At 40.0% G+C, this 405,302-nt stretch overlaps 2 protein-coding genes and 1 long non-coding RNA gene across 22 annotated transcripts; 1 reads left to right on the top strand and 2 right to left on the bottom strand.

Moving 5' to 3' along the window:
• Positions 1-60,748: 60,748 nt before the first annotated feature.
• Positions 60,749-172,876, bottom strand: LOC102395220. 5 transcript variants are annotated; one of them, XR_006546666.2, is made up of 6 exons: positions 170,706-171,316; positions 169,356-169,485; positions 136,542-136,638; positions 135,535-135,614; positions 63,826-63,942; positions 60,749-63,715 (listed from the first exon to the last, which is right to left on the bottom strand). It is a non-coding gene; the product is annotated as an uncharacterized LOC102395220 (long non-coding RNA). The 5 variants fall into 5 exon arrangements; XR_006546667.2 differs by lacking the exons at positions 136,542-136,638; positions 170,706-171,316 and adding an exon at positions 172,660-172,876; XR_006546668.2 differs by lacking the exons at positions 60,749-63,715; positions 63,826-63,942; positions 136,542-136,638; positions 170,706-171,316 and adding exons at positions 134,254-135,234; positions 172,660-172,876.
• Positions 171,378-266,636, top strand: OSMR (oncostatin M receptor). Of its 14 annotated transcripts, none has more exons than XM_044932602.2 (19): positions 171,378-171,396; positions 190,235-190,320; positions 198,551-198,723; positions 206,168-206,339; positions 214,382-214,651; positions 215,935-216,058; positions 216,581-216,732; positions 219,062-219,204; positions 221,547-221,700; positions 224,986-225,062; positions 226,841-227,063; positions 229,702-229,881; positions 230,053-230,064; positions 231,002-231,106; positions 232,778-232,954; positions 233,591-233,758; positions 235,291-235,372; positions 236,396-236,468; positions 236,816-237,631. In XM_044932602.2, the coding sequence occupies exons 2-19, from the start codon at positions 190,248-190,250 to the stop codon at positions 237,389-237,391; spliced, it is 2,934 nt and encodes a 977-aa protein (XP_044788537.2). In that variant the 5' UTR covers positions 171,378-171,396; positions 190,235-190,247; the 3' UTR covers positions 237,392-237,631. The 14 variants fall into 14 exon arrangements, with proteins under 14 accessions (XP_044788537.2, XP_044788538.1, XP_044788542.2 ...); XM_044932607.2 differs by lacking the exons at positions 171,378-171,396; positions 236,816-237,631 and adding exons at positions 171,888-172,221; positions 266,571-266,636 and having other exon boundaries at positions 198,542-198,723; XM_044932598.2 differs by lacking the exon at positions 171,378-171,396 and adding an exon at positions 171,890-172,221 and having other exon boundaries at positions 198,542-198,723.
• Positions 243,785-381,256, bottom strand: RICTOR (RPTOR independent companion of MTOR complex 2). 3 transcript variants are annotated; one of them, XM_006063515.4, is made up of 40 exons: positions 381,080-381,256; positions 380,443-380,916; positions 380,224-380,271; positions 343,211-343,308; positions 319,941-320,005; positions 319,020-319,151; positions 313,253-313,316; positions 306,711-306,837; positions 304,369-304,538; positions 299,768-299,835; positions 293,054-293,121; positions 287,085-287,167; positions 285,669-285,756; positions 284,931-285,021; positions 284,752-284,818; positions 284,545-284,625; positions 282,873-282,973; positions 280,947-281,112; positions 280,223-280,324; positions 280,054-280,100; positions 278,471-278,606; positions 277,893-278,092; positions 276,607-276,733; positions 276,042-276,206; positions 275,795-275,871; positions 275,277-275,355; positions 270,997-271,106; positions 270,470-270,557; positions 269,142-269,234; positions 268,468-268,574; positions 267,778-268,007; positions 265,027-266,035; positions 264,683-264,754; positions 261,192-261,369; positions 260,342-260,420; positions 259,410-259,643; positions 250,566-250,721; positions 250,110-250,233; positions 248,392-248,530; positions 243,785-248,266 (listed from the first exon to the last, which is right to left on the bottom strand). In XM_006063515.4, the coding sequence occupies exons 2-40, from the start codon at positions 380,489-380,491 to the stop codon at positions 248,192-248,194; spliced, it is 5,193 nt and encodes a 1,730-aa protein (XP_006063577.2). In that variant the 5' UTR covers positions 380,492-380,916; positions 381,080-381,256; the 3' UTR covers positions 243,785-248,191. The 3 variants fall into 3 exon arrangements, with proteins under 3 accessions (XP_006063577.2, XP_025126357.1, XP_025126360.1); XM_025270572.3 differs by lacking the exon at positions 264,683-264,754 and having other exon boundaries at positions 381,080-381,254; XM_025270575.3 differs by lacking the exons at positions 299,768-299,835; positions 306,711-306,837; positions 313,253-313,316; ... (4 more) ...; positions 380,443-380,916; positions 381,080-381,256 and having other exon boundaries at positions 304,369-304,492.
• Between the last annotated feature and the right edge of the window lie 24,046 nt (positions 381,257-405,302).

Raw genomic sequence — 405,302 nt, 5'->3', positions numbered from 1 at the left:
GTTTGTCTGCCTCCTAAATTCTGCCCCTCCTATTCATTCTCCACAGTGCTGCCAGAATAATCTTTCTAAAATGAGTTACAGTACTTCACACTGAAATTCCAAACTCCTTGATATGGCAATCTTCATTTGAACTTTGGCCACAGTCTCTGTAGCCCACACTATGTACATTCCAAGGATCATATGCAGTAACGCATGTCAGTTTTCTAATACATTGCCTGGCCCAATATACAGCACCTGTTTTCCATTTTTGGCCCAAATATTTGCTCTTCCTCTTCTGTTGTATATCATTCCATGCCTCTGTGTGATTGTACATGCTTTCCCATCCTCCCAACCCTCTCCTAGCCCTGTCTTCCCTTTTAACACCTGGGTGGTGCTTACTTACCTTTTAAACCTCAGTTCAAATCTATTTACTTCAGGAAGGCTTTTTTGAAATGTTAGTTAGTTAGTGTTAGTTGCTCAGTCATGCCCGACTCTTTGCGACCCCATGGATGCAGCCCACCAGGCTCCATCTGTCCATGAGATTTTCTAGGCCAGGATACTGGAGTGGGTTGCCATTTCCTTCTCCAGGGGATCTTCCCAACCCAGGGATTGATCCCGAGTCTCCTGCACTGCAGGCAGATACCCCTTCTCTGTGTTCCTAAAGTTCCCTCCATTACTTCTGTCATAGCCATACACAGTTCAATATCAATTTATTTGCCTCATGGACTGTAAGCAATGTGCAGGTCTTGAGGTTTAATATTTGTGTCCCCAATAATAGACTAAGTGCCTGGCCCATTGTGGGTGTTCAGTCAAGGCAAAAATGAATAAAGCACAGAGAAAGACAAATATATCATATGGTATCACTTATATGTGGAATTTTAAAAGGTGATGCAGATGAACTTTTTACAAAACAAAAACAGACTCATAGAGACAGAAAACAAACAAGACTACCAAAGGGGGAACGTGAACGTGAAGTCGCTCAGTCGTGTCCGACTCTTTGCGACCCCATGGACTGTAGCCTACCAGGCTCCTCTATCCATGGGATTTTTCCAGGCAATAGTACTGGAGTGGATTGCCATTTCCTTCTCCAAGGGATCTTCCCAACCCAGGGATCAAACCCGGGTCTCCTGCATTGTAGACAGATGCTTTACCATCTGAGCCACCAAAGGGGGAAGGTGGGATAAATCAGGTATTTGGGATTAACAGATACACACCACTATGTATAAAATAGATAAACAACAAGGTCCTACTGTGTAGCACAGGAAAAGTTACAAATCTCATCACTCTTCCACTTAAGGTTCAAGCTCCTATTTTAATGACTGCATTTTATCTTTACTCCGCCCTGCATCATGTAATGGAGGAAGGTGTTGATAACACTGTCCCTCACTAGGGTATAAAACCCTTAATGGAAATAGAAGGTGTTTATCATACTCGTTTTGTAGCATCATCCTTGACCACTCCCTCCTGTAACTCTGAGCCCTCTAGCCCAGCATGGTTCTTGACTATCAATATTTGCAGATCTGATTTGCATTTTTCTTAGTAAAAGTGGCTCTTCTCCTACAGCCCAGTTACTAGAACTCACCAATCCCTTCATCTATAGACACTAATTTCAAAGTCTTTTGAAATTTTCTATTCTTTTCTTTTCTTCCCACTGTAGACCTTTGGCCTTATCTCACCTTGGATCCCCAAATTCCTCACATTTCCTTCTGCCAGGACTTGACTTTGCTTTGCTAGAGGAAAAAAAAAAAAAAATGCTACCCTAATACTTTTTGGAAATATTCTCATTTTAGCATGTTCAAGATTTCTTTCCTCTCCTTCTTCCACAGGCATACTTTAGGCCCCACATTTGTTTCCTTCAAGAGACAATCACTCCCTGCATCTCTTGCTTTCATATTTTGAGCCATTATGCCTCTCCATTTCTGCTTCTCACTCTGGACAGAATGCCTTCAGCATCTCCATGTAAAATCTTGACTCTTTAAAAACTCTTATCGTCCATCCATTCTTTTTTTTTCTTTTTTTTTAATGTATAATAGACTTTTATTTTCTGGTGATGATATTTTATTTTATTTATTTAATTTTTATTTTATTTTTTAACTTTACAATATTGTATTGGTTTTGCCATATATCAAAATGAATCCACCACAGGTATACATGTGTTCCCCATCCCGAAACCTCCTCCCTCCTCCCTCCCCATACCATCCCTCTGGGTCGTCCCAGTGCACCAGCCCCAAGCATCCAGTATCATGCATCAAACCTGGACTGGCGACTCGTTTCATATATGATATTATACATGTTTCAATGCCATCCCTGTATACGAAACAGCAAAAGAGACACTGATGTATAGAACAATCTTTTGGACTCTGTGGGAGAGGGAGAGGGTGGGATGATTTGGGAGAATGGCATTTGGGAGAATGGCATTGGAACATCCATTCTTTTGTTCTTCTCACAACACAAGAATGAGAAACGGATTTCTTTTCCCTGATTAAAAAATACCTTGCTCAGATAAAGCCCAGCATCCCAGTTTCGTCCACCAGAACTCAAGTGTCACCATTGCCTTTAATCATATGTGTTTTATTGCATCCATAAAGCAATAAAACATTTCAGTTCACATACTATGCAAATAGTCGGCTGCAGCCAGCTCTAACTTAGGAAGAGAAACACTCGTGCCCAGGTTATTTCGTGAGGTAGGTTTGGGTTGCCGAGGACACTCCTCCTGCACTTTTCTTTTCCTCCCACCTTCTTCCTAAGGGTCCCTCTGTTGTCTCCACTTTTTCCAGTTCACTTTGACATCATGCTTCCTCTCCATCTGGATTCTAACTGGGCCTTCCTTTCCCTTTCATTCGCTTTGTATAGCTTCTGCCATTCACACTTCAGTCTGCACTGATGTGAATTATCTCTTTCTTCTCTGGAAATTCACTGCAGATCTTGTGCAGTCTGTTTACTGCCCTGTGACTGCAGAGGGAATATGGCATAGAGCTCAACGTCCTGGCCAGATCTGGGGGCTCTGCTCAGTTCCTTTCTAGTGTAATCACGGGCAAGTTGTTTAACACCTCTGAGCCTCTTCTATAAAGTGGGGATAATGGAGTACTTGGCTCATGATAAAGATTAACATTAGCACTTGTTAGCATTGGCTCTTTGATTCCAATTAGATTATGCATCTTGCCCCCAGCATTTGCCCAACCACATAGGCCCTCATTCACCTCCCTCGCCACCATTTTTAAAACAAATGTGTGTGTGTGTTTGGTAGAGGATATCTCTGGCAAAGAAAAAAATAATAGTAGGTTATACATCATCCCTGTCTTTAACAATTTGGCCCAAGGAGTTGGGCGTCTGTGAAAGGTTGTTGTTGAATCACGCAAATACACCGGGATTCTTGGCCCCCGGAGGAGAAGAATTCAATCCGGGGCCAGAGACGAGGCTTGATCGCGCAGAGCTTTTGTGTAATAAAGTTTTATTAAAGTATAAAGGAGATAGAGAAAGCTTCTGATATAGGCATCAGAAGGGGGCAGAAAGAGTACTCCCCTGCTAGTCTTTAGCTGGATGTTATATAGTCACTAGCAGTCTGTTAATGAAAGAAAGGAATGTCTTAAAATTTAGAATAGCACCAGGCCCCTCACCCATAAGATGCATTTTGGGATAATCTTGGCACCAAATGGTTTATCCTGGGCCATAAAATGATTAACTTGAATCTTAAAGAAGGGCAGACCACCATACAAATAGTTTCATTTACATAGATTAGGGGAACAATATCTGAGTATAACAAACTGGTTTGTCAAGTAGGTTCTGGGCCGAGAGGCGGAACCGACTTGGAGACAGAGTTTGGGGTAAAGGGGTAGTACATTAGCATAGCTTAAGACAAACGTTTCCATAAGAAAAAGGCATTGGTTATCTCTAGGCTCAAGAATAGCTAACTTCAGGCGAAACCAGGTGTCATTATGGCAACACAGTATTTTAAGAGAAACCTCTCTTTAAATCTGTATAGAGAAGGAAAAAAATATTGCTAGTTTGTTTCCTCCTGCAGCTTAAGAGAGATAAAAATGTCTGACACTTGCAGGCTATTTCCTCCATTTGGAGACCCCTCTCTCCTTGGGGACCCCTAAATTTCCTATCAACCTGCCTAGGAAATAACTCTCTCATCTGTAAGGTTTACCCATAAGTTTTGGTTTTTTTTTGCATTATCCCTTTATTCAATGAATTTTTGAGTACCTACTATGTAACATACATTTTTCAAGGCACTGAGATTACAACAGAGATGAACAAAACAAAGTTTTTTACCAGTCTAGTGATGATGAGAGATATTAGGCAAGCAATCATGATAAAGTATGATGCTTATGACTACATGGGAAATAGAAGTTGATCTTTGAGAAGTTCATTTATTGACCCTTATTCATTTATTTAATTTATTTAGCAAATATTTTTATTATTTAATATGTACTAGGCATTGTTCTAGGAACTGTTGGTCAGCAAGAAAAAATCAAAATACCTGTTCCCATGGAGGTCAAATCCACAATGCTGGTCTTTATCGGCACCACACACCAAACCAGTACTTTCTAAAGGGTAGAATTCATAGCACATGTGAAATCTAAAATTATGTGGGTGGTACACATTCTAATACATTAGTAGTTTTACATTTATATTTGTTATTATATTTTATTCATGATATAGGCTGTTTGTGACAGTTTACACAATGACTTCTTCTTCCTAATTGAATTTAATTTTAAAAAGCTGAGTTCAGTCAAAGGAAAGAAAAGTATTTAGTAAACAAGTATAGATTGTATGCAGACTTGGAAAAAATGTTATGGTGATACATATATTACCAAAAAACAATGCAAAACCCCCACAAAAAAGTGAAACAGACCTTTCACCTGAAATAAAATAAAATGTCCAGATGTCAACAGTATCATTCCATTGCTCAAACTCTCAGGATAAACTTTTCATTATTTTAAAGTTTTATAGCTATATGACATAAACTCAGTGGAGTGGGGATGAGAGACGTAGGGATGGAGAAAACAGATTTACATTTTTTCTTCCACTCTTCTGTAAACTGTTTGAAAGCGGAAAGAAAGAAAGTGAAAGTGAAGTCACTCAGTTGGGTCCGACTCTTTGCTACCCCATGGACTATAGCCTACCAGGCTCCTCTGTCCATGGGATTTTCCAGGCAATAGTACTGGAGTGGATTGCCATTTCCTTCTCCAAGGGATCTTCCCAACCCAGGGATTGAACCTGGGTCTCCCACATTGTAGACAGATGCTTAACCGTCTGAGCCACCAGGGAAGTAGGGAAATTCTTATTCATAATTTTCAACATAGTATACAGCAATTAATAGATGCTAAATAAATGCTAGGTGAAACAATGAAAGAATCAATTAATGAAATGGGAAATGCCCTACTGTACCATCCAAACTACAGTGAATGCTCTGGCCTGCCTGAATGTAATTAGCCACGGGGCACGAGAAGGAACAGTCTCTCTGAACCAGTCTACAAGAACAATTTTGGACTCTGCCCCAAAGATTCAAGAGCTGCTTTTCTACTAGAAGGAACCTAAAAGAGATTAACCGTTCTGCTGTGGAACTACAGACCAAGTGGTACAGTTCAGTTCAGTTCAGTTCAGTCGCTCAGTCGTGTCCGACTCTTCGCGACCCCATGAATCGCAGCACGCCAGGCCTCCCTGTCCATCACCAAGTGGTATAGCTTGCTTTATATCACTGCCATAGAGGAACAGAGATAATGAAAAACCCTCACCAAGTTAGTTATATGCATTTTTTCAAAGGACCGATTAAATTACCAATAAGACCCTATTAAGTCACCTTTTGTCATCATCAGGATCTCTGTGTTATGCTAACCATCAAAGAGAAATCATAGAAACTGCAAATTATAGACAGTTTTCTTTGAACCTATAAAAACTAAAAAAGGGGCAAGGGGTAAGTAACCTTTGAAAAGTAGCAAAAAAAAATAATACTAAAATATGGTTATTTTCCATATTTTCTGCAGCTTAAGAATAAAATTTTTTTATATCCCTTATTTCAAAATGTTAATTCCTGCTATCCTTAACTGCTGAGGAAACCATATTTTCTATGTTGAGAGTTTCAAGAATTAAAAGGTCATTAAATTTTTTTTGCTAATAGAAAATCCTAATAGCTAAATTTCAAAGAACTAAGGATTCAAGTATGATGAATAACCCATGTTCTTATTTTTTACTGTGACAATTTAAATAATGATTCTGTAAGAGGCGATCTTTCTCAGTCATATCAGTTCAACCAGGAATTATCTTCTTTCGTTTTCAAACTCTGATTGTCTCAAAGTTATGAACACACAAATGAAGTTAATATCCTAATCCTGTTGATGTCATGCTTGGGTTTTCTTATCAACTGTCGTGAGAAATGCTGTCATTAGGCAGGTTGGGTAGATGCCCACTGCAAAGTCCTCTTACCTCATTAGACCAATTTCATAAGGCTTTCTGAATCTATTTGGTAGAAATGGGATCCAGACATCCACATCTGAATTAAATTCTCCCAGCAGTTACCTCTCAAAGAGTGGTCCATCTCTCTGTTCTCTTTTCATTGGCTGTAGTAGGAGTTGAGTAGCATAGGATGAAGATGGACTGCTTGGCTTTTAAACTTGCCATTCTCCAAGGAACATGAATATAGTCTCCTCAATTTGAACAACTGCTGGGAGCAGGATTCAGTCCCTGATCTTGCCTAAGTTCACTGTAAATAGCTTGACAAGGGGAAACTAGCTTTCTTCTTCTTGCTACTACATTGATATACACTGCCTAGATACACTTACAAGTAGTTGCTAGCCAGTCCTTTGACTGCCCTTGCAAATCAGACAAAGGATCTACCACTTTTCTGTAACAAAACAAATGATTTCTTAGTGCTAACCGACAATTCCACGATAGAAGAGCCTTTACAAGCCTGCATTTTGTAAATCAAAACTATGGTAAATACAACATAGAGAGTATACTGTCTTTTCAGGGACTAAATATTTACACCCACATTTTTGTTTGAGGACATGTCAAGTAAGTCTTTTCCTTTCACTTGGCATTTAGAGAATTAGCCACACAAGCTGCTCCGTCCCTTCCTGCATGATACCATTCCTCCTATTCTCCTTATCTGTACCTGAGAGGAAGCACAGCTTCCTCTTTTTTCTTTCTTGTGGTTTTTTGAGATTTCTTGATGTTTGTGACAGGCCATGATAGGGGAAACTTTTATCACCTTGGGGTTTGGAGGCCTCAGTAAATTGAAAATTGCAAATGAAATCCACTGGGGTTGAATTCATCAGCTATTATGTCAGATGACCTTTGGCAGTGTATTGCACAGGAAGCTGTATTCAATATCTTGCAATAACCTATAAAGTGATGGCATCATCAACTCGATGGACATGAGTTTGAGCGAGCTCCAGGAGTTGGTGATGGACAGGGAAGCCTGCCGTGATGCAGTCCATCAGGTCTAAAAGAGTCGGGCATGACTGAGTGACTGAACTGACTGACTAAAAACCATATTTCTCCCCAGCCCTTTTTTCTTCTCCAAGCCTCATCTTCAAGCTCATTTTCCCTTCTGCTCAGGAACTCGGTCTGCACAGCTTGTCCCTCAGCGGAGGATCTCCGCCTTCCCTCTCACAGCCAGAGACCGAGCCCTACCCATAAGCTTTAAAGCCACCCAGGGTGCCTTTGAAATTTGTGCCTGGTTCGCTAAGATCTCCTGGGAGTCTACTGGGTCATTGTATGCAGTACCTATGAGCAGCAGGACCGGGGATGGGGAGATCCAGAACTCTTCTCGCTCTGGGATATGTCACCAGTCCTCTGGGAACAAACAGAGCTCTAACTTCCAGGGGAACCCCATCATCCATTACAGCCCTCAGAGCTGGGTCCAGAATAAGCACAAAGCCAGAACAACACGTACTCTCAGCCAATTTCCCAAAGACCAGGACACTAGGCTTTCAATTTGAACAGGAAAATAGAACAATTCAAAACTTTGGGTGACCCAGGCAAATTGACTGTGTGATTCCAAGTGAAATGACTGCCCTCTGGACCTTGGTTTCCTGATCTCTGGAGGAGAGGGCTGCATCTATGAGGAGTCAGGATTAGTTGACTGTTAAGATTTCTTCCCTCATGAGCTTTCAAGATTCTACAAGGCAGCTCTTCCTCAGCCAGGTCAGTCACGTGCTCAGGTATGTAGGTATCAACAACCATCCTGGATTATCTAGTACAGCCAAAACTTCAAATATTTTCTCTAATTCTTAAAGTATGTGCACAATTTTCACTTCAGAAAATACTGTTAATTCGAGAGTGTCTCCTGATCATTTATGATGTTAGCTGATTTGTTTGCATGTATGTATTCAGTTGCAGCCCTCTGGGCCAGTGCTTGATAGAATGTGTGACCTTGCTCATATCCTCAGTGCCAGCTGGTGGGAGCAAAGCTTTTTTTATTTAGCCAGCACTTATCTGGCGTTTACAGTATACCAAGTACTGCTCTGCCAACACGTGCTAAGCCACTTCTGTTGTGTTCAGCTCTTTGTGACCCTATAGACTGTAGCCCACCAGGCTTCTCTGTCCCTGGGATTCTTCAGGCAAGAATACTGGAGTCGGCTGCCATGCCCTCCTGCAGAGGATCTTCCCGACCCAGGAATCGAACCTGCGTTTCTTAAATCTCCTGCATTGGCAGGTAGATTTTTTTTTTTTTTAACCACTATCGCCACCTGGGAAGTCCCAAGCACTGCTCTACGACTGTGCAAATATCAATTCATTGAATGTTCACAGCCATATGAATTGAGAATTTTTATTATTACCATTTTACATACGGGAAATGGAGGCACAGAGAGGTTAGTAAGTGGCCCTAGTCACACAGTCAGTGAGTAGCCAAGCCAGCTCTTTACCCTACTCTAAGCTGCTGCTCTCAGCTCCAGGCACTAAGAGGGAGCAGTTGGCTTTGCTGGACCCTCCACTCTGGCTCATGGTCAATGTTTCATTCTGACTTTACTATCTCCAATTTCCTCTCCAGTTTCCAAGGGTCCATCACAGTGAATCTCTTAGCAGATCTTCAGGCTTCAACCTCTGTGCAACTGTGATGTAGTGGAGGATGCTCTGTCCTCCCAGGGAAAACCTGTGGGTCATATCCCCACTCTACCTCTTACTGGTCCTGGGACTTCAGACATCCATCACCTGCCTCTACCAGCTCATTTGAAAATGAGGCTATTAATACCTGCTCAGCAACAGAGGGGACATCCACTGAGACCACACCTGGGGAAGTACCTTGAAAATTATAAAGTGACATAGACACCAAGGGATAATGTCAGCACCTGGCACCTTGCAGGTGATAGTCATTTATTACACATTTGTTGAATTGATCACAGATGAGAAGCAACACAAAACTTAGGCGAGCCTACGACATAGGAACACGTCCAGCAGAGAGGGTAGCCCTTGCTAGGTTCACAGTAGAGGAAACTCAAATCACGTTTCTCTAAGGCAATGTACCTTTAAAATGATCTGCTCTAGGTAGGCACATTGTCTTCAAAGAAACCCAGAAGCCAGAGTCTCTGGGACCCATGTGTGTGCAGAGCCAGGTAAGGAGATGGGCCAAACCACAGGCCTGGGTTCAGAGTAGAGGATCAGGTGGGGCTGGGTGGTGGAGGAAGCTGCCTGGGATACTTAGGAGGGAGGCCTGTGTCTCCTGAGGGCACCCATCCCCTCAAGGTGTCCTGTGAGCTTGGTTTAGTTCAGTTCAGTCACTAAGTTGTGTCCGACTCTTTGTGGACCCCATGGAGTGCAGTATGCCAGGCTTCCCTATCCATCACCAACTCCTGGATAGTGCAGATTTGCTCAAACTCATGTCCATGGAGTTGATGATGCCATCCAACCATCTCATCCTCTGTCTTCCCCTTCTCCTGCCTTCAATCTTTCCCAGCATCAAGGTCTTTTCCAATGAGTCGACTCTTCACATCACGTGACCAAAGTATAGGAGTTTCAGCTTCAACATCAGTCCTTCCAATGAATATTCAGGATTGATTTCCTTTAGGATTGACTGGTTTGATCTCCTTGCTGTCCAAGGGACTTTCAAGCCTGGTGACAAGGACCAAAACCAGTGCCAGTCAGAGCCAAGTTTTCACTAAATCTAAATAAGAGACTTAAGTTACCTACCTTCTCAATCCCTGAAAATAGAAACTTGAAATTGACAGCCCCTAGTTCCACCCTGAGTCCAGCTGGCCCCCACTGATGCCAGCGGCAAGCCCTCCCCCTGCCACAGGCTCTGGCGAGGCGCCTTGGGCTTCAGGCAGCTCTCCGTTCACGCTCTGCTCAACTCTGCCGACTTGGAGCAATCAAGGAGCCTCTAATGTTAGCAGTGTCCCTTTTTCAATGAAAAAAAGAATTTTAAAAAAAAAAATAATAAAATAAACAAGTCCTGCTGGCTTAGAGGGATCTCTGTGAGCTTCCAGGAAGTAACATTCCCAGCTCCAGCTCATTTTTAGGGGAAGGGAAACATGGCCTGTGGGCAGAGGGGCGACTCCTTAGACACCACCTGCTCTGTGTACAGTCAAAGAAGTGGGACCACTGGGGCAGCCAGGACCACTGAGAGACTGTTGTGCCCCAAGGAGGGAAATAAACATCACTGCACGCATATCCAAGGGAGACAAACTGTGGGCTTGAGGTGAGAAAGGCAGAGTCCATACCATTGCATCTCCAAATATTTTTACAGGAGGTTGAAAGCAAAAAAAAAAAAAAAATTTACCAAAAACTCCCCACAAGCCCAAACAAAGCCTCAGTGTGTTCCCATTTACAGCCAGTCTGATAATCACACCCTGAGCCTTCTGCAGCTGGACTGCAACTCAGCGAGGGGAAGGCGCTTCCTATAAACAAAGGCCAGCAGAGATGCCTCGCCCTCCTCCCACTCCTCCGACCGGCCTCTGCAGAGCCAGCAGGTCAAACAACTGCTTAACCTCTTGTGTTAATTAAAATTTTGGCTCCCTCTTGCCAAGTAAGAGCCAGAGATAAAGGAGAAATAAATTGGTCACTGGAACTTGTGAAGGAAGCTTGCATGCAGGCTGCGGGCTGCTCAGTGTCCTTCCCACCCCCGAAACTGGCTCTATGCACACTGAGGCAGGCTGACATTCCCCCCAGCCGCCCCCTACCTCAACAAAGCTGCAAGAGTCTGCTCTCCGGGGAACACAGCATCACTCTGCCCACCCAAGGTCCAAGCAAGGGCTGCAGTGGCTGGAAGATGGTTTTCAGTAAGATGGTAGAAACTCAGAGACCTAATCCACAGCCAAACTGTGGAATCAGTGCAAGCTGGTTCCAGACTCTTGCTTCTCTCCCTGGAAGGGAGACTTCTCCCTCCAGTCTCCTTCCTGTTTTTTTTTTTTGTTTTTTCAAATGTGCCTTCCTCCTAAACTCCCCAAGTTTAACTCGGCTTCTCTAGCCTTCACCCGCTGTCTCACCATCCGTGTGAACTCCCGTGTTCTCACTCACATCTGAACTTTGACCTCTGGGTGACACAGCTCTGGTTTGAACTGTAGAATCACTTCTTGGCTTCTCTGCTGTTTTCTCTGTTATTTACATTTCCCGTGCTCATCACACTTTGCTTTTCTTCCCCCCAATGAGTGTGTAAGGTCCATGAAGGTAGCTATACAACAGAAGGTCTGATTCATATTTCTGCCACAGTCTGTAAGATACCAATATCTTTTAGAGGTTGAGTACCTCTTCAACCAGATGTTAGCTATCTAGTCTCTTCCTCTCTCAAGGTCAAGCTTGGGTTCTGTTGCATCCATGTGCTTTCCTGCCATGGAACCAGCACTCATCTCTCACTTTGCTGTCTGCCTTACTCTTTAAATTTTTGATGCTTCTTGTCTCATAGGTTCTAGCAGGTGTTAGGGCCTACAGTGTCTTCTCTCCACCTTTCCAGCAACCTGTGGACTTCACAAAACCTGGCCACTCAGCTGCTGCTGACTATGTGTGTGTGTGTGCGCGCTCAGTCCCTCCTGTCATGTCCAAATCTTTGCGACCCTATGAATTGTGGCCTGCCAAGTTCCTCTGTCCCTGGGACTCTCCAGGCAATAATACTGGAGTGGGTTGCCATTTCCTCCTCCAGGGGATCTTCCCGACCCAGGGATCGATCCTGGGTCTCCTGTATTGCAGGCAGATTCTTTACCGCTGAGTCACCAGGGAAGCCCAGCTTTACCGTTTTACAGCTCCGTAAAGCATGGGATTTTATTGTGATAACTGCTTCCTGTTTTCTGTGTGTGTATACAAATTTTGATTCCTTCAGAAGACCATATGGCAGCGGCTTCTGGTCTACAGCATATGTAAGTAGCACCTGGACACTAATTAACACAGAGTCCAGCTGCCAGCCGGAGATTTTAAGAGGTCGTGGGTCTACAGTTGGGACTAGGAACCTAGGCTGGATTTTGAGACGGTGATTCTCAAGCTCCTCTCTGTAGATTAGGACTTAAATTGTTTCTGCATCACCCATAGTGTGGACAAAGCTGAGGCTAGTGGAGATGGCTGCCCCACAAGGTCACCAGGCGGTTGATTTAAATGAGTCCCATCTAAACTGGTCTTCTGAGCCACTCTACCTTCCACTGTGGGGTTAAAAATGTTCACCTTCACCCCCCCACCCACATACACATCCCCCTACCCATACCCACACCCACCCACCCACACACACACCCCAGATTAAATGACCTCCACAACATACATCAGGAAAATCCCTCAAATTCCAAGCTAATTGACAGAGATTCCGTGGATAGTTAGCAAACACTTCTCCCCTTTCTACTGAAATCAGCAAGAACAATAGCTGGCCCTCAGCCCACCCAGCAAATATTCCATCAGGGTTCTCTGCAACTTTCAGTCTCTTACTACAATATCCATGAAACTCGGAATTCTCTAAAATAAGAGTCCAACCCTAAAAGAGAAGTTTTTATGATACCTGGAAGCAGACCATTCAGATGTTTTGAGTTAATTTGGCATGACTGAAAGAATTTTCACATTTGCAAAAATATCAGAGTTCATTTTTGGCCTCCAAAGAGCTGAAATATAGCTGTTTTCAAACGCTAATGAATTTGGCATGAACACTGCTTCTCAAAATCAGTGTGATTTTTGGAAGACAAAAAAAAGTGAAGTGTGAACTCATGTAATAACAGATTTCAGAATCACAGAATGTTGAGACTAAAACAATACTAGACATTACCTTGTCCAGACCCAACTTTTAGGTTGAGGAAACTAAGGCTTTGTCTTAAATAACAAAACAACAATAAAAACTACAGTTCCCCAAGGCTACTTTATCCCATGTGGAGGGTTTCAGTAAAATATAAAGGAAGATAACTGAAAGTGCTTTTCGTGGGACAGGATGGTCTGTGAACGCAAGGTGTTCACCAGGGCTGAGACAGCGCAGAAAGAGCAGCAGACCAGGAGGCAGAAGACATGTGCCAAGACAGGGTTCCGTGTCCTGTCTTGGCCACGTAGAAACCTCAAAACCCTGAACAAGTCCTGACTGAGTTTTAGTCTTTTCATCTGTAAAATCAGGGTAGTAACGGGGCTGTTTCATTGATGAACTAAAGCCAAGTGTGTGAAGTACATTACAAACTCTCAAATTTCTATGATCCCAGCCATACAGCTACACACGTGGGGTTGTACCCAGTGGTCTGCTTAGAGTTAAGTCTCCATGCCCCCTTACTTCAATTCCTTTTGCCTAACCACCAAAGTGTAGAATCCAGTTTTTGATTCTGGTTCTTTATGACATTTTTGCCTTCTCTGATCTCAGCCTACCCAAAGAAGAGTACCCCAGGGATGCCCATTTCCAGGCTGGATCCAGCAGAGCAGAAGTACAAGCCAATGTCTCCCATTTCTGTCTCCCAGGACTGCATAGTTCTCTGACCCACAACCGTTCCTTGACAGTTATCAACTTGTACTAAAGGAAACAGAATAGAATGGAAAAGAAAGGAGTTGAATTTTGTACAAATGAATTCAAGTCCATCCCTTCCCAAACTCTGGTATCCCTTACAGAAAAGAACTAACTAAGAAGGTCTTATCTGATGAGATACAGATTTTTTTTATTTATTTTTAATTGAAGGATAATGGCTTTACAGTGTTGTGTTGGTTTCTACCAAACATCAACATGAATCAGTCATAGGTTTACCCATGTCCTCTCCCACTTGAATAGCCCTCCCACCTCTCTCCTCATCCCTCCCCTCTGGGGTTGGTACTGAGACTCAGTTTGAGTTCCCTGAGTCATACAGCAAAATCCCTTTGGCTATCTATTTTACATATGGTAGTGTATGTTTCCTGTTACTCTCTCCATACATCCCCCCACTCCTCCCTACCCCCTCCAGCTGTGTCCATAAGTCTGTTCTCAGTGTCTGTGCCTCCATTGCTGCTGATGAGATACAGACTTTTTTAAGAGGTGAGTTCCCTGGTGGCTCAGCGATTAAAGCATCTGCCTGGAATGCGGGAGACCCGGGTTTGATCCCTGGGTCGGGAAGATCCCCTGGAGAAGGAAACCGCAACCCACTCCAGTATTCTTGCCTGGAGAATCCCATGGAGGGAGGAACCTGGTGGGCTACAGTTCATGCGGTCTCCAAAGAGTTGGACACGACTGAGCGAGTTCACTTTTACTTTCTACCTATTGCCAGAGAGTGAGGCAAATTTTTTTCTTTTTTCTTTTTTTTTAAAGTGCACTTTCCCCAGGTCTACGATCTACTTTTCCTGGTAGAAAATGATCCTTTTCTTCCAGGAGGAAGTGTATAGATTTTCTATGTGGGAGAATGGTGCTGATTCACCACAAGCTTTTATTTGCAAACTCTCATTATGGGCAAAATTATTATTATTTCTCTTTGGTGGCTCTGAGGTTTTTCTAAGAACCATAATGAGGATACTCCTAGAAAAGGAAGACAGTAACTCAAGCAATCATTTTTCTGGTTTGCTTTTATGGTCCGGTCTAGAAACTGTGGCTCTCGCCATATTTCTATGTGAGCCCAGCTGACTTTCCCCAGAAGGAGGTCCTCATTTAAACAGCACCTTGATACAATCCTAGCTCAGCAAAACCTCCAACAGGAGAGACTGGGACACTAATTATGTCTGAGTCAAAGACGTCACAAAATGTTTAAATGACACAAAGTTCTGTCAGCTATTAGTGTTAGACTGTGTTGATCACAGCAAGGGCCAGCTACAAGGGGGTGGTCTCTCTTGGAACATCTCAAGTCTTGACCTATGGGGTGAATTCCTCCACCTTTTGGAATACATGGGATGTTCTGGAATGTCATGGGATGCCCTCCATGCTGGCAGTTCTTGTAGATTCCTTGGGATGAAGTCTTCAACACTTTCACCTCACCTCTCACCTTCTCCACCTGCTAGAGGACATGACCCCACAAGGACAGGAAGACCAAAGCATGATCTGAAAACACACTGGCGAACATCTTAATTTTACCCAAGAGACAATCAGGAACCACTAGAAGAAAGGAGGATGACACCTGAAGAAGATAGTTCTGCTACTCTGTAACAATGGAGCCATCGTATGTTTTAATGGGATTGGATTTTTGTATAGCACACTAGAGTTTACAGAGTCTTTGCACAGGCATGGTCTCATTTGACGGTGGCACCTTGAGACATCAGGGGATTGCTGCCCTCATGTTGGAGATGAGGAAACCAGTGCTCAGAGGGTCTTCAGACCCAGGCTCCTCACCCCACCCCAGCCTCCAGCCCTTCAACAATCCCTTTAGAGAAGGCAGCTGATAAATGCAGATCCAGCAGGTCAGCGGACTGGCCATCTCTCAGCAACACTGTGAAGGCAGGAAATGAACCCTGAGTGTCAGGCAGGAGCTAGCTCTTTTCTCCACATTTTCTCACTGGCTTCCCCCAACTCAAACGTCCTGGATTCAAATCCCAGCTGCCACCCTTGTTAGAAGTGTGCCTTTTTAGGTAAATTGTATGCTCAGTCTGTGTCTCAGTCTCCTTAGGTGTAAAATGGAGATGATGCTATGCTCTCCTTTCAGAGTTAATGTGATGGTACGGTGAAGCAACCCGCTTAGACACAGAGTGCTGTGCTAAGGACTCATCGCATGTTACCTATATTATACTAACACCACTCTTATTTCCTTTCTTTTCATACATGAAGAAAGAACAATTAAGTGGGAATGTTGCTGAGACTGGGATCTAGTTTGACTCCCAAGATCTTCCTTTCTTACTGCCTTCTGCTACCCCTCTCTGCTCTTTTTCCTCCTCCTGGCCTTTTCCTCCTTGGCAAGCAGCCTGTTGCCCTTCCAGGTGTTTCTGTTTCCAGGCTGCCTGTATCAGAATGATCTGAGATCCTCCCCACACGAACAGAACCGGAATTGCTGGAGCTGAGCCCCAGGAATCTGCATTTCCCACAAGCAGCCCCACGGACTCTTCTGCACTTTGACAGGGGTCAACAGCCACTGACCCAGAGGGACCACTGCAGCACCTGTCACTGCCCAGCCTGCCCCACCGCCCCCTTCATCCAGGAAGGGTTCTAAAGCCCTATTGCTGTGGGCTCTCCTTTCCCCTGCACATCCCCTGGCTGCTCTTTCATGATGGGCAGTGACTAGTCATGTAAGACTGATGTAGCTCACTCTGTGATGACTGGTCATTCCCATCCACTTTGAGTAATGTGTCAGTGAAGAAATGCCTTATTTTGCCTCAAAGTTAGGCAGGCGTAGTAAGGACTCAGTCGTGTCCAACTCTTTGTGACCCCATGGACTGTAGCCTGCCAGGTTCCTCTGTCCATGGAATTCTCCAGGCAAGAATACTGGAGTGGGTTGCCATTCCCTTCTTCAGGGGATCTTCCCGACCCAGGGACTGAACCTAGGTCTCCTGCACTGCAGGTGGATTCTTTACCCTTCTTTACCCTCTAAGCCTCTAGGGAAGTAAGGGGTAGGGAGCACTGCGGAGAAGCAGGGGTCAAGCTACATGCATTCCATGCACAAGACCCACCATGCACAAAGATTCAACAACTACCCACTTAGAGAATCTCAAACTGGACTGGAGTCAAGCCTACAAAAATGAGATAAAACAGCAGAGCAGGCAAGAGCAAAGTAGGGGGAGGGGAACCAAATCAGTATTTGTATTAGAGTTTTATCTTATCTCAAAAGTCCAGCAGATCCTTTCCAGAGAGGAGGCTGGGTGTCATTTATTCCAGCTTTGCAGATAACAGTCAGCCGCCCCCACGCCCGAGGCAGGAGTCCACCGAGAAGCTTTCACCAGATGCTCCTCTGAGGCTGCGAGACTGAACCTCAGAATGTAACCTTGAGGCAAACAACATCTCTGCTTTCATATCATGATGATTTTTTTTTCTTTGCCCAAATTTCTTCTTAAATTGGGCATAATCTCTGCTAAAGGAAACCACTGAAGATATCCTAATTCCTGGGAGGATATCAGAGATTGGTACTTGAGTGGGGGAAAGAGATGAGTGAGTTTGGAAGAATGAAAGGAAAACAACTATTAGCTATTAAACATTCACAAGAGTTAAGAAATCACATATCATTTGGCATTTCTTCCCTCCAACTGCTCTGGCCCCATTAAAGGCAAGGAAAGGCCAGCCTCTCACCATGGAGAGTTTGCCCGACTGTGTCTTCTCTCTCCAAAAGTGGGAAGGGTTTCCAGGGTCAGGTTTCCACATGTCCTATGGGCAGCCACCTTTGTTCTGAATGGAAAGGAAGTTGCTCTATTTGCCTGGGTTTGATGCAGTCTCTTATTTTACAAACTGAACTTGGATCCACTTTACAAAAGGCAGTATGCAACTATATGTGAATAGCATGTGGATCCGGGGTGTGTTTTTATAACAGGACAGAAACACTGTTCTCGGCTTTATTTTGCTTGCCGGAGCTTGGGGGCAAGGAGGCAAGCAGTTGAGGGTCTGGGTGTGGAAGGAGAGGGGCAAGGATAGAAATAAAGAAGTTCTTCGTGTGCCTCACTGTCCCTATAAAGGTAGGCCTGGCTTTAACAGAATATCATCCATATACTTTCATTTCTGGAGCAGGTTTAATGTTACTATTATAACTTTCTGTCACCCAGTAGTTCAGATAATGGGTGTTTGGATTTGGGACTTGAAAATCCTGTCATCCTCCCTGCCCTCAGATCCCAGGTGGGGACACTCCAGGTGAGTCATGCCCCAGAGCCCCTCTTAGGCCCTGCGGAGTTACCCAATATCAGCGGCCAAATCATCTTCAGGTACCACCTAGTCCAACTCCCTCATTTTACAGATGGGCAAATTGAGGCCCAGTGGCCAGTATCACTGTGATACACTGAGCTGGTGGCTAAACACAGGTAAGGATTTGGGTCCCCCGCATATTTTTTGGTCCAGAAACTGCCTTGTTGCTCTTTAAGAGTTTACCAAGAATAGACAAGATATGAATATACCTTCTGAAGTCATCATTTTAAAAAGAAGAAAGACAAATGGACAAAAGTACAGAAGGAAGTAAAAGTAAAGAAGGGGCTTCCCAGGTGGCTCAGACAGTAAAAGCGTCTGCCTACAATACGGGAGACCCAGGTTCAATCCTTGGGTCAGGAAGATTCCCTGGAGAAGGAAATGGCAACCCATTCCAGTACTAGTGCCTGGAAAATTCCATGGAAGAAGAAGCCTGGTGGCTACAGTCTATGGGGTCGCAAAGAGTCAGACATGATTGAGCAACTTCACTTTTCAAAGAAGGAAGTTATATCCAATAGTGGGGCAGAGGGCAGAGTGGTCTGAGCTCCATCTCTGAGATGAGACAGAACATGGTCTGGCCACTTAGTTGATGTGTGAACTTGAAATTGACCTAAGCTTGCTGGGTTTTCTAATCCCAAAGAAAAGCAATGCGAAAGAATGCTCAAACTACCACACAATTATACTCATCTCACACACTAGCAAAGTAATGCTCAAAATTCTCCAAGCCAGGCTTCAACAGTACGTGAACCATGAACTTCCAGATGTTCAAGCTGGTTTTAGAAAAGGCAGAGGTGTCAGAGATCAAATTGCCATCTGCTGGATCATTGAAAAAGCAAAAGAGTTCCAGAAAAATATCCACTTCTGCTTTATTGACTATGCCAAAGTCATATTTGACTTTATTGACTGTGTGGATCACAAAAAACTGTGGGGAAATTCTTAAAAAGATGGGAATACCAGACCACCTGACCTGCCTCCTGATAAATCTGTATGCAGGTCAAGAAGAAACAGTTAGAACTGGACATGGAACAACAGACTGGTTCTAAATTGGGAAAGGAGAATGTCAAGTCTGTATATTGTCACCCTGCTTATTTAACTTATATACGGACTACATCATGAGAAATGCTGGGCTGAATGAAGTACAAGCTAGAATCAAGATTTCCAGGAGAAATATCAATAACCTCAGATATGCAGATAACACCACTCTTATGGCAGAAGGCAAAGAGGACCTAAAGAGTGAGCCTCTTGATGAAAGTGAAAGAGGAGAGTGAAAAAGTTGGCTTAAAACTCAACATTCAGAAAATCATGGCATCTGGTCCCATCACTTCATGGCAAGTAGATGGGAAAACAGTGGAAACAGAGACAGACTTTATTTTTTGGGGCTCCAAAATCACTGCAGATGTTGACTTCAGCCATGAAATTAAAAGACCTTTGCTCCTGGGAAGAAAAGTTCTGACCAACCTAGACAGCATATTTAAAAGCAGAGACATTACTTTGCCAACAAAGGTCCATCTAGTCAAGGCTATGGTTTTTCCAGTGGTCATGTATGGATGTGAGAGTTGGACTGTGAAGAAAGCTGAGCACTGAAGAATTAATGCTTTTGAACTGTGGTGTTGGAGAAGACTCTTGAGAGTCCCTTGGACTGCAAGGAGATCCAACCAGTCCATCCTAAAGGAAATCAGCCCTGAATATTCAATGGAAGGACTGATGCTGAAGCTGAAACTTCAATAGTTTGGTCAACTGATGCGAAGAACTGACTCATTTGAAAAGACCCTGATGCTGGGAAAGATTGAAGGAGGGAGGAGAAAGAGACAACAGAGGATGAGATGGTTGGATGGCATCACCAACACGATGGACCTGAGTTTGAGTAAACTCTGGGAATTGGTGATGGACAGGGAGGCCTGGTGTGCTGCAGTCCTTGGGGTTGCAAAGAGTTGGACATGACTGAGCGACTGAACTGAACTGAACTGCTGGGCCTCAGCGCTTATCTTTAAAAGACAGATAATAATGCCTATGTCCCAGGGTTGTGATTCGCCTGAAATGCAGGAGAACTCGGTTCAATTCCTGGGTTGGGAAGATCCCCTGAAGAAGGGATAGGCTACCCACTCCAGTATTCTTGGCCTTCCCTGGTGGCTCAGACAGTAAAGAATCTGCCTGCAATGTGGGAAACCTGGGTTTAATCCCTAGGTTGGGATGATCCCCTGGAGGAGGGCATGGCAACCCACTCCAGTATCCTTGCCTGGAGAATCCCCATGAACAGAGGAGCCTACCAAGCTACAGACTGTGGGTTGCAAAGAGTTGGACATGACTAAGCACAGCACAGCCCGGGGTTGTAGAAGGATGAAAGGAGCTAATGCACAGATCCTGGCATGTGTGAAATGCTTAATATTCAATAAATGCTGGCTCTTCTTATAACCCCAGTGCAGCCATGCAAGGGCTTGAATAGACTGCCAAGGCATCAGTCCTGCGGAGCCTGTCCTGGAGCCAAACTTCCTCCCTGCCAGCTCCTGTCTTCTGGCCCAGGACCCTAGCTTCCCAAATCTGCCCCTCCACCCCTTCAACAGAAGACGATCAAGACAATTTTAGCACTGGTGGCTCTTTGCAGAGGGGTGGCAGGGACTAGAAATGAAGTGGCAAGAAAGACATGGGTTAAAGGGTACTGGTAGCAAATAAGAACGGGAACAAAAGGAGAGCTATTAAGGGGGCTCGTTTCGCCCATCATCCCAGCACTGGATGCTGTAAGAAAGCCTTCACAAGTATGGGGAATGTCAGATCCAGTCGCCAGCAAGCCAGTCCTCCATGGAAGCTTATTGTCATTGTTTAGTCACTAAAGTTGTGTCCAACTCTTTGCAATGCCATGGACTGTAGCTCACCAGTCTCCTCTGTCCATAGGACTTTCCAGGCAAGATTATTGGAGTGGGTTGCCATTACCGTCTCCAGGGGATCTTCCTGACCCAGAGATTGAACCTGTGGCTCCTACTTGGCAGGCAAATTCTTTACCATGGTAGCAAAATGAATGCCTATCATTTTTCTCTTACTTTGCATAAGTTACTAAACATCCTGAGTTAGTTCAAAACCTTTTTTCCCTCCCCTGCCAAAGACCATTAAAACCATGTCTTGTGAAAACTGGTTTAAGTAACATTCTAATCATGGGCTGCTCAGTCATTATACAATAATTATTAATATTTATAAAGATCTTGATTCAACAAAGATTAAATCATATTCAGTATAGTTTCCATGAGAAATATATTTGCTCATATTCTGAGTCTCTGAAAACTGGCCTTTCATCTTTTGTGCGTATTAACTAGAACACACTATTTTCCGGCTATATCAGAAAGTACAGTCCACTTTTTTTCTTAACTCAAGATCCGCAGTTTTCCTTTCGCGTTCCATTTATCTTCTTGCGAAACATGTGCCCCAAAGAACAACAGGATAACATTTTCTCAAGACAATATTTGTTTTGCAGAGTGTATCCCTCATACTGGACACCACCCAGCTGTTGGAGACCCTGGAGGCCGAGAGTCTGAGGTTCCGACATTGCAATTCAAACCCCAAAGCACAGAAGATCTTCATTTTGGTTTCAGAGAAGTCATTATCTTCATTTTTTTGGGGGGGGACACTGAGATGACCCCCAAGAGATAAGAACAAACAGAATGTGTTCCATCGTCCTCAAGTCTGCTGCATCAGCATATATTTTTCACTTAAAGCTTTTAAGTATTTGACTTATACATTGACGAACACCCCCTCAGTGGACTGTTAGGGTTTGGTTTAATCTTCAAGAAAACTGGCATTAAAATAGAACTTTTCCCAGCAATAATCATCTCATTTATGATAAATTATTCTATTCTCAGTACCTCTGAGACACATGAGAGCTTTTATGCAATAAAGAAGCCATTTATTTCCGAATATTTTAATGCATGTTTCCATATTTTTCTCATTTTTAATGCAAGGGCCATTGACAGATTGTAAGAGAATGTCTTTTAAAAGCAAATTTATGGCAAACATTCTAGTGAAATGGATAGCAGTATGCATCAGTGCAGAGCTGTACTGCTGAAAGGAGCAGGGCAGAGATGTTCTAATTCTCATTTATGTGCATAAAAGAGTAACCTCGACAGAGAAAGACAATGTTATTGGGCAAATTGATAAGATGTGGGAGACCTCCATTCAATGTGGGCGCCATCCTTTGATTTGCTGTATGTACTTAGATGTTTCTATGTCTCAGCTGCCACCCCTGAAATGCAGGGGGAAAGAGACAGATGTCGGAGAGGGCACGTGACTCCTTATGAAAGGAGTTGAGTCTGAACTTTTACGTGTCAACTAGAGAGAGGCTGTTTTGAGAAGACAGAGAATCTAGGAGCAGATAATACGGTCTTTGTTAGAAATTTGATAATTTTGATTTTCGAAGCTTCTGTTTTAGAGCTGTTCATTTGGGGACCATCTACCCGAAAAGCCTTAATTGGGTTCTTAATTGGGTCAGTGGTAACAGGGTCTGGAAGGAGAATCTCAGGATCAAAATATACACATCTTTTGCTTCTGTGTTTTTTATTTATTCCAGGCTTTGGGGGCAGAAAAATATCTTTTGAGAAATCTCCTCAGATATATAATTCTGATATACTGCCTAACTAAGAAACACTACATTTAGTATGAGATTTAACTGCAATCATATGTACTGTCAAGAAAATGCATTCTTGACAAGAGCAATGAAGCACTTCTGGGAAACCAGCTCCCCTGGATAGCTTGTGACGTTCTTTTGGTAAAATGCTCAGTGCGTTTTCTGGACATTAATATTGTCCATCCGTAAAAAAAAAAAAAAAAAAAAAAAGGTTATTGTCTATGTATCAAGCTAATTCAAAGTCACATTCTGGACAAAAGAGTTAAAGACTTCTGTGTGAAGAATCTATTGAGCAGGGGATCTAATTTTAGTTCTGGACAGATGAGCTATTTTGGCCTTGGGGATGTTGCCTAACTTGGAACATTGCATCTAGCTCTCAATTCCCTTCCAAGCACCTGGCAAAAGGAGAACAAAAATAATAAGAGGGAAATGATAAGTTAGTGTGAGGATGATTTAATAGAAGCAAAAGCTAGAAGGAAAGAGTCAGGCACGCACTGCCTTACTTCTGTGTGCCAGGCGCTGTGTTGTGTGTTCCCACTGTTAGAATGGGGAAAAGTAGCAGGAAATGTCTAAGGATGCTGGATCCTGGGCATCAATGGCTCAGATCTGCTCTAACATGGAAGCCAGTAACCATGTGCTGGAACTACTGAACACTTGAAGTGTGGCCAGTGCAAATTAAGATGTGCAGGAAGTGCAAACTACATACCAGATTTTAAAAATTTGGTTCAAATAAAAAGAATGTAAATTATCTCACTGATATTAAATAATGTTGATCTGATGATATTTTCATTGGAAGGACTGATGCTGAAGCTGAAACTCCAATACTTTGGCCACCTCATGTGAAGAACTGACTCATTGGAAAAGACCTTGATGCTGAGAAAAATTGAAGGCAGGAGGAGAAGGGGATGACAGAGGATGAGATGGTTGGATGGCATCACAGACTTGATGGACATGAGTTTGAGCAGGCTCTGGGAGTTGGTGATGGACAGGGAAGCCTGGCATGCTGTAGTCCACGGGGTCACAAAGAGTCAGACATGACTGAGCGACTGAACTGATCTGAACTGAACTACTATTTTAGATATTGGGTTAAATAAAATGCATTATTAAAATTAATTCACCTCTTTCACCTTATTTAAATGCATGACATCTAGGGCATGGGTCTCAGTCAAATTCCTTTGAGTCAGTTTCAAAACAGTTCTGGGAGCTGGGACCACAAAGAAAGTACATGTATATAGGTAGCTGGGAGTTGAGAATCTGCATTTGAGTGACTGGGCAAGAAACTTGGGACTATGTAGCTACTACAGGCTTGGGATCTGGGAGCCAGTTGTCTGGGTTTGAATCCCAGCTTGGTTAATTCCTGTGTCCAACAGCACAGTTTCCCCAGCTATAAAGTAGATTAATTCCAGTAGTTGCTTCAAAGAGTTATAGAATAAAATGCGATGCATGGAAAATGCTTGGTAGGTACACATAGTGAGGAGGACTAGATATGGGCTGTTGTGATAGTAGAGGAGTTGTAGGATAAAGCTCTGAAGACTGTCACACAATCAGCACATTTAGAGTCAATGAAATGCAGAAATACTCATGAGCCAGCCAGCTTGGCCCTGAAGCAGAGAAAAGAGATGCAAAAGAAAAACACTGTAACCTTAGATTTTATTCCCCAGGAGATGAGACAGTGATGAGATCCTTGAGGACAACTCTCGGATGCACATCAGTACCAGAAGTTATGGTTAGTTTGACCTCCCTTTGCCCATAGTAAAGAAAGAGTCCCTTATCTTGAGTGCTGAAGCATCTTTCTATGCACGAGGACCCCCTTGAGGACCGTAAGACAGCACACTGTGGGTCCAGTGTCAATGGACTGGCACAGCAGCCTGGCCAGAAATAAACCCAGAAACTGCCTACATCAGACATGAACCAGGTGGGGTGGGCCAGCACAAAGGGTTGAGAAAGGATTGGAGAATTTGTGCTCAGAGTGGTCAAGAAGTGGCATGTCACCGCAGGTCAAAGAGGAGGAGGAATACAACAAGGAGCTTCTGGAGGCTTCTTGAGTAGTAACTTCTATTTACAACTCATCCAACTCCACTTCAATGTCTTTGGGAAGGATGCTTAGAAGCTAAAGATAATTAAGTGTCATTTTCCTAGATTTGGTGTGTCTCCTAGGAGGTGTTCTTCTGCAGCTCAGGCCAAGAGGACCACAGGGAAGGAAATTTTACTGTGGCCAGTGGAAGTCAAGGGAACATTTCAGAACCATTGGCTGTTTCACTGCATTACAGAGGAGTTTGGTGGAGGGTGATCTTGGATTGGAACTAAGGGAAAAGAGTTTGGGGACAGATCTTGAAGAGCGGGCTCGCCTTCCTTCCTATTTCTCTATCAAAAACTACATGTTACAGGAAACCTAGTCTCTGAGCAGAGAAAAGCCAGTCCCTGGATATTACTGGCAAGAATTAAAACATCTCGCTGAGGAAGACATTCTCTATCACAACAGGGAGTCTCAAATTAGTCAAAGACTTGGAATGGTTTCTTGATAAATGAAATGTAATCAATTTTGGTGACTTCTTTGGGGGATATTACATGTCTTGTTCCATTCTCTTTGTTTACTTTGGATTGACACTGAGGTCAAGTGCACAGTTGTTGGTCTCATCCCAATAGCCCAGGACATATGAGCACATCTGCAGCCCAGGACACAGCACTCAAACGACCAGATGTAAAATGTGGTGCAAATGAACCAAACAGTTGAGGGGATACACTCTGTAGCCATTAGAAAGCCATATATATAGTAGTGACATTTAAAAGAGACTTGACTTATCAAGTCAACACAAAATGTTCAACCAAGTTTAACTCTCATATAATGCTAGGGGGCGTCCCTGGTGGCTCAGTGGTAAAGAATCTGCCTGCAGTGCAGGAGACCTGGGTTCAAACCCTGGGGTAGGGATATCCCCTGGGGAAGGGAATGGCAACCCACTCCAGTATTCTTGCCTGGAGAATTCCAGAGGCAGAGGAACCTGGCAGGCTACATGTAGTCCATGGGTTGCAAGGAGTTGGACATGACTGAATGACTAACACACACAATGCTGGTGGGAATGTAAATAAAATAAATGCCTCAGAAACATTATGCTCCTCAGAAACAATTCCACTCCTATGAACGTACATAACAGAAATGCACATGTGTGTGCTCCAAGACACATGTACAAGAATGCACATGGCCACCATCCCCCAAAAGTCCTTATTAGGGCACCTCTTTTGCATGACATCAAAATCTCCTCAGCCTCACATTTGCTCTTACAACTAATTTCAGGCTGGTTTTGGCTTCTGCTGGTACAATCGCATAATAGTGCCTTGCCTAAGGCCTGCACCGTGTACACCTGGCTGCCTGCGATGCAGCCTCTCTGACTTGGGATTCTTTTGGAAAACTCATGCATGAATGACCTGGGAGAACAGGAGAATTTGTGCTGGTGGGATAACTTTTGGTCAATGGGAGACAGGAGCCAATAGACAATAAGTAAATATTTCCACTTTGGTTCTCCCTGGCAAACAGTTCTGAAACGCATTTCAGAAAGCCCCTTAGGAGATACTGATGGAATTGAACAGCAGCTAACTTTAGGAGTAGTTAAATATCCATACGTTGGCCTCCCCTCTTTTTCGACTTCACTGTTCCAGGCTTGCATACTTGCTCCCAGGGAAAACATTCCCAAATGAAGTGTCCACAGGCAAACCAGTCTTGAGGTCTCCTTTTGGGGGAGCCCAGACTAAGACAGCTCAATTTGGAAACCACCCAGTAGTAGAGTAAATAAACAAATTGTGGAATAGTCATAGGAAAAACAGTTACATTCCATTTCAGAAAAATGAATGGAACTCACAAATATCACTTCTCCAAGGGATCTTCCTGACCCAGGGATCAAACCCAGGTCTCCTGCACTGCAGGCAAATTCTTCACTGGCTGAGCTACCAGGGAAGCACCCCTTCACAGAAAAAAAAATGGTTAAATTCCATTTCAGAAAAATGAATGGAACTCACAAATATCATGCCAAATCAAGAAGCTAGCTAGAAAAGAATATATGTTCTAGATTCTATTCATATGAAGTTCAAAAGCAGACAAAAGGAAATCATGGTATTAGAAGTCGGGAGAGTGCTTACCTTTGGCAAGGAGGAAGGGAGAGGTTAGGAGGGGGCTTCTGGGAATACTGTCAACATTTCTTTCTTGAACTGGATATTGTTATGTGGTACTCTATGATAACTCCTTCAGCTGAGCTTTTAGGTTTTGTACACTTCTGTTATATGTGAATAAACACTGTTTTAAGAGTGCTTAATGACTAACCCTTTACTCAACAAGTTGGTTTTAGGAAGATCACCATTTATGTCTACAGTCTACTGTTCTTTAGTCACTAAATTGTGTTGGACTCTTTTGAAACCCTGCAAACAGTAGTTCACCAGGCTCTTCTGTCCATGGCATTTCCCAAACAAGAATACTGGGGTGGGCTGCTGTTTCCTTCTCTAGGGGATCTTTCCAACCCAGGGGTCAAACTGTGTCTCCTGCATTGGTAGGCAGATTCTTTACCACTGAACCACCTGTGAAGCCTACAGTCTACCATAGGAGATGCCAATTTCAGTTCCTTCCCTAGCCAAGAGGGTAACATGAACAAGTGAAAATGACCCAGCTGGACTGTGATTTTTTGAACAGGGTGGGTTCTCTTTAGTTCCAGCTGGTGTTGTGGTAGTAAACCAAAAAACACCCAAGTGATCAAAAGAGAGAGAGAGGGAAGGAGGACAGGGGAAGGAAGGGAGGGAGGGAAGGAGGGAGAAAGGAAGGAAAGAAATAAAGAGGAAGAAGGAAAGGAGAGAAAGGCAGGGCAGAGATGGAGAAATAAAAATGCCAAAGAATGCTCAAACTACTGCACAATTGCACTCATCTCACATGCTAGTAAAGTAATGCTCAAAATTCTCCAAGCCAGGCTTCAGCAATACATGAACTGTGAAATTCCAGATGTTCAAGCTGGTTTTAGAAAAGGCAGCAGAACCAGAGATCAAATTGCCAGCATCCGCTGGATCATCGAAAAAGCAAGAGAGTTCCAGAAAAACATCTACTTCTGCTTTATTGACTAAGCCAAAGCCTTTGACTGTGTGGATCACAATAAACTGTGGAAAATTCTGAAAGAGATGGGAATACCAGACCACTTGACCTGCCTCTTGAGAAACATGTATGCAGGTCAGGAAGCAGAACTGGACATGGACAGAACTGGACATGGAACAACAGACTGGTTCCAAATAGGAAAAGGACTATGTCAAGGCTGTGTATTGTCACCCTGCTTATTTAACTTATATGCAGAGTACATCATGAGAAACGCTGGGCTGGAAGAAGCACAAGCTGGAATCAAGATTGCCGGGAGAAATATCGATAACCTCAGATATGCAGATGACACCACCCTTATGGCAGAAAGTGAAGAGGAACTCAAAAGCCTCTTGATGAAAATGAAAGAGGAGAGTGAAAAAGTTGGCTTAAAGCTCAACATTCAGAAAACTAAGATCATGGCATCTGGTCCCATCACTTCATGGGAAATAGATGGCGAAACAGTAGAAACAGTGTCAAACTTTATTTTGGGGGGCTCCAAAATCACTGCAGATGGTGATTGCAGCCATGAAATTAAAAGACGCTTACTCTTTGGAAGGAAAGTTATGACCAACCTAGATAGCATATTCAAAAGCAGAGACATTACTTTGCCAACAAAGGTCCGGCTAGTCAAGGCTATGGTTTTTTCCAGTGGTCATGTTCGGATATGAGTTGGACTGTGAAGAAGGCTGAACGCAGAAGAATTGATGCTTTTGAACTGTGGTGTTGGAGAAGACTCTTGAGAGTCCCTTGGACTGCAAGGAAATCCAACCAGTCCTTTCTATAGGAGATCAGTCATGGGTGTTCTTTGGAAGGACTGATGCTGAAGTTGAAACTCCAATACTTTGGCCACTTCATGCGAAGAGTTGACTCATTTGGAAAAGACTCTGATGCTGGGAGGGATTGGGGGCAGGAGGAGAAGGGGACGACAGAGGATGAGATGGCTGGATGGCGTCACCGACTCAATGGATGTTAGTTTGAGTGAACTCCGGGAGTTGGTGATGGACAGGGAGGCCTGGCGTGCTGCAATTCATGGGGTCACAAAGAGCTGGACACGACTGAGAGACTGAACTGAACTGAACTGAACTGAACTGAATTTGTAGTTTGGCTAATGTCCAAGGTGTAAATCCCACTATGACTGATTTTTGGCTATCAGCTGTTTTACAGCTTGCTCACAACACCTTATCATTCTGAGCATCCTATCATTGGCTCTTAGGAGCTAGTCTGAGCTGGCCACAGCACACCATCAGCTCTAGACATTAGTTGGCATGTATGAAAATGATTCCAGTGTATGCTGATCTTGAAAAATTTCCAAGGAAGCTAGAAATTTGGATTTGTATGTGAAAACTCTTGATTTTTAAATGATATCAACTAGTTCACATTTTTCAAAAACACTTAACAAACCAAGAAAGAAAAACCACAACTGCAAGTTAGATTTGGCCATTAAACACCAGTTTTTGACCTCTGGTCTCTCTGATGAAGCATAACCTTTTGGATACAAAGAATGGAGGACTGACTCTGAGTGGCCGAACAGTGCGGTGAATGGAGCGCTACCTGGGGCTTGCTTCCAGTTTTACTACTGAAATGGCTTTGCTTGCTAGGGCCTCAGTTTCCCCATCTGTATTAGGATGCCTTCTGAAGACATTCTTCTCATATGGGAACTTCGAGGTTTATGTAGCGAGTATCCAAACACACGAAGCTATCCTTTGTGTTACGCTGTGTGTGCTAAGTCACTTCAGTCATGTCCAACTCTTAATGACCCTATGGACTGTAGCCCACCAGCATCCTTTGGCCATGGGATTCTCCAGGAGAGAATAGTAGTGTGGGTTGCCATGCCTTCCTATAGGGGATCTTCCTGACCCAGGGATTGAACCTGCGTGTCTTAGGTCTCCTGCATTGGCATCCTTTGGGACTGGACAAACTCCACAACATGGCAGGGAAGGTCCTGCTTTCTCTCCTTCCACCTCTGTCATCCATCAATGAGAAGGTGAGGTTTTCTGAGGCCAGCCGCCTAACAGTGTCCAGTGGCCCTGCCGGGGAAGTCCAGTCTTGATCCTCCACAGTTCTTGAGCTCCTTAATTTCTGGGGGAAAATAGATTCACTTTCTTGAAAGAAAACAAAGCAGAGCAGGGAGACTTCATCTCGGCTGGTGCTGTGGCTCTGCCACCTGATAACTACGGATATCAACTTCACTTTCCTCCCCTGAGTTCCTGCCTCACAACGACTGTAACAAAAAGCATCAGATGCTTCAAATGTCTATAGCAGAGTCTCTGCAATAGGGTGTCAAATACATGTTAATCACCATGATTACTGTTATGATTTATCAAGGCATCTCTTTAGAGGTGGTGAGCAGCCAACAGCTCAGATCCTCGTTAAAATTTAATCTTATGTCTCTTTGTGTTTCATTTGGTCTCCTTTACTCTGTTATTTTAGAGATTCAGCCAGAGCTAATATTTCTGTAAGACTCAGACAGGTCTGGACATGGATATTCTCATCTAATCCAGATTTACAGGCTCAGGAATGCTCACAGAGAGAAGATGCTATGTATTCTGTTGGAGAAAATTCACATGCCAGGAGGAAAAAGAGTCAAACGAAATATTTGAGAAGGCAATTGGGTAGTTTAACCTGTGCTCCTAATTTTGTTTTAGATAATATGTATATGATCATATGTATATCATATGTATATGATCATATGTATATGATCCCAAAGACAGGATTTGTAACTATATCATAGCTTGAGATAAAGGGGAAAATGGGTCATACTGATTCTGTTTCTGAAATATTGATATTTAGTTCATCAATGACTTTTAAAATTAATTTTCATTTTTAAAATATTGCACCAAAACATCTATCTTGATCACTAAATTTTTGGCACCCCTCTAAATTTTGCACTTGAGGCAAAATGCCCCATTTGCCTCACTCTAGTCCTAGCTGTACAGTCCTGTGAGTGCCCTAAGCCAACAGCCTTAGGGTACTGAGTGGAATAATTTTTTTTTTTTTTGGATTATTTCTACTTTAATTCAATCAAGAAAATGACTCAATATCTTCACATAATGAAGCAGGTTTTCATGGAGAAATCATTGAACTAGGAGTCAGAAAGCTCAGTTCCAGTTTTAATCTGGGTGTATTAAATTGCTGAGTACAATACTAGGCTTCTCTGAAATTCTGTATCTTTAAAATAAATTCCCTGGTATCTCAGGTGGTAAAGAATCTGTCTGCAATGCAGGAGACCTACGTTCAAGTCTTGGGTCAGGAAGATTCCCTGGAGAAGAGAATGGCAACGCACTCCAATATTTTTGCCTAGAGAATCTCCATGGGCAGAGGAGCCTGGTGGGCTACAGTCCATGGGGTCACAAAAAATCAGACACAACTGAGTCTAACACATACACACATAAGCAATACATATCTTTTTGGTGTAGGCTCAAATACAGGAATGCTTTAAAATGTCATATTAACCTTTGGATTACTGACGTTGTTTTTCGTTTTTTTTTGCATCCCCTATATGTGCAAGGAGTATTAGTAAGAGTTCTTGGTTGCAAACAACAGAATTCACTGTGCTACCTCAATTGTCATCACTGGACTATATTGGCATTTCACCAATACCAATATCATCATTGAGGGCTAGATAATTAGGTTTGGAGTCTACTCAGCTAGACCAACGCTCTAATTACTACTCCAGGACAGACATTGCTGTTTCAGTACTGCAGGGGAACTGCTACTGGGACCATCTCAACCTCTGCCTCTGCATACCAAATGTCTCCTTTCACCCTCATCAGAATTCTTCCACTCAGCAAACTTCCTGACTCTGCAAGCTCTCCTCCGAATCGAAGTTTTGCCTCAATGCATCTGAGGAGGATGGGCCCAGGTCTCTATCAGCTGCAAAGGGACTTGGGAAAATGAGGTTCTGGCTCCTTCTTGGCGAAGTGGGACCATAAATCTGGAAATTTTTAAACCAAGAAAGAGTACCAGGAAAGTGCTGGGCAGCCAGATGGCATGATGGATGTCCACAGCAAGCAAGTGGTTTTTGCAGGCTGGGTCAGCATTCATGGGTGTATGTACAAAAGCACAAGGCAAGGGACTAAATGTTCACATGGGAAATCGCCTCCCTCTTCTCTGAACTCACACTCACATTTGAAGCCATTCCATTTCCCTGTCTCTCCTGGAAGCAAAAGTGTTTATGAGAACTCGAGCTGAGACACTCACTCCTGGTGTCTCTATCACTCACTTAAACACTTAGATTCCCCCACTTCCTTTCCATAATCTGCTAGTAAGTGACTGGCCTGCCCCGCAGGATGCTCTCTGGACTCATTAAATCTGAAAATGCTTGGGAAATGCATCTGCTAAGGCCTGCAGCCAACTGTCATCATGGTCAGCTTACAGACACTCTCTCGGGCAGCAAAATATTTTCAAGTTCTACAATCCTGGCTCTGGCCCATCCTTTTATTTTCATCTTACCTAGCCTGTCTAGATTCTCTATACAGGACACAAACATTCAAAATGAAAGTTCTGTCTGTCTCCCCTTTTATAGATTTCCAGAGGCCCAGGGTACCAACACGAGGAGGTGTGCTGTGAAATGAAACAGTGAGTTTCCTGGGCGTACGTCCTCTTCTGAACTGATCTAACTTAAGCTCTCTGAAGCGTTTGTCTCCCCTCAACTGCTGAGAATGGTGTGTTGGACTGAGATGCAAGGATTTTTCATCCACATAGTCATCTGTCTTAATTAGGGATTAAGGGATTAATTAATTTAATTCCTTGAAATGAGATTTCATTTTTTTAGAGATTTTTTTTAATGTGGACCATTTTTAAAGTATTTATTGAATTTGTTACAATATTGTTTCTGTTTTATGTTTTGGTTTTTTTTCTGAGAGGCATGTGGGGTCTTAGCTCCCTGACCAGGGATTGAACCCTCATCCTCTGCATTAGAAGGCAAAGTCTTAACCACTGGCGCACCAAGGAAGTCCCTAGTGGGGACTTCTTGTGTCCTGTTCTAGTTTGAAATCTGTGGCTGCCTCAGCGTGTATGTGTGTGTGGTTGCTTTGCTTCTTCTTTTAGATTGTGAATTGATTGACAATGGAGACTAGGGCTCATCTCTGCTTCTCACCAAAAGTGCCCCAAGAAAAAAAATCTTCAAGGAAAAACAAGTGCAGTTAATAAAAAATTTTAAAAAAACAACTTCTATTTTTTTATGCAATAACTTTCTTGGCTCCTTTCTCCCTTCCATCATAAGTTAGTTAGTTTTGCCACTGAAACAATGTAGGAAGTGGAGATTGCTAAGGGTAACATCATAGATGCCTATTTAACCAATCATAGTGCTAGAAATTTTTATTGCAAAGAAAAGAAATAACAAAACCTCTTTTTTCTATACTACTACTTAAAGAAAACATAAAGACAATAATTCCAAGGAAGAAATTATTTTGAAAAGATTCTATAACTTTAAGTGAAGTGAGAGTCACTCAGTTGTGTCTGACTCTTTGCGACCCCAAGGACTATACAGTCCATGGAATTCTCCAGGCCAGAATACTGCAGTGGGTAGCCTTTCCCTTCTCCAGGGGCTCTTCCCAATCCAGAGATTGAACCAGGTCTCCCGCATTGCAGGCGGATTCTTTACCAGCTGAGCCATCAGGGAAGCCTAAGAATACTGGAGTGGGTAGACTATCCCTTCTCCAGTAGATCTTCCCATCCCAGGAATCACACTGGTCTCCTGCACTGCAGGGGCATTCTTTACCAACTGAGCTACTAGGGAAGCCCCTTTGAAGGAGTAACTTTGGAACTCAAAGACTGGTGGGTTATTTTGGGGAGAAGGAGGCAGTGGAAACACCTATGGGAAGGCATAAAGGACTCTGAAGACATGAAGTCCTGGCAAACCAGAAGATGCCAACAATGAGTCTTAATCCAATCTAATTTCATTCCAAACACCAGGGTAGTGAAATCTCTATAACTATTCTTTGGTTTATTAGACAATATAGCTTGTCTTTTGGCTCACCGAGGAGACCAGTAAAGAAGAAGAAAGGATGCATTTCAGGGCAATAGGCAAGAGTTGAAAGAAAGTGGGAAGAGGATTAAAGTACATGTCTCACCAGGTGTGAGCAAGAAATTCCCTGGCATGGAATTAATGGAAGGAGAGTGTATTACTCTTTTCTGTGTGTATGCTCCTCATAAATGTTGCTTCTCATGTAAGGCCTTATAGAACATGGGAAATGGGAAGAGCACAGGTGTGACATGCTATGATTTATATTCCTTAAGGGATCCCACTTGCTGCTGTGCTTGTTGGGGGAACATGAGGAATGGACTGGGCAGTAGCAGGGGATAGGGTGAGAAGCGGTCATATTCTGGGTATATTTTGAATCATCAAGTTTAGTGGATGGTGCTGATACATTCAGTCCAGTGGATTGGTTAAAAGAACACAAGGTAAAGTCAGGAGAAAGCTCTTTGTCTGGGGTGTGCAGAAAATGTAGATGTTCAAGGGATTCTTGTCCTACATTGACTCTTATCGGCAGAGCTGCAGCAGGCGGAATGGAGAGAGCATTTGGGCTCTGGATTGGGCTCATCCACTGGCACATTGGAAGAGAACGCTCATTGCTCTAGACTTACATTCAACAAATACATATTGCAAGCCTACTGTGTGCCAGGCAGCATGCTGAATCCTGGGAATAGTGACAAACTAGTGAACAGGGTCACCTCACAACACTTATAATCTAACTACTACGTTGCTTTATGGACATGAGTACAAAACTTCCCACTTTCTCATGCATGCATGCTCAATCGTGCAACTCCATGGACTGCAGCCTGCCAGGCTCCTCTGTCCATGGGATGCTCCAGGCAAGAATACTGGAGTGGTTGCCCTGCCCTCCTCCAGGGTGTTTTCCCAACCCAAGGATAGAACCTCATCTCCATATTGCCTGTATTGCAGGCAGATTTTTTACCCACTAGGTAGTCTATTTTCTCACTTCTACTCAATTTTTCTCATGTTTTTTCCTCTCATCAAAATGCTTTCTTTTCTGAGGTCTATTTTCACCTATCATATCCTTCTCTGGTTCAGCTCCCAGGTTGTCTTCTTCGTGAAGCCTCCCTGACTTTTTATCTTTAATTTGCAAAGCCCTTTTTAATACCTTTCTTATAATACTCATTACACTGGAATATGCTTTTTATATACATGACTCTCATCTCTTATTAAACTGAAAGTTCCTTGAGCCTGAGTCTTGCCACTCATCTTTACATTGGCCAGAGCACTTGGCACATACTTGATCCCCAGGAAGTGACAAAAGAATGAATATATATTCCCAAGGGAGAGAGCACCAAGATAGAAGCACAAAGGACCAAGGGCATATGCAGTGATAGGAGCAGCAGGAAAGAGAATTCAGAGGAAAAGAGAGAGAAGGAACAGTTGTGGAAAGAGCAAATGCAGAATGAAACAGGGTCTAGGAAGGGAAAAAAAATTAGTTGCTCAGTCATGTCTGACTCTTTGCAACCCTATGGACTGTAGCCTGCCAGCCTCCTCTGTCTATGGGATTCTCCAGGCAAGAATACTGGAGTGGGTAGCCATGAGAGGCGACAAATGAACGGGGCTGCCACTACAGTGAATCTCTGCAAGGATGGGGTCACTGGAGATCAACTAGAGCGCGTGGCGTGGTGGAACAGAGGCCAATTCGTAGGTGGCTAACAAAGGGATGATGCAGTGAATGTGCCACACTTAAGTCAGCTGTCACTTTTTCTGGATTACTCTTTATCTGTACAAATCATTTATTGGTTATTCAAGGTATCTCTCTTTCTCAGGGTTCAGAGCAGGACACAGAAAGCAATCTAGGCATTTCCTATTGAAAGCACTGCAGGAGAAGAAGTCAGGAGGCTGCCAGTGGACTTTGGTTTTCAAGTTGAAATCACTGGTAGCGTCCAGAGAACAGGCTACTGCTGCTGCCGCTATCTCAATGACCACCGCTGTGGCTCCAACTGCCTCAGCCCATGAAGCTGGACCCTGGAGGCTGGTTGCAACACTCAGATCTCTTGGAGTTGACTGGTAGACACCGTCACAGCACACAGCCTCTGCTCATGTCTGCCTTCCAATCTACATGAGAGGGCTTCTAGCTCTACTTGGAAGGGTCATTTTCAGCCTTCCAACATCTCCAAAAAGAAAGGGGGTGAAATGGGGGTTGAAAGCACTCACCCAGATACACCCCACAGCACCCCAAGTGGTCCGCTGAGGGGTGAGAGTCACGGCCATGTTACTGTCAATTGGCATGGAGATTTGGTGTGCCGGGGGCTGCCAACTTGTGTGTTCTCCAGGAACACTATCCTACCATCCGCCTTCAACTTCAGAATTTATGTCTCCCTCCTGTGAAATTCCACAGTTCATTATTTTTTTCTTCTAATATTGGTTACATTTTCCTGTTTTTTATAGTTAATTGGGTATATGTGGTTCTTCCTCACCAGATTACACATCTCCCCCAAAATATAAAAGCTTGTGTCTTGGTCTAATCAGGCTGCTATAACAAAAGTACCATGAAAAAAAAGAAGTACCATAAACTGGGTGGTTTATAAACAACAGAAATTAATTTCTTATGGTTCTGGAGGCTGGAGAGCCCATAATCAGAGCACTGGCAGATTTGGTGTCTAGTGAGAGTTAGCCCCCTACTGATGGCTGTTTCCTTTCTGTGTCCCCACATACAGGGAGGGATGAGGGAGCACCCTGAGGTCTCTTTTTCAAGGGCACTAATTCCAATCATGAGAGCTCTGACCTCATGAACTAATCATCTCCCAAGAGCCCCCTTGCCTCCTAATACCGTCACCTGGAGAGTTAAGTTACAACATATGAATTTGGAAGAGACACAGGCACTCAGACCAGAGCAGCTTTAGTGACAGAAACTGTTCTATTATCATTGTTATTGCAGTCTTGGTTTATCTCGTTCCTAAATCCTAGCAGTTCTGTGGGTGCTCAGTCTTGGCTTCTTAATTTTGTTGTTGTTGTTCAGTCACTCAGTCATGTCCAACTCTTTGCAACCCCATGGACTGCAGCATGCCAGGCTTTTCTAACTCACTGTCTCCTGGCTTGCTCAAACTCATGTCCACTGAGTCGATGATGCCATCCAACCATCTCATCCTCTATCACTTTCTTTTCCTCCTGCCCTCAAGCTTTCCCAGGATCAGGGTCTTTCCCAATGAGTCGGTTCTTCACATCATGTGGCCAAAGTATTGAAGCTTCAGCTTCAGCATTAGCCCTTCCAATGAATATTCAGAGTTGATTTCCTTTAGGATTGACTGGTTTGATCTCCTTGCAGTCCAAGGGACTCTCAAGAATTAATAAATGATGCTTAATGCTCTGTCTTTATAAATCATAACTCTTCCTCCCAACACTTCCCGCTTCCCAATCCTCTCCCTCTCTCTAAGACTTCCCTCATATCATTCACCCTACCCTTAGGTCCCAGATACATGTGGGAAAAGAGAGCGCTACTTAAATAAAAAAAAAAAAAAAAAAAAAAAAGTGAGTTCATCTATTTTAATGGAATAAGATGCTCAGTTTTCCCTGGGTAACCAAACATTATCAGGCCACCCTGACTCCAGGGAGTGAATGACTCTAAGTCACCGGGGAGCTAATGTGCTGAGCACAGCTTGCAACTGCACAACTGTTGCCTTACTCCGTCTTTGAGGGGAATACTGCTGAAGATGAATGATGAGTTTATTGAGATCAACATCATTTCCCTTGTCCCATGCAAAACCTTGATGTGGCTGCCAATATTTTCAAATTAGTTTATGACTGTGGCTATAAAGTGTGTGCGTGTTAAGTCACTTCAATCATGTCTGACTCTGCGACCCTATGGACTGTAGCCCACCTGGCTCCTTTGTCCATGGGATTCTCCAGTCAAGAATACTGGAGTGAGTTGCTATACCCTCCCTCAGGGGATCTTCCTGACCTAGGAATTGAACCTGTATCTGCTACATCTCCTGGATTGGCAGGCAGGCTTTTTTTTTTTTTACCACTAGTACCACCTGGGAAGCCGTGGCCATAATATATTAATATTATTCTATGGTGACTTGCTATAAATACTGTATCAGTTCAGTCACTCAGCTGTGTCCAGCTCTTTGCGATCCCATGGACTGTAGCACACCAGGCTTCCTTGTCTATTACCAACTCCCGGAGTTTACTCAAACTCATGTCCAATTGAGTCGGTGATGTCATCCAACCATCTCATCCTCTGTTGTCTCCTTCTCCTCCCTCCTTCAGTCTTTCCCAGCATCAGGGTCTTTACAAATGAGTCAGTTCTTCAAAACAGGTGGCCAAAGTATTGGAGTTTCAGCTTCAGCATCAGTCCTTCCAATGAATATCCAGGACTGATTTCCTTTAGGATGGACTGGTTGGATCTCCTTGCAGGCCAAGGAACTCTCAAGAGTCTTCTCCAACACCACAGTTCAAAAGCACCAATTCTTCGGCACTCAACTTTCTTTATAGTCCATCTCTCACATCCATACATGATTGTATATTGAAAACCATATAAAATCTTTACACTCTGAACAAAGTATGATTATACTGGACAGACAGCCTTTTCTCTAACTTCACGGGTGGCTGCCTTAGACAGTCTTCCCCACAGGGAGGAGAGTGGAGAGAGGCCTTCAGAAAGCAGGAGCCAGACCTTCTGCTGAGTACTGGGGTTGGGTGTCCAGACCTTTGTACAGCCGCTCTTACAAGAGAAGCAGCGTGGGGTTTTGTGCATTTAATGTGCTGCAAAGATATTCTCTGAGTGTTGGAAGATGCAACAATACAACACTGACAGCTGAATCTGGAGGCCAGATGGTTTGATTATGATTTCTCAGACCGAGGTGTCTGATTTGCCAGTGTATAAATTTACTTCCAGCATGAGGTGGTGGGCATCTGAGGAGTTTGGGGACAGACAGCTCATTCCTTTGAATGAGAAGCAGCAAGTCTAGATCAAAGGTGAGTCCATGGGGAGGGGCTGCTTACAAAGCGGTTTCAACCTGAGGAAAGAACCTGTCTGCAGTGGGTGGAGAAGGAAGCCCATGGCCATGGGCAGGCAGGAGTAGGGCCCTGCAGATTCATGGGGTTCCCTCCCTTGCCCCTTCCCCTGGCAGCACTGCTTTTTCTCTCAGTACAAAGTGGAGGTCTTAGAGGGAGTGGGCTGGCCTCTACACAACTGCTTGTCTCCGCTGGGTTTGGAAGCTCCCTAGTCCTCAGAGGATGGTTCCAGGGGAGCCGTGCCAAGTGAGGTCCAGGGACACCCAGGAGCGTACAAGACCAAGCGGGTCCCTTTCTGTGAGAGCTCAGCTCCATGGCAACGCACCAGGATGTCCCTGCTCCGAGCCCACTTCCCTACTGCTGCCTTGAATTATTCATCAGCTTTTGCAGAAGAACAAAAGACAGAGTCATTCCATTTCTCTAGAACTGACAGTCCTCGGGGAAACTTAAAATTCATCATGAACATCCTGAAGTCGCCCCTGCACTTGAGGAAGGGACAGCAAATTGTGCCATCAAACCCTCCCCCTCACCCGCTGCTTCCAGCCTGGCTGAGTCCTGCGGAGCTGGTGTCTCTGGCCACTTGGCCCTTCACGCTGGGCTTTGCTCCTCTGATCACTGATCTTTAGGACAGGTGTGTATCCCAGGCCTCCCACTGGATGACTTTGATATCTCAGTAGGCACTGGAGGTGGGGACAGATGCCCTGGCTCGGCCCTAGGGCCACGCTCGGTAGGCTTCCCTTCAGAGAAGCTCCACTCCTGGGGCTGGGACTTCCTGCTTCTCATGAGAACACTAACAGGAGACACAAAAGAGGCTTTGTCTCCCCCACTAGGGACCCCACCCCCTTTCTTTTAACCCAAGACCTTGACTCTTAGGTCGCCAAGGAAATACAATGCCTCAGGCGGAACCTGCTCACTTCCTCTGCCTCTAAACTTACTCAGAGAGGCACCCATTGTCTTCACACCACTGGCTCTTCTCTTCCCGACTCCAAGGAATATTTTTTCTCAAACACTACTGTCTCTAGCTACGCTCTTTGTTTAAACACCCGGACCCTCTACTAAAACCCCACTAGCTTATGTTCAGTCTCCTCTCACAGAGCAGCTGTGTGGCCTGTGGATTCGGGAGTTGGAGGCCTGGGCTAAGCACCCGTGCTGCCCTCCACCAGCCTTGTGACATAGGGCAGCTGCAGGCTGCCCCCACCATTGGGGTAGTTTTTAGCAAACGTCAGGGTTTCTGGCAGATAATAGCACCCTCTGAAGATCAATATTAGAGCAGGGCCCAGCAACGTCACTAACAGCTCCTGTCACCGTGGTGACCAATCCGAGATCAAACTCTGAAACAAGTGCCAACGTTTATCAGCAAGCATGCACAAAACTGTCACCCACGATCTGATTTTATAAGCTTGATTTGGCCCGGCTCCGTCCTCAAACACGCCAATAAGGACCCTTCGGAAAGGAGTTACTTTACGGGGTAGAGAAAAGAGAACCCTCATACACTGTCGGTGGGAATGTAAGCTAGTGCAGCCACTATGGAAAATAGCATGGAGGTTCCTCAGATCACTAAAAATAGAGTTGCCATACGATCCAGCAATCTTACTCCTGGGCATATATCCAGACAAACCTCTAAGATACATACATGTACTCCAGCGTTCATTGCAACACTATTTATAACAGCCAAGACATGTAAGCAACTTAAGTGTCCACTGACAGATAAATAGATAAAGAAGATGTGGTATATATACACAGAGGAATACTTATTTAGCCATAAAAAAAAGGATGAAATAATGCCATTTGCAGCAACATGGGTGGACTAGACATTATCATACTAAGTGAAGTTAAGTCAGACACAGAAAGACAAATGCCACATGATATCACTTACATGTGAAATCTAAAATATGATGCAAATTAACATATTAACAGAAACAGACTCAAGACAGAATAAAAACTATGGTTATCAAAGGGGAAAGAAGATGGGGAGGAATAAATTAGGCGTTTGGGATTAGCAGATACACACTGTTACATATAAATAGATACACAATAAGAAGCTACTGGATAGCACAGAGAACTACACTCAGCACCCTACTGTTGTTGTTGTTCAGGCATTCAGTCATGTCCAGCTCTCTGTGACCCCATGGACTGCAGCACACCAGGCTTCCCTGTCCTTCATCATCTCCACATGAGTTTGCTCAAACACATGTCCATTGAGTTGGTGATGCCATCCAAACATCTCGTCCTCTGTCCTCCCCTTCTCCTCCTGCCTTCAATCTTTCCCAGAACCAGGGTCTTTTCCAATGAGTCAGTTATTCACATCAGGTGGCTAAAGTATTGAGCTTCAGCTTCAGCTGAAGTACTTACAAAGAATATTTAGGGTTGATTTCCTTTAGGAATGACTGGCTTGATCTCCCTGAAATCCAAGGGACTCTCAAGAGTCTTCTCCAATACCACAGTTTGAAGCATCAACTATACCAAAGCACTCAGCCTTTTTTATGGTCCAACTTTCACATCCATATATGACTACTGGAAAAACCATAGCTCTGATGAGACAGACCTTTGTTGGCAAAGTAATGTCTCTGCTTTTTAATATGCTGTCTAGGTTTGTCATAGCTTTTCTTCCAAGGAGCAAGTCTTTTAATTTCATGGCTGCAGTCACCATCTGCAGTATTTTTGGAGCATAAGAAAATAAAGTCTCTCATTGTTTCCATTGTTTCCCCATCTATTTGCCATGATGTGATGGGGCTGGATGCCATGATCTTAGTTTTCTGAATGTTGAGTTTTAAGCCAGCTTTTTCACTCTCCTCTTTCACTTTCATCAAGAGACTGTTTAGTTCCACTTAACTTTCTGCCATAAGGGCGGTGTCATCTGTGTATCGGAGGATATTGATATTTCTCCCAGCAATCTTGATTCCAGTTTGTGCTTCATCTAGCCTGGCATTTCCCATGATGTACTCTGCATATAAGTTAAATAAGCAGGGTGACAATATACATCCTTGACATACTCCTTTTCCAATATTCCCCACCCCTTCCTGACATGCATACAGGTTTCTTAGGAGTAAGGTAAGGTGGTCCGGTTTCCCATCTCTTTAAGAATTTTCCAGAGTTTGTTGTGATCCACACTGTCAAAGGCTTTAGTGCAGTCAGTGAAGCATAAATAGATGTTTTTCTGGGATTCTCTTGCTTTTTCTATGATCCAACGGATGTTGGCAATTTGACCTCTGGTTCCTCTGCCTTTTATAAACCCAGCTTAAACATTTGGAAGTTCACATTTTACATACTGTTGAAGCCTACCTTGGAGGATTTTGAGCATTGCCTTGCTAGCATGTGAAATGAGTTCAATTATTCGGTAGTTTGAATATTCTTTGGCATTGCTCCTCTTTGAGACTGGAATGAAAACTGACCTTTTCCAGTCCTGTGGCCACTGCTGAAGTTTTCCAAATTTGTTGGCAAATTGAGTACAGCACTTTAATAGCATCATTTTTTAGGATTTGAAGTAGCTCAGCTAGAATTCCATCACCTCCACTAGCTTTGATCATAATGATACTTTCTAAGGTCCATTTGACTTCACACTGCAGGATGTCTCACTCTAGGAGTGATCATACCATCATGGCTATTCAGGTCATTATGGTCTCTTTTGTATAGTTCTGTGTATTCTTGCAACCTCTTCTGCTTCTGTTAGGTCTATACCGTTTCTGTCCCTTATTTTGCTATCTTTGCATGAAATGTTCCCTTGGTATCTCTAATTTTCTTGAAGAGATCTCTAGTCCTCCCATTCTATGGTTTTCCTCTATTTCTTTGCATTGTTCACTTAGGAAGGCTTTCTTATCTCTCCTTGCTATTCTTTGGAACTCTGTATTCAGATGGCTATATCTTTCCTTTTCTCCTTTCCCTTTCATGTCTCTTCTTTTCATAGCTATTTGTAAGTCTTCCTCAGAGAACCATTTTGCCTTTTTGCATTTCTTTTTCTTGGGGATGGTGTTGATCACTGCCTCCTGTACAATGTTACGAATCTCCGTCCATAGTTCTTCAGGCACTCTATCAGATCTAATCGCTTGAATCTATTTGTGACTTACACTGTATAATCATAAGAGATTTGGTTTAGGTCATACCTGCATAGCCTACTGGTTTTCTCTACGTTCTTCAATTTAAGTCTGAATTTTGCAATAAGGAGTTCATGATCTGAGCCATAGTCAACTCTGGTCTTGCTTTTGCTCACTGTATAGAGCTTCTCCATCTTTGGCTGCAAAGACTATAATCAATCTGATTTCGGTATTAACCATCTGGTGATGTCCATATGTCTAGTTGTTTCTTGTATTCTTGGGAGAGGGTGTTTGCTATGAACAGTGTGTTCTTTTGGCAAAACTCCGTTAGCCTTTGCCCTGCTTCATTTTGTACTCCAAGGCCAAATTTGCCTGTTATTTGAGATATCTCTTGACTTCCTACTTTTGCATTCCAGTCCCCTATGATGAAAATGATATCTTTTTTGGGTGTTAGTTCTAGAAGATCTTGTAGGTCTTCACAGAATCATTCAACTTCAGCATTACTGGTTGGGGCATAGACTTGGATTACTGTGATATTGAATGGTTTACCTTGGAAATGAACCAAAATCATTCTGTCATTTTTGAGATTGCACCCAAGTACTGAATTTCAGACTCTTTTGTTGACTATGAGGGTTACTCAATTTTTTCTAAGGAATTCTTGCCAACAATAGTAGATATAATGGTCATTTGAATTAAATTTGCCTACTCCTGTCCATTAGTTCACTTATCCCTAAAATGCCAATGTTCACTCTTGTAATCTCCTGTTTGACCACTTCTAATTTACCTTGATCCATGGACCATAATAGAAAAGAATATATATATATATACACACATATATAGTAGTTGTTCATCAAAAACTAATACAACATTGTAATTCAACTATACTCCAATTTTTGAGTCACCTCAAGTTAGATGGAACAATACTTGGACTGTATGTTTTATGTGCTCAGTTGTTCAGTTGTGTCGGACCCTTTGTGACCCCATCAACTGTAGCCCGCCAGGTTCCTCAGTCCATGGAATTATCCAGGTGATAATACTGGAGCAGATTGTCATTTTTCACTCTGGGGGATAGCCTAACCACCCGGCAAAGACTGGGGAGAGGGGTTTTGGGAACATGACCACCTCTGGGACATGAATTACTGATTAGCAGACTTCAACTGCTAATCAGTAATTAGCAGACTTCAACTCTTTGTGACTCCAAAGACTGTAGCCTGCCAGGCTCCTCTGTCCATGGACTGAGGTTCTCCAGGCAAGAATACTGGAGTGGGTAGCCATTCCCTTCTCCAGGGGATCTTCCCGATCCAAGGATCAAACCCAGGTCTTTTGCACTGCAGGCAGATTCTTTACTGTCTGAGCCATTAGGGAAGCCCAAATTGCACATACAAACAACATGCTGACGGTTGCGCTGAAATATCTTAAGGTAAATGATCACACATGCAGTATCAGAGTAAATGACTTCAGCTCTCTGCCTCTGTTTCCTCATTCTGGAAAATGACAACAATTATGATATGTACCTCACAGCAATACTGGGAGGATCAAATGAATTATTTAATACACAGAAAACATTTAAGATAGAGCCTGGAACATAGTAAATACTCCATAAATATGTTTGCTATTACTACACTTCTTGAAACTCACTTATTCCCATCAACCACAGTACTCTTCTTTCCATTTCACCTTCCCATTTATGTATATCCTTTGCTGCTAAACTTTTTCAAAAGCTAACCTTATTCTATGTCTCCACTCAATCAATTTTATATCTACATCAATTTTCCACCTAACTCTACCTTTCCATCACATTTCTTATTTAATTCCTCAAACATTTGTTAATCTCATAACAATCGCATCTTGTGTTGGGTGCTAGGAAGGGTTTCAAGAGGTTTATTTGACAAAATCTAACCCCCTTAAGGTGGAGAAGGCAATGGCAACCCACTCCAGTACTCTTGCCTGGAGAATCCCATGGATGCAGGAGCCTGGTGGGCTGCAGTCCATGGGGTCACTGAGGGTCAGACACGACTGAGCTACTTCACTTTCACTTTTCACTTTCATGATTGGAGAAGGAAATGGCAACCCACTCCAGTGTTCTTGCCTGGAGAATCCCAGGGACGGGGGAGCCTGGTGGGCTGCCATCTATGGGGTTGCACAGAGTCGGACACAACTGAAGCGACTTAGCAGCAGCAGCAGCAGCAACCCCTTAAGAAGCTCATGATAGAGTTAAGAGAAAAAAAGCACAGCTCTAAATGCCTTCAAGGCCAGGATCTCCTCCCAAAATGTGATTTTAAAGTAGAAGTAGTACTGTTCATATGTCACTCATTGAAATGACTCACGGTCCCCAGGAAAATACACATCAGTCTTCACAGTCCTAAGAATTGTGAGGTTCCAAAAATAGAAGAGATCAAATAGTGCAATATTCTCTCAATTCCAGGGTGTTTTATATTTGACACAAAATTACTTTCTACAGTAGTTTAAGATCCCTGCCCCCCAAAACAAAACCCAATCAAATGACAGGTTTAAGTTAAAATTTTCTTTGAGTAGCAGCAGAATTAGTTACTGTCTAGCTTGAATGTAACAGACATGCCTGGGGACATGAGGACAACAGAGAAGTGCCTAGTCAGTATCTGGGCCAAAATTGCTGATGACTGTGTAACTTCCAGAAGCTGAGACAGGCACCCCCAAAATTCCATAAGAAGATAATTCCTAGAACATGGCAGGATGGTCTAAATTATTCCCTATTTTAATTCAGAAAGAGTTAAAATTGGTGTAAGAATACTAAAACTATCAAACAACAGTACTAACAGTTTATGTTAGGGTATGAAATTTTATTTGGTATTCTAGATATGTTAACATTTGGGGTAATTTGGCCTATCTGAGTTATAAATAAGCCAGTGCTGAAATCTCAGTTTGAAATGTTAACATTGTAACTCATTCACATTTTTTATTTTAGGTAGCTTTTGTACTGTTTTATATAGTATTGAAATATCCAAGAAACCTTAAGCTTCATCACACTTATAAGACTGTGACTTATTAATTCTTTAAGAGGTTATAGTATACTTGGGATGTTTTGGTAAATCAGGCAATTGAATTACTTAAAAAGGAAACCAAATGTATTCGATTTGTATATGAGGTTGAACACATTTAAAGTAGTTTAGCCGAATTTGTAAATGATACAACATTTAAACTAAGACCTTCAAAAGTGATTTTTCAAATTTTTGAGACATATAAATCCTAATCTATTTATCGGAGAAGGCAACAGCAACCCACTCCAGTACTCTTGCCTGGAAAATCTCATGTTATAAGCAGAATTTGAGAGATGTTCTTGGGTTTCAAGTGTGTAGCTTGATAAGTTAAACTTTAGTGAAATTGAAAGTGTTAGTTGCTCAGTCATGTCCGACTCTTTGCGACCCCATGGACTGTAGCCCGCCAGGCTCCTCTGTCCATGGAACTCTCCAGGCAAGAATACTGGAGTAGGTAGCCATTCCCTTCTTTAGGGGATCTTCCTGACCCAGGGATTGAACCCAGGTCTCCTGCACTGCAGGCAGATTCTTACTGTCTGAGCCACCAGGGAAGCCAACATTAAACCTTAAAGAAATAAACACAAAAAGCTAACCCCCTAAATAATATCTTTCCCACAGGAACTGCTATCAAGTCACTAAAGCAATTAAACAATTATCTTATATTCATCCTGCCTTTGCCTTCTAAATCCTTATAAACTACTTGGGTGTATGTCTCAGCTCCCTAATAAGCTCATTTGTGGCGTAGACTGGATCACCTATTGCTGCTGTATTCCCCAGGGGACCAGAAACATGATAGAGTTCTCAGCAAATGATTTCCTCTCTTTGGGACCTGGTTTTCCAACTCTACATAATAAGTGCTGAAATACAAGATCTAAGATGGCAATTCTTTTAGTCTCAGGGCCTTTTAGTGCTCTAAAAAATTAGTAGAAATGTCAAAGCTTTTGTAACAACTTTTGGATTATATCTATTACTATTTAATAGAAATTAAAACTGGGAAACCTTTAAAACATAAGAACACAAAAGCACACATTCTACTTTTCATCGAGCAAAGATGTCATGAGGCGTCATGGAGCCTCTGGATAATTCCTTGGTGCACTTGAAGAAAACCAGAGAGTGTCATTCTAAAACATGCCTCTTTGACATAATATTTATCTTGAGCTGAAGGCAATTAAGAAGGAGTAAACATAGAAAAAGCTTCCCCCCACTGCCATCAGCCTAAAGGCAGGAAACAGTCTTCTTTTACTGGAGATAGACTCTTATCAGTCCAGTAATGGCACCAGAGGAATCTACAAATAAACCTTATTAAACTAACCCTTATCTTTCTAGTCATTTCTTTCCTATTCTTACATTTAGCCTAAACTTCTCGGTCTTGTCAATTCTTCACAGATGTACTGTTTCTTTGTCTGAAAGGTATAAAAGCTTTCTGCTCTGGCACTTCAGGTCTTTAGTCCCTTGTGAAGGCTCCCATGTACATGTAAAAATTCAAGGGATTGTGTATGCTTTCCCCTTTTAATCTGTCTTCGTCAGTTTACTTCTCAGATCCAACCAGGGACCCTAAGAGGGTTGAGGAAAACATTTTCCTCCGTTACACATCCATAAGAGAATGAAGATTTTAAGCATATCATTATGGGAATAGTTTTGACCTCATGGACCTCACACCCCACCCTGAAGTCCACTGACCTAAAAGCCCTAGTACAGTGAGACCCTCTCATCATAAAGGTGACTTTGCATTTCATTAAGCAAAGGGCAGGTTGGGAAGGTTACTATTTTAACTTCAACCTGGAGATGCCTCTTCACACTCCCCTGCTTTCTCTGTGGCCTTCAGAGCTGTGGGGATCCCATGGCTCGGGCTGCCTGAAGACCCTCCAGGAAACCCCAGCTGGCCTCAGACCATCCCTCCAACCACCCTGTTCCTGCCAGACCACGATCAGGGTCCACACTCCCAGACACTGCCAGTCCTTAGGACAACGGGGTGCCCCAGAGAAAAACTTCTGGAGCCACTGGGAAACAGACTTCTATGGGTCAGGCTTTTCCTTAGACCCAGAGAATCCTTCTGCCCAAACAGCCTTTGTGGCAAACATCCTACACAAGTGGCAAGATTCCAGGGAGGTACAGGAGAATAGGAGGAAACATACCGAGCAGGCTGCGCCGACAGAGGGCAGATGAGACCAGGAGAGGGGTAAGCCATCGCCACCGACAGCAATGCTGAGGCGGCCATCTGTGCCTGGGAGCCCAAGCTTGGAGAAGCCCAAGTTTGCAGAGTCAAGGCCCAAGGCCCCGACGGCTAACAGAATAACCCATGTTCTCCCAACCATTCCATCACTCACATCTTTTCAGCTAAATGGCAGCTTCACCGAGATGGCAGCATCCCAGTGAGTCTATTACTCCCCACTCCCATACCCACTCCCACACCCACTCCCATTCTTCCATAGGATTGTGAGCAGTACAGGGTGACTGGGTTTGGGGGGCACACTCACAGTCAGACTCCACAAGCAGAGTCCATTGTCACGCCCACTCACATCTGAGCAAGCACTCTGGAGAATGAACTGTTCCAGCTTAGGTCCATCAGTTTCTTATCCTCTCAGAAAGCAGACAAGACATCCTGAGAGCAAAGCAGAGACAGCTCAGAAGCGTCATGGGCCGCAACCCCATCTCCTGGCAAAATGGCAGCATGGACTGGCACCTCTCCGCCACCCCCTTTCCTTTCCTCATTTTTCTCCCACCTCTCAGGCCAGAGATCTATGAAATACTTTGTTCTGGGAACTCTTAACATTCTTGGAAAAATTATATATCCTCACACGTTTTTAAGTTAACAATATAACATTTTTATGGCAAGTTTATATAATTGAGAAATATATAACTTCTGGCACACTGACCTTTAAAATTGTTAAATCACTCAATTAAATGCATGAAATATCTACCTTCATCTATTTGAAAAACACATGAACAAGCTCTTTTTTAACAGTCAGAAATTTTCCATCATTTATGTTCCTTGCACTCATATTTCCATCTATGTTACCCACAGAATCTTGCTTTAGTACAATATACTTTTAAGCTTAGAAATATTTTATTGATTACCATATTATAATTCTTGGCAATAAATATGCACATAAGTTAAAGTTTTACATATTAAATTTTCTAGATTCAATCCTTATGCTATTATTACTTCAATACTGAAAAAGTTAAAATTCCCTGCACCCATAAGACTCTACATGTTAATATATATTCTAGATTGATTTGTCATTATAATTTATACTGGTATATAGTTGAGTGAAATAAATGATTCTAAGATAAAATTTTAAAATAATAATTAAACATAAAAAAGGAAACTATCCTTTTTAAAAGATCAGTTTATGTATTATAGATGAATTTTGCTCATTGCCAGAATAAGGCCATAGTTTGTGGAAATTACTGGCAAAAAGAAGAGAAGCCATTGGGTCAAAAAGGTGTGGAAAAGTTGTAGCAAACAGAAAAATTGTACCCAAATTTAGAAAATGAATATAAATTTATAATACATAATAATATTTTGGCAAAAACTAAAGGAAATTGTTCCCCTATGTGTTTGAATAAATAATTAAGAGAATAACCCATATAACTTTATAAAAAGCAGCCATGAAATTAAAAGATGCTTGCTCCTTGGAAGAAAAGCTATGACCAACCTAGACAGCGTATTTAAAAGCAGAGACATTACTTTGCCGACTAAGGCCCATCTAGTCAAAGCTATGGTTTTTCCAGTAGTCATGTATGAATGTGAGAGTGGGACTATAAATAAAGCTGAGTGCTGAAGAACTGATGCTTTTGAACTGTGGTGTTGGAGAAGACTCTTGAGAGTCCGTTGAACTGCAAGGAGATCAAACCAGTCAATCCTAAAGGAAATCTGTCCTGAATAGTCATTGATGCTGAAGCTGAAATTCCAATACTTTGGTCACCTGATGCGAAGAACTGACTCCTTGGAAAAGACCTTGATGCTGGGAAAGATTGAAGGCAGGAGGAGAAAGGGATGACAGAAGATGAGATGGTTGGATGGCATCACTGACTCAATGGACATGAGTTTGAGCAAGCTCCAGGAGTTGGTGATGGACAGGGAGGCCTGGCGTGCTGCAGTCCATGGTGTTGCAGAGTAGGACACAACTGAGCAAATGAAGTGAACTGAACTTACTTTAATTTGAAACTGTAATCTTAATCTTTCACCTCCTCTTATTTGAAATCAAGGCAAAATATGTCATTGTAGACCCAAACACCATATTGATCCTTTATTTGGAGGATTTTTCTCTGCACTGCAATGCACCTTAGTAAGACACTACCTGTGTGATAGGTTTGTGCCTATGTTCTGTTGCTCAGTCATATCCAACTCTTTGTGACACCCAGCAAGCTCCTCTGTCCATGGAATTTACCCAGGCAAGAATACTGGAGTGGGTTTCCATTTCCTACTACAGGGAATCTTCCAACCCCAGGGATCAAACTCATGTCTCTTGCATCTCCTGCACTGGCAAGTGGATTCTTTACCTTTAACGCCACCTGGGAAGCAACAGGTAGAACTTCCTTTTGAAAAGTACCCCAGGGCCACAGTCAAAGGTGACCGCAGATATGAAATTAAAAGACACTTGATCCTTGGAAGAAAACCTATGAGAAACCTAGACAGCGTATTAAAAGCAGGGACATCACTTTGCCAACAAATGTCCATCTAGTCAAAGCTATGGTTTTTCCAGTAGTCATGTATGGATGTGAGAGTTGGACCATAAAGAAGACTGAGTGCTGAAGAATTGATGCTTTCAAACTGTGGTGCTAGAAAAGACTCTTGAGAGTCCTTTGGACAGCAAGGAGATCAAACCAGTCAATCCTAAAGTAAACCAACCCTAAATATTCATTGGAAGGACTGATGCAAAAGTTGAAGCTCCAGTACTTTGGCCACCTGATTCAAAGAGGTGACTCATTGGAAAAAACCCTACTGTTGGGAAAGATTGGGGGCAGAAGAGAAGGGGGTGACAGAAGATGAGATGGTTGGATGGCATCACAGATTCAATAGACTTGAGTTTGAGCAAACTCTGGGAGATAGTGAAGGACAGGGAAACCTGGTGTGCTGCAGTCCATGGGGTTGCAAAGAATTGGATACGACTTAGTGACTGAACAACAATAGACACACTCAGTGGGTAAAGAATCCTCCTGCATTGCAGGAGACACAGGTGACTCAACTTGGATCCCTGGGTTGGGAAGATCCCTGGAGAAAGAAATGGCAACTCATTGCAGTATTCTTGACAGAAAAAAATAGAATGGACAGAGGAGTCTGGTGGGCTACAGTCCAATGGGTTGCAAAGAGTTGGACATGACTGAGCAACTAAGCATGCAGACAGACAGACAGACAGACAGACACACACACACACACAATGTATTCAAGAACCAGCTCACATCTTTTTTTCAACTGAAGTATAGTTGTTGTACTATACTATAGTGAAGGACAGGGAAGCCTGGTGAGCTGCAGTCCATGCGGGTTGCAAAGAGTCGGGCACGACTTAGCGACTGAACAACAACAAAGGTCAAAGGTGAGGTGGGAAATGGGAACTAGCAGGACACCCAGGATCTGACCTCAGAGGCATCAGTTTTGAGAAATAACACAGAGGCAAACTGAGATCTGGAAGTTCTCTTGAAATTACCTATGTCTGTGTAGTCCATGGGACTTTGTGTGCTCCTAATAGTGGGTTGTTCGGGGCACCCTCTGTGCATCATCTGTCCCTTCTGTACACACATCCCAAGGTCCATTTCCTTCAAGCCAAAGATCTCAAGCCCCCATTTCAACAGGGCATCCAGAGTCATCTTCCAAGTTCCAGTTGCTCATTTCTTCTTCTCCTTCCTCCTCTTTCCCCATCCTCAATCATCCAGGTTCAATCCTCATTCTCAAGGACCTTGGATCTTGCTTTCTGATTGTCGCACAGTAAGATGTGCAGGTTGGTGAACTGCGACGGTCCAGATACTCCGTTAACAACCAAAAGGGAAACCACTCCTAAAGGCTTTGCTCTGGTTGGTGAAGTAGGTGAGGACAATCCTGTCTTCTTACCTCCTATGATCTTTCTTCATTCTTTCCCATCTCCTGGGGTCTCCTGGGGCCTCAGAGTTTCAAGACACTACAAGCTGCAGATCCCAGAGGTATCCCAGAGGTATCTGGGATCTGCAGCTTCCTGCAGAAAAAATGCTTCCTGAATATCACCTATTAATCACCTATAATCTACCCCTGGATCCCTCAAGAGGCTCTCCGGAGCCCAGCTTCTGGAAGGGGTGGCTTAGGAAAGGGATGCCACTCAGTAAAACATGTTTCCTTGGCATCCTCTTATTTTCTCTCGCAAACTCCTCCCATCTCACCTCCCACACTGCGTCCTCCCTTCCCCTCCCCAAATCTCTCCCAGGCAGGTATTTTTAGGTTCAGGGGCCTCCCTTGCTGGCAAGCAGAGAAAAGCAACACCCAAGCACCTGGATTCCCTGGGGTGTCCTTGACTCAGAAACCCAGGGGCTCCTTCTTCTTCAAGTCCCAGCCTGACAGCTCAAGAAGTGTTGAGAAGTCCCTGGGAGTGGAGCTGTTAGATCTGGATGGTTGATCCACTGGATAATTTTGTAGCTATAAAAGAATTGATTCACTTATAATCTTATCAATTGTAGTTTATAGACTGCTTAGCAAGGCCATTAACCATATTACTGCACGTTATGCTGAACAAAATATATAACGACTTCCCGGGGCAACAAAGACATTCTTATGTATTGAGTCGTATGTCAGCATCATTATCCTCACTTTACTCATGAGAAATAAGATGTTGACCTAATTCACACAGCAAATATCTGATAAAGAGGAAATATGGGCTTGGGTGTTTCTTTTACCTGATTCCAAAGCCACGCTTGTCTATGGTTCCCCACTGCCTCTCAGCTTCCTAGCCTGGCTTTCAGGGCCCTTAACAATCTGGCCCTCTCCTGCCTTTCACATCTTCTTTCCCTTACATAGTTTCACACTTAGTGGCTTGTGGTGGTACTCAGTCGCTCAGTCGTGTCTGGCTCTTTGTGACCCTATGGACTGTAGCCCGCCAGGCTCCTCTGTCCATGGGATTTCCCAGTCAACAGTACTGGAGTGTTGCCATTTCCTCCTCCAGGGGATCTTCCCAACTCAAGGATCAAACCCGAGTCTCCTGCATTGGCAGAGAGATTCTTTATCACTACATCACTTGGAAAGCCTTACATCCCTTCCTATACCCAGGGTATACCCAAGGTAAGAGGCAAAATACATAATAATCAACAAGGCAGACACCATCTAACAATAGATAGCTGGAAAGTCTCAAATTTCAGCCCTGCGTGCGTATAAACTTCCATCCCTATTCTGAGGGTACCTGCCATCCCACTTAGATTCATACTGTCCTCTTGACCTTGACATTCATGCCAAACCCACCCTCCATGCATTTTAGTTCTTCTTGAGAAAGTTACATTCACTGGATTTTTTAAACCTTGGATTCCCCCGAATAGGGTATTTATGAGTAATAAGACATTCCTAAATTGAGATTCCTAAAAGAGAATATGGAGAGGTGACATCCACCAAACAATGTAAATTACTATGCCTGCTTTTCATAAATCTGCAATCTCTTTGGGCCAGCTACACATAGAGTAATGATAACAAGACCTATCTTGGTATCTAGTTTCGAGTAAGTAGTAAATGCTTGGGCTGCAAAGGGAAGTCTGCAGGAGTTGAGATCTGAGCTGGGCCTTGAAAATGTTGAGAATCTGGGGAGGAGGTGGAAGGTCTATTAGTGAGGGCTAAGACTTTGTTTTTCTGGGCTCCAAAATCACTACAGATGGTGACTGCAGCCATGAAATTAAAAGACGCTTACTCCTTGGAAGGAAAGTTATGACCAACGTAGATAGCATATTCAAAAGCAGAGACATTACTTTGCCAACAAAGGTTTGTCTAGTCAAGGCTATGGTTTTTCCTGTGGTCATGTATGGATGTGAGAGTTGCACTGTGAAGAAGGCTGAGCGCCGAAGAATTGATGCTTTTGAAGTGTGGTGTTGGAGAAGACTCTTGAGAGTCCCTTGGACTGCAAGGAGATCCAACCAGTCCATTCTGAAGCAGATCAGCCCTGGGATTTCTTTGGAGGGAATGATGCTAAAGCTGAAACTCCAGTACTTTGGCCACCTCATGTGAAGAGTTGACTCATTGGAAAAGACTCTGATGCTGGGAGGGATTGGGGGCAGGACGAAAAGGGGATGACAGAGGATGAGATGACTGGATGGCATCACTGACTCAATGGACGTGAGGCTGAGCGAACTCCGGGAGTTGGTGATGGACAGGGAGGCCTGGCGTGCTGCAATTCATGGGGTCGCAAAGAGTCGGACACGACTGAGCGACTGATCTGATGTGATCTGATCTGAAGGGTGAAGCACCAGATAGAGTGCAGGATCAGAGACAGCCTGATTCCCATGGGCAAGACTGTTTTCCCCTCCCCAGCACACCCATCTCTGTGCTGGACTGAGTCATACCGCCCTTCTCTCCTTTAACTGCACCACCATTTCCTGCCACTGCGGCTCCTTTCTCAGCTCTGATGGGAGATGGAGGTTGGCTGTGTACAGCAGAGACTGCTAGTCAACATGCTATCCGCCCTCCCTTTTTTTCTGGAAATAAAACTTAGTGCTGGCCAAGAGGATATAAACAGAAGTGGTGTGCACCTTCTGGAAAATGTCCTTAAAGGGAAGTGGCTTATCCCCCTCGCCCACCCCCTTGTCTCCTTCCTGCCAACTGGAACACAGACGCTGTTGCCGAGGGTTATAGAGCCCGGGTCCCTGACAACTTGAGTGCTTGGCAGCCCTGGACTGTCCCCAGATGTCTTTTATGTGAGAAAGAAAAAAGCCACTGTTAAATTTTTTGTCCTTTGGACTTTCTTGTTTTTGTCATTTGAAGCTAAATCTAACATTAATTTTACACTCTACAATTGGCGCAGATGCCACACAAGAAAAATGACTGGGTAATTTAACAAAAGGAAGAATTATTACTCTACTTAGAAATTAGAAATGGAAATTAAAACCAGAAGAGGCCATTTTGTCTGCTAAATTCTAAAAAAAGAAAAATGATCAAATTCAATGATGATAAGGCTTCAGGGAAATAGGTAGCCTGGTGACAGTGTTATAAATTGCTACAATCCTTCTGGAAAACACTAGACTTATCTCATTTGCCTCAAGTAGGTTTCAGTACTATTAACCAGTGATCTGATTTTTTAAATATTGGGAAATATTGGAAAATCAATGAATTTGAGAGTAAAAATTTATAAAGATGATAATAGCAGAAAACCAAAACTGCCTACATAAGGTACTACAGGGGACTGGTAAATGATAACATATTAATCTGATGGAGAAAGATTTAAAACAAATATAACAAATATCATAAAAAACTTGCAAGGGTACATTTAAAATAATGTTACATTTTAAAAATACTTCAGAAAACTGAATAGACCTTGGGACGGCAGCCGTCAAATTATGGCTGTGTGCCCAGTCTTGCGCTTTCAATCAAGTTCAACCCATCCACACAACACCCAGCAAGAACTGAGTGTCCCAGATCTGCTCCGTGCAAACTCCTGGTCTCGCTCTGTCCTGCTACCCTTCCTGTTCTTGCAGAAATGATTCCTTCCTGTTCATTTTTTTGAAGCTGCCTTGTTCTTGAATTGGGGCTTTCATAAGGTGGTTTACAGTCAAATATCTTAGGTGGCATATCTTCTAAGAATCTTAAGGCAGCCAAACACGTTCAAAATAGAGAGATGCCAGTCTTAAAAAGAATCATGGATGTGGTTTGAAGCAGACATGAGTGACAATAATAGAACACCTATGACATTTTAAAGAGAGTTGTACTAAAAAACAAAAACTATAGTAACATTCGGGCAATGGCACCCCACTCCAGTACTCTTGCCTGGCAAATCCCATGGACAGAGGAGCCTGGTAGGCTGCAGTCCATGGGGTCGTGAAGAGTCTGACACGACTGAGCGACTTCACTTTCACTTTTCACTTTCATGCATTGGAGCAGGAAATGGCAACCCACTCCAGTGTTCTTGCCTGGAGAACCCCAGGGACGGGGGAGCCTGGTGGGCTGCCATCTATGGGGTCACACAGAGTCGGACACGACTGAAGCGACTTAGCAATAATAACATTCTGGACAAGACAGAACTATGGTGGTTGCCAGCATTTGTCGGGGATGAACAGGCAGAGCACAGAGGACTTTCAGAGCACTGAAAATACTCTGCATGATGCCATGATGAAGGAAGTGTATTGATATCATTTTGTTGTTGTCATTCAGTCACTAAGTTGTGTCCGACTCTTTGCAACCCCACAGGCTGCAGCAAACCAGGTTTCCCTTTCCTTCACCATCTCCAGAATCCTTCACCATCTTCCAAATCCTTCACTATCTTCCTGAACCCTCTTCAGATTCACATCCATATGTTGGTGATGCTATCTAACCATCTTAATACATTTGTTCAAAACCATAGAACATACAACCCCATGAGTGAACCCTATGTAACTATGGACTCTGGGTGATGAAGATGTGTCAGTGCAGGTTCAGTGGTTGTGACAAATGTACCACCTGGAGGTGGATCAGAAAACAAAGATCGTGGCATCCAGTCCCATCACTTCATGGCAAGTAAATGGAGAAACAGTGGAAACAGTGGCAGACTTTATTTTGGGGGCTCCAAAATCACTGCAGATGGTAACTGCAGCCATGAAATAAAAAGACACTTACTCCTTGGAAGAAAAGTTCTGACCAACCTAGACAGCATATTAAAAAGCAGAGATATTACTTTGCCAACAAAGGTCCATCTAGTCAAGGCTATGGTTTTTCCAGTGGTCATGTATGGATGTGAGAGTTGGACTATAAAGAAACCTGAGGTCTGAAGAATTGATGCTTTTGAACTGTGGTGTTGGAGAAGACTCTTGAGAGTCCCTTGGACTGCAAGGAGATCCAACCAGTCCATACTAAAGGAAATCAGTCCTGGGTGTTCATTGGAAGGACTGATGCTAAAGCTGAAACTCCAATACTTTGGCCACCTGATGCAAAGAGCTGACTCATTTGAAAAGACCCTGATGCTGGGAAAGAGTGAAGGCGAGAGGAGAAGGGGACGACAGAGGATGAGATGGTTGGATGGCATCATCAATGGACGTGAGTTTGAGTGAACTCCGAGAGTTGGTGATGGACAGGGAGGCCTGGCGTGCTGCAGTCAATGGGGTCGCAAAGAGTCAGACACGACTGAGCGACTGAACTGAACTGAACTGAACTGATGTATGGGGGGCTATCCACAATTCTTTTAAAGACTGTCATCTCTCTATTTTGAGCATGATTGGCTGCCATGGAACAATACCCTTAAGATTCTTGGAAGATATGCCACCTGATAAAGGGGGATTATGCTGATAATGGGAGACTATACCAGGACTACGCGTGTGTGGGGGTGGGGATATATGGGAAATCTCTGCTCTGCTCCCTTAATTTTGCTATGAGCTGAAAACTGCTTTGGTGAAATAGAATCTTAATAAAAAACAAATAAAACCATAACCAGCTTGGAGTAAAAGGGTCTGAAATTTCATAAGCTGCAATACAGCCCTTGGGCACCCAACTTTTTGTATGAGTAAGAATTAGGCTCAAAAAGCTACTCGGGGGCCAACACAGGCTAATTCTTATGGAAAAGGAATGCTGTCTCAGAAGACAGAGCCAAGAGCTGGACAGAGGCGCCAGGGGCAGTGGAGAACAATGGGTTAGGAAATTACTTCCAGGGAGATCAGAGCAGGGCAACCTGGCGACATACGCCTGGCAGGACCCCAGAATTCTTAGGCGTGGGTGTCACTGTGTGCTTGCCCTTTAATTCTCTTTTTGAATGGATGTACTTACTGCAATTGTCCTGCCCTGGATTTCACTGTTTGTTGCGTGTGTGCACAGTATATAACTTCTCTTTTTCATTTACAGGTTTCTAGATCCAAAAGAGTCACAGCCAAGAACTGCCTCATCCCTGTTTGAACTAGAAATCCCAAGATTCTAGACTCTGAGCCTAACACTATAGTTAAATGAGACTTTGGGGGGCCTTCAGAGGGAGAAAGTATATTTTGCACATGTTTTTGTTTTGTTTGTTCAGTTGCTAAGTTGTGTCCGACTCTTTGCGACCTCATGGACTCTAGCACGCCAGGCTTCCCTGACCTTCACCATCTCCTGGAGTTTGCTCAAATTCATGTCCATTTGAGTCAGTGACGCTATCTAAGCATCTTATCTTCTGCTGCCATCTTCTTTTGCCTTTAATTTTTCACAGCATCAGGGTCATTTCCAATGAGTCAGCTCTTCACATCAGGAGGCCAAAATATTGGAGCTTCAGTTTCAGCATCAGTTCTTCCAATTCATATTGAGGGTTGTTTTTTTTTTAGGATTGACTGGTTTGATTTCCTTGCAGTCCAAGGGACTCTTAAGAGTCTTCTCCAGCACCACAAAGGGGCATAAATAATTGGAATTAGGGGGAAAACTCTTGTCTGCTTTCGTAGTAATGGGCACCAAGGATTCATGCCTCTGGGTAATCACTTCCCACCTTGACTTCAGTCTTGGCCAGTGACTTGCTTTGGCCAATGAGACATCAGCAAACACAGTGCAAGCAGAGACTTGAAGAAACACTTCTTATTGGGGCTTGCCCTCTCTTGCTGCTCCTATAGGGTCCTTCTACCACCATTTGAAGAAGCCCAGGCTAACCTACAGAGGATGAGAGATCACATGGAAAGAGGCCCCAAGCTGTCCCAGCCATCTCAACTGAGGTCTCAAAGATGTGAGTGAGCCCCACTCCAGCCCAGCTGATCCAGAGTAGAATAAATATCGAGTTATCCCATAAAATCATATTTGTTGTGTTAAGCCATAAAGTTTTAAGATGGCTTTTTAATCAACTAACCCAAGAAGATTCAAGCTGGGGTAAATGAAAGCATATGAAAGATGGGGAAGGTAAATTTGAAGAGGAGAAATCTCTGGGAAAAATAGACGTAATGTGTGGGCAGTCTCCCAAGACAAACAAAAGCAGGTTCGCTGAGGGAGATCATACTATGGTGCATGGGGAGCCAAGAAGAAAATGCCAGAAGGAAAGTCCAATGGGAAAGTTGAAGATCGAAAAGTGATGATTTGGAAATTTGTGAGATTAAGAGGCAAAGTGGTGGGAGGAATGAATGGGTCAGGATGAGTGATTCAGAAATAGAGCCTTGAACAAGGGTGAACTGCAGATCTTCTTTCTAGGAAGTAGCTAACTGGTGATTAGCATAGGGTGCAGAAGAAATACAGAATCAGAATCTATGATGGTGGGACTTCCCTGGCAGTCCAATGGTTAAGACTCCACACTTCCAGTGCTTCCACTGCAGGGGGCACAGGTTTGATCCCTGGTCTGGGAACTAAGATCCCACATGCTGCATGGTATGGCCAAAAAAATAAAAGAATTTATGAGGGTGTGACCCAGGAATCACTATGCTTTACAAGCTCCCCAGGGATTTTTAATGTATAATTTCTTCTCAGTGACCCACCCTATATGTTAAGGAGTATTGGGAAGGGGTAAACTTTGTCAAGTTCCTGTTATACCTTGCCCCAGGACAATGGATGCTCTGTAACCAAGAAAGATCAATGATTCTCCAATCTAGGTGCATATTAGAATCATCTGGGAAAACTAAAAATACATATTTCTACTATATATATTTTATTATTCATATATATGGGGCTTCCCCAGTGGCTCAGCTGGTATAGAATCTGCCCACGGTGCAGGAGACACATGAGATGTAGGTTCCATCTGTGGGTGAGGAAGATCCCCTGGAGAAGAAAATGGCAACCCACTCCAGTATTCTTGCCTGGAGAATCCCATGGACAGAGGAGCCTGGTGGGCTACAGCCCATGGGGGTTACAAAGAGTCGGACATGACCGAGGGACTAAGCACATATGCATGTATACATGAATGTCTAGGCCCTACTGCATAGGAATTCAATCTCAATCTTCAAGACAAGCATCTGGGCATCAATATTTAAATTAAAAGCTTTCCAGGTGATTATGGGGTAGAGGAAGACTCTGGAAGAGATGATGTAATCCCTAAACCAAGAACCCTTCAGGTTTCTGAGAAATGAATAATAAAAGTAGAATCTCGCTGAATCTCCTCATTTTCATATATTTTGTGATTGATCTAAACCTCTATTAAACTCAAAGAGCAGTGTTAGGAATTTGGTGACTAATGGCTATTTCTGAGTCAAAAATGAAATAGCACTTATTTTCATGGTGTAATAAAAGTCAAGTGAACAGTTTACTCAGACCATGAATCAGTGAATGCAATTATCTGAACAGAGTCTAAAGTTATCTATGAAAACATATTTTGATATATTGTTATACAGGATTTCAAGATTTTGGTAGAAATGTTTAAACTACTAAAAAACCACTGGTTTTATAAATGAGTAGAGCTAGCCTGATGTTTGAGATAATAAAGAGTAGTTGGGAGCCATGACAAATCAAATTTGTGGAAACGGGCAAACTTTTGTGACAGCCAAACATAAAAAGAGATTAAAGGTCCCTTTAGCCTACAGGCCAGAGAAGGTACCCCACTCCAGTACTCTTGCCTGGAAAATCCCATGGATGGAGGAGCCTGGTAGGCTGCAGTCCATGGGGTCGCTAAGAGTCAGACACGACTAAGCGACTTCACTTTCACTTTTCACTTTCATGCATTGGAGAAGGAAATGGCAACCCACTCCAGTGTTCTTGCCTGGAGCATCCCAGGAACGGAGAAGCCTGGTGGGCTGCCGTCTATGGGGTTGCACAGAGTTGGACACGACTGAAGCGACTGAGCAGTAGCAGCAGCAGTAGCCTACAGGCTGCCAGTCTATGGACCTTTGAGTCATAATAGAAACTGTTATAATATGGAAATAAATTTAAGTATGGAATTACAATAACTAAGGGGTCTGCAAAGGTTTTAAAGAAGAGGTGACCATGGAAACAATTGAAAGGCTGAGGATTTTTTTTCATATTTTAATTTAAAAAATGTTAAACTTTTCATCTTGAATTTTGCTTGCCAAGCATGTTACAAACACAGGACAGACTTCCTGTGTACTCTTCATGCAGATTCTCCAAAAGTTAATATCTAACATAACATCTGCACAAAGATTAAAATCAGAAAATTTTCTCTAATAGATACAGCTATCTTATTCCAATAGCTTTCCTTTGTCTTTCATTATCTTGACATTTTGAAGTGCGTTGGTCAGTTATTTTGTAGAATGGCCCTCAATTTGTGTTTGCATAATGTTTGCTCATAATTTAAATTAAGGTTATACATTTTGGGGACAAATACTGCAGAGTGATACTATATTCATCTGAGTGCATCACAAGCAAAGACACAGGATGATGACTTGGACCATTATAGTGATGAAAATTTTAATCTCTGAATTTTATGTGGTGCCTACCATCTTTCTTTATAATAATGTTACTGTTTTCTCCTTTGTAATTAGTTAGAAGCTTTGGGGAATATACTTTGAAATTACCTAAAAACCCTATTTCTCATCATTTTTTTTTTTTGCCAATGTCTTAACATTTATTGATGAATCTTGCCTGAAACAATTCTCACTGTGGTGTTTGACAAATGTTTGACCTTAATCTTTCTACATTTATTAGTTGGAATTCTACTATGCTTTTTCTTCTCTGCCATTTAAAGGCTACCCACTCCAGTGTTCTGGCCTGCAGAATTCCAAGGACTGTATAGTCCATGGGGTCACAAAGAGTCAGACACGACTGAAGGACTTTCATTTTCACTTTACATCAGTACAGTTTGTGTATTATTTTATTCTATGGGTTATAATCCATTACTACTATTATTTATTTTGCTGTTTATGTTGTCCCAGATTTGATAATGAGAGCTTTTTAAAGTAGACTCCTGTGCCTTTTTGACAGATTCTCATCATTCGTTTTTAATATTTCCTTATATCCGGCATCATGAGACATTTCCTTCCCATCTTATTCTTTCTCTGCCTAGAATCAGCTACTTCTCCAAGGAACCATAGTAACTCTCATTGGATAATAGTGTTCAGAAACCAAAATCTGAGCAATTGGTGTGTTCATTACTGGTATTGTGTCTAGGGCTCTCTGAAAATGGAGCTATAAAATAAATATGTGAGCATACAGGCTTGTATTTATGTATATTTCTATATGCATCTAACTATCAAAAGCCATGAGTCCCATGTGGGGTAACCTCCAATATTAATCCAATGCTATTTTCACTCTAGTTTTTCTCCTTTCCTTAATTATAACTCCTTTCCCAGGCCATGAGAAATTTGGCTCTCCTTTTCCATAATTTATTCACTTATTTGCTCAGTCTTAGGATAAACATTAAGTGGTTTTAGACAGCCCACATCTTTGAGTATGCAATACCTACATACACCCATCTTCCCATACATGCATATTTTTAAATGTTCATTCATACCTACATAAAGTACACTCATTCTGTCCCCCAAAATAGACAACTAAAGTATCATCCAATTACTACATCTAGTTCCAAGTCAGGACTTCTGAGTGATACAAAAACTTTTTTCAGTCAGTGTAGCTCTTCACACTTAGTTAAGACTAATTTATCAATCACCAAGACATTCAGTATATAACAGTAGACAAAGAATATAGATAACTTCAATGAAAGAAGTCTCAATTATAAAAAGAGGAGAATTGGGAAAACACACACTCTCATGAACATAGACATCCACTGGCAAATTATACATAAAAGACATAATTCCCCTGGGGTGGGTACAAGACTTGGGGGTGAGAACATAGCTTAGTCTAATCGGGGGAAATCTGAGGACGCTGGCTTGGAAATGGGAGTACTAAGAATTTTCTCCCTTCTTTTCAGCATCATGATCTGATAGTGCTCCGTCAGTAGAGGAGTAGCTTAGTCAACCAACCTGGCAGCCTCTGGTTTTCTTCTCTTGGAGGCTCTTCATTCATTGACATATCTAGAGAAGTTTTCCTTTCCAAGGGCTACATAATTTTAGCATCCCTGATTCTGTGCATGTGACCTCAAAGAACCCTAACCCTAACCCTAACCCTAATGCCACAGCATTTCAGCTGTCAAGACTCTGATCATGCAGGATTGGGATGTCTTTGGTGACACAGTTCCTTTATAGGCTTAGGTATCATCAAGACATTTGACTAGTCACTTCCGCAGGCTGGGAACAATAGACAGAGAGGCTGTCTCCAGTTGTATTGGAGTCTAGGAAGTTCTATTGTCTAACAGCAGACCTCTGTTGTATTAATAATATTATCATCCCCTTAGACCTTAATGTCATGGATGCTACTTTCATCTTGGCTTCTGCTACTGGACAGTTTCTGATAATAACCTGGAGTGGAATGATTTGTTCCCTGGCCTTGGTTCCATCACAGCTGCACTTGTTTGCTTTGTCAGGTGGGAACGATTTCACAGGAAGTATTTAGGAGTGATCTAAGGAGATAGGCTTGTCTTTTGCCCCAGCTGTACCTCCTGTCTTTACTTGTATGAACCTTAACTTGGAGTCAAGTATTTGGTCTTTGTAGCATTGCCGGATTCCAGGCATTTTTCTTGCCATGCATATCCAGAGAGAGCCTTCTAAGTAAAACCATACTTTCTTCTGTTGTCAGATGGAACACTTCATCTGAAGATTGTTGCTCCATTGCAGGACCTTACTAGAATCCCAAATCTTGAATTTTTCCTGCCATTTTTCCTGATGCACTTTGTAGGCACAAGCCTGAGTCCCAGCAGGCCATTGCTCTTCACCTCATCACCTCTGCTCAGACAAGTCCACGTTTTAGGTTTGTATTTTACTGCATCCCACTCCTGGAATCAAATTCTGTATCCATTATGAATTCTCTGGTGGAATAAACAGAAAAGCTGGTTCAAATTTGCTTAAGCAATAAAGGAATTTATTTGCTTTTGTAACTCGAGGTTCAGAGATAAGGCCAACCTCAGAGTTAGCTTACCTCCCGGTGGGATTCACCCACTGTGCTCTTTCTCCTTGTCTGCATCCTCAAGTTCTTTCCATTTTAGGGGCAAGACGCCTCCAACAATCCCTGTCTTTATATCTTTATCCTCTGATTCTGAGAGGAAAAGCAGAGAAAGCAACTTTGATACCAAGATTGCTTGCCAGAATCCCAACTGGACTATTTAGGTTATGTAGCTCCCTTAAACCACTGGGGAGTTGAATATGTTTAGCTTAAGTTAATCAGTACCCATCCCATGGGTGGTATGTGGCAAGAACAGACATCAAATTGAAAACAACAGACTATTAGAAAGGGGAAAGAGGATTCTGGGTAGACAACTAATAATATTCCATCACCAGCCCTCTTAAACTTTCTACTAAGCCTTTTAAAAATAACTTCATGTTATCTTTTTTTTCCAAAGATAGCATTAATCTGTATTTAAAATTATCTTATTTATTACATGTCTCTCTTTGAAGAATCTCAGTCTCCATGAGAACAGTGACCTTATCCATCTTGTTCATTTCACTTATAATTCAATGGCTGGCATTCAGTGAATATTTGCTTAATGAATGAATGAAGGCATTGCATTTATCCTGCATCTCTGAGACCTTACAGCATAATGTCCCAAACCTCTAGGGTAGGCATACTTTACTTGAGATGTTTGGGATTAAAGCTTCACAGCTAAGTGAATAGCCAAAACCTGAACTCCGGCTTGCTGATCCCACATATCGTGCATTTCTGACTATCCCAAGCTGTTCTTGTGTGCTAAAATAAGCCCTCAGAGTCTTAGCACAGCTGCGTTCAGAATACATACAGGAAATACATAAAATATCATGACAGCCAATGTCCAAATAGTCATTTGAAAGATTAAGAGGAGTCTAAAACTGGCATGAATTGATATTTATTTTTCTGCTATTAACTACCAACATGCTCTGAGTGAAAATCATATCTGGCCTAATGGCATATGAAAGAATGGGATTGATCTCATTTTCCTATGGCAATTTCCTATAAGGCACATTATAATTTTGTTTACTGCGTGTTGCCTCTGTTGAAGACAAATCCTTTTTATCTGATAGAGTAGTCTGATCAACAGAGCGAAGAATCAATAGTAACTGACTGTTTACTATGAACGAGGTACTTCATTCATTCACCATCCCTTCACTCATTCATTCACATCTTTCCATTCTTATACTTTTATTGAATATTTATATAGTATCTTCCATGTGGCAGGTGTCATGCTAAGGGAGAGAGAGACAACAGTTAGCACAGTCTAGGGAAACACTGTAGTCCATCGATTAAGGTAACAAACTCTGGAGTCAGAAACGTCTGAGTTTGACACTTGGTTCTGCTGTGACCTGTGAGATCTTGAACATATCTTGATTGCCTTATCTGTCTCTTTAATATGCTTCATTGCATGAAATTATTCTTTGATTCAGAGTTGTGCAGCTTGAGTGAGATAATATAAATGCTATATTTGCTGTGTCTGACACATAGTAGTTTCTCAATTAAATGTTATTTTAAATTACCAGATGATCCCTATCTTCAAGTTGCTCATGATGAGTGAAAAAAACAGACATATATGTCTTTACACTTAATTTCACCCGAATGATCTGACATTAGTGTTATTTTTCCCATTTTATAAGCAAGAAAATTGAGAATTTCAATAATTTGTTCAGTTCAGTCACTCAGTCATGTCCGACTCTTTGCGATCTCATGAATTGCAGCATGCCAGGCCTCCCTGTCCATCACCAACTCCCGGAGTTCACCCAGACTCACGTCCATCGAGTCAGTGATGCCATTCAGCCATCTCATCCTCTGTCGTCCCCTTCTCCTCTTGCCCCCAATCCCTCCCAGCATCAGAGTCTTTTCCAATGAGTCAACTCTTCACATGAGGTGGCCAAAGTACTGGAGTTTCAGCTTTAGCATCATTCCTTCCAAAGAGATCCCAGGGCTGATCTCCTTCAGAATGGACTGGTTGGATCTCCTTGCAGTCCAAGGGACTCTCAGGAGTCTTCTCCAACACCACAGTTCAAAAGCATCAATTCTTCGGTGCTCAGCCTTCTTCACAGTCCAACTCTCACATCCATAATTTGTTCAAGGCCTCAATTAATAAGTAAATGAGGTAGATGTCAAAATTCAAAGATGCCTGCACCAAAGCCGTTTTCTCTCTAATTGTCTGCATGAGATATTGAGAGACAGTAGTTCTAGTCCTGATTTCAGTCCAGTGGTTCTCAACCTTGAAGAGCTTTTGTAAAGCACCAAATGCCAGGACTCTGGGCTTCCCATGTGGCCCTAGGGGTAAAGAATTCATCTGCCAATGCAGGAGACATAAGAGATGTGCATTCAATCCCTGGGTCAGGAAGAGTCCCTGGAGGAGGGCATGGTAATCCACTCCAGTAATCTTTCCTGGAAAATCCCACAGACAGTGGAGCATGGAGGGTTACAGTCCATTGGGTCACAAAGAGTCAGACACGACTGAAGCAACTTAGCACACACACATGCCAGGACTCTGTTGCAATTCAGTTAAATCAGAATATTAGGATAAAGGCTGATCAGGCATCAAATATTTTCAAAATCTCCCAAGCAGATTCTAATGGCTAACCAGAATTGAGCTCTACTCTTGATTATATTCTTTGCAGCCAAAGATGCAGAAGCTCTATACAGTCAGCAAAAACAAGACCGGGAGCTGGCTGTGGCTTAGACCATGAACTCCTCATTGCCAAATTCAGACTTAAATTGAAGAAACTGGGGAAAACCTCTAGACCATTCAGGTATGACCTAAATCAAATCCTTTATGATTATACAGTGGAAGTGAGAAATAGATTTAAGGGCCTAGATTTGATAGACAGAGTGCCTGATGAACTATGGACGGAGGTTCATGACATTGTACAGGAGACAAGGATCAAGACCATCCCCATGGAAAAGAAATGCAAAAAAGCAAAATGGCTGTCTGAGGAGGCCTTACAAATAGCTGTGAAAAGAAGAGAAGTGAGAAGCAAAAGAGAAAAGGAAAGATATAAGCATCTGAATACAGAGTTCCAAAGAATAGCAAGGAGAGATAAGAAAGCCTTCCTCAGCGATCAATGCAAAAAATAGAGGAAAACAACAGAATGGGAAAGACTAGAGATCTCTTCAAGAAAATTAGAGATACCAAGGGAACATTTCATGCAAAGATGGGCTCGATAAAGGGCAGAAATGGTATGAATCTAAGAGAAGCAGAAGATATTAAGAAAAGGTGGCAAGAATACATAGAAGAACTGTACAAAAAAGAGCTTCATGACCAAGATAATCATGATGGTGTGATCACTCACCTAGAGCAGGACATCCTGGAATGTGAAGTCAAGTGAGCCTTAGAAAGCATCACTACGAACAAAGCTAGTGGAGGTGATGGAATTCCAGTTGAGCTATTTCAAATCCTGAAAGTTGATGCTGTGAAAGTGCTGCACTCAATATGCCAGCAAATTGGGAAAACTCAGCAGTGGCCACAGGACTGGAAAAGGTCAGTCTTCATTCCAATCCCAAAGAAAGGCAATGCCAAAGAATGCTCAAACTACCACACAATTGCACTCATCTCACACGTTAGTAAAGTAATGCTCAAAATTCCTCAAGTCAAGCTTCAGCAATACGTGAACTTCCAGATGTTCAAGCTGGTTTTAGAAAAGGCAGAGGAACCAGAGGTCAAATTGCCAACATCCACTGGATCATCAAAAAAACAAGAGAGTTCCAGAAAAAAACATCTATTTCTGCTTTATTGACTATGCCAAAGCCTTTGACTGTGTGGATCACAATAAACTGTGGAAAATTCTGAAAGAGATGGGAATACCAGACCACCTGACCTGCCTCTTGAGAAACCTATATGTAGGTCAGGAAGCAACAGCTAGAACTGGACATGGAACAACAGACTGGTTCCAAATAGGAAAAGGAGTACGTCAAGGGTGTATACTGTCACTCTGCTTATTTAACTTATATGCAGAGTACATCATGAGAAACGCTGGGCTGGAAGAAGCACAAGCTGGAATCAAGATTGCTGGGAGAAATATCAATAACCTCAGATATGCAGATGACACCACCCTTATGGCAGAAAGTGAAGAGGAACTAAAAATCCTCTTGATAAAAGTGAAAGTGGAGAGTGAAAAAGTGGGCCTAAAGCTCAGCATTCAGCAAACTAAGATCATGGCATCTGGTCCCATCACTTCATGGGAAATAGATGGGGAGACAGTGGAAACAGCGTCAGACTTTATTTTTTGGGCTCCAAAATCACTGCAGATGGTGATTGCAGCCATGAAATTAAAAGACGCTTACTCCTTGGAAGGAAAGTTATGACCAACCTAGATAGCCTATTAAAAAGCAGAGACATTACATTGCCAACAAAGGTCTGTCTAGTCAAGGCTATGGTTTTTCCAGTGGTCATGTATGGATGTGAGAGTTGGACTGTGAAGAAAGCTGAGCACCGAAGAATTGATGCTTTTGAACTGTGGTGTTGGAGAAGACTCTTGAGAGTCCCTTGGACTGCAAGGAAATCCAACCAGTCCCTTCTATAGGAGATCAGTCCTGGGTGTTCATTGGAAGGACTGATGCTGAAGCTGAAATTGCAATACTTTGGCCACCTCATGCAACGAGTTGACTCATTTGAAAAGACCCTGATGCTGGCAGGGATTGGGGGCAGGAGGAGAAGGGGACGACAGAGGATGAGATGGCTGGATGGCATCACTGACTCGATGGACATGAGTTTGAGTGAACTCCGGGAGTTGGTGATGGACAGGGAAGCCTGGCGTGCTGTGATTCATGGGGTCGCAAAGAGTCAGACACGACTGAGTGACTGAACTGAACTGAAGAGAACAACTCAGTAGTCTTCCAGCCTTGACAGTCTTATCCTTCTCTGTGAAAGAATATGAAAATGTTAGTCTCTGGGTCATGTCTAACTCTTTGTGACCCCATTGACTGTAGCCCATCATGCTCCTGTGTTCATGTAATTCTCCAGGCAAGAATACTGGAGTGGGTTGCCATTTCCTTCTCCAGGGGATCTTCCCTACCCAGGGATCAAGCCCGGGTCTCCAGCGTTGCAGGCGGAACCTTTACTGTCTAAGGCACCAGGGAAGTCCTATATAAGGCAGCAATTGTTAGGATGAGATCAGCCTGATGAAGCTGGGACATTTCAGGACTTTCTATGGGACTGGGGTTCCATAGTCACAACAGTGTACTTTAAGGGGAACGCCAGTGTGGGCAGAAATCCCTTTGTCTCAGGCCATAGGCATGGTGTTATAAGACGTAGCACAGTACCCACTTGGCATACCCAGTGACCGTGTAAGTGCTGGTGAAGGACGGTGGTGAGAGCTCAGTCTCCTTCAATGGTGCATTGACAGATCAACAGCATCCTTCACACATGCTGGAGGGAGCAGCCTGGGAAATGTCCCAAATAAATGCAGCTGCTCTTTGTTTCTGGAGAGGATGCCAATAACATTTTGTTCCTTGGGGTTCTCAAGAGTGAAACTGTGTGCATAGCTATAAAAACAAACAAACCCCTAGGGATAATTATCATACTAACCAATATGTCTTATAGACATTTATTTAAGCTAATTAATCACAACTTGTATTTTGAGCTATATTCTCCCAGACTTTATATTGAGATATTCAATGAAGGGAAAAAGAAGAATTTATTAGGGGATACCCTCTGGGACATTCTAGTCAAAGTCAAAGCTTCTGCAGCTCCCTAAATAGGGGTCATTTCAGGAACTCATCCCAGAATCTGGTAAATCTAACTTGCCCACTCTCTGATGTGTTCCCCTTAGCAGTTCTGTAGGATACATGGTCAGGTATCACTGTGCTTATTTCACTGAGTTGGAAACTGACATGTCAAAAGGTTAAGCAACTCACTCAATGACTAGAAAATGCATAGCCTCCATTCAAGCATACATCTCTGGATTCTAAATTCTCAGGTTATTCAGTTGAGTCAAGAGGAAATTATACTACTCAGGCACACCATAGATGAGAAACCAACCAACCAAATGAAAGCAGAGACATTCTAGTAAAAACACTGGCATTGGATTCTCGTTACTGACAAGCTAAGGTTTTACTACTGCACCCTCTCTCTGGAAACCAAGAAGAACATGTACCAGGTTAGTAGGTGGGAGCCAGCCTCTGGTTGGGTCAGATCTTTCTCTTTTCTCTTTACCCCACTCCTGTCTCAACTAGCAAGTGATGCTGAGACTCTGTGTATCTATCCAGTTTCTGGCATAGGACAACTAACCCAAAAATGTTCCTTAAAGGTTGAATAAGAAAATTTCCATCCATGAAAAGATAGTTGAGAAAGAGACATCATAGCTAAGCATGGGTGTGAGAATTCTCAAAGCCAGAATATATGACTCAGGCTCCGACAGAGTCTGCAACAATGATGAGTGTCCTGAAGTGCTTACCATGGTACCAGACCCTGTTCTAAGCATTTTACATATATTAATCAACTTATTCTTTAAAACTCTACAAGACAGGTATCTATTACTACCTCCATTTTTAAAAGGAAAATAAATGAAGAATAGAGAGTTTATGTAGTTTGCTCAAGGTCACACAACTAGGAAGAGAAAGAATCAGCCTCTGAGTTTGGTGTCTTAATCAATGTGCTTCTAGTTAAAAGTGTTAGTCGCTCTGTCATGTCTGACTTTTTGCGACCCCACGGACTGCAGCCCGCGAGGCTCCTCTGTCCATGGGATTCTCCAGGCAAAAATACTGGAGTGGGTTGCCATGCCCTCCTCCAGGGGATCTTCCCGATTCAGGAATCAAACCCACATCTCTTATGTCTCCTGCATTGGAGGCAGGTTCTTTACCACTAGCACCACATGGGAAACTCAGTCAGTTGTGTTCCAACTGTTGCTATCCCATGGACCGTAGCCCACAGGCTCCTCTGTCCCTGGGATTCTCCAGGCAAGGATACTGGAGTGGGTAGCCATTCCCTTCTCCAGGGTTTCTTACTGACCCAGTGATTGAACAAAGTTCTACTGCATTGCAGACAAGATTCTTTACCATCGGAGCCTCTAGGGAAACCCATACTGAATGCTAGGATTCTATTAAAAACGAAACTTTTCTTCAGAGAAAGACTTCCAGTCATGCTTTAAAAATACTATATCTTCTATTTCAACAGAAAATTTGCCTTTTGAGATTTCAATTTTTTATTCTGGACTATCTACACAGCTTTTAACATGAAAATCTCAGCAGAGGAATCAGAATAGAGGAGCTCTTCAAATCCAGAACTAGACTAGATCTGTTGATCAGGGATATAGGTCTGCCAAGGCGGGTGGTGAAGAGAGTAAAGCAATCTTTTTATAAGTCAAATATAGAGACTGTGTCTAAAAAGTGCTCACAAATCACGGTATGCAAAGACACGTCTGTGGAATCCATACTCAGATAACTGAAATACTGAGGAGCTGGACCCTCATGGAATGCATTCACTTTTCTCCCACCCACTGACTTCTAACCTTCTCTGCTGGGGTCTTTCTTCCTCACATCTCGATGGGAACTCAAGCTGACCCCTTCCTTTTCCAGTCAGTCAGGTTTCAAGGGCGTTTCAGGTCATTTTCAGGTAAACAGTCCAGCTGGTCTAACCCAGCACTTCAATCTCTCATGCATTTCGAATTGCCCCTCCTGCCTGCCCCGGGACTCAAATACCTGCATTAAGGAAGGGAGGAGAGTATGGACCATTTCTTATTCACCCTCTCAAACTCTCTCCCCTGCTGATACTGCTGCTCTTAATTCCTCAGAGGGCTTCTGTAGCTCAGATGGTAAAGAATCCACCTGCAGTGTGGGAGATGTGGGTTCGGTCCCTGGATTGGGAAGATCCCTTGGAGAAAGGAACAACAACTCAATCCAGTATTCTGGCCTGGAAAATTCCATGGACAGAGGAGTCTGGCAGGCTACAGTCCATGGAGTCGCAAAGAGTCAGACACGACTGAGCTACTTTCACTTCACGTAACTCCACAGAACCAGGTAAGGGCAGGGGGCAGAGCCTTACTGCCCAGCACTGTAGCACTGTGGCTGCGAGCCCTCTACACGGCAAAACTTGGCCTTTTCTTTCACTCATCCTTTCCTCTAGTTCTTGGAGACCTCCTTGCTGGAGACAGCTCCCAGAGGAGACCATTATCTCCCAGCTGGCCACTCATGACCTCTTCAGCTCCTGTGTGACAGCTGACCCTTCAGTCTTCTTCTGCTGGGTTGTCTAGTCCCCAAGGGCAGCCACCTTGGGTGGGTCCTTTCAAGGCAAACAGAGCCTGGTTTCCACCTGAGGTGGCCCCCTGAGCCATAGACGACAGGATGACGTCCACCCTCTCCCACCACAGAATTCAGTGTTATTTACTGTCCCACCAGCCCTCCTTCTTCCCCCAAACCATTGGGTACAATTCCATCAATTTTTCCCCTTTGGACTTTCATAGGCCCTGTGACCTGCGGACTCCGGAGAACTCTTGTCAAACTCTGCCCCAAATTCTTTTAAATCCATGGCAGTTTTGAGTTTCTATAGTAATGCAAGCAGCTAGTTTGGGGGTGAATGTGCAAGATTAATTCTCCCCTCCTGGCCAAAACCCTGGTATCTTCTACGCTGTCTCCTACATTTAATTTGAGTAGGGGGAGGGGAAGAAATATTTTGGGCTCAGAGAAATCCTCTTACTAACCTTTCAGCACTGTTGTTGCCTTTTTATGTGTAGGTGAAGGTGGTGATACATTGTGGATTGCAAAACTGGTTCCAACCTCGTAGCAAGTCCTGCTGATGACTTCACATCTACTGCCCTCAGCTTTGAAGCCTGACAGTCAGGTCCATCCTACTTCACATCCTGCTGCAGAAGTAAGACAGCTGGCCACTTCTGTAAGGTGCTTAGAGGCATTTTGGTCACCCTAAGAGTAAGCAAATTAGTACCTCAAGATGACTTCCAACATTCAATTTTAATATTTATAAACTGAAAATGTGCTTGCTGATTTTTCTAACCATAGAATGACTCCTAAAATTTCTTGAAAAGTAGGGGAAATTTTTTTCTTTCTTTTGGGCATATGGAAAAGTAAGGTAGGTATAATATAGAAAAGGCAATGAAGGACCCTTAGTTCTACAAATATACCAATATCACGTAAAAATAAAGAGGTCTTAGCAAAAGTGTGAGCAGAATGCGAGCTTCTAAAAGCAGTCTCCACCCCCTGCACCAATGCTGAGCCACAGAAGAACTTGAATAAATAAATTCCATCTTTACTTCTGGAGAGGAAGAGAAGTATCATGAGAATGTACTATTAAATGCCTAGTGAAACTTCAAATTCAAAGAAACAGAAAAATATAAATCTCTCTCACATTACACGGAGATTGATAGCTAGATGATCTCCTCTATTTTGACAGGTTGATCTGTAAGCTGTTCTTTCCATGTCATTCTTTTTTCCTTCTTACAGAGTCCGTGTGTGAATCATCACACTCTGGGTGAATCATAAAACTATACGAGTGAACACGGATAATTACATGACTTTTAACTGGGAGGGAACAATGGCTTTAGTTCCCTGATGGAGCCATCTTACCCAGCCATAGATTTTCTCTCAATGTGCAGCCAAGAGTCATGCTTCCTTGGTCAGAGGGTCTGATTGTCTGATTTCTTGGAAGGTTCAGGCTCAGTGACCAATGAGACTCCAAAGGGCAGCAGATGCAGATTTCCCTGAATCCTGGTCCCAACCAAAAGGAGCAGCCCTTTCCCAGGGCTGGCAGTGCCCCAGGCCCCCACATTGCCCCTGGCTCTCCACCCTCCACGGCCAGATCCCTGGGCCTGAGCCTGGATGGTGGCAGGAGGCCAAGGCATATAGGAACAAACTTTCCCCCTTTCCACTCTCACAGGACATCAAGTTGGCACAAAAAGTGCCAAAGTACAGGAGACTGGCTTAATAACTGGGATTTAGTCTCTTCCTTCAAAATAAAAATAACATGCCTTCAAATTACAACATGTTCCCTTAACAATACCTCACAGATTATTTCTAGAACAGTGGTTCCAGCTGTGGCACCTTCCTTCCAAGTGTCTCACATGCATTAGCTCATTGGGACCTGACACCCAGGGGGTTGTTGTTTAGTCACTAAGCTGTGTCCAACTCTTTGTGACCCCATGGACTCTAGCCCACCAGGCTCCTCTGTCCATGGGATTTCCCAGGCAAGAATACTGGAGTGGGCTGCCATTTTCTTCTCCAGGGGATCTTCCTGACCCAGGGACCGAACCCCCAGCTCCTGCATTGGCAGGTGGATTCTTTACCGCTGACCCAGCAGAGAAGTTCCCCTCTCCCAGGAGTTGCTGCTGCTGCTAAGTCGCTTCAGTTGTGTCTGACTCTGTGTGACCCCATAGACAGCAGCCCACCAGGCTCCCCCGTCCCTGGGATTCTCCAGGCAAGAATACTGGAGTGGGTTGCCATTTCCTTCTCCAATGCACGAAAGTGAAAAGCGAAAGGGAAGTCGCTCAGTTGTGTCCGACTCTTAGCGACCCCATGGACTGTAGCCCACCAGGCTCCTCCGTCCATGGGATTTTCCAGGCAAGAGTACTGGAGTGGGGTGCCATTGCCTTCTCCGCTCTCCCAGGAGTAGATGGCACTAATAATCTGAGCCCTCTTTTAAGCCATGAGTCACTCCACTGGTTGTGACTTTCTTCCAGTCACACAGCTAATTACTCTCAGTGTCACGACTTAAAGTCAGTTTCGTCACCCTTAGAATTCTACCACCTTAATTGAGAGGAACGCTACATAGCACTTTTGAAAGAATGGTTTATTTTTTTCTGATTACATAAGTAATTTATATTCATCAAAAGAAAACTACAAAAAGTAAGGAAAAAAAAAAAAAAGGAAAATTGGAAAAACACTAGGAAGCACCAGGAAACAAAGAAAAATCACCCATATTGCCTGTCAGACACAACAGCTGCTTTTAACATTTGGTTGTTTGTATAATCTCATATGTCCATTTTCCTTTAAAAATGGTTTCATATTGTGCATACTGGTTTTTTAGGAAGTTTCTTTCATTTTCTTCCCAATTATAAAGGTAATACATGCTGATTATAGAAAAACCAAAAATCACAATCATAAAGAACATCAAAACCATCCTGTAATCCCACCCACCAAGAAATAACGATTAAAAAGCAACTTCATTGAATTTGACATTTAGAAAGCCCATAACCTTGCAACATGCCCCTAAGGCAAGAGTAAGATGTTTTCGGGAAAATGAAGGAACTAATACTTTGCCATTATCCTGATTTAGAAATGAGGCTGATTTGTCTAGAATGAATGCCTCTGCATTTCAGTCTCTTTGTTTGTATATATAAGTAAGAGTTTCCAATTAACTTCACAAGAATATCTTCAGGATCAATATTAAAACATTGGTTGAGAATTTTGAGTGTTCTGAAAGAAATCTACACTCTCCAGGCCACGAGCCACACTCATTCAGTTGGAGGTCCTCCTGCCGGGCCAGGCCACACAGAATTGGGGCCGCATGAAAACAGAATAAGGTGGTTTGGCTGGAGATCACCCTCTGGCTTTATCTGGGCCAGAGAATGGAAGGAGCTGACAAAGCAGAGCAGGGTGTGCGAGATTCCTGTTCCTCGTGCAGTCAAAACCGTCCAAGTCACGTCCATGTACAGGTGCTAAAGACTCTGGGAGGGAGACAGCTCTCTTTTCCAGGGCATTTATATTGACTTCTTTCTGAAATTTTCTGTTTTGTTGCTATCTCTCTAAATCGCCTTGAAAATAGTCATCAGTATGGGGAACAGGGCAGCGTCTGACTTACATTTTTCTTAGGGATATGGCTGTGACGACAAGAATTGAGTCAACACAGTGGCTTAACCAGTCAACTGGCAGCACTGAGATTGGAAGAGGAAAGTGTTTCGATGCTACAGAACAGGAAGTCTCAATGGGAACTTACAAGACAGGTGGATTTTTTATTATGGTTGCACAGAAGCCCCTAGAAGCAAGCACTCAGGTATGTGCTAGCTTGCTAAAATAAAACAGAACCAATCAAACTGATAAAAACCTTCATCATACTCCCGACGTGTACCAACCCACTGTTGTCTCGTGGTATTCCCAGGCCATGTGCTCCTCAAGGCCTGCTCCTTCTCCTCACATCCTTGTGGATACAGCAAATGGCACCACTGTTTACTCAACTGTTCTCAGTCCAAATTCCTCAGCATCATTCTTGAACACTCCCCTATCCTCACTCCTCAAATCTAATTACCAAGTCTTGCTGATTCCACTTTCTAAATATATCTCAATCCTCCACTTTTTTTCCATCCCCAGTTTGTCCAAGCTACAGTCATCTGTTACCTGGCCCACTGCTATCGACCCCTCAATGGGGTCCCATTTCCATTCTTGTCATCCCCCAGCCACAGCAATCTGTTGAAAACACAAATCTGACAGTGTTCTTCTTCTACCAAGAACCCGCTAATGTTTCCCCACAGTTCTTTTAATCAAAGAGAAATTTCCATGCAGTAAAATCACTCCATGGAGTATATGATTATGGAGAATTTCACAAACACAGAGTGGTATAACCACCACAGCATGCAAAATATAGAATAGTTCTTTTGAGTAATTACGAATAAAACTGTTACAAAAACTCACATAGACTCTTCTGTGTGAAAATAAGTTTTCATTTCACTTGGATGTGGTGCTTCTGGATTGTATGGTAAATGTATATTTATCTTCATGAGTAACTGTGAAGCTATTTTTCAAAGTGGCTGCACCACTTGCATCCCTATGCTGGTGGGATAAAGCCCAGACTCCATGTTAGGTCCTCAGAGTCCTCTACCCCTAGCTCCTGCCTGCCTCTCCATCCACAGCTCTCTCTATTACAGCCCCCCTTTCCATGCTTTATCACCCAATCTCACTCAAACTTCTTTCATTATTGTGATAAACTCTTACTAATATCCAGGACTTCCTATATGCTCAGTCTTTTGCCCAAGATAACCATGCATCCATCTTTACCTGAAGAACTTTTTAATCTGACCAACTGGCTGGTTTAAACATTATCTCTGCCAAGAAGCTTTCCCTGAATCTCCATTAGGATCCCCCATGTATGGATATTTCCCTCATTCACTCAACAAAGGTTTGATGAATAATAACCAGGATCTAAGTTCTGTTCCAGGCACAGGGGAGAAATCAGTGAATAAAATAAATTTAAGTCCAGACTCCCATGGAGCTGGGAGATTAGAACATCGGGTGACAGCCAGTACTATAAAAACCTAGAGCAGAACACATGGGGTTGCTATTTTAAGCAGGACAATCGGAGGACACCTCTGAGCAGAGGACATCTCTGGGAGAAGAAGTGTGAGTGAAATAAAGAAGGAGCTCTGAAAATAGCTGGGGAAAGATCATTCCAAGCAGAGTAAACAGCAAGGACCAAGATGTTAAGATAGGGACTTCCCTGGTGGTCCAGTGGTTAAGACTCCATGCTCCCAATGCAGGGGGCATGGGTTCCATTCCTGGTCTGGGAACTAAGATCCCGAGAGCTCCAAGACATAGCAAGGAAAAGAAAAAAATAATTTTTTTAAGTTAAGCAGAGACATTACTTTGTCAACAAACGTCCGTCTAGTCAAGGCTATGGTTTTTCCAGTAGTAATGTATGGATGTGAGAGTTGGACTATAAAGAAAGCTGAGCACCAAAGAATTGATGCTTTTGAACTGTGGTTTTGGAGAAGACTCTTGGGAGTCCCTTGGACTGCAAGGAGATCCAACCAGTCCATCCTAAAGGAGATCAGTCCTGGGTATTCATTGGAAGGACTGATGCTAAAGCTGAAACTCCAATACTTTGGCCACTTGATGCAAAGAGCTGATTCATTTGAGAAGACCCTGATGCTGGGAAAGATTGAGTGCAGGAGAAGGGGACAACAGAGGATGAGATGGTTGGATGGCATCACTGACTCGATGGACACGGGTTTGGGTAGACTCCGGCAGTTGGTGATGGACAGGGAGGCCTGGAATGCTGTGGTTCATGGGGTCGTGAAGAGTTGGACACGACTGAGTGGCTGAACTGAACTGAAGACAGAAAACAGGTTGGCATGGGAGGCTGACATGTTCGGGAAGCAGCCTGGAGACCCTTGATGGGAACCTAGAAAGGTAGGGAAGAGGCACGGAAGATGAGGCTGCATCTTGGGGTGTTTGCATAACGCCCTCCACCCCATCAAAGCATCTGCCACGCTGCATTGTTACTCCCTCTGAAGTTGCCTTCTCCTGTCAACTGTGTGCTTTTTGAGGCCAGGAATGGTGTTTGCTCTGTTTATTAGTTCTTGCAAGCTCATACGCTGTGACTCCTGCATGGTAGGTTCTTTTTTTTTTGAAATATAGTTAGTTGGTTTACAATGTTGTGTTAATTTCTTCTATGCAACAAGGTGACTCAGTTATACATAGATAAAGCTTTTTCCATTATGGTTTATCACAGGATAATTAATATAGTTCCCTGTGCTATATGGCAGAACCTTACTGTTTATCCATCCTGTATATACTAGTTTGCTAATCCCAAACTCGTAATCCTTCCCTCCCCCACCCCCTCGCGTGGTAACCACAAGCCTGTTCTCTATGTCTGTGAGTCTTTTTCTGTTTTGCAGATATATTGATTTGTATCATATTTCAGATTCCACACATGAGTGGTAGGTTCTTAAAAAATATTCAAATGAATGAATGAGTAGTTGGACTACTTCAGTGGCACAAAGTCTCTTGATTGAATGACAAATTCTCGAGAAGATGGCATGAGCCCATATTACCAGCAGAGAAAAGGAGGCTCAGATTACTGAAATGACTTTCCCAGAGGCAGAGGTGAGTAACGTGGCTGGAATTCAGCTTCCTCGTGATTACAGCTCCCTCTCACAATATCTGCTCACAATATCTGTCTTTTCTGAACCAAGAAGTAACAAACTCTCATACTCAAACATTGTTCTGCCCATTCTCATTCTCTACGTCTGCTGACCTTGAATCTGAAAGAATATTCTGAACCATTCCTTAGAGGTAGCAGGTCTTTTGTGTTTTTTAAGCAGACCAGGAGCTCGCAAATGTTTCTTTCTTTTTTTTTTTTTTTTTGATCTACAGAATGATTAAAAAAAACTGGGACACATGATCTTAAAAAAACAGTCTCTTGTTTATTTTGAAGAAGTCTAAAGCTGTGGCAGCCCTGGGTCTGTAATGTCTGTGGAAAAACCCATCAGGCTGGGGAGTGACTGTCCCTCTCTGCAGAAGTGCACCTCCACTTTGCCACAGCCCTCAATACTCTTTGGTGCCTTGTGTCTGGTCCATTTCAAAAGTGTCAGTTACTTGCCTGGAGGGTGACAAAATGTGGTTTCCTGCCCCATAGCACATGCTGCAAAGCTTCAACACTTGGCCACCTGATGCAAAGAGCCAACTCCTTGGAAAAAACTATGCTGGCAAAGATTGAGGATAGAAGAAGGGGGCAGCAGAGGATGAGACAGCATCACTGACTCAATGGACATGAGTTTCAGCAAACTCTGGGAGATAATGGAGGACAGGGAAGCCTGGCATGCTGCAGTCCATGGGGTCGCAGAGAGTCGGACTTGACTGAGAGACTGAATGACAGCAAAGCACAAGCTGTCGGGTCCCTCGGTGGAGGGGCTTTGAGAACCAGGGTCAGGCCTCTGCGTATTCTATTTCTCTTTCCAGCACATGTAGGTGGTTGAGTTCAGAATAGGATGACTAGGTAGAGTAGGCTAAAAATCGGGAAGTCAGAAAAGAAAGGTGATGCCCCAAAGAGCTGCATGCAGCAGAAGAGATTATGAGAAGGCTGCAGGGGAGCCCGTGTCCCTCCACCCAGCTCAGGGCACCGGCCTTCGGGTCTTACCTGTTGATAAGCCCACGTGGTGTACAATGCCAGCCAACAGAGCCCCTGCGTCCCCCTTGACTATATAACTCAGTACTCCAGCTGCTGTACACTGTCTACATTACCGTTCTATCAAAGACATCGATGCATATCAAGCAGTACCGACTCAAGTCATGGCCTGGCTTGGGAGAACTCCAGAAGAGAGCTGGAAGGAATTTTCCATGCCAACTTATGTAATCCAGGGTCTACCACAAATCCTGGCACACAGTTGCTGAATAAATACTTGTTCAAGATGAATGAACCTCGTGTGAGTTACTTTTCCTCCCACTTCATCTATAAAGCAAGGGGTTTTCATTTAGCTACTCTTTAAGATGTTGTAGAGCTCAGACATCCTGTAGTTCTATGGATTTCTAAGTAGTTACAGGCAAAGTGGAGGTCAGCAATAAATACCAGGGTCTCATCCATTTCCTGGGCAGAATAGAACAGATTTTAATGATGGCAGAAAAAGAATCAAGAAGGCTCTGATTTTCCACTGCTGAGCTGAGATAATGCCATTAGTTACAACTATGTTTCTCAGCCTTGGTGTCAGAGCACATCGATCCAGAATTTACACTCTGCATATGAGTGAAGTTTATTGGTTAAAAATGAATTCATCAGAAATTTGCCTCTAGGACTTGAGACATGTGGCTGAAATGGGTGTGATATACAGGTGAGGCCAGCCTGCACAGGCCGGCCAGGTGGCTGGGGCTGCCCGGCTGCTAGAATTTAAAGAGCCCTCCCAGGCCCCTTGCTGGATGATTTCCTTCTGTTAGCCTGCTTCAGTGCCTAAATCCCCACTATTGGTCACACCTCTGAGTTAAGGCCCTGAAAGATGGAGTCCAGATGCTCCAATATGCAACGAGGGATTTTAAATCAAAATATTTGCATTCATTACATTCATTATCACTTTGGAAGAGTAATTTTCTCCAACAATAATGATGATATTTGCCATCTATTATTGAGCACTGATCCTGTCCCAAGCCCTTTACACATGCTGAATGCTTTTTATTTTCATCCACACAACCTCCTCTGTGACAAGTACTATATTTAGCCCTGTTTATAGGCTTGGCAAGAGCCAGAGGTCATACAAGCCTAAGTGGAGTCAGAACCAGATTCTAGATTTTTTCTCTCTCTCTCTCAGGATAGAACTGACACACAGTTCAGTGCACAATCTCAATGCACAGCTGGGTACATGTTTCCACATGCACACCCTTATGCAACCATCACTCAGACTGAGACAGAGAACATTTACAGCACCCCAGGAGGCTCTTCTCCTGGGGTGTCCCCTCACCCAGAGGGACACCTGGGCCTTCCCAGGCAACCCCTCCTAGTCAGTCCCTCAGCACCCTTCCTCTGCAAAGGATTCAGAACCTGGAAATCTACCTACTGGGCTATGTGAAGGGAGGTGGTGGCCCAGGCACACTCACATGGAGGGGAAAATATCCAAAATGGGAGGGGGCAGGGTACTGAGGTAGCAGGAGGGAGCTTTCCCTGGGGAGAGGTGAGGGCTTGTCCCCAGGGTGCCCGTGGCCCCTGCAGCACACCCAGCTACTGCCTGGTCGGCTGGGACAGCATCTCCAGAGCATGAGGACCTAAGCGTGCAGAGACTGTCGCAGGAGTGCCGGTCCTGCATATCAAGCAGTGCTGGTCTCTCACACTGCCGGGAATCCAGTCTCTAACAAGAACAGAATGCTGACAAGTGCAAAGGAGATGTGTTTGCTGGCACAGAGTCCATGGGGCGGGAAGACAGGCCAACGCAGGGCTCCCACAGGAAGTTTCAAACCCACTTTATAATTCTTAGTTTAGCTATCATCAACTCTTCCCAGATCCAAGGCTGTGTTTTCACTTTGCCATGTTTAAATCCAGCTTCTCCCTCCTATTGTCTTTCTGTCTGCCCTACAGATCAGGATGCTAGTTTGGAATTGTATAATCTCCTCGGGCTTCTGCACAGCCCTGATAGCATCCCCTATCAGACAGCTCTTCTGCCAGCTGTCAAGTGTTGACCGGCAGCTTGTATTTGACTATTCTTATCAGTTCTTCTTTAATGATGCATCACCCTATCTCCAGATCTGAAGTCCTAAATAGTTGGCAGGCATTAGAAGACACACCTCAGGGAAACCTGGTAACTTAAACTGCAGGGCAATTGAAGATAAAGAGCTGTATATGTAGGTTTTTGCTGATGGAAAATGAATGACATTTCGCAAAAGGATGGAAGGGTGAAGAAAGAGGGAAGGCAAGGTGGCGGAAAGGAAAATGAAGAGGGAGGTAGGTAGGAGACGGGGAGAGGGAAAAGGGAGGATGAAATAAAATAAAGAGCATGAGAGGGAGAAGGATGAAGGCGATAGTGAGAAGGTGTGGGGGCGGGGGGACGAATTAAGAACAAGTGGAGCAGGGAGATGGCAGATATAGTTCAGACTTTCAGAAGATAGGAGAGGAGTCTGTAAACTCCTCTTGTTATTTTTGTTACTTGTTTACAATACCTGAGTAGCTGATCACTACCAGGCATCTAAGCCAATGGATGCTTACAGAAAACTAGATGCCAAACATGGCAAATATTAAATATTCTGCCCTGTGATGTCCCTAAATGCACTCACACTTAACAGATAATTGGGTCATTATGTAGATAGATCAGGAAATACATTTGGCCCTTGTCAGTCACGTCCCATTTTACATAGCTGCTGCTGCTGCTGCTGCAAAGTCACTTCAGTCGTGTCCGACTCTGTGCGACCCCATAGACGGCAGCCCACCAGGCTCCCCCATCCCTAGAATTCTCCAGGCAAGAACACTGGAGTGGGTTGCCATTTCATAGCTGAGAGATTATAAAAGGTGGGAGAGAGAGAGGCAAATAGAAACAGTAGGGCTGTGTACTCTCTTCTTTACAAATTCATTTGGAGAGATTTCTTCAGCTCTAACCAACCACCCTGTTTATTTAACTTCTATGCAGAGTACATCATGAGAAATGCTGGACTGGAAGAAACACAAGCTTGAATCAAGATTGCCGGGAGAAATATCAATAACCGCAGATATGCAGATGACACCACCCTTATGGCAGAAAGTGAAGAGGAACTCAAAAGCCTCTTGTGAAAGTGAAAGTGGAGAATGAAAAAGTTGGCTTAAAGCTCAACATTCAGAAAACGAAGATCATGGCATCCGGTCCCATCACTTCATGGGAAATAGATGGGGAAACAGTGGAGTGTCAGACTTTATTTTTCTGGGCTCCAAAATCACTGCAGATGGTGACTGCAGCCATGAAATTAAAAGACACTTACTACTTGGGAGGAAAGTTATGACCAACCTAGATAGCATATTCAAAAGCAGAGACATTACTTTGCCAACAAAGGTTCGTCTAGTCAAGGCTATGGTTTTTCCTGTGGTCATGTATGGATGTGAGAGTTGGACTGTAAAGAAGGCTGAGTGCCGAAGAATTGATGCTTTTGAACTGTGGTGTTGGAGAAGACTCTTGAGAGTCCCTTGGACTGCAAGGAGATCCAACCAGTCCATTCTGAAGGAGATCAGCCCTGGGATTTCTTTGGAAGGAATGATGCTAAAGCTGAAACTCCAGTACTTTGGCCACCTCATGTGAAGAGTTGACTCATTGGAAAAGACTCTGATGCTGGGAGGGATTGGGGGCAAGAGGAGAAGGGGACGACAGAGGATGAGATGGCTGGATGGCATCACTGACTCGATGGGTGAGAGTCTGAGTGAACTCCGGGAGTTGGTGATGGACAGGGAGGTCTGGCGTGCTGCGATTCATGGGGTCGCAAAGAGTCGGACACGACTGAGCGACTGATCTGATCTGATCTGAACCAACCATGCTACAACTGGACATGCTGCATTTCCAGAACATTCCATTAAAGGAATCTGGGAAGAATGTAATGCATCTTGAAAAATTTTCTATCTAAGCCATTTAAAATTTTCGTGTCATGTTTATTGGGAGTAAAGTGCTATTTACTCAGTCATGTCCAACTCTCTGCAATCCCATGGACTGTAGCCCCCTAAGTTCCTTTGTCCATGAAATTTTCCCAGCAAGGATACTGGAGTGGGTAGCCATTCCCTTCTCCAGGGGATCTTCCTGACCCAGGGATCGAACCCCGGTCTGCCACATTATGGGCAGATTCTTTACTATCGGAGGCACCAGGAAAACCCTATAGGGAGTAAGTGAAAGTGAAAGTAGCTCGTGTCCAACTCTTTGCGACCCCATGGACTATGCAGTCCTTAGAATTCTCCAGGCCAGAATACTGGAGTGGGTAGCCTTTCCCTTCTCCAGGGTATCTTCCTGACCCAGGAATCAAACCAGGGTCTCCTGCACAGGAGGCGAATTCTTTGCCAGCTGAGCTACCAAGGAAGCCCCAGTAGGGAGTAAACTCTCTATTAAAACTGTGCTCCCCGGAATGGTGCATCCCTCCCCTTCTCCTCCATGAATTCTACAGGACCCAACTTTTCTTGCATGAGTTTGTCTTCAAAGTTATAGAAGGCCTCAGAGATCTGCTAAATGGTGGGTCTGTTCGGTTGTTTTGGAGGCAACAAAACATTTTACATTTTAGCATTCATTTACCATTCAATAATGTCCCCCGCTAGTTAAAAGACTCCTACAGTTCAGAAAGTTAAAATTCTACCAATAAAGAAATTCATTTTGAAGCACATAAAAATAATGGTTCAAATGTATAATGATGCTCTACTTGCATTTTTCCTACGTGTGTAAGTATAGTGCTGATATCATATAAAAAATAACATTCTGAATCTAGTTATCTAAATTTAAATCTTAGAAAACCTGCTTAAGGAAGGCATCTTAGTGAACTAGAAACACTAGAAACAACATGCCTTTAGTTTCAGTACTTCCTCGTCCACTGAATGAGTATTATTTTTTGGGTAATTCATATATTTATTTATTCATTATTCCTTCCAGAAATATTTTGTTGAACTTAGTATGTGCCAGAGTGTACTAATATCTGAAGATGTGGCGAGGAAAGGCTCATTCCATACTTCCATACTGATGCACAGAAATGATGAGAGATAATTGACGGATATTGGTGTTTATTTCATGTATTTATTTATTTTTTTAATAATTTTTTGGCTACCCTAGGCTAGGTCTTTACTGCACTCGGGCTTTCTCTAGTTGCGGTGGGTGGGGGCTAGTCTTCGTTGTGGCGCTGGAGCTTCTTATTGCAGCGGCTTCTCTCGTTGCAGAGCTCAGGCTCCGGGGCGCGCGGTTCCGTAGTTGTGACGCATGGGCTTGGCTGCTCAGCAGCACGTGAAATCTTCTCAGACCAGGGATCTAACGTGTGTCCCCTGCATTGGCAGGCTGATTCTTACCCACTGCGCCACCAGATGACTTCCTTAAGAAGTCATCCATACTTCCTCATAAAATGTAACTAACTGTACCTAATTATTTCAAAACTTACTTATGTAATATTGGCCTTTTCACATTAAACTATTAACCCTACAAGAGAAATGACTGTGCTATCATTCACCTTTCTCTCTTCCATCACTAACCCAAAACTTGACACATGGTATTTACTCAGTGGGCTTCTCTAGTGGCTCAGTGGTAAAGGAACCATCCGCAAATGCAGGACATTCGTGTTTGATCCCTGGGTCATGACGATCCCCTGGGGAAGGAAATGGCCACCCACTCCAGTTAGTCTTGCCAGGAAATCCCAGGGACAGAGAAGACTGGAGAACTACAGTCCATGGGGCCGCAGAAGAGTCAGACACAACTTAGCGATTAAACAACATTTACTCAGCAAATAGTCATCCAATGTATGCATTTATCATAAGGTAACATTTGGGTTTCCCTGGTGGCTCAGAGGTTAAAGTGTCTGCCCGCAACGCGGGAGGCCTGGGTTCGATCCCTGGGTTGGGAAGATCCCCTGGAGAAGGAAATGGCAACCCACTCCAGTATTCTTGCCTGGAGAATCCCATGGACGGAGGAGCCTGGTGGGCTACAGTCCACGGGGTCGCAAAGAGTCAGACACGACTGAGCAAGCGACTTAACAACATTTAAACAGCACTTAAATCCATTATCTCATCTAATCTTGATAACAACCCTGTGAGGTAGGTCCTCTTCTCCCATTTTACAGTTAGGGAAATTGAGAAAAAGAGAAGTGAAGAGCGTTGCCACAGGTCACACAGCATAACTGAAATTCAAATCCAGGCAGTTGTCTGGTGCTAGAATCTGTGTATTTATCCACTATACTCTATTGTCTATGAATGTATCAGTGAATGATGAATTCACAAATGAATAAATGAATTTAAGTAGTTTACAGGCTCTGGACTATAGGATCATTAATTGCGATATGAAGATGTTGGACTTTTCCACCCGAAGTTTAGTACAAGGTCTTTTAACAGTTATAAGATTATCATCAAGCACCCTCCATTTGTTATTGAAAATGTGCTATCTGCTGATCAGGAATGCCTGAGACTAGTGGCCTGTGTACACTCTGCTATGCTTTGCACTTTTGTTCCCTCCACTTGAGTTGTATCATTCCCAAACCTGTTTGTTCCTTTTGTATTCACTCTAAGCACATAACTGAATTAAAATTTATGTAAATGCATAGAATATAATTGGAAAAAGAAGTAAAGCTGTTGTTTCTATGAAAACTATCCTGATGTAGATATGCAAGGATGAGTCGTATCTGTATGTCAATTTTTTTAAATAAACAGTGAATTTATTTTCACTATTTCAGCATTTTATTTTAATGCTGAAAAGGCAAGTTAAAAGTTTTGGAAATATTTTTTAAATGCAAGAAGTTTCATTTGAAAGTTGCTTCCAAATAATGTGTGTAAGAGACGATGAAGATGGTACAAGAATTCTAAAACATCCTGAAGGACTTTTCACTCAGATCCCTTTGCCTGTGGCTTTCAGGTCAGTTCAGTGGCTCAGTTGTGTCCGACTGTTTGCGACCCCATGGACTGCAGCATGCCAGGCCTCCCTGTCCATTACCAACTCCCAGAGCTTGCCCAAACTTATGTCCTGAGACTAGTGGCCTGTATGCTGTTTGCTATGCTTTTGCGTTTCTGTTGCCTCCATTTGAGTTGTATCATTCCCAAACCTGTTTGTGCCTTTTGTACTTACTCTAAGTACATAATTGAATTAAAAATCAAGTTGGTGATGCCATCCAATCATCTCATCCTCTGTTGTCCCCTTCTCCTCCTGCCTTCAATCTTTCCCAGCATCAGGGTCTTTTCCAATGAGTCAGCTCTTCACATCAGGTGGCCAAAGTTTTGGAGCTTCAGCTTCAGCATCAGTCCTTCCAATGAATATTCAGGGCTGATTTTCTTTAGGAATGACTGGTTTGATCTTCTTGCTGTCCAAGGGACTCTCAAGAGTCTTCTCCAACACCACAGTTCAAAAGCATTAATTCTTCAGCACTCAGCTTTCTTTATGGTCCAACTCTCGCATCCATTCATGACCACTGCAAAAACCATACATAGATTTGATTAGAAGGACCTTTTAAGTAAAGTAATGTCTCTGCTTTTTAACATGCTGTCTAGGTTTGTCACTGCTTTTCTTCCAAGGAGCAAGCATCTTTTGATTTCATGGCTGAAGTCACCATCTGCAGTGATTTTGAAACCCAAGAAAGCCTATGGCTTTAGATTCTCACATAGAGAAAGCACTCAGGGACATTAGGCTGTAAGGAATCTCAGTCAAGAAATCCATTTTCCTAGATATCCATTTAGACTGACTTTAAAAGGTAAGGGAATGAATGTGCATTTATACATTTTAAGATAAAATGAAGTACTTTGAAATGTGTCCCATAGGGTTAATAGAAGCTTGTGCCTTCATAGAAGTCCTTGAGTGTACCTTACCAAACATCAGATAAGGGAGTGGCTTATTAAAAACCCCTCTGTTTTTTTTTTTCTCCCTGTATTTTAGCTTTCTTTAAGTTTTTTTAAATTTATGTATTTTAATTGGAGGCTAATTACTTTACAATATTGTAGTGGTTTTGCCATACATTGACATGAATCAGCCATGGGTGTACATGTGTTCCCCATCCTGAACCCCCTCTCCCATCTCCCTCCCCATCCCATCCCTCAGGGTCATCCCAGTGCACCAGCCCTGAGCACCTTGTCTCATGCATCGAACCTGGACTGGCGATCTGTTTCACATATGATAATATACATGTTTCAATGCTATTGTCTCAAATCATCCCACCCTCGCCTTCTCCCACAGAGTCCAAAAGACTGTTCTTTACATCTCTGTCTCTTTTGCTGTCTCGCATATAGGTTTATCATTACCATCTTTCTAAATTCCATATATATGCATTAGTATACTGTATTGGTGCTTTTATTTTTGGCTTACTTCACTCTGTATAATAGGCTCCAGTTTCATCCACCTCATTAGAACTGATTCAAATGTATTCTTTTTAATGGCTGAGTAATACTCCATTGTGTATAGGTACCACAGCTTTCTTATCCATTCGTCTGCTGATGGACATCTAGGTTGCTTCCATGTCCTGGCTATTATAAACAGTGCTGCGATGAACACTGGGGTACACGTGTCTCTTTCAATTCTGGTTTCCTCGGTGTGTATGCCCAGCAGTGGGATTGCTGGGTCATAAGGCAGTTCTATTTCCAGATTTTTAAGGAATCTCCACACTGTTCTCCATAGTGGCTATACTAGTTTGCATTCCCACCAACAGTGTAAGAGGGTTCCCTTTTCTCCACACCCTCTCCAGCATTTGCTTGTAGACTTTTGGATTGCAGCCATTCTGACTGGCGTAAGATGGTACCTCATTGTGGTTTTGACTTGCATTTCTCTGATAATGAGTGACGTTGAGCATTTTTTCATGTGTTTGTCAGCCATCTGTATGTCTTCTTTGGAGAAATGTCTGTTTAGTTCTTTGGTCCATTTTTTGATTGGGTCATTTATTTTTCTGGAATTGAGCTGTAAGAGTTGCTTGTATATTTTTGAGATTAATTCTTTGCCCATTGTTTCATTTGCTATTATTTTCTCCCATTCTGAAGGCTGTCTTTTCACCTTGCTTATAGTTAAAAACCCCTCTGTTTTTAACATGCCTTTGCTAATTGAGCAAGTTGGGGTTTTTTTTTTTCTTCTTCTTCTTTCTTTAATTGCATATCCTCCAAGCTTCATGTAACCTAGGTAACCTATAACCAGATTTCTTAACCACCCCTATAGATAAAGTCTTCCACATATGGGTCTCTACAGTAATGGGGGTGTGCAGTGGGCAGGGGCTTGTTTTTCAGAAACTGAAGTCAGCTCCTGCCCAGTTCAAACAGGTCAAAACTGGTTGGGTCCACCGACTCCAAAGCTAGGACTGCCCCGGTGGCTGATGGGTGACCTTTTGATGTCAAAGGGATTAAAAACTCCATCTTCAGGTCATGCTGCGCACCTCCATTTTTGAACATGCATCCCATGAAGACATGCAGAACAATGGTTCACCTTTTCCCCACCTCCAGTCCCCTTTCTTGCCTAAGACCTCCTGGCTCATTTATCCCATAAGCATATCAAACCCCTCACCTCTGGGGAGGCAGATCTGAGTCTTGCCCTCCTGCCTTCTAGACTGACTGCCTTGAGGATAAACTCTTGGTTACAAACCTGGTCTTGTCAGCTTTTGGTTTGCCTGGTTCACTAACAACTTTAGGCATGTATGTATCCTTCTCTAGGATTCCCCTATTCAATCAACATCTGAGTAGGTGCACATGGATTGCAAGAAACTTCTTCAAAATCTTGTGTTTTATCCTGAAGTGTACATGGAATTTGCATCCCATTCTGTGGTAGATATTAATACTGCTCATAAAATATTTCCAGTTCTTCTGGACACATAGTAGGATTGCACTATCCTGCCCCTCTTTGAAGATGAGTGGGGCTCTCTAACATGCTTTGGCCAGTGAGGTGTGTGTGGGCATGATAGGGGCCATTCCAGATGGCTGTGTGTGTGTTGGAGGGGGTTCTCACTCATGTCCGACTCTTTGTGACCCCATGGACTATAGCTCGCCAGGCTCCTCCATCCATGGAATTCTCCAGGCAAGAATAATGGAGTGGGTTGTCTTTCCCTTCTCCAGGGGATCTTCCCAACCCAGGGATCGAACCCACAGCTCCTGAGTGTCTCCTGCATTGCAGACCGATTCTTTACCACTGAGCCACGGGGAAAGCCCCCTAGATGACTGTGTTAATACCTAATCATGATTTGCTATAGTTGTCTTTTCCTCCCCTAAGACAACAGGCAAAGTTTTACAGAGATCCTATAATGAAAACATGAAACATAGGCCCCAGCTGACTGTCATGGATGTGTTCTGTGAATGAGAAATAAGCTTTTTTGCTTTAAGTCACCAAGATTGGAAATTGTTTGTTATCACAGCATAATCCGATCTAACTTGAGTAATACATATTCCATGATGCATCTGTATTCATTTAAATTTGTTAATAACCCCCCTCCAAATCTGAAGGTACACTGAGCACCGCAGAGAGACACACCACCTTGATTTAGTGACTTTGTGGGCTGTCTCTGCTCTTTTCCCACATGAAAAGCATACAATCAGAGCCTTTAGGATCCCTTCAAATGCTGATATTAAGTCATGCTGTTTATGAGGGGAGAACAGGCACCCTATGAATGTTGTGCCTATGTCGCTTAACTAAACCAAATAAAATTAATTTGATTGGAGAGCTGTTATATCTGATTGTGGAGCAATTGATTAGATTTCCATAGAGTCAATCTGATTTCATTGTTATTGTTCCAGTTGTCTTAAATGAGGGAATTGGATTGCACAGTGATCCAACTGATTTGTTTTGGCAATTGGCCTGCCAAATGTTGGCCATGTAGCCAGCACCACTGTTTGACCCTGGGACAGGATGTGTAATTAATTCACTTGAATGTTGAATTCAAGCATTTTTTTCCTACAAGCTGCTATGTGTCAAGTACTGTCATATACTGAAAAATATTCATCAGCTGTAAATATTTAAAATGTACACTCTCCCCTGTATACACACCACACCAAAAGGTCTAAACATTCTACGATGCTATAAACTTTGACTGGGTCAAGCTTCAATTTTAAACTCTTTGTAGGCCTTTGTTCCCTGTAGGGCTTCATTCCAACATTGCATAAGGATCAAAAATGGATTGTTCCTGCTCCTTAAAAACAACTGATTCGCATTCCATTGATTTAAAAGGAAACTACTTATGCAATGTTGGAAGAATAGACTCTAGGCTTCAGGGGACCAGTGACTTGTCTATGCTATACAATACTGTGCACACCCAAACAATGCCTGAGTTTGTTGTTAACAATATTGGATGACTACATGAATGAATAATTAACTAATGATTGAGGAGTCCCAATATTTCTTTATTTCAGTCATTTTTCAGTGAAGCAACGTAACTTCTGAACATGTGAAGCAATGTAACTTCATGATTAAGTGCTTTGGCTTCGCAGTTTGTCGGGTCTGAATTTGATTTCTGATTTTGCCGTAGTTGCAAATTGCATTTTCCAAAGATGGTCACAATAATACCTCCCACTCCACATAGTCTTTTGCAATATGAACTTGACACTCCCTCATAATGAGGTAGCCAATGTCTCCACTCTATTGAATCTGTGTGAACCTTAGGACTGGTTTGAGCAATATAATTTAGCAGAAGTGATGATGCACCAGCTACAGACATAACCCTTAACTGGCTTGGCAGCTTCTGTTTCCTGACTGTTGGAAGCCAGCCACCATATAAAAAGCACAATCCTTTGAAACATCAAAGTTCTGATTGAATTCTTGCATAGATAATGAAAACACAGAGAAGGAATACATTTTGGGAGAAAATTGGATGGATTCATTATCAAGCATGTTGAATATGCCTTGCCTTTGGAACTCATCATTTTAGTAGGGAGTTGGCTATATGGGTTTGAAACTCAAAAGAGAGATATAAGCTGGAAATATAAATTTGGGAGTCAACAGCAAATAGATGGTAACTGAAAACATGAACACAACTGAGAGTATCTTTTTATAAAAGAATATAGGATGAGAAAAGTAAGTGGTCCTGGGGCATAAATATGAGGAACAGAATTATTTAAGAAAAGGGCAGGGAAAGAACAACTGAAAAGAGATGAGGAACAGAGGTACAGAAGGGTAGGTGGAAACCCAGGAGAGTTCTGTACCACAGACACTGGGAGGGGACTTCAAGCAAGAAGGTGTAGGGATGTCCCTGGTCATCCAGGGACTAAGACTCTGCACTCCCAATGCAGGAGGCCCAGGTTCCATCTCTGGTCAGGAGGTAAGATCTCACGTGCCTTGGGACGACTAAGCCCACACACCACAACCACAGAGCCAATGCCACAGAGCTAGAGAAGAAGCCCATGCACTGCAGTTACAGAACCTGAGTGCCGCAACTAAGACCTGACTCAGCCAAATCAATCAATCAACTAAAGTATGTATTTTTTGGAAAAAGTCTTTCTTCTTTAAAAAAAATATATAGTATGGAGGAAGTTACTTGGTGGTTTAGTCATTAGGATTTGGTGCTTTCACTTCTGTGGCCTGGGTCCAACCCCTAGTAAGAGAATTAAGATCCTACAAGCTGTGAGGTATGGCCAATAAATGAATAGATAAAAATTAAAAAAAAAACAGTATGGATTTAATGTAACAACAAATGGTACCAAATTGAAAGTCCAAAGACTGACTCCTCATCATCAGGCTTTCCGGTGCCATATGCCACATGAAGAGGCTCTGGAGCATCATCTGTATTCAGTCCAAGTAATCAGACTCGGTTAAGTCATGAAACACATCAGTTTGCATGAGTCTACTCTTTCTGCTGCTGCTGCTAAGTCGCTTCAGTCGTGTCCGACTCTGTGCGACCCCATAGATGGCAGCCCACCAGGCTCCCCCGTCCCTGGGATTCTCCAGGCAAGAACACTGGAGTGGGTTGCCATTTCCTTCTCCAATGCATGAAAGTGAAAAGTGAAAGGGAATTCGCTCAGTCGTGTCCGACCTTCATGACCCCATGGACCACAGCCTACTAGGCTCCTCTGTCCATGGGATTTTCCAGGCAAGAGTACTGGAGTGGGGTGCCATTGCCTTCTCCGACTCTTTCTGCAAGGAGAGCTAAATATGGAGAAGCAAAGTGGGGAGAAGGAACATTTGAAGGGAGAGCCTGCAGAAACCAGCTCCAGCGATGTTCAACAGGGCTTTGGGCTGTGAAGATGCTAAAGCAACAGATAGACTAGTGAGAAAAGAGCAGACAGACTCAGGCTGGCTTCTGCAGGGCCTCCAAGTACTCCCACAGACAGCTGAGATGGTACTAAATTCAGCAGACAGTGATTGGTGCATGAAGCTGAGGGATTGTGCTTGTAAAGTGTATAAGTGATTTCTCACTAATTCAAGATTTTTCAGCTACTGTAACTGGTAACAATTTCCAAAAGAGATCCAGAATTTACAAGGTCTTCCCAGTTAATATCTCTCTTCCACAACTTTCTTCCGAGAGAGAAAAAGGAATTAATGATCTTGTTTCTCCTTGGACTAAATCGTGGCAAGGCAAGGTTGAAGAATTTCCCAAAGTCCTAAGCAGAAGCAATCTTAAGACTTCCATAAATTGCTAAATAATTCAGAGACGACCTCCCCGATACATAAGTCATCTACAGTTTTTAAAGGACTCTCCTATTTCATGTTTGTGATAACCCTGGAAGGAAAACAGATAGTATCTGAGGAAACTCAGATACTAGGGAGTTTGACTTAACCAGTTCCTATCACTAAAAGCAGCAGAGCAAAAGTAGAATTTTCATTTTTTCTCTCCTGGTCTTCTGGTGAATTCTGTGGTTGAGATGAAGCACAATGTAGCTTGATCTTCCAAAGATGGGGCTTGCACAATTACTGGGCTTGCACAGTTACTGTGCCTGCAAAGTTCATGGAAAATAACCAAAAAAAACACATTCTGGGATAGCCTGGGACTTCAAGGTCAAGAGAAATATTCAGTGCTGTTTTAACCAAGTTGTTTGACAGCTAATTTGAGTTGCTGAGAACATGATGATATGTAAATATCATACTGCGGTTTGATTACTAGCATTGATTATTAACAAATATTTCTTTGTAAACCAAGTTTTCCCTGTCTGGTATGAGGGTGGCCTGGGGGCTCAAGAGAGTGTTCCTAAGAAAGTGGCCAATGTGTTTCCTTTCTGTGTGTCCCCTCGAAACTAACAAGACCCCCTCTTCGAAACTGAAATACAATTCAACACAACTACGAAGGGCACACAGCTATTTTTCACTGCTTTCCCCCTTGCCTTTATCAGAGACCAGAGTTTTGGCATCTTTATTGTGTCATTAATTTTAGTTGTGTTCTAAACACAGAGTATGGAGGTCTTCAAGGCTACGATGACTGACAGTATTTAGACATGTCCAACTAAGTTTCTTGTGTTTGGAGAATCTTGGAAAGATAAATAAATCACTGAAACTTTCATTATGAAAACCACCACTTGGCCATGGTGGTGCTTCTCCTGGGAAAGTGATGAAGATTTATGGCGGGATGAAGGGGACAGCCAGGAAAGCAGTCCCTGCCAGGAGCTGAATCCCATCGTGGACTGAATTGACTGAAGCATTCAGCTGAACTCCAAGCATGCCCTTGTTCTCTGTCTCCTCTGACCTGCCCCACCTTGGCAGTTTGTTTTTTTTTTTTTTCTTTCTTAGTAAAGTTGTGACCTAAAGATACTTCCTTCACTTATGTAATCAGTACTGGATGGTGGTGAGGAGGCAGTGGCCAAAGGCAGTCAATTGATAATGCTTTGGCCAACACACTCAAATCTTGCTGTTTGATCTCCAGGGCCTCCCACTACCCTGTCTGCCCTTAAAGTGCCTGTCTTCCCTGGTGGCCCAGTGGTTAAGACTCCATGGTCCCAATGCAGGCCACCCCGGTTTAATCCCTGATCAGGGAACTGATCCCATATGCCTCAACTAAAGATTCTGCATGCCACAGCTAAGATCTGGCACAGCCAAAAAAAAGTAGTGCCTGTCTTCTCCCAGGACTCCTTTGTACCCCAGGTATAGCCTTAAGATGAATGAAACTGAAAGGGGTTTTCTTTTTCTTTAGGAATTCCCACCTGGAGCAGTACCCAACCTTCCGTGTCCCTTGTTCCTGTTCCCTCCCTGGATTCCAAGGCCATCTGTGAACAATGCTTATGAAGATCTCAGAGGTCGCTGAGACAATCAAAGAAATTTATATGCAAACTAATTATTAAATGACATTTAGGAATTACTGTTAACTTTGCTTGTTAATGCCATGGTGGTTATCTAATTTTTTTAAATGTATGCAAGTTGGACATACACTTAGAGATGAAATGGCATAATGTCTGAATTTGCTTTTAAAATAAAGGAGGAAGGGGTAGGTCAGTCAGGATCCTATCAGGAGACAGAATCCATTCCACGTATTGTTAACAGAGAATTTAACAGAAAGAAGTATTAACCAGGTCACTGGAAGGCAAAAAGAAAACCTAAGATATCATTAACGTAGCAATTGAAGGAAGTAGTTACTGCCCTAAGGCTGGGGAATAAAGGGAAGTGGTTGCACTTGGCAACCTAAAGGCTTGACAAAAGGTCCCTACTCAGCTGGAGCACAGACCTCTGAGAGGATCTCTAGTGTCTGAGCTCAAGGAGGGGTGCCAAAGTCCCCATCTCCAAGTACTCTGGCAACTGGGGCTGATGCCTTTGAAGAGGGCAACAGGCTGGTTGTGTGAATGTTGGAGAAACTGCAACTAAATACCACTGTCAGTCTGGAAAGGGGCTACTGCCTCAGGAAACGGTGGTGGTGTTGACAGGAAGCCAACAGGAAGAGGCAAGTCCCTTCCTCCTCCAACCTCAGTCTCCCTCCAACACTGTGGCCAACAGGGAGCCAACTGGTGAAGCAGAGATGAGGTTTGAAGAGTCCCAGATTTTCAACGAGGACATGAAAGGTGGGCCTGGAGCTGAGGTAACAGCCTAACAACTAGCATGAGGGAGACACATCAAAGGAGACAGGCAAACAGAGACTAATCATTGAGACTCAGTGGTGCATCTGTGAGAGTTGACATATTGTTCTCTATGCTTCTATATATATTCAAAATTTTTCTATAATATAAATAATATAATGAAAAAAAAATCTGGAAGTTTCACTTTGAAAAAACCTTTTAGGCAGACTCACAGACATGAAGAACAGAGTTGTGGTTGCCAAGACAGAGGGGAGAGGGGAAGACATGGATTGGGAGTTTGGGATTAGCAAATGCAAGCTATTATATACATGTATAATTGAATCACTTTGCTATACACCAGAAACTGTGTATACGCAGTTTATACCACATTGTAAATCAATTATACTTCAATAAAACAAAGAAAACTTAAACTGTTCATATTATTATCATTTTATGGAAAATATTGAAATAACTTTAATGAAAATTAAAAAAAATTAAAATCTATCTACAATTATGTCATCCCAAAAAACCCCCAAATTTTCTGTTTTTTTAACAGCATTTTCAAGCAATTTCAAACAGCATTTTCAAGATGTGGTTTATTAAGAATCTCAAACCCCAGGGGTAACTGGCCTCCTCAGTACACTGAGAGTTTTGTTTTAACCATCCTCACCCTTTCTCTGTCTATAGTCAATTTTCTACTTTAAGACAGAGTGAGTTTTCAGTCTCTATCTCCATCTAAGGATATGACCTAAAGATAGATGATAGATAGACTGATTGCTAGATAGACAGATAGATAGGTGATAGACAGATATCCCTTTAACTTTTCTCCATATATCTTCTCCTCTCATCATTCCTGCCCCCTTTTTGAATTTTCTCCAGTTAGTCCATGGGCATACTGGAACCCACAGGGTCTAGTGGAGTCACAAACAAAGGCTATAACTGGACATGACCAGCTAGCCCAAATGGTGCTCTCTGTGTCTCCCAGTTCGAGGTGGGGCATTTTATTCTTTCCGGGGTACAGGTTGTCTCGCAGGCCCAATGTGGAAACGGCCATAACGTGGTTAGATGGCAACTGGAAGAATATGAAGGATTCTACGCAGGCTCCTACTTGTTGAATTTGAACAGTTTAATGTTTCAGAAAGATTGCCCTTGCCAGAATGCAGAGAATGGATTAAAGAGGAGCAAGACTGGAGCCAAAGAGAAGAGTCAGGATTCTAAAACAATGATCCAGGCAAAGTGGATGATAACCTGAATAAGATAATGGTAATGTAAGAAATGCTGAGCTGGAAGAAGCACAAGCTGGAATCAAGATGGCAGGGAGAAATATCAATAACCTCAGATATGCAGATGACACCAACCTTATGGAAGAAAGTGAAGAGGAACTAAAAAGCCTCTTGATGAAGGTGAAAGACGAGAGTGAAAAAGTTGGCTTATAGCTCAACATTCAGAAAACGAAGATCATGGCATCTGGTCCCATCACTTCATGGGAAATAGATGGGGAAACAGTGGAAACAGTGTCAGACTTTATCTTTTTGGGCTCCCAAATCACTGCAGATGGTGATTGCAGCCATGAAATTAAAAGACACTTACTCCTTGGAAGGAAAGTTTTGACCAACCTAGACAGCATATACAAAAGCAGAGACATTATTTTGCCCACAAAGGTCCGTCTAGTCAAGGCTATGGTTTTTCCTGTGGTCATGTGTGGATGTGAGAGTTGGACTGTGAAGAAAGCTGAGCGCTGAAGAATTGATGCTTTTGAACTGTGGTGTTGGAGAAAACTCTTGAGAGTCCCTTGGACCTGCAAGGAGGTCCAACCAGTCCATTCTAAAGGAGATCAGTCCTGGGTGTTCTTTGGAAGGAATGATGCTAAAGCTGAAACTCCAGTACTTTGGCTACCTCATTCGAAGAGTTGACTCATTGGAAAAAACTCTGATGCTGGGAGGGATTGGGGGCAGGAGGAGAAGGGGACGACAGAGGATGAGATGGCTGGATGGCATCACTGACTCGATGGATGTGAGTTTGAGTGAACTCCGGGAGTTGGTGATGGATAGGGAGGCCTGGCGTGCTGCAATTCATGGGGTCGCAAAGAGTCGGACACGACTGAGTGACTGAACTGAACTGAACTCAACAGATGGAAAGAACTGAAGGGTCTGAGAATGTTAAGGAGATGGAATCAGCAGAACTTAAATATGAATGGGAAGTGGAGCAGTGAGGTAGAAAGAAAAGTCAAAAATGACATCCATACTCTCTGTTGGTGAAACCAAGTAAGTGGTGATGTTCTCACTCACTGAGAGAGAAAATTCGGGCAAAAAGTGGAAGGAGGAGATGCTGAGTTTATTTGGGGGAGACTTTAATGTAAAGATTCTGAGGGATATCCAGGTAGAGGCATACAATAGCAGTTGGGTATACAGTCATAGAGCTCAGGTTCTGAAGGATCTGGGCTGCAGACAGAGATGGAGAGTCATTTTTTGCTTTTGTAGTTATGTGTGTGTGTGTGCTTGGTCAGTTATGTCTAACTCTTTGCAACCCCATGGACTGTAGCCCGCCAGGTTCCTCTGTCCATGGGACTTCCCAGGCAAGAATACTAGAGTGGGTTGCCATTTCCTTGTCCAGGGGATCTCTCTGTCCCAGGGATCAAACCCAGGTGTCCTGAATTGCAGGTGTATTCTTCAACATCTGAGCCACCAGGGAAGCCCTTTTGTGATTTTGTTTTTAATTCCACAAATATACATAAATATAATGATTTGTAAGAAATTAAACAACACGTGAATTGAAATATCTCTTGAATACTCTCTCCATATCCCAGGTACTTCCTTAAAGTTATCTATTATTGTTGTTTTCACATATATTCTTCCAGAATGCTTCCTCTGCCTTTATACACATATATGAACTTACAGAACTGTGTTTTGTTGTTGTTCAGTCATTCAGTCGTGTCTGACTCTGTGAACCCATGGACTGCAGTATGCTTGGGAACCCATGGACTGCAGTATGCCAGGCTTCCCTGTCCTTCACCATCTCCCAGAGTTTTCTCAAACTCATGTCCATTGAGTCGGTGATGCCATTCAACCATCTCATCCTCTATCATCCCCTTCTCTTCCTGCTTTCAATCTTTCCCAGCATCAGGTACTTTTCCAATGAATTGGCTCTTTGCATCAGGTGGCCAAAGTATTGCAGCTTCAGCTTCAGCAACAGTATTTCCAATAAACATTCAGGGTTGACTTCCTTTAGGATTGACTGGTTTGATCTTCATGTTGTCCAAGGGACTCTTAAGAATCTTCTCCAGCACCACAGTTTGAAAGCATCAATTCTTTGGCGCTCAGCCTTCTTTATGGTCCAACTCACACCCGTACATGACTACTGAAAAAATCATAGTTTTTACTATACAGACCTTTGGTGGCAAAGTCATGTCTCTCCTTTTTAATATGCTGTCTATGTTTGCCATAGTTTTTCTTCCAAGGAGCAAGTGTCTTCTAATTTCATGGCTGCAGTCACCATCGGCAACGATTAGGCTGCCTTAGATCAGTGTCCCCAAGAATTAGACTCTAAGAGGGTGACTTGCATGCAAGAGATTTAATGGCAGGGAATGAATTGATAGAACAAGGCCTGTAAGGGAGTGAGGAAGTGGGGTTGGCAGAGGAACAAGTGAACTACGATGCAAATCTAGCTGATGTCTCAGCGAATCTCATGGGGGCACTGCAGATACGCCTTCAGAGTCAACCTTTAAGGTAAACGGACTGAGCCACTGTACTTTTGCATTAATCAGTCACTGAGTGACAGCTACCCCTAAGGAGAGGATGTACTTAAGAAATCATGACTCCTTTCCTCTAAAGGCAATTCCTTTAGAGTGAAACTCCACTGTGACCTTTCAACAGCCAATGCTCCTAGTAATTGGAGAAATAAGTGCATTGATCCTAAAGTGAGGACCCCGGAGACTATAACACACAGTCCCCACTATACAGACTCTATGAATAGTTCCAAGACTTGCTTTTAAACCTAAGGGTATTTCCTGGTAATTTCTCCTTTTTAGTAGTTAGGTTAATTTCATTCTTTTCAATGGTTGCATAGTATTTCAAAGGATGGTGGACCACAGTTTCTTTAGTCTTTCTCTGTTGATGAGCATTCAAGTTGTTTTCAACTCTTTACTGTTAGAAACAATCCTACAGATGAAATGAATTTCCAGTTTTGGATAGTGATGGAATAAGTCCCTCCCAAAGGATGCCCTTTCCCCTCTCAGTTCAGTTCAGTTCAGTCACTCAGTCGTGTCTGACTCTTTGCCACCCCATGAATCGCAGCACTCCAGGCCTCCCTGTCCATCACCAACTCCCAGAGTTCACTCAGACTCACATCCATCGAGTCAGTGATGCCATCCAGCCATCTCATCCTCTGTTGTCCCCTTCTCCTCCTGCCCCCAATCCCTCCCAGCATCAGAGTCTTTTCCAATGAGTCAACACTTTGCATGAGGTAGCCAAATTACTGGAGTTTCAGCTTTAGCATCATTCCTTCCAAAGAAATCCCAGGGCTGATCTCCTTCAGAATGGACTGGTTGGATCTCCTTGCAGTCCAAGGAACTCTCAGGAGTCTTCTCCAACACCACAGTTCAAAAGCATCAATTCTTTGGCACTCAGCTTTCTTCACAGTCCAACTCTCACATCCATACACGACTACTGGAAAAACCATAGCCTTGATTAGATGGACCTTTGTTGGCAAAGTAATGTCTCTGCTTTTGAATGTGCTATCTAGGTTGGTCATAACTTTTCTTCCAAGGAGTAAGCATCTTTTAATTTCATGGCTGCAATCACCATCTGCAGTGATTTTGGAGCCCAAAAAATAAATTCTGATAATGTTTCCACTGCTTCCCCATCTATTTACCATGAAATGATGGGACCAGATGCCATGATCTTCATTTTCTGAATGTTGAGTTTTAAGCCAACTTTTTCACTCTCATCTTTCACCTTCATCAAGAGGCGTTTTAGTTCCTCTTCACTTTCTGCCATAAGGGTGGTGTCATCTGCATATCTGAGGTTATTGATATTTCTCCCTGCCATCTTGATTCCAGCTTGTGCTTCTTCCAGCCCAGCATTTCTCATGATGTACTCTGCATATAAGTTAAATAAGCAGGGTGACAATGTACAGCCTTGATGTACTCCTTTTCCTATTTGGAACCAGTCTGTTGGTCCATGTCCAGTTCTAACTGTTGCTTCCTGACCTGCATACAGATTTCTCAAGAAGCAGGTCAGGTGGTCTGATATTCCCATCTCTTTCAGAATTTTCCACAGTTTATTGTGATCCACACAGTCAAAGGCTTTGGAATAGTCAATAAAGCAGAAATAGATGTTTTTCTGGAACTCTCTTGTTTTTTTGATGATCCAGTGGATGTTGGCAATTTGATCTCTGGTTCCTCTGCCTTTTCTAAAACCAGCTTGAACAACTGGAAGTTCACGGTTCATGTATTGCTGAAGCCTGGCTTGGAGAATTTTGAGCATTATTTTACTAGCGTGTGAGATGAGTGCAATTGTGCGGTAGTTTGAGCATTCTTTGGGATTGCCTTTTTTTGGGATTGGAATGAAAACTGACCTTTTCCAGTCCTGTGACCACTGCTGAGTTTTCCCAATTTGCTGGCATATTGAGTGCAGCACTTTCACAGCATCATCTTTCAGGATTTGAAAGAGCTCAACTGGAATTCCAACACCTCCACTAGCTTTGTTTGTAGCGATGCTTTCTAAGGCCCACTTGACTTTACACTCCAGGATGTCTGGCTCTAGGTCAGTGATCACACCATCATGATTATCTGGGTCGTGAAGATCTTTTTTGTACAGTTCTTCTGTGTATTCTTGCCAATTTTTCTTAATATCTTCTGCTTCTATTAGGTCCATACCATTTCTGTCCTTTATCGAGCCCATCTTTGCATGAAATGCTCCCTTGGTATCTCTAATTTTCTTGAAAAGATTTCTAGTCTTTCCCATTCTGTTGTTTTCCTCTATTTCTTTGCATTGATGGCTGAGGAAGGCTTTCTTATGTCTTCTTGCCATTCTTTGGAACTGTGCATTCAGATGCTTATATCTTTCCTTTTCTCCTTTTGTTTTTGCTTCTCTTCTTTCCACAGCTATTTGTAAGGCCTCCCCAGACAGCCATTTTGCTTTTTTGCATGATAAAATCTGGATATAATACAAAATCTACTACTTGAAGCCACTGGAGAGGGAACAGAAGCAGAAAGACTATAGTGGGGAGTGAATGCTTAGAGGAAAGAAGTGCTATGATGTCAGTTCCCCTTTTCTGCAGCTTTTAGGCCAAGACTGATGCAGTCCATTTGGCATCTGGCAGCCTAGTGGTCAGGGTACTAATGGAAAAAGCCACAGTCTTTCTGGCTTGCAGAATCAGAAAAGTGAAGCTGGGAAGCTGTTACTAAAGTGAGTATAGGAATCCTGGGAGGGAACAGAAAGGAGCCTGGGAAAGGATCCCTACATCCTGTCTAGCCATATCTCAGTCTGACCTCTGAACCAAGTACACATAGCAAAGAATAAAGCAGCAAATGATCTGAATCAAGACTAGAGCTGCCACCCCAAAGAAACATAATTTGCAGTCCAAGCCTAGTCAAGGAAATTGCCTGCTAAAGCAAAGACAACAACACACACTAGAGAAAAGGAATGGCAACCAGAAACTTCATAACTTTACTTTCATAATATGTGACACATTCACAAATAACTTGATATATAAAGAATCAAGAAAATGAAGCACATTCTCAAGAGAAAAGAGAGTGAACTACATCTGACCCTGAGATTAAGCAGATGTTGAAACTAACAGATAAGAAAGTTAAAGCAGCTATTTTAACTATTCTTGATAAAACAAAAGCAAAATATGCTCCCAAAGCATGAAAACACAGGAAAACTAGCAGAGATAGTTAAACAATAAAAGAGTGAAAATTCTAGAACTAAAAAATAGCTGAAATTTTTTAATTATTGAATGAATTTAATAACCAAATGGAGATGTAGAAAAAGAATAAGCAAACTTGGAAATAACTCAATGATATTATCTATGTAGATGAACAAAGGAGAAAAAAGACTGAAAAAATGAGCAAGGGGTCTCTCAAATAATATCAAATGATTAATATACAGTAGTTTCAGAAGAAGAAGAGAGAATAAATAGGGCAGAAAATAATATTTGAATAATGGTCAAAAGTTTCCCAAATTTGTTGAAAGACAAAAACTTAACTTAGGCAGATTCAACATGCCTTGTCAACACCAATTAGGATAGACACAAACGTGCTAGCATTGAAATACATCACAGTTAAACTATTGAGCTATTGTCCTAATAAAGGACAAAACTGGAAAGCAGCAAAAGAAAAATGATGCATTACATATAGGGGATTAGAATCCCATTAAGAAATTAATTTTCATCAGAAACCATGGAGGCCAGAAGAGAATGGGACATCATTAAAGTGCTGTAAGAAAAAAAAATAAAAAAAAACTATCAACACAGACTATCTTATCCAGCAAAAATATTCTTCAAAGATAATGGCAAAATAAAAACTATTTCAGATAAAAGAAAACTAAGAATTCATTGCTAGCACATCTACTCTATGAGAATGCTAAGGGAAGTTCCTTAGCTGAAGGGAAAAGATTCTAGATGGAAATCTAGATCCTCAGAAAAGGATGGAGAGTATTTTTTCTCTCAACTAAAAAAATAAATCTGTTAAATGCAAAAAGTATGACACTGACTTGTGGGATTTATAATACAGGTATATGTAATACACATAACTATAAGAAAAAGGACAGAGCAGAGGTGGATATGGCTCTATATATTTGCAAGTTTTCAATATTTTACACAAAATGTTATTATGTTTATGAAAAGTTAAGAGTATATATTGTTGACTAGTGATTAATAGTCAACCACTAAGAAAAACAAATGCAAATAAGCACAACTAAAAAGCCAATAAGAAAATCTAAATAAATTTAAAATATTCAAATAATTTTTAAAGGCAATAAATGAAAAGCATAGACTAAAATATAGAGGAAACAGGTAAAAAGCAAACAATAATATTTGGTTAGCCTACCCAAACAGATCAATAATCACATTAAATATTAACAGATTAAACAATTTAATCAATAGAAAGAGATTGTCAGAAAGAACTTAAAAACTACTGCCTATAAGAGACACACTTTAAATCTGAAGACATAAAGAGGCTCATAGTAAATGAATGGGAAAAAATATACGTACTATGCAAATAAAAGGCCTAAGAAGACTGCAGTGGCTATGTGAATATTGGACAAAATAGATTCCAAAATGTTGTGGATTGAATTGTTTCCCAAAAAGATATGTTGAAGTCCTAACCACTCCTGGTGCCTCTGAATGCGATCTTATTTGGAAATAGGGTCTTTGCTTATATAATCAAGTTGAGATGAGGTCATAGTGGATTAGGGTAGACCCTAATCCCATTACTGGGCTTCCCTGGTGGCTCAGATGGTAAAGAATCTGCCTGTAATGCAGGAGACCTGGGTTCAATCCCTGGGTCGGGAAGATCCCCTGGAAAAGGGAATGGTATTTTTGGCTGGAGAATTCCATGGACAGAGGAGCCTGGTGGGCTACAGTCCATAGGGTCACAAAGAGTCGGACACAACTGAGTGTCTAACACTTTCACTTAAACCAATGACCAGTGTCCTTATGAAAGTGAAAGTCACTCAGTTGTGTCCGACTCTTTGTGACCCCATGGACTACACAGTCCGTGGAATTTTCCAGGCCAGAATACAGGAGTGGGTAGCCTTTCCCTTCTCCAAGGGATCTTCCCAACCCAAGGATCAAACCCAGGTCTCTCAAATTGCAGGCAGATTCTTTACCAGCTGAGCCACAAGGGAAGCCCAAGAATACTGGAGTAGGTAGCCTATTCCTTCTCCAGTGGATCTTCCTGACCCAGGAATCGAACTAAGGTCTTTTGCATTGTAGGTAGCATTCACGAACTGAGCATTTACCAACTCATTTACCAACACATGAGCTATCAGGGAAGTGTCCCTATAAGAAGAGGAAAATTTGGACATAGAGACATGAAGACAGGGCCAAAAAGACTGTGTAATGACAGAGGCAGAGATTGGATTGACAGATCTACAAGCCAAAGAATACCAAGGAGTGCAGGCAACCATAAGAAGCTGGAAGAGGAAAAGAAGTATTCTTGCTTGGAGCCTTCAGAGGGAGAAGGACCCTGCTGATACCTTGATTTTGGACTTCTAGCATCCAGAACTGAGCATATAATTTCTGTTGTTTTAAACCACCCAATTTGTGGTACTTTTAGTTAACCCCAGGAAACTGATACATAAGACAAAAAGCATTATTAAAAATAAAGTGGGCTGTTTCATTATAACAACAGGTCAATTAATGAGGAAGGTGTAAACAATCATAAATGCATATGAAAGTAAAAACAATCACAGAATTCATGAGATAAGAACAGATAGAATTAAAAGGAAAAATTGAAAATTCCACAACCTTAGATATTTTATCAATCCTCTTTCAGCAATTACTGGAACAACAGACCAAAAAATCAGCAAAGACATAGAAGATCTGAAAAATACACTACCAACCACATAAATATATAAAGGAAAGAAGAGTTGTTAGCCTTGGAACATTCTTTCCTGCTTTCTGCAATTTTCCTGGTGTCCTCAATTACAGTCTTGGTCTTTTTTCTGATATGCAACATATTTACTCTATTTCCCCCTCAAATTTGTGGTTGCAAATGTTTTTAATTTACTTTTTAAAAAATATCTTTCATCTTACATCATTTATGCAGCATTTCTTTTTACTCTTTCTTCTTGGTCAACTATTTTAAAAGTTCTCTTTTCATATCTTCCACCCATTTCTCCTTTTTGTTCTGTTTTAAATTTATACTTCCTCTTGCAGATTTCTGGTTTTCTTAAAATAATAGTGGCAAACATTTTCAAATGCTCTAAATATATTGTCTTTTAATCATTTTACCACAACCCTATGAAGTCTGTACTATTATTACCATTGTATAGATGAGGGCATTGAGGCACAGGGAAGTTAAGTAACTTATTCCAGGTCACACAGCCAGTAAATGATGGAGCCAGATTCTAACCAGGCAGTCAAATTCCAGCATCTGTTCTCTTAACTACTAGGCTATGAAGTCTGTCTCTCTAGATTGCCAAATTAAATATTTTAGTTCTTATTTTATAATAACTCTCCTTGTATTTCCTCTTTATCTACTTCCTCATTTTCAAAGGTTTTGTTCATTCTATGACATATTATTATTCATAAATTACTTCTTCTTAAGTCTTTTGTTATGTAAAAAAAAAACTTTCCAAGCCTCCTGTGGTAGACTGAAAAATGGCCCCTCAAAAGATATCCATGTCCTAACCCCTGGAACTTGAGGAAATTATTTTATATGGTAAACTCTCTGTAGATGTGATTAAGAATCTTCAGATGGGAAGGTTATCCTGTATAGCCCGCCAGGCTCCTCTGTCCATGGGATTCTCCAGGCAAGAACACTGGAGTGGGTTGCCATTTCCTGATCTTCCTGACCCAGGGATCAAACCCAAGTCTTTTGTACTGCAGGCAGTTTCTTTACTGTTTGAGCCACCAGGGAAGCCCTGGATCACTTGGGTGGGCCTTGAATGTAATCACATGTATTCTTAAGAGAGAAGCAGAAGCAGATTTGACACACAGAGGGAGGAGAAAGCAATGTGAAGTCAGCAGATGGAGATTTGAAGATGCAGGCCTCGAAGACGAGAGTGATACAGTCACAAGCCAAAGTATGCTAACAATCTCCAGAAGCTGGGAAAGCAGGGAAGAGTCTCCCCTAGAGCTTCTGAAGGAAGGGAAGCCCTGGTGACACCTTGATTTTCTAGTGATACTGATTTCAAGTTTATAGACTCCAGAATGTGAGAGAACAAATTTCTATTCTTTTAAGTCTCCCAGTTTATTACAGCAGCCACAGGAAACACATCCTTTCCTCTCAGTTACACTGTTAAAATTTTTTTCTTGCTGCTTCTTTTAGGAAAAGAGAGAATTTTATTATATCATTTTTTAAAATAGTAAATATAGGCCCATTTTCATTAAATAGTTTCCTACCCAGTTTAGGAGTTTCTTGATAGAACACAGAGGACAGAGCATACGTGAACATGTTTCCAGAAATATAAAGTATGGTTCAATACCTAAAGATGATCTTCAGAAACTGATTTTTAATTTTCAACATTTCCAAAGATCCAGGAAAGCCACAGGGTGACTTTTCTGCCTCTATTTAAGAGATCTGAACCATCTCTAACACTGGCATGACCTCTCCATCCTGTTGGGTTGTTAACTCATTGAGGGCAGGAATTGATTCCCCAAACCCACTGCTATCTGCCCCTGAGTCTCTGGCCAGAAACTACACATGGAAGATGAAGAAAAAAATGTGTATCAACAGCTGTGTTTTCCTTTTTCTTGCCTTTGCTGAAAGAGAGAGAAAGAGAGAGAGACTCATGTTTAGGTCCATACTCCACACAGCTCTTAGCTCTTAAGATATATTAAGATATATAAGGTGTTTGTTCACTATCATCATTAATATCATTTAATAGTGTGACTTGTATTATGTTTAAAAGAGCAAGAACAAAAATATTAGATGCTGTAATTTATATGTGCTTTGAACTCGCCAAATAGCTTTGAAGGTCAGAGGAAGCAGTTTGATAATAACAAGATCAAGAATTAGAACATATTTTTGAACTTTCAGAATTGAAGGCAGTAGGGGCAGGATATAGACGTTCAGGAAATGGATGATGGTGTAGAGAAAATGGTGTCATTTCAGAGTACAGCTGAATATATAGAGCTAACCCCCTTTCCTCCTCATTTTAACAAACACTTGCTTGGCTGAGTTCTACAGCTTCCAGCTCTGCTTCAGAAGGTCTTTGTTGATCTTTACAAGGACAATTAAGTGGCAGGAATGTGTAATATAGTGAAACATTGCCAAAACAAACAGCGCTCTTAAAACGTTACGTCGAAGTGGCCATTGTTGCTGGTGTTTCTGCAAGAGTCAGAAACCACTTGCTAATAGCTTAATTCCATTTCTCTGCAGACAAGCCGATCCGATTGCAGAAGAGGGACCCTGTGGTGTGCTGGTTAGAGAAAAGTCCTGGAAGCCTGAGCGGGCCCACGGTTTACAGCATAGCTGAGCAACTGACTCACTCTGAAACCCAGGGTTGCATCGTTTAACCTCACGGGGCTTGTTGTCCATCCAGCTGGAAAATGTGGAAAGATGTGAGGCTGAACTGAAAATCATTTGTGGCCCTGTTGATTTGCTGGACCACAGGGTACAGTTTGAGACTGCTGGTCTGACTGAGTACCAGCCCCGTGGGCTGTGACTGGGAAAGGTACACCTTGCAAGAAGCAGCCAGAGTTCATGCTGGTGAGAATCTCCTCTACAGGAGAGAGAAGCCTCTCTGCAGAATCAGTGGCTGAGGATTTCTAGTCTCTGTTCCTGTCTGGTCTCTGTCAATAATCAGATTTCCCTAAATGGACCTTCAGTGGCTCTTAGTAGTATCTAGATCCCCAGCTTGCCAGCACATAGTGACTGTGCTCGGCAGGGTAAGCACCCTGCAGTGCCCCTTGCATTTTGTTCCAAGGATCTGCAGAGCCTGTGGGGACTGAGGGTCAGATCAGATTTGCTGAACCAGAGAAGGACTTGAGGGAACAGAGGAGCAAGCCCTGGTTTCCAAACAGGAGTTAACATAAAACACATATCTTTGAATGGAAAGAAAATTGATTGAAATTTGGTGAGTTAAGTTAAAAGGGAAAACAATTCGAGGAAGGGACTGTTTATCTCATAGGAAATTGACATTTGGTATTGCCTTCGGGTTTCTGAAAGGCAATAAAGTATCCCAGGAATGATGGCTTCCGATCTGGGAACTTACAAAATGTTGGTAGCGGGAGACTGGCCTTTGAAGGTGACACGTCTGATAAAACCTACAAAAGTCTTGATGGGTAATAGGTAGTTTACTATAAGCCACAAGGGAATTTCCAAACTGCCTGGGAACACAATAAATTTTGCTTGACTCTTTTATTGACTCTTTTATTCCCAAGGCTAATAATATTTGGTTTGTGTTTAAAACACCTTTTAGCTCAGCTAGCAGGTCAAAGGAGAATTATTTGGGGTAAATAAACCATTAGAATAGAAGCAGAAATAACAAGATAAACATGGCTGTTTACTCACTGTTCACAAATCCACATACAGCAGTTAATAGAGTTGAATATATATATTCCTGCATCTCATAATGGATGAAAACTATCATCTCAGTAAGAGTGGCTGAAAAACACTCAGAACCCACATGAAGTCTATCCTCTGCCTTGTGATTCTGGACATGACTTCAGGGCCTGGCTCAACGTTTGAAGCCTTTGAATGAGTCTATAGAATGAAGCCTATAGAATGAGTCGTTTCCGACTATTTGCAGCCCCAAGGACTGTTTCCTGCCACTCCTCTGTCCATGGAATTCTCCAGGCAAGAATACTGGAGTCGTAAGCCATTCTCTTCTCCAGGAGATCTTCCCAACCCAGCAACTGAATACAGGTCTCCTGCACTGCAGGCAGATTCTTTACCATCTGAGCCATCAGGGAAGTCCTATGGGATGAGTACTCGATTCTACCATTAACTCTTGAAGAATAAGGGAGTGACACTTCTTCGAATATTTCTGAAAAGTTTTCATTTGTGGAATTATATTTTTATACTCAAATCAAGTATACAATGATAAAATTTAAAAGAATGAGGAAAACAAAACCAAAAATGAAACACAAACAAAAACAAGCTTACCTGTATTTTTAAATCAATGACAGTCTTACCAAAGGAGAGGGAAAACCGACTTAAACAATTTTTGAACACAGTATCTTTACTATATACCCTTAGAATGAAGATAATAAGAACTGTAAATGAATATGAATTCCAGTTAATTGAACTGTTTGCCACAGGTGAGTGGTTTGGTTAAGTATGAAACTACTCTTAGTATATGATAGGATTAAAATGCAAATATAATGAGGATAAAGGGACCAGATTTCTCATGGTCAGAGAAAGTTGTGCTAGATTAGAGTTGGAGGTTTCAGTATGACCTCATGGTTTATTTTATACCTATATCTTTACTGATACATATTTTACTTCTATATGTTTATGGGTACGTGTATACACGTTATCTATTCCTTATGTCCACTGAGAAGGCCCAGAAGCAATGACACCACCGTAGCAATGAATACACCTATTGCCTAGATTCTAGTTTCTAAATACCACACTGTTCTTCACTAAAGCAGAGTGACTTGAGGAAATGGCTGATTTCATGGCTGGGACATGATGAGTTCAAGATGAGTTCAATTTCAAGATGAGTATGGAATATTTTCTTGTATCATAAACTGTATAAGAAAATCTCAGAGAATAAGGCACAGAAGGAAGTCTGAAGAGGCCCTCTCTGCCAAATCTAGGGTAATTTGAGCATGAAAATACATGATATTTACAGATTATCTATTGAATAAAATAGAAATCCATAAAGTCATACTGACATGAATTAAAGAATAATTGGAGTAAATGAAGTAGAAGGGAAAACTAATCCCTATTATAGATTGCCACAAAATAAATATAAAAGGAATAGAGTTTTAAAAATCACTTCACAAACAGCCTTATAAAAAGCAGTTCAGCAAGAATCATCAATAGATGCTAAAACTGGTAAGTGAAAGTTTGAGAAGTTTGATAATGATATATCTACAGAGTCTCAAAATATCTTCTCACAAAATACTTATTAATGATAAAGGGAAATGGTGAATTTAATGATAAGAACCTGCCAAACACCTCCTGAACCTCATAGTCCAATTTACCATTGCCAGTAATGGCACAAATTGACATTATGCACCTACCGATGTGATTTGCTGGGAAGAACAAGGTGACCTCTGCAGTGCTCCTGCCAAAAATACATAACTTCACCCCCATCATGAGCAAACACTGCAGACGCCTGAGCCAGGTTTTCGCCTTTGGTGTGCTTACACTTTTCCACGAACATTTCTAGCATTGCATTTATCCCACGCACTATAAATACGCATTGACGATGCTTCTCCTAGACTGTGATTCTTAGGTTCAGGGACGGCTAATATTTCTCTTTGTGCACCTCTAAGTATACTGCCTTCCCACATATAACTCAGTCGTCACGTATATTAGGCATGCATGCTCAGTCGCTTCAGTTGTAGCCCACACTTTGTGACCCCATGTACTGTAGCCCAACTGGCTTTTCTGTCCGTGGGATTCTCCAGGCAAGAATACTACAGTGGGTTGCACGCCCTCCTCCAGGGGATCTTCCCAACGCGGGGATCGAACCTGTGTCTCCCGCATTGCAGGTGGATTCTTTACCACTGAGTCACCAGGGAAGCCCTCACATGTATTATACTGTATTTCAAATACTTCTATGCATGGCTTTCTCCCTTGTCTTAGTGAGGAAGTCCAACTAATAATGGCTGAAACAAGAAAGGAACTTGATTACCCTATAGAAAATTAAGTCTGGACATGCACAGTTCCAAAGTTGGATCACCAGTTCAATGATGTTATAGCACAGGGTGACTGCACCCCATGCATCTCTGATTTGACTGGTCTTTCCTTCAATTTCAAGATGGTTGCCACTGCTCCTCACATCATGGTCTTCTGTAACAGGACCATAAGAAGTAAGGAAGTAGGTGATTGGCTTGTGTCTTTCATCAGGAAGATAATTCTTCCCTAAATTCTCAGTAGACTTCCCCTTAAGTTCCATTCACATGTTCACTCCTAGATAAATTATGAATCATCCCCTCTGCCCAGAGATATTGTTGTCTGAACAAAACTGGGGTTCCATTAAGAAGAAAGAATGGGGGTTATCTACTAAGTGGACGGCATGAGTGTCTGCCATACTCCCCTGGTTGGTTGGTTTAGTCTCTAAGTCATGTCCGACTCTTGCAACCCCATGGACTGTAGTCTGCCAGGCCCCTCTGTCCCTGGGATTCCCCAGGCAAGAATACTGGAGTGGGTTGCCATTTCCTTCTCCAGGGGATCTTCCTGACTCAGGGATCAAATCCAGGTCTCCTGCATTGCCAGCAGATTCTTTACCAACTGAGCTACAAGGGAAGCCCCTACTAGACTGTAAATTCCTTGATGGCAGAAACGCTTATTCATTTTTTTGCACCTCCAGCACCTGACAATATATGCTCAATAAACATGTGTTGAATGAATCAAAATGCCCAAACATGGTATAATATAAAAAAAAATAGCAAGCATGGACAATAACAACATTATACACTTGTACAGATTCTTACCATCTTGGACCCCGGTTTTTCATTTTCAATTCCCTCCAAGAGGGAAGAGAGGACTGAAGTTATAACGGTTTTGGTATTTTAGGGTGGTTAATTTGGCAAAAGTAAGATAGAGCATGTGAAGTTTGTAAGGAAAGAGGCTGATCTCTCCCTATAACAGAAAGGGAGAAGTTAAAGCATCTGTTGGGATGCTGTATATGTTAAAATTTGGACAGCTGAAATTGCATATCATGGGAAATATCTACAAATGATTGCTCAACATTCTGTTCTCCCATCAAGATGTGAACATCCAGAAGAGACAAAGAAACCAACTCTTCTAATTATTAGGACCAAGGAAACCTTTCATAGAAGGCCTGTAATAGACATCCCTCACACTTTGAATAGAATCAGGCCACAGGCCCATTCCTGAGGCAGTTACTAGAATGAGGAATGCAATTAGTATGACCAGTTTAGGTTAACCATTCAGGGTGGGGTGGATACTGATAAGAAAATCTGCATGGCGAATGGGCCAGTTTAGGAGTTATTGCTACACAGTAGGTTCAAATGTTTTGAAAGCCTGAACCTGTTTTATTTATTGTGGCAAAAGTAGTTATGAAAGTAAGATGGAAGAGATACTTTGAAGAGGGAACAGTCATTAATTTAATATGGGGGAGGGGAGAAGCAAGTGAAAGAAAGGAATCAAAGGGGTTTTGAGGTTGAATTTCTCCCCAAAATTGATCTATAGCAACAGCAGAGAGATGAGGAACCACCTACTATTTCCAGAAACTTGGAAACCATTCCCAGACTTAAAGTTCAGTTGTGGTTAACAATGAGCAAACAAACAAAACCCAAAGTAACTAATATAGGACTCAGAGCATTTTACTATGTGGCAAGGCAGGGGTAAGGTCAACAACAAACATAGAAAATTCTTAACGTGGCTTATGATGATTTCATCTCCCAGAAAGTTGGAAACGTGATAAGGAGCACCATTGCTGCTGCTGCTGCTGCTACTAAGTCACCTCAGTCGTGTCTGACTCTGTGTGACCCCATAGGTGGCAGCCCACCAGGCTCCCCCGTCCATGGGATTCTCCAGGCAAGAACAATGGAGTGGGCAGGAGCACCATTATCCTGCACCAAATTTTGATCAGTCGAGAAAAATTAGCTACGAATAAAAGGGAAACCAGGCAGAAAAGAGCAAACTCTTTAAACTCAGAGGAAAGCAGGGAAGGACAGCATAAGCTCAGTCCAACATGGACTTCAACGTTAGCAGGGTGGATTCTCCGAGTTCAGAGAAAACACAGAAGCTAAGAGATTCCCATGAAGACAGTCGGACTACAATCCCACCTGACGCAGATGGTCCAGGACTGGGAGGGGTGGCCACAAAAAGTCACATGGTTGCCCATGTCATCTCTGATTACCCAGATTTTAAAAGAAAATCCATTAAAAGATGGAAGGAGTCATCATCGCATGGTGTACTAAAACCTTCGCTATGGAACTGGATAGAATTGAAGGGCAGGGGGAGAATCCTGGCACTGACTCTTGGTAGCTGTGTGGCCTTAGCTAATTTGCATAACTGCCCTGTGCCTTTATTTTCTTATCTTTAAAACTGTATATAAGAAGTCCTTCCCTAAAAAGAGAACCTTTCTACACTGTGGATGGGAATGGAATTTGGTACATCCACTATGGAGAACAGTATAAAGGTTTCTTAAAAAACTAAAAATAGAGTTACCATATGATCCAGCAATCTCACTCTTGGGCATATATCTGGAGAAAACTCTAATTTGAAAAGATACATGCACCCTAGTGTTCACTGTAGCAATTTTTACCATAGCCAAGACATGGGAAAACCTAAATGTCCATCAACAGAGGAATGGATAAAGAAGATGGAATATCATATATGTGTGTGTGTGTGTGTACGTATGTGTGTGTGTGTGTGTGTGTATATATATATATATATATATATATAATGGAATATTACTTAGCCATTAAAAAGAATGAAAAACTGCCATTTGCAGCAACATGGATGGACATATTAAGTAGTGACATAAGTCAGATAGAGAAAGACAAATATCATATGATATCACTTATATGTGGAATCTAAAAAATGATACAAATGAGCTTGATATTATTCCCATGTCAAAGTAGGAAAACTAAGGCTCACTGGCCTGAGAGAGCTGTTTATAAAACAGGAACAGCCTCACAGACTTAGAAAACAAACTATGGCTACCAAAGGAGAAAGGGAGAAGGGAGTCATAAATTAGTAGGCTGGGATTAACATATACATACCACTATATATATGGCAACTCACTCCAGTGTTCTTGCCTGGAGAATCCCAGGGACCGGGGAGCCTGGTGGGCTGCCGTCTATGGGGTCGCACAGTCAGACACAACTGAAGCGACTTAGCAGCAGCAGCAGCACATATAAAATAGATAATCAACAAGTACCTATTGTATAGTACAGGGAATTCAATAATCTGCAATAACCTAAATAGGAAAAGAGTCTGGAAAAGAATAGATATATTTTTATGTATAACTAAATCATATTGCTGTACACCTGAAACTAACACACTATCATAAATCAAGTATATTACAATATAAAATTAAAAAAAGAAGCCCCCGCCCCGAGCAGGTTGTTATAGGACAAAGAAGATAATAAACACAGAGCACGTACATTACATAGTGCCGGTCACAAGGTAAATGCTCCAAGTATTAATATATATATATGCTGTTGTTGTAAAAACAACAAAAAAGTGGTTGTTTCCACCCTTTTTAATAAAAAGAGAGAAATTAAGAAAACCAGGAACATGCTCCATCATTCCATTTTCTAGATGAGTCTCTCCGGCATGCCAGAGAATTCAATCAGTGGAGAGAAACACCAAACAAAAACAGCCCCCAACAAGCTTGCCCCAGCTCTTCTCCCCAAATGGAACCACAGTTTCTTATTACTTTCAGGAAAAAATTCCCAAAAAAGTTTCATATCTAATTCAAGGCTAAACAGGATGAACACAAAAATTTTAGAAGTTGGTCAAATAGGGCATGTGGTGCAGTAAAAACCTGATGACAGAACCAGAAGACACACTCAGTTCTCCCCTCCTTTCCCCTTCGTCCCTGCCTTTCCTCCCTTCTCTCTGTCTCTCCCTGTCTTTCTTGATATTTTCCCATGTCAGATAGGGAGACTGAAGCACACTGACCTGTGACAACTGAGGACCAGCCAAGAGTGGAGCTCACCTAAGTATCTGGGTCTAACTCAGATCAGCAGGTGGGCTGTGGTGAAATTTCTCTCAGTGAACGGGGAGAACCCAGGGAGGAGATGAGAACGTGGCTCACTATACCCCAAGTTTCAAACAGCGCTTCGACATGGATGCCCAAATAACACACCAGTCACCTCAGTGTGGAACTGGAGCCACCTTCTAGAATGGGTTATGAAAGGAGATATGAGTGAGCTGCAAAAGGTGACTTAGAGAGCCACGCTGGACTAGCCCTACCTCAGTCTGTTTTCTGACAGGTTTACTAGACCAAGAACCAATAAGGAGTGTTGTAGACACAGTGGATCTCTATGTCATGAGGCAGTTGACATGGTTTCTTATGAAATTCTTGTGAAGAAGTAGAGACTGTGTTCTAGGGGCAAAGAAATTCACGTGGCTTCCTAATTAGCTGGACAACCAGAGGCAAAGGATGCAGGGGAATGGTCCACAGCACCCTGGAGGGTGACCCGGAGGGTGGTGTCCAGAGAAATGTCATTTGTACCATCCTACTACACAAAGACATGGTTGGCAGGAGACTTTAGCCTTATCTGACATCCCATGTTCAAGGCAGAATGTGCTTAGTGTTACCTGTGTAAATGAAAATTAACTTTAAAAAATGTTAATATAATAAATAAATAACAACACAATATAATAAAAATCCAATAATAAAATATGAAATATAATTTATAACATTTAATTATTAAACTAATGCATATTAATAAGAAAAGCTTAGAAATAATATATCTTTTTGATGTTTCCCCATCTTTTTCAAGAGAAATCCTAATCATCTATGTTACTTGTGCTAGAAAAATGGTTGCAGTTATTCACCCCTTCCTATATTTGCATCCTTTGCAACAAGACCTTGCAGCATCTCCCATCAAGAGATGTCTCTGTCCCTGGAATGAAGCGGTCTTGTGACTTGCTCTGGCTAATAACATGGGGCAGAAGTGATGGCATGCCTATTCCAAACCTAGGTTTTAAGTGGTCGTATGTGTTTCCACTTTCTTTCTGGCACCACTGTGTGTACAAGCTCCAGCTAGCCTGTTGTATGATGAGAAGCACATCATCTGGACACCCAGCTGACAGCCTGCAAACTGCCAGCGTGCAAGTGAGGCCATCCAAGACCAAGACTTCCACCCAACTGACTCATGAGCAAGCCCAGTCAAGATGAGACAGGCCTGGGCCACTTCAGCAGAACTTTCCAGCTGATGTGTTGACTCGTGAGTGGTCATAAAAGTTTACTATCTTAAGTTGTTGGGTGTTGAGGTGGTTTGTCATGAAGCAATAGCCAACTGTTACAGTCCATGCCTGTTCTACTCTATCTGTCTTTCCACTCTGGTGCTCATAATTCTTTGTTTCAGCCACGCTCTGAACGAAACACTGTGTTGACTTCTCCACAGCTCTGCAAAGGCAAAACCTCTGCCTGGTCTACCACCTCCTCCCTCGGGCGTCCTTCTTCATCCAGGTGACTCCTCCTCCTTGGAGACTCCTGTCAGGCCCCACCTCTGCCAGGCGGTTCCCAGAGCCCTCTCCCCACACCCCTTCCAGCCTCCTGTTGGGTGCCCCTCCTGCCGCATGCTGCTGACCGCCCTTATCTATACCTTTATCACAGCACTCCTCCTGGGTTACAATCACCCGTTTACTTGCCCTACCGTTCTCGCTGCACTGTGAATTCTGTGAGGAAAGAAGTCTTATCCTTTACCTGTTATTCCAACAAACAACGCGGTTCTTCTCCAGTAGTTGTTGGTGTTCACTGCTCCATTGTGTCCCATTTTTTGCGGCCCCAAGGACTATAGTTCACCAGGCTCCTCTGTCCATGGGATTTCCCAGGCAAGAATACTGGGGTGGGTTTCCATTCCTTTCTCCAGGGGATCTTCTCAATCCAGGGATCGAACCTGGCTCTCCTGCACTGCAGGCAGATTCCTTACTATCTGAGCCACCAGGGAAGATTCCCCAGTAGTTGACATTCTATAAATGTTTGTTCAGATCAGATCAGATCAGATCAGTTGCTCAGTCATGTCCAACTCTTTGCAACCCCATGAATCGCAGCACTCCAGGCCTCCCTGTCCATCACCAACTCCCGGAGTTCACTCAGACTCACGTCCATCGAGTCAGTGATGCCATCCAGCCATCTCATCCTCTGTCGTCCCCTTCTCCTCTTGCCCCCAATCCCTCCCAGCATCAGAGTCTTTTCCAATGAGTCAACTCTTCGCATGAGGTGGCCAAAGTACTGGAGTTTCAGCTTTAGCATCATTCCTTCCAAAGAAATCCCAGGGCTGATCTCCTTCAGAATGGACTGGTTGGATCTCCTTGCAGTCTAAGGGACTCTCAAGAGTCTTCTCCAACACCACAGTTCAAAAGCATCAGTTCTTCGGTGCTCAGCCTTCTTCACGGTCCAACTCTCACATCCATACATGACCACAGGAAAAACCATAGCCTTGACTAGACGAACCTTTGTTGGCAAAGTAATGTCTCTGCTTTTCAATATGCTATCTAGGTCGGTCATAACTTTCCTTCCAAGGAGTAAGCATCTTTTAATGTTTGTTACATGATGTCAATTAAATGTAAAGAGAGAAAGAGACAGAAAGAAGGAGGAGATAGGGATGATGTGTCTATTTAGCCTTGAAAAAAGAAGATATAAAGGGCTGACAAATTTAGTAAAAGATATTGATAGCTTGGGAACAGCTCCAGGTTACCAGTTAGATCTTCACTGGTCCAGACTAAACAGCTGATGAATTTCAGCTCCCTTAGTCATCTCCCCTTAGCAGGTGACATGTATTCCTTGAAGCAGGAGATGCCACCAATGATGAAAACTCTTTAAGGGTAGCTGAAAAGACACATGAAATCTATCAGGTGGGAACCAAGATCATGTAGTCCTATGTCTGAGGGCCTGTCTCCCATCCACAATTGAGTCACTGATTTGATCATTTTCAGGAACCAGAGAAAAGCAATCCTAGACACAATGTAATGACTGCACAGACAGCATGTATTCATCACTCCAAGGAAAAGACTTCAAAGTGACATGATCACTCTCTTCAGATCACTTTTTTAAGGATTGCTATATGGAGAAGAAATTTGCTCTCTCTCATTCCTGAAAGGCAAAGTCAGAACCAATGGAGACTGAAGTCAGACAGATGTATGGGAGAATTTCTTAATCATTGTATGTACATTAGTTACTCAGTCGTGTCTGACTCTTTGCGACCCCATGGACTGTAGCCTGTCAGGATCCTTTGTGCATGGGATTCTCCAGGCAAGAATACTGGAATGGGTTGCCATTCCCTTCTCCAGGGGATCTTCCCAACCCAGGGATTGAACCCGGGTCCCCTGCATTTCAAGAGATTCTTTACCATCTAAGACACCAGAGTGAACAACTCTTGAAAAATAATGCCATCTTTGGCCTTGGAGATGTCCAAAGAGAGACTAGCTGACAACAATATCAGCAAAGCTGCAATAAAGTTTCATGTTATGGGAGTAGATGGAGCCCCCCCTCTGACAGGCTATTCACCAAAAGACAGTCCCATGTGGGAATTACCACATCCCCACTTCCCACAGGCTACCTGACAACCACCTGCCCAATTGTAAACACACGTGAAGGTGTCTGCCTTACTCTAAAGAGCCTCTTTCATGCAAAAGCACCTCTGCCTCGATCACACTTGCTCAGAAATCCCATCCCCTGGCTGGAGTTGACCAATCTGGAATAGATATTTGACACCAGTCTGAAATTCAAAAGTGAAAATTTGGGTACTGAGGGGTGACTGCCTTCTGAGGAACATAGGCAGCTGCTCTGCAGAGAAATACGGTAATAAGTGCTGACTAAGCAACTACAATATGCCAGGTACTGTTCTAGGCACAGGAGAGCCTGCAGGAAAAAGAGCAAACAAAATTCTTGCTTTCATGAAACTCACATTAAGTAGGGGCCAGAAAACAAAGATGAGAGGCAAATAGAGATCAAAAGCACATTCCCGAGTTCCCTAACAGACCCCAGAGACCTGGTTCTATGAGAAACACCATTGGCTCTTCAATAAATGTCGTGGTTTGCTTATGCCAACTGGAGGTGGTTTCTGTGATTTCCAACCCCAAGACTGTACGTGAAATGCATTTATTCCATATCTATTCTCTTCACAACCACTCTACAGCAGGGGAACAGGGGAACTTTTAAAGATCAATAGGTCAGAAGCTCATGGAAGAGAACATTTTTCGTGCTACCCTTCCATATATCAGTTCTCAGACTTAGGGTCTCCAGGTTTCTAGTTTCCATTAGGAAGACAGAGGGAAGCTGCTTCCCCAGATATTCAGGATGGCAGAGAAAAGGTTACATGATAGGCAGAGTTTTATGATCTCGGCTGCATCCAGGTATTATTATTATTATTATTTAATACATCTATATAACAGGGCAATCAGCAAGGAAGTACATTCTCCACCCAGGCTTACAATAATAAATAAAATCATTCCAAAACAAGGGGAAAAAAAGCTCTTTTCTCCCAAGAGCTTACAGAGGAGAGGCAAGTCAAACAATACAGGACATAGATATGGCCTGAGATGCGTCCAGGGAGTTTTAAATAGACCGTGTCACCACGTGATCGGGTTTCCAGGGGCTTTTTGAGAGCTTGAGGGGAGAGCTATTTGGATGACCATTGGGCTGGCATGCGCAGCAGAGGGGTGCAGGTTCTAGGACATTGTGTGCCCCGTTCTCCAAGGAGCCTGTGTTCCTCAGGCTTTTAGTTTTGGAATTTTTCAACTTATTAAGAAAGTAGAAGAGAGATTAAGAAAAAAAAAAAAAAAAACTTGCCCTTTTGCCAAATCTGCTTTTATTTTAATGACTCCTACAGTGAGATGCAGATCTTCTTTCAATTTTCTACTTGCTGATTAATTTCCTGTTGACTCTGAAGGTAACTGAAAACCTTTTGGATGAAGTAGAAATAGCCTTACTTGCCAGTGATTCTTGGTAATGGGATGGAGTCGCTCAGGGCCAGCCTTTAGGAGCTTCCTCTGAGCTCTGGGTAGGTGGGTGGTTTGGGCACATGTTAATTTTAAATGTGTTCACACATAAACATATTCAACATAAAGGCATTCTTTTCCCTCTTACAGTGTCCCAGGGTGGGGTGGGGATGGGCAACAGGGAGGTTCAAGTCATGTTCCACTCTGGAGGTCCGTTCTAGTCTAAGTTGTGAAATCAGCTCTGTCTGCCCTCACCCGCCTTCCCAGGCCCCTTTCTTTGACTTTTCCCATCAGTCTTGATACTTCCCTCTCTCTTCCAATGTTCAGGTCTCTATAAAGTTTTATTCATCATACCCAGTTACAACCTGCTGGAAAGAAAATACTTTTATATTAGTCATGTACACTTGAATATGAATTTAAGCCCAGTTACTTCTCCTGAGGGTGTGTGTGCATGTTAAGTCACTTCAGTCGTGTCCAACTCTTTGTGACTCCATGGACTGTAGCCTGCCAGGCTCTTCTGTCCATGGGATTCTCCTGGCAAGAATACTGGAGTGGGTTGCCATGCCCTCCTCCAGGGAATCATCCACACCCGGGGATTGAACCCCTGCATCCCTGTCTTCTGCACTGGCAGACAGGTTCTTCACCACTAGCACCACCTACATATTAACCCCTGCACTGGAAGGGCAGACAGGTTTAACAGAAAGTAATAGGCTGGTTGTCCCAAGACCCCACTCTAGTCTTGTGTTTCCTAAGCCAGACACTTCCCTTCTCAATTTTGATTTTTTAAAAAAATTCTATAACATCAGAGGCTCAATAAGATAATTGTCGAATCTCCTTCCTGTGAATTTTAAAGCTTTCGACTTGTATTCCCAATATGAGCAGGGGGCGTCTGAGGAGAGCTGGAGCCTCCCCAGGGCTCTGAGTCAGTCACGCTGTGCTTAGCTGCCTTCATCTGGATGCAGGGGATCCGAGGCACCGTCCAGCAACTGAGATGTGCTCTGTGCAGATTTTCTCTCTGGGAAAGTTCCTGCCAAGATTTTATGCGAGGAAGGTCACGATCGTTCTGCTGGGTATTTATCCACACTTGAAACTCCTAATACTAACTTCGTGATGCTCACCTAATCCAGCGTGACCGCCATCATGACAGCTTTAAGCTTTAGCCAAATGTGTCTGTGTAGAACCACCAGTCCCCTTGTGTCCCCAGGGGCTCTCCCGAAGGGACAGAGGTTCCCAACCTGGCTGCACGTTAGACCCCTTGAGGAGCTCCTAAAAGTCCTGTGCCCAGGTCACCTCCTAGACCACTCTTGTCAGCCCTTCTCCCTGTCGTGGACTAGACAGCAAGATTCTGAAAACCCATGTAGTTCCAGTCTTCCTCAGAACTGAGGACCCCTGTTAAGACATCTGAGGTGGAGCTGTGTTTTCTAACCCCTGCCAGGGGTTAAGTAGGGGTCTTCCAACCCCTACTCTACCTCACCTCTCTTCTTCTTCCCAAAATCTATTTCATTTTGAGATTAAGGAGTCTCCTTTTATTACTCTGTATTTCACTGGGGAAATCAGACTTTACGCCATCTTTCATCTCAACTTCTTGTCTGACCTTGAATAACCCACATGTCGGCCTCCTGAGTGTCCTAGTCCTTCAGATTGTAGGATTTTTCTGTCCTTTCATATGTTAAATTCCATTAAGCCACATTCACCCAACATATCTAAGCATTCCTAGGGACCTAAGTCTCTGTGGATCCCTCTTGCTTCCCCTAAACTTTGTCTTATCTCCTGCCACCATTATTCTTGTCCTCATTGTTTTTCTCCATGATTGACACCATCTCCACTCCTTCATCCCCTCAAAGCACCGCTAATAAAAGACTCTGCATGTCACTTTATGGAGAGTCGCATGCTAAGGAAGGGCGTTAACACACAGAACAGCAGGCATCACCTCAAAACTGAACATCAGGCTTCATCGTCAGGTAGCCATGGAAAATTCCAGTCACACTGAATTATATTTTACTTTTGGGGCCACATCCACTCAAGAGACTTTTTCATCTTTTCTCTCACTATTGGTCTCTATTCCCCCAAATTCCTGACAAGAGTTTTTATGCAGGGAAATTTACCTGTCCACGTTAGACTACACTAGTCTGGGCTGACTTGAACATGTCCCTATCCTCATTAGTTTGGCTGAAACATAATGGGGTGCACAGTGGTTAGCATAACATCATTCCTTTAGCCAGGTCACTGTTTTGAGCAGAGCCCCCTCCTAAGTCATGACTTCCACGTGTCTGCCCTCCTTGTTTGTTTGCCCTCATTCTGGTCTGAGCTCAAGTCCTCGATTTACTTAATAATCAGCCCATGGCTGGGTAGTGCCAGACCATCCACTATGACCTTCTGCCAGGTGCGGGTTGGGTCAGCAGAGCATCAGAGTTGGGAGGTTGGACCAAGGATGATCCAGCAGCTCCACTTAGGGATGAACAAATTCAAAAGCAGCCTGGTATCAGCTGGGAAGGGTGGAGTGGTTCATGGTGGGCACTCGGGCCTCCTGAGTTCACATCCAGACACAAGGTGCTGTGGCCCTGGGTAAGTTACTAACTTCTTATAATAGTGTGTTATCATTAACTCTGAGGCTAATAATAGAGGATAAGATAATGTATCCTATCTCATCAGTCTGATAGGATAAACGAACATATACATGCAAAGTTCTTGGAATAGTGTCTGGGCATTAGTACATGCTCAATCTTACTATGACCCAGGGTCCTACAGCCAGACAGAAAATACCAGATCCAGAATCCAAGCCTTTTAGTTTCCATTCCCCCATGGTTCTTACTCTGCCAGGCAATAACGGAGAACATGTAGGCGAGTCCACAGACCTTGCCAACAAGCTGAATAAACAAAACTAATACACCTGAAACAATTAGGAGTGGCCATTAGGGAATGATGAAAGGGATAAAACAGAGATTCTCAAGCTTGACTACACATTAACCTCATCTGGGGGATTTTTCCAAATTCTGATGCCTAGACCATTCCCCACACCATTAAATCAGGATCTCTAGGGATGGGACCCAAGCATTAACATGTTTCAAACCTCCTAGTTAATTTCAAAATGTAGCCAAGAAGGAAAATCACTGGCTGGAGCAACCATCACACCATGATGGGCCACCTCAGCTTACAGAGGTGACATAATTTGCTTCTGATGATGACAAGGGCTTTCAGGAAAGCCTGAACCTGACCAAATCTTATGACTCCTCTTCCAGTCATTATTTTTTTAAGCTATCATTGATTAGGACTTTATTATGTGCCAGACTGGACACTCATCATGCATTACCTCATTGACCCAATAGAGTGATCCTATGAGACCAGTCCTATAATTAGCCCCACTCTACAGATACAGAAACTAAGGGTTGGAGAGATGATGTCACTGAGCCAAGGTGACACAGATGGATCTGGGACTCAGACACAGGCCTTCCAACCTAGGGCCTACAGAACCAGAGCCTGATCCCATCTCACTGTTCTGCCCCCTGAAGCATTCTTTTCCAGAAATGCTTCTCTCACCTGCCACTCACAATCTGAGGGCAGAACTCTCCCCAACCTCTCACCATCATCACCTCCACCTTCTTCAGCACCCCAACCCCCATGCTGGTCATTTTTATAAAATACAGCTTTTTTTTTTTTTGCCTTTGATTTAATCCCTCCACCCTAAAAGAGATCAACTGTCTCCTTTCCTTGTCACAAACATTTACACAGCCTTTTTCTTAGTAATTCCCACTTTTAGTTTCCTTTATGGTTCCAGTTACTTTTGTACCTAAACTGTTGTATTTCCAGCCTGCTTTGTAGCCATCTGGCCTCCTCCCACTCAGAAATATTTGGCAGAGTATAAGGCAAACCTTTGTCCCCATCTGCTGTGTTCCCATCTCCAGTCTTGCAGAGTATAATCAATCATCTTAATCACTTTGCTCTGAAAAGTTTTCATCAAAGGAATTTGCATTTTATTTTCCTTTTAAAGACCAAACTCTTTGTCTCATTTATTGCCTATATTTCATATATATATATATATATATATATATAGAGAGAGAGAGAGAGAGAGAGAGAGAGTCTATTGCTGGTTAACAATATTTCCACAAATTTATAAATTTCAGATTTATGCGAACCCTGCATCGATCAAGTCTGTAACACTATCTTGCCAACAGCATTTGCTTACCTCATGTCTCTGTGTCACATTTGGTAATTTTTGCAATAATTCAAACCCTTCCATTATTATTATATCTGTTACGGTGATCTGTGATCATCTTTGATGTTACTATTGTAATTATTTTGGGCCCCTCAAACCACACCTGTATTGAATTTAGTTGATAAATGTTATATGTGCTCTGACTACTCCCCTGGCCGTTCCCCCATCTCTCTTACTCCCTATTCCCTGAGCAACAATACTGAAATTAGGCCAATTAATAACCCCACAATGGTCTCTAAGTGTTCAAGTGAAAAGAAGAGTCACACATCTCTCACTTTAAATCAAAAACAAAAAAATGATCAAGCTTAATGAGAAAGGCAGGTCTAAAGCTGAGATATGCTGAAAGCTAGGGCTCTTGTGTCAAAGGTAGCCAAGTTTTTAATTTGAAGGAAAAGTTCTTGAAGGAAATTAAAAATGCTGTTCTGGTGAACACATGAATGATAAGAAAGTGAAACAATCTTATTGCTGATGTGGAGAACGTTTTAGTGGTCTCGAGAGAAGATCAAACCACTCACACCATTTCCTTAAGTCAATGCCTAACTCAGAGCAAGTCCCTAACTCTTCAATTCTGTGAAGGCTGAGAGAGGTGAGAAAGCTGCAGAAGAAAAGTTTGATAATAGAAGTTGGCTCATGAGGGTGAAGGAAAGAAGTCGTAACATCAAACTGCAGGGTGAAGCCACAAGTGCTGATATAGAAACTGCAGCAAATTATCCAAAAGATCCGGCTAAGATCATTAATGAAAGTGGCTACACTAAACTAACAGATATTCAATACAGAAACATTCAATATATATTGGAAGAAGATGCCATCAAGGGCTTTCAGAGCTAGGGAGGAGAAGTCAATGCCTGACTTCAAAGGACAAGCTGACTGTCTTGTTGGGAGCTAATGTAACTTGTGATAAAGTTGAAGCTAATGCTTATTTTGGAGAAGGCAATGGCACCCCACTCCAGTACTCTTGCCTGGAAAATCCCATGGGCGGAGGAGCCTGGTGGGCTGCAGTCCATGGGGTTGCTAAGAGTCGGACACGACTGAGCGACTTCACTTCCACTTTTCACTTTCGTGCATTGGAGAAGGAAATGGCAACCCACTCCAGCATTCTTGCCTGGAGAATCCCAGGGACGGGAGCCTGGTGGGCTGCCGTCTATGGGGTCGCACAGAATCGGACACGACTGAAGCGACTTAGTAGTAGTAATGCTTATTTACCATTCTGAAAATCCTAGGACCTTAAGAATTACACTAAATCTACTCTTCCTGTGCTCTGTTAGTGGAACAAGAAAGCCTTGATGACTGCACATCTGTTAACAACATGGTTTACAGAATATCTTAAGCCCACTGTTGAGATCTACTGCTTAGAAAAAAGATCCCTTTCAAAATATTACTGCTCATTGACAATGTACATGGTCACCTAAGCACTCTGATGGAGATGTACAAGACTAATCTTATTTTGTGCCTGCTAACACAACATCCATTCTGCAGTATAAGGATCAAGGAGTAATTTTGACTTTCAAGTTTTATTATCTAAGAAATACAGTTCATTAAGCTATGTGTGCCATAGATAGTGATTCCATTGGTGGATCTGGACAAAGAAAATTGAAAATCTTCTGGAATGACTCACCATTCTAGATACCATTAAGAATATTTTTGATTCTTGGGAAGAGATAAAAACATCAACATTCACAGGAGTTTTTGAAGAATTTGATGACAGCGCTCATGGATGACTTTGAGGGGTTCAAGACTTGAGAGGAGGAAATAACTGCAGATGTGGTAAAAATAACAAGAGAACTAGAATTACAAGAAGAGCCTGGGACTTGCCTGGTGGCACAGTAGATAAGAACCCATCTGGCAATACGGGGACACTGGTTTAATCCCTGGTCTGGAAAGATTCCACGTGCTGTAGAGCAACTAAACCCATGAGCAACAACTACCAACCCAGTGTTCTAGAGCCCACCAGCCACAACTACTGAGCCTGTGCATTTCAGAGCCAGCGAGCCACAACAAATGAGCCCCTCTGCCATAGCCACTGAAGCCTGTGCCCGTGCTCCACAATAAGAGAACCACCACAACGAGAAGCCTGTACACTACAACCAAGAGTAGCCCCTGATCACCTCAACTAGAGAAAGCCAGCCCAGCAATGAAGATCCAGCACAACCAAAAATTAAAAAAAAAAATAAGAATAATAAATAAATTAATTAATTAAAAGAAAGAAGTAGAGCCTGAAGACGTGACTGAATTTCTGCAATCTGATAATAAAACTTGAATGGATGAGAATTTGCTTCCTATGGATGAGCAAAGAAAGTCATTTCTTCAGGTGAAATCTACTCCTGGTGAAGATGTTACGAAGGTTGTTGAAATAACAAGGATTTGGAATATTACATAAGCTTAGTGGATAAAACAGTAGAAGAGTTTGAGAGGGCTGACTGTAAATTGGAAAGGTCTACTGTGGGTATAAGCTGGCTTAAAGCTCAATATTCAAAAAACTAAGATCATGGCATCCAGTACGATCACTTCATGGTAAATAGATGGGGAAACAACGGAAACCATGACAGACTTTATTTTCTCCAGCTTCAAAATCACTGCAGATGGTGACTACAGCCATGAAATTTAAAGACATGTGCTCCTTGGAAGAAAAACTATGACAAACCTAGAGAGCATATTAAAAATTAGAGACACTACTTTGCTGACAAAGGTTTGTATAGTGAAAGTTATGGTTTTTCCAGTAGTCATGCATGGATGTGAGAGTTGGACTATAAAAAAGGCTGAGCACCGAAGAATTGAGGCTTTTGAACTGTGGTGTTGGAGAAGACTCTTGAGAGTCCCTTGGAGGATTTGAGAAGACTCTTGAGAGTCTCTTGGAGTCCCAAGGAGATCAAACCAGTGAATCCTAAAGGAAATCAGTATTGAATTGGAAGGACTGATGCTGAAGCTGAAACTCCAATACTTTGGTTACCTGATGCGAAGAACTGACTCATTGGAAAAGACGCTGATGCTGGGAAAGATTGAAGGCAGGAGGAGAAGGGGATGACAGAGGATGAGATGGTTGGGTGGCATCTCCGACTCGATGGACATGAGTTTGAGCAAGCTCAGAAAATTGGTGATGGACAAGGAAACTTGGTATGCTGTGGTCCATGGGGTTGAAAACAGTCAGACATGACTGAGCAACTGAACCAATTTACTGACTGTGGGTAAAATGCTATCAAACAGCATCGCATATTACAAAGAAATCACTTATGAAAGAAAGACTCAATGGATGTGGCAAATTTCATTGCTGCTTTATTTTAAGAAATTACATTTGAATCAGTTCTAATGAGGTGGATGAAACTGGAGCCTATTATACAGAGTGAAGTAAGCCAGAAAGAAAAATACCAATACAGTATACTAACGCATATATATGGAATTTAGAAAGATGGTAACGAGACAGTGTCCCTGTATGCGAGACAGCAAAAGAGACACAGATGTATTGAACAGTCTTTTGGACTCTGTGGGAGAGGGCGAAGGTGGGATATATGGGAGAATGACATTGAAACATGTAAATTAGCATATGTGAAACAAATTGCCAGTCCAGTTTCAATGCATGATACAGGGTGCTTGGGGCTGGTGCACTGGGATGACCCAGAGGGATGGGATGGGGAGGGAGGTGGGAGGAGGGGGGTTCAGGATGGGGAACACATGTACACCCATGGCGGATTCAAGTCAATGTATGGCAAAACCAATACAACATTGAAAAGTAAAATTAATTAATTAATTAATTTAAAAAAAGATAAATCTACTCTAAAAAAAAGAAATTACCACAGTCACCCCAACCTTTAGCAGCAAACATCAACACTGAGGCAGGGCCTTCCACCAGCAGAAAGATTACAACTTGCTGATGATGGTTAGCATTTTTTTTTAGCAATAAAATATTTTTAACTGTATGTACATTGTGTTTTTAAATTTACTGCTATTGAACACTCCATAGACTACAGTATAGTGTAAATATAACTTTTATATACACTGGGAAACCAACAAAATTCTGTGGCTCCCTTTATTGCAATATTCACTTTCTTCCTGTGGTCTGGAACTTAACCCACAGTATCCGGAGGTATGATTGTAACGCAATTTGTCAATGCAACCCAGGGCAAAGAAGGGGCAAATCCTCCCCTTAAAACAAAAAACCTTCAACTCTAACTTTTATGAAGTAGAGTTAAATGTGGGCTTCCCAGGTGGTTCTAGTGGTAAAGAACCGAACTGTCAATGCACGAGACATAAGAGACACGAATCAGTCCCTGGGTTGGGAAGATCCCCTGGAGGAAGGCACAGCAACCCACTCCAATATTCTTGCCTGGAGAATCCCATGGATAGAGGAGTCTGGTGGGCTACAGTCCATGGGGTCACAAAGAGTCAGACACGACTGAAACGGCTTAGCATGCATTTAGTATGCATTCTGAGTCAAATGTATGTGGATACGAAAAATAGGACTTTTTGTGTTAATAAAATACTTACATTTGAAGGGAAACGAATCCTTGTTATGATGAGGTAGATTTCACTTTGAACTTTCAAAGAGAGAGCAAGCCATGAACCAGAGTGGAAGCCCTCTCCTTCTTTTCTATTGGCCAAAGCTCACCTCTATATATACACTGCCTCCTTTAGCCAGTCATCTCAGAGACCAAAACTCACCCTTTTTGATGTTCAATCAGAAGTTAGCCCAAAGAGAAAGGCCATTACACAGAACACAAAACAAAAGAAAGTACCAAATGATGTAGGACTTAGTTGTTTTTCTAGGGTGTGTTGGGCTTAACCTAGGCAAAAGGTATAGAAGCAGGAATATGAAAGTAAATCAGAATTAGTTTCAGCTGTATGAAACAGAAAATTATGACTTGGGACTTCCCTGGGTGTCCAGTGGTTAAAACTCTGTGCTTCCAATGCAAGGGGTGTGGATTCAATCCCTGGTCGGGGAACTAAAATCCCACATGCCAGGTAGCATGGCAAAAAAAAAAAAAAAAAACAACACCGGAATGACGTGAAGAAGAAAAAGATTCTCTCTCTGTGTATCATTATTAAGAAGGCTGGAGGTAGCCAGAGCAAGACTGGTAAGTAATTCACAGGTGTAGAGAAGCAGGCTCCTTCTCTGAGTTACTCTACCACGTGTAATCTCCATTACCAAAGTAACATCACTGTCAAAGTGGTTGCTGGTGTCCCAGTCACTGCATCTATCTTCCAGTCAGTGGGAGGGAAAAAGGGAGAAGAAAGCCACCTGCTTCTCCATTTAAGGCCACGCTGTGGAGGCTGCACATACACATACCCGCTGACATCCACTGACCAAAAGAGAATCATATAGCCACACCTAGTTGCAAGAGAGGCTGGGAAATGTAGTCTTTATTCTGGGAACTTAGTGTCCAGATAAAATCAGGCACTTAAAAGGGGTAGAAATGTCTATCAGTGGACAACAAGCAGCCTCTTGTACAGGTCCAGTGACCTGCTTGCCCCTTTAAGAGAGGGCTTACTGCCCTAGCTCTTGGGAATGCCAACAGCGACAGCCTTCAGCTCAGCTCAGCCACAGAGCATGCCTGACCCCAGGGCCTGCCCATGTTCAGTGGCTGAGTGAGGTGGGTGCATGGAGGCTGGCCTTCCAGCCCAGTGTGGGACAACTCCAACAGCCCATTTTTGCTCCAGAGCCCCGCAAAGGTTGGCTGAACTTGCTCCTGGGGAAGTTTGAAGTTCAATTTCTCCTTTATCCCAATCTGGCTCTAGCTCTTTCACAGCTGTTGTCTCAAGGACACCGCCTAATAAACTTCCTGTGCTGTAAACTCTTCTTCCCAGGGAATCCAACCTGCCGTGACGGGGAAAGAGGACTTTCAGAGAAAAGACTATAGGAAGTAAAGAAAAAGAGTCAGGAATTAGGGATGTACATGAAGCTGTTAGTCAGGGTTCTCCAGAGAAACAGAACCTACAGGATGTGTGTGTGTGTAAACAGAAAGAGGTTTACCATAAGGAACTGACTTCCCCAATTTCAGAGACTGTGAGACCCAATCTCAGGCAAGCCAAGTCCACACATAAAATGAACCATCAGAGACACTCTCTCACGGCCCAGGAAGTTCCCTCTGGATCCTCCAAGGATTTCCCTCCACCCCCAGTACACACATGCACACATGTGCTCACACCCACACATGTACACAGGCCCAGGAGGTGGACTTTTGCACCTACGGTGGTGTACACCAGCAAGCTGCCTGATTTCAGCATCCCCTCCCAGGCCCTGTAAAGCAAAAGACTTTATAGAATTCTTGGGTAAAGAATCATTCCAGGCATTGAATAGTAACTTCAGGAAAGGTGAGAGAAATTGGGATCCAAAAAACACAAAAAGGAAAGTGTCTCTCCACCCAGGCAGAGATGGCAGCAGCAGTTTAGGGGCTCACAAGGCCCTGGGCCATGTTTGTGCAAACAGTAGCCAAGCCAAGCAAGCTCATTCTTCCTTACTTTTCAAGTCCCGGTGAAACAGAAAAGAAGAAGCCATCCCTGGGGGTTCAGCAGGAACGGGCTGAGCTGTTGCCCAGCACAACCTCCCGGCTCAAGACTGGTCTAAGTCCATCTATTCTTCAATGATCTTTACCCTTATCTGTCATTGTCAACTCCTTTTTTTTCTCTGCATCGATCTAAGTATATATTACAATCGCTTTTGTCTTTTCTGTTTGATTACTGGCAGCCCAACTAGGAAAGTTTAATATGTACCTAAGAGGGTCAAGGGAGAAGGCAATGGCACCCAACTCCGGTACTCCTGCCTGGAGAGTCCCGTGGACGGAGGAGCCTGGAAGGCTGCGGTCGATGGGGTCGCTGGGGTCGCTGAGGGTCAGACACAACTGAGCTTTACTTTCACTTTTCACTTTCATGCATTGGAGAAGGAAATGGCAACCCACTCCAGTGTTCTTGCCTGGAGGATCTCAGGGACGGGGGAGCCTGGTGGGCTGCCATCTACGGGGTCGCACAGAGTCGGACACGACTGAAGTGACTTAGCAGCAGCAAGAGGGTCAAGGATGGCTTTCCTTCTCACATGCACTCAAAAAAAGTCAATATCAAGATCTCATTAGAATGTTCTCATAACTTTCCTATCCAAAATATACATAGACAACATACATTCTATAAATGTATACTATGTCATATAACATAAAAGAATATATATGATATAGTCTATAAGTAATAGTGGGATATTTAGAAAATATCAATTACTGGTTCTCAAAATCCTTGTTAGAATATATCCAAGCTACAACAAAGGAAACTTGGAAGACTCAGGACGTGGTTTAGAACTGGGTGGCTTGTACTGATCACTAAAAAAAAAGCCCAATCCCCCTGGGAAACGAAGACCCAGAGAAATAACATGCTTTGTCCCCAAACAGCAAGTCAGTTGTGGAGTTGGGTTTTGAACACAAGTCTTGACCCCTATGACAGACACATCATAAAAATATTTTCTTGGCTTCTCAACTTCATACAGTAAACCTGTCATTTTCAGAAAAACAGTCTCACATGCAAGCGGGACTTTCCATTGTTTGCTAATGGATTGGCAGATGATACTTAAATTTCAGCCTGATTTTTCTTCTCATTATATCCACAATGGGGTCATCAGTGTCTTGCCAGGCACAGAGAAAGAAAGGTTTCTGCTCATGAATCTGGATTCCTCGGAGTTAGCTAAACTGCCCCGAACTTCAGAGATTTGTGATACCTGACATTTTATTGCATTATATAATAGTCATCCTTTCCCCACCCCTAGCCTCCATCAAAAGTGCAATCATGTACATAAAGAAAGACCTTTTTAAAAAAGAAGTTGAGCATTCGTCCTTGAAACAAATACAGCTATGCTTCTGGTGTTGCAAACCAATATAGGCCATCACAGCCCCTCCCTCCAGGAAAATTAATAATCCATGAGGGTTTTCAGGAATTGCTAGAAGGATGACACCCACCCTTTCTAGATTTCCCGGAAGAATCCTGATTTCTTTCTGACAAATAAGTTCATTAAGCATGTAATGAAATTTGCTTTTGATTTTTAGACCTTTGTAAATGTTTCATATTCATCAGAAAAAAAAAAAAATAATAACCCTGTGTTGGACCTTGCATCCTGATAGTGTGTTCGGAAATGTGGGGGCTGTAACGCAGTGGGCAGAACGAGCCAGAAGACAACAGCCTCCGGGCAGAGCATCTCTGCCTAGGCCAGGTGACCGGCTCCTCCCACCTGCCCGGTCCCCAGGGCACCGACAGCAGGCAGCAGACACTGACGCTCTGCTCCCGTACACAGGCGTGGGCAGCACCCTAATTTCTCCCTACAAAGCAAATTTCATCTTGCCTTTTGCAAATGATGCATTTGACTCATCTTCCCCTCTGAGGGTTACGCGATGACTGGCTACAGGCTGTAAATTCAACTGAGTCATGAGTGCAGAATTGCCAGTTGTGCCCATTCAATCATACTTAACACTCAGTTCTATGAAACCCCAAACACACCAAAGCTACTTGAAAGCAGGGTCCAGATCAGACCAGCCGCGGAGGGCGTCTCCCCCACTGCTGCTCCCTCTGCGTTTTCCCTGAACCACGACCAGCTCCTCTAGTTGCATCTCCTTTTTTTCCAACTAAAAATAAAGAATAAAATTTTTTTTCTTTTGGTTTCTAAATACTGTTCTTTTTCTATTATTGAAGTATAGTTGATTTACGATAATTGTATCAGTATCACATGCATGGGCTTCCCTGGTGGCTCAGCAGTCAAGAATCCACCTGCCAGTGCAGATGACATGGATTCGATCCCTGGGTCGGGAAGATCCCCTGGAGAAGAAAATGGCAACCCACTCCAGTATTCTTGCCTAGACAATTACATGGAGGAGCCTGGAGGTTGCAAAGAGTCAGACACCACTGAGTAACTAAACAACAAAAACAATCAGGTGTATAGCAAAGTGATTCAGCTTTTTCTCTTTCTTTTTTTTTTTTGCAGATTATATTCCATTAACTTTCCATGTGGTGCTAGTGGTAAAGAACCTACCTGCCAATGCAGGAGACATAAAAGACATGGGTTCAATCCCTGGGTCAGGAAGATCCCCTGGAAGAGGGCATAGCAACCCACTCCAGTATTCTTGCCTAGAGAATCCCATGGACAGAGGAGCTTGGTGGGCTACAGTCCATGGGGCCACACAGAGTCAGACACAACCGAAGCGACTTAGCATGCAAGCATATGTTATTACCTGATATGGGGTATAATCCCTGTGCTATACAGTAAATCCTTCTTGCTTATCTGTTTTATGTTAGCAGTTTCATTCTTTCCACCTTTCTGTCATCCCCTCTGCACCCCTGCACCCCCAGTCCAGTCAGATCTGCGTGTAAATGGTGAGCAGCACAGTCTCTCTCCTCCCCGAAGCTGCTGTCAGTTTCTGGCTGCAGGAATCACAATCTTGTCAACAGCCCGAGCCAGAGTGTCCTGTGCTCCCCACCCTTTCTTCCTGTCACCTTCCCATTCATTTCCTGTGAGCTCTGACCCTTTCTTGGGAACATTAATTAACCATGATGCTTTTTTATTAGAATTCTAGGAAAGTGGATATCCGTATGACTCACACTTCTGCAGTTTAAAGCAGTATTTACTATATTTAATTGAGCAGATGAGTTTTGGTTTTGTTTTTTGTTTTTTTTTACTAGACATTCACTGTATGGATTTACAACCATCTGTGTGAAACCATTCTGGGAAAGAAAAAAAAAAAATCAGCACCACTGGTTATAATGAGGCTTTGCCATATCACTAAAACTCTGAGTGAAAACATATGGGATGGTTATCTTTAAATGATCTCATAAATGTCTTTACTTAGGAATACAACAGATTTCTTTTATAATGCTTGGTTTAAAAATAAAACACCACCCTTGGAAATTATATTCCACCACTCTTGGCTTGACAAGAAAAGGCTTTTACAACTTATATTGTTAGAAATTTTAAAGGAGTCTACAATTTATACAATCATGAGCTTGTTAAATAAGCTATGTAAATTTATGTGGACCAGGGTCTAAATGAATTCAGGCCTAAATAAATCAAACCCTAGCTAGACCATGATTTAATTAAACATTGACAATATGACTCATGGTACTTAAGTTTACTGATGTTTATTGCCAAAAGAGGCATCATGGCTATGACAGAGAGAAATGTAGGAGGCCTGACAGACTGTTCAAGGTTAAAATAGAAGTATCAAGATGAAAACGGCATTGTAGGAGTTTCTATAGCTGCTCAAATAAATGTCTTCAGAACAGTTTGACAGCAAGTAAACTCACAAGGTAGTCATAAAAACTCATAGATGTATATATTTATTTTTAGCTTTTATCCCTCTCATCTAGGGTTTGGGGGTTTTGGGTTTCTCTTTACCTTCTTATGAACATATATCTATATAGATACAGATGTCTACATATTTTATATAGAGATCTCATGACTATATTTTATATATCTTTTCAAGCTTAATTTTTGTTCTTGTTTTCACTTCTAATACATGACTTTTATATTTTCCCCTTTTTGTCTATTTTCTGGAATATACCCTCTGTGACTGGCATCCCTATTTGTGTCTGAGATGCTTGTGCAAGTTTGGTGACGAGCTTCCTTTCTGGAACATACGCAGGTCACCTTTCACTTGTGGGGCCTCTCTTCAGCTTGTCATCCCCCCAAGGCCCAGAGACCACAGCCAGGGTCCCCTAGGCACAAGGCAGGTTTCAGGGGAGGGCAGGTGCAGCAGGAATGTGTCTGAACCAAAACCAGAACGAATGAGCAGATGGGTATGTGTGCTTATGGAATACCAGAGCACTATTTGAAACCCAGATTCTCCTAGAACCTGAGGGCACACGGCCTTGGCAATCAGCGATCAGTATCTGACTCCCAGCTCCCAAACGGAGCAGGTAGAAAGGAGGCTGTAGCCCCACAAAGAGGCTGAGCGAGTGGCATCTGTTTCCACCCTGGCTATCTCCTCTTGTCTCAGCGCAGCCCACGGGCCCATCCACAGCTGGCTCCTCCCTGGGGTTCCCTCTGAGCAATACCATTGTGCAATGGATTCTTCCACCAACTTCTCCGAGGTAAGCCTTTCCATCCTGTTTGTGTTTTAAAGAGAGTTTTTAATGGCTTCAGGCAAAGGAGTCAGTAATTTAGGAGTTCCAGGACTCTGGCAGGGTGGGAAAGGGGTTTCTCCCTTAAGACAAAAGGTCCGTTGGTGTCCTCCACACCGTCCAGGGGTTTTATGGACCTGTGCTCCCCACCTCCCTACAGCAGGGCCCTCTCATCCTCTGCAGCCAGCTTGTCTGAGAGCTGCAGGGCTGCAGGAGGCTGGGAAATACCAGGGCTCTCAGGGGAGGACGAGGGGCTGTACTCGCCCACACCCTGACCTTACTCACGAGATTGGAGAGGGAGCTGGTGTCCCTTCCTTTCATTCTTCAAGACGAGCTTGGTCCTTCCTCCTCGGATTCTTGAACGACTTTTGGGAGAGTCAGATGGAGAGAAACGAGATTTAGGACCATGTTTAAGATTCTGCAGACTTTTCCTCAAGGATAGCCAAAGCCCAGGGCCTACAAACCCCAGGGAGGTAAAGCAGGGGAGAAAGGATACAGTTCATAAAGTGACAGAGGCACATGCTGTGAGTAGAGCTGAGTTGATGAACCTGATTTTTGGGGACCGGCAGCCCTTGTGTTCTTCTCTCTTTTCCTTCCAACCCTCCCATAGAAGCTGGCAACCTGAGAGCTGAGCCGGGCCCGTGCATTAGCCTACGGCGCCACCTAGCCACCCCAGAGGGTACTCGAGAAACACTGTGCCAGGAGGTTTTAGGGGGTTTTTTTTGTTGTTATTTCCACACCCAGAAAAGGGGGTTTCCATTTCATTCACGGAGTTCTGGGAAATGGAATTTGTATAAAACCTTTCTTGCACACGATGGAAAACATTTATTAGCGTCTAATGAGAGAATGTGGCCTAAAAGCAATTGTAATAAAAACTTACGGGGGTGCGCGTTCAGTGCTCTACACTTGCGTTTTTCCCTAGTAACAGCTGTGACGGCAGTTTTTGCTTCAAGTTGATTCTGCCTCAAGTTATTGAATCTGCCTTACATTACAGGCTTTATTCAAACGACAAAGAGCTACTGTTTCTCCTATTTTCTTTTCTTTTTCTTTTCTCCTCCAGGTCAGATTTAGCTCTGGGGGAGGCCTGGGAATCCTGAAGGGAATGGAGGCTCATGAGAGACCGATTCTATGGGGAAACTTGGGACAATATCAGTCAAGGGATATTATGGCAAATTTATGACATTGCTGTACCCCCTGCCATCTTTTCAGTCAGATGAAGCTGTCCCTGCTCCCACAGACACAGCTCCAGGAGGAAATACGGGAGCTTATCAAGAGAGCAGGTACATCCTCACCATAGATGCCGTGGTCCTGCCGGCGAAGCTGGCGCTGGCCTTCCCATCTGAGATGGATAAAGCTCTGAGGCCAACAGACTCAGGGTTGCCTCTAAAGCTTCGGAAAAAAAAAAAAAAAAAGTCTTAATGACTGCATTGGGAATAGGCAGTCTTTGCCTAAAGGCTCAGGAGATCTTGGAGATTGTAAACATGATCTCTGGAGCCAAATGCCTGGATTCCACATGTACTTCTCTGTTACCTAAGCCCTGCCTCAGTTTTCTAGATAATGAGTATAATCCTAGTATTTATTTCATTAGGTTTTGGTGACGATTAAATGAGATAAACTATATAAATGCTTCAGATAAGGCCTGACACATGGCAGGCACTTCATGTTTAATTATCCTAGAATTGAAAGGAACAACCTGAGTCTTCTTGCACTGAAGCAGTTTTTGTTAATTAGCATAGCAAATTGTGCCTATGTAGCAAGTCTCAGTGGCAATTTCTTTGGCTGTCTCCACATTGGCAGCAGAAACAGGAGGTATACATACAGCTTTTTAAAAAAAATTTTTTTTAGGGTTTCCCTGGTGGCCCAGTGGTAAAGAATCTGCTTGCCAATGCAGGAGATATGGGTTCAGTCCCTGATCTGGGAAGATCCCACAAGCCTCAAAGCAACTGAGCCCAAGCCCTAGAGCCCTGAAGCCACAACTACTGAAGCTCACGTGCCCTAGAGCCCATGCTCCACAAGAGAAGACACCGCAACTAGAGAGCAGCCTGTGCAGCAACAAGACCCAGCACAGCCAAAAATAATTAAAAATAAATAAAGTTATTTTTAAAAGTTTTTTAGGAGAAAGCATCCAAAAAAAGAAAAAGTAGACCACCAGTTTATCTCAGTGGATGCTCGAATAATGCTGCTAGCTGATCAGGGTTGGTTTTTTTTTTTTTTTTTACTATTATTATCCCTCTCCAAATCACAGTACCATCTCAGGTTGATTCAACGAACTTTCCTGAACAGTCCTATGGCCATATATGGCTTTCTTTCATTTATTAGTTTGTAAGTTTCTTGAGTGCAAAAGTCCTGCCTGGTCATTCTATGCCCCCAAACAACTAAAAACTGTTATATAATTCCCTGGTGGCTCAGTTGGTAAAGGATCCACCTGTAATGCAGGAGACCACCTGCAGCACAGGGAACCCGGGCTCAATCCCTGGGTCTCGAAGATTCCCCTGGAGAAGGAAATGGCAACCCACTCCAGTATTCTTGCCTGGAAAAAGCCATGACTGTGGGCTACAGTCCACGAGATAGCAACAGTTGGACACAACTTAGAAACTAAACCACAACCACAATTTTGGATTAAACACCTAGACAGTTTGAACGTGGTGCTTTTTCTGAATCATAGTAATATGATTAAGAGTCAGACATTATTAGTCAACTGAATTGACACTACAGTCAAATAAAAACGGGTCTCATCTTAAGGGGCATCTCTTAAGGGTCGGCCTCTAGATATCATCATCGACTCTGGGCCATTACTGTCTTCCACCAATGCCTCACAAGAATCAAATTACAACATAGCATTATGAACAGCCCATTTCTTGGGAAGTGGTAAACTGATGCCTTTTCCCGCAAGGTGAGGGACTAAAGAATTTACCAGAAAGCCTTGACATGGTGAGTAATGCCAATGAAACAGCACTTTATCTCTGGAAGACAGGGGGTACACATTAACATACAAGCCTTTTAAAGCTGCAGCCAAAGTGCAATGCTTCCCCGAACTTCATGGACCAAGATAAATGAGGTTGTGGTCAGGTTCCAGTGCTGGAAAATGGCTTGACAAGTTTCATATATGTTGTGCCTGTAGGTTTCATTTATTTATTTAACCCGAATTAAACTCTAATTAAACAGAAAAAAAGAAGATGAATATTAATTTGACCTGAGAGCAGAGTATCACACTCTTTCTAATTTTTAATTCTCACCCTGCAGTCATATTGCAGAATTATAGAATCTCATCTAAATTGGATCAACAGCCCTTAATTAAACATTCTTACAATTTTTTAAAAGATGGGAAGACATGGATAGATATAAAAGGCTTTTTGACTGCTACACCATATAGCATTTGCTTCCAGGTCTAGTTGCAATGTTTTATATTAGGCATACCCAGAAATAAAATCTCCATTGGTTTACAGTGATTTATTCGTGTAACAGCCATTGCAATCCATGAGATCGTCTGACTTAGGGAACAGCTCTTTTTAATTGAAAACTGTGGCAAAGATCACCTGACCTGCCTCCTCAGAAACCTGTATGCAGGTCAAGAAGCAACAGTTAGAACCGGACATGGAACACCAGACTGGTTCTAAATCAGGAAAGGAGTACATCAAGGCTGCATATTGTCACCCTGTTTATTTAACTTATATGCAGAGTACATCATGCGAAATGCCAGGCTGGATGGAGCACAAGCTGAAATCAGGATTGCCGGGAGAAATATCAATAACTTCCGATACACAGTTGACACCACCCTTATGGCAGAAAGTGAAAAAGAACTAAACAGCCTCTTGATGAAAGCGAAAGAGGAGAGTGAAGAAGTTGGCTTAAAACTCAACATTCAGAAAACTAAGATCATGACATCTGGTCCCATTATTTCATGGCAGATGGGAAAACGATGGGAACAGTGAAAGACTTAACTTCTTGGGGCTCCAAAATCACTGCAGATGGTGACTGCAGCCATGAAATTAAAAGATGCTCCTTGGAAGAAAAGCTATGACCAACCTAGACAATGTATTAAAAAGTAGAGACATTACTTTACCAACAAAATCTGTCTAGTCAAAGCTATGGTTTTTCGAGTAGTCATGTATGAATTTGAGAGTTGGACCATAAATAAAGCTGAGTGCCTTAGAAATGATGCTTTTGAACTGTGGTGTTGGAGAAGACTCTTGAGAGTTCCTTGGACTGCAAGGAGATCAAACCAGTCAATCCTAAAGGAAATTAGTCCTGAACATTCATTGGAAGGACTGCTGCTGAAGCTGAAACTCTAATACTTTGACTACCTGATGCAAAGAACCAACTCATTAGAAAAGACTCTGATGCTGGGAAAGATTGAAGGAGAGAGGAGAAGGGAACGAGAGAGGATGAGATGGTTGGATGGCATCACTGACGAGATGGACATGAGTTTGAGTAGGCTCTGGGAGTTGGTGATGTACATGGAAGCCTGGCATGCTGCAGTCCATGGGGTCGCAAAGAGTTGGACACGACTAAGCGACTGAATTGAACTGAACTGAACTGTGGCAAATCAAGCACAGGTTCTTCTTCTATATTGTTATCAGACAGTGATATATTGGAGGTGGAAAAAACCCACTGGCTCCTCATACCTCCACAATGAGCCAACACCCAGCCCCTGACAGGCACCAGTGATCTAATGAAGTGTAATACTGTACAAATGATCTACTTGGCTGAAAAATGTGGTCAAGTACATGGGCATATACACTTGAAGATATATGACTTTGTATCGTTATTGTTGTTCAGTCGCTCAGTTGTGTCTGACTCTTTGCGACCCCATGGACTGCATGCAGCATATCAGGATTCCTTATCCATCACCATCTCCCAGAGCTTGCTCAAACTTCCTCTAACCATCTCATCCTCTGTCATCCCCTTCTCCTCCCACCTTCAATCTTTCCCAGCATCAGGGTCTTTTCCAATGAGTTGGTTCTTCGCATCAGGTGGCCAAAGTATTGGAGTTTCAACTTCAGCATTAGTCCTTCCAATGAAGAATCAGGACTGATTTCCTTTAGGATGGACTAGTTTGATCTCTGTGCTGTCCAAGGGACTCTGAAGAGTCTTCTCCAACACCATAGTTCAAAAACATCAATTCTTTGGTGCTCAGATTTATTTATGGTTCAACTCTCACATCCATACATGACTACTGGAAAAATCATAGCTTTGACTATACAGACCTTTGTCGGCAAAGTAATGTCTCTGTTTTTTAATATTCTATGTTGGTCATAGCTTTTCTTCCAAGGAACAAGCGTCTTTTAATTTCATGACTGCAATCACCATCTGCAGTGATTTTGGAGCCCAAGAAAATAAAATCTGTCACTGTTTCCCCATCTATTTACCATGAAGTGATGGGACCAGACACCATGATCTTAGCTTTTTGAATGTTGAGTTTATGTTAGCTTTTTCACTCTCCTCTTTCACCTTCATCAAGAGGCTCTTTAGTTCCTTTGTGAATTCAATATAATTCCAATCAAAATTCCCCTTGGCTTTGAAGAAACTCAGGAAGTTTTCCAAAACGTATATGAAGGAGCAAAGGACAAGAACGGACAAAACACTCCAAAAGAACTATATGAGAGAACTTGTCTTCCAGATATTAAAATTATTCTAGGGTTAAGGTAATTAAGATAGTGTGGTATTAGTGAGAAAGCTATAGATGAAGAAGTGCAGCAGAATATAGAGCCCAGTATCAAATCAAGATATATACAGAGATCTGACTGGCTTTTTCTAGGGCTGACATTACAGATACCCGTGTGCCTGTGATCAGTTGCTCAGTTGTGTCTGACTCTTCGTGGTCCCAAGGACTGTAGGCAGCGCTAGTAGTAAAGAACCCGCCTGCCAATGCAGAAGACGCAAAAGACTTGGGTTCGACCCCTGGGTTCGGAAAATCGCCTAAAAGAGGGCATGGCAACCGACTCCAGTAGTCTTCCCTGGAGGATCCCACGGACAGAGAAGCCTGGCAGGCTACAGTCCATAGAGTTGCACAGAGTCAGACATAACTAAAGCAACTTAGCATGCATGGACTGTAGCCTCCCAGGCTCCTCTACCCATGGAACTTTTCAGGCAAGACTACTGGAGTGGGGTGTCATTTTATACTCCAGAAGATCTTCCTAACCCAGGGATCGAACCCAGGTCTCTTGCAACTCCTGCACTGGCAGGTGGATTCTTTACCACTAGCACCCCCTGGAAAGCCTGACAGATGCCTAGGGAAAATACACATTTTTTCAATATGTAGGTCTGGGAAAAACAAATTACCCATATATTTCAAAAATAAAATTGAGCTCTTCACATCACACATAAAAGCCAAATTCAGGTGTAGTAAAAACTTAAATGTAAAAGTAGACTTAGAAAATTGAGGAAATAATATAAGGGAACAGTTCTATGATTTTTTGGTTTAGAAATATTTCTCTGAAAAACTATATGCTACAAAAATATATGCTAAATGAAATGATTCTTAATATGAGATTAACTATATTAAAATTAAGATTTTATGTTCCTTAAAAGACACCATAATGAAAGTAAGAAGGTAAGTCAGAAACTGGAAGGTTTTTGCAACACAAAGCATTAATTTCCAGAATATATAAAGAGCTGCCATAAATCAATAAGAAAAAGACAAACAACCCAACTGACAAATGAACAAAGTGTTAAACATGTATTTCTCAGAAGAGAAATAGATGAAAATGGGTAATAATACTAGAAATTAGAAAAAAATACACAAAACCACAATGATCAGATTTTACAGTTATTATACATACAAGAAGAACACTGATAATACCCAGTATTACTAAAAATACACAACAATAGTTATACCATTTAGGAAAATAATTTGGCATTATCTAGTAAATCAGAAAAGTAGCTAAAGTCTCTGACTCTGTAATTCCACCACAAGGTAGAGTCTCTGGAGATACTTCTGCACTGTGAACCAGGAGAGATGCAGAAGAATGTTTATAGCAGCCCTGTGTGTAATTTGAAAAAAAAAAAAAAAAAAACCTGAAACCAGACCAAATGTTAATAAACAATAGAATGGATGAATAAATCATGGTGTGTTCACAGTGAATACATCAATGAACAAATCAGAAAGCTACACTCATCAACAATGGAATTCAGAAAGGAAACATGGAGTAAAAAAAAGCAATTAGCCGGACAAACTCATGCAGAATGATTTCATTTATAAAGCATTCAAGAACATGCAAAACTAGACAACATACTGTTTGGGGATTAAAATACATGAGGTAAAACTACAAAGAAGCTTCCCAGGTGACAGTCGTGGTAAAGAACCCGCCTGCCAATGCAGCAGATGTAAGAGACATGGGTTTGATCCCATAGACAGAGGAGCCTAATGGGCTAAGTCCACAGGATTGCAAAGAGTCAGACATGACTGAAGTGACTTAGCACATGAGCACAATGACTCTACGGGCTTTTCTGGTGGCTCAGACAATAAAGAATCTCCCTACCTACTTCAATATTCTTGCCTGGAGAATTCTATCAACAGAAGGGCCTGGCGGACTATAGTCCATGGGGCTGCAAAGAGTTAGACATACAACGGAGCAATTAATACACAAAACTATAAAGAAGCGCAAAGGGATAATGAAGATAAAGATCCAGGTAGTAGTTATCTCGGAGAAGGCAATGGCAACCCACTCCAGTACTCTTGCCTGGAAAATCCCAGGACAGGGGAGCCTGGCGGGAGCCTGGTCGGCTGCAGTCCATAGGGTTGCTAAGAGTCGGACATGACTGAGCAACTTCACTTTCACTTTTCACTTTGATGCATTGGAGAAGGAAATGGCAACCCATTCCAGTGTTCTTGCCTGGAGAATCCCAGGGACGGGGGAGCCTGGGGGGCTGCCGTCTATGGGGTTGCAGAGAGTCGGACATGACTGCAGTAACTTAGCAGCAGCAGTAGTTATCTCTGAAGAAAGGGAGGAGGAGAAGGAAGGGAAGGAATCCAGAAAGAGTGCTTTGAAGGCTTCCAAAAATATTGGAATACTTTTCTTCTTAAAGTGGGTGGTTGGTAATGGATCTCTATTGAAGTATTATTATTAAAACTCCCCAAGTTTTTAAAAACTTTTTCTTTTCATACTCACATAGAAACTTCAAAAAGAGCACAGAGAGTTTCTATGTATCCTTTATTCAGCTTCCCCCAATGACATCATCTTACATAAGCATAGTTCAATGATCAAAACCAGAAAACTGACCTTGGTGCAATGCCATGAAGTAAACTGCAGACCTTATTCAGATCTCACTAGCTTTTACCTGTAGTGTGTGTGTGTGTGTGCTTCTATGAAGTTTTATCCCATATATAGATTCTTGTCATCATCAACCACAATCAAGATACAGAACTGTTCCATCTCCACAAAGAAACATGATAGTCACAACCTCCCCCCAACACTAACCCCCAGCAACCCCTTGTCTGTTTTCATTACCATAATTTTGCTACTATATACATTTTTAAAATGTTTTTTTGTATCTATTTAAAATCTTTAAAAAACTTAACTTAGATGGGGGAATTGCTTAGGACCTGTAAAGGTTATCCCCACCATCTCTTCCTGCCCCATGAGGTGAAATTCCCCTGGACTTGGTGAACTGTTTTACCCCAACTCATTGCCCTCACCCCTGCGTAAGAGGTCAAGGGGAAAGGTAAAGACACTTTTTTCTCCTCTTTAGAGGGCCATCTTAGATTCAGGAGACCACCTTGTCTTCTCCAACCTGCCCCTCCCTCTTGACCTCAAGCCGCCGCAACAGGTGCTAACCTATGAGAGTCTCTGTTCATAGGGTGAAGGATGAAGTTAGCCCAGCATGGGGAAAGTTACCAAACAAATTAAACGCAGATGGAGAAATTGCAGAGACACTGAGAGCCATCTGATCTTGACTGACAGCCTTGGGTGTTACTCAGTCATGCTTCACAGCTCTCATGTCTTTCTCCCAGGCTGGCTGGCTCCTTTGGAAGCAGAGTCCCTGGCTGATCTCAGACTCACTACAGGTACAGCCAGTTTACTTTGAAACTCAGTGCTCTAAACCAGGTGAACCCCAGCCTTCTGGGGATAAAGCCATCCCCTACTCTGTGCCTTTTTTATGTAAAAACAAAACTGTTTTCCATCTGGGGTCTTGTAATACCCCTGATGCTTATTGCATCTTTCAAACCTGGTTCAAAACAGTCTCCACCCCTCCCTTCTTTCTCCCTGTGGTTCTCCTCTTTCTAGTTAGGTGTGTTTTGTTTAGCTTCCATTTTACAGCACTCAACCAGGCATGTATAGGCAGACCTTGTTTTTGGCTACAGTCAGTCAGTTCTTGGAATCGTCCTCCTAAAGGGAATCATGTTTCCTTCTAAGAACAATGCCGTGATTGGAGCCTGCATTCCTGAAGAAAGTCCAGCCACAGTTAAATGAGTTTATTAAAGTGTATTCCTTGGGATATTATCATGTAATTTGATTGCTGTGGACAAATAACTCCGGAAAAGACAGGATTTAACCAAGTTAATCCCCAGCCCCCTGCCACTGCAAGAATGCGCAGATCTTTTTTGCGTGAGGTCATTTTCATAGATCTCTTTTTGCAGGGAGAAGGAGGAGGTTTCTATGGGCAGGCTAGTTGAGTGTAAAACTACCAAATTAAAGCATATATAGGACAATAATGTATCATTTTTTTTAAAGCCATGTTAAAAGAACCGAAGGCGTTATTCTCCAACTTCTATAAAACAAGCATAAACATGTGTACGTGATGACTAACTGCAGATCCACCCTCCACGTTGCCGTCTCCCTGTAGGAGCTGACCTGTAAGAAAAGGCTCCTTTGCTCTTCACTCAGGCCTCTTCCACAAGCGTATATTTCCAAAGCACTTCCCAATAACTCATCTCCAGAGAAGTCCAACTGTAGTTAAGACTCAGATGCTCTATTGACCTTCTTACTAGAAGGAACAACCCCCTCCACGCCCTCTTATTTCCATTTTTCCAGAGGTAAGGAGTTTCAACTCCTTTGACATATCCCTTCATATCTCTGGGGAAAAAATGCTTTCATTGCTACTTTTTGATAATTTTGTTTTAGACATTATCCATCAACCTTCCTCTGTGAAGACAGATGTTGCTCTCTTCTATACACACACATACACATACATGTACACAGACAAACACACAGGGTGCATTGTCCATTCACTCATGGTCCCAGTAAAGTTAAAATCAATACTCAGTAAATACATTATTACGTGCTCAGTCACTTCAGTATTGTCTGACTCTTTGCGACCCCATGGACTGTAGTTCCCCAGGCTCCTCAGTCCATGAGATTCTCTAGGCAAGAATAGTGGAATGGGTTGCCATTTCCTTCTTCAAAATACATTATTATGATTATACTTAAATGACAAAGTTTAGCAATGTAAAAAAACTATGATCGTTTTTTTCCATCCACACTTTTCTGTCCCTAAAGGTAATATTTGTCTTTCTTTTTCATTTGCTTATTTTCCTATGTATTTATTATTAATTTATTTCTGAACACTCCCCCTGTAAATTTCCTCTGGATATATTTAAACAAATTAAGTGCTTCATCAATTTCATCTTCTTGAAGATAACTCTTCTAGAGCCTTCTGGCCTGCAATTATCTGGATAGGATGCTACCTCCTGTTTTCTTGAAATCTCCCTTTCCTATCACTTTGGCGTTTCTTTATATCTTTCTTGGATTGTATCTCTTGTTTGCTTCTATATTGGTTTACTTCCTGTTTTGGTGGAGCATACTCTTTAGCAGTTTTCTTAGAAACAGTTCGTGGAAGGTAAAGTTTTTGAGAGATCTCATTCATTTGAAAAATAGCTTATTTAGTGAAGTGGGGTGTCTTGGGACCAGAATCCTAGAGAAAAACTGCAGGTGTGGTCAAAAGCCTCCCCGCATTCTGACTGTGATTCTTCTCCCTTCTCCCCACCTCGCACTCCCCTCACTCTGCTCCATTGAATAAGGAAAGTGGACATAAGCGGGGAAGTGGGAAAATGGTAAGACTCTGGCTAGGCAGGACCTCAGAGCCCATCCAGGCCAGTGTACACCAAAGGACTGCCCACAAACCATTCATTATGCACAAAATACAGTTTTGGGGGAAATAGGGATTAATGGCCTTAATTTTTAATATTTTTGAAACATTCACAAGCTTGCAGGAAAATCGCAGGTACAGAGGAAGAATATTTGTTTCCTGAACCATTTCAGTCAATGGCCAACCCAAAGCCCCATTACCACCAAATTCTTTGGTATGTTTTCTACAGACAAAGGGCATTTTCCTATGTAAACAAATACAACCACCAAAATCAGAATACTGACACTGATGTTATTACCACTGAATTCTCAGACCCTATTCAAATTTCACCATTAGTCCCAAGCATGCCCTTTACAGCAAAGAATCCAGTCCAAGATCACGTGCTGCACATCATGTCTTTTTAGTTTCCATTACATCTGTAATAGTGCCTCCATCTTTGTTTGATTTTTTTGACCTTGACACTTTTGAAAATTACAGGCCAGTTATTTTCCAGAATAATCTTTAGTTTGGGTTTTCCTAATGTCTTCTCCTTTTTAGGTTCACGTTTTGCATCTTTGTCAAGGCCATCACAGAAGCAATGCTTCTGATGGCATCCAATCTATGAGATAGACACACAATTTCCATTTGCCCCAATCCTGAAATCTGCTCATTTCCTCCACTGTACAGTTGCACTTTTCTCATTTGTAGTTAATAAGTATTTTCTAGAAAGGTATTTTGAAAATACATAAACACATCATTCCTTATCAAACTTTTAATCTACTCATTATTTATTTACTCTCATGTTTTTTATTCTGTAGTTTATTATTGACAGTATCATTAATTACTTTTTCAGAGTACCCCTGATTTGGCCAGTGGGAGTCTATTCAAGCCTGGGTCCTTATCATTCTTTAAGTGATGGTATTCGGAGGTAAGACCTTTAGGAGACAATCAGGTCATGAGGGTGAAGCCCTTACAATGACATTAGAGCCCCTGTAAAAGAGGCCCCAGAGAGTTCCCTTGTCCCTTCTGCACGTGTGGTTATAGTGAGGAGACAACTGTCTACAAGCCTGGAACTGAACTGTCTACTTACCAGGCACTGAATCTGCCAGCACTTTGATCTTGGACTTCCCATCTTCCATAGCTGTGAGAAACAAATTTCTCACACTTATAAACCACATAGACTACATTATTCTGTTATAGCAGCCCAAACAGACTAAGACAAGGAATTGAGTACAGCAAAAGGCATGGGGTTAGGGTGGACCAGCAAGGCAGAGAAAGATTCAGGAAGCAGTGCTAAGACATATTTCTTCATTATAAAAGCATATGTCAACCTCTTCATAATTTCTGAGAGGCTATGGGCTTCCCGGGTTGCTCAGTGGTAAAGAATCTGTCTGCTGATGCAGGAAATGCAGGAGTGGGTGTTCAATCCCTGGATGAGGAAGATCCCCTGAAGCAGAAAATGGCAACCCATTTCAGTATTCTTACCCGGAATATTCCATGGACAGAGGAGCCTGGTGGGCTACAGTTCATGAAGTTGCAAAGAGTCAGACATGACTGAGAGAATGAGCACATATACACATTGCAATAAATATCAAACAATTTTAAAGAAAAGCAAGAAAGAGGTATTACAGCAATGGAAATTTGCAGTGATGATTTTTTTTTTAAAACTAGTTAGCAAGCCTTCGATGCTTAGGGCTCAAATGTGCTATTGATCACTCCGAACCTCTCCAATTCTACACTCACCCACACTACCACCACCCCACCACTTTATCTTTAATAAGCCATTTGGTAAATGCTGATGATAATAGCATTAATTGGGGAATTCCTTGGCAGTCCAGTGGTTAGGACTCAGCGCTTTCACTGCTGTGAGTCCAGTTCAATTCCTGTTCAGGGAACCGAGATCCCATAAGCCATGCAGCGTGGTCAAAAAAAAAAGAAAGGAAATTAAAACAAAAACAGTATTAAATGGCTTGGAATTTGAACATTTGAAACTTGTTGGTGAGGCCACCATAGAATGCTACAGTGACAAGCCTCAAAGTTTGACAGCTGTCTAGTGAAACCAGCATGAAAATGTATCTTGACGCATGAGTGGAAAAGAAAGTTGCTTTGCAGGAAAATGTAGAGCTCAAAGGACATTTTAAGTAAGATATTGGGGGAAGGATAATTTTCTCAAGATGAATAATTCCTAGAAAATTATTCAAGTATAGTAATAGGAAGAATTTAAGAAACTGGCAGCTGAGCATGAAACCTCTTATTTTGAATTTATTTAAAATGAATAGAATCAAGCTATTCTGATTACTGTAGCTGAAGTGATATGGTCAGTGCTGAGTTTTATAGATTAATGCCTCTGTGGTTTATGTTCTGATACCCACAGAAAATCATTTGTTGCAGTTATTTGAAATAGTTATAAATGGTGTCTTACCAAAAAACAAATTTTCTCCTTAACAGCAATTTATACATTATGCTTTTACCTGTTTTTCTTTTATATTTTCTTTTCTTTATTACTCTTTCTTTCTTTTTTATAAACCACTGTGCTGAGGGCTGACTTTCAGCAGATCTCAGGGACGGAGCTGCTCTGCTATTTTGCTTATTTAATATGTAATATTGATCCTGACAATGATATTGGATTTTTTTAAGGAACCCTTATCTTTTACAGATGGTACTAAATTATTTGCTATTGAAATGACAGAATGTTTCAGATTTGCTTCAAAGCAATACAGTGGAATGAAAGAGAGTGACTAGACATAGCAATGGCATAAGACTGGACAGGAATAGATCATCGTTTAAGCTGGGTGATTAAACAATGCCTGACACATGGGTTTTATATGCCATTGTTCTTTAATTTTGTATACATTTGAAATTTTCCATAATACAAAGTTTGTAAAAAATAAAATTAGATCTCTTAGGTGAGAAGCTGGGGAGCTTTGGTGGTTTTCATGGATGTAGTCTCTAGAGGATTGAAATAAATTCATCTTTCTGATGGGTGGCACAGGGAGCCCCTTGAAAAGGTAAAGAAACAAAACTTGGCCGAAGACCAAGGGGATTTCATCCTAGGGATCTTAACCCTTGGCTCACAGAAAGCTTCAGGGCTGGGCTCCTCCACCCCTTGGAGGAGTCCACCTCTGAGTCAGGGGATTTCCTGACTCAGCTTAACTGGGAAGACTGATTTGGGAGAAGTCAACTGAGTAAGAAGGAATACATCTATTTTTTTAATAGATTGTCCCAAAAAAGCTTATTCCAGAGGTTTCATACTTTCATCTGAAGCCATTATACACCCTAGCAGAAGTCCTGATAAAATGTTGGTGTGAGCCTTCTTAACTTCCTTATTTATTTCTTCAACAGAAAAAAAACAAAAACAAAAACAAAAAAACCCCTCAAAATCAGATGAATTTCCAGAGGAAAAATTTATCAAAATATTAATACTTTAACATTTAATTGGGGTGATTAATTTGAAAACATAGTCATATAATAAGTTATTTCAGACTGTTCATTGACTTTGTGTTTTTAAATGGCAAAAGAGATTTAGTTTCTTTCTAACAATATATTGGTATTCACATAAGACCTTTCTTTTTTTTCTAGTGGGGTTTACTTTTGTTTGTTGTAATTCTCATAGAGTAAAAGGTTCAAGAGGAGGAACTATGAGACAGAAAACTGAAAAATTTGATTACTGAAGGCTTTTTTCCCCCCGTTGTACGCCATGCAGGATCTTAGTTGCCCTAAACTCGTGCCCTCTGCAGAAGCAGTACGAGGCTCTAACCACCAGGGAATTTCCAATCACTGAAGGCTTTGAATGCTAAATTTCCATCAGTACTTAAAGGAATCTTTAGTCATCCACACACACGAGTGTCTAGCCCCTCTCTAGATCACGCTTTCTCTGCAGAAGTCAACTCATTCTTTTTAACTTTTCCTACTTTGTTCTGCAAACTGGCAGTTACTAAACAGGTAGCCATGGGCACCTTTGCAGGCAGCCTTGGAAGCAACACCAGGGCAGAAAAGACATCCCACAGACAGTGTCTGGAGCCCAAGAGAAATATTCCAAGCTCAATATTTACATTCAAAGTTGGGCTAGATTTGATTCTTTTTTTTTTTTTTTTGAAAACATGAATTTCTTTCTTCTCCCACTCCCTGTGTGTGTGCTAAGTTGCTTCAGTTGGGTCCAGCTTTTTGTGACACTATGGACTGTAGCCCGCCAGGCTCCTCTGTCCATGGAATTCTCCAGGCAAGAATCCTGGAGCTGGCAGTTTGCCATTTTCTCCTCCAGGGGATCTTCCCAACCTAGGGATCGAACCTGTGTCCTCTGGGGCTCTTGCGTTGCAGGCAGATTCTCTACCACTGAGCCACCAGGGAAGCCCAAGAATACTGGAGTGGGTAGTCATTCCCTTCTCCAGGGGGTCTTCTGGACACAGGGATTGAATCCAGGCCTCCCACATTGCAGGCAGATTCTTTACCATCTGAGCCACCAGGCAACAAAGATACTGTCTTACCATATGGACTTTGGACCTGACCAGGTGAATCTCATTGGCCAAAAATGTGAACAGACATGATGAAAGCAGAAGCTTTAAATGGGCTTGTGTGATTTGGCTTCTCTTAGGCTTCTGTGATCTGCCATGGGAAGAACATGTCCTGAGTAACTCTCCATCAGGGAGAATGCTAACACACAGAGAGGAAATCTTAGCCCACTCAAGCCAAGCCCAGGTGACCAGCAGCCTGAAGCAGAACTATGAGCAAAATAATTGCAAGGAGTTCTTCTTGCAAGTCGCTAAACTCTGTGATGGCCTATAATGCAGCATTATTGCCTCAGTGGTAACATAAAAATCATCCACATACACAAGGAAACTGAAATCTAAGAGCAGATGCATTTTCTAGTCACTGTGTAAAGCAGTGACTCTTAACCTACTTTAGACTTAGGAACCTTCTTAAGATTTTGATAAATACTTTGATCTAATTCTTCTCCAAGTTTCCTTGATTCTTGATGTTTCTCCTCAGGTTTCCATGTGAGCCCACCTGATTGGCAAAATCTAGAACATGTCTGGACTGCTAGTTGCAAGGGGCTTGGGGACATGTAGCTATTTAGCCTTCCAGCCATTGAAACCTAGAAGGAGTTTGCAATGAGACTTGAGAGAACTTATTTGCCAACCTACTTTCTCTAACACACCATCCCGAGCAGGAGGAGTTTAGGGTGGGATGGGGGGAATGAGAAGATGAAGTCAGACAGAATTAGAAGAACCTAGTAACTCAGAAATTGTGACAAGAGGCCGTATGAAGAGGTCAAGGGTTAATCACTTAGATTAAATGATGTAGAGGAACACCATGCAAAAATATAAAGAATCGATTGAATTGGGCAATAATGATATCCCTGGAGACCAGACGGGGGCTGTTCCATTTGAATGGTGAAAAGATGAAAAGGTAGAGGCAATGATTCCCATGGAACAACTCTTTACAGAACCTTCAATGAGAGAGAAGGGGGAAGGATGCGGTTACTACCCATGTGTTATTTGTAATAGTGAATCATTCCCCACTGGTGGATTGGTCAATTTGGAGACTAGGAATAGCCTCAATGTCTCTGTTTTGTCATTTTTTTTCATTATCTTTTCCTCATTCTCTGAACGAAGGGGTCTTTTTTTGGGTCTCCCAAGTCTTCTTGTGAGTCAAGGGAAATGACTTTGAAAAGTCCGTGTATATTTTCTTGTCCTCAGATTGTGTGTGTGCTCAGTCGCGCAGCTGTGTCCTACTCTTTATGACTCCATGGACTGTAGCCCGACAGGCTCATCTGTCCATGGAATTTTCCAGGCAAGACTACTGCAGTTCAGCTCAGGTCGGTTCAGTCACTTAGTCGTGTCCGACTCTTTGCGACCCCATTGACTATAGCCCACCAGGCTCCTCTGTCCATGGGATTCCCCAGGCAAGAATACTGCAGTGGGTAGCCATTCCCTTCTACAGGGGATGTTCCCGACCCAGGAGTCAAACCCACATCTCTTGCATTGGCAGGTGGATTCTTTACCACTGCACCACCTGGGAAGCCCATTCAGCATCATTTCTGTCAGATTATCTGAGCCCAAAGCTGTGAGAAAGTCCCCTGAAACGGCTGCCATTGCTCACTGTGCTCCACCCACTCCTCGCCCCATGCAGCCTGTCTCTTGTGACTGCCTCCTGACAAGCTCTATCTCTCACTCTTGCTCACCTGCTTTGCCATACAGTTCATGTTAATTTGCACATTGTGCCCATAGATCTCAGGACTCACAGGTTTTTAAGGCAAACCATTCTTGGCCTAATGGTGTTGTTTGCTGTTGTTCATTTACTCAGTTGTGTCCGACTCTTTGCGACACCATGGACTGCAGCATGCCAAGCTTCCCTGTCCATCACCAACTCCCGGAGCTTGCTCAAACTCATCTTCATTGAGTTGGTGATGCCATCCAACACTCTTGCCTTCTGTTGTTCCCTTCTCCTCCTGCCTTCAATCTTTCCCAGGACCAAGGTCTTTTCCAACGAGTCAGCTCTTTTCATCAGGTGGCCAAAGTATTGGAGCTTCAGCTTCAGCATCAGTCCTTCCAATGAATATTCATGATTGATTTCCTTTAGGATTGACTGGTTTGATTTCCTTGCAGTCCAAGGGACTCTCAAGAGTCTTCTCCAACACCACAATTCAAAAGCGTCAATTCTTTGGCACTCAGTCTTCTTAATGGTCCAACTCTCACATCCATACATGACTACTGGTAAAACCATAGCTTTGACTAGATGGAGTTTTGTTGGCAAAGTAATGTGTCCACTTTTTAATAAGCTATCTAGGTTGGTCATAGCTTTTCTTCCAAGGAGCAAGTGTCTTTTATTTCATGGCCACATTTCATCATCCGCAGTGATTTTGGAGCCCAAGAAAATAAAGTCTGTCACTGTTTCCATTGTTTCCCCATCTATTTGCCATGAAGTAATGGGACCAGATGCCATGTTGGTAAAGACTTCTAATAATCTCCCAATATCCATCTTCTTTTCTTCCTTTTAGTAAAAGAATCTACAAGTTTACCCTGAGCCTAAACAGAGACTAGCCAAGCTGACAACATCTAGGGCTGGCTTCACAGAAGCCACTGCATCTTTCTGGTCTGACCTCTGGTCTCATGTGTTATTCTCTGCCTCTTATCAGACCTAAAATAACATCCAAAGATGTCTTTCATTGATTGTGATATTTGGAGAATGGGGGGCATGAATGAATAGGACTTGGTAGGATACTCTTGGAAGCACTGTTTCCTTCAGTTCAGTCGCTCAGTCGTGTCCGACTCTTTGCGACCCCATGAATCGCAGCACGCCAGGCCTCCCTGTCCATCACCAACTCCTGGAGCCCACCCAAACTCATATCCATCGAGTCAGTGATGCCATCCAACCATCTCATCCTCTGTTGTCCCCTTCTCCTCCTGGCCTCAATCTTTCCCAGCATCAGTGTCTTTTCAAATGAGTCAGCTCTTTGCATCAGGTGGCCAAAGTATTGGAGTTTCAGCTTCAGCATCAGTCCTTCCAATGAACACCCAGGACTGATCTCATTTAGAATGGACTGGTTAGATCCCCTTGCAGTGCAAGGGACTCTCAAGAGTCTTCTCCAACACTACAGTTCAAAAGCATCAATTCTTCGGTGCTCAGCTTTTTTTATAGTCCAACTCTCACATCCATACATGACCACTGGAAAAACCATAGCCTTGACTAGACAGACCTTGTTGGCAAAGTAATGTTTCTGCATTTTAATATGCTGTCTAGGTTGGTCATAACTTTCCTTTCAAGGAGTAAGGGTCTTTTAATTTCATGGCTGCAATCACCATCTGCAGTGATTTTGGAGCCCAGAAAAATATAGTCTCTCACTGTTTCCACTGTTTCCCCATCTATTTCCCATGAAGTGATGGGACCAGATGCCATGATCTTAGTTTTCTGAATGTTGAGCTTTAAGCCAACTTTTTCACTCTTCTCTTTCACTTTCATCAAGAGGCTCTTTAGTTTCTCTTCACTTTCTGCCATAAGGGTGGTGTCATCTGCATGTCTGAGGTTATTGATATTTCTCCCAGCAATCTTGATTCCAGCTTGTGCTTCTTCCAGCCCAGCGTTTCTCATGATGTACTCTGCATATAAGTTAAATAAGCAGAGTGACAATATACAGCCTTGACATACTCCTTTTTCTATTTGGAACCAGTCTGTTGTTCCATGTCCAGTTCTAACTGTTGCTTCCTGACCTGAATACAGATTTCTCAAGAGGCAGGTCAGGTGGTCTAGTATTCCCATCTCTTGAAGAATTTCCACAGTTTATTGTGATCTACACAGTCAAAGCCTTTGGCATAGTCAATAAAGCAGAAATAGATGTTTTTTTCTGGAACTCTCTTGCTTTTTCGATGATCCAGTGGATGCTGGCAATTTGATCTCTGGTTCCTCTGCCTTTTCTAAAACCAGCTTGAACATCTGGACATTCACGGTTCACGTACTGCTGAAGCCTGGCTTGGAGAATTTTGAGCATTACTTTACTAGTGTGTGAGATGAGTGCAATTGTGCGGTAGTTTGAGCATTCTTTGGCATTGCCTTTCTTTGGGATTGGAATGAAAACTGACCTTTCCAAGTCCTGTGGCCACTGCTGAGTTTTCCAAATTTGCTGACATATTGAGTGCAACACTTTCACAGTATCATCTTTTAGGATTTGAAATAGCTCAACTGGAATTTCATCACCTCCACTAGCTTTGTTTGTAGTGATGCTTCCTAAGGCCCACTTGACGTCACATTCCAGGATGTCTGGCTCTAGGTCAGTGATCACACCATCGTGATTATCTGGGTCGTGAAGATCTTTTTTGTACAGTTCTTCTGTGTATTCTTGCCACCTCTTCTTAATATCTTCTGCTTCTGTCAGATCCATACCATTTCTGTCCTTTACTGAGCCCATCTTTGCGTAAAATGTTCCCTTCGTATCTCTAATTTTCTTGAAGAGATCTCTAGTCTTTCCCATTCTGTTGTTTTCCTCTATTTCTTTGCATTGACACTGAGGAAGGCTTTTTTATCTCTCCTTGCTATTCTTTGGAACTCTGCATTCAAATGGATATATTTTTTCTTTTCTCCTTTGCTTTTCGCTTCTCTTCTTTTCACAGCTATTTGTAAGGCCTCCTCAGACAGTCATTTTGCTTTTTTGCATTTCTTTTTCCTGGGAATGGTCTTGATCCCTGTGTCCTGTACAATGTCACAAACCTCTTAGAAATAATATACTTCCTTAGCAACAATATTCTCCATGATCCTCTGGCATTCATATCAATTAGTTTGCAACAAATCCAAGCTCTAACACTCAACAGTAATGCTAATTAACATTTCCGTGTCTCAGTTACAAGATGGAGATAATTTTGTACCAAAAGTTGCTGCGACAATCGTTTTAAGCGATTATGGTTCAATGATTTTATTTTGCAAATTTTAGAACAAAATATGACCATGTGAGGAGAAGCCAATGGCACCCTATTCCAGTACTCTTGCCTGGAAAGTCCCATGGACGGAGGAGCCTGGTAGGCTGCAGTCCATGGGGTCTCGAAGAGTCGGACACGACTGAGCGACTTCACTTTCACTTTTCACTTTCATGCATTGGAGAAGGCAATGGCAACCCACTCCAGTGTTCTTGCCTGGAGAATCCCAGGGACGGCGGAGCCTGGTGGGCTGCCGTCTATGGGGTCGCACAGAGTCGGACACGACGGAAGCGACTTAGCAGCAGAAGCAGCGTGACCATGTGAATCAGTGCTTGAACGCCTCCTAGATCTTGGATTAGCTTTACAGGAAACGTATCTCTGCCTACCTTACAGGATTATTAAAGAATGACACAACAGAGACCCAGGGCCACTAGCACATAAGGCACCTTTGTGCTTATTACACGAAGGCGAGGGCTCCAGACTGACACATGACTCAGGGCTTGGCCAGCAGAGCAGGCCTAGATTTTCAGCTCTTGCTCTTCCCTTGGCCAGATGCCTTCAGCATCACATGTGCAAGGCTGCTGATACACCTGTGACATGGGTGTACTTTCTAAAGTGCTGAGACAACGGGGTGGGGGTGAATGGGGACTAAACTCAAGTCCTTTTCTGTCACCAAACTGTTGTCTAAGCATGAAGGTACCTATGCCTGAGAAGAGAGCATTTCTGCCTTTACACAAAGGCTCCGTCTCTCTGCCAAACCCTGCACCCACTTTTTACAAATGTGCAGAAATACATCAAGCTGTGGGTGGCCCAGCACCTGTGGCAGCCCTGATAATTGGCACCAAGTAGGCACTCTGCAAATATCAATGTTGCTCTCTAGGGGCCTCCCATTCTTTCCTGCCTGTATTATCTTTTCCTTACTTGCTCACTCTTGTATAACTCAATGTCAAGTTAATTAGCATATTTTCAAGGAAGTAATTGGAAACCTAAGTTGTTCTAGGGAGGGGCTTTACCAGCGTGTCCCTGGGCTTTATGGAGCAGGGCGGGGTTGGGGGTGGTGGGCCACACGAGACAGCACCTTGGGGATTTTGCCAGGTCTCTTGGCTGTCTGAATTGGCACACCAGTAGGAAGAAATTTGAGGTTGCAGCTCCTTGGAAACACCCCAAACTCATTTTAGGTAAAGCCAAGCCAAAGGGCTGTTCCTGGCTAGTACCAGAATCTGCGGGTGGGAAGGTGGGAGGCCAAGAATCAACGCCCAGCCCTGTCAGACAGGTCTTGCCACCTTCATGGGAAGGCTTGAAACATTCTTTGAAGAGCCTGTTCTCTAAAAAGTGGTGCCACTAGAGGGCACCTGCGGGTTTCATTCTTTCTGTAGTTTGTCCAACTGAACTGACAGGTTTGCTGAACTGCTTTGGATCTTACTACGCCTGCCAAGAGATTGAGGGCAGTTGTAACAACTAGACAGCGTATTCAAAAGCAGAGACATTACTTTGCAGATCCAAGGTCCATCTAGTCAAAGCTATGGTTTTTCCAGTGGTCATGTATGGATATGAGAGTTGGACCATGAAGAAGGCTGAGCGCAGAAGAATTGATGCTTTTGAACTGTGGTGTTGGAGAAGACTCTTGAGAGTCCGTTGGACTGCAAGGAGATCCAACCAGCCAATCTTAAAGGAAATCAACCCTGAATGTTCATTGGAAGGACTGATACTGATGCTGAAGCTCCAAAACCTTGGCCACCTGATGGGAAGAGCTGACTCATTAGAAAAAACCCTGGTGCTGGGAAAGATTGAGGGCAGGAGAAGGGGATGACAGAGGCTGAGATGATTGGATGGCATCACAGACTCAATGGACATGAGTTTGAGTAAACTCCGGGAGATGGTGAAGAACAGGGAAGCCTGTCCCGGGGGCGCTGCAGTCCATGGGGTCGCAAAGAGTTGGACACCACTGAGCGGCTGAACAACATACCTCACAGGTTTGGTTATGAAGGTGGACAGCAGAGGCTTTACACGTTCACCCACATTATTTCAGCTGAGTGAGCTACCTCAGATGTTCAATTTCTCCATCAAAGGACACATACATTTGATAACGCAAAGGCTAACTTATACCCCCAACAGCATTTGAGAATTAACTGTTGACCCACATCCTCATTAACACTGGACAAGATCAATTTTGCACATTTTTGTAACATGATAGATTTAAAATACATATGGAGAACATCTGTTTTTAATGAGTTTCTGTATTTTGTCTCTTCCTATCTTGTTATTATTCTTTGCCCTGTGAGTGCATACTCAGCTGTGTCTGACTTTTTGCAATCCCAGATTGCAATCCCTGATGGACTGTAGCCCATCAGGCTCCTCTTTCCATGGACCTCTCCAGGCAAGAAATCTGGAGTGGGTTGCCATTTCCTTCTCTAAGGGATCTTTCGACCCAGGGATCAAACCTGTGTCTTTTGCATTGGCAGGTAGATTCTTTACCACTGTGCCACCTGGGAAGCCCCATTCTTTGCCTTATATGGATGTTAAAGCTGATATGTATTTTCTTTTAATCCACAAAGTCTCCCTGTGCAAGGAAATATGGTTTCCGTCTAGCCCTGTCCTATCGGAATGCCCAGCCCCCCTGTGCCCAGTCCTCATTCTCTTCCAAACCCTGGGGCTGTCTTCTCACAAGGACTGTTCACTCTGCGAAACTGCTCTCCTTTCCTAGTTTTGTGATGGAGCCTGTCGCTATGGTAGCACTGTCTGTTGTAGATGAAAACGTCCTGCAAGCCCTGACCGGGTTTGCTTACTTGCTCTGGTCAGCAAATAGATGCTACTCAAAGAGTGTTACAATTTACAAAGATAGGTTTCAGATGTGGCTTATCCCTGCCAAAAGAATAAATGGAATATAGGATTCTGACCACAATTAATGTGTAAAACAGGGAGTTTGGCTAGCATCGATGCCAAAGGAAAAATAAGCACTAAAGCAGACAGCGGCCCTCTGCTGATTTGAAGTACTAGCATAACTTCAAATTCATAGTCTGTAGCAACTTATAAGGGAATTTTAAGTGTCAGCTCTAGTTTCAGATGACCTAAGGATCTCTTTTCCACTTTAAAAGAAAGTTTTTCAGATTATACATACTTCTTTTTAAAGAAATACATGATCACTGAAGACAATTAGCAATTTCTTCAAAAGCATTAAAAAAAAAAGACCTATCACCCTTCCATTTAAAGATAACTGCAAAGAACATATCATCTATTTCCTTCTAGTTTATATTTATAGGCACACATATAATGTATAAATACTATGTTTTTTCCAAAACAAGAATCATAAGATTCTGTATCTTGCCTTTTCATTTTTATCATTTGCATCCGCCTGTCATTAAATACATTCTGAAACCTGATTTTCAATGGCTGAATGATATTCTATTACAAAGATATATTATAATTTATTATAATAATAAGCTTCCTTCTGTGTCCAGACAATGTTTCCACCCACTCAAGCTTCTGTTTCCTCTTCCTGGGCCCATAGGCTGCTTCCATTTCCCAGCCTCCCTTGCAGTTTGGCTGGTCCATGTGACTGAGTTCCAGCCAGTGCTGGGTGAAAGTGACTGGCCCTGGCCTTAAAGTCAACCCATGCTAACCTCTTGGCCTCTTTCGTTGCTGCAAGTACGTGTGGAAGCCATGTGTTCCAGATGCAAGGTGATAACCGGGAAGCAGCCTCTATCCTCGACTCACCACTTGAAAGAGAAAAGACAGCTCGACTAGCATCAGACTATGACTTGAGTGAGAAACAAACCTCTTTGCCTTGCTGCACAGAGCCCAGTGGAGTAAATATGTGAGTGAAAGACCTGCAAGTTGCTTCCAACTTTCCATTTGTAAGTAAAGAGCAACAAATTGGTTATATGCAATTATGTTGCTAAAATAACTAAGCAGTATAGTACTGGAGTTTTTTCCTGTTTTAAATAAGCAGATAGTGATTATTTTCATCTTCATATTTTCCCATAATTGTATAGTTTTCTACAGAGATCTATTTTTTTAACTTTTGTAATATTATTGTTTTTAAAATTTTACTTATTTTTAATTGAAGGATAATTGCTTTATAGTATTGCATTGGTTTCTACCAAACATCAACCTGAATCAGCCATAAGTTTACCCATGTCCCCTCCCACTGGAACATCCCTCCCACCTCCCACCCTTCTAGGCTGTTACAAAGCCCCAGCAAATTCCCATTGGCTATCTATTTTACATATGGTAGTGTATGTTTCCATCTTATTCTCTCCACACCTCCCACCCTCGGCTTCTTCCCCTCCCCCAGCCGTGTCCATAAGTCTGTTCTTAATGTCTGTATCGCCATTGCTGTTCTGCAAATAGGTTCATCAGTGCCATCTTTCTAGATTGCATATATATGCGTTAGTATATGATAATTGCTTTTCTCTTTCTGACTAACTTCACTCTGTAAAGATTAAGAGTGTATGGAAAAAAAATCCCACTGCTAGACATACACACTGAGGAAATCAGAATTGAAATAGACACATGTACCCCAATGTTCATCGCAGCACTGTTTATAATAGCCAGGACATGGAAACAACCTAGATGCCCAGCGGCAGATGAATGGATAAGAAAGCTGTGGTACATATACACAATGGAGTATTACTCAGCCATTAAAAAGAATACATTTGAATCAGTTCTAATAAGGTGGATGAAACTGGAGCCTATTATACAGAGCGAAGTAAGTCAGAAAGAAAAACACCAATACAGTATATTAACGCATATATATGAAATTTAGAAAGATGGTAACGCTGACCCTATGTGAGAGACAACAAAAGACACAGATGTAAAGAACAGACTTTTGGACTCTGTGGGAGAAGGCGAGGGTGGGATGATTTGAGAGAATAGCATTGAAACATGTATATTATTGTATGTGAAATAGATCGCCAGTCCAAGTTTGATGCATGAGACAGGGTGCTCAGGGCTGGTGCACTGGAATGACCCTGAGGGATGGGATGGGGAGGGAGGTGGGAGGGAGGGTCAGGATAGGGAACACATGTATACCCATGGCTGATTCATGTGAATGTATGGCAAAAACCACCACCTCCAATTATAATTAAAAAAAAAAAGAGTGTATGGAAAGAGATAAACAGCATTATCTGGGGGACAACCCCTGAAGCTGAGGTATCTGGCTATAGACTTTCTGAAACAGGGCCCACTTTTCCATGGGAGGGTCTGTGCCCCAACCCAGCTCCCTGTGGGTTAGGGGCTCTAGTTCCCCTAGTTCTAAGAAGCCAAAGTCTACAACAGCTGCTAAGAGCCCATATTCTCAGACAAGTGCTGGACAGCATGCATGCTATGCAGGCTGCATGGAACACAATTCTGTCTGTTCACTCCGGATGAAGCCCACTGGTTGACATGTAGAACTCACAGGCAACACTTCAGACCAGTGTCCCATTTTTGTTGTTGTTAATCGTTGCATTTTTAAAAAATTTAATATTTTACTGCTGCTGCTGCTAAGTTGCTTCAGTCGTGTCCGACTCTGTGCGACCCCATAGACAGCAGCCCACCAGGCTCCCCCGTCCCTGGGATTCTCCAGGCAAGAACACTGGAGTGGGTTGCCATTTCCTTCTCCAATGCATGAAAGAGAAAAGTGAAAATGAAGTCGATTAGTCGTGTCCGACCCTCAGTGACCCCATGGACTGCAGCCTTTACTAAGTAACATAATTATATGGATAAAAATTCAAACGATATGAAAAGGAAGAGTTAAAACTCTCCCCTCTGTCCCTCAGTTGTCTTCCGCAGAGGCAATTAATTTTATTTCTTTTATATCCCTAAAGAGATTATAATTGATTATAACTTGAACAGAACAACCCCCCCCCCAAAATAACAAATGTGGCTTCTCATATTCTTTGATTTTTAAAGATATTACCATAAAAAATAAAAACAAATGATAAAAAAAAAACGAATCTGCACAGATAGGTCTAAAATGAAAAACTACAAGCCCTCCCTACACATTATCCCCCATTTTTGCCCTTCTCCCCAAGAACATCCACAGTCACCAAATTTCTTGTAATCCTTCTCCAAACAGGCTCATGCATATACGCCATGCTGCTGCTACTGCTGCTAAGTCGCTTCAGTTGTGTCCGACTCTGTGCGACCCCATAGACAGCAGCCCACCAGGCTCCCCCGTCCCTGGGATTCTCCAGGCAAGAACACTGGAGTGGGTTGCCATTGCCTTCTCCAATGTGTCAAAGTGAAAAGTGAAAGAGAAGTCGCTCAGTAGTGTCTGACTCTTAGCGACCCCGTGGACTGCAGCCCACCAGGCTCCTCCATCCATGGAGTGGGGTGCCATTGCCTTCTCCATATATGCCATAAACATTAACAAATTAAATAGATAAATGGACATACCACATACACATTTCTGACTCTTTTTTGACTTAATTGACTATCTTGGACATATTTCCACAGCAGCTGATAAAGCACATAATCTTCCTTCCCTTCCTTTGAAAGGATGAATCATAGCGTTTTCAATAGTCTTCTATTGAATGATCTTCAGTTTGTTACTAGTTTTTGTTATTACAGTGTTTTTCCTACCATCACCCCATTTCCCCCATAATGTTTTTCTAATGAGCATCTGTGTGTGTTACAATTTTGCAACTATGAATATCTGTAAGTCTACATTTCCAGCTAAGTGAATATTACTTTTTTCTTCCTGAAAAGAAGGGGTATTTTCAAAGGAAATGGTCTGTATTCATTCTTTTCTGAAACATTTATACTTTTATCTTTAGGCATCATGTTCCAGTAATTTCTAAGAAAACAATTTTTATGATTATTTTTGCTACAAAATCTAGTAACATTAATTTAATAACATTTTTTCCTTCTTGGGCTTTTAAATTTAGCTTGATTATTTTGTATTGAACTTGAATGAACATTTCTCCCTGGCCTGTTTTCAAAAAAATACCCTGAGAATGTGGAAATTACCAGAGTTTTATTCCACAGTGACTAAGCATCATCAAATAATTGCTGTTATGTTAGAGTTGAATGAAAGAACCTACATTTTAAAAGCTGACAAGATTGGATATAAAGGTGAATAACTTTAGGAAGTATTCATTTTAGTCTAGATGAAATTTAAACACAAATGGAATCACCAGATAAAGATAAACCTTTACCCAAACTCCCTCAAATAAATTTTGTTTTTGGCATTTCAACAAAATTCACAGGAAGTTCAAAGACAAGTTTCACTAATCCTCCTTTCGTTCCCCAAACTGTTTCCTTGGTAGTATTGTGTTATATGAGCTTCCCTGGTGACTGAGACGGTAAAGAATCTGCCTGCAATGCAGAAAATGTGGGTTCAATCCCTGGGTTGGGAAGATACCCTGGAGAAAGGAATGGCTACCTGTTCCAATATTCTTGCCTGGAGAATGCCATGGACAGAGGAGCCTGGCAGATTACAGCCCATGGGGTCACAAGGAGTTGGACACAACTGAGAGACTAACACTGTTACCTTTTCATCATGTTATTGGCACTCATTTTTATTCTAACATGACATTTAAGTTAATAGATTAGCCTTACACAATTCCAGCAGGCTTTCAGCAGTTTCCAGATTGAAGTCTAAGGCAAAAATATTTGAGTCTTTTGAAAAACTGGATTGTTTCAGAAGAATATTTTATTGGAGGGAGAAATCTACCCTAGGAAAATGGAAAAAAAAACCCCAAAAACAAGTTCCTTGTATTTTCTCCCAATAACTTCGTCATTTAGTGCTTCAAAATATAACTGTAGGGAGTGTTCTTTCAGTCATAGCTGAGGAGCTCTCATTAAACTGCCCCTCCTACATACAACAATATCAAACACTAGGAAAAATACAGATAAAAAACACATAAAAAGCAGTGGAGAATTGACAAAAACAGTAAGATTCTGGAAGAGAATTAACACTTGGAACAAAGGAAAGAGTATGGAGTGAGTTTCCCATATTTTATGGCCCTTAGCCTGAGACCCCACAAGTCCTGTGCAGTGTGAGGGTAACTAAAACTCTGTTAGAAAGTTTACAATATTTCTGGCTTGAAGAATCAGAGGTCAGAGTTTGATGCAAACACAGTGTTTGGAAAATAAAGTGAGAAACAGCAGAAAAGAAATAGCTAGAGAGGAAAAAGCTTATATTCTGTGCTTAAACTTACATCATTGATAAGCTATGAATCATGACTGTGCAAGACAGAATTCAAAACAGCCTAGATAAAAACAAGCCCCCCCCCACACACACACACAAAAAACAGAATTTGGATTTGAGCTGCTACTACTGCAATCAATATCTTGTTTGCAGTTTGAGTCTAACCACATTCTGCACCTGCTCAGTCGCTCAGTCGTGCCTGACTTTTTGTGACCTATGATGGAGCGTAGCTCGCAGGCTCCTCTATCCATAGGATTTTCCCAGCAAGAATACTGGGGTGGGTTGCGATTTCCTCCTCCAGGGGATCTTCCCAATGCAGGGATTGGACCCACATCTCCTGCATCTCCTGCACAGTAGGCAGATTCTTTACTGCTGAGCCATGGGGAAGCCCCTAACCACATTAACTGCCCATTTAAAAAAGAAAATCAATGTCACTGGAGGAATGTAATAGAACTCATTTTCATAGCATAATATTTACAATGTCCAGTTGTAATCCAAAATTACTTGACAGTACAAAAATAAATAAACAAACCAGGAAATGCGATACATTCTCATTTGAGCCACAGTCAATAAGCCTGATTCTAAGATGCCTAGATGTTAGAATAACCAAGTCATGCTCTAAAAGCAGTCATTAGAACTATGCTCAATGAGGTAAAGGAAAATATGCCTAGCATGAGCTAAAGGATAGTAAATATCAGGAAGTGAAGTGAAGTGAAGTGAATTTGCTCAGTCGTTTCTGACTCTTTGCAACCCCATGGACTGCAGCCTACCAGGCTTCTCCATCCATGGGATTTTCCAGACAAGGGTACTGGAGTGGGGTGCCATTTCCTTCTCCAGGGGATCTTCCTGACCCAGGAATCGAACCCGGGTCTCCTGCACTGCAGGCAGATGCTTTACCCTCTGAGTCATTGGGAAAGTCCAGCAAAGGAGAACTTTCGGTGGTTTATCCACCCCCACCCCAGATGGGACTTGAACCCACAATCCCTGGCTTAGGAGGCCAGTGCCTTATCCATTAGGCCACTAAATATCAGGAAAGATATAGAAAATATATATAAAAAAGAAAAATTTGAGAACTGAAATATACACTGCCTATCATACAAAATTTAGTAGATGAATTTGATAACAAAACTAAGATGAGAGGAGAGGAGTCAATAAGCTTAAATAAAGTTTGATAGAAGCTTTCCAGTCTAAAAAACACAAAGAAAAAAAGTGAAAACAATAAAGTCCAAGGGCATTTGGGACTATATGAAGGGAGAGGGCTAACATATGAGTAACTGGATTCTAGGAGAGAGATGCGAAAGATAAAAGAGTAGAAAAAAAAAATGTGAAGAAACACTAGCTGAGAATTTCTCAAATTTGGTCAAAGACATAAATTTACAAATTCAAGAAGTTCAACAAATGTCCAGCCTGATGGATAATGATACTAATTTTTAAAAAATCTCTACACACATCATTGTCATACTGACAACCAAAAAGAAAGAAAAGATATTGAAAGCAACCAGAGAAAAATGACAGATTATATATACAGGGGAATAATAATCTGAATAATTGACAACTTCTCAACAGAAACAATAGAGATCAGAAAATCACAGAACAACATTTTAAAAGTTTGAAAGGTAAAAGCTGTCAAGGAAATATCCTATACCCAGCAAAAACATCCCTCAAGCATGAGATGAAGTGAAGTGTCAGTCACTCAATTATGTCTGATTCTTTTGGACCTCATGGACTACAGTCCACCAGGCTCCTCTAGCCATGGGAATCTCCAGGCAAGAATACTGGAGTGGGTTGCCATTCCCTTCTCCAGGGGATCTTCCCAACTCAGGGATCCAACCCGGGTGTCCCACATTGCAGGCAGATTCTTTACCATCTGAGTCACCAGGGAAGCTGGACGAGATGAAGTAAAGACATTAAACACACACACATGACTAAGAGAGTGTATCTCCATATCTGCACTTAAAAATGCTAAAGGAAATCCTTCAGGCTTAGGGAAACAAGAACAGATGAAAACTCGGATCTCTGGGAAGACTGAAGAACACTGGGGTAAAGGTAAACATGTAAATAGAAAAGACTATTTTTCCTCTTAATTTCTTTAAAATACATATTACATGCCAGTTTTATCTTGTCATAAACATAATACATTTTATAATTGTAAAGGACAAGAAGCATGGTTAAATGGACCTAGTAGGTGAAATGGTTTAATATTATCTCAAGCAAACAGTAAAAATTAAAGATGTATATCTTAATCCATTAGGCCACATACCAAAAAGTTCTGTAAAGAGGAACAACAAAAACCCAAAAGGCAAATTTAAAATAAAATTCTTTTAAAAATTCAAATGATGTAAAAGAAGGCAGAAAAGGAGAAACAGAAGGACAAAAAGCAGGGAGAATGAAAGAGAAAACATATAGAAAAGTGATAGGTTTAACTCAGTCATATCAATAATTACCTTAAATGTAAGTGTGCTAAACACCCTCTATCAAATTAAAATGCGAGAATGTACTTTTTAAAAAACTTCCAACTACACGCTCTCAATAAGAGATGCTGTTTAAATATCAATACGAACATGACTATAGATTTATTTTAGGTCAAGGTTAGCAAATCATTTTCAAAAGTTCCCAAAGTTCCCACCTGACTCTCCCTCAAAGTACTTCCTTCCTGACTGGATTAATGGTCTGTCCTGTAGTATTAATTACTATGCTCATTTTTATTAATCCCCATAACCACAGGCCAAAAGAATAAAAGCAGTTATCTAAGCAAACACATATTCAACAGTATCTCTAAAGCCCATGGAGCAAAAAGAAAAAAAAGAAAAAAATCCAAAATGCTCCCCTGGTGGCTCAGAGGGTCAAGAATCCACCTGCAGTGCAAGAGACCTGGGTTGGCTCCCTGGGTCAGAAAGATCCTCTGGAGAAGGGAATGGTAACCCTCTCCAGTGTTCTTGCCTGGAGAATTCCATGAACAGAGGACCCTGGCAGGCTACAGTCTTTGGAATCACAAAGAGTCAGACACAACTGAGCAACTAACACTACTACTATGGTCTGGTTTCTGACGATTTCTGGAATAAGGTGTGAAAACTATTGGAATACGCAGGAGAGGGTGGAATGTGTAGAAGCAATCAATCCTTCAACCAATCTTCCACTAACATTTAGTTCAACCAAGAAACTCCTTTAGAACTATTAAGGATGCTGTTATCCCTCACTTAAATCCACTTAACAGACACTGAAGGAAAACAATTCATACTCAAGTACTTAAAGGAATCTTCTGAAATTCTAAAATATGAAAGCTCCATGTGACCCTATAATATTTAACATCTTGCTTTGTCATTGTCAGCTCCCTTTTTCGTTTGCTTTTGATTTTTTAAAAAAATATACACATTTGGAAATGATAACTGTCTCTTAGCTAGTCAAGATTTATGATATATTTTATATTAGAAACTTTTCAAAATTCCTGTTTTGTTTTTTGCAATATAAGAATACATTTACCAAATAACATTTTAATTTCCATTGTTTTCTTAGAAATAATGCCAATGTCACCAACAATCATAACCACAGAAGCATGCTTTAAAACCTAAAAGTGAATCTTTAATATATCAAATGTGATAACATCCAAAAAGAAATAGAGAATTCTTATCCATGAAGGTAATTGTAAATCATCATCCACTACTTACTTGATGAAGCCACTTTTTTCAGAAAACTCCCAATTCCTTCAAATTCTATCAGTCTGGTTATCAAACACTGCCAAATATGTAATTATAGATACTTGTAGCAGTTTAACAAATAGAATAATAATTTATATTTCACAGCTTACATAGATGATTTCATACATCTATATCTATGTGTGTGCTAAGTTGCTTCAGTCGTGTCCGACTCTTTGCGACCCCATGGACTGTAGCCCACCAGGCTCCTCTGTCCATGGCGATTCTTCAGGCAAGAATACTGGAGTGGGTTGCCATGCCCTCTTCCATATTTACATCCATAGACAGATCTATGTAATATTCCTGATACTTATAGGACTGTATTTCCCCTGAGAAACTGGATAGGGTAAGGCTAACTAACATTCCACTCACGTCTCTCCTGTCATAGTGTTGCAGTAAAAATGGAAATGAGTGAATGGCCTTTCACACATACAAGCCAAACAGGCTTGCAAGAGTTAAACAATCTTGGTCATTCTTTAGCTGCTACTACTAACAAACACTTGTAGTTGGGCTTGTCCTTCACAAAGCTAATTACTCTCTGACTCCGTATAGATTATACCCCACACCTGGCATTCTTGTTCCCTTACAATCGCTTGGAGCATTCTGCATTTCAGAAAAAAAGGCCACGGGCCAATTATTTCAGGGAAACCAGACCCGGTTGCTGAGTTACCTCAGGCCAGCTGTAGTTGTTTTGAAACTTTGCAAAGAATGAAAATGCTAGACCTTCATGAGGTTATAAAACCTCTCTCTATTCCCAAGAGATGGGGCGCAGTACTTGAGCCTGTTATGTATTCCCCTTTGGCAGGCAAAGATAAAGCCATTTTTCTATTTCCTCCAAACTCTGTTTCCGTATTCTTTATTGGCACTGGTGGACAGGGGGCCAAGATTTTGGCAACAATAGTTACATATATGAGACTTTCTGGTGAAAGATGAGGAAGGATGGATCAAGAATCATTCCCAGGTTTTTTGATTTGGTATCTGAGTTAAAGGTTGGGGCATTCACTTAATATAAGAGAATCAAAGGTGGAAAAGTGAAGCATTTGAACTTGAACATATTGATTTTGATGTACAAATAAGTTGGTCTGTAGTTCAGATGAAAAAATTGCAATGGAGAGGAAGATTCAAGGTTCATCGGAGCACAAGTGACCATGGAAATCAGGAGCATGGACATGATCATTCGGGAGACTGTGGATTCAGAGGAGAGAATCAACGATGGAGCCCTGGGACAGGCCAACATCTAGGAGACAGACAGAGAATGAAAAAGGGACAGGGAAATGATTAAAGGAAATTTTTGCATATTGAGGTATTTAGGGAAGTCATTCTGGCTTATACACAAGTTAACCTGAATTTAATGCTAACTAAAACAGCCTGTCTCTGACACAGAGAACTCAAACAGGAGCTCTGTAACAAGCTAGAGGGGTGGGGTGGGGGGCGGAGATGGGAGGGAGGTTCAAGAGGGAGGGGGACACATGTATACCTACGGCTGATTCATGTTGATGTTTGGCCGAAACCAACACAGTTCTGTAAAGCAATTATCCTTCAATTAAAAAAAATTCAGAAAAAAATACATTGTCCATCTGCTTTAATTATGAAAGAAAAGGGAGCACTGACCAGAAGAATGTCCATGTTAAAAATAAAGATTAAATGCATTATTAAACGCCTCCATTCCTGGGATACCAGGGCTGATACTCGTTCAATAACAAGACTCCCTTTCCAGGTGCCAAGGTCATACTAACTCCCTGTGTAGGTGCTGATCTGTTGTTGTTGTTTTTTTTTTTTGAAACCTTAAAGGAATGTATCCCTGACTTGTTTAATGTTCTTTGTTTTGACAACATATTAAACTCTGCTGAAAACCATACTTCTCTGTACCTTTCTCCTGGCTTCTGCTGCTGGCCAGTGATCCTTGGCATTCCTTGGCTTGAGGCAGAATAACTCCAATCTCTGCCTCAGGAATCACATGGTGTTCCTCCTGGGTTTCTGTGTCCACATTTTCCTCTTCCTATAAGAATAAAAGGCATTGGGTTAATTCAGGCTCAACTTGATGAAATTTGAAAAATCTATATTTCCAAATGGGGTCATATTCTGAAATTCTGGGTGGACATGAATTTTTGGAGGACACTATTCAACCTAGTACATCATCCTAAGGGAATGATCACAGATTTACAGGTGCTACACTAACTAGTCTCTAGAAAGAGGAGTATATGCAAGGAATTAGAATGGTGCACAAAATAAGTGAATTTTATGTGGACACCTGTGGAAGGATGTCATCGAGAGGATGTCCCCTCTGGTTGACCCTCCAACCCCAGACAATCAGAGCCTCCTTATCCCCTCCCCTGTCCTTGGAATATATGTTCTGCTGGCTGTATCTGTACCAGGAGCCATTTTCAAGGATGCAACCTTGACAGAACAATGTGTTATTAAGATCATGGGGTCTGTACACAGGACTGAACCCCATTAAGGCTTCTATATAACTTTTAAGATTCTGGCAGGTGGGTGAGGAGATGTAGAGATTTATTCATCTCGCTACCGTGGGAGACAAGCCTCCTATGTAAGTTCCTTGCTTATTTAAACTGCCACCTACAAAATCAGTCCTGAATATTCATTGGAAGGACTGGGGCTGAAGTTGCAACTACAATACTTTGGCCACCTGATGTGAAGAACTGACTCATTTGAAAAGACCCTGATGCTGGTAAAGATGGAAGACAGGAGGAGAAGGGAACGGCAGAGGATAAGATGGTTGGATGGCCTCACTTACTCAATGGACATGAGTTTGAGCAAGCTCCGGGAGTTGGTGATGGACAGGGAAGCCTGTCATGCTGCAGTCCATGGGGTCACAAAGAGTCGGACACACTGAGCAACTGAACTGAACCAATCTGAATGGGTCTGCCTCTCCTTGACCTTTGTGTAAGGGGGCCAATTTAGAATTTCACCAGGGGAACTGGAGGGTCCTGAACCAACAGCAGGGAATATTTTGCAACTTAGTTTCTTTCAATTGTTAGAGGAACCCAAAGCAAGTTAAGACTCACTTTGCAGAAATTCATCACACTCAGTATTTTTTTTTTTTTTTCACACTATGAAAAAGTCAATCAGAAAGCCTTCCTCACCCTCAGGACCTGGTTTGACAGAGCTTCCATAGCCAGATGGCTAAACTAATGGACTCTTTAAAACCCGTAATGAGAGGTGTGGCAAAGTACCTTACATTTATTTAGACACGCGTACCTTTAACTTCATTATCATTAAATATTTACTGTATGCATCATGGTCTTCCTGGCAGCATCAGACACAACCTGTCTAAAAAGAACTCCTTCCCTGGGATGGCATTGGGAGGAGCTATTAAACATGGACAAACATAAAAGTATTTGGGCTTTAAACATAAAATCATTTGGACTGATTCTGACATTTTGAGCCATTCAGTCAATTCAAGAAGTGACTCTTAAGATACGATTCATGGGTGGTCCTTCTCCATTACTCCTAGTTCTCCCAATCACTGTGGTACTTTGCAGCACCTGAGTCTCATCAGTCTTAGTCGCCCAGAGCCAGGTCCCACGGATAAGACTTCAGAGCTGCAGGGCACCCCTTCCAACAGCCCAGCCCCACCAATCTCCCTCTGGGTCCAAGGCTGGCACCGCAGCAGCTATATTTAGATGGTTTCCATACCAGATCCCAGGTGGGTATGCCTTTAGCTAGTCTATCATATAGCTATGGTGGTGGTGCTTTAGTGGCTAAGTCTTGTCGAACTCTTGCAACCCCATGGACTGTGTAGCCTGCGAGGCTCCTCTGTCCGTGGGATTTCCCAGGAAAGAATACTAGAGTGGGTTGCCATTTCCTTCTCCAGGGGATCGTCCACACTCAGGGATGGAACCAGGCTCTTCTGCATTGCAGGCAGATTCTTTACCGACTGTACCACCAGGTAAGCCCCCATGTAACTATGAAGAGAGGGCAAATATGCATTTCAAGGGCCCTGTATTTTGAAATATGTATTTCAAAGATTAAATAGCATTATTAAGAGAAAAAGTAAGCCACGTTATAGCACACATAGCTCTTTGTGTAAGGCTATGGGACAGTTACTGCAAGGACAACTGTATCTGCCAGGGAGTTTCTAGGGAGGAACGCGAACCAGGATCCTAGAATTCAAATTTTATTGCTCTAAACCCCACACAGTCGGAAGTTTGCCTGGAGCGCTTGTCTGTGCCCAAAGAATCTCTGCCGGGAAGCCCAGGGGGTGTGCCTCCAGGCCGGGATAACAAGTGGCCCCGCGGGATCCCACCCGCTTCGCTCCGCTCTGCTCCCGCCCGGGTGGCCAGCCTGCGGGGGCCGGAGCTGCCGCCCGGGTGCCCGGCCCGCCGTTTTCGGTTTCCACTTTTCCTTCCCAGGCCTCGCCCACTTCCTTTCCCACCGGTCCCCGCCCGGTCGCCGAGGCCCGGGGTCCCACACCTCTGCAGGGTCCCATCCGCTCTCCCCCCGGGGGACCCAAAGGAAGAGAATTCCTGTGGGTCCCAGGAGTGCCAAGAGTGCGCAGCGAGACGGGAAATTGCAAAAGTCCTCGGCCCTCTGCCCTCCCCCGCGGCTTTCCCGTAATTCCCGCCCCTGGGCGCGCGCCCCGCAGCTGATTCATAGGCCAGGCGCGGGGTCGGCCCTGCACGTCCGCACCCGCGCTCTCCCGGGTCTCGCACCGCGGTTCGGCAGCCCAGCCGCCGACGACTCGGCCCGGCTCGCGGAGCCCTCGGCCCGCGGGGTGAGTACCCGACCGCGCGCCCCGCTCGCCTCCGCGCGCGCCGCCTCCCTCGGTGGATTCTCCGCCGGCCCTTGCCGTCTGGACGCGGCCCGGAGTTCAGCCCTCTGCTCTCCTGCTCGGTGCCCCGAGGCCTCGCGTTTGCTTGGGCTGGGGGGTTCGCTCTGCCCCGAGAAGGGGTTTCGAGGGGTCTTCGCCGGTGACCCGCGGTCGGGTGCGTAACTACTCATTCTTGCCAGAGCGCACGCCGTGCGTAACCACGACGGTGCCCACCCTGCGTTTACAGTCCCCATCCCACCGCGTCCTTCGCAAGGCAGTCGGGGGATATTTGTGGGATTAAAATTCCCATTTGACCCACTTTTGCCTCGTTCCCAGCACCCCAGAGTTACTTGGGTGTTAATTGCGGTCTCCAGCCGTCCCTCACGCTCCTTTAACGCCTACCTGACGGTCATACCTCTCTTGGTCGGCGACCTCTCTCCACCTCCCTCTACACCTGGAAGCGAGAGGCGCTCACACGCAGGTGCAGCCGATAAAGTTCTTGGGGATGCGGTGGTGTCTGGGGTAGACGCCAAGCGAATGGAAGGAGCACCAAGTTGGCCGGTTGGGCGATGGAAGCGTTGTATTTGTAACCGCGCCGCTTCTCACCCTTTTACAGACAGCCCTTTCCTAGGCAAAAAGCACGGAGGGGTTCAGCAACTTGTCCAAGACCATAGAGCTGGCTTCGGTGGCGGTGACGTCGCGGAGCACTGAAAGCCCTTTCTTGACAGTGTTTGGCCGGCTCGTGCCTCCATCCGTCCTGCCTGCCTGTCCTGTGGCTGGAGGCACAGTATTCAGTGCCACGGGGCAAGGGTGCCTGGTAACTGACAAGCTTGAAGGCTCTGAACAAGTTTATTCTCCAACTCAAGAGGGATCAATGTAGGCAGAGGCTCTGATAGAACTGAATGCCATGTATTTAATTTGAGCTAGAAGGAAAGAAGCTGTGGATCTTATTCTCAAGTCTAAACTGACTTTAGGACGTGGGTCAGGTTAACTTATGGCCTCAGCCTCTGTTTCCTCCTCTACGAAATAATAACCGTTCACACTAACTATGGATCAGGCACTAAGTACTGTACATACACGAGAATGATTTAAGCTTCACCACTGAGGTGGGTAACAGTTTTCCCATTCTGATTTTATCAGTGAGAAAACTGAGGCCCAGAGAAGTTAAGCAACTTGTCTGTGCTTTACACAGCTAGCAAGTGGCAGAGTCAGGATTTGGCTTTGGAGGCTGCCTGTAAGCACTGTCTGTGTCTCAAACTTTAGGACCCTTTGTGGAGTGCCCCCCGCCCGCCCCCCGCGTATGGTGCTTCATTATTGTAGCACTCTGTCCTCAGAGCGCTTTGCCTCTCTCCTGAGCTGCTTTAACCTGCACTTAGAGACCCTTGAATCTGAAGGGCACCAAATAGTCATAGTGGCCAGGGCTTTCCAGACTTAGCTGTGCCTCAGAATTATTCTTGGAGTCTTTAAAAGCACTGGACACCAGCCTGTTACCTACTCAGAATCTTCAAGGGCATGCTGAGTTTGGCGCCTCTGCTGATAGCTTTCAGTATTGTTAGAATGCCTCCAGTGGCAGGGAGCTCACCACCTAACATTTCATTGTTGGGTAGGGCTAACTCTCAGCTGTAACTTGCCTCCTTGCGGTACCTGTTCTGCCTCCTGTTGTCTCAGCAAATGCGTCTAAACCTTCTGTATCAACGGCCACCTTGAGAGGAAACGGCCGTCTTAGGTGTCCAGTGGGGACTGGAGCCACACCGGGGAGAATACTTACTTACATACTGGGTTTTTCCTTCCACCTCTTTAACCTGAGAGACTGGGGACACCCCCAGTGGTGCTCAGAGGTGTTCCAAAGTCTCTGTTGTTTTTTGTGGCCCATTTGTCCTGAAAAAGGAACCAAATCAGGAAAACGATCATGGTCTGAAAGAGGTGGTGCTGTGATTTGACAAGAGGAAAGAGTGTGTTCTCCTCGTGGGAATGCTGTAGGCTCGAGCAGAAGGAAAGCCAAGCAAGTGTCATCCTGCTCACTTTACAGGAACACTGAGCCCTAGCCCTGCTTTCTCTGGAGGAAGTCCTCTTTGACTGAAAAAAATATATGAAATGGGGAGATACAAGGCAGATAAGAACTTGTGAGAAATTCCCCTCCCTCCAAGCAGGATTCCTCATAGTTCTGTAGCGCAGATTTCTTTTATAAAAGCTGTGTCCTTGTGGTCACAACCTTCTATTTGTTTTCAGAAGCTATTTACTCTAGTTTATCTGTTTTATTTTTTATGTTTTAAAAATAATACAAATAATAAATGAATATATATATGACGTATAGGGGGGAAATGTAGAACGAACTTTGTCACTCCTATTCTCACTCAGAAGAGGGAAATTTCAGGTTCGTACCTATTATGCCAAGACTTTTTTTTGGTATACATTTGCAAATATATGTGTACGTGGTGGTTTAGTCGCTAAGTCGTGTGCGACTCGTGCGACTCTATGGACTGTAGCCCGCCAGCTCCTCTGTCCATGAGATTCTTCAGACAGGAATACTGGAGTGGGTTGCCATTTCCTTCTCCAATATTATGTTTTAATAAATGTAAATGAGGTCTTACTATCATCGTGCAGCTTACTTTTTCACCCCCAAGTCTTAGACCTCTATCATGTCTGTACCTCTTTTATTAATGGCTACATTCTAAAGTAATAATACTTACTCTTATTTTTCATTATGTTAGCTAGAGATATTTATTCATCCTTTCCCTTATTGATCGACATCAAAGTTAACTAAAATTATTCAGCATTAGCAACAGTGCTTCAGGGAAAATTGGGCATTCACTTTTGTGCTTAAGCCTGAGTGTAATATCCTAGGAGAGAGATTTGTGGATCAAACAGTTTATCCATTTTTCACTTTGATAGATAAAACTCTTCATATTGCACAGCTGACCCACCCGAGGTGCTATTAATAATTTAAACTCAGCACATGAGAATTTGTTTTCCTCATCCTTCCTAACACTGGGTATTATCTTTTTTTATCTAAAATTTCAAATCTGGTGAATGAGTGAAACTCAGTAAGACATTTTAATTTACATTTTGCTGAATACTGCTGCAGAAAGCAATGGCACCCCACTCCAGTACTCTTGCCTGGAAAATCCCATGGACAGAGGAGCCTAGTAGGCTGCAGTCCATGGGGTCGCACAGAGTCGGACACGACTGAGCGACTTCCCTTTCACTTTTCACTTTTATGCATTGGAGAAGGAAATGGCAACCCACTCCAGTGTTCTTGCCTGGAGACTCCCAGGGACGGGGGAGCCTGGTGGGCTGCCATCTATGGGGTCGCACAGAGTCGGACACGACTGAAACGACTTAGCAGCAGCAGTAACAGCTGCAGTTTAATATCTCTAAATATTTATGGATTGTGTGTTTCTTATGTGAATCACCTGTGCATGTCCTTTGCTCACTGTTCTATAGGGTTGTTTTATCTTATGTCTGTTTACTGCAGAAGCTCTACAGGTATTCAGTTTCTTAATCTGTTGTCTCTTATGGATGATGCAAATATTTCTTCTAGTGTAAGCTCCTTTTCCCAAATTTTTCTATTGTGGTAAAACACATAATATAAAATTTACCATTTTAACTGTTTTTAAGCACACAGGCCTGTGTTATTAAGGACATGCCTATTGTTGTGCAAGCATATTACCACCATCCATCTCCCGAACTCTTCATCTTGCAAAACTGAAATGCTGTACCCATTAAATGATAACTCCCCACTCTCTCCCTAGCCCCTCACAACCATAATTCTGCTTTCTGTCTCTGAATACTCCAGTTCAGTCGCTCAGTTGTGTCCGACTCTTTGCGACCCCATGAGTTGCAGCACGCCAGGCCTCCCTGTCCATCACCAACTCCCGGAGTTCACTCAGACTCACGTCCATTGAGTCGGTGATACCATCCAGCCATCTCATCCTCTGTCGTCCCCTTCTCCTCCTGCCCCCAATACCTCCCCCATCAGAGTCTTTTCCAATGAGCCAACTCTTCGCATGAGGTGGCTAAAGTACTGGAGTTTCAACCTCAGCATCATTCCTTCCAAAGAACACCCAGGACTGATCTCCTTCAGAATGGACTGGTTGGATCTCCTTGCAGTCCAAGGGACTTTCAAGAGTCTTCTCCAACACCACAGTTCAAAAACATCAATTCTTCAGCGCTCAGCCTTCTTCATGGTCCAACTCTCACACCCATACATGACCACTGGAAAAACCATAGCCTTGACTAGACGGACCTTTGTTGGCAAAGTAATGTCTCTGCTTTTGAATATGCTATCTAGGTTGGTCATAACTTTCCTTCCAAGGAGTAAGCATCTCTTAATTTCATGGCTGCAATCACCATCTGCAGTGATTTTGGAGCCCCCCAAAATAAAGTCTGACACTGTTTCCATTGTTTCCCCATCTATTTCCCATGAAGTGATGGGACCAGATGCCATGATCTTCGTTTTCTGAATGTTGAGCCTTAAGCCAACTTTTTCACTCTCCTCTTTCACTTTCATCAAGAGGCTCTTTAGTTTCTCATCACTTTCTGCCATAAGGGTGGTGTCATCTGCATATCTGAGGTTATTGATATTTCTCCCAGCAATCTTGATTCCAGCTTGTGCTTCTTCCAGCCCAGCGTTTCTCATGATGTACTCTGCATATAAGTTAAATAAGCAGGGTGACAATATTCAGCCTTGACATACTCCTTTTCCTATTTGGAACCAGTCTGTTGTTCCATGTCCAGTTCTAACTGTTGCTTCCTGACCTGCATATAGGTTTCTCAAGAGGCAGGTCAGGTGGTCTGGTATTCCCATCTCTTTCAGAATTTTCTACAGTTTATCGTGATCCACACAGTCAAAGGCTTTGGTGTAGTCAATAAAGGAGAAATAGATATTTTTCTGGAACTCTCTTGCTTTTTTGATGATCCAGAGGGCGTTGGCAATTTGATCTCTGGTTCCTCTGCCTTTTGTAAAACCAGCTTGAACATCTGGATGTTCACGGTTCACGTACTGCTGAAGCCTGGCTTGGAGAATTTTGAGCATTACTTTACTAGTGTGTGAGATAAGTGCAATTGTGCGGTAGTTTGAGCATTCTTTGGCATTGGAATGAAAACTGACCTTTTCCAGTCTTGTGGCCACTGCTGAGTTTTCCAAATTTGCTGGCATATTGAGTGCAGCACTTTCACAGCATCATCTTTCAGGATTTGAAATAGCTCAACTGGAATTCCATCACCTCCACTAGCTTTGTTTGTAGTGATGCTTTCTAAGGCCCACTTGACTTCACATTCCAGGATGTCTGGCTCTAGGTCAGTGATCACACCATTGTGATTATCTGGGTCGTGAAGATCTTTTTTGTACAGTTCTGTGTATTCTTGTTACCTCTTCTTAATATCTTCTTCTTCTGTTGGGTCCATACCATTTCTGTCCTTTGTTGAGCCCATCTTTGCATGAAATGTTCCCTTGGTATCTCTAATTTTCTTGAAGAGATCTCTAGTCTTTCCCATTCTGTTGTTTTCCTCTATTTTTTGCATTGATCGCTGAGGAAGGCTTTCTTATCTCTTCTTGCTATTCTTTGGAACTCTGCATTCAGATGCTCATATCTTTCCATTTCTCCTCTGCTTTTTGCTTCTCTTCTTTTCACAGCTATTTGTAAGGCCCCCCCAGACAGACATTTTGCTTTTTTGCATTTCTTTTCCATGGGGATGGTCTTGATCCCTGTCTCCTATACAGTGTCACAAACCTCATTCCATAGTTCATTAGGCACTCTATCTGTCAGATCTAGTCCCTTAAATCTATTTCTCACTTCCACTGTATAATCCTAAGGGATTTGATTTAGGTCATACCTGAATGGTCTAGTGGTTTTCCCTACTTTCTTCAATTTAAGTCTGAATTTGGCAATAAGGAGTTCATGATCTGAGCCACAGTCAGCTCCCAGTCTTGTTTTTGCCCACTGAATAGAGCTTCTCCATCTTTGGCTGCAAAGAATATAATCAATCTGATTTCCGTGTTGACCATATGGTGATGTCCATGTGTAGAGTCTTCTCTTTTGTTGTTGGACGAGGGTGTTTGCTATGACCAGCGCATTCTCGTGGCAAAACTCTCAGCCTTTGCTCTGCTTCATTCTGTATTCCAAGGCCAAATTTGCCTGTTACTCCAGGTGTTTCTTGACTTCCTACTTTTGCATTCCAGTCCCCTATAAGGAAAAGGACATCTTTTTTGGGTGTTAGTTCTAAAAGGTCTTGTAGGTCTTCATAGAACTGTTCAACTTCAGCTTCTTCAGCATTACGGGTTGGGGCATAGACTTGGATTACTGTGATATTGAATGGTTTGCCTTGGAAACGAACGGAGATCATTCTGTTGTTTTTGAGATTGCATCCAAGTACTGCATTTTGGACTCTTTTGTTGACCATGATGGCTACTCCATTTCTTCTGAGGGATTCTTGCCCACAGTAGTAGATATAATGGTCATCTGAGTTAAATTCACCCATTCCAGTCCATTTCAGTTAGTCCATGAATACTCCAGGTACCTCATAGAAATGGAAGAGTCTTTGCAGTTTTGTAACTGGCTTATTTCACTTGGAAAAATGTCCTCAAGTCTCATCCCTGTTGTAGAATGTATCAGAATTTCCTTCTTTTTTAAGGCTGAATAATGTTCTGTTGTTTGTATATACCACATTTTGCTTATTCACAATGCTTTTATTTTTAAATATCTTTTGCTGCACAGAAGTTTTATTTATTTATTTTTAAATGTGTTTATTTTATTTTTGTCCGTGCTGGGTCTGCGTTGCTGCGTGGGCTTTCTCTAGCTGTGGTGAGTGGGGGCTATTCTTCTTGTGGTGTGCAGGCTCTTCACGGTGGTGGCTTCTCTTCTCGCAGAGCACGGGCTTCAGTGGTTGCAGCTCGTGGGCTCTGGAACACAGGCTCAGTAGTTGTGATACCTGAGCTTAATTGCTTCGTTGCATGTGGGTTCTTTCCAGACCAGGAATGGAACCAGTGTCCCCTGCATTAGCACGTGGACTCCCATCCACTGTACCACTAGGAAAGTCCTGCATGAAGTTTTAGATGTTTGTGTAATCGGCTGCAATCTAATCACTTACGTGCTTTGTCTAGGTTAGAAAGACCTTCTTCACCTGAAAATTATTTCTAAGCTTTTATTTTTTTCTAATACTTTTATTACTTTGGTTTTACATTTACCTTTTCAAAATACCAGATTTTTGTATAAGATGAAAGGTAAAATGTCACAACTTTTTTCTTAAGTTTTAAGCATTTGATCATTGAGGCTCTGAGTGCTCACTTCTGTCTGATTCTTTCACAGTCCCTCAGACTGTAGTGTGCCAGGCTTCTCTGTCCGTGGAATTTTCCAGGCAAGAATACTGGAGTGGGTTGCCATTCCTTCTCCAGGGGATCTTCCAGACCCAGGGATTGAACCCACATTTCTTGCATCCCCTGCATTGACAAGTGGATTGTTTACTGTTATACCACCTGGCCTGGGAAGATATAGTTGATTCATATGGTATATTTATAATCATACTACTTTTTTCCAACTCATTTGAATTCTATTATTTACAGCAAAATAAATTCCTGTTTATATAAGGACTTGTTTGAGGATTCTATCTTATTTCATTGATCTATTTTTGTCTCTTCTTCTGCCAGTTTCACTCATATCCCTGCATCACTTCTGCTATAACTTCAGTTCAGTTCAGTTGCTCAGTTGTTATGGACTGCAGCACGCCAGGCTTCCCTGTTCATCACCAGCTCCTGGAGCTTGATCAAACTCATGTCCATAGAGTCCGTGATAGCATCCAGCCATCTCATCCTCTATCATCCCTTTCTCCTCCTGCCTTCAATCTCTCCCAGCATGAGAGTCTTTTCCAATGAGTCAGTTCTTCGCATCAGGTGGCCAAAGTATTGGAGCTTCAGCTTCAGCATCAGTCCTTCCAATGAATATTCAGGACTGATTTCTTTTAGAATTGACAGATTTGATCTCCTTGCAGTCCAAGGGACTCTCAAGAGTCTTCTCCAACACCACAGTTCAAAAGCATCAATTCTTCGGCGCTCAGCTTTCTTTATAATCCAACTCTCAGATCCATACATGACTACTGGAAAAACCATAGCTTTGACTAGATGGACCTTTGTTGGGAAAGTAATGTCTCTGCTTTTTAATATGCTTTTAAATATGTCATAGCTTTTCTTCCAAGGAGCAAGCGTCTTTTAATTTCGTGGCTGCAGTCATCATCTGCAGTGATTTTGGAGCCCAAGAAAAGAAAGTTTGTCACTGTTTCCATTGTTTCCCCATCTATTTGCCATGAAGTGATGGGACCAGATGCCATGATCTTAGTTTTTGAATGTTGAGTTTTAAGCCAACTTTTTCACTCTCCTCTTTCACTTTCATCAAGAGGCTCTTTAGTTCCTCTTCGATTTCTGCCATTATGGTGGTGTTATCTGCATATCTGAGGTTATTGATATTTCTCCTGGCAATCTTGATTCCAGCTTGTGCTTCATCCAGCCTGGAATTTCACATGATGTACTTTGCATATAAATTAAATAAGCAAGGTGACAGTATACAGGCTGGATGTACTCCTTTCCCAATTTTAAACCAGTCCATTTTTCTATGTCCAGTTCTAACTGTTGCTTCTCGACCTGCATAAAGGTTTCTCAGGAGGCAGGTAAGGTGGTCTGGTATTCCCGTCTCTTTAAGAATTTTCCAGAATTTGTTGTGAAGTCAAAGGCTTTAACATGGTCAAGGAAGCAGAAGTAGATGTTTTTCTGGAACTCTTTTGCTTTTCCTATGATCCAACGGATGTTGGCAATTTGATTTATGGTTCCTCTGCCTTTTCTAAATCCAGCTTGTACATCTGAAAGTTCTTGGTTCATGTACTGTGGAAGCCTAACTGGAAGGATTTTGAACATGATCTTGCTAGCATGTGGAATGAGCACAATTTTATGGTAGTTTGAACATTCTTTGGGATTGCACTTCTTTGAGATTGGAATGTAAACTAACCTTTTCCAGTCCTGTGGCCCCTACTGAGTTTTCCAAATTTGCTGGCATATTGAGTACAACACTTTCACAGCATCATCTTTTAGGATTTGAAATAGCTCAGCTCGAGTTCTGTCATTTCCACTAGCTTTGTTCATAATAATGCTTCCTAAGACCCGCTTGGCTTCATACTCGTGATGTCTGGCTCTCGGTGAATGACCACACCAGCATGGTTATCCAGGTCACTAAGACTTTTTTTGCATAGTTCTTCTGTGTATTCTTGCACGTCTTTTTAATCTCTTGTGCTTCTGTTAGGTCCGCCTACTGTTTCTGTCCTTTATTGTGCCCATCTTTGCATGAAGTGTTCCCTTGGTATCTGTAATTTTCTTGAAGAGATCTCTAGTCTTTCCCATTCTATTGTTTTCCTCTTATTTCTTTGCCTTTTTCACTTAAGAAGGCTTTATCTCCCCTTGCTATTTTCTGGAACTTTGCATTCAGATGTGTTTATCTTTCCCTTTCTCCTTTGCCTTTCACTTCTCCTTTTCTCAGCTGTTTGTTAGGCCTCCTCAGACAATCATTTTGCCTTCTTGCATTTCTTTTTCTTGGGGATGGCTTTGGTCATTGCCTCAGTGAGTAGCAAGCAGTGCTTACTTTTTCAAACTCTTACCAATGCTAGGTATTAAGTCTTTTAAGTCAGCTTTGCCAATTGGATACCACACAGACGCACACACAGATATAAACAATTGCAGCTTTAATTTGCATGTATTTAATTATTAGTGACAGTGTCTAGTTTTCCTTTTTTATTTTTGGTTATTAATATTTCTTTCTCTTTTATAAATTACATAATCATGTCATTTATCAGTTTTTCTTTGGAGTTTCTTATCTTTTTCTTATTGATTTCTAAGAGCTGTATATGTATTAGGGACATAACCCTGTGACATGAATATTTAAACTATTGTTCCCAGTTCGGTTTTAGACCTATTATATGTCTAAAATATTTTCAGTGTTCATTTGATTGTTATAGCAGTCTTTACTTTTGCTCCTGGTTTCACATCATGCTTGGCAGATTGTACAAATATTCACCTATGTATTAGTCAAGTAATTGTTTCTTCCATTTTTGCTGAGATAATTAAATAAAACACTTTATAAGTGTAGAGTACATGATAATGATTTTACTTACATGCATCATGAAATGTTTATCACAGTAAGTTCAGTGAACATCCATTATCTCATATAGATAAAAAATTAAATAGAAAAAATTTTTCCTTGTGATGAAAACTCTTAGGATTTTCCTCTTTTAACAATTCTCATGTATAACATGAAACACTGTTAATGATCTTTATCATGCTTGTATTTATTTATCTTATACATAAATACATCCCATGTATTTATTTATCTTATAACTGGAAGTTTATACCTTTTGACTGCATTATCCAACTCTCCCTACCCTTACCTTCTGCCTCTGATAATCACAAATCTGATTTTTTTTTTCATAATAGTTTATTTGTGAGGTGTAATCAGCGTTCAACACTGTGCTAGTTCCTGGTATGCAACATGGTTATTCAGTATTTCAGTACATTTCTAAATGATCACCATGATTAAGCCTAGTCATCTGTCACCAAAGATATTACATTGCTATTGACTATATTCACCGCACTGTCCATTTCATGTCTGTGGCTCATTTATTTTGTAACAGGAAGCTTATGCGTCTGAATTTCCCTCATCCATTTCCCTCCTTTTCTCCCCGCTTCCCTCTGGCGACCACCTGTTTGTTTTCTGTATCTATGACTTTGTTTCTGCTTATAAATTACCTATGTTCATTTTTTAGATTCCGCATACAAGTAAAATCATATAGTATTTGTCTTTCTCTGACTTGTTTCACTTATAATAATCTGTAGCTCCATTCATGTTATTGCAAATTCCAAGATTTAATTCTTTTCTATGGCTGAGTAATATTCCATTGTGTATATGTGCCACATCTCATTTATCCATTTATCTATTGATGAGCGTTTAGGTTGCTTCCATAGCTTGACTATTATAAATAATGCTGCAATGAACTAGGGGTACATACATCTTTTCAAATTAGTATTGTTTCCTTCAGATAAATACTCAGAAAAGAATTTGCTTCTTCATAGCAAGCTTCCCTGATAGCTCAGATGGTAAAGAGTCTGCCTGCAATGCAGGGGACCCAGGTTTGATCCCTGGGTGAGGAAGATCCCCTGGAGAAGGGCATGGAAACCCACTCCATTATTCTTGCCTGGAGAATCCCATGGACAGAGGAGCCTGGTGGGCTACAGTCCATGAGGTTGCAAAAGCTTGGACAAGGCTGAGCGACTAACACTTTCACTTTCATGGCAGTTCTAATTTTTAATTTTTAGACTAACCGCCAAGCTCTTTTCCATGGTGGCTGCACCAATTTACATTCCCATCAACAATTCAAGAGGATATGTATACTTATGACTGATTCACTTGACTGTTGGGCAGGTATACACATGTATACCTGTGGCGGATTCATTTTGATATTTGGCAAAACTAATACAGTTATGTAAAGTTTAAAAATAAAATAAAATTAAAAAAAAAATAAAGAAGGAAAAAAAAAAAAGAAACCAATACAACATTGTAATCAAGTATCCTCCAATTAAAGCTAAAATTTAAAAAAATGCAGAAGATTTCCTTTTCTCCACATTCTCATCAGCATTTGCATTCTTACAGTTATGAGGTGATATCTCCTTGTAATTTTGATTTGTATTTCACTGATGTTTAGTGATGTTGATCATCTTTTTCTGTGACTCTTGGCCATCTGTATGTCTTCTTTGGAAAAATGTCTACTCAGGCTCTCCACCCATTTTTTAATTGTGTGGTTTTTTTTTTTTTTTCATGTTGAATTGTATGGGTTCTCTGTTTATTCTAGTAAATTTAATGGTCTTGCATTTTTATCTTTGTTCATCTGGATTTTATTTTGTTGAAGGAAATGAAGCTATACCAATAATGATCAAACTAACATTAATTGGGCTTACTATGTGTATGATCTCATAATCTCATTTGATCTTCATGGCAATCCTATGAGGTAGGTTATTTAATCTTATTTCACAGAAAAGAAAATGAATGCCCAGGTGGTTTAAGTAACTTGCCCATCGTCATACAGTTAGTAAGTGCCAAAAGGGGGATTGACTATAAGTAGTCTTATGTCAGAGTACCTGTATGTAACTATTACAGCTTCCTTTTCCCACACGTGTTTGGATTAGTACCATTTGGGGGAATAATGTATTTTTTTCAAATGAAGTATCGCCTTTGGCATTTACCAAATGCTTGCATATTCTTTGGGTCCAGGTTTTGCAGTTCTTTGACTTCACATACAACAGAGACTCACCTTTACTCCCAGCTGGAATCACAACTAAATGTTGCTTTAAAAAAGCAAATGAGCAGTGTGTGAGTCAGTTGAGCCTCATAACTGAGGACTGATCTTACACAACTGGTAGAAACACTTAGCTGGATAGGTTTAGAGAGCAAGGGAGAAGTGCTTGAACCCTGGGCATACCTCTGGAGGAGGAAGGGATGGTGAAATTGGAGTGAAATTACCCTGTGGGTTACCAGTGTAACAGTGGAGGCCCTTTCAAAGGCAGAGTGTTACTCGCTCAGTCGTGTCCGACTCTTTACAACCCCACGGACTTTAGTCCTCCAGGCTCCTCTATTCATGGGATTCTCCAGGCAAGAATACTGGAGTGGGTTGCCATTCCCTTCTCCAGGGGATCTTCCTGACCCAGGGATCAAACCCAGGTCTCCTGCACTACAGGCAGATTCTATACCTTCTGAGCTACCAGGGAAGTCCATTCAAAGGCAGGGCTCTTTAAAAAACTATAAGAAGAATGAGACCTGGAAAATGTGGGGATTCTCTAAGAAGTGAGCAACTGTTTGTACTGCCACGTAGAACTCTTCCATAAGATACACACCCTGGGCACATATCGTGTTTCAACAACTTCTTTCTTTAAAATAGTATTTGCATATAACATCATTAGGGCACTGAGCCAGTTTTGAAGAGGTTGGCAACACACCCATGTTCTTGGGAAGCAAGTGACTGATTAAACTGCTTCTCATGGGGATTATTTGCAGTGGGGAAACTTCCCAGGAATAAATATTTCAGTAATGACTGAACAAGAAGCGCTGACGAAGAGGGACAGATTTTTCAAAATCCGTGCTTTTACTACACATGTAGTATTTATACCGAGGGATGCTCAAAGGCCATCTTCTTTTTGCAAAGAGACAAGATTTGAATGAGAAGTTCTACAAAAAAAAGTGGGTGATTTTTTTTTTCTTTCCTCCCATTTTCCCCCCAGAGAAAGAATGTCAGTGAAAGACATGTATGAATTAGGCAACATTTGACAACAGAAAATGTAGACAGGCCTGAAAAGGAATCTATTTTAATTAAAATTTAATGCAAAGAAGAAATAATGCAAGAAAATTGGTACAAGTTTTTACTCATTAAATGGATATTGACTGGGTAGCAACTATATTCTGGAACTGTGATAGACAGTGGGGAATAAGATCCAAGCCTGTCCTCAGGCACTCATAGTCTGGGTGGGAATAATGGAGATCTGAAAAATAGAAATAAAAGATTTGGTCTATATCCATTAATCCTATGGTCCTAATGACAGTTACAAAATATATACTACAAACTTATCTACGTAAACTAGATAAGCAACAAGGAATTACTGTGTAGCACAGAGAACTATATTCAGTATCTTATAATAACCTATAATGGAAAATAATCTGACTATATATATGTGTGTGTGTAGCCAAATTGCCTGCTATATACCTGAAACTAACACAATATTGTAACTCAACTATACTTCAATTTTAAAACACTAGGATTTTTTTTTTTTAAAGAGAAATAACATATTGCCGATGGGGAGGGGAAGGGACAGTTAGGGAGCTGGGGATGGACATGTATACACTGCTACATTTAAAATGGATAACCAACAAGGACCTACCATAATAGCACAGGAAACTGCTCAACGTTAGGTGGCAGCCTGGATAGGAGGGGAGTTTAAGGGAGAATGGATACACGTACGTGTATGGCTGAGTCCCTTCCCTGTTCACCTGAAACTGTCAAAACAGTGTTGATTGCCTATACCCCAATACAAAATTTAAAAGGTTTTAAAAAGAGAGAACAGATTTGAGTAAGAACAAAGGCATGCAGTTGAGGCAGAAAAGTATTTTTCCTGTGTGAATTCTGCTACCTCGTACTTCCCAGACTTTCTTTTCTCATTGCAAACTGGATGCAGCCTTGCTTCTCCCTCACAGTTGTAGAGAGAGAAAGCCTGTTGAATGAATGGGAGGACTGGGGAATTAAGCAGAGCTTTGGAGGAAAAACCAAGCCCTGAGTGCCCATCGGGGGAACGTGCCAAGCGGCCGGCTGATGCCGGACACACCAGCCCTCATCCTTGAGTTGATGTAGGAGAGCCTAGCCTGGTCCCAGGTTTTTGTTTTGATCTGGTCACGGGGCACGGTACACAGTGTGAAGTGCCCCAGAACTACATGCTCGGACCTCTTTCTCTTTTCTGTCTATTCTCCTCTTGGAGATCATCCAGTTCTGTGGCTTTATACGTGTGCACTGAAAACCCCTGGGTTTGTCCCCTGAGCCAGGACCCCTTCCATGGACTGCACACTGTGTAGCTAGCTGGCTACTTGACATCTCATTTGAATATCAAGTAAGCATCTGAAGTTAAGATGTCACACATTCAGTCCCTGATACAGCCCACTGAATCATTCTTCTGCTTCTCCGTTAGTGGTGATTCCATTTTCCAGGCACACAGTCCAGAATTCTGAGAGCCATCCGTGATGTCTCAGTTTGTGACCACCCCACACGTTCTGCCAGCTCTGTCTGTAAAATCTCTCCCGAATTTCATCACCCTTCCCACCGCCGCTGCCGTCCCTGCACCGCCGGGGTCTAAGCCAATATCTGTCTCCCATGGACCACGGCCTGAGCTCGCTCCTGCCACTCTTGCCCTGTTCAGTCTCTTCTCATTCAGAGTCCTTCCTGTGCAAGACCACGTTATTCCTTTGTTTAAAAGTCACCAGCAGCTCCCATCTCACTCCGAGTAGAAGCCAAAGTTTGTAAAGTGTCTTCCCTGCCTGCTCTCCCTTTCTGTGTGCTGTCTCATTTCTCCTGTCAGTCACCTCCTTGCCCCCTCCAAGCCCCGGATCTGTGTCGTGTCTTGACTATGCCCAGCGCTCAGCTCCTCAGGACGTTTGCACAGCTCACCCCCTCACCTCCGGGTCTCACAGGGAAGAGCTGATGCACTCAGAATTGGATCACCCGAGGAAGACTGACGTAGGAAGGGTGGAGGGGAGCCACGTGGGCTGTGCGTTCAGTCACCTGGGGCCGTGGATAAGAATTCCTGGTATCTGTGTTTTTCCCACAGTGTTAGGCTCTGTGCCTGCAGGAAACCTGTTCACAGGGCATTTCCCAGAGGGGGCTCTACAGCAGGGAGGAGCCCCACGGCAGGAAGGAGCCCCACGGCAGGAAGGAGCCCCACAGCAGGGAGGAGCTCCACAGGGCTCCCTGGAAGGTTCTCCCTCATGACTCTTGCTCTGCAGGTTTCGATAAATGTTATTGATTTTACTGGAAGATTTTCAGACAACAGCTAGGACTCCTAGTCCTGCAAAACGTCCTGAGTGATCTGGAGCCTGCAGTATCTGGATGGTGGCTGCCTAGTCACAACACTGGACAAAACCACTATGCTCTGTGCAGGCGGTGACCACTGGCTCACAGCTGCCACCTGTCCAGTGGGTTGTAAAACCATGCCTGTGAGAACTGATGAAAAGAAAACCAGGACATTCGATGGCAGCTGGAGCTGAGGTCCCCAGTTTCACAACCAGCCATGTGAGATGGTGGGAAAGGGCAGGGCTTCAGACAGGACTGTCCTGGTGATTCTACCCAGACCATAGACATAGGTCCTTTGTAAATTACCATATCTTCAATTCTGTTATATGAGAACTTGTGTTCTTTAGTTTCTGGTTACCCTTAACTGGTAGGTGGCCTCTAACTCCTAGTTTTAAGTTTCTTTGCCCCATGACTTGTTTAATTTTTGTGACTTGGTAGATATTTGATTTACTGAGACTCCACCTTTTAAGAAACATTTTAAATAGCCCTTTCATGTGGGGGCTTTCATGAGCCCTTTCATGAGCAAGGAAATAGCAACCCACTCCAGTATTCTTGCCTGGAGAATCCCGTGGACAGAAGAGCCTGGTGAGCTTCAGTTCATAAGGTTGCAAAAAGTAGGACACAATTGAAGCGACTTAGCATGCATGCTCTTCTCACCATAGTGAGTCCTTGTGTTCTTGTGTGATGTACATGTTAGGAGGATGGGACCCTGTGCCATAGACCAGTATTGGATGGATATTTAAATGCACAGTGAGTATCAAAACCCCACTGTGGCATTTTCCTTTGCCTTCACTTTGGTTTTCAGCAGAAGCTCTTTTCTCTTGAGTCAGTCTTCCTCCCGGCTTTGATATTCAGTTGTAGTAGGAACCCATCTGAAGTTGTCTGTAGACATTTCAGCAGGGTGTGAATGACCTGTTGTCAACAGTTGAAATAGCAGGAAGCGGTGCTTAAAGGATCAGGAAGAAAAGCTGTCGTTTGCAGACTTTTGCTACTGTGTAAGCAGATCTGACCACTCGAGAGTAATTGACTGGTTTGGTTTACCCTCTTCCTGTCTTCACTATTGTTCCCATTTCGTGTAAAATGCTGTTTGAAGAAAACAAATGGATAGTGTGGGCAGTGAAAATGGATGATCTGGCTCACAGAACATCCAGCTTTTGATGACCCTAAGCAGACTGGATGGAGGTAAAAGTTGACTTTGAATTTTTCTTTGTTTCTCTTTGCGATGAGTCAGAGTTTGCAGTAGAAAAGTGAAATTCAGTACTTCCCCTGACTAATGTGTTTATTATTAAGTGAAGAACACATTAGCCTTCTTGAGACCATCCAGCTTATTTGTTGTGCCCTCACATTGTACAACGGTCAGAGACCTGATGAATCAGCAGAGCTCTTTTGGCCTGTAGTTCATAACCCTCTTGGAAGACAAGAGCACCAGAAGGTCTCTTGAACAAGAACAATGCCACTCTGCCTGTCCCCTTCAGAGATGTGTGCGCGTTTCTCAGGTGACATTTTACGGAGAGAGACAGGGAAGAGGGGAGGTGACTCCCCTGCAAGGCATCAGTTCGAATGGAGCTCTTCTGAGAGTGTGGCTGGGTTTTTCTGCTTTATCTTTCTTCACCAAACTTTGCCTGGTGTGAAGAGATTGGTGACTCCATTACCTGTTGCCACACAGCCTCAGCATCCCATCTGGGAAAGCTGCCTAGCTGCTTTCTGACCTCGGCTGGCCGGGCTGGAGCGGCGCAGGTGACTCACCTCTGTCTCCTGTGTTACTCATCCTCCTTTTGGGGCCAATAGAATAGCCCAGAAATGTCCTTTTCGTGCCAGAGGTGGAAACAGAAAAGAGGAAATACATAAAGTCTTTTGAGGCCCAGGCTCCAAGGGGACACATTGTCATTTCTGCCTCATTTATGAGCCGAGCAAGTCAGATGCAGCAGGAAAATCAGCTCATCGTGGGGTAGGGCTGGAAGAGGACTCCAAATTCACAGTGACAAGGTGTGTGGATATAAGGAGGAAAATAGAGTGGGAGCCGTTCTAAAATTTACCTATTTGTTTTTATTTGTGTGGCTGCATCGGATCTTCATTGCAACATGAGTGATCTTTGGTTGCGGAGCAAGGGCTTCCCTAGTTGTGGTGCATGGGCTTAGCTGCCCCACCTCATGTGGGATCTTAGTTCCCCTGACTAAGATTCTAACCCTCATCCCCTACATTGGAAGGTGGATTCTTAACCACGGGACCACCAGAAAAGTCCCAGAATGAAAGCCTTTAATGTCATTATCTTCCACAATAGGTTCAAAGAAACCTGCTCACATCTAAAATTAAATTTCTCTTCTTTGCAATTTATCTTTTTCAGGAGGCGAGACCCTATGGCTCTCTTTGCAGTCTTGCAGACAACATTCCTCTTGGCATTGCTGCCCTTGAGAACTTACCAAAGTGAAGGTAAGAAGTGGAAAGAACAATAAAGAAAAAAAAAATCACATAGAAAAAAAAAACCAAGGTAACTGGTGCTTTGGAGAAAAATGAACAGATCATTTTTCTTTGGGAATTACCGGGAATTGGTGAGTAGCAGTGAGTAATTTAGTCTCCACCTTCCTGATCTTAATGGCTTATTTTAGTAAGCTACACCTTAATCCTGATTTCCTGGCCAATGGAAACTTGTCACTAGACTTAATCCCTCAGCATTTCATGATCAATATATGATCTGTTGCCATTGGCAGAGGAGTTCCTTCTGTACTTGGTGTGTAGAAATGGGTTATGTGATCAGAGTTAGAACAAGTTGGAATGTCCTCCATTCATTGGAGAGGCCATTGCTTCCACAGTAATATGCTAAGTGCTGAAATGCTGTTTATGGCTAAAGAAATAGTATTTGTCTCTTAGCTACTTACCCAGTGAAGGTGTGTGTATGCTCGGTCACTTCAGTCGTGTCCAACTCTATGTGATCCTAAGGACTATAGCCCACCATTCTCTGCTCTGGAGAATGGGATTTGTTGTATAGTATACTTATTAAAGTATAGTTAATATAAAGTATACATACTATAGTATATGTAGTATAAATATATATGTATTATATATAACATAAGTGTATATGCTAGGAAATTATACTATATATACTTATTAAAGTACATATACTTTAATAAGTTTACTTTCACATATATATTTAAAATAATACAATATATGATGAAAGTTTTTACCTTTAATGTTAGTTTTTCTAGAAATAACATCATATTTTATGGCTGCAAGCTCTCCCATCTTATGAATGGGCCACAGTTTGTTTCCTTGAGTGTGTTGGAACCAGATGGAGAAACTGGTGGGGAAAGTTGGGAGCCTGTGACTAAGTCTATGGCTATCTGGTTCTAAGCCCGCTCTTTTTGGCCACACACCAATACTGTGTTGTCAAGAGCTGGGCCAAGAGCCCAGGGTCCTGGTTGGATTCTGTGACCTTGGGAAAGTCGCTCCCCTTTTTTTAGCTTCAGTTTCCTCCTCTGAAAAACACTGGGACTGGACTGAATCACCTCCGAGGTCTCTCTGTCTCTCTGACTTTACCTTGGCATTTCCTACCATTTCCCAAGGAAGTCCTAGATTGCTTTCCATTTCAGAAATAGCAGTCAGCTATTTCTGACTGCTGTCTACTGAGTACCTGAGTCAAGCTCCTCTTTGTCTAAAGCATCACAAGGTAGCCTTCTAGAGCTTCCCGAAGCACTGGTGATAGAGGTTAGGTGACTCACCAATTCAGTGATCAGTCACAGAGTGTCTGCACTGTGACAGGGATGTTACAGTCTTGATTTCAGCAAGATGAGTAAGACTTAGTGCCACCTCTGTTCAGCTCACGGTCTGCGGGGAGCCAAACCAAACAGGCTATGAGCGCATGCTGTGATCAGGGTTCAAATATGGGGTGGGAAAAGCTGCAACGGGAAGAAGAGACTGTTAGGAAGGACGAGTTATTAGTGAGGGGCAGCTGCTCAGGCAGGCACTTGAGATCGTGCCGGGGCTGTGCTGGATCTCTATCACTTGAGATCTGCTGTGGGTAAGATGTTGTGCCAAGTTCTGGGGACTAGAGTTCATTCCAAGATGCAGGACTCTGCCCTCCAGGAAATGTGAATCTAGAGTGAGACTGACAGCAACAGATGACCATACCGTACAAGCAAGGTGAAATGAGGGCTTGGAAAGTGGGCTGATTTTGTATGCACTCTGCTTCTCTACACAGTTATTAAAAATAATCCAACCGCCCCCCATTCCATAAGGGTTCTGCCTTTTCATTTTCCTAAATCTCCCTTTAGTTCACTTCCTAAATCTCCCTTTGGTTCACAGGTTTAGGGAGAGAATGAATAGCAGCTGTTGCTTTCTGCTGTCTTTAACTAAAAAATTGAGACATTTTATTCACAAAGGAATAAAACCTCTAATCAAATAATGATAGAGGATGACTTTGTTGGGCTTTGAATGTTCAGGAATCCCAACTTATTTCATTTGCCTTTGAATGAATGGGGCATGATAACTAATTCCCTAAGCTCAAACTTGTTAAGAATCAGAATGCCAATTTATTAAGTTTAAGTGGGGAGTAAAACATAGAAATATAACCAGGACTCAGCCTTCTGGTGCAAATCAACTCAGAAGACTAAATTATGCATTCTGAAGTGTCATCTTAGTGATATGAACTGGATATCTTAAAGGAATATTTCTCTTAAAATCTAGCATATTATATGGTTCTGAAAGTTATACATGTTTTCTGGAGAACATCTGCAAAGTACAGAAAAGCATAAAACAAGAAAATTAAAACCAACACGATGTTGTAAGGTGATTATCCTCCAATTAAAAATTAAAATCACTCAACCTCACCATCCAGAAATATTGACTGTTAACATTTTAGTTTTACTTTTCTTTATAGCTTTTTAAAAATAATGGAAGTGCTTTAAAAAATATAAAATGGAGTTATAGTTCAATGTGATTTTTTTAAATGTATGAAAAAGGTCAAGAAAAACTAAACGATTTAAACTTGGCAGTGGAGTGAGAGTGGAAATGGTAAGGAATACCAATACCTGTATTGGTTGAAAATTTTTGTCATGATCATGCATATTTTAAAAATAATACTTATTGATGTGAAATTTACATAACATAAAATTACCAATTTATGAGTAAAGTGAACAAATCAGTGGCATTTAATACGTTCAAAATTTTTTGCATCTACCACTTCTATATACTTCCAAAATTTTTTTGTTGTCTCCAAATAAAACACTGTAATCATTAATCAATTATCCCCATTCCTCCCTCCCTCCCTTGGCCCCTGGCAACCTTCAGTCTGCTTTATCTTTCTGTGGATTTAACTGTTCTGGATATTTCATGTGAATTGAACCATACTATACGAGACTTTTGTATCTGGCTTCTTTTGCTTAGTGTAATGTTTTCAAGGTTCACCTGATTTGTAGCATGTATCAGTACTTCATTTTTCTTCACTTCAGTAGCTCAGTTGTGTCTGACTCTTTGCGACCCCATGGACTGCAGCACGCCAGGCTTCCTTGTCCATCACCAACTCCTGGAGCTTGCTCAAACTCATGCCCATCGAGTCGGTGATGCCAACCATCTCATCCTCTGTCGCCCCCTTCTCTTCCTGCCTTCAGTCTTTCCCAGCATCAGGGTCTTTTCTAATGAGTCCATTTTTCGCATCAGGTGACCAAAGTATTGGAGCTTCAGCTTCAACATCAGTCCTTCCAATGAATATTCAGGACTGGTTTCTTTTAAGACTGATTGGTTTGACCTCCTAGCAGTCCAAGAGACTCTCAAGAGTCTTTTCCAACACCACAGTTCAAAAGCATCAATTCTTTGGTGCTCACATTTCTTTATGGTCCAACTCTCACATCCATATATGACCACTGGAAAAACTATAACTTTGACTATACGGACCTTTGTCAGCAAAGTAATGTTTCTGCTTTTTAATATGCTGTCTAGGTTTGTCATAGCTTTTCTTCCAAGGAGCAAGTGTCTTTTAATTTTGTGGCTGCAGTCATCATCTGCAGTGATTTTGGAGCCCCAAAAAATAATCTCTCACTCTTTCCATTGTTTCCCCATCTATTTGCCATGAAGTAATGCGACAGGATGTCATGATCTTAGTTTTCTGAATGTTGAGTTTTAAGCCAACTTTTTTACTCTCTCACTTTCATCAAGAGGTTCTTTAATTCTTCTTGTCTTTCTGCTATAAGGGTGGTATCATCTGCATATCTGAGGTTATTGATATTTCTCCCAGCAATCTTGATTCCAGATTGTGCTTCTTCCAGCCCAGCGTTTCTCATGATGTACTCTGCATATAAGTTAAATAAGCAGGGTGACAATATACAGCCTTGACTTCTTTCCCGATTTGGAACCAGTCTGTTGTTCCATGTCCAGTTTTAACTGTTGCTTCTTGACCTGAATACAGATTTCTCAGGAGGCAGGTCAGGTGGTCTGGTATTCCCATCTCTTTCAGAATTTTTCACAGTTTGTTGTGATCCACACAGTCAAAGGCTTTGGCATAGTCAATAAAGCAGAAATAGATGTTTTTCTGGAACTCTCTTGCTTTTTCAGTGATCGAACAGATGTTAGCAATTTGCTCTCTGGTTCCTCTGCCTTTTTTAAAACCAGCTTGAACATCTGGAAGTTCACGGTTCATGTACTGTTGAAGCCTGGCTTGGAGAATTTTGAGCATTACTTTACTAGCATGTGAGATGAGTGCAATTGTGCGGTAGTTTGAGCATTCTTTGGCATTGCCTTTCTTTAGGATTAGAATGAAAACTGACCTTTTCCAGTCCTGTGGCCACTGCTGAGTTGTCCAAATTTGCTGACATATTGAGTGCAGCACTTTCACAGCATCATCTTTTAGGATTTGAAATTGCTCATCTGGAATTCCATCACCTCCACTAGCTTTGTTCATAGTGATGCTTCGTAAGGCCCACTTGACTTCTCATTACAGGATGTCTGACTCTAGGTGAGTGATCACACCATCGTGGTTATCTGGGTCATGAAAATCTTTTTTGTATAGTTCTTCGGTGTATTCTTGCTACCTCTTCTTAATATCTTCTGCTTCTGTTAGGTCCATACCATTTCTGTTCTTTATGTGCCCATCTTTGCATGAAAATTTCCCTTGGTATCTCTAATTTTCTTGAAGAGATCTCTAGTCTTTCCCATTCTGTTGTTTTCCTGTATTTCTTTGCATTGGTCACTTAGGAAAGGTTTCTTATCTCTCTTTGCTATTCTTTGGAGCTCTGCATTCAGATGGGTATATCTTTCTTTTTCTTCTTTGCCTTTAGCTTCTCTTCTTTTCTCAACTATTTGTAAGTCCTCCTCAGACAACCATTTTGCCTTTGCATTTCTTTTTCTTGGGGATGGTCTTGATCACTGCCTCCTGTACAATGTCAGAAATCTCCATCCATAGTTTTTCAGGCACTCTATCAGATCTAGCCCCTTGAATGTATTTGTCACTTCCACTGTATAATCATAAGGGATTTGATTTAGGTTGTACCTAAATGGTCTAGTGGTTTTCCCTACTTTCTTCAATTTAAGTCTGAATTTTGCAATAAGGAGTTCATGATCTGAGCCACAGTCATCTTCCGGTCTTTTTTTGCTGGCTGTATAGGGCTTCTCTGTCTTTGGCTGAAAAGAATACAGTCAATCTTATTTTGGTATGGACCATCTGGTGATGTCCACGTGTAGAGTCCTCTCTTGTATTCAGGTTATGAATAGACCACAGTATGTTTGTCCATCATCTGCTGATGGACATTTGGGTTGTTGTCACCTTTTTGCTATTGTGAATAGCGCTGCTACAAACATTTGTTACAAATGTTGAAGTCTTGCAGTTCTTTAGGATATATACGTAGGAATGAAATTATTGAGTCATATGGTGATTTTAACTTTGTGAGGAACTTTCAAAATGTGTTCTTCAGTTCCAAAGTCTTTTTACACTCCCGCCTTGATATACAAAGGTTTTAATTTCTCCACATGCTCACCAATGGCTTATTTCCATTTTTTAAATTATAACCCTCCTTGTGAGTATAAGATAGTATCTCATTATGGTTTTGATCTTCATTTCCGTAGTAATTAATGATGTTGAATGTCTTTTCATGTGCTTATTGGCCATTTGTACATCTTTGGAGAAATGCCTATTCAAGTCATTTGTCTGTTTTTAAAATAGAGTTATTTGTCTTTTAGGTGTTGAGTTGTCAGAGTTCTTTATAAATTTTGGATACTAGATGAGTGATTTGCAAAATATTTTCTCCATTTTTAGTTTTTCTTTCCACCCTTTTGACAATGTCCTTAGATGCACAGAAGTTTTTAATTTTGATAAAGTTCCATTTGTCTTTTTTTTTTTCTTTTTTGACTCATGCTTTGGCATCATATCTAGGGACCCAATGCCAAATCCAAGGTCATGGGAGTCCAGACTAAGATTCTAATTTGTATCCTAACCATTCCCAGCATCTGATCTATAAAATTCACAGAGGATGAATATCTTTCTGGGAAAATAGTCGTTAATGGCTAATAACTTGGATTTTATGGCCATTCTTGTTAACTTTGCTTCCATAGAATGAATTTTCTGAGATTTTTTTTTTTTTCTAAACTCTGAGGATAAAACCTTATTTAGATCCTGAAGCTGTATATCATGTGGACCTTTAACATGGAGAACTTCATGCTTGTATCCACCAAGAATACTTATCAACTTTTCTGGCTAGGTCCAGAGCCCCATCCTTACCATCTGTATCCTGAACTTGGCAAGACATGATGGGAGCCACACTTCTCAGACATTCTAGTCCATGTGGCCTTCAATTGGGCAAGCTGTTCCTGCCTTCACAGTTGGGGAGCAGTGCAGTAAAGGCTTGGTATTAAAGAGATCCATACTTAAGTTCCCTGCTGCTTTGTGTACATTGTTTAAGCTATCGAACTTGAGTCTTCTCATCTATAAAAAATGACTGTCTCAGTTTTACAATGGGCATTTCACGAGAAAAAATATGCAAAGCACCTAGCACCATGCCTGATAAACTTTATATGCTCAGTCTTATTGTTGCTGTTATTTTTCACCTCCCTGTGAGAAAAATACTGGCTTTCCAGGTGACTCAGGGGTAAAGAATCTGCCTGCTAATGCAGGAGATGTGGGTTCCATCCCTGGGTCAGGAAGATCCCCTGGAAGAGGGAATGGCTACCCACTCCAGTATTCTTGCCTAGAGAATCCCATGGACAGAGGACCCTGGAGGGCTACAGTCCATGAGGTCACAAAGAGTTGGATATGACTGAGCAAGCCCATGCACACATGCGTGAGAAAAGCAGCACATGTAGAATGACAGTTTGGGAGATTTTTTTTCAGTATTAGAGATTCATGCCATTTTTATTCTCGAAAGAAGGTAATCTCTTACCATTTAAACTGGGTGCCAGAGAGTCTCAGATCACTAGGGGGAAATCCCCAAAGAACTAGAAAATGAATGCTAAAAAGATATGTGCTCCACCATGAACCATCAGCTCCCAGTTGATTTTATCAATACACTCTTCATCTTTTCAATACCTTTGCAGCATTCCCGGTGTACTTTAAGTTAAGTGACTTAAGTGAAGCCGCTCAGTCATGTCTGACTCTGCGACCCCATGGACTGTAGCCTACCAGGCTCCTCCATCCATGGGATTTTCCAGGCAAGAGTACTGGAGTGGGTTGCCATTTCCTTCTCCAGTGTACTTTAGATGCCCTCAAACCAACCAGTGAAGCCTCTTGATTCAACAATACACAATTCTTCTTGAATCTGTATGGCATTTCCTCTACTTATGTAAAAAGCCATGTTTTGTTCTTCTCCCAGCATTAGCAGTGATCCCACTCACTCCATCAGGGCAAATCCTCTCTCTGGGCTGTTTTCCAGCTCACTGACCTCAGCAAATCTGTCCCATGTTTGAATCTCTCCTCTTTGACAGACTCTATCCCACCATTAAACACCCTAAACTTGCAGTCACTCATTATTTCATAGAAGTCTCTTGTGTCTCTCCACTAGGTTCCTTCCTTGAGCTAGAAACCTTGTCATGATTATTTCATTTCACACTAGGTTAGGGTTAGCCCAGTAAATTCTTGCTAAAGGTGTTTTAAGTTCAGTGCATTGAGATTTAAGCAATAGCCTCTAGAGATGGGACTTGTTCTCACTTTATAGCTGTTGAATGAACTATGAAATATTTGCTTGGGTTTTTTTGACCACAAAGCATATGGGCTCTTAGCTCCTCAACCAGGGGTTGAACCCATATCCCCTGCACTGGAAGACAAAGTCTTACCCACTAGATTGCCAGGGAAGTCCCGTAAACTATCAAATAGTTCATAAAATATTCATTTTAGGTGTCCAGAACTATGAAATTTATAGCAAAAAGCCCTGTTTTTTTATTCAGCCTTGTTATAAATTTCTAAACTTTTTAGATTGTTCAATGAAATATCCTTTTGTGTAACTGTCAATATATTAATTTGCTGTGTATCATTGAGCAACTCACTTCATTCATCTAGGGCTTAATTTCTTCATCTGCTGAGTGATTTCTAAATTCCCTCCAGCTTTTCAGTGTCTAATTCTAGAGTGTATATGCGAGCAATGTTTTCCAAAGCTAAACAATGATAATATTGAACAGTTTAATTATCTGTGATTATCCAATCATACGCCTATTAAATGTTACTTCATATCGTGTTTTGGTCTTTCAGTCCTGTCTGAACCTTTACCATTAACTCCTGAATCACTGAACGTTTCCATCAATTCTACAAAGCAGTGTTTGCATTTACAATGGACTGTCCACAACCCTGATTATCACCAGGAATTAAAAATGGTTTTTCAGATACAGATCAGTAGATTTAAAGCATCCAATGTCATCTGGATGGTAAGTATTTTTATTCTTGGCTCAGTATTTTAAAAATCCTTTTCTAACACCATGATTTGTCTTTCATGACATCCTCCCCAAAATCCCAATCTGGAATCATTTTAGCAACTCAGAACAGTTCTAAATAATCACAGTTCTGTGTTTTTAGTTAAGAGGATCTGGGACAAATTAACATGACAGTTTTAGTTTGGTAGGTTGGGTGGGTTGTGCTATAAAAATAGATCATAGTTATTCTCAGTTCTCTATTATTCTCTCAGTTATTCTCTGTTCTCTATGAAAGCTGTTGGGGTCTATCCTTGTGAAGACTGGATTCCAAAAATCCATGATCAGCCATCTTATTCCTCTTCCTTCTTCCTTCTCTGCCTACCAAAGATTCTCCTAAATCAGATGTAATAGTTTGGCAATTCTCATGTCAGTGTGGCTCTCAGGCAGTTTCTTTACTAATACTGTACTGAAATACAAGGAAGAAAACATTTTAGCATTTTCTCTTCTACCCAGCAAAGAGGTATTCCATGGACCTTGTCAGAGAGTAACTTACCATGTCCTTTGCTTCCTCACATGTGCCTTTTTCTATAGAAAATTAAATTAAGAAAATCCTGAACTCATACTCTTTTTGCCTTTGAATTATTTGGGATTGACGTGCTCTAGTCTGGTTTAAGTCATGGTTATGTCTGTTTTGCCTGATGCTTTCCCATTCACTGCATTGGGGCACTTTAGTGGTTTCTTTCAGTGACCATTTATGGTCCAGGGAGGCCTAGTAATCTATGCCCACATCATGATCATTTATTATCATGGGAGGTTGAAGGACAGTGAAATATTTTCTCACTGAAGGGAAACGGAGAATTTGCGTAGAGGGAAGTGAAACACGGATGTTTTATTGCTGGGGACCTCTATTTGCTAGTGAATAGCCACTCTTCTCTCAGGCAGTGGAGGCATGGATACAGGGACCCAGAGGGTCAGTTCCTTTAGCAAAGCATAAAGGTCACTAACTTTAAAGGTTCCAGTTACTTCTATGATCCATCATCGTCACCTTTGAGATCTGAATGAGTGGCCTAAATATCGTTCTGACTATTGATTTAAGGTTGATACCAGGTCTATAATTCTACCCCTCGAAGGGCAGCTTCCTACTGTGAGAGTTATTCGATGTTCCTTTTTTTTTTTTTTTTTTGTAAGGCCCAAAAGAGTAGTTTATTTGGGGTTTCTTAAGACTACAGGCCAGGAGACACAGATCTCAGAAACACTTGCACTGTGTTCCCTGGCTTTTTATTTTTTTTTAATTTATTGATATATAGTATAATTGCTTTCAACGTTGTATTCGTTTCTGCTGTATAGCAGAGTGAATCAGCTATACATATGCATATATCTTCTCTGTTTTGGATTCCCTTCCCATTTAGGTCATCAGAGAGCACTGAGTAGAGTTCCCTGTCCTACAGGCTCTTGTTCGCTATGTATTTATCTGTAGGATGTATATGTGTCAATTCCAGTCTCCCAATTCATCCCACCCCCTTTCCCCCTTGGTGTCCATACGTTTGTTCTTTCCATCTATGTCTCTGTTTCTGCTTTGCAAATGGGTTCATCTGTACCATTTTTCTAGATTGCATACAACAGCGGTGCTTGTATACAGCTATTCCCTCCCCAGCCCTTCCTCCCGCTATCCCTTTCACGGGGATAATTTTTGTATTTTCATATTTTTTGTATTATTGACGGATACACTTGTTGATTTGGGCCTAGCACAGCATTGAACAGAGGTCATGTTGAGGCTAAGAATTGCCTAGGGAAAAGAAATTTGAGTGGAGGGCTGGAGGAATTTGTGGAAAACTGGCACTTAACCCCATTAGTGAAAGTAACATTAACCATAGACCATGTGGATCCCATTCTTTATTCTTCTAAAAGATAGTTCTTTTTGTTACCATAGTAAAGAAAATAATGGTAGGAAAGCCTGAACTGACAGTTGTTCACATCTGTTTAGACCTTTGATTAAGGTACTAGTTCTCTTTTCAAGGTAAAAAGAGAAAGCTTTTTCTTTCTTGCTAAGTAGTTTTCTTTCTGCTGAAATCTACTTGTAACCAACCAAGGCTGGAGGTGTTTGAGGGTAGAGTTTTGCCTTGTCCATTACATGGTTCCCATAACATCCAGCCCAGCCTGATCCCTAGGGCACAAAAAGGTTTGTGATGCTGCTTTTTTCTTTTTTTTTTGTCACTTATTCATTTGACAAAAGATAATCACACCTGCCTATGCCATATGCCAGGAACAGGTAAAGAAAAATCATCTTTGACTTGAATAGTTTGCAGCACAGTTGAGAAGATAGTCTAGGACACACACAGCAACACCAAGAGGACAATTTCAGAAAACCTGCAATGACCCCTGACCACGCACACACAGAACTCTTTCCTTTTGCCTGCTGGGGTTGGGTGGTGCAGGACCCTTCATAGCCAGAGGAAGGAACAGCCCCTCTCCAGGCAGCTCTGTTTCTGACTGGAGCCCTGGGCTCCACATGGGGCTTATGGTCACACTCAGTCTTTCCCAGTCATCAGTCACCATGCATCCCAGAATAAATGATGCCATGAGAAGCTGTTATCTGAACCTCTTGGGCCTGCAATCAAGGACAGACCTAAGGTCCCCTCCATGTAAAGTTCAGAAAGCCAGCTGAGAGAGGCTGCTTCTATCTGGACCATAATCTCCCTTCATAGGGCAGGTCCCTGAAATGCAACCTCACTCTTGCTGAGAAGGAGCAGCTTTCTGTTCTCATGGCTCCGATTGTGTGTTCCCAGATAAGCCAATGGATAATAATAAATAAATATATTTATGTTAAATTTATAAATTTATATTAAATTAAATATGTATTATAAATAAATAAAACAAGGCAAATAGATGGGGAAAAAGCTCCAAAATCACTGTGGATGGTGACTGTAGCCATGAAATTAAATGTACTTGCTCCTTGAAGAAAAGCTTTGACAAACCTAGACTGCATTACTTTGCCAACAAAGGTCTGTCTAGTCAAATCTTTGGTTTCTCCAGTAGGCATGTATGGATGTGAGAGCTGGGCCATAAAAAAGGCTGAGCACCAAAGAATCGTTGCTTTCAAATTGTGGTGTCGGAGTAGACTCTTGAGAGTCCCTCGGACAGCAAGGAGATTAAACCAGTCCATCCTGAAGGAAATTAACCCTAAATATTCACTGGAAGGACTAATGCTGAAGCTAAAACTCCAGTACTTTGGCCACCTGATGCTAAAAGCTGACTTGTTGAAAAAGAACCTGATGCTGGGAAAGATTGAGTGCAAAAGGAGAAGGGGGGTGACCGGGTGGGACTCAGTGGACATGAATTTGAGCAAACTCTGGAAGATAGTGAAGGACAGAGGAGCCTGGTATGCTGCAGTTCATGGTATCACAAAGAGTTGGATGTGACTTAGCAACTAAATAACAATAACAAATAAACCAAAGGACAAGCATCTTGACCTGGGTGCTTGCAGCTGGTCCAGGGACTCTGAGCTGGATCCTGGCTGGTGCCGACCACTCAGAACTCACCGTGTAGTCTCACCTTGGCCTTTCTAGTCACACGCTTTATGATTCCGTCCATGGCAGGGGAAGGCAGAGTAGAGTAACCACTCAAGCTTGGAAGGAGGCCTGGAGCTTGAATCAGGGAGGAATAAGCTCGCTTCTTGGGAATGGATCAGTGACTTCACTTGGGCATCATGTAAATGCCAGCTTTTCATGACTTACTGATGTCTGCCAGGGCCAAATTAAACTTGCCACTTCAATGAATGAAAACAGCCCAAACACAAGTCATCACATTTTTAAAAGTCACTGAATTGATGCATTCAAGGAAAGTTTTATCTCTTCCACAACATGGCTAGAAAGACCACAAAGCACAACTTTGTGGTTAGACAGAATCCACACAAAGAGGGTCTGGGAAAAACAGAGCTCGTGACATATTAATGAACTGATGAAATCATTTGGCACATAGTTTTAGACTGCGGGCTCAGGTCCAGGCCTTGTTCAAGGCATGGGGCTATCAATGCTGAGCAAAACTAAGGAGATGATCACAAAGTTAAAGTGTCCTAGATGTGAGGAGTGCAGGTTGCTGACAGTGGGCTATGGGTTGAGATTAGGCCTGACCTTCTCTAGCAGCTTGGAGGAAGGGCAGTTGGAGTCAAAGTAGGAAAGAAGATTAGAAGCTAATTTAGCATGGAGAATGGAGAGGAATGTTCCAGGAAGATCCAGCTGGGGTGAGCAGAGGCCCTGAGTGAAAGGGGCTGGGAGCTTTCAGGCTTGAAAGCATGGGGCATGTGGTGTGGGCAGGACAGGGCCAGGCCACATGCGACTCCGGGGGTCATGCTCAGGTGTTGTTTTTTATCCTGGGAACAATGAGAAGGGGTGATGAGATCCCCCTCATAGTGATGAGATCTGATTAAAACCACTCTGGTTCCACAGTGGGGAGAAGTTGGGAGAATTGGAGGAGGTGAAGTGTGACCAGTTTGAATTGAGCTGTGGGGTTGGTCCAGAGGAGAGGGGCCTGGAGTAGGTGATAACAATGGGAGGAGAGCAGTGGCTGAATTCCTGAGGGATATAGGAGGCGAAATCCAGCCTGTGGCTTGTTCACATTATAGCAAGGTCACCATGACTGCTATAATGTTCATATTATAGCAAGGTCACCGATTGACTAACAGCCAATTTTTTGTACTAGTTTTTAAATAGTGGAGAAAATGTACGCGAGATTGTGCACATTAAATAGTAAAAGTTGCATGGGTCAGGACCACAAAACTTGTTAAAAACAATGTTTTCTAGGGATGTGCTGTGCTGTGCTTGGTCGCTCAGTCATGTCGGACTCTTTGTGACCCCAGGAATGTAGCCTGCCAGGCTCCTCTGTCCATGGGGATTCTCCAGGCAAGAATACTAGAATGAATTACCATGCCCTCCTCCAGGGGATCTTCCCAACCCAGGAATCAAACCCAGGTCTTCCACATTACAGGCAGATTCTCTACCATCTGAGCTACCAGGGAAGCCCAAGAATACTGGAGTGGATAGCCTATCCCTGCTCCAGGGGGTGGTCTTGACCCAGGAATTGAACTGGGGTCTCCTGCAATGCAGGTGGATTCTTTACCCCCTGAGATACCAGGGAAGCCCTTTATAGGGATAGGAATAAACTGAAATAATGAAAGCATTTTACAAATGGGAGTTCTGCTTAGAGTGGCAAAGGACACGCATGATTAGATGCCCTTGAGGTGGACTAAACAGTTCTCCTTCCAGAATAGTGTTTGGTTCTGCCAAGGGCACCATTTAAGGCTGACAGCTGGGGGAGGGGAAGGCATAGTGGAGGGAAGGCCTCCAAGTTTGGCAGCTCCAGGTGGCATGTGACGTATGTATTGGCCCCTCCTCTTCACTGGAGGACTTGCCATTGGCCCTTAAAAAATGGATGCAAACTCAGTTTTCCCCAGGAAGGGCAAGGTATCTGTTGTCCTTGTCTTCCAGCTGTGGGAGCAGAAAGCAGGCATCCCACTGAGGAGCATCGGTGCTTGGAGCTGTGGTCCAAGAGGAAGAATAAAGCCCAGTCCCTACTTTTACGGTACCATATTCACGTCAGGGGCTTGACCATTGATGAAATGCCACCAACTGCTGACAGTAGCTGAGATTAGGCCTTACCTAAGGATACACATAGACTGAAAGTCAGGGAATGGAAAAAAGATATCCCATGCAAATGGGAATCAAAAGAAAGTGGGAGTAGCAATAATCATATCAGACAAAATAGACTTTAAAAACTGTTACAAGAGATAAGGAAGTATGGGAGGGAGGGTTTGGGGGAGAATGGATACATGCATACGTATGCCTGAGTCCCTTCACTATTCAGCTGAAACTACCACAACATTGTTAATTGACTGTATACCAATACAAAATAAAAAGTTAAAAAAAAAAGAAATAAGCTAAGACATCACTTTACCAACAAAAGTCCGTATAGTCAAAGCTATGATTTTTCCAGTAGTCATGTATGGATGTGAGAGTTGGACCATAGAGAAGGCTGAGTGCCAAAGAACTGATGCTTTCGAATTGTGGTGCTGGAGAAGACTCTTTTGAAAGTCCCTTGGACAACAAAGATATCAAACCTGTGAATCCTAAAGGAGATCAACCCTGAATAATCAGTGGAAGGACTGATGCTGAAGCTGAAACTCCAAAACTTTGGCCACCTGATGCGAAGAGCCAACTTATTGAAAGAGACCCTGATGCTGAGAAAGACTGAAGGCAGGAAGAGAAGCGGGCAACAGAGGATGAGATGGTTGGATGGCCTTACCGACACAATGGACATGAATTTGAGCAAACTCCAGGAAATAGTGAAGCACGGGGAAGCCTGGCTTGCTGCAGTCCATGGGGCCACAAAGAACTGGACTCGACTTAGCGACTGAACAACAACCGTCATATGCAGGGGAGCTTGGGGAAGAAACCAGAGGAAAGAGTAAGAAAAGCTTCATGAAGATGGGTATAACGGGCTTGAAGGTTGAGACTAATTCCCAATTCAGAGCGGGGGGTGGGGGTGGGGACATGACATGAGGAAACACTGAGATGTAAAAGCACAAAGCTGGTCCAGCAGCGTGGGAGCAAACTACTGGTTCTTGAGAGGAGTCCTGCAAGGGAGAAGCAGGTTGGAGTCAGATTGCAAAAGGCCTTGGATGACAGGGTAAAGTGTAAAAGGAGCCATTGAAGTTTATTGAATTTAAGAATGAAAATACCAATGTTTTAGAAAGATGAAGACTAAAATCTATGCAGGAAAAGCAAATTACATTTCAACCTGGACAAGCTTCCCAAGAGCACAATGTAAGTTCTGCCTATGTGGTTGACATCTCTGGTACTAAAGATTGTGAAGGTTGGAGCTCAAGGAAGGCAGTGTGGTCCATGTGGCCCCCACATCTGAAAAGACAAGAGACAAAAACCAAGGGGCTCATAGGAAGTGATCTATTAACTCCTGGGCAACAGTGGAACTTCTGGGTACCATGAAGGACTGCCAGCTCTACTGAGGTTTGATCTGATGAATATTAGAAAATTCTTATCAATCTTGCTTATTTTTAAAAAGGTGCCTCAATTAATTCTCTAGTTTGCAAGAATTTTCTCAGCATGCTCTTGTGACCAGAACTGTGCGTACACCTTCTTTCTCTGATCTTTTCCCCTAAGACTCAAGTAGTGTCTGTTCTCTCTCTCTCACTTAGTTCATGTGATCCCCCTGGAACTGGAGGCCCAAAGAGATTGGGAGCCAAGTTTTCAATAGGCAGGAGACTATTCCTTGCTGTTCCTTGCTGTACCATCAGAGCACAGGAGCTGGCTGACTGGAGACAGACTGAGCTTGTCCATATCCTGGAGTTATAGTGGACTCTTAGGTGTGTGCTTTAGGATAAGTCCAGCCAAGCTGTTTTTCAGGACTGCATGGCTATATGCTTCCAAGTTTTTCTCTTTATTTCTAGGAGAACTACAGCACCACTGTGAAGCGGAACCAAGTCCTGCACTGGAGCTGGGAATCTGAGCTCCCTTTGGAATGTGCCATACACTTTGTAAGAATGAGGACTATGGTGGATGATGCCAGGATTCCTGCACCCAGGTTCTGGAGTAACTGGAGTTCATGGGAGAAAGCAGATGGTAAGAACTGAGGCTATAAAAGAGTGAGGGGGTTTGCTATCTAATATTTCTTGGGGATCAGTAGTCAAATGGTAGAAGTCCTTATTGAGGAACTCCAGGTAGACACCAGCATTATTTATATTTGGCTCCTACTGGATCTAAAAATCATGAATGTGAGACTTGCCACTGCGAGATAGAGATCTCAGGATTTTAATATTCTTGCCTGGAAAATTCCATGGACAGTGGAACCTGGCAGGCTACAGGCCATGGGGTTCACAAAGAGTCGGACACGACTGAGCACATATGCATTGGACCCAAAAAGCATGGATGTGAAACTTGCCACTGGGAGACAGATGGAGGTCTGAGGATTTTCCCTCTGAATTTATTCACTGAGGTAATTATGCAAATTCAGGCAATGTAGGATTCATTTTCCATACATGTGAAGTATGTACATTATAGAATGCTAAGTGAACAAAGCAAAATATAAATTGTACATGTATTTTTATTAGAACAACACAAAATGTGTATACAACTAGAGTAGAATTTGGGAAGCTTTTTCCATCAAGGACAAGATAGGGAATATTTTAGGTTTTACAACCCTACATTCTCTATCGGGGCCATTCAGCTCCACCATTGTAGCATGGGACCTGTCATAGGCAGTGTGTGAATGAATGGTTGTGTTCCAATAAAACTTTATTTACAAAAAACAGATGGTGGCTGGAATTGGCCCATGGGCCATAGCTTGCCAACCCCTCATGTAGAGACAAGGGAGGGAAATATGGAAAACTGGAAGTAATTCTTCATTTGAGTAATGAAATCATGGGTAATTGTTTTTAAATATCTCTTAATTTTGGTTATTTTGTTGTAATTAAAAGTTAGCATTCTTCACAATTTCGTATGCTTCAGCTAAGCTAAAGGTTAGCTGTAAAGAAATGGCATCTGATGCTCTCAACTATATACCCTGATAGGTTATCTGAAATTCCTACCAAGAGAACCATTCCTTAGCTAAGTATTTATGCAAACTTAACTCAAACTGATAACACTTTAACCCACAAGAGACCCAATGATTAGTTTAATACTAATAGAATAAAATCTGCTTCCTAGTTGCTGCTTTCAACACTATAAGTATTTAGCTGTCACATCTCCCCTAGGAAATACATATAATTCTCATCCCCTTTTCACAGATGAGAAAGTGGAGGCACAAATAGCTTTCTTAAAAAAAAAAAAAAAATTAAGGTCATCAGGCCACTAAGTGGTGGAGCCAGAATTCTAACCTGGAAAATCTAGCTCCATAGGCCATGCTCTTAACCATCACATCCTATTGCTGAGAGACACACTGAGAGAAAAAGAAAAAGAGAGAGAGATTAAACAGATAGTAACAGAAAAAGAAAGAACAACATCATCAACAACTTTGGTACAATGGACTAGGTTTCTCAAAATTCTAACCTCCACACTAACCCCAAACTTGATAGAAAAGCTGGTTTTGCCGGTAAAATTTTTATTAAATTATAATTGATTTATAATATCCTGTAAATTTCAGGTGAATAGCACAGTCATTCAGTTATACATTTATATGTATTTTTATCAGATTCTTTTCCCTTATAGGTTGTTACATAATATCAAGTATAGTTCCCTGTGTTATCTACTAGGTCTTTGTTGGTTATCTATTTTATACACAGTAATGTTTATATATTAACTTGAAACTCCTAATTTATCCATTCCCTGTACTCTTCTTTCTCCTTTGGTATCCATATGTTACTCTTTTTTTTTGTTTTTGTTTTCTGTATCTGTGAGTCTCTCTCTGTTTTGGAAATAAGTTCATTTGTGTCATTATTTTTTCTTTTAGATTCACATATCGGTGATATCATATGTTATTTGTCTTTGTCTGGCTTTCTTCACTTAGTGTGATACTCTGCTGCTGCTGCTAAGTCGCTTCAGTCATGTCCGACTCCGTGCGACCCCATGGACAGCAGCCCACCAGGCTCCCCTGTCCATGGAATTCTCCAGGCAAGGATACTGGAATGGGTTGCCATTTCCTTCTCCAGTGATACTCTCTAGGTCCATCCATATTGTGCAGATGGCATTACTTCATTCTTTTTTATGGCTAAGTAAAATTCCTTTTATATATATGTGTATATATATATACACACCACATTTTCTTTTTTTTTTTTTTTTTTCAGAATTAGAAAATTTATTTATAGAATATTTACATTATATTTTGCCATTCAAACATTTAAGTGAATATAAAATGAAAAAAGCTTTTTTCATTCAACTCTAATATGTAAAACAAAAGTGTGTATACACACCACATTTTCTTTATCCATCTCTCTGTTGATGGATATTTAGGTTGGTTCCATGCCTTGGTTATTGTAAGTAGGTCTGGAGGGATCTATTCAAATTATGGTTTTCTCTGGGTATATGCCCAGGAGTGGGATTGCAGGATCATATAGTAGCTCTATTTTTAGTTTTTAAAGGAATCTCCATGTAGTGCTCTACAGTGGCCACACCACAGTGTTGGTACCAGGGCTCCTATTTCTCCACACCCTCTCAGCATTTATTATTTGTAACTTTTTGATGATGGCCATTCTGAATGATGTGAGGTGATACCTCATTGTAGTTTTTTTTTTCTTTTGCATTGTAGTTTTGATTTGCATTTCTCTAATAATTGGCGATATTGAACATCTTTTCATGTGCTTTTTTGCCATCTGTTTTCTTCTTTGGAGAAATGTCTATTTAGATCTTCTGTCCATTTTTGACTCTCTTATTTGTTTTTTCATATTGAGCCATATAAACTATTTGTATAGTTTGGAAATTAATCTCTTGATGGTTTCATCATGTGCAAATATTTTCTCCTGTGCTGTAGGTTGCCTTTTTCTTTTGTTTATGGTTTTCTTTGCTGTGTAAAAGCTTTTAAGTTTAACTGGGTCCCATTTGTTTATTTTTACTTCCATTACTCTAGGAGGCTGATCCAGAAAGATACTGCTGTGATTTATGTCAAAGTGTGTCTTGCTAATGTTTTTCTGTAGGAATTTTATAGTATCTGTTCTTACACTTAGGTCTTTAATCCGTCTTGAGTTTATCTTTGTGTATGGTGTTAGCTAGTTCAGTCACTCAGTCATGTCTGACTCTTTGCGACCCGATGGACTGCAACACACAAGGTCTCCCTGTCCATCACCAAATCCCAGAGTTTATGCAAACTCATGTCCATTGAGTCAGTGATGCCATCCAACCATCTCATCCTCTGTTGTCCCCTTCTCCTCCTGCCTTCAATCTTTCCCAGCATCAGGGTCTTTTCAAATGAGTCAGCTCTTCGTATCAGGTGGCCAAAGTACTGGAGTTTCAGCTTCAGGATCAGTCCTTCCAATGAATATTCAGGACTGATTTCCTTTATGATGGACTGGTTGAATCTCCTTGCTGTCCAAGACTCTCAAGAGTCTTCTCCAGCACCACAGTTCAGAAGCATCAATTCTTTGGTGCTCACCTTTCTTTATAGTCCAACTCTCAGATCCATACATGACTACCAGAAAAACCATAGCTTTAACTAGATGGACCTTTGTTGGCAAAGTAATGTCTCTGCTTTTTAATAAGCTGTGTAGGTTGGTCATAACTTTCCTTCCAAGGAGAAAGCATCTTTTAATTTCATGGCTGCAGTCACCATCTGCAGTGATTTTGGAGCCCAAAAAAATAGTCCATCACTGTGTCCACTGTTTCCCCATCTATTTGCCATGAAGTGATGGGACCAGATGCCATGATCTTCGTTTTCTGAATGTTGAGCTTTAAGCCAACTTTTTCACTCTCCTCTTTCACTTTCATCAAGAGGCTCTTTAGTTTTTCTTCGCTTTCTGCCATAAGGGTGGTGTCATCTGCATATCTGAGGTTATTGATATTTCTCCCAGCAATCTTGATTCCAGCTTGTGCTGCATCCAGCCCAGCATATCTCCTGATGTACTCTACATGTAAGTTAAATAAGCAGGGTGACAATATACAGCCTTGTTGTGTTCCTTTCCCGATTTGGAACCAGTCTGTTGTTCCATGTCCAGTTCTAACTGTTGCTTCTTTATCTGCATACAGATTTTTCAGGAGGCAAGTCAGGTGGTCTGGTATTCCCATCTCTTTCAGAATTTTCTACAGTTTATTGTGATCCACACAGTCAAAGGCTTTGGCATAGTCAATAAAGCAGAAGTAGATGTTTTTCTGGAACTCGTGCTTTTTCAATGATCCAACAGATATTGGCAATTCAATCTCTGGTTCCTCTGCCTTTTCTAAATCCAGCTTGGACATCTGGAAATTCGTGGTTCATGTACTATGGAAGCCTGGCTTGGAGAATTTTGAGCATTACTTTACTAGCATGTGAGATGAGTGCAGTTGTGCGGTAGTTTGAGCATTCTTTGGCATTGCCTTCCTTTAGGATTGGAATGAAAACTGACCTTTTCCTGTGGCCACTACTGAGTTTTCCCAAATTTGCTGGCATATTGAGTGCAGCACTTTCACAGCATCATCTTTTAGGATTTGAAATAGTTCAACTGGAATTCCATCACCTCCACTAGCTTTGTTCATGATGATGCTTCCTGAGTCCCACTTGACTTCACATTCCAGGATGTCTGGCTCTAGGTGAGTGATCACACCATCGTGATTATCTGCATTGTGAAGATCTTTTTTGTATAGTTCTTCAGTGTACTCTTGCCACCTCTTTTTAATATCATCTGCTTCTATTAGGTTCATACCATTTCTGACCTTTATTGTGCCCATCTTTGCATGAAAATTTCCATTGGTATTTCTAATTTTCTTGAAGAGATCTCTAGTCTTTCCCATTGTATTATTTTCCTCTATTTCTTTGCACTGATCACTGAGGAAGGCTTTCTTATCTCTCCTTGCTATTCTTTGGAACTCTGCAATCAAATGGGTATAGCTTTCTTTTTCTCCTTTGCCTTTCACTTCTCTTCTTTTCATAGCTGTTTATAAGGCCTCCTCAGACAACCATTTTGCCTTTGCATTTCTTTTTCTTGGGGATGGTCTTGATCACTGCCTCCTGTACAGTATCACGAACCTCCATCCATAGTTCTTCAGGCACTCTGTTTTTCAAATCTAGCCCCTTGAGTCTATTTGTCATTTCCACTGTATAGTCATAAACGATTTGATTTAGGTCATACCTGAATGGGCTAGTAGTTTTCCCTACTTTCTTCAATTTAAGTCTGAATTTGGCAATAAGGAGTTCATGATCTGAGCCACGGTCAGTTCCCAGTCTTATTTTTGCTGGCTGTATAGAGCTTCTCCATCTTTGACTGCAAAAAATATAATCAGTCTGATTTCAATAATGACCATCTGGTGATGTCCATGTGTAGAGTCTTCTCTTATATTGTTGGAAGAGGGTGTGACCAGTGTGTTCTCTTGGCAAAACTCTGTTAGCCTTTGCCCTGGTTCATTCTGTACTCCAAGGCCAAATTTACCCGTTACTCCAGGTATCTGTTGACTTCCTACTTTTGCATTCCAGTCCCCTGTAATGAAAAGGACATCTTTTGGGGGGTATTAGTTCTAGAAGGTCTTGTAGGTCTTCATAGAACTGTTCAACTTCAGCTTCTTCAGCATTATTGGTCAGGGCATAGACTTGGATTACTGTGATATTGAATGGTTTGCCTTGGAAACGAACAGAGATCATTCTTTGGTTTTTGAGATTGCATCCAAGTACTGCATTTAGACTCTTTTGTTGACCATGATTGCTACTCCATTTCTTCTAAGGGATTCTTGCCCACAGTAGTACATATAATGGTGATCTGAGTTAAATTCACCCGTTCCAGTCCATTTTAGTTCGCTGATTCCTAAAATGTTGACATTCACTCTTGCCATCTCCTGTTTGACTACTTCCAATTTGCCTTGATTCATGGACCTAACTTTCCAGGTTCCTATGCAATATTGCTCTTTATAGCATCAGACTCTACTTCCATCACCAGTCCCATCCACAACTGGGTGTCGTTTTTGCTTTGGCTCCATCCCTTCATTCCTTCTGGAGTTAGTTCTCCACTCTTCTCCAGTAGCATAGTGGGCACCTACCAACCTGGGGAGTTCCTCTTTCAGTGTCCTTTTTGTCTTTTCATACTGTTCTGGGGAAACAGGCACAGACAGAAACTTGTACGCACCAGGACCCAGGAGAAAGGCACAGTGACCCCACAAGAGACTGACCCAGACTTGCCCATGAGTGTCCAGGAGTCTCTGGCAAAGCGTGGGTTGGCAGTGGCCTGCTGCAGGGTTGGGGGCACTGAGTGTAGCAGTGCCTGCATGGGACCTTTTGAAGGAGGTCACCATTATCTTCGTTACCTCCACCATAGTTTGACCTCAGGTCAAGTAACAGGGACGGAACACAGCCCTGCCCTTCAGTAGAAAATTAAAGATTTACTGAGCATGACCCCACCCATCAGAACAAGTTTCCCCCTCAGTCAGTCTCTTCCATCAGGAAGCTTCCATAAGCCTCTTATCCTTCTCCATCAGAGTACAGATAGACTGAAAACCACAATCACAGAAAACTAACCAATCTGATCACATGGACCACAGCCTTGTCTAACTCAATGAAACTATGAGCCATGCCATGTAGGGCCATACATGATGGATGGGTCATGGTGGAGAGTTCTGACAAAACATGGTCCACTGGAGAAGGGAATGGCACACCACTTCAGTATTCTTGCCTTGAGAACCCCATGAACAGTATGAAAACAGTATGAATGGTGTTAGAGAATGTTTTAATTGCGTTGTTTTACATGTAGCTGTCCGGTTTTCTCAGTACCGCTCATTGAAGAGACTGTTTTTCTCTGTTGTATATTCTTGCCTCCTTTATCATAGATGAATTGACCATAGGTGAGTGGGTTTATTTCTGGGCTTTTGATCCTGTTCCATTAATCTATGTTTCTGTTTTTGTGCCAGTGACATACTGTGCTAATTACTATAGCTTTGTAGTATAATCTGAAGGCAGGGAGCCTCTTTCCTCCAGCTCCTCTCTGTCTTAAGACTGCTCTGGCTACTCAGGTTCTTTTATGTTTCCACACAAATTTTTTTGTTCTAATTCTGTGAAAGATGCCATTGGTAATTTGATAGGGATTGCATTGGATCTGTAGATTGCCTTGGGTAGTGTGGTCATTTTGACAATATTGATTCTTCCAATCTAAAAACAGGGTGTATCTTTTCATCTGCTCCTGTCTTCTTTGATTTCTTTCAAGGCTGATTATTCCTAATCCCCAAAGCACTGGCTCTCAACTGGTTGCACATAGAATCACCTGGGGACCTTAAAACAAAATCCTACCCCTCAGGCCACTCCACTTGGGTGACCTCAGTGATGGCAATTTTAGAGCTCTGGTGGGCCAGAAGCCAAACTGACGGGCGTGAGGTGATCAGGGGGTGATGACAGCTTAGTGAGAGGCAGAGGCAGCTCCTTGGGGAGTGGACGAGCGAGTGGAGAGGAGGCAGGAGGCAGGCATGGAGGATGATGAGTGGGATATACAGAAGGAAGACAGAAGTGAAAGGAGATACTTGGGTGACTGGCATCTGAGAAGCTGGAAGAGGAGTGATTTACAGGACGTTTTAGAGATTATGAGGGACACGTGGCTTGGGAGCTGGGTAGAAGCTGGTGGATGTGACTGTGGCTTTGCCACTTGCAGGGTGAGCGAACTTGAGCTCAGTCCTGCCTGTCCCATTGCTGTGAGGTGGTAAGGATGACAAGAGAGAAAATACATAAGCACCGAACATGGGACCTCCTGCATGGCTAGCATCAGTAGAGAGCAGCTACTGCTGTCCTGGAAACCAGTTGATCTCCGGCAGTAACAGGGTCATCCTCAGGGCCACAGGGAGAGAGTCACTGTGCTGCCTCAGCAGTGAAAGCCAGAGCAGTGGTGTTCCCGTAACGATAAGAGTGATGGTACACAGGACTTTTTTGCACACAATAAAGTTTATAGATTTTTAGGTTCCTGTTTTCTCCAGGAGGAAGAAAAAGCTAAGGTTATCTGTTGAGAGTGAGACAGGAGGGGACTGGTTTGAATTTGAGCCCAAGTCTCACTGAGCCCTCTTCTCTTATCTTGCAGCCCAGAATTCACTTGGAGATCATCCATTGTACGTTTTCCCTAAAGATAAGCTGGTGGAAGAGGGCTCCGATGTCACCATTTGTTACATTTCTAGGAACCATCAAGATAACATATCCTGTTATTTGGAAGATGTACTGACATATGGAAGACAACTTGATCAAAATGTATGGGCATTCGAGTTGAAGAACGTTTCTTTCATTAGGAAAACTGGAACCAATTTCTATTGTAAGGGCCAAGGTGTTCCAGAGGGCGTCGTTCTTTTTGTCTCAAGTGAGTGGACCCATTCTCTGTGACCCCCTCTTCCCATTTCCCGTGGAAGAGATCAAATCTTCTTTCCCAGAAGAAAGATTTCTACTTGTGGCCTCAGTTGACTTTTGTTTTCCAAGCCTTCTAGGAGAGTCTCTGTCAAAGATATTCTGAAGCAATACTTGTCGGATTTCCTGTTGTTTTCTTGAGCTTACTGAAATTTTATTCCTAGAAAATCAAGTGATAAAAAGGAGAAAGTTCAGGTCATGACCTGGACCACTGAGAAAATATCCTGCTTTGTGTGAGCCATGCTGGAATGAGCACAGGATGGCGGGGCGGGGAGGAGAGAGGCTGAGGCTGGATGGCCCTAGAGAGGCGGCCCAGGTCACAGTCGGAAGACCCGGGTTTGAATCTTCTTCCCATGGCTGGGTGCACCGTCTTGGCCAAGTTTCCCCCTCTGTGAGCCGGTCTAGTAATGGTTGATGTGATGATCACAGGAACGCGGGCAGTGCTGTGTGATCAATAGCCGCACACACAGGGCTTCAGCAGACGAGGCCTTTACTGCCCTTAACTGGGTGGTGAAGGGGAGGGGAGGCAGCCTTGTACTTCTCTTGTCGATCTGTGTATGCTCCCCCTCCCCGACCTGCCGTGGCCTCCTGTGTTGTCTCGAAGCCTCCGCCCTCCCCCGACACAGTGGGGCAGCACATGCATCTCCTCCCTCCCCGCTTTCCCTGCCACAGGCCATCTCCAGTCTCCTGGGCGCTTGCTCACCCATACTCCTTGTGTGTCCTCTCAGAACAGCAGTGCCTCGGGGACTTGGAGATGCCGCACGTACGTTCCTTAGAACTCTCAGCCCTCAGCTGCGGAAGTTAGCGGCTTCCCCAGATCTGGCTTCCTGGCCTCCCAAGCACAGCCCAGGCTCTCGAAGCCGCAGCATCCAACACGAAACACCAGGCAACACTGACTCCATTCATTCATCACTTGGCTCATTCTGTCTGCATGTCGCCCGACTGCTGAGTGCTTACTGGCCAGCTCTGGGGCTGCTAGTGCAGACCTCATACAGTCACCCCCGCTGTCCCTGGTGACATCCCAGCAAAGCACCAGGGAAGGAAGGAGAAGGGGCCAAGGTGAGGTACCCGAATGTGACTTTCTGGAGCTGCTGATGCGCTGGCCTCTGTTGAAGTAAACGTTTCAGTGTTCAGAGCAACTCTGTGGCCTCAGATCCCAGAGAGAGCTTTCCATTTCACTTGTGTTTCAACAAAGGGCTTCTGCTCAGTGTTTCTTCTGCTTTTTCTTTGTTTGGACAGAAGTGCTTGAAGAGCCCAAGGACTTTTCTTGCGAAACCCGGGACCTGAAGACTTTGACCTGTACTTGGGATCCCGGGAATGACACTGGCTTGATTCAACTGCCTTCCTACACTTTATTTGAATCGTAAGTGAGCTCTGGGTACATTAGTGACAGATTCTCCCTTGTTTGAGGTGCTTGTGACAACATATCAAAAATTTTCAACAAGTATTTTCAGACAACCTTGCCAGGGTCAGGAAGAAATCCTTAAGGGGTCACAAGTATATAATACTTTCTATCCAAATTTGTGACAGGAAAATGGAGCATAAAAATAATAAGACCATTAGTTGTGAATCTTGATGTGAAATAACTCCATATGGTGATCTACATGACTTCTAACTTTTTAAGAGTACCCAAAGTAGTAAACTAAGGAACGTTTTCACAACCCATGAGGGGAAGTCAGCAACTCATCCTTACATATTTAACCACATAAATCAAGTTTTTTGAAACCGTATTTTCATCGTCAGTGTTTGCTGGTGATGGATCGGTGCTGTTGTGTGGAACTTAGTTTGAAAGCCACTGAACGTGTCCCCCAAGGGATTCAGGGACACACATCTGTGTTGACAAAAGTGTAAACCCTGAAACTGTTGTGTGTGTGTTTTTTTTAAGATTTTCCGGGAAAAAGACACTTTGTAAACACAGAAACCGGTGTGATTGGCGAGTAACTCAAGACTCACAAGAAATGTATAACTTTACACTCGTGGCTGAAAACTACTTTAGAAAAAGAAGTGTCAGTATTCTTTTTAACCTGATCCATGGAGGTGAGACTTGAGTGTAGCTCACTGTGGTCACTGGCGTAGCTTTGTTTGACACACTGTGTGATCAAGTAAATGTGCTAGAGATTTCTGCCTCGTTCACATCCTAAGTGGAAGCTTTAGTTTGTAACTGTTGTTCACGCCACGCTTCTCTTCACGGGTGCATGCATGGCCCATGGTCCCCATTATTTGTTTGTGTTGATAACGTAATAAATGCCAAGGAGCTTACCTCCAGTTCAAACTAGAAATCTGACAATAACTTATGTCATCTCCCATCCCACAGTCCCCTCTCCCGCTCCCTCCACTACGGAAATGACAGATTTATTTTGTGTGTGCCTGTGGATATATTCTCATTTCTTATGAAATCCTGTTTTTATTTTGTTTTAATGCATATCAGAGACATCAAGCTATATGTAATAATCCTTGTAATTGTTTTTATGTAATATTAAATTGCTAACACACTTACTCATATTATTCAGTGGTGGTGTAGTCCATTTATTTTCACATTTATTAAGTGTTTCATTGTGTAAATATACAGTATTTTATTTGTGTGTATATATATATATATATATATATAACTTTGATGGGTTTTTAGGTTGTCTCTGAAAAGGTTTATGCTCTTGGATACAGTGTTAATAAGAGCATTTTGATATATATATCCAGTAAACACCTATAATTGTTCTGTTGTTTGTTGTTGTTGTTGTTTTTTGAGTATATACCTATACCTTACCAAATGGCTCAGAGGTTAAAGCATCTGCCCGCAATGCGGGACACCTGGGTTTGATCCCTGGGTTGGGAAGATCCCCTGGAGAAGGAAATGGCAACCCACTCCAGTACTCTTGCCTGGAGAATCCCATGGACGGAGGAGCCTGGTGGGCTACAGTCCATGGGGTCGCAAAGAGTCAGACACGACTGAGCGACTTCACTTCACTTCAAGAGTAGAATTGGTGAGGACACAGAAAATGTAAATGTTCAACTTACAAGATAATGCCAAATTCATTTCCAAAGTGGTTGTAGCAGTGTGTTCTCTCCAAATTGGTATTGTCGCCCTTTTCATTTTTGTCGGCTGAGTGAATGGAAAGTGGCATTTTGTGATGGTTTTGATCTGCACATCCTGAAGCTGCATATCTCTGTCTATATTTTGATTACACCTCCTCCTCTTTTATGAAATGTAGAATCTTTAGTCATGCTGCTCATTTTTTCTGGAATGCTTGTCCTTCTTTTACCTTCTTAATTCTACAGATCATTTAGATTTCAATTTAATTATCACTTCAGTCAGTCAGCTAATTACAGGGTAATGCCAGTCCAGCAGGCACTTCGGATCCAGCTGTGAACAGGATTGAGTAATTGCCCCTAACTGAGTATATGTGCTAGTGTGTGCTGGGGGAGAGGGTGGAGAGGGGGGTGTGGAGACACGCAGTAAATATATAAACAAGTTAATAGCATAACTCCAAGCACTGCTCAGTCCTGTGAAGAAGATAAAATTGAGGTAGGAGGGTAGAGAATGCCGGGGGTGCTGCTTCCGCTGGGATGAGGGCGCTGAAGGGTGGAGAGGCAGGAGACCTCTAGGGCATTTGGAGAAAAAGGAGTGGGTTAGAAAAGCTCTTGGGATGAGAACAGGCTCTGGGTGTTCCAGGGACAGAAAGACCTGGGCCATGGCCAGGTCACACAGCAGCTCTGGAAGGGGGTAAGATGGAAGGTGTTTTTATTTCAGATATTCAATTGATATTTTCAGTTCTAAAATTTCCATTTAATTCTTTTTTAAAAACTAGTTTTTTCTCCACTAAGAAGTGTTTTCCTTCATTTCAGGTGCATTTACTTTTACCTCATGGATCTGTTTTAAAGTCTTTATCTAATCGTTGTAGCTTCAAGGGACTCATCTTGATGCATGAGTTGATATCTGTTGACGGACTTTTCCCTTTGAAATTGGTGGCATTTTCTGTTTTTTGGTTTTGTTTTGTATGTCAAATGATTTTGGATTGTATTCTTGCCATTGTTAAAGTTACTTTGGTTAGACTCTGGATTCTGTTATATTCTCTTTGATGGGCCACTTCTCCAAGTTTCGATTCCCCTCTACATTCTTCCCTGCTTTTGTTTAAGAGTCCTCAGTTTTTTTTTTTTATATTTTTTCAGAGTTTCTAATATCATCAATGAGAGAGAAAGGCTGTAGTTGGCTTACTCTATCTTAGCTGCAAGTCTGGTTTTATTTGTCATTTTCTCAAAAATAAGCAAAAATGGTTATTGGGTAAAACATTGAAAAAATGAAGTGCCTATTTACCAAAGTCTTTTTGGATCTTTGCTTGAGTTTTTTTTATTTTTCAATTTCTTTTGGCAGTTCATCCACTGGCTCCCTATAAGTTGTTCCCTAAAACTGTCAGTGCTACAGATGCCACCATGACCTGGAAGGTATACTCCATAGGAAACAGTTCTGCACTTCTGTGTCAGCTTCAACTCCTTGGTGAAGGAAAAGTGATACAAGTAAGAGCTTAACTCTCTCTTTTCAAAAATTTCTTTATGTCTAGACAGAGACCAGTGAATATAAAATCTCTTGAACTTTTTATTTCTGTGTGGGTTCAAATGGAAGGGATCATCTGTTTACAAGGTCCAGGAATATTATACAACCACTAAAAGGAATGGAAGTGGGTCATTTGTAGATACATGGATGAACCAGCCTGTCATGCAGAGTGAAGCAGTCAGAAATGGGAAAACAATGATCATATATTAATGCATAATGTGGAATCTAGAAAATGGTGCAGATGAACCTGTTTCCAAGGCAGAAATAGAGATGCAGATGTAGAGAAGGGACATGCGAACACGGGGGTGAGGGGAAGGAGGAGCGGAATGCTTTGGGAGACTGGGATTGACATATATACCCTACCACATATTAGGTTGGTGCAAAAGTAATCATGGTTTTGCATTGTTGAATTTTACTGTTTGATATTAGAATACATTCTTAAATAAATGTGGTTATGATACACATCATTTTAATGTGCACTTCTCACTTTATGTTTTTTGCTAATGACTTATGACTTGCTATTTATTTTATATTTATTTTAGACTAGGGAAATGATGTTAGACAAAAAGCAAATTCAAGCGATTTTCTTATTAGAGTTCAAAATGGGCCATAAATCAGCAGAGGCAGCTTGCAACATCAACAACACATTTGGCCCAGGAACTGCTAACGAGTCTATAGCACAGTGGTGGTTCAAGAAGTTTTGCAAAGGAGACAAGAGCCTTGAAGATGAGGAGTGCAGTGACCGGCCATCGGAAATTGACAATGACCGACTGAGAGGATCATTTTACAACTACAGGAGAAGTTGCCAAAGAGCTCAGTGCTGGTCATTCTGTGGTAATTCAATATTGGAAGCAAATTGGAAAAGTGAAAAATCTCCATAAGTGGGTGCCTCATTAATTGACCAGAAATCACAAAAATCATCATTTTAAAGTGTCATCATTTCTTATTCTATGCAAAAACAATTAACCATTTCTTGATCGGATTTTGATGTGTGATGAAAAGTGGATTTTATATGACAACTGGTGATGACAAGCTCAGTGGTTGGACCTAGAAGAAGCTCCAAAACACTTCCCAAAGCCAAACTTGCACCAAAAAAAGGTCATGGTCACTGTTTGATGGTCTGCTGCCTGTCTGATCCACTGCTACTGCTGCTGCTAAGTCACTTCAGTCGTGTCTGACTCTGTGCGACCCCATAGACGGCAGCCCACCAGGCTCCTCCCTCCCTGGGATTCTCCAGGCAAGAACACTGGAGTGGGTTGCCATTTCCTTCTCCAATGCATGAAAGTGAAAAGTGAAAGGGAAGTCGCTCAGACATGTCTGACTCTCCATGACCCCATGGACTGCAGCCCACCAGGCTCCTCCGTCCATGGGATTCTCCAGGAAAAAGTGGAGTGGGGTGCCATTGCCTTCTCCACTACAGCTTTCTGAATCCTGGCAAAACCATTACATCTGAGAAGCATGCTCAGCAAATCAGTGAGATGCACTAAAAACTGCAGTTCCTGGCATTGGTCAACAGAACAGCTCCAGGTCTTCTGCACGGCAATGTCTGAATGCACATTGCACGACCAATGCTTCAAAAGTTGAATGAATTGGGCTGTGAAGCTTTGCCTCATCCACTGTGTTCACCCGACCTTTCGCCAACCAACTACCACTTCTTGAAGCATCTCAACAATGTTTTGCAGGGAAAACGCTTCCACAACCAGCAGGAGGCAGAAAATGCTTTCCAAGAGTTTGATGAATCCCAAAGCACAGATTTTACACTATGGGAATAAACCAACTTATTTCTTATTGGCAAAAATGTGTGGATTGTAGTGGTTCTTGTTTTGCTTAATAAATATGTGTTTGAGCCTAGTTATAATGATTTAAAATTCATGGTCCGAAACCACAATTACTTCTTCACCAACCTATATAAAATGACTAGTGAGAAGCTGCTATATAGCACAGGAAGGTCAGCTCGGTGCTCTGTGATAACCAAGAAGGGTGGGACGATATGAGGTGGAAGGGAGGTCCAAGAGGGAGGGGATGTGTGTGTGTGTGTATAATGTATATATATAGATGATTCATTTCATTGTACAACAGAAACTAACACAACATTGTAAAGCAATTCTATTCCAATTAAAAAAACAAAGGTCCAGGCAATTAATCATAAACCTCTAGAATTTAGAGATATTTTTCCTCGAAGAACTAGTTGTACTCCAGGTCTAGGTGTTCCGTGTGTGATTTGGTTTTATAATAAAGTGTGCTCACTGGTACTTCTGACTTCTTCCTCCCCACCTCATCTTTTTTTTTTTTTTTTTAAATCAAGCAACACAATATCTCCGTCAGGCTGAATGGTGAGTACCTCTTAAGTGAACTGAAGCCGGACACAGAATATATGGCCCGTGTACGCTGTGCTTATGCCGACCACTTCTGGAAATGGAGTGAATTGATTAGCCAGAACTTCACCACAGCTGAAGCTGGTACGTTTGGCTCCCTGACATCCCAAGAATCTAAACGGACTGACAGGAGATGGGTGGGCTTCCCTGAGAACTTCTGCTCGTACCAAAAACTCAGGGGAAAGTGTTACAGCAGAAGCTGAGTACCATCTTTTTTAAAAAAAAGAAGTGAATTCAATGCCTAATGCAGTGTGGGTGGGAAGACATCTGCCTCAGACATTTCTTTGCCATCCAAGTTATTTCTACTGAACGTTTTCTCTGGGATTTTTAGTTTTCCAAAATGGTTTCTAAGCTCCTGGTATTGCTGGATTCCTGTTGGAACCGGGGCTCTGTAAATAAGTATGAACTTTTCATTCAGACGTGGGGACAAACAGTAGCATTTGTGCTGAGGAAAGCACTGATCTCATAGAAAACAGCCTTGGGCTGTGTCTGGAAAGGTAGTATCTGGAAACTTAATCATCGTCAAGTCCTTCGTTCCAGCGACAGCAAACTGGGAGCTTTCTCGTGATGCTCTCAGAGGTTGTTTCCTCAATAATGACTAAACAGAGAGTTTTCCTCCCAAATAACTACGTTTTAGACCACAAGTATTGCTCAGGAGATGAGATGGCCCAGCCCTGCATTCATCTCCTTCCAATCCCACACAATAGTCATGCCATCGCCCGGCTAACGCGTGAGGCAGCCTGGGCCCGTAGACTGGGGGGACGCGCCAGCTTGCAGTTAATGAGCAGCAGACGTAACAACAGTAACCGGAGCACAGAGTGTTTAGTATGTGCCAGACGCCACTCCAAGGCTTCCCAGTGTTTTCCTCAAATCCTCCCACCGCCGTGCAGCAGGTCCTGTTAGTCTCCTCACTCAGTGGATGAGGCCCGGGAGGCACAGGGAGGATGAGGAGTTTCACAGGCCCCGCCAGCAAGGGACTGAGTCAGGACTGCGGCTGACACCCAGGCCAGTTGACTCCAGAGCTTCCCCCTCACCCAGACTGCAGCCTGCCTGGTGTGTCTCTCGGGGGTGTTATTACAGCCTGGAGAGCTTGTGGACTCAAATCCGGGCTGTTTTGCTGCCTAAGGAAGGATTGTATATATTTGTTTGATTCTATCTTGTTATTCATGTCTGCAGGCTGTGGAGTTTTTTTTTTTTTTTTTTTTTTTTTTCTGTTTCAGCCTGGAAGGGACATTTTAAAGCACTCTGACTGAGGGGGTAGTGAGGGCACCAAAATCCACACGTGGGCTGGTCTCCAGAGGTGCTCAGTAGCCTCTTCCCCTCATCAGGCCCTCCAAGAGTCCAGTCATTTTTTTCTAGTCGTATAGACCCCCCAAGAATCCTTGGAGCAGAGAGCCCCATTCCTGATGGTAATGTGGTGTATTCCTCAATTGTGGGCTTTCCAGGTGGCTCAGGGGGTAAAGAATCCTCCTGCAGTGCAGACAGGAGGTGCGAGTTCAGTCCCCAGGTCAGAAAGATCCTCTGGAGAAGGAAACGGCAACCCACTCCAGCATTCTTGCCTGGAGAATCCCATGGGCAATGGAGCTTGGCAGGCTATAGTCTATAGGGTCGCAAAGAGTTGGACACAACTGAAGCAACTGAGCAAAGAAGATTTGCTTTATCCTAATATTTTATACTTTAATATTGCTTTGGGGTTATTTTTTTGCAAGTGTATTCCAAAATTATACCTAAAACTTAGTGGAAAGAAAAATACTTTGCATTTTTTTTTAGCATTTTTGGTAACTAGTTTATTTTAGATTATAATATCATAAGTCTGAAAATGCTTAACTTTGCTTTTGCAAAGTTAAAATCAGTTGAATCTACTGATGATGAACCTATACTTTTTCCACTCTGATAACACTTTGCTCAATGCTGGCAGAGTCGATGTTTATATGTATTATAATTCTACTTAAGCAGAATCACGGTGAGCAGCGATAAATGACCCCATGGGGAGATACTGTAGTGACATAAATATGGAGCACCATCAGCTGCGCTGCTGTTCTCCTTTTATGCAGGTGGTCACGTACAGACCAGCAGCGGGAGAGTGCACTGAGCTGGAAGTCTCATATGCTGCTCGAGTTTTTCAATATGTTTTATACTTAATATTGGCTTCTCTGATGGCTTGTTTAGCAAATTGAAATCTGCCTCTTAATAGATTTTTAAAATATATGGTCACCTTTATGTTGTGCTAGAAAGTGTTAGCAACTACAGGGGAAAAAAAAAAAAAAAAGGAGTCTCTTAAATTTCAGAGATTTCCTTGGTGGCTCAGATGGTAAAGAATCTGTCTGTAATACAGGAGACCTGGGTTCAGTCCTTGGGTCAGGAAGATCCTCTGGAGAAGGGAATGGCAACCCAGTCTGGTATTCTTGCCTGGAGAATCCCATGGACAGATGAGCCTGGCGGGCTATCATCCATGGGGTTGCAAAGATTTTAAAAATATACGGTCACCTTCATGTTGAATAGAAAGTGTTAGCAACTATATGAAAATTTTTTTCATTTTTTAAAAAATTTCAGTTGTTGGGGACTGTAAACTATATTTTCATAAAGCAGAGAATTAAAATTTTATGTTATGTTGCAAAACAGTTTTCTTCTTGTGCAGAGATATGTTGAATCCAGTCATAAATCACTGGTCTACAGTTTAGTGGCAAGAATGACAAGGAGGCAAGGTCTTCTAGAACAGAGTAGGGTGAGGCGTACAGGGGGAGGTTTGCAGCCGGTGCCCCGAGGGCCCACACACAGGGAGCTACCCTAGGCTCAGGCCAGGAACTGGGGGACAGGCATGCATGGGGAGGAGGGGGACAAGGAAGGGATCCCAGGCTCTGACCACAGCCAGGGGCCAGCCAGTGTTCAGTCAGGAGAACTGGGCTCCACTTGAGGGTGTCCAACTGCAGCCTCCACCAGAGGGGCAAGCAAGTAGCAATGGTTTGCTGTGCCTAGAAATTCCAGAGATGGGAAATTTGCCTAACTAATCTAGCATTGGCCTGATGCAGGATTCTTGCCTAACTAAGCCCCTAGCATTGGACTGGCGCAGGGTTCCAAAATTCCTTGGTGGCTTCTTGAAGCTCTGAGGCTTGAGTTTCACAAAGGCCCCTGTGTCACTTCCCGTTCTGATGTAGCAGCCCTTTTGTAAAGCACCTACTGTGTGCCTGCCCCTTGTGAGGAGTGAACAGTGTGGCCACAGCCAAGTGTGTAGACATCACAGAGAGTGAAAAACCGAGATGCAAGCCTCGGACTGGCCGTGGTCACTTTGCTGACTGAACTAGAGGAAGGTTGAAAGTATTGTTCTACGTCCATGTTGTGACCCAGGAGCTTTCCTTTGGTTAATTTCAGCTCCATCGGAGGCGCCTGATGTCTGGAGAGATGTGACATTTGTGTCAGGACATCCAACGGTGACCTTGTTCTGGAAGGTAAGAGGCTAGAGGTTTAAAAAGACATTTTTGCTTGTCATTTGCTTTTCACCAAGATTAGATACTGATGTAGTCTTTCGATTGGGAGGGCTCTTCCGAGGAATCCTGTAGAATTTCTGACCTGATTGGGGAATCCCCACTCTGCATCCATACCCCTAACACTGGACCAGGGCCTCCGTCCTCGGCAGCCTCTTGCCTTGCCCAGGTGGCTGGTTCTGATGGTTAGAACTGCATCTCCTAACTTCCCCGCAGGCCTGCCCCTAACATCTGCAGGGCCCAGGGCATGAGGAGAAGTGGAAAAATATATACCATATTTTAAAGTTATGAATATTTATATTTGAAAGTTATAAGTCAAGCTTAAATATTGTAACAGAAATCAATCTAGTCCTTCTGTGTTGACTAACACGCCTTCATGACAACGTGGAAGGCCTGGTTTGTGTTGAGATGGTGGTAGTGGTGATTTAGTTGCAAAGTCATGGCTGACTCTTTTTGATCCCATGGACTGTAGTTCACCAGGCTCCTCTGTCCATGGGATTTCCCAGGCAAGAATACTGGTTATGCTGTGCTGTGCTTAGTCACTCAGTCGTGTTCAACTTTGTGACCCCATGGACTGTAGCCCACAAGGCTCCTCTGTCCTTGGGGATTCTCCAGGCAAGAATACTGGAATGGGTTGCCATGCCCTCCTCCAGGGGATCTTCGCAACCCAAGGATCAAACCCAGGTCTCCCACATTGCGGGCGGATTCTTTACCAGCTGAGCCACCGGGAAAACCCCACTCAGAGCTCTTGAATTCCTCAGTGTTTAGTGCTAAAGCATGGCCATGCTGGGGGAGCTGGCCCCAGCCAGAGCCCACCCCACTTTTCTTCCCACCTCCACTCTGGTCCTCCCCATCAGGGGGCTTGTTCACACACATGTGGATGTGCCAGTCTGTACAGGCAGGTTCTGTCCACACCCAGAGCCAACAGCTGCCCCAGCCTGATCTCAGGCCTGGGGGTGCACACATCAGGGGGCACCATCTGGCTGGGGGTTCAGGCCTTGGGAGTGGGCTTAGGGTTGTGTGGACAGAGAATTCTCTACCACCTGGAGGATCATCTAAAAGAGGGACCTTGGGCCCTGGGTCTGGGGAAGCACAGCTTGGGGGCAAGGGGGTGACAGAGCTGGTGGAGGGAGCACTCCAGGAGCCCAGCCCCCTCCTGTCTGGGGTTACCCCTGTCTTCCCTGCTCTGTACTCACTGTGGTGGTGGTGGTTTAGTTGCTAAATCATATCCGACTCTTACAACCTCATGGACTGCAGCCCGCCAGGCTCCTTTGTCCATGGGATTTCCTAGGAAAGAATAGTGAAGTGGGTAGCTATTTCCTCCTCCAGGGGATCTCTCCAACCCAGGGATCAAACCTGCATCTCCTGCATTGCAGGCGGAATCTTTACCGACTGAGCCCATACTCACCAAGTGTGTTTTAATCCAGGCTAAATAACCCCCTTCCTCTCGATTCCTTAATTGGTCATGCTTTGGACGTGATATGCTCTTAAGCTCACCCCCAAATGATCCTATTCTGTACTCAGTTTTAGTTAAGATAGAATGTCTGATTTCAAGTGGGGTTTATTTAGAAGGTTATTTTCTCTCTTAAACTGTTTTAATTTGCTCTGCGTGTGTGTGTGTGTGTGTGTGTGTGTGTGAATGTATAAGGCAATCAAAGGAGAGAAAAGATGAGAAAGTAATCGAGCAAACTCTTATTCAGAGGAAAGCCCATGTTGAAATGATTGTCGATATTTGTTTTCAGCCTCTATCAAAAGTGCACGCCAACGGGAAGATCCTGTTCTATAATGTGGTTGTGGAAAATCTCGATGAACCGTCCAGTTTAGAGGTCCTCTCTGTCCCTGCTCCAGCCAACAGCACAAAAGTAACCCTCAATCAGAGTTCTTACCAGATCTGTGTCACGGCTCACAACAGTGTGGGTCCTTCTCCGGCTTCCACAGTTGCCATTTCTGGACATCCTGGAAATGGTGAGTTTCTTTGGTTTTGTTTTTCTTCACTAGGAAAATGTTGATGGTGTTATTTGGTAGATATGAATAAATTGGAAAGAGTACTTTGGAGAGACAAAAGATGCAGCTGCCAAACACTGTCTGTCATTTTCTTTGGGTCCAGGCATGTTGGCGGGTTTCTGGGACAGTCCTCCTCGGTGTGGGAAGATTTCAGCCATGGGTCCGGACATTTCCCTTCCGGGGACTCTTCCACTGATTTGAGATCTCAAATTTTATTTAAATAAATGCAACACAAACAGTCCTAACAGAGTTAGAGTTGGTATGAACATGCTTTGTGGCTTATGGAACATGAGTTGCATTTCTTATATGGCAAAATATTTTGTCAATCTTGGCCACAAGGAGAACTAGCATTATCTTTCAAAAAGAGCTTTGCCAAAGCTGCGGAATAAATGATGATAACTGTCTAAACACTTAGCCTGTGAAAGTCCAAACAAGGTGGAAATGACCTTACATGTACAATCAATAATGGTGTTACTTTCCTTCCTGGGAGAGCTATGAAAGGGGGTTGGTTGCACTAACCCCGCCCCCAGTGGTACACACACACAGACACTGCACACTTGGACAGCACCCCACAGACATCCTAAATTCCCTTGTGAACCTTGCAATAATGTCACCCTTCAGTTGCTGCTATAAACATTGTCAGACCCTGCTTGTGGGGTTATGTCGCTTTATACCTATTATTCAAATTAGGCTTACATTTAGGTTAAATGGGCTAGATTGGAGGGTGTTATTATTTTGTCTTATTTATTTTGGTTAAGAACCATCCAGTGTGTCAAGTAAGAAAAAGAACTTGGGATTGTGCCACAGAAGAAAAACTAAGGAGTCACTTGACCTAATCTTTGCTTTTGAAGAACTATATCAGAGAAGGAAGTGAATGGTTGTATTCTGTCTTTGTTAGGAACAGAACAGAAAGGGTGAGCATTTCATTCACCCCTAGGGGAGCTGATAGATAAAAGAAACTCTACCTCCAGGGAGGCTCAGCTCAAACAACTCTGCTAAACACTCTTCTTTTTTGGGGTCATCCTCATCTGTGGGTTCCTACCCTGTCTTCCTTCCTCATGCCCTGCCTTCAGAACCCACTCCATCCTTTTGTGAGGCTCTATCCAGCCTTCTGATATGGTCCAGATTCTTATGTCTCTCGTGTGGATAAAGGCACTGATGTGCTATGAGACAGACCAAGGAGGTTCAGCCAATTCATGCTAAAGTGTGAATGACTGAAAAGAAAAGATTCCCTTTTTCTTTGCCTTTCCCTTCATTTCCCTTCTTCATTTGCAAGGTTAGAGAAGCAGCTTGGGAGAGTTACGCTTTAAGTTTGGGGTGAAATTATAGTCAGTGTGAATAAATGGAAAATGTCAGTTTCAGCATGAAAGAGATTTGTGTCTCTGATGAAGAAAGACAGAAGCTGTGTGGGTAGGATAGACACAGGCCTTCGTGGGAACCCCTGACCTTATACCTGGGGCTGCACGTTTGTTTGGGTGCTCCCAGCTGGATGATAATTTGGTGCCCTGGAAAATTTAATAGCACCCATCAACATTCAGCTGTAATTAGAATTGCCAGATAAAAGAAAAGATGCCTCATCAAATATGAGTTGCAGAGAAACAAGAAGTACATTTGGAGTATTAAGTCCATCCCAGGTCATATCTGCTTGTACCACACTGGTTGCCTCTCTGAACAGCCGCTTGCAGGCCCAGTCCTTGATCAGAGTCTGCTTTCACTTAAGTGACCACCTGGGTCCACTGCCTTCTGAATAGTGGGAGGCTGTGGAATCTGCCTTGGAAACAGAAGTTCTTATCCCTCCAGACCTAGACTGACCTGCTTGAAATCAGCAGAGCTGTAGTCCATTGAGACCATCACCTTTTTTTGTCCAGTTGTCGGATGTTAGGAAGACTACCCTGGTGCATAAAATACATTGAGGCAGCATCCTAGGTCCTAAGTACTGTCACACCCTTCCATAATCTGACTCTGTATGTATGTGAGTCGTTTTCTCCTTTTTTGCTCTGCGATCACCTCAGTTTCTACCCCTAACATCTTGGAGACAGGAGTTCATTCTGGGACAGCCAGCATTGTGTGGGGGAATAAGCTGAATTATTCAACAGATAATTTTTGAAAGTAGATCAAGTACCAGACACAGTTCTAGGTCAAAGGTCAACTACTTTTTCAGTAAAAAGGCAGAGCATAAATATTTTAGACATTAATGTAGGCACAACAGTCATCATTTTCCAATCTGTATTTTATATCCTTTGTTTTTAACAACACTTTAAAAATCTTAGAACTGTTCTTCGTAAAAACAAGCTTTCGAGGCTGGATTTGTTCCACCAGCGGTCCTGCCTGCTGATCCCTGTCGTAGGAGCTGATGTTTCTTTGGGTCTCTCAGGACAAGGGACATTTGAGGGGCAGGTGTGAATATTTATTGGGAGTGAGAGGTAGGAAAAACCTGATGAAAACATCCCTCCTGCCCTTATCCTAAGCCCTGTCGCAATTACAGAGGGAAGGCTTGACCTGCTAGATACACAGCATATTCAAGTTTATTTTCTTTAGATACTTTTGCAGAATGTCTGATTAATTAAATCTGAAGCATTGCCCTCTTTGTAACGTACAGAAAATGTTGAAGAAGGAAGAATGAATGGTACCGAGGATGGATTTCCCATGTCTTGGAAACCCCAATCCAGAAATGCCACAGGTTACGTTGTGGAGTGGTGTGACAGCCCCCAGCACCTTCCCTGTGTTCTCCGGTGGAAAAACCTAGGCCCCACTAACACAGGCACAGTCATTAGCTCGGGTAAGAACCTTCTGTATTCCCATCTCGCTCCATCCACCTGGTTCAACTAGGGTTTCTGGACCATCTCAGATACTCTGTGCTCACTGATAACTCCAAATCCCGCGTGGGTCTTGGAGTTCAAGTTTTGCAGTGATGTGGCCTAAGTTTTGACCTTTATATTTACTTTTACAGAGCCATCCAGATGTAAGTTCATACGGTTCATGAATTTGTTCTAAGCCAGCAGTCTCAAATGAATAGCAAAAGACCTTTGTAACAGTCGTCCTGAGAGCTTTTACAAAAGCAAAGATGTGGATTTGGAAGACGTAGGAGTAGAGTTGATGGTAGTCGATTATCAACTCCTTCCGTTTCAGTGCAACTTGTAGAGCGTGGTCTCTTTCCCCGCCACACTGGATTTGTCTTTTCCAGGTTGCAAGTGTAGCAAAGGTTAGTGGCTTGAGCAGTGGGTTAGTGGCGCCATCTGCTGGTCACAAGGTAGAGCTGTGGAAATGGTCGATCCAGAGAGCGAGTGATGAAGGAAATGGCAAACCCCTCTTTTGCCTGGGAAATCCCGCGGACAGAGGAGCCTGATGGGCTACAGTCCATGGAGTTGCAAAAGTAGGGTATGACTTAGCGACTAAACTACCACCACCCCACCACTTGAGGGTGACTGATGAGGCTCAGGTGGGGTCATTCGGGTGGCTGGCGGGAATGAGGAGAAGTCTTCCCTTTCTTGAGCAGTGTTAAGGGTGTGGGGCGAGGGGCAAGTGAGTTACCCGAAGCAGATATTCCAGACGCTTGCCTCTCATGGGCGGAGAAAGGGCGCGTCGCTGGCGGGAGATTTAGAGTCAAAAAGAGTTTTACATGGTTTTCTGGTTCTGGTTGAATTCCGCACCCAGTTTTATGCACATGGATAAGGGTATTTTGAGAGAGGATGATGTAGAAAACAGTCCCCCATTGTCAGATATGCTGGAGGATTTCAAGGCTCAGGGGAAGGAAGGAAGATGGTAGAGATGAAGGGCAGAAACTCCGAGGAGGAAGATTTTTTAAGGGGACCCAAATTCATTTTTCTTTCTTTTCCTTTTCAGAAATAAAGAGAATGTCATCCTGTGTTATTGACAATCTGTTGAGTTTTCTTCTCTAGGTGCTTTTAGACCAGGGGTTCGCTACAACTTCAGAATTTATGAAATTTCTACAAAAAGGATGGCCCATTTATTAGAGAAAAAAGCTGGCTATTTGAAAGAACTGGGTAAGTTTAAAGCATTTACTGTGTCCATGGGTAGACTTGTTCAGGACAATTCAGAGACTCTTTGCTTCAGCTTTAGGAAAATTACAGCACCTTTCCTGATTTTCAGTGTGCTATTTATTCTGGCCATTGGGTTTTTTAAAACATTATTTTTTAATCATAAACATAAAACATTTTCATTAAAGACAATTCATGAAATGTTATGCCAAAGAAGACAAAACTCTGGCTGATTTTACCATCCAAGGGCACATATCCAGAGTTAATGTTTTGTGTGTGTGCTTTCTCAGTACAGGCATGCACTTTGATATAAAAATCAGATCTTACTCTATGCAGTTTTGTAAAGTCCTTTTTGACTCGTGTCACTAAGTAATATTTAACTTTTCAGTCATTATGACTGCAAACTGCCTCATGGTTTGCATATGGCAAATCACCCATCTTTGGACTTTTAGGATGATTAAAATTTTTTTTTCAATTAAAAACTATAAAATTCACCCTCAATTTTCTTGCAGTCTCTAATATTCAATCTCTCTCTTTTTCTTGGCCAAATCCCCTTATTGTCTTATCTGACTCACCATCATTTTAGCTGAATCTTTGTCCATTGCTCTGATAATGGTTTTTAAGTAAAGTCCTAGAGGTAGAATACTTGAACCAGAAGGTTGAACTTCTTAAATACAGTTTTACAGTTTTTGACTTTTGGCAGATATACTGTGAAATTGCTGCCCCTCTCAGACATTGTACTTTGATTCCACCAGCAACATGGGCAAGTTTTGATCCTTTCATGTGGTTGCTTATTTAGCTTCTTGGCATCCAGGGTTTCACTGGGAGCTGGGCGGCTGGGTCATTAACCTTGCATCAATCAGACCAGCTTTTAGTGTTCTCCATTGAGTGGGTGCTGTTCCAGACAGGCAGGAGGGATGTTTCTGTGTGTGTTGGCGGGCACAGGCCAGGCATGCACCAGCCTATGTGCTGAAACAGTCTCAGGGCAGCCTCAGAATAAACTCTTCCCACACTTGGACAGGGCCTTCCCAGGTGGCACGAGTGGTGAAGAACCCTCCTGCCAAGGCAGGAGGCCTAAGAGATGTGGGTTCAGTCTCTGAGTCGGGAAGATCCTCTGGAGGAGGGAATGTGGCCCACTCCAGTCTTCTTACCTGGAGAATCCCATGGACAGAGGAGACTGGTGGGCTGAGGTCCAGAGGGTTGCACAGAGTCAGACACAACTGAAGTGACTTCACACACACACACATACACTTGGACAACTGTGCGTTGCCACTGCCTGGGAACTAAAACTCTTCAAAGCCACCCTGACCTCTTCAAATATAACCCTTCCTCCTCCTCCCTTCCCCCTACTTCAGTTCATTCTCCCAAACACTGTTTAGAATTCAGGCACAGAAAAAAGTCTAGGGAAGCCTTTATTTTCTTTTTTGCTGTGTGACCTTGCGCAAGTTATTGAATCTCTCTGGGCTTCCATTTCTACTTCTGGGAGAGGCAAGGTTTGAACAAGACGAAGCTTGTTCCTTCCCAGCTCTCACGAACAAAGTCAGAGAAAAAGATAAGAGTCCTTCACTTGTCATAAGCACCTATGGAGTGGGCTGTGGTTCTACCTTCAATTTACATGAATGCTCTGAGACTGCTTCCAAATTGTGACTCTTACATTATCTCACCTTCCTTTCTTAGCTCCTTCATACAACCCTAAAGTGAATATGACTAACTTGACCTCCCACTCCTTCACTCTGAGTTGGAAGGATTATCCCACCGAATCTCAAACTGGTTTTATACAAGGGTACTATGTCTACCTGAAATCCAAGAAAGGGGAGAAGTGCCACCGGGGATTTGAAAAGACATTTCTTACAGGTGACACTTTTTTTTTTTTTTTTCCAGTCTGTTTTCAGTTTCAAGATCTCCTTACTTGAAATCATTGGAAAGGCTACCAGCCATCTCTGATCGTGTCCAGGCTGATTTCTGTGCTCGCATGCTTTAATCATCGAATAGTGTCCTTAAATTAGTAGGGTGGACAGGACGATGGGGGCCAGGATTTTAACTTACTTAAAAACAATATGGCCCGATATTTTTAGAAGCACTTGAAGTACTCCCAGCTCCTTAAGACAACCTACTTACTGCTTAGGAAACTTGCTTGCTAACCTCATTTTCTTTTTTTGACTTTGTTAAAGCTTATCGCAATGTATTCTAAGTAGCTCTGGCAAGCTCTTACTCTCTCTCTGGCAGATTTGAGTCCCACCCCCGCCCCGCACCCCACCCCCAATCAGGAATAGCCTTTGCTTAGTGGAGTGCTCGTCTTGCTTGCCATCTCCCAAACATCTTAGTGTTCCCAGTGTGATGAAATTATGATTTCATTTTTGATTGGTTTAGAAATGTTGGCAGTGCTGAGTCCACAGAAGTATTAGTGCCTGACTGTCTCACAAGATCTTTATTACACTCTTAAATCATTTTTTTCTTCTTAAAAAAAATTTTTTTTTTTTTAAAACACAGATAATTCAGTATGTTGCAAATACACAATTGACAACCCGGATCAAAAGACATTTGTTGTGAAAGACCTACAGCCAGAATCTGTCTATGAGTTTTTGGTCACTCCTTATACAAGTGCTGGTGAGGGTCCCCTGGATGACTTCAGAAAGGTCACGACTCCGGATGAATACTGTGAGTTTTTCCACATCAAAACTCTTCTCTTAGGAGTTCCTGGGGAACTGACAAATGACACACAGTTGTGGACTTGGTCTAGATCAGGAATGTTGAAACCTTTCTTCTCTGTCTTTGTCTGTCTCTTTCTTTCTCTAGATGAAACTCAGGAAAGAAAAAAAAAAAAGTTACACAGAATCCCACAACATACAATAGATAAGAGTGAAGCTAATCTGACTGATCTATGACCTGGAAACTTTCTCAGTCCCAGAACAGTTTGAAAATCACAGATAGCATATTTTAGTGTTGACTTGGGAAGACCCTTATGAGTTCTATCTAGAGAGGGGTGGGGGTGTTTTTGTCAGCAGAAATATATGTACATGTGAATGACTATCAGCCTTCAAACGCCCTTGTATGATTTCCTTTTATAAAAGAGGATGTTTCACAACCTATCTGCACTGTTCTTTGGTGGATTTGCAAGCAGTGAGAACTGGAAGATGGGCATTTATGAAAATGAAGTACAGGTTGATATATCTGAGAAATAAAAGTAGAACAATTACCTAGGTTATGACTTGGGTAATTTTATCAGACCCTAACTAGAAAGGGTGCATTAGTCAGTTTTCAGTGGGTAATAAAATACCCTGCGGTGCTAGAGAAGACTCTTGAGAGTCCCCTGGACAGCAAGGAGATCAAACCAGCCAGTCCTAAAGGAAATCAATCTTGAATATTCATTGGAAGGACTGATGTTGAAGCTCCAATATTTTGGCTACCTGATGTGAAGAGCCCATTCATTGGAAAAGACCCTGATGCTGGGAAAGATTGAGGGCAGGAGAAGAGGGCAACAGAAGATGAGATGGACATGAGTTTGAGCAAACTCCAGGAGATAGTTAAGGACAGGGAAGCCTGGTGTGCTGCAGTTCATGGGGTCGCAAAGAGTTGGACATGACCTAGTGACTGAACAACGAATAACAAAAATACCTCCAAATCTCAGTGGCATACAGAAACAAATCTGTCTGTTCATGCTCCTGGCTTGGCTGACGCAGGTTGAACCCAGTGGGGCTCCAAGCTTCAGGCACGTTTAGGTCTGTTCCATGGAGTTTGTTAGTTCTCTGAGGCTCAGGTTGAAGGACAGTGGCTCTGAGGGACCAGCTCTGCTCAGAGTGCATCACAGGAACACACGAGCAAGCCAACTCTAAGCACACTCAACTCAGCTACCAGCGTGACCACTACTCACCTCCCATTGGGCAAACCAAGCCATGGCTGAGCCTCCAAGTCAAGGGGCTGGAGTATACTTCTCATACAGAGAGGGAGTGAAGAATGGGGAGTAATGATCCATTCTGTCAGGAGAGGTAGCGAGTTTGAGCCACAAGTATTAAGGGCAAATGGATCCCTGTGTTGGCTGGTTGGCGTCTCACACCCTGCTCCCCACCAGTCAGACAGCACTCATGGTGAATCTTGCACAAATAGAGTTTTGAGAAATAACAGACATGTAAAACTTATTTCTTTGAGGGACAAGCAGTCACTAAAAAATTCCTTTCTTTTCCCTTCTCCAGCCCATATACTGATACACATCATTCTCCCCATGATTTTCTGCGTTTTGGTCATCATGATCATCTGCTACCTAAAAAGCCAGTGGTAAGTGTGTGGGGAAGGTTTCATCCAAGAAGAGAGTCAAAGAAAAAATCTAGAAAGGAATTTAATAAGATAGAAATCCCACTGGATCATATGAGGCAAAGTGCTAGAATGGAAAGGACAAAGGAAGATTTGGTAAAAATATGAAAAATTTTGAATAATCTTGTTTATCAACAGATAAGCAAGAAGTCAATACATAAGGAAACTATTTGAAAATATTGCAAAACTTGTTTAATAGCAATAGCTAATATTTATATTTCCCTTTACCATGTGCTTGGCAGTGTTTTCAGTGCTTTACATAACAACTCACTCAGTCCTTCCAACACCATCACTACCATAATGATCTCCATCGAACCAGTGAGGAAATCAAATCATCAGTTCAGTTCAGTTCAGTCGCTCAGTCGTGTCCGACTCTCTGCGACCCCATGAATCGCAGCACGCCAGGCCTCCCTGTCCATCACCAACTCCCAGAGTTCACTCAAACTCACGTCCATCGAGTCGGTGATGCCATCCAGCCATCTCATCCTCTGTCATCCCCTTCTCCTCCTGCCCCCACCCCTCTCAGCATCAGAGTCTTTTCCAATGAGTCAACTCTTCGCGTGAGGTGGCCAAAGTCCTGGAGTTTCAGCTTCAGCATCATTCCCTCCAAAGAACACCAAGGGCTGACCTCCTTCAGAATGGACTGGTTGGATCTCCTTGCAGTCCAAGGGACTCTCAAGAGTCTTCTCCAACACCACAGTTCAAAAGCATCAATTCTTCGGTGCTCAGCTTTCTTCACAGTCCAACTTTCACATCCATACACGACCACTGGAAAAACCATAGCTTTGACTAGATGGACCTTTGTTGGCAAAGTAATGTCTCTGCTTTTTAATATGATATCTAGGTTGGTCATAGGAAGGTTAAAAAGCTTGCTTAAGGTTACAGTGTTAAGAGTGATAAAGCAAGGATTAATCTGACTCCAGGTTTCTCACTCTTAACCATTCCACTCTATTGCAAAATTCAGTGTAATTTTTGTTGGTTTTCCAGGTTGAAGGACAAGTGTTATCCTGACATTCCCGACCCTTACAAGAGCAGCGTCCTGTCATTAATAAAATTCAAGGTAAATGCTGGGAAATTCTAGGGATACCATGTACTTCTTAAAGACTAACCCAGGGGTTGGGCTATAATAATCATACATTCCTAGACCTCCTCAGGAAGATATAACAAAGCAAGAGCCACCTCTGCTCCCCTAGCCATGAAATGAGTGAACCCAGCTGTGACTTCTTCTCTCAGGGTCTGTCCTTTGGTTTTCAGCATCACCTCCTTGTGATCACCACCATTAACTTGTGACCAGGATAAAACACACAAAAAAGTGAAGCTCTCAGTGCATTTCACATACTTTATATACCATCACACACACGCACACACACACACATTATCTTTGCCCATTTTCTGTTTCTGTTTCAGGAGAATCCTCATATAACAATAATGAACGTCAATGACTGTGTTCCAGATGCTATTGAAGTTGTAAACAAGCCCGAAGGGAGTAAGATACAGTTCATAGGCACTAGGAAGTCACCCACAGAAACTAAAGGTACTAAGCCTGCCTATCTGGACCTGCTCCCAACAGAGAAGAACTACTCTGGCCCTGCTCCTTGCATCTGTTTTGAGAACTTTACCTATAATCAGGCAGCTTCTGACTTGGGTTATTGTGGACATTTCCCAGTAACCCCTCAAGCCCCACACTGTCAGCTGGGACCACTGACTTCACCTGAAAATTTACTAAAGACACTGGAACAAAACTACATGAACTCCCTGGGGGAAATCCCAGCTGGAGAAGCTAATTTGAATTATGTATCCCAGTTGGCTTCACCCATGTCTGGAGACAGGGAGAGCCCACCAACAAATCCACCAGAGCCAGCACTCTGTTCGGAGTATAAAATGCAAATGGCTATTCCCCTGGGTCTTGCCTCCCCCGCCCCAAGTGAGAACAGCAGCCTGTCCTCCACTGCCCTTTTAGATCCGAGTGAACACTGCCACTAAGCAGAGTGCCCACTTCATATCCTTACGCTACACAGACACTAGTAGAAGCATAGCTGGCACTGTTCACCACCAGATACCTCGGGGCTCAATCCCAGTGAATTATCACCACTGGAAGGTCTGATTTATATGGTTTTGCTAGGTTTCAAAGGTCAGAAAGCTATGAAATTTAACATCTGTGCTTGGAGCAGGCTTGCCGTGGAAATGGCAGGATCGTGCGAACAGGCTTACCTTGCACGTTCACCTTTATGACAGCAGACCTGGCACTTGACAGAGAGACAGACCGCATCCGCTCAGTATTGGACGGGGTTAGCAAGAAAGCATTTCCAGTAAGTTTTACCACACATTTTGTATCTTAAGGGTAAAGGAACTAGATTTCAGGCCACAGAAGATTCGTTACGGGAGCATAAATTGTCAATGTTAATTTATTCTGGGTGTGTTTAATGAAGTCACATATTTGAGACCAAAACAGATTTTAGACTTGCTTTTACGTGGTGACAGTAGTAAGATGAACTCTTCCTATTCAGTTCAGCTCAGTTCAGTTCAGTCGCTCAGTCGTGTCCGACTCTTTGCGACCCCATGAATCGCAGCATGCCAGGCCTCCCTGTCCATCACCAACTCCTGGAGTTCACCCAGACTCATGTCCATAGAGTCAGTGATGCCATCCAGCCATCTCATCCTCTGTCGTCCCCTTCTCCTCCTGCCCCCAATCCCTCCCAGCATCAGAGTCTTTTCCAATGAGTCCACTCTTCGCATGAGGTGGCCAAAGTACTGGAGTTTCAGCTTTAGCATCATTCCTTCCAAAGAAATCCCAGGGCTGATCTCCTATAGGATGGACTGGTTGGATCCCCTTGCAGTCCAAGGGACTCTCAAGAGTCTTCTCCAACACCACAGTTCAAAAGCATCAGTTCTTCGGCGCTCAGCCTTCTTCACAGTCCAACTCTCACATCCATACGATTAGACCTTATCTAATAGGTAAGCCATGCAAATGAATTGATGAGGTCCCCACAGTTGTCCTTCTGTTGTTTACCACAGTTAAGGAGTGGGGCTGGCACAGAATCCCTGCCTCGGTGTCAAGATTATAGCACTCCTACTTAGTAGACACATCTATAATTTTTGATGACTACCTCATAATAGAAGGAAAATGTCATTAATTTCATTCACATTTTATGGTTCATCTTTTTTTTTTTTCCAAGAACTATGATATATACATGACCTGTTTTCAGTAAGCCTCTTTTGGATTCTCCAGTAGGTTGTCTGGGCCAAGATAACACCTTCACTGTCTCCTTCTATTCCTATGATGGTATAACTGTAAAAGGCTATGTAGAGTGGGAGTTCCTTAATGGCTTGGCAGGAGCTCTGTCTCTTTGAACCAATATATGCAAAACACCTACCTGCTATGTAGCAGTGTTCAGTCATGCTCGAGTTCCTTTCCCTTCTCTCTGCCCAACAACCCTTAATGTTTACTTATCGTATTTCTAAATAAGCGTGATTAGGGGCTCCTTTCTCTGCTGTGGTGGAGATGGTGCTGCCTGTGCCTCTGGTACCAAATGGCCCGTGTCACACCATCCCCACTATGAAGAACAAGCGAGAAGGAGCCACAGCTGAAAGGAAGATGGCTGTTAACTGACCTAAATATACACAAACCAGGACTTCTGCTCATTCTTTTTAACTTTTTCCTTCCATATAACTATGCTTTTGGCTGGAATAATGGACTATGTACACCTAACACAGTACAAAAAAGTATCTTGATTAGTCTGTTTTGAGAAGACTTTGGGGCCAGTATTGTTATCATTTAGCCTCTTTGTGTCTGTCATGATGTAATTATAAAAATACATGGAAACATCAATGATGGTGATGATTGATTTGTAAGTAGTATCTTTTGTAAAGATATTCTTTAGAAAAATAATGCACAAAACCTTGAAGTCATTTCTGTTGCCTAAGCCTTAATTAAAATATTTCATCACTGCATTATTTTGTGTTTTCTCTATATCAGTGAAGTGAAACTCTTGCAATTATCCTAAGTGATAAATCACGTTCTGAGCTTACTAGAACTGTAAATTCCTAGGTGCCGCTCCAAATCTCCCTACCAAAATCTGTGTGGCACAAGGCCTGGAATACATCCCAGATACTCAGATACACACTCAACTTTGAGAATCACTGACCTGAGTCAAACAAAGATGTCTTTCTGAAATGTAACAACACACCAATGGGAAATGGCTGGGTTTATATAACTTTGTCCTTACAGTATCACTATGACCCTAGTTTTGGCTCTAAACATTCCTTTCCCATGTCCATAAATAATCAAATAACAGTATTTAAAGACTATATTCCACTTAACAGCATTGTTTTAAGAAGTGTTATTCAGAAACTTTGAAATTTGTGTCAGAATCAACAGGATTAAAAGAAAAAACCAACTCATGGAGAATTTCAAATATAGATAGAAACAGGAGTTTAACAAACCCTTATGAACTATCCCTGGTAGCTCAGATAGAAAAGAATCTGCCTGCAATGCAGGAGACCTTGGGTTTGATCCTTGGGTTAGGAAGATCTCCTGGAGAAGGGAATGGCAAGCCACTCCACTATTCTTGCCTGTAGAATCCTACGGACAGAGGAGCCTGGTGGGCTACAGTTCATGGGGTTGCAGAGTTGGACATGAATGAGCGACTTAACACCACTACTAGGTACTATCATCAACCCCAATAGCCACTAAACCACGGTTGTTTTAGTCCATCCATAGTCTTATTCAGTCTTCCCCCTTGATATGATTTTGAAGCAAATCATGGTTTCATTTGTAAATGTTTTTCTAAATTGGCTTTACTTTTTCTAAAATAGCCATAATACCTTTTTAATAATCACACCTATGAAAAAACAACCGAATCAAAAGATGGGCAGAAGATCTAAACAGACATTTCTCCAAAGAAGACACATGGCCAGAAAGCATATGAAAAGATGCTCAACACTGCTAACTTTCAGAGAAATGCAAATCAAAACTACAATGAGGTATCACCTCACATCATCAGTCAGAATGGCTACCATAAAAAAGTCTACAAACAACAAATGCTAGAGGGTATGGAGAAAAGGGAGCCACCCCCCATCACTATTAGTGGGAATGTAAATTGATACAACCACTATGGAGAACAGAATGGAGGTTCCTTAATAAACTAGAACTACCATGTGCTTGGGCACCCGCTCAGTCGCTTCAGTTGTGTCCGATTCTTTTGTGCTCAGTAACTTCAGTCGTGTCTGTCTCTGTGTGACCCCATGGACTGTAGACCGCCAGGCTCCTCTGTCCATGGGATTCTCCAGGCAAGAATACTGGAGTGGGTTGCCATACCCTCCTTCAGAGGATCTTCCCAATCCAGGTATAAAACTCACATTTGCCTGCATCTCCCGCGTTGCAGGCAGATTCTTTACCCACTGAGCCACCTGGGAAGCTCTTGTGATTCAGCAGTTCTAATCCTGGGCATGTATCTGCAGAAAATCATAATTCAAAAAGATACACGCACCTGTGTTCACTGCAGTAATGTTTACAATAGCCAAGACATGGAAGCAACCTAAATGTCCATCAACAGAGGAACAGATAGAGATGTGGTGCATGTATGCAATAGAATAAAAAGAATGAAATAATGTCACTTGCAGCAACATGGGTGGACCTAGAGATTATCATATTAAGTGAAGTCAGAGAAAGACAAATATGATAGCACTTACATGTGGACTATAAAAAAACCTGATATGAATGGATTTACAAAACAAACTGACTTCAAACTGATGGTTTCCAAACAGAAAAGGTGGTGGGGGGGGGATAAATTAGGAGCTTGGGATTAACATAAACATACAACTATATATAAAATAGATACTCAACAAGGACCTACTGTATAGCAGAGGGAACTCTACTCAATATTCTGTAATAACCTATATGGGAAAAGAATCTGAAAAAGAAGAGATATATGTCTATCCGAATCACTTAGCTGTAGACCTGAAAACTAAGACAATATTGTCAATCAACTCCAACATAAAAATTTTTTTAAATTAAAAACACACGTTAAACCTAGTTAGTAATATTCCGGGATATTTTGATGGTGGGTGGAACTGGCAAAAGACATACAAATAACGCCCCAGCTTGGTGACTGCTCCTCAGCTGCAGGTAGGTAGACAGGAAGCAGAGAACTAGTCACACAGTTCTAGTATCTAGTAGTCACACAGGAAACTAGTATCACAGTGATACTGATATGGAATATTATTACTAACTAGGTTTTAGACGTGATTTTAAACAATTTTTTACTTTATATTGGCATTTATTGACAATATTGTGTTAGTTTTCAGGGGTACGGCTGATTCATATATACATGTATCCATGGACCTGCTGGAAGTGCCTGCTGACATTCCAATATCTGACCCATACTAAGTCTAGTGAAACTGATTCTCCACTAGAATGTCATTTATTAAGAAAACCAGGTTGTATTAGACAATATCTAGTATTTCTTCTAAGAACTCTGTGGAGACCAGCTGGCTTTCATCTCAAAGAATTTACAAAACATGCTAAGCATTTTGCATAAAGTAGGTATTTTAAAACCTTCAAACAGGGACTTCCCTAGTGATTCAGTGGTTGAGACTGTGTGATTCCACTGCTGGGGGCGTGGTTCAATCCCAGGTAGGGGAAGCAGGATCCAGCAAGGCATGGCCAAAACAAAATGCCAACCTGCCAAAAGATACAACTGAAAATATAAAGCCTTCAAAATTAGTAGTTAAAATAGTATTTATAATAAATATATTCCCATTTAAAGGACATTTGCTACATTTAAGCAAATGTAGTTGTCTTTGTCCTCTAAGCATTAGAGGAAGTTTTCATACATTTTTTTTTTTTTTAATCAATACAGAATTAGTTGCTATGGTCTAAATGATCACCTGCCTCCCCAAATTCCTACATTGAAATCCTAACACCCAGGGATGATGGTATTAGTAGATGGGGGTCTTTGGGAGGTCATGAGGCTAGAGCTCTCATGAGTGGGATTGATGTTCTTATAAGAGACACTACAGTTTCCTAGTCCCATCAAGCCATCGAGGACATAAGACAAAAGAAGTCTGGGACATGAAGAGGGCCCTCACCCAAATATGTTCACACTCTAATTTCAGATTTTCAGCCAACAGAATTGTGAGAAGTAAATTTCCTGTTGTTTATAAACTGTCCAGTCTTTGGTATTTTGCTATAGTTGTTCAGTCACTAAGTTATGTCCAACTCTTGGTGACCCCATGGACTGCAGCACGCCAGGCTTCCCCTGTCTTTCACTATCTCTGGGAGTACTTTATACACCAGAGAGTTTTAAAAAATGAAACAAACTTTCTGAAGCTCAGCTACATTGTCAGTTTTCAAAGATGAGCTGTATGATGATGATTAAGTGTGCTTTTTGAGGGCCAACTACATTTTTGTTGAAAAGTATAGAGTAGAAGGCAGTATGAAAATGATACACATAAATGTGTTTAAAAACCAAACTATCCCAAATAAATCTATTTCTGAATACATTTTACCACATTCAATCAATGATAACAGACTCTAACTTTGACACTGAATTTTATTCTCCAGGATTGACCATTTATTTCCCTTGTAGTATTTTATTTTGCCACTAGGTGGCTGTTGGCTAGCTTACCTGATCCAGTTTCTGTGAAAATGAAAGTCGCTCAGTCATGTCAGACTCTTGGAGTTCTTCAGGCCAGAATACTGGAGTGGGTAGCCTTTCCCTTCTCCAGGGTATCTTCCCAACCCAGGGATGGAACCCAGGTCTCCCGCGTTGCTGGCGGATTCTTTACCAGCTGAGCCACAAGGGAAGGCTGAGTGAAATCAAATAGCTTACACAGAAAAATTACCATCATACCATCATTGCTCATTCTATATATTAATCACTAAAGTTGGAGTTGTTCTGAAGATAGATCTACTTTATCAAACCTTTCACAATAACCTGAGGTTAAAAAATAATAACTGTAAAGATGTTTGATTAGATTATGAAGTGTTTAGAAAGTATAAATACCTATTTTAAAACATCTGGAACAAGCCACTACTCATTTGCAAAGACCCTGATGCTGGGAAAGACTGAAGGTGGGAGGAAGGGGATGACAGAGGATGAGATGGTTGGATGGCATCACCGACTCAATGGGCATGAGTTTGAGTAAACTCCAGGAGTTGGTGATGGACAGGGAGGCATGGCGTGCTGCAGTCCATGGGGTCGCAGAGTCGGACACGACAGAGCAACTGAACTGAACTGAACTATGTGTTACTGAACCAGATTCTTATCTGTGGTATTTAAAAGTCACTTTTACCTAGAGTTACATGTAACAGCCTCAGTGTATATAAATCAACAATAATGGTTTTAAAATTTGAAATAGAACAATGACACAAGGTTAAGAATTTTTAAGTACATTTTATTAAGAATGTATCCCTTTGATAAGATTATGCTTCAGGAGGCTTTTAATGCCCTTGACATAAACTGTACACATTATACAAAAACAAGAAAACCACGAAAAAAAAATCAAGGTGAGCAAAACCATTTAGGGACAAACCTTATTTAAATTATACACAACTCAATGAAATATTCTTACGGAAAATATATAAATACTTTTCTTTCTATGTTACAGTTATACAATATAAATCAGATTTCAATGTCTGTTCAGTGACCTACAAACACCAGAACCTCCAAATATGTAGCAGCGTATTACTAAATAAAAAAGAAAATTATGTGGTTAGGGAGCATTAAGTCTGAGATTTTTTTCACAGTCCCTTACCACTTTTCAAAACTAATTTACATCATCTGTTTTACAATGCAGCTTCAGGGTTTCTGACAGGCCAATAATGGAACACTTTTCAACTATTATCTATGAAAGTTTTTAATCTCCCCCCTCCTCTGCCCAAAGACTTTGCATTTTGTGCTAAATCAACCTATTAGTGGCAAAATTACAAGATATACTTTTTTGGCATAAATTATATTTTTCAAATTAAATATTTTATAAAGAAAGTCAAACAAAATGTGCAATTTATGCGTGCAGTGGCATAGCTATCCACCTATGTTACAAAAATACTCTAAAGGGGAGAAAATCCACATTCATTAAAGAAACCTACTATGAATGAAAACTACCCTGGGAACCTAGAACTAAAAGAAAAAACAAATGCTCCTAGAAAGATTCTCACAGATGTTAACATTGTCTGATAAGCACTGCTATTAATTTTACTGGTATGCTTTTGTAATCAAACTTTCACTGTAGTGACAGTCTTGAAGTGAAGCTGGTAAGAATGTATTTCCTGAATGCAGAGACAAGGGAGACCCTTCTCAACTGACATTTTGGAAGATCTGAAATATTCTTTTTATTCCAACAGCTCTTATCAAACTCTCTCAATTAATTGTTCCTTTTTTCCCTAATTTAATGGATTGTGAATGTGACACAAAACTGGAAACATAAGACTCAAGGGGAAAAAACCTTACTTCCAAAGGACCTTTCCCAAGGTAGTTTACAAAACTCCTCTCACACAAAATTAGCACCTCACTCTCACCATGCAAAAGTAACTGCAGTTATAATTTGGATGACAATTTGATTGCTTTTTATTGCTTAGTGATCTGTGCTTTAATGTGGGGATAAAAGGCATCCTCTGAATGGAATGAAAAAAATTTTTTATATAAATAGCAGTAGACAAATCTAAATAAGCATTCACACCTCACTGTTGAACACTTCGCATCTGTAATATGCCCTGAAAAACTCAGCTTTAATTACTTCAAGCTCTGGATAAAAGAGCTGAAAACTATTAAAGCTACACCATTTCAAAAGGACTTATACATATGATGTTAGAGTAAGTAGTAAAATAAAGTATATACCTCCAAAGAGCCTCTTTTAATGTCAATGTCTTACAGAATGCCCTTATGCTACCAATCTTTATTAGAAAATTTTTTATTAGGGAGAAAAGACTTTTTCCCCCTTCAAATCTACCTAAGCATAAACAGGAAGTAAAAGTATAAGAAATTTTAGATCATGTTTAATTACAAATACTAATTTCTAATTTCCTTATTTATCAGTATTTACTTAGTAAGTGAAGCTGAAATCTGTTCTTGAAAAAAATTTCAATTAGAAACAACAATTCACTTTACAATTAGAAATTCACAGTTTATAACCAGCACAACTGCCCAAATTCCTCCAAATTATTCAATAATTACCAGTAGTACAAATTTATATGGACTAAGATTAATTCTAAAATCTTGAAAAACTACAGTATTGACATTATTTTGGTATTTTATAGTCTGGTAATATCTAGTACATATAGATGCTTTTTTCAATTATTTCTATTACCACTGACAACATCCCTAATCTTTTCTGCTATAATTTAACATTTTAAACACCTAAGTAAATCACTTGGCACTGCATGTGAGCATTTTTCATCGTAAAAGTCTACTTTTATACAAATAAGTACTTAAAGAAAACGTATTAGACCTGTCAGTGAAACATGGATAAACCAAATAGCACTATACATTTAATATAGACATCTTTTTTTTTTAAGATTATTGAGAACCACAAAGCTCTGAGTGTCTCCCCAAACTAAGTGCTAAAGGCAAATATTATGATATATACATACATATCTTTCAAAGTAATAATCCAAAAAACTGTTCAGGCTAATTGTAACAAAGACTTCATTTCAGGATTGATGAGTGAGGTGGGGTCCAGGGATGAAGGTGTGTGTGTGTGTGTGTGTGTGTGTGTGTGTAACAAAAAAGAATTTACTGTTAACTTTTGAGGGATTAAACCACAGATTTTATACTCTATATTAACTGAGGTAGTGTTTAAAAATGAATGTCTAAAATATGTTAATCCCATTATTAATAAAATTACTACATTACCTCCTTTGGAGTTTTAAACCACTATTTGGTCTAGTATCTCTGACATTTGGTTCTCTGGAAGGCAGTTTCATCATCCAAGACCAAAGACCAAGGTGACAGGCAACGTTCTTAGAAGTACTGTTGACATTTAAATAAACACTTGGGTTCAGTGATAAATTAAAGTTAAAAAAAAAAGCATCTGTTTTATCTTCAATTGGATTTTATGAAAGAAAATCTGAAGAACCACTTTTTAACATAAGCAGCAGCTTACAGCCCTTATCTGCTTTGTTATAATGTAAGTTGCTACACAGTGCACATAAGAACAATTCACTGAAGTGCAGTCAAAGAGGTGTTATGAAGTGAGACGAAATGCTTCATCTCAATTGGAACTTTCAGTGCCAGTAAATTAAAAAAAAAAAAAAAAAAAAGTATCTCTGTGAGTTATGCTTTCTAGTTCACAGGGTTCTTTACAGAGATCTCAAAGAACAAGCCCATTATAAAAAAGAACTGTAACAAGGGAAAATACTAGTCCCCGTACTATGATGTGTCAGAGCTGATGCGTAACTGTAAAAATGGTCTAAACAAATCAATTTAAAAAGGGTCCTAATCAGTCCAGCTGGATTTTTTTTCTACTTATATATAGACCTCAAAAAAGATCCTTTCATTTACAAGCATTCTAATGATGATGGCCATGCTTTTTTTATATACAAATTTGCATATATGTTTAATTCCTGTAAAGATTTCCAAGTATCTTTAGACATACACAAATTAAACAAACAAATAAAACTTTGCCCTCATCAACTTTAACTTCACAAATGTGATAAAGGCAACTACTGTACTCATAAACTCACCTATCACTGCATTTAGTCTGTGCAAAACAAGAACACTGATACAAAAATTAAATTACTGCTGCTTTACAATTTGGTACTTAAGGCTTTTCACTACAATTTTTAATCGTAATAATGTTTCACCAAGGATTTTTTTAAAAGAAACTATGGCTCTTCTTTTCCCATGGAATGTATAAATTGTAGGCAACCTTATCTTTCCCTCAAGAGATCCAAGGTGTTATTTAATGCTTTCTTTTACTTTAGGTCTAAATTAATAGTGCTTTGTTCAAGTTCCTGTTAAAATGGTGATGTGGGAAGCTAATGGAAATGGAAGTGCACTGAAAACATATGCATTTTATAAATGAAAAATACTCTGAATTATAAAATAATTTTCTGATTTTAATCAGGAACTGTAGTGAAAAACCTTAATCGGTTCAAATAGCCTATAATAACACATTGCAACAAAACTAAAGAGATGGAAAACAAGAAACTTTATATAAGTCTAGTCACATAAAAATAACTTATAAGTCCTGGTTGTTGAGGCTCTTCTTTCGCTTTGAGGTTAAAAACCTCTGAAGTAGTGTTATAAACATGAAGAAAAAAGTGGAAGGGCCAAAGATCCCCTTCTAATACCAGCAGTTACAGAACATCCCATTGTGCTAACAGGATGCAGCCTCAAAGACACTGATTCCTGGCTTCCAAAATTAGTTAACAAACAAGGCATCTTTATATTTACCCTAAAAAAGGAATTCAGAAATAACGGTGTGTAGGGTGCTTCTGCATACCGTACTGTTCCACTGTTGTTATGCTCTTAAAATGAAAAGTAGAAAACCCATGTAGGTACTCAGTGCTTGAATCTTGCATACAATGGTAACTAAAACTCTTAAAACTGTGGTAATGAATAATGAACCCCCAATGGGGCTCCACAGAGGGGAGAGGAAGTTGTTTTGGTTAGGGAAGTCCGCAGTTCCAACTGTTCATGTACCAGTAATTGCTGGAACAGCGTATAGAAGATACTCCTGTCTTTGCTGCCCAGTCAGTCGGCTTTTTTGAGGCTTTTAGAAGTCCACAAATATGAATATATATATATATAGTCTGCATCTATATACATCATAAATATGAGGTCAGGATTCAGCAGATGTATCGACTATAGTTTGCTTTGGTGGTGTTGCCAAGACAGCCTCTGCTTCTTCATGCATCTAGGGAAGAAGTGGTAAATTATTAATGACTTTCTAGTCTATTAACAGATATAATCTCAAAACTTTTAGTTTAATTCAAACAAATATTTTTGAAAGATAAAGTTCAGAATACAAATCCTACTTACTTGTAAAAACTGTACATCCTGAAATAATTCTTGTATGAACCTCCGACATGGAAGTCTAAATGTGCAGTGTGACAGCAAATGGGAAACCTCAGAGTAAAGGCATATGTCATCAAATGTTTGAGGATACTTCTCTTTAATTCTAAAATGAAAGAAAAGACTAGGATGTGATGAAAAATTATAATAATGACTTGCCTATTTTCTTTCAAAATATCATTTTTAAATATCTTTTTCCTCTGGATATATAGATCAAGTGACATATCTGGAGTGAGGGCATAAGAATATAAAATAGTAAATATTCCTACCTCACACTTAAACTATAACTATTTTAAGTTTCAGCTATCTCTTAAAATGATAAAAACCCAAATACTTCTTAGAAAGTGAGAAATATTCTTTTTCACTAGCCTGAGAAATTACAAAATGTATTTACTGGCCCAGAATAACTCAGTATTTTTAAAACTAAGCTTTAAAATAGAAATAAAATTTTAAAGTTAAACTGAAGTTAAACTTTGACTGGGCTCTGTCTTTGTATCTTTCAGCATTTAGTAGTGGCTCTCGCCTGGTACAGCACCTCAGAACCAGCAGTGGGGTGGGCTAACACAGGTAAAGGACCCTCTACACTTAAAGCTTCTGGCCAGGAGGTCTGCAGTGGGGGCCTGGTATATGTGCTACTACATTTTATAAAGTTCCACAGGAGACCCTGAGGTGCATTTCATTTTTTGAGGATCACAGCTTTAAATAGTGCATAACAAAGATGTTGAAGATGGCCTGAATATTCTTTTATCATGTTGCTGTGACTGAGAAAAGCAAAAAAAATTCTACAACTTTTATTAAAAGAAAGGAGTAAAAATAGAGAAAAATTAAACCAAGAAAATGTCACTTATTTTTACGTATGCCAGTTTTTCTTGAGTTTTATGGTCTCAGAATTCTTCTACTTTCTTAAAAATTGTTGAGAAACCCCCAAATCTTATTTTTTGTAGGCCATGAAAGTGAAAGTCAGTCAGTCATGTCCAACTCTTTGTGACCCCAAGGCCTATACAGTCCATGGAATTCTCCAGGCCAGAATGCTGGAGTGGGGGAGCCTTTCCCTTCTCCAGGGGATCTTCCCAACCCAGGGATCGAACCCACATCTCCCGCATTGCAGGTGGATTCTTTACTTTTACTTTTGTGGGCCATAGCCATCAATAATTAACATACAAGAAATTTACAAAATTTAGAAAATTTACAAAACATTAATTCATTTAAAAAATAAAATCATTACATGTTAACATAAATACATATATTTTAATGAAAAATAACTATATTTTCCAAAACTAAGACAGTGAGATGGAGAAGGCAATGGCAACCCACTCCAGTAATCTTGCCTGGAGAATCCCAGGGAGGGAGGAGCCTTGGTGGGCTGCCGTCTATGGGGTCGCACAGAGTCGGACACGACTGAAGTGACTTAGCAGTAGCAGCAAGACAGTGAGAAGAGTTGCTATTGTTTTACATTTTTACAAATCTTTTTAACGTCTGGCTGAATAGAAAACCGTTGGATTCACATACCTGCTTCTGCATTCAATTTATTACCATATGTTAGTTTGGTTGAAGTAGATGAAGAAAATCTAGGCTCACTCAGATATGCCATGCAGTTGAGAACTACTGATGTAAAGCTAACTGATCAAACTTTTTAAGTATTTACCATAAAAAAGCAAAAAATACTCATCTCAAAGCTTACTTACGTTAAAAGCCCAGTTTCATGACATTTAGTTGAAACTGAACTACTCAAATTAACGACTAATCTCAGAACTTCTTTACGAAGGAGTATACGGCACATTGGTGTATCATCTGGAATTGTTTTAACACCTGAAAAGAAGATCAAAATATTTTATCTGTATCACAACAGAAAATTACTATAACTCATGGAATTTGTTTTTAAACTTTACCAAAGATATATATAAAACTAAGATAAACTGCACATGACCTGCCAATCATTTGGGGATCAAAATTCTTTCTAATGAAAGCAGACAGCTAAGCAAGTACGTATCAGCAGCTGATACAGGTACAATGGTGGACTAAATATACCTCAATAAAAGTAAGTTGTCATAGATTTGAGACAACTAATGAACAGCACTCATCATTAACAACAAACAACTAAGTACAGTTAACAAGGTTTGGATTTAAATCTGAAAACTTACCTAGTAGCAATTCTGTACTTTTGGTGCTGCTGGCTGAGCCTTCTTGAGACACTCCATCACTGCATCCAGAAATGCCAGAAAATTTAGAGGGAACTACTTCTAAGGGATTATGGATAGTCTGCTCACACCAATCAGAATATGGAATGTCTTGAAGGTCTGAAGAAATAAATTAATTCAATCAACAGATCAAAACAGCTTAAGTCCTATGCTTGCACTGTATACCACAAAGGAATGGTTCTCCTTGTAATTTCCTTCCAGTCTCTTCAATAATTGTTTTCCAAGATGAAGATTTTCAAAGTAAATTTACAGACTGCTCAGATAGTAACGTGTTAAATTCTAAAGACATTTATACCTGAGATTTTATTTTCCTAAACTATAATAATAATAAATATGTGTTTATTTAAATAATTCATATAAAGATATATATAGAATAAGTGAGAGTCTTTTACCTACCCCATCTTCCATGCCCACCCCTAAACTAAATAGCCTTCTCTTTAAATACATAAAAATTCAGATCGTCTGATATTTTAAATTTCTCTCTCTTGCTCTTTAGGTGTATAAGTGAGATTACACTGTATCCATTTTTCTATCACTTGCTAGTCCTACCATTTAATAATCACCAATATAACAATCACAGTTCTCCAGACTTATCAGTTCCTTCCATAGGGTTAAACTTACTATACTATCCATGCATTGCTAAGGTCTACTCCTAGATGGGATTTTAAAGTCAACTAAACATCTTAGTACAGCTAAAATAACATCAATATTTTTTATTTAAAAGTTCCCTGAGCACCTAAACTAAGTGATTAGAGCAAATGGAAATCAGAAAGTCTTCAGTTATCCTTTTAGGAGGTAACACTGGGCAACCCAGAAAATCATGCAACCTTAGTACGCTAAGAAAAAGAGATTTCAGAGAGAAGAGACACCATCAGTCAAATGGTAAGGCCTCTTGATAGTCAGTCCTATCCTCTTTCCACTACAGTACACTGTCAGAGTGGTAATAAGAGTTTTTTAAAAGTCCAGGAAACTAGACCTACACCAACACATACTATTCTCCCTATGCTGCTTCAGTAAAATAGATGTCACTACCTCATCTCACCTGTAAGTACTTCCTAAGATTAATAGTGACATAATACTAAGCAGAATATGTTCTGGTTCCTCAGGATATCAACTTAGCATAGTTGTAATATCTTGGTTACTAAGAAAATCACACATCTGTCAGGTACTTAAAAGTAACATATGCTACTTAAATTATACACTGATTTTAAAAATAAAACTACTGCCAAAGATCTGAGAACTAAAGATGTACTTAAAAACCAGTAATGCTGAATAACCAGGTAAGAAATGACTATGTTATTTTGGACTCAGTAAGCTTCCCAGGAAGTAAAAAGACAAAATATTCCAGCACAAAGAACAATAAGAAAATTATATCTTCCTTTGTCAACGTTGTTTTGAAAATGCTGACAATGTTCCTTTGTCAACATTGTTTCTGAAAAGTTATAAACTTATTCATTTCAGCCTCATCTTCAACCAGTGATGACTCCTAACATTTCTAACCTGTTACAACCACATTTTATTTCTAAAGATATCATCCATTCTTATTCCCAAAAAAAAAAAACCAAAAAAAAAAAAAAACCCACGCCTCTAACTAAGAAGCCAAAACAATTAGTTTCTCCCACTGTGGTGGTTTAGTTGCTAATCATGTCCGACTCGTGCAACCCCATGGACTGTGGCCTACCAGACTCCTCTGTCCATGGTATTCTCTAGGCAAGAATACTGGAGTGGGTTGCCATTTCCTTCTCCAGGAGATCTTCCTGACCCAGGAATCGAATCTAGGTCTCCTGCATTGCAGACAGATTCTTTACCAACTGAACTACAAGGGAAGCCTCACTGGAGTCTTCTTCACATCTTCTTCCACTGGAAGATGTGAAAAAACATCCCAAGAATAGTGGTAACAGAAGGCTTTTAATCCATGGGGTATCTTTTGTGTGAAACTTGCTAAACCATATGAATAAAAATTTTTTATGAAATAATTACATGTGCTAAATGGAAACTTCAGAGAACACGTGGGTAGAATATTGGCACTATTTATTAATCAGTAGGATATGGAGAAGGCAATGGCACTCCACTCCGGTACTTTTGCCTGGAAAATCCCGTGGACGGAGAAGCCTGGTAGGCTGTAGTCCATGGGGTCGCTAGAGTCGGACACGACTAAGCGACTTCACTTTCACTTTTCACTTTCATGCATTGGAGAAGGAAATGGTAACCCACTCCAGTGTTCTTGCCTGGAGAATCCCAGGGACGGGAAGCCTGGTGGGCTGCCGTCTATGGGGTCGCACAGAGTCGGACACGACTAAAGCGACACAGCAGCAGCAGGATATGGAGAACCAAAATTTCTTGAAATTGGGAAGCTAGTTGACCTACTTCTTCTTAGGTATGGAAGATAATGTCTAGCACTCTGTTAAAGGCCAAAACTGTACATACTAGACTGATGATATTGACTTTTAGGGACCTTAATTTTGAAAAGTATTCAATGCAATGAAACTTTTACACACTTTTACTCAACACATTTTATTTCTAGATTATATTTAATTTGGATGAAGCATTATGTCCATAAATTGAATCTTTTTATCTATGTAATTGATGTTTAGTTTCTTAACTGTAGCTGTTGCTTTTATTGTTTTCTCTCTTTTTAGTTAATAATATTCTGTACTGTCCTTAGTTGCTCAGTTGTGTCTGACTCTTTGCAACTTTGCGGATTGCAGTCCGCCAGACTCCTCTGTCCAAGGGGATTCTCCTGGCAAGAATACTGGAATGGGCTGCCATGCCCTCCTCCAGGGGATCTTCCCAACCCAGAGATCGAACCCAGGATGCCCTCATTGCAGGCAGATTTTTTACTGTCTGAGCCACTAGCTCAGCTTTATTTTATCTTTTAATTAAAAATAGTGACATGAAGTATAGGATAGATCAGTGTCTAAGAGACTGCATACCTTCTTTATACCCTGTATCTGGGCATAAGGCTGAATCCAGCCTTATGTGAGAAAGAATAAAAAGCTCTAGGGAAAATAATTATGTAAGTCCATATGGGTTAATTCAGAAAAATCATAAGCTAAATTCTTCCTATCAGAAAGTGAAGTCTCCAAATAGCGTACTAAATGCTGAAACAATTCATCAAAAAAATCAAGAATTTCTGTGAGGAGCTTTTATTCACCTGATCATCATTTCTCCTGGGCAGCAAGAACAAGGAGACTGTTGTTGAAATGAACAAGGAGATTTTCCTTAGGAACACAGTAAGATCATTCTAATTGAACTATCAGAATTTATGAAAGAATATTATTTCTAATGTAAACAACTTAGTGTGAGTCACCATTAATGGACAGCTTAGTGAATGCTAATCTTACACGTTAGGAAGTACCAAAACTACACCATAAGCCAGGTATCATTATTCCCATTTAGAAATTTAAGAAAAAATTAAAAGTAAAGCTCAATCAAACTAAGTATATTGCCCAAGATCAAATTTTAAGATGGAAACGTTTGGCTTTGAGCCTCAGTGCTCTTGACACCAAACCCCACACCCTGCTATGTTTACACCAGGGTCTGAGATTTCCTGGAGCCCTGGCACTTCCTGGTCTCCTCCATCCCCAGCTGTACATTTGGGTGAGGACAGGGAGATGGGACACCACCTGGTGTTCCCCTTACACCATCATCTGCGTACCACTGATCTTTTGTATAGACTGCTACTGAAACGTGGGTTTTACACCTAATATTTTTCAAAACCACCACTGTCTCTTTAGGGCCCTCCTTTACTCAATGTAATCGCTACCCACTCCTCACAAATCTGTCAGTTTAATAACTCAGACATTCAAACCAATCTCCTTGCTATTATCCTTTATAGTCTGCTGATTTTTTTCCAGTGCTCTCTTTCACAGATGGACTAGTCTAAAACACCAGTCTAACCCACTTTTAGTTGGTTAGCTACAATATGGCAAATGCAGTGGTATACATAAAGTGCACCCTAAAGAAACATATAATGCAGCCAACACTTTGCCTTGCATACTTAACAAAACATTGCATAAACATCTGAGAAGGTGGTAGACACAGAATACAGTATTAGGAAATATCATAATCACCTTTCCTCTGAGCTTTAACATTTTTTGAACAACTGCCACTACCAACATTACCACCAGATTGAAAGTTTTAAAGAGTGAAAAGTCTTATGTTGAAGTCCTGATGTCTCTTTAAAATTATCATTACACAGCAGAGGGACAACTTCAGACTACTGCAAACTACAGTAATCCAAACAGTGTGGTAATGGCACAAAAACAGACATATAACATATAGATAAAGGAAAGAGAAGAGACAGCCTAGAAATAAACCCATGAACATATGGTCAATTAATCTAAGAGAAAGGAAGCAAGAATATACACTGGGTAAAAGTCTTTTCAAAAAGTAGTACTGGTACAACTGCACAGCTACATGTAAAAGCATGAAATGTTCAAACGAAACATTAGAACATTTTCTAGCACCACATACAAAAATAAACACAAAATGCATTAGAGACCTAAACTTCCAGAGGAAATCATAGGTACAACACTGTTTGACATAAACCGCAGCAATGTTTTTTTGGATCTGTCTCCCAGAGTAACTGAACTGGAAACAAAAATAACCAAAATAAATTTAAAAGCTTTTGTACAGCAACCCCCTCCCTCCCCCTGCAAAAGCAAAAAAAAACAAAAAACAAAAAAAAACACCACACCTAAAACAAAGCAAAAAGACAACTTACAGACTGGGTGAAAATATTTGCAAACAATGTTTCTGACAAGGAATTCATTTCCAAAATATACAAATAGCTCATATAGCTCAATAAAAAAAAAAAAAAAAACCCAATCAAAAAGTGGGCAGAAGACCTAAACAGACATTTTTCCAAAGAAGGCATAGAGATGACCATGAAAAGGCCAATAAGCACATAAAAAGACGCTCAATACCACTAACTATTAGAGAAATGCAAACCAAAACGACAATGAGGTACCATCTTACACCAGTTAGAATGGTTACCATTAAAAAGTCTACAAATAGTAAATGTTGGAAAAGGTATAGAGGAAAAATGAAACCTCTTATACTGTTGGTGAGAATATAAATTGGCGCAGCCATTATGGGGAATGGTATGGAGGTTCCTTAAAAAAACTAAAGCGTCACCATATGATCCTGCAATCCCACTCCTGGCATATACCCGGAGAAAACCATAATTCAAAAAAATACATGCACCCCAATGTTCACAGCAGCACTATTCACAACAGACAAGACATGGAAGCAACCTAATTGTCCATCGATAGACAAATGGATAAAGAAGTCAGAATATTATTCAGCAATGAACAAGAATGAGATAATGCCATTTTCAGTAACATGGATGGACCTAAAGATTATCAAATTAAGTCAGAAGAGAAAGACAAATACGTGATATCACTTATATGTGGAATCTAAAAATGATACAAATGGACTGATTTACAAAACAGAAATAGGTTCACAGACATAAAAAACAAGCTTATGGTTACCAAAGGGGATGGGCGGAGACAAATTAGGAGTTTCAGATTAACATATATGCACTATTACACATAAAATGGGTAAACAACAAAGGTCTACTGTATAGCAGAAGGAACTATATTCAGTATCTTGTAATAACCTACAATGGAAAAGCATCTGAAAGAGAAGACACCCATACACACATGTAAAATTGAATCACTTTGCTGTAACTTGAAAGTAACACAACATTGTAAATTACCTATACTTCAATTAAAAAAAAGTAGAGAACTATTTTTTAGTTATCTGCCACGGATAATAGGGCTTCCCAGGTGGCTCAGTGCTAAAGAAACTGCTTGCCAATGGAGGAGATACAGGTTTGATCCTTGGGTTGAAAAGAACCCCTGGAGGATGAAATAGCAATCCACTGCAGTATTCTTGCCAGGAAAATTCCATGGACAGAGGAGTCTGGGAGCTACAGTCCATGGGATCACAAAGAGTTGGACATAAATGAGCATGCATGGATAATAAAGATATCTCCCTTCTGATACATTAATTCATTCATTTGGCCGATAGCAGTGCTTCTCAAACATTAATGTATACACGAATAACCTGGGCATATTGTTAAAATGCTGACTCTGATTCTGTGTGGGGCAGAGTTTGAGATGACATCTCTAACGTGCTCAGGTGATGCTGCTGCTGCTGGCTCACTGGCCACGTTGGGTAGAAAGGGCTATGCAAGACCTGGTCTCTACCTATCTTTCTAGGCTGATCCTGTATTTCCTCTCCCTTCACTTTCCAGGCTCCATTCCCATGGGTGTCCCATGCTTGCACCCATCAGAGAAGACTTTTACTCATGTTCCTTCCTCTCTCTTAAAATTCTCTATACTCCAGTCTTCATTCAGTTAGGTTCTATTCATTCTTTCAACCACAGCTCAACAGCAATTCTTCAGAAGTCTCTTCTTTGATTGCTTATTTGATGATGTCTGTTGTTTAGTTGCCAAGTCATGTCCGACTCTTTCTGCAATCCCACAGACTACTGCCCATCAGGCTCCTCTTGTCCAGGCAAGAATACTGGAGTGGGTTTGTCATTTCCTTCTCCGGGGGATCTTTCCAACCCAGGGACTGAATCTGCATCTCCTGTATTGCAGGAGGTCTCCTGCATTGCAATCAGATTCTTAACCGCTGAGCCACCAGGGAAGCTCACTTGGTTCTATTCCTTTGCTAATACCAGGCAGCAAGTAATGGTGGCTCAGACAGGAAAGAATCTGCCTGAAATGTGGGAAAACTGGGTTCGATCCTTGAGTTGGAAAGATCCCCTGGAGAAGGGAATGGCTACCAGTATTTTGGCCTGGGAAATCCCATGGACAGAGGAGGAGCCTGGTGGGCTCTAGTCCATAGCATCACATAGAGTTAGATATGACTGACGGAAAACTTAGTACTTGGTACCTACCCTTGATGGCACTTGTTGCAAATGTGGTTGTTATATTTGTGTATTGACTGATTGAGTGGTTGATCAATCCATTTCCTTCTCCATTGGATATACAATATAAGAATAGTGTCTTTTTATTTTTTCCTCTCACAATTGTCTTCTTAGCATCTAGTTCAATGCCTGATCCCCAGAGTGACATAATAAATATTAAGTTGAATGCATGAATGAGTAGAGGTTCAGTGTCTTTTTAACAACTAGCCTGCCTCCTTTCACACCTCTGAGAGGATATCAGTAGTAAACTGTAATCATTTCCCAGTTAAGAGTTATTCTCCTCCCCACTTCATATCACTTGAATAACAAGTCAAGGGGTTCTAATGGCTGTGCCAAGGTGAGAGCCTCACTGATGGCAGCAATTCTTCCACAAGTCCCAAACTTGATGAGTCTCAACCTGATTACTATACTGGAGTGGGTTGGCATTTCCTTCTTCAGGGGATCTTCCCGACCCAGGGATCGAACTTGGGTTTCCCATGCTCCAGGCAGACTCTTTACTGTCTGAGCCACCAGGGAAGCCCAACTAGCTCAGCAACAGATCACAAATGAATTTGCTGGACTGTCTTGTGACTGGGTAATTAGAGGGCTGGCTTCCCTATTTCCTGTTTGATAAAGAGAAAAGAGTATAGCGGAACTCCACAGTAAGTGCTTCCTAAGTATTTGCTGAATGAGTAAACAAACAGAACTTACAAGAACTAAAACATCATAAACAATGTATAGACAAATGACAGTAGCATCTTCTTTTCTGTGTACAATACATCAGAACAATACTGACCAAACCTTTCACTCAACAGAAAATGAAAATAATATAGCAGGCTGAGTCCCTGTTCATAGTGGGAAGTGCCTTGTCCAAGGGTTTGTCAAACCCAGGCCCTACTGGGAGAGGATTAATCTCTCAGCACATCCATAACCTATTCAGTTATCAGTGTGCCAAAATCCATCAGTTGGGAAGCTCTTAATCAGAATACCATGGAGAAGTGTAGATGAATGACCCAGAGAATTCTGGTTATCACTAGGTTTTTCTGAGGGTGGCGAAGTGATACTCACCAAGAAAAGGTATCTATAGTTATATTTTAAACATACATATCATATAAAAAAGCTGAATCCGGATCTGATTCACTTTCTACCTCAACAAAAACATACTGAGTGCCTAGTATATAAAGCAGTATGCAGCTAGGTATTAGAAAATAAAAATGAAAGGGCATGACAGACTATATCCTGAAGCACCTTACTGAATGGAATGGAAAAAAATAACCAAAAATAATTAACACAAGAGATCTATGTACAAAGGGCAATAAAAGTAAAGAGGAAAAAGTGTCAATATCTAAGAGGGTCAGACAAAGCTGTGAAGATGAAACATGCTCATCTCTGAGGATGAGGTGGGCTTGCCAAATGGGCTCTACATGGCTGTGTGTGAGCTTGCATGGGTGTGAGGAGGGGAAGGTGCAAGAGGGAACAGCATGGAAAACACACTTTTCAACCCTAGAATTATGAAAAAGAGCACAGTCTGCTCAAGAACACCAAATAAGTAAGTAATGGCATGTCAATTACAAGACAGGGGAATGGTGATAAAAACAATTGACGGATCAGATGGAGTCTTGTGTGCTAGACATGAAAAGTCAGTAAAGAACTGTCAACAGACTAATCCAAGGCAACAGTATGAAAGGTGAATTGCAAGGGGACAAAATTGGAGACAAACACTAACACTCCACAGGTAGATGCTGAGGGACTGCACTGAAGCTGAGGTAATGAGATGGAGAAAGAAGGATGATCAGTAGGAGATGTCTTGTGATTGAGCAGATTCAAATTCAGGTGGATTCATCCAGACAGACATAATCACTCACCTGAATGACTACATATTGCACTCAGTTGGTTACTGGGCTGGAAACCCAGAATTTCAATACAGACACAATAAAGGCAGTTATCATCTGTATGTTCCTGTAGTCCAGTGTCTTCTGTACTTTCTAAAAACAGAGAAGCATCTGAATGGATTGAATTCATTATTTCCGTAAGACTCATCTGCTGTCGTAGCAAGTGAAAAGAGTTTTTTACAAGACCTCCAGTTCCAGATGGAAGACCTGTGTGTGAGTAAATATAAAAGATAATCTGAGGAAGATGGCATCAATGACACTTCTTTCAAGATGCATTAAACTATGTGAAATTTTAAAGAAGGGAAATTAGGGAAGAAAATCAGAACACCTTTTATGACTCAAAATCTAACCTTAATTGGGGAGAAAAACAGGATAATTTGCTTTAAATTAGGAAAATAATATCAGCAGATATATTTATCTTACTTTAACATGAGGTTTTAAATGCAAAATAAAAAATTAAAATTATACAATTAGGTATCATTTCAATTCTTCTCAACATTTGCATAAAGAAAAAGTAAATAATTATGGGTCTAAAGAGGTCCTTATTAAGAAAAAAATCAAGATTATAAAGCTTTAAAGCTGTGGCTGATATGCATATATTAATTAGAATACTACAGATCATAGCAAAGAAAGATCATGTAATGTATACAGTTTTTTTCTGTCTCCTCTCTCCAAAAAAAGTAAGTGCTCAATTTTTTTTTATATGTTTAAAACAGAAACAACTGATCTGGTTTTTGTCTTCTTGAGAGGCTAGGTACTTAGTTCCCCCCGCAAAAAAGTTATGGTTTAATTTTAAATTGACTTAACTATTTTCTTGCCCAAAATTAAATATATGTGAATTTTAGTGTCATCCTACTGTTAAGAATTTTCTTTTTAATATAAAGAGAACAAAAACCACGCATTACCTCCAACATCATGGGCAAATACTCTTGCACCTCGATCATCATGTATGTTTTTTGTTTGAAAATAAGGAATATCCTTTACCTGAAATAGATATAAGTCAAGGTAAGTCCTATTATAAAAAGAAATTTATTTTATGAATATTAGCAATATTAAATGAAATATAATTTAAATGGAATTACTAGAGCACATGAACCTATAATGAAAAGATACTGAAGGAAGTTGTATTACCAAAACTTGACAAAATAACATAAAACCGTTAAGGTCCTTATCTAGCCTTGTTTACTTAAATGGATATTAAAATAATTATTTTAGAATTTATCTAAAGTGTTTTTGGTCTTCTAGACAAATGTGTATTCTTAATTCTATCTACCATCTAGATTGTTGAGTATTTTGTGGGATTACCACAGTATGTGGCTGCCATGTATGAGATAAGCAGAATCAAAGGATTAAATAAAACAAGGGTTATACTGTACATTTCAAACTTAAACAATGTTATATGTCACTTGTATATCAATTTAAACAAATAAGGAATAAGTCAAATGTGACTAAAAAGCAAGATTAGGACTTAAAATTTTTATAGAGAATATACAGATAAAGAAATCAAACAAGATGCTGATTTAGTATTAGAAGAGAAAAAGGATAATGTTTTGGGGACTTAGAGGTGCTAAAAAGAGTACAGAATAATTGAGAAAGGTGGAATAATTCTCACGGTAAAATTTCTTTAAATAAAACTGCCTAAGAATATCACCTTTCCTAAAATTAGTATTCACTCTAAATTATAATTTCTAGTAAGCAATTAATATGAAAAGAAAAGTAAACTAATTCAAAAGAAACCAAAAGAATTTATGATACCTGGAATATATCATTGATATCTACTGGAAGAGCAAGACCAATATAGTCATCTGAGCTACCATATGTCGCACTGGACACCATGGACCTCACGGAGGAGGAGCGCTGCAGCGTATTTTGGTTAATAGGACTTAATAAATCTTCTTTATCTAGCGAAGCATAACTTAAAGCTTTCATGAACCTAGAATATCATTAAAAAAACTACATTAGTTTATTGATTTGCTATAGCAATCAGACAAATAACTGTACTCCATTTTCTTTCGTATCTTCAAAAAGGAGAGAAAGCGCGTCAAGTACTAAACAGTGCCATCTTATGTACTGAGAACATATGAACACTTGAAAATACTTCTCTCTTATAAATTGATATATAGTTCATTAGTAATGTTGACTGTTGACCAAAAACAACTGTTATGGTCTCTCAGGTAAAAGTGAAAAGGTGAGCAATTAAGGTAACTTTCAACATCTACAAGTAAAAATAAAAACAAAACTGACCTCAGAAAAGAGGTGTTATCCAAATATTAACTTCACAGTCACTTCAGACTGCCAGATTTGCTATCATAGAAGTAAGGGCACGTCTACTAATGCTATTTAATACTACTTTTATTAAAATAAGCTTAATCACTTATTCTTTTGTATAGTAATTACTTTATCAACATAAGATTTTCTAACATAGCAGACACAAAATAGTAAAAATGGTATCATATATAAATAGTACAAAGGATAGTTTATATGAAGCACTGATGTTTCCTCAATACATTCCTTACCAGTGATTCCATGACACGGAATACTAACATTTCCATAAGATATACCTTTCTTATACAGATTTTTATTTATGTAACAGACATACTAAAATATTTATTATATGCCTGCTTTGTATATACAAGGCAGTACCCAAGGTTCTACAGTATATGTATACTGCTATTTGAAAACTCAAATCATTTAAAATGTAAAAATGTAGCCTAATAAAGAATTATTTTGAAAAGCATACAAAATAAATGTTTTATAAATAGCTAATAAAAGTAACATAGGAAAAACCACTACTAATTTCCACCTAAAAATCACTCTGAATTGAAACTTACAAATTTTATAAAATAGGTCAGTAGTTTTTAATTTGTACTTTTATATCTAATTCCAGAGAATTCTTCAAAGACTACTGGACTGAAGGGGAAGAAATTATTGTTATACTTGCCTCCACAATACCTATTTCAATCAGAGTAGCTCCATTTTTACATATTCTTCACATTGGGTTTCCACAGAAATGTTTTTATGCAGAAAGGGTTTCTCTACTTAAAAAGTTAATGCTTAAAAAAATGCTTAAAACCACTGATCTACTCCAATTGCCTCCAAGCAATTGAGGCCTACATATTTCAAAATTCATGAATTTTACTATATAGATTTACAACAGTAAACAATTGAGAGGCTTGTCTGCCTTTGTTCTGGATTGATGAGGCTTGCAAAGCTTTTGAATTCCAAGGAGATGAGACATTACAGCATAATTATGGAACTTTTTCCAAGTTCCTTCACTCAGTGCTGGGATTAGATCTCAAGATTAAGGATTCCTACTCAGTGTTTTTTTCTGCTATGCCTCAAAGAAACATCTCAGAAAGACACAGTTTTTAAGACTGTTGGATTCACGCTAATCATTATACTACAGTATGAGAATGACTACTCTTCTAATTTTATAGGAAAAAAATCTTTTCAGCCTCGATCTAAACTATTATAGTAAATGTGTAGTTATCTTCCATCATTTTCATTTTCTCTGAATTAACCAGAAGAAAGAAGTGGGAAAAGGAAGACCAATATCGACAATTTTTTCCTCCATGGAACCTGGTTAAATACTAAACACAGTTTGAAGATTAAGTGGAAGATTTGATGAACGTAAGATTTCTGTTCAGCATTCATTCCTTTGTACAGCTATTCTTGTTTCTCTTGACTGCTTTATCTTGTTTTTATTTTTTCCCTTCTCCCAAGAAATGAAAAACAAATAGTAATCCTTTATAATGCCAATAAGCTGGAATTTTACTCCGGGAGTAAAACTTCCACATACCCGTCTATCATTCCAACAGAGAATACAGGAAATAAGATCCTAAGAACCCAGACTGATTAGGAAATAGTGATTTTGAGTTGTCATTTCTGGCTTATTCTAATGAATAGTTAAGCAATGAAACTTTTTACCTGTGCTGTAATCAGTTTAGACAGAAATACCTGCTTCAACAAGATAGAATAATTCTAACTGGGTAGAAGAATCCTAACTGGGTGGTCCAGAGTTAACAGTGCTTTGTTTATTGTACTGAGCTGTAAGATGGGGGTATCCTTACTACTTATTTTGGGTGCTACATTACTGCCCCTGGCTGAATGCTACTAGCTGTTATAGTCTCGAGTTTTCAAATACTTTGCTTTAGTATAAAAGTTTCCTTCTTTGCTACCAATTTCAAAAGCTGTTCTTTCTTGTCAGTGTCCTTACCAGTAAAAGTTTTTAATTATTGCTTCTATAGGCCTGAAAACCTGATATCCAAACCTGTTAGAATAAATACCGACAAATTTTGTATGTGGGTCAGAGGTACCTCCTTTGAATAAAATTTGTGAATGTCACTGCATAGATTTATACTAGTGAGTTGTTGAGAGGGATGAGGCTGTCAGATAGATAAGACAGTACTGCATAATTTATGAAATCCTACCAAAGGGAACATAATTTACTATCTGCTGCAAGGAGTCTCTTCTACTAAATGTGTTAACATTACTGAAAGAAAATGCCTTCATAACTTCTTAACAACTTGATTACATAAGAGCCAAATGGATTAAAGAAATAACTATAATAATAGTGATAATAATCATGATGATAATAGCTAACTTTTATCGAGTGCTTAATTTGTGCTAGGAACTAGGCTCACTACTTGGCAAATACATCCATTTAAAAAAAGTAAATGAATAATCAAAAACTATAGAAAATTTTTAGAAGCACTTGACCCAACAAAAAATTAGCTTTTAGAAATTTTTACAAAAATCAAATTTAGTGATGAAAATCTTTTACAGATAAAATTTACTACTTTGACCAGCTTGATATAATCTTTAGATACGGCAGAAATCTCCCAAATGTTCTTGAGCACAGGCATACTGCAATGCTGAATTCTGAGGATCAAGTAATTCATTTAATGTTCATTTGGTTCCTACTTTAATTATCACAGCTACTTAAACTGAGGGTTTCCCTTGTGGCTCAGTGGTAAAGAACCTGCTTGCGAATGCATGAGACGCAGGTTTGATCCCATGGTCAGGAAGATCCCCTGGTGAAGGAAATGGCAACCCACCCTGGTATTCTTGCCTGGGAAATCCCAAGGAGAGAGGAAACTGGCGGGCTACCAGTCTATGGAGTCGCAAAAGAGTCAGACACGACTTAGCGACTAAACAACTTAAGCTGGAAAGACTTGTACTGAAATTTTATTATCTTCAAAAAAAAAAAAAAAAAGGTCAACTTTTGGAGCCTTAAATTGACCTACCTGAAAAAGTTGTTTGTTATTGTAGGTCTTAAGCTCCTGATTCCCCCGACATGCTTCTTTTTAAAATTGATCCTTGCAGAAGCGAGAAATAAAAAAAGCTTGTGACTTATGTGTCCTTGCAAAGCATGTATGTTTATTTCCAGGGCCTAAAGGAGTTTCTTTTCCCCCCTCGCAGCTGCAAGAATCCATTTCAAATCACATTCGGGTAACTAGGAGCTTATAGCCTACTACAGTGAACAGTAGGTTAGTTCTGAGGCTTATGTAGATGTAAAACTTGGCTAACGCTTTACATTTAAGTCTGTTAAAATTCAACCATGTTCATTTTAAAATGTATATTTGCTCACCTGCTTGGTGTTAACCTGGACTCAAAGCTGTTGGCCTTCATGGTGATGGTATCAGTAAACAGCACATCTTTTGCTGGGGATGCCAAAGCTTCAGAATGAGATAAGGATGGATGCATTCTTTGCTGTTGTAATCTTTTCAGGGTAGCGTAGCCAAAGGCATCTCTAGAACTTGTGTAACTAAAGTTATAGTCTGCTAGACTTTTAATTGTAGCAATAGAGGGTGCTTTAAGGGACTGTGCTCTTCTAGGAAGTGTATGAGAAGAACCTGGAGGCACCAGGGACACTGAGTTTGATTTAGAGAGAGAGAGATGGTTAGACTGTGGCGTCAAATAGTGGCTTGTCTTAACAGTTTTAGTACTTACCACAGTACTCATACTTCCACAGTCTGTGTCCACAGTCGTAGCATCTACACCTACTGTCTCTCGTGAAGGACTTGAACTCATTGAACTTATGCCACTTGTTGTAGTATCTGTATTAAAACTCTGGCTACGTATCTTCATATGTGAGCTCGATGAACTTTCTACAACTAATCTCTCTCGGCTTGTGTTTTCTTTGTGATTCTCTGTACCAAGACTCTTGGTGAATTTTAAGTCATTCTCTCCAATACTTGGAGTACTACCAGTGTCTTCAATGTGCTTATTCCCAACAAATGAAGTTTCTAATTGTAATGTTTTCTGTACTGTGGATATGGGTGTGAAATCATCACTATGATTAAAGTCAACACTGGGCTCTGTAAGCGTTCTGATCCGCCTGTTGCTTGTCTTATTTTCAGATGACAGTTTCCCTCCTTTTGGATCACTGCTGCTACGATGTTTTTTATTAGGCAAAGTAAGAGAATTTAAGATACGATTCTTCACAAGTTTACTAGAAGCAAAGAAAGGGAATGGATTTTTATCCTTTATAGGTCCAGGTCGATCATAAAATGCCGGCTCTGCATCTTCATTGATGTCAAGGAAAAATGTACTAGTAGAGCTGCTGCCAAACCGGTCATCCTCCATGATGAACATACCTACAATCAAAGGATTGATAATAAAAGCACATTAAAAAGGACAAATAATTATGGTAACTTTAAGTGACATAGCTGAGGAAATTTTTGTCTAATAGTCACCTGGAAAAACTATTTTCAAAAATAAAGAGTTAAGACTGCTGAGCCAAATAAACAGAGCTTCCTTGAGATTCAGAATTTGTATTTGAATAAAATATAAAATTATGTCAATATGAAATCTTCTGTTATTTCCAAAACAAAAAAAAACTACAGGACTCATTATGTCATAGCTTATCTGAAGTTTCTTTTGCATCCCAGTAAGTTTCTAAAACCTCCAAATATTCAGGATAAAATTAAAGGCAGAAAGGAGACTTGACTATGGATATTTATTCAGTTGGTACATGTTCCTGGTGGTTTATACTTCCAATCACAATAGGTAAGAGAAATCAATCTTATAAGAAATGAATGTCCAATCTTGAACAACATATACTTAGAACTGAGTCACCACATTTTAAGTTCATGTTTAAATGAATTACATTTATTTCTCATTTTGTTTTAGGTACTAAGAAACTCCTCTAAATTCAATGCCTGCTGCTGCTGCTGCTGCTAAGTCGCTTCAGTTGTGTCCGGCTCTGTGTGACCCCATAGACGGCAGCCCACCAGGCTCACCAATCCCTGGGATTCTCCAGGCAAGAACACTGGAGTGGGTTGCCATTTCCTTCTCCAATGCATGAAGTGAAAAGTGAAAGTGAAGTCGCTCAGTCATGTTGGACTCTTAGCGACCCCATAGACGGCAGCCTACCAGGCTCCTCTGCCCATGGGATTTTCCAGGCAAGAGTACTGGAGTGGGGTGCCATTGCCTTCTCTGAAATTCAATGCCTCTCTCTAATAAAAAAGTCAATCCAGGTGACTAATGACATCTATGGGACTGTATTTTATTTTTCTGTTGAATAATTAGAAATGATTTCAAATATATTCTGAACAAAGGCAAAACAAAATCTTAAACTTGCATACTGCACTGTTTTTCCATATTATGTCAATTTTAAGATGCACATGTTTCACACTTAAAATCTCTAAAATCAGGATGTATCTTGTAATAGGCATCTTTTTTTCTTACACAGTGGTGTGCATATTATAATTTAGGATGTCTCAGACCTGGTGAAATATGTTCGATAAACAGTGCCCTAGCCTCTTTAAAAAAACTGTGTCTTAAATTTTTGCACCTAGCACTGTTTAACACAGAGCTTAAAATTGCAATCCATTTTTCATTTAGTTGATTTTTTAAACTTCATTTAGTTGATTTTTGATACTCCCTTTTAGCAGTTTCACTATTTAATTTTAAAATTTAGCTTTTCTTCTATAAATGAGTATGTGAATATAATACCTCTTAATAAATATATTCTAGCTCAACAACCCTATATATGAAAAATGAACTAAAGAATTAGGTAAAAGATGACAGTAGGTAAATAAACATTTACTTATTAGAAATTGAAAAAAAAAAAGGTGGGGGGAATGGTTCTTCTGGCACATGATTTATTATTTAACTCTGTAAGTACGAGTTTCCAACAGCTATTTAGAAAGCAAAGGCAAACAACAACACAGGTTGATGGCTATACTCCCTGTTGTGAAAAGATACACACTCTCCAAGAAGCTATTACTGCCAAATTATCTCCGAAAGAAGTAAATTAAGAATGTAAAATTCATTTAACTTTTACATCAGCAGGGTCAGTTCTGCTGGCTTCACACATCGCTGTCACGGTACTCACTTGACGGTGCAGATTCACTTTCACTATTATGCCTAGAGCTTGTGGACTCCGAGTTCAAACTGAGGGTGCTTGGGACAGATGAGAGTTCATTACAGAGTTGTTCTACATCGTCTGGAACCACTGGCCACAAATGTTTACGACTGTGCCTTACAGCATCCCAGTTGTGACACTTTAGAATATCACAGCCTTGCTTGGTTTTGGCTATGAGCCCAAGAACATATACACAGGTCCTGTAAGGAAAAAGTAAAGTATTGACAATTTATAATTTCAAACTGAGATTTCTGAAAGCAACCATAAAATATTGGTTTGCTATATGTACATTTGCATTTTATTTAATAAGCTATTAAAAATGACATGAAAATCTTCCTAATAAAACTATTAATTACAAGGAAATAATTTCAAAGAATTATAATCAAATAAAAAACATATATATACATATACATTAGCTTTTCTGAAATAAATTCAGAATATTTAGGCTAATGGAACACTGGACTATTTGGACACATGCTAAACTCTCCCTGTTTACTTGCAGGGTAAATGTCAATACTATAATGTTAAAAAATAAAGTAATATTAAACAAGGAACTCCATAAGAGGTTTAATTGAAAAACTATAATCATAAACTAATTTTCTCACATCCACATGTGAACAACAGTATATGCAATAGAGATTTCTGAGTTAAATAACACACCCTCTGACTGAAAGAACTTCACACTGTTTTGCAAGTTTCAGTATATCTGGAATCACATTTTCTTCTTGTAGCAAATTGAGACCCCAATTAGATGAGCCAATATTTCCCTAAAAGAAAGGAAATCACATGTCATATATATTTCCAAGAGTAACTCTTAAGACATTTAAAAAGCTACCTATAACACAAAAAATCTAACCACATCTGTAAGAACTGTGGGGGAAAAAAAACCTCACATAAGGAACTTCAGGAATTAAAGTTCCATTTGTCTTATCAAGGGGCTTCCCTGGTGGCTCAGATGGTAAAGCATCTGCCTGCAATGCAGGACATCCAGTTCAATCCCTGGGTCAGGAAGATTTCCCCTGGAGAAGGGAATGGCAACCCACACTAGTACTCTTGCCTGGAAAATTCCGTGGACAGAGGAGCCTGGTAGGCTACAGTCCATGGGGTTGCAGAGTCGGACACGACTGAGCAACTTCACTTTACTTTTGTCTTATCAAGAAAAACAATAGTTTAATTATTTACTTTCTAATATTTAAGTGGGCAGAAACAATCTTGGCTTTAGAATACTAATCTAAGAACAAATTCCAAACAAAATAATTTTTATTTAATATCAATAGGAAAATGAGTAAAAATCTAAAAATTTAGAAGATCTCATAGAAGTGTCTGTTACAAACCAAGGCCCAAAGAGATGCTTTCAGTTTTTTAATTTCTTCCCATTTATCCAAATCTGGTGTACGAACATTGTGACAGAGTTCTGTAATAATATTCTGGAGAAGGAAAAAAAATGCCATATGATTACCAATACATTTTTAACATATTCTCTTATTGTATATTAAAATCTATTTAATGTTTATATTTAGTGATTTCTATATATTTAAAATCTTAAAATAATTTTATGCAAAATTTCTTAAGAAGCAGCATTAGAATATGCGCTCTGAGCTCATATACTAGAGCTGGGAACTTATTAGGCAAGTGGCTTTCAGCACATTACTTTATCTCCCCATGCCTTGATTTCCTGAACTCTAAAACAGGGATAATAATAGCCTCTGTTTCATAAAGTTTAATGATTTAATGAATTATTACATAGAAAGTTTAACAAAGTACTTGGCACTTAGTATTATAAAATGTTAGCCATTAATTATCATTATTTCTTTTAGACAGAAAATAATAAATTAGCAACTAGATCTTCTCATACTATGGAGATAATGACATTTAGAAAATCATTTAAATTTTCAGCAAATTAAAAAAAATTAATATAAAGGTACACACCTCAATAATCTTCATGGATAATATAAAAATACATGAAATTATGGAGTGTATTTATGTAAAACTTTTGCTCCTGAGATGGGAATACTGATATGAAAAGGAACTGAACATCTAGGTTACTACTGTTAAGAAACACACACAAATACTTCTGTAACTATTCCTAAAATAAGAAAACGGTTATACTTACTGAAAAGACCTAGTAGCAAGACATACTCCCCCCCAAAATTTGATGTGCATGCTATACTCAAAGAACAGCTGGTTGCCTAAGCCTCCAATATTTCATGAAGTATATGAGAGTAGTTAGATACTAACAAACAGCAGCTGATAATTTCAGTTTGTTACACACCAAAGTTAACTGAACATGTTTCAGGTTCAGTTTAATTTTCCAATGAGAGGAATGAAGAAATTCAATTTTTCAGCATGTTTTTTTACTAAGAAGATGAACTTTCCCAACAAACTAGAAAGGAAAAGAACTTGGACCTTGACTGGGTTACTTATTCTACATAACAAATTACATATGCAAAAGATCCTAAGTCAGGGAAATGTATGCAAGCCTGTTTATGTATCTAAGGACTGCAAGCACAGAATGCCAAAGTCAGTTACAAGATGGAGCTTGAAAAGCAATTATACCACTGACTTTAAGGCTGTTGAGAAGTTTCTGCAAAGATAACACTTTAGTAGTATTAACTTTTTTCTATTACTGTAGCTATTTAAAATAAGCAAATTATGTTTTTACCTGTACTTCCAATAAATGACAGCCTGTTTTGTGGTGTACCAGTTGTCCATAAAGATGTACAGGTAGGTAGACATGAGGACGCTGTAATCTGTATGATAAACATGATTGGTAAACCTACTGGTTCACTGTAAACATACTAATTTATAAAATGACTTAAAATATGAGATAAACAACTAGACCATCACTCAGCATGAATAAAAATACGGAGGTGGAAAGGCATTAGAATTCTTCTAGAAAAATAATTGTTTAGCTGGTTTCAGAGTAATGGTAAGAGACCTAAGACTAGAAAGACAGACGAGGGTTAGAACATGAAGGGATCTAAACACTCTACAAGTCAGGGAATGCAAGTTATGAATGCCACTGAAATTCTGAACATTCAGTGCTATGCTTTAAAAAGATTTTTCCTATGTCAGTGTAAGAATATCCAAGTACTCAGAAAACTTTAAAAAATAATGATTTATGACAACATGATCTTAAGTTTTATGCTTGAGGACTAGCGATAAACTGTTCCATGCACTGGACTATACCTTTGGTTACTCCGACGAACATAGTTGTCACCATCGATTGGCTTCCGGTAAGTGGTGAGTGCTTCATTAAGCTGTTCTTCAATCAAGTCAACATATTTTGAATTATATTCCTAGAAAATAATATTGTTTAAATTATATATATTACCATAACAACATTTACTAAATCTCTAGTATGTTAGTTACCTAGCAAATCTTGGAAGCACAAATAAAAGAAAAATGAACATCTTTTTCTTTGTTCAGGAAATTTGAGAAATTTTTGAAGAGCATGGATATAACAAGCTATTATGAATGCAAAAATGTTCTACCATATCCATACCCATAAACTTTCTGTTTATACTCTTTCCCCCATTTTCAATTAATATTTTGGGGTCCATATAAGTAAGTTAAAAATTTTGTTTTTCATCTTATTTGAATTCCTTTCCTCATTAAAAAAAAACAAAAAAAAACAAGTTTCTTAATATTAAATCCTGAAGATATTCACTAGGAATTTTAAAAGGAAATTAACTGAGTTCTATCATTTTAGCACCTTTTGGTGAAAAATAGTATCTCTTTCTTCACTGATTTAAATCAGGTCAAATGTAAAAATATTTCCAACTAAAACCTGGAAAATTTCTAGTCAAATTATTTTAACTGAGACAGTCAATCACACTACCATCTTCATTGCAAAAGATCTCCACTTTAAACTGTTCAGAAGAAATTGATAGAACCTCTGAAAAGCAATTTGCCAGTACTTATTCAAACTTTAAATTAATATACTTTTTGACTCAACAATTATACTTTAGAAATTTGTTCAACAAATATATTTGCACAAGTAAGCAAAAAATGCAAGAATATAAAGCAAATACTGTTTACAAAACTAAAAAGTTGGAAACAATCTAAGTGCCCAAAATACAAGAGTGATGATAAAAATTAGGGTACATTCATATAATTTACTATGTAGCCACTGAAGAGAATTAGATAGCTCTAAATGCACAGCTCTGAAAAGATATCTCACATATATTGCTAAAGAAAAAAATTAAATACAGTCCTATTTACAGGTGTGAATGAATTCATCTGTATTTTTAATTGAAGAATATATATTTACAGATGTACAATACATCTTTAAATGTATATAGAATGTTAACAAACATTACCTTCAGAAAAGACAGAGTAAGGGGGCAGGGAGATATTTTTCATTTTTAAACCATCTTATACTACTTCAATTTGATGAGTTACCTTAACTCCCTACTTAGAGACTCTAAAAGCTTACTTTTTCTGCTTTTCTTTCAGATTCTTTACTGTGCAAAACTAATGTAAGAGTTTAATTATATTATCAGCAAACCAGATTATTACTACTGCTGTAACACTGCCATAATTTCCTCTAGACATGAAAATCTCAGTACAAAAATACAACTTAAGGCAAGTATTTTGAGCTTTATGTAGGAATAGTTACATTCACATGGTGCTGTCTGGCTAGTCTTTTGACCAGTGGCAACCATGTGGAACACACTAGCAAAGGTCAGGGGTATGGTTTGTGAAGATGAAATGCAGTGAGTTTTTGATGTGGATCATCTTGAGGATCCTGCCTCAAGGAGGCAGGGAGGGACAAGACCCCAGATGAAGGTATACCTCTAGATATTAGGAGGTACTAAGTAAGCAACCAGAGGAGCCACTTCTCTGGTCAAAGGAACTACAAATGAGAGATCTCCAGAGTGAAGTCTTTGAGGAATTTACAAACATAAGACTTGAGTAAAAAGAAAAATCAACATTTGAAATCTGCCCTCCCCAAAGCTAACAGCCCCAGGTAACAACTGCATCAGCTGGGTAAGACTGTCCATGAATTCTCATCCGTTCCTCCTCTTCTCCCTCCTGCTCTAAAGCTGGAGAGGCCCTAAATCTGCAGCCGGTAAATGGGGAGGAGATAAACAATAAAGAGTGATGAAACAAACCATACCCCCTCTTTTACTGCAGGTTTCTAAGTCTGTACCAAGCCTGGGCTAGGAGAGAAAGTTTTTAATCAAATGACTGGATTTTCAGTATGATTCTGGCCTGGATGTTTTATTACCCAGAAAAAGAGCATCAGCTTTATCATGGCATGGTACAAACTACTGGGAGAAAATCAAACACTGAGGAAAGAGCATCAAGGGCTTTGGAATCAAAAAGTGCCCCTGGCTCTGTTGTTTTCAAGCTTTGTGACCTAGGATAAATTAGGTTACTCATCTTAGCTTCTACATTTTCCTTCATAAAACAGAAATAATAGAAAACATTACACAGAGTTGCTGTGAGGATTAAATGAGGTAATACTTGAAAAGAACTAAGTTTAATGGTAGGCAATCACTATTCACTAATTAATTTCCCATTCGCTAATTAATTTGAGAGAGTAGACTACATTGTCTTTGTTTTTACACCTCCCATTTACTGGCTAAACTCACTATAACTGCAAGTTAGCATCTGTTTGCAACTTTCTACTGAAATTGCTCTGGCAAAATTCACCAATGACCTGTCACATTTAACAGTGTTTTTTCTAGTGTTTACCTTATCCGACCTCTCTCAAGAATATATACCACTGGCCTCTCCTTCCTGAAGCATCCTTTAGTGAAATCATTCTGATAATTCTTCCTCAGTGTCCCCATCCTTCTGTTCCCCTCATTAAAGCAGAGTGTTCTCTAGGGAGCAATTTCCAGTTTTATTTTTTTGTTCTTTACATTTCCCTTGGATGATCTCACTCAATTCAAATTTCAACTACTACTATTCACTGACAACTCCCGAACTGCCATCTTCAGCTCCAGATCCACATTTCCAAGTATTTTCTGGATATCATCACTTGCCATCCCATAGGCAATAGCAGTTCAACTTATTCAAAATTTAGTATCCTCAATCCTGCAAATCACAGTCTCTTAGTGATGAGCCATTATTTACTCAGGCATTCAAATCAGAAACCGTAAGAGTCAAGTAGTCCTCATTTACTGTATCCAATCAGTTCATGAATTCCGTCCATTTTATTTTAAAAATGCCCAGAAAATGTCTCTATCAAACCTCGCCACCACTGAAGTTCATGCTCTTACCAATTTTGCTTCTAAACTACATATTCGGTATTCCTAGATATTTTCACTTTTTTTTTTTTTTAAAGTGAGGATAATATTTTGTTTAGGGAATGAAACTATTACGTCTTTATTTCAGTTTTCCAATTCACCAATTATTGAAAGACTCCATGCCTTAAGTTGTATGCTTTACAGTTACAGTATTTCTTTTCCATCCAGTTTTACTGAGAGATAATTGACATCTAGCAGTGTGTACAACTGACATAATGATTTGACTTACACACATCTGAAATGACTATCACAATAAGTTTAGTGAACATACATTATTTTATATAGATACAAAACTAAAGAAATAAAATACTTTCCCTTGTGATAAGAACTCTCAGGATTTACTCAACAACTTTCATATATAACATTCAACAAAGCTAATTATATTTATCATGTTGTACATTATATCCCTAGTACTTACTTATTATAAGTGTATAAACGGAAGTTTGCATCTTTTGACTGCCTTCATCCAATTTCCTCTACCCCCACATTCACCTCTGGTAACTATAACTATAGTTTCATTATTTTTTTTTTAAATGAGACTATCTTATGAAATATGGTTCAATATAGACAATATAAACAATGATCTGAATTCAATAAAGGAAAATCTGGGAATCATTTATCTTAGGACTGATTATTCTATGAGCTTCTAAGATGCTTTGATGATTTATAATGCTTCAAGTTAACTGAAGCCACAGTGATGACCAGCTAAAGAAAAGCTAGAGAGATAACCAATACCTTCAAACTAGTCCCTTCTTCCTAGATTTCCCTATTATGTACAACAGCAAGAAGTGTGCTCTCAGATTTATGAAAAGTCTACCCTAAAATGAAGTTTAATAATTAGATTATTATATCTGCTTGGTAAACTGTTTTATAATCTTCAGTTAGGAAAACTGTTTTAAGTTTCAGTTCAAAAGGGCTGTAAAAGGAATCCAAAATAAAAGAAATGATGATGGTAAGGAGGGTTGACAAATGATGCCAGTAGATTAAAGCTGAAAGCAAAATTTCAACAGAAAACATACAAAATCAACAGTTCACACTATAAAATAACTGTAGTTTAAAAAATGGATAAATATGAATATAAATAATTAACAGAATTTGAAGACCTGACTTCATATGAATATTTAAATATTTAACTTTAATTTCAAAATCTTCAAATCTATTTTCCAAAATAAAAACATACAAACTGAAACTTATTCAACAGTAAGTTACCTTGTGCCACTTTTCCAACTGTTTTGTTACATAACCCCTTTCATTCAAATAGGAAAACCCTTTTGGAATGGAGAGAAATCTGTAAAGTGCAACAGGCAACAGTTTAACATTGGGTCTCACAAAAAATTGTTTAAAAAGCTAAAGTATCTCAAACCAAATACACTTAAGCCCAAAGACTTTAAGAACAGTGTGCCTTAAAGAGGTCAATTATCTTATAATTTCAAATACAAATACTTTGAAAATCTTTGCAAAAAACATGAATCCAACCACAGTAAAGAAAATGTTATGAAAAGAATGAGGACACATAGAAATGAAAAAGAAACACTATGGAAAACAATGAAAAGCCCAAGTTTCAGTATTAAAGGATGCCCAATATTCTAAAATGGGCCTCTTTCAGAAGTTAACAGCTAAACTCTTTAGAGTGCTTCCTTTACAGATTTGAATCCAGCTTTAATACACACTGCCAGAGAGCACACTAAAGAAAACATAACTACGAGAAAAATTTTCTTAAAATTTACCTCAGGAGGAGAAGCAAACCCTTGTCCCCAAGGTGAGATAAAGCTGGCTTCATCTGAATAAGTGCATGAAGATTGGCCTAAAATAAATAATTATTAGGCAAATTAATAACTGCATGAAGATAGTAAATTCTCTACTTCCAAAACCACTATATTACATACATTATAATTCCACAGTTTTCTATCAAACTTGAATAGTTTCATAAAAATTTATATCTAAGTATTTTATTACAAGATAATGAAACTTCACCTTGTCTTCACATGCTTCATCGAGAATATCAAGGGCCTCAGAAGAAATCGTTTTGTTTTTATCATGCAGCTGGGTCACTAGTAGTTCAATTCCCCAATTATTGAAGAATTCAACATTAGCTCTCAATAATACTCTTAAATGTTTTGTTGCATACAGTCTGCAGGCCTATAAAGATAAATGAGAACATTAAAAAAAAAAAACAAAAACAAAAACCAACCACCACCATCCAAACTTCACTATAGACAGTCCATCTGACTTTGTTTTAGAATAGTTTTACACTTGAAAAGGGCAGAAAGACTGGAATTGACAATCTAGCCCTTGATACAAATATATTTTTTAGTCCCAGTATAATAAAATACTGTATCTATCTAGGTGCTTCAAAGCATTTCTCTTTATATAAAAATATGGGTACTGTAGTCGAGTTCTCTGGACAAACTAAAATTTAAATATAAACTCAAATTCCATCCCATAGTCTTAAAATTTGTAATTTTATTAGGCTAAAGTTTATAAAATACTGAACTAACCAGTTATGAATTTATAGTTCTATTGCCTATGTTATACTCACATCAGTGGCTGCTGTTAAGATTTTGGAAAGGATGACCCTGGCCAAACCATCTCTGCTATAGTCCAAGCTTGAAACGGTCAGTTTTAGCAAGTGATCTTGGTTTTTCAAGGAGCAAAGGTTAAGTAAACTAAAAAAATGATGAAAATAATAAAGGTTACTAGAAATTACTGTACTGACTCATTAATTCAACAAATATTTTAAAATTCCTAAGCATTTCTAAAAGAAAGCACTTAAGAAATATCCCATTTTTAAAAAAGCATCAGAGCATCAAGACAACTCTAATTAAAATTTTTTTGTATTTTAACAAAACTTTTTGCCTTTTCATACTATTTGTGGGGTTCTCAAGGCAAGAATACTGAAGTGGTTTGCCATTTCCTTCTCCAGTGGACCACATTTTTTCAGAACTCTTCATGACCCATCATCCATCTTGGGTGGCCCTACACGGCATGGCTCATAGTTTCACTAAGTTAGACAAGGCTGTGGTCCATGTGATTAGTTTGGTTAGTTTTCTGTGATTGTGGTTTTCATTCTGTCTGCCCTCTGACAGACAAGGATTAGAGGCTTGTGGAAGCTTCCTGATGGGAGGGACTGGCTGTGGGGAAAACTGGATCTTGCTCTAGTGGCAAGGCCAAGCTTAGTAAATCTCAAATCCAATTTTCTGCTGATGGGTGGAACTGTGTTCCTTCCCTATTGTTTGGTCTGAGGCCAAACTATGATAGGGGTAATGGTGACCTCCTTCAAAAGGACTTATGCCAGCAGGTTCCAGGACTGTTATAGTATGTGTCCCTGACCCTGCAGCAGGCCACTGTCAACCCACGCTTCCACCGGAGACTCCAGGACACTCACAGGCAAGTCTCTTGGACTGCAAGATCAAACCAGTCAATCCTAAAGGAAATCAACCCTGAATATTTATTCATTGGAAGGACTGGTGCAGAAGCTGAAGCTCCAATATTTTGGCCACCTGATGTGAAGAGCTGACTCATTAGAGAAGACCTTGATGTTGGAAAAGATTGAAGGCAGGAGGAGAAGGGGACAACAGAGGACAAGATGGTTGGATGGCATCACTGACTCAATGGACATGAGTTTGAACAAGCTCCGGGAGATGGAGGACTGGGAAGCCTGGCATGCTGCAGTCCACGGGGTCACAAAGAGATGGACATGACTGAGAGACTGAACAACAATAAAACTTACCAAATACAGGTACATAGACTAAAAAGCATACCCTTTCTGATCACATTAAAAATAAAGTTTAGGTATATACTGAAACAGAATCTAGGAATGCTCACCATTGAAATACGCTGCATTTTTCCAGCATTTTGACGCCATGAGGGTGGCAAGAAAGTGTTCCAATAAATAAAAAGTAGTGTTGACTAAGAGTAGTCAATAAACCATTATTTTGAAGGCTTCTTTCAGGTTTCATTCCAGAAGAGGCATTGAGCCACTGAACAATATCCTTTACTAGATCTTCTAAGTATCCCTGCCCATCCTAAAAGCAAATACATTATGATATTGCTAGAAAAGCAGTCAGTGCCTACAATTAGAAAAATCAACTTGATTAATCAAGTCCAAAAGATTTAATAATAATGAAGTTACTAATAACAGACATTAATCTGAGTATCTGTTCTTTTTAATCCCATTCAATACAATGCTGCATGAGATGGTATTATTTTCCATTTTACCAAAAGAAAACCAGGTCTTTTAGAAGGCAAATAACTTGTCCAAAGTCACATAGATAGCTAGTGACTAAGGATAAAAATCTAGGTCTGGGCTCATTCTATGTTTCTAAATATAGCTTATACATATTCAAAAATAAAAGGAAGGGGTCAAATTCAGTGAAAAACATGTACTCTGGAGTGCCTATTACCTCTTCAGACTCAAGAAGAAATTCTGTAAACTGACAACCCACAACTGTGAGCTGCTTGGACTTGGCAAAATCCAGATCCAGATTGGCGTATAACTTACTACTGGGCTTGTAAAAATACAGTAGTCTTCGTACAAACCTAAGGTTAAAATAAAAAATCAGCAACAAAGTAATAAACCAAACAATTATTTTAGAATCTTAACCATAACTTTTGAATATGTTTTGAGTTTAAACCATTGGGGTAAATTTAATAAACACATTTGGTACATTCTACACATGCACGTGCACGCACGCACACACACACACACACAAATAATCCCCTTCATTATAAAAAATATCTTCGTGAGATAAGAATTTTTTGGTGAGATGCCTGATAGAAAATAGTGGAGAAGATGCTCAGCAGGAAAAATGCAAACATAACACTGCTAGAAGATACACAGTTGGATAAATATGATGAAACCACCTGGATATAAATTTTCATTCTTCTTTTTCTTTTTGACAGGTATACATTTTATTTTACTGTTAGGTCTTTTTTTTAAAACTCTATTTAAACCTAGAATATATATATTTTCTTCTACTATACTTTATGAATTTATACTAGATAACTGCACATAAATGTTACTACACTATGATTTTGTCAGTTCTTCACAATTAGGCAAAAAGTCAACCATAAAAGCTTCAGGTAAAATTTAAACAACTGAATTTATAAAGCAATGGATGATATTTTCATGTTATAATTTTCAACATTATGTTCTAAGCTTCCATTTAATTTAGTTCAATTTAATTTCTACGCTATTATCCAATCTAATAAAGATGCCAGGTCCAGGAGCTGGAGAAACAAAGTTGAATGAGACTTCATATCTGTTCTCACAAGCTGGAAAAGTCAGTGCTATGCTTCTTTATCCCAATGTAATTTATATGTTCTATACATTTCTCAAAATGTGAAGAGATGATAATAATCAATAATAATACCAATGATGTGAACTTTTCAAAAACATGAAGTAAAAGCTCTGTTATCCAAAGAAATCAATGCTGGTGGTTGGGTAATCTAAACTCAGAAGGAATAAAAATGCATGGGGTACCAGAAAATAGCATAATACCCTTAAGTATTGTATATACTATAAATATAAGCTGTTTTATGGAAGGTGTGGCTGGTTAACAGTGTAAAAAGGGAGAAGAATGAATAACCTCCAAAGTCACAGGCAAAAGAAATTAGAATATTTAAAATGGCCATAGTTTTGAGAGGGAGACATTATGCTCTTAATATATCATTCTCATATGTTAGGGCCAACATTAGTACATGGCTGATACTCTTGATTTGATAAAACTTTTATCTTAAGTACTTCATTTGTTCCAAAACTAAAACCAGAATGTAAATAACCAGAAAAAGAATTAGTTGATGATTTCTGGTTACAAAACACAAGCTATATATAAAAATATATATCAATATGTACCTACTGAATACCAACTATTAAAAAGTAACAATGTATGTTTAAAACGTCAATTACTACTTTTAACAGGTATCAGGCATAATATAATTCAAATTTGAGTTCTTTATATTTAAATGTAAAACAGTTCTTACATACCTGTGCAACTGTTCATCTTTATAGTTTCTTAGATTTACATTTGGCCACTAGAAAAACATAAAATGTTGTATTATGTACTTATTAATTCCTAAACATATAATTATGATAAATTGCAATGAATAATATAATGAAAACAATCAAGCCATTATCAAGAAGTATCCTATCATACCTTAAGAATGGTCCCAATAAGATTCCAATTCCATTCAAGATTCTCTTTATGTTGAAGGACTTGGCTGTCTCTAAGGTTCATTAGAAGAGCTTCCTCTGTATCCTAAATCACCAGAAAGTAATAAGAAAAATTAAGAAAAACTGGCCTTACATCAAAAAACCGTTGCAATTTTAAAAACAAAAAGAAAAATTTTTCATTTAAGGACTTATGCTGAAGCTCCAATACTTTGGCCACCTGATGTGAAGAACTGACTCATTTACAAAGACCCTGATGCTGGGAAAGATTGAAGACAGGAGAAGGGAACGACAGAGGATGAGATGGATGGTATCACCAACTCAATGGACACGAGTTTGAGTAAACTTCGTGAGTTGGTGATGCACAGGGGGGCCGGGTTTGCTGCAGTGCATGGGGTCGGCAAAGGGTAGGACATGACTGAGCAATTAAACTGAAAGGAAAACTTTAAATTTTTATGAGATAAAGTCTTTGCAAATACATCATCACCATCTCTGACTTTGAAAAAAAAAAAAAAGGAGAATTATCAAGGTTCTTCAAAAAGTTATAAAAACTCAGCTCAACTGTCCAATCATGATAAAACTTATTAGAAGCTTTTTGAAAATCCATATGCATGAATAAAAGTGCTAACTCAAGCATGTATATGCCTACTAAAATACAGAGGTTAAGAATTACGAAATTAAAGTAAAAATCGCATCTTCTGCATCAGTACCTTAAGAACAAATATATCTTTCTGAGCTCGGAGATACTGATCCCGTTTCTGATGTGTTGCAATTGCTTTCTGAATAATGTGATCTAAATGAAGGCTATAAGGTTTAGGTCCTCGTTTTTTCATTTCATGGAAGCGTTTTAAACAGTTCAAAGCTGCACTGGCTCGCCTAAATGAGGAAAAAAATTCAATTAATACTGTAGCAGGGATAGCATAATTTTAAAGAGATCACTTTGGTAAACTATTCTATTGAAACTTACATGAATGCAGGCTAGATACTGTTACTAAAAAGTAAATGATTTAATCAAATTTGGAACCACAAAGAAAAAAAAAAACCAAGAACACTGCTGATTTGTATGAAGAAACACTAATTATTCAGATTCATCAAAACATACTAATTTTTTCTTATAGTGGTGGTGGTACAGTCGTATGTTAGTTTTAAGAACTCCCTCCTCAAGATCCAAACTGAAGTTTTATATATTTTCTTATTTTAAAACTCTGCTTTTCACATTTAAGGCCTTGATCCATATGAAACTGATTTTTGTTTAAGGTATGAGGTTGGATAACCAATATTAACTGAACAGTCTCTATTTTACCTACTAATCTGTAAATGTAAATGGAATCCTTTTAAAAATTATTTTTAATTCCCTTTTTGTGGTATATAAAAAGTACAGTTTTCAAGAATCTGGTGGCAGTCAAGTCTCAACTTCAGAAATTGTAATAAATACAAACTGGATTCAAAATTTAAAAACTTTGAGATGTGCCCAGATTGGCAAGTACTTATCAGTAAAGACAGCTTACCAAGCTAAAAAAAAAATTCTATTATCATTGGAATTTTGAAGGTAAATTTGAATTCCTGATGAATGCTAAAATCCATGGCCATAAGCTGACTCAAAGAGTTCAGGTCTACCAGGCTTTGAGAAAGTACATTTTTTCCATGAAGAAAACTACTAAAATAAGAACTGAATGCTACCAATACCAATGTTAAGCCTGAAGTCAGAACTGATGATCCCTAATGCCCTCAGTTTATAATACAACTTCAATCTGTTAAATAATAGTATTCTCATTGGTAGATTTTAAATTAATAAAAAAATACTATTTATTTATAGTGAAGCCCTTATAGGTACTTTTAAATTAATAAAGCTAACTAAACTTTTGAGAATTGTAGTATAACTTAACAAAAATTCCTGTTTCTGACTAAGCTAATGAACAACATTTTAAAACATTACGGAAAAAAAAAATGAAGCCTAAATATATAAATTTTTCTGATCATAAAGAGAGAAAAAAAAAGACATCCCTGGACTAGACATAATCTTTATCAGATGAAAAAAGATTCCTACTATCACTATACAATCAAGCTCCTCTACCTTACACTTTAAATTATATTTTATTATTAGTCCTCAAATTCCAGCAGAGTTACAGCTGTATTACCATACTTTAGTTTATAAATTCTATATTTGCAGTATTTCCTTCAGCACTAAGAGTTTAGCTTACTTCGATGCCTAAAGTATGGGCTACTAAATTCCAACATTTTTTTCTCAACATTTTTAACCCATTAAAAAAATTACACTGTTAGTCTTTGTGCTTTAATCTGATTTAATTTAGACATTGAGAAAGAGACTGAATTGTTGCTCAAAACATACAACTGTCCAAAAAACTCTCAATCCCAATATTTTGACTGATCCAGTAGAAATTTTATGTCGTCCAGAAACACATGAGAAAAGGTTGACTTTACCAAGCCAAAATACTTGGTAGCCTAAAATACAAATTATTTTTAAAAAACTACAAATTTTCCTCTTATCCAAAGGCTTCCCTAAAAGAAATCTCAGGAATAACCTATATATACTACTTTCTTAAAGAGAAGATAAGGACATCTAAGTGAGTATTAAATATACTACGCACAAGCTTTGCTAGAACTTGGATACTTACAATCTCTTTTCCTTAGGGATATCAAAGGATGCAGCCATATTCATTAGGGTTGGCAGGCAGTGCAAATGATGGCTATGTGAATGAGGAAGAATTGTGTTTGCCTAAAATGAAAAATAGTATTTTATAAAAAGTTAAAAAAGAGTATTTTATGTTAGCCACAGAGTTAATTATTTACTTTCTGATATATACTTATTATTTTTATCTTATTTGCTTTCATCAAGGATGACATGTAACAAATACAAGGATACAGGCTCAGATTACATTAATAAAACTCTAAATTCCATAGATCCTTAATCTTAACTTTAATTTATAATCTTAAGTGGTACCCAATTAAACTCAATTCTTAAATAATTTAAAAGGATGGTAGGTCAAAACTTAGATTCAGTGCTATAATGTTATGTTAAAAGTAAAATTTAAAATGCTGGATGCAGTATCATAATTTACAAGTTTATCTCTTAGGTTTAAAAGCCAGCTCCTCAAAAGAGGTTTGTCTCATAATTCCAACAATCTTTAAAATAAGAAACTTGCCTTTTGCTTTCCAAACAAAACCTGCAATATTAATTCTTTCATAGATGGGCTTAACAGAGCAAGTGGCTAAATAACTTACTGATAAACAAGACAGTTATCATTAAACTGCTTAATTTTCTTTTCCTCACTCACAAAGCTGAACTTCTATATAGAAAAAACCCTGGTGATGGAAGGGGCCAAACACAACTATAAAAACAAAAAATAATCTGACAGTAATAACAAGCCATAACATAATTTCAAATGATTTCCCATAGGGTTACTTCTTCCTTAATGAGTTCAGAGTGGTTCTTTTTAGTTAGTATTTTATTAACTAATGGGCTTCCCTGGTGGCTCAAATGGTAAAGAATACACTTGCAATGCAGGAGACCTGGTTCAATCCCTGGGTTGGGAAGATCCCCTGGAGAAGGGAACGGCTACCCACTCCAGTATTCTGGCCTGGAGAATTCCATGGACAGAGGAGCCTGGCAGGCTACAGTCCATGGGGTTGCAAAGAGTTGGACATGACTGAGCGACTTTCACACTTGTTAACTAACAGACTTAGAAATATAAATTTCGAATTTGTAAATGGTCAGAGTACCCTCACTACTTCATCTGCTAAGTATTGAAAATGATCAGATCACTTGGCTAGCTCCTTGTTTCCACAAGTTACTGATGTCATAAAACCATGTCCCCCCAAAAAAGATTCCCACCTTTCAAAACAAACCTCAACTGACAAGTTTACAGAGAAGTACATGTTCAAATAAGGCAGTTATATTTAGATTTTTCCTTCACAAAGTTTTCTAAAATTTAGGCACTTACTGTTATCAATTCGATCCCTAGCTGAGTGAAGTAATATCTATAGTTTTGTAATTCTGTAATTTTTAGGTAGGAAGTCATTCTAAAGATTCTAAAGAAAGATATTTATGAACTCAAAATGTCAACATTGAAAGTGAGTATTCAGTACTTTACATTTTTTCCATTTAAAACACTAGCCTATATATATATGATACAAAGTATCAAGGGTTCTTTGTAATGCAAAGATATATATCCAAATAAATGCAAACTTATGTTTTTGAGATAATGCAAAGTAACACTGTTAAAATAGCCTTGTTTCATAAATTAAAACATTAATGTACAAAACATTATCAAAAGTTGTTAAACTTACCATATGTAAAAGTTCTCCTAAAAGGATGGTGGCTCTAACTGAGATATGGTCATCACTGTTTGTTATTACCTCAACCAAACCCTTTGAAAATAAAAAGAAAATATCACAGTTGCAAAATAGCATACATGAACACACCTATGCATCATGTTTGTTGCTCTGAAAGAACTGCTAGAGAAAATAAAATAGAAGAAGGTTTATAATTCTTACTTCTAAAAGTCCATTACGAATAAATGCTGAGAGTATCAGTGCCAAATAATTATCCATGAGGTCTGGCCTGGAAATAAACACAGCACAGAAAATTTTAAATCTTGTTTCATACACTAGAAAATTGAACATAACAATAGCAACTGTAATAAATCTGAATTATTTCTGTACTTAAATTCTACCTGGATCTGGCACGATGAGGAAGAATAGTTTTTGCCTCAGCTGCTACAAAGCCATCTGAAAGCCTCCAACTGTCTTGGAATCTACCTGGATCTAAAATAAATTTAGATAGAAGAAAATAATACATCAATGAAACACTTTAAATAACCATCAGCTAAACAAGCTATCCATGGACAGAGGAGCCTGGCAGGTTACACTCCATAGGGTCGCAAAGGGTCAGACACGACTGAAGCAATTTAGCACAGCATAGCATACAACCAGGCTATAAATAATTTTAACTGTTGGCTAAAAAAAGAGAAAAGAAAAAGACTCAAAAAGGCGTACAGAAAAAAATGATTTCTGTAAATGAAAGGTTTACATAAATCTAACTTTAACTTTCTTCATTCAAGGGTTTAGAGTCATTTAGCTAAAATAAAATTTAAAAAATCAAATAATCTAATTTGAGAATTGCAAAAGGTTTCTTATTATCTCCTCTCTTCCTTTCTTGATCCATCCTTCTATTATTAATTTCACTGCTAATTTCAGGAATTAGGATGACAGAGAAGAAATTAAAATTTCTTTTTAGAAGTTCACCTGAGATTTTATTTTTATATTAATTTCATGCCACAAATATGCAATAAGAAAAGAAAGTGATATTCAATACTTATTTTAGTATTTTCCCTTCGAGGGATTCTGCCTCTATTAGGTAAGTCATTTAAAGAATTACAATATATGAACAGTGAATGCACTTCAATACTTACCTACACTGAGCAGTGCTTCTATGAACTCATCAGTCACAACAGGTAGAGGAAGACGAAATATATCATAAAGCACTTCAAGGAGACCTCGCTGAAAGTAAAAAAAAAAAAAAAAAAATACAGTTCATTTGTTTTTACGGAATAAATCTTCACTTAAAAATTTTTAAATGTCCTATTCACAGATTTAAAAATTGGTAAAAACAGAACTACTATATTTTAGAAAACTACTGTATCTGCCTATATTAGAGAAAAGTACTGAATGCTTACTACATATACATGATGTAACTTTTTCAATAAATCTTGTATTATCCCCATTGTAGACATGAAGAAATAGATTTAAAGTTTTAAAATAATTTGCCTAAGGTCATGGAACTATAAATAATAAAATCAGGAGTCAAACCTCAGTCTGGCCAAACTCAAAAGAGCATGTTTTTTTGCTGAGTAAGAAGTCAACTGAATTGGAACCTTTAGTTCCCTGCTTATAGATCTTTCCATCCTTAATTACATCCTTCCATGGTTTAGATGCTTTTATTTTTAGTTCACATTTTAAGCAAGGCACCTCTAGCTAATATTTGTACTAATAATTAGAAACAGGGGGGCAAGTTTTGTTCCTTTGAACATTAATAGAAAAACGTAGAACGGGAAAAGGAAGAACCTTGTGAAGAGTTAATTTCTTTCCCTCTAATTTCAACCTGTTTTAGCTGTTTTGTACAATTCGTATACATTAATAATTTAGAAAGTGAAGTGTTAGTTACTCAGTTGTGTCTGATTCTCTGCGACCCCACAGACTGTAGCCCGCCAGGCTCCTCTGCCCATGGAATTCTCCAGGCAAGAAAACTGGAGTGGATTGTCATTTCCTTATCCAGGGGACCTTCCCAACTCAGGGAGAGAACCTGGGTCTCCTGCATTGCAGGCAGATTCTCTACCATCTGAGCCACCAGGAAAGCCCTAATAATGTAGGGCTATGTCTAATAATTAAGCATATAAGTACCCCAATTTTAATCAAAACCATTTCTCATAACATAAAAATAAAAGTTAGAAGGCATAAGTTGCATAACTACTATGCTTACTTTTCCCTAAGTATAGTTTTCTGTATTGCTTGAAACTTTTACAATGAGAATGCCCCTGTGAAATGTCTATACCTTTTATTAAATAAAGCATAGTTAATTTCAAAGAAAGAAAAGGCATAATTAATGTCATATTTTAATATAATTTTAATACATCCATAGTTCCTAACAACAGCATTGTTTCAAATGATTCATATTCCTTAGTGTACAACTAAGTCATAAATATTTATTCCTCTATTTTTAAAATGTTCTGTGATACAGATTAACAATTCATGAGAAAAAACACCACCTGAAACTTTTCTCCAATTAATTTCCTCCACTAAAATTCTGATACAGAGTAATTTTTACCTACCCTTATTTCCATATTTGGAATGCAAAGTACTCCAATTAGAGACTGAATCCCAGAGTTTCCAGGTTTACATAAATTAATAATACCTATAAAGGATAAAAAAAATCACTGATTTGAATTTCAAAAGATGTATTCATAATACAAAATGTGACATTTTTCAAAGCTAAATTACACTATTATATTATTTGATCATCATAAGTGATAGTATACTTCAAACATTCTCTGAATTTCCAACCAAGTAGAGATTATCAATAATTTTACCATTTAAATTACATTCAAAAAGGTTCTCAAGAAATTCTGGACTGCTCAGCAATAAAAATAAAAGCAAAAATATGGCTTTCTCTGGGTATATGCCCAGGAGTGGGCTTGCTACATCATATGGTAGCTCTATCGATATTTTTAGTTTTTTAAGGAATCTCCATATGGTTCTCCGATCGTGGCTGTTTCAATTTACATTCCCAGTAACAGTGTAGGAGGGGTCCGTTTTCTCCACACCTTCTCTACATTTACTGCCTACAGATTCTTTAACAATGCCATTCTGATCAGTGTTAGGTGATACCTCACTGTAGTTTTGATTTGCATTTCCTAATGATATTGAGCATTTTTTCACCTGCTTTTTGGCCATCTGTATGTCTTCTTTGGAGAAATGTTTATTTAGACCTTCCACCCATTTTTTGATTGAGTCATTTCATTTGGGTCTTTAATATTGAGTTGCATGAATCATTTATATATTTTGGAGATGAATCCCTTGGACAGTTGCTTCATTTGCAAATATTTTCTCCCAGTCTGAGGGCTGCCTTTCTGTTGTTTATGGTTCCCTTGGCTGTATAAAAGCTTTTAAGTTAAATTAGATCCCATTTGTTTATTTGGGTTTGTTTTGTTTTTTTCACTACGTTAGGAGAAATGAATAAAAAATTTTTTTAAAAGATCAGGCTGTGATTTGGGTAAAAGGGTGTTCTGCCTATATTTTCCTCTAAGAGTTTTATAGTGTCTGGCCTTAGAGGTCTTTAATCCATTTTGAATTTATTTTTGTGTATGGTGCAAAGAATGCTCTAATTTCATTCTTTTATATGTAGCTGTCCAGTTTCCTAGCACCAACCACTTATTGATGAAACTATCTTTTCTCCACTGCATATTCTTGCCTCCTTTGTCATAGATTAATTGATCATAGGTGAGTGGGTTTATTTCTGGGCTTTCTATCCTTTCCTATTGATTATATATTTCTGTTTTTGTGCCAATACCATACCATTTTGATAAATGTAGCTTTGTAGGCTAGTCTGAAGTCAGGGAGACTAATTCCTCTAGCTCCTTTTTTTCTTTCTCAAAATTGCTTTCACTATTCAGGGCCTTTTGTGTTTTCATACAAATTTTTGTTCTAGTTCTGAGAAAAATGCCATTGGTAATTTGACAGAGATTGCACTGAATCTGTAGATTGCTTTGGATAGCATAGTCATTTTCACAAACTAAGAACATGATATACCAAGAATATGTGGTACATATATACAATGCACTACTACTGCAATAAAAAGAAAGAATAATGCCATTTGCAACAACGTGGATGAACCTGGAGACTGTCATGCTGAGTGAAGTAATTCAGACACAGAAAGACAGATATGATATTGCTTACATGTGCAATCTAAAGAAAAGGGGACAGGATACAAATAAACTTACTTACAAAACAGAAGTAAAGTCAAGTCATAGACGTAGAAAACAAACTTATGGTTACCAGGGAATGGAGGTGGGGATAAATTGGAAGACCAGGATTGACATATCTACACTACTATGTATAAAACATGTATGTATAAAATGTTTAAACATCTATGTATACAAAAGATGTCCTTTTCATTATGGGTGACTGGAATGCAAAAGTAGGAAGTCAAGAAACACCTGGAGTAACAGGCAAATTTGGCCTTGGAATACGTAATGCAGCAGGGCAAGGACTAATAGAGTTTTGCAAAGAAAATGCATTGGTCATAACAAACACCCTCTTCCAACAACACAAGAGAAGACTCTATACATGGACATCACCAGATGGTCAACACTGAAATCAGACTGATTATATTCTTTGCAGCCAAAGATGGAGAAGCTCTATACAGTCAGAAAAAACAAGACCAGGAGCTGACTGTGGCTCAGACCATGAACTCCTTATTGCCAAATTCAAACTTAAATAGAAGAAAGTAGAGAAAACCACTAGACCATTCAGGTATGACCTAAATCAAATCCCTTATGATTATACGGTGGAAGTGAGAAATAGATTTCAGGGCCTAGATCTGATAGAGTGCCTGATGAACTATGGAATGAGGTTTGTGACACTGTACAGGAAACAGGGATCAAGACCATCCCCATGGAAAAGAAATGCAAAAAAGCAAAATGGCTGTCTGGGGAGGCCTTACAAATAGCTGTGAAAAGAAGAGAAGCAAAAAGCAAAGGAGAAAAGGAAAGATATAAGCATCTGAATGCAGAGTTCCAAAGAATAGCAAGAAGAGGTAAGAAAGCCTTCTTCAGCAATCAATGCAAAGAAATAGAGGAAAACAACAGAATGGGAAAGACTAGGGATCTCTTCAAGAAAATCAGAGATACCAAAGGAACATTTCATGCAAAGATGGGCTCGATAAAGGACAGAAATGGTATGGACCTAACAGAAGCACAAGATATTAAGAAGAGATGGCAAGACTACACAGAAGTGTACAAAAAAGATCTTCACGACCCAGATAATCACGATGGTGTGATCACTGACCTAGAGCCAGACATCCTGGAATGTGAAGTCAAGTGGGCCTTAGAAAGCATCACTACAAACAAAGCTGGTGGAGGTGATGGAATTCCAGTTGAGCTATTCCAAATCCTGAAAGATGATGCTGTGAAAGTGCTGCACTCAATATGCCAGCAAATTTGGAAAACTCAGCAGTGGCCACAGGACTGGAAAAGGTCAGTTTTCATTCCAATCCCAAAGAAAGGCAATGCCAAAGAGTGCTCAAACTACCACACAATTGCACTCATCTCACACGCTAGTAAAGTAATGCTCAAAATTCTCCAAGCCAGGCTTCAGTAATATGTGAACCGTGAACTTCCTGATGTTCAAGCTGGTTTTAGAAAAGGCAGAGGAACCAGAGATCAAATTGCCAACATCCGCTGGATCATGGAAAAAGCAAGAGAGTTCCAGAAAAACATCTATTTCTGCTTTACTGACTATGCGAAAGCCTTTGACTGTGTGGATCACAATAAACTGTGGACAAGCCTGAAAGAGATGGGAATACCAGACGACCTGATCTGCCTCTTGAGAAATTTGTATGCAGGTCAGGAAGTAACAGTTAGAACTGGACATGGAACAACAGACTGGTTCCAAATAGGAAAAGGAGTACGTCAAGGCTGTATATTGTCACCCTGTTTATTTAACTTCTATGCAGAGTACATCATGAGAAATGCTGGGCTGGAAGAAACACAAGCTGGAATCAAGATTGCTGGGAGAAATATCAATAACCTCAGATATGCAGATGACACCACCCTTATGGCAGAAAGTGAAGAGGAACTAAAAAGCCTGGTGATGAAAGTGAAAGTGGAGAGTGAAAGAGTTTGCTTAAAGCTCAACATTCAGAAAACAAAGATCATGGCATCAGGTCCCATCACTTCATGGGAAATAGATGGGGAAACAGTGGAAACGGTGTCAGACTTTATTTTTCTGGGCTCCAAAATCACTACAGATGGTGACTGCAGCCATGAAATTAAAAGACACTTGCTCCTTGGAAGGAAGGTTATGACCAACCTAGATAGCATATTCAAAAGCAGAGACATTACTTGCCAACAAAGGTCCATCTAGTCAAGGCTATGGTTTTTCCAGTGGTCATGTATGGATGTGAGAGTTGGACCGTGAAGAAGGCTGAGCGCCGAAGAATTGATGCTTTTGAACTGTGGTGTTGGAGAAGACTCTTGAGAGTCCCTTGCACTGCAAGGAGATCCAACCAGTCCATTCTGAAGGAGATCAGCCCTGGGATTTCTTTGGAAGGAATGATGCTAAAGCTGAAACTCCAGTACTTTGGCCACCTCATGAGAAGAGTTGACTCATTGGAAAAGACTCTGATGCTGGAAGGGATTGGGGGCAGGAGGAGAAGGGGACGACAGAGGATGAGATGGCTGGATGGTATCACTGACTCGATGGACGTGAGTCTCAGTGAACTCCGGGAGCTGGTGATGGACAGGGAGGCCTGGCGTGCTGAGATTCATGGGGTCGCAAAGAGTCAGACACGACTGAGCGACTGATCTGATCTGATCTGATGTATAAAACAGATAACTAATAATAACCTACTGTATAGCACAGGGAACACTGGTCAATACTTTGTAATGGCCTATTTGAGAAGAAAATTTTTTTTTAAAGTGGATATATGTATAACTGATTCACTTTGCTGTACACCTGAAACTAACACAACATTGTATTTAAACTGTACTCCAATAAAAAAATTTTTACAAAAAAAGCAAAAATGGACAAATGAGACCTAATCAAATTTTTAAGCTTTTACATAGAGAGGAAACCTTAAACAAAATGAAAGGACAACTTACAGAATGGGAGAAAGTATTTGCAAATGATGCAACTGACAAGGGATTAACTTCCAAAATATCTAAACAGCTCACACAACACAGTAACAAAAAAACAAAGCAATCTAATAAAAAAAAAAAGGAAGAAGACCTAAGTAGATATGTCTTCCAATAACACATGCAGATGGTCAATAGGGACACAAAAAGATGTTCAACATCACTAATTATTATTAGACGAATACAAATCAAAACTACAATGAGGTTATCACCTCACACCAGTCAGAATGTCCATCATTAAAAAGTCTACAAATAATAAACACCGGAGAGGCTGTGGAGCAACAGAAAGCCTCTCACACTATTGGCAGGAATGTAAATTAATGTAGCCATTATAGAAAATAGTATGGAGGTTTCCTTAAAAACTAAAAATAGAGTTACCATATGATCCTGGAATTCCACTCCTGAACATATATCCAGAGAAAACTGTAATGTGAAAAGATACATCCACCCCAGTGTTCACCGCAGCACTATTTTAATAGTTAAGACACAGAAGCAACTTAAATGTCCATCAACAGATGAACGGATAAAGAAGATGTGGTATATATATAAAATGAAATATTATTCAGCTATAATATAGAATAAAATAATGGCATATGTAGCAACACAAATGGACCTACAGATTATCATCATACTAAATGAAGTCAGACAAAGACAAATACCATATGATATCACTTATATGTGGAATCTAAAATATGATACAAATGAACTTATTTATGAAATCATAAACAGACTTGCAAACAGAGAAAACAAACATATGGTTACCAAGGGGGAAAAGAAGTGAGGGAGCAATAAATTAGGAGTTGGGATTTATAGATACACACTGCTATATATAAAATAAACAAGGTCCTACAATATAGGTATAGCACAGACAACTATATTCATTATAACAAACAATAATGGAAAGAATATGAAAAAGAATATATATATATCTCTCTCTCTCTCTCTATCTGAATCACTCTGCTATACACCAGAAGCACATTATATATCAACTATATTTCAATAAGAAATTTAAAGAACACATCCCAAAACAAAATAAAGAAACAAAAGGAAAGGTATTTGGGACTACAATCTTGCTTATTAGGTATTTACAACATTCTACATTATACTTTAAGGTAAGAAACTTTAGCTATGTATTCAACTAACATTCTTAAAATCTTTTTTGGTACAGATGATGTTCAAATTTTTTATTTAAATGCCTAGGTTATCATCAGCATGTTGACTTACAAATGGTCAATTTTAATACTGTGTATTAAACCCCTCTTGGTTCTAATGATAACACATAAAAAAAGACCATGCTAACATATAAATGAGATGCTACAATAAGTTAACATTTGAAAAAATAGTCAAGTTTGTCTTATATGTTACAAAGTTAACACAGAGGAACTTACCTGCCCATGACCGGAATGTTGCTATGATTCCCATTTTACTGGCTAGAAACCTTGCTTCTCTGTCTTCTCTGTTGGATGGGGTGGGGGTAGAGTCAAACAAATTAAATGTTTAAATAAAAAGTAAGTTTTGCCCTATTACTATATCAGAGTAACAGCTATCACTACTTAATATTTAAGTATTACATAGGAAATTAAAAATAATTAAAAAAAATAAAGATAAGATCTACCTCAAAGCAAATTACTCAATTATGTACTGATCACGCCTTCCCACATGTGAAATTCACGTTTTAAAACAAATTATAAATTCTGCTTTTCTGAGTTCTACTTTTCCTGCTCTTTCTGAAAACTATTCTTAGATAGCTCACTAACACCTGTAAGCACTGGCAACACCACCAGCCTGCTTAAGAAGCATCTCTGTCAAAAGACTGCCCTTTAGCAAAGAAAATTACCACATAAACCTCTGTTACTACATGTGTTCTCTTTACTTCAAGAGTCTTGTCCCAAACTTATCTGAGCAAGCTTATTCTACTTACTCTACCAAGCAAGCTCAACAAGCTGTATATTCACTAATATTATTAAATAATTAGGTATTATTGGCTGCGTGGGCGCAGGAGGGCCTAGAGGAGCTACCCCACATTGAAGGTCAGGAAGGGCGGCGGTGAGGAGATACTCCTCCTCCAAGGTAAGGAGCAATGGCTGCGCTTTGCTGGAGCAGCCGTGAAGAGATACCCCACACCCAAGGTAAGAGAAACCCAAGTAAGACGGTAGGTGTTGCAAGAGGGCATCAGAGGGCAAAAACACTGAAACCATACTCACAGAAAACTAGTCAATCTAATTACACTAGGACCACAGCCTTGTCTAACTCAATGAAACTAAGCCATGCCCGTGGGGCAACCCAAGACAGGCGGGTCATGGTGGAGAGATTTGACAGAATGTGGTCCACTGGAGAAGGGAATGGCAAACCACTTCAGTATTCTTGCCTTGAGAACCCCATGAACAGTATGAAAAGGCAAAATGATAGGATACTGAAAGAGAAACTCCCCAGGTCAGTAGGTGCCCAATATGCTACTGGAGATCCGTGGAGAAATAACTCCAGAAAGAATGAAGGGATGGAGCCAAAGCAAAAACAATACCCAGCTGTGGATGTGACTGGTGATAGAAGCAAGGTCCGATGCTGTAAAGAGCAATATTGCATAGGAACCTGGAATGCCAGGTCCATGAATCAAGGCAAATTGGAAGTGGTCAAACAAGAGATGACAAGAGTGAAAGTCAACATTTTAGGAATCAGGGAACTGAAATGGACTGGAATGGGTGAATTTAACTCAGATGACCATTATATCTACTACTGCGGGCAGGAATCCCTCAGAAGAAATGGAGTAGCCATCATGGTTAACAAAAGAGTCCGAAATGCAGTACTTGGATGCAATCTCAAAAACGACAGAATAATCTCTGTTTGTTTCCAAGGCAAACCATTCAATATCACAGTAATCCAAGTCTATGCCCCAAACAGTAACGCTGAAGAATCCGATCCGAAGTTGAACGGTTCTATGAAGACCTACTAGACCTTTTAGAACTAACACCCCAAAAAGATGTCCTTTTCATTATAGGTGACTGGAATGCAAAAGTAGGAAGTCAAGAAACACCTGGGGTAACAGGCAAATTTGGCCTTGGAATACGCAATGCAGCAGGGCAGAGTTTTGCCAAGAAAATGCACTGGTCATAACAAACACCCTCTTCCACAACACAAGAGAAGACTCTATACATGGACATCACCAGATGGTCAACACTGAAATCAGACTGATTATATTCTTTGCAGCCAAAGATGGAGAAGCTCTATACAGTCAGAAAAAACAAGACCAGGAGCTGACTGTGGCTCAGACCATGAACTCCTTATTGCCAAATTCAGACTTAAATAGAAGAAAGCAGGGAAAACCACTAGAACATTCAGGTATGACCTAAATCAAATCCCTTATGTTTATACAGTGGAAGTGAGAAATAGATTTCAGGGCCTAGATCTGATAGATACAGTGCCTGATGAACTATGGAATGAGGTTCATGACATTGTACAGGAAACAGGGATCAAGACCATTTCCATGGAAAAGAAATGCAAAAAAGCAAAATGGCTGTCTGGGGAGGCCTTACAAATAGCTGTGAAAAGAAGAGAAGCAAAAAGCAAAGGAGAAAAGGAAAGATAAAAGCATCTGAATGCAGAGTTCCAAAGAATAGCAAGAAGAGGTAAGAAAGCCTTCTTCAGCAATCAATGCAAAGAAATAGAGGAAAACAACAGAATGGGAAAGACTAGGGATCTCTTCAAGAAAATTAGAGATACCAAGGGAACATTTCATGCAAAGATGGGCTCGATAAAGGACAGAAATGGTATGGACCTAACAGAAGCACAAGATATTAAGAAGAGATGGCAAGACTACACAGAAGAAGTGTACAAAAAAGATCTTCACGACCCAGATAATCACGATGGTGTGATCACTGACCTAGAGCCAGACATCCTGGAATGTGAAGTCAAGTGGGCTTTAGAAAGCATCACTACAAAGCTGGTGGAGGTGATGGAATTCCAGTTGAGCTATTCCAAATCCTGAAAGACGATGCTGTGAAAGTGCTGCACTCAATATGCCAGCAAATTTGGAAAACTCAGCAGTGGCCACAGGACTGGAAAAGGTCAGTTTTCATTCCAATCTCAAAGAAATGCAATGCCAAAGAATGCTCAAACTACCACACAATTGCACTCATCTCACACGCTAGTAAAGTAATGCTCAAAATTCTCCAAGCCAGGCTTCAGCAATATGTGAACCGTGAACTTCCTGATGTTCAAGCTGGTTTTAGAAAAGGCAGAGGAACCAGAGGTCAAATTGCCAACATCCGCTGGATCATGGAAAAAGCAAGAGAGTTCCAGAAAAACATCTATTTCTGCTTTGTTGAGTATGCGAAAGCCTTTGACTGTGTGGATCACAATAAACTGTGGACAAGCCTGAAAGAGATGGGAATACCAGACGACCTGATCTGCCTCTTGAGAAATTTGTATGCAGGTCAGGAAGCAACAGTTAGAACTGGACATGGAACAGCAGACTGGTTCCAAATAGGAAAAGGAGTTTGTCAAGGCTGTATATTGTCACCCTGTTTATTTAACTTCTATGCAGAGTACATCATGAGAAATGCTGTGCTGGAAGAAACACAAGCTGGAATCAAGATTGCTGGGAGAAATACCAATAACCTCAGATATGCAGATGACACTACCCTTATGGCAGAAAGTGAAGAGGAACTAAAAAGCCTGGTGATGAAAGTGAAAGTGGAGAGTGAAAGAGTTTGCTTAAAGCTCAACATTCAGAAAACAAAGATCATGGCATCAGGTCCCATCACTTCATGGGAAATAGATGGGGAAACAGTGGAAACGGTGTCAGACTTTATTTTTCTGGGCTCCAAAATCACTACAGATGGTGACTGCAGCCATGAAATTAAAAGACGCTTGCTCCTTGGAAGGAAGGTTATGACCAACCTAGATAGCATATTCAAAAGCAGAGACATTACTTTGCCAACAAAGGTCCATCTAGTCAAGGCTATGGTTTTTCCAGTGGTCATGTATGGATGTGAGAGTTGGACTGTGAAGAAGGCTGAGCGCCGAAGAATTGATGCTTTTGAACTGTGGTGTTGGAGAAGACTCTTGAGAGTCCCTTGGACTGCAAGGAGATCCAACCAGTCCATTCTGAAGGAGATCAGTCCTGGGATTTCTTTGGAAGGAATGATGCTAAAGCTGAAACTCCAGTACTTTGGCCACCTCATGAGAAGAGTTGACTCATTGGAAAAGACTCTGATGCTGGGAGGGATTGGGGACAGGAGGAGAAGGGGACGCCAGAGGATGAGATGGCTGGATGGCATCACTGACGCAACGGATGTGAGTCTGAGTGAACTCTGGGAGTTGGTGATGGACAAGGAGGCCTGGCGTGCTGAGATTCATGGGGTCGCAAAGAGTCGGACACGACTGAGCGACTGATCTGATCTGACTCATTTACTTCTAAGTTCATTCAGGCTGTTGGCAGAATCCACTCTCTTGCTGTTGTATAACTGAGGTTTTGGTTCTCGTCAGCTGGGGCCTACTACCAGCTCCTTTCTTCTTTTATAATTGGTGTCCAATCATCTCACTTGTGTCTTTCTATGTAATAGTTTATGATAATCAATTAACCAATAGAACTATTTACATTGTTAAATACTGTTCATGTATGGCACATGGCCAGTTTTACTTAATTAGCAATCATGCACTTTTATGTTACCTCAACCATCTCTACCCTGTCAACAGCCCATTTCTTTTCTGTGCCATATTTTTCACTTTTCTAATAAAGTTCTTAACAATTTGAGAATACAAAAATCTAGAGAGTTGGTAAGGGAAAAAACAAAAACATAAAGAATAGAGAACAATGAAAGAAAATCAAATTAAAGAATGGTAAGCAAGCAGTTTATAAAAGTGGAACAAAATAGTTAAAAATATCCCCCCACATACAGACCAACCACACTGAGCTCTGCTGTACTAATCAACATGAGACTGTAACAGAAGCTAAAATGGGGACATGGGGTGGTAAAAGAAATGAGAATTAGATAACTGTGTGACTAAACTTTTGGTGCTCCTTATCTTAAAAATGTTTGTGACACACTTGTATTGACTGCCTGGTAACCCATTCTCTAACCTATTCAATAAATTGGTAGCTTTATTGAAAAACAAAACAAAACCAATCCATCCATTTCCTTATGCCCTAGCCATAATGTACCCATGCTACAGAAACTGCCCATACTCCAGAAACTTAAGGAAAGAAAAGTATTGAACCAAACAGGAAAGATAGGATTTTGGTGGAATATACTTCCCACCCAACCACACCTCTAAGTACCCTGGTTCATTTCTTACTTATCCTGGTAGGCAATGCCTACCTTTCTTCTCTAAATGCCCCTTTCTTCTCAAGACTGCAGGTCTTAATCCCTGGATCCCTATGAATATGGTGTCACTGCCATGACTGTGATTATGTTTATATCATACAGCCCAACAGACCTTAAGATATGCAGATCATCTGGTAGGTTTGATCTGGAGAGCTTTCTCTAGCTGGAGGGAGAAGAGGAAGTCAGGGAGAGATTCAAAGCACAAAGATTCAAGGAATTTCTGTTGTGTTTGAAGATGGAGTGCCATGTGCCAAGACAAGAAGGTGGCCTTTAGAAGCTGAGAGAAGGCCCCAGTTGACATCAAGAAAACAGGAACTTCAGTTGTACAAGAGCAAGAAATGAATTCTGCCAATAATCTGAGTGACCTTAGAGATAAATGGATTCTTCACTAAAACCTCCAGATAAGAACCATGCCAGACCTCTAACCTACTGAATTGTGAACTAATAAACTAATGCTATTTTAAACCATTATATTTATAATGGTTTGTCATGCTGCAATAGAAAATGGATACATTCTTCATCAGTAAGGAGAATGCCCAAGTGTCACAGGGAGCCAAGAAAGGAAGGGGCTGAAGAATCTCAATTCATAACTTAGCAAAAATAAAATCTGAGAAGTCTTAACTAGAGAACAACTATTCTTAATTTCTTAGCTCAGGAAATGATGTTAGTTAGCATGCAATGCATCCACAGTGATGGAGGTATTTCAAGATATGAAACCGCTATTTTTAATTCTGGAGAAAAATGAAAAACAACAAAAATATGCCCATTTACAATGTTCCCAAACTTAGTGGAGGAATTAAAAAAACATGTATATATGCAATTCAACAAACCTACTATGCTACACCTGAAAGCATATTTATTGGAACGGTGTCACTGGCAAAACTCCACAGATAGTGTATTATTTGACCTCTAAATCAATTTAAATATAATTATTCCAGCATTCCTAGCGAACACGTGCTTTTCTCTCCCAAAAGACTCTGAAAAATCATCCTACTTCATTTCTGGAAAATAATCTTTATCTCCTTTTATTTCCCTATTAACCTTACTCTCAAAATTCTACATGGCTTATCTTTCTGCATACTCAATTTAAGGCAGCTCTTCATTCTACTCATTATTATTTGATTCTTTTAGCATTTCAATGTAATTATGCTAAAAATATGTACAATGGTGCTGAAGAAGACTCTTGAGAGTCCCTTGGGCAGCAACATCAAACCAGTCAATCCTAAAGGAAATCAATCCTGAATATTCATTGGAAGGACTGATGCTGAAGCTGATGTTCCAATATTATAGTCACCTGATGCGCAGAGCAGACTCATTGAAAAAGTCCCTGATGCTGGGAAAGACTGAGGGCAGGAGGAGAAGGGGGCAACAGAGCATGAGATGGTTGGGTAGCATCACCAACTCAATGGACATGATGAGCTTGAGCAAACTTCGGGAGACAGTGAAGGACAGGAAAGCCTGGCATGCTGCAGTCCATGGAGTCGCAAAGAGTCAGACATGACTTAGTGTCTGAACAACAACAAATGTACAACAGAGAAATGATTAAAGGTCTAGATTTCTACTGCCACCTACCTTAGATTATTAAAATAAGACACTAATTCCAAGTCTTTAAATTTCCCAAAAGCTTACTTTTAATTTTTTTAAGCCATAGTTAATTACAAGAGAACTACAATGTAACTCCATGAAACAGTAAATTTACTTAAACTCATTTTGCTCTGGCTTGACATGCAAAATCAGGCAAATCTAAAAATTTTAAACAGCAACACACATGGTACTCACTTTAGCTGTCCTTCAGCTGTATCTGGACTATGTCTGTAGTGAAAATCGGTATAGGGTGCTAAAATTCGCTAATAAAAGGAAAAAGCAAGAAAAAAGAGTCCTTATAAAATGCACTCTTCCTTTAACAAGCTAAAATTCATCCAACTTCTCTGTATCTCTAATAATCCCAACTAGAGCTTATTTGAAGAGCTTATTTCTTCAAACTCATCATCAAGGAATATATTTGAATGATTTCTTTTAATGTACAGTTTTTGAACTTTTAAATTGACAGGTATTGTACCTATTAAACAGTGCACAAATCACGAATGTGAAGTTTGACAGATTTTTCTCAAACTAAACACACTCACTGTAACTAGCATCATCAAAGCCTCCTTCTTCTCCCCCCAAGATGACTACACAGATTTCTAACACTATGAGTTAGTGTTGCTTATTTCTGAACATTATTTAAATGTCTTTATTTTATAAATTCCATTCTTTTTGTTGCTAGTATAAAGAAATCCAAGTTATTTTTGTGTATTGTCCTTTGTATTTAGCAATCTTGTTAATAAACTCATGTATTTCAGAACTTAAACTACTATAATGCATTTACCTAACCCCCCTGCTCTGCAGTGACTATATTGTGGTCTGAATTTTAAAATACTTAAGACATTACAAATACTGCTTTTGGCAATGAGTAGTCTTTTATATTTAGTCACATGTGTACCTTTTTATGCCACCCTTCATTCTTTCTTGCATTTCCTTGTCTCAGATCATTTTCGTTCTAAGGAGCCCCTTATTGGAGAAGGAAATGGCAACCCACTCCAGTGTTCTCACCTGGAGAATCCCAGGGACGGCGGAGCCTGGTGGGCTGCCGTCTATGGGGTTGCACAGAGTCGGACACGACTGAAGTGACGCAGCAGAAGCAGCAAGGAGTCCCTTTAACCTTCCTCTGTGTCTGTCTCATTTTTTAAATAACAATAAATGTTTATTATCTCACATAGCTTCTGTGAGTTAGGACTCTAGAAGAGTTTAGCTGTGCAGTTATGACTCAGGGTCCATCATAACATCACAGTGAAAATATTGGTCAGGGCTACAGTCATCTCAAGGCTTGACTAAAGCTGTAGAATCCACTTCAAGATGGTTCACTCACAACATGCAAATTGTTATCAACAAGGCTGAGTTCCTTCTCATGTGTGCCTCATTATAGGCTGCATTACAGTCTTCATGACATAAAGGCAAGGAATCCAAGAAAGAATAGTGTTTCTTTAGATTTCCTTGGGTCTTTTTATGTTAGTCTAAAAAATCTTTATTTTACCTTTGTTTTTGAAAGACATTTTCTCTGGGGAGGTGGCATTATTTCCTTTTGCACTCTAAAGATGCCATTCTACTGTCTTCTGGTTCTACTATTTCTGTTGGGAAATCGGCTGTCAGATTTGTTCCTTTGAAAGTAGTCTTTTTTTCTCAAGCTGATTTTAAGATTTTTAGTTATCTTGGTTTTCAACAATCTTACCATGATGTGCCTATGAGTTGTTTTCTTTATAGTATCTTGAGTTTTCTGAGCTTTATGAAGTTTCACCAGTTTTAAAAACAAAGTTTTGAACACAGTTTCTTTGGATATTTGCTTCTGCTCATTCTCTCTCTCTTTTCCAAAGACAACAATTATGTTTTATCCCTTTTGTTCTGTTCATTTTCTTCCTATTACCCACCTGCAAATGCTTTGATTTTTGACTTCTCTTTCAGTTTACTAATGACACCTTCTTGTCCAAAATGAGTTTTTAATTTCATCTAGTTCAGAATTTCAGGTATTGTATTTTTTGATACTAGCTCCATTTGATTTATTTTTCATATTCCAATTAGATGGTAAAATTTTCCATTATTTTATCTATTTTCTTCTTTTTCTCCATTTTTCTTAATAAGTTAGTCATGGGTGTTTTAAAATCTTGTCCCTCTGGCTGCAGTATCTGAATCACCTGTGGATATGAGTCTATGGAATTACTTTTGAGTTTTCAATTACACAGTCATAACTTTTTACATGTATCCTTTTTCATTTACATAGTCAAATTTTTGACTGAATGATGGACACTGCAGATTTGATTAAAGGTTCCAAGCGATGTTATCTTCATTAGAGACGGTTCACCCTTTCCTCTGTAGTCAGGTCAATTAAAGGGAGTGATCAGCTTACTCTAATCACCGAGTTAAACCGAGCCACCACTGCAATTTTGTTACGATTTGAGTGTACCTTGGGTTTTCCTTTTTCTAAAGAATGGACCTCCAAAACTATAAATAGAGATTTTAGCAAACTTTTTTTTCTCTTCAGCAGTGAGAGACTGGGTATTTTTTCTACATACTTCATAAGTTTTGAACTTAAATCTTTAAGTACTCATCCAGAATTGCTTCAGAATTTGGAACATGTTAAGAATAGGAAAAAGTTATCAAATTAGAGTGAAAATTTATAAAAATATAATTAATAAAAATGGGGACAAGATTCTCTTAACTCTAGGATGAAGATAACGATAAAGTAGAAGATAATACTTTGGCCACCTCATGCGAAGAGTTGACTCATTGGAAAAGACCCTGATGCTGGGAGGAATTGGGGGCAGGAGGAGAAGGGGACAACAGAGGATGAGATGGCTGGATGGCATCACCGACTCGATGCACATGAGTTTGGGTGAACTCCGGGAGTTGGTGATGGACAGGGAGGCCTGGTGTGCTGCAATTCAAGGGGTCACAAAGAGTTGGACACGACTGAGCAACTGAACTGAACTGAACTGAATGATAATGATTTAATATCCAAGGCAATCAGTATTTACTGAATATTAATTATGTGTCAAGTGCTAACTAAAACATTTATGTAGATTAGAATGAATATATGTAAAACACTTGGAAATATTACCTAACTTATTATAAGCTTTACAAGAATGCTAGTTGTTATTACTATTACCATTATTATTATAGTATTTATTCTTCACAATAATTAAAGTAAAAACCATGAATTTTATTTTACCTAGTGAAAAATGGATCCAAAAGAGGCTAATAATGTGCCCCACATCATAAAGCTAGTAGGTTATAGAACAAAAAAATCAAAATCAGATCTGTAAAGCCTGAAGTCTATGCTCTCAATCACTATGCTACACCAGGGGAATCTTGTTAAAGAAAAAAAACACTAACATTTGTAAAAAAAAACAAGAAAGAAGCCAAGATGGTAGTGTACTTAAAAAGTCCACCGTATTCTTTGAGGGTTTTTTCATATACACAAAGGCTCTGCTAATCTGCTGTACGATAATATAGGTAAAAGAAAAAAAACAGGTCTATACACATCTTTCTTTATTGTGATCATCTCTCGAATCTTAAAAGCAGTTTCCCCACTTGATAAAGAAAACACTTAAAGCAAAATACACTGTGAAATATCAAAAATACCAGCTCATTCCCACTGGATTCCCATGAATAATGTATTTAAAATCATTTATTAAGGAGAAAGTTGTATTGAAATTTGTTAATGATACAAGCTAATGTCAATTTTATAATATCAAAATATTTCTAGTAGCCCTAATAAAACCAGAACTATAACATTTAAGAAAGTTTCATAAAATGATCTAAACAGGCAAAGTAGGGAACGATAAATCTTTCATAATTTGCATAATTTCACACCCAAATACAAACATAGTAAGCTTACTCTGAATAATACCTGCAATGGACAACAATGTAATATTGAATATATTCACACAAATAAACTATAAGAATAGTCTGTGGGAATTCTCTGGTGGTTCAGAGGTTAGGACTCTGCACTCTACAGCCAAGGGCCCAGATTCAATCCCTGGTCAGGGAACTAAGTATTCCACAAGCTACAAGACAAGGCCAAAAATGACAGGGGGAGAGAAAGAAAGAACACAACTTGTGATAATTTTATTCCAAACTCTACTACACAGTTTATTATAGAAAAATAGCCTTACTATTTTAGACTAACTGAAAAAACAACACTGAATTAGTAAAAACAGAAAAACAACAGTGTGTTTTTTAAAAGATATTTATTCTATTTTTTTCAATTGTATATGGCCATTAGTTGCCAACAAGTGCTCCCAAGTTCAGAAAATTTTAGCATGGTATAATAAATAAATAGTACATAATTAGCAGGAGCTATTCCCACACAATTAATACACTGCAGTCCTTAAAAAGAAATTGTCTTCTTAAATAAACAGGTAAATGTCTGCTGCTGCTGCTAAGTCGCCTCAGTCATGTCCGACTCTGTACGACCCCATAGACAGCAGCCCACCAGGCTCCACCATCCCTGGGATTCTCCAGGCAAGAACACTGGAGTGGATTGCCATTTCCTTCTCCAGGTAAATGTCTATGAAACCTTAATTGTGCTCAAATTTGCTCAGTCAAGTTTTCACAGATAATAAAGAAATGAATAAACTTCACATGTTGATGAAATATTCTTGAGAATTCTTTCAATTCAAACCAAATTGAATGAGTGATAAAATATTGCTGGAATAAGCCAAACTTATGTTAATTTAGGTTTAATAATTAATGCTGTGCTGCATCTATTAACTTTAAAATTTCAAAGTAAGAGTATGTATTTAAAGTCATATTTTAAAATTACAAGAGAATATTAAAGATCCTACCTCTAATTCGACATCAGCTCGTACATACTGTCGGGTCTTTGGATGATTAAGAAGGTGCAAAATTGTAGTAATGAGAGCCTCATTTATTCGACTTAACTGGCAATCAATCACATTTTTCAAGATGGTGTTCAGTCCACCTCGAAGGGCAACCACCTCTGGATTCTGAAGTGCTAAAATAAAGAAGAAAAACTTAACATATTACATAGGGAATAATTAAAAATAATCAGAAATCTGGGATTTTATTTTAAAACTGAGCTTTCTGACTGAAAAAACTTTATAGTATTCAGTAAAACATGGACAAAATTTTTTTTTCTTAGTGTCTTCTGAATTGTTTTTTCATATCCTTTGTCCATGTTTTACTGAAAAGTTCTTTCCTGTCAACTGCCAGGAGTTCTTTATATAGGGGAAAGATTAGCCCTTTATCTGTTTCAAATCTTTTAGCTGACTTCTAATAATAACTTTAGATTTTAAGCTCAGAAATTCCTCCCTTACTTCAAAGATCAGGCATTCTCTTTGTATGCACGCACACACACGTGTGTGCTTTAACTGAATTCATGGTGAACATTTCAGTTTTAAATCTCTCAGGAAATAGACTCTGGTTTAATAATGATAAACTCAATTTTTTTCAAATGTTTATTCAATTATCCCAGCATGCTTTCTGAAGTTTTCTATGTGTAAGGGTAAGCAACTATTGACTCTTTTTCATTTTTTCTTTAATAACCTAGCTTAAGATTTTTTAAATACATGTGAAAAAAAAAAACTCTTCCCCTCCATTTATTATTTTTCAAAAATGTTCTCATAGTAGCATCTTAATTATTTCACTTTATGTAGGTATGTGTGCGTTTATATATTTAAAATGTTACTTTCATTTTAAAAATTGCTAAATTTACACATTTTTAATTTGATTACAAATTAATTACAAATTACAATCAATTTGATTACAGTGTATGAGAATTATTTGTTCTTTGAAACAATATTTTAAGACAGAAGTGAATGAGTCTTTTTTGGAGGCAATTAATTCATCAAGTACTTCGATGGTTTGTGATCCATCACGTGTTCTGCTTTGAGTCAACTGGAAATTAAAATCTATTCATTTCAATAAGATTTTGAATTATATAAAAAGTTCATCTCATACTTTTCAAAATTCATATTACATTCTCTTCCTTATCCTATTAACCTTTTCTTTCTCTGACCTTTGCATTTTTCAAACAATCTGTGTATCTAAAACAATAGTGTCTATCATTTTCTTCCTCCAATTAACACAGATTAAATTATCTTGTTCACTAAGACTGAAAATTATTATTGCTTTCCTCTTGCTTATCTTAAAATTGACTTTTTTCCCTCCTTTTCTATTTCTTGGGTTCACTCACTATTTTCATTATGTTTTGCATAATTATAAAAGTATCTTCTAATGAAAAGTTAACTTGAATATATGACTTTCCAGGAATCCCACTTATTGATAGGTAGTCAAATCTTCATGATTTTTAAAAATTTTCTTGATCAAATATCTGACTTTCTCTTTAAACCAACAGGTATTGCGCACAGTACTTTTTAGACTCTCAATTAAAGGCTTGGCTCTTCTGTTCCTTTAAATTTTGTTATTAATTTATTTATTTTATCTAGAGTGAATGTAACCTATACCATTTCAGTGGGGAAAAATATGATCTTATCTTGTCATTTAAAATTATATTTATTTGGTTATAAGGGAGGTTTAACTTTAAACCTTTAAAATACTTTGATTAGCCATGCATTTCTTTGAGAATTACTTATTTTTCCTACTGATCTGTATATAAATAAGTTCTTTACCTATCATATTTGTTATATTTATTTTTTCTTTGTTCTGGCATGGCATGTTTTCTTACCTCCTTATAATAAAATCTACAGCTGATGAAATGTTTGATTTCTTTCGATAATTCAAAACTCCCTTTCCTTACAATCAGAAAAAATTCATCCATTTTTCTCCCCATATTTTTTAACTCTTTAAACCTGTATTTAGAATTCTTTTTTTAATACATTGGGAATTGTTTTTCATTCACATCAAGATACATAGTGTGGTTAACTAATGTCTGAGAATCACACTTTAAGAGATTCTATTCTAATTACTAGAATTTGGACAATTCCTTTACCTTAAATTTCATGATGAGTAAAACTTTTAAAATCTGTAGAATTTAAATGTCTCTTTGAAATAATCTGTTTAAACAGTAAGTCCACTACTTCCCTATCAGGAATGTCCTACTTTTTCATATTCTTATTTTTAACCAACACCTAAAGAATTCACATTAAAAATGTTATATATTCTTTCTAAAATACTGTATTTTTATTACTCAAAGAATAATTCTGACCTAGTTCACAGATAATGGCAATGCATGCTCGAACCATTCTGTCTCTTTCTTGAAGTCCATCATTTCCAACTGCTATTAATGAGTTGGCCACAGAGCTAGGAAACAAGGAAGCATTCACAGTAATCATCTGTAACAGGGAGAAATTAGAAAAAGAAATTATTTCCTAATACATTTTCGAAACCTATCTTGTTCAGACAGAGGTGTTTAAGACCACAGAATATTTTTAAGACCAAGGCATCAATTTTAATCTTCTGCTTCATATGAACATGTCAAAGGGCTAATACAACAGATATTTGATACAATAAATGTTAATCATTACCATGGCAAACAGTGTTGGCTTTTTTCCCGTAATAGTCCAGACTATAAATTAGTTGACTAACAAGATATAATCTTTCAGAGACTCTAAATTCCTCCAGAATAGGAGCTTATTCGAGAGGATAAGAGGAGCTCTTGTTGTTTTTCAGTCGCCAAGTCTTGTCTGACTCTTTGCGACCCTATGAATTGCAACATGCCAGGCTCCCCATGAATAGAATGAAAAGGCAAAAAAAAAAAAAAAAAAAGCTTAATTCTATTTTAAACAACTTTTCAGTAACCCGACAAACTAAACCAGTGGTGACAATAGCTGTCAACATACTTCTATATTATTACATTCCTGACCCTTTCTTCATATATAATCACCACTCTATCCTATCAATTTACCTCATTAACCCAATTCTTTCCACTTTCAAACTCTGATTTGGGCCCGCATTCTTTCTTACTTTGACTGCAGTAAAATGAAACATAATAATCCCCCATCTCTAACTATCATTTGTTGCTATACTGAAAGCCAAAGTTTAATAATCCATAATCTTTTTTTTTTAAGTCCTCACTTTCTTTCGGATTGTTGTGGTGACTGCTCTCAGCTCTTAGAGGCCACCCTTAGATCCCGGTCATGGGGAGCTCACTCATGATTATTTGCTATTTCAGAGTAGGCAGGAATCCCTCCATAATCTATTTCTAATATTTCAAAAACTGTGCTGGAAACATTATACCCCTGGTGATAAAAACTTTTGTTGAATCTCACTTTAAATGAAAAGTTTAATTGGCAATAACATTTGGAATACTGAAAACAGATAACATATATCTTCCATTTGGAAAACAAGGAAAAATTATGTAGCTATTACTGTTTAATAAATAAAAGACTATTTGTTAGATGAAGTATTTCAAAATAACAGGTCCTTAGAATGGGAGTAGATGAAAATGTTTTCTTCAATTTGGGTGGTAATAAATATTGGGGATAATCAACCTTTCCTAGATATAACTATATTCAGAATTCTTCTGAAAAATAAGACTTGTATCATGACACAATTAGAGGATACAATATAAAACTTAATTGATATCCAGTTAGGTCCTTTAGAGATTCAAAGGAAAGATCTATGTTGGGTAGAGTACATGTAAATGTATGACAAGGTTCATATGAAATTACAGAATACTGCTCCATGACATGTAAATGTATGACAAGGTTCATATGAAATTACAGAATACTGCTCCATGACATAAAATATATAAGTCTCCAATAATTTTAAAATCTATAAAATCTTCCACATTTGCTTCTAAACAGTATCCTTCATTAATTAAAAATGGAGAAGAAAGGAGAAGAAAGGAAAAAGGTATAAGAAACTGATCTTTCTGGGTGAGAAAATTCTCATATCCTATGACTATAATTTGTATTTTAATACTTACTGATCTATTATTACACATATAAGGACTGTTAAGATGTATGCAACATATTCTAAAAAGAAGTGGCTAGAAGCCAGGCCAACTGGCTTTCAGGGCCAAATCAAACATTAATAAACTGTTACCTTGGGAAATCAGTCCTCTCGATGTCTTAGTTTTCTCATTTGTAAATGAGGATGCATATGATCTGATGATGTCTAGAATTTCAAGTATTAAATTCTAATCTATTAATCTCAAGTGTAGTGCTATAAAATGGGTATCTGTAATTTAAAAGTTTTTACAGATGAAACCATTCTTATTTTCCAGGAAAAATATGTGCAAAGAAACTCTTAAATTCTGTGTAAATTGGAGGATGGATGTTTTTCTTACAAATCAATGAGCAATCAGTGAGGGAAAAGTCATTCAATTTAATATCTGTTGAAATAAAAGTTTAATCATCTCTTGATAGAACAGATATATATATGTAACAAATATAAGATCATAAGTATGTAATAAATTTGTAGAACTGTTATAAAAGAAATTACAGAAACACTGACTTCTCTAGATAGATAGATAGTGAAGTTGTTCAGTCGTGTCCGACTCTTTGCGACCCCATGGACAATAGCCAACCAGGCTCCTCTGTCCATGGGATTTTCCAGGCAAAAATACTGGAGTGGGTTGCCATTTCCTTCTCCAGGGTATGTTCCCAACCCTGGGATCGAACCCGGGTCTCCCGCATTGCAGGCAGACGCTTTACCGTCTGAGCCACCAGGGAAGTCTACTTTTCTAGGGTAAATATTTAAAATTTCAGCTAAGACTGTAAGATGAATCTAATGTAGAAAGGGGTGGAAATGAAAAGAGTAGGACACAAGCAATGATCATAGCAGTGGTGAAAGGCAGCTTGTCTAAAGCTAATAATGAGATAGGTCATAGTAACTGGTTGGCCAAAAAGTGAGCTCTGAATGTCAAGAAAAGCAGGTTGTGCTTAATACCAAAAGGATTCATGAGCCAGTGCAGGTTTGGAAATTTGGAGAACTGGGTTTTTCACTCTGGTTTAACCAATATCCTGCTGTGTATCAAGGACAAGTGATTCCTTTAACTCAATCCCTTTCAACTATTAAAAAAATGTGAGATATATTAAATTCATGAATGTTGAACATGAAAGTCGCTCAGTCGTGTCCGACTCTTTGCAACCCCATGGACTATACAGTCCATGGAATTCTCCAGGCCAGAAAACTGGAATGGGTAGCCTTTCCCTTCTCTAGGGGATCTTCCCACCCCAGGAATCAAACCCAGGTCTCCTGCATTGCAGGCAGATTCTTTACCAGCTGAGCCACAAGGGAAGCCCAGTAAATTTATACTGCATAAATAAAGAAATGATGTATGAATAATAGCCTAATTAGGCAGCAAGTAAGAGCTTCCCTGGTGGTTCAGTTGGTAAAGATTCCCCCTGCAATGCAGGAGACCTCCATCAATGCAGGAGACCTGGCGTTGACCCTTGGGTCAGGAAGATCCCTAGAGAAGGAAATGGTAACCCACTCCAGTATTCTTGCCTGCTGCTGCTGCTGCTAAGTCGCTTCAGTTGTGTCCGACTCTGTGCAACCCCATAGATGGCAGCCCACCAGGCTCCCCCGTCCCTGGGATTCTCCAAGCAAGAACACTGGAGTGGGTTACCATTTCCTTCTCCAATAGTATTCTTGTCTGGGAAATCCCCATGGACAGAGTCACCTGGCAGAGTACAGTCCATGGATTCACAAGAGTCAGACAGGACTTAGCGACTAACCCACCACCAAGAAGAATTTAAATTGGATAAAGAGTAGCAAGGGCTGCTCAGTGGGAAAATAATAATAGAAAATGAGAGCGGTAAGAATCAGGAAGGATTACCTGGATTAGAGAGAGGGAAAAAAAAATTAAACACATTGAAAAAAAACAAGCAAACAAAAAAATTCCCTAAATGAATGAAACAGGTGAAAAAGAAGAAAAAGTAACATGAGTATTCTGAATTATTCATAAAGCAAGTTATCCAAAAGCAACAGGTGTTTTTGCTTTTCCTTTAAAATATAGAAGATTAATTGTTGGTTAGTCACTAAATCATGTCTGACTCTCTGTGACCCCATGGACTGTAGCCTGACAGGTTCCTCTGTCCATGGGATTTCCCAGGCAAGAATACTGGGGTGGGTTGTCATTTCCTTCTCCAGGGATCTTCCTGACCCGAGGACTGAACGCAAGTCTCTGGCACTGGCAAGCAGATTCTTTACCACTAAGCCACCTGGGAAGCCCTATAAAACATTAATACTTTCATTGAAAATTTAAAAACTGTTCTAAATGCATACAAAAAACCCACAGTTGACCTAGCAATTATATTATTAACATTAATTTCTACTAACTCAGTTGTCAAGATGTTGCTGCAAAAAAGAAATACATGCTTTGATTGTTAAAAGTATTAGTGAAATTATAGTTCCTCTGGCCATTAGAGGCCACTGTTGATTCAGCAAGCATGCTTTCCCTTTTAAACTAACTGCTTTTAGCTAAACCAAGGAACCCTACGACACAACTCTTGCTTTGAGCCTGTTTTTTTTTTTTTTTTTTTTTTAGTTTCAAGTATGCAACATGATTCAATATTTGTATATATTGTGATACGATCACCACAGTAAGTCTAGGTAACATCCATCACCATATGGAGTTACAGTTCTTTTTCTTGTGATCAGGACTTTTAAGATCTGCTCTTTCAGCAGTTTTCAAATATACAATACAGTATTAACCATAGTTATCATGCTGTTCATTACATCTTCATGACTTATTTTTTAACTGGATGTTTGCATCTTTTGACCATCTTCATCTATTTCGTTCATTGCTGTCCTCCACGCCCCACCTCTGCGTGCATGTATGTGCATGCTCAGTCGTGTCTGACTCTGTGACCCTATGGACTATAGCCTTCCAGGCACTCCTGTCCATGGGATTCTCCAGGCAAGAATACTGGAGTGGGTAGCCATTTCCTTCTCCAATTTTCTTGCCCTTGGATCCACAAATGATACCTGCCTCAAATTACTCTGTTCTTTAAAAGATAACAAAATTATATTTTTGTTATGGCATTACTAAATTGCTTCAAGGGTCTGCTTATTTTTATTGAGCTACTTACAGATTAAATGGTAACTTACATAAAACATTGAACAAAACTGAAAGAAAATATTTAGTGAATAATTCAAAGAAGCTGAATTGAATCCATTTGGGTTTGTTTTTCCACCTGAATGCTGTTTCTAAGGCAGCAACTCTCAAATTGTGGTACAGAAAACTGACAGTCCCTAGAATATTTTCAGGGATTCTGCAAAGTCAAAACTATTTTCATAGTAATTCAAAGATATTATTTGTCTTTTTTCTCTCACAAGTACATATGGAATTTTTCCAGAGGCTTCAATGCATGTGAAATCACAAGAGATTGGATATAGAAGCAAATATGACAATCCAGCTATCTTCTATCAGGACAAACACTACAGAAATTTGTATAAATCTAAAATAATGCCACTCTAGTCATTAATTTTCTTTTTGAAAAAGTTATTTTTATAAAAGTGTTATTTTTGTTTACTTATAATGAATTTTTAATATGTTGATATATCTTTAAATTTCTCACTTTAAATTCCTAGTAAGTAAATACTGACATATATATAACTCAAATAACCAAAGAGTTATTTCTAGGTTTTTCAGAAACATATTTTGTTTTTTTATCATGAATTCTCAAAATTACTGCAGTAGGAAAGATTGTATGAGTAAGTAAGGAAACATAAATCTAATTTTTAAATTTAAATATGAAGAGTCAAATCATGATGCCCACATAGCAATTTTTACCCTATAACAAACTTTTTTTTAATCTATCTCCAATATCATTCTTAACTAGAACTAAAAGTTTCTTTGAAGACAATTCATCCATTTGCTTCTTCCTTACTATGCTCACCTGTGGGTACTATTACTAACCATAAGCTGGACAACTGGAAGAAAAAGGAAAGAGGGGGTCAAGTTAATGCACAAACTCAACGTTCTGCAATCATGGAACATGTGCTGAATTCAAAAGTAGGGAAAGAGGAGAAGAGCTAAAAAATGTTAACTGCTAATTTTAGATATTTTTACATTAAAACAAACATATACTGCATGAGTCTTACAAATTTTTAAGATGAAACATGATACTTCAGAATGAAAGATGATAAAATTCTTACATGAGCCATACCCTAACCAAATTAACTCTCAATTCAGTCTATTCCTCTGCCATTAGGGCATCACATTAACAATTTAAAGAAAAACTCTTGGAAAGCCTATCATTAGAAGCATTATGGATTATCTTCAACATCTTCTTTTGCAGAGTTTAGATTTTGACCTTTTATTCTGTACAATGGCCTGAATTGTTTATTGCAACTGTCTACTGATGTACCCAAATTCATCTTCAAAACAACCAGCTGGTGACCTTTGACATTCATTTAAACAGAATTAACTCCAAGTATATAATTAAGACAAAATGGGGGTGCCACACAAGTAATCCTCTTTCTCCAATAACATATCAAAGCAGTAATTTCTTTATATGTCTAATAAAGGAAGAAATATTCTTTACAATGGAGATTTTATTAAAAATACTGTCCCAGCTATACCCAATCACATAGAATAATTACACAAAATATCTATGCTTACCTTGAAGTTTAATGAACCTACTTAATGCCTATCATTTCAACAAAATAAAAATGTTTAATGAGAATTCAGTCTTTAAATTTTAATAGATTTCACAAGACAGTCTAAATCTGAAACTGTAAAATGCATAACATGAAAACCATAAATCTGCTTTTACTCTCAGACATGGAGCTTACCTTTCTGACTAATCGAAGTGCTTGTGTCCTCTCTACCTCGTTGCTCTGCTGTATGTCAATGCACCTAAAGAATATATAAAATATTTAATTATTGATAAAAATCTTATTAAACAAATTTTTGTATAATACCATGATCAGACAGACCGATGTTCATGTCAATACAGTATTTTTAAATGTTAATATATGTAATTTTTCAGTACCAGCAGATATTTAATTTAATATCTCCAGTGATAAATACTTGTTATAAATCAAAACTATTTCATTTAAAACTCCAAGAAAGAATATAGTAAGTAATTTACAGAATTACATACATCTATATGGAAATAATAAACATATTTATAAAGCAAAATATCAGAAATCTACTGAAAAAGATATTCACCTATCTTTGATAAAAGTTCACAGATATTTTTAAAAAATTGTGAAGGAAAAATATTTCAAGCCTAGTTTTAGTTTAATTGTGATTTTAACCACAGCCTAAATTTTGCATGTTATGACTACGTTAAGTCTTACATTAGTCATAATAACTCTATTTTACTAAAATATAATTTGAAATGTGAATGTACTTCAAAAATTAATGCTCAAGTATGACTTAACTGACATTTCTCTGTAAAGTTCATTATTCAATTTCTAAAGAGCTTTGGTTTATGTGGCAGAATAATTCATTCTTACTTATGTTTAGACAGTTCACTATTCTAATCAATATTTTACCTATTGATAAATAGATAACTTGCTATTCAAAAAGCATTTCTGCTATCTGAATATAATTAATCTAAAACAATTTTATCAAAAAGTAAATAGACACAGGATTCTATTTCTGGCCACAAAAGATCTGAACAATCCTCCTGCTAATGATAACTATAAAGGTTAAATATGTTACTTTATAAAGCAACTGTGAAAAGGCAATGGATAATAACCCCTGGAAAAAAGCGCAAGCTCCATATTCACTCGGGTTTTGTATCTGGGGACACTTGTCAATTTCCAGTTTTAAGTGAATAGAGTCCTAAAAAAAAACAAAAATCTTGCTGTACTGTGTAAAGAGACTGAACTGGCACAGCCAAAGTGGCTGAGACTTGAGGGGGAAAAAAATCTCGGAGAAACGAAAGTAGAAGAGTAAGCAAGAATCCGCATGCAATCTTCTTTCCAAGACATTTGCCTATTTCTATGTCGTGCAAATGCAGGGTTAAAGTCCAAAAAACCAAGCAAAAAGCTACAGCTGAGCAGCCAGATAACTGAGTAGAAATTTTAGCAGGTATATAATACTGTAAGAAACATGTTAGGGCTTGAGGCTGATCAAGATGAAGCGGTTCTGCTAAACATTCACATTTTCACTTGAGATTCTCAATAGACACTTCCTAGCCAAGGCAAAGGAAAAAACAAATTTTAACAGAATTAGTGTAATAAATCAACACTCCAGAATAAAGCATAAGTCTACAAATAACATGATCCAAGAACCAAAAATTTTTAATATACAATGTTCACATCCTATCACGTAATATGAAATATGCTTTAAGACGAAAAAAAAAAAAGAGGTCAAGTAGCCAAAATCCAAGAAAATGACAACAGAAACAAAACTCAAGTGATTCACGTATTGGAACTGTTGTAAGAGATCTATAAATAACTATGACTATTATGTCCAAGAAAATAAATAAAGGAGAGATCTAGAATGTTTAAGTAATATATAAATCACAAAAATATAGTAACTGAAATTCAAAATTCAAAAGACTGATTTACTAGCACAATGGAAGAAAAAAAAAAAAAAAACAGATTAGTAGAAAGCACAAAGGTTAACAACACCAAATACGAAAATAATGTTACAGTAAGGGCATCAGAGACATGTGGCACAGTGTAAAGATTCAACACTGTATAGCTGGAGTATCAGGGGATAGGAGAGAAAAATAACAGACAAGTCTTTAAAGTAGCCAAAGGAGAAAAAGACCTTACCACTTACAAGAAGCAACAAGAGAAACTACTTACTTAGAAACAAAATCCAGAACACAGTAACTTAAAGCACTGAAAAATAGTAACTGATCAAAAAAATAGCCTTCAAGTGGGAAGGTAAATAGAGGATTTACAGACAAAATATGAAAGATTTCAACTCCAGTATACCTATACTACAAGAAAACAGTAATGGGAATTCAAGACAGTGACCCAAGATAGAAGTGTAGAAATGCAAGAAGGAAGAATATTGGAATGAGTAAATAACATACGTAAATATCAAGGGTTCCAATTTAAAACAATTAACAGGACTATCCTGTGGGTTTACAAATATATATAGAAATAAAAATGTAACATGACAAAAGACAAGAGGGGAGGTAATATGGTCAAACTGTAAGAGGTTCTGGCTGTAATAAAAGTGGCAAACCTTAATATACCAAGGATAAATGTAATCTCTAGGGTAACTGCTAAAGAAGAAAAGGCTTTAAAGCCAATAATTAATAGACAAGGGAAAAAAAAATCTTGATTTTTTCCCCAAAGAAGCAAAAAGGACAAATGCAAGACCAAAAAATAAATGTGGCAAGCAAAATATGAACAGCAAGATAGCAAAGACAAATATATATGAAAAATAATAGCAAGATGACAAATTCATAAACATATATATATATAATTACATTAGACAAAGCCCATAGATGCTGCATATAAAAACCACTAGACATAGTCTAAATACACCAATCAAAAGACAAAAATGGTCAAACTAGATTTTTAAGAAATATGTATGATGTTAACAGGAGAGAAACTTAAATTTTTAAGAAAAAGAAAAATAAAGTGAAAGGACAAAAAAGGATATATTGTGCAAATCCTAAATAAAAGAAATAGAAAGTTAGTATAGCTATCTTAGTATCAGATAACAAGAACACTCATAAAAGAAGTATTACCAGAAATAGACACATTTTTCTAAGTATAAAACAATTAGCCCAATGAGAAATTCTAAATATGAATGCAATAACAAAGCTTCAAAATATATAAAGAACTGACAGAGGAAGTAGAAAATGTGAATAGTATTATGCCAGTAAACAAACAAACAAAAAAACTGACTTTATAATCTTAAAACTGCCTTAAAAAACAAACCACAGGCCCAGAAAGATCCACTGGTGAATTCTACTGATCATGTATGGTAAAAAACAGTATATTAGACGAGTTTTATAAAAATTCTTCCAGAGAATATAAAGAGAGAAATATTTCAAGTTGTTTTATAAACATACTCTTGATACCAAGATCAAACAAGATCAGAAAAATGGAAAAAATAGGCCAATACCTTTCATAAGCATAATTGCAAACATTTTTCCACAAACTATTAGCAAATCAAATACAATTAAAAATAAAATAAAAAGACATAATGAGCAAATGGTGTTTACCTCAGGAATACAAACAAGAAACATAAAGAAATCCACTAAAAATCTACAAAAAGTATCATAAACAATGGCAAAAGCCAAACAACTTCAACAAGTTCAGGAGCAAAACAGTTATCCAAATACCATTTCTAGTCAGTGCAATATTCTAACCAGAGCAATAAGGAGGAAAATAAAAACATAAGAATTGGAAAGAAAGAAATAAAATGGTCATCAATTGCAACTAATACTAATGTACATAGAAACTCTAATAAAATAACCTTAAAAACAATTAAAATTAAAAAATGAATTTAGCAAGATCACTGAGATAAGAATATACAAAAAGAAAACCCTACAATTATTTTTCTATATGTTAGCAGAGAGAACTATGAAAAAAAAATTTTAATTACATTAACACTATCATGTAATAAATGCCTTGCTGCTGCTACTGCTGCTGCTAAGTCGTTTCAGTCATGTCCGACTCTGTGCGACCCCACAGACGGCAGCCCACCAGGCTCCCCCATCCCTGGGATTCTCCAGGCAAGAATTCTGGAGTGGGTTGCCATTTCGTCCTCCAATGCATGAAAGTGAAAAGTGAAAGTGAAGTCGCTCAGTCATGCCCGACTCTTAGCGACCCCATGGACTGCAGCCCACCAGGCTCCTCCGTCCATGGGATTTTCCAGGCAAGAGTACTGGAGTAGGGTGCCATTGCCTTCTCCGAATAAATGCCTTAGGATAAACCTAACAAATATATGCAAGACCTCTACTAGAAAACTACAAAATGTTGAGAGAATTTAAAGTTCCAAATAAATAAACACTGAGAAGATTTGATATTAAAACGTCAATTCACCCCAAATTAATCCAGAGCTTCAATGCAATTATTATTAATACCTAGGAAAGTCTGATGGAAATGGACAAGTTGATTCTAAAATTCATGTGGAAATACAGAACTCAAAATAACCCAGAAACTTCTTTACTCAAGGAGGACTTACATTAACAGATAACTTACTGTCAAGCTACAGACACTTAAAACTGGGAGAAAACAAAGCTAGAACAGACAAACAGGCCAAATAAAGAATACAGGGAAAGCAAAAATAGATCCATACTTATCAATTACCTGACTTACAACAAAAATGAAACTAATTTAGAACACAAAAGGAAAATCTTTTCACTAAATGCCTCTAATATTTATTGGATATTGATAAAAATGAATCATGACCTGACAATTATTTCGATATATAAGGAATAAACCCTTCAGAAGAGATCAGAGACCTCTCTTCCAAAGACCAAACTCATTAACCATAAAATAAAAGACTGCTATATTGGATTTTATTAAGAAGAGTAAGAAAACAAAGTAAACTGACTAGGAGAGGACATTTTCAATTAGTATACTCGAAAGGAATCATATCCAGAAGACATCAAGAACTCCTACACAAAAAGATAGACAATCCAATTTACAAATAAGCAAAAAACAAACAGGATATACAGTCAACAGGCAAATGAAAGGGAAATGGAAATTAAAAGCACAATGAAACTCACAATGAAAACCATAGCAAAAAAGGTATAATTAGAAACTGAAAATAGTAAATGCTGGTAAGAATATGGAGAGACTGGAACACGCAAGTATTTCTGATAGGAATGGAAATCAGTACAACTACTTTAGAAAACTGCACAGCAGTGAAAGTGAAATTGCTCAGTCATGTCCGACTCTTTGCAACCCCATGGACTGTAGCCTACCAGGCTCCTCCATCCATGGGATTTTCCAGGCAAGAGTACTGGAGTGGGGTGCCACTGCCTTCTCCAGAGGATCTTCCTGACCCAGGGAGCGAACCAGGTTTCCCACTTTGTAGGCAGATGCTTTACTGTCTGAGCTACCACGGAACTTATTACTAAAGTTAAATATACATAAAAACTTATCACCCAGCAATTCCACTCCTACATATGTAACTAAAAGAAATGAGCGCACAACATCCACCAACAACTTGTGCAATAAAGTTCAGGTCAACTTTATTCAAAATAGTCAAACACTGAAAACAACCAAGAAAAAAAAAAAATCAACAGAATCAATTATACTCTATTTATAACATGAAATACTACATGGAATTTTTTTTTAAATCAACGTGGATAAATCTCACAGATAACATTAAGGAAAGAAAAGAGTAACATATACTTCCAATATATGATACTCAAAAATAAGAAAATCTAGTCTAAAATGAGAACAGTCAGAGCCATGTTTACTACTGATTGGGGGACACAAGAGAACTTGATTGGGATACTGAAAATGTTCCATATCTTATTTTGGATAATAGGGTACTTGGTTGTATCTACCTGTAAAAATTACAGGTTTTACACTAAAAATCTCTATACTTTATGATAGGTATGCTAAAACTTAATATATGATTTAAAAAATATATAAAAACAGAGGGCTCTAAGAAAATTACCTAGCTATTAAATAGTCCACTTTCAATTTTAGCACCTTCTGCAGAATACTGGAGTCTTGGATGAGATACCGAAGAGCTCGAAGCCCTGCTGCCCGCACTTCTTTTGCTTCATTCAATAAAGCTAACCGCAAGCTGTATGAAAACAAAAAGTCATGCTACATGAGTTTCAAATACACACAAAATTGTGGTATCAAATACCTCAGCTGAAATAAGCAAAGATACTCATCATTTTAAACATATAAAAATTATTCACTGTAAGCCATGGTACTTCATTAATGTTTTTTAATTTGTGCCTCTTTGGTATATCCCTACCTTCTGTAGTTCATAAAAACAAAGGGAAATTATACATGCCTTTTTAAGGCTGTATCACATATGCCTCTACAATCTATCACTCTCCATTCACCTACCTGTTTCACTTCTTTCAAAGAATCACTGGTTTAAGCCAATAAATAAAAATGCTTTATAATGACATTAGGAAGAGACTATTTATACCAATTTTAATTCCTAAGCATACCAAAAAGATGGCTATGAAACTGTAACACTGCCTTTCTTGGTAGGCTTGAGCAAATCAGGTTTGCCATAAGCACATGTTGTCTTAGGTGAGATGTAGAGATAATTATACAGGTTCTTCTTGCTCTTGGGAATAACATGAGAACTTTTACTGTGTTTAATTTAGAAGTTAAGACTGTAGAAGTCCAGGTACTTTTCAACATTAGTTTTGATTATATGTATTTGAAAATTACAATAGGATTAACAGTTGAAAATGTTAAAAATGTTGGAGATCCTAAATTTTTCTAACAATCACACAACTGTTTATATAAAATCAATACAAGGTGTTACAGTAACCTATTTTTAGTTTAAAATGACTAAAACTGAAATTACTAAAAATTCAGAAGATATGAAGAAGGGAACTGAACTTACCAAATTATGATATCCTCATAGTTAAAACCCAGTTTTTCTTCACTGTGGCCAATATCACAAAGCAGCTGTCAGAAAAACAAAATAAGTATACAAAAATGCATTATGTTTTTGCCTACTTACACACATTACTTTTTCAAAAAGGAAAATTAAGATCTTTGTCTTTAATAAAATTTTGAAAAATATATGATTCGACTTTCAAAGTATGAATATTTATGTCTATCACCTAATTGTTTTTCCAACTTGACAGTTCTACATTTCATGACTTTGTTTGAAAACTAAACAATTATTTTTTATTATTCTTTTCCCCCCTTCATACTTCTACTGCTTTTAAAACTATTCTTTCCTGAGATTACAACATGCAGTTTTTGAAATTACTACAGTCTAACAGAAATTACTAGTTTACCATGTCTCAATAAAAACACTCTTTAAACACTTCATTTCCATTTATTCCTCTCACCTTTCCCTATGTTTTTGCTTTTTCTACCTATCTTTTAAGCCCTATAAAGCTACAATTGTTTTTAGTTAGTTCAATTACCAATTTATATTTACTCTCAAATGCACAATATTTCCATTATTCTTCACTCCAGTGATACCTTTATGGGGTATTCTCTCTTCTCCCTCAGTCATTGTTGTTGATCTGTTTTACTGGTATCTTCATTTGTTTTATAGTCAAGGTTGCTGGTAATGAATTCAAAACAATTCAAAATGGCTTCCACTGTTTGTTGAGAAGTCTGATATCAGTCTTATTATTGGCTCCTAAGAAGGTCATATTCTTTTTTTTCAGACTCCATGCAAGATATTGTTCTCTATCTTTTGATTTTCTCATTCTAACTGTTCAAGTGTGGTTTTATCTGTATCCCTGCTTAGGGAAAACATAAATTTCCGAATCTCTAGGTTGATCAGTTCAGTTCAGTCGCTCAGTTGTGTCCGACTCTTTGCGACCCCATGAATCGCAGCACGCCAGGCCTCCCTGTCCATCACCAACTCCCGGAGTTCACTCAGACTCACGTCCATTGAGTCAGTGATGCCATCCAGCCATCTCATCCTCTGTCGTCCCCTTCTCCTCTTGCCCCCAATCCCTCCCAGCATCAGAGTCTTTTCCAGTGAGTCAACTCTTCGCATGAGGTGGCCAAAGTACTGGAGTTTCAGCTTTAGCATCATTCCTTCCAAAGAAATCCCAGGGCTGATCTCCTTCAGAATGGACTGGTTGGATGTCCTTGCAGTCCAAGGGACTCTCAAGAGTCGTCTCCAACACCACAGTTCAAAAGCATCAATTCTTTGGTGCTCAGCTTTCATCACAGTCCAAATCTCACATCCATACATGACCACAGGAAAAACCACAGCCTTGACTAGAAGGACCTTTGTTGGCAAAGTAATGTCTCTGCTTTTCAATATGCTGTCTAGGTTGGTCATAACTTTCCTTCCAAAGAGTAAGCGTCTTTTAATTTCATGGCTGCAGTCACCATCTGCAGTGATTTTGGAGCCCAAAAAAATGAAGTCTGACACTGTTTCCACTGTTTCCCCATCTATTTCCCATGATGTGATGGGACCAGATGCCATGATCTTCGTTTTCTGAATGTTGAGCTTTAAGCCAACTTTTTCACTCTCCACTTTCACTTTCATCAAGAGGCTTTTGAGTTCCACTTCAGTTTCTGCCATAAGAGTGGTATCATCTGCATATCTGAGGTTATTGATATTTCTCTCAGCAATCTTGATTCCAGCTTGCGCTTCTTCCAGCCCAACGTTTCTCATGATGTACTCTGCAGATAAGTTAAATAAGCAGGGTGACAATATACAGCCTTGACATACTCCTTTTCCTATTTGGAACCAGTCTGTTGTTCCATGTCCAGTTCTAACTGTTGCTTCCTGACCTGCATATAGATTTCTCAAGAGGCAGATCAGGTGGTCTGGTATTCCCATCTCTTTCAGAATTTTCCAGTTTATTGTGATCCACACAAAGGCTTTGGCATAGTCAATAAAGCAGAAATAGATGTTTTTCTGGAACTCTCTTGCTTTTTCCATGATCCAGCAGATGTTGGCAATTTGATCTCTGGTTCCTCTGTCTTTTCTAAAACCAGCTTGAACATCAGGAAGTTCATGGTTCACATATTGCTGAAGCCTGGCTTGAGGAATTTTGAGCATTTCTTTACTAGCGTGTGAGATGAGTGCAGTTGTGCAGTCGTTTGAGCATTCTTTGGCATTGCCTTTCTTTGGGATTGGAATGAAAACTGACCTTTTCCAGTCCTGTGGCCACTGCTGAGTTTTCCAAATTTGCTGGCATATTGAGTGCAGCACTTTCACAGCATCATCTTTCAGGATTTGGAATAGCTCAACTGGAATTCCATCACCTCCACTAGCTTTGTTTGTAGTGATGCTTTCTAAGGCCCACTTGACTTCACATTCCAGGATGTCTGGCTCTAGGTCAGTGAGCACACCATTGTGATTACCTTGGTCGTGCGGATCTTTTTTGTACACTTCTTCCGTGTATTCTTGCCATCTCCTCTTAATATCTTCTGCTTCTGTTAGGTCCATACCATTTCTGTCCTTTATCGAGCCCATCTTTGCATGAAATGTTCCCTTGGTATCTCTAATTTTCCTGAAGAGATTTCTAGTTTTTCCCATTCTGTTGTTTTCCTCTATTTCTTTGCATTGATCGCTGAAGAAGGCTTTCTTATCTCTTCTTGCTATTCTTTGGAACTCTGCATTCAGATGCTTATATCTTTCCTTTTCTCCTTTGCTTTTCACTTCTCTTCTTTTCACAGCTATTTGTAAGACCTCCCCAGTCAGCCATTTTGCTTTTTTTCATTTCTTTTCCATGGGGATGGTCTTGATCCCTGTCTCCAGTACAATGCCAGGAATCTCCGTCCATAGTTCATCAGGCACTCTGTCTATCAGATCTAGTCCCCTACATCTACTTCTTAGGGATTTGATTTAGGTCACACCTGAATGGTCTAGTGGTTTTCCCTATTTTCTTCAATTTAATATGAATTTGGCAATATGGAGTTCATGATCTGAGCCACAGTCAGCTCCCAGTCTTATTTTTGGTGACTGTATAGAGCTTCTCCATCTTTGGCTGCAAAGAATATAATCAATCTGATTTCCGTGTTGACCATCTGGTGATGTCCATGTGTAGAGTCTTTTTGTGTTATTGGAAGAGGGTGTTTGCTATGACCAGTGAGTTCTCTTGGCAAAACTCTATTAGCCTTTGCCCTGCCTCATTCCGTATTCCAAGGCCAAATTTGCCTGTTACTCCAGGTGTTTCTTGACTTCCTACTTTTGCATTCCAGTCCCCTATAATGAAAAGGACATCATTTTTGGGTAGTAGTTCTAAAAGGTCTTGTAGGTCTTCATAGAACTGTTCAACTGCAGCTTCTTCAGCATTACTGGTTGGGGCATAGGCTTGGATTACTATGATACTGAATGGTTTGCCTTGGAAACGAACAGAGATCATTCTGTTGTTTTTGTGATTGCATCCAAGTACTGCATTTCGGACTCTTTTGTTGACCATGAGGCTACTCCATTTCTTCTAAGGGATTCCTGCCCACAGTAGTACATATAATGGTCATCTGAGTTAAATTCACCCATTCCAGTCCATTTTAGTTCACTGTTTCCTACAATGTCAACGTTCACTCTTGCCATTTCCTGTTTGACCACTTCTAATTTGCCTTGATTCATGGACCTAACATTCCAAGTTCCTATGTAATATTGCTCTTTACAACATCAGACCTTGCTTCTATCACCAGTCACATCCACAACTGGGTATTGTTGTTGCTTTGCCTCCATCCCTTCATTTTCGGTGGTGGCTCAGACAGTAAAGCATCTGCCTGCAATGCGGGAGACCCGGGTTCGATTCCTGGGTTGGGAAGATTCCCTGGAGAAGGAAATGGCAATCCACTCCAGCACTCTTGACTGGAAAATCCCATGGATGGAGCATCCTGATAGGTTACAGTCCATGGGGTCGCAAAGAGTTGGACACGACTGAGTGACTTCACTTTCACTTCATTCTTTCTGGAGTTATTTCTCTACTGATCTCCAGTAGCATACTGGGCCCCTACTGACCTGGGGAGTTCCTCTTTCAGTATCCTATCATTTTGCCTTTTCATACTGTTCATGGGGTTCTGTCCTTTAGCTGGGTATTTTCTATTATCTTGTCTTCTGATATGTCTAATCCTCTATTGTACCTATCCAGTGAGTTTTTAACTTGACATAATGTGTTTCCATTTACTTTGTACACATCCAATATCATAATAAAAAATCATTTTTCACCTATTTTCTCCAGTTTACTCTATGTTCTTGATATATTAACTACATTTTAAATATTTAAAGTGTTTATCATCTAAATGGATATGAATGATATAGATAATCTCTGAGTCTGTTTTCATTATTTGTTTTTCCTTTTGTTCTGGTCATGCAGTCCTATCTTGGTGGATTCTATAATCTTTGTACACAAAAACCTGCAGAGATTCCTGATGACATCTTTCTCCACAAGGGGTTCACCCTGCTCTCTCTTTGTGAGGCCAATGCTCTCTCTTTGCGAGTCCTGATTAGGCTGCTGCCCTTGTAAGACTGAGTCAACCTCTGGTTTTTCCTTTTATCCCCTCCTTCCCCCAGGTTTCAACTGAAAGCTTGTTGTTCATGAGACCAATCTCAAGAGAATGACACATCTCATTTTTGCTTTACAAAAACATTAGGAGCTCCACCTTGATTTTCAAAGGTTTTCTACTTATGATTTTAAGTTTCCCATCCCAGGATTCAACATATGTACTGAGGAAAGAATCTCCTTTACTTGATTCCACAGGTCTCCATCAAAAGCTCTGTGCTGTTTTCTCCATCTTTCAGCAATAGTACTCCTGGGACTAGAGTATGAATTTTTACCTTCCCATCCACATTCCACATTAGTCAGTACTTCCCAGGTAAATATTGTTGCAGAAGTTAACTCATTTCCACAAGATTCTTCTCTGAAGTCTTGGTTCCTACACCACTTACAGTCTGAGTAACTGCCTGTTGCCTTCACACAGGCTCTCCTTGTTTTTGACCCAGTCTGTTTTGACAATTTATTTAAAAGCTATATGCATGCATGCTAAGTCACTTCAATCATGTCTGACTCTTTACAACCCTATGGACTGTAGGCTGCCAGGCTCCTCTGTCCATGGGATTCCATTTTCTTCTCCCGGGGATCTTCCCTAGCTGGGGATGGAACCCGTATCTCTTACGTCTCCTGCATTGGCAAGCAGATTCTTTACCATTAGCGCCTCCTACAATTTCTCAGGAGGTGGGTAATACGGTCTGGTATTCCCATCTCTTTCAGAATTTTCCACAGTTTATTGTGATCCACACAGTCAAAGGCTTTGGCATAGTCAATAAAGCAGAAATAGATGTTTTTCTGGAAGTCAATATTACTAGCAAATAATATATTAATCAAAAATATTTATAAAAACATGACAGGCAAAAAGGTCTAGGCCCTATATTAGTTTGCTAGGGCTGCTGTAACAAATAAGCAAATTGGATGGTTTATACAAATAAATTTACTTTCTCATGATTCTGGAGGCTAAAAGTTCAATATCAAAGTGTCCTGACAGAGTTTTTTGTTCTTAGGGCCTCACCCCTTGGCTGGTAGATGGCTATCATCTCTCTGTGTCGGCACATGATCTTTCCTCTACGTATGCTGTGGTCTTTATCTATCCGTTCACCAATCACGCTGGATTAGGGACCACCCACAGGATTTCATTTCATCTTAATTACCTCTTTAATGGGCCAAGCTCCAAATAGAGACACATTCTGAGGTACCAGGAGTTAGAATTTCAACAAACAAATTGGTGGGGGGGTTGGAGGTGGAACATGCAGCACAATTCAGCTCATAACACCCCACCCTCACAGTAAAGTAATACAGGCAGGTGCTTAACATGTGAAAGTCTAAACAAATTGCAAAAAGATTAATAAGAGGCAAAGAAAATGCACAAAACAATTTACTAAAGATAAATAAACATATATCCTATTTCCTAAAATCTGAATCAAATACACCGGAAAATGCTATTTAAACAGAGCTTAACAAACTGGCAAGAAACTGTTTTTCAACATGAATATACTAAATAAAAAAACATACTGCGGATGGAATTATAAACTAAACACATATGGACAACTAAGTTGGAAAAATGCAACAAAATCAGGACTTTCTTTTGATGATTTCTACTAATAAAATAATTTAAAAAGTAAAGTAGGTTCTTCCAGATGTTTAAGCTGGATTTAGAAAAGGCAAAGGAACCAGTGATCAAACTGCCAACATCTGCTGGATCACAGAAAAAGCAACAGAGTTCCAGAAAAACATTTATTTCTGCTTTATTGACAATGCCAAAGCCTTAACTTTCAAACAAACTGTGGAAAACTCTTCAAGAGATGAGAATACCAGACCCCTTACCTGCCTTCTGAGAAATCTGTATGCAGGTCAAGAAGCAACAGTTAGAACTGGACAAGGAACAATGAACTGGTTCCAAATCAGGAAAGGAGTATGTCAAGGCTGTATATTATCACCCTGCTTATTTAACTTATATGCAGAGAACATCATGTGAAATGCCAGGCTGGATGAAGCACAAGCTGGAATCAAGATTGCTGGGAGAAATATCAATAACTTCAGATATGCAGATAATATCCTTATGGCAGAAAGCAAAGAGGAACTAAAGAGCCTCTTGATGAAAGTGAAAGAGCAGAGGGAAAGAGCTGGCTTAAAACTCAACGTTCAAAAAACAAAGATCATGGCATCCGGTCCCATCACTTCATGGCAAACAGACACAGAAACAATGGAAACAGTGACAGACTTTATTTTCTTGGGCTCCAAAATCACTGCAGATGGTGACTAACACCATGAAATTAAAAGACGCTTGCTCCTGGGAAGAAAAGCTATGACAAATCTTGACAGCATATTAAAAAGCAGAGACATCATTTTGCCAACAAAGGTTGGTCTCATCAAAGCTATGGTTTTTCCAGTAGTCATGTATGGATGTTAGAGTTGGACCATAAAGAAAGCTGAGCACCAAAGAATTGATGCTTTTGAACTGTGGTGTTGAAGAAGACTCTTGAGAGTCCCCTGGACTGCAAGGAGATAAACCAGTCAATCCTAAAGGAAATCAGTCCTAAATATTCCTTGGAAGGACTGATGCTGAAGCTGAAACTCCAATACTTTGGCCAACTGATGCAAAGAACTGAGTCATTGGAAAAGACCATGACGCTAGGAAAGACTGAAGGCAGGAGGAGAAGGGGATGATAGAGGATGAGAATGTTGGATGGCATCACCAACTCGATGACATGCATTTGAGCAAAGTCCAGGAGTTGGTGATGGACAGGGATGCTTGGTGTGCTGCAGTCCCTGGGGTCAAGAGTCAGATGCGATTGAACTGACTGAACTGAAAGTAGGTTCAAGCACAAGATCCTCATGACGTGATTTACAACAATAAGGAACTAGAAACAAATGTTTATAAAGGAGAAACCTATGTAGCAGTATTAGTATTACATAATACTGAAACACAAAACACGCTGGGTCGCTTCAGTCATGTCCAACTCTTTGCGACCCCGTGGACTGCATCCCACCAGGCTCCTCTGTCCGTGGGATTTTCCAAGCAAGAATACTGGAGGGGGCTGCCATGCCCTCCTCCAGGGGATCTTCCCAACCCAGGGATCTAACCCACATCTCTTGCATCTCCTGCATTAACAGGTGCTTTCTTTACCACTAGGGCCCATCTGGGAAGACTGGAAACACAAAGAACAACTGCATAATGTATCAATGAGTTAGGGAAAATATTCTTTAAAATATACATTTCTTTAAAAAAAGGTATATACATTTTTTTAAGATGTCCACACATCACCATTTTATCACCAAAAAACAAAGTACAATCATAGGTGGTTTATTTTTCTTTCTGTGCTTTTCTGTATTTTATAAATATTTACAATGATTATCTATTACTTAGATAATCTAAGAAGAATTATATATACAGTATACTATTCATAAATAGTAACAGAAGTAGCATTTATTGACTATTAATCATGTCAATCCTAGTAAAGAAGTAATATTTTGGTAATAAAGACAACTGAGACTAGAGATGGTAATAAGACCTCCAAACATCACAAAGCTATTATTAAATGGTAAAGCCAGAAATGAAACCAAACCAGTCTAAGTCCAGAGCCCATTGAAATATGAGTCTACTTTTGTATTAAAATTATTTACATATGCAATGCAAAAACAAACACACACACACACACACACACAAATTTACATGGGGGAGGTGGTGGATTTAAAAACAGAATAACTGAACATTATCATTTCCCCAGCTGCAAAAATGGTATCAATCAAGAATCTGGAGAACCATACTCTTGGCTATTAACACATAAAATGAATAAGTGAATTTATTATATTTTTCTAGAACAGCTAGCAAAAAAATACACAAATTACTGCCCATTTCAAAGGATTAACAAACACACAAAAAGACTGCATTACTTAAAGACCTAAAGACAAAAAGACTTAAAACTGCATTACTAGAAATATGGAGTATTTGAGATTTCACAAATATTTTAGATTACTATCATTGTCACTGTATGGCACCATATATTAATAAAAAAGAAAATTAAAAGGACATCTTATCATGGTGTTATCACTTAGATTTTGGATATGTTCTAATTTATAAACTTAATAGAAAAATTAAACTCAGAATCTGTTATTAAAACATAAAATATTGTGCTTCTAAAATGGGGAAAATGTTAGTTTCTTAAACTAACTCCATTTCTAAAAAGGCAGTGTTTCCATTCTTCTGCTACATCATGTTAATAAAATGAAATGCGCTGAAACTTAAAAATAAAGTATAAAAAATCTTATCTGGTCAAGACTTAGTTTCTCACCTAAGTATGTACTTGGTTCTCCTTCCCTGCATTTTCTTTTTCACACTTACTAGATATCCTTGCAGAAAACTATAGACTCAGTGAAACGTAATTTCAAAATTATCCCCCTTCTCAAACCACAAAATATATGACTGTTCACCATTTAACATTTGCTAGAATTAGCAGTTTTGAAAGGTGAAAAAAAATTTTTTGTCTAAGTTATTATTATGATTTCCTAAAAGCACACAGAATTTGGAAATTATTTAGAAAGGAGTTTCATTTTCTGCTACCTAATATAAAGGTATTTATACTGAAAGAAATGTTTCTGAGAAAAATGTCCACTCAGCTGGAAAATGGAAAATCACAAGTAACTAAAAACAGTTTACAGTGAAACATATTTGTCATAATTATCTGCCTATTCTCCAGGGATAGTAACAGATATTAAGGCTATCCTTTCAAAGGTGGCTAAATTGTGCTTTCATATTGTCTGAAGAGGAACTAAAGAGACTCTTGATGAGGGTAAGAGAGGAGAATGGAAAAGCTGGCTTGAAACTCAACGTTAAAAAAAATAGTATCATGGTATCCAGTCCCATCACTTCATAGCAAACAGAAGGGGAAAACGTGGAAACAGTGACAGATTTTATTTTCCTGGGCTCCAAAACCACCGTGGAAGGTGACTGCAGCCATGAAATTAAAAGACACTTGCTCCTTGGAAGGAAAGCTATGACAAACCTAAACAGCACATTAAAAAGTACAGATATCACTTGGCTGCTAAAGGTCCCTATAGTCAAAATTATGGTTTTTCCAGTAGTCATGTACACAGACATGAGAGCTGGACCATAAAGAAGCTTAAGCATCGAAGAATTGATGCTTTGGAATTGTGGTACTGGAGAAGACTCCAGAGTCCCCTGGACAGCAAGGAGATCAAACCAGTCAACCCTAAAGGAAATCAACCCTGAATATTCATTGGAAGGACTGACGCTAAAGCTGAAGCTCCAATACTTTGGCCACCTGATGTGAAGAGCTGACTCAACAGAAAAGACCCTGAGGCTTGAAAAGACTGCAAAAGGAAAAGGGGGAAGATGATGATGAGATGGTTAGACATCATCAACCACTCAATGGTCATGAATTTGAGCAAACTTCAGGAGACAGTGGAGGACAGAAGAGCCTGGGCTACACTGTCCAAGGGGTCACAGAGAGTTTGACACAACTTAGCAACTGAACAATTGTTTCCAGATATATAGAAGAGGTCTTAGTAATCAGTGTTAATGAAAATATCCCTTTTGAATTAGAATTATCCCAAGTAGAGACTAAATTTTCTATATGTAAATAATGCACATATATCAGGAAATATATCTAAGAAATATCTAAGAAATTAGAGAAGACACTGTTAAGATTCTAAATTTTCCACTATTAAAGAAACATTACACTTTTAATCACCAGGCGAGTTCATCTATTGTTAAGTTTCAAAATATTAGGAATAACTTATTTTAATAAAAAAATTTTATGGTGATTTACTCTCTTACCAATCACCTCCCAATTTAAATAAACAAATCTTACAAATCAAACCCTTTTACTTTTAACTCTAGCAAAGAGGTGGGCAGAAATAGCAAGAACACTGAATTGGTAAATTTAAATAACAGGAATCTCATCCTGCCTCAACTACTGACTGAATTACTAATTAACCTTCAATCATTAAGTAACAAATTTTTAAAATTCTGTCTTAGCTATTATTGGTAACTTTCCTTCTCCTGTGTAAAATATTAAAATGTAACAATGCCTGCCCTATTACATAGGTTTGTTAATAGTAAGAATAAATTACTGTTAGAAATCATTGAAAAATCTTTCAAAGTGTAAGAATTAGGAACTTAATAGTCACTTAAAATGCTAAATTATTAGACATCACACATTTCATTGGCGTTCTGTTGCTTCCCACCTCATTGTTTTTATGACTATCAGTCACAAAATACCTAGTTTAATATCACTAAATAGGATCAGAGTTAAGGCAGAAGTTGTAAGAGAAGGCTAAGCTCTTATTATCGAAAGATGTAAAGATGATTATCTTAGTCCTATGGAAAGTGTTTGAGAATGAAACTAACCTAAAAGAAAAGAGCTGAGAAATGGAGAGAGAGAATACAATTAACATTTTTTCAACCCCTAAGTCATTCCACCTGAAATTAAGATTTTACTTTTGGTCTTGCTCATCATGAAAGCAAATAATCAGCTCAGTTGAATTAGGTTTGTTAAATTTGTTACTTATACATCAACTTAAGCATTCAATACCATCTGAAATTCACAACTATTTCATGAGTGTAACTATTAAATTTTTTAATATAAACAAAAATATTGCTATATGATATCTTATATCTAAATGGGGAACGGGATTTCCCTGGTCCGGTGGTTAAGACTTCAAGCGTTCACTGCAGGGGGCACTGGTTCAATCCCTGGTCAGGGAACTAAGATTCCACATGCCACATGGCGCAGACAAAAAAATAAATGAATGAATGAATGAATGAAGTAAAGGTTTTGATAATATGTCACTGGTATAGTGAAAGACAGGGAAGCCTGTCACGCTGTAATCCATGGGGTCTCAAAAGAATTAGACATGACTTAGTGAATGAACAACAACAACAACACTGGTCAGTCAGTTCAATCGCTCAGTCGTGTCCGACTCTTTGCGATCTCATGAATCTCAGCACGCCAGGCCTCCCTGTCCATCACAAACTCCCGGAGTTCACCCAGACTCACGTCCATCGAATCAGTGATGCCATCCAGCCATCTCATCCTCTGTCGTCCCCTTCTCCTCTTGCCCCCAGTCCCTCCCAGCATCAGGGTCTTTTCCAATGAGTCAACTCTTCGCATGAGGTGGCCAAAGTATTGGAGTTTCAGCTTTAGCATCATTCCTTCCAAAGAAATCCCAGGGCTCATCTCCTTCAGAATGGACTGGTTGGATCTCCTTGCAGTCCAAGGGACTCTCAAGAGTCTTCTCCAACACCACAGTTCAAAAGCATCAATTCTTCGGCGCTCAGCATTCTTCACAGTCCAACTCTCACATCCATACATGACCACTGGAAAAACCATAGCCTTGACTAGACGGACCTTTGTTGGCAAAGTAATGTCTCTGCTTTTCAATATGCTATCTAGGTTGGTCATAACTTTCCTTCCAAGAAGTAAGCATCTTTTAATTTCATGGCTGCAGTCACCATCTGCAGTGATTTTGGAGCCCAAAAAATGAAGTCTGACACTGTTTCCACTGTTTCCCCATCTATTTCCCATGATGTGATGGGACCAGATGCCATGATCTTCGTTTTCTGAATGTTGAGCTTTAAGCCAACTTTTTCACTCTCCACTTTCACTTTCATCAAGAGGCTTTTGAGTTCCTCTTCACTTTCTGCCATAAGGGTGGTGTCATCTGCATATCTGAGGTTATTGATATTTCTCCCAGCAATCTTGATTCCAGCTTGTGTTTCTTCCAGCCCAGCGTTTCTCATGATGTACTCTGCATATAAGTTAAATAAGCAGGGTGACAATATACAGCCTTGACATACTCCTTTTCCTATTTGGAACCAGTCTGTTGTTCCATGTCCAGTTCTAACTGTTGCTTCCTGACCTGCATACAGATTTCTCAAGAGGCAGATCAGGTGGTCTGGTATTCCCAGCTCTTTCAGAATTTTCCACAGTTTATTGTGATCCACACAATCAATGGCTTTGGGCATAGTCAATAAAGCAGAAATAGATGTTTTTCTGGAACTTTCTTGCTTTTTCCATGATCCAGCAGATGTTGGCAATTTGATCTCTGGTTCCTCTGCCTTTTCTAAAACCAGCTTGAACATCAGGAAGTTCATGGTTCACATATTGCTGAAGCCTGGCTTGAGGAATTTTGAGCATTACTTTACTAGCGTGTGAGATGAGTGCAATTGTGCGGTCGTTTGAGCATTCTTTGGCATTGCCTTTCTTTGGGATTGGAATGAAAACTGACCTTTTCCAGTCCTGTGGCCACTGCTGAGTTTTCCAAATTTGCTGGCATATTGAGTGCAGCACTTTCACAGCATCATCTTTCAGGATTTGGAATAGCTCAACTAGAATTCCATCACCTCCACTAGCTTTGTTTGTAGTGATGCTTTCTAAGGCCCACTTGACTTCACATTCCAGGATGTCTGGCTCTAGGTCAGTGATCACACCATTGTGATTATCTGGGTCGTGAAGATCTTTTTTGTACACTTCTTCTGTGTAGTCTTGCCATCTCTTCTTAATATCTTCTGCTTCTGTTAGGTCCATACCATTTCTGTCCTTTATCGAGCCCATCTTTGCATGAAATGTTCCCTTGGTATCTCTAATTTTCTTGAAGAGATCTCTAGTCTTTCCCATTCTGTTGTTTTCCTCTATTTCTTTGCATTGATTGCTGAAGAAGGCTTTCTTATCTCTTCTTGCTATTCTTTGGAACTCTGCATTCAGATGCTTATATCTTTCCTTTTCTCCTTTGCTTTTCACTTCTCTTCTTTTCACAGCTATTTGTATATTCTGCTTAATAAAATCCATGTGCAACATTAGTTAATCTATTTGTTATCCTTAACTCACAGAACTTCTTTACAAATTAAGTATTTCTGACAAATATAAAATATTCAAAGGTGGCTATCAACAATATTATATTTTGACAAGTTAGAAGTCTTAACCATCTCTAGGTAATAAAAAGTGCCTGAGATGCTTATTAAAATTATTAACTTTAAAAAACATAATGATCAGCTAAAACTGGACAGTTAAATGCTATGACCATTATACTTATAGGGCTTTGAGGGTTAACTGAACAGTTCTCCTAAAGAAACAAAAGAGAGTAACCCAAACTTTAAAAAATCTTGCCACAAATTAGAATTCCACAGCATAGTCTTTTTAGAGGGTAATTTATAAGTAGGTTTTAAAATAAAAAGTACAAATGCTCTTGGCTAAATAATCACAGTTTTAAAATTCTATTCTGCATAAAACAGTACATAAGAGTGTTACTAATGCATTATTTAAAATGCAAAAAGAAGTAGGGAATACTTGCATTTTCTAATGATGGAATGATTAAATAAATTACAGTATATGTATTATGCATGTATGTATATTTGGACGCATATACATATATACAGATGGATAGATATGCACACACATCTATCAACACACATATGTAGCTACAAAAAAGTAGTGGATTTACATTTATAGAAAAAGAAAGGGCTCATGATATCCTGGGAAGTGGATAAAGTACAAACTACAAATCTCAAGATCTCATTAAAAAAACCCTTATGTACACATATAATAAATGTTAAATACACTGAGCATTATATCAGACATTTCTAGTTTAGCTTAATTCTTACAACATAGTAAAACATACACACATACACATTGATAATTATACCAAAGAAGAATAAAAATAAATACCTTCTAGTGGTAACTTCTGAGAAATGGTCCTTTTGTCGGGGTGAGGAGGTAGATGGGAAAGAGATGTGAGACAGGACTTTCACTTTTTACTGCATATTGTTTAATACCACTATTATTTTTATATTTAATTTATATAATTTTGAAGCTTTTTTAAACAGAACAAGATTCCTCTGGAGCTTTTCATGTATGAGATTAAATATAGGGAAAGAGTTAAAATGTAAAAGAGCTAAAATATTTTCACCTTTAAAAAAAGGTCTTTAGATAATCAGCATGTTGTCAGTTTTAAAAATAGAATGCTAAGATTATTTACATCAGCAGCCTGTTATACACAATACTTTAGTGAAATGATGTCAGAAGGCAAGCATGGGTGTGTGACATTCACGTGGTCCTAGGATCACATCACTGGCACCCTCTCTTCATACCTTAAAAGGAGGTTTAATTCTAGACATAAAGCCCACCCTATACAACATTTCAGCCCCACTGATCTACTAAATTAACTTAATCCTAACAGGCATGCTATACTTAATAACAAAACAAATGCTAATACAACAGAAAACTCTTATTCAAACTGCAAAATCATTCCAATGTAATACCTTTAATTAAACACTTGCAATGTGCCAAGATTTGGGGAAGAGAGGGATATAAGAGTAAAAAAATAAATACTACATATTTCTTGTGCTTAATAATCTCAGTTTAATAAGAGAGCAACACAATAAATAGTAATGATACCCAAAATCATAAAATTTAGTAGACACTTATAACCTATTATGAGAACACAATGAAGGGTGACCAACTAATTCCTGTCTAACTAGTCTCCTGGAATCATAACCCTTTTTTTTTTATTTTCTTATTCTGCAGACCTATTCTTAGAGACTTCTAAGAATTTCTAAATATTATACTGTAAGTTAATGAACTTACAGACTGTACCAAAAAACACCAAATCTGTAAATATTTTTTAACATAGCTCAAAAAAATAGAATTCAAAGTACATTTTATTATGATTTAAATTCAATAAGCATTTATTTTGTGCTTGGTATTTGGAGAAATTTTATAATAAAACCTGCTGCTGCTAAGTCACTTCAGTCCTGTCCGACTCTGTGTGACCCCACAGACGGCAGCCCACCAGGCTCCCCCGTCCCTGGGATTCTCCAGGCAAGAACACTGGAGTGGGTTGCCATTTCCTATTCCAATGCATGAAAGTGAAAGGTGAAAGTGAAGACGCCCAGTTGTATCTGACTCTTAGCGACCCCATGGACTGCAGCCCACCAGGCTCCTCCGTCCATGGGATTTTCCACGCAAGAGCACTGGAGTGGGGTGCCATGCCTTCTCCGATAGTAAAACCTACAGACATTTATTCACAGCACTGGCTCTTAACTGAGATGATTCTGTCCCCTAGGAAACATTTGGCAATGCTTGGAGACAGTTTTGCTTGTGACAATCAGTGGAGATGTGCTACAAGCATCTCCTGGGTAGAGGCCAGGGGTGCTGCTAACACTACAATGAACAAGACAGCTCCCCCAAACAAATAATTATCTGGCCCAATAAGTCAACTTGCTCAAGCTGAAAAACTGTTACAGTAACAGCTTACCAATCTCCAACTCAAGCTATTAAAGAGACTCACCTTTTTACAGTCAACAAAAATTCCTGAAAATTAGCAAAAAAAAAAAAAAGAATACAAAAAACAAACCCTAGGTTGTAAAGCAGTATCTGGTATGGAGTACATATTATGTGCCAAGCACTGTATTGGGACCTTGCCTCTAACTGCAGCAAAACAACCTCTGAGTAAATCTGTCCAACGCTGCCTTGCTAGTTAGGGTCAGAGATGGGCTATTAAGACCTCACTCACTTGATCTGAAGCTCATACTTTTCTCACTGTTAACACCAGGCAGCCAAAGCAGATTTTATCAAGTCTCATGTTTATGGACTTTACTAATGGAACAGCCCTTCACACCCTTACCCAATGGTTAGGCTCTCATATTCCAGAAAAATTCTAATAAGTTTGCTTATCTGATTGTTAAATCCATAAATAATTTAAAACAGAAAATAAAAGGGCTGCTACAAGCTGATACCAGAGCCAGAGAGAAATGTGAAAACTGTACACAAAGGATATGGCAAAACAAAAGACAAAAGTACAAGAAGCTCAAAAGCCTGCCGCTGCTACTGCTGCTGCTGCTAAGTCGCTTCAGTCGTGTCCAACTCTGTGCGACCCCATAGATGGCAGCCCACCAGGCTCCCCCATCCCTGGGATTCTCCAGGCAAGAACCCTGGACTGGGTTGCCATTTCCTTCTCCAATGGATGAAAGTGAAAAGTAAAAGTGAAGTCGCTCAGTGGTGTCCGACTCTTAGCGACCCCATGGACTGCAGCCCACCAGGCTCCTCCGTCCATGGGATTTTCCAGGCAAGAGTACTGGAGTGGGTTGCCATTGCCTTCTCCGCTCAAAAGCCTAGGGCCTTTATTACAGAGACACATCATTCTATACAGTGATACGATGGGGAAAAGGAAGGAAGAAAACAGAGAGGGAAGGAGAGAGGGGAAGGTGTAGGGAAGGGTGAAGAGAGAGGAAATGAACCAGGAAAGCAGGTAAAAAGAGGAGTAGAAGGAGAGAACAGAGGGAAAGAGAAACACGAGAAGAGACTGGAAGAACACAGATCAAAGAAAGACCAAGTGGAGGAAACAACTTCGTGAAAAACCATGGGAAAAATTCAAAAGGAAACAAAGAAATGGAGGGAGGAAAAGGGGAAAGAGAGCAACTGACCTTAACCCATAAGAAATGGAGATCTAGATAGAAATATATGTAGAATAGAGAAGTGAAAAAGAAAGCTATCCAACAGATTACAAGAAATAGATGTTTAAATCACTCCAAATTCAAAAAGTTCTATACACACACTGTCTATGTTTAGTAGTTACTAGCCACACACAGGTGGCTATAAGCACAGAAATTTGTTTTAATCTGAACAGAAATGTGCTGTAACATACACAAATTGCACAACAATTATACTAAAGAAATTCTCACACTGTTAAGAAAGTTCTAGGACCCACAACAGATTTCCCAACCTGGGCATCCTGCAAAGGGGCTGAGAACTCCCAGGGAATTTGACCTTGGAGGCCAGTGGGAGACTGAGCCTCTGGGTGCAATCTCAAAAATGACAGAATAATCTCTGTTTGTTTCCAAGGCAAACCATTCTATATCACAGTAGTCCAAGTCGATGCCCCAACCACTAATGCCAAAGAAGCTGAAGCTGAACATTCTTTGATGACCTATGAGACCTTCTAGAACTAACACCAAACAAAGATGTCCTTTTCATCATAGGGAATTGGAATGCAAAAGCAGAAGTCAAGAGATACCTGGAGTAACAGGCAAGTTTGGCCTTGGAGTACAAAATGAAGCAGGGCAAAGGCTAATAGAGTTTTGCCAAGAGAAAGCACTGGTTATAGTAAACACCCTCTTCCAACAACAGAAGAAAAGACTCTACACATGGACATCACCAGATGGTCAACACCAAAATCATACTGATTGTATTCTTTGCAGCCGAAGATGGAAAAGCTCTATACAGTCAGCAAAAACAAGACTGCGAGCCGACTGGCTCATCATAAACTCATTATGGCAAAATTCAGACTTAAAGAAAGCAGGGAAAACCACTGGACGTTCGGGTATGACCTAAATCAAATCCCTTATGATTATACAGTGGAAGTGACAAATAGGATCAGATCTGATAGAGTGTCTGAAGAACTATGAATGGAGGTTCATGACATTTTACAGGAGACAATGACCAAGACCATCCCCAAGAAAAAGGAATGCAAAAAGGCAAAATGGTTGTCTGAGGAGGCCTTACAAATAGCTGAGAAAAGAAGAGAAGGTAAAGGCAAAGGAGCAAAGGAAAGATATACCCATTTGAATGCAGAGTTCCAAAGAATAGCAAGGAAAGCTAAGAAAGCCTTTCTCAGTGATCACTGCTAAGAAACAGAGGAAAACAACAGAATGGGAAAGACTAGAGATCTTGTCAAGAAAATCAGAGATACTAAGGGAACGTTTCATGTAAAGAGGGGCACAATAAAGGACAGAAATGGTATGGACCTAACAGAAGCAAAAGATATTAAGAAGAGGTGGCATTAATGCAAAGAAGAACTATACAAAAGATCTTAATGACCCAGATAACCATGATGGTGTGACCACGCACCTAGAGCCAGATACCCTGGAATGCGAAGTCAAGTGGGCCTCAGGAAGCATCACTACGAACAAAGCTAGTGGAGGTGATGGAATTCCAGCTGAGCTATTTCAAATCCTAACAGATGATGCTGTGAAAGTGCTACACTCAATATGCCAGCAAATTTAGAAAACTCAGCAGTGGTCACAGGACTGGAAAAGGTCAGTTTTCATTCTAATCCCAAAGAAAGACAACGCCAAACAATGTTCCACAGAACTTCTGCACAATTGCACTCATCTCACATGCTAGCAAATGTTCAAAATTCTCCAAGTGAGGCTTCAACAGTACATGAATCGAGAACTTCCAGATGTTCAAGCTGGATTTAGAAAAGGCAAAGAACCAGAGATCAAACTGCCAACATCCACTGGCTCATCGAAAAAGAAAGAGAGTTCCAGAAAAACATCTACTTCTGCTTTATAGACTATGTCAAAGCCTTTGACTGTGTGGATCACAACAAACTGTGGAAAATTCTTCAAGAGATGGGAATACCAGACCACATTACCTGCCTCCTGAGAAATTGTATGCAGGTCAAGAAGCAACAGGACCACACACAAACAATGGACTGGTTCCAAACAGTGAAAGGAGTATGTCAAGGCTGTATATTATCACCCTGCTTATTTAACTTATGTGCAGAGTACATCATGTGAAACGCTGAACTGGATGAGGCACAAGCTGGAATCAAGACTGCAGGGAGATATATCAATAATGTCAGATGTGCAGATGACAGCACCCTTATGGCAGAAAGCAAAGAGGAACTAAAGAGTCTCTTGATGAAAGTGAAAGAGAAGAATGGAAAAAGCTGAGTTAAAATTCAACATTCAAAAAAACTAAGATCATGGCATCTGGTCCTGCCACTTCATGGCAAACAGACACAGAAACAATGGAAACAGCGACAGACTTTATTTTCTTGGGCTCCAAAATCACTGAAGATGGTGACTGCAGCCATGAAACTGAAAGACACTTGCTCCTTGGAGGAAAAGCTATGACCAACCTAGACAGCATATTAAAAAGCAGAGACATTTCTTTGCCGAAAAAGGTCCGTCTAGTCAAGGCTATGGTTTTTCCAGTAGTCATGTATGGATGTGAGAGTTGGACCATAAGAAAACTGAGTGCCGAAGAACTGATGCTTTTAAACTCTGGTGTTGGAGAAAACTCTTGAGAGTCCCCTTGGACTGCGAGGAGATCAAACCAGTCAATCCTAAAGGAAATCAGTCCTGAATATTCACTGGAAGGACTGATACTGAAGCTGAAACTCCAATAATTTGGAGTTTCACATCTTCACATGATGTGAAGAACTCACTCACTGGAAAAGACCCTAATGCTGGCAAAGACTGAAGACAGGAGGAGAAGGGGATAACAGAGGATGAGAATGTTGGATGACATCACCGACTCGATGGACATGAGTCTGAGCAAGCTCTGAGAGTTGGTGATGGACAGAGAAGCCTGGCATGCTGCAGTCCATGGGATCACAAACAATCAGACATAACTGAGCAACTGAACTGAGGTGAAAACACCCACACTTATCTTCTAAGATTTAGTATGAAAAAATATTAAATATCTCATTGATATTTAATTGATACTAATTACATAAAATGTTAAGTTGGATATAGTGTATTAAAGAAAATATAATATTAATTTCACACTTCCTTTTACTTTTTTAGTGTGACCTGCTAGAAAATTTAAAATTACAAAAATGGCCTACATGTGTTTCTACTGTATTGTGCTTCTCCAGAGTTTAACTGTGCTTTAGGACCCATTCTCCAAGCTAGGCTTCAACAGTAATGGGAACTGGGAGCTTCCATATATTCAAGCTGGATTTAGAAAGGGTAGAAGAACCAGAGATCAAATTGCCAACACCCACTGGATCACAGAAAAAGCAAGAGAATTCCAGAAAAACATCTACTTATGCTTCACTGACTACACTGAAGACTTTGACAATGTGGATCACAAAAACTGTGGAAAACTCTTAAAGAGATGGGAATACCAACCACCTTATCTCCCTCCTAAGAAACCTGCCTGCAGGTCAAGAAGCAATAGTTAAACTGGACATAGAACAATTGACTGGTTCCAAATTGGGAAAGGAGTACGTCAAGGCTGTATATCGTCACCCTGCTTATTTATATACAGAGTACATCATTTGAAATGCCGGGCTGGATGAAACACAATCTGGAATCAAGGTTGCTGGGAGAAGTATCATTAACCTCAGATATGCAGATGACACACCCTTATGGCAGAAAGCAAAGAGGAACTAAAGAGCCTCTTTATGAAAGTGCAAGAGGAGAGGGAAAAAGCTGGCTTAAGTTTAACATTCAAAAACCTAAGATCATGGCATCCAGTCCCATCATTTCATGGCAAACAGATGCAGAAACAATGGAAACAGTGGCAGACTTTATTTTCTTGGGCTCCAAAATCACTGCAGATGGTGACTGCAGCCGTGAAATTAAAAGACACTTGCTCCTTGGAAGAAAAGCTATGACAAACCATGACAGCATATTAAAAAGCAGAGACATGACATTACCGACAAAAGTCCATCTAGTCAAGGCTATGGTTTTCCCAGTAGTTATGTTGAACCATAAAGAGAGCTGAGTTAAATGAAGGCAAGTGCTAATTGATGCTTTTCAACTGTGGTGTTGGAGAAGACCCTTCTTAAGAGTCCCTTGGGCAGCAAGAAGATCAAATCAGTCAATCCTAAAGGAAATCAGTCCTGAATATTCACGGGAAGGACTGAGGTTGAAGCTGAAACTCCAATATTTGGGCCACATGATGCATAAAGCCAATTCATTAGAAAAGACTCTGATGCTGGGATAGATTGAAGGCAGGAGAAGAAGGGGACAACATAGGATGAGATGGTTGGAAGGCAACACCGACTCAATGGACATGAGTTTGAGCAAGCTCCAGGAGATGGTGAAGGACAGGGATGCCTGGCGTGCTGCAGTCCATGGGGTTGCAAAAAGTCGGACACGACTGAAGACTGAACAACAAAAAAAGGACCCATTCCGGTGCCAAAGTGAAATAAAAGAAATCACTGCCATTCTTATATTCATTCTTCTTTTAGAATCCCAGTTGTAAATGATATCGAAGTACATAACTAGATGTCAAGCTGATTATAACATGAACCAGGAGATCAAACAAGACATAAACCTCTATTAACTGTTTTTAACAGTTAAATGAAGGCAAGTGCTAAGACATGTTACTATTAGACCTGAGTGAAGAATGATGACATAAAACTGGGAAATTTAATAGAGTAAAACCAGGAGATTCAATTTGTAACCTTGAAATAACTCTAGGTCTTAAAAATCTGACATTACTTGAGTAGTACACTGAAGAAATGTATTTGAAGATTTTCAACACTTTCATAAAAATGAAACATACAACAAGGATATTTTTGAAAACCCCTTCACAAGCACTTATTCAATGTTTTTGAAAGTTTTTTAAAAAATCACTGTCATCAATCATACAAGATAATTTTCTCATGTTGTATAAAAATAAATCCCAGAATGTTTCATTAAGAAAAAAATAAGTGTATATGTATATTGCACCAACTATGGAAAGAAAAAACCTAATCTACTTTGTATTTATTATATAACACCTTATTGGGAAAAAAATTTTTTGTTACTATATGACTATATTCTTACCCCTTCTATTTCTATGAAATAAAATCAAATTTAAGCCACAGTCTAACTACCAAATGGCAAAGAATTAAACATTTTGGAAAGATTAAAACAGTGTGACTCAAATTTTAATGTACACCCAAATTCATCTGAGATATTCATTAAAATGTAGATTCTCACTGAGTAGGTCTGGGTGGGGTTGAAAATTGTCCATATCAAACAAACTCCAAGGTGACACCAATGTTGCAGGTCTATGGATCACACTTTTAGTAAGCAGCTAAAACAATTATTCCTACATTTAAAATGCACAAGGCACTATACTCAATATTTGTAACAGCCTATAAGGGAAAAGAATCTGAAAATGAGTATATATAATCTGAATTGCATGCTGTACACCTGATACTAACATGACACTGTAAATCGATTAAACTTCAATAAAATATAAAAATAAATAAAACGTAAAATAATTTATACTTAGTAAAGTAAAAATGGAAATTCATTTTCCCAAAGGAAGCATTCTATTTTCTATTTATGGCAGGTATTTTAGTGTTTCGAATAAAAAACAGGTATTTTAGTGTTTCCACGAGTTGGCTGTTCGGCATTACCAGGCTCCCAACCATACCAATCCATCTATCAAACTTGGGAATTCTTGGTGGCTAGTAGAGATCACGTCAATATTTATTTGGGACAAGTGCCCTAACATTTATGTTGAGTTCTGAGATCCAGATAATGGGAACAGAGTTATCAGGAAAGAAGAGGAAGTGGTAATATTTCTCGGGAAATCATTACATCCATGAAATGCAACACACCATACTCATATACCAACATATTTATCATATGATACCCCATAAAAATGAATATTAAAAGGCAACAGAATTACATCCTTATGTGACTAATAGTGGAGACTGAATTACTGATTTCTCAGTGATTTTTTTTCTCTTTATTCTCTTCTGAACCTACCAAATATTTGACAACAAATGTCAAATACTTCTCATTATTCAAATATACTTTTAAATTTAAAAACATATGACAAAAATCCATGAGAAAGGGCCAAGGAAACACTAATATTGAGGGAATACTGAAGAATTTCTTGTTAATGGTGGTTAAGATATACCTAATAAGTACAATAAGGAAAAAGTAACTTAGGATGATAATGTAAAGACTGAAGTTACTTACCTTAGTAAAGTTATTCAGATGGCCTAGCTTTCTCATATTTGATACTCCTTGCAATTTGGCCACATTTTGGAGAATCTCCCTTAAGTTATCAGAAGGTTCTAGAACAGATAAAATAACATAATTTTAAAAGATTAAGATAATTTTAAAACAATTTTATTTTCCCTAACAAAACACATGAAACATGCATTATTAAAACTTCACAACTTTGACTCTCGGGTTTTTTTTAAAGTCTTACATTCTGTCTCAAATCTACCTATTTAGGAGACTTCGAAGTTTATGTGGATGACTCAGTGAATGACCTTCACCTCTCTACTCCATTTATACCTATGGTCCAACTCTCTACATCCCCTGGAACTATTTAACCACTAATTCTAAAATTTCAACCCCAACTGCAAGAACACCTTTCACTTCTGGCCATAATGTAGTAACAGGAACCAAACATACTGTCTTATTTGAATCAACCCCAAAATTGAAAAAAACATATAAAACAACAGTTCTCAAAACACTGGACATTAAGTAAAGAAAAATAATCATTGAGAAATGAAAAAAAAAAAAAAAAAAAAACCAAGAATGCTCTACAACTGCCCTCAGTTTACTGTCATTAGAGTGTTTCCAGGCCTTGGTGCTGAGAGGAGATACCCAGGCAAACTGAGTTCAAGAGACAGAGCTCAGAGTCCAAGGAGAACAAACTGTACCAGAGAACAGAGCATCTCCCAGAGAGAACACTGAACATCTGCAGGAGGACCCTTTATGCAGCCATTACAGCAACAGTTGGTGCATGTGTGTGAGGAAATTAACACTCAAAAAAAGTAAAGGGATGAGTATCATGTGTTTACACAGGACAGGGAGCAGTGCTTGTTTCTAATGGCCATACTGAAAACCTTAATAGTGCATGGGGCATTGGACAGAGTATTCAGAAAAGTCTTGGCTCAGTGGTGGGGAACAATCATGGACAGACTAAACATTTCTTTGATTCTACCTAACAAATCTTTGGGCTTCCCTGGCAGTTCAGGTGGTAAAGAATCTGCCTGCCACGCAGGAGATCCCGTTTCGATTTCTGGATTGGGAAGATCCTCTGAAGAAGGTATAGGCTACCCATTCCAGTATTCTTGGGCTTCCGTGGTAGCAAAGAATCCGCCTACAATGTGGGAGACTTGGGTTTGATCCCTGAGTTAGGAAGATCCCAGAGGAAGGCATTGCAACCCACTCCAGTATTCTTGCCTGGAGAAACCCCATGGACAGAGGAGCCTGGCAGGCTACTGTCTATGGGGTCACAAAAAGTTGGACACAACTGAAGCGACTAAGCACACGGCACACAACAAATCTTCAAAGCAAGATTTGAAAGAATCAAACTGTTTCCAAATAACTAAAATGTCTCAGACCAAAGCTCAGTAAGAATCATAAAAGAAAAATAGAAAACACCTAATGAAGCAAAATATACAATGACTAGTATCTAAATATCATCAGACATGCAAAGCAGCAGGTAAAACATGACTCATAGTAAGCAGAAAAATTAATCAACTGAAAATGACCCAGAACCGACACAGATAGTATTAGGTTGGTGCAAACATAATCACGGTTCGGGGCTGTGAATTTTAAATCATTATAACTAGGTTCAAACACATTTTTATTAATCAAAATAGGAACCATTATAATCAACACATTTTTGTCAACAAGAAATAAGTTTGTTCATTCCTTTGGCGCAAAAACCTGTGCTTCAGACTTCGATAAACTCTTGGAAAGCATTTTCCACATCCTGCTAGTTGTGGAAGCATTTTCCATGCAAAAAGTTACCGAAATGCTTAAAGAAGTGAATCAGTTGGCGAGAGGTTAGATGAATGTAGCAGATGAGGCAAAACTTCGTAGCCTAATTCATTCAACTTCTCAAGTGTTGGTTGTGAGACATGTGGTTGGACGTTGTCATGGAAAAGAATTGGGCCCTTTGTACTGACCAATGCCAGCTCGAGGCTTTGCAGATTTCAGTGCCTCTCTCATCAATTTGCTGAGCATTCTCAGAATGGTCTCAGAGGGATTTAAAAAGCTGTAGTGGATCAGACCAGCAGCAGATGGACAAATGGTGACCATGACCTTTTCTGGTGTAAGTTTGGCTTTGGGAAGTACTTTGGAGCCTCTTCTCATCCAACCACTGGGCTGGTAATCGCAGTGGTAATTAGCAATTAGTGGTAATTAGCCTACAATTAAAATAAATTAAAAAAAAACCCCACTTTTAGTCACGTATCACAATCCAAAAAAAAAAAAAAAAATGGTTCTTAGTTGTTGCACAGAATAAGAGAAGACAACACTTCAAAATCATTTTTTTGATTTGCTCACTAGGCACCCAATTATCAAGCTTTTTAACCTTTCCAATTTGCTTCAAATGCCAGATAACCAAAGAATGGTTGACACTTGAGTTCTTGGGCAACTTCTCGTGTAGTTCTAAGAGGATTAGCATTGATGATCCTCTCAATTAGTTGTTGTCAACTTCTGACTGCCGGCCACCGCACTCCTCATCTTCAAGGCTCTAGTCTCTTCTGAAAAACTTCTCGAACCACCATTGCACTGTACGTTCGTTAGCAGTTTCTGGGCCAAATGTGTTACTGATGTTGCAAGTTGTCTCTGCAGCTTTATGACCCATGTTGAACTTGAATAAGAAAATCACTCAAATTTACTTTTTGTGTAACATCATTTCCCTAGTCTAAAATATAAACAGCAAGTAATAAGTCATTAGCAAAAAAACAAAGTAAGAAATGTGCATTAAAATGATGCATAACATAATCACATTTATTTAAGACTATTCCAATATCAAATGGCAAAGTTCAACAATGACAAACCTCAATTACTCTTGCAACAATCTAATACAATCAGTAGAAAAGGACATTAAAACAATTTTTATAACTGTAGTCTATATTTCAAAACCTTACGGAGAGGCATGAAAAGTGTAAACAGCACTCAAACTGAATTTCTGGAGACGAAAACTACAGTGTCTCAGATGTAAATATATTGGATGAGAAAAAAAGCATAATAGCTTTTATAGAAAGTAAGAGTTGTGAATTTTGAAGACAAAGCAGTAAGAATTATCCAAAATGTAACACAAAGGGAAAAAAGAAAAATGAAAAGACCAACAGCAAACTATAGGGATTCAAGCAGCTTAACAAAATTGTAATATGTGTAACCAGAGTCCCTAAAGAAAAAAGTTTGGAATAGAAGAATTAATTGAAGAAATAATAGATGAAAACTTTCCAAGTTTGATCAAAGTAAGCCAATAAATCCAAGAAGTTCAATCAATCCCAAGCACAAGGAAAAGGACCAAAACTAGACCTAGGTACATCATAATCAAATTACTCAAAATCACTGGTAGAGGAAAAATCTTAAAAGCAACCAGATTAAAAAAAAGACTGCAGCCATGAAATTAAAAGACACTTGCTCCTTGGAAGGAAAGCTATGACAAACCTAGACAGTATATTAAAAAGCAGAGACATCACTTTGCTAACAAAAGTCCACATAGTCAAATTTATGGTTTTTACAGCAGTCATACTCAGATGTGAGAGTTGGACCATAAAGAAGGCTGAGCGCGGAGGAATTGATGCTTTCAAACTGTGGTGTAGGAGAAGATTCTTGAGTCCCTTGGACTGCAAGGAGATCACCAGTCAATCCTAAAGGAAATCAGGAATATTCAGGAAACCCTGAATACTCATTGGAAGGACTGATGCTGAAGCTCCAATACTCTGGCCACCTGATGAGAAGAGCCAACTCACTGGAAAAGACCCTGTTTCTGGGAAAGATTGAAAGCAAAAGGAGAAGGGGGTGGCAGAGGATAAGTGGTTAGACAGCATCACAGACTCAATGGACATGAATTTGAGCAAACTCCAGGAAACAGCGGAGGACAGAGGAGCCCAGCAGTCCATGAGGTCTCAAAAAATAGGACATGACTTAGCGACTGAACAACAACAAAGACAGACAAGTTACATACAGAGAAATAAAGAGAAGAATGACAAATTTCTCCCGGAAAACAAAGCAAATGAGAAGACAGGGGAACATCTTTAAAATACTGAAAGAAAATAAAAAGCTTTTAAAATGCAAAAACAATCCTTAGTTCACCTGTTTTACAAAAATAGGCCAAAGCCAGAAATTGCCCTGTGGTTGGGAATCTGCCAACCCTTGGATACTGTGTCTATTCAAGTTATTTTCCTAATAACATATTCAGCATCCTATTTGCTTTAAACAAAAGCACAATCTAAAAAAGAAAAAAAAATTATCACATTATTGATATTTTACTTTAAGACCCATTATGACTTTCCTTTGAGATTTTAATCTGTTAACACAAACTAAGAAGCTATTTGTTTTGAATAAGTGTTTTCCTCAGCAAATAAAACATCACATTGTTCTATAAATTTAGCTTGCATCTGCTCCTCTCCATTGTTATACTCAGCGTGAGCCATGACAACCACACATTGGTTAGTGTCAAACCACTAAGCATATTACATATCCTGCTGCTGCCGCCGCCAAGTCGCATCAGTCGTGTCCGACTCTGTGCAACCCCATAGACGGCAGCCCACCAGGCTCCCTGTTCCTGGGATTCTCCAGGCAAGAACACTGGAGTGGGGCTGCCATTTCCTTCTCCAGTGCATGCATGCATGCTAAGTTGCATCAGTCATGTCTGACTCTGCGTGACCCTACAGACAGCAGCCCGCTCCTCTGTCCACAGGATTCTCCAGGCAAGAATACTGGAGTGGGTTGCCATTTCCTTCTCCATTACATATCCTAGCTATCTCCAATCTCTTTGAAATTGCTACAAAGATCAAACCCCACGAGGGCCTCCCTGGTGGCTCAGATGGTAAAGAGCCTGCCTGCAATGTGGGAGACCCAGGTTTGATCCCTGGGTCAAGAAGATCCACTGGAGAAGGAAATTACAACAAAACTCCAATATTCTTGCCGGGAAAATCCCATCGATGGAGAAGCCTGGTGGGCTACAGTCCATGGGGTCGAAAAGTCAGACACCACTGAGTGACTAAGACATAAGATCAAAATAGTCAATCTTAAGGGAAATCAACCCTGAATACTCATTAGAAGGGCTGATGCTGAAGCTGAGGCTCCAATATTTTGCTGATCTGATGCAAACAGCCAACTAACTGGAAAAGTGCCTAATGATGGGAAAGATTGAGGACAAAAGAAGACAGTATCAGAGGACGAGATGGCTGGATGGCATCTCAGATGCAATGGACGTGAACTTGGGCAAACTTTAGGAGATGGTGAGGGACAGGGACCTGGCATGCTGCAGTCCATGGAGTCCCAAAGAGTTGAACATGACCAGGCAACTGAACAACAAGAAGATCATTCATTTGATTTCAGAACATTTCCTACAAATACTGGATATATTTATTTTAACTCCAATGAAATTTGATCTAATATTAGATGGTTTAGGGTATGTCTTTATAATTAGTAACTCTTTCATCTTAAACATGGAATGAAAACAGCTTATCACTGTGTGGTAGCAGAGCTCATACAAAAAAAACTGCAAGGAACTATGAGTAGATCACTATTAGTAATATCTTTTTGTTATAAATGGTACCTGTTTGGAGACACTGAAAAAGAAAAATTTAAGTAAGCCAATGATTTTTAAATGATTTAACTATATTTGAGAACATACTACAATTTTTAACAACACTTGTGCTAATTCAGAACCTATATCACTTTACAAGTCAGAGTTTACTAAAAGGCATTGTGAAATTCACCTACTGGAAATACATAATTTAACCATCTTACATCAATTTATAATTGAGTAGTCAGACATCAAACAGTTTCACTAAAGCGAAGACCCAGTTTCTGCTATGTAGTATGTGACAGGACTAATACTTATGATGATTAGGTTGAAGATATAGTTTTCAAAAAGGCTTGCATATTTCTAATTATCACCTATTTTCTAGGTACAAACTGATTGCAGACATTTTTGAAAAGCCACAATTTTGTGACAAAAATAAAACCTCGAGTCTGAACTCACTCACTCAAGAAGTATTAACTGAACACCTACTATGGTCAAGTACTGTTTTAGGTACTGGGAATAATACATCAATGAACAAGAGACATCCTTTCTTACTGGACCTTATAAACAATTGGAAGAAAACTGAGGATTAACAACAGAAAAAGGCACAAAATGAAAACTGACAGGTAGTCAGAAGCCAATACTGTGTCAAATGTTTGCCTAATAAATACTGATATAAAATGAACCTACCATACTTTAATGCACTGTTGCTGTCAATCCAAATCAAATCAGCCTTTCTTCTTTCCCCTCCTCATCCCTTTGTCCTATATATAATTACCATCTGAGCCACCAGGGAAGCCCACACAATTACCAGGAACCCCCAAACAGAATTGGAATATGGAAGAGCTTCTAAGTTTCTTCACAATATATTTCCTGAAACACAGAACATGTTTCCTTCCAGAAACTCATACTTCTTCCCAAATTCAAAAATAGCATTTTAGTGAAGTCACTCAGTCGTGTCCGATTCTTTGCAACCCCATGGACTGTAGCCTAACAGGCTCCTCTATTCATGGGATTTTCCAGGCAAGAATATTGGAGTGGGTTCCCATTTCCTTCTCCAGGAGATCTTCCCAACCCAGGGATTGAGCCCGGGTCTCCCACCTTGTAGGCAGACACTTTACCATCTGAGCCACCAGGGCAGCATTAGGGCCATTTTAAACATCAAATACTAGGTATGCTCATATGTTACAATGTTCTTATGGGGATCCATAACTTCAAATACTAAGGTAAATTTTCCCTGGTTAAGTGAGAAGTCCCTAGTTTCTTCCTTACGTGCTAGATCAGGAGTACCTAAACATTTTAATTAAAGACCCATACAGTAAGTATTTTAGGCCATAAAGTCTGTTCTGTTGTAACCTCAATTCTGTTGTAATCAAGAAAGCAATAGAGAAACTAGGTAAGTAAATGAATGAGGCTATGTTTCAATAACACTGGCTCATGATCTGTCAACTGTCAACTCCTATGCTAGACAGAACTTAAAACTACATGAGCAAGTTGAGATCAATGGACTTTTTATTGGGGGGGGGGGGGTAGTGCACAGGGGAGAGAATTTAAGGAGGAGTTTACCTCTCTGATGGAGAAGGCAATGGCACCCCACTCCAGTACTCTTGCCTGGAAAATCCCATGGATGGAGAAGCCTGGTGGGCTGCAGTCCATGAGGTCGCTAAGGGTCAGACACGACTAAGCGACTTCACTTTCACTTCTCACTTTCATGCATTGGAGAAGGAAATGGCAACCCACTCCAGTGTTCTTGCCTGGAGAATCCTAGGGACGGGGAGCCTGGTGGGCTGCTGTCTATGGGGTCGCACAGAGTCGGACACGACTGAAGCGACTTAGCATTAGCATTACCTTTCTGATTTCTTACTACTTTCACTTAATGTTTCCAATTCAGCCTCTCCAAAACTGTGCTATGTGAAATGTATAAAGCACAAATGAGATAATCTACTAGGATTTCCCTGAAGCCCAGTAGTTTAGCCCAGAGCTGCATTAAGTAAAAAAGAGAAGAAAAAAAAAAGTGGCTAGAAAAAAAGAGAGAGAAAAAAAATGTGGCTAGCTGGCAATGATGGCCAACCATTCAAATGCAAGGAAGCAAAACACAAAAGAACTGCTAAAATTACTGTTGCTCTTTTCCTCTTATTGTGTAACTTGTAGTCCTATGCATGTTCCCAGTGACTCTCTGGAAGTAATGAAATAACTATAGTCAATACTCAGCAATTTAATATTATATAAGCACAAACATGCATACATAGATACAAATATAAATACAGAAAACCACCAAAAGAAAACTACAGTGAAGAAAACTTTTATCTCTATACATCTATAGATACACACATATATATATATATAATTTTCCATGTATGTACATATACATACATGCACAGATGTATATATATACACACACACACACACACACGAGTAAGCATGCATTTATTTTAAAATGTTTCCAATATATACTGCTTTGTAACATGCTGTGATAAATCATATTATTAATAATATCCTTACCTGTCAATAAACATATAGCATAAAATTGATACTTAAATAAATTTTGGTTCAAGTACACAGAGTAAATTAATGACCAGATACTAGTGGCATACATTTATTTGAGAGTAATAGAAAGAACAATTCTGAAATAAAAAAGAACTGGATTTGAATCTAGCTTGCTGCTGTTTAGTTGCTAAATTGTGTCTGACTCTCTGCAACCCCACAGACTATAAGCATGCCAGGCTTTGCTGTCTTTCACTATCTCCCGGAACTTGCTCAAATTTATGTCCATTGAGTGGTGATGCTATCTACATCTATATCATCCTCTGCCACCTCACTCTCCTGTTGCTTTTAATCTTTTCCAGCATCAGAGTCTTTTCCAATGAGTCCGCTCTTCCCATCAAGTGGCCAAAGTATTGGAGTCTCGGCTTCTGCATCAGTCCTTCCAATGAATATTCAGGGTTGATTTCCTTTAGGATTGACTGGTTTGATCTCCTTTCAGTTTAAGGGACTCTTAAGTCTTCTCCTGCACCATAATTTGAAAGCATCAATTCCTCAGTGCTCAGTCTTCTTTATGGTCCAACTCTCATATCTGTACATGACTACTAGAAAAACCACAGCTTTAAAAGGAATCTAGCTTAAACACCTACAAACCATGTATCCTTGACTACATTACTAAACCTCACAGGCACCATTTTCTTATACTGGGTTGGCCAAAAAGTTCATTTTGGGTTTTTTCCATAAAATGTTAAGACTATAGTGAATAAGTGAGTGAAAGTCATTCCATCGCGTCCAACTCTTTGTGATCCCATGGACTCTGCAGCCCACGTAATTCTCTAGGCCAGAATACTGGAGTAGGTAGCCGTTCCCTTCTCCAGATCTTTCCAACCCAGGGATCGAATCCAGGTCCCCCTCACTGCAGGCAGATTCTTTACCAGCTGAGCCACAATGGAAGCCCAAGAATACTGGTAGCCTATCCCTTCTCCAGTGGATGTTCCCGATCCAGGAATTGAACCAGGTCTCCTGCACTGCAGGTGGATTCTTTACCAACTGAGCTAACAGGGAAGCCCAAGGTTATAGTGAATATATTATACTAATTACCTAACCTTGAAGGCATTGTTTCAAGGTGTGAGCTACAACTTAGCAGAGTGCCTAGCCCATAACAGATATTCAATAAATAGCAGCAGCTATCATTAAAATTAGTTATTATCTGCTTACAAAAACAATTTTTATGTTTTTTTATGGATCAATTATGTGAAAGTTATGCGGCCAGCCCAAACAAATGTTTAATTCACATATTAGTGTGTCTAACGGAGAAGGCAATGGCACCCCACTCCAGTACTCTTGCCTGGCAAATCCCATGGACGGAGGAGCCTGGTGGGCTGCAGTCCATGGGGTCGTGAAGAGTTGGACATGACTGGGCGACTTCACTTTCACTTTTCCTTTTCATGCATTGGAGAAGGAAATGGCAACCCACTCCAGTGTTCTTGCCTGGAGAATCCCAGGGACAGAGGAGCCTAATGGGCTTCTGTCTATGGGGTCGCACAGAGTCAGACACGACTGAAGCGATTTAGCAGCAGTAGCAGCAGTGTGTCTAAATTAATGAATTTTGCCTACATGTTTTAGCGTATTACTTTTATGATCCAAGATTTGCTCATTTTTGAAGTAAAATTTTTTGTTTTATTTGCCTTCTTAAAAATGACAGAATAATGAGTGGGTGCAGAGTTGGACAATATTTTCTGTGATTTATTTGTGAATATACATGAACAAATGCTAATAAGCATCAAGCTAGAAAAGCTGGATGCATAAGAATGTAACAAAATTAAATGTGACTTCATAGATCTGATATGTATTACTTAATTGCATCTCAATATTATCTATGTTTATTATGAGAAGACATAAAGGATTAAAAATACATGGCAATACCTACAGTTAGTATTTCCTTTGTAAAAGCCAGCAACAAATCTGTCTCCTCCATCAGCAAGGACAGTGAAAGTACATCTTCTCACCCTTACCCACAGGTCCAAAAGGTGAGGAAGCACTGCTTCAAATTATTTAACATTTCCTGAAATTCTAACAATTATTAATATCAAAGAGTTATATAATTTAGGAGGGAAAAGATCAAAATGATAGCATCCTGGGAAAATGGCCTTCCTTTTACCTTTAACGCAAAGGAACTAAAAACTTCTTCAGTTCAGATCAGTTCAGTTCAGTTGTTCAGTCGTGTCCAACTCTTTGCGACCCCATGAATCGCAGCACGCCAGGCCTCCCTGTCCATCACCAACTCCCAGAGTTCACTCAGATTCACATCCATCGAGTCAGTGATACCATCCAGCCATCTCATCCTCTGTCGTCCCCTTCTCCTCCTGCCCCCAATCCCTCCCAGCATCAGAGTCTTTTCCAATGAGTCAAGTCTTCGCATGAGGTGGCCAAAGTACTGGAGTTTCAGCTTTAGCATCATTCCTTCCAAAGAAATCCCAGGGCTCATCTCCTTCAGAATGGACTGGTTGGATCTCCTTGCAGTCCAAGGGACTCTCAAGAGTCTTCTCCAACACCACAGTTCAAAAGCATCAGTTCTTCGGTGCTCAGCTTTCTTCACGGTCCAACTCTCACATCCATACATGACCACTGGAAAAACCATAGCCCTGACTAGACGGACCTTTGTTGGCAAAGTAATGTCTCTGCTTTTCAATATGCTATCTAGGTTGATCATAACTTTTCTTCCAAGGAGTAAGCGTCTTTTAATTTCATGGCTGCAGTCACCATCTGCAGTGATTTTGGAGCCCCAAAAAAATAAAGTCTGACACTGTTTCCACTGTTTCCCCATCTACTTCCCATGAAGTGATGGGACCAGATGCCATGATCTTCGTTTTCTGAATGTTGAGTTTTAAGCCAACTTTTTCACTCTCCTCTTTCACTTTCATCAAGAGGCTTTTTAGTTCCTCTTTGCTTTCTGCCATAAGGGTGGTGTCATCTGCATATCTGAGGTTATTAATATTTCTCCTGGCAATCTTGATTCCTGCTTGTGTTTCTTCCAGTCCAGCATTTCTCATGATGTACTCTGCATAGAAGTTAAATAAGCAGGGTGACAATATACAGCCTTGACGTACTCCTTTTCCTTTAGGAGACCCTATTCTACTTTTGATAGAGTAGTAGAATATTGCCCCTTATACTAATGCCAAACTCCGTCCCTTTGTAATTTTCATTCATTTGTTCTGGTGTAACAATCTGGAATGCAGAACAGGAATTATCTACCCTCAGTACTGAAAATGATCATTTTTCCTCACAAGCAACTGAAGTAGACAATAATCTTCTTTTAATCACTGTTGTATTTTAAATATAAATATGTAATAGAGATGGACAAGGAAACCTATCAATTACTTCTGCAAGCAAATCAGTTTAGTTATAAGCTCCTTAAATGTTAGATTTATTATACTAAAAATTGAATAGTTTCGTAGGGCTACTTTAGAAGAATGATGGACATGAAGCACCTCTTGAAAGGGAATAATTCGTTTAGAGGCAAGACTACAGAGACAGCAAGATGGCACTTGGTTTCTTTAGCCAGGCATGCCCATTCTTTCCCTACCTGATCTAGAAGAAGTCCTCATTCCTCAGAAGTCTTACTCAGAAGTGTAAAGGTTTTCCTTAACCTGCAAGCAACCTTCTTTATGTTCTCATGATACATTCTTCATACCACTATCACAAGTTATGACAGAACATATATCTGATCTAAGTTCTAATTTACACCTATCATGCCAGTGTGATTAATACCACCTCCTTTCACTCCCTGAAGTATGCTAGGCTGTACTGTAAATGATATGACCATCAGAGGTATAGTTAGTTAAAACTCAACCACCGTTTGTATACTTTCTTACAACTAAATCTTTTCTCTATCTCCTTTTCCCAGAGACTGGAAGAGAATACTTTTGTTGGGTTCTTGTTCCAACATCCTGGGAACAGTATAATAGGAACATAGGCTTCCCCTCTGGACTGTATTTAGCCATTTTATTACTTATAAAACTAAGAATACAAAGGTATCCTATAAAGTACAGTTTTGATTTATCTTGGGAGTAACTTTACATTTCTAAGTTTTCTTTTTTTTTTTTTTTTTTGGTTTCTTTTGGCCATGAGGCATGTGGGATTTTCCCTAAGCAGGGCTTGAACCCATGGCCCCTGCATTGGGAGTCTTAACCACATCTAAGTTTTTTTCAATTGTACATTTCAGGGTTCACTATGCCAATACACTATATGCCAACTGCTTAGATGAGAAATACTAGTAAATATAAGATACAATCTCAGGTCTGGAGATCAACATGAAATGGGAATAGGTGTGTATATATATATGAAAATATATACAGCACTTACTAGTAATACTACGGGAAAAACAAAAAGTTTGATAAAGACTTCACTAGACTGTAAGCTAAGTACTACAACATATTTTGCTAATATTTTTACATGAAAAATCTGTTTTCATCTCCATACCAACCATACAAGGTAGGTGCTAATATTATCATTCTCATGTTTAAAAAAAATGAACATTAGTTCATTGACTAAAGTCACATAAATACCAGATATGGTAGCAAGATCTGAATCTAAGTTATATGACTCTAGAGTCTATCTTATTCCATATGGAATCACCCTGCATATGCAATTCTCCTGTCTTTCAAAGGAGAATGTATCTTCAGTGTACATACTAGTTTGTAATTACATGATAGTCTGACCTTCGGTTCACAATTACGATGCCATCCTAATGGCACAGTATCATGATACTGTGATGATCACACAGTATCATGTCTGATACACAGTAACCACCCCAAAAAACATTTACTGAATAGATGCCCCACATCACACTATGAATATTAAAATGTAAGAATTTATAATGGAAATGCTATCTTGTGATTAATTATAATAATGACAATAACTATAGTAGCAATGCATATAAAAAAGGAGCAGATAAGAAAGATCATACTGCTTTAATGTATCTGTTTTTCAATTTCTATTGCTTTGGAAAGGAATCACACTTTCTAAAGTAAGAATAAGCTTATTTAATATGATTAACAATGAACTGCCTTGACCCTAACAATTTACCTTACCTAATTATCTTCTAATCATTTCATCATCTCTATTTTTACATGCTAAGTAATCTGTGAATTTTTAAAGATTTTCTGGTAAAGATAACTTAGATGTTTGTGGTAGAAAATGAAGAAGAGTTGGGGAAAAAATATGAAGTACTTTCTTAAGAGTTCATCTCTTTCCCTTTTTTACAGTAAAATTAGAGATCAGAATGCTTAGGCTTATAACATTTGTTGTAATTCCTGTACAAAATAGTAACCAAATTCACAAAGCACTTTCACTTTGTGAACACAAACAAAGTACGTGTTCACCAAGCCATACAAAAGCCATACCAAAAAAAGCCATACAAAAGCCATTCACCGGGCTACAAAAAAGATTCAAAGAAATCTTGGTCATCACATTATTTTATTGCTATTTTTCTGCAGAAAATCTATGAAAAGCACTGTCTGCAATCAGAACATTTTCTAAGATGGTGAATAACTAAAATCTATTTCCATATAAAGATTACAATCACTGGATGTTCTGCTAAAACTTCTATGTCTTAGTCTGTTAAATCATTAGGTTTCCACAGTCCTCTCGTCAGAAATCTTTCATCGTAAGAAAAAAGTTCTGTTTCTCTCTGAAACAACTCACTATGTCAATGAACCTTGTAAAAGAACAGAACAGCTGTGCCTAAAAGCTGAGACAATTAATTGTTATATACCCCCAGCCTATTAGATTTATTTACAAAGTTAGCTGTACATTTTGCTTATACAGCTATTTTCATGTTTCTGTTTTTCTCTATGAAACGACTATTTATAGGTAGGATCACTTGTCTGGCAGGTGGCTTCTATGAATGTAATTAAGGACTTCCCTCTCAGAGCCTGAGGAGTAAAGGGTACAAACATACTTTGGCTGCAGGACACAATTTGAATGTGAGTCAGAAAGCTGAAAAATGCTTTTACAATGTTATTTTCTAACCTTTCCATTTGTATTATTGGTTTCACACCTTACTAATTCCAGTATTTCCATCATTAATTACTCACTATTTCTAATTGACCTGTCTCTTTTACCAGTCTTAAAAAAAAATGCTTCTGCCCAGTGTTTCCCATTTTTGATGTGACATTACTTCTACCAAAACTCTCTGAAACTCGCTAATTAATTCTTTCCTCACCTTCTAAACTCTACTAATTAGGTATCTAGGCCACCATTCCACTAAAGTTGTCCTCTACAAGTTCACTATTTGCCCAATGCAAAGGTTTTTTTCTCAGCTTTTCAAACTCCCTGACTTTTCCATTATAGTACTATTGGCCAATGATAACCAAACCTAGCTTCTTTCTCTTCGTTTCTATAATCACACTATCTTGGTCCTCTTCATACCTATTTCTCACTGTTGCTTATGCACCTCTCTTAAAGGTCTGCATTCCTTCCTCCTATTTTATACTCTTTAATATTACCAAAAATTCTATCATTTGCCCTTAGGTTTCTGTTTTCATTGTCTCCGTAACACTAACAAATTCAATTTAAACCTTTAAATAAACAAAGCCTCAAAGTTTCAATTCTACATTTTATCATTATTCTACATTTGTTAAGAAACAAATCTATTTTCATGTTTGGTGATCTGTCATCTCAAATTCAGTATGTCCTGTAATCAAATTAATTCATCCTTAAAAAAAAAAAAAAAAAACTTTCCAAAATTTCCTTCTACAGCCAATAGTAACAATGTCTGAACTAGAAAATTACATCCAGGACAACAAATATCACTGAGACATCTTATACAGACTATATCACAGTAGTATCTTATTTTTATGTACTATTAAGTTCTGAATCAGTGCCCACATGTAGTTTTCTGTTTATGCTTTTTATGGCTCAAAAAAATAATTTATATACATCAAAGAAGACACACCTCATCAAAATTATCAAGACAAAAACATAATGACTAATCTGGAGTCCCAGGAATAAGAAAAACACATGATACATTAAGCTTTTTCAAGAACCTTGGTCAGTGGTGATTTTAATTATGCAAAAATTCGATAATACACAATTTATTTGTGTAATGCAAATGTAAACAAACTCTCTAATTAAAACTTTACTACCTGTTATTCTTCCATACATTTCACTCAGGCATGCATAAATAAGTGAATTAGCACCAATAATCAAAATCGAAAAGTAAATTTACAAACATTGCTTGAATTTAACCTTAAAAAGCTCTGAACTATTATAAATATAACAATAAAAAGCACTTCTTTGGTTATCTCTTGCATGAACAGGACATCTGAATATGACCACACTAACTGCTAATATTTTTATATTTATTTATGTTTTCTGATAACTCCTTTAAATATGACTGCTTTATAGACGAGCCTTTGTCTGACATGCTGGTTAGACACACTGAGATAATACAAATTCTGGTCACGTTTTGCTGCCAAGTAAGTTTAGGTCAGGTTAGGTTTTGTCACATCACTTTATTTACAAAAAACAGCTTTCATTTTCAGAGTTTTTGGTTTTTCAAAACTGTGGATAATAGGCTGTGGGTCTGTACAATTAGTATTACCAACATCCCAGACCCTGCATTCTTTTCTACAACAAAGTCATTGAAACTGCATTTCTCCCAATGACAAAAAATATGTACCAATATTGAAGTATAAATTTAGATCTCCTTAGTCAAGTTGAGTAAAGTTCAATAAGGAAAAAACTTGTCACCACAGAGAATTTAATCCCCAACAAATAACTTTTCTATCAATTCAGAATAAAAATTTACTGTGTATGGTTAAAAAAAAAAAAAAAAAAACCATTGGAAAGAAAGACTTCTGCTTCAGGGCAGCTACCTGGCTACTAAAGTACATCTGTGAACTACCAAAATGGGTGCTACCTCACAGCAAGTTAGAAATGTAGAATCTTGCACGCTCCCATACCTCCCCAATCTGACTTCTCATTAAATCAACATCCTCAGGTGTTGCATTTGTACATTTACTTAGAAAAAAGTAACCTAACAGGCCCAACTGCTTTTCCTTAAAAAGGTCTACTTACCAGGTTAGTTGCTGGCTTACATCTGGAAACAAACTCAGGGAATGTTTCTACCACCCTAACTGGTAAGAGTGGCTTCCTGGCCCTAAACCATTTATGCAAACAGTATGGTTTATGCTGACCATCTGCTTTCATTCTGTGAGTCTGGATACACTTAGAACACTTATTCAACAGAGGCAGAGAGCAAAGAAAAGTATTTCTAGGTAAAGCTGAAAAATAAAGAGAGACTTCCCTGAGACTCTGAAGCAAGTGTCTCTGGAACCTAGATACATTCTTTTGCACAATCAAAAAAACCTCAACGAGAGAATTTTAATTTAAAGTATTCCTTGGTCTACCATATTCCCGGACAAGGAGGAGAGGCAAATTCAACCATTAACCACCACTCCAACCCACCCACCCTCCCACCCAACTAAGAAGCTACCCTTACCCTGGTTATAAACATGAAAACGAGTCAGTCTCAACAGAAACAAACAAAACAAAAAACTAAAAACACATTAAATATTAGAATTATCATATACATAATACAAACAATGAAATAATATTTTATATATGTAAAGTTGGGGGGGGGCGGCACTTCCCTTGTAGTTCAGTGGCTAAGAGTCCACGCTCCCAAAGAAGGGGGCCCAGGGTTCGACTACTGGTCAGCAAAGTAGATCCCGAGTGCTGCAATGAAGATCCTGTTTGCCACAACTAAGACTCAGTGCAGCCAAATAAATAAATACAAAAAAAAAAAAAAAAAGAAAATACAGCAGGGGGTTTGGCAAACTTGTTCCATTAAGGGTCAGACTAAATATTTTGGGCTTTGAAAGCTATTAATATAAGGTCTCTTTTATAAGTAATTAACTCAGTAATAGTAGCACCAAAGCAGGTATCAGATCAGATCAGTCGCTCAGTCGTGTCCAACTCTTTGCGACCCCATGAATCGCAGCACGCCAGGCCTCCCTATCCATCACCAACTCCCGGAGTTCAATCAGACTTCCTGATGTTCAAGCTAGTTTTAGAAAAGGCAGAGGAACCAGAGATCAAATTGCCAACATCTGCTGGATCATGGAAAAAGCAAGAGAGTTCCAGAAAAACATCTATTTCTGCTTTATTGACTATGCCAAAGCCTTTGACTGTGTAGATCACAATAAACTGTGGAAAATTCTGAAAGAGATGGGAATACCAGACCACCTGATCTGCCTCTTGAGAAATCTGTATGCAGGTCAGGAAGCAAAAGTTAGAACTGGACATGGAACAACAGACTGGTTCCAAATAGGAAAAGGAGTATGTCAAGGCTGTATATTGTCACCCTGTTTATTTAACTTACATGCAGAGTACATCATGAGAAACGCTGGGCTGGAAGAAGCACAAGCTGGAATCAAGATTGCTGGGAGAAATTTCAATAACCTCAGATATGCAGATGACACCACCCTTATGGCAGAAAGTGAAGAGGAACTCAAAAGCCTCTTGATGAAAGTGAAAGTGGAGAGTGAAAAAGTTGGCTTAAAGCTCAACATTCAGAAAGCAGGTATAGACAATATTAAATGAGCATGTCTATGTCTGAATAAGACTATTAGAAATGCAGCTTTGTAAGCCTTACATCACAAGATCTTCAAGCTATAACTTGCAAACTTTTGGTTTAAAAGAAAGAAAGGACCAGAAATATAAGATTCAAAATTTACAATCATCTAAGCAGAACTTCTTAAAATAAAAACAGCATGATTGAAATTTTAAAAACTCAATGGGGGGATAAAATAATAGATACAGCTGAGGGGAGAACTAATGAACTGAAAGATATATCTAAAGATATTATGTATCACTAATGAACTGGAAGATGTATCTGAAGATGATATGTATATGATCCCCACGAAAAAAGCAGACAAAATACATGAAAGAATTTAAAAAACAAGAACGATAATAAGAAGTCTAACATGTATTTAGTAAGAATTTCTAAACAAGATAAGAAAAAATATAGGAGATGCAATACTCAAAACCTCAGATTGAGAACTTTTCAAAATTCTTCAAAAACTTAGAATCAGGATGTTCAATGAATTTCAAAATAGTACAAACAACCATCTAAACACATTTTTTTCCAAGATATTTAAGGCAAAAGAAATAATACATAATCTGAAAAGACAGATTATGTAGCAAGAAAAGCAATGTGATATATATATATAAAAAAATGAAACCAAAAGTGTATGAATCCTGACTCAAAATGTTATCTGTAAGATAGGAAATCTGAACACTGAATACTAGATGATCTAAAGAGGAGTACTGCTAATTTACTTAGTTGTGCTAACAGTATTGCAGTTAAATATTTTAAAGTCCTTATCCCTTAGAAATACACACAGATGTATTTACAAATGAAATTAATATATGCCTAAGTTTGCTTTAAAATTATCCACAAAGAAAAAAGGAAAATATACATATGAAGTAAGACTGCCCCATATGTTTATATAGTTGAAGGGGGATAAGGAATACATGAGGGCTCCTTATATTTTTCTTACATATTATGACTGAAATTTTTCATAATAAAATATTTTTAGTGAAAGTCTGATAATCCCAAGTATGTGGATCAAGAACAACTCTAATATATCTCTACTATGATATATAATTTTTTCACATAAGCAGTAATTCTACACCAAATTATACAACCTAGAGTAACTTATGTATGAGTACCAGAATTCATATACAAGACTATATATAAAATTACTCTTTGTAAGAGCAAGGAACTACAAATGACCAAATGTCCAAGATTAAAAGAATGAATAAATCACTATTATTTAATAACATTTACCTTCTGGGTTTTCACCCTAATACTTGACAGACACTATGCTAGGATCTTTGAACAAATTTTCTCATGTTATACTGTAATAATCTTGTAAGAGCCAGAGTATTACTAGGTTGGCATAAAAGTAATTACAGTTTCAGACCCAAATTTTAAATCATTATAACTAGGCTCAAACACATCTTTATTAATCAAAACAGGAATCATTACAATCAACCCATTTTTGTCAACAAGAAATAGATTTGTTTATTCCTGTAGCATAAAAATCCATGCTTCAGGATTTAACAAACTCTTGGAAAGCGTTTTCCATGCAAAATGTTGTCAAGATGTTTGAATTAGTGGTAGTCAGTTGGCAAGAGGTCAGGTGAATATGGCAGATGAGGCAAAACTTTGTAGCCCAATTCATCCAACATCTAAAGCACCTGTGTGACATGTGGTCAGCTGCTGTCATGCAGAAGAACTGAGCCATTTTCTGCTGACCCATGCTGGCTGCAGGGTTTGCAGTTTTCAGTTCATCTCATCGATTTGCTGAGCATACTTCTCAGATGTAATGGTTTCACTAGGATTCAGAAAGCTGAAGTGGATCAGGCTGGCAGCAGATCACCAAACAGTGACCATGACCCGTTCTGGTGCATGTTTGGCTTTTGGAATTGCTTTGGAGCTTCTTCTTGGTCCAATTACTGAGCTGGCTGTCGTTGGCTGTCGTATAAAATCCACTTTTCTTCACACGTCACAATCTGATCCAGAAATGGTTCATAGTTGATACACAGAATAAGAGAAAATGACACTTCAAGACAACGATCTTTTTGATTTGTGGTCAGCTCATTAGGCACCCACTTATCAAGCTTTTTCACCCTTCCAATTTGCTTAAAATGCCAAACAACCAAAGAATGGTCAACACTGAGTTCTTAGGCAACTTCTTGTACAGTTATAAGGGGATCAACTTCAATGATCCTCTCAAGTGGGTCGTTGTCAGCTTCCCATGGCCAGTCACTGAGCTCATCTTCAAGGCTCTCATCTCCTTTGCAAAACTTCCTGAACCACCACTGGACTGTACATTCATTAGGAGTTTCTGGGCCAAATGCATTGTTGATGTTGCAAGTAATCTCTACTGCTTATGACCCATTTTGAACTCAAATAAGAAAATCACTTGAATTTGCTTTTCGTCTAACATCATCCATAGTCTGTAATACATATAAAATAATCAGCAAGTAATAATTCATTAGCAAAACATGTAAAGCAAGAAGTGCACATCGAAATGATGTATAATGTAACATTTATTTAAGAATGCATTCCAATATCAAACGGTAAAGCTCAACAATGCAAAAGCAAAATTACTTTTGTACCAGCCTAATATAACCCTTTCCATAAAAAAGAAAACTTAGGCTCAGAAAATTAAATAGCAAGTTAGGTATTTCCCTGCAGATTACGGAGCAAGAATTTGGATCAAGATCTTCCCTATTACCAACTCAGTTTTCATTTCCCAGAATAATTAGGAATGTATATTTTCAAAAAAGAAATGTCAGTTTTCTAAGCAAAATAGTTTAATTTGATAGTATTAAAAATATCTTTTTCACAGCATTATAAAAATAAACTGTGGTTAATGCAGACCTGCACAAATTACCAGTTAGGTCTGAAGTAATACTGTTTCAATTTGTAATTCCTATTTTATCTCTGTATGAGTCTGTTGCTGCTGCTGCTAAGTCGCTTCAGTCGTGTCCGACTCTGTGCAACCCCACAGACAGCAGCCCACCAGGCTCCTCTGTCCATGGGATTCTCCAGGCAAGAACGCTGGACTGGGTTGCCATTTCCTCCTCCAATGCATGAAAGTGAAAAGTCAAAGTGAAGTCGCTCAGTCGTGTCCGACTCCTAGCGACCCCATGGACTGAAGCCCACCAGGCTCCTCCGTCCATGGGATTTTCCAGGCAAGAGAACTGGAGTGGGGTGCCATTGCCTTCTCCAGTATGAGTCTGTAAGCATATAATAAAATCAACTGGGGGTAAAGGAAGCAGGGTTTGACAAGTTTATTTCAAACAACCTTCTTAATATTGTTACAAGTCTCCTCAGCACTGATCTACCTATAATATTTAGAAAGCCCTTTTCTTAAGTCTCACAACTTTAAGTGATCTCTAAAGTTTCTGCTACCTCTAAACTCTCAGTACTTACTCAGCTTCAAGGTTCCACACCAATAAACTTGAACTACACTACTTCCTGCCTACCTCTTCTAGTTTCTCATTCTCCACTCTCCCTCTCCCCAAGCACTTTCTATCTATGGTTCCTTCCTATCTCTGGGCCTTAGTATTATATACTCTTTCTACTTGACTTTCCCCCTACATCTTCACTTACTGTTTCCCTGTTAGTCCTGGATTAACTAAGTATCGGAGTTTTCCCTGACAATCCCCCTAACCACCTATCAACTCCCTTTCACATACTCAAATTTTACATTATTTTGAGCATTTATTTCTACTTAAAATTCTGTGTTGACTTGCTTTTATCTGTGTTCTCTCTACTAGAACATAAACTCCTCAGTGGAAATATTCAAGGTTTTCACCACTGAATCACCAGCAAAAGAAAATTACCCAGCACATAGTAAAGGTAAATAAATATTTGTCAACTATGACTAAGGGAGAAAGGAGTGAAGAAATTATAGCAATATTACAAGAAACATACAGTATATTACAGAAGCTCAAATAAGGAAGATATTCAACCCAGCTGAGAAATAAACATTAACTTTGTAGAAAATGTGTTTCTAGTTAAGAGTGAAAAGAACAGTTTGGAAAACGACAGAACTAGAATAGGGACACTAGTTATGAAGCCAATGCAATCACCCAAGAAAGAAAATGAGGACTCTGTAATGGTATGACAACAGAAACGGAAAAAAAGATTTATCCAAGGAGAGGGAAATGGCAACCCGCTCCAGTATTCCTGCCTGGGAAACTCCATGGACAGCAGAACCTGTTGGGGTACAGTCTATAGGGTTGCAAAGGAGTCAGACATGACTTAGCAACTAAAACAACATCTTTTATTTTTAATTTTATTGAAGTACAGTTTATTTACAATGTTGTGTTAATTTCTGCTGTAGAGCAAAGTGAATCAGTTATAAATATATTATCTTTCATATTGTATTCCATTATGGCTTATCACGGGATATTGAATAAAGTTCTTAGTGCTTAAAAAAATTTTTTTTCAGTATTTTAAAGATAAAGTCATTATCATCTGGTCACAGATCTGACATGCAGAACAAGGACAAGGAATGAGGTCAGAATGTCTCCTGGGTATTCTCTTGGGTGATCTGGCCCATTAAAGTAATGCGCTGAAGACCCAGATGGAAAATACAGAAAGATTTTTATAAGAGTAAGGTAATTAGTAAGTGTGAAACACAGAAAGCTTGATATACATGACCACATGGTTAAGATATTGAGTAAGCTGTTGAAAAAATTGGTCTGGAGCCCTCAAACTCAACACAAATTTGATGGTCATTTACTCAGCCAATAAATGATTTATGGTCCTTATCAAGCGCACTGGGGCTGTGCCAGGCGCGGGGATACAATGGGGAACACCACCAAGCGCGTGTCCTCACAAAACCTACATTCCAGGAGACAATAAACAATACCGCAATCGGCAACAGTGACAAGAGCTATGGAAGAAAACAAAACCAAATGGAAAATGATGGAGATGAGGGTTACAACAGGTGATCAGAGAAGGTCTCACTGATAAAGTGGTATTTGAACACAGCTAAATGAAGTGAGAGAGCAAGCCTACTAAGATTAGGGGAAGAATAATCCAGACAGAATGTAAGAAGTACAAAGGCCCTGAGAAGAGAATAAGAGTAGGAATGAATAGAGAGAGGCTGTTTTGCCAAATATAATGAACAAAAGGAAGACTTAGGAAATGAGAATGGTTGTGAAGAAGTCACTAACTAGATTATAATGGCAGTCATCACATATAGAGGTTGTATATTTTTAAGAAAAACTATTTTGTCACATATATTCCACTATTTAATACAATGTTAAAATACAGCAGATGCTCAATGAATTTTTTCAAATTAATGAGTGAATAAATCAAATGGAATTCCCACTATATTTGAACCCAATTTATATTTAACCACTTCCTGAACTCCAATTTTTTCCCAAAGGAGAAACCAAATACCAATCTAAAAGTCTGTATTATAAGCTTTAGTAATCTTCAGAAGCAGAATGTTTAAAAGTTTGAACAGTGACATCATCTCTAAAACAAGTATGTGCCCTTCCAAGAGGACTGCTTAGAAGGAAAACATCTACTTCATAACAAATAATTTCTAGACTGTCTGCTAGACAGTCTAGAATAAACAAGTCATCATTTGATAAATCCTTCACACAATTGGTAATGTTTTGATAAAATATCATTTAGACCAAGTTCTGATCATGTTAGCGAGCCAACAATTTACCACAGTAGCTCAGCTCTATGCTAGGAAAAATCACTAAAAATAGTCTGGAAAAAAAACTACGTACCAGTATTACAAGAGCAGTAACTAATATAATCCTGAAAAACATGGTTAAAAATATAGATTTACTGCATTTACCCAGTCCTAATTAATAAAATCAAACAAGCAATCACTCAAAATTCACCACTAAAAACAAGCATTCTTTTGGTAATTAATAATCCACACAGTTTAAATCTGGTTCAGTGAACTAAATATTCTAGACTCAGAATCAACAAGGATATTCCAAGGTTATTAAATGTTCCCACATTCAGGGAATTCAGAGAAGGCAATGGCACCCCACTCCAGTACTCTTGCCTGGAAAATCCCATGGATGGAGGAGCCTGGTATGCTGCAGTCCATGAGGTCGCTAAGAGTCAGACACGACTGAGCGACTTCACTTTCTCTTTTCACTTTCGTGCATTGGAGAAGGAAATGGCAACCCACTCCAGCGTTCTTGCCTGGAGAATCCCAGGGACGGGGAAGCCTGGTGGGCTGCAGTCTATGGGGTCACACAGAGTCGGACACGACTGAAGTGACTTAGCATAGCTTTCAGGAAATTACTAAGTCACTGTTTTCCATACTTTCAAAGAGTATATGCATAAGAATATTTTAAGTGGAGTGAATATTAATATCTTTAAAATTACCAACGTTTAGAAAACTCACTCATCAAAACTTCTTCACCTTCAGTATAGTTGAATATTGCTTCACTTTCACATTTACTCTTGTTTTTGCATACTGAAATAAGTAAATGTTATTCTATTTCACTCATTTATACTAAGCACATGTTGCCAAATTGCTGTTAAGTATTTAATCAATTTCCCATGCAATACTCTCTTCTACTTTCTTGAGGATACGCACACCAAGAGATGGGCAGTAGAATCTTCCTCACAAAGCACTGCCAACTCAGAGGAAAAAAACCTAAAATTCAGTAAAGGACTGAGTAAAAAACAAATAAAATAAAAAACAATTAAAATTTATCTTCAATCAAGGAATAGAAAACACTATCAAGTATACATAGAAAAAAAAAACTAGTCCATTTCAATAGCATGTCTTATTACAGTAGTCACCAGAAGACTAGAAATGGAATAAGAGAAATAGAAATCAATGAAAGAAATTGAAAAAACAAGGGAAAATAGAGAAACAATCACATGAAGATACTTTGTAACTATTAATGAGGTCTTCCACTGAAAATATTATCAGTGAGGTCCAAGAAACGCTTACCATCTACCCTTTTTCTCCATAAAAATACTAAGCCAATTTTCATAATCATTCTACCAATTTAATTAGGTCAACACAACTTTCATTGGATTGGAATTCTAATTTTTCCAACTTACTAACTGGTAGCTTTGAACTCCATATGGTGATCTATTAATTTTTCTTTAAATAGTCATTTTGAAAAAAATTGAAGAAAAAAATTCACCTATCCAGATGTGTTAATGCCTAAAACCTATCAAAAGGTCAGACTGAAGAGGAAAAAAAGACATATTCAGAAAATGATTTTTAAAGTTTTTTTAAAGTTGGAATTAGTGGAATTATTCCAAATTCTATTTAATCATATAAATTCACTTCCCTTTCAAATTAAAAAAATCCATATATATCATGATACACCTGACACACATAGGCAGACTTGGATTAAAATAACTTCGACTTTACATACAACACAGCGATACAACATACTATTGAGCAAATGAAGTTAAATATAAAAGGGTATATGTAGGAGAAAATCACATAAACTTCAAAAACAAACAAAAATCACATAAACTTCAAAAATGTAGGAGAAAATCACATAAACTTCAAAAACCGGCAAAACTAATCTATGGTATCAGAAGTCAGAATAGTGCTGTCTTTGGTGGGGGAAGTAGTGCCTAAATGCAGACAGAATAGGAACTTCTAGGGTATTGCACTATTCTGACTCTTGACCTGGGTTCAATTTGTTAACTTTCATAGAACTGTAAATTTATGACAACTCTCAGATCTACATTTTCTTCAATTATAAATAACATTTACTGCTTTCTTCCTATGCTGCTGCTGCTACTGCTGCTAAGTCACTTCAGTTGTGTCCGACTCTGTGCGACCCCATAGACGGCAGCCCAGCAGGTTCCCCTGTCCCTAGGATTCTACAGGCAAGAACACTGGAGTGGGTTGCCATTTCCTTCTCCATTTCTTCCTATAGTAAATATTTTAACAACAAAAAAAGATGTTTTAACAACTCCACACAGTTTTAAACTCTACAGTACCCCCATTCTACAAACCCAACATGAATATTAAAATTCTTTCTCTTAGTCTACTCTCAGTAAAATACTTTGTTTTTTATTTATGCCCTATTTGATTTAACCACATCCACTCAAAGTTGAAACAATGTCTCATTTTTTTTTAACAGTTCACACTTAAACTCTCCCTCTTCTCATCTCCTTTGCTTTAACTGAACATGTAAAAAACACCTAATATCTATGTATATCTACCTGCCAACTGTAATATTTTACAAACATTTCACTAACTCCTCCAATAGAGATGAGAAAATATGATCAGAAAAGGCAGTTTGTCCAAAGTAAAAAAATTACAAAAGGCAAGGTTCCAAAGCTCAGGCGCTTACAGTTCCAGACTGTCTATGTGTCAAGCAACTGTTTAGTCAGTAAGTCCTCTCCGACTCTTTTGCAAACCCAAGGACTGCAGCCCGCCAGGCTCCTCTATCCATGGGATTTCCCAGGCAAGAATACTGGAGTGGGTTGCCATTTCCTTCTCCAGGGGATTTTCCTGACCCAGGGATCGAACCCGCGTCTCCTGTGTTAGCAAGTCGATTCTTTACCACTGAGCTACCAGGGAAAGCATGTTATTAAATGCTGTCCACATTCATACCACATTGTCCATATTAGTATCCTACTATTTTATATATTTTTTACCTTATTGTCTATCTTTATACATATAATCCTACTATTCAAATTGTAGACATATATAATAACTTTATCAAGTCATATCTCACCTACCTTGAACTATGCTATGAAGCAATTATCTGTCTTGAAAACAACCAGGATGCAAAAGAAAGCACTCCAAAAGATGTCAATAAAAATTCAAAGTATATATCATCAAAGTTTACTCACTACAGTTCATATGTTATTGACAGTAAAGCCCTTTAATTCCTATAATCACAACCTATTTATCCTTATTTTCCATATAATGTTAACAAGTCCAGTTACACAGTTTCTATTTTACATCACAGTAATATAAAAAAAAATTTCTAAAGGAACTCCAAATATGCTAAAAATAGACATAATATTTATACAGACACATACTTCCCCCAAATCCACTCATATTCAAGTACCCCAGGTGACTATTTAGTGGCAATATACTTATTTAAAAAATAATTATACTTTTTTCTGACACACTTTTATAATGTAGAAATAATTACTGATGTAAGTAAAAGAAATTTCCTAGGACTCAAAAATTAAATCTAAACTTTCTTAACAAAACAACTATTACAAGAAACAATAATATAGCAAAAGGCAACTGCCACAGTCTATCCAAATCTCTTAAGCTTTTTATTTCCTTTTGAAAACCAGCATTTTAAAAAATTTCTTCATTCTGCCAGGTAAAACAATATATACTTATATATTCAAAACAATGTGGAAACATGAATACACAACACTGAATTCTCCCGTGACAGAAAAGGGCTATTGTAAGGTTTTATTAAAAATACAAAGTGATTTAAACTTTAAGACTATGCCAATCTAAAATTTAGCTCATTACAAACTTATAAAATTTTATGTTAAGAATTATTCCTACATGAAATACAGAATCCTATACAATTTAAGAATAAACCCAGTCCACTTTATACCATGTTATAGCGTTCAAAAATAACACAAATTACAACCTACAGTAATAAAATCACAAACCACTCTAAATAAACAAGGTAAAAATAGCTATTTGCATTCAAATATCCCACTACCATGACTTTATACTAAAATTTGTGACAGATATGAATAAAATTGTATCTACAACACATTGTTAAATGAAACATTCTACAACATTCCACTTGCCACCCCAGACAGTGCCATATAGCTAGACGTTAGAGTTCATAGCTCACCTACCTCCAACCACTGGAGTCTTCTCACTCACTCTGCAACTCTATTCCCCTCAGTTCCGCTCCCCCCTTGGGGGAGGGGGTTAGTGGTGATGGGGTTGTGGATATTATACAGAATTATGAGTGAAAGAAAAACCAGGGCAATTAAAAGTTTTACTATATGAGGGATGAACATTAAGCATGGAAATAACTAGCAATATTAAGATGTGATTTCTCAAAATATGAAACTATTGATAAAAAATATATATGTATACACATCTAAAAACAGTTAAATACACTTTTATCTGGCAAGCTGTTTCTTCTAAGTAACTAAAAGTACATTACTTGGCAATCTTCTCTGTTTACAGCTTCTGTGTCTCTTCACTATTTATTCATTGTAAGAAACACATGAAATTACACTGGGTTCTGAACAAGATTACTTGCAATCCCTGCAAGTGGCAATTCAATTCTTGTTTTGCTCTTTTTAATAGAGTGTTAACTTCCCCAAATACTGTTCATCTTTTACCCAAATAATCAGAGGGTAGGATGTCTGGATTTGGCAACGAAACAGTCCATGTTTTTCAGGATAATCTTAATTTCAAATATTCTCTCTCACCATCAGGTTACATGTTTAAAGTCAGAAAATACGTTTAAAGTCAAAGTCATGTTAATGTGGAAAATAATAAAAACACTTCTGGTATCTACTTCCAAACTGCACGTATCTAGAAATAAGTTTGATACAAATTTACAGAGCCCTTTGAGCATGCAATATTAATGAAGGGGAGATACACTACAAAACAATGGAAGGAAATTATTTATGCTTTGGTTTGGAATGCAGCCAAACATCTATATACTCATAATCAGAAGCACACAATTACTTTACAATATGCCTAAAATCTCTCAGTCTAGTCAAGCACTACCTTCAAAGGTTTGAAAAGCGCTGGTCTGAAATATAATCAGCCTTCAGTATATTTATATACAAAGCTCATCACCAATTTTTTTCTCAACAATATGCCAGGAATATGTCAGTTCAGAAAAGTAAGTACAATTATTTAAACACTGCCCTTTTATGCAAAGGTATTACAGGTGTCAACAATTTGATGAGGATTCCCCTCTAGGTCATTCCTTATCTATCTCCCATTTTTTTCCTTAATTCCTCTAGCTTTGGATTCCTTTATAAAGATAACTGGCAGGTGCTTCAAATACTATGTTCTGATACAGGTATATCCCAACCATAATATAAACTCTGTAAAGCCAAGAATTACGCCTTTCTGATTCACATTAACATTTACTACAAAAATATGCTGATTTAACAAACCATTACACATCCAAATTCTTCAACATTTTAGGATAAACAAAATGGCAAAGTAATTGAAGGGGCCAGATTCTTTAAAATTCAGGTAATTAAGGTTAAAAACTCTTGTATATTGATTACTAATCTCAACTGACTCCTCGAACAGGTATGTTTGAAGCCTTGGTACATCCCCAATTTTATTATATTTTATATAAATTTTGTCATTACCAGTCACATCACTCAGTTTATGCAATATGTCTGGCTGGACAACTCCATAAGAGGAATATTAAGAATGTACTTAGGCTTATGTTCTCTTTCAATCTTATGATTCTGAACGCACGAATGTTATATTTAGCTAGTTTTACGTAATTATTTTCAATTTAGTTTGCATCTGTACAATCTTCTAAGTACACTTATCCTATCAATGTAACTTTGAAGTAGCTATTCAGCTTTAACCCGGTTACAGTAACAAGAAAAAAAAGCACAGATAATACAAAACAATGGATGATCCAAAAAGCATTAACAGTCAACTCTCAATTATTCATATGTGGATTACCTAGTTAATATTTTAGCCTGTTTACATTCACTATTCTAAGAGTATTTGCCTAAGAAATAAAAATTGATGCTAACAATTCAAATGAAAGATACATCAATCTACAGTAGGGGATGAAAAAACACAAAATCATCCCCAACCATATATAAAGTTATTTATATATTTAGAATTCTTCCACTAGTATTTACCTTTTTATGAAGTATAGATAACTGAGAGTGGACTGCATTCAGCTTGGTGATAGGAGTACAGATACACAGGCATGCAAACCATTCACTCACCCCACTGTGCTTTTCACAGCCCTATTTTCAGTAGCCTGAGACCTGGGAGGGGGAGGAGGCAGCAAGTCACTGCAGATGATCACTTAAAAGGAAATTGAGAGTTGACTATAATTTACATTTAAAGTACTATGAAATACCATACTCCTACATATACTCATTGCTGTTTATGGGAATCCTTCTGACAGTAATTTAACAAGTGATTTAACAAGACTTGCTCTTTAACCTTTCGATATCCCAGAAACACCCTGATATCTGAGAATCACAAAGACTGAAGGTGACAGGGCTATGCATGTAAAGTAGTATGCATTTTGGAGATCAGAAAACTGAAGCCTAAAGAGGTTAAATAAGCGTGCCAAGATCAACCTCAGATTAAGGGAGAGAACTGAGTCCTCCAGAACTCAATTTCAATGCTAGAGCTGACAGTGCCTTCAAGCCAAAGCTCTCCCCTTGGCTTCAAAGATCACAATCTTGCTAATTTTTAAGCTTTCTTCTCTTGTTGGCCTCTTTCCTTTTATCGATCCCTGTGCTGTGACGTACACTCTAATCAGCATATACGCTAACATCCAAATCTTTAGCTTTTTCTCTATTTACATTCTTCCCTCTCTCAAGGCCCTAAAGCAGAGAACAATCAGATCACAAGTTAAAAACAATTACAAAAACATCCATGCCAGAAATTGCTGCTACCTCTTACACATCTCTGACAAACTCAAAGTGCAAAGCTGAACTCATTATCATCACTTCCAAAACAATTTCTCCATTTCTTGGCACCAATGCTTTCATTGTCAAGTCTGCAAATTTAAATACTCTTTTACTTCTACTCTCAATATTGTGCCCCTTTTCTCATCTCTCTCTCTCCATTCTTCCTTACAATACATGTTTCAGTTATTATTATTATATGATATATGCTGAGAAAGCAGCGTAAGATCCAGTGAAAAAAGAACTGAGCAAAGAACTTAAATAAGGCAATAGTAAGTGATATTTAGAAAGGAATAAACAAAGATGTGGAAAAGTAGAGAAGGAAGGAATGAATTCCCACTGGGATGATAAGGAAGGATTTTCCCAGAAGTGGCATATGACCTAGACCCTAAAGAATTAGGATTTCTCTAAAGAGTGCTGAAAACGGAATTCTAAGCACAGAAAACAACCTATGCAAAGTAAACAGAAACTGCATGCCATGTGCAAGGAATAACAAACAGTCACCTCTGACTAAAGCAGAAAATCTCAATCAAAGGCACAACACGATCTCCAAGGAGAAACAATATGAATGTGGAATGTAGGTGCTTAGACTAGCAAATTCTCCAATACCCCCCTTTGAGAAGCACTGTGTGAAAAGAAGGGAGTGCTTTACCCAAGCTAACTATGTGGAGAGACAGACAGACAGAGAATGGTATGGTTAAGATAGTATAGAAGAAAATAATTCTGGAATCACAAAAGGCCTTCAATGCCAAGCTAGGAAATCTGGACTTTATACTGTGAGCAAAAATGAAACTATTAAGTGCACATGGATTATTGTTGTTATTTTAAATAAGAGAAATGAAAAGATCAGATCTAGATTTCAGGAAAATTATCCTGGCAATCACATAGGAGAAAAAATGAAAAAAGTGAGAGAAAAGAATATTTTACTGTCAACATAACCAGATAATGAGGTCATCCAAATGATATAATGTGCAGTAGACCAACAACAATGAAAATAGGAGAAGCTGGATTCAGTAGGTATTTCAGAGGCAAATTGGGGAAACACGTCAAATGAACAAAGTGGACAAGCAATGGGTCTCTAGCTTGAATACCAAAGGATGGTGGTGGTACCAAGAAAGTGAAAAGTGGGTAAGTTTTGGGGTACAAAATTTTATACACCACAATCTCTGACAATTACCTACCACACATACACACTAATAAATTTTGCAAGTTTAGAAGAAAAAGTGTGAATAAAAATGTAATTATTGTAACCATCTCAATTCATGGATTTTTTGAAGCCACGAGTGAAAAGGCTACAGAAGGTAGCATCAATGAGAGAGAGGACAAGAAAAGTCAAGAACAGAACCTTAGGGTACACTTGCTAAAGGAGCTGGAAGACCAGCCAGTAAACAGAGAAAGAGTGGCATGAGAGTTAAGGAAAAGAACCAGAGTTTTAAGACTAGCCACAGTGTAGTAGCTAGAAGTGCATAATCTGCAGTTAGTCACTCACTAGTTATTCAGGTAAGGCTGAATAACTTACCTTTCTGAGTTTCAGTCATTAGAATTTTAAAAGCCTGTATCTTCAACTGTAAAACAGGGATAAGAGAACCTCAAACAGTCGTCCGGGCTTCCCAGGTGGCACAGTAGTAAAGACTCTACCTGGCAATGCAGGAAACACAAAAGACAGGGTTCTATCCCTACGTCGGGAAGATCCCTTGGAGAAGGAAATTCGAGAAGGAATTTCCACTCCAAATCCTTGCCTGGAAAATCCCATGGACAGAGGATACTGGCAGGCTACAGTCCACAGGGTGGCAAAGAGTAGGACATGACTGAGCACGCACGCACAGAAAGAGTTGTTGAAGATTAAGTAAAATAATACGTTTTACTGTCTGGAACAACATTAATACAGTAGTAGTACTAATAATAGAATGGGGAACTTAAAAATGCCAATGAATTTTGCATGAGGTTACTAGCATCCTTTAAGAAAACTATTTTAAGTACGGGGGAGAGCTGTGCTTACAAGACTGAAGGAGTTAAGAAAGAAAACTAGAGTGAGGATAAACTATTCTGTGTGTAAAGCCTATGAAAAAATGACTGTTTTAAAAATCTTTGTCTTTATTGTTCCATATGTCTCACCATCATCCCATGCCTAGCAAAGTGATCCATAGAAAGAATACAACAAATGTTTGCTGAATATGAGAAAATTAACCTAACAGGAAGTAAAGAAGCAAGAAATCTTCTACAAAGAATCTTAGGGGAAACATAATTAGGAGCATAAAATTAGGAGCATAAAATTCTTATCCAGTTTAGCCTTGGAAACGAAGAGAGATGCTTTATCCTCTGATTCGAGAAAACAGAAGGTGAGCATAGGTGAAATATAAAGGGGAGAAGACAAGTAGTTTCACATTAGACAGCTTCCATCCTCTTAATAAAGAAATAAAAGAAATAAAATCTTCCTCCATGCAGGGTAGGAGGATTCCGAAGTCAGTTTAGAATCTGGAGAAAAAAATTAGTGGGTTCATCCATTTTAACATATATTCAACTTAATCTGCCTCCAATACCCTGGTCTAGTGCCCCATCATCTCAGACTCTATCAGTGGCCTACAGAGCAGCTCCTCTTCCTGCTGTCTCTTCCCAAGGTGTGGCATATTCTCTCGACATGAGAGCCCACATTTCCTTCCACCGTGTCCACTACTATTTTATGAGAAGTCAATCTCTCCATGAAGCTGCCTCTGAGCCTCTCCTCAAAGAGTTAATCATTCTCTCCTCTAGGCTACTTCTGTTCCTTGTATAGTTTGATTAGTTTATTGTTCTATATCACAATCACTTATGTCTGTTCCAGTAAACTCCAAAAAAGGGAGTAATATCTTCCTCATCTTTAGTCCTCCAGCACTTAATTCAGCATTTATTATATAAAAAGCAGTCAAATGTTTGTTTCGTCTAACTGAAGTTAAGTGATTAAACATGAGTTTAATCCTAACAAGAAAAAAAATCACGCAACACAGTGTTCAAATCTGCATCATTCAGATAACCTTCCTGCTTTTCTAAGTATTAAAGAGCAGCTAAGACACTCAACCTTTTCATTCCTAGTAATGGAAAAATAAAAGGATTGAATGGTCAAAAATATGTTAAGACTCAATACTTAATAAATTATATTTTATATTTGAATATACATGTTTCCATGTCCTAGGAATTCACCTTGAACACAATAATTAAATTATACTAAGAAGGGTTTCTTATTCCAGGAAGAATACTCTCTCCCCAAGTTATTTAGTACCAGGAAGAGATGCCTTAGTGGACTGATTTAAAAAAAAAAAAAAAAAGACTATCCTTGCGGTGGAAGTGGTTAAGGGAGCATTTCAGTTTCAAAATAAATTTTGGCATGCAAAACAGAGAGAGTATTTAATGATACCAACAGCAGTTATCAGGGACTTTCACAATTAAGTAATTGCCTGAACAAAACTTAAAGCAACAATTACCAATAAATCAACTATAGGATCTCCTACAATGAAGTTTCTAAACTCAAAATTAACCCATAAACAATTTTTAACTGAAGCACTTTCATACAAAGCATAGCAGTAACATCAAAACAAAAACTAAAGAACTTTAAACCTCTCCTGGACTTCAAGAAGCTTGCAAGGATTGCCAAGTCTTATTACCAAGAAATTTTCTGGAATCAGGGAGAAAAACCATAAAGTAGAATATTTAATATTTTTAAATAAAATACCACATTTTATCTTAAGTACATATAATAGATTGTTCTTTACTTACTAATGTCACAGTTTGTTTGTTTTTTTTTTACAGTTGTTATACTCAAGAACTTATGAAGTGCTGTATGTTAATTATCTCTCAAGAAAAGAAGAAAAAATGATCACAATAGGGGTGGGAGCCTAGGAAACAAACTATGTGATGCGGACACACGCGAGTTTCTTATAACTTACTATATTCATGTATTCACATATGATTTATATATTTTGAAGTTTTTCTTAACAAATTGAAAAACAATAAAAAAGAATTCCAGTTCAGAGAGATTATACCCAATTAATTGTTATGTCTCAAAAATAAATGAAAGCTTCAATACAGTGATTCCTGGTTAACAAGTTCATAATATTAAAAACAATCATCTGAAATACTTTAAATGTGATACCAAGAAGCAAGAAGTTTGATTTCATTGTTTAGGAAAGCAACTAACATTTAGTTAACATCACTCACAAAGTCCTAGGTCCCATTCTGAGTACTATATGGCCGAGTTCCTTTACTTCTCATATTCTTAACAACCTTCAAGAATAACCTGAATTTTTTTTTTTTTTTGAGCTGAAGAAACCAAGAGTTAATGAAGGTTAAATAAACCGCCCCCAGTCACCCAGCTGAGATTACAACTCAGAACCATTTGACTTTATACTACACACTGATGGCTCCTCTAGGAATTACAATGACCATGGCCTCTATTTTATAATGAACTTTGTTAGACAGCTACACAATGACTTTCTCAAAGGTTACATAAAAATAATGAGAATGAGAGCAAACCCTGCCTTACAGCATTTAAGAAATTTTTTCAGTTACTCAAACTTTATCTAAAACATGCCGTAATCCAATCCACAAACAGCTGCCCTTCAGCTGCAACCCAGACTGCCCCACAGTTCTCAAATGATTACGGAAGCTTAATTCCTCATGAACTTTCTTCATGTTAGATCCACAAGCCTTCTTCTAACAATGAATGTTTGTGAGAATAGCAATTTCTCAAACAATAGAGTCACTATACAATGAATCTAACTCAGATTATTTTTCTTATTCAAAACTTCCTTAAGATTTGAGAACAGTTCTCACATGTCCTCTCACTCTTCATTACATGTTGCTTTTGCAATCAGTTTCACTAGTTGTGCGTACTTCATTCTAAACTGAAATCCATCTTGTCAGGGCAAGCGTTTTCTGCACTTTTTGTACTGATATTATCCTAGAAACACCTATAGACACAGATGGTTACTAAACACTCAGGGAATACAGCATTCTAAATAATAAATATACAGCTATCTGTGTACTTGAGTAAAACTGGAGTAAATGAAAGGTATCAACTCAAATTTGTACATAAGCTCTTTTACTACCCCAAATTTTGACACCAGACAAACCACTACATATAGGAGATCAGCAAAGTCAATTTAAAGCACAAGTATAATTCATTTTCTAGTACCACATTCAAACAGATTTTTAATGCACAAATTAAACCCAATATCTATCGAATAAATGATCTTCGCACCTTCATCTAAAACATATATGCACATATATAAATTAAATCACTAAAACTACATCTTTTACAAAACTCAAATGCTAAATTGAGCCCTGTGGGAATCTTATTTTGTCATGAAATTTACTAGAAAATCTTTTTGCTCATGTATTTTATACAGACTTTTCATATGCGTGTTATAGTCAAGTTTCCAAACTGTTACACAAAAGTCAAGTTTTATATCTCTCTACATTAATATTCAAACCCTATCTGCTGAAAAAAGTTCTAATTTAGTGCATTAGTAATCTAATTAGTTGTCATTTCTATTACTTAAGCCCTATTTTATTGTAGCAACTCCACAAAAGTACCTTGTTCACCCGAAACAAAGTCCCTGAACTTTCGGAATAAAATATTGTTAAAAAAAATTTATTGTAGTTAAATTAAAAACTAGCCTTTCAGTCCACAAAACAGTAATCTTACATTATGATATACAAAATAAAACAAATTAGAGAATGCGCTATGCTTTAGATACAGAAATGATCCTCAACAATGAGCCCGCATCTAACAAATACTGTAAATAAGTCATTATGTCAAGTAGAACGTAGTTTAAAATTTTTATATAGAATGTTTAAAAGGACTTTTTTTTAAACTTTCTAAAGTGTTTTTCAGATCTCAAAAAGGAAACTGGTTCTATACAGCTGAACCAGGTTACACGCTAAGTTACAGCGGGTGTGAAACGACTTCATCGGAATCAATAGACTCAATCTTGTTTACCGTGGAAGAGAAAAGAAAAACCCTGTATATAACTACCAAATCCTCGGCCGAGATACTGAATAAACTCCAATTATGGTGAGTGATGAAAATATACTGGCCAGTAGCCGGATTAGGTCCTTAAAAATATAACCCGGGTTTACCCAGTTCCGAAGGTGTAAACAAACCCGTCGCCACTGCAGAAGGTAAACAATGAACCTGCAGCTAGGGTGAGGGGGCGGTCTTTGCCAACTACAGTCTCAGCGGCCCGGGAAAGGGAAACAAGAGGGAAACACACACGCTTCGCAGAAATCACGGGCTCTGGGTTTCGCTACTGACTTATCAATGCTGCGAGTCCCCCAGGGCGGTGGGCAAGGAGAAATGCATCACGCAGTCGGCAAGGACCGAGCAGGTCCGGCTTTGGCGCTGGGGGACGGGGAGGGCAGGATGTGGTCTCTCTTCCCTCAGACATCCTCTAGCAACCTAAATAACAGCCTCCACCTCCCTCCGGCCGCCCCTGGGATTCGGCTGCTTGAGCTCCGGGATAGTACGACTACGTTCCCCCCGGGGTCTAGAAAACCCAGAGGGTCGGCGACTCCGCCGAGTCCCGCTTGGTGCTTCTGGGCACCGCAGCACCCAGAGGCCCGGAAAAGGGCTTAGGGAGAGGAAAGCGGGCACCGGGAAGGGGGATGGGTCCGGGAAGACAGCCCCCGACTTGCTCCCGCGGGCCGGCAGGCGGGGCTCGGGCTCTGTCTCTCGTACCCCCGCAGGTCCCGTGCGGGGCCGGTCCCTGCCCGCGGCCCCCAACCCCGGCTCCTCCCCAATAGGACGCCCTCGCCGGCGCCCTGCGTTACCTCGGGTCAGGTCCAGCGGGACGTTCTCCTCGCCGCTGTCATTCCGCCCTGCGCGAAACAGACACATAGCCCCAATTAGGATTCGCTCCCAGGCCAGCGGTGGCAGCCCTGGCTCCGACCAGCGCCCCGGCTCGCTCCACCCGCCCAGGGCCCGGGGGAGGCAAGTGCCAGGGGTGGCGGTTGCCGGGCGGCGAGGGGTGAGGGCTGCAGCGGACTTACCTCGTATTCGGAGGTTCTTCAGCGAGCGGCCGCGGCCGATCGCCGCCATATTGACGGGTTTCAGTCACAACACCGGAAACCTCGCCCAATCGCGCGAGAACCCCTTCCCCTCCCCGCGCGCCGCGCCTGCCCCCCGCGGCATCTCTCCCGCCCCTCGGCGGCGGCTGGCGGCGGGCAGCGGGTGGTGCCGGCTCACCCGGGCGCGGAGGGAATAGGATGCCGACTTGGGATCTCGATAGAGCTTTCGACGGAGGGTGGAAGGCTCCGCGACGTGCTCGGTCCTACGGGGCACGTCCGCCAGGAGGGGGCATTTCCCACGGGGGGAATCCCATTGATGCGAATTTGCAGCGTGGAGGATGCTTCCCGTCCAGCCGCCGCGGAAACCGTAATCTAAACCGACGCTAGGTGGGAGGAGGCCGTGATGCGCCGGACTGGCCACCTGCTGAAACCATCCAGGATGACCGTTTTCAAGTCCTGAAATAGACAGCCCTTCTTCCTTATTTATCAATTCAAGACGATTTTATTAAAACAACAATACCAAAAAAAAAAAAAAATTCACCGTTTTAATGTAACTAAATTCTGCCTAGAATCTCTTTGCCCCAACCAAGTTAACATATAACAAAGTTTGTTCTCCGACCTCGCTCAAACCACCGTGCTAAGCAGCCTTGCATTTGATCTTCAAAGCCACACTCAGCCAGGCTGGCTTCTTTAAGTGGAAGTGGTCGGGTGGAAGTTTTGTTTTTGACCGCTTGGAGCGGAACCCGAGAACGGGATGAAGAAGTCAGGGGTGCAGGGTGGTGGTCCCTGACGGTGGGTGGGATTGTTCCCGCGCACGCGCGGGCGCCTGCGGGCCCGGGGAGAGGGTTTCCTCTCTTCCTGGAACCAAGAGTAGTGGCTGAAGCCTCTGTCTGGGTTTTCCCTCTGTGTAACTCCTGAAACAGTGGGTAGTGCAGATGTTGTGGACCAATATTTTTTATAGATGAACCTAACACTTACTACGTGTAGAGACTTTAATCACTATATATGCTTCTGGCCACAGACCCAGCAACTTTGTTTTACACTAGATTAACTTTGTTTTTTATTAACTTTTTACTTGGTATTGGGGCACAGCTGATTAAAAACTAGATTAACTTTAAAGAGAGGGGTGAGCGTTTCGTCTCTTCCTATTCCTCAACGCTTTCCTTTCTGTTCTATAAGACTGGAGGTTGATTAACAGAAGAGATCTTGTTGTCTTTTCCCAGCTACCGGTTAATGCGTTGTCCATAATAAATAAGTGTTCAATAAATAATGAATTATCTGAATAAATGCCTTGGATTCCTTGTTTCAACGCTCTTTTTGCTGTTAAAAAAAAAAAAAGCTATTTGTACATACCAATTGCAGTCGTTAATAATAGGGAACAATGGAAAAAAGAAAGGGATTATGCAAATTATTGCAGCCTTTGAAAATGACGAATCAGGTCTAGTGTATTTGTAGGAAATAATGTTCATGATATTAAATCTAGCAAGAGATTAGTTCTCTTTTTTATAAACACTTAAAATACATAAAAGTATACAAAATATTTTACATATCTATGTATGGAGAGAAAAGTCTGATATATACATCAAAATGTTAACTTTTTTCCCTTTTAAGTGGTGGTATTAGACATAGGGTTTATCTTCTTGTTTGCTTGTCTGTACTTTTAAAATGTCCTATAATCAGTACATATCGATTGTAAGATAAGTAAAAATTTTAACGAGAAAAATAAAAGCAGCATAGAGTAGCATCATCAAGAAAACAAAAGAGGAATACTTATTCCTTAAGATACTATTTTCTGTATATTCCGGGTCCTTTTCTTAGGAGATCTGCAATCAGATATCTGCTGCTGATACTCTTCTTAGATTCAAAGATGTGATACAATTAGCCTACTTTTTAAAAATATACTCTGATATTAATATTCTAGTTACAGCTTAAGGCAAAACTTGAAGTCTAGTTAGGACATTAAAATTTTGTATTTCATCTCTTTATGTAGCACATTTCACCATTTTAGAAAAGCAGAAATCTAGCAATGAAATTCCACCACCTTCTTAGTATTGTTCCGATTTTCAACCACGCTTTAAACCAATTAAAGAAATTCTCATCTATTCTGAATTAACTCTTTCCCAGTACAACTTAACTTGGTTTTCTTTTTCAGTCTTCCACGAAAACTGAGTACAACTGATACAGTGTTAAGTGACTTAAGATACTTGAGAACCTGAATCTAACAGTCTTTTATCTTTATAACTATCCATATATGTTCCTATTTAAAGATCATTATTCAATTACTCCATCTCTTTCAGGAGAAAAAAAATCATCTTTCTCCAAGACTTACATCTTACAATGAAACTAATTTTTTCCTGTGTTACTATCTCAGTCATTTGGCTGTGTTCTCCATGTTTGTTCTTAAGGTGAATGGCATTTCTGGTAAACACACATTCTTAGTGTTTACAAATGACATTCATCTAGGAAGCAGGAGTTTCAGTAAATTTTAGGAGGAAATACATTGTTATGTTTGCTCTTAATTTAAACTGTAATGCTACATTATTAATCTTAGGTTGTTTTAAAATCTCTAAGTTATTTTCTAAACTTGCCAATATTTAGCCATTTCTCATTTTGAAACTTGTTTTTCTTCCTTGTTTATTTTAGCCCATCCCTCTGTCTTACTCATTTTGTTTACTTCTTACTACTTCTCCAATTTTCCAGGTCATTTTGATTCTAATCTGGTCATTGAGAATGTGACTTCCTCTTCTTAGTTTTCATTTCCCAACTAAGTTTCATTTACTGTGTGAATGACTGTTTTTTCTTGTAGTATTAGTCATTGATAAAAAATGTTACATGAGATTAGGTCCAGGACCGCACCTCTGAAAGATAACTGCTTGATTCCAAAGATACAATGACTTCACTGATAGTCATTCTCTGGGTTCTATTTCTATCCAATTACAGTTAATAGTTCTAATTATATACCAAATTGTATCAGTTTCAGATACAGTGGTAACACTGAACAGAAATGAAGCCTTGCCAAAATCTTAGTTCCCTTTATCTATCTGCCTTATTACATAGGCCATATGAAGATAAAGTAAGTCAAAAACCACAACGTTTGATCAGTCTATTTTTTGGTAATTTCATCCCTTAGTTAAACCACAATTTAACATCTAGATAAAGGCCATTAAAATGACAGACGGTGGTCTAAAATAGATCTTATAGTCCTACACAGGATTGACAACTACAAATTGGCCTTCCCTCACTACCTCTTTGGGACAGTTCCTCAGAGCTATCTGAGATGCTGTCTCCCAGGCTGCAGTCCTCATTTTGCCCAAAATAATACTCACATTGTGCATCTTTTTAGTTGACAGGATTAATTATGAAGATTCAGCCTTGTCACAGCACAAAGTTGCTTCTTAGCATTATTCCTTTCAATTTCAATCTCTGTTCCAAAACTTAATATAAATCTCATTTAAAAAAAAATTCTGTGGAGTCTAAAGGCCGTCAATGAAAACAGCTTTAAATGAAATTAAGAGTATGTTTGTGAAACAAGATGAATAAATTCATAAAATCTGGAAGGGTATGTGCCAAAATTTCAACAGTGATTATCTCTGGTTGGTAGAATTTTGAGTGACTTTATTTTTCTTTTTCTCATTTTAATTGTTCTAAAACAAATTATTACTTATGAAAAACTTTTTAAAGGAAAACTGTTTTAGAGACATTTTGTTGGCTATCTTAACCACAATTATAAACATTTGATTGTAAAAATTTGTTAAGTGGTGGACCTATCAAAATTGTTTATGTATCTCATTATTTAAAAAGAACATTTCTACACATATTCTAATACATGTATATTAGCTTTTTTATTAACTAAAATATAAAGCATAAAGATGAAATTAAAATGGCTCAAAGTAATTTTTTATGTTACTTTACTAATGGCACAAGTAAAAAGCAAAGGAGCTGAATATACTTCAGTATTTTAAAAATCTCTTGTTAAAATCTTCATGGTATTGCAATTCAAAAGTAATTCCAAGAAGAGTTTATTTGTATATTGAGTTTTAGTGGCTGGACAAAAAAGAAGTCAAAAGTCAAAGAACTATTCTCTTGGCTGCAGTTTCTAAATCATAATCCTTGTTTTTTTCAAATCCATCCAATTCCATTCATTCAAAACTTTTAAAATGTAATTTAGCTAATGAATGTCCATCTCTCCTCATGTCAATTCATTTTCATAGCAAACAGGAAGGCAAACATTTAGAAATATTTATCAGATAATTTCAAAATGGTTTAAAAATCTTTATCCAAAAGATTCAAAGCATGTTAGTAACTCTGTTTCCATGATTTTTAAATGTGTAGATATAAAATTTATTTGGGTGATGTATTTATATTTGTGTTCAGAAGAAGAAAAAAATCACAAAGCTAAGTGTTTCCAAATACCTGTTATTTAAATGCTCTCTTCCTAGCACACAGTTCTCTGAAAATCAATAGCTTTATTAGTTAGTCTCATCATGTCTACCTTAAAGGAAAATATTAAATTTAATGTTTTTTAAAATTTCTTTAAAATTTTTAAAAAATTGATAGATACAATGCTACTGGACATAATCAATCATCACACAAAAAAAAACAGTTTGGCACTAAATAGATATCAAACACCTGCATGATACAAAAGCTCTTCATAGTCACTCCACTTCTCATTTCAAAGCGTGTGAAAACTAAACTGTATTTTTCTGTTTATGTGTGAATTCCTGTAAGATTGTAATTTATAGAAACCTCTGTTGTTTTTTTCATAAAACATTGGTTTTTTTAAGGTAGTTGTTTACTGACAAGGATATATGTTCTTTGGTACATCTTTGCTTTGGTGCTACAAAAAAAAAGAGCAGTTATTGGTGTGTTTTACCAATGATCAGAATTTAGCAAACAACATAAGCGGAGACAAGTGTCGTTTTTGCTTCCATCTGAGTGCACAGAAAAGCTTCCATAATACCTATTTGTTCAAGTACCTTTTTCTTCAAATTGTCAGTTTGTTTTCTCTTTTCCTTTTTTGTTTTGGTTGGCCAATAGGACTTCATGGACCTCTTTGTTGCTAAAAAGAACTATTTTTTTGCAAAGCAATGAATTCAGTGCTTTGTTGTTGTGTTCAGCTGCTCTGTCATGTTGGATTCTTTGCAGCTCCATGGACTGCAGCATGCCAGGCTTCCCTGTCCTTTGCTATCTCCCGGATTTTGCTCACTCATGTCCATTTAATCAGTAATGCCATCCAACCATGTCATCCTCTGTCACCCCCTTCTCTTCCCACCCTCAATCTTTCCCAGCATCAGGATCTTTTCCAATGAGTCGGCTCTTCGAATTCAACACTGTATAACTTCTAACATTACTGAAAACAAAATAGAAAATTATTTTCATAATATCTTCAATTATCTGCATAATATTTGAAATATTTTACTAATCAGATAGCTTTATACCATAATTAGCTAACATCCCAAGGAACAGTGTACACTTAGAATTAAATAATATTAAAAGACAATGTGCACAAATTCATATTTCACATAATTGTAATCATTTCAATTTTTTTTAAATGTTGACTGACACTGATAACCGATTACATTCAGTTCAGCTCACTCAGTCATGTCTAACTCTTTGCAATGCCATGGACTGCAGCACACCAGGCTTCTCTGTCCATCACCAACTTCTGGAGCTTGCTCAAACTCACGTCCATCGGGTCAGTGATGTCATCCAACCATCTCATCCGATTACATTATCATTGCTTTTTCATTATAATGATGTTGATAAAGTGCTAATATCAGGAGTGGGAATATCTGATCTTCCATATTTTAAAATCTCGTTCTTGTGCTTTCACTCTTTGTTTTATAATCACACAGGTCCTTTGCAAGATTCTTTGTCATCTTGTATCCACCATGTATCCACTTTTTGAAAGATAGTTTAAAATATACTCCTTAAATCCACTTATCTGGATGTAATATATGGATATATGATGCCCACGTGAAAGACTTCGTAGGGGAGTGTTGTGAACTCCTCTGAGTTTCAGAACACCTAGTCTTCCCTCTGCTGCTGCTAAGTCACTTCAGTCGTGTCCGACTCTGTGTGACCCCATAGACAACAGCCCACCAGGCTCCCCTGTCCCTTGGATTCTCCAAGCAAGAACACTGGAGTGCGTTGCCATTTCCTTCTCCAATGCATGAAAGGGAAAAGTGAAAGTGAAGTCACTCAGTCGTGTCTCTTAGCGACCCCATGGACTGCAGCCCACCAGGCTCCCCCGTCCCTGGGATTCTCCAGGCAAGAACACTGGAGTGGGTTGCCATTTCCTTCTCCAATGCATGAAAGGGAAAAGTGAAAGTGAAGTCACTCAGTCGTGTCTCTTAGCGACCCCATGGACTGCAGCCCACCAGGCTCCTCCGTCCATGAGATTTTCCAGGCAAGAGTACTGGAGTGGGGTACCATTGCCTTCTCCGAGTCTTCCCTCAGGATACCTTATATGACTCATGCCAATTTAACCTACTAACTAAATGACAGCTTGATTGTCAATCTGCATAATAAATACCAATAGTTTATTTTATCTTTTCTTGTTCTTTTCCTAAAAAAAAAACAAAAAAAAAAAACTCCAAAACTTCTCCACCAAAAGCCTAAGAGTGTACTAAAATTAGAGCAATAGTAAACAAATGGAGAACTGGAGAAGCCAAGCTCTCTAGAGGGCAAATGCCAATAGCATACCAGGGCTTTGAAGGCCAAACCACTACCAGAAGGAAGAAAAGCAGAATACTGACACTTCTGCTTTAAGCCCAAGATCCCAGAAGTGGACCAAAGTGGACCCAGGTTGGTAGTGCCCCCTGGCTTCCAGAAGTAGCAATTACAAATCCTTTCTGGAAAAAAGATACACTCTATGTAACTCCTAGGCTCTTCACATTTAAGATCAAACAAATAAAAGTCCATGTTAAAAGATCATTAAAATCATAGGGAAAAGTCACCATGAATAAGAATCAATAGAAATAAAAATCAGAGTTATATCCCATCAGCTTCAGATATTGATGATCAGAAACAGAATATAAGGTGATATCTAGTTAGATGATGGAGAAGGTAATGGCACCCCACTCCAGTACTCTTGCCTGGACAATCCCATGGACGGAGGAGCCTGGTGGGCTGCAGTCCATGGGGTTGCTAAGAGTCGGACACGACTGAGCGACTTCACTTTCACTTTTCACTTTCATGCATTGGAGAAGGAAATGGCAACCCACTCCAGTGTTCTTGCCTGGAGAATTCCAGGGACGGGGGAACCTGGTGGGCTGCTGTCTATGGGGTTGCACAGAGTCGGACATGACTGAAGTGACTTAGCAGCAGCAGCAGTTAGATGATAGGTAGATGGATAGATAGATAGATAATTTTTTAATTAAGAATTTCTGATTCCATCCATGATGGACTATAGGTGTTGGGTTTACTTTCCCACAATAAATATTAGTCTAGATAAAATATATGAACAACTGCTTTTAGGCATTGGACAATATATATATAGTGTGGACCATGACCTTGAGATTAAGAAAGAAAGTGAAGTGGCTCAGTCATGTCTGACTCTTTGCGACCCCAGGGACTGTAGTCTGCCAGGCTCCTCCGCCCATGGGATTTTCCAGGCAAGAATACTGGAGTGGGTTGCCATTTCCTTCTCCAGGGGATCTTCCCTACCCAGAGATCGAATCTGGGTCTCCCACGCTACAGGCAGACTCTTTACCTTCTGAGCCACTAGGAAAGCCCAAGATTTAGAAGGAGATTAAGAAACAAAGTCAACTCAACATTCTCTCTTGCTTTTTGCCTGCTGACACCTTTCAAAATAAAACACAAATCTGTGGAAACAAAATAGAGAACAGCAGTCTCACTGAATGGAGGAAAGAAAGATTAAAGTTCAGAAATAATGAAGCAATTGAAATTTGAGGGACAAAATACCAGGAAGGAGGGAGCTGTACAGAGTAGGAATTTCAGAAATCTGTACATGAATCCTTTTGATTATTTAGCTGAACTGAAAGCTGCATAAGTATTGGTACTTTGTGAGACCTGGCAGAGAACAACTCCTGGGGACTCTGAACTAAACAGAGAAGATCCAGAGTTTGCAGCCTGGTGAAAGACAGTATGAGTTCCAACCAGGAAGCAGAGACTTTGGTGAACACTCCGAGCATTCAGTTAAGACTTCCCAAACGGCTATAATTTAGGGAAAGGAGTGAATGGAGAACCCCCAACACTTATAACTTAGGGAAAACCTGCACCAATCCTAAAATAAAGAATACTATAGATGCATCCAAACAAAACATGAAACCAAGTCTGAACAGGATCAAACTGATTTGCCAATATATTAGCTGATAACTAGGGGGAAAAAATCACAAAGCCATTAAAAAGAAAGCAATATCCCAGTTCTCAAACACATAGCTTTTACAATGTCCAACGTATAATAAAAATTCTATTAGATGTGAAAAACCAAGAAAATATGGGTCATCATTAGAAAAAGAGTCAATTAAAACAGACACAGAAATAACACAGATATTGACACTAGTAGAATTTTATAAATATAGTTAAATATTTTACAGTTGGACATAATAAATAGACAGATGGGGACTTTGACTAAAGAAAGGTATACTGTTAGAAAGAACCAAGTGAAAATTCTCGAAAGGAAAAATACAAAATTAAAATTGTAAAAATCCATTAAATGATGACACAATAGACACTAAAAAATGAAGGACCAATGAATCTGAAGAGAGAGCAATAAAATGACTAGAGAAGAAAAAGACGAGAAAGAAAGATGAAAGAAGGAAGAACAAGTTTCTGTAATCCATGTTGAAAAAAAAAACAACAACAAGCACACAGCCTGAAACATATGTAATTGGAGTCCCAAGAGAAGTAGAAAGAGATTGGGACAGAAAAACAATGTTTGAAGAAATAATGCTGAAATGTTCCAAACATTATGAAAACAAAAACACAGATCCAAGAAGCTGAAAGAATCAAAAGCAAAGAAAACCATTCCCAGATATATCATAGTCAACTTGTCAAAAATCAAAGCTAAAGAGAAGGACATCCCTGGTGGCTCAGAGGTTAAGAGTCCACCTGCCAATGCAGGGGACACGAGTTTGACTCCTGATTTGGGAAGAATCTACATTTCCCCCTGATTTGGGAAGAATCTGTGGGGCAGTTAAGCCCATGTGCCAGTCCTGAGCCCATGTGCTTCAGTTATTAAAGCCCACATGCCAAAGCCCATGCTCTGCAACAAGTGAAACCACTTCAATGAGAAGCCCACACACCTCAACTAGAAAGTAGCCCCCACTTGCTGCAATTAGAGAAAAGCCTGCAGGCAGCAACAAAGACCCAGTGCAGACAAAGATAAAATAAATAAATTTTTAAAAAATTAACAAAGAGAGAAAGAGAAAAATCTTTGTTTGTGCCATGCAGCTTACAGGATTTTAATTCCCTGACCAGGGATTGAACCCTTAACCTTGGCAGTGAAAGTGCAGAATCCTAACAACTGGACTGCCATGGAATTCCCAAGAGAAGAGTCTTAAAAGCAGAGAAGAGAACCAAAAGCAAATTAACTACAAGCCATAACAATAAGAATTACTGGTGACTTCCAGTCAGAAAAAATGTAAGCCAGGCAAAAGGAATATAAGATATCAATTAAATGACATCTTTAAAGTGAGAAAGGAAAGAAATGTCTACAGTCTAGAATTCTGTATCTAGTAAAATCAGTTTTTAAAAAATGAAATAGAGACATTTTAAGACTTTCAAAAATTTGAAAGAATTTTTCGTGAACAGACGTATTCTACAATAAATGTTGAAGGTAGTTCTGCAGACAAGAGAAATAATTCCAGATAGAAATTCAGATCTACATGAAGAGACAAAGAATGGAGACAACAATGGTTAATATATACTTAAATGCAAAAGATGCTTTTTAAAAGATAACTTCTTGTTTAAAGCAAAGGCAACAACAATGTACTGTGGGTTTAAATTATAGAAGTAAAACGTGTGACAAAACTGGACTGTTATAATGTTCTTGTAGTATGTATGAAATGGTGCAATATTAGTTCAAAGCATACAGTAATTAGTTAAGATTGTATATAATATAAATAGCTACATAGGCGATTTCTGTCCTTCCATGTCAATTATTATATTAAAAGTATGTAAATTATACACTTTCTGACTTTAAAACTTACTGCAAACCAACAGTAATTAAGGCAATGTAGACCTGGCATAAGGATAGATGAAAACAAGAGGCAAAAGCCAAAAGAACTGCAAGGATAAAGAGATAAATACACATTTGCAGTCAAAGACTTCAACTCTCCTTCATCAGTAATTAAGAGAACAAATACACAGAAAATCAGAATACACATTCTTTTTAATGCAACCAGAATAGATACAAGAGAGAGCACAGTCTGGGCCACAAAACAAATTCTAAGAACTCTGAAAAATTGAAATTATATGAAACATGTTCTTGGACCATATAAAGTTAAACTAGAAACCAATAGCACAAAAAGGTCTAGAAAACTTCCAAATATTTAGAAATTAAACAGAAAAGAGTCAAAGAAGAAAGAGTCAAAAAGTAAATTAAAATGTATTTTGAATTAAATAAAAATGACAGCTTAGCATACCAAAATTTTTGCATGAAGCTAAAGCAGGGGAGTTAACAGTATTAAGTGCTTTTATTTAAAAAAAGAAAGATCTCAAATCAATTGTTTAAACTATTACCTTAAAAAACTAGAAAAAGAACAACAAATTAAAGCCAAAATGAGCAGAGGGCAATAAAAAAGTTAAGTGCAGAAATTAATGAGGACAGGAAAACAGAGAAAAACAATGAAATCAAAAGTTGTTTCTTTGAAATAAATGAGTGATAAACTTCTAGCCAGATTGATCAAGAAAAAAGAGAGAAGCTGCAAATTACAAATATCAAAAGTGAAAGATGGGACACCACTGTAGAACCTCCAGATATTAAAAGACTACAAAAGGAATATTAACAGCTTGATGCCAGCAAATCTGACAACTTAGATGAAAAATGGACCAGTTCCTTGAAAGATACAAAATACTAATGGTTATTCAAGAATCTCATTTATAGATATTAACAAAATGACTCTAAAGTTTATAAGGAAAGGCAAAAACACAGAATAGCCAAGACAATACTGAAGAAGAAAAACAAATGTATATTTTTTGGCTGGGCCATATAGCTTCTAGGGTTTTAATTCCCCTACCAGGGATCACACTGGAGACCTTGGCAGTGAAAGTACCAAGTCTTAACCATTGGACCACCAGGGAATTCCCAAGACAGGGTAATTTTATAGAGAAGGATAGATGTAAATGAAATGAACAAAAATAAAAAGCTCAGATATAGTCATATCTTCAGTTGATTTTTTTACAAAGTTGGGAAGACAATTAAATGTTGAAAGGATAGTCTTTACAACAAATGTGTTGAATAAATTGGATACCCACATACAAAATAATAAATTTTGATCTGCATTTCATGCTCTATGTAAAAATTAACTTTGAATGGATCATAAACCCAAATATAAAGCCTAAAACTACAAAACTTCTAAAAGAAAAGAGGATAAAATCTTTGTAATCTTTGGTGAGGCAAGGATTTCTTACATAGGTTGCCAGAAGCATGGTCAATATGAGAGAAAAGCTGATAAATTGGATTTTATGAAAAAGAAGGATTTCTGCTCTTAGATAATTTTAAGAGAATAAAAAGATAAATGATAGACTTTGAGAAAATATTTTCTTTTTTAAAGTAGTGTATAATTAACAAATAAAAGGATTCCTAACATTAAGTTAATTAACACATTTCCCACCTCATAGATTTACCTTTTTTGTTATTGTTGAGAACACATCTACTCTTTTAATAAATTTCAATGACACAATACAGTATTATCAACTATAGTCATGTTATAGATTAGATCCTCAGAATTTATTCCTCTCGTAACTTAAAGTTTGTACCCTTTTACCAACCTCTCTTTATTTCCTCCACCTCCTGCCCCTGGCAACCACTAAACTGCTCTCTGATTCTGTAAGTTCAGTTTTTCGGAGTCCATATATAAATGAGATCATGCAGTATTTGTCTCTCTCTGTCTGACTTATTTCACTTAGCATAATGCCCTCCAGTTTGACCCATACTGCAAACAGTAGGATTCTATTTCTATTCTATTTCTATTTTTTATTGACAATGATGATTATGTGACTGTGTTTGTTAAACTTACAGGACTATATATTAAAAAGGTCAAATTTATCTGTATATAATTTTGACCTTTAAAAAATGGAAGTAAAAATTACCCCAAGATGTAGAAAATATACAGAGTGTAGTATAAGCTCTAACATACTTTAAAAGGATTCTCAGAAAGAAGGAATTGAGATATTAGAGAAGATTCAATATTTGAAGAGATTAGGGTTTACATCTTCAGGAATTTATTAAAAATTCAAATTTACAAATACGGGAAGGATAAAGTATGGCAAGCAGGATAAATAAAGGAAAATCCACACCTGGACACTACATAGTGAAAGTGCAGAGCATCGAAGACAAAGAATTCTTCAAGGCAGATGTAGAAGAAAAATAGATAACCTACAGGAATCCCCAGCAGAAATAATAGATGCCAGAGGAAATTTTCTTTAAAGTGGTAATAAATATGACTGCCAACCAAATGTCTGTACTAAAAAAAAAAAAATCTATCTTTAAAGAATATAGAAAAACAAAGACATTTCTAGATAAACAACAGGAACATTCACCACCAAAAGACTTGACCATAGGACTCTTCATTATATGCATTTCAAGAAGAATAAAATGGTTTTGAAAGGATAGTCTAAGATACAAAAGAATGATGAGTACAGAAATTAGTAACTCATGTAAACAAATGTAAACAAAAAGTTTGCTTCTGAAAATATTTTAATATTCGGGATTAAAAAAGAAAGAAATAAAATAGCGGACAATATTAGTTTGTTATGTAGGAGTGGAGATCTGAATTAATCTGTCCAAAAATGCTTATATTGTTCCAAGGGAGGGGATAAGTAATTTACCAGCTTTAGACTTCTTGAAGTATGCTGGAAAAAATGCAAGTGTAACAACCAAAAGAAGAACAACAGATTACAGAGTTTACACACGAGTGGTATGCGATTATGGGGAATGAGCTAACAAAAACAGCAAAGGAAGAAATAGATCGGTCTTCAAAAAAAAAGACAAGAAGGAGAACAGAGAAGCATAAGACAAAATGGAAACCTGGCAAACAGAAAATATAATGCAAGATTAAAAACACATCTAATTATATGTACACAGATGGAATGCTTTATCTGTATTTAATTGTAAATTGACCAGTTAAAAGTCAGAAATAGTTAAATTAATTTTAAAAATTCAATTATGCTATTGCTATACACTAAAATTTTTAAAAAGTTTAAAACTGTACAGATGAAAAAAAAAGGAGTGGTTATATGACTCTGAGAAAAAAATAGACTAAGTCAAAAAGCGTAATTAGTGGCCCAAGTTATCCCAACATAATGAAAAGAGGCTCGGTGATAAGGAAGATTTAAAATTATAAAAGCATATGTACTTAATAAAATAGTAACAATACAAAACAAAACAAAAATAGAAATAAATGAAGAAAACTTGCTGATCATTATAAGGGGAGAGTCCAAAATACTTCTTGAACTATTGTTAGTTTAGGCAGATTTCTTTCCTGATGATTGCTGTTAAAACTTGATTTTCCTGTAAGGAGTCTTATCAGAAAAAGCAAGCACAGAACAGGAAGTAAGCAGGATTCCTTAGAAAAGAGCTTCAAAGAGGCGGTTTGCTCAGGCTTTCATTTACCTTCAGCATAGACACAACTTGTCAGTCAGAAGAAGAGCCTTGGGACATGGCTCGGTCAACTTTAAAAACAAATGTCATGATCTGTGAGATTTCGTTTTTTCAAAAGAGGGAAAAATAATTACATGATTGGTGCCAGTTATTTTCAGATCCTATTTTAGGATTTTCCTGAAGATCACGCTAGACATTCATAAGAATTCTTTTGTGTAAGAAAGCAATTTGTTAAATAGAATAGCTCTTCCAGGGACTGAAGTGTCTATTTCTGCTCTACTGCAGTACCCTCTTTCCAGATATACCTTGGAAACTGAGGTTACTTTGTCAGCATGAAATTAGAGAAATAGTTCTTTATTTTTTAATACTTTTACTTATTTTATTTTTGGCTGTGCTGGGTCTTCACTGCTTCTTGGGCTTTTCTCTAATTGCAGCAAGCAGAGGCTACTTTCTAGTTGAGGTGCACGGGCTTCTCATTGTGGTGGCTTCTCTTGTTTCTGAGCCCGGGCTCTAGGGAATGCGGGCTTCAGTAGCTGTGGTGTGGCTCCCAGGCTCTAGAGCACAGGCTCAATAGTTGTGGCCCATGGGCTTAGTTGTTCCATGGCATGTGGAATCTTCCCGGACCAGGGATCAAACACGTGTCCCCTGTATTGGCAGGCAAATTCTTTACCACTGAGCCACCAGGGACATCCAATGGTTGGATTTTTTGAGGAATATTTTAATACTTTAAGTTTTAACAAATTGTGTCTAATATTCCTCATTAACTTTTCTGACTTTTGTAAATTTCTAATTTGTATTTATGCTTTTATTAACTTTTTTCCTTTAGTATTCCTACAAATGATAATTCTTTTAATTTGCTACTATAAGGGAGATTTTAAAAAATTATTATGGCTTCTTTTTAAATAATTTATTGATGCTGTTGAATTCTTTGGGCTTCCCTGGTAGCTCAACTGGTAAAGAATCCGCCTGCAATGCAGGAGAGCTGGATTCAATCACTGGGTTGGGAAGATCCCCTGGAGGACAGCATGGCAAACCACTCCAGTATTCTTGCCTGGAGAATCCCCGTGAACAGAGGAGCCTGGTGGGCTAAGTCCATGGGGTCGCAAAGAGTTGGACATGACTGAGCGACTAAGCACAGCACAGCACAACACATTGAATTCTTTAAATTTTTTGTAAAAAGTGCTCCGAGTCTTGAAATTGTCTGGTCAGATAGGAAGCAAAGTTCAGCATGAATTTAGTGGAAATAAACGTGAAGCCCTGGGAATGAGACTCACAACAGATATAAACGAGACCTTAGCATATGATGGAGAGTTGGTCTTGCATTTAGTGAAGACAGTTGAACCAGGCAAAAGTGGTCTGAAGGAGGAGCTTAATTGGGGTGGGGGAAGATTTACATTTCCAGATGGGTTCAAAGAATTAAAAAGGGAAAACAAAACTTTTAGAAGTATAGAATAGCTTCATGAACTGGTAATGATTAGAATTTCTAAAATAAGACACGCAAGGACCTCCCTGTGGTCCAGTGGCTAAGACTTTGTGCTCCCAATTCAGGGGGCTGGGGTTCAGTCCCTGGTCAGAAAACTATAGTCCACATCCAGAAACTAAAGATCTTGCATGCCACAGCTAAATATCCCACATGATCCAACTAAGACTTGGTGCAACCAAATCAATCAATAAATATTAAAATGAAAAGAAAACCAACTGGGGATACCAAATGGAGATTTTTCTTGTGGAGGTCTCTATTCTTGTGGAAGATGCCCCATTCTAAGATTTAAAAGTACCCCTCCTGGGTATAATGACAGACCCTCATATGTGCTCCCACAGAAACTGTCATGAATTTTCACAACAGCATTATTTATGATGTCAAAAACTGGAAATAATCAAACTTAGATGGCAGTTTAAAAACAGAACTATCTGTGATTTGTTTATTCAAAGAATGATATACCTCTTCCAAACATAATGAGGAGTGACAAAAGCAGGTTGCAAATAAGTAAATATAGTATGATACTAGTTACATCAAATTTTAACAAATAAAAAAATAGTTACTGATAAATTTTGAAAGATACGTACATATGTAATGAAAGTATAAAGAAATCCTTGGGAATGACGAACACCAAAATCAGGCACTGTTTTTTTCTGAGGAGGAAAGGAAGAAATAAAACGTGACTGGAGTGAAGCACACAGGGAGCTTTAAATATATTTACAATACTTTATTTAATGATAAAATTCATTTTTAAAAGATGGCTGAGGGAGAAATAAAAAACTGTTATACCATTATTATAAATGTAAGATTTAAATATTCAATGAAATTTATCTTTAGATACTAACAAAGGTTAGAAGAAATTTATGATGAACAAGAAAATACCATCAACATATAGTCACAGCTTAATTGTGCATAGAAGCCTTGCTTTGATTTCTTACCCACTTTATACCCTAGATGAAGTTTAAATGGTTTTAGCCTACTTGTGAAAACCAAATCTGCTTTCAAAGGATAAACATTTATTATCTTTCGATAACAAAGATATTAAAAATAATTTGTTCTAAGTTCTAAAGGCAAATTTAAAGTGAAATTCTTCTTTTTTTGGCCTAACAACAAATCTTAATCTCGTACAAATAGTTGAAACAAGTGTAGATACCTAAAATTGACTGCTTTGAAAGAAATGAATACTAGGCTGAATGTGTAAATTTTGATATGTTTGCTAAAAAGTCCTTCGCTATATACTATCTTTTTTTTTCCTGAAGTTATTGTAGACTTGACACTTCATATTCTTCAAGTTTACCTAACAATAATTACATTTATATTTCAGTCTTGTTAAGTCTTTCTCTTGAAACTGGACACTGTACCTTCAGTTCAGTTCAGTGGCTCAGTCGTGTCTGACTCTTTGCAACCCCATGAATTGCAGCACGCCAGGCCTCCCTGTCCATCACCAACTCCTGGAGTTCACTCAGGCTCACGTCCATCGAGTCAGTGATGCCATCCAGCCATCTCATCCTCTGTCGTCCCCTTCTCCTCCTGCCCCCAATTCCTCCCAGCATCAGAGTCTTTTCCAATGAGTCAGCTCTTCACATGAGGTGGCCAAAGTATTGGAGTTTCAGCTTTAGCATCAGTCCTTCCAAAGAACACCCGGGACTGATCTCCTTTAGAATGGACTGGTTGGATGTCCTTGCAGTCCAAGGGACTCTCAAGAGTCTTCTCCAACACCACAGTTCAAAGCATCAATTCTTCGGTGCTCAGCTTTCTTCACAGTCCAACTCTCACATCCATACATGACCACTGGAAAAACCATAGCCGTGACTAGATGGACCTTTGTTGGCAAAGTAATGTCTCTGCTTTTCAATATGCTGTCTAGGTTGGTCATAACTTTTCTTCCAAGGAGTAAGCATCTTTTAATTTCATGGCTGTAGCCACCATTTGCAGTGATTTTGGAGCCCCCAAAAATGAAGTCTGACACTGTTTCCACTGTTTCCCCATCTATTTCCCATGAAGTGATGGGACCAGATGCCATGATCTTCGTTTTCTGAATGTTGAGCTTTAAGCCAACTTTTCCACTCTCCTCTTTCACCTTCATCAAGAGGCTTTTTAGTTCCTCTTCACTTTCTGCCATAAGGGTGGTGTCATCTGCATATCTGAGGTTATTGATATTTCTCCCAGCAATCTTGATTCCAGCTTGTGCTTCTTCCAGCCCAGCGTTTCTCATGATGTACTCTGCATAGAAATTAAATAAGTGGGGTGACAATATACAGCCTTGACGTACTCCTTTTCCTATTTGGAACCAGTCTGTTGTTCCATGTCCAGTTCTAACTGTTGCTTCCTGACCTGCATACAGATTTCTCAAGAGGCAGGTCAGGTGGTCTGTTATTCCCATCTCTTTCAGAATTTTCCACAGTTTATTGTGATCCACACAGTTAAAGGCTTTGGCATAGTCAATAAAGCAGAAAGATGTTTTTCTGGAACTCTCTTGCTTTTTCGATGAACCAGTGGATGTTGGCAACTTGGTCTCTGGTTCCTCTGCCTTTTCTAAAACCAGCTTGAACATCTGGAAGTTCACAGTTCACGTATTGCTGAAGCCTGGCTTGGAGAATTTTGAGCATTACTTTACTAGCATGTGAGATGAGTGCAATTGTGCAGTAGTTTGAACATTCTTTGGCATTGCCTTTCTTTGGGATTGGAATGAAAACTGACCTTTTCCAGTCCTGTAGCCACTGCTGAGTTTTCCAAATTTGCTAGCATATTGAGTGCATCACTTTCACAGTATCATCTTTCAGGATTTGAAATAGCTCAACTGGAATTCCATCACCTCCACTAGCTTTGTTCGTAGTGATGCTTTCTAAGGCCCACTTGACTTCACATTCCAGGATGTCTGGCTCTAGGTGAGTGATCACACCATCATGATTATCTGGGTCATGAAGATCTTCTTTGTACAGTTTTTCTGTGTATTCTTGCCATCTCTGCTTAATATCTTCTGCTTTTGTTAGGTCCATACCATTTCTGTCCTTTATCGAGCCCATCTTTGCATGAAATGTTCCTTTGGTATCTCTCATTTTCTTAAAGAGATCTCTAGTCTTTCCCATTCTGTTGTTTTCCTCTATTTCTTTGCATTGATTGCTGAGGAAGGCTTTCTTATCTCTTCTTGCTATTCTTTGGAACTCTGCATTCAGATGCTTATATCTTTCCTTTTCTCCTTTGCTTTTTGCTTCTCTTCTTTTCACAGCTATTTGTAAGGCCTCCCCAGACAGCCGTTTTGCTTTTTTGCATTTCTTATCCATGGGGATGCTCTTGATCCCTGTCTCCTGTACAATGTCATGAACCTCATTCCATAGTTCATCAGGCACTCTATCTATCAGATCTAGTCCCTTAAATCTATTTCTCACTTCCACTGTATAATCATAAGGGATTTGATTTAGATCATACCTGAATGGTCTAGTGGTTTTCCCTACTTTCTTCAAATTATTCAATGCTAAATTTTCTCTTTGTCATCTGTTTTGTAATGAAAAAGAACCAACAGTGTTTCTAGTTTCTGACTACTTTGTGCCCTAGTGATAGTTTTTATGTCTGCCTTCCTTCCATCTTTTAGTGTTCAGGAAACAGATGGAGAAGTATGTATCAGATGCACATGGAAAGCAGGTTATCACAGTAACAAGAACTTGGGCGCAAAGTGCAAGCCTCAGTGGCCATGTAACTTTAGAAAAGCACGGATCATCTCTGAGCCTTGTTTCTTCTAGTTGAATGAGTCAGATGTAGGACTGATGACAGGTTGATGATGTAGGTTGATAGGGTTGATGTAGGGTTTAAATGGGACAAAGCTCATAGCACTCAGTTCAGTCTAGCACATGTGAAACTTTCAATAAATGCTAATGAATGGTGATGATAATGACAATGCAGCATATATATACTGAAAAAGTTGGCTTAAGGTTCAACATTCAGAAAACTAAGATCATGGCATGCAGTCCTATCACTTCATGGCAAATAGATGGGGAAACAGTGTAAACAGTGGCTGACTTTATTTTGGGGGCTCCAAAATCACTGCAGATGGTGATTGCAGCCATGAAATTAAAAGACGCTTACTCCTTGGAAAGAAAGTTATGACCAACCTAGACAGCATATTAAAAAGAAGAGACATTGCTTTGTCAACAAAAGTCCATCTAGTCAAAGCTATGGTTTTTCCAGTAGTCATATATGGATGTGAGAGTTGGACTATAAAGAAAGCTGAATGCAGAAGAATTGATGCTTTTGAACTGTGGTGTTGGAGAAGACTCTTGAGAGTCCCTTGGACTGCAAGGAGATCCAACCAGTCCATTCTAAAGGAGATCAGTCCTGGGTGTTCACTGGAAGAACTGATATTGAAGCTGAAACTCCAGTACTTTGGCTACCTGATGCGAAGAGCTGACTCATTTGAAAAGACCAGGATGCTGGGAAAGATTGAAGGCAGGAAGAGAAGGGGATGACAGGGGATGAGATGGCTGGATGGTGTCACTGGCTCAATGGAAATGAGTTTGAGTAAACTCTGGGAGTTGGTGGTGGACAGGGAGGCCTGGCGTGCTGAGATTCATGGGGTCGCAAAGAGTCAGACACAACTGAGCGACTGAACTGAACTGAAGTCAATCACATACATGCTGCTGTTGCTGCTGCTAAGTCACGTCAGTCGTCTCCAACTCTGTGTGACCCCATAGACGGAAGCCCACCAGGCTCCTCTATCCCTGGGATTCTCCAGGCAAGAGCACTGGAGTGGGTTGCCATTTCCTTCTCCAACGTATGAAAGTGAAAAATGAAAGTGAAGTCGCTCAGTCGTGTCCAACTCTTAGCGACCCCATGGACTGTAGCCTACCTTATATGTAATTATCTCACTCTTTTAAACAGTGAGATTGGATGGCTTTACCATTTGGATGAATGTATAAAAGACATAGAATAATAATAAATAGGCTTATAATGAACATTCACCTTTAACTGCCTCTCAGCTTATTTACCCAGAGTACATTTGGTGACAGATGATGCTGTTGTTGAACTGATTCAGGGAGCTGACAGGACCCTGACAAGCCAGGACAAACCCTTAATGACGCGAGGAGGGCTTGCTTTAGCATTTGGTTCATAAAATACACACTTTTGTATCCCTTCCAATTTGATGAGAGAACCACCATTTCTGGAGAAAATTGATTTCTGATCTATTCTTGGTAAATTTTACTGGCAGGTACACCCATCCCTCAGCTACTTTAAGAAGTGACTGCTGTAAAAAAGAGTCCAATAATGCCATTTACATGGATGAACCTAGAGACGATCATACTAAGGTATGACGCAAACGAGCTTATCTACAAAAAAGAAACAGATTCACAGACAGAGAGAACAGACTTGTGGTGCCAGAGGGTGGGTCAGGGGAAGGTTGGACTCAGAGTTTGGGACTAGAAGATGCAAGCTATTGTACATAGAATGGATAAACAGCAAGGTCCTCCTGTATAGGGAACTATACTGGATATCCTGCAAAAAACTATAGTAGAAAAAACATATAAAAAACGGAATCGCTTTGCTGTACTAACACAACATTCTAAGTCAACTATACTTCAACAACAATGAAAAGGATTGTTAAGTGGCTGCTGAAGTTCACAGCTGTACCTCACTCCAGGGAGTCACCCTCAGCCCGAAGGAACAATGTTCCCCCGAGATGCATTGGAGAATGAGATTGGGAGAGGAGGAAGCCTCTGGTAGCCAAAGACTGTTTACAGGGGAACAGATCCCAGATCTGTTGCTTCAGTGAGGGATGAGCACTGCTCCAGTGCTTCCCTGTGGCATCCAGCTGAGCCTGGGCTGCACCTGTATCTGTCCGTGTCTTTGCCTGCCTTCTTTTCCTGCACTATCCTGTTTCCTTTTCCCTTACAGATTTCTCCTGGGAGATCTCCCTTAACAGAAACCTCACAGAAGAATTCCAGTCTCAAGTTCTGTTCCCAGAAGACCCAACTTAAGAAACCTTCCTAGTAAGTCTACCTTGATAGCCATGTTAGGAACAGGAGAGATTCTTGTCTTCTTTCTCTTCTAGACAAATGCACAAAAAACTTTATATGTCCTTGAATGGTTTGGGGTTTTGGTTTTCCAGTCCTGTATGTTTATTTAGTTCTTGGAAGTTAGTACCCAGCATAGCTTAGCATACCTCTTTTACACCTATGCATATTAAAGACGAGAAACCAAAAGAAAACTTTGGTCCCCCGAGGTGTCCAGGTGGCAACAGCATTTCAGTGCTTTTCTTAACGCAGCTTCTATCATTTAGGGTGAAACTCCAACAAGCATATCATATTAAAGTACAACAACCTGACTTTCATCATAACTTTAAAGTTTACTTTCAATAGTTCTGCTAGCAATATGATGGTGAGGGAAGCTTCAGTAGCTCATGGCATGTGTTTGTTAAATCATAAATTTGAAAGGGAAGAGAGAATTTACATGCCTGAATAAAATTCTTCATCAACTTAAAGTTTTGGAAAAATATTAACAATATTCCAGAGATCTATTTCCGAGAACTAAGATAAGAGGGTTGACATTGGTGGTCATAGAAAGTATTTCTTTGCTCACTTTTGTTTATAAGAATCTGATCACAAATGAAGAAAATAGCTTATATTAGCAATTGAATATCATTCTCAGCTGGGCAAACCCCAAACCACAATTTTAACTAGATTTCCATTCCAGGACATGGCATTTGCAGTATATCAGAGGCTAAGGAATTTGTATGCGGCAACATTAGTTTTTTTATGATTGTATTCCAATTAGACCTCTCAGTGGCATTTAGTGTTATAATGGAATCTGGCTGTAACAGACACTAAATAAATTTAGTTCAGCATTTACACAAAAAGTCTCATCACTGGCAAGTTGGGTAGCCCTACAGTGGCTTGCGTTCTGTCTCGTTGATTTCCCATCATAAATGGCTGACATTGCAGATGGACCACATGGGCCAAATCTGGCCCGTAATAATTTGGGATAATAATTAGGGTTAATTTGTTAGGTCTGAATAGTGCTTTTAAGAAAACTTGAATCAAAAGTAAAAAAAAAAAACCCTAGGAAGTATATAAACCTTGACATCACTTCTTTCGAAAAATTGAAGACTGTTGACACCAGACTCACAATCCATGAGATTTGAGTCATATATCAGGAGCGCCCAGGTGAGGATCAGATGTTGCTGTTCAGTTGTTCAGTCATGTCCGAATCTTTGTGACCCCATGGACTGCAGCATGCCAGGCTTTGCGGTCCATCACCATCTCCTGGAGTTTGCTCAAACTCATGTCCATTGAGTTGGTGATGCCATCCAACTATCTCATCCTCTGTTGTCCCCTTCTCCTCCTGCCTTCAATTTAGCCAACCATCAGGGTTTTTTTTTCCAGTGAGTCAGCTCTTTAAATCAGGTGGCCAAAGTATTGGAGTTTCAACTTCAGCATCAGTCCTTCCAGTTCAGGGTTGATTTCCTTTAGGCTTGACTGGTTTGATCTTGCAGTCCAAGGGACTCTCAAGAGTCTTCTCCAGCATCACAGTTCAAAGGCATCAATTCTTCAGTGCTTAGCCTTCTTTATTGTCCAGGTCTCACATCTGTACACGACTACTGGAAAAACAATAGCTTTGACTATACAGACCTTTGGAGGCAAAGTAATATCTCTGCTTTTTACTACACTGTCTAGCTTTTCTTCCACGGAGCAAGCATCTTTTAATTTCATGGCCGCAGTCACTGTCCACAGTGATTAAACTCAAATTGGGAAATTGGAGGAAAACAAAAAATGGATTGATTACACATGAGTGGACAGTGTGTATATGTGGGGGAACCATAAAGCAAGGAACAGTACCCTAGAACTAGTAATCTTAGGGAGTGACTACAGTCTTGGAGGAAGGAGAGGGAGAAACAGTGGAGCCAGGGAGGCAGCATGGTGGAGAAGCCTGTCTGGCAGAGCTGTGACTTCTTATGAGGGACACAACAAGCTTGTGGACAATGCCTCAGGGAGGAAACCACAGGAATAAATAGCTAAAGTTCACTCTCTGTCCCTCTAAGTGTCTGCTAGTGCTCCTCATCGGCTGAATGAAGCTACAAGTCAAGGGAGCAGCCCATAAAGGGTAGTCCTGAGGGACACAGAGCAGAATGGAGAAGATTGGAGCAGGGATTTGGATGTCCAAGTAGGAGATACTCGGTATAATAGCAACTCACCCCTGTAAACAGGGGATTCCCCTGTAGCTCAGTCAGGAAAGAATCTGCCTGCAATTCAGGAGACCCAGGTTCAATTCCTGGGTGGGAAAGTTCCCCTGGAGAAGGAAATGGCAACCCACTCCAGTATTCTTGCCTTCAACCCACTCCATGGGAGATCCCATAGACAGAGGAGCCTGGCAGGCTATAGTCCATGGGACAAGAATCAGACATAGCTTAGCAACTAAACCACCACCACCTGTGGACAAAGCTTATATTCCACTGTTTGCCACAGTCCCCACCATTCCTTATTGTCCTCATACCAAAGATAAGTATCAGTTGCCAGTGATCATCATGTTGACATCATGGTGTTTCTTACAGAATAGAACCATTTTTCTATGTCTCTGTCAAAAGTGAGCAAGGAAAGATAGAAGAGCAAATTCTTCAAGAAAACTTAAAATATACAAATATCTATCTATACATTTTTTATCGAGAAATATTGCTAATGTGTTTAATATGTAAACAAAATACACATTTGTCTTTCATATATATCCATGCACACATACATACCTTGACTGCTTTACTCATGAGGTCAGGTTTCCTATTCTTGGTAGCACTCTGATTTTTGTATTGGGAAATTATCTTCCCACCATTGAATATAGTCTTGGTTGAGAGGATGATTTTTGGTGACTTTCTTTAAATTGGGAGTCAAAGAAGTAAGAGCCTCCCTGCCCCCACCACGTAAGCAAGTACATGACTTAAACACAGTCAATGGATTTCTCTCTCTAGGGACTTTGATTCCATGAGTGATTCCATGAGTTATGCAAAGGCAACAGTTAATTTATGTTGCTTGCAGCCAGGAACTCTGAATTTTTATCTAAACTGGAGTAGGAAACCCATTAACAAGTTGGCCTTTAAACACGCCTTTAAAAAAATTATTTAGTTAGTCATTTTTGGCTGCGGTGGGTCTTTGTTGCTGAGCACAGGCTTTCTCTAGTTACAGCGAGTGGGGGCTGCTCTCTATATGCAATGCACAGGTTTTTCCTTGTGGTGGCTTCTGTCGTTGTGGAGTATGGGCTGTGGGCTGTAGGCTGTAGGAGCTCAGTGGTTGTGGCACACAGGTTTAGTTGCTCTGTGGCATGTAGGATCTTCCCGACCAAGGATTGAAACAGTGTCTGCTGCATTGCAACGCAGACTCTGAACCTCTGGACCATCAAGAAAGCCCCCTTTTTGACATTTGGAAAACTCTTCTAATTCAATAAGTTGTGAAGACACTTACAGAGGAATTGTTGCATGTGGAAAACCTCCCAAAGATGAGAGGTACCTGTTGCACATTCATTATTTTGCCAAATTTGCAGTTAAAGCTGAAGACTGTGACTATGCCCCAGTATACTCTAGGGGACCAAACACACAGC

Source organism: Bubalus bubalis, chromosome 19, assembly GCF_019923935.1.
Source record: "Bubalus bubalis isolate 160015118507 breed Murrah chromosome 19, NDDB_SH_1, whole genome shotgun sequence".
Taxonomy (NCBI): Eukaryota; Metazoa; Chordata; class Mammalia; order Artiodactyla; family Bovidae; genus Bubalus; species Bubalus bubalis.
The sequence above is the reverse complement of the archived record's forward strand: the minus strand, read 5'-3'. Positions and strand labels throughout refer to the sequence as shown.

Bases quoted from the DNA above. Each gene is read 5' to 3' on its own strand.
- OSMR (XM_044932598.2), top strand. From the start codon at position 190,248: ATGGCTCTCTTTGCAGTCTTGCAGACAACATTCCTCTTGGCATTGCTG. The intron at 221,701-224,985 runs GTACGTTTGGCT...GGTTAATTTCAG, and splicing joins CTTCACCACAGCTGAAGCTG to CTCCATCGGAGGCGCCTGAT. The intron at 231,107-232,777 runs GTAAGTTTAAAG...TTCCTTTCTTAG, and splicing joins TGGCTATTTGAAAGAACTGG to CTCCTTCATACAACCCTAAA.
- RICTOR (XM_006063515.4), bottom strand. From the start codon at position 380,491: ATGGCGGCGATCGGCCGCGGCCGCTCGCTGAAGAACCTCCGAATACGA. The intron at 284,819-284,930 runs GTAGAATTTAAG...GTTTATTTCCAG, and splicing joins CCTCATCGTGCCAGATCCAG to GCCAGACCTCATGGATAATT. The intron at 260,421-261,191 runs GTATCATAAATT...TATCTATTTCAG, and splicing joins ATATCAATGATATATTCCAG to GTAAAGGATATTCCTTATTT.